At 42.5% G+C, this 535,049-nt stretch overlaps 2 protein-coding genes across 2 annotated transcripts; one reads left to right on the top strand and one right to left on the bottom strand.

The window, feature by feature from the left end:
* The first annotated feature begins 59,830 nt into the window (after nt 1-59,830).
* DSCAM (DS cell adhesion molecule) lies at nt 59,831-370,071 on the top strand. Its single transcript, XM_041734699.1, has 31 exons — nt 59,831-59,990; nt 64,712-64,858; nt 73,173-73,451; nt 77,227-77,502; nt 84,895-85,191; nt 85,950-86,225; nt 108,122-108,400; nt 131,904-132,023; nt 151,226-151,399; nt 234,128-234,324; nt 235,334-235,430; nt 236,140-236,268; nt 245,406-245,573; nt 253,229-253,299; nt 271,207-271,447; nt 273,022-273,168; nt 280,041-280,196; nt 290,554-290,687; nt 308,417-308,570; nt 311,039-311,156; nt 312,455-312,618; nt 314,244-314,342; nt 318,316-318,504; nt 319,718-320,008; nt 323,437-323,613; nt 335,451-335,481; nt 342,553-342,668; nt 346,149-346,298; nt 354,496-354,693; nt 356,025-356,327; nt 369,688-370,071. Exons 1-31 carry the CDS (start codon nt 59,831-59,833, stop codon nt 370,038-370,040), a joined length of 5,691 nt encoding a protein of 1,896 aa, XP_041590633.1. The 3' UTR covers nt 370,041-370,071.
* An 83,962-nt stretch (nt 370,072-454,033) lies between these two features.
* PCP4 (Purkinje cell protein 4) lies at nt 454,034-509,059 on the bottom strand. Its single transcript, XM_041734720.1, has 3 exons — nt 508,945-509,059; nt 481,815-481,866; nt 454,034-454,439 (listed from the first exon to the last, which is right to left on the bottom strand). Exons 1-3 carry the CDS (start codon nt 508,951-508,953, stop codon nt 454,312-454,314), a joined length of 189 nt encoding a protein of 62 aa, XP_041590654.1. The 5' UTR covers nt 508,954-509,059; the 3' UTR covers nt 454,034-454,311.
* Nucleotides 509,060-535,049: the final 25,990 nt, after the last annotated feature.

A 535,049-nucleotide genomic window follows, 5' to 3' on the forward strand; every position in this document is an offset into this window, starting at 1 on the left:
AAGAGACAAAAGGCAAAGGCAGAGAGTCAGGTATAAAATTGAAGAAGCAAATGCTTGCTGTTATTTGTCACAGTGCTTGATACATGTAAGATATGGGGTGAAATCAGCTCTAAACACACTCTTGTGGCTCCTTGGTACTGAGCCCCTTCCAGAGGACCCCAAAGTGGTGGTGTCTGAGCAGTCCACATTTGCAGGAGCTTCCAGCCTTGCTCCTTGGCCACATTCCCCCCTAGAAGTCTTTAAGTAAGTTCTGCCCTCCCCGCATAAGAATAGTACACTATACATTTTCTTGAGAAAAGTTCACATGGAACCAAGACATGAAAACATTTTAAAACTTTTAATTTAAATTCAATTTAGTTAACATATTGTATTATTAGTTTTGGGCATAGAACTTAGTGGTTCATCAGTTGCATATAAAAATAGAACTACCCTACAACCCAGCAATTGCACTACTAGATATTTATCAAAATGTTACAAACATACTGATTCGAAGAGGCCCATGCACCCCAATGTTTATAGCAGCAAGGTCCACAATAGCCAAAGTATGCAAAGAGCCCAGATGTCCACTGGCTGGTGAATGAATAAAGAGGACATGGTATATATACACAGTGGAATACTACTCAGCCATCGGAAAGAATGAAATCTTGTCATCTGCAAGAACATGAAGATTTTTAAAATCTTCTACTAAGGATTAAAAAGACTGTCATAATTAATGTAGTGTAAGGAAGCTAAAGGGCTGGACCTCAAAATATTCACATAAATGATACTAACGAATGCTGATAAACTCCTTATTTTTTAACATCAGGATCTATTATTTGAACGTTTGAATAATCTTTCAGGAGGATTGCAAAAAGCTGTATTCAGCTTGGAAGTATACTTGGTGTCACTTCTCTGTGCCTGTTGGGTGATAAGATCCCAGACAGGAATACAAAGCTAACTATTCTGTTTAACCTTTCTTTCCAGGGCTAAAGATGTTTTGCTGAGACATTAATATACAGGCAAGTTGATTCTTCATTAAGTAATGTATTAATCTTAACATATATGAATATATCATATATATTTAATATGTTTTTATATCTTTTCTCTAATACAGAAATCAATTTCTTAGACTAATTGGACATCTTTGCACTTAAAGTAATAGAATCTGGCAAGAGCTTTTGGCTGAAATATATGTATCGCGCCATTTTTATCCACATTTATCTATCAATGGACACTTCAGTTGCTCTAATTTCTTAGCTATTATAAATAATGCTGCAATAAACATTGGGGCATATATCTTTTCCAATTTTGCATGTATCTTTTCAAATTAGCATTTTTGTTTTATTTGGGTAAATACCCAGTAGTGCTATTCCTGCATCATACGGTAATTCTGTTTTTTAAGGCACTTCCATCCTGTTTTCCACAATGGTTGCATCATCTTATCTGTCATGTCCTTGCCAAAATTTGTTATTTTTGTGTTTTAGATTCCAGCCATTCTTACAGGTATAAGGTGATATCACTTTGTGCTTATAAAACAAGTAAGTCACAGAGACAAAAAGTAAAGCATAGAGAATATATTCAATAAGATGGTAATAATGTTGCCTGGGAACAGATGGTGACTACATTTACCATGGTGATCACTGAGTCATGTATAGAATTGCTGCATCATTATAATGTACATCTGAAACTAACACAACACTGTATGCTAATGATACCTCAATCAAAAAAAAAAGAGAGAAAAAGAAAGTTAATAATAGAGCCTGGTGTTATCCATTCAGCATGAACTGCACAACCTGAATCATTAGAGAAAACATGACTACATTTCCCTTTCCAAGAAAATTCAGTGTGTTTGATATATTCTTAGTTGCAAAGTATCGTAGTTATTGTGTAGTGAAGGTTATGTGGAGGAGATGCAGATTCTTCAAAGTAAAGGTTACGTTAACTGCCATCTAGAAAGCAGCCCATCACAGTTCTAAATCCTAACTGGATTTCTGGAGGACACTCAGGGGCAGCGGATTTTGTATATGACCTTGTGTGCCAGACCTACATACTTGAGTGTTGTTCTCTCTTTTCTACTAGAAATGAGTTGAGGAAATGAGGGGAGGCACCTGTTTAAGAAAAGACTTTTGTACTAAACTGTAGATTCAACCCAAAATATAAATTCAGCTGTCTAGTAATGCTGTATACAATGACTGGTTCCAGGCTTTGCAGCTTACATACCCCAAAGGGTTTAACAAAGACTTCCTGCCAGTGCTATTAATTGCTTATCAAAGAAGGTGTTCCTTTTCGCCTTTTAAATAATGTGGAGGCCAGTGGCAAATCAGATAACTTGGAGAAGGATTTCCAGAAGAAGAAGATAGAAGGGAATTTGCATTTAGAAAGGCAAAGATGTGAAATTAGGCAGTCTTTTAACCTTATAGTATTTCAGAGAAGTGAGGCACAGCGGAGTGGACCAACCCCGGATGCTGGGGACAGAAGGAAGGAAGCTGGTGCTGAGTGTTTCAGTATTGACCATGAGCTTCTGGTTGCCAACTTCCAGGGGGGAAGAGTGCCCACTAGCGACTGGCATCACAAGGAGGCTACCTGGTCTGGGTGCTTCCTAAGACTGCTCAACATAGGTGGGGAGGCTGTACAAGAAAGACATTTATTTTGAACAATTGTGAGGATTTGACATCGTAATCACTCTCATAAATACAGCACTGCTTAGGGGCTGTCATGTGCAATCTCATATCTCTGATAATTCTCCAGGAATACTGTCAGACATCTATCCAGTTACTGGGAGGAAACTAATGTTAAATAAATTTCTCCAGATTGTATTGCTGTTACAGGAGAGGGAAAGACTAGACTTCCTGCCCTCTCTGTCTGGCTGCTTTTCATACTTGGGAACCCTCAACATGGGTAAATTTGAAGGCTGCTGACGAAAAAATAAATGTAGTAAAACAAGTGTTTAGGTAGGAAGGAAGGAAGGCAGTGTGTGCTGTTGTTTCTCTTTTGCGTGGGGACTGCTTCGAGTTGAAAGTGGTAGTGGACACACTCATTAAACCAAGAAAGGGAAAAAGATCCATGTGCAGAATGAAGTTGGAGAAACGGGTTAGGAACTAATGTGGAATCCTTCACTGATGAGATCACTGGGTGAATCTGTTGGGGGGTCAGCCTACCTGGGTCGGTCAACTCAAGGGACGTGAGCTGACCTGAGAGATGCAACGGATTGTGTGGCTTTGTTCATGCACAGGTCAGAGGAGCTTTCACAAGGCATTTTATGAGCAGGGGCACCACGTGCAGAGTAAAACTTTGGCGGCACTGAGTACATTTTTAAAGAGAAGTAATACTTATTTTGGGGAGCCCACTGAGGAGATTCTTGAAGGTCTTGAACTATAAGCTTCAGCCCTAGAGAGAGTAATGAGGTGATCAAAGAGAAGCTGTTCAGGAGATAGAAAAATGTTCAATGGACTGAGCTTTCAAAGCAATGGAGAGAGAAGTGGTTCTGGTGTGAATAGTATCACTACCACTATAGTTACAAAAGAAAAATCTATTTGTGCTGGATTTTTACCAACTTCTAGACATTTTGACTCAGGTCTCAGATATGTTAAGAACTCTCTTTCTCTCCCTCTCCCTTAAAATAATGGGGAAGGTGTAGGATGATGTACCCTCAAGACTCCATGGAACTGTGAGATCCTGTAATTCTAAAAATTAACTCTGAGATCTGGAAAGTTAGATAGGATAACAACAAACAAATGAAAAAGAATGTGATGGAAAGAGATGTCCAATTAAGTCGTAGCCCTGAAACAGATGCATCTTTGTGCTATCCCAGAGTGAGCTGAGTCACCTGAGTCAGCCCAGAGTCCAGCATACAGCAGAGGCTTATGGGGTTGCCAAGTGGATATCATAGCAAACTCTGAGGACAAGTATAGATCAATCCAAGATGGGGAAGCCTGGGGGAGGGAAGGAGGAGAGAGTGGGCAGACAAGAATGAGGCACACTTGAAGCAGGGAGGTAGACAGTATAATCCAGGGCTCATAACAAAAATCCATGCCAGTCTGGAATCTGCCATGCTCAGTCGGGGAAAAGCACAGAGTATCAGGAGACCTGGTTCCTACTCTCTTCTATACTTTGGAGCAAGTTACAAGTTTTGAGCCTCAGTGTCCTCATCTACCAAAAGAGAGGAGCAGGTCCAGATGATCACTTTAGTTCCTGTTCAGTCTTTGAGCATATTATGCTACAACTCTGTTTTTAACAGATTGTGTATTAGTCAGCTACTTCTGGAATAATGCAGTATAACAAATAGTCCCCCTGAATCTAAAACCATTTATCTCTCTTTCCCTTGAATTCCTAGTTGGCTGGGTATTGGCTGACCTCAGCTAGGTCAGGCTGGAATGGGCTTGTCTCCAAGGTACCAGATGGGGCCAGGTCAGCTCCATTTGATCCTGTTCCTCTCTGGACCAACAGGACTGTGAGATTTGTTTTGCTCAGGGCAGGTCACAGTAGCATCAGAAGCATGGCAAACCATACAAACACATCAAGAGCCTCTGTTCCAGACACTTTGCTGACATGATCTTGGCTGTAAGTCACATATCCATGCCTCACTCTAGAGGCACTAAGAAATGCACGCTTCCTCCCACATGAGGCTGACCATTGAAGGGAACAATAAAGGATCGACCACAATCTAGTATCCTGACTCTCCCAGTTTAGCTATTTATCCACCCATGAGCATGTTTTGGCATATTTTAAAGTTGAGAAAGAAAGAGTAGCTTCTGTTGATATTATAAAGGCAAGAGGGGGAATAAACATTTTTTTTCTAGTACGTACATGATCTCTTCTCTGAAAGAAATCTTCAGTCTACACAAAGTCAAGTATTTACGTGTTTTCCCTTCACCTACTTTTAAATTCTCAATTCTGAGCCCCTGGGTGGCTTAGTCAGTTAAGTGTTGGCCTTCAGCTCAGGTCATGATCCCAGGATCGAGCCCTTTGTCAGGCTCCCAGCTCAGCAGGGAGCCTCTTCTCCTACCTTCTCCTGCTCATTCTCTCTCTCTCAATAAATAAAATCTTAAAAAAAATAAATTCTCAATAAAAATATTGGGTTAATAGTCAGAGAGCTTGACACAAATGCCTGTTTATCAACTTTGTAAAGTGACCAGGAATATAAGCATGATGTGGAGCCAGTATAATTCCAGCAGAATTATTAAAGTGTTAAAGTATTTCATGCTGTTGTCACCCATAATGGCTACAACAGTAGGAGTGATATAAGGCCAGAGAAAACAGTACCCACATTTCCTCCACCAGTTATTTGTGATGAGGATATTACATTTCCTTGTTCTTGATTCTGTCAGTGGAATTATGTTGACCCAAAGAAAAAGTCATAGATTGCCAATGTGATTTTACTTTATCGAGATAATGTTGAACTCCATTTGGACATGCAGGTGGTGATATAACACTGGATTTTATAGTGATAATGAAGTAGCCTCACGATGGGGGAGTGGAGCCATGGGGAGCTGGTTCCCCCTACAGAGACACAGATGCAAACACAGACCCCGTGTGTATGGAGTCCTGTAATCCACCCGTGGCTTTGACTCTCTACATTGAAGTTGTATGAAAATTCGTGTTAATCAGATGATGTTAAGGTATTGCCAGATATGGAATATTACCAAAATAAAGGATTCTCAACAGCTTTACCAATCTAGTACAGTATAAATCCATTGACCAAGAAAGGAACATCGTGTGGATTTATGCCCATAGCAATACAAGTGTTAATTAAAACCTTGTTTAAAATTTTTATTTTGGAATGAGTTAGCATTTTATAGCAGCATAAGAAGTTGATTAAATAAAGTACATAAATTAGCCAATGCTCAGAAGAGCCACACACTCTTTCTGCTCCTCGTATGATTCCTGTCTTCGACAGCACTTCGACCCACACATGTGTAAGCAGACACAAAGTAGGAAATGAGAAGTCTGTAGCCCTGATTTATATGTCTGAGCATTTTCCCATCCCCTGGCTTACAATAGGACTTATGAGCTATCCCTGCTGTTTTATGAGCTTTTGTTTCATGCTTATGCACACACATGGGGGGAAGTGGAGGGGTTCATAGATGTATCATGTGTGGTTTCTTTCATTAAAAAATACATATTCCGTTTGAGGAGTCTAGACATTAATCATAAACTTAAGTAACTCGGGATTTTAAACTACATTATGTTCTTTAAAAAATATTTAAACATAAGTAGTACATATCCATTACTGAAAAATGAAGAGGTACAGATTAGTAAATTTAAAAAATAAAATCACTCCATGCCAGCAAACTAAGATGGATAATGTGAGCATCTCGGTTTCTACATCTAGACTTGTTTTTTTCACATGTGTATATAACTGCCTGTAAAATTCTACACGTGGGTATCTTACAAATATCTTTTAAGAGGGATCACATAGTATCTAATGCACTTTTATAATGTGCTTACTCAACAATATATTATGAACTCCTTTTCTCTTATTAATGAATATACTTGTTTATCGATTCACTCTTTCTGCAAATATTTTTTGGTCCCTTCCAGTATGCCCCCCTACCTGGTGAGACTATTCAGCTGTGTTCATAATCGCTATCTTCTGGACCTGCAGTCTCAAGGAAAAGACATTGGCTGATGAGTAAACAAATAGTGCATAATTACAAGCAGTGGTAAATGTATGAAGCAAAATAATGAGCGCACAATGAGAGAGAACACGGGCAGAGTGGGGATGGGTGGTGAATGGAAGCTCAGGATGGATTGCCAGGGAACTCAGGGGTAATTCTGTTGGGGGACCCACAGGTACAAAGGTGTTTCTTCTTCATGAGATCTTCCTTTCATCAGATGCAGAGTTATCAGAATATACTGATTTTATTAGAACCTACTGCACTTTCGCTATCTTCCAGAAAAAAAGGTTTTAAAAACGTGTATTAGGAGGTCAATATCCTCAGTGCATAGGGGTTAGAGTTATGAAGTTTAACTCCACTGGCCCCACACACATTATGTGCCTCATGAGAGAGCAAAGGTCTGCATGTTATCAAAAGGTGCCTGAAGATACACTGATTTTTGAAAACCAAAATATGTCATCTCACCCAGTCCCCACTTCTTAGGTTGTTGACACCAAAAGAAGGCCAAGTGAAGCTTTCCCTTAGACTGACGTGAAAGCTTTCACCTCAGAGACACTGTGTGGATCCTGCTCATGAGTTCCTGTGACCAGCGATATGTCCAATGACTGAAGGCTGGTAGGACTTTTGACACTGAAGTTGACCAAGACCAAGTAAAATTGCAGGATTCTATTTGGTGTCATGATTTGTGAGGCTTCTAAAAATATGTAATGTTCATTTGCTCTGTGTTGGATTATGGAATTCTCTCATTTGTTTAACTTACCATTCATTCATTCATTCAACTCATAAATGGTTGAGAACCTACTGTGTGTCAGGCACTGTTCTAAACTATCGAGATACCAGGATATACACACAAGACATGATCTTTACCCTCAGGAAATGTATATTCTAGATTCATTTTGCTTTGGATACAATCATAAGCTATATCTTATTGTGTTCAATCATTTTAGAGTTGAAAAAGACTGGAGATACTATTTTATCCTCATTTTTAAAAAATATTTTATTTATTTGAGGGAGAAAGAGAATGAGGGAGTGCACACGTGCGTGCACACACACATACACACACATGCACAAGTGGGGGGAGGAGAAGAGGAAGAGGGAGAGAGAGAATCCCAAGCAGAATCTTGCAACCTTGAGATTACAACCTGAGCCAAAATCAGAAGTTGGACACCTAACCGACTGAGCCATCCAGGAGCCCCTGGCATCCTCATTTTAAACTCAGTAATAGAGTGGCTTCCTTAGGGTCACAGAGTTAGTCCGGGACAGAACCCAGATCAGACCCTGTGTTCTCAGGCTCCTGGTCTTGGGCTTGTTACTACTGCCAAAGATTTGACTTTAATCAGGTCCTGGGCTTGGGAGCCAGACTGCCTGGGCCTTTCTTCGTAGGTGTTGAACTTGGGAAGGTTACTTAGCCTCTCTGTGCTTCAGTTCCTCACTTGTAAAGGAGGAGTGATGATAGAGCTTGCTGCAAGATTCTTGCCCCGATTTTGAGATTGTTTCTGGGAAGCCTTATGCCTGTCCCATGGCTAGAACTTGATAAATTTTGGCCATTATTATTATTATCACTCCTGTGATTATATGAACATCATCACATGGTCTAGAGCTTAAGGTCTTCCTTCTGGGGATTCTCAGGGCAGAAGTTTCCCCCCCATAGACCTGCCCTTTTTTGAAACCCATCCTAGGGCAGCCCCAGTGGTTTGGCGCCGCCTGCAGCTCAGGGCCTGATCCTGGAGACCTGGGATCGAGTCCCATGTCAGGCTCCCTGCATGGAGCCTGCTTCTCCCCTCTGCCTGTGTCTCTGCCTCTCTCTCTCTCTGTCTCTCTGTCTCTCTTTTCTCTCTGTGTGTCTGTGTGGATGTGTGTGTCTCTATGAGTAAATAAATAAAATCTCTATGAGTAAATAAATAAAATCTTTTTTAAAAAAAACATCCTAAATATGAACTGACTGGTGGCCATGCCAGAGACCTCTATTTGAAGAGCATTCATGAAAATAATTATTTCAGTCTATATTCTTGATTTTGACCATTTTCAGAAGTTCTGAAAATAAATTCCTACAGTTTTAGTCAAATGTAATCCATTTTCTGTGTCTTTTAGGTATGATATCTTATCATAGGTACAGGGTGCATCTATAACAATTGTGATGCAGGTTTCCCAAAATACAGTGACAACACACACATGCACACATACATAACCAAATCCATCTGAAAAACAGCGCAGCCCCTTCCTGGAAATAAAAATTATGACAGCTTATTAAAAACTCTGCAAAGTACTAAGGTTGCAAAAGCTGAATTCTACAGCTTATTTGAGCACAGAACACCTCAGGGTCAGCTCCAGTAGGCATGTGACTTATACAGTCACATGGACCATGCTCCTAAAAGGATCCAGTGCTTGACTTAATGCTCTGTTGTTGTCGTCTTGAAATTCTTAGTAATTTTTTTATTAGTTTCAGAGGTAGAATTTAGTGATTCATAAGTTGCATATAATATCCAGTGCTCATCACCTCACATGCCCTCCTTAATGCCTGTCATCCAGTTACCCCATGCTCCACTGCACCCTCACCCCAGCAATCTTCAGTTTGTTCCCTAGAGTTCAGCATCTCTTATGGTTTGCCTCCCTCTCAATTTTCATCTTATTTTATTTTCTTAGTAATTTTAAACAAGGAGATATTCATTTTTATTTTCCACAGAATCTTGCAAGTTAAACAGCTCTTCTTGACATCCTCATTCATATTCCAAAGAGATGGCATTCTTCCAAATTGTCTCTGGTGAGACCCTCAGTGCCTGCCTCTCTTTGGTGGCATTGCCTCAGTCTGGTCCCAAGGTACATATTGCTTCTCTGTCATCTGGGACAGTGGGAGAAAAACTCAATGAAGAGCCAGGGCTCTACCTTGATTGTTAAAAATACACACCAGATTTCCAAATCTAAAACATATATGCACATGCCACTAAATGCCTGCGTGCCAGCTGAGGTACTGAATGCTTTGCTGGATAGGATTTAGCTTAACCTTGTTTTGATAACCAAAGTTCAGGTTCTTCCCCAAAGGACAATAACTGGTCACTTAAACCAGGAAAATATGACTTATAAGCTAAGCACTTTAAGGGGGCTGTTCCCCAAATTCATCTTTACATAGTTGCTGAGTTATAATACTATTTTTAGATGAAGAAATACATTGTCTGTAATTGATATAGAAACACTTTAAATTGGCACAAAGGTAAGCTTAAATTTTCTACAAGCTGATGGAGGGTGGAACAGAACCTGGAAACAGACCCAGACATATATGCCCAACTGATTTCTGACAAAGGTTGCAAAACCAGCTCTATGGAGGAAAGATTGTCTTTTTTTTTTTTTCAAAAAATGTTTCTAGAGCAATTAGACATCTATGGGAAAAAAATTGACCTTAACCTAAACCTCATACATCCTAACCTTATACAAAAATTACCTCAAACTGGGTCATAGGCTTAACTATAAAGCACAAATGCATATTCCCAACTAAATCAAACAAAAATGTGGAATTTGACAGCCTGAGCAAACTTTACAAATTATCTAGCAAGGAGCTTTTACTGTGACCCCAGCAGTTACAAACAAGGAGCTGTGGGCTTATGGGACCTTCTGTCCGCCAGGGTTTGAGCTCGGCATCTGTAAAGCAAGGCCACCAGTATGTCATGTCACCTTGTTCCTCAGCCACTAAATCTAAGAACTGGAGAATACGGATTCTGGAGTAGTCTTGCTCCATCTCCTGCCTAATGGAAAGTTCCCTGTGCCCTTGATATTCTATTATTGCTGATGCATCCCATTATTGGAAGGCTTTCTAGAACATTATGGGGGAAAATGTGAGTCTTTAGAGACAGGTAATCCTAGGGTCAAACCCCCTTTTTTTTAAATCTCCTACTAGCCCCAATCTGCAAGTGAACAGAATTGTGGCTTCTTTTCAACATTATGAGAAAAAATAAACCAGTGATTGATAGCCAGAATGGGACTTGCAGATAGTTTTTATGATTATCCTCCCCAGAATATTTTGATATGGCATCTAATCAGGTGTTCCTTGTGAGACTCGGTGTATTGCTGATGATCAATATAAGTTTATTGAGAATAATAACTAATTACACAAATCCAAAAATCCTTTCACGTCTCCATAAGCGGGGTATATTACAATTGCTTTTTGTAATTATAATTGGGGTGCCGCCACGTTAGTTTGTTTAATTATTTCCACTTGATGGCCTGATTAGCAAAATTGCTCACACTGTTTTCCTTGCATAATGCGCCATTATGAGAAGCAATTACTGAAGAGCCTGTGTCCCAAACCCCCAGCTGAGCAACCATCCCAAAGTGAGCTCGGCGTTGCCAGTATCCCGAAGGATTTTTGAGTTCAATCACTTGATTTCAAGACTCTCAATTCAAATACTCGGGTTTTCTTTTTTTTTTTTAAGATTTTATTTATTTATTCATGAGAGAGAGAGAGAGAGAGAGAGGCAGAAACACAGGCAGAGGGAGAAGCAGGCTCCATGCAGGGAGCCTGATGTGGGACTCGATCCCAGGGCTTCCAGGATCACACCCTGGGCTGAAGGCGGCACTAAACTGCTGAGCCACTCAGGCTGCCCTAAATACTCTGGTTTTCAAACTAGGTATTTTGAAGTCCCAGACACTGGGAAGCTGATCCACTATTTTGCATTTGCTGATGGGTTCCCATTTTTTGCATCCCAGTGTTGGATGTGTTGACATTCTCCATGCCTTCAAGTTGTTTGTTCACATGTGCTCTGGCCAAAAGAGCTGCAAGGGTTATTTCTTCCTGTACTTGTTCATCACTGTGACTGTAAATATATTATCTCCTGGTGGATTTTATGCAGCATTGGTGTTTGAGGATAGGTGTGTTGTGTCTCTAAATTCTGCATGTGTAAACACCCTTAAGAAGGAAAATAATGATGAAGTGGTTGGAATGTTTTGGAATTGCATGGGCTGATTAACATAGTAGCTAGGACAGGAGCCCAAGGGAAGGCTGGAACAAACAGGCCCAGTCAGGAAGTAGAAAGACACTCCAGATATGCCCTGATGTCGCTGGCCGCTCTGGAACTGTGTGGCTTTGACTTGGGTGATACTGTCCAGTCTTCACTAACCATTAGCCTAGACTGAGGAAAGGTAAGAAAGATGAGTCCTGGTTCTTCCACCAGCTGGCAGCATTAACAACCAGCTTTTATTTTCTTTCACTGATCATTAGATTTTAGGAAAATAGTTTTCCCAAGAAAATAAAAATTTCATGCAGGGATTACGGACAGTCCAAGCAGGAGCAGCAGGTGAGCCAGCAGGTGCCAAGCTTTTTCAGTCCCACACAGCGCCTTGAGAAGCCACTGCCTTGTATGCCATAGGTGCTCATTTAGTTTTTGATGGATGCATTAACAAAGGAGAAAGGTGGTTTTTGTTGTACCTGTAAGGTGCTGGTGACTTGAGACAAATAAAAAATGTCTAACAGTTATGGCAGAAATTATGCTTTTCACAATCCAGAACAAAGAATAAACAAGAGGGGCAGCTTGTGGTCCTGGTTATGAGAAAAAGCTTTGCACTCATATGACCTGGGTGCAAAACCCCGCCCAGCAGCCCTGGAACCTGGGCAAATCACTTAATCATCTGGGTGTTGGTTTTTCACCTAAGGTTTTTCACCTTAATCATCTGGGTATTGGTTTTTCACCTGTAGAGATGACCACACCTAGACTACAGTTGAGTTGACATGTGGCAAATGAAAGTTATTTGCTTGCATTTATTTATTTATTTATTTATTTATTTATTTATTTATTTATATCTACTGAGGGCTCATTTTCTGGCTTTGTGGTGAAGAAAAGCATTCTGCTTCAGGGTAAGATAACTAGCTTTGCCCAACCTCGTAGGCTGAGTAATGGCTCCCAGAATATGTCCAGGTCTTAAATTCCAGGAATCTGTGAAATATTACCTTGTATGGCAAAGGAAATGTTGCAGATATGTTTAAGTTTAGGATCTTGAGGTGTGAGAAGTTGGTCTTGGATTATGGGAGTGGGGCGGGAGAGGATCAGTGAGAAAGAAAGTGTTTGCAGGAGGGAAACAGAGATGGATGATGGCCAAGGAGCCAAGAAATGCCATAGCCTCCCAGGGGGAAGAGGCCAGGGGCAGCTTCTCCCCTGACATCTAGCAGGAACCAGCCCTGCCTACACCTTAACTTTAGACTTCCATTCTTCAGAAGTGAAAGAGAATGAATTGCTATTGTTTCAAGCTTTTATGTGGTGATTTGTTACAGCAGCAAGAGAAAACTAATACACCCTATTTCATCTGATTTCAGTTAGTAGGGATGGAGGTTTTTCTGAAAGTTATTGCATAATATTAGCCTTTTCAAATAAACAATGATGAAGGCATAGCAGGGTAGCTACTTCTGTTCAATTTCCCTCTGTATAGATTCTGTGTGACAGAGAGACGTTTGGGTTGTCTCTCTTTTGCATTTTGGCTGGTGGTTCTGCCTTGGAAGGCCTTCCAGCTATAGTTCTTCCCCTACTATGTCAGGCCTGCCTCTACTTACCACCATCCCACCCTATCATCTCCGATGGATGCACAACTGGGTAAGAAGTAGTAATAACAGGGAGCATGTACTTGCCTTGAGCTCAGCCTAAGCATGTCACATGCTTCATCTCACTTAACCCTGCAGCAACCTCTTGAGGAGGAAGCTGTTCTGAACCTATTTACAGATTCTGAAACTGAGGTCCACGGGGGCCAAGCAGGCACTAATGCTCCCAGGAATGAAGATGAGCTTGAGCCCTGGAAACCATTCCAAGCTGCCTCAACATCCATTCCAAACAATGTGGGCTGGCTGGAAGTGTCCCTAGAAGCTCTGAGCTAGGCTGAGTGAAAAAGGCCAGTTCCCCATCAAATACATGTGCATGGAGTTGTTTCATTGTGTCAGCGCTGATTTGGGTAACAGGTGGGGCTTCAGTAGCCATTCCCCCAAGCATAGGAAAGCATTCTTTAAACTCTAAGCATTATGGAAACATTAATTTTTGTTCATTTGTGGTTTTTTGCACTGGTACTTAATGACTTTGGTTCGAGTTTATCAATTCTTAGCCTGGTATTTGTGGATTTAATTCTTACAGGGTGAAGTCCTATTAGGGGCAGAGCCCATGCCTCACTGTCTTCTGTATTTCAGCATCCAGAGCAGTGCCCAACATGGAAAAGCCCAGAAAGTGTTTATCAAATAACTAAAATAGGTAACATACCTTGTGGTACTTCAGGGTAGCCAGCTGAGCCCTTACTGTGTCCCAGCCAGAAGACCAGGTGCAGTTCTTGTATTAACTCACTGATCCTTCAGTCAACATCATGAGGGTCCAGGTACTGGAGGAGAGGGAGTTAGTTACTCTTCAGATTGCAGGTGGCAGGCTTGGGATGGGAGCCCAGGCTGCCTGCATCCACAGTTTGCACTTTTAAACTGGATACAAACAACATCACCTTTCTAAAGTCTATAAATAGAGCACTTTACATGATACTTTGCAAATGCAAAAGATTGCAAAGCTATAGTTTTGTTTGCAATGAAATAATTCTCCTCTGATGCCATATAATAGCACATAAAGTTTGGGTACAACAGCAAGCTCCATGGGAGTAAAGATTTTGTCTGGTTAACTAGTTTATCTAGTAAGCCTAGAACCCAGTATATAGTATCTGCTCAATAAATGTGTGTTGGCCGTAAAAATCATCATGTTACAAGGGATTCCAACAATATTTGTGAAAGTGCCTAAGAATAAGTTTTCAAACACACTGAGGCAATTTCTGGTTTATATTTCATCTTTCTAATGAAAGGATTCACATGGTACAGATTATGTCTCTGTGCATGTGCACATGTGTATATGTGTGTGTGGGGGGGTTGTGTGTCTGTGTGTGTATTGGGCCATTGAACAAAAAGGGAAGTGTCATAATATTCCTAATAGCAAAATAGGGGTATTTGCTCTAAAGAGAATTTACATTTGCATATCACATTTGGAAATAGTTTGGTCTTCCTGTTCAGTCCTGAGTTGTCTTAGATTCTCTATAAAGACTCACCCACACCCTAATAATTGATCAAAAGGTAATATTTGTGCTCTTTGTTGGCCCAGCTGTAGAGAGAACAGAGAATAAGTAAATCTGTGGGCAGATATGTATTTGGGGAGTAAGACGGGAGGAGCACACCAAGCCCACTCTCTAGAGAGTGAAATTCAGGTGGAATTTCAGGAATTTAGGAGGCTAATGTGCCTTCATAATGAATCAGATCGAACCAGAAATCAATCCGTTAGATTGAGGCAGATGCTTCTCTCTGCATGGATGAGACAGTATGGTTTGAGGCATCACTGGTAGAAGACTAGAACCATTTAGAAGCAAGACTGAGCAGATCCAACAGTATCATTTGGAGAGTTCCCATGGAAGAATGGGGCTTCCTGTCCAGAGCACTGATATTTGCCTAGACACAGTAGCTTGGTAGACTTAATCACATCACCAATCAAATCTCACAGAAAAATAACAGCAGTTAGGGCAGCAGACAGCAGACAAAAATCGAGGCTAGCTTTGTGGGCTGTTCTGATGCATTGGAACAAGAATCTGTGACATTCTTTCAGGGATGGAGCAGATATGGGGTGGTTGATGTTCTCCTCCCTCCTTTGCCTGTGTCTCCTGCACTGCAGAGATTTGGAACAGGATATTCTGAGGGGGCAGTGGTCTCAGTCCACATAGGAAGGGCCGGAGGGTGCTGGCATATTTGGCAAACCTCTCATACCTGAGGCCTTGCTCTCCCACTTGGAGGATCAGGGAAGCCTTCCTGATACTGCCCAGGTTTGAAGAGATTTGGGAATTTTGCCTCACATTAGCAAAGCTGATAGGAGCTCTGAGTCCTCCAGCACACCAGTGAATGAATGGCTGGGTCCGAGGCTAGGGGTCAGGTGAGACAGAGAAGCCCACTTGTGCTCTTCAGGGAGGCTCATGGCATGGAAGACGCCTGGCCAGAAGGCTGCTCGGTGAGCCTGCTTGTTCTCTCAAAGGGTTGATGACCCCAGGTTCTAAGACCACACCCAGGGACGACTCGGTGATTTTTTTTTCCCACCAAATATAACTATGACCTTGCATAATGGATTTCTTTCAAATGGTTAACCAAGCCCTGGTGAAGGAAGACCAGTGTGAGCTAAGACGGCAGTTTGTGTTTGCCTAAGGAAACAACTGTGCACTCCTTTGGACTCCCACACTGGTGCCATTTTGGGTGTCACGTTGACGGTGGTGATGAGCTAGTGTTCCCAGGAAGCAGAGAGGAAAGCTCTGGGTGTCTTCTAGAGACCAGCCCTTTGAGTTCATGCCTGTGGGAGTGTATCTGATTCTCCACATGATCACTCATGTCATGGTATTCTCTACAACAATGATCTTTATGGGGACGCCTGGGTGGCTCAGTAGTTGAGCATCTACTTTGGCTCAAGATGTGATCCTGGGATCGAGTCTTGCATCTGGCTCCCCGCAGGGGGCCTGCTTTTCCCTCTGCCTGTGTCTCTGCCTCTCTCTGTGTGTCTTTCATGAATAAACAAATAAAAAACCTTAAAAAAAACAAACAATGACCTTTAATGGTATCCACATTTAAAAACTAGATTGTGAAACATGGTCCTTGACAATGTCAATGATGCTATTTACATTATTATTCTTTAAATATTTACAATACATTAGAAGATGCTGAGTCCCTAAATATTTTGGCAAGTAGTAACAAGGAATAACGCTCTCATGCTCTCATTTCTACCATATGCAGTTTCCATCTGGGAAAGTCCCCTCAGGAACTACCTGGCCACATACTGAGTGATCACTGTGAGGGTGAATAGAGAAAAGGAAGGGTCAAAGGTTTCCTAGAAAACTGCCCATTGGTCTTATGAGGTAGGAACACATGTGACTTTTGTATGCAAATGTGTTCAGCTTGTAGAAACCATGACTGCAACTCTGGCTCCTGAGGACCAGCCCCCAGCCACAAGCCCCAGTCTCTGCACCAGCTTTGCTAGATGCACTCTTGGGCTGTGCATTCCTTCAGTGTGCCAACAGTGTAAAACTGGCCTTTCCCCATTCCTGCACTCAGGCCCACAACTGCCAACAAATGTAAAAATCAACCATAAGGTTCAGAGAAGCTGTTCTTTTTTTTACCAGCAGGCAAAGTGATCTTTCTGAAGACTTCAAATTATTTGAAAAATTTAACCTTTTTTATCCTTTTTTTTGCTGAAAACTATGTCTGTATGTGGCATGCATATATTTATATGTATATAATATATGTATACATATGTACACATACATAATATATCTGATCTGATATATAACAAATATATGCTTAACATATATACATATACCGTATACACATGCTATATAGACATGCTGTTCCTATGTATGCATCTATGAGTGTGTTTGTGTCTATATATATACACACACAAGTTTGATTAGGAACTATAAAATTTATTTATTTATTTTTTAAGATTTTATTTATTTATTCATGAGAGACACAGAGAGAGAGAGAGAGAGAGAGAGAGGCAGAGACACAGGCAGAGGGAGAAGCAGGCCTATGCAGGGAGCCCGATTTGGGACTCGATCCCTGGTCTCCAGGATCACACCCTGGGCGGAATGCAGGCGCTAAACCACTGAGCCACTCAGGGATCCCCAGGAACTATAAAATTTAAAGTAAATACATACCTTAGAATTTAGTAAAAAAGATGTTGTACTCCAACTAAGTTTATGACTGAACGAGAAACTTTGGGAAAGAGAACTTTAATCTCAGCTACAACATTAACTTTGTGACCCTAATATTCATTTAAGTGACCCACTGTCAGATCCTACATGGTAGGATGACATCGTTGTTGAAGGCTTAACTGGCATTATAGTCTGGAAATAGGTATTTTATCTTTAATTCACGGTAAATTGTATTAGCATCCTGTGGCTGCCAAAACAAGTTACCAAAACCTGAATGGTTTAAAACAGCAGGAATTTATTCTCTGTCTTCTGGAGTCCAGAAGTCTGAAATCTAGGTGTCTGCAGGGCCACCCCCCTCATTGCTCTGGGGCAGGGGAGGGGGTCCTTCCTGCCTCTTCGGTGCCTAGTGTTGCCAGTAGCTCTCAGCAATCCTTGCCTTGAAGATTGGGCCCTCTGATCACGTGACAGGCTTCTTCCTCTGTCTTGGCATCCCTGTGTGTCTGTCTCTGGGTCCAAGTTTCCCCTTTTTATAAAAACTTCAGTCCTATGGATTAGAGATACACCTCTACTTAATAACCACAATAAAGACTCTTGTCTCCCAGTAGGATACATTCTAAGGTTCTGGTGTTAGCACTTCAATATATTTTTGGAGGGAGGAACACAATTTAACCCATAACAAAAATTCTAAATGAAAAAAATAAGATTATATATATATATATATATATATATATATAATCTTTTTTAAAGATTTTATTTATTTATTCATGAGAGACAAATAGAAAGAGGCAGAGACATAGGCAGAGGTAGAAGCAGGCTCCCTGTGGGGAGCCCAGTGCAGGACTTGATCTTAGGACCCCGGGATCACTCCCTGAGCCGAAGGAAGATAGATGTTCAACGACTGAGCCACCCAGGTGTCCCAAGAGAAATATATTTTAAAAGAAATGCCATGTTGCTAATATCTGCACATGAACAAGATTCCAAGTCTGGTTATCTATGTCTACAAATTTGAAAAATAGACTAATTACACTTTTAACTTTACATTTTTAAAAATAAATTATTTTTCATGTTATTTGATTTTTTAAAGTGGAAAAACATGTTTGCTATTTCTAAGAAGATAAAGAACACTGGGAAAGAAATGAAATATGAAATTTTGTTTATAGTATTACTCTAAATTTTCATCCCAACATCCCACCTCCACTCTTAGATTTTTACACATAAGATTGATAGTAGGAACATTTACAAAGTGTTTTTATTAATTTTATTTTACTATCCAGTTTGGCCCAAATGCAGTCTGTCAAATTGTGTGTGCATGTTTTCAGGTATGACTCTGGATGGAAACGGAGTCTCCAGCTGATTTTGAAGCTGAAGGGGAGGGGTTTTCTGTAATACAAGAGCCCAGTGCCTTTGTACTAGTTCTGGTCTTATAGCAAATTCCTGCCATTTCAAGCGTAGCTGTAAATATGACCCGTTGGGATGCTCTATTCCAAAAATGTAGTTATTTGAGACATGAGCTGTACCTAGCACTTCATTAAAATTGCTTAATTATAGTGTAACATGTAGCATTGCTTAGGGATATTGATTCTTGTAAGTTTCTGAAATAGAGAAATCTATATTGTTTACATATGTGTTTTCTTTTTTTCTCTGTCGCTTATGCCTTATGGATGATGTATCAATTAAAAATTAGTGATTTGTCTTGTTAATGAAAACTAGTGTACAGTATTTCTATTCAAAATATTCATCAACAGAATCAATATTGAGAATAGATACCCACTAGATATAAAAATGCCTCCAGAATCTCGTATATGCTGCTGCCTTGCAAAGTCAGAAAAGGGTAAATAAATTACCCAGGAAATACCTTCTATGCCCTCTGGACTTGTATGCCTTGTTAGTGTCTAAGGTTACAGAAAAAAGAAATGGAACACTGGGGTTGCCACGGAGACACCTAAGTCCTGTCAACAGCTCTTGCTCTAATAGTGACAAATGGTACTTATTACATCAGGACTAATTTCATCGGATTCTGCTCAGATAAATATACTTAACCTTTACTGATAAAATTGTGTCATTATAATTACTTAGTAAAAGACCTTATTAGACAGCAGTAGTCTATGTCGATAGATGAATGTTTTATTGAGGTTTATTACATATAATTTTGATGGCATATTTGAAAGGTTGCTTTTCCTGCAACACCTTTAACTATTGGAAAAACCTGCAGCAATGAGATTTTGGTTTTGTAGCTGCTTTGTTTGGAAAACATGAAAAGTGTGGCTTCTGCAAGTTCTGCTGAATGTTTCATTATATTCTGTTTCCATCTCCTTCATTTGTCCCTTTTTTCCCCCTTTTTCTATATATGGACTTTCTCTAGAAATTTGAAAGGCATGCATTCAGTATTTAGTTTACTAATTATTACTCACAAATTTTATATAGAGTCATTCAAACATATCTTTCTAGTTATAAATGCCCCCCAAATTTTTAAGTGTCTGTGTGCCTCTTGAGTATTAGGTGAGTAATTTAGTATACTTTTAAGCTAGGACTTTATTTCAATAGTAACAGTCTGAAACTTCCTATCATGTGGATAGTGACAGCAACAGAATTGATTGTTGCCATTTTATTGTTTTACGAGAGTATCAGTAACACATATTTAGACCTAGTTTATATTTAACTGAATTATTGTAAGTCATGCCATATGCTATTGAGTTCTTTATTCCATATTTTGCTAAGCTAGAATATGATAGTGATTTTTCTGGGAGAAGGACATAAGTGGTGTAGCTAATATGATCCTGAATGCAGATGACGGAAGACAATACGGCTGGGTATAGAAGTTTGCTTGCAGAGCTGTACATTCTGCTCCACTTAAAGATAATGTGTTTTATCTGCCTGAGTAGTTAGAAGACTTTATCTTCCCTTATTTTTCAAAAAATGTCTTCATTGTATGTTTAAAAATCTTCTATTTTTGATACACTTGCCTGATAATTCATGAGCTCTTTCTATCTGAAAATGCAGGATTTTGTCAGGTCCTGAATAGGTTTTTAAACCATTTTCTTAGTTTTTAAATTACATCAGTGTTTTAATTTTTCATTCTTTATTGTCAGTGGAATTTAGTTTTCTTCCTTTACCCCACCAATTCCATTTTATGCAATATCTCATCTTCTTTATATGGTGTTTAATTCAGAAAACATTTTTTTTTTCATCCCCACCAAATCAATTTGCTTTTATCCCAGCTTGTCCTTTTATTTTAGCAGATTGCTCTAGTTTTGTATATGTAATGCCTTTTTTATTTATATTGGGACTAGTAACACATTTTCTAAAGCTGTGTTCCATGTGTACTTTCTACTAAAACATTCATACTTTGCTGTCTAGTCCTGGCAGTCCTTATCAAGATAGAGCTTGTCTTCACTGAAAATAAATCCCATTTTCTTATGGCCAGAATCCCACTTGACCTTCCCTGGGATGGTACAAAATTCTATGCCCAGCTATGGAACTATAAGAATTGGATTCACAGAGCTTGTTTATTTGAGCCTCTTCATCTTGACTCTGAGCTATAATCAAACCTTACTGGTGGATTAAACATGAGCTATTTTTATACAAGATGTTTTGCTAGGTAGCATGCAAAAGTTAAATTTCATGGAATCTTTTGCTCTGGCCAACTTACATCCCTGTCTTCACAACTGGACAATTTGCCAGGATGTGAGGTAAACAATGTAAAATCTGCCCAAGATACTTGATTGTCTGGTCTCATTTAACCTCTGTGTGTTCATGGAAGTGATAGCAAAGATACTGTTACATCAGGGGCTACTCCCAAGGGGGTTTTCTCATCTTTTATTGAGAAACATTTTTGTGGAAAAAGCACACAGTCAAGCAAAACATCTAGTTTTCAGTGTGTATGAGCCATGGATTCACTGAGTGACTTTAGGCAAGAGATTTTCTCATTTGGAGCCTTTTACTTCATTTGTATGTAGGGATCATAATGGAGAACAGGAATTTTTCTTAAGAATAAATGACATAATATATGTGACAAAGTTTACCTTTTAATATTCTGATCATCCTTGTCCATTACCTAGGGTGACTTATTGTCTGACTGGGATTTTTCTTGAAAATTTTTATATTCTTGTGACTAACATTTATTAAGCACAGTGTTTATTATTTACTGAGTTGCACAGAATTAAATGCCTCATATCTTAGAACTGTACCAAAAATCTCTGAGTGGTGATTGTAGCTAAATTTCACTCTACAACAGTAAGATAAAATTTGAGTTTTTTACTCTCTCTGTTATGGACATAATATATAGCTCTGTATATCTCTTTATTTCTATTGTCTTTATCAAATATCAAATCCGATATTAGATGCAATAATTAACTTGTGGTCATGTTTCTGAAATGAATTCTAGTGTGTTTTCTGCTGTACTCAAATTTAATATTTCTTTGCAAAATATCATTTAGAAATCACTTATGTCTTATGTCTTAAAAAAATGGCTTTTAAACCAAAGGAACAAAATCTGTGTGAAATATATATGATCAATAAAACTAAAAGCAAGCATGAAGCACGTATAGATATCCACTCAGTTCTTACAACTCTATAATGCTATTAAAAAGGTAATTTTAGAAAATTTTCTACTTAATTAGGAATGGTTATATAGGGAAGAAAATATGGACACCAGCATTACATGAAGAAAATATGGACACCAGCATTACATATAATCAGATGCCTCAACCACGTCTGACCAATGTCACCTTATCAGATGACAGAGTATTGGATCAAAAAATCCTGAAGGAACATTAAGCATTGCAGCATCCTTTGCTTTTCACATACAGTAGTATTAGTTATATAAGAAGTTCTCAAGTTTTCAAATCATACAGCATTTTCACGAATGTTCATTATTGATATTTTGAATGTTATGTACCCTTACTCTCTTTGCCTTTCTAAAAAATCCTACATTTGTTCTGCAAGTGTCTTGCTCTAAATCCGACCACTAGAGAGTACTGTAATACCTAGACACTGCCAGTCATGAAATATTATTTTAATTCTTCAATATAGTATCTTCCTTATTTTACAAATTCAAATTAAGTTAACCTTGATATCAGTCCCCATGATTTTCTTTGCAAATAGCTGAATATATCCTGCCCCTCCCCCCCAAAAAAAATCCTGAAAGAGTTTGCCAAATTGTTATCTTTCATTTTGAGCTCTCTTTGTCTTGAAATAGAAAGTTTATGTTTTGGTCCTGCCCCCATACTATTTGCCTACTTATTTTAGCAAAACAATATTTACATGAGAAATGATCAGAGGGAATGTCTCTTTTGTTTATGAGATGTAAATTCAACAGGCATCCATTAATCCCTAAGAACCTACCATGCACAAGGCATTGCCTACTGGGTGTGTCTACAAATAATTACAAGGCTTCTCCTTGGTAAAGCACATGGAGATGAATAAAGACATGATCTTGGGCTAAGTGAGTCAGGTTAAGATATTGGCACAGAAGAGGGGAACCAGGGATTGGGGATGGGGAAGAAGCTAGCGCAGTAGGGAGGTTAGGAAGATACCACAGAAGATACAGAGAAGAGGGAACCCACCTTAGAACAACAGGTAGGAATCAAAAAAGTTACACCAAAGAAGCACAATACAGAAAAAGAATGATCCTAATATTCAGGCAATGCAGGGCTTTTCAGCGTATAAGTGAAATAGAGTGTGCAGGTCATCTCATTGAAAGGAAATGCTTGCCCGCCCAGTCTGATGATGTGTGGATTATGAACAGCCTCTCATGTCAGCTTTAGGAGTTTGAATACAATCCTTTGTGCCATAAGGTTGTAACTTTTTTTCCACCTAAAAAAATAATCCAAGCTATTAACAGACACAAGTCACTAATAAAACTGAATGGTCCTATATGACTTAAATATATATACAATTTTATTCCTTGCTTAAACCTCAATAAAGTTGATGATGGCAGGAAGTGGATATCATGACAGGGTTGCATGACATGGTTGTACCCTCCTGGGGTTGAGGTAGGGTGGAGGTGTGTGTAGGGATGATGGTGAGGGTGAGGAGAGCCTAGAGAGAGGAAGTGGCCTATTGAGTGTGAGAAGACCTCCCAAGAGCATCTCAGGTGCCTGCTAGAGAACATCTGTGAAGGGTACCTCTTAGTGATTACGAGGATATGGGCTCTGGTGCAGATCAGAGCTCATTTCTTTTTCTGGCCTCTGGACAACTTCCTTGTCCAGGTGTGGGCCAATTTTCTTGTCCCCCCAGGACCCTAGACCTTTATTCTGGTATTCCACACAGTCTCCTAATCAACACATTCTAACACACTGTGCTCCTTGCAAACATCTGGTCTGTCTCCCCAGCATCCTGCAAGTAGTCTTCCATCCCCGGGAAGTTCTTCGATCGCTTCACCTTTTCTCCACTTCCTCTTCAGATAGGTCTAGAAATTTCATATAGCAACTTCATCTACAGTGTAAACAGAAATAGTGGGGCTACCACCTCTTGGAGAGAGCTCTAGTAGGAGACCATAGATGAAAATATCCTTTGACATTCAGCCATTTGCACTGCTATTTTGTACTAGAATGTGAGTTGTCATCTTTCTTATAATAACTATTAAAAATCATGACTGTCATTTAGTTTTAATTATAAAAAGGATTTGGTTGGAAAAAATCAATTTTTAATAACAATCTTTAGTATTAGTTTAATAAATTATTTTTGAGTGCCTAACATGGGTGAAACATGTCCAAATCAAATTCTAGGTATTTTTCTCTTTCTCCTGAGTAACTTCTTCATTTCCTTCCACTAGTCATATGTTGTGTCTATAGACACGATCCTGGAAAAGTTTCAGGTGTATATCACAAATCCTGCTATATGTAATTGTGGATATATATTTTATTGAGCATGAGGAAATTTTCTCTCAGTTACTCAAGAATATCTATATGCTGAGTATTAAATATTTCTTCCGTCCTTTCTCCTATGCCTTGATAAATCTCTTTAGCTTTGAGGCCTTGCCATTTACCTGGTACCTTATCTGAACACTTTGTAGCCTCGGGCAGGTTTGTGTTAGCAGGTGAATAACTTGTTTGAGATCTTCCCGGCACTGTGATTATTTATAGTAACCTGTGATTTTCAACACATGCCTATATTGCTCACTGGATCCATATATTTCACACTGCAGGTTTAATTGAAATATTTGCCTTCCTACTGTTGATTCTAAGAATTCTCTATTATTGTAGATTCAAGTCCTTTACCAGAGAGATGCTTTGCAAAGATTTTCTTTTAATCTGTGGTTGGACTTCTCATTTTTTAAATAGTGATTTTGAAGAGTAGATTTGGAAATTGTGAGGAAATTTGTTTCATCAATATTTGTTCTTTTATAATTATTTCGTGTCCGTGACGGAACATCTGTTAGCCCAAGGTCATTTCAGTTGTCTTCAATGTCTTCTTCTGGAAGTGCTACAGTTTCAGCTCTTCCTTTTAGGTCTGTGATCCACTTCAAGTTAGTTCTACATATGGTTTGAAGTAAATATTTAGGCCCATTTTTGGCATATGGACATCTAACTTATTTTGCATATCCATACCTAGATCTTTTAGCACTGTTTTTCTGAACACATCTTTTCTTTCCCCATTGATTTATGTATGAAATCAGTCAAAAATCAACAGACCATGTATATCAGATGTCCTGGCTTTTATTCAGTTCCACCGGCCTATATGTTCACTTTAATGGCAATAATATACTGTCTTGATTGTGCAATTCTAAAATAGTCTGTAACCAGCTAGTCCAAGTCTTTCAACTGTATTCTTACTAAAAGTCATTTTAGCTATTCTCTATCTTTTGAACGTCTTTACAAATTTTAGAATTCATTTGTCTTCCAAGATTATGATTGGAACCGTGTTGAATCTAAGGATAAATTTAGGAAGAATTGACACCTTAATAATATTGTGTCTTCTTACCCATGATTGTGATTTCTCCCTCCATTTATTTAAGTTTATTTTCATTTCTCTCATCAATAATGTATAGATTTTAGTGCATAGAACTTGTGTACTTAAATTTTTTATGTCATATTATTCATCCTATTATAAATGGTCTTGTTTGGATGTTCATTGCTAGTACACAGAAATACATTTTTACTTTCTGGTATACTGGTATATTGATTCTCACTTGGTAGTTCTGGTATTTCCTCAGGCATATTACTTAAGTTTTTAGGTTGACCATTATGTCACCTATGAATATATAGTTTTATTTCTTGCTTGCCAATCTGCATGCATTTTATTTCTTTGCTTTGTCTTACTGCACTAACTAGGACCTCTATTACAATGTTGAATGGAAGTGCTGACAGCAGACATCCTTGTTGCTCCTGATCTCAGGGGAAATACATTCAGCTTTTTTTTTTTTTTTTTTTTTGCATTGTGTTGAGATGATCATATGGTTTTTCTTCTTCAGAATGTGTGTCATCTGGGGTCTCCTAAGAGGCTGCCAAAACAGAAGCAAGTTGCAAAAAAAAAAATGTATTAAGGGAAAGGCTTGTTAAAGAAATAGGACATCATTAACAGGAGGAGGAGGGGAGGCTTTCAAAACCACAGTGCAAGTCTGACATTTGTGAATGTATAGATGGAGTAGAAAGAGCTGCAGATGGCTGTGCATATCTGGGAAATTCTCGGCCAGGCTGATGAGGAACCCCAGAACAAATATTGCTTGGCAGAAGTGTCCTACATCTAGCAGAAATGACACATTTAGTGCCCCCACCCCTATTTCTTTTCTGGGAGCAGCCTGAGTGCAGTGTGGCTTCAGCATGACTGCTATAATGTTATCTGAAGTCATCTCAGGTGGTGGCGGTCAGTGAACTGCATCATCCACAGTAGATTCTCTTGGAACGATATCAGACTGACATGTCTCATCACTAATTCTGTCAGACTCTGCAAATCTGGCAAATTACACCGGTTGATTTTCACATGTTAAACCAATTTTTCCCTAACCAAGATAAATATCACTTGGCTATGGTGTATTATCTTGGTACATATATCATTGGATTCAACCTGCTAATATTTTGTTGGGGGACTTTTCCCCCTGTAATGTTTTTGGTTTGGGAATAAAATTAATATCAGACTCATAAAATGAGTTCAGAGATGTTTCCTCCTCTTCTGTTTTCTGGAAGATATGAAATAGCATTGTGTTATGTCTTTCTGAAAGGTTTCGTAGAATTTGCCAGTTAAACCATCATTGCCAAAAAAATAAAAAATAAAAAATAAACCATCATTGCCTAGGGATTTTGAGGAAAAGTTTTTAATTGTAAATTCAAGTACTTTAATAGTTATAGGATTTTGCAGGTAAATATTAGTTTGTAGCTCTTTGAGAAAGTGACTCATTTAAGTTCATGAATTTATGTGCATGATAATGTCCATATTACTCCTTTACTATCCTAATGATATCTAGGAGGTCTGAGCAATATAGCCCTTTTTATTTCTGATATTGAATAATTTGTGTCTCCTCTATTAATCACTTTGTCAATCTTGCAATAAGTTTATTAATTTTATTTTATATTAGTTGTATATCAATGTTTGGGGCCAGGCTAGCTTTCTGATGAGTACTATTTACATGCTTATTTTTAGACTATCTCTTTACTTCCAATCTCTGTGTGACTTAAGATTTAAAGTACATTTCTTTTATGCAGCATATAGCTGGGTCTCTTTTTTTTGTGCAATCTCACAATATCTGCCTTTTAATTGAAACATTTACATCATCTATATTTAACGTGACTATTGACAATGTTAGGTTTAAATCTATCATTTTGCTATTTGTTTTCCGTTTGTCCCATTTATTCTTTGCGCTTTCCTCTTTTATTACAATATTTTGGATTAGGTGTATATATATTTATTAACTACATAACGTTTTATATTATCTTTACTTTAAGCTTATTCTGTTTTGTTGTTGTTTATTTGTTTTTATTATTTTCTTATTTTGTGTTTTCTCTATGATCTAAATATATCTGTTGAACAGACCACAATGTATCTTCGATTAATATTATACCTTGTCATATATGTTATAAGAATATGACAGGGGCACCTGGGGTAGTTCAGTCAGTTAAGCTTTTGGCTAAGGTCATGATCCCAGGGTCCTGGGATTGAGCCCAGTAATGGGCTCCCTGCTCAGCAGGGGGTTCTGCTTCTCTCTTTCCCCCTGCCCCTCCCCTCCACTCATGTGCTCTCTCTCTCTCTCTCTCTCTCTCAAATAAATAAATTTAAAATTTTTAAAGAATATAATGACAAAAAAATAAGTTCAGTTTTTTCCCCTCCTGAGCTTCTTCATTATTGTTGCTCTGCATTTTATTTCTATATATGGTATAAACTCCACAATATCTTCTGGTTTCTATTTTAAATGGCCATGTATCTTTGAAAGAAATTTTAAAACGGAGAAAAAAAGATTTTATATTTAACCTCATATGTTTCATTTCTGGTGCACTTCATTCATTCATGTAGATTCAAGTCTTCATCTGGTTCCCTTTTCCTTGTGCCAGAAAGAGTCTTAATTCTGTAGGTCTGCTGGCAGTGAGTTATCTCCCCTTTTGTTAGTATTAATAAATCTTTATTTTATCTTTTCTGAGATTTTTTTTATGGGTAGAGAATTCTACATTGACAGTTTTTCTTTCAGAACTTTACAGATGTGACTCCATTGTCTCTGGCTTGTGTGGTAAGCCTGTTGTCATCCTTACAGTCACCTGAGTATACTGCAAACTCTGACTCTTGTACTTTTTATCACTGGATTTCAGCAATTTGATAGGGTTGTGTTTTAATCTTATTTTCTTCATGGGTCTTTGGCTTAAGATTCATTGAGTGTTTTGAAGTTATGGTTATATAATTTTGTGAAATCTGGATCTATTTCTTTCCTTTTTCTATTTTCTTCAACTATATAATTTTTTTTTTCTGTTCTGTTTCTGGTTTTCCTCACTTTCTGGATCTTCAGTTGTACATATTCTATACTGCTTGATATTGTCCCACAGGTCATTGAGGCTTTGTTCATTTATTTTTCAGTCTTTTTTTTCTGTTCATAATTCACTTTAGATAGTTTCTACTGCTATGTTTTCAAGTACATTGATGGTTTCTTTGACATTGTCCAATGTTCTCTTAATCTCATCCAGTAATCATTTTTTTTATTTCAAAAATTATATTTCCTGAAATCTCATGTGAGTCTCAATTATATATTCCATTTCTCTCCTCCTCTTTCCTTTACCTTCTTGAATAAATGGTATACATTTGTAATTGTTTTAATTTCTTCATCTGTTAATTCTGTCATATGTGTCACTTCCTGGGCTGTTAAGATTTCTATTTTTGGCATGTTGGGACATTTTTCATTCGATGCCAGACATCTTAAACTTTATGTTTAGATACTTTTGTTTTCTTTCAATATTGTTGGACGGTTTCCTGCAATTGAGTTACTTGGCATCACTATGCTCTCATTAAACCTTGATTTTTAAGTCATCTTTGCATGACTTCAGTCTGGAGCCGATAGAGTGATGCTATGAACTAGAAATGCCCAGGAATACTCACTTGCACCTGTCTTCATGGTGAGTTTCCATAAACATTTCCCTACCCAGAACCAGTGCTATGGCTGGACTGGCTCTTCTGATTCTTATGATTGCAAGATACACCTCAGCAACAACCATCAGAGGACTTTGAAGAACAAGGTTTATTACTCACAAACCTGGAAGATACACAGCATGCCTGGGTCCATAAAGCAAGATCCTGGGGAGAGAGACAGAGACAGAGACAGTGGAGACTTGGGGTTCAGCCTTTATTGGGGTTGGATAGGGTACATAGGGGCTTGGGGTTCATTTTTAAATTTAAAATATAACAGCAGGGATTAAAGCACAAGAAGAGAAAAGCAGGTCCAGTCCACTCAAGAGGCCAGCTATCTAGGTCATCCATAGCTCTCTAAAAGGAAAAATTTGTGGGCGGGGTGGCCTGGTTCTTTATCTAGTTGTGAGCTGGAAATATGCTTATTCAATAGTGTGTCTTTGAAGTGGATGCTTTGGCAATTAAAAGCTCAATGTCAGGCACTTATATTGCAATCAGAAAAGCTAATTGTTAGGTACTTACACTACATCACTACAGGGTCCTCCTCTGGTGTTTTCCCTATAAATTCTAGCAGTCTTGCCCTCCTCAAACTTGGAACTATATTCTTGCAACTTAGGGGAGAATCCATCAGGTTGTGCATTGTGGCTAGGGACCTCTTTTTGGTCAGCAGGCCATGGCAGTCATAGAGATGACTTCATTGGATTTCCTTCTCCAGGGGCTCACTGCACTGTGCTGCTTGCTTTTCATCCCTGTAAACCATTATTTCCTAGATCTTGTCCATTGATTAAGATTGTTTAAGATGAGAGGGTAAATATGGAATTTGTTACTCAGTCGTGGCTGAATGTGGAAGCGATTATTATACACTTTAGCACTTAATATCCAATTAACTATCTAATAAAATTTTTAATTCTAAAGTTCTCAATATCCAAGAATTGAAAGAAATGTCAGTATCTACTCTAAAATGGACATCTGGAAATACTATTTAATAGTATTTAGTAAAGTATTTAAATTCCATTTATGGTTGCCATGTTTTCTTTTCCTCCATAAGCATTAATATCGGGCCATAACACTGCTATTTAAAGAAATATTAAGTGATTTCTTAGTGAAAAAAATAGCCACAAATCACCTAAACACCTAGACAGGTAATATTCAAATCCCATTCATAAGTCACAGAAAATGCGCTATTTTAAGTTGCTATCTGATAGAGAACAAATACTTCATTAATCAAAATGACATTAGCCTAAGCACACCAGGAATGTCATTGAAGATGATGAGTGCCATCATGGGGCACCTGGCGTACTGTGCAGTACGCATGAGTGAGCACATCTATTGGTCCTCACTCTGCATGTGTTACAGAGCCAGTCCCATACAAATCTTCCTGTGTGAGTAAATAGACCCAGGAAAGGAAAACACAGAGCAATCTGACAAGCAAAAGCAAAACCTACTAAATACCCCTTTTAATAAATTGTTTAGCTGAACCTTAGTATAAAAGAAATGTCCAAAAAGAGCTGATACTACTTTAAAATCATTGAACATCTGCTGCTAAGTTAGAACTACAAAATATTCAGCATCCAGATTGCCAGTGTCTCTCATTATACACGTCTTCAAAACTGGGATGTGATGCCCAGGAGTGACCTTCTGTCCTCCTTCACTCTGAGTCCCAGAGCATTTTCTGTTAAATATTGCATAACTAGCATTTTCCTTTATATTATTTGTAAATCCTTTGCAATCTCTGAAACCTTGCAATTCCCATTTTATCACTTCTTTTACTCCTGAGTCCCATCTGTCTTGCTAAGTGACCTTAAGTTCCAACTTGTTTTCAGTGTGCTGGACACCCACCCAGTATGGACCATTCCTTCCTTGTCCTCAGCTATACCACTGATGAGAATCACTAGTGCTAGCCTAGAGTCCAGTCTTAGTGTTCTTTATTATTTCTCTCATCTAATATATTCCTTATTAACATTTCCTTACCTTTTGTTTTGTTTTGTTTTTACTATTTATACTCTATTTTGGGGCAGTAAAATGGCCCAGTGCTCAAAATGTTCCATGTCCCTTAGTACCAGTACAAGCTTACTGCCAGGCATGATGTGCAAACTCTTTTGTCTATGTTGTTAATAACTCGGTGGGCACGAACCCACCAAGTAATCAAAGGGCCTTATAAAGAGCAGGGTTCCTTTAATCGGATCCTTGAAAGACAGCATTGTACTGTCAAGTGGCTCATTTGGATCTGGTTAATGTACAGAAGGGTCATGCGAGTTATTAATAGAGGCTTACTAATTACCCTGAAACTTAGTGCCTAAGAAAAACATTATTCAATGGCTCAGGATTTTTTGGGATAGGGAACTGAGCAGGACATGTTCTCTGTACCTTGTGGCGTCTGCTAGATTCAGGCTGGGGTTTCAAAGGCAGCCTTCCCACCTGCCTAAGCCTTAGCTTACATGGCTCAAACTTCTGGCCCACCTGCTTTCCTTTCATGCGACCTTTCTCTTTATATGGGGTGGCTTGTCCTACAGGGTCTCCCTTCCATGTGGCCTCTTTCCATCAGGGTAGCTTCGACTCCTTCATATGCCTGCTAGGTTCTACCTGGACAAAGAGAAAGCTGTAAGATCTCTAAATGGAAGGCCTTGAAACTCCCATGATGTCATCCATGTGGCACTATTTTAGTCAAAGGAAGTTACAAGACCATCCCAGATTCAGGGGATGGGGTGGGGCATAGACTTCCCCCTTGAATCTGGGATTCAAGGCATAGACACATCACAGAGGGAGTGTTGACACAGAAGCCTGATTTATTGGGGACCATTTTGAACATGTATCATGAAAGCTTATCCCCAAGACTGCACCAGTGATTATAATTCTAGGTCACGATAAATAGCACAACTTCTAAATTTAAATGTAACTATTATACACGTATGGTCTCAGAAGGATAAGATGATCAGATAGCTTCTCTGGTCCCACTTAGATGGGCAGAGGGCCCTGTTACATTTTCCCAGAGTGCCTTGTGCTTAGTGCCCCCAGAATATCAGTATCATTCGGTCAGAGAATTGTCTTTTTACTTGACTGTCTCCTCCACTAGACTCAGTTCCGGGGCCCATGGGCAATGTCCTATTCTCCTTTGACTCTCCAGAAGTTGGCAAGACACTCTTTATATAGGAACTACTTGTTGGCTGGATGAAAAATGTACTTAAATAATATGGAACTAAATTAAAAATGGAACTAAATTAAAATCCTTATTGTCCCCAGATTAGGTTATTTTTCATATATCTTAGATCTTACCTCTAGTAATCTAAGACTTGAATGAAAAATAATGTTTTATTTTATTTTTTTAAGGATTTTATTTATTTATTTGAGGGAGAGTGAGAGAGAAATCATGGGGGAAGAAGCAGACTTCCCACTGAGCAGAGACCCTGATGCTGGGCTTGATCCCAGGGCCCTGAGATTATGACCTGAACTGAAGGTGGATGCTTACCTGACTGAGAGACCCAAGTGCCCCTAAAAATAATATTTTAAACACAGATAAGATTCTGTTCTGTATTCCCCATATTGCATAGAATGCGGCTTGTCTCTTATGACTCAGAAGGTTCTTACAAGGCTTCCCTTGGTCTAAGTGACAGTTGAAGCTGAAATAGAATTTCATTCAATCATTTTATACTTCCATATAAAATAAGCATAATAATATGTGCTAGGTATGCCTGCCGACCTCATAAATATCAGTCATTCAAGGGAAGAGGACCCATTCATTGAATCAAAATGGAAATGAATACAAAACAAACAATGTCAGGAGTACCAGCTGAAGAGCCTTTCCTAGACAGTGACAACGTGATAACCTCCAGTCGAGAAGAGACCACACCCTCTTCTGCTCATCCTATTCCCAGCTGCTGGTGTAGAGCCTGGTGGATGAGGGGGACCCTGGTTGTAAAATGGAGGTTAAGCAATCTTAGAACTTTCTAAAGAGAATACCTAAAAGTTGAATTCTTCCCCATGTTTATTTGTTTAAATGAAGTACAATTCATAGAGCAGATTTCTAGACACACAGCAGGCACTTGGAAAACATGTGACATCCAAAGGGGATGCTGTATTGAAGAAGCATCTTGTTTCCAAGGAAACACTCTTAGCCTTGTGCTCAACCTTTGGCCTCCAGTCTTGAGAGGCCACATGAGCACACAATAGTCTCTAGTTGAGAGACTGGGTCTGAGGTGCTCATTTGCAAAATTTTACCCAATGTCACAAACTTCCTCTAAAGCCTTTGATTTAACAGATCTGCAACCTTTTCTTTGTTAACAGAATCTGAAAGACGAAGGTGAGCATGGGTATCTAAATCCTTACCCTTCTGCTATTCATGTACATTTTTTCAGAACATTTTGCAAACGTGAAGTGTTTTTGCAGCAGCATTTTGTTTATGTCACAGATTAATCCCTTTGAAATTAACCCTCAGTGAGACAGTTGTCAAGTGACGTGTAAGGAAGTTGTATACACAGAAGACAAGAGAGGTGTCAGATCGAAGTCGATATAAGAGAGTCAACATGAGAAACTGAAATCCATCTCTGAGCTTTTTCATTTAGGGTGGTGAGATATTGCACACCAAATGTTTGTGGCCTCTCATATTCATATACTAGAACCTAACCCTCAGTATGATAGTCTTTGAAGGTGGAGCCTTTGGGAGACAACTAGATGATGAGCGGGAACTCTCATGAATGGGATCATTGCCTTTATAAAAGAAACCCCAGAAATTTCCCTAATCCCCCTGCCTCATGAGGGCACAGTGAGAAGATGGGCCATCTATGAACCAGGAAGCAGGTCCTCACCAGACACAGTCTGTAAATGCCTTGATCTTGGACTTTCAGCCTCCGGAACTGTGAGAAATAAATTAATGTTGTTTATGAGCCAGCTAGTGAACGAGAGTTTTGTCACAGCAGCCTGAATAGACTGAGACATTGGTGAATTAAATTAGATCATCTATGCGCATTACTCAGCACAGAGCTTATCATGTAGCTCAATAAATTGTGGCCATGATGATGATGATGATGGTTAATGTTATAAAACAAAAATGCCTGAATTTCATATTATCTTCTAAAATATTCTCTTAGTCAAATTTCCTGCGCATTTAAAACTGTAACTGCTGTTCCCCTGAGAAATATTTAAGAGAACATCCAATTCTCAAGCTTTGGTAAGAAGCTTAATATGTTTATCAACCATCAGATCAAGGGGCCCCTCTCAACATTTTAGGCTCTAGTGGATTCTACTTGATTTGTGATTGGTGCTGTCATGACAAAATGTGGGATCCTGGTAGGAGAAAGAAGTATATGTGTACGTGTGTGTATGCTGTGTGTGTGTGTCTGTGTGTGTGTGTGTACATTGATGATAAGAATGATGTCGGTGTCACAGCAATGAGTGGATGTCGCTGTGGAAGGCAGGTCATACCTGGAGTGCCTCTCCCTGTTGTCTTTCAGGCAAACGTCTTCTATCTAAAGCTGCCAGTGCATTAACATCAGACTGGCAACCATCTATGTAAGAACAGGACTGTATAGGACGTGTTGGTAAACTACAGGTCTAATTTTTTTTATTTTTTTAATAATAAATTTATTTTTTATTGGTGTTCAATTTGCCAAAATATAGAATAACACCCAGTGCTCATCCCGTCAAGTGCCCCCCTCAGTGCCCATCACCCATTCACCCCCACCCCTCGCCCTCCTCCCCTTCCACCACCCCTAGTTCGTTTCCCAGAGTTAGGAGTCTCTCATGTTCTGTCTCCCTTTCTGATATTTCCTGCCCATTTCTTCTCCCTTCCCTTCTATTCCCTTTCACTATTATTTATATTCCCCAAATGAATGAGTACAGGTCTAATTTTTAAGCTATCTAATTCCAGTGAGCATTGTCTTTAATTTCTTCTTTTGGGAAAGAGATTTACTAACCACTTGTATTTTTAAAATGATTATCTGTTGTTGTATGCTGTATACATGCATGTGCATGTTCCCTTAGAGCATGCTAGTTTATTGATACATTTTCCTTTGTGGTATTTTAAAGGATCATTGTTAATATGTAATGGTGATTTTATATGTCATTTTATATATACAGACATATAATTATGTCCATTCTGATGATTCTGCGTCACTGAGCACTTTGTCAACTACATATCTACCCACCACGTGTCAGGTGTGTGCTTGATGGAAATGACACAGTGGTGGGCACGTTATAGGATATGCCTTGTTTCAGTGGCTGGTGGAGGAGATAGATAATTAAATGGGCCATGATAGGGAGACAGAGGCATAATATATTCTCCAAATTTTTTCCATTTTGTTAATTCATCTTTTCCTCAACTTATGGCTCTCAGGTGATATGAAGAGATGATTTATTACTTGCTATTATGTTGCTGAGTTTTAGCATTTTATTAAAATCAAGCCTTATATTTTTGTATTTGAGAAGGTAAAAAGAAAAGTTAATATAGTGAGGACCTGTTTTCCTAAAATCAAAATTCAAATATATGCATATATTTGAATCAATTGAACTTAGAACTTTTCCCTTAAGAAATAGTTATTAAACATAAATGGACAAATCTAATGGTAGTGTTGAAGTAGTTCCATCGTTTATCTTGTTTGCCTGCAGGGAGCCATAGTTGCCTAACCTCAGGTAAAGAAAACCAGTATGCTTTGGAAATACACAGATGTTTTACTCTCTTAGGAAAAATAGTCTTTTCTCCATTTAGAAACTATTTCATATTTAAATTCTCCAGACGTTTTCTTTTTCACTAAGCAGGTACTTTTTATAATAATCTGAGATAGCTAAAATTACTTGTTCGGAACCAAATGTCGTCTATCCGAAAAAAGAATAAAACTCACATGACCACTTAGAAGTTATGATGGTTTCCTGTCACCCACACTGGGAGGTTTTTTTTTTTTTTTTTAAGATCTTATTTATTTATTTGAGAGAGAGAGCATGACAGTGAGTGAGCACGGGTAGGATGAGGAGCAGAGAGAGAAACAGAAGGAGAAGTAGGCTCCCTTCTGAGAGCCTGATGTGGGACCCCATCCCAGGACCCCAGGATTACGCCCTGAGCCAGAGGCAGATGCTCAAACACTGAGCCACCCAGGAGTCCCATACACTGGGAGTTTTAAAAAGGTGAACCATTTGTTTCTTTTCCAGCACTGTTGTACTTTGTGTGAGATGCTGACAGCAAGGTCAGTTAGATGGCCCTCTGTAAAAAGACTTAGGAGAGTTAGCAAGACTGGTGCTTGGTGGGTCACCAGAGATGGAGATGGGGTGGGTCTGGAAGGCAGAGCTTTGGAAGTTCTGGACTTTGCTCTCTGCACGCGACCCTGATGGAACCATTCTGTAACCTTCTCTTGTCTTCTAACATGATGTGAACCCATAACAAACTTTGAATCTTAATGCCAAAGAGCAACCATTCTCAACATGTAGCCCGAGACCGCTGAGGGTCTCCCAGATTCTTGTAGGGACATGCAATGTCAAAAGTATTTTCACAATAATACTAACATGTTCTTTGCCTGCTTCACTACTTTGACATTTGCAATGATGGGTAAACTACTGGTGCCTTAGCACAAATAGGGACCTGGGACCCAGTCATACTCGTATTACACAAGTGTTATAATGTATTCTCCACTGCCACACACTCATAATAAAAAGCAACTTGAGAAAGTCCCTTATGCAGCCATAAGACTATTAATTTTATTAAATATCCATCCTTAAACACATGTCTTCTTAATACTCTATGTGAAGAAATGGGAAGTTCACACAAAATAATTTGGGAGCATTCACAAATAAGATGAGTGTGCCAAGGAAGAGCACTGTGCAGCTGAGTTGTAAGCTGAATTATTGGGTTTTATTTTGTGTTTGTTTTTAATGGAACACTACTTTTACTTTAAAGGGCAATGAATAGTAAAACTGATTATTGAGACTATAGATATTTAGCAGATGTTTTCTTAAAAATGAATCAAGGTAAGCCTGTCACTTCAAGGAAGATAACTGACAGAATTTGGTCCAGCGGTAAAATTTGACCTTTCAAATAAAAATTAAAATTTTGAAAAACCTTTATCCTCTACTGTGTGCTTGACAGTCTCCCAATATCAGAAAGACTTTTCTGATAAGATTGGTGATGATATTCACAAATATGACTTTTTGATATTGTATACTGAAGTCTGTCAACATCTAGAAGATCTGCATAATTCGGTGAATGATACTCTATCAGTGACTAACGCAAGATGATAGGAGTCATGCATCCATAGTAGATCCACTCAGATTTGAAGCAGAACTTTGAGCAATGAATTTTAATAGAACATGAGAAGACCATCGCAACTAGCCTTTCAGAAACTACCAAAGAATATCCACAGGGATCTGTATAAGCTATGAACGCAGTCCTTTCTTTTCCAGCTACCCATGTGTGAGGCTGGTTCATCTGGATAGACTTCCGCCAAACCAACTTACTGCAGGAGAGAGTGAATGCAGATATGAGAATTGCAGTCTTCTATTAAGAGAAACATTACAAAGACTTACAAAAATGGAACAATGTCACTGTTTCCCCCATTTTTCAATTTTAGAAAATATAGCTATTTTCATTAAAATAATGTTTATTTATATTAACATGTAATGGATTACTATTCATTTTTTTAAAGAGTTAACAAATATTCTCCAACTTTAAAGATTTCTGCCCACTAAATATTGACAAATCACATAATCAAAGGTTCTTTGAGGTCCTCAGTAATTTGTAAGCATCTATAAAGAGGTCCTTAGACATGTTTCTTAGACATGGTCCTTAGGTATCAGAGGAAGGTGCCTCTGAAATCGGAGCAACCTTGGCCCACGATCCCTGCTTCAATCAGCAGATTCACTACTGACTGTTTTTCATCTGGGATTTTACGTAAAACCCCACTGGTAGAACCCATAACACATCTATGTAAAAGTTAGAAATATATTCTCTGGAACAAAGAAATCCGAGACAGAAAAAAAATCATCACTTAATTTTACTTGTATGTCTAACCAAAAAAATGAGTAATTATTTCAAATACTTCTAAGGGCAGCACGAAGTTTATGTGAGTTAGTGTTGGTGATGCACTTAGAACATGACACTACTAAATTTATATATTTGTTGAATAAAAATGAATTAATAAATAAACAGCTTCTAACATCAAGTGATGACATATTTGCCAGTCATATCACTAGGAAGGTAACTAGGTTCACTCTTGAACCCTGGGATTCAGGAAGTTTGTCTAAGCCAGGAAGGTTCAGGGAGAACATCTTTAGATGTTTGAGTTCCAACAGGTATTCTCTTATAAACATGGTGACATATAAAGAGCATAAAAGGCTACGTTGATCAACTACCAGGCACATAAGGAATTAGCAACCCCGACTGTCCAATTTAAGTGGGCTGGTCCTCCCAGAGCCCTAATTCTGAGGCGGACACTTGACGGGATGAGCACTGGGTGTTTTTCTGTATGTTGGTAAATTGAACACCAATAAAAATTAATTTAAAAAAAAAAAGAAACTAAAAGAAACTCAGCTTCCAATAGAGCTCTCCACCCCTACCCCCTAAAGCAGTGTGGAACACCTACTGGCTGTGGGATCTTTGGCTTCCAATCTGACTGAGTCATTCACTTCTCCAACAATTAATGTTTACTATGGGTGATACAAAACAAAACAGAACACTGCCTTTTCTTGAAAGAAAGCCCTGACCTCATAGTACAGATTTCAATATGCATGCATATGTCTAAAATGAACGTGGCAGACAGAGCATGGAGGTTGCAACTGTAGAGCCCTAGAGAGACGTACTAAAGTCCAGCTCCAAGGATTTCTTAGCTTGGCTACCAGGAGCAACTTATTTATCATTTAAACACAAGATAGGGAATTGGTAGCTTCTGACTTTTCAGGAAATGTAAATGAGTAATGAGAATGAAAGTTTTAGCTTAGGGCAAAAAAAGTGCAGAGTATGTTGGGGAGCCATTTGGAGTCAGCTGCAAAAGGTTAGGATTTGAGATAAGGTCAAGTTTAATGTGATCTTGAACTTTCAGGACAACCATTTGCACTTTGCTCAGAAGCACTGAAGGACCGTTAAAACTGGTCAGTTTTTAAAAATATCTGAATGAAAGTGGCAGGTCCCCAAAGAGCATGCAAGTGCCCAGAGGTCAAGGATTCTATAGGCCGCCTGTGGCCCTGTACCAGGGAATTTAGGTAGGTGTTTTCAGTAACAGCCAACTGAGTACAAATATCCTCAGTAGGTGTTGTAAATGACATCACAGTAAACTGAATTTTTTAAAGATATATTGCATTGCTAATGCTGCTACTGTTGCTATGGAAGTAGCAGATCTAAATGGGCTTGTAAGGGGTAGTAGTGGGATTTAAGTACCTTTATTTACCATATTTTCTTCACATGAAGAGCCACAGCCATTTCAAGTTAGGTATTTTACTGATAGTACACACTCAATTCTGGAACATATCAACGGACACAGTTGCTCCTAAGCAGTGTATTTTCACCTGTATTCCCCCTCATCACTCAGTGAAACTACCAAAACTAATCAACACCATCCTTGAGTTTGCAAGTCATCCTTATTACAGTGGATTAGTGAGAACTGAATCTGATGTAACTAAATTTAGCTAATTCCCAAGGTTAGAAATTTTTTGGAAAGTAGGCAAATTGTGAAGAATCCCTTTTATGTAGTTTCTGTTATGAGTGATTTTCATTGAGATTCAGTTACATTATTGTTTGCTGTTTAAACATCCTTTAACCTGTTTTTGTGAACTAAGTATATAATTTAGAATTTGAATTGAAGTTGCCTTTTGGTAGGATGTGGGAACAATGAAGACAAAAATAAGACAAAAATAAACAATGAAGACAAAATCCCCCTAATAAGTTCAAATTTAAAATTGCAAATGTCCCCTTGGTTTAGGAGGTTAACATTGTCAATGCTATTCTGAAGCATAATGAGTTGCCCTGGAGTTGGAAGCCTTGATGAGGTGCATTTACATCATGCAGGCACCAAGACACAGCTTTCCCTCACTAATGGCTTAGAAGGGGCTTCAGAGAGAGTCCTGGTAATCAGGTTTGACATTCTGAATTGATGGATGATGGAGTGTAAGGGCCAAGGTACTGAGTGATCTCAGGGACTTTTAATAAGACTTGGCAAATGATCAGGACACACAGTCAATCATACAGCAAAAGCCAATACCCCCTTCCCCCATCTATTTCTTAAGGTGGCCCCTGAGCAAAAAATAAAATTAATTTAAAATAAAATAAATATAGTAAAATAAAGTAAAAACGAGCCACAAACACTAAGAATCTTTAATAGAATTTTGTTTACAGAGAGTGATTCTTTCATAAAACTGCTTTATTGTCCAGTTTCTTTGTGTTCATTGGAGATAAAACTAATAGCAAGGTCTCAGTATTTCTGTGGGTTTTTTTTTTTTTAAGTTTTATGATTTAAGAAAAATTCCTTGCAAAGACAACTATGGCATCTACACAGAAGTCTCCAAATTGTATCATTAAACCAATTGTCACTAATTTAGTGATCCTAAAATATGAACTTAAAAATTGCTCTCAACCCTTCCAACCTAAAATAGAGGCAAATGTTACAATCTCCAGGTTAAAAAAAAAACCTTGCTTCATCTTAAAGCTGGATACCAAAGAGACTGAATTTTTCATCAAAAAAAAAAAAAATCTGGAAGTAAAAATAGACCTGACCTTTGAAGAGAGAAATTTCTTGCCTTCAAAAATGACTTTCATTTTTTTCCAATAAAAATAAAAATAAACATAAAATAAAAAAGAATGTCCCAGAATAGCCTCTTGTTAAGTTAAAAAGTATGGAGTCGCATTACATTATTTTTGGAACCAGCCAAGAAAGGAAAAGGAGGAGGAAGTTCGAATATAATGTATTTCCATTTCATATGGGAGTTAGTTTTCATAAAAATCTTGCAAGTTTTTTGGCAAATGATACTACCTGGACTCAGTATAGATGTATCACCTGTAGTAATAAGGATCCCTTGACCCCTCATTCCCAGTTTATGCATGACATCTAATTCTATCTTTCCTTTCTTTTAAATCTGTCTTATAGTGCCCTTGGGAAATAAGTAACACATATTAAAGATCTGGAGTTCACTGATTTTTAAAGCCCACTCCCACTTAGGACTGCCTATCTCTCTATCATAATCTCTCTTATTGTTCCCCAATTACACACAAAACCCCCAAGTGTGAACTTGTGTGGGCTGGCATGGGAAAATTTCCCTCTCCCCTTCCAGGTTCTTTGGCTGATCTAATAATCAAATTGACATGAGACGGACTAACAGGAGAAAATCAAACAGAAGTTTGATAGCATGCATTCCTCCTGGTTAGATGGGAGAGACCCAGGAAAACTGAGTAAGATTTGCTGGATGGCTGAGGTCATCGCCTTATATTCCATCTTCAACTAAAACAAAAGATTCAGGGAATGGGGAAGTCAGTTATGGGAACTGACCAGGAAAAGTACAATGAAAAGGTTACTAAGGTTGTTATGCAGATTTCTCTGCTGACTCTATTGATAACAGTTTCTAGAGATTTAGTTATTCCCCTTTTCCTGATACTGGGAGGGAGATACCTTATATGCAGAGATTTACTTTATACCTGTAAATGTCTCTTACAAAAGGGTAACTTTTACTCAGTTTTCAGAGCTTCTCTTGTGTCTGCAGTTTCTTTCTTTCTTTTTTCTCCTTTTTTTTTTTTTAAGGTTCATCTATTCATTAGAGAGAATAGAGAGAGAGGGCATGGCAGGGGATGGTAGAGAATCCCAAGCAGACTCCCTGCTGAGTGCAGTTCCAGACATGGGGCAAGATCTCACAACCCCCAGATCATGACCTGATCCAAAATCAAGAGTTGGATGCTTAATGGACTGAGCTACCCAGGTGCCCCTTATGTTTGCAGTTTCTCAAAAACAACCAGCTTAAAATAATCAATATGCCAAAGAAGCAAAGCTTGGGGTGGCAAAATTTGTTCCCACATGTGCCTTTGGTCCTACAATTCTGTGTTGAAAATCCTCCTCTCGTTGTCCTGTGAGTGAAATTCATCCATCTTTTCAAAACTTTCAGCACAAGACAGAGGCTTTCCCAATCTGTCCTCCCCAAGGAAAGAGATGGCTTTGCCATCCTCTGTGCTCTCTCTTCTGTAAATATTTCTGTCTGAACAAGGGCTTGGATTGCTCAGCATCCATTCCCACCTCCTTCTGGTTTGTCAGCTGGGGTGAGGCTCAGGAAAGCAAAAAGCGACCTTCCTCAGTACCTTTGTTTCCAGGGCTCTGGGAGGGGTTAGGATACCGTCAGAGGCATAGGGAGTGACGCGGGTCCATGTTCCATCATTTTTTCACCTTAACTGCATGAAAGCCATCTGGTTTGGTGTAGTGGAAAGAAAGTGGCACTGAGAGTTAGGAAGACCTGGGTTAAGGCCCTTGTGTTGAACCACTCAACAATTGTATGGTAGAATTTTTTTCATTAACTCTTCTAAAACTTCACCAATTTAATGTCTTTCTATAAAAAAAAGTATAGGTTTGGCCCTGGAAACTTTACTTTGAGGAGCTAATTAAGGAAATAATTAGAAATACAGATAAAGATCTATGTGGAGAGTTTTATTTTATTTTAATTATAATGGTGAAATATTAGAAGCACCCAAGAGTAGATAGGTTAATTAAATTATTGTATATCCACCCAGTGGATTAGTACACAGTATTAAAATGATGTATTAAAACCTTTCAGTGACAGGAAATCATTATTTTGTAACATTCATACAATATCCATCCATTTTGTAACATTCATACATATTGTGATAAAAATATCAATTAAATAAACTGAAGGCAAAGCTATTTAAATAACAATATGATCTCAATTATCTGAATATACATACATATATATGTAGAAAATATATAGAAGGAATATGCAAAAATGTTGATAGCAGTGAGCTCTTGGTCTGCTGTAGTGGCCAGTTGGTAATGGAATTGTGAGGGATTTATATTTATTCCCTAATATTTCTTTATTTTTCAGATTTTTCACAGTGTGCTTCTATTATATTTGTAATCAGGAAAAAATGTAATTTAAAAACCTTATAAACATGAAGAAATGGACTTCTATATACCTTGGTTTTTAAATACATATTGATAAACATATAAATTTGATAGTTTATCTCAAGCTAGAATTTTCTTTGTGTTTTCGCCTATAAAATATAAACTCCCAAGGTCTGGGAATATGTCGTTTTATGCTTAAACCCCAGCTCACTTCTTAGGGGAAATTCATTCATTTTTCACTTTTCTTGCAACTCATATTTATGGACTGTCACTCTGTGCCAGATGCTGTGTGCTTGTGTCCTGAGAAATTCTTAGATGTGAGGGGGGTTTTTGGGTGTGACTTCCAGTAGTGGGTGAATTTGACAAGTCAGTTTATTCACTACATTGTAGTTCTCTGACTTTGAACTTGATTCTAGGCCATTCTAAACCTTTCATCCAAGAAGACTTAAATGGTCACAGTCTGAAGTCGGTATTAGAGAACCACACATTGAATGCTTTAAATATGGTCTTACTTTTGACCTAAAGGAAGCAGAGTTTGAGTGATGTGTACCTAACTGATGCACTAAAGTTCATTTCTGTACATTTTTATCATCTCATGGCTCTTTGTAATGCTTGGTTTTGGGGTGGCAGATTTTATTATCTTTTGAATGTACTTTTTTGGTAATTCTTGATTTAAATTCAATTTATTTAATATATAGTAAACTATATAGTAACTATATTATTAATTTCAGGGGTAAAATTTAGTGATTCATCAGTTGCATATAACACCCAGGGCTCATTATATTACGTGTCCTCCTTAATACTGGTCACCCAGTTACCCTGTCCCACCCACCCACCTCCCCTTCAGCAACCCTCAGTTTGCTTCCTAGACTTCAGCGTCTCTTACTTTTAAACTATATTTTTCATTATTAGAAATTGACCTGGTGGCTCACCTAACGTTGATACTCTCGAAGGAGTAGAAGCTTCTGGCAGTGCTCATTGTGTGTGTACTTACTTTGCTTTTCACCTGTGACACATTTTTAAGAATCTGACGGAGTCAGAACCATTGCTTCTGAGGTTGTGATCGCTGTGAGGTTGCTGTTTGGTCCTTTGTGGGAAGCATACAGCTGCATTTCATGGAGTATGGTGAGAGCCAAGGGAAGAATCTCTGTGTTTGGTGTAGACTCAGAGGTTTCTCCGACCCACACATGGCTGCTCCTTTCCCTTGAGTCATGATGCAGAACACATTCTCCATCCTAGAACTGGGGGTGTTACAGGAACTTGTATGCTATTCTCTTCTGTGACTTAGAGGGATAAATTCATGGGATTATTCCTTTCTAAGTCTTCTTGGGGTCATTTCTTAGAAAAATAGTTCAAGCATCTACTGTATAGGACTATTACTTTCTAATCCATTCTCATCTTGTAACTATTTTAAATGTATTTCATTTTAGGAAGGTTATGGCCAATAGATGAGTCTGATCTAGTCATTTAGGGTTGTTTCATAGGTGTTTGTGCTTTTTGAATACTTACCAAATCCCATTTCTCTTTAACCCTCACTGGGATAATAAATAATTCTTAGGATCTTGATAAATATATGTAACTATTTACTACTTATGGCATTTTATGGCATCAATAGAATTATTGGATTAATAGGATTACATGTTTGGGAAGCATAGGGCACTAGTTATCAGGAATTCTTATTCGTTATTCCCTATTCAAGTATGAGATTTGAAAAATGTATGGATTGTTTGAGACAGAATGTAGAATAATCATGGAGAAGAGGGTAATCAGAAAGTACTTTAGAAAGGAGTGATGAAGAAGTGGGTTTTCATCCTCCGGCGGTGGTTTGCTAAGTATAGGTCCCCACAGCCCAGGCTCCCTTCTGTGAACATCTGCCACCCCTCAGAGGGGAAGAATGAAGGGACTGGCTATAATTCCTTTCATCTGAGGTGACTCAGGGCACATTCTGAGTCCTAGTATATGCAAACCATAACATACTCCACCCAAGTATTATGGAGTTAGCAATTCTTCCTCTTTTTTTTTTTTTTTGTGATAAGAACTTCCAGTAAAATCAATGGAATGATACACTTCTCTAAACACTGTTGATAAGCAAGTATTTATTGAATGAACATGTGCCATCCTCTGTGAGGTACTGGGAGGGATATCAGCTTGCACCAGTTCTATAAGGAGCATGCATTCTGGGGATGTCCTGCATTGACATTGCACTCACTCTCACACTTGCCTAGAGAAAAACTCCATGGTGAACATGAACATTGAAGACAGGGCTAAATCTCAGTATGAGCTGACAAAATTAAGTATTCCTCCCTAAAGAAAGAAAATTAGAATACTTTGTAGCTGTACTTTGAAATCACTCGCGGGTACATTATTTCATTTGATTAAACTGAGCCAGGGGTTCTTTGATGTTCTGCACTTCTTGCCTTTAATTTGTATTAAGAACTACAGCGTTCTTTTCTCACAGAGGAAGTGGGCACGTTGTCTAAAATTCAGCATCTGTCAAGCTTTCTGTGTTTTGTGTTTATGCACCCACAGACTTTTTAATATAGCCTTGGCTTTTTGTCTAAAACTCACTGGAATGAGTAAATAAACATTGATGCTCATTCTAGGGTAAGAGCGCCTGTGTGTACACACACTTATCATATGGCAGTTACTGCTGAGGTGACCCAAGCTCCATGGAATGTGTTCAAGACTACAGAGATTTCATGCAACTTGATCCATCTGATAGGAATTGTTATATATCTTGAAATTGTTTTCCATGATAAAGCTATTCTCTTAGGAGAAACTCTCTCTCCTCCTTCCCTTCCTTGAAAAAAACTATGAGTATAGTTTTTTCCCCTCTTGTTTTAACCTTGTTCTACATGAGATAGACAGAGGTGAGCTGCTTTGAGATGCCACTATAGGTTAAATTGTGTCCTCCAAAATTATATGTTGAAGCCCTCACCTGCCAGTAGCCCAGAATGTGACTGTATTTGAAAATAGATCATTTAAGATGTAATCCGTTAAGAAGAGGTCAGACTGAAGTTGCGTGGCCCTTGATCCAACATGGCTGGTGTCCTTGTAAGAAGAGGGAAAACAGGGCACAGACATAGGGAAGATGGTCATGTGAGGACAGAGGTAGAGACTGGAATTATATGGACACAAGCCAAGCAATGCGCAGAGCTACCAGAACCTGGTGGAGGTAGAGAAGCATCCCAGTGTAGAGGCTCTGGGGGGAGTATGGTCCTGCCGGCAACTGGAATTCATACTCTTGGTCTCCAGAAATGTGAGAGAAGAAATCTGTGTGGTTTAAACCACACAGTTGGTGGTACTTTGTTATGGCTGCCCAAAGAAACTAACACAGATGCCATATTGAAAGATGAAGCCAAAGGCAAGACACAAAACAAGTTGCTCTGGCAAACAACCATCAAAGGCTTCCGTCTTCCTGCCATGAATTATTCAGATCTCCTTTTTTGCACCTGTCAGTTTGAAAACGAAGATTGTCATCTCTTGGTTGGCTATTACAGATCCTTCTAAAATTGTTGCTGTCTAACAGATGACTGATAGACTCCATGTTCTGTACTTCCATGCAGCAGAGAAAAAAATGAACAAAAATTGAGCTTTGACTGAGTATTTAAATTAGGCTCACTTGCTTCCTGAGAAACTCTGAATTTGATACTAGGCGAGAGACATCAGAAGAAATATGGTTAAGCAACCAGAGATACCATCAGGTTCTCCCTCCCACATCTGCTTGCAACTCCCCTCCCCAAGAGGCTTCCACAGGGACAGAAGATAGAGCCAGCTGATGAACAGGCAAGAATTGGGATTTATTCTCAATAATACATAACAGTGACGCTCAAGATGGTGAACTTCCAGGCTCATGTCTCTGACCACATAATCTGCCTTCCTTGAAAGGTACATTTTCTCTCATTTATTCCCCCCTCAACTGCATACATGTCCTATCACTTCCACATTCTTACAAAAATTCGCTCTCAAGTTTTCCTGTACACAATGAGTGAACCCTGTGTGCCATAAGGTGTAGGGTGGCACTTGAGTAGGAAATCTGGCAAAAAAAAGTTGGTGAGGGTACATGAAGGCGATTTTCTGGGGAGTGCTTATCCATCCAATGATCATAACATGTTCTATTTTCTTCTTAGATCAAGAGTTAAGGATACTCTTTTCTAATCCCTTTCATTAATCGACATCAACTGAATCCAGATTTTTGTTGCACTTTAGCTCTGGTTTTTGTTCTATTTTTTGTTGTTGTTGTTTTGTTTTGTTTTGTTTTGTTTTGTTTTAAATTTATAATAGTCACAGAGAGAGAGAGAGAGGCAGAGACACAGGCAGAGGAAGAAGCAGGCTCCATGCACCGGGAGCCCGATGTGGGATTCGATCCCGGGTCTCCAGGATCACGCCCTGGGCCAAAGGCAGGCGCCAAACCGCTGTGCCACCCAGGGATCCCTGTTCTGTTTTTTTTTAAGTGAAATAAATATTTTTATTTTATTCATTCAAAAATTTCATTATATAAAGGTAACATGTTACCTATGGTTTTGATGGTAAGACCCTTGTCAAGTTGATTCATATGGTTAAAAAATTTGGGAAATTTAACAAAGAAGATAGTAAATATGCCTAGAAAGAATTACTGTTAATATATCTGTGATGGAATTTCATCTCTGTTCTTGAATAATCCTTTGTGGTATTGTTATATACAGTAGATAACTTTAGAATGAGTCAGGAAAGAAGTAGTACCCTCCAGTCAGATGTCTTTTTTATAGCACTAGCTTCTTCCTCATGGTCTTCATTTATGCTATTTCTCTCTGTAAAATATTAGTTATTTAAGGGGATATTCTGTAATTAAAATTTAATATCAAGAAATGAAAGAAAGATGGCTTCAATGCTAGACATTTATAACGACTTTATTATATCCTCGCTCAAATGACAAGTTGAAGTTTTCTCAGCATGACATGAGAATAATTTATCAGGAGGTATCAAAATGAGTAAAATGTATGTTAGAAAAAGCCCTTTTGTACTCTCTCTCAAGAAGAGAGCAAATCATCTTAAAATGCAAGGAATTTTTATTCATCCTTCATAGAGGATTACCCTGCTCTGATTAAATACATGTTGAATTAGATTGAAGGAGAGGGTAAATTTATCATGTTGTACTCCACCAGTGTTTGAATGATACAGGATGGTTACACTGTACGCTGTATTTACTGTGAGAAACGTTCATATAAGCCAATATGAAATGAACGTGTTCCACGTGGAATTTGTAAGGAATTACTAGGGGAGAAAATGTAGGGAATTTAAGAAAAAAGAAAAAGAAAGATTTGCTTACCCAAGGGCAACGAATTCATGTAACCATACCCCATTTGCATTGGAATGCATTCTAATAGGCTTTAGTGAGATTGGACACACTTCTCAAAATGTAATGTTGGCATATCTTAGAATTGTATCAAATATTTTCAAAGAACACAGTCTGAGTAATCAATGGAGAATAGGAGTTTGTGTCTTAAATGAGACATAAGAATAATTTATCATAAGACATGAGAATAATTTATCAGGAGGTATCAAAATGAGTAAAATGTATGTTGGAAAAAGCCCTTTTGTACTCTCACTCTATGCTTTTATTTTCATGGTTTTGTTATGAAGATTCAATATTGTAGTGGCTAATAAAACTTCTTTGTAAACTGCAAAGCACGTGGTTGGGTTTCTCAAATAGTCAGTAGATGCCTGCCAGGTGAGGATATGAGTGGAATGGCATTTGTGGATCGGTATCATCCTACAGTGATTGCTTCCCTCTGGTTGTAGATGTAATGCCACTGGCCTACCTCATGCTGAGGAACACAGGATTTCCGAACACCCTGACTCCTGTGACATCCCTTCCATCTTAGGTTGAAAATGTGAGAAATGTTACTGTGAGAAATGTTCATATAAGCCAATATGAACACTCCAATATGGAGTTCCCTCCAGTGTTTTAGGTGAATCTTGGTTTTTCATCTATCTTTTAAGTTGTTATGATGATCACTTTATACAGGCATTATTTGTTTAGAGTTACCCATTCATAGCAGTGCCTTTGCTCATCACTCCCTTGGGCCCTCCCTCTTTGGTACCTGGCTTTCCTGGGAGCTCATCCTGGAATCCCAGGAGAGTATGAATTACTGGCAAACTCCTTCTGTTCTTATAAATTCTGGGATGTTGTCTGGTCCTTTTCTCCAAATGTTGCTTGTCTGCCGTGTTTTCTACTTCTCCTTCCTGGACTTCGACATTGACACCTTTCTTCCAAGTGTCTTAACCTCTCATTCATATTTATGTTTCTTTTTCTCTTTAAGCGATATTTTGGGTAATTGCTTTAGATTTATTTTACTCTACATGAATCTCTCTGTGTCTTAGCTAAGTATTTATATCAAAGATTACTTTTTATTTTTAATCATTCTGTTTTCTTTATCTAACATCTTTTTTCGTGCTTTCTTTTCCTTATTCTTTTTTTTTAAGATTTTATTTATTCATGAGAGACACAAAGAAAGAGGCAGAGACATAGGCAGAGGGAGAAGCAGGCTCCCTGCGGGGAACCCTATGTAGGACTTGATCTCAGGACCCCGGGATCATGCCCTGAGCTGAAAGCAGATGCTCAACTGCTGAGGCACCCAGGCATCCCTCTTTTTCTTATCCTTGATTCAATTTTATATTTCTGCAAACATTTCAAAAATACTAATGAGTAATCTGTACCCAGTTATTCCATTATCTGGGGTCTCTGTTGTTTCTTCTGGCTTTTCTTAAAGTAATTTGTTCTTTGATACATTCTGTGGTTTTGGATTGGGAACTCAGGATTAGAACGAAGGAGCGAGGCTTAAGCAACCCTGGTAGCTTGGTTCTCCAGGGAAGACTGACCTTTGTTTTTGTCCCTTGCTCATGGAAACTAGGTCACTCTATGCTAATTTCTTGGCATAAAGCTTCTTAGGGGCCTGCAGATAGTATAAATCTAAACCCTAAACCTGAGCAAGCCTCGTGTTGTGGTGAGACATGTTTCCTACCCAAAGCTCAGGCAGGAACAAGCAAGAGTGCTCACTGAGAATTGTTCTTTTCTGGTCTGCCCCTTGGAGGAGGTTTTGACTTTCTGCAGAGGCTTCCTCACCTTGTGTAGGACTAAAGCCTTCTTTTTTCTTTGCTCTAGAGTGTTCGGCTTATTCCTCACTTATAGATCCCTGAGAATTTTCCTTACCTTACAGCTCTGCTGCTCATTTAAGTGGATGTTTATTATATTGACCCACTATCTCTAGTTTCTTCTACACAAGCATTTCATAATAATTAATCTTTTACATTGTCAGAAATGAACGTTGCTACAACTCACATTTGACTTGTTGACCGTATTAAACTATTTGAAAGAAAAACAGGAAGATAATATTCTAAATAATATACCATATTTTCATGACACAAATGACCAAAAGGAACCCAAGGAGGAATGTTATCTAAATATTCTAAAGGAAAATTCATTAGATGGTTGTATAGCAAAAATGAAATTAAAAGTAATGATTAAGAGGCTGGCCTAAGCGCAGTGGTTTTTTTCAATTAATTGATCACATCCAGTTACAGATTTCTTTGCTCCTTCTCCACTCCCACTGTTTCGCTTGACTAGCCTAAAATAATAACAATAGTTAAGAAATATATGTGGAATTGAGAATCATGATTGCTCATACTTTATACTGAAACATAATCTGACAGGATACCATTAAAAAATAGAATTCTGCTGACCACTAGTTTCTATCAGAGCCCAAGAGGGAATGAACAGGAATTGGTTAGAGATTAATAAAGTAGAAATCAGGTATCATTATGAGGAAGTATCGAGGTCATGCAAATCCAAAGGAATTTGCTATTTTGTTTCTGAGAGTGTTTCTCACACTGTGTTTCCTACCACATATGGGTTCAATCCTTTCCCCAGGGTGAGCCTGTGGGCCCCAGATAGGCCAGCAGGGGTGCTAGGTCCTCTCCACCTAGTGGCTGGGCTTGGGCAGCAGCTCAGATGCTTGGCCAAGGAGACTCCACACCGCACCAGTCCCTGTGCAGCAAATGACACCCATGCATGCTCAAAACAAGTCTTGGCAAAAGCCTTGTACTTCCACAATTGCCTTCGACTGAAGGCTCAGAATTTTAAAATCTTTGCAGAGACTTAGGATCTTGTATATGTTTTCCTTTTAATTGCTCCAAAGAGGTTACAAAGCTCATTAAGAGTTGTTTTGCAGCGAAAAATCAGTATGTTTTATTCAAGTGTTCCTTCCTTTTCAAAAGCCTTATTTCATTTATATTTGCCTGGGAAGTGGCCTAAGGAAAAAGGAAATAAAAGTACCATGTTAGGATCTACAAGGCTAGTACATGGCCACGGTGTAATTAATGGAGCATGATATTGCTTTTACACGGTGATGTGCATTAATGTTTATCCAGTGCTCTCCTGGCATGATGGTAAGGGCTAGTTCCACCCTGAGCTTGTTGTTACCGCTGACAACCCTGGTTAAACAGAGATCCTGCTTTAAGGCTATATTGACAACAATATTCCATTGGCCCAAAGAGGATCCCTGTCCCTGGCTGTGAATCGTTATACCCACTTATTTTATATTTAGGATTATTTCATTACTTGGAATAATTCCACCTCTCCTTTCTCATAAAGGTTTATCGATTTTTAAAGGTTCATTTTAAAGACAAAGAGAACACTTGGGATGGGGAGGGGCCGAGGGAGAGGGAGAGAGTGAGTTTCAAGCAGACTCTGCACTGAGCGTGGAGCCTGATGCGGGGCTCCATCTCACAACCCTGAGATCATGACCTTAGCCAGAACCAAGAGTCAGATGTTTGACTGATTGAACCACCCAGGTGCCCTCAAGATTGATCAATTTAAAAATGTATACTGGGGAGAAAGACGCATTGCAACACCAGCAGCGTGCACTCTGACCCTGCCCTCGGAGGGTTCACAAACACCAGTCTCCTCAACCAAAGCAGTGCCCCACAGTATGAAATGTCAGGCCTTTCAGAAGTCACACAGCACTGCAGAGGATCCAGGAAAATTGAAAACACAACCTCTCGACCCAATAATTGCATATGTAGGAAGATATGTCAGTGGGACATTCAATGTGTGCCAGAGAAATCTTATTAAACTTGTCTGAGGAGACTCTTTGGAAGACTGGACTATTGACATCCCAAAGTCCATGATTAATGGAACAAAAGGATCCATTCATTTTTGGACATATACTTAGTGATCAACTACTATGTGTGTGTGTGTGTGTGTATGTGTCTGTGTGTTGCATTGTTCTAGGTGCTGAGACAACAGCAACGAAAAAAAAACAAAACCCAAAAGACACATGCCTCCAGTGAGCTCCATTGCAGTGGTTTGCATGACTTACATTTATACAATATGATGCTATATTTATATTAAAAAGAATGAATTAGATTTCCCTGTATCCACATAGAGAGAGCTTAAAAAGCATAACATTGGGTGGAAAAAGCAAAATTTTCCATGATAAACAGTAAGCTATTTATGTAAATTAAAAAAAAAAGAAAATACAGAACAATAGATGTTCACTTCATGGATGCATATAGTTGTGTGTGATGGAATAAAAGCTGAACAGAATACATGTGATCAACTCCTGATAACAATGGCTTTTTAGGAGAAAAAGATAGGACAGGGGAGGGAACAAAGAGAGGAATTTACCTTTTTTCTGTAAAGTGTCATTTCTGTCGTTAAAATAAAGAGAAGCTCGTAATAGTGTTAACAGTGGTCAATTCTGAGTGATGGGCACACAGATGAGCATTTTGTGTCTGCGGGTGGCTTGTACTTCTTCAATTATGTGGGAAATGGGAAGAGGGTGAGGGATTGAGGACACAGGAGGAGGGCGAGTCAGAAGACATAGGTCACTGTGAGGCCAGAGCCTCCTTTAAAGGATGAGTCCCTTCTGGACCAGCGACCCCTGGTCGTGAAGCTGAGCCGTCCACTCTGTCCCACTGCCTGGCTTTGACAACATCCTTTACATCTCCCGGGCCCTGCTCCCTCTTCAACCACAATTTGACGTCGGCTTCATTTGGGTTTACCTCTTGCCTTGCGATCTGAAAGCATCTGCCACTCTCCTGGCACCATCGCCTGGACCTCCGGGAAGCCCTAGTGCAGACCATTCACGACCTCAGCGGTGACTTGCCTGGAGGTGGGAGACCTAGTGACAAAAAAAAAAAACCAGCCCGATCTCCAGGTGCTGAGCTGTGCCCTTCAAACACTTTTTACTCGACTCACAGCAAGAAACACACAGTGAGAAAGACATTTTGCATCGGAACCCGGGGCGCACGTCTGTCTAGATGGACACACGTGTGCACAGACGTTGACACGTCGGCAATCCTCTATGGGCACCTGTGAACTCAGACAAAGCTTTCATAAAATACCCCTCCTATTTGTGATGCATGCCAATTCGTTCTAGCTCCTCTATTTTATTAAAAAAAAAAAAAAAACAAAGTTACAGTCCATGAAATTGATTTCACAGCCCATTAATAGGTCACTGCCCACCGTGGGAAGAGCCATTACCCTGTAATATTAAGTGGCCCCTGTGTCTATTTTCGGGCCTAATGGTTCCTATTTTCCTAAATTCCTCCCCGTAACCATATGTCATATGCATGAGGCAGACTAACTTTATGATTAATTTTCACTGTGTCTCACCCATAAGCCCAGGCACTTCCGTTCCTCTTGAGTCCACGGCGTGGTGAGGCCATTTAAGTGCAATCATTGCAGACCCAAGCTTCCTGCTTTGTTCTTCTTTCTCTTTCTTTTCCTTTCTGAACATGTTGCTTTTTAATGAGCACCATATCGGGACGCCTGGGTGGCTCAGTGGTTGAGCATCTGCCTTCGGCTCAGGGTGTAATCCTGGGGTCCTGGGATCGAGTCCCGTATCAAACTCCCTGCATGGAGCCTGCATCTCCCTCTGCCTGTGTCTCTGCCTCTCTGTGTGTCTCTCATGAATCAAAAAATAAAATCTTTAAAAAAAATGAGCACCATAGCATGCTAGAACAGGTGATCACCATGAAATATGCATTCTCTTTCAGCCTCAGAGTCAGAAATCGGGCGGGACAGGGAATACTGTTGATGCATCTTTCCAAATGCGAGTTACCATGAGACAGCAAGCACACCTCATGGTTTTCTTTTTCTTAACCTTTCCCATAATCTGTTAAAGCCCAGAAGTTCAAAATAAGTCACCCATGGACAAGCAGCACCATGTCTCCAGGCTTCACCTTTCCAGCAGAGGCTTTCCTCTCCAGGCATCTAGAATCCCTCCCCAAAACTACAAATCGCTTTTGACCTCACCCAAGCCTCTAGGCCAAATCCGTGTCCAGTCAATTCTATTTTCAAAGCATATCTTATTTCAAAAGCTCCTTGAACATGCCACCATTTCCGCACCCCAGGACTCTTGCACATGCTTTCCTAGTTCCTTCTTGGCCCTACTCTCCCATCCACATGCCTCCTCTGAAAAGCACCCTCCACAGAAACCCTTCCTCCCCAGCTCTGTCTAAACAACAGTTCTTTTTACATGGATTCAAATGCTGTGCCTTCATTCTCTTAAGAGTGCTTATCATATTTTGTAATTATTTTCTTTGTCTATTTACTTGCTTTGATTCTCCCCTCCGCCCCCCCTGAAAGCCGAAATACTTGTTCCTAGATGTCAGGGCCCCAATGCATTTTTTGTTCATCATATAAACGAAGACCTACAATTCAAGTTTTATAAGCTTCTTTGGCTCTTCCAAAAAAAAATATTTAAAATAATTCCTTTAAAAATCAAATTCTATTCTTTCCGAGGATTTATTCTTTTAAATAACTAGGCATCTAACTAGAGGAAAGATTAATGGCAGACCGAGCTATCTGCTCAAGAACGAAGATCTGATCATTAACAGACTAAATAGGGTAATTAGGTATACAGTTGGAATGCTGTGTGCAGGCTGAAATTAGTAATGTATAATTGAGCCTCATTTAACTGCAGGAGAATTTCACCAAGAGAATTTTATTTACATAAGAAAAATGTCTTCGATTGCTCCGAGAGAATTTAAACATATATATGCCAAATCGCTCCTCACTCCTCGAACCCAGCCCAGGATTGCTAGTTTCTTCTTCACGCCCTGTGTTGTAGGGGTCATTTCAGCCTTTCTGCCCAAGCGATTTCTTCCAGGTGGCCCAAGGTCCAAGTTGGTGCTTCGCGATTCCTTTGAATATCTTGGTGATACTTTTGCAAGCATTGCAGATCCCGACAGCTATGATGCCCTCTGTACAGAGCCTGTTTTTCCGGGAAAAATCCAAAATAAGTATGTCATCAGTATTCCAATGAGCATTTAATTCAACACTGTGCGAGGTAGAGGCAAACAGCAGTAAGTAAGGCAAACAGGAGGATTAGCCCGCCCCGGAGAGGCTGCTGTCACTGGGGGAGGCAGGACTAGCCACGCAAACAGACTAGATGGGATGCAATTAGGATGTGAAGTCCCATGTTACCGAGTAGGGCCGAGGATTAGGAGATCCGCTACCTGCTGGCTGAGACGCTGGGGTTGGGTGTTTGGAGGGGGAGGATTACAAAGACCAGGGTAAATATTGAAAGCCCCCCTTATGCTTTCACGTATGCGTCGGTGCAATCAGATTGAAAACCAACCTAAACAAAAGGCCATCTTTTGACACATTTACTCCCAACATAAATATTATCCTGGGTTTCTCTTCTTCCCCTCTGCCGTGCTGCTCAAATGAGTTTGGTCTACGCCTGCTGCGTCCATATGCTCACCACCCACTGACACCTTCTTCAAAATAAATTTCAACGGCGCAAGTAGTCTACTAATAGAGTCTTCTTTTAAGATATTCGAATACATGAGACTACGAAGTAGAACCTATAATTCCCCCTTCCCTTCCCCTAATCCAGTGGTGACTTCAGAGGCCGCTACAGCTAACATTTTGGTGCATCTTCTGACACCTTCCTCTCTGTACATTTACATACACAAATCCACACGGATAGGCACACATTCCTTGCCTTTCGTACGGAACATTCGGTATTGTTCTATACTCATTTGATGTCTTGCAGATCTTCACATGCTGTCTGCATACGTTTACCCTACTGTCTTTTAAAGGGCTGCATAGTGTGGATACACCCTCACGTCATTTATTCACCCTTTGATTGGCATTTAGGTTTGCCCCATTTCTAAGCCAAGCTACAGTGCACCTTTAATGCGTGCATCAGTGTGTGCATGTGTATGGGGGTTTCCATAGGGCAGGCCCTTAGAAGGGTCAAGCTGCAGTGAAGTGCATGCAGTTCTTACATTTGAAATAGGTTACTGGAGTGCCCACCAAAAAACGAGACTTCACCAATTTACACTCCTACCTGTAGGTGTGCCTTCCCCCATGCCCTGCAAGGACTACATATTATCAAATATTTTAAGTTTCTTTTTCTATTCTCCTGGATGAAGAATCACATCTTGGGCAGCCCCGCTGGCTCAGCGGTTTAGCACCGCCTGCAGCCCAGGGCATGATCCTGGAGTCCCGGGATAGAGTCCCACGTCGGGCTCCCTGTGTGGAGGCTGCTTCTCCCTCTGCCTGTGTCTCTGCCTCTGTGTGTGTGTGTGTGTGTATGTGTGTCCCTCATGAATAAATAAATAAAAATCTTTTTTTCAAAAAAAAAAGAATCACATCTTGTTTTAATCTGCATTGATTTTGTCAAGTTCTAGATAAATTCTGTTCCGAAATCAATCAACATGCAATTAATTTCATTTGTGGAAGATTGACATTTTTGCAGTGTCAAGCTGTCTAATCCTGGGATTCACACCTCTCCATTTACCCAAGTCTTATTCTGATAAGCTCTTCGGTAATGATTTGCAGTGTTCTTTAAGGTCATCGTGTATATGACTAGCTGTTTACAGGTAGATATTTAATATTTTTATTGATCCAGCCAAGTGGGATACTTTATCATGATATTTTATTGCAGATTACAACGACTTTAGAGCACCTTTCTCCAGCAGGCACTTACATGGACATTTTTATTGAACATCACAATATTCTGGGGGTCGTATTGCCCCGTTGTACAGAAGAGGACATGGAGGCTCTTTCAGATTGCATGTGTATTCTAGTTTATGCAAACAGGGAGACGCAGAGCTGACGTCTGCACCGTCCTTTTTAGAAGTTCCCCCACCCCCGGTTTCATAATCCCACATCCTTCTGGATTTCTGTCCCTCCTTTCTCTTGCCATGTCTTCCTGGCCCTATTCGTCTACTCCTGACCCAGGGTGGGGTGTGTTCCTGGGCATGAGCTCACATAAAGGGCTTCACGGTGTGTGGAGTTTGATCCTGAAGCTCTGCCTCTGGCTTGACTCTCATCACACACCCTAAGTGACCCAGCATGTCTTCCCTATAAAAATAGACACCCTGCCTGGCTTCTCCACCTGCCAATACCACCATCATCCTGTGGGTCTCTCAGACTGAGCATTTGGAGCTCATGAAATGAAAGATGAAAATGAATGAAAGACATTCCTTGCATTGTACACAAATGAAATTCCTTGCATTTCGTACCACAAATGAAAGATGATTGAGCATTTGGAGCACTTTTTGTCCTAATCAGTTCTGTGGATTCTTTTTTTTTTTAAGATTTTATTTATTTATTCATGAGAGATACAGAGAGAGGGGCAGAGACACAGACAGAGGGAGAAGCAGAAACCCTGAGGGGAGGCCAATACAGGATTCGATCCCAGGACCTCAGGATCACTCCTTAAGCCAAAGTGGACACTCATGCATCCCTGTTCTGTTGATTCCTTAGTTTAAATAATTCTGGGTGTGTCACTTCTGTTCCACTACCCTGTTCCTGTGCTCTGCTGTCCCACCAGGGCCACAACCCAGAGCCAGGGAGTGTGGTGGCTGAGGGTGTGCGTTTCCAGCCATGATTCCAGGGCATCACGCAGGCAGGGATACCACAAGTTGTATGAACATGGGCAAGTCACTAAATCTCCGTTCCTTACTTTTCTCATCTGTCAAGTGAGAATAATAATAGCACCAGCCTCGTGGGGTTGTTGTGAGAACATAGGATGTTCATACTAAGCATGCAATACCTGCTGGCTCTGATTAGGGTTGGTATCAATATCCAGGTGTCTCTGGGTCCAAATTTCTACTTTTTATGACAACTATCACATTCAATTAGGGGTGCACTCTGCTCCAACATGACCTCATCTTAACGAATTACATCTGTAATGAGCCTGTTTCCAAATAAGGCCATATTCTGAGGTCTTGGGGGTTAGGCCTTAACTTCTAAATTTTGGAGGGGACACACTTCAACCTATAATACCAGATTAGAAATCTCATCTTAAGGGGCTACTACTTTCCCTTATAGGTAGCTTTCAGCATAATTTTCTTTGAATGATCATTTTTACCAGGTCACTCAGTTGCCCAAGCAATGGCTATAGCTCCTTCACACCTGCGTCTAATTATGGCTCGGCACCCACCCATCACATCACACCACAGACCTACCTCAGAACCAAGTGAAGAGTTCAATTCTATTCTCGTCTACATCTCAATTAAGGAAGGTCATAACTTTAAGATTATCATAGATTATATAAATATACTATCTATATCTATCTATATCTGTTTTCTGGTTCCACTTCTATTTTAGTTAATGCTAATTCAACTTTCACACTAAAAAAAGTTAAGATATTCCTTTGGAGTCTCCTCTTGTTTCTACTGCCATATACTTCAAACTCAGATTTTAGTCTTCCTCTTATTTATCAGAGGCTGTTATGGAAACTGCCCGGGACAAAGCTCAGTTTTATTATACAGTTGGCTGTCAACTGGAGGTGGCAGGCACAGCTGATAAAAGTTTCATTGTGTTATGCTACCATTTGGCATCTTATTAGAAGAACCATCTGTTCTTTTAATTACTATTAACTCAGTTCAGATTGCAGTAGCAAAAAAATAAAAAAAAAAGACCCTAAGATATATTTCTGACTAAGTGAAAAATCAAATATGCTTTTAAAATCTTCCTGAAAATAGTATTGTCCTAATTGAAGATCTAACAGCTCGGCTGCACAGGAAAAAGCCAGAGAGCATAATGAAAGAATAATTAACATCAAAATCTTAAAATATGCTCATTTTCATATAAGAATATGTTATAGTCACTCCTAGAGGGGAAAAATACTGTTTTTATGTATTATGCATGAGGAAGTTTCATGCTGAAACCTAAAAAGAGGTATTTCAGCTTGCTTTCTTTTTTACCCAGACTTAAGAGGAGACGTTTTGTATACAAGCAATGATAGACTGTTTCATCCGCCCATCTCTTGAACAAATATTTCCAGATAGCATAGCTAGGCACTGCTCTGTGTAATGGAGATGAAAAATTGAGCAAGACAAATCATGTTTCTGCTGTTCTGGTTAGAGGAGAGAAATGTTAAGGCCATCTTAAGCACACACAAGGCAACCTCACATCGATGTAATCAAGCTCTTGTGAGCAGGAGTGACCATGGATAAGTTAATGTGGGAAGTTGATTTAGGACCTGAGGCCAGAAAGATAAGAAGGAGCCAGCCAGGTTTCATTACACAAGGTCTTGCAGGTAGAGCCAGTAAGAGGCCAGGGTGGCTGGGTCCTGGTGGCAGAGGGAGAGAGGGGATGAATGGCTTTTGGAAATACCATCAAAGCCTGAACCATCGTAAGCCACCATGAACAATTCGGTCTAGTGGGACCCAACTGACAGTAATGACCTGCCTGATGTACTGTGCTGAATGACCATGGCTGATGAGGAGCAGGACTGGAAACAGAGTGAGAGAAGACTGGGCCCCCCCAGATCTGAGTGTGTTACGGAGACGGGGAAATGGACCATTCTGGATATATTTTAGAAGAAGGAACAGAAGGACCTTGTGTTGGCTGAGATATGAGGGGTAAGGAATGGTTAATTTGGAAAACTTCAGAGTACGTGTCTTACGTTTAGATACTGACAAACATGCCAGAGAATTGCCATGATTCGTGCCAGAAATTGGGATTCTCATCCCAATCACATGTTAACGATGACAGAGGAAAGACCTCGAGTTTCCATGAATGTCCCCGTTTGTGGCAGGAAGGCTTTCCGAGGATGTCTGTACAGCCCTCTGCTGCCCCACAGCCCCACACCGGATGTAGGAAGCAACTCCGTGGGCCTTGTTCTGTGTCTCTGCACCCTGGTACTAAGTACCCTGTCGTGTGATCCTGGCTCACCAGGATTCGGGAAGTAGTTTGTCTGTGGCGACACAGCTCCACGTGGCAGGAGTGGGATACAAAATTTAGCCATGTTATTTCCACTTTGGTGCTTTTTCTGATCTCGAGGCTGGCTTCACGGAAGTTAGCAAGTACATGAATAATCACATATTAAGTCCGTGTACCTGGGCTCTTCCCTGCCTGGCTCGGGCAGGCTGATGGCCCTGGGCAGCTTTGTGTACATCCTGTAGGTAGACTGATGACCGATCTATCCCATCAGAACAGCAGGATAGCAAACATGACGCTTTTACAGATATCCTACGTAATGCAGGACTATCTGTGCGATGATGTCCAGGCATCAGTCTAAGCTTCAACACCTGAACAAAGAGGATGCTATTCACCATCTGTCTTTCATAGATGAACATGCAAAAGTTTAAAGAGGCTGAATGTCTTGTCTGAGGTCACGCAGCTGGAAAGTGACTTTGACAGGTTTGGAATTCGGAGCCACCGGATTCCAAAACCCAGCGCTTCTCTTCCGCAATGAGAAATCTTTCCAGGTGGGTGAGCTTGTTCTATTTGGTACCAAGGAAAAGATCTTTTTAGCTTGATTCTTTCAAAGAATGAGGAAAAAAAAATTCGCTGAATAGATTGAACAAGATGATTGATAAAGGAAGTTTTAACATATGAAATTAAGGGATGCCTGGGTGGCTCAGTGGCTGAGCATCTGCCTTCGGCTCAGGTCGTGATCCCGGAGTCCCGGGATCAAGTCCCACATTGGGCTCCCTGCAAGGAGCCTGCTTCTCCCTCTGCCTGTGTCTCTGCCTCTTTCTGTGTGTCTCTCATGAATAAATAAGTAAAATCTAAAAAAAAAAAGTTATAAAGTTAATTATTTATGTCAGAGCAATCTGCAAGGGTATAGGCAGGTTTGGTAATAATACAGCTTTCCTCTCTGGGTAGTAATAGTTACCTCCATCCAGGTGAGATGAGGTTTCCTGATTGCACCCCAGCTTTTTCCCTCCCATCCTGTTTTCTCACATTGATGCCATGTCTCCAACCCTAACACTTAAAGCTGTTTAGATCATAAGCTCCCTGAAGACAGAGACTGTGTCGCATTCCTTTCTGGATCCCCAGAGCCCAGGAGAGTGCTGGCCCAGTGAGTGGCGTACCATTCGACTCTGGTTTTCCTAGAATCAATATCCATGTGCTTGCTTCTGGAGGTCTCTGATGCCTGATTTCTGCAGCTCAGATCTTCAGCTATACGTAACTGGGCAAATGGGTGTCTAGAACCGTTGCTGTTTTAATTTCTGCCCCTGATGCTATTGCACAGAAAACTTGCAAAGGCACTAGGTCTGAGCCTCAGGAGCCGGTGCTCTCTGGGCCTTCTCCACTGCTCAGCATGGCAGCAGCAGCAGCAGGAGTGTGGCTGTAGGACTTCTACTCTGAGTGTTCCTATAATACTCCCAATTTTACAGATTTGCTGGTTTTATGTCTCTAGATGGAAATATCCCTCTAGTCTCTGTGCTGAGCTGCCTGATCTGGTACCAAACTGTGGGTTTGTTAGTGGCGCTGACGTACAAGTTCTCGTCCATAATGTTGGAGAACCAACTGGCACTTACTCGTGCCTCACTAACTCTTAGTTTATGGAGAGCTCTAACAGCTGTGGTATCTCTAGTTTCTACCTCTCTGCAGACCGAATGCATCACCTTGTGAATGTATTCATGGGGACACGGGAGGGCAGAGAGAAGTAATCATTCTTGGTTTGCCTTGTAGCAAAGGAAGGAGCAGATACATTATTAAAAACAGAACTGGGGCTTAAACATCTGGGAGCCATTTAGTGCATGTTGAGAAGCCAAGATAGGCTCTGAGACACCCCTCTAATAACTCAGTAGTGTAGCTCAGTAAATGATGTCCACGATGAACCCCACAATCATTCACTGTTGTTCAGTTGACTGATGTGCAATGTGCTTAACATGACACAAAGTATGCACTGTGTTTTCCAAGGGAAATAAAGTCACTTATAAAATTTTGGCTTTTTGCACAGTTGTATGTTATCAGACAGGAGTGAGTAGCAAAGGGGTGTGTGTGTGTGTGTGTGCATGCGTGCGTGTGTGCTTCAGAGTTTATTGATATCAACATTTTGTTTCTTAATGTTTGCTTATTTTAACAGAAGTACATTCTCTAATCCCATTTCAGGATGTGAACAAACCATTTATTCTATATGATACAAAAGGCTCCGATGGTGTAAGGCAGGAAGTCAGGAAGTGGCATGCGGTGGCAAGTTAGGGAGCAGTTGAGATGATTTCTTATCACCATGGAGACAAGACATCTGGTGCTCTAAAGACTCTGTATGCCCTCGTTGCCCCTGAAAATTCCACACATCTTGGGAGTTCAGACTGAACCCCAGGATCGTGGGTCTCCAAGGTCATCTCTTAGTCAAGGGCTTCTGTTCTTCATCTTTATTTTGTTTTAAAATGTTGATCGATTTTGAAAAGGGGTTTCTGGGAAATGGGGGGCTAGACGGAGCTGGTTTAAATGAGGTGCAGTAATTGGGTCAATCCCTTCGTCCTGTGAACATCTCAGGAATGTTTAAAACAAATAAGGTTCAAGTTCTTCTGAAACAACGTGTCTTAAGGGTTTTATTTGGCATGCTAAGTGAGTAACAAAAAAAAAAAAAGTGAGATATTACAGGAGCAAGTGAGTGATTAAATTAAATGTGCCTGGAGAATAGAGCCCTCTCAGGAATCGGCAGCCTAATGAATGCACACGGCTGCCCCATCCTCGTGCATTTCCCAACACTTCTGAGCAGCGGTACACAGAGTGCTTTCCACTTACATTTCACCACTGCTGATGGCCTGTCAATTCTAATGAAACTGCTCTGTGTTAGAAAGGTGACAGGAATTACATACATTATCTTTTTGTTCCTCTTTTCTACTGTTCAGTCCTTTAAAGGAGCTGGTTATTAAAACATTATGTAAGTATGCGAGATACGTTGAAAGAAAAAAATATTTTGAGTATACACAGTATTTATTGGTAGGAAATGCTGGTGTGTGATGACATATGACAAGTGGTAAAAGGTATTTTTAGTTGGTCTCTCTTTGGGAGAGGATAACGCAAAAATATCTAGAAATATACATAACTTGCTTTTCTAGCTGTTCTGATATTTAGCATATTTATAATATATTTTTTAAATAAGTAACTGAAACAGTTTAAAAAGTGAATTTTTTCCTTCAAGATTTTTTTGCTTTTTTTTTTGTTTGTTTGTTTTTGGTTAATTGGCATTCTTTTAAAAAGCTTATTCTAGATTCATCTGTTTTGTGATTTTTTTTACTTATTCATGCCCTTTTGAATTGCTCTTATTTGCATAAGAAATCATTAGCCATTTTTATTTTATGTGAACAACTAACCTATGAATAAAGTATGGTCTTTACAAGAAATAATCAAGGGCTATAGGAATTGTGTTTATAACTTAAATATTTGAGAGCTAAAATTCCTGGTAAGTTCTGGTTCAAATAAACCAAAGGAAGTTCCAAATGAGGGATGCCTGGGTGGCTCAGCGGTTGGGTGGCTGCCTTTGGCTCAGGTCGTGATCCCAAGATCTGGGACTGAGTCCCTCATCGGGCTCCTGAGAAGAGCCTGCTTCTCCCTCTGCTTATGTTAGCCTCTGCCTCTGTGTGTGTGTGTGTGTGTGTGTCTCATGAATAAATAAATAAATCTTTAAGAAAAATTTCAAATGAACCTAAGGACAACAAACAATAAAAAAGGTAAATTATTGGCATTTTAGTCTTTCCCTAAAGAGAGAAAATCGCATTATCCTTCTACTAGAATTCTCTCATTGTAAGAGAGTCTAACAGTGTCAGAGAGTGGTGTCCTGGGTTATTCACCATAGGAGCGCCACAGCTCGCTTTGGGGTTTGTTCCTTTGCCTTCATTTGCTTTATCATCAAATTATAACTGAACAGTAAAAATTATCTTCAGACATTTACATTTTCAAAGGAAAAATTGTCTTTACACTTCTTAAAGCAGCCCTGACATTTGCTCTTTTAATGCGGACAGTTCTGTACAGGCACACACCCCAGGAGGGAAAGTGGTGATTGACAATTGTTGGAGTAGTGATTAAGAACCCGCAGAGTCCTCCAGAACAGTGATGACAGGGGAATTGATCTTAGTCTTAGAATCGAGTGTTAAGTGTTGGTTATTATTATGAGGAGGTAAGACAGTCCTTCCTGGGAAGTTTGTAGATATTTTATCGCTTTATGGCCTAACATTTGTGGGTTTGAAACACTTCAGGCTGAAGCAAAAGTTCATGGTCCTGTAAGGTAGAAATTCACTAAAGAAAGTTAATACTCCCTTGAAGGATTTGTCACATGCTAAGTAAGAGAGAAACAGTCATTAGAGAAAATCTGCTAAATTAGCTGCCCATGCGTTATATGCCAATTCTGTTGCTCTAAAGATAAATACATGACCTGAAAACTTAATTCGTGAGACTAGATTTTCTAAGTATATATTTATTGTGTAGTGTACTTACTTGAAACTCCTAATTTAGGGTCATTGAAAAATTAAAATAGCCTGGACCCTGAAAGTAACCAACACACTCCTATCATTGGCCTTTGCCTAAGCTTCCTTCAAGTGGGAAGAAAAATATTCAATGTCTTTGTTTATGTGATTTGAGTTGCTTTTGTTCTATTTTAATCAGGAAATCATTTTCTTCTATTTCAGGATCTAGATTTCTCATCACATCCACGGGAGCCTTGTATATTAAAGATGTACAGAATGAAGATGGATTGTATAACTACCGCTGTATCACGCGGCACAGATATACTGGGGAAAGCAGGCACAGTAACAGCGCTAGACTTTTTGTATCAGGTAAAAACCCATCAAGACTGTGTTTACCATTTCTGTTATTCATATGTTAGTGTCCTGAGTCAACCAGACTTGAAGAATTCATGATTTAGATACAGACTTCTTTTTTTCCCCAAAAAATATTTTAGCAACTAAAGTTTCTTTAAAAAAAAATACTAATACTATATGCTACAAATATAGATATTCCAAGTGAAGTCATTTCAGGTTTTATAAAATTGCATATTCCCTTCAACCAGTATGGCTTCTGTTTGGAAGATAAGGCCTTCTTGCCCAGTGTATTTGTGTTCTGTCCACGAGCACCATGAGGCTTCCTGTGATGCATAACTCCAATGGAGAAGGGCGGGAGCACAGAGAACACACCTCTTGCTCCCCATATGGTGTCTAACAATATTGGGGAAATAACCCACTTCTAAAGTTAAAGGGCTAGTCACTCCCTCCCACCTCCTTCCAGGATCATTCTCAAGGGAAGAAAGCCTGAAGGCAGTTGATTCCTTTCTGCTGTAAATATGTCAGTTTTGTGCCTTCCTCTATGGCATTTATACTTCGAGAGAATACCAACCTTTTGCATAATCTTCACAACTGGCTTGTTACTGGTCCATCTGTCAAATAAGTAAGCAATCCGCTCACACTGCGATGTGCTAGCTCTTCACAGAGCCAATTAGAATATGAGATGTCCATCTCGGTCCTAGAAATCTAGTGCAAAATATCTGACCTTTGCCCTTTCAGCTTTAGAAGGTAAAACTGCTCCGTGGTGTGAATATCTTTATCTTATTTGTAGTGATGCTTTGTGAGGGAGAAGTGTTGGAAAGCTTTTGACCATTGGGGTAATTAAAAACATTGTTGCCCCAACACTCAACACTCACTGATTGCCCTTTCGCTCTATCTGGGTTCCTCTTTCGCATTCGTGTCCCTAAAACAGCTTGAGCCCACCTGTGTTGCCAAGAGTGTCAGAATTTTTTTTTTAAACCATAATCTTTTTTTTAATTTAAAGATTTTATTTATTTATTCATCAGAGATACACAGAGCGAGAGAGAGAGGCGGAGACACAGGCAGAGGGAGAGGGAGAAGCAGGCTCCATGCACCAGGAGCCTGACGTGGGACTCGATCCCGGGTCTCCAGGATCTGCCCTGGGCCAAAGGCAGGCGCCAAACCGCTGCGCCACCCAGGGATCCCCCAAGAGTGTCAGAATTAAGTGATTTCTCCTTTGCACTCAAAAATATTTTTCTTTACGTTACGTCTTCTTTTTCATGTCAATTTACTTTACGCTTTGTTTTTAGCTCCTCATTGTTGCTTCTGTTAAGGGCAAGAACAATCAGTACAGTAAAATTATACTCCATTAAAAAAATTGGAGAAATACAAATGATAAAGTGAATGACATCTATGATCTTAGTCCATGGTGACTTTAATGACAGCACAGTATTCCACTTGCTCAGCATATCCTAGAAAAGGTCTTGTGTGCAGTCAAGAGGAATGCCATAACAGCATTGGGACAAGAAGAGGGAAGGATTGGAAAGTGGATCTGGATCCAAGATTAAATTGAATTTTAGCAAAAGAAGCAATAAGCATTTCTCCATCCCAAAAAAAGTGAATTAAGGGATGGTAACCCGAAAACCCATCTTTCTTTTTTTTTAAATAAATTTATTTTTTATTGGTGTTCAATTTACCAACATACAGAATAACACCCAGTGCTCATCCCATCAAGTGCCCCCCTCAGTGCCTGTCACCCAGTCACCCCCGCCACCCGCCCTCCTCCCCTTCCACCACCCCTAGTTCGTTTCCCAGAGTTAGGAGTCTTTATGTTCTGTCTCCCTTTCTGATATTTCCCACACATTTCTTCTCCCTTCCCTTATATTCCCTTTCACTATTATTTATATTCCCCAAATGAATGAGAACATACACTGTTTGTCCTTCTCCGATTGACTTACTTCACTCAGCATAATACCCTCCAGTTCCATCCACGTTGAAGCAAATGGTGGGTATTTGTTGTTTCTAATGGCTGAGGAATATTCCATTGTATACATAAACCACATCTTCTTTATCCATTCATCTTGAAAGCCCATCTTTTTTGAAAGAGAAACCTAAAAAGAAAATCTGAAAAGAAGACTGAGGAAAAAAAAGAGAGAGAATCCTGAAATGTGGACTTCTTTATCTCTACTCTAAAATATTAAGTTTTTATTTTCAAATTTAACTCTTTGGATTGGAGAGGCAAATTTACTTTTCTTAATTGCAAGTTTTTGTTGTTGTTGTTTTGTTTTTATAGAAAGTTTTACTAATGTTTGAAACATTGAAAGCAGAACCCATGAGCACTTGGTCACTGTGGAAGTGAGTGGGGTCCCTGAGGTCACCTAATGAGCATTTGTGATGGGAAGTTAGGAGCCTAAGGGCACAGTCTCATGAAGGAATGTCTCACATTAGAGACATTGAGTGCTTGGGGTTAGAGGGGGAGCTCTAGGCTCAACAGAGTCAAGTGTCATGGAAAGGCTCTTGAGAGAGTCTCTGGATGTAGCACATAATTATTGGGACTTTTTGTCACAGAAATGTTAATAACATAGTTTAGGGAGGAAATTGTTAATGCTAGAAAATGAGACCATAAACACTGAGTGCAGATGACTATTCTAGAAGTCTAAGTTTTGAAAGAAAAAGAAAAATTCATTTACTTTAGATTTAAATGTCTTTAAAAATAAACACATGGGCTGGGGTCATGTGGAGCATGTTAGTGACCAAGTTTTTACTGATCTTAAACTCCTCCTGAAACTAAAACAGACCCAGTATAATGACAGAAGAAAAAGCACATGGATAAGGCCTTCAGCAGCTCCCTGTGGAACTTGAATGTGGGTTGGTGTGTACAGAGTGCTGACAGCAGTGGCGACATGCAGGAATGGCAGCAGTGTTGCGGAAGTGGTGGGCAGCAAAGGGGCACAACAGGGGGACTCCACAGAGTCAGTCACAGAACAGCAAAATAGTCAGCAAATTCTCCAAAACAGACGATCAACTCTTGCATCGATCCTGGGGAAAAGTGTCTGGGAGTATTATCCACACTTAGAGAGACCTGCCTGAGTTTGCAGTTGAATGAGTGATGAGTTGATGAGTGCAAATGGCCATGAGAGCAGTCAGTGATGACCATGTTGCTCAGTGGTGGCCTGGCTCCTCAAAGATCTCACAAGTATCCGTCAAATACTCCTTTCAGAAGAGCAGAGTTACCCCAACAGAACTGCTAGCTTTAGGAGTCAACTTGAGTCAGAGTGGCTCAGAGTGACTCCGCATTACTAAGGGTGATAGGGGAAGCTCAGGTGGCATGGGAGGACCTAGAGGGATGCCATCCTGTAAAATACTGTAATGTATAACAAGATTGGGGATGGGGAGAGGTTAATTATGCTTATGCTACTTTTATTTGGGACCAAGATTTTCAGTGTAAGAAAAGATAAAAATATAAAATCCTTGAAATGTCCAATAGAAGCTATCAGTACACACTTGCTATATTCTTATGAATGTGTCCCCAAGGTCTTTACACTGAAAAGGCCCAGAAGCGATAGGCAATGGACAGCAATGACCTCTAATATCTAAATCTAGTGTCTTTTAAATACTCCTCCTAAAGGGGACCATGGCTCCTTGGAAGGATGGTGGATTATAATGTCTGGGATAGGAATGTAGAAGATGAGCCTGAAACATTAATGGGGTCTTGTCAAAATGATACCGGGGACAACTTCTGAAGAGGCTCTTGTTGGCTGAGAGTGTGAGGAGTTGAATTTCAAAAATAATGATTGCATTTGATTATTAACCATTAAACATTTAAAAACTTTGAGTTCATTATGAACATACACATGTGTGTATACACACACACACACATATACACATTCCTATATACTTAGATACACACACAAATACCTATTTAATAATAACCAAAGCAATAGTAAGAATCTCATTGGTCTATGTAGAGGAAACTAGGGCACCAATTCTTGATTTTGATACTTGGAGATTAAAAAGAATCACAATTATCCTCCCCCTGTCTTTCCTATGACTACTGTATTTCAAAATAACCAAAAAATCCTAGTTCAAGAAGGAAAGTTCTTATTTGTGGAATAGTTACATCTACTGAATGTGAAGGTGCTATGACAATTAGAAAATCATTTAAACCCTTAATAAAATAACTAATTCAGACAAACTTGATAACCTGAACTTGCTGATCAATTCAGCCTCACTGAGTATGGGAAAGCTGCATGTTAATGCATACAGAGAGAAAGGAAAAAGGTTGAATTTGATCTAATCTGCTCATGAGAAATAGATTCTAGTTTATAAGAAAAATGTCCAGAGGAACATGTTAAATGTCACCATCAAGAAAGAAATTCAGACCATGGGGTTCCTTACAAAACAATTCACCTGGCTTCTTTGACAAGTCAAAGACATGAGAGAGAAAAGAAGGAGGAGCCTGCTTTGGATTAAAATAAAATCAAAAGACAGCTGTTAATTATAGAATAATGCTGATTTAATTAGCACAACTGTAAATAATAATGATGTGATTTTAGTTCATCAGGAGAAAGTGATTATGGAATAGATACTAGATGGTACGACCAGGTTATTATGACTCTTGTATGTTACTGACATTGAGGTTTTATAAGAAAAGTTTTATTCTTATTAGAAAAACATACTTATGATAGAGTGATAAGATGACTGGTTCTATGATTTGACTCAATATGATAGCACCAAAAGCAAAGACTACAAAGAAATAAACAGAGGATAAAAAATCTTGATGCCTCTTGCATCTAGGTGATGAATATATGAGATGCGTTATATTATTTTTTCTACTCTTGTCAGAGTTTGCAAGTTCTTCTGGTAAAAAAAAATATCTTTAAATGTATATAAACAGATGAAAGATAAGAGGATAAACATTAAATACAGTGCTCTTTGGTTGTACTAATCTTATACATGACCAAATATCACCCAGAGAGCCTGTCTCAAGCATTGCTTAAATTGTGTGCTTAAACTATCGAAGAAATGTGCCACACTCCTTTGTAAAGTGGTTTTGTTGAGATTTAATTTACCATCCATAAACCTCACTGATATTAAGTATCCAAGCCAGTGATTTTAGTAAATATAGAAAGTGGTGCAACATGAGTGTCATCCAATTTTAGAACATTTCCACCACCCAGAAAACTCCCTGTGACCTATCTGAAGTCAATTCTAATTCCCAGCTCCAGCCCCAACCACTAATCCACTGCCTATTTCTACAGATGTGCGCTTTCTGAATATTTCCTATAAACCATACTCATAACATATGGCTTTGTATCAGGCTTCTTTTATTTAGCATAATCTTTTGTGGTTCATCCATGTTGTAAGGTGTATCAGTTGAGTTCACTCTTTTTTTATTGCTGAATAACATTCCATTGCATGTACATACACATCTCACTTATCCCTTTACTAACTGGGGGACATTTGGGTGTTTTCTGCTTATTAGCTGTTATGGAAACTCCTGCCAGGAACATCTGTATACAAGTCTTTGAATAAACACGGCTTCATTTGTCTAGGATAGATCCCTAGGAGTAGACCCTATGGAAAATTGAAGTTGAGCATTTTGAGAAACTGCCAAACTGTTTTCCAAAGTGGTTGTACCAAAAAAAAATTAAAAAAAAAAAAAACAAAAAAAAACAAAGTGGTTGTACCATTTCACTTTTTATCACGAGTGAATGGGAGTTCTAATTTCTTCACTTCCTCATGAGTACTTGTTCATATTCATGTTTTTTATTATAACCATCCTAGCAGGTGTGAAGTAGTATCTCATTGTAGTTTTAATTGGCGTTTCCCTAGTGGCTAATGACACTGAGCATCTTCCTATATGCTTATTAGTCATTTATATCTTCTTTGGTGATATATCTATCTTTTGTCCATTTTTAAATTTTCTTTCTTATCATAGATATGTCCATGTTCTTTATATTTTTGAAGAGAAGTCCTTTACCAGAAATATTATTTGCAAATATGTCCTCCCAGTAGGCTGTTCCTTATTTTTTTTCCTTAATGATATCTTGGAAAGTGTAAACTATTTTAATTGTCATGAAGCATAACATTGATTTTTTCCCACTTAGGTTTTTGGTGTCCTGTCTTAGAACTCTTCCAGACCCAAGGTCATAAATATCGTTTTCCTACCTTTTCATCTAAAAGTCTTATGGGTTTAACTCATACATTTAGATCTATGATCCATTTTTTATTTTTTGTAGGTGGTGTGAGGTCAGGTTTCTAAATTCTTCTTTTTGATATGGATATCCAGTTGCCCCATCCCTACTTTTTAAAAAAGTCAGACTTACACAGAACTATCTTAAGGATATTTGAGAAATTTCTAATAACAATTAGTTGCAGAACAAAAATTTAAGAGCAATCATCAGGTATTGCTTTCTGTGACTGCTGTTAGAAGTGGGCCCCTTTTGTTTCCTGGGTTGTGGACTTGTTTTACAAAAAAAAAAAAAAAAATTTAACCACACCCAACAAAGGAGTGATACCTTCATTGTGTCACCTTCTCCAGCACCAACCTTAATTCCTACTCTAAGCAAAGCAACATATCTTGTAACTACGTAGTCCATAAGGAAGATACTTGCTCTTCAACACTTTCCAAGGTCCATCTAACTTCCTTCAGGAGGAGATTGAAACAATGAGGACTCTGCTAGCAAGGGCTATGCACCTGCTTTTGTGAGCCTATTATGTCTGTAATCCCTCTGGAGCCCCCTACCCAGACATGTGAGTGAACATAATTATGGGCTATGGAATTCTTTCATTACAGTGGATGATAGACATCCAGAGGAGTCAAAGAAACTCGGTCGGTTACATATTCTTTAAGAGATTATTAAGTTCATTCATTATATCCCATGAGAAGATTCACATTGTTCTCATAAAGCGCCAGGGAGGCGAGAAGAGCAGGGAGTTTGTCATGGATTTTATCTCCAATGGTCGCAAAGGAAAGCCCTGGCATAAGCAGCTTCTTCTGCTCAAGGGGTTTGCCACTTTCACTCGGGTCTACTCACTGCCCCCAGTGTCTGACTGAGGAATCACCTCACTTTAAAAAGCCATTCCAGAGAGTTCTTTAATAGGATAGAAGATATCCAGTCCTTTGCTTTGAGTTTACTGCAGGCAGATCGCAACAGCTATGGTGCTTTTCTAACTAAGGCAAAAATAGAGTTCAGGAGCCAGGAGCCCATATCTGTTCTGTATATCTGTGTGGAGACCAGTGTGACCGCTCATGTATGTGGTTAGTGCAAGTTCTGAATAGAAAGAGTGTGAGAGAGGGCAAGGGAAGGTCACTGACTTTTATGTTGGACATCCAAAAGGGGACCTCTATTTTTACATTCTTCATAATATTCCCTGAGAACATTGATTCCTCAAAGCAAGCTTGACCATTGAGCCGAATGGTTTCCACTGACCCAGATCTTGAGAGCATTTGGTTCTTTTCCTCATTGGGCTTGAGAAAATAATACCAGCTAAACATCATCTGAGAGAACAGGTGAATTATACGCCGTTGCATTTTAAAAGCAAGGCTGTGTGGTAAGTAATAACCATTTTATTTTTGCCACACTTTGATTGTCTTCGTTTCTTCATCTGTCCTCAGCGATTGTGAAGGACATCCATGAAGATTGCCCTTAAGTCCCCCTCATCATCCAACACAACCACTTGCACACACTCTATTGTGTCAGGCTTTTCTGTTCTTCTTTGCACCTACTTCAAGCCACACCGTCTTTATATATTTCTGTACTTGCACATTGCCCACCACCCCCACTCGTGCAATTGGATGTAAGTTCCATGAGGGCCTCATCATTTCCTGTCTCATTGGCCACTGTGTCTCCCATTCCTGACTGTATACTGTCCTTGGATGTGAGGCTCAAACAATATTGTGAAATAAATAAATAAAATACTTTCAAATTCAGTGACTATAAGACTCTTCGAGTGTATGAAATAAATTTTACTAATCTCAAACAACTATCTCCACTACTGTTGTTCTTTTTAAAGGGGAAGTCTGACATTCTCTGGTCACAAGACAATCCAGTTCTTGTCTTAGGCTGGAAACTCCAGCAGAAGCATGCTGATTCTGGAGCTATTAGTTATTTAGTGGGAAATGAAAAGCAGAACGCTTTCTGCTTCAGCCTTTGGAAAATTCTGAGCAGAGGAAATCTCTACCAGTAGGGTTTTTCTTTCTGTGCATTAATGAAATCTTAAAGCTCTACTGTCAATAGTTAGCATGACGTATATAGAATTTAACCTGTATATGAGGTCCTATGATTCTAAATTACCACTTCAACTCATTCACCATGTCTAAGAGTTTTTTTTTTTTCTTCCTCAGACCCAGCGAACTCAGCCCCATCCATACTGGATGGGTTTGATCATCGCAAAGCCATGGCAGGGCAACGTGTGGAGTTGCCTTGCAAAGCGCTTGGACATCCTGAGCCAGATTATCGCTGGCTGAAGGACAATATGCCCCTGGAACTTTCTGGAAGATTCCAGAAGACCGTGACAGGGCTGCTCATCGAGAACACTCGTCCTTCAGACTCAGGCAGCTATGTGTGTGAAGTTTCCAACAGATACGGCACTGCTAAGGTGATAGGCCGCCTGTACGTGAAACGTAAGTTGGCGGTAGCTTGGAATGGTGATGTTGACCACCATTGGTGGACCTCTTGTTACAAGATGACTTCCAGGCTCTCATTATAGCCTTTTATTAATCCTCACAACAGTCCTGCTGAGACCAGTATTACCCCATTTTGCAGATGAGGAAATGAATGCCCAGATGGGTTGCTCAAGATTACACAGCTGAGGAGTTTGGGACTCAGGTTTTGAATTCAGGTCTGTCTGAACCTCCAAGATTTCCATTAGGCTACAAGATACATATCTGAGATCACATCATCTAGCTGTTGAATTAATAATGGCCACCTTGTCTGAATGCTGACAGAGGAAGAGGGCCAGGCTTGTGATGTCAGCACAAGTGATGGTAGCCAGATCACAGTGGGTGTCCTTTGCTGGCTTTCAGATACTACTTTATGTTCTTGAATGGGGCTCTTACCAAGATAAATATAGGGCTCTAAATTATCAAAATATTGGGCTTGGACTCATTATTACATATCATTTAGTTCAAATATGGTGGGTATATTTCATCTCCAATTTATTTGTAGTGACTGTCTTGAGGAAGGTGTAGAGGAGGATGCTGAAGCCAACTGCAGAGGAGGGAGAGGTGTGACTGCAGTGGGAAACACTTTAGTCAGACACCCTCAATTTTACTCATGTAGAAACCAAATTAAAGTGAGTTACACAAGAGCACATGGCCATGATTGACTGACAGAATTTTGGTCAAAATAGGTGGCTATTAGAAGTGAATGAAATGTTCTTTTCATCATATATAATATTATTACATATTACATGAGATAAAATATGCATTTTTAAAATTTGATGAAGTACGTGACTGAACAAGCTAAATCACAAGAGTGAACATTGAAAGGGGAGGCATTCTCTGGGCACCTGGGTGGCTCAGTGGCTGAGCGCCTACTTTTGGCTCAGGTCATGATCCTGGGGTCCTGGGATCAAGTCCTGCATCGGGCTCCCCACAGAGAGGCTGCTTCTCCCTCTGCCTATGTCTCTGCCTCTCTGTGTGTGTCTCAAATGAATGAATGAATAAACAAATAATAAACAAAATCTTAAAAAAAACAAAGGGGAGGCATTCTCTTCTTATCGTGTGTGTGTGTGTGTGTGTGTTTCCAATCTCACACCTGTTTGTGGAACTGTCATTTCCATGTCATCTTGAGTGTGGGCTGTTCTAGCACAATACCATCCCAACAAAATGCATTACAGTAGATATCCCCGGTACTGCCTAGAACCAGCTAGCCCAGGGTGGGTCCTGCAAATATCATGCAAACATGCTTAGGCTGGGCTTAGGGAGAAATGGAAGATAAGGTCTGCACAGCTCTATATCTGTAGCCAAAGGACCTTCTAGATGCAATGATGCAGCACTGGACAGCAAGTAAAAAATATCCCCACAAGCTCAAAAAATCTCTATGTTAAAACACCTTTCATGGCTTCACATTTCCTGCTGAATGAGTTTATATTTTAGGATGGTATCAAAATCATCCCAAATAAGCCTGCCTGGTCCTATTGCCCATAGTTTTGCTTCAAAGAAAAAGCTATTCTCATGAAATCTAATTTCTTCCTATTCCCTGTACAAGTCCATCCCTATCCTGATCATAGGCCATGCTGCCCCCTCCGCATGGAAGATGGTTTTCAAATACTTGAAGGTCTAACACTTCCCATCTTTCAAAACTCGGTGCAGTGCCCTCCCCAGAAACATCCCCACCCCTAAGCATCTCATGCTAAGCTCTCAGGGTTTAATTTATTGCTTTCTCTGTAAAGGCATTTGTCACTATCTACATTTTAAAAGTTATTTGTGGAAAAAATTTAATTCTGACTGTGCTTATTTTCATTACTGTGTTCTTCTGCCATGTCTGGACAAGTCCTCAAATGCCTCTTGAATGTTTCCCACCTCCCTCTGACTTCATTTTTGTCTTTCCTCTCTAGATAGAAAGAATTCTCTTGGGTTCCAAATCCAAAACCCAATTCTTATCCATCTCTTCCCTCCTGGTGCTTTTTTTATTTGTATGGCTCCAGATTCTTCTCCTCTGAGAACAAGCCCTAGATCTGCATGCTTAGCCTCAGCTTCCATCTTGAGAGTTAGATGAGTCTATCTCCCAATTTTAGATCAGATGTTTTTCTGGCACTTCAAAACAGCAGTATTGCAAACCAAACTCTCCACCATTTCTACCTTGTCAATGGCTTTTCTTATTCAAATGTCTTCCCACCTTGAGCCCCCCAAAGTCAGGCTTTAAATCTTAGATATTCCTTAGGTCTTTTCTTTCCGAGTCCAAATCCTGCCAAGTTTTAGAGATTGTAACTCATAGTGTTTCTCAGCCACACTCCCCAAACCCGTTCTATCCTAGACTGAGTCTTAATTGTACCTCAACTAGACATTTGCAATGTACCCTTACCTACTGATTACCCTACTCTAAATTTTCCAATACAACACAATCAATTCTCCTAAAAATGTGTTTGACTATATTATCACTTGCAAAACATTTTTGTAGGCTTCCTTTAGTCCCCTCTGATTTAATTCCAAAATCTTGAAACCTTTTGCAATTTTGTTCCAGATTGCCTTTGTAATTTACAAAGGAAAATCCATAAATTTCCTACAGAGATGCTGTGTTGCATCCAAACTGAGCAGACACGCTCTTCCTGTGATGTGGCCTTGCTTTATGCCCTAATTCCCAAAATGTTCCTTCATTCCAGCTGGGCTCAGTTCTATCCATCCTTGATATCTAAGGACTTTCCTGATCGTTGGAAAGTCCTAAGTTTTATGGATCCCTTTCCACATTTATATGTCTCTGATGAACTCTGTACTACTACTTGGCTACTACATTTACTCTCATATTTGTCTCATTCACAAAAAGACTGAACTCCTTGGACTCTTTGGTGTGGTAGCATGAGATGTCAGGAATACTTGAGGGTAAGCAAAACAAAACAAAAAAATGTATTTTGCCATTTGCCTGTTGAGTGGATTTGGTTAAACTAATTAATCTCTCTGAATAAGCACTTCCTCTTCTGTAAAATGGATATGATAAAACATGCAGGACTGTGGGAAAACTGACTTAAATAATGTACAAAAGACATTCAGTAATTGTATGGCCATGCCAATTATGCCACAATTTTAATTCATCTTTGTCTTACTTGTAAGTTTAACCCCACTTGTGGCATTGAGTAAATGCTCAATAAATGAACTTGCTACATCAAATTGGATTTATTGAATTAAAATGTTGAATGTCAAATAGGAGAGTTCCAGCCATGTACAAATCAGTTAGCCTCATGTTAAATAACAACCCTGTTTTGTGGCCACAAATTCAAACATCAACTTGTTTTCTTACAGCTGTGTGTTACGGGCCCTGATTAAACCACACAGGCTGTGTGAACAAGTGTATGAGTGTGTGAGAATGTCCCAGAGAAACCCATCAGTGCTAACTTGGGACAAGCAGATGGGTTTTAAATATTCAAATACCTCTGTTCTTACTGGTAACCAGAACAGGGCATTTCTTATTGTCAGTGGGTTAATCCTCACACGTACTCTGTGAGAAAGCAGCTTGACCAATGCCACTACACAGAGAAGGAAGGCCAGGAAAGACAGTGAAGACGGTGCTCCTGAACAAAATGGTGCACTATGACATAATGCTGAACATGAGAACTATATAGAGTATGCTTACTATGATGCATGTGCCTTGTCGAAAGCTTAGCGTGTTGTTGAAATGATGTCTACCTATGTGATGTTTTTACCTTCTTCTTTTTTTTTTTTCTCTTACCAATATTTCCAGAGCCACTGAAAGCTACCATCAGCCCCAGGAAAGTTAAAAGCAGCGTGGGTAGCCAGGTTTCCTTGTCCTGCAGCGTGACAGGCAGTGAGGACCAGGAACTCTCCTGGTACCGAAACGGTGAAATCCTCAACCCTGGAAAAAATGTGAGGATCACAGGGATCAACCACGAAAACCTTATAATGGATCACATGGTCAAAAGTGACGGGGGCGCATACCAGTGCTTTGTGCGCAAGGATAAGCTGTCCGCTCAAGACTATGTGCAGGTGGTCCTTGAAGGTCAGTGGGCCTCGTTATAGGGTTCAGCTGCAAAAGAACCCAAACCCAGAGCACTCAGAAGGATAATGAAGCAGTGCTGATAACTCCCAGTGTTATGATTTCTATCTGATTAGCTAATAACTCTGCCCTAATTTTTCAGGAAAAAATCGGGCTAATGAAAGAACAAGTGCTGGCAAAATTGTAAGTGGTAGAAATAACAAAAGTAATTTCACATAAAGTTAAGTAATATAAATGTTCTCCACCCTTGTGTTTAGTGACTTATCAAAATACAGACCTCAGAAACTTGAAACTTCAAGTTTGGCAGACTGGATTTTCTCAGTGATGCTTTGTGTGAAGGGCCAATTTATGTGCTATGGGTGTTTACCAGCATCTCTGGCCTCTGCCCAGCGCTCCCTCTCCAAATTGTGATGACCAAAAATACCTCCAGATATTGTTGAATTTCCTGGTGGGGGTAATAGACTCCAGCTGAGAAATACAATTTGACAGGCAAAATGTAGGGCAAAATTCCAATATGATCCTCAGTGGAAGGAAAAAGTGGCATTTGATTTGTATAGTTGTCCCTGGTTGGGTCCAGATATTCATAAATTTAGGTGAGTGGGATTTGTGAGTAATGACCTCAGGTTGTCACAATAGGTCATAGGTATGTTTTCTTTTCTTAGTGGCCTGCTTACATTTTCAAGCTTATTCATCAGCCAGGGAACAAAAACTATCAAGGTAACATTCAAGAGAGACATATGTTTATCACCAGATAATTGAACTGGCTTTTATCTGTATATTTGTGCATCTTGTTGGAAATTGTGTCTTAACATATAATTTAAAATTCACTTGGTATAAATTGATTAAAATAATTACATGACTTTCATATAGTCTAAAGACAGAAATAAATATTTACATATGAAAATAAGTTGAAATATGTCTTGATGCTCTTAGAGGATATTTCTATTAATTTTTTTAACATTAGCTAATGTTTAGGAAGAAGGAGGCTTAGCAATGAGGGTCTTATTTTGATTCAAGCATTTCCTTTCTTAAAGCAGATATGAAATTAGCTGAAGGCATGGAACCCATATTAAATGCCTGACACTGCGATCCCCATAATAATTAAGTGCAGAAAGTAATCAATTTGTACAGAGTCGGTTTGCTGCTGCTGCACTATAGTCCTTACACATCACTATTTTTAGATTCTTTGTGGAAGAGGGAGAGAATACCTGTCTAGGCCTAGTTACCTTGGCAACTATCTTGTGTGACTAAGAAAACCTAAAGAGCATATTGATAATCCATAATGATGTCGAAAGATTTCAGGTTATCAGAGAGTGACAGCAAGAAAGATTTCAAAGACATTCAGGTCTCACTGGGAAAATAATGTCTGCTTTCATCTCCAAAAAAGCCTGTCACTTGAATAAAAAAGGGGGGCAAAGGAGCATAGTGAGCATACTCACCGATTTATTTGTTGCATGTCAGTTTCCATTCAGGACAAGAAGCTTCACTTTATTTTTTTCTCTTCTGAGAGATGGCAGTGCTAATGTAGCAAAAGAGAGCAGAAGTGTAATTATAAATGCATATCTAGTATTTGCCTTAAAATGGTGTCTAACTAGTAGCCTTGGATATAGGCTCCTATTATTCCCATTGAAATGGCTTTAGATTGATGTAAATTATAAAAACTCACAATACTATGAGCTAAGAATTGCCATTGATATAGTGCAGATTCTGGGAATATTTTCTGTGAGGCCAAAGAAACTGGAATAGAAGTCTAAGGAAACTGAAATCTAGTAATTATAGGTTCAAGATCAAACCACAATAACCAGAAAATGGAATAATAGAAAAGAATAAGAACATGTCCTATTTTGGGAAATGATAGAATAGCATGTATCAGACTAAACTATAAGCAGATAAAAATTATGAACTTGAGGAAAAACAAAACTTGGGAGAGACACTCAAAAGCAGGAAGAAAAGAAGAGGAAGGGGTTGGGTTATAGATGTCATGACACCGCTTTTCCCTTGAGGACATTCTCCAGTCTTTGTGAGATGCGGGGGGCGGCGGCGGGGGGGGACTAGAATACTAGAAGAAAAACAGAAAGCTATAGTCTTATGGGATTGAAGTATAGAAGAACAGAAGTCCATACTGTTGAATCACCTGCAGTTGAGGGAGATGCATTGAAATTACAGGAAGGAAAGTTATCCTAAATCCCTAACAGTGGAGAGTACTAAACTCTAAAAATAAACATCCTTGAAAAACTTATTTGACACCTGAACTGGAAAATGTGGAGGAGAATCCAATAAAAATTTAAAAAAAAAATAAAACAAATAGGTCTAATTGATTGAATTAAAGAAAAGCCCAGGTAGACATACAAAAAAAAAAAAAATGGATACTGCTAGCTGAAGTCAAAAGACAAAGTAGGCAATAGAAATAGAACTTGAGAGAACCCAGATGAATGAGCAGACAAAAAAGTTTACAAGCTTTTATTTAAAATATATTCAATACCTTAAAGGAAAATAAGATCATAATGAATAGATATCTGGGAAAGATCAGAAGAGAAAATGAAAACTTTAAAAAGGAACCTGGAGGAATATAAAAATTCAGTGTATTGGCTTTAACAGAAGATTGGAGAAGAAAGAAAAGGATCAGTGAACCTAAAGATAAATTAAAATCAATTATCTCATTTGAAGCACAGAGAGAAAGAAGACTACAAAGGAAATGACTAGAGCCTCAGTGACTTGGGACATCCATCAGATGGCCAGATCCACATATAATTAGAGGCCCAGAAAAATAGGAGACTGGCACTGGGGAAGAAAAAATATTTGAAGAAATAATAGCTACAGTTTTGTTATAAAAAATAAAGTTACAGAGCGAAGAAGCAGTAGACCCCAAGAGAATAAATACAAAGAAAATCACTTGTAGGCACATTAGAGTCCCATTGCTGAAAACCAAAGATAAATAAAAAGTCTTGTAATTCTGAGGGAGAAGAAATATTAAGTGAATGAAGATATCAATTTGGGTGATGGATGACTTCTCATCAGATATTTTGGAGGACAGAAGACAATGTAGCAACATCTTTAAAATGTTAAAAAGGATTTTAAAAAATCCCTGTCCACCTAGGCTCCCATGTCTAGTAAAAAATGGTCTTTAAAAATCAACAAGAGTAAAGATATTTCCAGTAAACAAAAGATGAAAGAAAGTGACGCCAGAAGAAATGACACATGAAATCATTGAAGGTGAAGGGAAATGACCTAAAATGGAAATTCAGATCTATAGACATAAAAGCCACGTGGAAAGGCAGGAAATACATTAATAAACATTTAGAAAATTTTTTTCTTTTAATATCTTTAGACAATAATAGACAATTATAAAATTTTGACACTGTATTATACAGTTTGGACATAAACAGATGTAATAACACAAAGGAGAATATAAGTTAAATTACTTGAAATTATTTGTACCAGGGATTTTACATTTCACGTGAAGTAGCATAATATTCACATGCACAAGTATATGTCAGTATTGATATACACATGAATATTTATATGTTTATGTATATCTACATAAATATGTATATGTTGCTCTATCCAACTGTATCTATATCAATGTAAAACTTAGTTGGAGTTTGTCCCATACACGTAATATTGGCAAAACATTAAAAACAAAATTTATCTATGTGTGTGTAAGGCATCATATTAATAGAATATAGGAGAAAAGCCAACTGATTACTTCAGAATATCCAGAAAAATACTATTTGACAAAATTCAACATCCACTCAAAATAAAATACTCTCAGCAAACTAGAAATATAAGGAACTTCCTTGACCCGATAAATGGCATTTATTAATATTCTATAGTGAAAACCATGTTTAATGGTTGAACCCTAAATATTTTTCATTTACTATTTGGACCAAGGCAAGGATGTTCACAATCACTACTTCTGTTTAACACTATACTATAAGTCAAAGGCAGGTATGAATAAGAAATAAAATACATAAATTTTGGAAAGAAAAGATTTCAGCTGTCTTTAAACAGAGACTTTGTTGTTTACATAGAAAATCTCAATAAATCTATAAAATAATTTCTAGATGCATAAGTGGGTTTAGAAACTAGTAGGATATAAAAACATAAAATTTGTTTTACTTTTATATAGTAGGAACCAAAAATTGGAAAATAATATTTTAAAATTCCATTTACATTAGCATTAAACAAAAGACACAGAAATAAATATAACAACAGATGTGAAAGATTTCAACATGTAAAACTGTACAACTATAAATTTCTAATGTAAAATACTGGAAAATATACCATATGCAAGGACCAAAAAACTAAATATTCTTAAGATGACAATTTTCTGTAACATGATCAATGTAATCTCAATGAAAATCTCAACAGCTTTTATAGAATGATTTTTAAATTTATGTAGAAATGTTTAAGTCCTATAGTCTAAGTTGGTTTTTAAAACATGTATGGGAAAGTAAAGGACTGGGAGTTGTGGAAATAATCTTAAAAAAAAGAGAATAAAGTTGGACAAATCATGTACTAGCTACATTCAATGAGATCGATACATAGCTCAATAGAACATACTGGATGGTCTAGAGATATGTCCACACATATATGATATATGGATTTGCAAGAGAATCCATAATATTCCAGAGCTAAAAGAAAGTCTTTTTTGACAAACAACACTGAAACTACTTAATGAATGGAACACACAAAAATTAATATCAACTCCTACCTCACCCTTATACCTTATGAATATTTTATTTGCATAAATTATAGACTGGGCTACAAAAATCCAAAATTATGAAGTCTCTAAAAGGACACATAGAAGAATTATTCATCATTTGGAGGGTAGGCAAAGCTTTCTTAGGATAGAGAAAGCACTAAAAGTCAAAGGCAAATACATGATTAAGAAACTAAAAGGCAACTACAAACTAAAAGAAAACATTTTACACATTCAAACACACACAGCTATAATGCATGCTCTATATATATGTCTAACACACATTATATATACTTAATATACCTGAAAAATATATTTGACCATTAGAAAATAGCTGGATCTGGTAAATGCTTATATCAGCATACAGAACTCCTACAAGTCAGTTAAAAGGTAGTCTAATGTAACAATGGATAAAAGATTTGAGTAGATATTTCATTAAAGGAGATACAAAAATGGCCAATAAGCACATAAAGACAACATTACTTCTGTGATACTCCTGCCAAAAATCCATAATTTGCATCTAATTATGTGGAAATAGAAGAAAAAAAAACAGTTTGAGCAACTAGCTATGGAATAATTATTCGAAATGTCAAAGTCAAGAAATACAAAAGAGGTGAATGAATGATCCAGATTGAAGGAAACTAAAGAAACATGACATGTAAATGGGATGTGTGATACTGGTTGGGCTGGGGGAAATAGCTGTGAGGGACAGGATCAATGAGGGAGCCGACTTACAATATGGACTTCAGCTTAGGTGATGGTACTGTTCCCATGTTACATTTCTTAATTTCACTGACTGTGTTAAGGCGATGGTTGGTGTATCTGCCATATAGAGAGCACACATTCTATGACTACATGCTTTTGAAGCTCAATAACTGGCAAACTAGGTCATGGTAAAGGAAATCAGGAAAGTGACTGCCTCTGATGGAAGAGGATTGATTGAAAGGAGCCCTAGGAATGTTGCAGGGTAATGACATGCCTTACATCATGCTCACTGGAGTGGTTATGCAGTGTACATATCTAACAAACTCATTCTGTTAGTACACTTAAGATCTCTACATTTCAATGTATGTAAACTTTACCTACAAAAAAAAGGTATAACTGAAGAAAACTTTCTGAAATAGATTTAAAAAAAAAGACAGATTTTCAATGTGTAATGTAAAAATCAGTGCAAAGAAATTTGCAGCTCAGCACCTCCTGAATAAAAGGTGAATCATAAGATTAAATAAAATAACATCCCTAAGCATCGACAGCCAATTATGTACAAAGAATAACAATCACTCTGACGTCCAACATCTTTGGAAATAAAGGCAGAGCACACTGAAGCAGTGTCTGCAGGGTCCTAAGCTCAAAGGCACAGGTTCTTCACTTCAATATTATGAAGTCCTTTTTTTTTTTCATCTTTCATATTAAAGCAAGATGCTTGCAATCCATGAACACTGGGATATGTCACTTATGATTGTGTGTGTGTGGGGGGGGAAACTCCAGTCACCCAGGAGTTGGAATGGAGTTGACACTCAGGAATTTGCAAGAGGAAGGATGGTAGAGGGTTCGGCGCAGCACCCCTATCAGGAGAACCCTACACGGCTGGCCTCGTTGGCTACAGAAGTAGGCTTCCAGGCTTTCCAGTAGGCTGTTGGGGATGAGAAATTATTCAGGACTACTTGGAAGTGTTACCAGTTATCTTTCTGTGATGGCACTGCAAGCTAGCTTCAGGTGTACTCCCTCCATTTGTTTTGCTTTCCAATTTGTCAGCAATGCATTTGTGATTACTACCATACAGTATGAGGGAAATGGCCCATATTTGTGATAGGAAAACAATGGAGTATAAAAATTTTACCTTTATTGAAAATATTGGAAGTTCCTATGGAAAATTCCCTAAGACCTAGATCTTACCTAGATCCTACTTTGCCTGGGACAGTCTGAGGTTGCGCCTGTCTCCTAGCATAATTACTCCTAGTATCTGTTTCATCCTCAAAAGCGTCGCAGGTTGGATGATAAATTATACAGCCACCAACTTAAGATATTTACAAAGATACTTAATACACACTGGAGGGGTCAAACTTTGTTTGGCTTTTACCCATTCTCAGAGCTTTCATGGACATTTACCTGGACTTACCATTTATCATTAAAACTATAAAGGATGATTTCTTTTTTTATTTAAATTCGATTAGCCAGTATACAGTACATCATTAGTTTCAGATGTAGAGTTCAATAATTAAAGGATGATTTCTGAGGAGAAAATGAATAAGGTGAGATAATCAATCCCTGAATCTTTCCTTTATTCCCTGGTGAGCAAGCCCTAATTATCTCAGAAGTGGAAAGCCAATGTGACCATTTAGAAGGGTGAATTTCCTCTGTGTCTATAACTTCTGGTGCGGACATGACAGTCCCGGATTATAGACTTGTTGGTAGCTGACGTTGTATAGCATGAGCATCTGGGTTGCATGATTGTTCTTCTTATGCCAACCAGGAAGTATATAAGTAATTTATTAAAGCTTGCTAATGCTGTATTTGCCTATTTTGAAAATAAAATCTTGTTCTGCTTGGAATTTAGCTTTACCACTAAAACCAGACTTTCTTTGTACAGTTTAATCACCACCACATCTACCTCCTAATCGTTAAATAATGGACTTGGAAGTTGTTTAATTATTTGTATGTGCCACTTCCTTCCATAATTTGTCTTCCCGCAGATGGAACTCCCAAAATTATTTCTGCCTTTAGTGAAAAAGTGGTGAGTCCAGCAGAACCAGTTTCCCTCATGTGCAACGTGAAGGGAACTCCATTGCCCACCATCACGTGGACCCTGGACGATGACCCGATCCTCAAGGGTGGCAGTCACCGCATCAGCCAGATGATCACGTCAGAGGGAAACGTGGTCAGCTACCTGAACATCTCCAGCTCTCAGGTCCGGGATGGGGGAGTCTACCGCTGTACTGCCAACAACTCAGCGGGAGTCGTCCTGTACCAGGCTCGAATAAACGTAAGAGGTGCTTGTCAAATCAGCTCCTCAAAAAAACACACATAACTCATGTAGTGGAGAAGAAGGTTTCTGCATGCACCGAGCTGAGTCTTGGAATGCCAAAACAGATTAACTGTTGCTTCCCATTCCCTGCCCTTTCCTTCTGACTCCAGAATGGCCCTGATTGGGTTAATGTGAAAAATGGCATTTTGGTTTCTTTAGTCAGCTTGTTCTCTTTGTCACTCTGAGATTTGTCCACTTGACCTGTCCTTTCCCGGTTTATGCTCTGCATGCTCTCTCCTTCCTCCTCTTCTTCTGTTCTTCCACATTCATGGTAAGCCTTCATGTACATGGTATTTTAACTTACATTCATAGTGCAACATGGCATAACCTCCATCTTCATAACCTATTTTACAGAGAGTTTAAAAACTGAATTGCTACCACTGTTTTCCCAAAAACAGCATGATGGTTCAGTGCAGACTAGTTACTTTTTGTTGATTAAATTGCCTCTTATCTTGTAATTCAAAATGTTCTAATAGAAGTAGTTGGTAATGAAAGTATTTAAAACACTCATTCAATTCATTTGAAAGTAATGAAGCTAAAAGGAAAACAAAAAAAGAACGTCTTAGTAGAAAAATCCAAATGCAGAAAAAATTGTTTAATTGAAAATGATGTTTTTACATGAAAATAATCTACATTTTTTTTAACTCAAGGAAAAGTGTACCCATTTCCACACATGAGATGTACCGTTAAATTATTTTCAAGAGTTTCTTTGTGTCTCTCTAGGGCCTGCAAGCATTCGACCAATGAAAAATATCACAGCAATAGCAGGACGGGACACGTACATCCACTGCCGTGTGATTGGCTATCCGTATTACTCCATCAAATGGTACAAGAACTCTAATCTGCTTCCTTTCAACCATCGCCAAGTGGCATTTGAGAACAATGGCACTCTAAAACTCTCGGATGTGCAAAAGGAAGTGGATGAGGGAGAGTACACGTGCAATGTGCTGGTTCAACCACAGCTCTCCACCAGCCAGAGTGTCCACGTGACAGTCAAAGGTAAGGCTGCTCTTCCTATCCTCACGCAGCTTGCCATTACTCAGCTCTTTCCCCAGAGCCACGAATTGGGGGGGGGGGGCTAAGAAGCTGCATATCTTCAGTAGGACAGCTACAAAGACAAGAATGATAGAGCACGTCAGGTGTTCTGACCCCTTTACTCCTGCATCTGCACAAGACCTGTGGTTGATGTAATTTTCTCTTCATATGGATATTTGGTTTGGTTCTCCAGAGGATATGCGTTATCAGTATCACCATAGAAAAAAAATATACATCACTGGCTTGGTTATCTAGGTGTCTGACACATCATTTTAAAACACATACAGATGTTCCTCCACTTGTGATGGGGAAATGTCCCAATAAACTCACTGTAAGTTATATACAGTAAGTCAAAAATGTTATATATCTCCCTTAACAAACATCGTAGCTTAGTCTAGCGTACCTGAAATATGCTCAGAATACTTAACATTAGTCTACAGTTGGGCAAAACCATCCAATGGAAATCCAACTGTATAACAAAGTGTTGAGTAGATCATGTAATTTATTGAATACTGTACTGAAAATGAAGAACGGGGGGGGTTGTATGGGTTAAGAATGGTTGTCATTTTTTATTGTTTACCCTCCTGACCACTGGCTGACTGGGAGCTGTGGTTCATTCGCTGTTGCTGCCCGGCATCCTGACAGAGTATTTACTGCATATCATCAGTTCTGGGGGAAAAGCAAGATCTAAAATTCAAAGTACAGTTTCTACAGAGTGCACACATCTTCCACACCATCATGAAGTGGAAAAAATAGAAGCTAATGCATTCTAATTTGGGCACCATCTGAATCTTTCTTTCCCTAAAAACTCCTAAAGTAAGTTCCTTTAGAATCCAGCCAGAAGAGATTTTCTGTAATGGATAAGGGCTTCAAACAATCTTCTCATCATGAATAGTTGAATAGGTCAAAACAATATAGGAATTGTATGATTAAAGGAACCCACAGAAAAATTTCTTGACTTTTAAGTGATTCTTTATATCATGGAATCTAACCATCAGGATGAACTTTAGGGGTCATGCAGCTCAACCACAATTTCCTTATCAGTAAAAACTAGTAATATGACAAGACCCACCCCAGGACACACAGCTTTGTAGTGGAAGCCCCTTACGAGAAGGTATCTCTTCTGTCCCCCAAGTCAGTTTCTTGAGCTGAACATAAAATGAAAATTTTCAATTATGTAGGTAATCTACATGAAGCAGGTCATGAAAATAACTCTAAAATATTATGAAACAATTTCAAAATTATGTAGCAATAGCTTTCTGCATGCTAAGCTGTCTGGGCTGTCCCTACATACCAATAATTGTAATGTCATGTATGCAAAGTTGCATAGGTTTTCCACGGTCTTCCCCAACCTTTTTCTCCCCACAAACTTCTTTAGTTTACCTTTTCAAGATGCATATAAAGACACACACACATGCATGCACGTACACACATTCATGCATACATACAATCTATGTAATATGTATTATATGTCATATAACATGTATAATGTATTAGATACACTTGTGCATAAATATTTTTGAGTCTTTTAAAAACAGTTACATATCTTAAGAATTTTCTCAAATCATTAGAATTTCTAGGTAAATCAGACCATAATAGCTATATAAAAGTTCATTTTGTGGTTGTATTTATTTCTGTACCATTTATGAAACATCTGTTTGATGCTAGGTTTTACTCTAGGCATTGAGGAAAAAGGATGAAGAAGGTAGACAAGCTTCTTTCCCTGTGGAGCTTTCGTTCCAATCAAGAGAGACAAACAGTAAACAAACAAAACAAGTGAATAAATCAGAAAATATTTTCTACTATTCAGTACTATGCAAAGATTTTAAACATGGTGATATCTTAAAGATTAGCTGCACTGGAAAATTAGAAGCTGTATTAAAAAATGTTTGTTACTCTGCTACCTTAAAATTCATCAGTCTGTAATGCCCTTAGAATGAATGTCATATCCATACATTGTTTTGTAACAGGATAAGCTGATCATTTGGAAATTACTGGTTTGCTGAGTTACGTGGATCTTTAAAACATTGACAGAATTTATTGACTAAAATCAAAGTATCACCATAGTCTCATCAGAAAAGTCTTTAAGCATTGGGAAGCTGAGAGGCTCATAACAACAGATACACGTTTTACAAAATTCTACTTTTGTGCTTGAAAGTTTGAATTTCATTATTTGCAACAAACACAGTTGTGATCATAGGAGAGGAAGGCTTGTACCTTTTTTTTCCCCCCTAGGACAATGTCTGCCAGCTGCACAAGCCTGAATACCTATCGTTTTTAGGTAGCCATTCTTTCAAGATACAAGAGAATTCCATGAAAAGAGTGGCTAGTTAAGCTTGTAACTCAAACAAGTACATAGGTATTTTGCTTCAAGACAGCAAACAGAAGTGCTTTGGGCGTTCTTCCCATTTTGTTACACAGAGCATAGAACACTGAAAATGATGTGAACTCATAGTTTAAGTTTTATTTAAAATTATTATTTTTATGGCTTCATCAAGTGTTTTTAAATGAAACTTTTTTTTTTTAATTAGAATTGTGTGATGGTAAAAAACACAGTGATGACTTGCACATTTTGGTATCACACCCATGATTTGTGCTAAGGCCCCAGCAGTTTTACCCATTGTTATCTTTGTGTATCTATCCAGATGTCAAGCCAATGAGAAAAGTAAATAATATCTCAGTGTTACAATGAAAATGGTTATCTTCTTACAAACCCCTGAAAATATTTTCAGAAGCTCTTAAGGGTCTCAGACTACATTTAGAAAATAGCTATTCCAGTGCTAAACATTTCAATTATTTCTAAGGTTTAACGATTTTGGATAATGTGTCGAATGAATTTCTCCATGCATTTCTCTTTATCTACTTGTAAGATGATTTCTTTCAGGAAAAGTTGCCAGAAGTTATGATTGTTAGATAAATGGATACAAATATTTTAAAGTTTAGAAAAAAAATGAATTCAAACAAAAATCATTTGAATTATTCACTTTTATTTTAAAAATCTTCTAGACCGGCATAAATCAGTGTATTAACCTTGATCCTTTTGATTTTAAGTGGCAGAAACCAACTCCAACTAGCTTACACCCAAAAGGAGAATTTATTGGCTCTTATAACCAAAGTATCCATCATTTTAGGGAACAATTTAATCAGATAGTTTTGTTTTCAAAACTTCTAAATGTGTATTCATTTTACATAGTAAAATGTACTCAATAAAGAAAGGCCCCCAAGCCGATCAGCACCTCAGAAAATAAATTCTATCCAAATAAACCAAATCCAGGGATGAGAAGACTCATGTTAGACTGTGGAAGCCAAGCAGAGACCACTGATAGAAAGTGTGAGGGAGGTGGCCTGGGGAGCTCACTCGGTGAAGCATCTGCCCTTGGCTCAGGGCATGATCTCAGGGTCCTGGAATCGAGCCCTGCATCAGGCTCCCTGCTCAGTGGGGCATCTGCATCTCCCTCTCCTTCTGCCCCTCCTCACCACTTGTGTTCTCTTTCTGTCTCAAATAAAATCTCTAAAGGAAAAAAAAGAAAGAAAATGTGAAGGAAAGGGCCAGATGGAAGGAGGATGTCAGGTGAATCAACCAAATCAGACAGACAAGTAGAAAGCCCTCTAAATGCAAGATGACATTGAAACCGAGCAGATCCCTATGAAACCTACAATGACCAAAGGAGCAAAGCTCGAGACATCCCTGGAAGTCTCTAGCAGTAGCCTTCTAGGTGACAGGTTACATCTTTCCATGGAGCCCACTTTATGGGAATACCACACAATAACAAAAATTTGATTGGAAAGACTTTAACGATGGGTTTGCCAAGAAGCCTGGAATTCTGAACTTGCCAAAAACTGTGTTCAGTTGGTGTTGATGAGATGTCTATAATTTTTTTTCTGCAGATATCTGGGCAGAGGAGAGAGCATATCCTTTTGGAAAATCTTTGCTTCAAAAAATGTTTTAAAAGGACCATTTTCTGGGGGTTCCTGGGTGGCTCAGTGGTTGAGCATCTGCCTTTGGCTCAGGGCATGATCCCGGAGTCCTGGGATTGAGTCCCACATCGGGCTCCCCGCAGGGAGCCTGCTTCTCCCTCTGCCTGTGTCTCTGCCTCTCTGTCTGTGTCTCTCATGAATAAATAAATCATCTTTTTTTTAAAGGAACATTTTCTAAACTAAATACAGTTGTTGGCTCTCAGTACTGCAGAGTATTCTATCTTACATTTATTTAATTTCATCTTTTCTGTGTTGACAGATGAAACTGTAGACACCTAAAGAGGAAATTGCAGGCTAAATGGGCAGCATTAACCCTGTGTAAGCATGTGTGGGACTTCCCAGGTGACAAAAAACACAGTCTGGGTTCCTGTATATCACCTGACATCACCTTTTTATTTACTGATTCATCGGTCATAGTTCCCATCTTTGCCCCCTAGCAAAGATAATCGAGTAATTCAGCTTAAGATACCACTTCCATTTCTTGCTTAAGATGACTTTTAACTTTTAACTTATACACCATGAATAATTTTAGCCTTTACTCAGATGTCGTTAGAAAGGTTGTAACCAGAATGACTTCTGAACATACACATTTGAATTTTAAAATGTTTTGAGATGAAATATGCAAATTAAGCCACACTCCAGTGGTCGGGATTGTAGTCTATCCATGCTTTTAAAAAATTAATAACCCTTACTGATTTCAATTATGATAAAGATTATGATAAGGGAAGAGATAAGAAATCAACTGAATTAGAGGAGAAGACGGATTTTTTTTTTCCTTTCTCTGCAAATCAGGGTGGGAAGGCAGTCTGTTCTTATAATATTTATATAAATAGAGCTCGATTACTTTTCTTGTGAGACTGTGCAGTGAATATTTTATTTAGATAATTTCAGAATAGTAAATACGATGGCTCATAAGTTGGCTTCCTTGGAAAGTGGACTCACTCATTTCCGTCAGTAATGCCACAAAGGGCGGGGGGACACCCTTTTCATCTCGTGACCAGGGGGTTCTCTGTTAACACTAAATGCTGCACTGTTTGTGTGTGAGTTTATATGTAAGTGTGTGTGAGTGTGTATATATTAGACTATATTTGGAAACAATTCTATTTTCCAGTTGTGTCTTTTTTGCTAATAGTCTTGGCCCTTTGCTTATTTTGTAGAAAAAAAAAACAAACAAACACAAACAAACAAACAAAAAACCTTCAAAGATCGATTTAAATACCCTGTTAATTATTGATGATGCCTAAACCTTAAGCAGTTCTGAGTTATATTAACCAATCAGAAGCACAATTGTGCTGCTTTCAAACCAGTTGGGAGAAATGAAAGTCAAAATCCCCTTTTTTTTTACTTTATTTCAATTTAACAAGCAGGGTTATATTTAACACATTTCAGAGCATTTTTTCCCTCATTTTAGGTGCCATATTGAACTTGAGTGGTGCCTAATTGAGTGTTTTAATTGCTAGGGACCAGCACTGCCAGGAAAGTTAATTGGCTGCTACATAAAAATGTCACCTTCTATTTATATTTATATAAAACTTTATAGTTTACAAACACTTTCATATGTGTGACCTTAATTAATGCTCACAGTGACTCTGCCATGTAGATAAAGGATAAGCAGGAAAACAGAATTAAGAGCAAGCAGGAGGCTTGCTCAGAGATGTCCAGTAACGTATTCAGGATTCAAATACACATCTTTGGATCCCAATACCACCCTGTAGTGTGTTTTAGAAAAGCAATCTGCATTGCAGTGGGAAGCCAGGAGGGAAGTGAGGAGAAATTAAGGCAAAGAACACAGGAAGCAGACTGCTTAAAAAGTTAAGAAAAAAGGATTATGTAAAAAAAAAAAAAAAAAAAAAGGGTGTGAGGCTACTGAGAGCTTCATTTAAGAAAGGGAATGAGACCGAGTGACACTGATGAGAAGTAAAAGGGGAAATGGATTTGGAAAATGAGGGTCGGGGAGGACCCAGGGCCACTTCAGAAGTCCTGGTCTGGGTGATGGAGAGCCTGAGACAGGGAACCTATGGTGTTAGTGGCTTGGACGAGGTGTATGGAAGGTAGGGCTTGGTTGAAAGCATCAGGACCAGCATTCTGGATCCAGACCATGAAAACTCTGAAATACAGACTTGGAGAGATCACATTAGTAGAGAGAGGCAGTCGACACTATAGGTAGTCAAGAGTGTCTGAGAAGCATCAAGCTTTTGGAATTATTTTTCGTGAGTTTTTTAAATAAATGTTTGCCAGTAATGAGATGAGATGATGATGCTCGAAACACAGCAAGAGCGATCACAAACATCAGCTCCTTCATATTTCATTTCAGCACAGTACTTGTAGTGTTTTCCCTTCCTGACTTAACATGCAGCTTTCTCATGCCTGATTCCAAACCGAGGGAAGAATTAGGTGTCATTGGCAGCGTTTCCGACTAAACCGTAGGGACCCTTTGTGTTCTGCTGCCTGACAGGGATGAGCCTCTGCACAATCTGACATGCAGATCCTGCCTCCGGTGTGGCTCTTTATCGAACGCTGCACCTGCTCTGTGACTGTGGCAGCCTGGCAGTGTGGCCGTGGCTGCAGCTGGGGAGGTGAACGCTGAATTAAAAATAGGGCTCCGCGCCCTTCTCTCAGTGAGCGGCCAGGAGCATTGCGGCCTAACGATATCATTCTTCAGGAGCTCCTGACAGCTGATGTTGCTTGGCCTGGGCAGAGACAGAGCTCTGTGCACAGAGGCAACTCTGGCAGCGCCACCCAATCCCCCTTCCCATTGCCGACTCTTGCTCCTTTGCTGTACCAGCTAGAGCACCACCAGCCTCCCTGCTGTTCCAACCAGGCCCAGAACCTCCCTCTGCCGGGGATGATGTTCCTTTCTCTTGGTCCCTTACACCTGTTCCTGCAGTCACTGATAGTACTGTTTGTAGAAAATGTGGTGTTTCAAGCTAGTTTTCTCCTTCAAGTGTCACCTTAAAGTTGAGCGGTGTTTAACTTAGGGTCCTGTTTGCTGGGTCTTGTGTGGCCATGAACTGTAGTCACTCACAAAATGTTTGTATTGACTTTCAGCAACTACGTAGGGAAGGTATCGTTCCTATTATGAATAATATGGGAGGAAACAGATCTAGTAAAGGAATGTAGGGGAAGACGTTAAATGTGTAATCCTTTTGTGGGACTTTATGATTTCAACTGGGAATTTAGAGTCTCTAGGTTAATTTAATATCCCAATGTGACAGAGGAAGGCTGATGAGATGGAGGACTTGCACCACCCTTGCTTGCTGAAATACCACCCTTCCTTGCTGATTGATGGGTCCAATGGCTGCATTTACTCCCCTGGCTGAGGATTCATGCTCTCGCTCTCGAGCTCCTACAAGAGAGAACTGCTTTGCTTTCATTAGGATGTCAGAATTGAGCTCCGAAATCCACTTGAGTGTCTTCTTCAGATGGGTCTGTCCTGGAGGTAGAAGACCTTGTAATTCCCCTCTAATTCTGGAAAATTAAGCTGGTACCTTTCTTCAAGGAAAACTTTCATTAATTAAAAAAAAAAAATACCCCACATTGTTTTTCTCTAGGTAGAGGAAAAGAAGAAGATTGTGTATTGGATTTATTTTGAAGTGAAAGAATGCTGGTTTTTACTCAGTTAAAATTATGATAGTAGGAGAAATCACATTTTGCAATACTTGTGCTTGTTAAACATGGGAACTCGGAGAGGGAAATAATTAAGTAGAGATGAGAAAAAAAGAATGACAAAAATCATTGCACTTCTGCTGCCTAACCCACAATCAATCTCTTTGCAAATATGCACACTTGTGTGCACACCCATGCACACACGCATAGATAAAGACCCTCAGAGAGTGCTTAAGCAATAATGTTCTGATGATATTCTAAGTAAGAAAAAAAAAAAACTTTTTTCAATGATCCAAAATCATACAGTAGGATCTTTTATGTAGATTGGCATATAACACAACTATACATGTTTGTGCACATGTGATAAATGACATAAATGCTATTTGTGTATTTTACTTACATGTAACTGTAAAATATATTCATGGGTTAAAGTCATGTGCAAATAAATATTTATGTGTATTATATTCATATATAGATAGACATAAATGAATATATGAGAGATGCCAATATAGCATGAAGAGACGGTACAAAGATAGAACCAGAGGGTATAAATGAATGTAGAGTTCACGTACATGAGACTACCATGTAATACTTGCCTTGCCCTAGACTGTACCTGAATTTTTCTAGACTCTGTCTGCACACGGTCTGTGCATACCCCACTCCAAGCTCTGAGCCCATCCTGATTCATGATCACCACACAGCTCTTCCTCTTGTTGGATGCAAATCTGTCTTCTCTAGCTATCCCCTTTCTCCCTGGTCACATTACTCCCTCCAGGGAAGCACTGGACGACTCTCCTCTTTTTCCATTAAGCTCCCAAAGGAGTAGAACAGTGAGTCATTGCCTTCCAGCTAACCATCTCTCACATCCCTGGGAGAGAACACAGGTGTGTCTGTCTCCTTTCAGAGAAACCCATCTTTCTAGGCATTTTTTTCCTTTTTTTTAATTTTTACTTAAATTCATTTTAATTAACATATAGTGTATTATTAGTTTCAGAGGTAGAGCTTAGTTATTCATCAGTTGCATGTTAACACCCAGTGCTCATTGAATCAAGTGCCTTCCTTCATGCCCAGCACCCAGTTACCCCATCTCCCCACCACACTCTTATCCAGTGGCCCTCAGTTTATTACCACACTCCTATCCAGTGGCCCTCAGTTTATTACCTAAACTCTAAGTTCAGAGTCTCTTATGGTTTGCCTCCCTCTCTGTTTTCATCTTATTTTATTTTTCCTTTCCATCCCCTATGTTCATCTGTTTTGTTTCTTAAATTCCACATCTGTGTGAAGTCATATGATAATTGTCTTCCTCCTATTGACTTATTTCCCTCAGCATGATACCCTCTATTTCTTTCCACATCATTGCAAATGGAAAGATTTCATTCTTTCTGATGGCTGAGTAATATTACATTATATAAATATACAACATCATCTTTATCCATTCATCTGTCAAGGGACATCTGGGCTCTTTCCACAGTTGGGCTATCGTGGACTTTGCTGCTGTGAACATTGGGGTGTATGTTCCTTCGAATCACTATGTTTGTATCCTTTGGATAAATACCTAATGGTGCATGGTAGATTTTTTTCCCCATTTCTTCAACTCTTGGTTTTCTGTAGCCTTTTGTTTTACAATGTTGAATGAATCCAATTTTTATTAGTGTATGTGTATGACTTTTGAAACATGTCTAACACCTGTGTGTTTATTTTAATTAATCTTATGTCAAAAGTTATTTTAGATATTAGTTATATCGATAGTCCCATAGTTTCCATTTATTCTCTATTTCCTGTTCTCTACCTTTCCTCTGTACCAGATAGACTCATTCAAGGACTAATAGTTAGGTTTACAATATGTGTTCATACTAAATGGTCATCAATATATTTCTCATCATATTTCCACACACATGAGGTTCTTTGTCCTAATTATTCAATTCAGTCACAGAATTTGTTAATTTATTCAAGAAAGAACTAGTTGCTTGTTATGTGTATTAATCTAAGCATGGGCACAAAATATCCTGGTTCTACAGACCTGAGTTTTTCAAGGTGTCTAGGAATGATAACAACGCCTGGAAGATTTCACTCCGCATCATTCACTCAAAGACTCAGAACATGTTAGTGCTAAAACTCATCTAGTCTGAATCCTCACCATGAAGAAATTGAAAAAGTTGCGGAGAGTGCACAGTTGCATAGCTGGCCTGACTGCACGGAAAGCAGTCTATGTAATCAGTTCTGCAAATTTATACTGATGTGAATATTGTGTGGATGGAATACAGAGGGACAAATATACTATTTGTCTCTTTTAGGCAATTAATGATATTGCTCCTTCATTACATCGCTAATTCAGTGCCCTGAAATTTATCAAACTAACTTAATTGACGTAGGGCTTAATTAAAATAGTGTAACTGCCTTTTTATACCCTTGTTTCACTATGACGTATTTCAGTATTTTTTTTTTAAGAGGGAGGGAGAGAGAATCCCAAGCAGGCTCCATGCTCAGTGCAGAGGCTGGCGTGGTTGGGACTCCATCTCGCAAACCCTGAGATCATGACCTGAGCCAAAATCAAGAGTCAGATATTTAACTGACTGAGCCACCCAGGCACCCTGTATTTCAGCATTTTGCTCAAGAAATGCAGCAACTTGAAGTCAGTTATAATTAATAACCAAGTTTCTAAAGAAGGGTGACCTTTTCTGAGTCAGTGTCATGGAAAATACTTCTCAAGTAAATAACATGCTATTACTGACAATCCTTGTAAAAAAGCTACTTGGAAAAATGAGCTAAGTTTTAAAATGAATGCCAGTGCTTTTACGAATCTTTCTTATCCCTGTCATGTAGCCTCACTGTCATCCCCGCTGGTTAGAGTCACATGGCTTTGCTTCCATCGATATAAACACAAAGTAATTGAAGCCCATTTGGATGAGTCTTTTCTCCACCTGGATTAGCAAGACCTGAGCTATGTTTCATTTTCTTTCTTTTTTTTTTTTTTTTACTCATTTTATTTAAATTCAATTAACCGGTATATAGTATATCATTAGTCTCAGATGTAGAGTTCAATAACTCATCAGTTGCATATAACATCCAATGTCATTCCATCACGTGCCCTCCTTAATGCCCATCACCCAGTTACTTCCTCCCCCTCCCCCTCTCCCCTCCATCAATCCTCAGTTTGTTTCCTAGATTTAAGAGTCTCTTATGGTTTGTCTCCCGCTATGATATTGTAGGTTGCATTTTCTTGATGCCATGATTTAAATAGCTTTTCTTTTAAATATTAGAGATGCCAGTTAGTTTGGATATGTCAGAAGATGGTTCGGTTTTATACTAAGTGTTCTGTATAAACACATTATTGCGTGGGGGAAAGGGGAAAGTAACCTGGCATCCTCCTCAGTCCAAGGTGACTCTAATTGTTAAATGCAGAAATTCTCATGAATTCTCAAGTTGTTCATCATTTTTTAAATGTTAAAGAAGTGATTCGTTTCAGCATGATATGGCTATGGCCATGAATACCTTCCATGAAGAAACATCTCTCATGACTAGGGATGAGAATCTCTTCTGGAAACCATCCAGGTCCTTACACCACAGAACTGGTTGACAACCATTGGTTGACAATAGCAGAAGTGACCCGTGCTTTTTGAAAGTGCTTTTGAAGGAAATGCTGTCACCTTATCAGAGTTAGTTTTAGTGTTTTACCCCCACAAATTCTAAGCAATTTGTCTTTCCTCTTCTTTATGTGCAATTTGTAACTTTCCAGCTGATGGGAACAACAGTTCCTTTTTCTCTTCATTATAATTCTACATTGTGCCTTAAGGATTTTTTTCTTCCTAAGAATGCTTTAATTGTATTTTCTCCCATGGGCTTAATTTGTAATTTTAAACAATTTGGGGAGAAAAAGTTATTTTTCTTACCTATCTACTTATGTTGTCATATTTATGGCTCTATGGGTCTCACAATCTGATCATCCAAAACACTTTGTTTCAAAAATCACTATAGAAGAGATAGTTACTATTGTCCCTGATTTATTCCAAAGTTACACCATGTTTTATGTCAACTGAGCTACTCTGTTGGCTAGTATTCAGCTTAGGGACCTTATACTTTAGGCCTCCACCTGCTAGGAACCCTTTCTCTGGTGCAAGCAGGGTGTGTATATGCTTGGCACTCGTGCATATGTGTGTTATTATTTATATTTGTCATGCTCTCTTGTATTTCTGAATTGAGCCTTTTGGGAGTCCTTGAGCTCTGACTCCAATATTAGCACTGAATTCTTACTCACTTTAGTTCTGTTTGACGTATATTAGTGAGCTTACGAATATGCATAACCCCGTATGAAAGACAAAGTTTCAGTTCTGGACACTGGCTGAATGTGGGACACCTAAATAAGTACAAACTAACCAACCAACCAACAAATAAACACAGACTTTTTAAAGGTAATGAGCAGTAAATTTTTTTAAGATTTAATTATTTATTTTAGAGAGAGAGAGAGCATGAGCAAGGAGAAACAGAGCAAGAGAGAGAGAGAGAGAGAGAAGCAGATTCCCCGCTGGCCATGGAGCCCAATGTTGGGCTCATTCTCACAACCACTGGGATCACGACTTGAGCCAAAACCGAGAGTTGGGTGCCACTCAGATGCCCCAGAATCTTAAAATTATACTTTCAAACATTTTTTTCCTTGCTTCTATCTATGACAGAATATTTCTATTCTGTAGGAGAATAGGAAGATATTGTCAATCAGATGCATAAGGGTCTTAATAAAGGAGAACCCAGCACACACAATGATTATCCTCTGGTCATAATCTGAAATGAGTAAAAACAACATGGATGGGTGGGTGGATGGATGGATGGATGGTTGCTTGGTTGGAGAGATGGATGGTTGGATGGAGCATATATGGGCAGTTTTACAAATAGATTTGGTTTTGTTATTGACAGTAGATCAATTTTCACTTTCGGTGAAGCAAATTCTCGTAGGTTTGGTTCTCCAGGAAGCAAACTCTCTCTCTCTAAGAGAGAGTTTAGTATATAAGGTGTTTATCAAGGAGTACTCCAACAATCAATGCTGTGGAAGGAAAGCAAAGAAGAGGGACTGGGCACAGGGAGGAGATGAGCTGTGGTACAGGCTGGTGACAGACTTAGCATCCCTGCAGGGAGCTCTGGAGAAAGAAGAGTCCTTCAGAACTGTTGCGTTGCGACAGAATTGCCCTCCTTGATCAGTCATTGGAGGTAGGTCACTCCAGAAAGAGCATGTCCCTCGTGAAGTGGATCTCTGAAGCTGGAACAGTCTTCAGAGTGGCTGATAACTGAAGGGTACTACCTGACATCATTCCCAGACTCTGGGGCACACATCTTTTCTTGAAAAAGAATCTGAGCTACATGTCTCCATATGCATCAACTCCTACCACTTACATAGATGCCAAACAGCTAGAGATATGCATCTTAAACACTTTCCCTAAAATTTTTTTCCTTAAATTGCTCCCACTTTCTATAATGACATTAATTCAATATTTCAAATAAGAAATGGAAAGGGGGGCACCTGGGTGGCTCAGTTGGATGGACATCTGTCTGCCTTCAGCTCAGGTCATGATCTTGGGTTCTGGGATCTAGTCATGTGTCTGGCTCTCTGTTCAGTGGGGAGCCATCTTCTTCCTCTCTCTCTGCCCTTCCCTCCATGCTCTCACTCTCCCTATAAATAAATTAGTAAAATCTTTTTTTAAATAGAGAAATGAAAATAGAGAAGTGTATGATGGTCACCTAACTGAAGTAGACTTTTGTCATCAAAACTATTTGTAAGCCAGAGAACCTCTTTAGTTCTTTGATTCCTGTGATTTCTTTAATTTATTCAGGTAATATATGTGCATTTACTGTGAATGGGCTGGAATTAGTAGGAGAACCTACAGATAAATAACTACTTCATAGCAGCAGGTAGTAGATGTCTTGAAAAGGAAGCAGCACAGGATGAGAAATATTTCAGCTCACTGTGAGAGAGCAGTGGGTAGATGAATAAGGAAAGCACTGATTTCAACATAACACCATCAAAGAAATATGTGTGCATGAGATCTTTTAGAAATAGAGATGATGACATCTACCATTCTGCTAGTGAGGTGGGATGGGAAGTCTGGAGTCAAGAAAAAGTTTCCAAGAGAAACTGAGTTGAGTCTCAAAGGAGCCTGAAGAGGTCTACAAAGTAGCTAACCTATGAGTTGAGTGTTCACGCCGCAAGATGGTAGGGGTGGGAATGAGGTCCAGATGGGGAAGAGGCAGTAATCGGGGAAGGGTAGAGGTCCTTACATTCAGAGTCAATAAGACTGAAACAAAGAATCCCCAGCGGAGGCAAGCAGGATGAGTCAGTATAGAGACAGGCTTCAGATCTTGCGGCGTTTGTTACCTTTGCTTGCTTTCACCACCTAAAAGTGGTGAAATAATGGAGTCAGAGGGAGGTGAGCAGAGGGACATACAGCTGTGTTTCAAGACATTAATATTGTTGAAGTACGTACATAAGATGGATTGGAATGCGGAAAGATGAAAAAATTAGGAAGCTTCATTAGGTGCAATTGAAAAAGTTTTAATAAAAGGTGGTGGTTGTGTGTTTGGAAGAAAAGGAGCCAGAGCAGGAGATATTGAGAAATGAAGTAGAAGAGACATAGCAGCCCACTGCTAGTGGCTGGAGAGAAGACAAATGCACAACTAGCAGGGCTTTTATTTTTTCTGAGCTTTCTTGCAGTGAGGAGGCTTTTAGACAGAAAGAGAATGTGAAAGATGAAGCTTAGATTAATGGAAAACTCGTATGTTTGGTTCGGGATTTGAGATGCTTATGGGACATCAAGATGAAGAGAGTAGCAGACAACTAAACAATCAGGCATGAAGCTTGAGAAGGAGTTTTTGGTTGATTGGTAGATTGGGGAATCAGTGGCATGGAGCTGACATCGGAGTGGAGGGGTAGGTACATCAGGGAAATAGGAACGAAGGCCAGGATGGGGCATCAAGAAATGAGGTTTCTACCAACATAGAATCAGTAGGGGGAACATGGCTGAACTACTTACTTCAGTTTTTTAACCTCCTTTCTGGTTTGTTGTATGAATTTTTCCAATGAATGAGGCACCCACCCTCACATCATTTTGCCGTGGGATCTGTGAACTCATAAACTTTTATAAAACACTCATCTGTTTATAAACACCCATAAGAGGCAGAGGTTGTGGCAACATTTATTATTCCTGAGAATATATTACTGGTTCATTTAATTAGCTTAAAAATAATTTCAAATTATATTTACCATACCAATAATTGAATAAACCTAATTCTAATTCTATACAGATGTATCTGTCTCTCTTGCCTCATGCCTGTCCTTCTCCAGCAGACACAGGTTTAGGACCAACAACATAATTCATGGTGATTCAGGAGCTGCTCTGGCTCAGAAGATCAAGCTCACATAGCAGTTCTCGACTGGCCCAGATGGCCATGCCTAAATAAGCAAGGCTAGGTCTAACTTTATCTACCCAACTCACCCTGCCAGTAGGAGGAGAGATGGCTCTGTGGGACTTCAAGTTAGAAGTCCTGAGCTCTTACACTAATCAGACTATGAGACAGAGCCTCACCTTTGTCCTTATCATCTTGTTATTATTATGTCCTGGATATATTTCCCTTTCTGTTCACAAATTCAGGCTTGTCTAATGTTCAGAGTATAAACACAAGTTCATTGTCACCTCTAAAAGGTATTTTCAAAACCTGTTATGCGGTTAAGATGTACGAGGCACTGTTCTTTCCACTAATTGTGGGAAGTATAGGTAGACTCAATACATCTTCTGCCTCTTTGGTCACTCTACGTAAGGAAATAGGCATGTGCACAGACTGCTGTACTCATACTCACATGCCATCCATCCTGTGATACTTTCCACTGGACAATCTTGAACAGCAGGCTCTTGGAATGGGTAGAAGAGAGTTTAATCATGTTGTGATAACAGAGTAGAGAACTATACAGCATAGGGCTAGTAATTGACAATTTGGGAATCTAAAGCATGTTGTAAAGTAGCAGAATTGGACAAATAACTGGTCTTATGGGTGGAGAGACAGATGAATGATGTGCTCAACTCACAAGCCACACATGCTCATCAGCCTGATGATTTTAGTGCACAGCTTCCATTTCAGTGGACAGAATAGGGCTGTAAGCCTGTCAGGGTCCTGGGTATATCCAGTGGAGGACAGGCACCGAAGATGCATGTGTAATTGGAACTGAACTCTGAGAAATCAGCCATGGGATTTGCATTCCCATAATGGATACTATTCACAGATACAATTTTTGGAGACTTTGGGAAGTCAGGCAAGATATAAAACAGGAAAACTTCTTGAAGGATAAAAAGAGAGAGCTTGTTGGATGGAATGGGGAAAAGGGAATTGGGAAGATGAGAATACCCATTGCTGTAACCCAGAAGACTGGCTTGAGGCAGGCTCCTTTAGCAGTCTGAGATCAGGAGCTATCAACCAGAGGACTGTGTGGAGCCCCAAGGCGTTGAAGTACCATCAGAGAAGAGATGACAAATGTGGAGTTAATGAAATTATATATGGTGGTACAAACACAGCCCCTGTGTGTGTCAACATCCATGTAATGTATTTGACTTTTCCCAGTGGGCTCTGGGACAAAAAAAAAAAAAAAAAGGTAGAAAGAGGAAAGAGAGCAATGCAAACTGAGCATCTTCTGTGCACCCTTAGGCCCTATGCCTGAGTGTTATGTGAAGCCCCCACCAACACTCATGAATTATGTTCCTTGTCATCACTTTACGCAGGAAGAAATCAAATTGCGGACTTAGAGAAAGTGGATGAAGTAAACACTGCAAATTACCCAAGTTTAGCTGACACCCAACCCATGTTTCTTTTCTATGTCATACTTCCCCCTGGGAAGAAATAAAAGCTCTTTCCCCCCCCCCCCCGTGAAGAATATACAATTAATTCTTGAGAGACAACACATAGAAATGTATTACCCTGAGTTAACATTCTTGTTAAGGGTTTAGAAAGAGATAGAGTAGAAATTAACGTTTGGCTGCATTCATAGTTCCCAACTGCCTAGGAGAGAGGAGCCCCACAAGCAAAGGGAAATGAAATCAGCGAACCTGGTCATTAGTGACATTTAGCAGATATTTACATGCTTCATGTAGGAAGGTTAAGTCCCAACCTGTTGTAGGTCACATTCCAGATTTCTGCTCCTGTGATATTACAAGCCTTCGCTGTCAACAAGATTCAGAGGATTTACCTTAAGAGGTGTACTAATGAACCATATAAAGGGAGCAGTGTGACTTTACCAAAGTTTTTACTAGCGTTTTTTGAATCACTTGGTTTACTTTTTGCCTTTAATTCTATAACTTAACGAATGTAAAATATACAATTTGGGGACCTTTAAGAAAATTTAAGGGGCACGTAGGGTGGCTCAGTGGTTTAAGCATCTGCCTTCCACTCGGGTCATGATCTCAAGGTTCTGGGTTCCACCCCCATATAGGGTTTCTTGCTCAGCAGGGAGTCTCCCTCTGCCCTTCCCCCTTGCTCCTGCTCTCTGTCCCTCTCAAATAAATTAATTAATTAAATATTTATTTTTTTTTAATTTTTATTTATTTATGATAGTCACAGAGAGAGAGAAAGGCAGAGACACAGGCGGAGGAAGAAGCAGGCTCCATGCACCGGGAGCCTGATGTGGGATTCAATCCCAGGTCTCCAGGATCGCGCCCTAGGCCAAAGGCAGGCGCCAAACCGCTGCGCCACCCAGGGATCCCTTAATTAAATATTTTAAAAAAGAAAATATAATCAATGTATACACCAGACATGTGTTTATGGCTAAAGTGCTGGAGATAGTGAGATGAAAAGTGATATAATCCACAAATCTGTCTGATGGCTTAATCTCCATTTTAAAAGGTGCATCCTGATGTAATGTGGCAAGAAAAACAACAAATAACAAACTTGATTCTGACATTATCCTGGGAAAATGACTTTTCCCTCTAACTGAATCCTCTTTTTTTAATCATGGAAATCTTTATTTCGGATAGTTTTTTTTTTCCTTAAATATATTTTAAAATATTTTATTATTTTCCTTTATAGTGACACCCCTCAGTGTTTTATGTTACTAATGTTAAATTACATTTCTGCACGATATATAGCCATTAACAGTGTTTCATAGATTTTATGGTCATATGTGGAATAAAAGAAACTGGGCAGAGGACCATAGGGGAAGGGAAGGAAAACTGAATGGGAAGTCATCAGAGAAGGAGAAAAACCATGAGAGACTCTTCACTCTAGGAAACAAACTGAAGATTGGTGGAGGGGAGGTGGGTGGGGAGATGGGGTCACTGGTGATGGGCGTGAAGGAGGACAGTTGATGCAATGAGCACTAGGTGTTATATGCAGCTAAGAAATTATTAAACACTACATTTGAAATGAATGATGTACTATATGTTGCCTAGTTGAAATTAAATAAGAGAAATTTCATACAGGAATTAAAAGCGCATTTACACATGAAAATTGCAATAATATAGTACCCTATATTTATTTGCTCATATATTTACTCTCACCAGAGAACCGCATACTTTCACATGGTCTTGTGTTATAGCCTAGGGTCCTTTCATTTCAACTTGAAATAGTTCCTTTAGCATCTCTTATAGGGCAGCCCCAGTGGTGAACTCCCTCTGTTTTGTTTTTCTATGAAAATCTGTCTCTTCTCAATTTTTGAATTACAGTTTTGCTGGATGCAGCATTCTTGACTGGCTGCATTTTCTTCTATTAACTTTTTTTTAAAGATTTTATTTATTTATTTGAGAGAGAGAGAGAGAACAAAAGCAAGGGAGCAGCAAAAGGAGAGGGAAAAGTTGAGCAGGGAGCCAGATACAACATGGGGCTGGATCCCAGGACTTTGAGATTATGACCTGAGCCAAAGGCAGATGCTTAACTGACTCAGCTATGCATGTGCCTTTTGGCTGGCTGTATTTTAAAATATTTCAGATATATATTTTTCCATATAATACATTCACTATAACTTATGATTTGGAGTATATAACTAGACACTTAATTACATACTGTGATTATGTATTAATTGTGAACATGCTGGCGGTTAAAGGCAATGTCTCCCAGCTGCTGTGCATGTTGTGTTCTTGGGTCTACTCTTTATAAGGTTTACGCCTGGTCACTTGCCCTCTTGTTTGCTAACTGTGCCTTCTCACTGAGCCTGCCTGAGTATGTCTGCATTCTTGGCATCTGGTTTAGGCTAAGAATGAGATAGCTGAGTGTTGTGATAGTTTAAAACACAGTGTTGAATGGAAGGACTGTCCTTTGAGCAGCACAGGTGAGAGTGAGCACATGGGCTTTCTAGTGCTTGTTTTCACTGCCTTGGAGATGGCGTCTTTAGGCATGGCTCTTCAGGAGTGTTTTTCTATGTTTCAAGTTTCTGAAACGTACTCGAGGGACTACAGTTATATCCCTTAGAGTTCTATAAACCAATGAAGTCCAGAAATTTTGAAATGATAGAATTTGTTTCTGTTTTCTTTTTAAATCACGATTATTCTTGGGTGTCTGGGTGGCTCAGTCGGTTAAGCATCCAACTCTTGATTTTGACTAAGGTCATGATTTCAGGGTTCTGAGACTGAGCCTCATGGTTGGCTCCATGCTGAGCATGGAGCCTGCTTAAGATTCTCCCTCTCTCTCTCTCTATCTGCCCCTCCCCGTAACTCATGTGCACCCACTAAATAAATAAATAAATAAATAATCAATCAATCAATCAATCAATCAATCAATCCTTGGTAGCTACTTCTTGTTTCTGTTCTTGAAAGTAACATGCACCTGATCTCCCTATTCTAGAACTTTCTTTTGCTTTAAAAGTAGACAGTTTTATAATTAATAATCAGTGTACATCCTACATATTGTGTTCTTATTAAATAGATTGAGAATATGCTAGGCCTTTCTTTCTTGAGCTGGGAAATAGAAAGTATGTCCTTATATTTGTCTTCTCCCTATTATAACTGGTAGAAATGGAGTCCTTTCCCTTGCCAATTCATCTTTCAACTTAACTGTTTTGTTTTTTTCCTCACCTTAAAAGCTCATAAAATAAAGCCAACACTAAGCAATGGATTCGTTGCTTGCAAGTGTCCTTGGAAGTTCCTGAACTCCCTGCTAACTTGTTCACACCTCACAGAAACCCCTTTCTTCTACCAATAAGGAAATGGAGGGGACACAGAGAGGAGTTAAAGACTTTAGTTAGTAGCATAGCTGGACTTAACCCAGGTAGCCTGGGTCCGAAGTTCTTATCTTAAAAGAAATATGATTTACAACTCAGATAGCCAGTAAGTTCCTAGGTTTGTCTGAGGAGACTGACAATAAGTTTTGATAAGTAAGGAACCAAACAAGAGGAAATTTAGTTACTTTTTTATTTTAAAAAAGATAGTTTATTCAGTGTTAATAATATGTATACCAGTAGTAAACATTTATGCCATTTGGGGCAACATTTAGAGAAACCCAAGCACTTTACTACAAATTGTCACTTTCCCTGCCTAATATCAACTATGAATAACCATGGCCTAATCCAACCTGATCTTTTCTACCAGCACCAGGTAGCACCACAACCCGAGATCTTTTTCTCCCAGTGTCAGATCAATGCACTGCAGATTCAAAGCTCTAAGTTTACATGGAGAATCGCTGTCAGCAGTTTTGACATTGAATGCACTGGCACCTTAAACTTTTTTTTGTTGGTTGGCTTGTTGGTTTCTTTGGTAAGAACTGACTTGAGCCATCTATTCACTAGTCCTTCTAACTGGCTGTATTTGCAATTCTGTGTCCTAGCTCCTATGCTTTTGAAAGCATATAGTAGTAGTAATAATAATATTAAATAGCAGAATAGCCACAGCTCTGCTCTGTTGACATCTGCTGCTGCCTATGACTATGTATGAAAGCTCCACTGGGCAGAGACTGATATATTATGTTCATTGCTGTGTGCCTAGCACACACAGTGTCATCAAGCACGTACCAGGAGCTCAATGAATGGTTTCCATTCAGATGTGTCACAGGTTGATCGCTTACATCTCCCCCAAGTTGATAATTGAAATGTACTTACAATTGATATAGTGAACAAATTCTGTAGATATCCTTCTATTTAATAATTTCCTTCTATAAAATCAGCTGGTATAATAATTGGTTCATATTAAGTTATTGCATGGTTAATAATCTCAGTTTACAACCTTGCACCTTTCCAAGTCTATGAAATAAAATTGGGAAGGTCTGAGCTCTCACTCTTTAGTGGACTAGTTTTATGGCCAAAGGCAAAGTAATATCTTTGAGAATTAGTTTCTCCATCTGCAAAGTGACCCTGTGCATAATAACCCCCTAGGGCTGATAGGAAGAGCATATCGATAACTCGCCCATGACCCCACAACCAATAAGTAACAAAGGTAGGATTCAAAGTTGGCTTCTCTGGCTCCAATTTAACAGTTTATGACTCTGAAAACCTGTGAGAACATCTAGGAAGTTATTGAAGAAGAGTGGTCCTGAGACAAGAAGGTAAACAGCAGTTTATCAGGGAAATTAAATCAGAAAAGAGCTTTCCAGACTGGACTTGGCTGTGTCCATGGCTGGCCAAGTTGAAGGCTGTAACCTTGTCCTCATTAGCAACACATCTCAGCAACTCAGAAAACTGGCCATGGATCAGTGCATAACTTAAGGTCATGCACATGGACTGTGTAAAATTGAGGGGTACAGAGTAAAGATGTGATTATCCTAACATAAAATAAGTCTTTTTCCATTAACATTTGCTATTAGTTGGATGTTAGTCCTACAAAAAAAATGTTTAATGCTGAAACTAGAATCTCTTTTTTGAACAGGCTTAAAGTATGCCTATTAGCAAGCCATGGAATGCATTAAAGGGGGAATGGAAATTATTGTGCTAGTATTAGCAGAGCAGGAAAGAAATCGTTTTTTATACATCATTTTCAAAAGCATCTAAGGGAAAATCAAATCCAAATGTCTCTTTCACAGTATTTACATGAAGAGTGCAGAGCCTGAAATATTTTCATTCAAAAATGATTATTTTTAAAAAGTCTATCGAAATAAATTAAGCATGTTTGCTGAAGTACAAATTAAGCCATGATTTTCATTTAGAACGATGAGAAAAATCAAGTAACAGGATAGTGCAATTTCAAATCTTCTAGTTCATGTATTTACATGCTATAGCAGTGACTGTATTCCCCTTTCAATGTCATGCATGAGGTCTGAAGGAAAAGAGAATGTAAAGCATGTGGGCAGTTTGTTGCCATCTTTATTATGTTTTCTCTTCTTTCTTTCAGTTCCACCTTTTATCCAGCCTTTTGAGTTTCCAAGATTCTCCATTGGACAGCGTGTCTTTATCCCATGTGTTGTGGTCTCAGGGGACTTACCCATCACAATCACCTGGCAGAAGGATGGCCGGCCAATCCCAGCAAGCCTTGGGGTGACCATCGACAACATTGACTTCACGAGCTCCTTACGGATTTCCAATCTCTCCCTCATGCACAATGGGAATTATACCTGCATAGCCCGGAATGAGGCAGCGGCTGTGGAGCACCAAAGCCAGCTGATTGTGAGAGGTAAGGAGAGGGACACAGGATGCATGGCATTGATGTGGTTAAATTCAACAATGCTCACAGAGAGTGTTCACTTGAAAAAATTTGAAAATAGGGCAGCCTGGGTGGCTCAGCCGTTTAGCGCCACCTTCAGCCCAGGGCCTGATCCTGGAGTCCCACATCAGGCTCCCTGCATGGAGCCTGCTTCTCCCTCTGCCTCTCTCTCTCTCTCTTCTCTCTGTGTGTGTGTGTGTGTGTGTGTGTGTGTGTGTCTCATGAATAAATAAATAAAATATTTTTTAAAAATTTTTGAAAATAATTAGAATTCATAGAATTTGCTGAAATCCCATTAAAATAAACCCCACAACTGTAGAAACCAACAACAAACTCCACTAACACCAAAACCAAGGTTTTATTTACCTAAAACATGAAGCCTCAAATAATTAGCACCTAAGAAATGTGTGCTAGAAGAAGTTTGAGTAGGACTTAATTAGTAACTAGGCTTTCCCTACATTAACCCATAAATTCCATGAGCTCCTACTGTATTATATTTACTCTATTTAGCACTTTTTATAATATTATTATTTAGATTGATGGTTTTACAAATGTTTGTCAAATATTTTTTGTCAGATCACAATTTTTCTTTATTTTTAATTAAAATTTACTTATTTGAGAGAGCAAGCATGAGCAGGGGGAGGGGTGGAAGGAGAAGCAGACTCTGTGCTGAGCAGGGAGCCCGACGCTGGGCTGAATCCCAAAACCCCAGGATCATGATCTGAGCCAAAGGCATATGCTTAACCAACTGAGCCACTTAGGTGCCCCTCAAATCACACTTTTTCTGATGATTCATAAAATAATAACTTTTTTTTAATTTGTTTTACTGAAGTACAATTGACACATAGCAAATAGTAGCTTATTGTGTTTTTTTAGTTTTAGAACTGTGAAGTTAGTTTCAGTTTAGAAATATGTTTTGCTCTGCCCTTCTGTTAAGTATTAGACCTCTCATTAATTTAGGAGGCTATAACAACATTTATTAAATTAAACAAAGTGAGGTACCACTCATTTAAAAATTAAAATAGGGTGGTGTAGCTTGTAGATAAAATTGTCAGGGAACTTGATGCATCTAAAATGTAAGTATTGCTCTTATTTCAAATCTGTATTCTAGTCATCAAATCCCCATGAAGGTTCTACTTATCTGCAAAATGAGCTGCTGCTATTCTGTAAAGTCTCTTGGCCGCAGACATGTGATTTTATGATTCTGTAAGAGCTGTATGTGTTCATCTCCTACTACAGTTCTCACCTGCATTGCAAAAGTAATTGTATGAAATTAAATTCTTATGTTAATGTCGATTATTTGCATTTTAAAATCTCCATAATTGGACTCTCAGAGTAATTGTTGGGAGAGGTTGATTTCCATTATTTTCCAGGTAGTTGATAGATCTGAGCAGATTCTTTCTTGAGCAGCAGATTCCTATGTCTTTTCTTAATCTTTGGACCTTGTTCTCATGACATCTCTTCTGGATGATGAGTAATGTACTTTCTGTGGACTTGCCAACAAAAGAAACTGAAGCATACTTAGAGTTTATATAAAGAAACCAACTTTGTATTTATAAAAAAGATTTTCCCTGAGTAAGAAAATATATTTTCAGTCGCATACAAACTAAAAATACAAGTGACATTTTTTCTCTTTCTACCTTGTGCTTTTGAGTATAAGAATAGGAATGCATGAATCTGTTTCTCATTTTTTGAAGACAAATAAAAATGGGAGCCAATGTAGTATCCATTTCCCAAATGTTTTCTTATAAGAGGAATTGACTCTTACTGTTATTTGTGAAGGCCAAAGCAGTACATCAGCCTATTTCCTGAATAATCTGCTCTGAAGGCTGCAAGTCAGGGAAAAGAATTGTTAGACAAAAATGGACATGCATGCTGTTTGTATCGCTTGCCCTTACAGGGAAGGTAACCAGATTTTTTTGACCAAAAGCAGAGCTTAGATGAACTGAAGTTGAACCTACCCATCTGGGGTGATGTGGTTGATCACAATCTGATTAGTGGCTTCATGTGGTTGTTCTTCAAATATGTCAAATAACCTTCTGTAAATCACCAATGAGTGAAGATAGTTCTGAAAAAGGGAATGTGCTTCACAAGCAGGTCAGTGGTTGGGGAAGTAGCCAAGGACAAGATAATGTGGGACAGTAATCCTCAGTCTAGACTTAACCATAGAATCTCTTAAGAGTCTTAAGAAAATGCTGATAACTATTTTCTGGCCCCAATTAATCCCAATTAAAGAATAATCTTTAAGAGTAGATCCACCTTTCATATCTCTGGGGTATTCCTTCCTCCTTCCCGCCCCCCCAAAAAAAAAATCACCTGTGTGTGGTTCTTAACATTTTGTCACACATTAGAATTACATGAGGAGCTTTAAAAGTCCTGATGTCTAAGTTGCAGCCCATACTAATTAAATAGCCATCTTTGGAGGTGGGGCCCAAGGATCAGTAATTTGTAAAATCCCCAAACTGACTTAGTATACAGCAAAGTCAAGTCCTAGCACCCCAAGTAATTTAAATATGGAGCTAATTTAATCACTTCTTGGCCTTTTGGCTAAGATCAAGTGTTGAATATGGAACTATTTTAGAAGCCTGGACTTTTTTATAAATGTGAAGAGATGTCATTAGTGACTTTAACCAGGTCAGTGACATGGCCTGATTTATCTTTTTAATTATAACACTAGTAGTTGTTTGAAGAGTGGACGGGTCCAGGAAGTAAGGGTAGTAGTTAAGAGTCTATTTTGGAAGTTTAGGTAAGATGAAAAGTGCCCTGAACAAAGGTGGTAATAGTAATGAGAAGCAGTTGAATTTGCAATACGTTTTGAAGGCAAAGCAAACAAAACATGTTTATAAAGTGAATGTTGTGAATGAGAGGAAGCACATGTATTGCTTAATAAGGTAAATAGAACTCTTTAACGGAAGTGGGGAAGCAGCAAAGAATAGCAGTGTAACATAGGGAACAATGACATGGGAGAAGCAAGAGGGTCCAGACCCAAGGCGTTCCAGCATTTGAGATTCCAGGAATCAGCAAAGGAAACAGAAAAGGAAAAGGAGAAGCCAGTGAAGTAAGAGAAGTACAGCAGACTGTGGGGCCCTGGAAACAAATTAGGAAGTATATCAAGAAACACAGGTAATAATGTATATAAAATCCCACTGGAAATAGAAAAAGGATATCCAAGAATAGGTCATGGGCAGGGGTGGGGGGATTGGTCACTGAGCATAGACAGATGGATTTGCTTATGACCATGAAGAGTGGTGTGGTTGCAGTGAATGTCTGATTAGTAGGGCTAATGAACACAAAGGGAGGTGAATAAATGTGTGGAAATTCAAGAAAATATGATTATTTTAATATTTGCAGAAACATTGCTATCATGGGAAGCAGAAAAATGGAGAGGAAATTGAAGAGGACATGAGACAAGAGAAGCTTACATGCTAATGGGAATTAGTAGAGAAGAAAGAAGTATGTGGCAAAGATAAAGAGATAATTATAGGATCAAATCCTTGAGTTAGTGAATGGAGATTGGATTCTTTGCACCAATAGAATATGTTAAAAGCAGTATAGTAAGAACTATTGTGGTGGTATTCCAAAAGATAGAATCAACTGAAATGGTTGGAAATTTCAGGGAGGCAGATTTTGGTTCATGTACCGTGAAACACAAATTAGAAAATCTATTGAATGGGGCCATCAAAGAGTAACAGGTAATGGATCTGTCCTCCTACCATTAAAAATAATCTATAAAACTGGGGGAAATTTTTATAAAACAACCATTTCCAGGCAGTGGAACAGGAGGCAGAGGGTCGTGATCCTTGAAAAAATGGATGTATATTAATTGAGCTCCAAAATTTACCCCAATTTACCTCAAATTTCTGCATGGGGCACATTCCAAACCATGGCAGAGGGATACAGAGCCCAAGCAGATAACAGTGATCTTGCTGGGTGGAGAATACAGATAGAAATGTATAACTATTGAGGTGTGGGATTTTTCAGGACAGAATACTGGGGAGTGGTGAGCTGTTCAGAGAAAGATTTCTAAAAATTTCCTTTTGAGTCTTCAGCTGAATACTACACTTCACATGCATGGATGAGACTTCATGAAGTCTGCTAGAGAACAGCTACCAGGTAGATGTGAAATGAATAAAGACTTCAGAGGTTACATAGTGCTGGGATATATTGGAGTTCTGAATAGCCAGAGTAGAGAACAAATGGGAATTCAGGTAAAATATCAAAGAGGCCCATAAGAGGAAGACTAATCTATCTCTAAAAGAAGGACTACTCTATACAAAGGCCTAAAAAGGCCTTGAGAGAGGCTTTGACAAAATAAAACTTCACCAGTAAATTAAATGTCTGCAAGAATAACATTCAACACTCTTAAAAGGAAGTAAACAAAATGCATACTCTCAATCACATATTCACAATGTGTTACACATAGTTACTAGATATGTAAAGGAGGAAAATGTGAGCCAAAAACAGAAGGAAAAACAATTAAAAAGCCAGACTAATGGGCATGTAGAGGTTGGAATTAGCAGGAAATTTTTCAAGCAGATATCATCTTATTTCAATGATTCAAATGAAAATATATGTGCAATAAGTGAATACATAGGGAATGAAATAAGGGAGATGTAAAACTTTTTTTTTTGTAAAAAAAATTTTTTTAAGAATTAGAAAGAAATTCTAGATCTGAAAGACATATCTGAAATGAGAAATTCACTGGATTCATTTATATATAAGATACTAGATACTGCAGAATAGAGGATTACTGAACTTGAAAAGAGGGTAAGAGAAATTATTCAGATATTTTCATGGAGAGGTAAAAGAAGGAAAAAACAGTAAACACTGACTCACTGAATTTGGGAAAATATCAAAAACTGATATATACATAGTTGGAATCTCAGAAAGAGGTGGAGGGAAAAATATATTTGAATAATAATGATTGGAAATTTTCCAAATATTAAGAAAAATATAAATCTACACATCAAAATGACCAAAGAAACCCTCAAAAAATAAGCACAAAGAAAAACCATGCCATGGCACATTCTAATTAAATTATTAAAAAATAATAATAAAATACTAAAAATAACCAGAGAAATTTGACTTGTTACATCACAATGGACAGTAATAAAACTATAGGCTACTCATCAGAAACAATTCAAGCCAGAACAGAATGAAACAATATCTTTAAAGTGCTGAAAGGAGGGGTAGAGGAGGAACATTTATCAGTCTAAGATTCTATAACCTGCAAAACATATTCTTCAAAAATGGAGGTGAAATAAATACATTTTTAGACAAATAAAGGTTTAAAGAATTAATCACTAACTACATATTTACTGCAATGAATATTAAAGAATGCTCTTTGAACTAAAAGAAAATAATTCCATGTAAACTGATCTATAAGAGGAATGAGGATTGCTTGGTATGATAAATTTATGGCTAAAGATAACATACACCTTATCATTTTCATTTCTTTTTTGTTTTGTTTTGTTTATATTTTGTTTTTTTTTATAAATTTATTTTTTATTGGTGTTCAATTTGTCAACATAGAGAATAACACTCAATGCTCATCCCATCAAGTGCCCCCCTCAGTGCCCGTCACACAGTCACCCCCACCCCCCGTCCATCCCCCTTCCACCACCCCTAGTTCGATTCCCAGAGTTCATTTCCTTTAAAAATATTTAGAGGTTTAAACAGTAATAATTTATAACATGCAAAAATAAAATATACAATAATATCACAAAGAACAGGAAGAAGGAAAATGGAATTGTACTGCTGTAAAATTCATTCTGTTATACATGAAGTGTTAATGATTTGAACATAGATGCTGCTAGTTAAATATGTCCAATGCAAACTCTTGAGCAATTATCAAGAATGAAACAAATAAGTATAGATATTAATCCAACAGAATAGGTAAAAGAACATTAAAATATCCCCAATTAGCTATGGGAAAAAGGTAGGAAAAGAGAGACAAAATAAAAAGAACAGATGGAAAATAGATGGAAAACTTTAATACAACTATATCAATACTTTATTAGGTATAAATGGACTAAACATGTCAGTTAAAAAGCAAAGATTATCAATCTTAATTAAAAAGCAAGATTCAAGTACATGCTATGCTATGGTAAATATAAAAACATAAATAGTGAAATATAAAATGTTATAAAGGACCAATCATAAAAAGCATGATTGGATGTATTAATATTAAATTAAATCTCAGGATAAGGAATATTACTATAAGCAAATAAGGACATGTTAAAATAATAAAATGGTTAGTTCATCCATAAGACATATAAATCTGAAATACAGATGCACCTAATAACAGAAATCCAAACACATGATTACAAAAGAAAACTGAAAAGAATAACAGACAAATAAATAATGACAATTAGGAATTTCAGCTCTCCTTTCTCAATAAATATTAGGATCAGCAGGAAAAAAAAAATCAGTAAGAACAGAGGTTTAGACTACACTATCAACCCATATAACCTAATTGATATTTATGAATTATATCCAACAACTACAGAATACACATTCTAGAATTCTGATCACCTGAACATAAGAATGTAAATTTTGTTGTTTAAAGCTGTTAAGTTTGTTGTGATTTATTGCAGCAGCTATAGAAAACTAATGCAAAAACAAACATCACTATAGTTCCTGAAGACATTAATTAAAAGGATAATAAATGTTTTGGATAATTTTATATCAGTATATTTGACAATTTAGATCAAATGATCAATGATTTAAAAGACATAAACTATCCAATTAGATACAAAAAAGAAAATTCGATTAGCCCCATGTCTGTTAAAGGTTTGAATTTATTATAAGAAAACTTTCTCACAAAAACTGAAGGCTGAGAGAGCCTAATTTGTAAGTTTTAGCAAGAATTAAAGAAAGAAAAAAAAAGAATTAAAGAAAGAAATAATAGCACCTTTATGCAAACTCCTTCAGATAATCCAGGAAAAGGGAAGAGTTCCCAAATTTTTAGACACAGCATAACCCTAAGATAAAAGTTAATAAAGACATTGCACACAAAAAAATTTACAAACTGTTATTGATTGTAAATATAGGTGCAAAAAAATTACATGTCAGTAATGTAAAGAAAGGATTGCATATTATGACAAAGTGGGCTTTATCACAGGAATAAAACCTTGGTTTAATATTCAAAAACTAATCCATTGAATTTACCATATTAACAAAATAAAAAGGAAAAATCACAGAAAGAAATAAAATAGATGAAAGGAACTTACTGCAATTCAATATCCATTCTAGATTTTTAAAAAACACTTTCAATTAACAAACAATAGTAACTGTCTCACTAGAATAAAAGGTACCTATGAAAAATCCATAATGTTTCGTACTCTTTATCCTTATGATTAAAAAAGAGGTAGTATGTCTACTCTCAATATTTCTATCTGTACTTTAGTGGTTATAGCCTTTGCTCTTAGACAAGAAAAAGAAATACAAGGCATAGCATTTGTGATAAAAGGCACAAATGTACCTACATGTGCTGATGACATGGCTGTGTACAGAAAAATGTTAACAAATATACCAATACACACACAAAAAAAAGGAGTCAAAGTACATCAATATTAAAACACAATGAAACACAAAGGAAGACTGTAACAGAGGAAGTAAGAGACAAAAAAAAACAAGACAAATGTAAATGTATTTGTAAATGTCCATAACAAGTCAGTCCTTCCCTATCAATAATTATTTTAAATGTAAATAGAATAGACTACTGATACCCATAAAACATAGATGACTCTGAAGAACAATATGCTGAGTAAAAGAAGCCAGACACGTAAAAAGAGTAACATATTCTACATATAACATATCATAACATATTCTATTTTTATTCATTTATAAGACACTCCAGCATAGAAAACTAATCAACAGAGGTAAAAATTAGAATGGTTGCCACTGGGAAGAAAAATTTGGAACTGACAAGGAATGGATATGAGGAAACTTTTGGGAGGCAATGGAGATATTCTAAATCTTTATGGGGTATGGGTTTTGTGGATTTATGCATTTGTCAAAACCTATCAAACTGTACACTTTAAAGCTGTTTATATATAAATTGTACTTCAATTTTTAAAATACTAAAAGATAATATTCCTAAGGTTCAAAATGCTTTGAAAATGAAATAACTAACTTACTTTCTAAAATAACAACTTTCCTACCAAGAGAGGTTTGTTAAAAATGGGATTGTGTTTTGTAAGGAACTGTATAATAGAAATAGATGTCACAAGTTAGTGACTGTCCTCAATAAATAGAGCTTCCCTTCTGGCTCTAGTGCTCAATGATTTAAAATGAAAGGCTATTATTTAAGCATTCTCTTCCTCACAGGCTGTATCATCTTTTATAACACATGTAGAAAATAATCTAGCTTCAACATGACTTTTAGTAAATCTATTTTTGTTAATTCTTTTTAAAAAGATTTTATTATTTGAGAGAGAGGGAGAGAAAGCACAAGCTGGGGAAGGGGCAGAGGGAGAGGGAGAAGCAAACTCTCTGCTGAGTGGGGAGCCTGACATAGGGCTTCATCCCAGGACTCTGGGATCGTGACCTGAGCTGAAGGCAGATGCTTAACTGACTGAGCTACCTGGTGCTCCTACTTTTTTTTCTTTTAAAGATTTTATTTATTTATGCATGAGAGAGAGACACACACACAGAGGCAGAGACATAGCAGAGGGAGGAGAAGCAGGCTCTCTGCAGGGAGCCAGATGTGGGACTCCATCCTGGAACTCTGGGATCACACCCTGAGCCAAAGGCAGAGGCTCAACTACTGAGCCACCCAGGCACCCCCCTTCATCCTTCTCTTATTTCATCATGAAACAGCAGTGTATTCAGCAGATACTTGTAATTGCTAGGTTCTAGAATAGTCACTAGGATGATGAATGCTCATTTCTTCCCAGTGAGAGCCCCCATCGACTGGGAGAGAGACAGGTGACATCCTCACATGGTGATGTAACAAGCTGCAGAACAACTATGAAAGAAGAGGAAGTTACAAAATTTAGGTTAGGAGACATGTGAGGCAGGTTTCCGGAGGACGGGAGGGATCCTGAGGCATTAAAAAGTACAGCAGGGAGTTACAAAAGAAAGGAAGGCAGTATGTTCCTGGAAGAAGGTCAGTCATCTGCAATGGCAGGGTGGCTTGAGACAGCAGATGCGCTTATTTCCCTAGTGTGGTAGAATGGTGTGGCTGGAGAGCAATAGGATGAAGGGTGAAACTCAGAGCTAATGATCTAAAGCAAAAAAAAAAAAAAAAAAAGGGAGTCATACAGAATAAAGTGAGACCAGGAGGTCAGAAGCCCAGAGGGGAGGCCTCCATGGTCCACATGAAAAGTGGTGATGGTTGGAGCTAAGGTGATAGTAGCAAGGATGGCAAAGGTGGGGTTAATTCAGAAGATACTTTGTAGGAATTGGTGGCCAATCGTTGAGAAAAATGTTTGAGAAGCCTTGATAACAGACGTTCTCCCCAAGAGTACCTGGCCAAGGACTATGGTGGGTGTTGTAGTGGAACTTGGGATATCTCATTGTCTCCTCCATTCTCTATCTGCCCACAATACAGAATAACTGGGGCAGGGAACTTTCTCTGTGGATGGCTAATGCCTGCTGTGAGTGACAGCCTCTTGCCTTAGATTGCTAGAAATTAGGCAACTGCTCAAATTTCAGCCTTTAATTTGAATGGCCAAGTAGTTGAAGTTCATCATCACTTCAGCTGGATCATATTCTGAATCAGCTAAATAGACATTTTAGGTAAGATGAAGATGAAAAATCTTATCATTTTATTGCCATTTAGAATGAAAGAGCATTCACATTGCAAAGTGTGGGCTTCCCGATTAACTTTGGAACACAGTTGGTTCATGAAAAAAATGCAAAGGTATGGTTGGGGAAAGAAAACCCACGTGAAAATAGCAAAAAGCATTAGGGGATAATTATATAGGTCTTTAGTTAAATCTTTGAGTTAAGAAATGTTTTTCTCTTGATGGCTTTAAGTTTTAGGTCCAAGATGTAACTTGGAAAAAACAGAACTAGAATTGAGAAGCTTAGAGACCTTGAAATTGCCTTGTCACAGCAAGGGTGGTTTGGGAGCCTTCGAGTGATATACTATTAATTACAAGAGCAAAATGAACTCTAATAAGGGAAAGACCAGTGCTTGATATGTTCAAAGAAGGCTTCATGGAAGGAGTGAGCTCCATCAGCCTTGATATGAGTAGGAGTTAGATGGAGAATAAAAATGCAACAATCTGAGCTACTGTCTCCCATACAACTTTATCATTAGCGTCTTTCATCTAAATAATTCACTAAAATGTTATAAAGGAGTCTTGCTTCTCCACCAAATACCCCTTCTCTCTGTATCATAGAACCCATAAATAATCAAAGAAAATTCAGCTTGGGTAAAAAAAAAATGCAACAGTTGGTCTCTCTGTAAGAAAATCAAGGTCCACATTTCTACTTGTGCATTTTCTATGTGACTTTGAGAATGTGATTGAATCTTTCTGATCTTCAATTTCCTAATATGTAAAATAGGAACAATGAGGCTTACCTCTTGGAGTTGCTGAGATAATTTAACTAGGTAACAATTGGTATCACCTTGGCACCTGGCTGGCAGCAGAGCTCTCGGATTACTTTCCATGGATAAGTAGAGGGGACACAGGTATCCAGGCATATGTTCTGAGGGCAGGGAGAGATAGCACCAGCCAAGACATAGAGGCTGTGCCATAGAGTTTGCCCATCTGCCTATTGTTATCAACAAGTATGTACTTGATGGAAGAAGTGATGGGGAACTACAAATGTCCTTGAATGGATTGCCTTAAGAAAGAAAGACCAGTCTGGTAACAGTTGATTGGCTGTGCTGTGTGGACAGGAGAGCCAAGGCTGCTTGGCCTGCAAGCCTGCCTCCCCAGACCTCTTCTCTGCCTCCCTTCTTTCTTCTTTTCTTGCTTTCAGCCCTGGACACCTGTTAGTTGTGTAAGTTTTAAAGAAACTCCTTAGCCTCTCTTTACCTCCATTCTCTTACTCATAAAATGGAATAATACCTAACTGAGATTTCTTTTTTTTCTAATGGAGATTTCTGAGGGTTACATAAAATAGTGCGTTTATCACAATGCTTGGCATAGAATAAGCACTCAGTGGGTGATGATACCCCTCTACCCTTGTCCCTCTGTCTGTCCCTTCCTGCCATTCATATCCACACAGTTTTGGAACATGATTGAGGACACACTACATAGGCAATCCAAGCATTAGGCAATTAATTAGAATGAAGGCATTGGGAATATAGTCTAAGGTAAAAGTAGAATATATTTTTGAAGAAACCACAGCAGTTGGGGTAAATTGCATTCAAGAGGTAAAGGTGACAACAAAGATAATTCAGCTGAGGTGTAAAATAAATGGGTATGACAGCAATGGAGTTTGGAGGCTGATTCCTAGTTATTCCTTCTATTACAGTCCTATGACCTAGGGTCATTATAGAGCTTAGCTCAGTTTTTGATTGTCTGGGTCATTGGCAAGATTTATAGAGACTTAATGTAAAATACATTAGCTGTTATCATAGGGGAAATTAAAAGAAAAAAGAAAACAAAACAATCCTTAGCTCTTATGTGTGTGCCCCATGGCTTACACTGGCTGTGGACCAATGATCTCCCCAATGTCATGCTCAGTCGAGTGACCTTGGCATTAATGAAGCCATTTGGAGGAAAAGCACTAGACTTAATGACAGAACATACCTGCCCTTTGCTTCCTGTTATTGACTCTGCATCACCAAGAGGAAAGCCGCCAATCCAATGGTTTTCTGTGATTCTAAAGGAGGTCAGTGTTCTCACACTTGTTTATGTCCAATGATGTGTCTGTTGTTTCTGGCTGTTAATGATGAGCTGCCACATGGAAAATAAATGCTACACAAAAGACATCTAGTTAACCTTTATTTAGCAAGGAAAATAAGTGATATGAGGCCACTATCTTGTTGCTATGTTCAGTGACCCAATTCGATACCATATACGTACTATCCTTTTACGTCATCCATTGATGCTTCCAACAAAGATTTATTAAGCATGTGTTTTATTCAGATATTCTGAGTGTTGGGGTAGAGTGGTGATCAAAGCAGAGATGCCAAGTTCTTGCCCCATAAAACTTATATTCCAATGAAAGACAGAGACAATAAACAAGCAATGTTAGGTATCTGTATGTACTATGAAATCAAAACTCCATAGGAGGATTGAGAGTGATAGGGATAGGAAAGGCATGTCAGGTCGGATGGACAGGGAAAGCCTTTCTGAAGACTTTTGAGCAGACATGACTAAGATGAGAGAACAAGTCTCAGGGAGCTCCAGGCAGAAGGACCAAGCATGAAGACCCCAGATCGGAGTGTGCTTTGTGTGTTCAAAGAGCAGTAAAGAGGCCAGTGGGCTCCGTGTTGCCTAAGGGAGGAGGGAAAGGATGGAGGGCAAGGACCAGGCCATCTTTCTGGCTGTGACAGGAAGCCATTGGATTTTAGTTTCCACTGTCATAAATTAAGTCTTACCTAGACTTTGACCAATTACCATCTTGACTAAATGCCAACCAGTAGAGAATGGCAAGATTTATGAGCATGCCCCTCCCCCTTCCTCCCCACCACCAAATAATTCCCAGTTTTACCTTCAGTAAAACTGAATCCCTGTCCATTTTGACAGCTTAGGGAAGCTTACATCCATTCTTTGGAAATATATAGTTTCCTGGAGGCCATGAAGTCCAAACATAAAAAAAAAAAAGGACTATATCTAAGATTGAAAAAGACCTGTCCTATTATAAGCATACTACTATTCTTCTCTTAAAAGCTACAAAATATTTCTTCCTTGTAAAAAACAAAACAAACAAACAACAACAAAAAAAAAACAGACCAAGCCAAATATCACTATTTTGAACTGCCCCCATTTTAGACAAGGTGAGCAGAAAGCACCCTCCAAGGAATCCCTGGGGTCTTCAGATACCGTCAGACCCCATGGGTCCTATGACATGATTTGGGTATTTTGGGAGATATGTATCTCAAATTACTCTTTTTGGGGGGATAGAGGTAATGTTCATGCAGTTATCATTCACACAAGTGAATGGTAAGAATAGTTTATGTTGCCTTTAGGGGATGTGACATAGTTATTTGCTTGAATCTATCCTTTTCATTTTCTTAATCACCCTTCTCCCCACTGAAAAGCCTTTCTATTGGAAAACCAACTATATCAGCAAACATGCTCACTACAACATAAAGTCTTACACAAATAAAAGGAAACCAAAATATACTTTTATTTTTTCAAAGATTTTATTTATTTATTTATTTATTTATTTATTTATTTATTTGAGAGAGAGAGAGCACAAGCTGGAGAGAGGGCCAGAGTGCAGAAGAAGAGGGAAAGATAATCTGAAGTAGATTTTATGCTAAGCACAGAGATGGACATGAGGCTTGATCTCACAACCTCAAGATTGTGACCACAGCCAAGACCAAGAGTTGGCCATTTAACTAGCTAAGCCACCCAGATACCCCCAAAGTATAATTTTTAAAAAAGGAAACAGGGACACCTGGGTGGATCAGCAGTTGAGCATCTGCCTTTGGCTCAGGGCATGATCCTGGAGTCCTGGGATGGAGTTCCATATCAGGTTCCCTGCATGGAAACTGCTTTTCCTTCTACCTGTCTCTGCCTCTGTGTTTGTGTCTGTGTGTGTGTGTGTGTGTGTGTGTGTGATGAATAAATAAATAAATCTTTAAAAATAAATAAATAAACAAACAAACAATTTAGGGTAATTATAAGCCAGACAATACTGAGAATACTGAGTATTAAGTCTTTGGGTCATATCGTAAGTTTTAGCTAAAATTGGAACAGTTCTACCTCTAGTCTGTATCCCCTTGGCCAGAATCCTCCTATATTGCTTAATACTCTCTTCCCTGAGAACAAAGTAGGGCTATCCTACTCAAAGCCTTTGGGCATTGAGGTCACTCTGATGTGTAGTATTAACTTAGCCATGCTACTTTGGACAAAGTCTATTTTCCTATTCCATAAAACTGTAATAATAATACCTATTAGTTGTTTGTTCAACAGATATTTTCAGAGTACTTTCTGTGTTCCATTGCTGTGCTGCATGCTGGGGATACAATGGTCTGTGGGAAATGAATGGTTCTTATTCTCATATGGTGTAAAGCATGATGGAGGACACAGGCAATGAAACCAGCAATACCAGACATGCTTGATAAAGGCAATAGCAGGGTAACATGGTTCTGTGGGGATACTTAATCTCATCAATAGGATCAGAAAGAGTATTTCAGACAAAATGGGCTTTGAGCTTAGATGTAAATAATAATAATAGAAAAACTGTTAAAGAAATTCAGAAGTTCGTGTGAAAACCCAGAAGCAAGAACAATCTTAGGAGTTGGATAATAGAGTTTTAGCACACTAGAGAAAAGCCTGCAAGAGGGGAATGTTGAGAGATGAAGCTAGAGACCAGGAACCCTCATAAAAATCCTTCAAAATAGAGTCTGGACTTTATCAAGGGATAATGGGAATGCACTGGTGATTTTAAGTAGGAAGTCACCTCATGCAATTAGTGTCTTGCATTCTTCAAGCCACTGAGTGGAGAACAGATTCAAGTTGGGCAGTAGGTTCCAGGTAGACCAGTGAGGATGCTACTTGAGAAGCCAGCCAAGAACACTACTGGCCTAGTCTCAAGGGGAGTTCCTCTGAAAGCAGAGTTTGAGGTATATGATTGGCTGCCAGTCACTTGTTTGAGATGTGATTCCTGGATTCCAGATTGAGAAATGGGGAAGAGGAGAATGAGATCAGAAAGGGAGGAAAAATCAATTAAAGTTGCTTTAGTGGGGTTGTTGATGCTGTGGACAGTTGGGGCTCATTTGTACTGGGAATCCTCTGAGGAATCACACAAAACAATGATTCTCAAAGTGTTGTCTTTGGACCAGCAGCCTCAGCATCACTGGTAGCTTTCTTACTTCAAGAAACATAGTGTCCTGGATCCCTTCTCAGATCTACTGAGTTAAAACTTTGCAAGATAGGGTTCAGAACTTGTGTTTTAGTCAGGTGATTCTAATGCCCTTTAATGTTTGAGAAACACAGACACGGAATGTGCCTCAGAACCATTCCATGGGATTAGAGAATGGAGAGGAGGGGGATGCTCCCTCCACCATCTTCATTGTTATGTGTTTGCCTCCCACATTTCTGGGTTGCACCAGTGAAAGTGAGTAAGCACTTGTGACTCTGGAGGAGGTCCTGAGACAGCAAAGAGAGACTCATCATGCTCTTGGTGTCATATCCTGGCAAGTACATGGAAGTATCCAGCCACTGGTGTGCTGAAACCATATGGATAGAAGATACATGGCATTTTACCACACACCCTGTCTACCCATCGTGACTAGAGTCTGGCAGTGAAGATGAAGATAATTTGATGACATGTGATAGATTTTCAAGGAAGAACCATCAGTACCTGATACAAGTAGTTGAAAGAGGAATATATGAAAGATGATTCTCAGTTTTATGGGCCATTTCCATCTGTAATTACCTTACACTTGCAATATGTCAATGGTTATTTCCCATGTAAACCTCTTTGATAAGTTTTTAAGTAATGTCCCTTTGGATTAGAATCAAATTGAGGGGAGGGGTCATAGATCAATTATAATTAGATGTACTTACAGAGGAAATACAAGAGATTAGTTACCCTGTTCATTTGACAAGGGATTTCCTTCTCTTAGCAGATTTTAGCCAAATAGAGCATAGACTATAGATGACTGCATATTTACCTTCCACCTGACAAGAGTGATTTTGGCATGGTGTCTTAAACTTTGTAATCTACCCTCAATGTTGATTACTTTTACCAGAAAACTTTGCTCTATATGATCTCCAGCATTTTTCCTAGAAATACTTTTCTTGGCATGAGATAGTCTTCCTTTATCACCTAATTTTAAATATATTTACATTTTATTGAATATGTATGTCTCAGAATACCATCTAAATGAAGTAAAATTGCTTACTGGTTAAGCAATACTGAACAGACCCATTGGCTGTATAAATTATTTAATTTGCAATTTGGGAATTGTGTTTGTTAAGGATATGTTAAAGCTGGACATACCTACATTTATTAAATTAACCAGTACTCCTAGGACAGTTAATATCCTCCAGGCACTGTTCTGAGAACATCTGTAATCTTAATTCATTTGATCCCGATACCAATCCTATAAAACAAGTGCTGTAATTATCCCTAATTTACAGATAAGGAAATTGAAGCCAAGAGTCATTTGATAACTTGCATCAGATCATCGAACTGGAAGAAGCAGGGCTGTAGCTCAAACCCTGGTGTTTAGTCCTTGGCTCTGTACTCCTAGCCATCACTTGTCTCTTTCAGAAACATAGCAGTGAGTTCCATCTCTAGCTGCTTCTTGTGTCTTGCTGTCATTCCCTCCTCCTTGGCTGTTTATGACAAAAACAATATCCACTATGGTTCAAATCATTTCAACATGATTCTAAGCTTCTAGCTAACCTAGACTTTGATCTTACTCCCAGTCCATTCATGTGATGGCTATAATCTTTATTGATTGGTACCACATAGACCCATGTTTCTGTCTCAAAATAATAATTCTGAAAATTGCAAGTCAGACAAGAGTAGCTCAACCAGGAACTATGGGAAGGAGGGGAAGAATGCTCACATTTGCTAGATGTCTAACATAGCATGGACACAATCCATCTCCTCTCACATAATCCTGTGACTGTCTTTTTGGAAGTTCATCCCATAATTAATCATTGACTTTTATGGAAGACTTTCTGAGATTCTAAAACCTTCCAATGCTGCCTTTCCTAGAAGTTTCTGTATCTTCTCTTTAAGAGAAGACTCAAGGGGGGCAGGGCAAGATAGTGGAAAAGTAGGGTCCCCGAGTCACCTGTCCCCACCAACTTACCTAGATAATTTTCAAATCACCCTGAAAACCTATGAATTCGGCCTGAGATTTAAAGAGAGAACAGCTGGAATGCTACAGAGAGAAGAGTTTGTGCTTCTAGCATGTATAACTTGTTTTTAGCCACTCTGCACTGAGCAAAATGACTAGAAAGAAGAACTTACCACAAAAGAAAGAATCAGAAACAGTACTCCCTGCCACAGAGTTACAGAATTTGGATTACAATTCAGTGTCAGAAAGCCAATTCAGAAGCACAATTATAAAGCTATTGGTGGCTCTGGAAAAAAAGCATAAAGGATTCAAGAGACTTCATGACTGCAGAATTTAGATCTAATCAGGCCGAAATTAAAAATCAATTAAATGAGATGCAATCCAAACTGGAGGTCCTAACAATGAGGGTTAATGATGTAGAAGAAAGAGTGAATGACATAGAAGACAAGTTGATGGCAAGGAAGGAAGCTGATGAAAAAAGAGAAAAAACAAAAGATCATAAGGAATCGTTAGGGGAAATGAATGACACACTCAGAAGAAAAAAAATCTACATTTAATTGGGGTTCCAGAGGGCGCCAAAAGGGACAGAGGACCAGAAAGTGTATTTGAACAAATAATAGCTGAGAATTTCCCTAACTTGGGGAGGGAAACAGGCAGGAGATAGAGAGATCCCCCCTAAAATCAATAAAAAACATTCAACACCTCGATATTTAATAGTAAAACTTGCAAATTCCAGAGATAAAGAGAAAATCCTTAAAGCAGCAAGAGACAAAAGATCCCTAACTTATATGTGGAGAAATATTAGATTAACAGTAGACCTCTCCACAGAGATCTGGCAGGCCAGAAAGGGCTGGCAGAATATATTCAGAGACAAGAGATCCCTAACTTATATGTGGAGAAATATTAGATTAGCAGTAGACCTCTCCACAGAGACCTGGCAGGCCAGAAAGGGCTGGCAGGATATATTCAGGGTCCTAAATGAGAAGAACATGCAGCCAAGAATACCCTATCCAGCAAGGCTCTCATTCAGAATAGAAGGAGAGACAAAGAGCTTCCAAGATAGGCAGAAACTGAAAGAATATGTGACCTCCAAACCAGCTCTGCAAGAAATGTTAAGGGGGACTCTGTAAAAGAAAGAGGAAGTCCAAAGAAATAATCCACACAAACAGGGACTGAATAGGTGTTATGATGACACTAAATTCATATCTTTCAATAGTAACTCTGAACGCAAATGGGCTTAATGATCCTATCAAAAGACGCAGGGTTTCAGACTGGATAAAAAAGCAAGACCCATCTATTTGCTGTCTACAAAAGACTCATTTTAGACATAAGGACACCTACAGCCTGAAAATAAAAGGTTGGAGAACAATTTACCATTCAGATGGTCCTCAAAAGAAAGCAAGGGTACCAATCCTCATATCAGATAAATTAAAGTTTATCCCAAAGACTGTAGTAAGGGATGAAGAGGGACACTATATCATACTTAAAGGATCTATCCAACAAGGGGACCTAACAATCATGAATATTTATGCCCCTAATGTGGGAGCTGCCAAGTATATGAATTAATAACCAAAGTAAAGACAAACAGTGTATGTTCTCATTCATTTGGGGAATATGAATAATAGTGAAAGGGAATATAAAGGAAGGGAAAAGAAATGTTGGGAAATATCAGGAAGGGAGACAGAACATAAAGACTCCTAACTCGGGGAAACGAACTAGGGGTGGTGGAAGGGGAGGAGGGCGGGTGTTGGAAGGGAATGGGTGACGGGCACTGAGGTGGACACTTGATGGGATGAGCACTGGGTGTTTTTCTGTATGTTGGTAAATTGAACACCAATAAAAATTAATTAAAAAAAAAGACATACTTAAATAATAATACATTTATACTGGGAGATCTCAACACAGTGCTTTCTGAAAATGACAGATATTCTAAGCACAACATCTCCAAAGAAACAAGAGCTTTAAATGATACACTGGATCAGATGGATTTCACAGATATTTACAGAACTTTACGTCCAAAAGCACCTGAATACACATTATTATCAAGTGTACATGGAACTTTCTCCAGAATAGACCACATACTGGGTCACAAATCAGGTCTTAACTGATAGCAAAAGATTGGGATTGTCCCCTGCATATTTTCAGACCATAAGGCTTTGAAACTAGAACTCAATCACAAGAAGAAATGTGAAAGAAACTCAAACACATGGAGGTTAAATACCATCCTGGTAAGAGATGAAAGGGTCAACCAGGAAATTAGAGAAGAATTAAAAAGATTCATGGAAACTAATGAGAATGAAGATACAACTATTCAAAATCTTTGGGATACAGCAAAAGCAGTCCTGAGAGGGAAATACATAGCAATACAAGCCTCCCTCAAAAAACTGGAAAAAACTCAAATATACAAGCTAACCTTGCACCTAAAGGAACTGGATAAAGAACAGCAAATAAAACCTACACCCAGCAGGAGAAGAGATTTAATAAAGATTTGAGCAGAATTCAATGAAATAAAGACCAAAAGAACTGTAGAACAGATCAACAAAACCAGGAGTTCGTTCTTTGAAAGAATTAATAAGATAGATAAACCATTAGCCAGCCTTTTTCAAAAGAAGAGAGAAAAGACTCTAATTAATAAAATCACAAATGAAAAAGGAGAGATCACAACCAATACCAAGGAAATACAAACGATTTTAAAAACATATTATGAGCAGCTATATGCCAATAAATTAGGTAATCTAAAAGAAATGGACTCATTTCTGGAAAACCACAAACTACCAAAACTGGAACAGGAAGAAATAGAAAACCTGAACAGGCCAATAACCAGGCAAGAAATTGAAACAGTCAGCAAAAACCTCCCAAGACACAAAAGTCCAGAGCCAGATGGCCTCCCAGGGGAATTCTATCAAATATCTAAAGAAGAAACAATACCTATTCTACTAAAGCTGTCCTGAAAGATAGAAAGGGATGGAATACTCCCAAACTTGTTCTATGGGGCCAGCATCACTTTAATTCCAGAACCAGACAAATACCCCACCAAAATGAGAAGTAAAGACCAATATCCCTGATGAACACAGATGCAAAAATTCTCAACAAGATATTAGTCAATAGGATTGAACAGTACATTAAGAAGATTATTCACCATGACCAAGTGGGATTTATCCCCGGGATGCAAGGCTGGTTCAACATTCGTAAAGCAGTCAATGTGATACATCATATCAACAAGAGAAAAAACAAGAACCATATGATCCAGGCAGCCCCGGTGGCACAGCGGTTTAGAGCCGCCTGAAGCCTAGGGCATGATCCTGGAGACCCTGGATCGAGACCCACGTCGGGCTCTCAGCATGGAGCCTGCTTCTCCCTCTGCCTGTGTCTCTGCCTCTCTCTCTCTCTCGCTCGCTCTCTCTCTCTCTCTCTCTCTCTCTCTATGAATAAATAAATAAATAATCTTTAAAAAAAAGAACCATATGATCCTCTCAATAGATGCAGAGAAAGCATTTGACAAAATACAGCACCCATTCCTGATCAAAACTCTTCAGAGTGTAGGGATAGAGGGAACATTCCTCGGCATCTTAAAAGCCATCTACGAAAAGCCCACAGCAAATATCATTATCAATGGGGAAATACTGGGAGTCTTTTCCCTAAGATCAGGAACACGACAAGAATGTCCACTCTCACCACTGCTATTCAACATAGTACTAGAAGTCCTAGTCTCAGCAATCAGGCAGCAAAAAGAAATAAAAAGCACTCAAATTGGCAAAGAAGAAGTCAAACTCTCCCTCTTTGCAGATGACATGATACTGTATATAGAAAACCCAAAAGACTCCATCCCAAGATTGCTAGAACTCATACAGCAGTTCCACGATGTGGCAGGATACAAAAATAAATGCCCAGAAATCAGTGGCATTTCTATACACTAACAATGAGACTGAAGAAAGAGAAATTAAGGAGTCAATCCCATTTACAATGGCACCCAAAAGCATAAGATACCTAGGAATAAACCTAACCAAAGAGGTAAAGGATCTATTCCCTAAAAACTACAGAACACTTCTGAAAGAAATTGAGGAAGACACAAAGAGATGGAAAAATATTCCATGCTCATGTACTGAAAGAATTAACATTGTGACAATGTCAACGCTACCCAGGGCAATTTACACATTTAATGCAATCCCTATCAAAATACCATGGACTTTCTTCAGAGAGTTGGAACAAATAATCTTAAGATTTGTGTGGAATCAGAAAAGACCCCAAATAGCCAGGGGAATATTGATAAAGAAAACCAGAGCTGGGGGCATCACAATGCCAGATTTCAGGTCGTACTACAAAACTGTGATCACCAAGACAGTGTGGTACTGGCACCAAAACAGACACATAGATCAATGGAGCAGAATAGAGAACCCAGAAATTAGCCCTCAACTCTATGGTCAACTAATATTCGACAAAGCAGGAAAGACTATCCACTGGAAAAAGGACAGTCTCTTCAACAAATGGTGGTAAGAAAATCGGACAGCCACGTGCAGAAGAATGAAACTAGACCATTCTCTTACACCATACACAAAGATAAAGTCAAAATGGATGAAAGATCTAAATGTGAAACAAGAATCCACCAAAATCCTAGAGGAGAACACAGGCGACACCCTTTTTGAACTTGGCCACAGCAACTTCTTGCAAGAAACATCTATGAAGGCGAGGGAAACAAAAGCAAAAATGAATTATTGGGACTTTATCAAGGTAAAAAGCTTCTGCACAGCCAAAGAAACAGTCAACAAAACTAAAAGACAACCTACAGAATGGGAGAAGATATTTGCAAATGACCTATCAGGTAAAGGGCTAGTAACCAAGATCTATAAAGAACTTATTAAACTCAACAGCAAAGAAACAAACAATCCAATCATGAAATGGGCAAAAGACATGAAGAGAAATCTCACAGAGGAAGACATAGACATGGCCAACACGCACATGAGAAAATGCTCTGCATCACTTGCCATCAGGGAAATACAAATCAAAACCACAATGAGATCCCACCTCACACCAGTGAGAATGGGGAAAATTAACAAGGCAGGAAACCACAAATGTTGGAGAGGATGTGGAGAAAGGGGAACCTTCTTACACTGTTGGTGGGAATGTGAACTGGTGCAGCCACTCTGGAAAACTGTGTGGAGGTTCCTCAAAGAGTTAAAAATAGATCTGTCCTATGACCCAGCAATTGCACTGCTGGGGATTTACCCCAAAGATATAGATGCAGTGAAAGAGCAGGACACCTGCACCCCGATGTTTCTAGCAGCAATGTCCACAATAGCCACACTGTGGAAGGAGCCTCAGTGTCCATCGACAGATGATGGATAGAGAAGCTGTGGTCTATGTATACAGTGGAATATTAGCCATTAAAAACAATGAATACCCACCATTTGCTTCAACATGGACGGAACGGGAGGGTATTATGCTGAGTGAAGTAAGTCAGTCATAGAAGGACAAACATTATATGGTCTCATTCATTTGGGGAATTTAAAAAATAGTGAAAGGAATTATAGGAGAAAGGAGAGAAAATGAGTGGGAAATATCAGAGAGCGAGACAGAACATGAGAGACTCCTAACTCTGGGAAATGAACAAGGGGTAGTGGAAAGGGTGGTGGGTAGGGGGATGGGGTGACTGGATGACAGGCACTGAGGGGGCACTTGGCGGGATGAGCGCTGGGTGATATGCTATATGTTGGCTAATTGAACTCCAATAAAAAATATATCAAAAAATAATACAAAATAAATAAGAGAAGACTCAAATACTCCTAGAATCACAATAACTTAACTCAAAGCATTTGCTTTCTCTTGGCAGGTATGTTCTAAACACAATGCATATATATGTTTCAAGTAAAGATGCATTTTTTTCAGCATCTCACAAAACTCACCAAAAACTCAATTAATCTGTTTTTTAATAGGCGCACTATAAAGCCATCATGGTACCTGACTTCGGTTAGCCTCCATTGTGTCCCATTGGCTCAGAAGAGTGCTAACATCAGGAATAATGGTCTATGTGTCTTCATCAGATTTTTGGGAAAAGTTCAATATCATGCTGTGTTCTTTATTGCCTTTAGGGGATGCCTATTAATTTTCCCTTCATCTCCTGTTAGAAGAAGAAGAATAGATACCAACTGCTTTGGGCAGTGCACACCCAAGGGGAATAGTTACTCTTAATAATTACTCTTTGTTAAATTGTGGTCCTGATTCTGTTTTCCATGGAGTGGATTGCTGAAGATCTTCCATAACCAAATAAAAAACAAAATGTCATATTCGTTTGGGTAATTCAAACTCCCACACATGAGCTCAGTTTTTCCCCAGGGCAGAGTAACTTCAGTGTGCAGAATCTCATTGGTCTAAATAAGAAAAATTTCTTACACTGAGGTCGCTTTCCTAATGTGTTCCAGCTCACACAAATACTGTGTTTCAATTTTCCATACATGTCACATGTTTTTTTTTATATTTCCATGTTCATGAAAATTCTTGGAATCCTTAAAACCATACCTAAAGGTATTAAAATAAGTTGTGTTCTTGTGTTAATTAAGGGTGATCTTTCTCTCTTTTCAGTTCCTCCCAAATTTGTGGTTCAGCCACGGGACCAGGATGGGATTTATGGCAAGGCTGTCATCCTCAATTGCTCAGCTGAGGGCTATCCTGTACCCACCATAGTGTGGAAATTCTCTAAAGGTATGAAGTTACTTGGTTTGCTTGTTGTCTGCCAAACATGTAATCGAAAGAATTAGATGAGCATTTTGAGTCCTTCCAGACATGTTTCTGGCAAGTAGATATGTTCCCACCTACACCAAGTCTGTCCTCTCACCTTCTGGCCCAACCTAAGTGTTTTTATTTGGACCAGGAAACTGGTCCTGTAGAGCATGCTCTGGGAAAGATCATGAATGAGGCAGGTGATTCGATGGAATTTATTTCAGCACCGGGAAAGCTCTGCATCTCCTACCTGTGTAGGCATAACCGTGATCCTCTTGGAGAGCATGGCACATCCAGACATGTGCAGGCACAAGAACTAATTGTCAGAATTGCTAATGGTTTGAAGAGCATTTCCCCAGGATTTGTACATATGACATTAAGTGGGTTTAGAAGGTTAAAAAAAAATAGAATTTTTGATGGATTTATATACCTGGTTATCTTAGAATACACAAATTCCATATCATCCGCCTGGTATATTCTTTTAAAAGCAAATACATCCATGCCTTATTTTGAGCATCCAGTGTCCTTTGTCTTCACTCCTAATCATGCTTTCTCTGCAAAGGTGAAGCAGCTTCCTCAGTTTTAAAGTAACGCTGTAAACCTTGCAGGAATAGAAACACGTCTTTGGGAATATTCTAGACACCATAAAGATTATTTTGTCCATCTTATCATCTTCTCTAGGGAAGGATTCTTAACTGCGCTTATGAACATATTGGAGTTCTTTCTCTTTTCTCATTCCCTCATTTTCACTCAGTAATTTATTTATCGAATGGTTGAAGGTCAAAAGCATGTGGGTGGGATAAATAAACAAATAAATCATTGTCTCTTTTCCTAACAATCTAAGACCTACTACGTGTGCTTAATTGTTCTGAGTGTATTATTTGTTTGCTTTATTACGATTTGTATTGCAGATGTTGCTTTTTAAAGTAACATGTTGCATTTTCTTATTATGAAAATAACAGTGAAACAAGAGCAAAAACAAATGGGTCACTTCCTCCTCTTTCCTGCTATATTTCCTTCCAGGGAGAGAAGAGAAGAGGGAGGGAAGAGGGTGCTAGAAACCACTTCATTGCAGGAGGGACTCAATTAAATTTTTAAGAATCCCCTGAGGCTACTCCCCTGTAGCCTGCCGCAAACGTTGTCCATGTGAAAGCACTTTATTCAGAAAGCTAAAGCCTGTTATTCAGAGTATCTGCCCACGTGCCGTTTTACTTCTTTTTAATTTTTTTTTTTACTTTTTACTTTAGGCTGTATTTGAAGCCTCGTGTTGTATTACATGAAAACAAATAGCATGCATTTAACTTAGTTTATACACATGTTCATATATGATATTATGAACATTTCCACAACACTTGCCTTCTTCAAAATTATTTCTTGTATTTGGCATTGTGCAAGGCTCCCTCTTTCTCCTTGAGATTGTTTTCAATTTCTCACTAATATAAACTCCGCAGGGTGACATCCTTGGATGCAATGTGCATATGTGTGATTGTTTTCTTCAGGTCAATTCTTTAAAAAAAAAAAAAAAAAGATTTTATTTATTTAGAGAGAGACAGAGTGAGAGAGAGTGTGAACGGTGGGGAGGCACAGAGGGCGAAGGAGAAGCGGCGTCCCTGCTGAACAGAGAGCCTGACTTGAGCTCTATCCCAGGACCCTGAGATCCTGACCTGAGCCAAATGCAGGCACTTAACCAACTGAGCCACCCAGGCTTAGTAGCATGATCACATTTAAGGCTTTTGGTCTGTACTAGCCCAGGGTCCTTTGGAAAATATTGCAGCAATTTGCATGCCTATGAGCAGTTTGAGGTTGTGTGGGTCCCTGCATCTTCACCAATTCAAAAGGATCTTTTTATTCTTAATCTTTAAAATGTGATGGTTGAAATGGCTTTCTGTTTTAATTTGTATACTTGGATTACTACCAATGTTAAACATTTTTTTTTTAATTTAAATTCAATTGTCCTATGGTTACTGACCACTTCTTCCTTTTTGGGAAAATTTCTTTTTTTTTTTTTTAAGATTTTTATTTATTTATTCATGAGAGACACAGAGAGAGAGGCAGAGACACAGGCAGAGGGAGAAGCAGGCTCCGTGCAGGGAGCCTGACGTGGGACTCGATCCTGAGTCTCCAGGATCACGCCCTGGGCTGAAGCCAGGCGCTAAACTGCTGAGCTGCCCCCAAGGGAAATTTCTTATTCATGTTATTTTACATGCTTCTCTCCATGTCTTATTTATTTGTAAGAGTGTTTTTCATAAATGAAATTGTGTTTCATCTGTCATGGATCTGATAGACATTTTATTCCTTCCCATCACTGACGTGTGAATTAAGTCACAGTAGCCTTTTTTTATTTTTAAATTTTATGTGCAATATGAAATCATCAAAGAAACAAATAGAAATCGCAACAAATTTTTATAAAGTTACATTCCCCCCAAATAGCATCATTCAGAGATAAACAAAGATAACTATTCTCAGTGTGTTTGGCTAGCCTTTCAGGCCTGTCCCCCAGAAAATATATATATCCGCAGTTATGTGTGTAATTTTGTGAGCTTTGTAAATTGATCATATGATTCTTTCTGACTTATAATCTCCTTTCTTTAGTTACCAATATTCTGGGAATGTCTCTCCATGTCAATAAACATGGGTGTTCACTATGACTTTTGAATACCTGTCTAGAGTTCACATTAATACTTCCTTACGTCCATCTAACTATCTCTTTGCCTTTGTTAGGATTGGGCTCAGTGCCTTAAAGCTACAGGGTTTACTCTTTCTCCTGTGAGGAGTCTGGACAGATAGTTCAGGACCAGTTTGTTTTTTCCTCTAGGGTATCAGGAACCCAAACTGCTCATATCTTTGTTCTGCCCCTGTTGGCAAACAGCTCCCACCACTGAGCTCCATGGCCACTTCTACTTTCCCATGGAAGAGGAAGAGCAAAGGGAGAGAGTTCTACTGGACCTGAGTCATCTGCCCACAGGACCTCTCCAGAATATGCATAAATCAGTTGTGCTGGTCTGTACCCTGGGTCACCCCACCACCACCCCTACCACCACCTGGCCTTTTCTCTGCTTGCTCTGTTGCATCCCTAGTTCCCCCACTCCAATCTCATTTTTATGGTCAAACTGATTCCAAAACAATGAAACTGTAAACCATATGTGTCTTAATTCTCTCCAGAGGTTCTCTGCGCTCAGCCCCCTTCGTCTGGCTTGTGATAATCCCAAGAACAGCTTCACCTGGCACAGAATCTGTCTTGGTCAAACCCAGAGCGTGGGCACCTGTTTAACTGTGTGGCCACCGCTGGTCCCGAGTAACATATGCAGCCCCACCCCTGCTCCCCATCCCCACTGCCCTTCCTCCTTTTTACTCTGAAGAGAGATGCCTCTAATAAATTGAGTAATAAGTATCAAAACAAACAAGCAAACAGAAACCCCATAGGGGTCTGCTAGATGCTTCGTAGCTACTCGCACAGCCGCCATCCTACAATTTGGGCTATTTCACGAAGAAGGGACACTTGGCACTTAGGTGTGTCCAACACTATTGTTAGATGGTGTATGTTAGCTTTTCTCTGAGTTCTCACTATCATAAAAAGGTCCCAGTGATTCTATCTCATCGATCCTTGTGCGTGTCCATTTTTTCCAGGGATAAATTTCTATGAGTAGAATTGCTGGCTCAGAGTAAGCAATTTCTATAGCTTTCAATACGCCTTGGCCACCAGCCAGAATTGTATTCCTGTTTACAACCTTCCAGAGTTTACAGTCTTGTCTGTTTCTTACAATGAAAATAATACCAGGTGTTATGCTTATTTTTATTATTTTTTTTTAAATAAGTGGTCTACTACTTTATTTTTAAAGATTTGAGAGGTGAGGGAAGGGACAGCACATGAGTTGGGGGATGGACAGGGGAAGAGAGAGAGAATTCTCAAATCAAGTCTATGCTGAACACGAAGCCCAATGTGAGGCTCAAACCCACGATCCTGAGATCATGACCTGAGTTGAAATCAAGAGTTGGCCGTGTAACCAACTGAGCCACTCAGGCGCCCCAATGCTTATTTTTAAATATCTTCCAAGAGAAAATGGGGAGATTGTAGAGAATTATTTTAATTATACAACAAATAAAGACATTTCTTAAGAAAAATTTAGGCTTGTTTATGGAGCATGCTTCCAGTAATCAAATATTCACTAGGGGCATAAGGGCACCTTCCTTACATGTGACAAAAAAAGATATAAACAAAATAGACTTGGGTTGTTTAGTTTAATCTGAGGCTGAAGAATTCCAGAGTAAATGCAGTGACTTAAAGGTAGCTGGTGTCGGAAGGAAACAATCTTTGTGGGACAATAACATCCTTACATCTTTGGCCTTGAGTCTTGCGCCAAGCCTATAACATCCAATTCTGTCTCCTGATTTTTTTGTCCTTGGATATGCACAAACAAGGCCTCTCGTCTAAAGAGAATTTTTTAAATCAGGGCTGAATATCATAGTGGGCCTCATCTGTGCTCCCAGAGATGTATAGAGGCAGGAACGGGTTTCAGTTGCTGTCCTGGGGACCATCCCCAAGGAGGGCCTGCCATGGTAAGAAACAGCCAGTGCTCTGGCCCATGGCTGCTGTGGCGACCTTTGCCCCCTGGCTGCCCATGGACAGGGCTACTTCTGACCTCCAGGGAAGCTTCGTCATGGAACCGTTCGAGGGCAAGTGTCAGAGACACACCCCTAGGTGTGTCAGGGGCAGACAGAAATGGGGAGAAGTTTGCATTTCCAATAAGGTCAACAGGGAAGGCCCAGGAAAAGTTAATATTAGCAAAGCCTGAAAGAAGCAGGAGATGAGCTTTGTGCACATCAACAGGGAAATCACCAAAGGTCAACGGGGCAACTGGTACCAAAACCAGGGGCAGAAGTGTGTTTATGCCTGGAATGTTCTGGAAACACTGAGCAAGCCTCTAAATCTGAGGCAGAGTGAAAGAAGATCCTAGAGAGGTTCCAGGAGGTCAGATCTCCCATCCATCGAGGTGGGGGTGAGTGGGGGTCAGTATAGTGATGATGACGCTGTCCCCTTTCTTCCACTGCCATGCTGACCCCAGAGCTAGGAGGCTGTTGGAACAATCCAGGAGGGGTTGTGGGGTCCGTGTATCGGCTCTGTGTGTTGAACACAGACTATATGGAGGGAGGACTTGCAGCTGGAGACTGTGAAGAGGCCCGAGCTGTGACATGGATTGGATTGGGGTGACAGCAGTGCAGGAGGGGCAGCAGTTCAGAACCCGCTAGGCTGATGGGCTGGCCGTGGGAATGAGCAAAGGGGAGGCGTCTTTGAGAAGAGCTGGAGCACTCCCAGTGGGCTGTGGTCAGTGTGTGCCCCTCTTTCTGTAGACATGGCCCTCAAGTCCCAGAATAAGCAATGAGGAATCTTACAAGAAGACTCAAAAAAACATTTTTTTAATTAATGCTTTCTCCACTGTCGAAGCTCGTACCTTCCACCTTCTGGTCTACCGCCGTTGGCCCAACTTTAGATTTGCTTCCGTTCTGTGACATTGACCCTGTGCCACCACTAGTCCTCAGCCACCGTTTTTCCAGTGAGCCCTATTCCACCCTCCGCTTTGTTCACAATGGCGTGTCTGCTCCTTTCTCACACATAAAGCCAGTTTGGCCGGTAGGAGACTGGTGGCTCACATTATTTTCCGGGAGGGAACAGAGGCTGCCCGACTTCCTGGTGGAGGGGACTGAATCACTTTGCTGCATGTACCAAAGAGCTGACTTCGGAGTCTGGCCAATGTATAAGTTGGTGCCTTGATGTTGTTCATTTGGGGTCAGTTTTCCCACAGCTGTGGTGTGCTATTCAATACGTAGATGCTAAGCATCTTTTATTTAAGAAAACAATTCTTAAATTACATCTGTAAATATTTGTTCTCTCCCCTGCCTTTCATTTTCTTCTGCAGGGTCCCCACTGTGGCATCATACGGCTCCCTTCATCTATCTGCTAGAGGGGCCATTTTCTCTGATTTTTTTTTTTAGCCATTGACTCGAATTTGATATTTTAATGTTTATTCTCCACGCCTCTTACCCCAGCCAAGTCTGTTCTTCTTTGCACTCTCTCCAATTTTTCCTTCACGTTTGTGATTTGATGTTCCCTCCTCCTTCCTGCACTCCTGCTGGTTCATACTTCACTCTTGCTTGAGCTCTTGCTTCTGAACAAAACAAACGGCTGTTTTGTTCACAGCTTTCATCTAACTCCTGGCAACATTTTTCTGGTGCGATCTCATTACCTGACTTTCCCCCCCTACCCCCACCTTTCTCTATCATAGTGTCTTTGCTAGATCCTGGCTTCCTTTTGAGAACTCCCATTTGAGAAATACTCATATCCCCCAGAAAGAGATTGCTTTGTGCAAATATCTGGTTCCTCGTTTAATTCTGCCTCTTTGATTCTAAGAGCCACAGCAGGTGCAGGGAAGCTCCTGCCCCACCCAACCTAGGCACACTGTAGTCCCTGGTGCCCGGAGTGCCCCCCAGAGGTGCCCCCAACTCTGACAACGCATCCTTTGCTGATGCTTGCTCAGATTCACAGCCAATGCCCTCTGTCCCTGTCCTTTTTTTTTTTTTTTTTAGGATTTTATTTATTTACTCATGAGAAACATGGAGGGAGGCAGAAACATAGGCAGAGGGAGAAACAGGCTCCCTACGGGGAGCCCAATGTAGAACTTGATCCCGGGACCCCAGAGTCACGACCTGGGCCAAAGGCAGACCTTCAACCCCTGAATACACCCGGGTGCCCCTGTCCTTGCCTTTTTGCACACAGCTTTGCTCGAGGTACACTTTTGGTTGACCATTTACCTACTTTGTGGTTGAGATTTTCCATCCCTCTTTCTCCTATTTGTGCTTGTATGATTTCCAGGAAGAGAGGAAATGCTTGTTTTATGCTGCCTTCTGTAAACCCTAAACCCTATTGTTTATATTCTAAGCTGTATTAAATTTGGGCTTTCTTTTAGAAAAATCAGTGAAGCGGGAATCTAGGAGAAGCGGTTAAGAACTCATCAGTTAAGAGACTCACCTGAGTTCAGACCCCTCCAGACACAACACAGTCTGGCTGTGTCACTGCAGGAAAATTACTTAACCTGTGTGAACCACGGCTTCCTCGTTGTGTCTGGCAGATGAAATAAGGGGATTAATGCAATGATTTAGTAAGATGATTCATAGAAAGCATTTATGCTGCTGCCTGGCACATAGCAATTAGTCAATAACATCATCTGTCATCATCCTCAGCTCACATGGGTAGCCAGTTGTCCTAAAACCATATATTGAATAGCCCAACATTTCCCCCACTAACATGAACTGCTTTGTAGCCTATGGGGGAAAAAATGTCTCCACTGACGTCTGTTTTTGATCCTCTCTTTTACTCTGTCCATTCTGGCATCAGGACCATGTGTCTTAGAGGGTTATCTCTTCCAAATACGTTTTATCATCCAGTACAGTGATACTCTCCTCATTTGCTTTCTAAAAATGTTCTGTGTTTCTCACATGAAGTTTTTTTTTTTTTTTTCTTCTAGATGAATGTTAGGATAATCTTCTCAAGTTCCAGAAAAAGTTATTCTGAAAACTTTGGGAGATTGTAGTGAACTTAAAGGTTTATGTGGAGAAGAAGGGCCTCATTGAAATATCTAGACTTCCCAGCCAATATCATGGACACTAGTTATTTAAATCTCTTTTAAAATGTCCATTATAATGTAATTGCTTTCTCTCTGTGTGCCTCTGGGAGTGAGTCTTTGTAAGCTTCTGTCAAAAAGTGTCTTTGGTCCTTTTCAGTTTTCTGGGTGGCATCTGGGTCACCCGTGTCTCTTCTCCCAGGGAAGGAGAGGTTGCCCCTAATTTGGAAGATTTCCTATTTTCTTCCACTCTCTAGGGCACACGGAAGCCAGCAGTTGGGGTGGGGCCCTGCTTGACTTGCCCGTCGCTCTCAGATTGCTTCTCTCCCCGCCTCTACCTGTGTCCTTTTCTCCCTCAGCAAAGGCACATTCACATGGGAGCGAAGCTTCCCCAGCAGCAGTTTTCCCTGGAGACTTCAGAGCATCCACCACTGCTTCGTGCAAGGCAGTTTTGCTTGTGTTCAGTCATCGCCACTGTACCCAGAGAGCCATTCACAGGTGCCATCTGTCAGAGGGCCTGGCTGTCCCTCACCACCAAGGTCCCAGGAGTGTCCTCTTCTGCTTGATGTCAAACCCCCTGCCCTAACCCTCCTCTCTTGTTGTAGACTCTTTAGAGAGGCCAACAGGGACTTGACTCTATGGTTAGAAATCCACAGAAATGTTGAGTGAAATAAGTCAATTGGAAAAAGATAATCATCACACAATCTCACTCATATGTGGAATTTCAAGAAGCAAAGGAGACGATCATAAGGGAAGGGAGGAAAAATAAAATAAGATGAAATCAGAGAGGGGGGAAAACCACAAGATACTTTTAACTCTAGGAAACAAACTGAGGGTTGCTGGAGGGGAGGGGGGGTGGGGGATTGGGTAACTGGGGGATGGGCATTAAGGAAGGCACTTGACCAGGTGTTATATGAGACTGATAAATCACCTCTGAAACTAATAATACACTATATGATAACTAATTAAATTTAAATAAAATAAGTTAATTTTTTAAATCCATAGATATAAAAGCTGACACTTGGAACAGTTCTCTGGGTGTTGCCATTCACTCTGCTCAATTCCGGACTGAGAAACAAATGCTATGCTTAGTATTTGGTCAAACTGCTCAAGTGACCTCTCTGGAGCTCCCTCCTACTTCAGGGGCTTGTCCCCGGATGCCTCCCTCCCAAGGTCAAGGTGACATCCCAGGGCCATTCACAGCCCCCCAAGGCCTGTGTCTCAGGGTGACATGAAGAACATGCAGCATGGGACAAGTCCCTCAGGTGCTCCTGGGCTCACCACTTATCCTGCTCTTTGTGTGGGTAGAGTGCCCCGGAGTCTCTAACCCCATGGGTTCAACCTCTCCTCTGCCTTTGGTTTGCTGGACCAACAGCAAACTTCCTATGTCTTTCCAGTAATATCTACTTCAAGCTTGTGGACTAGGCACAGCCAGGCCCAACTGCTAGCCGGAGTTCCTGTTCCTACTAGCCCATAAATATGTGACAAGAATCTGAAATTAATACAGGGAAACAGCTCAAAGCATCTAAGAAGAAGACAGCCTCTCCCCAGGACATAGTGGTGAAAATAAACCCACAGCTTCAAGGCCTAATGTAGGGCTCCCTGTATGAGGAAAAAGCAGCCCCACTTATATGGTCCCCACATGGGGACGATGAGTCTCACTGAGCATAGTGAGTTCTTGGAAAAGAATTGTGTGTAGAAGAGAGGGGTTCAGTACTCAACATACTGTTTTGCTTTCTTCCTTTGATGGCAGAGTAAAACTCACCAGGGATGAAAATCTTCTGCCTTCGTCTGTGCAAAATTGAGTGGAGCCTCATGGCCCTGAGAGGTGCTCTAAGATACTTACTGCTCCCTACCCCAACCCACAGAAGTTGCAGTTTCCCTAAGACGTCACTAGGGTCACCAGGACAACAGGCTCCAGGCCCATCTTGCCCTCTCTTCCCTTCTTTCTCTCTGTTCCTTCCTCTGCCCTCTTCCTCGTTGCTCCTATCGATGAAGGCAGCCACACCAGGAGCAAGTGTCTGGGGAGCTCTTGCTCCAGGGAAGAGGTAGCTGAAGGCCTTGTGTGCTCGATGCAGCTGCAGGGGCTCCTGCCAGCCCACAATTCCAATGCAAAGCCATGGATGTGGCATCAGCATCATGCAGCCACTTAAACTCCAGGCAGGGTCACACATCCTGTCAGCAAGTGCTGACTCATGTCAGTTCATGGTTCTATTTTTTAATATACGCATGAGGGGCCAAGTGTTCCATCTTACTTATGGAATCCTTGCCAGTTAGGTATAGAGTTAAAGTCATGCAGTTGGCATGCCAAGCTAGTGGGTCTCGTTAAGACCTGGGCAGGTACGAAGCTAGTCCACCTAAGTGAAGTGGTTTCCCCTAGAGAACCGCCTTCAGTACAGACATAAAGGGATGAAGGGAAGGGGACTGAACTGCACAGTGAGCACAATTATATGCAGATCTACAAAACAGGTAACCTTAATGCTGTCCCACTTCAGGTGCTTTATCAAGAAAGGATTTAATACCGGGAATTAGATTCATGCAAAATTTTGGGAAGTGTGGGATAAACCCAGCTACCTTTAAGGAACTCGAGAAATATGGGGATTGTGAGAAGCTGCTCCCATCTGTGGCTAGAGCTGCGTCTGGCAGGTGAGCAGTGATAGGTTCTCCCGGAAGTGGCATTCGGTATCTACCTGTGCCCAGCTTATTGCTTCTGAAGGAGGATGGTGGGTTTTTTTTCCTTCCCTGCACCTTCCAAACTGTATTCCCGTGTCTCTCACTGGTGAAACACAAACCAGAGCCTGGTGACAATTCAGCAGGAAATGGTTTCTTTTCTGGCTTCCAGTCCCTGTAATTTAGGGAAGTGATGAGAAGGGAACCAGGAGGCTGAGGGTAGAAAGACAGTATCTGATATGGACATAGAGACAAGCATGTGGGCAAAACGTCACATGCCTACACTGTACAGTCCAGAAGCTTCTTTCTCTGGGCTTGGAAATAGTTCTCCAGCCAGAACCTTGGAGCAGTGCCTCTGGATTTTGCCTCTGCCCACTTCTGGGGGCTTCTCCAGAACAAGACACCAGAACTCAGCACCCAGTCACTGAGCAGTGGTTCCTTTTGCATCTGCTCACCCTGGAGCAGGTATGATGCTGCTGCTGTTGCTACTTCCCCTTCCCCCTCCCATCGCCACATCTGTCTTCATAGCTACTCACTCCTGCAACCCACCAACTCTTCCCAGACAAGGGAAAACCTCCTCCCTGTGCAAGCAAAGCAAACTCATTCCTCCGGGAAACACCATCCCGATAAAAGAGATTATGTTTTTGATTCCCTGGTATAGAGGGCTGTGCTCCTAGCCTTACAGACCAGGGAACGTAGAGAGATCTCCTTCCATCCATGGTTCTGTTTGACTTCAAATCAATGTTATTCGGCCCTTCTGGAGAGACTCTCTGCTTGTGGTCTTTGACGAACTTCTTTGGTTCTTGTGTGGGTATTTATATTCACACTCATAGACCCTTGCCTCCTTTGGTGAACAACAATCTATAGAGCATGGAAATGCATTGTTCTTCGTTTCATATGAGATGAAATTAAGGGTGCAGAAAGAGTAAGCTACTTCCTCAGGGGCACAGTTTGTAAATTTCCAGTTCTTTTGACTCTTAGTCAAGTGCTCTTGCTACAGACCAGCAACAACTCAAGAGTGGAAGAAAAGGTGACTCAATCACCATCTTCACTGTTGCCTTCAAAGTGGGTTCCCTTGGTGACACTTGGCTGTTCTCTTCACCCTGTGCCCACTCCCTCAGTCCTTGGAAACACTGCTAAGCATATCTTTCCATAAATAAGTAAGGTCACACAGCATTAACACCCCCAGTAATTCAGTATGTGCCTTACATAATGCTTTAACATTTTCCTTTCGTGTAATAGAGCATTAAAATTGTCCCCACTTGACCCCAGCTATCCACAGAAAATTGACAGCTTTTTAATTAATGACTTCTGGCTGCTATAGTGTATCTTCTAGCTAATTATCCAGAGTGCTTGCCTCATGCCAACAAGATTACAGAATTTTGAAAATTGTATGCACCATGTAAAATTTTGCTCTTTATAAAATAATGATAAACCTAAAGTGGATGACCAATAATTGTATCAAACTGTGACAAAGTCTACTTCCCTCAAATTAAACAAATACTAAGCCTTGGACTGCTGTACTTATGGTAGATGAATTGGTTCGCTATTATTCTGTTTAGTAAGTATGATCAGATTTATAAATTGTGTGACCCTTCAAGTGAGGTTCATTTCCTCATGAAAAAAACATTTAATGTTTTTCCAAATGCATTTATATTTTATTTCTGTCTTTGTTAAGACCTTTTAGTAATGAAGAGGCTTCTCTCAGTCTAGATAGGAATTAATAGATAATCCTTGTCCGCTATTTAATTTAGACATCTTAGCAACATAGTTAAATCCTATATTGTAATTCTTTGGTATAAATGTGTCAAATATAACAAGTATTTTTCTGTTGAAAATTCTTCAAGGAAAAGAAAACTAACGTTTTTTACATGAATGATCCTATAACCAGCTCATACTCTCTATCAGCATTTCATTAGATTTTTTAGGGTCTTGTACATAGTTTTACATAATTTACAAATCCCATTGCATCTTCAGATTTCCTGGTTTTCTGTCTTATGGATATATTCTTTAAATCCTACATTTGGCTGAATTTTTAGGCTGCATGTTTTGAACTAGATCTAGCTCTCTTCTTGCAGTTAACTTTGGGAAAGGCATCAATAGCCATTACAGATTTTCAAAATGTGGACCAAATTTAAGTTCTTAAATAAAAATTACAGGCTTTTTCTTTGATTCTAAGTTCTAATATATCCTTTTATACTGACCCTAAAGAAGATGTTATCCATAAGAAGGAATTTTACAATTTATAAAACCAAATTTTTAAAACATACAATCAACTTTTATTGGAGAAAAAGCACATGATAATTTCAATAGATAATAAAAGATAGTTGATAATATTTGACATCTAATTCTGATTTTAAAAAGAATAACAATAAATTTATGTAAAATAGGAATATAGAAACACTTTTTAAGATCCAAAGTGCTTTGGCAAATAAAGAAGAAAAAGAAATTCCAGTAGATACCTAGGCCAAGACTGTGGATGGACTCTTCACAAAAAAAAAAAAAAAAAAGGTACAAATTGCCAATACATTCATGAAAAGATGTTCAAAAACAAAGAAAAATATTAAAATAGTCAAAATGTGCAAATTAAAATGAGATATATACTTTATTGATGAAGATCAAAAAGATCAGTCATGTACATGCATGAGGAAAAAATGAACCTTCAGCCAGCACTGATGGAAATGAAACTGATGTATCTTTCAGTAAGTACCTTAGCCATGTATTTCAACCATAAACAAGCAAGTTTCCACTCCAGGCCTTAACCCAAGAGATCACCTACCATTCTACTGGTGGATTGACTGATAAGTAGAAAGGGTCCTTGAAGGAGTTTCTGTATTATCTCCACTTCTACGGGTGAGAACACTGAGCAACCAAAAGGTTACCTTATTATCTAGTTTCTCAGTGTATTGATGATCTGTTGCTCTATAACGAATTACCCCCAAAGTTAGTGGCTTGAAATAAAGCACATTTATTCCCTCCGTATGTTCTGTGGATCTGGAATCTGTGTATGACTTAACTGAGTCCTCTGGTTCAAGGTCTCTCCCACCACTGCAATTAAAGTGTTGGTCAGGGAGGCAGTCATGTCAAAGTTCAACCTGGGAAGAGTCTCCCCGCAAGCCCACTCATGTCGTTGTTGTGTTGTGTGGCAGGATTCAGGTCCTCAAAGACTGTTGGTTAGAGGACACCCTTATTGGATTCTCTCCATAAGGTATCTCACATTCCCCAAAGTGAGTCCACTAGCCTCAGAGAGAGAGAGAAGGATTGAAATAGAGGAAACAGTCTTTTGTGAGAATAGCTACACACAGTATCTGCTCCACAGAAGGTGCTCAGTAATTGAACAATAAATCCTATTTATGTAAAAACATAGCATATTTTTATATGGGCTTACTAAATGCTAGGAAAGAAAAATTATGAGATTGGGGACATGAGGAGTAAAAGAGGACATTTACTTTTTACTGTTTGAATTTTTGACCAAAAATTCTCAGATCCCTAATATGGGATTCTCGTGTTTTATACCATACTAGGTAAGCTGGCAGGTAGCTTTCATTAATTATTTTTTTTCAAAATCAATCATTGGTTTACTGACATGTTCATAATTCATGAAATATTTGTTAAAATCTTCTGTGACTTTTATGTAAATTAATTTTAAAGGATACATCTTATACGTGTTTCTAAGTTTACATTTTCTACATTTTGACAACTTCTCTATTCCCAAAGGGTGAATGGATTAAGATTGGTTGTGTTCATTTTGTCTCACTTCAGAAAATATTCAGTAGCTGATACTGTGGAAAGCAACATGTTGGAATTATAAAAGAAAAATACTATTATGTCTTTAGAACTTCTCATCCCTGATTTTGAATTCTTTAAGAGCAATATAAATTTAAATTTTTTTCCACTTAAGTTATGTTTGTTATGATATTTCATACATCAGATATGTGATACAAAACTAATCCATATATATATTATTTTTATATGTTCCACCTTCCAACTTTACACTTATCTTACAGCTGTGTGTTCCTTACACACCTTGAAACCACATGTCAGCTAGATAAGGGGTATGAGTCAAATCCTGCCCACAAGCAGTCTTTCTAAATAAATGTTATTGGAGCCCAATTACACTATTTTGTTTGTATATTTTCTGCAGCTACTCTTGTAGTCTAGTGGCAGAAGTATGTAATTGTAGTAGTGTGGCCTATAAAGCCTAAAATATTTACTATTTGGCCCTTTATGGAAAAAGATTTGCTCCTACTGTTTATATTGAGAATTTTTATCCATGAGCATGGTGTCATTCTTCATTGATTGGGTCTTCATTAATTTCCATTCTCGAAAACAGTAGAGAGGTTCCTCAAGAAGTTAAAAATAGATCTACCCAATGATCAGCAATTATACCGCTGGATAATTGTACAGATGTACAAAGATACAAATGTATTGATCTGAAGGATCACCTGCACCCCAATGTTTATGACAGCAATATCCACAAGACAATGTATGAAAAGAGCCCAGATGTCCATCAATAGAAGAATGGATAAAGAAGATGTGGTATATATATATTTATACAATGGAATGCTACTCAGCCATTAAAAAAATGGCTGAAATGGCATGAAATCTTGCCCTTTGCAACAATGTGGATGGAACTGGAGGGTATTATGTTGAGCAAAATAAGTCAATCAGAGAAAGACAATTATCAAATGGTTTCACTCATACTTGGAATATAAGAAACAGTGCAGAGGATCATAGGGGGAGAGAGGGAAAACTGAATGGGAAGTCATCAGAGAGGGAGAAAAACCATGAGAGACTCTTAGCCTAGGACACAAACTGAGGGTTGCTGGAGGGGAGGTGGGTGGGGGGATGGGGTAACTGGGTGATGGGCATGAAGGAGGGCACATGATGGGATTATAGGCAACTGAGAAATTATTGAACACTACATCTGAAATGAATGATGTACTATATGTTGTCTATTTGAATTTATTTATTTATTTATTTATTTATTTATTTATTTATTTATTTTTTGTCTATTTGAATTTAAATTAAAAATATTGTTGGCAATGGGATGCCTGGGTGGCTCAGCTGTTGAGCTGCCTTTGGCTCAGGGCATGATCCTGGATTCCCAGGATTCGAGTCCCACATCAGGCTCCTTGCATGGAGCCTGCTTCTCTCTTTGCCTGTGTCTCTGCCTCTCTCTGTGTGTCTCTCATAAATGAATAAATAAAATCTTTAAAAAAATTCATTGTTGGCAAGAACATTTGTAATCCTTAGTGGGCCAGTCTTGCACATACCATTTCAAATGAATCTCTAAACACTTCATCTTTTATGCAAATGTATTATTTTTTATTTCAATTTCCAACTACTTGTTACTAATATATGTATAAATAAAATTAATTTTGAATTGTATATTGATATATCCCATGACTTTGCTAAGCTCACTATGATTCAAGCAATTACTTGTAGGTTCTTTTAGATTATGGATGATTTCATTACAAGTTTTCTGTAGAAACCTTTTATCAGGCTAATTCATCTTCTTTCGAGTTTGCTATGAGATTTTATTATGATGTTGAATTCTGTAAAAAAAAATTTGTGTGTATTCAATTGGTGACATTGTATTTCTTTTTGATCTGTTGATATAGTGAGTTTCATTGACTAATTTCTGAATTTAAACCAACCTTACATTCCTGGAGTAAATCTCATTTGGTTGATACATTATTGTGTGTATGTTGATATATCTGATTTGGTAATGGTTGGCTAAGGATATTTATGTCTGTGCTCATTAGGAATATTGGTCTGTAGTTCTCTCTTCTCATAAGGTTTTTGTCTGACTTTGGTACCAATAGGATGCTTGCCTCATAAAGTCAGTTGTAAAGTGATTTTATATTTTCTGTAAGAGTTTGTGTAAAATTGGTTGTATTTCTTCTCTAAGTGTTAAGCAATATTTACTAGCGAAGCTGCCAGGGCTTTGGGTGTTATTTGTGGAAGGCTTTTAACTATAAGTTAAATTTACCTGTAGATATAGGACTATTAACTTTACCCACCTTTTATTGAGTGCTCTTTGATAGTTTGTGTCTTTCAAGAAATGTATCTGTTTAATTTATCAAATTCACCAGCACAAAGTTATTTCTGATATGCTGCTATCATCCTTTTAATTCAAGTAGGTGCTGTAGTGATGGCCTCTTTCATTATGGTTATTTGTAACTTGTGTCTTTTCTTCATCAGCTGTCCAGCTGGAACTCACTTATTATATTGTTTTTCTTTTTTCAAGGAACTGACTTTTGGTTTTATTGATTTTCTCTATTGTTTTTCTGTTTTGTGTTTCACCAATTTCAATTTTCCTCTTTATTATTTTCTTCCTCCTCCTCACTTTGGGTTTTCCTTGCCCTTCTCGGAATAACGTAAGGTGGATGCTTAGATAGTTTATTTGTGATCTCCTTCCTTTTCTAATACAATAATTTAATACTACCATCTTCCATCTAAGTATTGCTTTTAGCTATATACCACAAATTTTGTTATGGTATTTTTATAATTTTTCAACTCAAAATATATGTATTTTTCTAATCACTTGGTAATTTCTTCTTTGACTCATGAGTTATTTACAAATGTGTTGTTTGATTTTCAAATATTTGTTTTTTTTTCCAGATATATTTGTTATTGGTTTCAATTTTAGTTTTGCTATGAAAGTAGAACATAACATGTTTTATTTTTATCTCATAACATCTACTGAGATTTGTATTATGACTAACAATATCGTCTATTTTGATAAGTGTCAAATGTCCCCTCAAAACCAGTATGTATTATGCTGTTGTGGGATGCAGAGTTCTGTAAATGTCGGTTAAGTCAAATCGATAAATAGTGGTATTCAAGTCCTCTGTATTTCAAGTTTTCTTTCTTTTGCTCCTTTCTTCTCTTTTTGAAACTATAATTCTCAATGTTAGAGCATTTGATATACTTTCAGAACTGCAGGACAATCCATTTTGTATTTTTCACCCTTTTGCACTTTTTCTTGAACTTTGCATGTTTTCCATCCACCTAGCTTCAAATTCATTATTTTTTTTCCCCAATTAGCTTGTTTAAGCATTTCTTCACATCTAATATTGTGGGGGTTTTTTTGTTTTTTATCACTCTGCCTCTTTTATAGTTTTAAGATTCTTTCTGAACCCTCACCTGTTTATGGGTGTTAATCATAATTATTATAAAGTCCCTGTCTGAGAGCTCCATGCCAAAGTTCTGTTGATACCTTTTTCTCTGGTCCTTCTTTCTTGCTTTTTTGTGTGTCTCTTAATATTTTATTGAATTCTGGAACTGGTGCATAAAAGAAAAGTAGAGATTGTGGCAGGTTATGTTTATTTCCAGTTTTTTACTTCTTGTCTGTTTTATGCCAAAGATGGAATTTTTTATGTACTCCACATCTCCTTGCAGGGCTTTTAACTCTTTGCAAGAGTTGAGTTGACCTAGTCACCAGTGACTTCAATTTTCTGTGTTCTTCAAAGAATGATTTTGTAGATTAAAGGCTCTCTTCTTTGTTGTTAGAATGGATGTGACATTCTTTTGTGTCTTTCTCTATACTTAGCAGTAGTGGAACTCTTTTTTTTTTTTTAATTCAAGTTTTCATATTTCCTCTGTAACAGTTCTGTTCTAATAGAAACCAGCTGTCATAGGGATTCTACTTGTCCTTATTTAGTGAAAAAAAAAATGTCCCCTTGATACATTATAAATTCCCCTGACTCTTTGTTGGGGCTGGGATTCCTGGTGTAGAAATGAGGGAAGGGAAGTCACGGCCATAGTCTCTGCCACTGTGAACTGAGACATGCCAATAGGTAAGAGGTCAGTTTGGTGTAGAGACAGCAGGAGGAAGCGTCTCCTTCTCCTGTCCCCAGATGTGAAGTCTGAAGTTTCCTGCACGAAGAATATGGTGATAAGGCACGTGCTTAGCTTCCATGTAGGATCTGGGGCCATGGAGACCAGCATGCCATTTCTAGAATACATGCCTGGCTCATGTTATGGGTTTTCTCCAGGAAGATAGAATTGGTTCTCAGCCCTGCACTCTCTCCCCAAATCCTCACACTCAGGTCACAAAATAGAGAGGTTCTGTGAGCTCTTCAAGGCTTGGATCATGTCCTCCTAGTACCACCCAATGCCCCTCACACAGGGGCAAGTAACATAATAAGTAAATTGAAACCATCATCTTCCCTGAACTCTTCCCAGACCATAGTCCTACTTTTCATTATTTCTAAAATATTTAGTTTCATAAGAATCTCCCCTATGAGTCATGTCACATCTATGACCACAGAATTATCACCTTGAGTGCAATACTCAGAGGAAAGTGATGTTTTAAATCTGTGCTATCTTAGTGGCCTGACCTGACTTATTTATTTAAATAATTCTAAATGATATTAACATGCATGTGTTTCTAGACTGAAATATATGACTGTGCTTAGAAGAGAAACCTGCAATACTTATATTCTCTTTGTAGACTCAGGTGTGTGCAGCAAGTGAAGTCTTCAAATGCCGTGTCCCTGGAGCACTCCTTGTTTACATTCATATTAATTCCCTGGGGACACAAGGCTTCTATTTAGTCTCAGGAGAGACATCTACTTCTGTGCTCATTCCACAGCGATGCCTTTGAATAATTTATCAGCTACTTAACACTCATCACACTTGGCTTTTTATGTAGAAACTACCTATAAGGTCTCTTACTCTTTCTCTCAGGTTTGAAATAGTACATTTGAAGTAAATGTATTTCTCTGTAAACAGGAATTTCCACATTGGAAAAAAAATTGTTGGATCTCATGATTGCCCTGTTTGCTAAATATCCCTCCTTTCTCTTTACTAGTCTGGTGAACTTGACCTCACCGTCTCACCATATTTGCTCACATTGCATAATTCTCTCTCCTTTCTATTGTACTCCAGGTGCTGGGGTTCCCCAGTTCCAACCAATTGCCCTCAATGGCCGAATTCAGGTCCTGAGCAACGGGTCCTTGTTGATCAAGCATGTCGTGGAGGAAGACAGCGGCTACTACCTGTGCAAGGTCAGCAACGATGTGGGCGCGGACGTCAGCAAGTCCATGTACCTCACGGTGAAAAGTAAGGAAGAAGAATGCTTTGTTTTACCTAAATAGGTCTTTTTGTGCTTAAATTTGCAATTGTCTCCATACACACTTGATTAAAAACAAAACAAAACATTGGTTCGCTATAGCTGAGGTTTGAGGTTTTGCTCTCCCAGGAACACAGCTGAAGGCGAGGGCAAAAATCCAGCCAGTTGCAATAGCCTGACCTTGTGTCCCAGTATCTGAGGCCACACGCTCCTCCTCTTTTGGTTCCTATGGTCAGGTACAGTCTCTGGGCAACCTAACAGGTGAGTGGGCCTCTGCCTTTAGCACCCTCATTCCTGCTCTGTTTTTATTGTGGAAAAGCCTAACATGTGTTCTCAAATGTGCTCTTTCCCAAGGTCTGTTTCCATGCATTTTATTATTTGCAAGCTGGCTTGTCCGTAGGTTTCCTTTTAAAGATCCTTATGAAATCAAGCAACCGGAAACCTTATTACCAAAGAAACATAACTACAATAAAACAGAAACATGTAACTCTATACCTAGGGTCCATATTACTGACCCATTTTGTAGGAGAGGGCAACATATAATGAAATTATTTTTATACGTTGGGAACTGAACCACCAAAGAAAGGACAGAGTGGGCCAACTTTTACTGAGTACTGCTTTTTAGCAAATGGCTGTGCATCTAGTTTACAGTGAATGACTTGTCTTTGTCCATGTATATAATTTGTTGGAAAAATTGTGATTTCTTCCTGACAAGGCTTTGATCAACCTTTCTCTTTTTTATTTTAATTGTATTATTGATAGGCTGGAAACGACCTCTACCATTTCACTTTTTAGGGGTATTGAATTTAAAAGTGAAACTCAGTGGTGTGTATAGGTGTGTGTGTGTGTGTGTGTGTGTGTGTGTGTGAGAGAGAGAGAGAGAGAGAGAGAGAGAGAGAGAGAGAGAGATTTAAGCTGGCTGCACAAAGATTAGTATCTATTCTATTTTACTAAAGACTTATTCTAGTTAATCCATTATTTCCAACATAACAATGAAAACATCAAGCTGTTTATCTGCTATACTTTTACATCATGAAAAAAATCATAGTTCTGATACAGGGTTGTTTTAAAATATGTTTCGTAGATATCCAGCTCATAAATTTGGCTTCTAAATTTTATAGTCTGGAGGAACTGATTTGCAAGAATCTAAAGACAAGTGATCATATCATATTATTTAAGTCCAAAGTTGAAATAGTAATTTAAAAAATAACAAATTAATGAAATATTAAGGGAAATCAAGAGGTGAGAGCCAATGGTAACCAATATTGATCCATCTTTCCCCCAGTAAATCTATTTTTTAATTTGATTATATTTAATCCAATTTATTTAATTTATAAATTTGATTATATTTTTGTAACTTTGATATATTTTAAAATTATAAAAATCCTTCTATTCCATAAGTACCTAGGTGTGCTCTAATAGATTCAAGGCCCTATAAAGGATGTAAAAACATCATCCATGGGCTTTACCCTCATGAATGAAAGAGCTTAGGTTTTGGAAGAGGAGATAACAAGGAAGAATATAGAGCTTACTAATATTAATGCAAAATGGAAAATAATATAATATGTGCCATAGATGTGCCTTTCAGAGGAAGATAGAATTGTCATTTTGAAGGGATTAAGGAGAGCTTCATGGGAAAAAAAATCCTTTACAAGTGGGTGGAATTTAAAAAACTGCAGGAGCTGACTTCCCTATATTTCCTCTCCCCACACTCTTAGTGCTACTAGTAGAGCATGGAGGGGGACCACAAAGATGTCTCTCTGCCCTTAATGAACTTCCTTTCTTGTGGGATGATTAGGAATGAGTGTGTACAACTCTTATCTAGTAGAATCCACTAGAAAAAAAGTACAGAACACTAAGGTGCACAGACAAATGTGTGATTTATGTTTGTGTATAGGATCAGAGACTGAAGAGTGAAAACACAGTCCTAGAGGATACAGTGGATTTCAATAGGTACAGTCCCTGAGGGTAAATACAAGAGCATGAGGGAGAGGGAACAGAGAGCAGATAGAAGATACCAAAATTCCAAGGCAGGGCACGTGGGTGTGCAATCAGTGAAGCATCTGATTCTCTCAGCTTAGATCTTGATCTCAGGGTCATGAGTTCAAGCCCCGTATTGGGCTCCACGCTGTGCATGGACTCTACTTAAAATAGCTACCTACCTACATACATAAAAATAAAACTCCCAAGGCTGTTTACCTGTTGGTAATTTTGTCTGAATGTTGTACCTCATACATGGAGGAGGAAGTTAGATAGGGAAATGGTTAAAGTGAGCACACATCAAAGGGAAATGGTTCTTAGAGTTGGCCAATTTTAGATTCCCTCAAACCATACCATTTATTAGCAGAGAGGGGCATTTATAGAAGAGTCAATTTTTACCAATTTTTAATAACCCTTGGTACTTTTACAATTAGTTCAGCGTCAAATCCCTGGTATTTTTAGCCCTTTAAAATCATAATATTTAAATTCTGGGGAAGAAAAAGATTTGAAACAGAGATATAGAAGCACAAAGACAGGAGATATATGGTAAATAGGTCTATCTCTCAAATGATACCATTCAAACAACAGCAGTAAATAGGGGAATGACTTTGCTTTTTTGCCTGTATTTGTTTGACCAGACCATTAAATGGGTTAAAGTGGATGCATGGAGGCAGCACAAATAGTAATGGGAGATCTCCTGCTTGGTGTACAGCTATTTTACTAAGAAAATAGGAAGGAAGTTGAAGCATACAGCATACCCGGATGATTCAATGCCCCTCTGAATGGGAACAAGATTATACCTGATACCACAGCAAGGCAGGTTCTGGGCTCTTCTCATCTGACAGTGACCAGACTTTCATCAGGCACTTTCTTTAGTGTTTTATTGTTAACGTCTATAGATGAGAGAAGGGGCGCACTAAAACGCAGACACACATCCACATGCTCATGTCAATTTACAGTGTGTACACACCAAACCCAGATGCCTTTCAGGTAGAAGAAGTGGAAGAACCATCATCCCATTATCTTGTATTGTCATCAATCTCTCTCTCTCTTCCTTTTTTTTTTTTTTTTGAGAGAGAGAGAGAATGAGTGATGGCAGAGGGAGAGGGAGAGGGAGAGAAAGAATCTTAAGTAGGGTCCACACCCAGCATGGAGGAGCTGGATCCCACGACCCTGAAATCATGACCTGAGCCAAAATCAAGAGTTAGATGCTTAACCAATGAGCCACGCAGGCACCCTTTATTTTAATCTCTTAATAAGGCCCTAAATATGGCATATACCCACACTCATGGACACACACACACACAGAATTCTCTATAAACATGAAAAAATCATCCCAAATGAACTAAAACTATCTATTCCAAGGGACACCACTGGCCATCCCCCGGGAAAACCATTGCATGGGATCACTAAAGAAAAGACAAAGTTTCCTCCCCCTTTTCCCCAAACAGTTGATTACAATCTTTCAGACACTAAAGAATTTCTCAGTATTGTTGGAATTTATTACATAAAACTGGTAGCAAGTCTACTTTGAGGTGCTAATCACTATTTTGACTACCTTCACGCAGTAGCCCCTAACTGAAAACCCCACTGGGGAAAAGCAGGGAACCCTAAGTTCTGGGTCAAAATTAGTAAATTCATCAAAGCCTATGTGAGATGGACATGGGGGTAGAGAATGAAGCACAGTATAATCAACAGGGAGCCCAGGGTTTGGTGAAAAGACTCCTGGGGTTGCACCCCACAGCAGCCTGGTTCTTCTGGTTTTCCACTTCTCATTAGCAATCTGGGACAAAATGCTTTACTTCTCTGAACCTGCAAAATAGGAAGAATCACACCTTCCTCGGGGGAAGAAAATTAAATGGGACAAAATCTGTGAAGATTCACCATAAAACGGAAAGCACTCTGTGTATGTGTCTATTCCAGTACATACAAATAATAGGTGATCCCGTTGTTTGGAGAGAAAAAGAAATCAAAGGTGCTCATGGTGGTGTGTGCTGGAGTATTTCCAAAAAATCACTCTGAAGGAGAAAATTAAAAGTTTGTAGGGTCGGAAGAAAGAAGAGGAAACATGACTTCCAAGATCCAGGGGGAAGTAGTTTCACTGTCCATGTGATATTGATCCATGGGAGTGGCACCTTCGGAAACTCAGCCAGCCAGCATCTTTTTCCTAACTCCACTTGTTTACAAATCAATAATAAATAGATAGATAGATAGATAGATAGATAGATAGATAGATAGATAGATAGATAGATAGATGATAGATAGATAGATAGATAGATGATAGATAGATAGATAGATAGATAGATAGATAGATAGATAGATGATAGATAATTTCAAACTGAAAGAAAAATATTTTGATAGAAAGGAAATTTCATGGCTTCAAATAAAAATATGATAATTCTCTCATTTCTGTAAGTCATATAAAAAAGTGGGCAGCAAATATTTCTGAATTTAATAGGAGAGAACTTTGCCCGATTAAGTGATGTCAGGAAATGAATGCAGGTTCTCAGGTGAGGGATCTGGATTCCCAGGATGGCTGGTGCTGGGTTTTATACACATTTTAAAGACCTGAACTAAAAAAAAAAAAAAAAAAAAGACCTGAACTCTCTCAACTGGGCATGCTGTCGGGGGCTCACTGGAGATGCGGGGAACCATCTATTGTGGGCTGAGCCTCTTGCAATAGTAGAGCGATTGGACAGCGAAGCCTCCCAACGCGCGCGCGCACACACACACACACACACACACACACACCTTCAAAATCAGATGTGAGGAGTCTGTGGGCAGAGATGAGGCAATCAAGTTGGGACGAGTGATCAGGGGCAGCAATCAGTGGGATAGGAGCATAACCAGAGCAAATCCTTTCGATTTTGTTGGTCTTGCTGCTTCTGATTCTTCATATGATAGAATATTCCTCAGCCATCAGAAAGGATGAATACCTCCATTTACATTGACATGGAATGAACTGGAGAGTGTTATGCTAAGTGAAGTAAATCAATCAGAGAAAGACAATTACTATATGATTTCACTCATATGTGAATATCATCTCAATTATAGTTTAGCTTTTACCAAAACTCATCCCTGGAATAGAGACTCAAAACCTCAGAGGTTGTTAAAGACTTTGACAGAAAAGACAGAGACCAAGCTCTATTTTTTATTTTATTTGGCCTCTGGGACAACACTGCAGCCCCCACCCCAGGGCCACCAGGGGCTACAGAGCCTCTTCCCTCCATACCCAGACCATGGGGATTCTGGGGCATCTGGTCATTGTGATAAGAGAAGAGCTGCCCTTAACCGCTAGGTCTCTCAAACGATGAGCTGTCATCCCTAATGTTTCTCCCAGGTGCCAAAATTACACCGTCCCCTCACAGCCTTCTGCCTCCGGGCCTGTGTGCTCCCAGGAACACTGAATTCCAAATGGATCTGAGGCCCCAGTGCATAGGTAGCTCCTCTTCTGTCACTGCGTACAGTATGAAAAGAGCACCCCTTATCAAGCAGGAGTAGGAATGTCCCTGGAGAGGTGGTACTCCCAGAATCCAGTGAACACCCCTGCCTCCCAGAACCAACCCACAGGATCCAGTAGGGCCGTGGTCTCCGGGCCTCCCTCTGTCAGGCTCATCCTGGGCAGGTTCCTGGGTGCCAGGCCCACCTCTCTTTGCAGCCAGGATTCAGGCACACAGGCCTTGTCAGCTTTGGTCAGGCCCCAGGACCTTGGCCATTTCTGGACAGATGTTGGTGATGGGATGGAACCTCAGGCCACTCGAGTCTTGCCATTTCCAGGGAGAATATGTTGGAGATGGCCTCTGTTAATCTACCACCACCTTCTAGAATCTACCCCTAGATATTCAATTCAACCTTCAGGACTTCCTGCCTTCATAGTCTGCTCCTGAGACCCACAAACCTTTACTCCACACCTAGTTATCTCAATAAAAATCTCCTCTAGTCCTGGTGGCTGTTCTGTGAGACACCTAGAAGGAAGGAGCACAGACCCATGTTGCTGCTCCATGAAGCTTTGATGGCCTTAATCAGACCCACAGAGGCTTTTTGGTTTCCTCATGGCCCCTCTTACAGGATACCCTTTCCTCTAAGAACAAGATGAAGGCTGGTTTTGCTCTTACAGAGAGGGGGAAAGAGAGTTTTTTTTTTAAGATTTTATTTATTCATAAAGACACAGAGACAGAATGAGAGGCAGGGACACAGGCAGAGGGAGAAGCAGGCTCCACGCAGGGAGCCCGACGTGGGACTCGATCCCGGGTCTCCAGGATCACGCCCTGGGCTGCAGGCGGCACTAAACCGCTGCGCCACCGGAGCTGCCCGGAAAGAGAGTTTGAATATGAACATTACTAAATTTAAATTGTTTTATTTCCTAAACTACCAAGATAATAGAGTGAGTCTTACACCGATGCTATTTTCCCCGATATTTTAATTCAGGAGCTTCTGGATCAAGCTTTGACTCATGGGCTCCTGTGGGTTGTGGCTATCCCATGAGGGTTCTTGATATCATGTGCAAAAATATTTTTTTTTCTGAGAGAAAATACTGGCCTTCATATATCCTCAAAGGGTTCTATGATGCAAAGAAGGCCAAGAACTACTGTTCTGGAAAATCACACCCTGGATGTCCTTATTGTGTTTTCCTTATAACCCACCTGCCCCCACCCACCAGAGCACTGGACTGGAAGAAATCAGGCACAAAATGAGAGGATACAAGGGGATAAGGAGTGATAAATAACCATAAATCAGGCAGCAGACTGGGCTCTGTTGGAGACTAGGTTTTGATATTGCACTACCTTTCCTTCATGATCGCACCCTTACTGCAGTCCTATGCCACATGTGACATAGATGAGTGAAAATGATGTAACTCAGGTTGCAGTCAGGCTCCAGACTCACAATGCCTGGGCTCTATCCCTTCCCAGCTGTGTTACCCAGAGCAAGCAACTTATCCTCTCACCAGGCCTCTGTAGACTAGAGACAGTGAAAATACCTCACTCATGGGGTTGCTGTTAGGCTAACATGAGCCATCACTGATGTGCTCAGCAAAATTCCTGGCATCCAGTTGATACAGAGCAATGGTGGCCCTTGTTGTAGTTGACGTCAGTACTGTTGTTACAATCATCATCATAATTTCTGAGTTACAGTCTATGACTAACCCCAAACAAGACAAATTAGTGTCTGTGATAGAATATGAGGTGTCCCTGATTCAAAAACACCCAGTTGACACATTTTCATGGCTTTAGCATATACCAGCCTCCACCCCAATTTATTCTAACACATATGTCCACACTTATATCCCCCACTCTTCACCTCTGGAGTCCAGCTGTCAAACATATCTACAGTTTTCATGGGAATGTCTGGGTGCAAAAGCAGAGGATGGGAAGAATCATGGGAATGTAAAAATGGAAACACGGTGTGGGGGGCAACTGTTAGCCATTGGAAGACCCTCCATGTCTATAATGCTGATGGTGGATGGTGGCTCCTTCCAGGTAGAACATTTGTATTCCACATAAACATTTGCATTTTACTTCTTAAATTAACCTGAAAAAAAAATAAATGAAACTGAAGTTCTATGAGCTGAAGATTCTTTGAGATTAATAAGGAATTTGTAAAATAGGAAGAGAATTGAGCAGCTGTAATTTGTTGCCAACTCTGGTTTCAATCTCCTTCATCTCTCTCTTTTTTTTTTAATTTAAGTCTTTTTTTTATTGGAGTTCAATTTGCCAACATATAGCATAACACCCAGTGCTCATCCCATCAAGTGCCCCCCATCAGTGGCCGTCACCCAGTCACCCCCACCCCCTGCCCACCTCCCTTTCTACCATCCCTTGTTTGTTTCCCAGAGTTAGGAGTCTCTCATGTTCTGTCTCCCTTTCTGATATTTCCCACTCATTTTTTCTCCTTTCCCCTTTATTCCCTTTCACTATTTTTTATATTCCCCAAATGAATGAGAACATATAATGTTTGTCCTTCTCCGATTGACTTATTTCACTCAGCATAATACCCTCCAGTTCCATCCATGATGAATGGATAAAGAAGATGTGGTATATGTATACAGTGGAATATTACTCAGCCATTAGAATCTCCTTCATCCCTTATAGAGATTCACAAAGCATGATGCTTTAGGCTGGGGGTAGTGCAGGTCTGTAAGAGGAAGGGTGTTTGAGAGCCAATGACAATGTACAGGCCTGGGGAATGTCTGGTGTCCCAGAGCAGGGAGTGACTGGTGGAGGAAAGATGACAGATTCAAACAGCATTTTTAAAAAATGTTCCTGACTAAAAAAAAAAAAAAATATGTTCCTTTACACCAGTGAGAATGGCTAAAATTAACAAATTAACAAGGCAATAAACAACAAATGTTGGTGAAGATGTGGAGAAAGAAGAATCCTCATGCTCTGCTGGTGGGAATGCAAGCTGGTGCAGCTACTCTGGAAAACAGTATGGAGGTTCTTCAAGAAGTTAAAAATAGACCTACCCTATGACCCAGCAATTGCACTACTGAGTATTTACCCCAAAGATACAGATATAGTGAAAGGAAGGGGCGCTTGCACCCTAATGTTCATTGCAGCAATGTCCACAATAGCCAAACTGTGGAAAGAGCAGAGATGTCCTTTGACAGATGAATGGATAAAGAAGATGTGGTCTCTGTATACCATGGGATGTTACTCAGCCATCAGAAAGGGTGAATGCCCACCATTTGCATTGACATGGATGGAGCGGGAGGCTATTGAGTTTGAAATAAGTTTTGAATGAGTTTTAAAATAATTCAAAGAAAGACAATTATCATATGGTTTCACTCATATGTGGAATATAAGAAATAGTGCAGATGACCATAAGGGAAGGAGGGGAAACTGAGTGGGGAAAAATTAGAGAAGAAAACCCTGTGAGACTTCTGACTCTGGGAAACAAATACAGGGTTTCAGAAGGGGAGGAGATAGCATATGGGGTAACTGAATGATGGACATTAAGGAGGGCCCATGATGTGATAAGCACTGGGTATTATCCTATATGTTGACAAATTAAATTTAAATTAAAAAAAATTTTTTAAATGTTTCTTGGGATAGTTGGCACTCCTCCAAGAAAAAGAAAGTGTATTTTTTTCTTTTGCTTATTTGATTCTTCTTTCTCCTCCTTCTGCTTGAAGGCTCCCTTCTACCCAGCAGCTGAAAAGTTATTTTTTGCTTTTTAGGGGTAATCTCAGCTATTTCAGGGTTTCTCCGTTGATTTAAGAACCTCCTTCCCCCACGGCCTTCTGTGGGTGTTGGCATCAGTGTTCTGAGTCTGGTTAGCTGTCACCCTCCACGCTGGCACTTACTGAGATGCTTGCATTCCTATCTGGTTCCTGTCTGTGGGGCCACTGCTTAGAGGCCCCCCCTTTGGTCCTCAGGCTACCATTGTGGCATCTGTCCACTCACCAGTCAGCAGTATCCACTGAAGTCCGCTAGCATCCAGGATAGTTCTAGACACTCTGTATTGATTGAACAAGACAGAATTGGTTAACTGTCATGGAGCATGCATTTCCATAGAGAGAACGGCAGGTGCATCGGTATATAATGCAATGCCCAGCAGAGAACAGAATGAAGGGAGGAAATAAGGTGAACATATGCTTGGAGAGAGAATTCCAGGCAAACGGAATAGCAAGTGCAAAGGCTCCAGGTAGAAACCGATTACGTTTGAGGAGCCCCAAGGAGGCCATGTGCTTGAAGCGCAAGGTACGCAATGAAGCCAAGAGAGCTAGGAAGGGGCTAGATCCATGGTCAACCTTTGAACTTTATTTCAGTTACGATGAGACACCATTGGAGGATTTTGAGCGGAGGAAAAGTGTTATGACGGTGATAGCTGCAATTTGCTGTAAACAAGAGTATTGTCTAATTCTGACACACTCCAAACTTTCTATTACGTCTGACTTATTGGGAGGTGCTCACGGAGGCAGGAGAGCTGGCCAGCAGAGCAGGTGGCAGTCTTGGGGCAGTCCCAGGAGACTGGGGGGATTGCATCTGCCCCTGTGGCTCCAGGATTTACTTGTATTCTGCTTCTCATGGTCTGCGGTTAGAAAGGCTGCCTTTTAGAAAGGATCCCTCAAACCCCCATGTTGAACTGGTGAAGCCCAGGGATCCTTTATGGGACCCTCCTCAGTGACTAGCTCCCTGCTGTGCTCCGTCTCCACCTCCACCACCACCCATTTCCCCAAAGCACTGATCTCTGCATTCCTTCCAGAAATGTGGCTTTGTTTTGGAGGCAGTTCTCCTGGCTTCCACTCGGCCTTTCCTGTCATCACAGCCCTCACTCAATGGTTTGAGAACCATGTGGCCATTTTACCAGTTACCAAGTGCTACATTCTGGAACTGCGGGAATAACCACAGAATGGATTTGAAGACTCACCAGGTCCTCTGTAAACCTGACCTGAGCCAATATGCATTGCCCCCTGACCTATAGAAGCCCCTTACTGGAGAACCAGGGTAGTGTTTTGGTTTTCCAAGAATCAGTGTCCATCCAGGGTTATCATCCCTATACTTGATGGGTCCCTTTTCTCTGGCTGCTTTTAAGATTTTTTTTCTCTTGGGATTTCAGAGTTTGACTGTGATGCACCTATATGTTGTTTCTTTTGTATTTATGTTGATTTGAATTGAGATGTTGCTTGGATCTTTGAAAAGTCTTCAACTATTACTTCTTCATGTGATTTTTTGTTGTTGTTGTTTTGTTCTCTCTTGGCTGCCACTCCAGGACACATGTGTTAGTCTACTTGATATTGCCCCAGGACTAAGGTTTCTGATACTTAGGACTAAGGTTTCTGATACTTAGACAATTTTTCTTTATTCTTTTCCCTCTGTCATCAGATTGCCTATTTTTTAAAAGATTTCATTTATTTATTTCTAAGAGACATACAGAGAGAGAGAGGCAGAGACACAGGCAGAGGGAGAAGCAGGCCTCATGCAGGGAGCTCGATGTGGGACTTGATCCCGGGACTCCAGGATAATGCCCTGGGCTGAAAGCAGGTGCCAAACTGCTGAGCCACCCAGGGATCTCCCAGATTGCTTTTTTAAAAAAAAAAAAAAAAAAAAGATTTATTTATATATTGTGAGGGAAGATGGGGAGGCACAGAGGGTGAGAGAGAATCTTAAGCAGACTCTGTGCTGACCCCGTCACGGGGCTTGATTTCATGACCCTGAGATCACAACCTGAGCTGAAACCAAGAGTTGGGTGCTTAACTGACTGAGCCCTGCAGGTGCCCCCAGATTGCCTATTTTTAAATCTTTTTTTTTCATTACTGATCCCTTCTCCAGCTCTCTACAGTGTGTATTAAGCCCATGCCCTGAAGTCCTTATTCTAGTTACTGCACTCTTCAGTTCTAGAATTTTATTTAGCTCCTTTCTTCATATATTCTGTTTCTTTGCTGAATTTCTAATTTGCCTAAGTTCAAAACCCAGACTCTTAACAACTGTTACGCAGGCCCATTAGAAGTTGCTAGATATTCTGGCTTTTTTTTTTTAATTATACCTTTATTGAGGTATAATTCACATACATGAAATTCATGTTTTAAAATATATGGTTTGAGGGGATCCCTAGGTGGCTCAGCGGTTTAGCGGCTGCCTTTGGCCCAGGGCGCGATCCTGGAGCCCCGGGATCGAATCTCATGTCAGGCTCCCGGTGCATGGAGCCTGCTTCTCCCTCTGCCTGTGTCTCTGCCTCTCTCTCTCACTGTGTGCCTATCATAAAAAAAATAAATAAATAAAATAAAGTTGTTTAAAAAATACATAAATAAATAAATAAATAAATAAATAAATAAATAAAATATATGGTTTGATATGTGTACATAGATTTTTGTGGTTGTTTTAAATAAAGATTTATCTATTTTTTTAAAGAAAGAGTGCATGAGTGGGAAGGTCAGAGGGAGAGAAAATCTCAAGCAGAATCCACACTGAGCCCAGAGTCCAACAGGGGGTTCAATCTAAGGACCCTGAGATCATGACCTGAGCCAAAACCAAGAGTCAGATGCTCAACTGACTGCACTACCCAGGCACCTGTAGCTCTGTTGTTGTTTTTTTTTTGCCCATATCCACATCGTATGGTTACATAATTGTGTCTTAATAATATTTTAAATGTGTGATAGCACAAGCCCTGTTTCTCTCTGACCCCTCCACTTACAGCCCTCTCCCTTCGCCATTACTTGAAATTGTCTTTGTTCTGCTCTCGTGTGCATTCTTCCGTGGGGTGGGAAACCCACATCTGTTTAATGTTGAGGCCTCCCAAGAAAGAAACATGAAACTTCCCTTCCTTCTCTCTGGTTGTAGGTCCCTTACTGGAGGTGCACAATTTTTTTCCCATTTGGGACCAAGACATACTTTAATATTTTTCCCCCACAAAATTTTGAAGTCCATATGACATATATATCCTTCCCCTATTATTTGTAGAGTTAAAGTCATTGCTTTCATTCATTTAGCAAACATTTGCTGAGTTCCTGCCAGGTGCTAGGGAATCAGTCAAGCATCTGATCTAGATTCCCAAACTTCTGCACTCCCACCTCCTTTCTATCAATGCCCTGCAGCCATAGCCAACCAGCCACAGGTAGTGGAACATGTTGGGTTTATTCTTGACATAAGGGAGGATGCACAGCACAGGGTGCCAGTGGGGTGTCTCCATAAGAAAGTACCAGAAAGGATGTATCATATGTCTGGGTCTCTGTTAGGTGATTTGGGGAAAGGGTCAGGGAAGCAGAGTTTGGCTCTAGACTGGTTGCTGTGGGCAGTAGGGGTAGTTCTATGATTAGATATTTTAATGAATCTTATTTCTAAGTGAGGGAGGGATGAAACCAGGCCAAAGCTTAGTAAAGATGTAGCAGCCACTCATATTCATCAGGGTAGTGGATGTTTAGCCATGTCTTGGTTTATTTCTACAGCATTCATGCTATTGACTGTGTTCAGACACAATAGAGTGGGTGTGGTTTAGCTTGATCCACCTCAGCCACAGAGTGGTTTGGTCTGATGTCAATATTTTGTGAAATTGTTACTCTTAAGAAGAGAACACTAAGGCCCACCTGGGAGTTCCTAGCCAGCTCCTGGACATCAGGGGCTGCTTTTCTATTCCTCATGTCTCTTCCTCATTGCTATCACTTCATTGGTTTTAATGTAATTCATCTCTAACAGGACTCAGAAGGTAATGGGTACTTTTGTTTAAGCACACCTAAAGGAAAACAGCTACAGATAAATGTCCTCAAGAGCCACGGGCCAGTTTTTTTGCAAGCTCAGCTGCAATGAGCTCAGGAATCATCTGATCTGCCATGGACCTTGTGAACAGGTGCATGGAAATGAGCTTGCAGAAAGGTGAGGCTTGAAGACTTCCCTCTGATAATTTATTCTACATGGAATATGGTGTCTGGGCTGTGATGCTCACTTTTCTCTTGAGGACTCCAGGTTTGACCCTCTGCAGGGGCAATCTGAACTACTCATGTTAGGACGCATCCAAAGACAACAGCCCTAGAGAAGAGTTTGCTGATAAATGCTTGTAATGCAATGGTAGGTCATGGCAGGATGCCCATGACCACCAGGGCAGTGACCAGCCATCTGCTCTTTGCAGTTCCAGCTAGGGCTGCAGCAGAAATATGGAGCCAGGTTGGCAGTGGGTCTTTGAATATACTATTTCCCCTACCTATTCATTTAAATTCCCACATGCCTAGCTGATTGTTTCTAACACTGCAAGCTAGGTATCCACGTGTGTGCATCTGCCTACTGACATTAATGCCCATTTTGGAGGAGTACAGCCCATATACACACAGGCTAAAAGGAACCACCTCATCAGAAAAGGTCACCTGATTTTTAGCTCATTCTGGGCTCCAGAGCATGACTGTAATTATCAGTGTTGTAGGTTATACACCAAAGGACCGTACGTAACTTATACACATGGCAGACTCAGATGCATTGGTTGAGAATAGCTATCTCTGTACTCTTATTCTCTCCAAAGAGAACTCTAAGGTAAATAGTATTCATCTAATTCTAATTTGAGTCTTCTCCTTAAGGAAATAGAGAGAACCCTTAGCTTAGGAGTCAGAGGCACCACTTCCTGCTGGTGTGACCTGATTCTCATTGCTGGGCAGTGCTGTGGGATCTGGTCTGTACTGAGAAGTCTGCATCGTCCTTCCTGCTTTTTATTACTTAGCTTCTGTATTTGCTCAGAGTGCTGTCTTTAGTGAATAGGGAAGAAGTTGTGTATATTCTTGGAAAAAGGCCCTGAGGTGGAGAGAAAAGTTGGTGTGTCCTTTCAGTGATGCTGCTGGTGGAAAGAACAGAGTTCAGCAGAGAGGGGACAAAGCCCTTACAACAGAGCATCAAGGCTATGACATTGCAGTCTGGGTTAGAGGCACAGCGTCTTCTGCCCTTTCTTCTAGTGGGTGCATCTGTATGTGTCAGCTTTCTCTTTGAAAAAAAATTAAAGCACACAACATATGTTGGTTGATTCAATTTTTTAAGTTAATAACATATCCCAGTTGTCTTTCTAGATAACTACACATAGCTCCTGTTTATTCCTTCTAATGGTGCGTCCTGATTCACTGTGTGGCTCAATTTATCTCTTAGTGGACATTCAGCATGGAAACAACTTCATGGGTTCAGGTCCTTTGAGAATGACCTACTCCAGGCCCTAGGTGGTAGGTTCTCACCACTCCTTGCAGCAGGAAGGGTGCAGGATAGAGGGAGCAGGGGAGCTGAAGCCAGAGCTTGGAAGACCCTTGGGAGGAGTTTCAGAATATGTGTTTTCAGGTTTTCTGCACATTTTGCATACTGTTGAGTGCTACTAGAGAACAGTATTTCCCCCAGACATGCAGCACAAATGCCTCATCTTCTGTGGCTCATTTATAGATATGATACGGAAAAGGCCCTTGCTGGGAAATGGAAACAGAGTCTCCAGAAAGTGACTTGCATTCTGAGTCTGTAGCCTTTCATTCTGAGCAGGAGAGGGGAGGGAAGGCACTTTGAGGTAAAGCCTACTGATCAGCTCTAAGAGGTGGACTCATCCCTCTGTGAAGAGAAAGAGGAGAATGAGGCATTCTCTGACTTTAAAATGCTTTAGTAAGTACCCCGCTTGTTGTCACCATCATCACACCATGCTGCCAGTGCCATGTTGCCTTAGCCATGTTGGGGACATATATGACCATTAAGAAAATCTATGCTTCCTGAAGGTTCCCAGGATTACTTCCTGACACTTCCTATGAACCTGCCTCTCCCACATGCCTACAGCTATAAAAACTGCTGTAATAATTACCTCACAGGGTATGGGTGTTACTGTGTTAAGTGTTATCTAATGAGTTCCTTCGGTTCATGCAGGCTCATCTCCCCAGGAGAGGCAGGGGCCAGGCAGTGGGTTTGGTACATGTGCACATGCACACACAGAGCACATATATACACATATCTATTCGTCTACACACACACAGCAATTACCTTTGTTTTCTTCCCTCTCTTACTCCCTCATCATACGACATATGATGCATTGAGTTGATATCATAGTGTGTCATCTATGGGATAGCAAAGAGAAGAGTGAACATCCTCCAGGGTCTTGGCATTCTCTTTTAGAGGAGGGACTAGTGTTCTTGTTCTTACACAGGATAGTTGCATCATGTTAGATGAAAGTATGACCTTGCTGTCACCTTTATTTGGGGATGAAGTATGGTTTAAAGAATGTGTGTGAGTGCCATTGACAAGGGGTGGACTTTGATGATTAATGTTACATGTCAACTTGGCTGGGCAGTGGTGCCCCATTGTGTGATCCAACACCAGTCTAGTTTTTGGTAATTTGTTATGGTGGCCAGAGAGAACAAAGACGGTAGGTATCCAGTAGATATTTCTGACTTGAATTTTTAAAACTGGGTATTCTCAAATTAAAAGGCAGCAGACCCTGAGTATTCATAGAGAGAACATTCTCAGTTCCAACTCGTAGTAAACAATATGGAGTTTCCATGGCACGTTAAGATACATGATTTTGTGGGGGGAGATGTTTAGGTTGTAAGCACTGCAAGGCATGTGTGTGGAAATACAATCCTTCCTGAGCATCCAGGCCACCTGCTTCAAAGTCTGTATCAGTCAGGGGCCTCCAGGGAAACAGAACCGATGGGATAGATACATGGATAGAGAGATTTACCTTAGGAGCAGGCTCACTCAATCATGGGGACTGGCAAGTCCAAAATCTGCAGGGCAGGTTGGAGGTCCAGGGGAGAGTCGATGTTGTTGCTCAAGTTTGAAGGTTGCCTGGGGGCTGTATCCTTTCTTCCTGCAGAAAACCCAATCTTTTCCCTCTGAAGGTTTTTAACTGATTGGGTGAGGCCCACCCCACATTATGGAGGGAAATCTGACTTACTCAAAGACCATGGATTTCAGTGTCAGTCACATCTAAGAAATACCTTCACAGCCACATCTAGACTGGAGACCATCAAAGTCTGTAGCCTACATTCCAATACCTTTCTCTGACACCAATTGGGTGTCCTGTAATTCTATTCTATTCTAATGCTAACTACCCACAGTTAGTGTCTGATCCCAGAAATTAAAGGACTCAGCCCTTCACTGTCTTAGCTTCAGATACAAGCAGTAAGTGTAGTCCCCAGGCCACATACTTTTGCATGGCCAGTTACAAATTAGGGGTTTCCTATGACTAACCTGCTCCATTTCAGGAGTTCTCTGGAATGACTCACGGAACTCACAAAAGTGCTGTGCTTAAAAATTACTGTTTTATTGAAAAGGATAGGAATGAACAGCCAGGTGAATGAGTACATAGACAAGATTGAGAGGAGTCCTAAGTGCAGGAGCTTCTCTCCCTGTAGAGCTGAGGCACATCACCATCCCAGTACATTGAGGTGTTCAAAACCAAGAAGTTCTCCAAGCCTTGCTGTTCAGGATTTTTAAATAAGTTCTATTGCTGAGGCATGATTGGTCAGAGCATGATGGAACTCAATCTCCAGCCCCCTCTCTTCCTTGGGGGTCAGAGGGTGAGAGTTTGAACCCTCTAATTACACTCTGTCCTTCTGGCATGACCAGTCTCTACCTCAAGCTACCTGAGAGCTCACCAGGGGTCACCTCATTAGCATAAACTTATATATGGCAGAATGGGGAATAAAGTAGCACCTGGGGAGTATGAATTGCCTTCTCCCACTGGTTGGCACTCCCAACCTCTGAGTCTCTCTTGTAGGTTCCTTCCATTGGATTTGGAGCAGGAGGGCAAGTGATACAAGCCATAGCACTCTCTCATAACTTAGGACAGTTTTCTCTTCTCTCTCTCCCCCAACTTTATTTTCTGCAATAGGAAGGAATGGGGCCTGACGTAATGGTTGTAAGTAGCAAAGTTTAGTAAGTCCTTAGTGGGAATCTGGTCCTGGTATTCTTTTGAAAATTGAAGGACAGGACATCTTAATCCTCAGCCTTGAGTCATAGAAATGAAATCTGAGGCAATAGCAAAAGTCCTTCTCAGCACCCACTTGTACTTTCTTGGCAACCTAGCTGGCCCTTTAGGTAAAATTTTTTTTTTCTGATTATAATGATTACATATGTTCCCAGATCTTTTGAAATTTGCATGATAAGAAAAAAGGTAGAAAAATCTTCCCTGATCCCAACATTCAAGTAGAGTGTTTTAAAGGAGGCCCTTTAGAAGTATTTCTCTTTTTCCTGCCTAAGATCTGAAAAATGTAGAAAAGAAAAGGAATCAAATACTAGCATATTATTCATGGCTGATAAAACTGATTTGAGACAGGGATGTTTACATCTGGGGGCAAATGAACTTCCTAACTTGAGCCAGGAATTCAATAGACTCACCCAGGCAGTCCTAAGCAAGAGTAGACTCCTGACAGCTTTTGTGCTTCACCAAAGCATAGACCCACCATGCGTGCCCACCAGCATAGAAGTGTATATTCATTTCTATGGCTTTGTGACAAATTATCCCAGACTTAGCAACTTGAAACAACACACATCTCCCAGTGTCCATGGGTCAGGAGTCCAGGCACAGCTTACCTGAGTCTTGTCTCTCAAGGCTGGAATCAAGGTGTGAGACATGGCTGAGGTCTCATCTGAAGGCTCACCTAGGGAAGGCCCCACTTCCAACTTCATGTAGTTGGTGTCAGGATTCATTCCTCCCCAGATATTGGACTGAGGATCTCAGTTCCTTCTTGGCTATTGACCAGAGCCTGCCCTCCATTCCTTGCAATGAAGATGTCTCCATCATGGCTCCTTGCTTTACCAAAACATGCAAGAGAGTCACAAGATGGAAGTTAGAGTCTCATGTAACCTATGCACAGAAGCAACATCCCATGACATTTGCCATGCTCTGTTGGTTAAAGTAGTAGGCCCTGCCCATGCTCAAGAGGGAGGGATTCCATGGGGGTATTGAAAAGGGATCACGAGAAAGAAATGCTTCCAATAGGAATGCTGGCCAGTGGTTGTCAGTTTAGGACATTCTTCACTGTCAAATCCTGTTTCTCACTTCTTTGATATGAACATCAGCTGACAGGCACTGAATGCAAAGCCTTCTCCATTGAGGTTTTATGCAGGCAACATAGCTCTTCATAGCAAAGCAGTCTGAAAAATTGCCACCTGCAGGATTTGCATGCGAAAAAAACCCGAGTCAGTTGCATTTTACTGGATGGAGTCTATTACTGTAAGTTATGTAAGTTCAACAAGAAAAGCTATTTATTTGTTACTTTTTGGGCATTTAAAAGTTCTTTGTTTTATGGACACCTTATTCCTCATGTAGTGATGCACAGACTTAACTAGAGGCAGGGTCACTGGAGGCCATCATTTTTTTTCTGCCATTCAGCATTCTTCTGATATGCGGTTCATAGTCATGTCCACTCTCCATCACATGCTAGCCCTGTGTCTATTTGGACCTGTGTTTGGCAGCCAGTTTGGTTGTGGCTTCATACCATTTCCAAGCTGCCTCAACAACATGGCAGCCTGCACATATTCCACTGATCACACACTCCAGAACAAGGACATGGGAGCCCAGAATGTACTGCCTTTCAGGATGTCACGAGATGGAGAGCGAGCTGGTGCTCAGTGGCCCCGGCAGCCCCTGGAACTGGCATGATGGTCAGGGAAGGGTGCCTGGAAGGAGAAGGTCTCAGAGACATTGGGGCAGATAACAGTGCCCATGGCCCCACCCTCACCCTTTCACCATTCAGGTCTTAGATGTACTCTTATAACCCTTCATTGAAGCAGCACCTAATTACTTCTGGCAGCCTCTGTGGACACGGCATGTCAGTAATCTTTCAAAGAGTCTCATTAGCAGTGAGGCTGGGCATGTCAGCCACACCCAGTGCAGCACAGTGGCCGTCACCAGGCCGGCGAGGGCACTTCAGCAGTGTCATCACGTGAGTTTTGCCCTTTTACTGATTAGCCACGGAGATAAAAGGAGGCTGCAGTGAGGCTTTCCTGAGATTCAGGAATTCAGGGTTGAGCCTTCTGGAGGAAATGGAAAATAGCTGCATTTTGCACTACGTTAGCAGGCATGTGTACATAGCATCACGTATGTCCACTGTGAACATGGGATATTAAAACAATTTCAAAAAAAAAAAAACAAAAAAAATAAAACAATTTCAAGAAAACAACAGAAGATGAATCAAGTTAACCTAAAATTTCAGTTCCCAGCTCACCACACAGCACCATATTCCTACCCATCCCTCTCCCTGACATCTTCCAATGTAATAGCCTTTGTCCCCTTTCCCCACGCACCTGACCCATGCCTCTGACTTCTCTGTAATACTCCTTACCCTTGCAGGAATATTTTGCAGATATTATAAGGTGCTGCATGGATTAAGCTTGCCACGGGGCCCATGATTCCCCAGGCTTCTACGGGTTCTATCCACCCGAACTCTGGAACTGCAGGACCCAGCCAAGTACATGAACACTCTTGGATTTAAATTCAAAGGTTGTGAAGTCAAGGTCACTGTGAGCAGAACCTCTTCAAAAGCAGCACAAGGCAATGATGTACTGGGCTTAAAAGTCAACGGCATTTATTCAAAACCTTTCTTCCCAACTGAGACCCAGGTTGGCATGAGGGCCTCTCACTCAAGTGGTCTGGTCCAGCACGGTCTGTCTCCCAGAGGACAGTCCCTGGATGCAGCCTCCAGAGGCATAGGAATCTCTTGCGCACCAGCCAAGGCCATCCTGGGGCTCACTCACCACAGCAGACAATAGACCTCAAGGACCCCCATTTCCTGGAGCTGCTTGCCCCCGTCCCACCTCCATCATGCATTGTGGAGGAGATTGTTCTGTTCTTTCCTGGCTGCACACAACCACTGTGTTTCCCCATGTCAGGGGTCATGATCACCTCAAGTCTGTGCTCCCCTAAAGTTAAACCCCAGCATCCAGGCTACAAAGAGAGTTCCCATTTCACCCCCGTGCCTGGAAACGTGGCTCATCTCATACTTTAGAGCAACAGCTGCCATCACCAACAACATCCTTGAACCTTTTGGAATATTCATACATATCCTTGTTCATAGTGCTACAGAACTTCCTTCCTGGAAGTCCTGGACTCTCCAGAGGGAAGGGACCTCAGGTGGTCCCCTGGTCCGACATGAGGCTTCAACTCCCTTCAGCAACACAGAAAGGGTCTCATCTGGCCTTGTCTTGTGTGTGTCTATTGACAGAGAGCTTACTACTTTTAGAGGCATCTTATTCTAATTGAAGTATCATGAATACTATTTTTATAATACTATTACTGAACCCATGTGTTGCTCTAGGAAACACACCAGACACTTACAATACACTTACATGCTAATACACAACAACACTGCACTTTGGGTCACTGCATTTGCCATGATTCAGATGATATAACTGGTGTCCATCAAGGTTAAAGATGGACTCAAGGTCACATATAGGGTAACCGTCCTGGTTTGCCTGGGACTCTCAGTTTTAGCGTGAAAAATCTAGCATCTTGGGGATTCCTCACAAGAGGAAGTTCAGGAGCTGAGATGTGAACCTTTGCTCGTCCAGGCCACATACCATGAATGTATGGCCCGTTCTAATTCTGTTCTTTACTGTCTTGCTCACTGTTCCGCTTTCCCTCTGTGCTGACTCCATTGCCGCTCCATCCTGAGTAGGACATGTCACCCACTGCAGAGTCCTGTTTTGCTGGGGCTACTGTTTTGGCCATCCCTGTCTTTGCTAGGCATTTGGGAAGTGGTCAGGGTTCCTTACTCATGCTCACTCAAGCCCCCTGGGCATGCTTCTTGATGAGACTTTAAGGATCAGGAACCTGGAGACTGTCCTTCTCCCACTGCCCTCGTCCTTCCCCCTGGCTGCACCAGCATGGCAGCAGAAAGCCTCAGTGGTCGGTCCAGTTTTAGAATGCCACAAAGCTTAGAGCCTGCAGCTCACTAGATGCTCCCTAACCTGGCTCAGAGGGACCTACAGAAGATGACCCCCTCACTCACTGACCCCTGGGATGAAGGGAAAGGGGACGTGATGAGCTCCACCTGTTCAAGCCACCCTCCCTGGCAGCACCAACCTGAAAGGGAGGGAAACAGAGAAGGGGACACTGCTTTCACTGCTTCAGCCACTGCTTCGGCCCCCAGGAAATTTCCCTACCTGCTCCTGTCCTGTGTCCCCTCTCCCCTGGGGGCCTCTCTGCGGGGTAGGGGTAAAGGAGGGGTCTGCAAAGCCATGCTAATGCCCAGCAAGCTGTGGCTGACTCTCCTCCCTTTCTCTCATGCACAGGCCAGGAGCTCAGGTAGATCTGCAAACCCGAGAAGGTTTCCAGGTACAGGACTCGCTCTTGTTAGGATAGCAGGCCTTTTTCTTTTTTTCTCCTAATGGTCCCCCCACTCAGAGGGGTGAGCAAGCTCCCAGGGCTGTTTGCTGCCTTTTCTGACCATCTGCACAGCTTTGATTCAAGGACGTGCACTTTAATCACCCATCATGTGTCATTAGCCCGACAGGCGGCAGCAGCCGCAAGACACAGGCGCCAATAAATCGCGCTGAAAGTCGCTGGAGCAACCCTTTGTTGATTTTCTCTCAGCTATTCCATGCAGCTCGGCCATTGTCAAGACAACACAGCGCCTTTTGCAGCGGCGGGGGAAGGGAGTGGGTTCAAGGGAGCCCATGGAAAGAAGTAGCCCTCTTTCTCTCTCTTGGCTTCCTTCCTCTGGGCTGCACTCTCGGGAGGTCAAGCTGGCAATTAGCAGAAATGAGCACTGTTTTGTTAAATAATTGCCAGGACAGAATTTCAAGCACTTCTGCATGCAAATTATGACAGCTCTGAGCTTTCTTGCTTTTTATGACCCATCCACCCCACTGCGGGCTGCTGGGGGAAAATGAGGCTTGTTACAAACCGCATGTCTGCTGACTATGGGGCTTCCCTGCCTGGCTTTTCCCACCTAAGGGCACCCCCGCCTGAGCAAGGTGCCTACCTCCAGGTGCTCCTTGGTAGCCCAGGCTCCTGCTTATCGAGCTTTGACAGAGCACACCTCCAGCAGCTTTCCTGCAGCCCCCCCCCCCACATCCCTTTGGAATTTATCTCTGAGACCTCTTGGGTCTGCATCATGAAAAATGAGATGCAAAACAGGCGCAAGGTCTTAAGAAAATGATTAAGCAGAGAATAGCCAATGGCAGCACAGTTGTGAATTATAACAGCTATTCGGCTGCTGCCCATGTGATAAAAGATGCGGGGTATTAGAGCACTACTGGCCACGTACCGTATAGGAATGGCCTCCCCACCCAATCCCCCACTGTGTTGTCTCAACGTGGAAAGGAGAATCGATTTGGGCACAGAGGTACATTTATTTCCTGCTTTCCTTTAGCTGTGTGTTCTGGGGTAGACAGGGTTGCAATGCATGTCCCAGATGGGAACTGCGAGGTGGACCCCTGAGAGGTCCCTCCCTCTGCTACCTGCGTGGACCCCTGTCACTGCAGGCCTTCTCTGTGACACTGCAGGGCATGAATGGGATGACAAGGAATGGTGGCTGATGGGTTGGAGGATTCCTCACTTTCTTTGCAGCATCCCTTTCTCCTCCAGAGATGCTGGTCTAACTCGGGTGCTGCAACTCCACACTCTCCGTGGTTATGGACTATAATACAGGAACAAAGTGTGCGAGAGTCAGAGGTATTCTAGAGTCTTGCAAGGCTTCTCTGTTATAGGCAGGGCTGGTGTTTAAATGCAAGGGAAGTGCCCAGAGCCCTGAAAGGTCTCATGCTTGAGTCAAAGCTTTGCTGTCACTGTTTGGAAATTCTTTTTTTTTTTTTTTAATTAAATGAAATTAATTTTAAAAAACATTTTAATAGTTTATTTGAGCAAAAATTGATTCCAATGGGGGCAGTGCCAAACCAGAAGTGGTTAGGAGTGCTCTGCGGACAAGGAACCAGGGGAAAGACATATATAGAGAAGGTGCAGAAGCAAAGAAAGGAAGTCATTTGATTGACCGCAGCTTAAAGTCCGATGGCTGTTTGTGTTTGATTGCCCTTAGCATTTTGATTTTGTAACCTTGGCACATCTTCAGGCTCAGATTCTGGTTTGCTTCTGTAGGTACATCGTGGGTTTAAAGTCACATCAGTCTAATGGCCTGCTTTTTTTAATGAATTTAGCTGAAGCTTGTGTAAATGCCACTTTGGCAGCAGTGCAAAGGGGGTGCCCGCTTTTTCATCTTGTGCACGACATTCTACATCAGAGGTCTCCCTACCTACACGCTGGCCTTAAGGCCCTGACTTGGCTCCAGCTAGTTTCCCCTCTTTGGAGATGGGGCCTCATCCTCAACACTCCTGGAGTACAGCAGGTCCGTGTCAGATCTTTCATTGTAGTCATTTTTTTGTCTGGGCTGAAGGATGATCTTATAGTCCAGGCAGTTCCTTTCCTCTCTCAGCTTACGTTTGAGCACCATTCGGGCTCTGGGAAGGTTTTGGATACTCTTGCATAGCAATAGCAATCTGGGGACCATGGAGTTCCAGGGTCACATATGTAGATGTTTCTCTCTTCTCTATGATTGCTACTCCATGAGGCTGTCGCGAGCTTCTACACCCCCTCAGCATACACTCGACTTTGAGATCTCAGTTCTTGGCTCCCCCAAAGTTAAACGGAGTTCTTAAATATCCACCCATCCTGAAACTCCACTTTCAGGATTCTTGTGTAATGCCAGGAATGCTTTTGGTTGCAAGAAACTGATAATCTGACAGCAACTTAATAAAGATCTATGTTTTCTCACAAGCAAGAGTGGTGCAGTGACTCCATAATATCATTCATGTTCTAGGGCAGCGCTGTCCAAAAGAAACACAATGTGAATCACGTATGTAATTTAAACACTTCCAGTAGTGATATAAAAAAAAAAGTAAATAGGCAAAATTATATATCATTTAACTCAATATATTCCAAATACTGTCTTTTAAATATGCAATCAAAAATAACATTATTTCAGAGATATTTTATATTTTGGAGGTCCTAATTATTTAAAATTTGACATGTATTTTATACTTATGGCACATCTTCATTTGAAGTAGCTGTATTTCAATTGCTTAGGAGCCTCAAGTGGCTAGTAGTATTTACTATATTGGACAGAATAGGTCTAAGGCTTTTATCTTTTTATGTTTTATTTTATTTTTTTAGTTAAATCAATTTAGCTAACATATAATGTATTATTGGTTTCAGAGGTAGAATTTAGTGATTCATTAGTTGCATATAACACCCAGTGCTCATTACATCACATACCCTCCTTCATGCCTGTCACCCAGTTACCCCATCCCTCCACCCCCCTCTCCTCCAGCAACCCTCAGTTTGTTTCCTAGACTTCAGCATCTCACGGTTTGCCTCCTTCTCTGTTTTTATCTTATTTTATTTTTCCTGCCTATGTTTTGTTTCTTAAATTCTATCTGTTTTGTATCTTAAATTTCACATTTGTGTGAAATCATATGGTATTTGTCTTTCTCTGACTAAATTTCACTTAGCAATAATACCCTCTAGTCCCATTCATGTTGTTGCAAATGGCAAGTCCACCATAGCCAAAATATGAAAAGAACCCAGTTGTCCATTGACAGATGAATAAATAAAGATGTGGGATATTTATATATAATATTGAGGTATAAATGTATATATATATAAAGGAAGGGAAAAGAAATGTTGGGAAATATCAGGAAGGGAGACAGAACATAAAGACTCCTAACTCGGGGAAACGAACTAGGGGTGGTGGAAGGGGAGGAGGACGGGTGTTGGAGGGGAATGGGTGACGGGCACTGAGGTGGACACTTGACGGGATGAGCACTGGGTGTTTTTCTGTATGTTGGTAAATTGAACACCAATAAAAATTAATTTAAAAAAATTTTAAAAAATGTATATATATATATATATATACATACCACTATATATATAATATTGGGGTATATATATATACCAATTGGTTTATATTGGGATATACATATTATATATATAATATAATATATATAACATATATATAATATAATATATATAATGGAATATTACTTAGCCATCAAAAAGACTGTTTGGACATTCTTAGTAATTTTTGAAAAAGGGAGTCCACATTTTCATTTTGCATTGAGCCCTGTAAATTTCACATTTATAGCTAACAGATATGAAACTAGCATTTTTAAAGATATTCATTTCTTTCTTCCTTCACTACCTTTCACTAGTTAAAAAAAAAAAAAAAAAAGAAGCCTTGGGTCTTCTTTACTAGAACAAAATGAGCCAACCAACCCAGTGTCCGCCACCCCTCAAAATCTCTTCCTCCAAAGATTTATTTTCCTTTCTGAAAAAAACACTCCATTACTTTTTTTCTCTTTCTCTATGATTTGTTCATTTGCTTTAGTTCTAAACTATAAAATGTAGCAAGGACTCTTGTAGGAAGACCTTTCCTCCTGAGCTCCAGTGTTCCAAAGTTGGCATGAACATTTGAGAACATTAGCCATATGTACCACATTCAAATTAGAGTTGGGGCCCACAGATGACCCAGCTGTGAGCTGTGGCCCCAGAGGTCATTAGCTGTAAACATAAAATAAGATGTAAAGCTTTAGAAACGGGCTGTTAGGTTACGAAACTAGGATGGTGATGAGGGATCATAATCAAGTTAAGAGGTGGAAGAAAGGGACGTGGTTATGGCTGGAAGGGTTAACCAAGAGATGGAAACAAGCAGGGTGGAAGAGAGGCCTGGGGGCCCCATACCAGTGAGTATAGAGGGGTTATGCCCTAGTAACAAGCAGCCTGCAATTCTCAGCAGCTTACCACAGAATTCTTGATTTCTCATGCATACAGTAGGGAGGATGTGGGGGCCTGCTTATTGTAGTGGGGGTCTCTCAAGCTCCCAGACAATGAAGCAGGCACTGTCTCAGAGTTGCCTCTCACAATGTCATTGGGCAAGTGTGTTCTCAGTGGTTTTATCCTAGCAAGTAGATAGTCCCACCTGGAAGCCATACATGTTACTTTTGCTCACAACTCATTGGCCATATCTAGTCACCTACTAATCTCCTTCTGCCACTGCCAACCACAAGGGACCAAGAAGAGCATAGCTTCTAGGTGCTCAGAATATGGAAAACCTGATGCCTGTGGTGAACAGCATTCATGACCCCTGCAAATCCTAAAGTACAACTTTTTTACTTGCTTGTTTTGACCATCTCTCCATCCATTACTCTGTCCATCTTTCCATCCCTCCATCCCTCCCTTCATCCTCCTATTCCCTCCATCCCCAACTCCAGGAGTCCCTCTAACAAAGTCTTTTTCTGTGTGTAGGATGTCATGCTAAACCTTGATGGAATCGTCAGAATCTCTGCACCCAGAGTTCATGTTTGTTGGGGGAGCCACACATACTTTGTGAGGAGGAGAGCCATGACGTGTGTCACAAATGTCATGTCTATCATGAAGGCAATTTGCTATGGGAGTTGAGAGGAGGAAGCCAATATATTTTCTTTGTGACATCAGTGGGTGCTTCATAGAAGTGGCATCAAAGCTGCATATTAAGAATGTATGCAGTTGCAATAAGCAGAGATAAGGAGGATGGGGAAGGCATTTCCAACATTGGGAGTAGCCTGAACAAAAATGTAGAGGCTAGAAAACAAGCTATTTTAGCTGTAAAAAGAGCTTTCAAGAGGGAGGTCAGCAGGAATGAGAATGATCAGTCAAGAAGGGGGCAAGTTCCCCCTTTTTGATAGCACCCAAGGTAGCACCAATGGAGGGCAGCTCTAGATCTGGCCTGGGGCCAGACTCTAAGCACCCACTGGCTTATTCAGTTTTAGAAAGAGGGAGGAGTTACAGGTAATGTGGAACTTCACAAAACACAGCAATCAGTAGAAGGTGATCATCTGCATGTTTAGTCTGAGTTCCCAAAAAACAGAATCACTAGGATATATAGATGTAGATGTAGATATATGGAATAGCTATATTTAATAGGATATATGTATCAATAGATAGATAGATGATAGATGATAGATAGATAGATAGATAGATGATAGATAGATAGATAGATAATAGATAGATGATAGATAGATAGATAGATAGATAGATAGATAGATAGATAGATAGACAGATAGATAATGCAAAGTTGGTTCACGTAATGGAGCCTGAGAAGTCCCACTATCTGACATCTGCAAGCCAGAGACCCAAGAAACCCAATTCCAGTCTGAGAGGCAAAAGGAGCAGATTCCTTCTTCCTCCAACTTTTTGTTCTCTTTAGGCCCTCACTGGATTGCATGATGCCCCCTACTTTGGGGAAAGCAATCTAGTTTCCTAAATCCACTGATTCAAATGCTAATCTCATTTGGAAAAAAACTTCATTGGTACACTCAGAAATAATGTTTAATCTGGGTGATGTTTAATCTGGTTCAAATTGACTAACCATCACAGGAGATAAACGTCTCCCTGGAGGTAGGGGTGTCAATGGAGATACAGACCTTGGGGAGGTAGAGGTCCCTGTGGTATAGGCACATCCCACAAGATAGGAGGTGGCTAACTTTTACCTCTTCAGGTTGAGCCTTAATCCTGATGTGGTCTGAGGATCCACAGTGTCACTGGGCTTTGCAAATTATCCTGGAGTGGAGCTCAGGAGTTTGTGCTCTCTCTCAAGGTCCCTGGGCAATTTGTGGGTGCATCGAAGTCTGGGAAGCTAGGGTGTGTTAGTGTGCTGAGTGCGCCAGAACAAAATACCGTAGACAGGGTTTAAACTATAGGCATTTATTTCTCTTAGTTCTGGAGGCTGGAAGTCCAAGATCAAGGCATTGGCCAATTCAATTCCTGGTAAGGGCTTTCTTTTGGGTTCACACATAGCTATCTTCTTACTTTGTCCTTACAGGGCTTTCTGTGCATGTTTGTGTGCATGTGTGCAGAGAAAGAGATCTCTCTTCCTCTTCATATAGGGCCACCATGCTATCAATTTGGAGCCCACCTTTATGACTGCATTTAACCTTCCTTAGCTCCAGAGAGCCCTAATACAATCAACCTGGGGAAGTACAACCAGGACCCTGCAGATGGGCCTCTGAAATTGACAGAGATTAGGCAAGTACCAAACACATAAAAAGTGGCCAGTATTCCACTGGCCACTTTCCATAAAAAGTGGCCAGAAGAGCATTCAAGGTCACTATTAAAATATCTCAAGTATCTAAGTCCTTCTCCGTTTGCAATTACCAACTTTAGATGCTTGTGGACTCTCTCAGAGCTAATACCTAATACCCTCGTTGACTATGCCATTTCCAAGGGAAGCAGTCATATCGCCCCAAATTAAGTGCCTTTGGAAGTTTCCTGTAAGAATTTAGGCACTTATGCTCAGTTATGTAACTTCTTACCAGCAGAGGATAGCTACCTAATCTAAATGATACAATCCACCTGAGGCTGAAAAAAAGCATTACATTTTGTTTCTTCTCCATAGTTTATTTCCTTTAAAATCTTAGATGGTCTCCTTTAGTTCAGATTTGCTATTTGCTGGTTTCATCCTGCACAAAAGTTGACTAAGTCACACTTAAGGAAGTGTACCTCCAAAACACTCCTATGAAACAGGCTCCCTTCTTCACCTTTTGATCTAAAGCAAAAGCATTGTTGACTCTCTTCCTGAGAGATTTGTGATGTCAAAAATTCTGTTTCCAATATATACTGTTGTTATTTCTCCTCACTTTGGGGAAAAGGCTAATTTCTCTCTCCTCTACTAGAGCCAAAATGATCTTTCAGTATCTTAACTATCTTATTAGCATTTAGGATTTTGACTTCTTGAAAGGTTGCAATTCTTCCTCAGATAAGACGTTTGAAACAGACCTTCTAGAGATGTAGAAATCAGTGAAAACCCATCATACTTGCTTAACTGCCCTCTGGACACACAACTGTTCTCCACATCTGAGGTCATGCTTAGGGAGAATTTAAAGGATTATAAGTTAGACAGTGAATGGCACATGTAATGAGCATATTAAAACTCACTCTTTTTTGGAAAATGTATGGCTGCTCTTCTCACATCAAGGGAAGTGGGTAAATCACCTGGTATGGGGGCTTATATCACTGCCAGAGGCTCAGGTGAGAAGGACAGTCATTCCCCCCACTTGAAAGTGGTATAGTTCTATTTCTTTGGGTAAATACCCAGGAGTGGGGATCCCTGGGTGGCGCAGCGGTTTGGCGCCTGCCTTTGGCCCGGGGCGCGATCCTGGAGACCCGGGATCGAATCCCACGTCGGGCTCCCGGTGCATGGAGCCTGCTTCTCCCTCTGCCTATGTCTCTGCTTCTCTCTCTCTCTCACTGTGTGCCTATCATAAATAAATAAAATTTAAAAAAAAAAAATAAATAAATACCCAGGAGTGGAATTACTATATCATATGTTAATTCTACATTTAATTTTTTGAGGAACCTCCATACTGTTTTCCACAGTGGCTGCGCCAGTTTGCATTCCCACCAAAAGTTCATGAGGATTCCTTTTTACCCCACATCTTCATCAACACTTGTTATTTCTTGTTTTCTTTATTTTAGCCATTCTGACAGGTGTGAAGTGATAGCCCATTGTGGTTTTGATTTGCATTTCCCTGTCGATGAGTGATGGAGATACAGACTTCGAATATGGGATGCTTAAGTCACAGGGATGAAAGGTCTGGCATTGGGGATATAGTCTATTGTAATAGCATGTATGGTGATAGAGAGCAGTTGCACTTGTGGTGAGTGTTGCATGATATATAGACTTGTCATATTGCTGGTGGACACCTGAAACCAATGTACCATTGTGTGTCAACTATGCTCGAAAAGAAAAGAATAGAGAAGAGAAGAGAAAAATAGAAGAAAGAATGGGGTAAGGTTCTAGAAAATCATGGAAGTGCTTCCATTTCTTCCCAGACACTGTACTGTCACCTCTGGTGGCTCTCATAAAAAAGAACAATAGCTCTCCATTAAGTACACGCAAAGCCACAGGTTATATTTAGTTAGGGCATGGAGAAGGAAGGACATGCTACCCATGTCATTGTTAATTTAGACAATAGAAAAATTAGTTGATTTTCCTGTCTTCCTGCTGCCACAAAAGCATCCCATGGAGCAGAGGAGAAACAACTAAAATTTACCCACTTGGAGCACTTCATTCATTCTTCTTCCTAGGGGCCAACCTGGCCAGGCTCACCTGTTTCAGGTTTATCCCAGCTGCAGGTGGAGTTTGGGGGTTAAACACCTTTACCATCTTGCCTGCTCAATGTTATACCCAATGTCCCCAGGAACTATCCAGCTCTCCCTCTGACCTGGTTCTAAACCCCAGAGGCAGGGACTGTAGGGTACCACTTAAGCAGGAGGATCCCGTGAGGGTCAGTCTCTAGAAGATGATGGTGCTGAGAGGCCTACAGCTCCAAACCACTAAGGTATCCCTAAGGTCAAATGAACATAAAACACAAGAAAGGAGCAGTTGTCACTTCCCAATGGATCTTTAAGATAAGGCTTTATAAACTGATGGCATTTTATCCTCATATATATTTTTAAAATAACCCACAGAAATTATATGATAAGGCTTATCTTGAGTGCATTACCTCTGAAACCAGGTCTCAGAGAGATGATGTGATTTTCCCAGTCACAGTCCACGAGGCAAAGTCAGATTTCCAGGTCAGGTTTGTTGATGGTGATTCCATGATGACCATCTTATCAACTGCTCAAGGTCCTCTTGTTCCTAGAGGAGAAGCTATGGATTTGAATCAATTTAGTATTCCTTTGAGGTCTTGACCCCAATTCTTAATAATTACTCCTGAACAAAAGTATGGTTTGACATATGGGCTCCCCACCCACTATACTGCGCTGTGTCAAGCTCCTGATCCATTTCTTTCCCATTAGTCTCCTGGTTTGCTACAGTGAGGAGCTGTGACCTCCCTTCTAGGATGTGCCTGCCACATTTACAACATACAAAATACAGCAAGTTACCAAATTATTTAATACCATAAGAGAAATTCCAGGGACTGCTGACCATACATACCTGGATTGGGTTAATGAAAGGTGTACAGATATATATTGCTCAAACAGTCTATGAATGTCTCCTGGGTGCTCCTTCTCACTCCTTTCTTCTCATTATTTGGCTTCTCTATTGAACCTGACCCTTGAGGTCACTGCCAGTTTTTACTAATTTGACCCTAGTTCCTTCATTTTCTCTGATCTTTCAACTCCTTGTTCCTAGGGAAGAAGTCTGGACCTTGGCTCTCAGTCATCATATTGACTTTGAGTTAATCAAGGAGTCTTGTGCCCATGTTGACCTTTACCTGCAGATGCACCAATAATTGGTGCTTTTTCTGTATGACCACTCAACTCTGAGTTAGTTCTGTCCCCAAACCTCGTCTTTCCATTGCTTACTCACACAGAAACCCACATCTGAATTGATTTTTTTCTCTCAAACTTCCAAAACCTCTGTTGTAGACAGAGTAATGACCTGCACAAAGATGTCTATGCTCTCTAATCCATGGAACCTATGAATATGTCACCTCGCATGACTGTGATTAAGTCAAGGGTCTTGATATGGAGAAATCCCAGGATTATCTGGGGGCCCAATGTAGTCACAGGGGTCTTTTTTTTAAAAGATTTATTTGTTTATTTATTCATGAGAGACACACAGAGAGAGAGAGAGAGAGAAAGAGGCAGAAACACAGGCAGAGGGAGAAGCAGGCTCCATGCAGGGAGCCCAATGTGGGACTCCAGGATCATGCCCTGAGACAAAGGCAGACACTTTAACCGCTGAGCCACTCAGGCGTCCCATCACAGGGGTGTTTATAAGACAGAGGTAGAAGAATCAAAGTCAAAGAAAGAGATGTTACAATGGAAGCAAATTTGGAGTTGGGGATTTTGAAGGTGGAGGAGGGGTCATGACCCAAGGAATGCAGGTGCCTCTAGAACCTGGGGGAAACAAGGACACAGATTTTCCCTTAGAACTTCCAGAAGGAACACAGCCCTGCTGACATCCTGATTTTAGACTTCGTACCCCCAGAACTGTAAGAGAATACATTTGATTTAAGTCACTATGTTTGTGATAACGTCACAACAGCAGTAAAAAACTAATACAACCCTGTAGCACTTTTGCAACACTATTTCTAGCAAAGCCCAATGAATATCTTCATGCAACAGACAATATGCAAGCTCTGGGAAGTGAATGATGGGCACTGGGGCTCCCGGACTCCAGGTGTTGAGAGGGGGGTTGGACAGACATTCAGTTGTTGTGAGATATTTGATGGCACTGCTGCAATAAAGCTGCCCCATGGCTTCACATCCAGGTCTCCCAGATGCCTAGCCCAGTGGCATTGGTGGTCGTTGTCTCCTTTCAGACATTGCTAAGATGGAGCATCTGTGACTCACTGATCTGAGAATAATTCAGTGGACACTTATTTGATGCCTCCTGTGTACCATTCTCTAAGCCCTTTAACAATATAACTTGTTGAATCACTATTCCATCATGATGTTGTAGTTACAATTAACTCCCACTTTAAAAATGAGGAAACTGAGACCCAGAGAACTTACCTAAGACCACTAAGCTTGTATGAAGCAGAGCCAGGATGCATGTCTGAGCAGCACATTCTCGGGGATCTCAATCTGAACCCTCACTTGCTACATCCCTGCTAGCCTCAGGCATTTCCTTCCTTGAGCCACAGGGACTGAGAGATCTAGGTTCTTACTGCCCATCTTTGTCCCGCTGGAATAATACCCTACATAATTGGGAGTTCTGCAAAAGTGTGGAATGATAAACTACCCTACACCCACAGATAATCATCAGAATAGAAAAGGGCCAGAAAGCCATTAGCTAAGGTGATCTTATAACATGATGGAAAGATGCCAGATGCTCTGGTGCTCTTCAGAATAGACACTTGGGGAAGCACATTTTGATTTATCCACTTATCAGATATTGGTTGAGTCTCCACTTGAGCCAACCCCTGAGCTCTATGCGTATAATACATAGAGAAGAGGAAGCTGTTTCTAGAACGTGGGCAGGAAACATGGCAGCCAAGATCAAGGCTTAGAATCTCCTTGTAACATATGCAGTTGTGTAGGAAGAAACAAGTCATTTTCTACCTTGGTGTGCAGATCAGAGTAGATGTACAGAGGAACAGCGCTGTTTCATTCCCAGTATTGTGCTTGGTAATAAAGCCCCTATGGTACTTCATTACCCAGAGCTTTGTTAATTTTTATTTGAGCAAAACAACCTTCCTTTTGAGTAATGGAAAAATTACCCATGCAATAGTGAGCTATTTTTTTTAGTTCCATTCATGATACAAACATTCATTTAGGCTATCTAAAGTGATAGAGCTCTTATATATAATAGTGATGGCCTCTAGGGTGGTGTAAATCTGATTTTTGTTTTCCTGAAAAGAAATGCAAGCCTGATGCATTATCATTAGTTTTTTTGTTGCACTGTTATCCAGAGTGAAACTAAATTTGCTTGTGAATGAACATATTTGAAGAAGTGACAGATGAGGGGGTCTGTAAGCAGGGGAAGAAAAGATATTTGAGGGAAGACAGAGGTGGACCCTCTTGGAGGTGGTACCATTTCCTCCCTCCAGTTTGAATTCTATTTCCCATCTCATTGACTGAGCTCTCTTGCTGAAATGGAAAGGTGAACGAAGAGATCAGAGGGTTCCTTACATAGTTTTAAGTGGTAGCTCTTTCAGTCATAATTATTGGCATTTCTGTAACATTGTCCAAATTAAATATGAGAGAAAATACATCATATTTTTTCAAACCTGCCACTTTTCTCTCTTGTGTCTTCCTGTATCATAAGTGAATGCATTTCTTTGTGGTGGCTCTTACAGATGGGATTTCAAGTATGTCTTGGTTCTGTGGCCACTGTTGGCTTCCAAATGTGTCCTGCAGAAGGGGAACAGTTGCATAGTAATGGGTCACCCCTGCCACAGAGCAATATGAAAATACCCAACCTGCTGTGTGTAGTCTGTCAGAGGTTCTCCAGCCACACAGGCATGTCAATTACCCCTAACACTATCACATTTCTGAAAAAGCCAGTTTCATATGACTGTGGGCAGGTGATGGTGATTATATTAACAAAGTTTACCATTGTTGTAGACTTAAGACAATGAAGTCATCATATCCCTGGTGTCCATATAAAGGTTTGGAGCTGGAAGGGGACTGAGAAGTTGAGCAGATTGAAGCCTGTTGTTTGAGACAGGAGGAGAAGACCTGCACTTGGGATTAGCAACCTGCCTCCAATCCTGGGCTTTATAGACACATATTATTCTCATTGCATTTTAGGAAAAAACAACTCAGGGGTGTGGTTCAGGATATAAGAGGTAGTGTCACATAAAAATAGAAACACAAATGTACTTGAAGAATTGCCAGTTGAATGCTTTTAAAAGTGCCGGAGAAGGACAAACAGTGTATGTTCTCATTCATTTGGGGAATATGAATAATAGTGAAAGGGAATATAAAGGAAGGGAAAAGAAATGTTGGGAAATATCAGGAAGGGAGACAGAACATAAAGACTCCTAACTCGGGGAAACGAACTAGGGGTGGTGGAAGGGGAGGAGGGCGGGTGTTGGAGGGGAATGGGTGACGGGCACTGAGGTGGACACTTGACGGGATGAGCACTGGGTGTTTTTCTGTATGTTGGTAAATTAAACACCAATAAAAGTTAATTAAAAAAAAAAAGTGCCGGGAAGATGACAGGGACAATGACATTGCAGGAAATTGAGAGAAGGGATCCCTGGGTGGCTCAGCGATTTAGAGCCTGCCCTCAGTCTAGGGCATGATCCTGGAGTCCTGGGATCAAGTCACACATCAGGCTCCCTGCATGGAACCTGCTTCTCCCTCTGCCTGTGTCTCTGCCTCTCTTTCTGTGTCTCTCATGAATAAATAAATAAAATCTTTAAAAAAAAAAAAAAAAGAAAATTGAGAGAAAAGTGTAGCAGTGAGCCAGATCATGGAAAATATCATGGAATAGCAAGGAACAAAGAAAGGAAGCAGGAAAAGAAGGAATAAGGCCACAAAAAAAATAAGGCCACAACAAACAGGAGTTAAAGACAGCCACAGAATTGTTCATCTACCTTATTTTATAAAAATTCAAAAACCAACCACATCTTACACCAAAATTACCAAGAATGGAAAAGCACATAATAGCTTGATTTACTAATTGTCCACTAAGAGCCGGCCCCAGTGGGAACTGCTCTGCTCATCTAACCTGTGCATCCTTCCATCAGCCTCTGAGGTGGGATGTGCCCATGACCTCCGTTTTATGGCTGAAGAAACTGGTTCAGAGATGATGAGCAAGCTGACCAAAGCCATGGAGCTGTTCTGTGCTGCAGACTGGATTTGACGCCAAAGCCTACCCTCTATACCATTCACCTGGACAACTTAACTTGACTGGATTCCAATCAGCAGGATAACCTCATTTTCCCTGATCCCTAACACTTAAGTCAACAACAACAACAAAATTTACTTTATGCCTAAAATGGAAAAACAAACAAAAATCGAGATCATGAGACAAATATGAGGCTATGGGAGCACAGCCACATTTAGGTCTCCCCAGCTCTGCAGGCTGACTTTGTGCAAGGGCTGTTTTGTGCTTCTGGATATTTAAGGATGGACCTTCTGGTTATGGAGTTTGGGTATGTTTTGCTTGAGACCTGAGATAGGAGGCATGAAGAGGTGGACAGGCAAGAGTAGGTCATACAGCATCCAGGGTGAAGTAGAGAGGAGTCTGCAGTCTTTCCCTGAGGCTGTCAGCTGTTGGCCCATTTGGAGGCATCTTACCCTGTAAGGGATATTACACAGCAGTGAATAAAAGGGAATCAGAACTGTGCCAGGCTAAGTGGAATCGCCAGGGGCTATTGCTGTGTAAGAAAAGTAATATGCAGAGAAATGTGTATAGTAGATGCCCTTTTATCAAATGAACTATGACCAAAAATCTATGCACCGTGCACATATGTGTTGTGAATGTGTTTGGCGGGAGGATTGTACGAATACAGAGAAAAATATGGAAGGATGCACTTGAAGTCATAACGGAGTCTCCTGAGGGCAGAGGTGAGAGAGTGTCCCTGTGGAAGGGAGAGAGAGAAATGAAATGCCCATCATTAGATAAACAGCAAACAAGGCACAACTTGTATGTTATGCAAGTTCTATAAATGTGTGTGTGCACATGTGAGCCTATATATATATATATATATAAAGAGGGCTGTAAAAGTATGATCCCCCAAACTTTGACAGTAATGTTTCAAGGTGATTGAATTTTGGTTTAGTTTATTTAGTTTTTATTTAAAATCCAGTTAGTTAACATATAACATAATATTAACTTCGGGTGTACATTTAGTGATTCATCACATACATACGACAGCCAGTGCTCATCACAACAGATGCCCTGCTTGATGCCCATCCCCCATTTAGCTCATCCTCCCCACCACACCCACCTCCCTCCATCAGCCCTCAGTTTGTTCTCTATGGTTAAAGAGTCTCTTTTGGTTTTCCTCTTTTTTTCTTTCCCCTATCTTTATCTTTTGTGTTTCTTATATTCCACATATGAGTGAAATAATATGGTATTTGTCTTTCTCTGAGTGATTTGTTTGGCTTAGCATAATACTCTCTAGTTCCATTCATGTTGTTGCAAATGACAAGATTTTATTCTTTCTGATGGCTGAGTAATATTCTATTGTGTATATAGACTATGACATCTTCTTTATCCATTCATCTGTTGATGGACATTTGGACTTTTTCCATAGTTTGGCTACTGCGGACATTGCTGCTATAAACATTCAGGTGCATGTATCCCTCTGAATCTGTATTTTTTTATCCCTTGGGTAAATAACCTAGTAGTGCAATTGCTGAGTTGTACGGTAGTTCTAGTTTTAACTTTTTGAGGAACCTCCAGACTATTTTCAAGAGTGGCTGTACCAGTCTGCATTCCCACCAACAGCTAATATTAATAACACAGGAAACAACTGTTTCAGTGATTCATCAGTTGTATACAACACCCAGTGCTCACCACATCAAGTGCCCTCTTAATTCCCATCACCCAGGTACCCCATCCCCTGCCCCCATCCCTCCAGCCACCCTCAATTTGTTTCCTAGAGTTCAGAGTCTCTTAGAGTTTGTCTCCCTCTCCGATTTAAATTTTTTATTTTTCTCTTCCTTCCTCTATGATCCTATGTTTTGTTTCTTAAATTCTACCTATGAGTGAAACCATATGTTAGACAGTCTTCAGGTACTACATGATTATGGACTGCAGGTGTGTCTCCCCTGGAAGCTTGAATGAGGAAAAAAACCATTTAAATTATTGCTTTGCCTTTAATAATTAATGTGGCCATTTATTAAAGTTATAAATGCAAAACCTCTCTATCTTCCTTTAACTTTTAGTTCAACTGAAAAATCTTGCTGTGTATCTAGCAAATTTGAACAAGTACTTTTAAGCAACTTTTGATTAATGTTATGTGTGTTCCATGTATAAACTTAGTTCATTTTTCATCTTTGTGGACTAAACTATATTTATAAATTAAATACACTTGATTTCCTTTTAAGCACTCCAATTATCTAACAAAAGTATTTAATAAATAACTTTTATAAATAGCTTTTATAAATCAAGTATATTAAACTTACAAGTAAATTTAGTTATTCTTATAATTGCTTAAATGTTATTATATCCAACCTCAGTAGGAGTTAGTTACACCTACTATTAACTATCTAAATCAATTACTCCAATATACATTACAATCAGAATTACAAATCTGATATGGAACACTAATACATCTCATAAACATTTAAACTGCACTTGTATTGTAAAAATAATAATATTTGCATTTTCTTCTCTAAAACATTACTGTATTCTAAATCTTTCTGGAGCCAGAGATATTTATCTGCTGAGGAAACATGTCAAAAATTTGAGAGGGCAGCTTCTTGAGCATCTTCACACATATTATCTCAGTGGACTAAACTTTCTCTTTTTTAATATTTATTTATTTGAGAAATAGAGAGAGCATGAGAAGGGGGAAGGGAGAGAAAGAGGGAGAGAGAGAAAGAATCTCAGGCAGACTTTGCACTGAGCACAGAGACTGACCTGAGGCTCAATCTCACAACCCCGAGATCCTGACTTAGGCCAAAATCAAGAGTTGGATATTCAATCGACTGTGCCAACTAGGTGCCCCTGTGGACTAAACTTTCTTAAACAGGGAAGCCCCTTGTAAAGACAGTGGCTGGTTCTAGTTTTGAAACTAAATCTCACCTTGTTCTGTGGTTGCTGTATCATGGCTTCTCAAATGGGATTTGCCATACTCCGTGCTCCCTAAAGTCATGTAACTCATTGTCTGACTCCATGGCTCCACTCCTTAGGTCTCTACTCCTTAGGTTGCTAACTTGATTTGATTCAACAAATGCATTTTTGACTCTATTATTACATTTGAATTATTTTCATATACCTTCTGTCTTTAGGGTCTTAACAAGTATAATTCAGTGTCTAGTGCATAGTGCATGACTTTGGCTCCCATTCAGTGTATAGGTTGCAGATACAAAGATGGGAAATTCAATCATTCTATAAACATGTGCTATCATAAACCATCAAAGGAAGGAAGGAGAGAAAAGATAAAGGACAAAGGGAAGATAATAATGTTAGTATGTTAGAGGGACATAGGAGTCAACCTAGAGAGTGCTCAGTGGCTAACTCTGGAACAATTTGAGCAAGGAGCTAAAGTTGTGTTGGATTATAATCCAAAGTGTAAAATAAATATCTGTGAGTCCACACTGATCTAAATAAATGATTGAATGGATAAATAAGGCAATAAACAAGTATCTTTGGCAGAAGAATTCCGGATAATTTATGTAGACACACCGCCTCAAAGACATTGCATGATTCTCACTCTCTAGGTGTGTTCTGTGCATGGTGAGTTCTTCCAAAGTGCACAAGATGGGAAATGGAGTGGGCACAGTAACTTCACAGTGGGCAAACCCAACCCATATGACCTCAGCCAGGTGACCAAGGTCAACACCAAGAGTGATGAATTACATTGATAGTATGGACACGTGACATGCAGTGGTGACAATGGCACTGTGCCTCTGCTGCCCCCTACTCCAAAACCTCAGAATCCCAGTCTGATAATGATAAAAACATTAGACAAACCCCAACTGAGGGACATTCTACAAAATACTTGACCAGCACTCTTTAAAATTGTTAGTGATTAAAAACAAGGAAAATCTGAGAAACTGTTAACAACCAAGAGGAGCGCAAGGAGACAGGATGACTAGATATAATGTGGCTCATGGATGAGATATTGAAACAGAAAAGGTGAATTAAAATTAAGGAAATCTGAATAAAATATGAACATTAGTTAACCATGTGTCAAGAGCCATTTAATCATTAAATAATGTAAGATGTATATAACAGGAAAAGCTGGGTGTTATGTACATGAGCAATTGCATGTATTATCTTCACAACTTGTCTGTAAATCTGAGTACATTCTAAAATGTAAAGTTTATTTTTTTAAAAGATTTTATTATTCATGAGAGACACACAGAGAGAGGCAGAGACCCAGGCAGAGGGAGAAGCAGGCTCCCTGAGGGTAGCTCGATGCGGGACTCGATCCCAGGATCCCTGGATCATGCCCTGTTATGTTAGGCAGATACTAAACCACTGAGCCACCCAGACATCCCTATTTTTTAAAAAGCCAGCAAAAAGGGGCACTTTAGTGGCTTAGTTGATTGAATGTCTGTCTCTTAATCTTGGCTCAGATCTTGATCTCATAGTTATGAGTTCAAGCCCCATGTTGAGTTCTATGCTAGGCATGGAGCCTACCTAAAAAAAAAGTCAGTAAAGAGGAGGAATTCTCCCCGAGTGGATGAGGGAAGTGGGAGTGGGGAGAACAGAAGCGCTTTTAGCTACCGTTTTTAAAACATCTCTCTGATCTCAGGATAGAGCTGGGGCATTTCAGATTCTGAGAGAATGACAGAACAACCTGGGCACAAATATTGGGCATTTAGGAAAAGTTTGCCCTAGATGTGTCTAGTATTATAAAGCAGCCCCTCCTATAAACTTCAGGTTTCTGAGGAGCCACAAAGATGACCCTTTGCCAAAGACCTGGTTGAAGCTGCCTTCCACTGTCTTCAGGAAAGTGGGAATTGGGGACTGTGCACTGTGGTTGTCAGTCTTCTCTGAAAGCTTGGAAGCCCCCACTCACTTGAGTACTGAGTCTTCAGGGATGGAGCCTCTGCTCATTACCCCCGACTCATGTAAACTTGAGTCCTTGATTCCTAAGTGATTTCTTCCCTTCCAAAAAGCCTGAGAGATTGCATAAACATGAAAGATACTAAATCCACCTTTTAAAATATATTCTGCATTTCACAGAAGCTTCCCAACATTTGAGTATGATTTGGGTTCATGTGTTACAACTTGGCACAGTTGGATCTTTGTGGATGGCTGCATGGGTTTGGAACATTTTGTTGCCTGCAGGCTTCCTACACTCAGCATGCAGCTGTTTTTCTTTCATTTTATAGCAGAGTGGAATAATCAGTACCATTTTAATATCACATCTTTTTTGCTGCTTATTACCTCTCTCAGCAGTGAAATATGGCTCCCTAAAGAAATGTGAGACAGTGGACTGAGCTATTTATTGTAAAGTCAGTATTGAAGACAGAAATTTCTGTTTCAGCCCAAGAAAGTATGGACAACCCACTAAATTACAAAGGATTATTTACCAAATAGTAAGCAAAATAACGTGTTCCACATTTTTATTGATATTCTGTTCCCCAATTCTCTGTACATCTTACCTGCATGCCTAATTTCACAGGTAACCATCATTTTGAGATATGGCCAAGGGAACAGATTCTAGGAACCAAAGCTCCTGGGTTCTGGATCCCACGTCTATTATGTATTAACTTTTCCTGCCTCAGTTCCCTCTACTCTACTCTACAACAGGAATAGTGAGAACTTACCTCATTGGATTGATGGGTGGATGTACGAGAGAAAATATACATGAAGCACTTAGCAGATAGGTTCTACTGACATTGTCACACCCATGTAAGAAGGGATGTGCTTTCATGTTGAGATGAGCATCATTCAAATTTGGAATACATCAATATGATGAAATGGGGCTGAGGTTTCATGGCTGATGGAGTGGCACCAGCATACTCGTCTCTGATTCCAGTAAAGGTGTTGGCACAGGTAGAGCCTCTGGAGGTCGATGAAAGGGTCCACTATCTCTGTCTCTCTCCATTGTCCAAGTGAAGATGAGGAGGACCCCACCGGTATAGGGATCGGGGAGGAAGAAGCAGCTTGCCTCCTGAGAAGCAGAGATTTTACCCCCAAGTTCTGCACTTTATCAGAGCTGATGTGTGGTCTCTTAATTGAGGGACGTGGGAGGTGGCTCTCAAGCTCATACACAAACAACAGCAGGAAAGAAGGTGCCACAGCTTCTCTCCCATGTGGTAGGTCTTTGACATTTTGAAGATATGAGAAGGTGGTGTGTGGGTGAGAAAGTGGAAGGTAGGAAAATGAGGACTTGTGAGGTGTTGGGGAATAACACTGGGAGTGGCTGCGAGATGTTGAGGGACTTTGCCTAGGGGTGACTGGAGGGAAGCGGTTTGAATGGAGATGAGCTACCAAACCAACGAAGGCTTCTCTGGCTTAACCCAAAGGGCCACCGAGTGGTGATGAAGGCCAGGTAGTCAGGGACCAAACAAACAGGACCAAAGACAGTAAATAAAAGAGAAAAACATATATGTACATATATGCACTTAGATTTCTTATGGGCAGCGTGTGAAGGAAGGTCTGAGTCAGAGAATGGGCAGTGTCTTTCATGTAGTTGGCCTGTCCAGACCCCCTTGGGCTGGGAGTTCTCATCATTTATCAATAAGCCAACTGAGTCGGGATCCCTGGGTGGCGCAGCGGTTTAGCGCCTGCCTTTGGCCCAGGGCGCGATCCTGGAGACCCGGGATCGAATCCCACGTCGGGCTCCCGGTGCATGGAGCCTGCTTCTCCCTCTGCCTATGTCTCTGCCTCTCTCTCTCTGTCTCTCTCTCTCTCTCTTTCTCTCTCTGTGGCTATCATAAATAAATTTAAAAATTAAAAAAAAATAAGCCAACTGAGTGTGTCATGTATGTATGATACATGTGTGTCACATACCAGCACATGATAGCATGTACCCTGTAGCTTTGAGTCAATCCGATTTATGTTATCAAGAGTACATGTTCAACTATGCTTGAGATCAAATATTTAAATGACCCACAGTATATATAATATAATATAATATAATATAATATAATATAATATAATATAAAAAGGTCCATGAATGCTTCCTCCTGATGTCCTTCTTTCTTCTTTAACCTGAAATCTAGGAAATGCACAGGGATCCCCAGCATGTGTGTGTGTGTGTGTGTGTTGGGGGAGGTTCATCTTGAAACTTACCATCCTTCATGCCCACAGCTGGTCTGAACAGGTGGGGAGTGTGGCTTTTCTGAGGCTCACCTGTTGCAGAGAGGTCTGTGTGTTCACCCATTGTCATGTTCATAGCCAGAAACCCTTCTGATCTTCACACATGAGAGTAACCTTTTCCTAATGTCACTTTTTAAAATTTCCTGTTAAAAGACTTTGCCTAGGCACTTTATTAAGTCACGCTGACAACCACTCTTGAAGGTGTCAAAGACAGGAATACAATCCATGCTAATAGATGTATGGATGTATCTGCAAATGTGTTTCTGATTATAACATGCAAGTGTGATGTGACAATAATATAGGTGATTTGGATGTTGGTTGAAGCTTTTTTTTTTTTAATGTCCTTCTTGTCTGAGCTTAGATGTCCTTGCTGATTTGAGTTTTTGACCTATTTCTGTGAAACCAAGATCTCACAAGGCAAGAAAGGTGGAAAAGTCTCTAAGAGCTGAAAATATCAGTTCCAATAGGAGCAGCTGGCTGGAAACTGGTGGTGGTAGCGGGGGTGGTATGGCTGAGGGCAACCTTCAGGAGGCTATCAGGCCCCGATGATGGGCAGGGCTCTGGGCCTCAGGATAAAGGACAATATCCAGGTGCTACCTGGGGAACAGGGACAAGCTGTATGGCCCTGGACTCTTAGCCAGAGTTAGGGACACTGGGGAGGCATGAGAAAGACTTGGAGGCCCTAGCAGAGAGGTTGCAGCTAACACGCAAAGCATGGAGAACATGACTAACAAAGCTACAGGGGGTGGGGACCTGGAGACAGGGGAGGGGAGGTGGCCTGCTTGGAGAGAACAAAGAACATTCCCAGGGATTAAAGTTGAGTTGGAAAAACATCCACCAGACTTTAAGCCCTGGAAGCACATCAAAACAGACTTTGAATTTTTAAACTTTCTCAATTATATAGAAGGGCACTTCTCAAATATTTTGGTCTCAGGATGGCTTTATACTTTTAAAAATTGCTGAGGACCCCACCCCAAGTGCTTTTATTTATGTGAGTTTTATCTATCATATATAAATATCTATCTATATTTATTGTAGTATAAATTCAACTAGGAATTTTTTAAAACCCTTAAATGACAGTAATAAACAGACGTGTTACTATAAATTCCACTTTTTAATGAAAACTAACTAGATTGTCTAAAAGAGCACCTAGATGGTTCAGTCAGTTAAACAATGGACTCTTGGTTTCATCTCAGGTCCTGATCTCACAATCATGAGATCGAGCCTGGTGTGGGCTCTGTGCACTGGATGTGGAGCCTGCTTGGGATTCTCTCTCCCTCTTCCTCTGCTCATCCCCCACCACCCCTGCTCATGAACACACTCTCTCTAAAAATTAAAAAAAAAAAAAAAAAGAAATCACTAAAGAAGAAAAATCTTCTATTGTCCAAAACAAAACAAGTTTAATGAGAAGGGAGGTATTATTTTACATTTTTGGAAGTCTCTTTAAATGTCTGGCTTACAGCTGGGCAGCATAGATGCTTCTGAATCCAGTTTGCTGTGACATGTTATTTTGATTGGAGTTATGTTATGTATGTTAAGAGAAAACAGCTGCACAGCAAGATGTAGCTGGAAAAGGAAGGGGCAATAATTGCCTCGTAAGATGGTTGTGGCTTCTCCTCCTAATACTACACCAAAATTTGACAGGAGGCAGTCTTTAACGGTTAATTACACTGATTCAGAAACCGTAACAATGGCCTTGTTTATATTGTTACATTAAAATCTGTTGGCTATTTTTCATGTTGAATGGATCTTTTGCACATGCATGGTTTTGCAACACCCAGCACTGAGCTTTTGAAAAACATTGATTTAGTTGTATGGGTATTCCAGACATTGATCTATTTCATTACACAATATTTTTTAAAGCACAGTTTTTAATATCACCACTAAAGTCATCCAAAAGTCTTTTAAGTATTAGGAAGTTGTATTATGTGCATGATGGAGAGTACTAGTTTTTCAGAATCAAATTTTGACGTGAGAGCTCAGATTTTCTCATTGGCAACAAACACATCACTGTTTTTCCTTGAAGTGGCGGCTCACTTCATTCATTTCGAGAAAATGTTTGTCAAATAACCAAACGGAAATGACTTATCAGTTTTCTTTCAGTAAAAAATGGTGTTGCATGAAGAAAGCAGCTAACGAGTCACACAACAGTACTTTCTCTTGATCACCCACATGTATGCACATCATACATGCTTGCCACTCTGTCACATGAAATATTAAAGGGACATGTCCTCAAGAGTCAAAACAGAACGACACGAAATGGTTTTTACTACTCTGTCAAGGTCATACTTAAGTGGAGCTGGCAACTGATGTGCTTGTTTTTGCTGTGAGTGCAGGATGGTGAGGACACAGGCCATCAGCGCAGGTGGCCACCACCACCTGAATCACACCAACACTCCAACAGCCTGACCACCGTTCTTTTTATTATTTGTTTTATTTTTAAACAAATTAAAATTTAAGTTCAATTTGCCAACATAAAGTATAATCCCCAGTGCTCATCCCATCAAGTGCCCTCCTTAGTGCCCATCAGCCAGTTACCCCAACCCCCTGCCCACCTCCCCTTCCACAACCCTTTGTTTGTTTCCCCGAGTCAGGAGTCTCTCATGGTTTGTCTTCCTTTCTAATTTTTCCCTACTCAGTTTTCTTCCTTTTCCTTATAATCCCTTTCACTATTTCTTATAGTCCACACACAAGTGAAACCATAGGATGATTGTTCTTCTCTGACTTATTTCACTCAGCATAATACCCTCCAGTTCCATCTATGTTGAAGAAACCACTGTCCATTTTAATAAATAGTGTCTAGTATTATTCTGAAAATAGCTTTTAATCTCACAAGTCCCCTGAAAGATTCTTGGGGATGCCCGGTATATGCTGAGTATACCCAAAGTCATCTGAGAACAATTGATATGTAATAGTAATCGTATGATTACTTTATGTGTGTGTGTTTATAGAGATACAATTTTTAATTTTTAAAAAGATTTTATTTATTTATTTGACAGAGAGAGAGAGAGCACAAGCAGGGGAAGTGGGAGGCAGAGGGAGAGGGAGAAGCAGGCTCCCCACCATGTAGAGAGCCCAACCTGGGGCTCCATCCCAGGACCCTGGGATCACACCTGAGCCAGAGGCAGACGCCCAACTGACTAAGCCACTCAGGCATCCTATATATATTTTTTAAAATATCTTTTCAGTTTATACAGATCTCAAATCTGAGTATTCCAACCAGATTGGATTTCAGGTTTCCCTGCAGGGTATAGGGTGGGGGTGCCATAGGCAGGTAGTGTAGTGCTGAAGGGATCTATCTATTATTCTTGTGACACTAATGAGATTGCATTATTTTGCATAATAATGAATAGAGGCTTTGGAATCAAACAAAAATGCATTGAAATCCTGATTTGGCTTCTCACCAGCTGTGTGATTTGTATGTAGCATGTGTCTGGACCTTTCAGTTTCTGTATCTGTGGAATGGAGATAATATAGTTAACTCCTAGGACTGTTTGAAGATGAATGAGATAGAAAATCCTCTGATGGAGAGTCTTCAGAAGACATATTATAAAAGTTGTCTTCTCTAGCCCCATGGTCCAGTGAGCCCAGAAAGGAACACAGGCAGATGGTCACCTTTTAGTTAGATGATGGGGCAGGCCCATAAGTGAGGGCTGCTCCATTTTCTTCAGCTTTCGCTCTATGCACAAACAGCCCTGTCAACTTTGGTGTGTGAATGAGGAATTGGGTGCTTCACCCCTTTCCTTGGGGAGAGTGTCATACCTTCTCACCATTGCATGACACCAAGATTATGGAGATTTTTCATAAATAGGATTCTGAAGTATTAGAGTTTATCACAGGAGAGCTTGCAAGGCATCAACTTCCTTTATAATTCAATTTAAATATCATGGAAAAAACAATCTTAATTAACAGGTAGAACTAGCTAATTTCTCTCTTTTTTTAACTTTTTTTTATTTCTTTTATTTTATGATAGTCACACGGAGGGAGAGAGAGAGAGAGAGAGAGGCAGAGACACAGGCAGAAGGAGAAGCAGGCTCCATGCATTGGGAGCCCGATGTCGGATTCGATCCCGGGCCTCCAGGATCGCGCCCTGGGCCAAAGGCAGGCGCTAAACCGCTGTGCCACCCAGGGATCCCTAATTTCTCTCTTGAATACCAAACACCTTAACCTCAAAACTCAGGCTAAGACAGTGCTTACAAATACACAATGCTTTTAGAGAAGAGAAAATGATTGTTTGAGTTCACATTTTATTTTGCACTCAATTCAGCATCTTTATTTTACTTTTTTTAAATTAGATAAATTTAAATTAAATTCACTCTAAACTTCTCTGATTCTTGGCTATGTTTGGAAAATAGCCACCTGGGGTTAGTTACAGAGAAAGAAGATAGCTGGCTGCACAGAAACACTAGTCCACCCTTGCTTAAACACATGATGTCCACATTTTCTAGTACCTGCCCACAGGAGTCCAGTGGGTGGGACTGAAGAAATGAGGCAAAACTGAAAGGCAAATTAATGTTGCTCACTCTTTCATGCGAGAGTTAAAAAGAAAGAAGAAGATGATGATGAAGACAGAATCTAAACCTGCCAAACGTAAACAGTTTATAGATGTTAGAAAAGTTTATTAACTCCTTAGATTCAGGTGATTCTAATTTGCTCTGTCTCATTGCTACCCATAACTGAGATCATAATGCATCAATACTATAGTGATTTTATAAGATATTTTTGTTTCATAGATGCTTAAAGCTAATTTCCCCAGAACTATTCAGATCTTTTATGGAGAGAAAGAAAATTTATGTCTGATTTGTATCTAGCATATCCAAAATAATATTATTTGGTATATATAACAAAATAAAACAAATGGCAGATTTAAACATATTGATACATATTAATTCTCAAAAGATGAATTGTTTATGAAGTTGAATACTATCTAAAAAGTTGAGTACTATCTAAAATGAATTTTACTTCACAACTTATTGAGCATTGGCTTTATTACTAAACATGTAGGGAAACAAAAAATTGGTGAAACAGAATGCTGGCAGAGATGAACAAAGATGTGCATTCTCATATGCCATTTGGTAGCAAACTCTCTAAGACATTTGACAACATATATCAAAAGCCATAAAAACTTTCATCTCTCTTGATCCACTAATTTCAACTTTAATTATCCATACCAAAGAAATAAAGTGTGCAGTCAAAGATTTATGCAAAACGAGTCAACATCGCCCCTTATAATAATATAATAGAAAACTTCTCTTTGCATAGCCAATTAAGTGAATGCATGTGTGAATTTTATAGTGCCTCAACCTAATTGAATAGTATGTGATAATTCTACATGATGCTTCTAAAAGGTTCCTTAATGTAGGGGAAAGTCATATGATACCGCTAAATTATTAAAAAGCAGGATCTAGAATGTATAAACTGTATAATCTTGACAGTGGGAGGAAAAGTACAGGAGAAAGATGAGCAGGAAATGCCAGTGTTAAAAATGGTCATTTCTATGGATCACAACTATGGATGATATATTTTTGTGCTGAATGTGCCCCCCTAAATTCATGTGTTGAAGCTCTGCCTGATGGTATGTGGAAGTGAGGCCTGTGGGAGGTAATTAGGTTTAGAGGAGGTCAGGAGGGTGGGATCCCCACAATAGAATATACGGGTCTATAAGACGAGAAAGAGACCAAAGCTCCCCCTGTCTGCCAGGGGGGATTGTGATGAGAAGGTGGCCCTCTGCAAGTCAAAGGAGTCCTCACCAGAACTCAACCCTGCTGGCCCCTGATCTCAGACTCCCAGCCTCCAGAACTATAAGAAATAATTTTCTGATGTTTAAAATACCCAGCCTATGGTTTTTTGGCAAACCAAAGTAGGCCATACTTCTTTATATTTTTCTGCATTTTCCAGATTTTATAAATCAAGCTTCTAGTCGGCCATCAGGGAAAATTAATCAAGAAATGTAATAAAATATTATGAAATATGCATTGTCCTCTGGATCATTGGAAATGAAATAATCTTGAAATTATAAAATGATAAAAATTTTTGTCATAAAATTTTTGAGAAAGGGAGAAGAAATGTTCTCTTGTAGAAAGTCAGCGTGCTTTTTATAGTCAGATGAGAAAAATCTATCCACTGGGCCTTTCTCCACACAAAGGGGGGTCATTAGTTCTGTTCAATTTTTCAGATCCAGTGATCTTTGTTTTCCACTAACAGAAACTGACTTTTAAAGAATAAGGCAAATGACATTAAATTCTCAGCCAGGAAGAGTCATTTGTCATTTAGCCCTGCCGAGGTGCAGGGCAGCAGCTCCAGGTGAGACATCAGGCATCATGCCGCCTTCCCGTCCACGGGCTGGGGCTGTTCTGGTCATCTGTACGAATGGCCCCCCTGGCTGCACAGCTGGGCATCATCCATGATGTGCCATAAGCCAGGCCCTCTCTGCCTGTCACAAAATTCTGTGATCCTCTGATAAACTATTTAAATGGGTTTACTCACGGTTCTGAGGATGCTCTTGCTCCAAAAGTCTTGCCAAAAGGCAAGACTTAGAAGAGTGGATATGTAGATAAGATATGAAGTGTGGTTTAGGGTCTATTTAAAAATCTATAGCAAAATACGGTGCTAAAAGTATTTAAATTAAGAGTCCCTGCAGGGAGATGGCTGTGAGGTGACCAGGCTGGCTGATGGTTGTGACTGGCTGGACAGAAGGCAGTGTTTATTCAGCCAAAGTGGGCTGGGCAGAAAACTATCTGAAAAGCATTATGAGCAGGAGAGGAAGGGAGGCTTTGTTTTAGAAATTCAGGTATCACTGACTGCTCTACACCTTACCCTGTGTGTGTTGATTGTTTTATGGTCTGTCTAGAGAGGGAAGCTGCAGAGAGATAGTAACTCTGATGATCTTGATCACTGCCCTGGTGCCAACACCTGGTACAGTGCCTGACATAGTGGGCACTTGATAAATATTTGTAAAATTGAAGGAATGAATGAGTGAGTGAATGAGAAACTCAGTGGTTGAGTTAACTAGCTAAAAATGAGGGAAAGCATGACCAGTAGTGAGCCCATGCACAGCAGCACATGCCTGCTGGTGGAGGCCAGGCAGCTGCCCAGAGAAGCATTTGAACCCAAACCAAAATCAAAAAACTAGAACGTCTACAGGGGGCAGTGTGAAGAGAAGGGTCAGAGCTCTGGCACATTATAAGGGAAAGACACATGCAGGAGGCCCCCAGAGGCAGGGGCGAGGTATTCAGAGGAGAAGCTTCTCTGCTCTTACCCCGGAAAAACTGGGGCAAAACCAAGATGAAGACAGGTAGTAGCACAAAAACTAGGACACAGGTTTGGTAAGTATTAAAATAAAACAATCTTTATCAATAGTGGCTTAATGGAGACAAGAATATCTTTTTGGCCCATATGACATCTGCATATCTGAAGTCTAGTCTCAAAGGAAGTTTGTGGAGGGACTACCCTGCCCATCAGTGCTAATTATGATAAAAGTAAGAGGAAGATGAGTCCCGCATCAGGATTGGGATGGACATTGTAGCTGGACTGTTGGGGCAAAGTAGATATAGGACCAAGAAACTCAGACTAAAGTCAAAAGCAAGCCCAGTGTCCAAACCCTCCTGGCTCATGTGTGGTGAGTCGCAGGAAGAAAGGATTGGAGGTTAATTGGAAGCATGGGGTGCTTCCCTCTGTCCCCTCCATCTATCTCTGCCTAAAGGAAGGTTCTGGAAAGAAAGTGGAAAAGAAAGAGGATTGTGCCCTATTGTTGAAGGCTGGAGTTGCTGGGGCTGGGTGCTTGCAGTGTCAGAGTTTGCTAAGGAGACTTTGTCTTCCAACACTGCCCTCCCTTGGCTGCAGGTTGGAATGACCCCTAATGACCAGGTGAAGGCCCTGAGGTGCCCCTAGAGAACAGAAGCTGAAAGGTAGGGACCCAGGGCTTATCCCTTCAGGGGAGAAACCCTGCACCATTCCTGGAGATGGCCTCCTTATGCCCATCCTTTGTCTCAGCGTATGTTCAGGACAAGGAGTCTATCCTTCCATTTCTTCTTCTTTTTTTTTTTTTAATTTTTATTTTTTATTTATTTACTTATGATAGTCACAGAGAGAGATAGAGAGGCAGAGACATAGGCAGAGGGAGAAGCAGGCTCCATGCACCGGGAGCCCGACGTGAGATTCGATCCTGGGTCTCCAGGATCGCGCCCTGGGCCAAAGGCAGGCGCTAAACCGCTGCGCCACCCAGGGATCCCCTTCCATTTCTTCTTTAACTGGTTCTGCCCTACCTTCTCCTCCCCTCTGTCTCCAGCAACCTATCAGTGTCTCTTAGCTTCTAGAAATGATTTGTAATGGCCTTGTAAGATGCCTCCTAGATAGGTAGATACAGCTAGCTAGCTAGCTAGATATGTCTGTACATAGTATGTACCTATATAGAGATAGATAGATAATGGAGGTTAGATAGATACGTACATGAGTAGAAATGTATGGTGGAAACAAACATCTTAAGATGTATTTTGGTGGCAACTTAAAAGCTGTTTCTAAAGCTTCCTTGTTCATGCACTTTCATTAGCCAACTAACAGCAACGCCTGACTCTAACCTGGGGAAGTACACGGGGAAGCAGAGGCCGTGAAGAAGCAGTAGGTCTCTTCACTCCATTGCTGGCTCAGTGTACGCTATTTAGCCCATCTGTTAATGCTCATGATCTTAGGTTGAGAAAAATATATCTCAGAAACCTTGATACACAAAATAAATATATATAATATGAAATTTTTAAAAAACATGAAATAGTAACTAAAGCTTTCGTTACATGAAATTTCATGTGTTACTTAAATTTAGGGATTGCATTCATCCCATAGGGCTGCCAGAACAAATTCCCACAAGTGGGTGGCTTAAAAAAAACAGAGATGTATTTATTCTCTGTATATAGTCTCCAATATATTTATTCAGACTTCCCATTCACAAGTCTGAAATCAAGATGTCACCAGAGTTGGTTTCTTCTGGAGTGTCCAAAGGAGAATTCATATTTACCTCTCTCCTAGCTTCTGGCGTCTGCTGGCAATCCTTGGTGGTCTTCAGCCCATAGACGCATCACTTCAGTATGTCTCTGACCATGTGTGGCTTTCTTTCCTGCATCTCTGTGTCTTTTTCCTCTTCTGTCTCTTATGAAGACACTCTTCATTGGATTTAGGACCTACCCTAATCCCAGATGCTCTCATCTGGAGAGCCATACCTTATTTACATTTGCAAAAACCCTTATACCAAATAAAACCATATTCGGGGGATCCAGGGTTGAGGATATAGACATATATTTTGGGGTTCGCAGCTCAACCCACTGCAAGGATGAAAATTAAAATGGAAAATACTGACCCTCCAGAAGAATTGTTTTATTGCCAAGCATGTATAAATGCCTCAGTGTCACAGTATCCAAGGGAGGACTCACAAAGCAGGTGTGTGAGAACGGTGGGAAACCAGAGAAGCAGCTTGGGATGTGCAGAGTAATGCGTTATCTCATTACCATGAGTGATACACATTCGCATGGCTTATGAAGAAAAGCAACAGTAGCCATTCTAAAAGCATTTCCCAGCAAGGATGGCATCCTAAAAACCCAACTCAGAATGCTGGAACGAGGGGGATATTTTCAAGCCTTATTTCCTAGTTCACTGTCTATTCCCTTCTAGCACCGTGATGACTGTCTGAGCAATTTAACTGCATTAGGTTCATTGGAAAAATGAGCAGGATTGATTTGCCTTTAGGATACTGTTGGGAGAGCATGACAGAAGGGCTTGCAGTGCATTTATGGTGGCATCTCTGTTTCTGATCTCCAGAAATACATTGTCATGTATTACAAGATCCCTGTGAATGTCAGGTCTATGAACAGTAATAGATTACCATCACCATATAGCACCCATGGCTGTTACACAGTCACTGAAGTTTCTAGAAAAGGTGCTCACTCCACAGTGATCCAAGTACTGTAGATAGTGTCTCCTCACAAGAAATCCCACAGGGCATCATCCAATGCCCTGGTGAGATTGCCATGGTACTTGCTACTCAGCTCGGAACTGCATTTGGGCATTTATAGTGGGTTTGTCCTCAAATCAGCCAAATACACGAGACTAATTAGAACGAGAGCTGTCCCCCCTTCCAGTAGATGGAGCCACATGAGAAGCCAAAGGATTGCCAGAAAGGGCTTGGCATGACTAGAATAAAAATAGGGGACACTAGAAACAGAAACATATATTTATTTTTTTCAAATTTTATTTATTCATGAGAGACACACAGAGAGAGTCAGAGACATAGGCAGAGGGAGAAGTAGGCTTCCTGTGGGGAGCCTGACATGGGACATGATCCCAGGACCCTGGGATCACACCCTGAAGGCAGATGCTCAACCACTGAGCCACCCAGACATCCCAGAAATATACTGCTGGCCAGCAGAGCTGCTCTCCATTGCCTTACACTGTGGGTGCTCTGCGAATCCAACCCTAATGCTTGACGTTTTGAGATCAAGCTTTCCTCTGTTCCTTCCTCTGTTCTAGAAGGAACATGGAAAGCTCCTTCCCTGCTTCCATTTGCTCTTTTTTCTTTGCCCCTCATAGCTGTCAACCCCCTTAGTACTGACATCTTCTTTCTCTAGATTTCCTTATAGGTATAGTTAGGTCATAGCCAAATCTTGCTGCTCTGGGGTAATCTTTGCCTTTAAAGCAAACATTTGGAAATCTGGGAATCATGGACTGCTTTCAACATCAGAAGATAGCTCTGGCTTCTTGTCACAGAAAAATCACACATGTATATACAAACTGGAGTTCCATTTATGATCCCCTAAGAACCCATGGAACCCTGACTAAGAATTCCTACTATAAGTATTTCTGCTCTAAGCCAGCACAGACTGCTGTACAAGTGCCTTATCTCTTTGGTTCTTGGGACCCTTTATGTTTGGCCCTATATACTCCCTCTACAAGTGGACAAAGCTGAAGAACTATAAATGGTAGTTCCCCTTTGATTGTTAGATATATAAATTAAAATAAATTACATTTAATAAACTTATTTGTGTACAGTTTACTTTTTAGTATGGGAGATAGAAGAAAGGAAGCTTAAAATCTTTTTTCGAGAGGACAGTGCAAGACCTAGGTATAATTTTAGGAAAGAACATTGTGGAAACATGAACCTTTCACAGAGTTCTAAATGGATAAGTATGGACACTTCATTACTGTACTCACCATCAGTGTGCAATACATGTTCATCACGTATTGACTGGCCGTGAGATTTGAGCATATGCCATAAAGTAGGATCAGTTCTCTCTGCTCCTGCCCACTCTAGTTTAGCTCTCTCTGGACAAGCCAGATGGAATGGACTATTTTCTTAAAAAATACAATCTGCCAAAACTCACTCAAGAAGAAATAGATGATCTGAATAGGACTGTATCTATTAAAGACGTTGAATCAATAATAACCTTCCAAAACAGAAAGTACCAGGCCCAGAGGGATTCACTGGTGAATTACATCAAATGTTTAAAGAGTAAATTATACCAGTTCTCTACAATATCTTTCAGAGACTAGAAGTAGAGGGAATAGTTCTTAACTCATTCTATGTGACCAGCATTACCCTAATACCAAAATCAGATAAAGATATTCCAGGGAAAGAAAATTGAGACTCGTGAAATACATACAAAAGTCATCAACAAAATATTAGCAAATTGAATCTTACTAAGCTTAAAAGAAAATAATTATACCCCATGACCAAATGAAATTTATCCCTGGTTCAACATTTGAAGATGAATTAATGTAATCCATCATTTCAGCAAGCTACACAAGAAAAATCACATGATCATATGAACAGATGCAGAGAAAAAAAATTGACAAAATTCAACATGAAGTAATGATAACACTCTCAGTAAATCAGTAAACTAGGAACAGGGGAGAATGTTTTCAACTTGATAAAGACTATAAAACAAGCTTTCAGTTAACATCATACTTAATGGTGAGAAACATGAAGCTTTCCTCCTAAGATCAGGAACAAGGTAAGGATGCCCTTTCTCATACTCCTTTTCAACACTGTCCTGGAAGTCCTTGATAATGCAATAAGGTAAGAAAAGGAAATAAAAGGAATACAGATTGGGAAGGAAAGCAAATTTGTCCTTGTTTGTAGGTGTCATGTTCATCTCTGTAGAAAATCTCAAAGAATGGACAAAAAGATTCCTGAAACTAATAAGTGTTTAAAGCAGGGCTTCAAAATACTAGGTTATTATACAACAGTTTTTACCTTCCCATATACAAATAAATAACAACCAGAATTTATAAATAAAAACATAATGTCATTAACATTACCATGCAAAAAAAATGAAATACTTAGATATAAATATCCCAAAATATATACAACATGTATAATGAGGAAAATTATAAAACTCTGATGAGCAAAATCAAATAATTAGATAAATGGAGAGATATTTTATGTTCACGGATAGGAAGATGCAATGTCAGTTCTTCTCAGGTTGATTTACAGATTCAGAGCAATCCAATATAAATCTCAACAAGTCATTTATGGATGTTGACAAACTGATTCCAAAATTTATATGGAGAGGCAAAAGACCCAGAATAGTTAACATAAGATTATAGAAGAAGAAGGTTGCAGGACAAATGCTCTCTGGCTTCAAGGCTTACTATAAAGTTACAGTAATCAATACAGTGTGATGTTGGCAAAAGAACAGACAAATAGATCACTGGAACAGAATAGAGAACACAGAAATAGATCCACATGAATACAGCCAACTGATCTTTGACAAAGGAGCAAAGGCAATACAAGGGAGCAAAGATAGCCTCTTTAACAAATGGTGCTACAACAACTGGAGGTTTAACATGTATAAAAAATGAATCTAGACATAAATCTTATACCCTTCACAAAAATTACCTCAAAATGAGTCATAGAGCTAAATGTAAAATGCAAAGCTATAAAATTCTAGAAGATAACATAGAGGAAGACTTACATGATCTTGGGTATGGTGATGACATTTTCGATACAACAGCAAGGACATGATCCATGGAAGTGATTAATTAATAAGCTAGACTTCATTAAAGTTAAAAACTTGTTATAAACAATCTAAATAGGATTAAAAGACAAGCCACAAGAAAGTATTTGCAAAAGTCACGTTTTAAAGAACTGTTATCCAAAATATACAAAGGATAATTTTTAAAAGATTTTATTTATTTATTTATTTATTTATTTATTTGATAGAGAGTGTAAGCAGGAGGGAGAGGGAGAATCTGAAACAGACTCTACACTAAGCTCAGAGCCTGATATGGAACTTGATCCCACCACTGCGAGATCATGACCAGAGCTGAAACTGAGAGTCGGATGCTTAACTGACTGAGCCACCCAGGTGCCCCTACAAAGAATTTTTAAAACCTAAAAATGAGAAAACAAACAACCCAATTTGAAAATGGGCCAAATATCTTACCAGATACTTCAGCTAAGAATATCTACGCACGGTAATAAAACCCATAGAAAGATGTTCTACATCATGTGTCATCAGGTTAAATGAGATACTACTTACTACACACCTATTAGAATGGACAAAATCCAGAAAACTGACAATACCAAATGCTGACAGGGATGTGGAGGAACAGAAACATCCATATATTATATGAGATGTTCATACAAAACTAAAAATATCCTTAACCATGCCACCCAGCAATATCTCTCCTTTGTATTTACCCATGGGAGCTGAAAATTTTATGTTCACACAAAACTGTACTTGGATGTCTAGGGAAGCTTTATTCATAATTGCTGAAACTTGGAGGCAACCCAGATGTCTTTCAGTAGGTGAACGGATAAATGCACTGTGGTGCAACCAGACAAGGGAATATGATTCAGTGCTGCAAAGAAATGAGCTATCAAGCTCTGAAGAGACATGGAAAAACCTTAAAAGTGAATGAATCCAATATGAGAAGACTTCATACTATATAATTCCAACTCTATGACATTCTGGAAAAGGCAAAACTACTGGAGACAGTAAAAAATTCAGAGGTTGCCAGGGGTGGGCAGGGCGAGAGATGAACAGAGAGAACATGGAGGATTTTGGGGGCAGAAAAAATGTTCTGTGTGACATTATAATGATGAATGGATGTCATGACACATTAGTTCAAACTCATCGACACCAAGAGTAAACCTGTAGGTAAACTATGGACTTTGGGTGATTACGATGTGCCAATGCAGGTTCCCCCTTGCTAAAAAAAATGTACCATTCTGGTGAGTAATGTTGATAATGGGGGAGACTAGGCAATTTAGGGCAAGAGGTATGTGGGAAATCTCTGTACCTTGATCTCAATTATATTGTAAACCTAAAACCGCTCTAAAAAATAAAATCTCTTTTTAAAACTTAGCATATGACAATATTACAATAATAAATAAATTTTGCGGTTGCCTGTCACTGGATAGCCTCCAGACTGAATGGCCCTGATGTCCCAGTAGGAACCGAGGGTCAGGAGAGTAGAGATGAGCAGTGACCTGGGGCCACGTGATGGCAATGTTTATCCATGAAGGCATACAGAAATTCATTCATTATTCTGTTTCTCTTTGTTGGAATGAAATATTTCTTAATAAATTATAAGAGTACATATAATAGCATTCGATATAAAAAAAATTGAGTGTGCTGTTACTGGAAAATGTGATCATTCACATTCCCACCATAACAAGTCAGAGGGAGGAAGCCTACCTGGTCTGTAGGAAAGCTGCGAGCTTATAGATGGACATCTGGTATACCAAGAACTGTGCTGACCTCACTGATAATCAGAATAGCAGGAGGTCACTTTGACCGGCTACATCAACTTCTAGGATTCAGACACATTAAAGTCTGATAGAGCACTTCCACTGGACGTCCTTCTATACCATAGGATGAGTAGGGAGAAAGAAGTAGGTAAGTTTAATTAAGCTTAGTGAAAATAGTTGGTCTTCAAAGGTTCTATCTACATAACATTCCCGAAGAATGAAACCACAGAGATAGAGAATAATTTATTAGGGGACAGGGAAATAGGTTGGGGTGCGGCCAGATACAAATACAAAAAGGTAGCAACAGGGACTTCTTTTGTGGTGAGGGAACCATTCTGTATCTTGTCCTGACTGCGGTGATAAGTACGTGGATCTCTCATTAGATAAAGTTACATAGAGCTGTACACACACACAAACACACACACACACTCACGTGGGTTTAACAATGGTGAAAAACAAATAAGGTATATATTTCGGTGAACAGAAATGTTCCAGTGCCAGTTTTCTGGTTTTGATAGTACGTAAAATCTCAACATTGGTGGAAGCTGGGTGAAGGGCACATAAGACTCAATACCGTTTTTACAAATCTCTGTGAGTCTGTATCTCAAAATAAGTAGTTTTTGATAAGTAATACCCCTCAATACATAATACCAAATACAGAAAGACAGAAGGTGGATGTGTGGAATATATGGGATATAGATGTGACGATGTTCAAGGAAGACGGATCATCTTGGGGAAGTGAGGTCAGGGCAGATTTTGGGGTGGGAGATGGAATGTGAGTTAACAAGGGACGATGGGTGGCAGTTAGGTTGGAGACACAGAGGTGACTTGGGGAAAGGCAGAGCAGTGCCAGCCAGCTGTGCTGGAAGAAGGGAAAGGATGTTCCCATATGGGATCAGAGAGGTAGAGGAACGCATAAAGTGAATTTGAGTGCAAGAGCAGGATGTTTGGTTAAAGGGGGAATTAACTGGTAGGTGGAAACACAGGCTTCAGCAAGATTCCAAATGTCTTATCTTAGACTTGAAGCTGTGGAAACAGAGAGCAGATAGTGAGAAATCACTGTCATACTAGAAGTGGCATTTGTGGAGCTGAACTGGGCAGAGGTTTGGAGTAGATCGGAGTGGGGCGAGATAGAGAAAGGCAGGCGAAGGGACTAGGACACTTGCCACAGCCCAGCGCAGGCTTCCGGATTAAGGCTTGGACCAAGGTGGCAGTTGGGAGACCACCAAGGACACATCTGGTGTGAAAGATGCTGTGAACATTCGCCACACAGAATCAGGTCAGCGATGAGCGTGGGGACCTAAAGCCAGTCCAAGGTTGAGCCTGGGATGCAGGAATAGAGAGAGGGAAGGATTCGGCGGGGAGAGTTGCCACGTTTTGTTTTGTCCGTGTGGAGGGGGTACCGTGCCATCCATTTGCAAATGTCTGGCTGACTTCAGAGTCATGAGATGGAAGCTGAAAACAGGTGCGTCACTGATTCAGAATAACGCATCGCAAGAGCGCACGCAGGTGGGATCTGCAAGGGTGAGCCTGGACAGGAGAGGGGACAGTGTAGGAGAGAGGGGTGGAAGCCCCTGCACATGCAGACGCCCCCCTACAGAGTCTAGAAAATAAATAAACCCTTCTTCACTCCACCCTTCTTCTTCTTCTTCTTCTTTTTCTGTCATTTTGTTCAAAGCCTGCCATCATCCTAGACAGGTCCAGGCTTGGCTGCATCCCCTGAATAACCCGCTCACTCGCCCCCACCACTTCCTTAACAAGCTCCTGCCACAGGCTGTTGTCAGGTGCATTTCATCAGCCATAGCAACCAGCCCTGCGCGTCCCCGATGCCAGAGACGAGGGGAAAATCGCTCTTTGTCCAAGTGGCTACAGGCAGCCTCTCTAAACCCACAGAACCTCGTCTCCACAATTAATCCTGATTGCAAGTTCTCAGAATCGTACCCCCTCATTTAGCTGCCAGCTCCCTTGCACTTAGAGCTTCCAGAAAGAAATCACAATAGCTCAGACCTTGTTTTGGGGGCTGTTTGTTTTGAGGGCTTTTTCCTTCATTGGAGGTGGAGGGATGCTTCCCATCACTAGCAAACATTTCTCAGGTCTCCCTAGAGGATCAGGGCAGCCCGTTTTATGTTGCTGTTTGGTTTTTAATAAGAGGGTGAGAAGAGGAAGGAGGAAGGGGACACATAGGAAAGTTTCCAAATGGGAGGCTGCAGCTGCCTCCCTATATCTGGGCTGTGTGACCCAAGAGAATTTCAGCTGGTGCTAAATTGGACCTGCCTATAGAGAGTGGTCATCTCAGGATAACTTTCTACGTGTTCTCACCATGCTCAAAATGCTCCTTCACATGCAAGATGGAAAGGAAACATTGCTCCTTTTTCCCAGCTGGATGAGAACCCCTGACCTTTTAGGAACATGAGGGCATGTTTGAGCTCCTTGAAAAAAAAGGCACAAGGCACGAGCTCAGTGGGAGAGCCTGTGTGTCCACCCAGAGACCTCTTGAGATTTTCTGCCATTTGTCTGACAATGGATGTGGCCTGATTCAGCCCAGCAGTGCTGCCTCTGGAAGAGTCTTCAGCCAGGGCTTAAAGACATTTTGATGCACTTTTTTTTTGATGATCTCTGTGCTGCCCACATTTGAATCTGGGATATTTTAATGGGACCTTAAACTCAAGCCATTAAGCTCATAATATCAAAAATAAATGTTTTCTGCTCATAAAAGTAAATATGTTTATTAGAAATGTTTCAAAGAAATATATTAATAATGAGATAATAAAGAAATAAATGTAGTGAATATACCTAACATTCCTCTCATTAATATATTTACGATTTTTTAGGACATTTAACTTTTTATTCCTATATATAGATTTGTTTGCATACAAAGAGGGGAGAGGAGAGAGTGAGAAAGAGAGAGAGGTTCTTAAACACAGTTTTAAAAGATTTTATGTATTTAATTATTTTAGAGAGAGAGAGAGTATGCAAGTGGGGTGAGGGGCAGGGGAAGGGGGAGAGAGAGAACCTCGAGCAGACTCCCCTCTGAGCACGAAGCCTGACACGGGGCTCAATCCCATGGCCCTGAGATCACAACCTGAGCCAAAATCAAGAGTCAGGGCAGCCCCGGTGGCACAGTGGTTTAGCGCCGCCTGCAGCCCGGGGTTTGATCCTGGGGACTCTGGATCGAGTCCCACATCAGGCTCCCTGCATGGAGCTTGCTTCTCCCTCTGCCTGTGCCTCTCTCTCTCTCTCTCTCTCTCTCTCTCTCTCTGTGTCTCTATGAATAAATAAATAAAATCAGTAAAAAAAAAAATCAAGAGTCAGATGCTTAACCAATTGAGCTACCCAGGTGCCCCTAAATACATTTTTAAGAACAAAAGTAGTTATGGCTTATAGGCTTTTTTATTCAATAGATAATGTATTGTTATGGATTGAATTGTACACGTCTCCAAAAAAAAATTCTTATTTTGAAGTCCTAACCAACCCCCCCCCCACACAATGTGACTGCATTTGGCATAAGACCTTTAAAAAGGTAACTAAGGTTAAACGATGTCATAAAGAGTGAGGCTCTAATGCAGTAGGGCTGGTGTTATTTTAAGAAGAGGGGGAGGCTCATGGGATGTAGCACAGAGGTCTTGTGAAGACACAGCAAGAAGGTGGCCATTGGCAAGCCAAGGAGCAACCAAACCTGCAGGCACCTTGGTCTTGGACTTCCAGCCTCTAGAACTGTGAGAAAGTCATTTTTGTGATTTAAGTCACGCAGTCTGTGGTATACTGTCGTGGCGGCCCGAACAAACTACTAGAGGCATCTGTTCACTGTTTTAAGGGCTGGGTTGTATTCTGTTCTATGGCTATGTAACCTCTTATTTAAACAATCATGAATATTTACATTGTGCCTGAAGGTTTTTATTATAAGCAAGGTCGCAAGAAACATCCATGTACGTATACATATATCAAGTCATTTTACAGGGTAAAATATGAGAAGTGGAGTTGCAGGGTTAAAAGATGTGTTCTTGCGAAATTGTGTCACACGTGGCCAGACTGGATTCCCAAAAGGCAACGCCAACCGGCATCTCCGTTTGCAGGGCTTAAGTACTAGCGCCCCTACCTCCTAGTCAACCAGACACTTTGAGTCTCTAACCTGCTCTGCATCTGTCGGCAAAAGCGATCCTTTAATTTCATAACAAAAGAAGTTGAGTATCTGGATATCTGCTTACTGAAATTTTCATTTCTACTTTGTAAGTGATTTCTCTTTGTAAATGAGTTTCACTTTTTTCCAATGTTCTGTGTCTCGATATTTATCAAGGGAGGATCCTTTCTCTGGTATATGTTACGGTATCTCTTCCCATTTGCCGTTTTTCCTTTCATTTTGTTTTGCTCAGTGGTTTGCTTGCTTATCAGTAGAAAGAATTCTTAAATCGTTGTGTCCTGGGATCGACTAAGCTGTACTGGCACAGTTTCTGGCTTGGATATCATGCACACATGTTTTTCTTCTTCTTCTTCTCAAAAAATTCACCTAAATTCCTTCTCAGTAAATATCAAGGGGAATGGAGGGGTTAAGGATGTTTGCTACACCATTATTTGGAATTAAAAAACAACAACAGTATTTATACTTTTTGATGTAGCACGTCCAATTAGCCATGCCAAAGTGCGTAGGATTTGTTTGGTGCTAGAGTCACCCATTCCTCTGGGCCAGTGGATCCCCACATGGGGATTAAGTACTTAAGTACTTAAACCCCACAGTGGGGTCACTGGGAACGTGTGGGACATGCGGACTCTGGGGTCCCTCTCTACACCTGCAGGATCAGACACTCAGCGAGGCCAGGTCATCTGTGCTTCTACACACCTGCCATTGACTGAGAAGCAGGTTCCAGCCTGAACACCGCTGCTCTGGCTGCTGCAGACAGAGCCGCCCTGGGACTTCATGTGCATTCCCGGGCAGCACCCAGTGGTTTAAAACCTTCCAGTTCTATCCCTGACATTAGGGACACATCCACTTGAATGAGGGCTTTTCCTTGTGGCTCATTTGCTATTGACACATGCACATACAAACACACACATGTTTGAAAGCGCTCGTTACACACGTGCACTGACATTACTTACTCTGAGCGGATTTCAGAAAGACACAAGGTTGAATGTTGAGCCAGAACCCACAACACCTCCTCCTGGGCATCCAGGGCTCTCTGGATGGAGGAGGAGGCAGGTGCCTCTGCCAGCACCAAGAAGCATCTGCAGACATGATGCTCCCGTGTTAAATATAAGAAGTCAAACGAGGTAACCCCCTGCACCTGTTGCGGGAATGCTCTCCCCGCGGGATGGGATGCAGAGAAGGCCGCTACACTCTTCCTTCACGGGGAGCTATCAAATGCTCTTGAACATGCCTGGGTATCTTGTGACGGGCTGAAATATTTCCTGTAACTGTTTCCTACATGAATTGGGGGAAACGCACGTATAAATATCCTTCTGCAAGGACAGCACATTGGGGAAACCCTAAAGGAGAGGTTTGTTAGCACCTTGGTGACCTTGCGGCCTTGGAGCCCAGGGCGGGGGCTGCTAGAGACCGGGTCTGCAGGCCGCGGCGCACACTTGCTTGCATGAACGAGCAGTGAGTGAAAACCGCTCACGTCCTGGCCTGCACCGCTGGCAGCACTCATTTCGCTGGAGCTGAGCCTTCCTAGCGGGTTTCTGCTTCATTTAGAGCCGTCAATACCTCAATTAGAGCCTGCTCGCCGGCCCTGGGAGGGACGGTTACACATTTCACTTCACAGGCCTCTGAAATCTAAAAACCCCCTGAGAGCTGCTCGGTCATAAAATATCTCCTGATTAACAGTGCTGTTTGCCAAGCATCCCTTGCTCCTTTCCGATTCTTCCTTTGTAAGATTTATCAACTGCCATAAACAGAAGACACCAAGAGGTGCCGCCTGCCAGCAGTGACGCTGAAAACATCCCCCCCGCGAGCCGCGAGCCGGGTGAGGGCTGGCTGATTTTGTGCCTGGATCGGACTCCCAAGTCCACAGCAAGAGGACAAGGAAAAGCACTGATGTGAGCTGTGTATGTGCGTGTGTGTGCGTGTGCACTCGCGTATCCTGGAATTGGCTCGTGAGCTAGGATGTGACCTCCACCCTTCAGCATCATCGACCCTATAGTTCAGTACGTGGAGAGAATTTTCCTTGCCTTGAGCGAAGGAAAGAAAGAAAGGCGGCGGGTGCAGGTCCCCACAAGGCCGTGTTTAGCGCTGCTGCTGGTTCCTTCAGAAAAGGTGTTTTTTTCTGTCTGCAAAGTCATTGGTGCTATTCTGCTTTTTTCCAAGCAGACATTGCTTTAGCAAACCTATAAAAAGAGGGCAAGAGACCATCTGAGCCATTTATTTTTTTTTCTTTTTGAAAGAGAAAGCTCTTAAGAGAGGACTATATAATGGCATATTTATTTTCTAATCAACATTATGAAAAATGCTTGTGAGTTTGGCTCTCACAGAAAATTTGGGAGAAAGAATGTTAAGGTAATTCAAATTCTCCGGTGGCTGAGGAATTGCCCTGCGTGCCTCCAACACACACACGTACAGGTGTGCATATACACATGCATGTGCATACACATGTATGCACACTGTGCACCTGTAGAAGAATGCACACACATGCACATAATCACACAGGCACACCCAAGTACACATGAATGCACACATATACCAAAATATAGACCCTTCTAGCCACCTATGGCAGTAATCCCTTTGAGAATAACACTCAAAACCTTCTTCTTGGAAAGGAAGCAAGCCATCAATCCCATTCTCTTCCTATCAAGGGATCAGAATTTAGCACTTAGAAAACACTTTCCTTTTCCTTTTTTTTTTAATTTTTTAATTTATTTATGATAGTCACACAGAGAGAGAGAGAGGCAGAGACACAAGCAGAAGGAGAAACAGGCTCCATGCACCGGGAGCCCGACGTGGGATTCGATCCCGGGTCTCCGGGATCGCGCCCTGGGCCAAAGGCAGGCGCCAAACCGCCGCGCCACCCAGGGATCCCTTCCTTTTTTTTTTTAACCTAAGCTGTCAAATTTCTAGATAATGTGATGGACACAGCCATTATATTATTTACCAAATCCATTAATATTTCATTTAGAACCTATACAAGTGAAATTTATTTTTAAACATGTTTCATTTATTGCTCAGACATTACGAAAACCACGTTGACATGGCTGGCTCTTTAAAATCTCTATAATCCCAGCACCCTAATGGTGATTTGTTTTGCTTTGCTTTTCCTTCTGGTCCTTGCCTATATACGTACATATGAACTGCTCTTCAGCCTTGGTGGAATGTAAATCTAGGCAGGAAAACGAGTCACGGATGCAAATATTAGCTAGAGAAAAAATAACTAACATTATAAGCCCTTACAATCTACAAAGGACTTCCCGTGTGTTTGATCTCTGCAGCTTCTCTGTACGGAGGAGGCATCACCATGGTACCCACTGAGGAATCAGGCTCAGAGTATAAACATGCACGGAAGTTTATAGTTCACAAATTGGAAGAGCCAGAACTCAGTCAGCTCTTCTGATTCCAAATCCTGTGCTATTTCTGCACGACACTCTCACAAGACCTTACAGTAAGGCTCTGGGTGACGGAGGTTCAAGGGCCATGCCAAGGACAGCTCTAAAGTCATGGTTCTCACACCCTGACATGCAGCCAGATCTCATGGACAGTTGTTCAGGCTGCCAGCCCTAGGGTTGCATTTCTAGAAAGTTCCCAGGTGCTGTTCTTGCAGCTGGTTCAGGAGTCACTCTTGAAGAACCACCATTGTCGACAAATTAATCACAAAGATTGATAGTGAGACTGCAAATTTGTGTAGCTATTTTTGTATTGTCTCATAAACCTAGAGAAATACGCATACCTTAGCTTTCTGTATACATTCCCTAAAGAAATTCATGCATAGGTTTCCAGGGTTCATATACAGAAATGTTCATAGTCATGTAGAATCTGAAACTTCTGAAATAAATAAACCACAGAATATTCATACAAAGAAATATTATACAGTAATGAAAACACCTGCAGGCTCTCTCTATATGTTGTAGATACCAGATAAACTAACACAGAATAAAAGAAGAGAGACACAAAACAGTAGAGATGCTGTGATCCTATTGTATAGACAATTCAAGAACAAGCAAGATTAATTCAGTTGTTCCTGGATACACAACCAGGTGGGAGTAGTCTAAGCTGCCTGTGTTGTAATTCTAGTTCCACTGCTTACTACCTGTGTGGCCTTGAATGAGTCATTCAGCCTGTCTTTGCCTCAGTTTCTGCACATGTAAAAATCAGGGTAAAAATAGCACCTACCTCCTAGGGTTGCAGTAAAAGTGAAAAACAGATAAAATTCTCAACATAAGGCTTAATATATGTTAGCTATGACTATCATCATATTTATTACACCAGATGTTTTTCAAAGGGCATTTTATGTCCTTGAGACTAGCACGACAAGTGAAAAAGACACACAGGGAAAAAAAAAGTATAACCAAAAGAAAAAAAATGTTATAACCAAATCCAGATAAGCAAGTTAACAAAAACACAGATCTATTTGTGCAAGCAAATGAAAACATGCATTAGGAGCCAATCAAGAGGGCTCTGTGGGATGGATATTGACACAGGATGAAGAGCAAGTGGTCAAAATGGCTTCAAGGGGGTCACTTGGATGGCTCAGCGGTTGAGCATCTGCCTTGGGCTCAGGTCATGATCCCCGGGTCCTGGGATCAAGCCCTACATCGGGCTCCTCAGGAGCCTGCGTCTCCCTCTGCCTGTGTCTCTGCCTCTCTCTCTCTCTCTCTCTCATGAATAAATAAATAAAATCTTTAAAAAGAAAAACAAAAGAAAATGGCTTCATGGAAAAGGCAAAACATCACAAATTGAAAACAGGGTGGGGATTGCAGGGTCAAAGGCAAGACTGATGTCCTGGGCATTGGCCTGTCTCAGACAAGAATCTTTAGGTGAAAGAAGCCCCTGGGGTGCCCTCGAGAGGGAGGAGGTGTGATCTCCACTGCCAGGGGACACTGCCCGGCACTTCAGGGAGCCACAAGGCAATATGCTGTTGCAGCAGATAGCGGCAGAATGTGGCTGAGGCCACCACCAAGAGTGTTGGTAGGAATAATGGCTTATATTCTCTCTCTGTGCCTCTCTGTCTCCATGAAAAACAGCTGAACATAAAACATTTGCTCAAAAGTTAGAACATGGCTTTGGACCCAACTATTCTGTGTATCCATCCCCAAGCCACCGGAAGCAGCTGGTTCTGTTTCCATGGAGACATCTTGCCTTCCAAGAACTGTGTCCAAATATGTAAGAAGAGGAAAGGCTTGTGTGGTGGAGAATCTGTTTGCCAGCTCCCACCCAGGTTGTTGACCGGCCTAGGATCTTTGCAGGCTGTTGGCCAGAAACTTCCATTCCTCGTGGTCCTCTGCAGCCACCTGTGTGTCCTGGTGATGTGACTTGCTTCCCTGGAGCAAGTGATCACACACACACACACACACACACACACACACACACACACACACACAGGTGCTCCAGTGCCCAAGATGGAAGCTTCCCTCTATAATCTAATCTGAATTATTTACCAGTCCTACTGCCAGATACCACTGCTCACGTGGACCAAGGACCCTAGTAAAATATGGGAAGGACTATTCAAGGGTTTGCAAACCAGAATGTGGGGATCCCTGGGAATCACCTTGGCGGATGCCCAACACCACTGATTTTTTTTTTCTCACGAATATTCTAGACCTCATCCCATTTTGCATGGCAACACAACCTATTTTCTTACGTTTTTAGATTTACTTTATACCATCGCTGTCAGCAGGAAATCAAAGTCGATTTACTATTGTCCTTCTTCCTACCTAATTACTAGGAAGTTTTGTTAGGTAGAATGTAACATCAGTGTACATGGCCAGACAGGGAGGGAAAAAAGGGGAAGAAATGTCCTGCCTATCTCTCTGTGAATTGGTGGGGAGGGGGGGAAGGAATACTGTTTTTAATATCTTTTGGTTAATATTCACACTTGTCTTGCAAAGTAAATCAACTTTCTTCTAATAATGTCACTTGAAACAAGTTCAGAGTGACTATAATATGAATCCTAAATGTTTTCTATCTTTGCCCTGACACATTTAATCATGTCATGAGGCCCTGGCCAAGCTGCCAGGAAGTAGAGCTGTTGCCACTCTTGTTAAAGTTTAACATCAAATACAGCCCACTGTAGCTTGGAAACACGGATTTGATTAATGGTTATAATCAAAGTAACTTCATTATGTAAGCGTAATAACCCAGCCAAGAAGATATTTTAGTATGTGCTAAGAACTTATTAATTCCTGGCTGGAGAAATCATTTTCTTTATGGGGATTAGAGCTGCCCAGTAGGTAGCCTTACTTGCTAAAACTTTTATGAACAATAAGTATTTGGACAGGAGGAATTTTTGATTCTGCAGCAGTGATAATAGCACTTTGTGTTTCTGCAGGGCCTTTCTTCTGACACACTCAGTGGGTTCCACTAACATAATCTCATTAATCCTGATCACAGCCTCAGGAGGCTGGAGGTCTCATTGTTCTTACAGATGAAGAAATGGAGATGAAGCTGAGAGGCAGGGACCCCAGACAGAGAAAAAGCCACTCAGCCTTTGAAAGCCTTGAGAAGAAGCGGGCACAGAATTGGAAACCATTTTCTCTTGCAAAGTGCTGTAGGTGTTTTCAAGAATAATGACCATAGAAGCGTTATTCGCAATGGCCAAAAGGTGAAAGCCGTGCAAAGGTCCATGGATGGATGAACGGATAAACAAAATGTGGCATAAACACACAATAGGATGTTACTCAGACTATAAAAGGAAGGACATTCTGACACACGCTATGACATGGATGAACCATGATCACATTATGCTAAATGAAATAAGCCAGTCACAGAAGGACAAACACTGCAGGATTCCACTTCTATGAGGTCCCTTCAGGAGTCAGATCCATGGAAATGGAAAGAAGAATGGTGGGTGCCAGGGACTGTAAAGGAGGGAATAGGAGTTAGTTTTTAAAGGGGACCCACTTTTAGTTCGGGAAGATGGAAGAGTTCTGGAGACAGGCGTTGGTGATGGTTGCACAACACTGAGTGTGCTTAACCTCATTGACCTGTATGTACACTTAGAAGTGGTTAAGATGGTAACTTTAGGGGACCTGGGTGGCTCAGTGGTTGAGCGTCTGCCTTTGACTCAGGTCGTGACCCTGGAGTTCTGGGATCAAGTCCCACATTGGGCTCCCCGCAGGGAGCCTGCTTCTCCCTCTGCCTGTGTCTCTGCCTCTCTTTCTGTATCTCTCATGAATAAATAATAAAATCTTTAAAAAAAAAAAAAGATGGCAACTTTGATGTTAGGTGTGCTGGGAGGACATGTGCTTGCTGTGGCTGGAAAGTGTGACTGTGGGCTTCTTGATGGCTCCAGGTGATGCCAGGACAGGAACCATAATTACACAAATTACAGTGAAAGATAATGTTGTCAGGTTGTATTGTATCAGAAGGGATTAACCACTTTTCTCATTAGGCTTTGCCCTGTGTGCATGCCCTTCATCATAGCAACAGAGAAAAAGAAGGCCGCTGGCTGCACATCTTCCAAACTGTGGCTGGTTATGCCCAAATCTTGCCCAAGAGACTGCCTCCTTCCAGCTTCTTTTCTCCCATCAGGTGACTAGAGAACAGCAGTGGCTGCCTAAAAGGCTGAGTACACATCACCTTTCAGGGCCAGCATCTTGGGTATGTGATAAGTTCAGTGGCATGAGCCCCTGAGCTCTCAAGAGCCCTATACTTGGGGTTTAATGTTCTTCAGCTGCCCTCTTGAGATTCTTAATACTTTGTCTTTACATTTGTGTTTGTATGTGAAGTCTGATGGAACACTGGAGCTTGAACTAGGGACTTAGAACCTCAGCTCCAGGATCATCCATCTCCCACTGCCACCTATCTCCTGGTTCCCCCATTCTCTGAGCCTCAGGCTATCCCTTCCTACAATCACCCATCAACAATCCCCAATGTCCTCCTCACCCGGAGACCTTAGGGTGTGTTGGAAGATCAAGGTCATGCTCCTTAGAGCATCTCCATTCCCTCCCTGCCTGGGGTTGGCAACACCAGGAGCTTTCAGAAGGTGACTCAGAATACCGTCAGGATCACGCTTCCAAGATCCAAGTATGATGGTCATTCTGGTGGAAGGTGGACCTGGCAGCTGGTCTGGTGCACACATATGCATGCCAAGTCCCTTGCTTTATCCAGATGCCTGGGAAGGCCGGCACTCGGCCAGCCCCAAGCCCAAGGGAACACAACATTAAATAGAAAATGTAAACCATTATGACATGTGGGGAGAGAGAGACCACACAAGAATGAAAAAAGCTTTATATTTTAGAACTTGAATGCCACCTTTTTCCTGCTTTTTGAACAAAGGGCCCCACATTTTCATTTTGCTCTGAGTCCAGAAATCATGTGGCCAGTCCTGCCAAGCAGTCTCAAAAATACAGTAGGCTTACCGGAGGGATGTTATTTTGCAGCTGAGGAACTGGAACCATCAAAGATATCATGGAGAGTCTCTCCCAAATGGAGAGTCTCCCCCAAATGAATCTCCCCCAATCTGGATCTCCCAGATCCAGGGGCTTCCAAGGATGCTCTGGCTGCCTCATACCTTGTGTTCTGAAGAGGGCCAGCCTCTGGTTCTCCACTATGGCTGGACAAAGAGACCTTGCACTTGGATTCAGGAGATCTAGGGTCCCCTTTTGGATTTCCCATTTACTTCCTAGTTGCATGGCTCTAGGCTTATTACGTCCCTTGCCCGATCCTCTTTTAGTATGGGTAAATGGAATTAAGAATTCCAGGGAGGGCAGGGTGGGGAGAACTGTTTATGCTAGATATTAAAGAAGATAACTTTGCTGCATTACTTTCATGGTGAAACTGATGTTTTAAAAATCTTACAAGATGTGGACATTGCTGCTATAAACATCGGGGTGCATGTATGTTAACTAAATTGAGTTTAAATAAAAAAATTTAAAGATGCTTTCTAAGAAAAAAAAATCCTACAAGATGAAATAGATCATTGGATTACGGGTAGGAAAGGAGTGCAAAGGGCATGTGTTCCAATGTAATCAGCCTTAAACCCTCTGGTTCTCTGTGTCCTTGCTTATAAATATAAAGGGGAGAAGATGCTAGATATTAAATGAATCTTAGCATTTGCTTCCACTTTATTTTCTCCCACTTCAAGATAGGTATTTGTGTATGGTTCTCTTGGATCATCTGCATGGGCATCTGTTAATATAAATTTAAATCCCATGAACCTGCTAAAAATATTATTTCTACATCTCTCACACACATTTATAGCAAAATTTAGAATCTACTTAAAATGAAGCTTACAAATAGATCTTGGGTCATTTCTATGGCCAGAATGTCTATCCCATCAGGTTGTTACATGGGTTAAATACATGTGGGGCTTATGAGAAAGTTTCCGGCATAAGGTCAGCACTCACACAAGTTAGCTATTGTTGTTGTTGTTGTTGTTGTTGTTGTTGTTGTTGTTGTTGTTTTTGTTGTTAGAGAAAGAGAGAAAAGAAGGTGAGAAAATTAAGGAAGGAAGGTGGGAAGGGGAATAATGGGGCAGAATGGGAAGGAAAGAGACAGGAAATGCAGAGGAGCATGAGAGCTCTCAAAGGCTCGAGAGCTGACCCCACAGAATTGTTGCAGCCCAGGCTGTATATTAGGATCACTTGGAGAGCTTCAAATAAACCAATTCCTGAACCCCACCCCCCAGAGACTCTGACTCAGTTGGTCTGGGGTAGGACCTGGGCACTAGTCTATTTTTAAAACTACTCAAGTGATTCCTACTCCTGAGATACAGCCCAGGTTGAGAGTGTCTGGTCCCATTCAGCCCCCTCTAGGGAGTCAGGAAAGACAACAGAGGCCCAGGGCAGTCAGTGGTTCTTCCCACTCATAGCATGTCCTGGATGGTGTGAGGTTGGGGTCCAGGCTCCTTGCTCCGAGTCCCCCTCACATGTCGCCCTCTGATATGATATGTGTGAGAGTGGCACCAGACCCCAAGTTGTATCCGCAGAGTCCAGAGGAAAGCACGTGCAGTGGGTCTCCACCCCGAGCAGCGGAATTCAGGAAGAGGGCTGCCGTCTTAGTGCCTTAGTGTCTTAGAGATATTCGGGATGCTCACTGATTCATGTTTTCAGCCAGTCTATTTTAAGATAAAATAATGAAAATTCTGCATTCAGTACATTTTGATTGGCTGATGAGAAACACTGAAATAAATTTAGACTCAAATCTGTGCATGAAATATTCATTGTGGAATCCAGGCAGTGGGTATATGGCTGTTCAATTTTCCATATGCTTGAAATTTTTTCCAGTCAAATGTAGGGGGCGAGTTGTAGGAAAAAGTACTTGAAAATAGTACCTGGGTGGCTCAGTCGGTTGAGCATCCAACTCTTGATTTAGGCTCAGGTTATGATCTCAGGGTTTGGGCATTGAGCCCCACAATAGGCAGTTCCACCTCTAGCACTGAATCTGCTTAAGATTCTCTCTCCCTCTGCCCTTTCCCCCATCTCTCTCTCAAAAAAAAAAAAGAAAAAAGAAAAGAAGAAAGAAATATTTGAAAAAGTGGGTTTGAAACATGTGTTCATATCTGAGAACATCTACCTCCCTGGCCCTCCCAACCATAAGCCCTTTGCCCCTGCCTCTGTTTTCCAGCTTGGGCTTTGGGGCAACCTTGTTGCTGTATCCTTGGACCACACCCTCTTCTGCTGCCTCTGTTTGGACAGAGTGAAAGACTGAGGGACTCCCCCTTCCCCAGGAGGCAGGGCTTGCCTGCTCAAACATGGGAAGTCCTAGGCCATCAGGAAGGTCAGCCATTCTCTATTGGGATCAATATTGATGATGGTAATGGTGGTTTTAGGATAGGATTCAAATCTAAGTCAGATCCTGGTTGACTCCTTTCCAGGGCTTTGACACCCACTTCTCTATTTGGGTTTTCTCTTCTTAAAATGAAGGAATTGAACCAGGTGATCATGATGGGCAGGTTGTCTAGTTAGAGATTATCCAGGCCGCTTGTATTTTGTTTTGCTTCTTTTTCTATGCTAGTTCAGCACAGCTGGGGAGGGGAAAAAAAGAAATAAAAAAATAAGGGCCCCTAGGTGGCTTGGTGGTTGAGCTCCTGCCTTTGGCTCAAGTAGTGATCCCAGAGTCCCGGGATTGAGTCCCAGGATCAAGTCCCACAACGGGCTCCCCACAGAGAGCTTGCTTCTCCCTCTGTTTCTGTCTCTGCCTCTCTCTGAGTCTCTCATGAATAATTTTTTTTAAAAAGAAAAAATGTATTAGAATCGGTTTTGTGCCATTAAAAGACCAGAGTAATATTTGGAACTAATCTTGAATATCAGTGGTTTATTAATATAAATGTCCACCCTCCAATATCCCTGAGTTGAGAAAGCAACATATGCATCCCCTCTTCACCATATCACCTCCCGAAACACACAGTGATGTGCTGTTCACACTCATAGAGTTTACTGTTATGCATTAAAGTGGTTATGGCTCTCAGGTGAACTCACCACCTCCTCAGTGTCCCTGTATTATGAGAACACGCCTTAAAAGCATCAATGTGGTGACACACTCCCCTATGCTGTCTTCTGATCAGTGTTAAACAGCAAAACCTGTTGGGGGTGGAGAAAGGGAAGAGAGCCCTGACTTGCAGTGTTTGCCAATGTCTGTGGTGTAAATCCTTCCACAGTTGCCAATTTCACGCTAAATAGGTCACATCCCATGAGTGCGTGTTGAGCTGCAGTGTTCATAGCTTTCCCTGGCCTGTGGCAGTGGCTGCACTACACCCCTGCATCTTTCTGCTTTGCAGAAAGTAGGTCAGGTGATGCTCCCTTGAGCCATAAGAACGCAGATCCTGAACATTGAGATACTGTTAAATGATAATCATGGTTTATGAAGGAAATTTATAAACCAATGTTATTGTGATATAAAATGGCACCTTCCTTAGTGGGTAATTTTGCAGGGGAAGCACACAGCACACAGTTTCTGAACAAAGCTCTCTTGGTCTAGATTTCCTTTGCCCCCACCAGCAGGGTTTGCCCACAGCCTCTGCGTGGTACCAATCCCTGTTAAATTACCCCATCCATTTGTCATGCTTCCAAAATCCTTGCAAAAAGCCTGCTCGCTGACATGTCATCTCATCTCTCAGCACCCATGACCATGACAAGTGGAAAGGTCATACCGTCAAACATTAACATTGCAAGGAGCCATGATAATGATCCATTTTTAAAAAGCCTTTTTGACGATTTCTTTACAGGGCTGAAAAGATTTGGGTGGGATAGGAGAACATGGGCCGGTCAGAACATTTCTGAGTTTTTTCACCAGACCTAACATACCTATTTTGGTGGGACACTCTTCCAAAGGAGAAATGTGAGTAGGAAGAGAAGCATCTTTTGCAGTGTAAGATGGGCAAACCACGAACAAGCCAGAGATTGACTATTTCATCAAGGCATGGTTCCCATATGGAATGCAATTAAGCTTTTCCTTATGAGGAAAAGGAAAGAACAGAAAAAAAGCCCTCAGAGTAACATTGCATTTTTCTTTTTTTTTTTTTTTTTTTTTTTTTTTTTTTTTTTTTTTTTTTTTTTTTTTTTTTGGTTCATTGCATTTTTCTTAGGGAGCAATAACATGTTCTTCCAGTGGATAGTTTTCAAAGAAGTAGGAAGTTACCTCTGGGCCAACAGCAGCCTTCATAGTACATAGTGATTTGCTCCCTCGCATAGTATAAGGTAGGGCAAAACCCCTTTATTTCAGAATGGGTTCACTCTCAGAAGAAGAAGTGATAAAATACCATGGACCTGCCAAGTCCTCATGGGAAATTTCTCTGTTTTATTTTTTTTTTAATTTAAATTCAATTAGCCAATATATAGTACACCATTAGTTTCAGATGTAGTTTTCAATAATTCATCACTGCGTTTGGGATCCCTGGGTGGCGCAGCGGTTTGGCGCCTGCCTTTGGCCCAGGGCGCGATCCTGGAGACCCGGGATCGAATCCCACGTCAGGCTCCCAGTGCATGGAGCCTGCTTCTCCCTCTACCTATGTCTCTGCCTCTCTCTCTCTCTCTCTCTCTCTGTATGACTCTCATAAATAAATAATAATAAAAAAAAATTAAAAAAAAATTCATCACTGTGTTTAACACCCAGTGCCCATCTCATCACGTGCCCTCCTTCACGCCTGTCACCCAGTTACCCCACCCCCCCACCTACCTCCTCTCCAGTGACCCTCAGTTTGTTTCTAAGAGTTAAAAGTCTCTTATGGTTTGTCCCCTTCTCTGATTTTTTCCCATTTAGTTTTCCCACCCTTCCCTTACGGTCCCTTTCACTATTCTTTGTATTTCATATATGAGTGAAACTATATGATTATTGTCTTGCTCTGATTGACTTACTTCACTCAGCATAATACCCTCCAATTCCATCCACATCAGTGCAAATGGTGGGTATTCATCCTTTCTGATGGCTGAGTAATGTTCCATTGTATATATAGACCACATCTTCTTTATCCTTTCATCCGTCAAAGGACATCTCAGCTCCTTCCACAGTTTGGCTATTGTGGACATTGCTGGTATAAACATTCGGGTGCAGGTGCTCGTTCGTTTCACTACATCTGTATTTTTGGCGTAAAGACCCAGTAGTGCAATTACAGGGTTGTAGGGTAGCTCTATTTTTAACTTCTTGAGGAACCTCCACTGTTTTCCACAGTGGCTGCACCAGTTTGCATCCCCACCCACAGTGCAAGAGGGTTCCTCTTTCTCTGCATCCTCACCAACATCTGTTGTTTCCTGACTCATTAATTTTAGCCATTCTCACTGGTGTAAATTGGTATCTCATTGTGGTTTTGATTTGTATTTCCCTGGCGACAAGTGATATAGAGCACTTTTCCATGTATCTATTGGCCATTTGTAGGTCTTCTTTGGAGAAATGTCTCTTCTTGTCTTCTGCCCATTTCTTGACTAGATTATTTGTTTTTTGGGTGTTGAGTTTGATAAGTTGTTTATAGATCTTGGATACTAGCCCTGTATCTGACATGTCATTTGCAAATTTCTTCTCCCATTTTGTAGGTTGCCTTTTAGATTTGTGGACTGTTTCCTTCTCTGTTTTCATTCTCTGCCAATTTACCAACTTCTTTTTCCTGCCTGGCAGCAAACCCTCCCCATTGTAGCCCTTCTACCCCCAAGACACAATGATTTGCTAGCATGAACTGGTTTCTAGAACCCATCTCTGCCACCAGAGTTCCTCCATTCTGTGTTCTTCTCAGGAGGCAGCAGGAATCAGGCTCCTAACAGATGGGAACAGGGGGGTCATGTTTCAAAGCTCAATTATATGTGAGTTTCACAGTTTCTAACTCATGTTCCCCAGCTCTGAGAGGACAAATGAGAAGTAAGTATATTTTTCTTCTTGGACCCACAACAGATTTATTCACAGTTTTGCAAGGTCACGTTTGGTGGCTGTGGGATCTTTAATTATCATGATTTAGTACTTGGCTCTTGTGAGAGAAAAAAAATCTTGGTTAATGGATTTGAGCCCAAACTGAAAATGTTTTTAGTAAAGAAGCTTTATGAAGGAGATGTGCCCCAAATCCTGAGCAGACCACAGACTCCAAACTAAAGTCCACATTTGTTCCTCATCTGAAGATGCCACCTACCTTCAAGGCATGAAGAGATAAGTCCCTGCCATCAGAGATATGGAGATGCCATCAGTATATGCTTAATGGCACTGACTGTGCTGTTGGCTGGCTTCGTGAATCTCTCAACAATCATTATCTCCCTGTGACAAAGAACAAAATGGAGGCACAGAGTGGTTAAGTGACTAGGGTCACATAGTGAGCAAGCAGCATGTCTAAGATTCACACTCAGGCAACTAGCATGTTATATGGGCTGATGATAACCCAACCTACAACAACAATTTTGCAACTGGGGATCACTTTGGAAACTATATGTGCTGTACATTATATCTTTTTCTGCAAAGCCATCCAGTAGAAATCTTTTTTCTTTTTCCAATATAGACCATCTGCCATATTCTCCCAAAGAGCCAAGACCTATGATTAAGGTCAGCTCAAAACAATTCTTACTCTCCTAGTATAGAAAAAGCAAAGATAATAATAAAGAAACATAATAGTTTACTTCCTTCTCACATAAATGTTTTCTGGAGTGAGGCAGGCCAGCTTGTACATGATAGCTTCGTGGTGTCATCAAGGACCCAGACTCCCATCTCCAGAGTCATCTCATATTTGGAGATGACAGCTAGCACTCAGGTATTAGATCCTGATGTCAGGCTGGCACAGGAGGAATTCAGAGAAAGCCCAAAGGGATTCCAACCAGCAGAGCTTGCCTCCCAGGAGACCTAGATGCATTATTGCCTTGCTGTCAATAGTCAACTATAAGAAAAACTAGGAAAACACATTCCATTATTCAGGTATATTTTTAATAATGTCTCTTCTTAAAAACTGGGGAAAAATGGAAAATGGGCTTCCAGAGGCAACTGGAAATTCCTGCTCAGACAACAATCCATACCTACTGTCTGCATTTCAGAGGGTCCAATAAATAATAACCCTGAATTCAGAATCAAGCAAGAGATAGACATAGGAGAAGGATGATTTGATCTTAGCTTTCTGGAGACTGTGTGTTTGCAGATGCTATACTCTATATTTAAGGAGGCTTAGCCACCCAGTCCCTGCCAGAGTTGGAGACACACACATCTCTTGCTTGGGGGCATCCTCTTCCACTACAGGAAGTTTATAGATCAGAATATGTGCCCTCGGCCAACAGATAACTGGGAGGGACTTGTCACACTTATCGGCTCCTCCCTAACTCCCAAATAAGACTAGCCACTGCCCCTCCATTCAAGAGAGGGGTCAGGAGTGTTGCTTTAATAGAAGATTCCCCCACATGGAAGCATAAGAAGCAGAGGGCATTTCCTCCCAAAATCACCTGCCCATTTTGACTGCTAAGACCTCACTTTTTTTTTAAAATGATGTTCCTGTTTTGTTTTGTTTTGTTTTGTTTTTAATTTCTGATCTGCAGGTTTTTCTGGATACATCCAACCATATGCTAGGAAATGTTTAACCACCAGATCTCCAAAAAAATGTACAAATAATAATAAAATATACTCAGCATCGTCAATTCCATAGAGCCAATTCCTTATCATAAAAGACTTTAATTGCCTTTCGATGAACTTAATGCACTGAGCATACCTGAATACATTCTAAGTAGCCAGTATCCCACCACTGAGGACATCATGCCAAGAGTCCATGTACTGCTAGCCCTGCCAGGATTCAACAGGTGCCCCTGATTCTTTCTCCAAATCTCTTGGGGGAATGCAGCACTACCACCTTCCTTACTTGGATATTTTTTAAGAGAAGACAACGGAGAGATGTGAGTTCATCACACACCTTCACATGAATAAAATGTCCACACAACCAACTTCTCTTACCCTCTTGGACACATAAAATGTTTTTTTTTTTTCTATTAGCCATTTTGGAAAGAGATCTTCTCAAATACTTGAAATAGTTCTATCTCTTATTAAACAAACCACACCAGGACAGTTTAACATTTTCTCAGTGGTTGAGGATCATCATTTGAAAACCCATGATGATGGTCTTCTGGGTGTGGAGAATGTTGAGTGCAGGGTGAGGGGAAGAGGGACTCTGTGTTTGCCAGCCCCAAGCGGTCCTGGCTACTATAATCTTGAGGTGTGTGTTGTTCCCTCATCTTCTCCCATGTTGGGCTCTCTGGCATTTCTGCTTTTCTTGGTGGCTCCACTGTGGCAGCCTGCTGCTCTCTCCAGGGTAGGTTTTAATCTGCTATAGGCGGGAAAGCAATTTAACCATATTCATCTGTCCTGCATATAAACAGGAAGCGACTTTGAGAGAGCATCTAAAGCTTTCTCCTACTGCTAAAATGTTTGCGTTTAGATATTTTAGGGCTCTTTTGGATTTCTTAGACATAGTTTATGATTGCTTCATCTTTCCCACAGAGAATTCCCATAATTATATTTCCTACAGTTGAGGTTACTCAGGAAAGAAATGCCACTCTAAAGGAAACTTTCACTTTATGTTTAAAGGGAAAGTGATAAGGAGATGCATCAGAAGAGCCTCACAGGCTGGTCTGGCCTCTCCCCATAACTGTGTTCAGTAATGTGGTTCCCAGGGCCATAATGAGTGGGCATCACAGTGAAATGGACAGGGTGGGTTGACACACAAGGCTCCATGCAAGAAAGCAGATGTTCCACCACTGCCCCAGGGCACAAGTATTCAGTGCTCCTGTCCATTTCCCCTTTCGTCAAGGTGTGAGCTTTCCCTTTCAACTGTCCCTTCCACACATGGGATGTTCACACCCCACACCTCCTGTTCAAAGGTTTTCAGCAGCATTTAGAACCCTTTGATGGTGGATGGTGCAAAGTTGCAGGTGAGGGTATCAGATGAGAGGGAGTGATCTACTCTGCCCTGCTCCCTCGGAGACTCCCCAGCCTCCTCTCCTACAAAGGGTGCCCTTGGAGAGGGAGGGACACCATGTCTCCCTTTGGCCCCTCCCAATGGAGTGCCCATTCAGCCTTCTCACTGGGTGACTATCAGGAACAGCTAATGGAGCCCTTGAACTCCTGGGGCTTTAGCCCCTTCCCCCAGTGGGGTGGGGGATTAGAATACATTGCAAAAGTCCCCATCTGACATTCCAGGCTCACAGCTCAATGGACCCTTCTCATGCTGCTCCTCAGTTGCCACAAGAAGCCTTTTGTTCAATCTCAGAGAAGGAAGGGCTTCAGCCCCTGTGTTTGCTTAATCCTCTAAGATAACACGTGTCAACCTCTCCTGGAACCTTCCTCACCACCATTCCGCTCCTCTGCAGGGGCAGCACTGTGGTGGCCATGGGGTTTCTACTTCATGGGGTATCAAGCTGGTGCCCACCTCACAGCTTTACCCTACATGTGGTTGAAGGGGAACATTCCTCTCCCACACCATAAACTCTGAATCCTAACCACTCCTCCCCCTTCCTCTTCTGTGTTCAGTCTTCTGACACAGAGATTGTAAAAATGGTGAAGCCACTTGGGAAGACCGTGTGGTAGTTTCTCAAAATGTGAAACATAAAATCTCCATGTGACACAGCAGTTCCTCCCCTAGGGATCTACCTGGAGAAAGTGAAACCATAGGTCCTCACAAGAATCTGCACCCAGATATTGCTAGCAGCATTATCCATAATATCCCCAAAACAGAAACAATAGCAGTGTGCACCAACTGATGGATGAGTAAGCAAAACTTGGAAATCCCATGACTCAGCAACAAAACAAAGAGCTGATACATGCTGCAGTATGGATGAACCTGGAAAATACACTCAGTGAGAAAAAGCCAGACAGACACAAAAGAATACCTACTGCAGGATCCCAATTATAGAAAATGTCTAGAAAATGCCAATCAAAAAGGAGAGAATGTCCATCAGTGGTTGCCTGGGACAGGAGTGGGAAAGGACTATGAAGGGGCAGGGGAATCTTCTAGGGTAATGTAAATGCTCTAAAACCTGATGTGGTGGTAATCATACAACTCTATACACTTGGGTTGGGTTGTAATAGTGTGTGTATGCATGCATGTGTGTTGGATAATGTAAATATGCTTGTGTTGCCCCCCCCCCAATTCATGCCCACCTGAACCTGAGAACATGACTTCATGCAGAAATAAGTTATTTGCAGATATAATTAGTTAACATGAAGTCATAATGCATGAGGGTAGGTTCTAAGTCCAATGACTAGTATCCTTATAAGAAACCCATATGAAGACAGTAAAACCCTCACGGAAGAACATGATATGAAGTAGGGGCAGGGTTGGGATTGATGCAGCCACAAGCCAAAGAGCAGCAGCAGAGCCACCAAAAGCCAGAAGAGGCAAGGAAAGATTCTTCCCTAGAACTTCAGAGGGAGCACAGCCCTGCCATCACCTTGATTCTGGACTGGCCTCCAGGAGTGTGAGAGAACAGATTTCTGTTGTTGAAAGCCACCCAGCTCACCCTGGTCTGTTAGACCGCCCTAGGAAACTAACACAATATTAAAATCCATTCAGCTCTATATACTTAAAACAGGTGAATTTTATGGTATGTAAATGAGACCTCAATAAAGCTGTGGATCAAAATTAAACTTTTTTCTCGAAGCAGCTAGAGGAAGTGAGTCATCAGGACCAAAGGCTCACTGGTCTCACTGGTGCCAGCCTGGCTGCCTCTCAGTTGTTCTGGAAGAGGAATCATACCACAGCTGTAGATAAAACACGGGACTCACAGTGCTGCTTTCCCCCAGTTTGTTCTCTCTGTGCCTCCTCCTCTCTGCCACAGACCTGCTGACGGTGTGGGTTCTCCTGTGGGCGTCCAGGCTACAGAGCTAGGAGATGTTTTTACTCGTTATGGCTTGTCTCAAACCATTCCACTCCTCTGTAGGGGAAGACAGGACCCAGGGCATGCCAGTCCTAAAAGATTTCGTGGTGTTTCTCTGGTCACCTGCCCAAGGAGCAGTGGAGAGCACACAAGTGTGAGCTCGATTTAGAAATCAGGCAGGGCCTTTCTTCCCATGTTGGTGGACATGAGGCATAAAACAGGTAAAACATATAGATTGATTCCGGTTATTTTTCAAATCCCCTCGGTCCTTTCTGAGAGCATCTTATTCTCTTCTCGTGTTTTTTGAAACTCTTTAAACATTTTGCCCATAATTATTTTATGGTCTCTGTCTGATGATTCTAGCATTTGAAGTGCTTGGGCTGATTCCCAGTCACAGCGGGTTGTCTTCTCATGTGTTTTACACTTTTGGTTTGTTAGCTCATGTTCAGCAGAAGTTTATCTTGGAGAATTCCAATGGGCCTGGATGGAGTTTGCCTCCCTCCGGAGCGTGTTTGTGTTTGTTTTGCTAGGATCTTCGGGCCTGTGGCCAAAGTAGGATCACCAGCATCTTGACCCTTTAGCAGGACACCAAGTCCAAATCTATGTAGAGTCAGCCCAGCTATGGATTCTCGGGGGAGACCTTTTCTTCTTCACTCATAACACAAGTCAAGGCAGTTTGCTTCTCCCTTTGCCAGTGTGGATTTTGTTGTAATTGTTGCAAGTACTTGCTCTGGAGATGGAGCTTTTTGAGGAGTCTGGTTTGAAGAGCCAACTTTTAACTCCCTGCCTCTCAGGTAGTCAGGGCACCAACATCCTAATACCTCTGGTCTTTGAACATCCATTTCTGTTTCTGGCTCCTGGGATTTCCCTCACTTTCTTATAAGCTCAGTGTGCGTTTAAAAAGACGCTCGTTTTGTGCTGCCCTGCATTTCTAGGTGGTGTGTGGAATGGAGCAGGGCCTTGTGTTATCCAGCATAGTGCCAAGAATGAAAGTCTTTGAATTAATTTTGAAGTGGAAGAGCAGGAACTTGAGAAGTTCACAAATAAAGCTTTCTGTTTTCTTGGTAAATTGGGGTTGAGGTTCCTTGCCATACATTATGGGAGAAGGGTGGGTCTGAGGTCTTCAGCTGACTGTGATAGTTTGTAACAACTGTGGAAGATGGGCATATCTCGAAGTCACCTCAAAGAGTCATCAGCAGAGATCAGAGCCCCAACCTAAGTTGATTAGTAAGGTTTCAGAGCCCCACAATTGAAAATGATAGTTAGAAACTGTCATTTAATGGGAGCTCCCTCTCTGGTCTATTCAGAAGAAAAATCATTTTCCTGGGATCCCTGGGTGGCGCAGCGGTTTGGCACCTGCCTTTGGCCCAGGGCGCGATCCTGGAGACCCGGGATCGAATCCCATATCAGGCTCCCGGTGCATGGAGCCTGCTTCTCCCTCCGCCTGTGTCTCTGCCTCTCTCTCTCTCTCTGTGACTATCATAAATAAATAAAAATTTTAAAAAAATCATTTTCCTATGTGTCCTGGGGGACATGGGCTATGCTCCGTGACCCGCAGTGGGCTGGGGACACATAAACACTCACACACACACACACACACACACACACACACACACCCCAGATATGAAATCCTGCAGCAACTACTGAGTGAGTGAGCTGAGGGCTCATTGCATCAGGTTTCACTTTTCTGCCACCTTCCCTCTACTCTGTTCATGATTCCCACTCAGCGGTCCCTTGAATACATTTTATTTCAGAGAAACACCTCTTTAAGCATTATGGTGGGGAAGTCAAGAAGGCTGCTTTGCCAAATAAGTCGTGTCCCTCTTGGGTTTTCAGTTCCTGCGATGATCACGTCCTATCCAAACACAACCCTGGCCACTCAGGGTCAGAAGAAAGAAATGAGCTGTGCAGCCCATGGCGAGAAGCCCATCATAGTCCGCTGGGAGAAGGAGGACCGGATCATTAACCCCGAGATGGCCCGTTACCTCGTGTCCACCAAGGAGGTGGGAGAGGAGGTGATCTCTACTCTGCAGGTAAAACGCGGTGAACACAGCAGATCAGAATCTAACTTCATTGGCAGCATAACCCTGTCCTTTCACCTAAGTGGGTGCATGTGGGTGATAAACAGCAAATAATGTTTCAGAACTTATTTATGAACAACCATGTCTCTCTGGCTCTTTACAACAATATTACTGAGTAGCCTGCAAAAATAGTGCTTGATCTTGAGTGTTATTAAGAATAAAATGATGATGAACATGCTAGGGAACACAACTCTAATAGAAAAAAATGGGAGGAATCAAATGACTTAATGACAGTTAATCCCAGAGGAATGACATCCTATGCCATGCACCTGTTTTAACAGCCTGCAGAAAGAAAAATTAGATGGGCTTTAGAAGGGAAAATGTCTGGCTTTTTTTTTTTTTTTGGAAAAATCCAACCAACATAAAAGCTTTTGTCCTTCATATAAGATCACAAAAGCTAGAAAAAAAATTATTATAGCCCCATATTTTTTTAGTACTATTGGTAGTTAACTGAGCGGTGTTTTTAGTGGGGGAGAAATGATGCTGCAGCACACATGGAAAAACAGTCCCTGTGTTTGAAACACCGATATTGATTCACATGCAGGTCCAATCCTGGGGTCCTTCTAGAGAGAGCTCTAATGAGGGTCCTGTAGGACCAAGCATTTACTGCAGGATTTATAGATCTTCTTTGGGCAGGGTTGCTTTGGATGCTCTAAGGGCACACCATGAGAAAAAAAAATGTGTATGTGGAATATACATCAACCTGACCATGGCATCCTACATAAATTACACATCCAACTTAATGACCTGGCAGCTGACAGTGATAACGTACATCGAACCTGTCCATCCACACCCTTACAATCGCACTGAAATAATTTGCTCTCAGGGGTGTGTGTGTGCACGCGCGCTGGGGGTGTAGGAAGGGTGGGAGTGGAGAGATGTGTTTACAGACAAAAGCCCTTTTAGTTATTCTTGCTCCATGCTACTGGATATGATGGATTTCTTTCTGCTTTACACATAGATTTTGCCAACTGTTAGAGAAGATTCTGGCTTCTTCTCCTGTCATGCTATCAATTCTTATGGGGAGGACCGTGGAATAATTCAGCTCACAGTGCAAGGTAGGAAGGAGACCAAACTGGGGGAAACACGGCTTTTAGGACAGTAAGTGTATACCCAGGCTCGGACCTCTGTGTGCACTCATCTTGCTATGTAACACGTCCCGATGCCCAGAAAACTTTGAATATGTTCCAAGTTAGTGTTAAAACTGTATTTTACAAAAAAAAAAAAAAACTGCATTTTGCAGTGTGCACGATTGTGTCACTGGGCAGCCCCACAACACAGGCAACAGAGTCCTGAAGGGAACAGGGTCAGAAGACCCTGCAGGCCCAGAGAATGTACCACGTGGAGGAGTACACCTCCTGTACCATTTAGCTGAATGGTAGGAATCCTTATGCTGGTCCATCCCAATGAGAAGAGAAATTTAACCTCTGAAGCCAAAATAGTTTTGGAGTTATGGATTCCAAACCAGAAGAGTGACATTTAATCCATATCCCTCTTTGGCCCAGCCCCACAACAAAAGCCTGTCATATGCCCCTGCTGTAAACACCTGCAGTTTGGGAAAGTGCAATTTCTACTCCCCGAAATGCCATTAGGAAAAAAAAATGAAAAAAAAATAATAAAAATGTTTTAAAAAATGCTTCCCGGCAAACGCGTCCGCCGCCGTTGAAGGCTGACAAAGCTCTTCTGAGCCATACTCAGCATTTCCACCCATGTTTTCTGTTTGAGCCGTGTTTGAACTAAGCCCGGGTTTTCCTGTCGATTGTGCAGAGCCCCCAGACCCTCCCGAAATTGAGATCAAAGACGTGAAAGCACGCACAATCACCCTCAGGTGGACCATGGGGTTTGACGGCAACAGCCCCATCACGGGCTACGATATTGAATGCAAAAATAAATCAGGTAAGTCTTTTATTTCCCCCAGCTTTATTCTCACTTCAAAAAGCCCTTTCATTGTTTTCCTCTGTTATTCATGACTACCTGTAAGAGTAAACCTGGGCTCCCCGAGACTCAGAGGGGGCTCTTTCTACCAGCTTCTCCTTTCTTGCTCAGAGCACGGGTCCTTTGTGGGGTGGGGTCTGTCCCTGCCTCAGCCCTCCTTCCTTTCCCTCCAGCCCCCAGGCTTGCTGTCCACCCGCCACTCTGGTCTTCTTGCCACCAAGCAGCAGGTGGGCAGCTCCGGGCAGCACCTGGCCAGCGGTGTTATGCTTTCTGCCCCCCACCCTGTCCTTCGTGTCCCATTTCCCCAGCCAGGTGGCTGCTCTAGACAGGGACTTCTGTCTAGAGCCTGGACTTCAGCTGTGTTCAGAGTCTGTAGGGTGAGTTTGTGCAGAGATGGGAGAGCTGCTCCTTGTGGAGACAGGCACTGACCCTTCAGCAAAGTCCTGGAAGTACCACGGGGCTGAGCCAGAGGCAATTGCTCCTGCTCAGAGCATCACCTGTTTCCCTGGGGCCCACAGCTGGCCAGGTCAGCAGAGGCACCATAAATAGACACAGGAGTCAGGATCATGACAGGTGTGTCTGTTTGTCCCCTTTAGGTGGCAATGCCAGCATTGCTTGGAACTTTAGGATCCATCGGGCTGAGGGTAGAAAGCCACCCCTGTGGCCTCTGGTCGGCACTCGGACTGTGTCTCATAAAAGAGATGAGGAATCAGAGCAGCACCAGGATGTGTAGGGACCATGCGTGTAGCCTTATTTTTCACCTTCTGGGCACCATACTTTCTTTACTCATTACACAGCGGTGACCTATTCAGGGTATTTGAGCTGAGGCCGTAGTGACAACGAAGCTCTAGGCAGCTGGAGGCAGGCCCTGAGTGACGGCGTGGGTCGGGACAAGCGTGCAAAGGGCAGGACAAGAGAGTGGCAGGAGCTGGACGGGACTGCGGAGGGTGGAGTATCCCAGGAGCATCGCGTGAACCCTAAAAGGAAGACGCTTCACACCCAGAATGGTGGCTTTAGAAATAGCCTGTGATGGGCAGCCCAGGTGGCTCAGCGGTTTAGCCGCTTTCAGCCCAGGGCATTGTGACTCCGGGGTCCTGGGATCGAGTCCTGCATCGGGCTCCTTACATGGAGCCTGCTTCTCCCTCTGCCTGTGTCTATGCTTCTCTCTCTGTGTCTCTCGTGAATAAATAAATAAAATCAAGAAAGAAAGAAAGAAAGAAAGAAAGAAAGAAAGAAAGAAAGAAAGAAAGAAAGAAAGAAAGAAAGAAAGAAAGAAAGAAAGAAAAGAAAGAACATGTGAGACTTGCAATACGCAGCTGCACTGGGCATGCACGTAAGAGAGGCTGGTTTGCCCAGAGTCAGGACAGGCCCAGCAGTGAGGCGAGGATGCGTGCCCAGGGCCCAGGGCTTGGAACCAGGAGTGCAGTGGCTGCCAGTGGCAAGGCCACCAGGGGATGGGACAGCTGGGCAGCCTGGGGGCGGGGTGCACCGTGACAAGCTGAAGACAGTGCGGGCCCAAACAGGGCTCTTTTGGGAACTAGGACAGACGGGCTTCCCCAGGGCCAAAGGGAAGAGAGGACACCTGCGTTTGTTCTAAAGACGTAGGTGGGGAAGGAGCCAAAGGATTCCAAGTTCAGAGACACGCGTCATGAAGTGGAGGAAGTGCTTCTTAGGCGAGGCAAGCACGTGCTGGCCGGGAATGGCCCGGGAACCGGTGGCGACCAGGAGAACCCCAGAGAAATGTAGACGCACATCATGGGGACAGTCCCCAGAGTGCCCAGGACGGGTGGCCCTGACCGTCCCTGGCTGAGCACGGACTGCAGGACCGTGGGCTTCTGTGCCCACAGGGGTGGGCGGTCGGGGGGCCTCTCAGGGGAGCAGTTCAGTGTCTCCCTGTCTTCAGGGGCTGTCGATCGTTTCCGGGTGCTGGTGATGATCCATTGGTTGCACAACCTGTCCCGACCCTGTGCTGGCCCTGCTCTAACTGGCCGTGTGCCCTCACCGGCCCCCCGCCCTCAGCATTCCCCTCTGTGAAGTGGGGTACCATAGCACCTCCCTGTGACAGGAGGCCCTCAAAGGCCACAAGCTGCCCGTAGGCTGGAGAAGCCCCCCTTTCCCTGGGCCACCCGGTTCCTGTGCTTACCGCCACCTGGTCCTTAGATGTCACCTCTCCTGTCATCGTATTCCTGGCCCACACCCGAGGCCAGGCCTCCCGTCACGTGCTCCTACAGCATCACCTCCCTTCCTTCCCGGCTGGACCGTCATGGGCGATCGTAGAGCTAGTCCTGTGCTTGTGATTGGGTTTTGTTTTTTTTTTTCTTTCCAAAGTGATCAACATTTTCTTTAATCGCATCTGGATTTTGAGTCAACTTAGGAAAGCTGTTCTCTGCCGCCAGGCTGTAAAGGAATCCCCCCTCCCCCCTGCTTTCTACTTGTATTTCGATCTCGCTCTTGCCTTTAGATCTCTGATCCATTTGGACTTGATTCTTGTGTGTGCTGGGAGGTAGGGATCCAGTCCGATCTTCTCCCAGATGGAAATCCTGCTGCCCTCATGTGACTCACTAAAAAAGTCCACCTCTCCCCGGGGGTGTCAGATGCCACCTCTATCACCGACCAGCTTCCCAGGTGCTCCTCTATTTCTGGACGTTCCAGTCTATTCCATCATTTTGTCTGTGACCGCCTCAGCACCAGCCTGCGCTCATCATGTTCCAGCTTCCTGTAGGGCTCGTCTGCCCTCCCCACTTTTCCTTTCCGTATTTTTGTAGCTTTCCACATGCGATCCTTAGGAGCGACTGGTCTAACTCCATAAAAACACTCTTGGCTTTTTTTTTTGGGGGGGGGGGTGGATTGCATCAAATTTGTTAGTGAACTTAGGAAGAGCTGGCATCTTTGTGACATTGTCGTGGGTTGAATTGTGTCCACCGGGAAGTTACGTTGAAGTTTCTAAGCCCTGGCTCCACAGAATGTGACCGTTTGGGGGGGAATAGGGCCATGGCGCTCGTGACTTCTGATCGACGCGTCGTCTCCACTGGGTGGAACGTTCCTGTGTTATCAGGTCTAGTTTTCCCCAACCCCCAGCACCCAGCATAGCACCCAGCATAGCACCCAACACGCTGTGGGCACACAATGTGCGCTTGGTGGGTACTCTTTAACAAGAGAGTTGCTTTGAAGCGCTTCCCCCAGGGTCTGGGGCAAATATCTACTAAATGACAGCTCTGAGGATCACTCTGGTGTGCACACAGTGCTTATAAATAAAATGCTTCGAAAACCATCTGCATCCCCCACTGGAGAATCCTCAGTACCCCCCAGCACTGCCTGTGGGCTCCCCAAAGGCAGGAACTCTGCTGTCGTGTGGCCCTGGATCCCAGCACCTAGCACAGTGCCTGCCGAGTTAGGAGCACCTCGCTAACTACTTGTGGCATTGAATGTACCTGCGATCCAAACCAAAGAATCAAAAAACAAAAAAACAAAAAACAAAACAAAACAAAACAAAAAAACCTAAGAATCATCTCCACAGCATTGCCTAACTCTAAATTGATCGGGCTCTGCACGACCGGCGAGTCCAACCCAGTTGGAGTTAGAATGAGTTCCAGGAGAGTCACTGGGGAAGAGCCCATGGGACAGGTGGGCCTGAGTCCATGACCTCAGGTCTCCAGCAGGGCCCTCCAGCCCCTCCACAGCTTTTGGTTTGGAAGACCTGGGCAGCAGGAGCTACGCTGGTAGCAGGCAGCATCGTATTCACTGCCGTAAAAATTAGGTCGGTCTGTTCATGTATTAGCTGCTTCCTCAATAAGTTTTGGGTGGGTAAAAAGACAACTATAATATAAGCTAGTGCAGCTCATAGGCTGGGCACACAGAAGACCGATCCTTGAAATCACAGCTTAAATGTCACTTCCTCCAGGAAGCCTTCCCTGACCACCCTTTTTAGGGCGTGCCCCTTCCTCTATGCGTCTGGCATCCTGCCCCTCCCTGGAACATTTGGTGGGCTTGTGACTGCTTATTCAATAACCCGGATCTCTACTGGGAAGATGGTCAATATCTGTCTCCCCTACTGGGAAGCTCTAGTGACCCCTCGGGGCAGGGACCGTGCCTGAGGAGCCCTATGCAATGACCCTGCATCCCCCAGTAAGCAGCACACACCGGACACTCGTAATGCACATCTGTGAACTTGTTAAGCCACGAAATCGTGCCCCAAAGACACATCCATCTACTCTTTGTTCGTTTGCCAAGAGCGTAAGGTATTGCTGTACTTGACGTTCTTAACCCACGGGGGCCCTGCAAGGGGTCATCGGTCCGTGCTTGAACTTTCCCGGCGATGCAAACTCACCGGCCCCAGGAAAGCACAACTCTGCCCTGGGCCGACCATGACTGTCACAAGGTCTCAACGTTTCTCGCCCTGAAACAGACCTTCCTGAATCCGGCGGTCCCCTTCCCCACCCCCAAGACCTTTGGTCCTATGACCCTCCTTCCAGGATTTGAAGCCAGAGGACTCTCCTGGCTCCCTGTTTTCCAGGAAATATATGACACCCCAAGTCCCTTTATTTGTATCTCCTACGCCCACCCCCTGGCCCTCTCGACCTGGCCCTGCCAGTGTCATCGACTTCCCTTCGTGTGACCCATGGCTCCATGGGCTGCTCTGGCTGCCGTGTTGCTTTGTTCCTGGCGGCCACTGCTTCTCCTCCAGATGGACACAAAACCCCCTTTGCCATCCTATTCCACATCCCACCCTGTCTGTGCCGCTGGCTCCATCACGCGCTTTGCTTCATCTGCCTCCTTCCCCTCTCTGGAGGACAGCCGGCCTCGTGCCCACGTCCCCCTCCCGGGCACCTGTCTCCTCCTTAGGACCCCACAGATCGCCGAGTGGGCTCCAGGACCTCGGCACACCCTCTAGTCCCAGAACGTAACCATCCAGCCAGGAAGCACAGCCTCTCCTATGCAGGTGGGTGCTGTCTTCCAGAGCCTTCTTTCCCCAGCCTCCCTTCGCCATCTCCTCCATGGAGCACACAAAGCAGAAGGGGCTTTCCCTGTGCCCTTCTGTCTCCCTTCTAGTAGCCAGTGCCGTAAAAACTGGTCCTTCTCTGAGCTGCCTCTTAGTTTTTAAACTTTTAGAGTCATTTTGCCTCCAGGACACCCATCTGGTCACCCTCGCTCCTCCTGGTCTTTGGCATCTAACTGCTTCTTCAGATCAAATTCAGATCAAAATTTCATGTTCGTCCTTGGCGAGCTGCCCTCCCCTTGACTTGGGGTGTCAGACCCCCAAGCAGGGCTCCCACTACAAGCACCCTGGCCCCCAAGGACTCCCTCCATCCTTTCCCATGAGGTTATTTGTCATTTCAGAGGCAGGAATGAGAGTCTGAACTTTTCCATCCTCTTGCACCACCTTTGTCGCTCCGGGGCACGTCGGAGAACCCTGCCAACTGTTTCAGGGAATGCTTCTGACATCTCCTTTCTAAACCAGGGTCCAAGCCTGAGCATGCACAGCTCTCCCACTTCTGTTCCTACATGCTCATAGGCGCTACAATCATTCTTGGCCAGAGTTCCCCTCCCTTGCACTTGGCTAAACTCCTGGTCGGTAAGCCGAGTCAAGCGCTTGTCTGAAAGTCTGCATCTGAACATATGAGATGTCTGGAAAAGGGAAATCCAGTCTCATTAGGTGTCCTGTGGAGACTATGTAGAGGTCACATGCTACAGGAGAATGACCTGGAACTCCGGGACAACACAGGTGAGGTGAGACCCCAGCCCCACTCCACGCCGGCCAGGTAACATGCCTGAATTTCTTGACCTTCGCGATGATAATAAAAATCCCTACCTCACCAGGGTGTTGTAATAATTCAACCAGATAAAGCGCTCCAAACTCTAGCTGTGCATCAGAATGACCCAGAGAGAGGCTTTTTAAAAGCACCGGTTTCTGGGCCCCAGTACACAGTGATTCTGATTCAGTAGGTCTGAAAATGCAGTTATCAAAAGGCTCCGGGGTGTTTCTAATGTGCCCACACATTTGGGGACCGCAGGAGTCGTGCTTGCAAAATGCCTAGCACGGCGCCGGGGGAGCAGATGCCACTCCACAAGCGTGAGTCCCCTCTGCTGCGGGGTTTTCTCCGGCTGCTGCCTTGACCTACCCCGCAAACCCATCCATGGTCTGCCCTTCTCTGGGAGGCTGAACTCCGCTTCTGACATCTCCTGCAACACGCAGACTTTTTTCCCGTCTGACCTCCCCTTGGGCTCGCCCAGCAGCAGACATGCAAAATGAATCAGACAAGGATCCTGGCAGCGGCTGGGTTCTGTGTGTGCGGCTTTGTCAGGGGCTCCTCTTCTGAGGTCCCAGCCCTGTCTGGACTCTGGCAACACTGTCCCTTCCCTTCTGCCCTGCTGACCCCAGAGGGATCAGCTCCCCACTCTTGCTAGATGCCCAGAGCCTCAGCATCCCCTGCAAGTTCCTCTAACCCAGCCCACACCTCAGTAAATAGTCCCCTTGTGAAGGATCTTCCAGGTGTGACTTATAAACCCCCCTTGACACTTCATTCGTTCTCTGCATCTGGAAAGCACCCTCTCCCTCCAACATGGGGCAGGGGGACCTGTGATAAATTCCCCGACAACTTCATTTCTTCCCCCTTTGCAGCACTCTCCATGTGTGCTCCAGCCCTCGGATTCCCAAACGTGCATTTCTGTTTGGGACATATGCCGAAGTTTCTTTATTTTGTCTGTGGTATGCCCTTCCTCGGCGTACTTGCGTTTCAATCTGCATTTGCATCCTCTCAAGTGTCAGGATCGCTCTGTAATTGTTCGCACATAATGCCCGGTGTTATATTTTCCAGCACATTTTGCTAATAATCCACGTCCTACCTGTCTGCCCGCACATCAGCCTCTGAGATCAGAAGCAGTATTTCCAATTCCTGTCCCGACTCTTCTCTCCTGGGTAGTCACCTCCTTGTTTTTATTCCTCCTTTGATGCTCTATCATTTGCCAGAGGGTGTCTGGGGATTTAACTCGACTTTCTTCTCCGTTCAGTTACTTTCAAATCCTCCGGGATAAAACATTCTTTCTCATCTTCTTGACCTTTAGCTCAAAATCCATCCTGTGTTGTTTTGAACCTTATTCTAATAATCATGATCATTGACATCATCTTTTTCTATCAAAGTGTGATAACTGTAGGAAAGAAGCTAAAAACACGGCTCCTTCTTGGAGCACCTTGTGCTTCCTGACTGTTCCCCCCCAACCCCTCTCCCCCACCCTCACCCCACCTTGGCCACACCCCTGCCTTGGCCACACCCCCATGGGCTAATCCTGAGTTGATTGGCAGGAGGAAGAGCTGGTCAGTGGATATTAATATGCCTCCTTGAGCCCCTTTGCTGACTCCCAGACACATTCTCAATGAAGATGGCCACGTCTTCATGGACCTGGCAGTTCCAGAAACATCCCCATGGCGCTGGGCAGAGCCATCAACCACTACAAGTACCTGCTTCCACCTGGGACCGGTTAACCACTTTCTCTGCACCTTGCAGTGCCACAGGATTCCTCTCTTGTCCTAGACGTCTTCTCCAGAAGTACTGGCCTTCTCCTGTGGGACAGGGTCCATATTTATGTGTCAGTCAATTGGTACTAAATCCCCACCACTTTGGATCCCATTCTTCTCCTCTTCCACCATGTGATTTTGCAGCATCTTCTTTTTCTTTTTTTTTTTAAGATTTTATTTATTTATTCATGAGAGACACATTGAGAGAGGCAGAGACACAGGCAGAGGGAGAAGCAAGCTCCCTGTGGGGAACCCGATGTAGGACTCGATCCCTGAACTCTAGGATTACGCCCTGGGCTGAAGGCAGACGCTCAACGGCTGAGGCACCCGGCGTCCCAGCATCTTCTCTTTCTATGTCAGTGTTCCTCAACCTTCAATCTTCTTGACTCAAGGGATACTTTTCCTTTCTGATGGAATATTCATTGTCAGTCTTGTTATGCCCTGTTCCCTGATTAGTCACAGCATTCCAAGGCAGCCTTGAAGAGACATATTTTTGTACAAGTCCAGAAGACCTCTTATATTTATGGTTACTTTTAGGCAGACCAGCCCTCTAAGCTTCCATGTTCATGGTTAATGTGGAAAAGGAAGGGAACCCTTCCCAGGCCTCAGAGGCCTGTGTATTTGCCATTTGTGTATTCATATGTTAAACATGCATTTCTTATGTGTTGTCTGCTACGCACGAGGCACTTGCAAGCATGCTGTCTGCTGCCATAGAGCTCAGAATCTAGCAAGGAACACAGAATCTCAGTGAGATTCCTACAGGCGTGGTGAACGCCACCTATGAGGACATGGGGGACTGTGGGAGTGTAGAACCATCATCTCTGTCCACCACCTTAGTTTCTTGTGCTCCCACAACTGTCATCATCTCTTGGCCCCTCACCCCTGATTAGCCACCACCCACCCTCTTTCTGAAATAAGAACCACTTATTCCTCATCGATTGACGCTCTAAACTCGGCCGGTATACATTGTCACACATTCAATGATATCTCTTCCTATGAGGCATGTGCTCTTGTTAAGTAGCTGTGGTTGAAGATAATTCCTACAATAAAACATTTGAGACTAAATGTTTTTATGTAAGTATGTTTATCAATATGCTCCTGGAGAAGGAAGGATCGGACAAAGCTAGAGGTTCAGCTGGTCTTCAAGTACCTTTTAGAATCAGAGGCGGTTGTAGGGGGTGGGGGGAGTGTCCAAACCAAAATTCCTTTAACTATCTCGTACAATGAGTGCCTCGATGTGGCTGTTTCACACCTCACTGACACGATGTCCTTCGGTGACACGTCCATCAGTGCACCCATTGCATTGCCTCAGATGTCCCCTTGGACCTCAACTGTATGCAGCCCTCATCCCCCTCAGCATGGGTAATGAGTGTGTGATGTCCCCCTCTCATAGCCAGCCCACTGGCACACTGGGAGCATCGCTCTGAGAATTCACTTTGAGTTATAACTATTCTTTTATTTCCTCTTCCTTCCTCTGTGTGTGTGTGTATGTGTGTGTGTTTAATTCCTACTTGTGAACTTTCAGAGGCAGAGAAAAAAAACTCACGTCTCTATCTCTTCTTTTTTGAAAAACAAAACCCAAAAGACTCCTGGGATTCTGCTCAGAGAACCAAAGATGTTTCCCCTCAGCTGAACTCGGCCACCATCATTGATATCCACCCTTCCTCCACCTACAGCATCCGCATGTACGCCAAGAACCGGATTGGCAAGAGCGAGCCCAGCAACGAGCTCTCCATCACCGCGGATGAGGCAGGTGCGTGTGAGAGGGCGAGGCCCACGTCCCAGAGCCCCGGAGCTGGCCCTCAGGGCTCAGATGGCTGACGTGGAATCAGGCCATTGCCTGCACCTGGTGGAGGCTGTTTGAAGAGCACCTTCCACGGTGCCATGCCCTGTTAGGGATGCAGACAGCACTCCACCTCCTACTTTAAGGGCACTGTTATTCCAATAGGACTTCATTTAGGGTTCTCATATATAAGAATTAAAAGGCAGACCTAGGAAACTACCAATCTGGTGATATTGAAGGAGCTGGGCCATTTTTTTCAATTCCTTTGTTTGGATGCATGGAATCCACATGGACAGGAAAACCACTAGTGTAGGTCTTACCCAAGCCCTAAGCAGTCCAGTTGTGGGAGCATCGCTTAACTAGGAAATGTCAAGAATATTCTGTGTGAGGAGCTGGGGGGACAACGGGCAAGGATATTTTATTGACTAGAAATGTGAATATTTCTATAGTAAACTTTGTTGTTCTCCTTCCTATTACAAAGAGTTTCATATTCAGTTGAAAATTTAGAAGATAGTGATAAGCATTTTGAAGAAGGCAAAAGGCAAAACTGTTTCCATAATCCCACCACCTGGAGCTACCTGTGGGCACGGTGATATCACCTACTGAATCATCCATCACACAGGAACACACACACACACACACACACGCATGCATGCACGCACATGCACATTGCACCCATGCACACACACACATGCACGGGTGGCTACTGGGGGTGAATTGACTGGTTTGTAGAGGTCTGAGCCTAGGCAGTGCCAGGGAAGGCTGGCTGTCAGTCCACCTCCTGGCAGGAGAGAAAGAAGGCAGCAGCCTGGCTCATCTCTTGGGAGGAGGAGGAGTGTCCTGCTCCAAACCCAGCTTCTCTTTCCCTGCCAGAAATCAGAGCTCATCAGCCATTTATCTACCGCAAAGGTGAAATTGGGAACTTAGTCTCAGATGCATTCTTCAACCAGGCTTAAAGGTGATCATCCCCAAATGACTGAGAGTCCACAGGAGGTTTGTTTCAGCTTTCAGCTAAGGAATTAGAGTTGTTGTTGACTTCCTTCCCTCCACCCACCTCTCTTCGACCCTCATGAACGGCATTCCAGAAACACATCACTCTTATATATCCCTTAATGATACCTTCCACAATCTATTTAACAAATCCACAATCTATTAGACATGTCTGTTGTTTTCCATTTTTTATTACTATAAATGCCACGGTGATGAGTATCCTTTGTGGCCTATCTTTTGCCACTTTGGATTGTTCTCTTGGGTTAAATTCCAAGCAGTAAGATTGCTAGAGCAAAACAAATGCAAACACTTAACTCTTCTGATATGTGTATGGTCAATACTGACCACAAGGAAATGGGATGAAACCGACAATCCTTCCTGCACTGGGGATGAGCACTTAATTCTCCACCCGGGAACACAATGGCTCTTGAAAATTATTTTTAAGGACAGGTGATAGGATATGCTTAAGTGTCTGAGGATGAGCCATTTCTGTTGCTTAGAAATGACGTGATTTCTCATCTGCAAAATGGACATAAGGATGCCTTTCCCCTCCTTGCCACAAACATATTGGATAATTGAGGGGAAAAAATGCAAGCTCTAAAAGTACTTTGTATTTCTCAGAAACAAGTGAGAAATGAGTGTCAACATGCTCCTGCAGAAATAGAATCTTATTTAAATATTTAAACAACCCACTAACTTCCTGGAATTTCATTACGTTGTATATTCAGGGAGGATACGCTGCCCCCAAAATATAATCTTTGACGCGCTACTCAAACTTCTCCTCCTTCTTAACCCTTGCTCTAACTGTGCCCCATCCACACATCCTTCTCAGGACCACTGTATTTTCTGGTGGTGCATTTGGTGGCTGCTTTCCCGACTGCCACGATGAGTCCTGCTGCTGTTGCTATTTCTTCGGCTTTCTGTGGCCTCTGTGCAGCTGGCAGTTGCCATGGCAGCGTCTCTCTCCCAGCCAGGAGGCCAGGTGAACAGCCACTCCCGGTCGCCGGCCCGCAGTGCCGCTCCCTGGCATCTCTGCAGACAGTCTGATGCAGAAGCCACCTTCTGGGCTGCTGGGGCTGGCCCCCTGGATTTTACCTGCACGCTGGCTGCTGGCAGCCCCACAGCGCCTCTCTGATTTACTATTCAGAGGAACTAGGGGAAAATGCAAGGAAGGGAACAAGTGGAGCAAAGTGAAGCTCCAAAACAGAATTTGTCTTTGCCCTGGTGCATAGGTTTTGTGGCTGAAATGAAAAAAATCAGGTTTTCTTACAACGTGACTCATGTAGAATGAAGAGCAACTGTCCTGACCAAAGATCCTCTTGTTAGAATTGCCTACAGTGGCCTTGGATTGCCACTGCCGCTTCCCAGCAAGGATACCCAAAGGCATGTCTTTTGAGAACTGCTATCATCTCAAGGTGACCTTTTTCCATCCTTATTGGCCACTTTGCCTAAGGAAAAAAGACACTAACTCTCAAGCAGGCCATCTCTCTCAGATGGAAGCTTCTGGAAGGTGTAGACCCATTCACTTTTATGGGTATAATACAGTGTCCAGATCTCGAGCATCAGGGAACATGTCTCAGCACTCAACTGGAAATGTGTCTCTGGAATGGTTAGGTCTGGGTCTTCTCCCACCCTCTCCACTTGAAGCTACACTTGACTTCCTACAGCCCTTCCCTGGCCCCAGTCCTCTGCATGTGTGCTGCATCCTGTGTCTGGAAGACCCTCCCAAGTTTCCTATCTCCACGGATGACGTTAGTGCCTCTCCCCCAGCACTAAGTAGTAGCACTAAGACAACTGCCTTTGAGGCATGGCCTCCTTTCTCCATAGACCTCGGTGTCCTGGGTGATGCTGTGGCATTAAGCCAGGAGATGGCTTCCTGGAGGAGAGGATATTTTGGGAGCACAGAGGGAAGTGCTGAGGCTGGAGTCTTTTGTTCACCTATTGGAAGTGAGAGAGAGGGCCATCCATAGAGACCATCCATTGACAGTGACTGTCAGGGAAGCAGGGAGCAGGAGAGGAGCCAGCTTAGGAGGTAGGGATGCAGAGCCAGCCCTGGTGCCCAGAAGAAAAAAGCAAGAGCAGAGGTCTGCACATTTGGCAGTTAGGATCACTGTGTCTTGAGCCAAACAGAATTAGGAAGAGTATTAGGAACTGTAAATATCATCTTCAACTACTACTGTTTTGCAGATTGAACAGTTTTGGCTTCTGGAGAAACGCAGAGATTATTTATTTCAGAAAATCACATTCGTTATCAATCCTTACCTCCTAGCCTTCTCCTCTTGCAAGAAAAAGCAAAATATTCTGGTTTAAAAATGGAAGAAGAAACTGTGCTTTCCATGTGTAGTATAGCTTTAGTTCAAGAGCATGTAAATATATTCTTAAATGTCAAGTGTCAACACAATTTTCAAAATTAGTTAAATAAATGAGTACTTAATGGTTGATCTTGAAGACTTTCAGCTCTTGAGAATTCAGTCTGCCTTAGGTTAAATTTTACAGAAATTGTCTGTTTGCTATGATATGAGGACCTATGGAATAATTATGGCTCAGGAGCTTTTTATGGGAAGCATGATAGCTGTGAAAGCAGACTCTTTTTTTTTTAGATATATAGTTTTAAAAAGTTCTTCCTATAATGCATTAGAAAATTTAGAGTGGAAAATTCAGTGCCCAAACAAAAACACTTCCTAATTCTATTGGGCATGACTCTCACGTGTGAGCATAGATTATATTCTTTTGGCGTTTGTCTTTGACATTGTTTCTCTCACTTTATTCTTAAGAGAGAGACCTGAATCCACTCACTTCAGAGAATACGCAGACCAATAAATTAATTACTAGCAAACTACTGAAGCATTGATAGGCCAAGTAAAAAAGGTGCCGTGTTGGGGCCCCTGGGTGGCTCAGCCATTGAGCATCTGCCTTCAGCTCAGGTCGTGATCCCAGGGTCCTGGGATGGAGTCCCACATCATGCTCCCCCCAGGGAGCCTGCTCCTCCCTCTGCCTGTGTCTCTGCCTCTCTCTGTGTGTCTCATGAATAAATAAATAAAATCTTAAAAAAAAGAAAGTGCCATATGTGTAAACATGGTCAGGTCTGTCCTGGAGAGAGGGACTGGCGGCCTTCAAGAAATACCAGACCGATGGGAAAAACAAATTCTCCCCAATTCATGACTACATCATTGGTTTCATGTTTTTTGATAGAATCAAGGCCATCGTGTAAACACTATCTTCATATCTTTGTTTTCAAGCCTGACTATATCTCACCAAGGATGCGAAAGCTATACTTATAGCTTGCCTCCCCCCTGCCCAGAAGGCAGCACCAAAGGCCACAGCCCAGACACACCCAGAGGATGCAGGGTGAGGTCCTGCCCCCACATTGCCTCCCGTTCCTCACACACAGGATCTTTCATTTATCACAATTAAAATAATCAAGGACCAATGTAGCTGTCAGACCACAGAATCATTTTTTCAAGATGGATTTTCGTGGATGAACCACATACTTCTTGATGACCACAGAATTATCAGGGTGAGAGAAGTCTGCTACGTGGGTTTTCATTGGAGCTTGTATCAAAAGGCCCCTGCATTAAGGGCATGATCCTGTGAGCAGAAATTAGGTACAGAGATCTAAGTCCATTACAGCAGGTAGCTGGATGCCAGCCCCTCCCCTGCTCCCTGCTCTGGAGACGGCTTCAGTGCTGACAAGCCTTTTCACATGGGGAACCATGGATGGGTGCAAGAGGCTGCAGCACCCACAGCAAGCCAGCTGTCCCCAGACCTGCCGGGCTGAGAGAGGTGTGCTCTACGTTTCAGTCGGCACATTGCTTTACCCTTCAAAGTGGGCACTTGCTCCAGACCCAGATTGGGAGGCCACGCAGCTCAGGGTCAGCTGGGGGAAGACAGCCCGGTGCAAAGGTGGCTCTGCGCAAGTGCCCAGCACCACTGTGATTGTCGGGGTCCCCACGGTCCCCATGTTACCGACGGGTAGACGGTGGAGGCAGGCAATGCCGATGGAGGGAAAAGGTCAGATCTGCCCAGGGCACGTGTGCTTGGGTTCCACTGAGATGTTGGCCGCGGCTGGGGCAGGGGGTGCACAGGGGGTCAGGGTGCAGAACAGAAGCGTACAGAGGGAGGCAGGACACAGAACACCGAACACGGGGGAGTCAGTATGTTAAGTGAGCAGTTTGGAAGGTGCTCTGGGCCCATGTCCCCTTTAAGAGGGGTAAAGTGGAGACCAGAATCAGTGTTTAGGAACCAAATGAAAACCGGCACGAGCCACTGATGCGGGGCTGGAGCAGGCTGTCGGGGGAGGCTGAGAGCCTCGGTGGGCACAGCGGCAGGCCAAGCACGGGACTTGCAGACCTGATGTCAGGGCCGGTGTTAGCAGGATGGAACGAGGCGTGGAGAAGGGAGCCAACTGCACACTCCACTCTCCTCTTGCTCTCCCGGCCCTTGTAAACATTTCCAGCTCCAATATCGAGTCCCTTCGAGTTCATATTCGTAAAACATAATGAACCATGTTTCCCGGCAATTCGGCTTCCTCTATTAGCATTCTCATTCTCCCCTGGCCCCGCCAGCCCTGGCCTCTGGAGTCAGCCCCACACCCCCATCCCTCCCTTCTTCCTCATGTAGGGAACCAGGGGATCCCATTGCCCCTCCTCCAGTAGAAGTTGGGCACCTGCTCCTTCCTGCCCAGCACCAATGCTCACCCCAGTCCCCCTGCATACTCTGCCTACACCCGTCGGTGCCTTCATGAAGGCCCACACGCGGGCCTCTCCCCATGTTATGTTCACATGCCAAGGAGCCCTCTCTGCTCCTCTCTGCTCCTCTCTGCTGGGCGAGGCACACTTTTCCATAGGCCACTGCCATTCCCCAAGCCCTTGTGTCCCTAAAGCCACGGCCCTCCTTCCTTCTCCCATTCTGACTTCCTGACTTTGCCTCTTATTTTTTTAATTTAAGATTTTATTTATTTAAGAGAGAGAGAGAGCACACATGAGGAGGAGTAGGGCAGTGGGGGAGGGAGAAGCAGAACCCTGCTGAGCGGGGAGCCCGACACGGGGCTCCATCCCAGGACCCCAGGATCATGACCTGAGCCGAAGGCAGACACTTCACTGACTGAGCCACCCTGGTGCCCCTGACCTTGCCTCTTATTATTTTGCTAAGAAAACACAAACAGGTTTGAGCCTGCTTCCCTCAACCAGCAAGTCCACCAGAACTCCCCCATCATTTCCTCCCTCCTCCCACCCCAGAGATGGTTGCTCGGATGCCCCGGGTCTCCACCACCTCTGTTCCTATTAGTGCCCTTGCATCTGTGCTCGGACATTGTTCTTTCTAGGGTACCTTTTCTTGTCATTGTATGAATTTCCTCTTTTACCTCCCCTTACATCAAACACCCAATGATAATAATTGTTATTACTTGTGTTTACCAAGTATATTATTTTCATTACAATCCTATGGCATGCATTTTATTGTCCTATTATATAAAAAACTGAGACCCAGAGAAATGAAGTTAACCACACAGCTTGCTAAGTGAGAGAGCCAGAATTTTGAACTCAGAGAGAAAGACTGAAACACCCATCAACTTAGCCACACCATCAACAGGTATTGCTCAAAACTTCTTCTCCTGAACCGAGGAGAACACGTTTCCCTTGACCTTGCCTCTTCCCCTAATCTGACCTTTAGCTTTATTTACCCTTCCATTGACTTCCAGACCCTTCAAACCAGTTCACGTTCACCACTTCTGCTTTCTCATCTGCCCTGTGCCCCTCGCCCTTCTGCAGCTGGCATCTCCACATCCACAGAAATGGGTGTCGCACAAGTGTCAATCCCACAGCGTGTTTTCACCCAGAGGGGTCTCTCCTTCTGAATCCTGAGTTCCCAGGTGCTTCCACTTCTCGGAAGACGTTTGAGTAACCGCCACGCGGTAGGCTGGTCTTTCTCCCGGCGTGTACATTGTGCGGTTCTGGTGAACGCGTGCACTCTGGGTGGGAAGAAACATTTTCCCCCCCACTTCTACACTGCGTGTCTAGGGCTAGCAACTGGGACTGGAACATAATTGGAATCTCTACAAGCATTGGAAATAGGGTGATGTGAGTTGTATGCTTGGACTCTTCTTTGCTTCTGCCTTCTGAGGCTATAGCCCCTGGGTAATGAGAGTTTTACATCAGAAAGTGTGAAAATCCAAAGCCATCAAAGGAACTCAACAGCAGAGGAATCCTGATTTTTTTTTTTGCCCCAATAGCCCCGAGCAACCTGAGTGACCCTAATGCCAGGTCACTAAGCATGACTTCCAAGGAAAAGGGAAGGGCCTTTGACAGCCATCGCAGGGTTTCACAAAAGAAATGTTGTCTTTTTCCTTCCCACTTTATCTATGAAGTTGCTCAGACTTGAACTTTGTTAATCACGTTGTCAAAGGGATGGTGAAGAAGAACACAAGGGCAGGTCCTCAAGGTTCATATTTACCGGGAGGGAGTAAGCACCGGGTAAATTCAGTCCACAGCGATGCGGCCAACATGGTCTGTTCCCTGAAGCGGCTAACACGCTTCTCTGCACTGCTGGGGGACTGCCTTCTGGGCCTGTGTGTTGTGTAGACTTCAGTCTGCTCTGGAACTCGGTGCTAACCGGCCTGTGGGTTTTGGTCTTCACAGCTCCTGACGGCCCACCTCAGGAAGTCCACCTGGAGCCCCTCTCATCTCAGAGCATCAGAGTCACCTGGAAGGTAAACCAAACCAACGCTTGTATTCCTGGCGCTTTTCTCGTGGGGTGAGCACGTCACTCAGGTTAAGAGTCATGATGCCAAGGCACTAACACCTGGTGAAGCTTTTGTTTTGCAAAATTAGATTAAAAGCCCCTTTCTTAAAATCCGGTATATGTGTCCACATTGTGAATCCGTTGACAGCAAATTCGATATGCACAGAGAGCGAAGTTGTTAGGTCTTGTTTTCATTCTTTGCATTTGATTGAGTCCTGAGAGCTGGTTTTTGTACAAATAGTGGAAACAGATGCACCGGGCACATTTGAAGCTTTTTCTAACTGCAAGTCTGAGTATGGCAGATAGTCCACTGAGCTGCCAGAAAGGACTGTCGCCCTCCCTGTGCCACCAGCCAGCCGTGTCCTGGAGAACGCCCTTCATTTCCTCCTCAGTGAGGTGGCCTTTGGAGCCAGCTACCGTCCCAGGCAGTGGTGCTCGCATGTGGCCACAAATGTGGACTGGCCGCTGGTCAGCCAAGCACTTGCTGCCAGTCACTGGGAGAGACCCCTTGAGCTACAGGGCGACTACACAGCCCAGCTTCTTCCAGCTGCCATGTTTTTCCTAGCAAAGCCATTGGTGAGGGAAGCAGTGTTGGTTTACGTGCTGGAGCAAGCTGGTCACAAGCAGCATGTTAGGTGCCATCGTCCCAGGGATCTTGAAGTCACTAACCCGGTGGCGGAAACTGTCTTGAGAATTAGTCATCCTTGGATGTGCTCTTGCCGTTGATGATAGGAGGCCCAATCCCTTTTACCTAGAATGCCCTTCTTGGGTCCAAACTTGTGCACATTGCACTGGCTCTTCCAGTTCTGGGTTTCCCTCTCCTCTTTTCTCACCCTTTCCCTGCATTCTTACTCAGAGGAGAAGTCAACAACCTCTGTGGGGTCCTCAAGTGGCCTGCCTGTAAAGCCATTAGAGACCTAACTCATCACACCCGTTACTGGTGTTTTTCTTCGGGTTCCAGCTCTTTTGTAAAGTGAGCTGCATCTGTAACAAAAAAGGATCCTCGTTGTCGGGGTGGCTACCATCTTCAGTGCCTTAGCCCCTACGTGTGCGCTCCTATACCCCAGCCGGTGCAGCGGCTGCGGCGGACAGCAGGCCGGGACTGTTTAGCCGCACAGACAGTGCAGGCCAAGCAGTGTGGGAGGGGTGGCGTTCGCCTTTGTGAGCACATCCACCAGCTGAGAGCATCACACACTGTATCATAAAAGGCACGCAGCAAGCCATAACCCTGCACGTATCCCGGCCACTCTACAGACGGAATGCTGACTCACTCTGTCTCAAATTAAAGGCTCTGTGAGCTTTATCCACTGGCTCTGCACAGTCTCACATGTTGCCACTGAAAAAGGCCAGCTATGCCGGTGGCCCCTAAAGCTTTCTGGGTTCTGCATGAGAAAGGCATCTATTCACAGAGGCCTTACAACTCAAAATGGAAACTTTCCAGACTTTAGAGGCGTGACGTCCTTTCTGTCTCCAGAGGGGGGAAAAAAAAAAGCAAAAGTCAGTAAATTGCAGTTAAATCTCTTCTTACTGCCAAAAGAATGAACATGTTGTGGGCTATTAAAAGAAAGCCTTGCTTCCATTAGATCATGAGCCAATTGTAATGCATGGTTCATGGAGCAGTGGTTTTTCTCGGAGCAGCGGGCAGATGTTGTGTGGCCTGTCAGTGTGCAGACAGGGGTACAGGTGATTTAACAGACTGAATGAGGTAAGGACCGCCGTTTGCTGGCTCATCATTTCACATTGGCCTGATTATGTAATGGAAGTGCGTCACTGATCCAACTAAACTCTATGCTTTTATCTACAACCCAAAGGATCTGCAAAGGACAATATGTTGCATGAAATATGTCTTGATTTTATGGTGTTAAAGTCCCAGATTTACATTTTGTGTAAGGAGACTGACCAGAAAGGGCAAGAGAGAAGGAAGTAAAGAAAGAAAGAGAAATCACATTAACCCAGAGAGGGAGCCCCGCACCCCGTCAGCAGGATAGAAATATGGGAGCTGTGGGAGGACGGAGCTGGAAACTCATTCAGGGTCACAGGACAACTGACAGAAGTAAAATATGCACTAAGTGGAGAGAGGAGACAGTGGGGAGAACAGTGCTGGGGCTTTGGTGGCAAGACAGCCGTTTTAGACTCTCAGACTCTTAAAGGTCTGGGGCATGTTGGTGACCTACTGGACCTGGATATTATTTTTGTATAACTATTGTATAAACAACACGTCTGTGACATACCCCTTCTGTTGAATAAAATAAACAACACAACTTTACCTTTTTATGTTAGCCATACCTATCACCATAGAAAAGATTCAAACTTTTAAAGTTTCAAGTCTGGTGAAGGTTCCCTGGGACCCACTGAATGTAGACCAAGAGCCATAGGTCTCATGAGGCCATTCAGTATTGGCTGCAGGCTGTCACCCCCTGTTACAACAGGCCATTCACGTGCCCACAGCTGGCGTCCCCCTCTTCCTTTGCTGTCAATGCCAACACCCACGGTAACACTCACCCCCTGACCTGTGCTGCATGACTCTCTGTGAAGATGTGTGCTGCATCTCCAAAATGTAAGTAAATTGTCTGAGCCTCTGTGGGACCCTCACTCTTGGGGACAGCTCAGTGAGGCCCCCATCACATGGGTTCTATCTTCTGTTTGCCTGCACCTCTTCTGTTGTTCTGTGAGCTGCTTAAGATCAGGGAGTCTTGTTCATCTCTGGCCCCCCAATGGCTGGCATGTTGGCATAAATGAAAGAATGAATGAATGAGGGAACAAATGATCGGGTGAGGACATCTGCAGGTTGAGAATGATGAGGTCCACAGCACAAGTGTTCCAAATCACAGTAGCCTCTGAAGCATTAGGTCTTTCAGACACTGCTGTAGAGAAGCTTTGAGGAACTGTGAACCCCAGGCTGTAATATTCCCTCATCCTCCAGTGAAGTTCCCCGGAGCCTACTCTGGTGGGCGCCCAAAGCTGTGATCACCACTCGGGCGAGCACACAGATGAACCACTTTACATATGGCTTTCTACTGTAATTTATCGAAAAATAAATGACAGTAATGGTTCAAAAAATTTGTGATAAGTGTCAGAGGAAATGGCCCTCTGCATGTCACATCAAATGTCAGCCTTCAGGAGGACGTCCAAGATCCAGTGCCATATTAAATTGGGCTTTTAATACCTTTATGCCTTTGGAGTGAAATAAAAATGCTGAACAGTGCCTTGACAGGAACTTGAGAGATAACATAAGTGGTTCTAAATAAATAAAAAGGAAGTAAATGATAATAAAGATTCACGTTCTAGCTCTTGTTCCTCCTCTTTGAAAAATAGAAGGGTTTGCATAAGCAAATACAATTTCTTGTCGTTTTTGTAGAGATTATTCAGAATCAGAAAGAATATGGGGGTGCCTGGGTGGGTCAGTCAGTTAGGTGTCTGACTCCTGATTTCATCTGAAGTCATGATCTCAGGGTTGTGAGATCGAGCCCCGTGTTGGGCTTGGCGCTCAGCGGAGAGTCTGCTCATCCCTTTCCCTCTGCTCCCCGCTTCTCATCTCAAATAAATAAAGAAAATCTTAAAAAATCAGCAACAATACTTAAAGTTTCTGATTGTTGATGATATATCTGTTTACATACATGTAAATTGTAAAACTAAAGGAGAATTCTTTGATTTTTCAGAAAATTATGGTCTATTTCCTTAAGTGTCAAAATATTGATAGAACAAGCCTCTTTTGAACAGTGTCTGCCACTTTCTCTTCTGCTCAGTCTCAGAATCAATGTATCCCATTTTATTACAAATGAAGGACAGTTTGCCCGCTATTTGCATGTGGTCATAACATAAAACCTTAAATATCCGAAATATTTAATATTACTAAGTATCTCAAAACATTTCTAAAGAGGATGCAATTTAAGGCAGAGATTTTTTTTCCTATTGATGTAAATATTTCCTTTCGTTTTAGATGAGGAGTCTTTTTAAGAGCCATACACTATCCCAAAACTATGAAATTCTCAACTGTTTAAATATTCCAGTGCTAAAAATGGTTGTCCGACTGATGACTCCGGAGAAAGTCCTGAAAATGATTTTGCCACTTTCTGGCCGCTCTATATCAAACCGTCTGGCTGGATTTTATTTAAAATGAGCAACGTTGCCAAAGGATACCTATTTCCATAAAATTTGAACATTGCATATTTAGGAATTTAATTAAATTTAAGTAATCCAAAGACTACTTTTAACTAAAACACCACATCTGCACAATCCCCAGTAATTCCAGCTAATTGAGGCATCATTGCAATATGTTATGTTTCCCAGATGAGCTCTTACAGTGGGAAAGTGGCTTAGCTTGTCATTTAAAAACAGAACTGCGTTATTGCCAGTGACCTTCATCATAATGATTTAATAAAATGCAGGCTCCTCTTGACTCCTGCATCTAAATCCCTCTACCCCCAAAAAATAAATAAATAAAAATAAAAATAAATAAATAAAAATAAATAAAAATGAATAAATAAATCCCTCTACCCAGGAAATGGCATGCCACATTGGAAGAGGACTGTCTTCCATTCTAGATTCTAGTATTTCCTGGCTGGGATCCCTGGGAAAGCAGTCTTTCTGAGTTTTTGCCCCCAGCCAGGCATGGTACTCAACTTTTCATACATTATGCCATTAGATCTGTGCACTGGGTATACCGGGTTTTGTACAAATTCCTGACATTGGAGGGATTTGCCTGAAATCTGGGGGCTTCGGACTGTCAGACTGAGGACCCTCACCGAGGTTTTCCGACCGGTTTCTAAGCAACCGATAAGCTAAGGTACATGAAGTGCCAAGACTGTGGCTTGTGCTTAGTAAGTTCAACCAATATTAGTTTCTTGTCTTGTTCCTTCTAACTTCATGTTATAAATTTTACTCAACTTTAATATTAGAGAAAATAGGAAAAAATGTAATTTCTCCCTCCTCTCTCTTTCTTTCCAAATGTAAACTTAACCTTGGCATAGCTGGAGTAGTAGGTCAACATCCCTTTTTCCAACAGCCGTTGAAACTCAAAAGGGTTGGCTTGAAATTAATTTTATTTCATTCCTTGACTCTCACTTTAATCCTCAGGCTAGGAAAAATTACAAAATTTACATTTCTTAATCAATTTGTTCTAGGGCTGGATTTACAGCAGCTTTATTAAAAAATCCCAGTGACCAACATGTCTTACAAATATTTAAGGAACCGTCAGCCCTTCTCATATTAACCGGCAGCCTCTTTCCCCTCTAACAAGAGAAGAAAAATTCAAACTGATTTCAAAACCTCTTGGTCATCCACATATCCGAGGAGTATTCCCTCTCAACTCCTGACAGTTGACTAGCTCTATGAGAGTAGAGGGCATATTTTTATGTTGTTTGTTTTGTTTTTGTTTGGTCACTATATCCCCAGAAGTATATTTAAATATTTGTTAAATGAATACACGAGGTATTTATTTTGTTTACATTCATGTTAAAATATTCATATCAAGAGGGGCTACCTTTTCTTTTGGAAACCCTTGGATTCTATTCCCATCTTTTTTGTGCATGTATAAAATATACAAATCCCTTTAATAAAAGCATTCATTGCTTATTTGCCTCATTTGGCATATATTTCTCATCTCTCTCCATCTATCCCTTGGATTAGCCCTCCTGGTTTAGCCATGTGACTGGCTTTCACCAGTGACCCTAGTTATCTCTCCCAGAGCAGAGCCAGCCTGCCCAAAGGGTCCTGGCTGGCCTCCCAACCTAAGCAGGAAATTCTCTTGGTTCCCAACCCCTGAGGACAGAAAAAGGATGCTGGCCACCTTTCCAAAGGCTGCTCAGCCGCCAGGAGTGTGGGTCCAGTTCTGACACCAGGCATGCTGGAGAGGTTGGCTTGGACTCAGCATAGGAGGCACATCCCAGTGTAGCGCTCCAGCTAATTGACCCTGACAGGACACAAATTGGGCTTGGACTAAGGACTAGGACCCAGGCCATCTCTATCCATCAGCTGGAAGTCCTTTCAGATGGTTTGTTCTGAAAGCTTCACACTGAGCCTGGATGAAGCTGACAATGCAAGACGTCAGAGAGCAGGCACTTCCGTAATTATGTTTCAGGGCTGTTAGATTCTAAACTGCTAGGTTACAATGAGTCAGGAGGCATGGATGGTATTTTTGCCTTGACAGAGAACATATTGTCAAAATGCAAATAAGAACAATGCATAAGAATTGTGAGGTCATAACTAAAAGAGCATTCTGGACATTTACTGGTAACCAGCCATGGGTCTTTCTTTGTCTGATACATCAACATCACATTTTACAAGTGAATTACATCCTAAAGTTGGGACATCAGGATAAAAGTTGCTCATGATTGAATAATATTGAAAATTACTTGTCTATTAAGTACACTGTGCATAATTTTTGCTATGAAATCTTATGGGGATATATATATATATGAATATATAATACTTTCAATGAAAAATGAAGAGTATATGCAAAAATATCACTGGACAACACTTCATTATGCATTGAGTAGGATCAACATAAGTTAAACGTATCTACAACAAGTTACATATAATAAGAATATATAATATATAAAATAATATAAAAAGTACTGGAATAGACTTCAGGAAAAAAATTTTTTTTACAATTTTATTTATTTATTTGGCAGAGAATGAGCACAATCAGATGGAGGGTCAGAGGGAGAAGGAGAAACAGGCTCCTTGCTGACCAGGGAGCCTGACATAGGGCTTGATCCCAGGACCATGGGACTGTGACCTGAGCTGAAGGCAGACGCTTAACCTACTGAGCCACTCAGGTGCCCCTAGACTTTAGGAAAATTAGATATTACTCCCATTTCTACACCTAATAGAAATGACCCCAAGCAAGTTAGTCTTTACTGAAACTCAAACCCTTTTTACACTAGTTCTGTTCCAAACATGCCTGAGTATTATGTTCCCCACTCATCTCTCAGCACTGACTGGGTAACAGAGAGGATGAAGGACATCAGGGCACTGTAACATCTCTAGGTTGGGCCCTTGAATGACAGTCTTCATTTTGATCTTCATCCTGGATGCTGGCACCCTGGTGGCTCTGGATGACACAGCCCTTCCTGCTAACAGTACACCCCAGTAAATGTAAATATTGTGAAATTTGTCTGACAAAAATAAATAAATAAATATTTTATTTTAAATAATTGATTAATTCCTAATAATTGATGGGCAGGTAGTGATTTTAAGAAAAATACTCATAAAACGGTCTCAGGTGTAGTTTTACTCGTTCTCATGAAATGCTAACTCCATTTTAAACAGAACAAACCAGAAATTCAAGTTGCAGTGAATTTGGAGCTAAGTATTATAAATGAGCTGATTGGCATCCATCAAGTGAGCAAGTGAGTGGAAACACTATTTTATGTGCCTCCTTTTCCTAGAGAGCCCTCATTAAGCCATTTTACTGATAACACATTTCTCATCAAAGAAATCAAATAAGGTAGATAAGTTAGTAAATGAGCACAGGTGTTAGAAGGAAAAATCAAATGAATAAAGGAAAACATGTCCAACCAAGAATGTCATAGACCTCAGATGACACCTGTTATATCCTGGACCTAAGGCAAAGGAAGAAATCTGATGTTGCCTTTACCATTTAAAACCAGGCTGGACAAAGTTCTTTGTGGTCTGTTTCAGGAAGAACTCCAGCCCGGACAGCATGAGCCAGTTGCTGTAGGACACTTCTCTGCATCTAGTTTCCACATTCTGTTTTCATGGTAACATGAAACAGAACAGAAAAAACACAATGTATGCTTTCAGATTCATTTCACCAATACAAATGCATTTAACTTAATGCACTAAGATGTAATGAACTAACTCTACCTCAGGGTAACCTCCCATAATTTTTTTATTTTATTTTTTTAAGATTTTATTTATTCATTCATGACAGACACAGAGAAAGAGGCAGAGACACAGACAGAGGGAGAAGCAGGCTCCATGCAGGGAGCCCGATGTGGGACTCGATCCCGGGACCCCAGGGTCATGCCCTGAGCCGAAGGCAGATGCTCAACCACTGAGCCACCCAGGTGTCCCCCATAATTTTTTTTAAAAGCCAGCTCCTCTTTGTATTAAAATCTCTAAAAACTAGTTTTACATTCTTGTGACTCTTGCGATGCATTCCTCCCGTGAGCCCGTTCTTTTGAAAATTTTAACTTCTGCAGTGAAATAAAAGTGCCGTGTGCTTAGGGTAATCGTAGGAATATAGGAAACGAAACAATTCTACCTTTTAAAGATATATTGTCATTTTTGTTTTTCTCTGAAAGTTACAATCTGAAGTAGGCAATGAGCCCCGTTTTTTATATAAATAACAGAAGAAATCAGGAGGCATGTTGCTATGGATGTCTGGAAGTCATCCAAGAGAGGAAGGTCAGAGGGCAGAGAATGAGCAGGGTCACCACCGGGGCTCTGTACAGCACCTGAGGCTCTCTCTGCATTTGGGCTTGTGTCAGGCACACCCCCTCTCTGAGAACTGGAGTGCTCCCTGGGGGATCTCATGTCCAGGATAGCATGTTTCTGACAGAAGAACCTATCCTATTGGGCATTCCCTCAATGCTCTTCTCCTCCATTATCCATTCATGAGTGTTCACGCCTGAAATCCCTTCAGTTGGGGCTAATGCTCTTCATTACCCAAGCACAGATAAGATACAAAGGTAAATAGCTCCATGGAAACAATGCCCCTCTCGGCTTCAATCATGACATAAAGTGTACGTGGTAGATAGTCAATCCATGACCAAGAGTCTGCCGTTGATGCAGGCCTTGCGGGTCTTCTTCCGATAGAACAGGGGTTAGAACTTTGCCATCCCAGCAAGAATTGCACTACAGCCATCAAGCACCCAGCCCAAACCCTGGCCTCCGTCTGACTCTGCGCTCATGGAGGTGCCTCGCCTTCCACCTTTGCTGACCTCCCACCCACCCCACCTCCAACCCCAGCCCGCCCCACGAATTTCTACCCTGCACCCTACTCGTTGATTCAGTCTACAACACTGTGTCCTACATCCTTAGCTAAGGACCTTATAGAAGACATGGCCAAATAGACTTGGCCCTGGGACCATAAGTTTGTCAACCATGCTTTACTGAACACGACAACACCTGGGAAGCGGCCACAGGCAATTGGAATACGTCACAAAGAGCTTCCTGTTACTTGGCTCTTTGAACAGAGAGTTAAAGCACCAAGGGACTCTTTCCAGGCATGAAGGTAAAGCCTTCCTTTCATTCAGCAGTTCCTGCTGAACTTCGGATCTTCTTCGGTCCTTCAGGACAGACCTTACCCTTCAGAAGTTACAAAGACAATGACAGCAGCAACTCTTCGTACCACTGAGGCAGGCCATTCCTTTACAAAGACTCTAATACTTTTGAAAACACTGCCTTTTGCACTTGGTTAGCAAATCTGGACCAGCTGTACCCCCCAGATCTCCGTGGCCACCCTGCCATCCCCAGGGACTTCCACGTAGTAAAAGCTACTGTAGGTTGTGTCCTTCAGTCTGCATAGGAGGCACCAGGTCTTTTCAGATCACTCAGCTACCACTAAACTGTTGGGATCCCAGCCTTATGCTCACAGACTAGTATACATCCTTCTTGGCATCCTAACCCAAACCGCTTTCCCTCCACATCCCTATTGCCTGCACAGTGTCTAGACATACAGGTGAGACCGTCTCCCAAAACCTCACAGTCTCCAGGTGCATTCTTTCCTGGCTGGGCCCTGCCTACACCTCTTGTTGGCCTGTGGAAAGGTCTTCCTGCAGCCCCTTCCCACTGTCTCCCTGCTCTTTCCTTGCCCCGAACCTGGGCACCTCCACTCTCTGCATTACTTCTCTCCATCGTACTCCACCCCCACACTCTGGGACACTATGCGCCATCACCCTTCTGGCCAACTCTGTCTCTCAGAAACATCGAGACATCTAGAGGCTCTGAATATTAAATATGAGATATTCAGGAGACCAGCTCTCAGAGCCACTGCATATAACACCAGGTAGGGTCTATGTATGTGCTATGAATTCCTTTGTTAGGTCTTTGGCAGAAACCACTGGATAAGGCTTTAAGGCTGCTGAGAAATGCTGTGTGTGGTTACCAGACAGTGTGGGATGCAAAGAACAGAGAAATTCAGAAACAAGAGGACGTCCAGCAAGAGTAGCTCTTCCACATGTTGGTTGGCTTGGCTGGTTGGTTGGATGAATGAATGAATGAATGAATGAATGAATAAAGTGAGAGCCACCCCACACTTTAGAAATTAAATAAAGTCCTGTTATGCAATAGTTAACCTCAATTTCATCCCATAAAATTGTGAGAGCCTGTTTCTATAATTCTACATGTGTTTTCCAAGCACACGCTTGGCCGCCGCCTCCACCCCAGCTGCCAGATCTGACTAGAACACAGTGACTACCAGCTTCGAGTCAACTTCTTGGCCTCTCACTAGTGTGCATCTGTCAAAGCTCCATCATTCCTCCTTAATTCTCAGACCTGGACTCAGTAGCCGCTGTGTTCTGAGCACGTCTCATGGTCAGATCATGCGTCCACTTCTTATTTCATAACAGTGGCCCCTCACTCTGTCCTGGCCGCTCAGTGGACAGTCGCCGTGCATGCCCCTCGGAGGAGACCTATGGTGTGGCCTTTGTATTTAGTGCGGCCCGAAGGGCAGATCCGGGAGTGCAAACATGCTCCGGCGCAATGATGGGAGCACCCTCCACTCTGGCGCCGCTTCCTCAGAACCCACCGTCCGTGCAGCTGCAGCAGCTGCTCCACCAGGGCTCCATCCAGCAAGGCAGCTGTTCCTCCCCCAACCGGGCCCCCCCTGCAGCACAGCCCCTCGACTGCTGTGCCACTCACAGGACCATGAAGGTCTGATAGTCGTTGCATTTGTTCCTTTTTGTTCTGCAAAAAAAGACCAGGAAGATGCGTTATTAGTGACCTGAAAAATTGGAAATGCGCAATTGTTGCTTTGGACTACGTCATCCATCCTAAGCGAGGCCAATACTCAACCTTGTAACGATGCCCCAAGACAGCAACCGTGGTTCTCAGACTTGAGCATGAGCGTGCACCAGAATCCTCCCCCCGGGGGGGGGGGGCGGGGGGGGCTTTGTCAACACAGATCACCGGCTCCTGCCCCCCCTTCGTTCAAAACGGTTTCCCTAGCTTCCTGCACACTCCTGCCATGCCCACCCCCACACCCCTACAGTCACCGCTGAAACCTTCTGAAGGCTCACTTGGAGCTGTTCCTTCTGGTGGCATCTCCAGTTATCTCGCCCGAGTGCCGTGGGGCAGGCTGATGGCATGCCTGTGAGGCTGTCCCTCCGCAGCAACGGCTGCTCTTCCTAGAGGCTCAGATGAAGTGCCCCTTCTCTGGGAATCTTTCTGCCACAAGGGGAAAAGGCACCTGCCCCTTTCCCCTTCCATGCTACCCTGTGCCAGCCCTCCGCCCTGCAAGCGCCGTGCTCTACTTTCATCACAGGTTCACTTGCAGGCCTCCCCTTGCAGAGGACAGGCACCTGTGCAGACTGCTCACTTGAACGCATCCCGTTCCCTGAGCCGGCTTACCAAGTAGCTGCTATTTATGTAGGGGAACAGGGACGGGGGTGGAGGGAGTACACGGAGATAAGAAAGACAGTCCTCAACCCCCTGTAATAAAAGGGGAATGATGACAGGTTACATTTTAAGTGAATTTGGAGGAACCTGAGAGGAAAATGTTCAATTCATTTTTCACCTGAGTTACTCAACATGACCGAGTAATATGGTGGGTGTTCTTGGAGTGCAGGAACCTGCAGTCGAGGTTTGTGCTCTCCCGGTTGGTCAGCGGGCGAATCCTGGCATTGAGCACAGTCCATTCACCTGTGCTGGGCAGGGGGGAGGGAAGTGTGCCAGAAATAGGACCTGGCCGGTGGCTTCCTAAAGAAGAGATGGCCTGTTCTAATTACTCACGTCCTTGATGGTGCTCTGAGCGTTCCCACACCCCTGTTTTTACCGACTTTTTAAAGACCTCTGTATCCGCCACAGGCAGCTCCAAGGCTCATTTGGACGGACACATGCAATGCAGGCAATGGCACACCACGCACATACACTGATGCGGTGCTGCTGTTGTCATGGAGATCAAAAGAGACAGTTTCTTAAAGGGAGTGGGAGTTGGGGGGTGGGGGGCAGAGGCTGGTGGAAGGACATTTGGAAGGGATGAAAGAAGGCTGTTTAGAGAGACTACAGGAGGAAAAAAAAATGCCAGAGCTAGACAGGGGAGAGAGCACCCCAGATGGCAGATCAATGAGACAAATGGAAAGAAACCAGGCTCATTACCGGATCCAAAGGTAAATGAAAGGAAGAGTAGTATTCAACACAGAAAAATAATTAACCCCTACATGGGAAACACAATAGTGGATAGAGAAGGGCTTTTCTCAGAACTGGAGTCCCCTCGAAGGGGCTTGAGAGAAGATCGAAACAGAACACGCGTGAATCAGAGTGGTCTGTAAATAACAGCATCTTCCAGCAAAGAAAGGGCCTCAGATTGTTGAATTCAGTGACACACAGTGAACTTTAGACTTTTCTTCTTTTCTCTTTTTTCTTTTTTCCATTCACTTACCCTCCAAAGTCTTCCTTTATTATGTATTAGGAAGACTGGTTGCCAAGTGAGATTTGCTGTCAATCTGTGAGTCTGGCTTAAATGATCCTTATTCTAAAAAACATGTAACCCATGAGCTGCCCGGAACAAGTGAACAAACTCTCTAGAATCACTGTTTTAAAAAGGAAAAGAAAAAGGATGACATTGTCCAAGTAAGTCGGCTCTCCAGGTGCTATTTTTCTTTCCTTGATGGGGTCTGAGAAGTGAAGCCGGACCCCTCTAAGCCATGCCTGTGTCTCTCATCCTGACACATGAGCTGCCATGCTGAGCGACCACATGGAAGCCAGCTCTCGATTTGGGTCTGAGTTTCACGGTGCCCCTGAGAGATCCTTCTGTATTGGCTAGTCCAGGCCTCTGACCAACAGCTACATCACGGGCCTGGAGTCTGGGCATCTTCTATCTTCAAACTGTTCTCATTAGCCCTGTACCCAGATTATAAACCTGCAACTGACGTCATTTCTACCCATCACTATTTTTGTGCCCCATATATGCTCAAAACCATTCTCTTCTGCATCTACAGTAACATTTTCTGAGAATGCCCACTGTGCTGAAGGCCTGTTTTGGACAAGTGAGTGGGTGAGATTTCAAACCTATTCGTGAGAATCCTTAGGCACTTGGAGCTTGCAATCAAGTCCTTGGAAAGCAGACATTCAATATGGAATAGTGGCGACAGGAAGGGATGGAAGCGGTCAGTTCTTGCTGAGCTGATGGTGAATCAGTGTGTGCAGGCGGAGGCTGGAGGATAGAGAACTCCTTGGACGCAGGCAGTTGAAGGAAGCAGATGAGCTGGAAGTTGAGCTGGCTGTGAAGAATGAGTTGGGCTTTGATAGAGGAGGAAGAAAGGCAGTCTCTGATGAGGCCTTTCATGAGATGGGAAAACACAAGAAAGTTGGGACTTCCATGCTTGTTGAAGCAGCCAGAGAGAATCCTAGGTCACCAGGGAACATCCAAGGGACATTTCCCTGGAAAGACTGCAGCCAGGCTTAAATCTCACAATGGTTACTGCTGAGATGTGGGGAGAAGGGGGGCGTGATTGAAGTGGTTTCTTAGGACATTAGCCTTCTCCGGTATCTGCAACCCAGATTCAAAGTATCTTCAAGATCTCTACCAGATTCCCTCTTTTTCTTTTCTTCCTACTCCACTATTAATTTCATTCATTTAGTTTCATGAAACAAATAATTATTCTTGACCCATTGTGTCAGTCACAATTTGATGCTGTTTAACGGCTAGAGAATTGTATTCTAAAACTGTCTTCCCCACTAGGATTTCTCCCTTACACACACCTACCTTTATCCCAGGTAAGTGCATACTCCAAGGCACAGATGTTTAAAGCATCATATAAAACCCATTTTAAGTAAAAGATATCCATGGGATGACATGAGGCCCATTGCCAGACTATTCCATACACCCTGTCACCGCTGGTTTCTTGTCCATTCAAGTCAGAGACAGTCTCCAGGGTCACTCTCAAAACCCTTTGCAATTTGCGCCACAGTCCCTAAAATTCCCTATACTGAATGTATAAAACTCCTCTGTTTATGGATTTTTAAAAAGAGATCTGAGTTTTCAGTATGTTCTCAAGGATTTCTTTAATGTAAACACATCCCTAAGTAGAAATCTGACTATCCAGCCGACAAAATAATAATAAAACTTAAACTTTGCCTGACATAGTTAGAATTTTGACTTGTTTTTGTGCACGAAAACAATACTTTCTCTTCATGTGATTTGTTAAATGTTTCTTTGGTTAAAAATGTCCATCATAATTAAGCCAGTTAGAATGCATTCTCACCTGCGGGAGGGGAAAAAAGAAGTCTTCTCCACCCTACGTGTGCAACCAGATCAAATCATTAATCCCCCAAACCCAAGATGCTAGGAGTCAGCATGCAGTCCCTCTCCTTGTGGAAGATTTAACTACAGTGGTTGCTGCTCTAAGTGAACATTTTTTAAAAATATTTTTATGTGAACATTTTCTGATGGGCATTTGCATCTACCCCCTTCACTTGCTTCTTGACCTGATGCCATAACCATCACACTGTGATCCTGACTTAGTAGGTTCTTAACCTATACAGGGAGCCAGTTGAAAGACTAGAATATTTAATGAGCATAAACTAATCTTAAAAAGTATATATCATTTATATTTGGGTCACTGTATTTAAAATTTAAAAACTATGTGAAATAAGAAAAATGTCAGGATACCCGGGTGACTTAGTGGTTGAGCATCTGCCTTTGGCTCAGGTCGTGATCCCAGGGTCCTGGGATGGAGTCCCGCATCAGGTTCTCCTCCCTGTGAGGAGGGAGGAGCCTGCTTCTCCCTCTACCTGTGTCTCTGCCTCTCTCTCTGTGTCTCACGAATAAATAAAGAAAATCTTTAAAACTAAATACATAAAAATATCTGTTTTAAATTTGACTTATAGATAAGTCTTGCGGGGAAATAAATTTTATTAATTATATGGCATAAATGCAAATTCAGTGATTGTGGTAAAACAATTTCCATGGAATTCAAATTTTCAAAATCTGAGATCTTTTTTTGAAATCTTTTTGTTAATTTTTTAAGATTTTATTTATTTATTCATGAGAGACACAGAGAGAGGCAGAGACACAGGCAGAAGGAGAAGCAGGCTCCCTGCGGGGATCCCGATGTGGAACTTGATCCCAGGACTCCAGGACCACGCCCTGCGCCCAAGGCAGGTGCTCAACCACTGAGCCACCCGGGTGCCCCCCAAATCTAAGATCTTTAGATCTGATTTCATACAAAGTGAAAAGTCATAGCTCATCACTGGAAAAACAAGATTGCATAGAGATTTGCTTATAAAAAAGAGAAAAGCCGTCATGTCAGGGTGTAACAGTGCCAACTTGACGCAGAAAGTAATGATTTACGGGACTGTGTCATGGATCCCCACTGGGACCGTGTGCATGCGTGAAATCAGACTGATTGTTGAAAGCAGTCCCAATCCAAGAAAACCAGAAATGAGGAAGTTTGCTTTTAAGAATGTGAGTTTCCTGCTCCTGTACAGCTCGGACCAACAAACACCCAAACACAGCGGGCGCTGTGATCTGATCCCCCTGGGGGGGGCATATTGGGCAATGCATAAATATTGGCTGAAATTCATTAGTGCCGCCTGGAGCCTCCTTCTGCTGCCCCCCTGTGTGGACCCGCTGGCTCGGATCGTGCCCACCCGGCAGCCCTGCCCTGTCTGTTAGCCGCCCCCGATCCTCAGGGCTGTGTGCCGGGCACCCTCCACTCCCCCCGCCGCCCTGCCTCTCCCCACTGTCTCTGCAGGCCCCCCGCACCCTGCTCACCTCCCAGTCGCCGGCCCTGGCCACCCTTCCAAGCCCGCGGGGCAGCCTCTTCCAACCGCTGAGTTTGCCACCGCCTGGCTGTCCGCGCCTTCGCTGCCCGGAGCCGGACGCTTGAACACTCGAGACTCTCTGTGGTTTCCTAGGGGTTAACCCCCTCTCCAGATGGGCGCCTGGTGCTTCCCGGGCAGAGGAAGCCTTTCATGGCTCTGAGAGATCCAAACCCATGGTCTGCAGTGAAACAGACACACACGTGCATACACACATGTGCTCACACACATGCACACAGACATAACACACATGCACACTTGCATACGTACACTCATGTGCTCACACACATGCACACACAGATGTAACACACATGCACACTTGCATACATACACTCACGTACTCACATGCACACTTGCATACGTACACTCACATACTCACACACATGCACACACAGACATAACACACATGCACAGTTGCATACATACACTCACATACTCGCACACATGCACACAGATGTAACACACATGCACACTTGCATACGTACACTCACATGCTCACACACATGCACACACAGATGTAACACACATGCACACTTGCATAGTACACTCATGTACTCACACACATGCACACACAGACGTAACATACATGCACACTTGCATACATACACTCACGTGCTCGCACACATGCACACAGACATAACACACTTGCATATGTACACTCGTGCTCACACACATGCACACACAGATGTAACACACATGCACACTTGCATATGTACACTCATGTACTCACACACATGCACACACAGATGTAACACATACATACTTGCTCACTCACGTACTCACATGCACACACAGACATAACACATGCACACTTGCATACATACACTCATGTACTCACACATCCACACACAGATATAAGACCCATGCACACTTGCTCACCCACTCACGTACTTACACACATGCACACACAGACAGCACACATATTCACGTGCTCATACACACATACACACGTACTCACACATGCACACTTGCTCACAGTCACATACGCACAGACACAACACACATATACACGTGCTCATACATGCATGTACTCAAACATGCACACACACTTGCTCACAGATGTACTCACATACACACACAGACACAACACATACACATGTTCACACACTCACATACACACATGCACACAGATACGACACACATATACACATGTACTCACAGACATAACACACACACATACATACACACATGCACTCGCACACAGCCATAACGCACTCATACATTCACACTTGCGCACACACATACCTCTTGACTGCCTGAAAGTCTACAAAACATTTATTAACTTTAGAACATTGCTGATGTGTTATACTTTAAAAGTTTCTTTTAAAAGTCCAAGACACCAGCTAAAGTATTCTGCCTTTGACTGAGAAGACCCTTTGTCCTTAGCAGACAGCAGCTGACTATAGCCTCACCCCTGCCCCATTTAGATCACCCTGAAATGATTCCAAAATGATTTATGCCTTCATGTCAGTGGCGGACTCCTTCCACGTGCAGCTTTCAACTGGAAACAACTCTATTCTGGAACATTCCATTAGAGTGTAAGCTCCACAAGGGCAGGGACCCTTTTGTAAAAAATCGTTCCTGCTCCCCCCTCACCTCGAACAAGCTGGCAGAGTAGCTCTAACTCAGGAGATTCTGCTGGTGAGGTGTGAAGAGCAGTGCCCCTGGGTGATGGCCGGTGTCCCTGAGGCAACATGAATGCCCCCGTTGTTTCAGTCTTCCCAAGGGAGAGCATCTGGCCAACAGCAAGCTGTGCCTGGGTTCACGGCTAGCAGCCCTGACTCTAGGCCCACTAGGACACCTCCTGCCACTATTTCCATGACCATCTCACTTCATTCTGCTTCCCTGAGAGGCAGTGGGTGCTGCCTCCCGTCCTGGTGTTGCTCGAGAATTCCTTACTGTCTGCTTTTCTTTTCCTCCTTAGGCTCCCAAGAAACATTTGCAAAATGGGATTATCCGTGGCTACCAAATAGGTTACCGCGAGTACAGCACTGGGGGCAACTTCCAATTCAACATTATCAGTATTGACACCACTGGGGACAGTGAGATCTACACCCTCGACAACCTCAATAAGTTCACCCAGTACGGCCTGGTGGTGCAGGCCTGCAACCGGGCCGGGACGGGACCTTCTTCTCAGGAAATCATCACCACCACCCTCGAGGATGGTAGGTTCTGGTGGCCGCCGCTCGCTCCTCTCCTTCCTCAGAGGTTTGCTCTGATTGTCCCTCTGACCCCCCACAGCCTGGCTCGTGCTGGCTGCGCAGTGACAAAAGTGCCAGGCCTGGGGGATGGGGGTTCCAGGAAAGTGTGTCTTAATTCCCTCGCCGGCTGCACAGATTGGGCCTCGCCTTTGACAGAGCTTGATTGCAAAGCCCAAATCCGTTCCCTCTGCAGCATCTCATTTATTCCAAGCACGAGATTTGGGCTTTTCTCCAAGTGCATCCAAGTCTCTCCCTAGGACTGCAGAAGCCTGACCAGAATGTGGAAATCCGATTTTCTAAGAATTTCTCCAAATCATGTTAAGGAGGAGAACCAACCTTTCATTCCTTTCCTTCCTTCCTTCCTTCCTTCCTTCCTTCCTTCCTTCCTTCCTTCCTTCCTTCTTTCCTTCCTTCCTTCCTTCCTTTTTTTCCTTTTTTCCTTCCTTCCATCCTTCCTTCCTTTCCAATGCTTTCTATTTTCAAGCACTCTGGACAAGAGCAAGGAATGAGCAGGTTTCCTGGAGCAAATCTCACAGTGACCGAGCGCCGCCTAGTGACCACGTGGAATTAATTCACCTTCTCCCGTGACTTGCAGGATCCTGTGCTTGAAAAGCAAAGGAGAACCCTGTGCCCAGAGACCCCACTTTACGGGCAGAGATAAGATACCTGCTTCATTGCAGCACTGCGTGTAGATTTTAAGGCAGCCAGTTTGCACCACAATGACCTCGTGTGCAGTTAGCCAGGTGATCATAGGTTTGAGGGGGCCCAGGGTGACTTGCCTCCATAATCTGTGACCATTTTTATAGAGAGAGAAGCCTTAGAAAACCAGAAACCTGAAGACTGGGTTTTCTATCCAGCATCATGATCTCTGCCATCATGATCACATCTGCCTTGGTTTTCACCTCAGTGCTCATTCTTCATTGGTGTGTGTGGTTCTGCTGTTATTTGGTCCCTTCTCCGAGCCCCAGCATTCAAGATCTGCATAAACTCGATGTGAAAAACAAGCAGCCCCCATTGTGCCCACTCGCTCTCTTCCCTCCCGCAGAGGGTGACAGTTTTGCAAGAGGGGCTGACCGGGGTGGGGGTGGTGAGTAAGCTACGACTTCGTGTCTGCTTTTCAACACCTTTCAATAGCCAGGCTTCCGATTTATGTGCCGGATAGCACGAAATACAGAGGGCATAGTCCCGTATAAAGCAAATGTAACTTCCAACAGTCACAAGAGTGGTAAAGGCCTTTTACGCCTGCCCTGAAATCAGAAGTGTTCTCCGCTCAGTCCCAGGGCAGCCTTCTTCAACGTGAGCCAGTTAAACTGGAAAGAGAGACTAGGACAGATGCGCAAACTCATGTTACCTTATAGGGTTATCATACTATTTGTATAGGGAAGCGGAACTCACCTTTTCCCCCTAATTTTGTGGATTGAGTATGACTTTTTTCTTTTGCTTGCGTATCGACGTGTTAAACTAATATTGCCTATTCGGTATCGCTTTGCCACTTACACCACCCGCAGTTATTACAGACTCTAATTATTTAATTTCAGTGCCGAGTTACCCCCCTGAAAATGTCCAAGCCATAGCAACGTCGCCAGAGAGCATATCCATATCCTGGTCCACGCTTTCCAAGGAAGCCTTGAATGGAATTCTCCAGGGGTTCAGAGTCATTTACTGGGCCAACCTGATGGATGGAGGTAAGAGGATGAAAACAAGGCATGTGAGTTTGCCCCAAAGGATGCCTGGTGGGATTAGCAGAGCCCCGCTCCTAATGTGGGTTTCAGGGTGTGGAGGGCACATCTTTATCAATGCGCAATTGCCCACTCTCCCCACGTCGCTCTCTTCTTACCTGTCATGTTATGTTCTCACAGGTGTATTCAGCTGCTTGAAGCATCATGTATCCTCAAAAAAGCAATTTGAGGCATCGGAGAGGGGTGGCATTTGAGATATGTAGGCATAGATGTGCTTTCCTAGAGGAGTATCTATGCAGAGCCTCTGCAGGCCACACCAAGATCTAGAAAGTTCTATGTGATGTGTATCCTAAAAAGGTTGACCTCTTCTGATTTCCTGATAAAACTCAGCAGGGAAACTTGCTCAGTCCCTGGAGTTGACCCATGAGAGGATTCAGGAGCACCTCGCCAGCAGTATTATTATTCCTCGAGAGGAGCCACTCAATCCCAGACCCTCTGTTTTGTCTCCTTCTGTCTTGTTCTCCTCCGTCCCCTCTTTCTGTTTCTCTTCCTTCCTCCTTCTTGCTTCTCTGTTTGTTTGTTTCAAGTTATAGGACAAAATCTTCTGTCTGTTTGGGCAAGAATGAGTGAGAGTGTCACCCTCTCAGTTTGTGGAGAGATTGGGGCCAGAAGTTTCTCAGGGAGAGTATATCTGAGGGTGGTGATGCCTTTCAGGTGGTGGGTGCTCCTGAACCAGACTGAGCCCCCCTCTGTGAGCAGGATAGGCACATCCCCACACTGCGGCCTGCACAGGGAAGCTCTGAAGGTTGGGTCGCTGCCTGCATCCCAACACGTGCGTAGCCCACACCCCCTTTCCTGTCCCCGGGTACCTCCTGCACCCCTGCTCCAGGGGCCATGCCTCATCTCCCGCCTGGGCCTTCTTTCAACCCCTCTGACTGCATGTGGCCTCCTGGTGCATGCTCACTTCTGAGTTTGGGCAAACACAGCCAGAGGCCCGGGTATGTCCCACCCCTGTTCGGGCCACTTGAGTCTGCTCTCCAAGCAGGTGGCTGTCCCCACCCAGGTAAACAGAACACATAGGGCTCTAATAATGGCCAGAACAAAGGAAGAAAGACACTTAGCTAAATAAGCTTCATCTGCTAAACAAAGAGCAGTTTTTGGAGGCTTCCACCTGCTTCTCCAGGCTGAGGACCAGACCTGGTTCCTCTTGATGCTGAGTGTAGCACCTCACCCAGCACCCAGCAAGTAGAGCTGTTCTGTAAAGATTCACTGGCTTGACCCGAGGCAGACACGTTAACTGAGCACCTACCCTGTGCTGGGCTCATGCAGGACACAGAGGATGCAGCGTCTGCCCTCTTGGGTGTTTGAGACCAGTGAGCGAGGGACAATCACGTAAATGTAGAGCCGCAAGCCCAATAACGCACAGCCAGCCCCAGAGAGGGACAGACCTACATAGACGATTCTTTGGCAGCTCCACCCTCTTGTGCCCCCAAAAAGCCTGTACACACCCCATAGACGTAAAGACTACAGCAATGAAAATTGGTAAAAGTGTCCTTCTTATTAACCCGATACCAGGCTATATCACCGTGTGTCTTTTATTCTGGTTTCTCCTCCTCGTCTTGCATGAGGTCTTGAAACCAAACACCTTACTTAGCTCACTCACCTAGAGGCAACGTGACACTGAAATTGTTCTGTTGTTCTTGCTGGAAATATTTCCCGAATCCAGTGGCGGCTCCTCATCTGGGTCATCCGTACCTTCACACGTCACTCATACTTGCTAATGCTGCCTGCTAACACCTGAGCTGTACGGAGGGTAACGTGGTTCATGCAGTTCTTCGGACTTGATGCTTCCAAAGCTTTAAAAACTTGAATATTCAAAAACACGGAAGTCTTCACATAAGGCTGCTCAGAAATGCACACAGTTCCTAAAGATCCTTCTGCTCACTGTAGGAAGATCCGAGTGAGGTGCTCAATGCCTGGTGCAGGAGTCCTACACGTAGTCTCCAAACGGTGAGAAAGAAACCCGTGGAGACATAAGCCTGCTATGAACGCTCTCGCCTCACCTGCTCCTTATAAAAAGTGACAGGTATGAATTAGCAGGTAATTCCATGGGATTACTGGAAGCTTCCACGGAGACTCCACAGGCTGCCACTCCGAGGTTCCCACCGAAGGAAAACATGTGACTGTGTAAAGGACTGGACCCACTGATCCCGAGAAAACACCACACACACACTCTCACACTGACACACACACACATTCAGACACGCATTCAAGGACACACACACACAGACTCACACACAACCCTCACACATAATCCCCTCACGCTCACAGACCCACACGCAACCCTCACACATGCATCCCCTTACGCTTACAGACCCACACAGAACGTTCACACATGCATCTCCTCATGCTCACACTTACACACAACCTTTGCACATACATCCCCTCAGGCTCACAGACTTACACACAACCATCACACATGCATCCCCTCATGCTCACAGACCCACACACAACCATCACACATGCATCCCCTCATGCTCACACTTACACACAACCTTCACACATACATCCCCTCATGCCCACAGACATTTTTTTAATAATAAATTTATTTTTTATTGGTGTTCAATTTGCCAACATACAGAATAACACCCAGTGCTCATCCCGTCAAGTGCCCCCCTCAGTGCCCGTCACCCATTCCCCCCCACCCCCCGCCCTCCTCCCCTTCCACCACCCCTAGTTCGTTTCCCAGAGTTAGGAGTCTTCCATGTTCTGTCTCCCTTTCTGATATTTCCTACCCATTTCTTCTCCCTTCCCCTTTATTCCCTTTCACTATTATTTATATTCCCCAAATGAATGAGAACATACACTGTTTCTCCTTCTCCGATTGACTTATTTCACTCAGCATAATACCCTCCAGTTCCATCCACGTTGAAGCAAATGGTGGGTATTTGTCATTTCTAATGGCTGAGGAATATTCCATCGTATACATAGACCACATCTTCTTTATCCATTCATCTTTCGATGGACACCGAGGCTCCTTCCACAGTTTGGCTATTGTGGACATTGCTCACAGACTTATATACAACCCTCGCACATGCATCCCCTCATGCTCACACTTAACACACAGCCTTTACACATACATCCCCTCAGGCTCACAGACTTATACACAATCCTCACACCTGCATCCTCTCATGCTCATAGGTACACACTCATAGGCACACACATCCAGATTCACATACAACCCTCACACATGCATAGTCACTCTCACAGACACACATGCTCAGACTCACACCTACATCTGCTCATGCACACTCATAGGCACACACACTCACAGAGTCACACACAACCCTACACGCACATCCACTCACTTTCACAGGCACACGCTCACAGCCTGAGAGACACAGATTGTTACTACCACTATGATTAGCAATTGCCTCAAATATGTATATAGCAGAGCGTTTTGTCATTATTAATGGGGTCTATAAAAGTGGCTAATAGGGCAGGCTAACCATACTATATCTTGATGAAATTTCTGAGCATTTTATCATAATCTGAAAGGTCAATACTTTTCAAGGCCTGACAAAGCCATTCATCCGTGATTGCTAGACTATTGTCTACTTTGAAGGCACATCTCCATCTGAATCTGAACTATTCGTCATTTCTTCTGTGTTTCCCCAAGATGACGCGGTGCCTCTGAAGCGAGTCAGCATTTAGTGCTAACTGGATGTTTGCTTTGGTGGTGGGCCAGTTGGCAGTACTTTAGAAATGTCATTTGCACCCCTCTTTTTTGCCTTGAGACCCTTTGAGAATGAGGGAAGGTATGAATACGTAAAATAATTTGTTTCAAAACAGAAAGTCAAAAAATTTTGTAGTAGAAGTAATATGTCTAAATTTACTTTATATATTCATTTCACATTATTTTATTCATGGTTTCAACTGAACATCATTCTTTAGTTCCTGTTTTTTTTTTTTAATAACCCCATGGAAGCTGTAAAAGGTAGATGATAGAAATCCTGCTTAAGCAGGATTAATAAAAAATAATAATAATAAATAATTAAGCAGGATTAATAAAAAATAATTAAAAAGCAGGATTAATAAAAAAAGATCTAAAGAATGGCAAATGGAGCATGATGTTTTGATTGGGCTTTTTGTCATAATTTTTCTATTTTCTTTTCTATTTTCTCCATATCTGCTAAGCATCAAGTATCTGCCAGCCAGGAAAATGTCCCTCCATCAGTGAGAGCAGAGTGCACAAGAGCTGCCTGGACCGTCAGGAAGCTCTGGGGGGTAATCTTGAGTGGGGGTTCTGGCTCCAGTCGTATTCCTGGTTCATGAATAAATCAGCTCATCAAAGCAATATGAACCCCAAGATGAGTAAACATCCAGGTGTTCATTCTGATCCGTGTCGGGCTTCATGAGTAGATGGAATTCTTCTGCGTTGATTGTTGTTTTCTTTAAACAGAGGGGATGGTCCACTTCCCTTTGTCCCTTGTAGCCACCCTCTTCCTCATCACTGTGTCTTATCCAAGAACTTCCCTGATGAATCAGCACCATTTCCTCCTGCAGCAAAGGACTGGCGCCTACTTTCTCCTGGAGGGAGAGATCCCTGGGCCCTTCTTAAAGATAAATACTTAAAAACAAAAGCAAAAACCCAGAGTCCCCAGAGGTCAAATGATTTAGACAAAGCATCATAACTAGCTGCTGGCACGCAGCCCTGTGGAACCCTGTTTTCCCTGGTGTGTGTGTGTGTGTGTGTGTGTGTGTGTGTGATCTTTGACCCAATGTAGAAATTCATAAATATGAGAAGATCTTGCTGAGATCTGTACTTAAATTTCTTCTATTTTCACTTGAGTTTTTTATCCTAATCCACTTGATCCATATTAGATCTATTCAGGAAAATGAACATCATAAGCAGAAAATATAGTGCAAAGAGCCCTGGTGGTCAGTGGTGGATCCCCCCACTTCAGAGGGGAGACTTCCTAACCCATCAGGCCTGACGACTGTCCACCTTCTAAACGTGCAGCGACCCCACACATGAGCAAATGTGTTTTTACTTTCGAAAGCCATCTCTTGAGGCTTCCAAATTGTGGCCCCCAAAAGTCTTCACCCTTTGACCCCAGGCCAAAGGCACCTTCTGGGGACCACCTTCCTTGCCTGAAGCCTGTAGGCTTGGTGTGCTGATTAAATAAGTTAGCATTTGAGCCCGGAACGATGCTGACCCTTAAGTGAGCATGCAAGTGGCTGTCTGTACCAAGGCAAGAGGGAGAGAAGCCGACAGACAGCCCTACCTCTCGCTAACTGTATGCACAGGTGGCCTTCACCATAGCCAGCCACCCAATGAGGAATCCCTCCTGGACCTGCTCCCTGTCAGTCCCCTTAGTAACTGGGCACACAGGCTTGCAGGCAGTGTCAACACTCTGCGGATAGTTGTGCCCGGGGGGTGAGCAGTCCTCACGCCTCTCTCTCCTGCTCCAGCTGCTCTGTAGGTGGCTCATTTCAAAATCCAGAACACCCATGGAGGCATTTAACACCTCACTGTAAGTTTTCTCAAATTGCCCTGTCTCATATGCCTAAGATGGGAGAGCATAACATTCCGTCTTTGAATATTATTAGCTGATCCCACTCCAGAAATTGAAGCATTTTTAGCTAATGCCAAGTTTCTGACACATCAGCATGTCACTTCAGCAAGGATGCTGGGGGGAGGGGGGGTTCACTCCAGGTAAGAGGAGCAGTTTGCTGAGCCACCTCATCTCAGTTCAGATACCCAAGAGCCTAGGTACTTTAGAAATACACGGACATTAGGGTTTGTTATTTTTAACAGAAAAACAAAACTCCACTTGCAGAAGTTTCATTTTTTTTTATTTAAATTCAATTAGCCAACAAATACTACATCATTAGTTTCAGATGTAGTCTTCAGTTATTCACCAGTTGGTTATAACACCCAGTGCTCATCCCATCAAGTGCCCCCCTCAGTGCCGGTCACCGAGTCACCTCATTCCCCCCCACACCTCCCCTTCTGCAACCCTTTGTTTGTTTCCTAGAGTTAGGCGTCTCTCATGTTTCGTCTCCGTCTAATTTTCCCCACTCAGTTCCCCTCCTTTCCCTTATAACCCCTTTCACTATTTCTTATAGTCCCCATATGAGTGAAACCATATGATAATTGTCTTTCTCCGATTGACTTATTTCACTCAGCATAATACCCTCCAGTCCCATCCACATTGGTGTAAACGGTAGGTATTCATCCTTTCTGATGGCTGAGTAGTATTTCATATATAGACCACATCCTCTTTATCCATTCATCTGCTGATGGGCATCTTGGCTCCTTCCAGTCATTTCTTGATGAGCAGTTAGAGATACACCTGCAGGGATGCCTGGCTGGCTCAGTGGTGGAGCATCTGCCTTTGGCTCAGAGCGTGACCCTGGGGTCATGGGATCAAGTCCTGCATTGGGCTCCCCACAGGGACCCTGCTTCTCCCTCTGCCTGTGTCTCTGCCTCTCTCTGTGTGTCTCTCATGAATAAATAAATAAAACCTTTTTAAAAAAATAAAGAAAGAAATGCACCGCAGAGTGAGCCCTGCAGTCCCAAGCTCCCTGGGTCCAGCAGCGGTGTGTATGGGGGGGAGGGGGTGCATGCTGGATTGGCGGCTGGGGGACTTGGGTCCCAGTAGTTGGTGTTGGGTTTTCACACCTAACTTGGAGTGAATTGCTCTGCTTTTCAGACCAACCTTCTGCCCGGTGTCCTGTGGCCATTCATTGTGAATGAGTCCCTTCGAGGGACTTCAGGGTGTGGAGGCTGGAGGGCGAGCCTCAGGGATGGACAGCAGGCACAGGGTGCTCACAGCCAGTCACCAGATCGTGTTCTCTTGTCCTCCCTCCAGAACTGGGCGAGATTAAAAATGTCACCACGACGCAGCCTTCTCTCGAGCTGGACGGGCTGGAGAAGTACACCAACTACAGCATCCAGGTGCTGGCCTTCACCCGCGCCGGGGACGGCGTCAGGAGTGAGCAGATCTTCACTCGGACCAAGGAGGATGGTGAGGGACGGGGCAAGTGTGGGGCGGATGCCCAGGGACATGCAGGGCCCCACCGAGCGACAGCACCTGGGGCAGAAGCTATTGTTGGGAGGGCCGGGTCCTAGGGCCTCATGTCCCTTCATCGGCCTGACCTTGACTTCGCTCCGGGCAAACCATCTGCTGCCCTCCCAAAATATTCCAGCACAACTGAGACCATCCACCCCATGTCGCTTTTGCTCGATGTATCCATCATCCATCCTCCCTCCCAGAATTTTTCATCTTTTTAAAATTTTTTTGGCAGAGTATTATTTAAATGAAAATGCCTTTTATGGCAGAGGTGTAACACACGTCCTACCATCAGAATAATCCCAGTGACTCCAGCTGTCAGTATACAGGCTCAGAGTAGTTCCATCCTCCACTGTAAAATTACCTAAAGGTCTAAGTCGTGTTATTCTACACCAGCTTTAGAATCACCTTAGTTTGAGGGCTTCATGTTGATTTTTTAAAATTTCTTAGAGGAATTCATAACAACTTAGTAACATTTTAAATTGCAGCTCACTTTGGTTCAGACCATTAATTTTTGCTGTGCCATGTCATTTAGACTTGGTTGTATGACTATTTCCCAAACCTGCAAAAACTATATGGCAAGTGTTGGGGGGGGGGGTGTTGTATTATTCTAAGAAAAACTCTGAGGTGCCATATCTGAGTCTGTTAATTTTTTTTTTACTTTTTATATATATATATTTTTATTGAAGTTCAATTTGCCAACATATAGTATCACACCCAGTGCTCCTCAATGCCCATCACCCAGTCACCCCATGCCCCTAACTGCCTCCCTGAATCTGTTTAAAAAGTAGTTTAAGTTCTGATAAATATAGCAAAGTGAGAAAAGCCATCTCCACCTTAAACAACTGGTATTAAATGATACCCATGTGGGACTCTCCAAATCAGAGCACAGAATTATACAAAATTGGGTTGAGATGAGATAACAGTGCCCCTAAATTCTGTGCAGATTTTGGCTCCACACCTTCTGTCTTCTTTCTAGGATTCTGCTCCCAGGAAGCTGGGCAGAGCACAGTGGGGGGAAGTGCGACCCATTCTTATGACCTCCCATCGCTTATGCAACCTCCTTCACTACACAGAGTACCAAACACACTATGTTTCCACCCATATCCATCCTGTGAAAGCAAAGCTGGGGACCCAGGCTCAGAGATCTGACCCCTGACAAAGCTTCTCTGACACCCACAGCATACTGTGTCCCATCTTACTCTCTGCCCTCACCTCTGCAGACCCAGCCCTCTCTCCTCCCCCAACCGGTCTCTTCCATCTACTCTCGCACATTATTCTCCTTGTCTCTGGAGCCCTTCTTGCTTCATTGGGGGTGCACACAAATTCATCCTCATTGGCTTTAGCTTTTCCAGAACACACAGATAATTAATCCTTCCCAGGAATGTGCAGGTATCAGCCCATTCTGATCAAAGAAATTAGGCTATTTAGGGAAATCTAAAGGCAAAATGAAATACCACTAAAAAGTATGGAGAGACCTACAAATCTATGTCCTAAGTGAAGGTGGTCATAATTTAGTTTCTAAAAATGCCATAGACAACGAGCCATGTCGAGATGCTGGCTCTGTTACTTGCTGCCCAGGGTACTTTGGGCACCTTACCTAACCTCTGAACTGAACTCACGTACAAAAGTGCCATCATAATCAGACTGCACAGAGTTAAGATATAAAAAGTCAAGTGATGTGTGCAAACACCTAACTTGACACATAGTGGGTTGGTTCCTGACACTAGATATTTGATTATTTGATCTCCACTCCTTCAGAGTGGGGGTGGCACATTCTTTTGCATTGCTAAGCAATAACACAAATGTCACTGGAATTATTATTTAAAGAGCAAATTGATCAGCAACATAAATTTTGACACCTGCAGTTTTCAGATGAATGTACAGAAATCCATTAAGAAGGGAAGGCTCTCCACAGCTTATTGACTGGTGATTTGGGATCAATTTTTAATTAATCCTCCACTTTTAGAAATCCTGGGGTTCTCCCTCAAACCTTGACCCTGAGGCCTAAAGTCTAATTTGTCAATCAATTATTCTCTGCTTTCCTATCCAATGCTGATGGTATATGGAGATGCCACTGACGGTGAATGACCCCGCCTTAGGTCTTAACAGTTCCCCTGGGAAGGAGGTGGAGAATCCCACTGATGCTGGTGTGCATCACAAAGAGCAGTGCAGAACCGAATGTCAGTATTTACTTGGGATAAATCATCAGCATTTTCAAAAAGAAGCAGAGTGGAGATTAGGGGGAAGTAGAGAAAAACTGGTATAATAATGAGCTTATCTCCCAGATCCACATGAAAAATTCGCTAATATGAGACAGTGAAGAATTGTGCTAGCCACCTTTCTAAACTCAATACCAAATACAAATAGGCATTTGAACAGTTTAGAGAACTGAATGCAAGTTTGTGTCTAATTGGAAGAAGGGGCAAGGCTAATTACCATAGAAGGAGTGCTTACTCAAATTGAGAATATAGATCCTGTTTGAACTTCTGCTGCAAAATCTTACGGTTTGCAAGTTTGGATTAACTTGCCAGATTCAATTAAATGATGTAAGGTTGTGGATGAAATTCAAATAAAATACTAATTGCCAACATTCACTAAATTCTTCCTCAGGAAAGCACTAGTCTAGGCACAGATTGAAGTTTCAGAGTTTATTGATATTCTCATGGGGAAAGAAATATTAATTAATGCATTGACACGAAGCATTCAATCTGGTCCTCTATGCCCAATATATTTCTTTTTTTTTTTTTTAAGATTTTATATTTGAGAGAGAAAGAGAGAAAAAGCATGAGTAGAGACTGGGCAGAGAGAGAAGGAGACACTCCCCTGAGCAGGATGCCGGACAGGGGCTCATTTCCAGGACCCTGAGATCCTGACCTGAGCTGAAGGCAGACACTTAACCCACTGAGCCACCCAATGCCCCGCCCAGTACATTTCTTAAACAAGATCCTAAAACCCCCAGTGTCAGGAGGCCTAGAGTTTAAGTAGTGTTGTTAGGTCACTGGTCATTTTAAGAAGGGAAAATGTATCAGCTGCTAATAAAACACACAACAATAGAATAAAATAGTAACTAGAAATAAATACAACAAATACATCAAATCAAAAGTTAAGACATTTTGTAGAAGTTTACTTCTGCCAGGGATAATCTGCAATTGAAATGTTTGCTCAGAGAACAAGTTTTCTATGCCTTTCAGCAGTTTCTCAGCCTCCGTAAAGAATCTTGGGCCAGGAGAAAGATTCTTAAATCCATAGACATAGTCTTGGGTCCATAAACAACACAATCTCGGGCCCGCAGACATCATCCCAGGTCCGTGGACATATTCTTGGGGTCCTCAAGAATTGCTCCGGCTTCAGATTCTCTTCCCAGGACTGCTCCATCGATCAGAACATGTACCTTTGTTACTCTGCAAGAACGCAAAAGATTATTTGCTGATCTGGCTTTCTGTTCTTGAACACAAGACAACTAATTCTGAATTAGAAAAGGTTTGTGAGATCCTAATGCCATTTTATTTGCTGAGACTGTAACCCGAGCAAGGCCGTGGGGGAAAGAGAACACAAACAAAACACAATCTATTAATTTTCCGATTGTTATTTATATTCTGCAGGGGTAGCGTAGTTACAGCCCTGGCCCTTTTCTGCAAAAGTCAACATTGTATATGTATAAATAGAGATGGTTGTGTTTAAGTTCAAATATTTGCTGAGTGCATTACTAAGGCACATAACTCTGTAAATCATTTTATATGGGAAGAAGGCCAGGAGGAGGTGCAGGGTATGAACTTTGCTCCACCTGCCCCGTGATTAGCACTGTCTTTGCGCGGAAGGGAGTGTGCGTCTGAAAGCAGAGCTAAGAGCAAGGGAACAGTGACGGGATAAGCATTGGGTGTTATTCTGTATGTTGGCAAGACATACAGACATCGGGCTGTCTCTGAACCCTCAGACCCTCCAAATCTCGAGCCATACATTCTCTTGAAGGCACGGATCATCTGTTCTCAGATGGTTGTGTGACCACACCTCAGCGTGCTGTAAAAGCAATGGACTCTGTGTGCATGTCTATTTGCCTAAACACCAAAAGTGGTTGTTAGCCTCCTCAGCCTCCTCAGCCCAACAGGTACTGAGCACATGGTGGTGCTGGGCTCTGTGTGGTAGCAGGTACACCAACGGCACAAAGACCAGAGTATCCCAGAAGGCCTCCCACCATGAGGATGTCAGGGCTCCCTCCCCTGCAGTGATTCTCAGGCAGGGCCCCAGAGGTGCCTCGTGGGGGGCTCCACACTGCCCACTGGACTTCAAGAGGAGCCACTCCACATCCCCTTGTGCTTGTCTGTTGGTTCACCGCATGATGCCATAGTGAATTGTCTACTTTAAAGAATGTCTAAAAAATACCTCTCTTGTAAGAGCAAAGGCCAGATGTATCAGCATCTTGTGGAAATGGGGAAGACGTGTGCTTTGTATGAACGTGATGACAGTTGTGGACGGTTCCTTCTAACACCATGCGGTCTGCACATGTCTTAGGGGGGCCTCGGGGCAGCATTAGGCTCAAGTAGGTCTGGCTACCATGGCGGATTACATAGGCACAGGCTCGCATGCACACGCATGCACACACATGCACACCCCTGCCTATACCTCATCACCGAAGACCAGAGAAATGATCATGACAATAGTGAAGTTGGATGAAGTATCTGTGTGTGTGCCTGGTCAGGCTTATAGTTTAAACCAAAGCAGTATTTTTTCAAAGCACTGACTTTGATGTTTTGCATTGAGATATATCATTAGATTGCAAAAAACAAAAACAAAAACAAAAAAAAAACCACGATATATCATTAGAGGCCTCAACTGTATGGACTCATTTTCTATGCTACATGACGAATCACCTCAAACTTAGCACCTTAAATTAACAAAAATTTATTCTCTCACCATCTCCATGGTTTAGAGGTCCAGGTCTAGGTCAGTTGGGCCCTCTGCTGGGGGTCTCACAGGCTGAAATCAAGGTGTTGGCTGGGGCAGTGGGCTCGTTTGAGGTCAAGTCCTCTCCTAAGCTCTCTGGTTGTCAGCAGGGTTGGGTTCCTTGTGTGTGTAGGACTGGTGACCATCTCCTCAGTTCCCAGAGGCCACCTGCCATTCCCTGCCATATAGACTCTCTATAGCAGCAGGATGGTTTGCTTCTTCAAGACCAATGGGAGAGCATCTCTACTGCTTCAAATCTCTGACTTATTGCCTCTCTGACCCTCCTAGACCCCCTTGTTAAATGGTTCCTCTGTTTAGGTCAGGCCCACCCAAAATACTCCTCTCTTGGTAACTTTTTTTTTTTTTTTAAGATTTTATTTATTTATTAATGAGAGACACAGAGAGGGAGACAGAGACACAGGCAAAGGGAGAAGCAGGCTCCATGCAGGGAGCCTGACGTGGGACTCGATTCCGGGTCTTCAGGATCACACCCTGAGCTGAAGGCAGCACTAAACCACTAAGCCACCCAGGCTGCCCCTCTCTTGGTTAACTTAAATTCAACTAATTAGAACATTAATTATATCTGCAAAATCTCTTTACCTTTGTCACATAACATAACCTGATCATGGGAATAATCCATCCATCTATAGTGACAGTTACCACCTGTATTCAATGGAAGGAGTTATACAGCTATGTATACCAAAAGATGAGAATCTTGGGCACCATCTTAGTATTCTTCCTACTACACAATAGCTGATAAAATCATTTTTCTATGCACTTAGAAAGTCTGCATTGAGGATTAGTATGTTCCAGATACTGCTCCAGCCATTGGAGATACAGTAGAGAACAGGATGGGCCTGGTGAGGCTTGTAGGCTGATGGAGAAGACAGATATTTGAGTGGATCCTGCCATGAAGGAGAAGGGCCTTAAAAGAGAACATGGGAGCCCTGACTTAATCTAGGCTAGTGGTCAGGGAAGATTTTCTCAAGAATTGATATTTTTTTAATAATAAATTTATTTTTTATTGGTGTTCAATTTGCCAACATACAGAATAATACCCAGTGCTCATCCCGTCAAGTGCCCCCCTCAGTGATATTTAATAGAACCTGATAGATGAGTAAGAGTTGCCAACAAAAAGAAGGAGAGTAGGAAAAGATTCAAACAGAAGGAACCTAAGGACCGTAGGTCATCCTGTGTCAAGGTCCTGGGGTGGGACAAGAATGCCACTTCCAGAGACCTAAAAAGTGGTCTGATGTTATAGAACAACACTAAGCTAGAGGGAGAGGCCAACTACTGTGTCTATGTGGAAGTCTAAAAGGCTCACTAACCTTACACATCCCCTGTGGGGTGGTAGCTGCAGGGAGAGAATTCTAGGTTTTGGCTTTTGCAACCAAGGCCATAGCTGTCCCTTTACCTATAATGGGTACAGGAGGATGGGGGAGTTTGGAAGGGAAGATGATGATCCCAGTTTGGGACATGGTTGGTCTAAGGCACCCATGAATCTGAGTGGAGATCTCAGTGACAATTGGATATGTGATCTCTAAGAGCTTCTGCAATACAGTAAGGAGGTGTGGGCAAATTGGAACCGTAGAAGAGATGATTCTATGCTGTGTTCCTTACTTCAACCAATCAGATATGAAGTCAGAAATTCACTCAACATTGGTAGGAATTCATGAAAATAGCCTAAACTTGCCTGTATTTCCAATAAAAAAAAAAAACCAGAATCAGATTACCAAAATGTAATCTGATGACTAAGAATGTTTTAAGAAAATATGTTCTAGACAGACCATCCTATGCCATCTGTTTTCTGCAACTCTCAACATTTGGTGTTTATAGTTCAACGCTGGGTCACAAAGGAAAGGCTAGGATCCCTGAGTGATGTGCAATGTAAGAAAATGAAGATTGCCCTTAAAAATGATAGCTAGAATTTATTTGATGCCTGCTGTATGCAAAACTCCATATATATTCTTTAGATGAATTATCACTCATAATCCTAGCAACAAAGCCGTAAACAGGTACAATTATTGTTCCAGCTTCATAGATGAGGAGACTAAGATTTGTTGGAGAAGGTAATGAATTTGCCCAGGACAGAGAACTAAGTGGTAGAGCTAAACAAAAGCCCTCAGTGGGACTGCAGGGCTCACACCTTCCACCACTGGGGTATAATCCAAACCACTACAATTTAAATTCTAATCTTAAGGTACAGCTCAGTGATCGAGAAAACTTTTCCAGAAAATTTTGTTCCTCAAAATTTCTGTGTACTTACTCCTTTGTTGTATAAAATCCCAATTTAGAAGAAAAGACTGCACAAGATAGATCATACATCAGTGTGTGAGGAGTCAGATGGGAATTTGCACAGTAAAAGCAGTGAAAGCTCTTTGATCTGATATAATCAAGTCAAGTTAATGAGGGGCCCCTGGGTGGCTCAGTGGTTGAGCGTCTGCCTCCGGCTCAGGTCATGACCTCAGGGGCCTGGAATCGAGTCCTGCATCATGTTCCCCTTCCTGCAGGGAGCCTGCTTCTCCCTCTGCCTGTGTCTCTGCCTCTCTCTGTATGTCTCTCGTGAATAAAAAAAAAATCTAATCTAAAAAAAAAGACAAATTAATGGAAATAATCAAATAAAGCAAGGAGTCACTAAGGTTTATAGTGACCAACAGATGTACCTTAAATATTGCATTTTAAGTTAAAATTTACAAATAGAGATTGATTCTCTATTCATTCTTTAAGTAAATAATATAGTCTCGTTTCCTTAAGTCTTGGATGAAGAGATCTCTATGTCATCGGTTCCATGAACTGTTTCCATCATGGATCCTCTGCCATTTCCAGCTTTCGTTTCCTGATAGTGGGGTAAAGCCTGTTGCCATTTGCTGATAATCTCTTTGCTAGATTTTTTAAAATCTATTTGTCTTGATTTTTCCCCATGTGTATCATTTTTCTCTATGGTTTTGGCCTGAACCTAGCCAAACTTTTTTTTTTTTTTTTAACTTACCTTTGAGAAAGCTTTGCCAAAGAAGTCCCATTAACTGTCATGGAAACAGCTTTCTTTGGCACTCATAGTTGAATGGTTTACATAATGAATTAAATCGTATTACCATGACAAGTATAATTATCACAAACAAAGTAGAAACAAGCATGACTGACTTTTGCTAAGCAGCCACTCGGGTAGTGGCTGCCCAAGCACTTGGGCTTCTAGAAGGAAGCTGTCCAGAGGGAGTATTGGGCGTGGTGAACACCAGCCAGGTGGTTGCCTTACAGAAAGAATGGAAAGTGTTGGCAAATGTGGAGCATCCGTTAGGATGTAAAGGTTAAGCAAATTTCCACTCTACCCTTGGTGTTCAGGAGGAACCCTTACGGGTCTGAACCAGGTTGCAGGTCAGTGAATGTCTTGACTGAAACCCTCACCGATGGGAAACAAATGCCCTCCATGCTTGGGACAACAGTGCCTTGTTCCTAAGGACTTAGAAATTCAGGTGTCATCGCTTACGTGTGCCCCCTTCTCTAGACCCTCTGCTGTCAGGGGGACTTGCCAAAAACTGATCCCAAGATTTCATATTTTCAAGTGCTGATGATGTCCAACCCACATTAGCTCGCACCGTGGCTGCTGGCTTTGTCGTTTTGACCTAGAAGAGTTCAGATGGCAATTGTGAGACACACATTCAACTCCAAAAATATTTACTGAGCGGTTCTGTTGTTATTGGAACCAGAAGACACTCAAAGATACCTCCAGGGGGCTCACAAGGGATTTAATGTTGGTTAGAATTTGAAGACCTCTATCAAGGTGGGAACCATCCTCCATGTGGACAGTCAGAGCAAAGAGAAACAAAACAAGATCCTCAAAGCTTATTGAGTAGCAACATTAATGCTCTTTTCCCTTCTCCGTGTAGTCTTCCTACCTCACTGCATCCTCCCTCTTCAACCTGGAAATCAGAAAGACAGGGAGAGAGTACATGCAGTCTCACTCCCAAATTATGCCTAATGCTGTTAGCATTTCCTGCCTTCCTAGTTGGCTTATATAGAAGAGTGTTTTTGTCCACACGAGCTGTGAATCATTGACACAAAAACCTATTCTCATAAAAAGTGTTTCTCTACCTCCCCTCAGCCAAAAAGGGTGACATTACAAAGTGTTGCAGGCAAGGAAGAGTGGTCCCTGAAGGCTGTGGAAGTTTGCTCTCATTCTTCCAAGGCGAGATGTACATCCCCAGCCTGTTCAAAGCCAGACACTAGAGCAGCACAAGAAGCTCAATTCTCCAACTGTTCAGAGGCAGGAAATCACGAGGGACAGAAATGGGTAGGGAAGGCTCCCAGGAAGACAGGGACTTGAACTGAATGTATGAGTTCTGTGGCAGAAACGGTTATTCATGGCACTCATTAAAGAGCAGCAAAGCAGACTTTATTCAGGGGGCCTGCTGTGAGGTGTATGTGTGGGGACCACCTCAGTGGGGGGTTGCGGTAAGGGAGAGAGACTGGGCTCCACTTCAAATACAACAAATGAAAGTGGGAATGTATAGCCAAGGAGTGGAGGGAACGGAGTGGGGTCCTTGGGTGGAAAATTTTGAAAAGGAGACATCAGGGATGAGGGGCACTCTGACTCAATCAATCGAACAGGACTTTTGCTAAAGGCACACTAGGATGATGGGATATTACGTGGGGTATGGTAGAGAATGAAGACATTGATTATGTATGAAGGGTGACCAATTATTGAGGCGACTCTGGCTGAACTGACTTAGCAGGATTCTTGCTAAAATTGGGCCCTTAGAGGACATGCCTGAGGACAGGGCTGGTGGGGTTCGCAGGTCACTCATCCAAGACAGACTCTGTCACTCTGTCAGTTCCTAGGGCTACTGCAACGGGGTACCACAGACGGGGGCGGGCTCCAAGAACAGAAATGCATTGCCTCATGGTTTGGAGGCCAGACGTCCAAAATCAAGGTGTGGGCCAAGTTGGTTCGCTCTGAGGGCTGTGAGGGAGAGTCTGTTCCAGACTTCTGTTCTTGGCTTATAGACAGCCACCTGCTCCCCGTGTCCTCACATTGTCTTCTCTCTAAGCACTTCTCTGTGTCCACATTGCTCCTTGTTTCATAAGGATGCCAGTCAAAAGTGACCACAGCTTAACTCGGTCATCTCTACAGAGACCCCTTCTCCAAACAAGGTCACAATCTGAGCTTCTGGGGGTTGGGGCTTCAACATGCAGATTCGGAGGGGACTCAGGTGAGCCCTATCTCCAGTCAGCCCCAATCCTTGAGGAACGGACCCAAGACAGTGGCCGGGCCCAGCGCATGGGGGAGAGGGGCTGAGTTATGTTGCTCAGCGTGGGCCTACACGCCCGGTAGGAAGCCCCGTCTCTGTGACTAAATGCACGGCTCTTCTAGTTCCAGGTCCTCCTGCAGGAGTGAAGGCAGCTGCGGCCTCAGCCTCCATGGTCTTCGTCTCCTGGCTTCCCCCTCTCAAGCTGAACGGCATCATCCGAAAGTACACTGTATTCTGCTCCCACCCCTACCCCACAGTAAGTTGGTAAATAACCAAGTGCCTTTCAAGCACCTTCGAGAAATGAGCTGCGAGTGCTCGTTTGGGACAGTTTTGTTCCTTTGTTTCCCACCTACTTGGGTCTTTCCAGTGGTTTTATTTTTCTCCCGTTGTCTCCGCCACAAAGCTACATCCTCATTTATACCTCATTTGAAAGTACCCATCTGAATCATTGTAAGGTACACAATTGTCTAGAATTATTGTTTATGGGGTGACTTCCCACAAAACTGCCAGCAGCCTTCTCAAAACCAAAACCCCGAGCTCTTAATTGTGCCTTAATTGATAGTCAGTGGACAACACCTATTGATTTTGCTGTTGGACGCGTCATTGTGTGCACCCCAGGCCCTCCCTGCCTCCCCGCTCCCCTCCGCCCTCCCTCCTGTGCTCCTACTTCCCACCCCTTCTTCCTGCCAGGCCCCATCCTCCACTGAGGGAGAGGAGGCGAGCCCCTGTGGGGCCGGACACGAGGACCTCTACTGAGGATCTGTGACCCTGACAATTACGAGGTCCGCCTTGTTCATTGTGACAAAATTAAAAGTTAGGGTAATTAATACTTCCAAATGCTGTATTTATTTTCATTAATATTGTTACTACCAAGTCATAATTATAGAGCTACACTGTTCCTTAGACCAGATACAAAAGCAGATCCAGAAGGGAAATATGAGAGAAAAGAAAGCCAAAGTGGTACAGCAAAATTCGCAATATCTTCACAGGAACATATAAGGCATTTTCTGAGGTTGGCACCGTGTCGTAGCCCTCTGTCTGTGCCCCAGCTGGGCATAGAACGAGACATGCATAGTCATGCATAGTCATTCTGGAAGTATCTGTGACATGAGTACATGGACTAATGTTGGTTTTTATCGTGGTAAAACACCTTCACATAAAATTTACCATCTTAATCATTTCTAAGTGTCCAGGTCAGTGGCATTAAGTACATTCACACTGTCCTGCAACCATCCCCACCGGCCACCTCCAGAACATTCTCATCTTCCCAAACTGAAACTTCCCATTCCCCATCCTTCCAGCACTGTCAACCACCATTCTTCCTTCTGCCTCTGTGGATCTGACTTGCTCTAGGGACCTCTCATAAGTGGAATCATACAGCTTCTGTTGTTCTGCATGTGGCTTACTTCACTGAGCATAATGTCCTCAAGGGTCATCATGTTGTGGCAGGTGTCAGGATTTCTTTCCTTTTTTTTTTTTTAGATTTTATTTATTTATTCATGAGAGACAGAGACAGAGAGGCAGAGACACAGGCAAAGGGAGAAGCAGGCTCCACGCAGGGAGCCGGATGTGGGACTCGATCCTGGGACTCCAGGATCACACCTTGGGCTGAAGGCAGCGCTAAACCACTGAGCCACCTGGGCTGCCCGATTTCCTTCCTTTTTAAGGCTGAAGAATGTTCTCCAACTATATTAATTAATTCTCTAACTAAAGTGATACATTTTCCAAAGTCTAGAGTCTGTAGGGAACCCCCAGGCCTTATAGTGCCCCAGGCAGTGAGCATGATTAACGGTGGCAGGTGGAGAGACAGGAGACAGCACGTGTTCAGCTCACGGAGGTCTGCCTCCCTGCTGGAGAATGTCAACAGCCGCCCCTCTGGAGCTGAAGTGAAGATTTACGTGTAAATGGTCAGAGTCAAGCTCCAGAACTTTCTTGTGGGTTCCTTCTTTGGTTTCAAACATGCTATTAAGTCTTTTTTTTTTAATAATAAATTTATTTTTCATTGGTGTTCAATTTGCCAACATACAGAATAACACCCAGTGCTCATCCCGTCAAGTGCCGCCCTCAGTGCCCGTCACCCATGCTGTTAAGTCTCACCTGCCAAATCCTACCGCCGAAGTGTAGACATGCTACACGGTGCCGGGATGATGCTCTAGACAATCAGATTCTGCTACTCAGAGAGGGGATTCACGGAGGACCCCTGTGTGGCCCCTGATCCTCTCGTTAGCCCCAACATATAGCCAGTCCTCCAAAGAGAGACAAAATCACCTCTAAAGTAAAAAATACTTGTGTTCCACTGGGATTTGAAATGTTTCTTTGTTTTTACTCACTCATTCATCCATCTACCTGCTGGAGGACTCACATTTGCTGTTCTGACTGCAGCAACCTAGGAAGAGACTAGCAGGGTACCCAGAACGCCAGCAGCTCCCCCTCAATCTGCTCTTTGTCTCTAAGCTAAAACAAAAACAAAACAAAAAAACCCCACAAACACCAGCCTGGATTATTTATTTGCAATTGGTCCTAACAGATCCATACTTGAGTAAGACAGCCCCACTTGAGGATGCTGTAGGCCAGGATGGTTCCCGTCCTCCCAGCCCATGAATTACACACAATAGAACAGAGGGAGCTACAATCCTGAACTTGTGATCAAACCATCTGCAGGATGGAGAAGAGAAGATTTGCCCAGGGATTTCCATGGCGTCTCCATGCACAGGACAATGAGGTTTGACCACCTAGTACCTCCCCAACAAGACCCTTCCAAAAATGACAATCCTATTATCAAACTAACCAGAAAAGATGGGAATTAAGAACCAAAATTTTCACCTACTTACTGTCTGACTGCCACTACCTGGGTGTCTCTGTGCTGCCTTTGACTATATTGAAATGCATATAGATCCAGAAATATGATCATTACAAGGTGCCAGTGGTCTTCAGGGCAGCACCATGGGAGTTTTGCAAGGAAGGTCCAGAATCCCAGATCTGTCCTCAATAAGTGAAGTGAACCAGAATTAGGCTTGTTCCATCTCTAGAGCCACATTGCTGCTCATCTACTCCAAACATCACTTAAGACCACGAGGCCGAGATTTTTTAATAGACTTTATTTTAAAAGCAGTTTTAGGGTGACAGAAAGTGGAGTGGGAGGTACAGAGATTTCCCATACAAGGGCTACTTTTTAAAATAAAATAATACCGTTTTAGGTAAAAACCAGAAAGGACTAATTAATATATTTCCCTTTGTAGGGAAACACTTGAAAATACCACCTATTATTTTTTTTCACATGGAATTAGTAAGGGAGTACAAATTACTGGAAAGAGGAACTTTGTTTCTATCTCGATTTTCTGTCACAAGACTGGAGACTGTCCCCTTTTGTGAGGCTTTTACATTTCTGCCTATGCGGCCGAATAAACACCAGAGGGCAGTGCAAGCTCTGTATATTTTTCCTGCTCCGCTATCTAACTTTTTCTTTTCTTTGAAATGATTTCATAGTTGGATGTAGAACATAGGAGGATAAATGAGGACACAACACACTCTGTAATTTGTTGCTCTGTATGGGAGTCCCTTGGCTGACTTCCTCGCTGATATAAATTTCCTCTTAGACCCCCATGGAAGGACCTGTTATAAGCCCCAGGCTCTTCCCTCTAATGGGTAAAGCCCATTTTCTAATAATAGGTACTGATTTCATTGTGTTCTCTTGAGTTAGCTTAGTCAAAGATATTAGGATTGGAAATTTCACATGTTGGGCCAGACAAGAAACTGCAAGTTCATCTAAAGTGTGGTGGTGCTGGAGAAACACGAGTCTCCCCGTAAGGGTGCAGCAGATGCCCTGAGACATCAACCTCCCCGGACAGAGATTCTAACAGCAAAATCTTAAAAATCATTTGATTCAGGAGCTCATCCGTATAACGTTTGGGCCGTGGCTATTAATTTTCACATGTGATGATTTGAACAATCAATTCACACACTTGTAAGGTCCCAGGGAGAAAGGAGCAAGGCTGGATCTCCTCTCCAGCGCTCCGCCCTTTGTGAACACAGCCCAGCCCCGTGGGAAATGCCATATGTTAACGAAGCACGAGGATGGAGAAGGAACGTGTGTCCCCTTTCCAGCGCTAAGCTGATTGAGACAGGACTCAAAAATGTGAAATTAAGACAGCACAGACTTCTCAGCAATTAGGAGCAAAATCAGAAGGCCTACAATGATTGTATCGATGAGCTATGACCCACATCAAACATCCCAGTTTCAGATGATACTGTGATCCAGTCCCTGCATGTGACAGGTATTCGGTCGATGGTGCTGAATGAGCAAATGAGAATGTTCCAGTACTCTTCTTCTCCGGAAGGTGACTTTCAGCAACTAGACTCCCCACAGTGTAGCCCACAATTTAGAAGTAAGCAAGTCTTCGGAGAAACAAGGAAAGTAACCTTGGCCAGGTCTGGGTAACTTCCAAGCCAAGGTAGCAGGTGTACGTTTGCCCCATATCCACCCACCTGACCCGGGGGCCTGTACTCAATAAATCATGGGCCTGAGGACGAGGGAGAGCAGCTTCAGAAATCCAGAAGTGTTGAGCAGTCTCAGTCAAACAATGGTGCTGTGATGGAATCATCAAGTGCGGTCAACCTGAACATCCATATTTATAATGCTGTCCATCTCACTGGCCTCGGCTCCTGTCTCTGAAGCCACCGTGGACCCCCTGGATGTACGAGGCCATGGCCTCCGAGGGAAGCAGCACTCTCCCTGGTTCTGCTGCCACGGAGCATGCTGTCATACTCTATCTGCATTAATATTCTTTCTGTCTCAACCCCCCTTCTCTTCAGTCTTTCTCTTCCGTCGTCTCCTCCAGCTCGACACCCACCCTTAAATGTACGCCTTCCTCAACACTCTCCCTGCATCCTCTTTTCCTGTTCTTTATTATCTCCATGAATCATTGAATCTGTTTTTATAATTTAAGTATACCTGAGGTTACAAAGGTCAAATGTGTTTCTCCAACCCCAACCATCTTAGAGGACCAATCAGACCCGTATTTCCAACTTCTTCCATCCATGTCCCTGGAGACTCCACTGCATCTAGCGTATCCAGAACCAAATCCATTCCTGTTCCTCTTCTCTCCCTGTTTCCCAGCCAAGCTAATGATCTAACAATACCCTCTGTGCCTCTCCAGAGGGTGTGACACAGCCATAACCCGGCCTCCCCCAACCACAAGGGAACCAGAAAGCAGAATTCCAACACATACCTGGTAGACAGGAAAACCAGAGCAGCTTGAGGAAGAGCTCTCCTGGCCACCACAGGACTGCAGTGATAAAGGATAGAGGGTCTGCCTTTCTTTGAGAAGTTCCTGGTTCTAGGGAGGGAAGAAAATTCCAAAGATTGTCATTGTTCTTGTGATGGGGGAGGGACAGAGCCGGGGCATGTAGAGTACAGAATGACATGGAGCACAGGCAAGGGGGTGTCACTCAAACAGAGGGTCAGAGACCATTTCTTGGGATGTACACACAGCCCTGCCTTATAGGTGGAGAAGTTTTACTGGACATGAGGGTTTTATGACCAGAGGAAACAGCATCTGTGAAGTGACATTGTGTCATGAGAATTCTGTCTCCACAATATCTTTTTAACCCTCTCTCTTCTTTTCACGCCCACCACCACTGCATTGGTTCAGGTCTTCAGCTGGGGAACCAAACTAGGTCAGAAGCCTTCCCACTGCCAGTCTTAAGGGCCAGTCCAGTGTCTGCATTGCTGTCATAATCATTCTTTCACATTCTAGATCTGACCATATCGCTCACTTGGGCAAATTCTTGGATGACTTCTCCCTTTTTAACCTGAAACAAAGTTCAAAATCCTCAAGATGACCTAAGCAGATTTCCACCATCCAGCTCCAACTCCTGTCCAGTCTCCTATCTCCTGTTCTATTACCCTACCCAGCCAGCTCTTTAACCATATCACGTCTCGTGTGTCTGGGTCCTCCTTGCCTTTTCCCTCTCATCCTCTTCCCACTTAAAGTCTTTATTCTAAAGGTTCAACTTAAATTCTCTATTGTTTATTCCACCATTTTTGAACATTGGCCAAATTCTAGCCACCATTTGTTAAACATTTTATGCCTATGGTTTCCAAACTTTTTTTTCATGACTCACAATAGGGAATATATCTTACAATCATAATCCAGGACCCACACAATAAAAGCTTCATAACATTTACACTTGTTCCACATGAGGCACTCTGATATTTCCCATTCTGTTAGTTTTTTTCTCTTCCATTTTATTTTGTAAATGATTGTCATAACTCACAAAATTGCTTCTATGATGCACCACTTTAAAAATACTGGCTTTTATCAGTTAATCCTCTTGATTATGCAGGTGGGGTTATTATGACCTCACAGTAGTGGTACTGAAATGGAGCAGCATGTGCTGTCTGACAAGGACCATGCAGTTTGCAAGGTAAAGGCAGGGGCTGCATCCCACTTGTCTGAGCTCAGAGCCCAGGGCTTTCACCCTGACATCCTGCAGTCTTTCCTGGGAAGTTGGCTCCCATCTCATCTCAAAGGTCCCAGAACTGGTTTTAAGCCTTGCTTTGGCATAACTACAACCTCTTGCATTATTGTCAGATGAGTACATAGTTGGGCCCCCATGGTGGCTTGTCAGCTTAAGTGCTGGCCACCCAGTTAGTCACTGTTTGGACTTTAGAAAGCCTGGTATTATGCTGAAATAGTGGATGTTCAGCAAATGTTGTCTAAATTAAATTTTATGGATAGTGGCTGTGAGTCATCCAATAGAGGTTAAACTGTATAATGAAATTTCTGGTTCATGAGGCAGAAAAGTGTCTTATATACTTGGGGATGCTTTTGATCTCACAAGGAATTAGATAAAATGCCTGTGCTTTTAAATCACTCACATGGAAATCATCCTCCCATAGTTCCATCTAAAAGACCTGATGGTGGATCTCTCTTTACTGTGATGGCAAAGCTAGAAATTATGGAGCAGCCAAAAGTTGGCTAAGAATGCATGGGCTTGTTCCATTTGCACATGTACAATGAATTACTTGTTCATCATCAAATAAGTGATAGCAATCAGCCAGATTAATAAAGCACTTTTACAGATAGACCATTTGCACAGCAGATGGATGAAAGCAGAGAAGAAATGAGGCAAAATTGTAGTGAATAGAGGCAATTTTGTTAAAAAAAATTAAAAAGGTTGGGAAAAGTAAGGACCGACCCTGTGATGCCAGTCTGGCTAACTGGACAGTGCTGATTCTAAACAGTAATATGGAGACACTAGCTTTTTCTGTGCCTTTTCTGGATATCAACTTAAATGTGCTTGCAAAATAATAATTTTTATATTTGGAAGGCCAAAATATTTTGTTTGGAAGACTTTTTTAAAAGTAGCCAACAGGCATAAATACAACAGCAGTTACAGTCATCTCAGGAAAGTACAAAGGAAACCACCAAAACTGGCTTGGATAAAACAAGTAGATTGAATATGCTCTTCCCACTCAGGGCGCTGACCATCCCAGTCTATCCCTGCAGGGTGATCTTCGCCATCCATTATCTTCTTTTATTTTTCTTTAAAGATTTTACTCATTTATACATGAGAGACACAGAGAGAGAGAGAGAGGCAGAGACACAGGCAGAGGGAGAAGCAGGCTCCATACAGGGAGCCCGACGTGAGACTCAATCCCGGGACTCCAGGATCACGCCCTGGGCCGAAGGTGGTGCTAAACCGCCACCGAGGCTGCCCCATTATCTTCTTTTAGCAGTGAAAATAGTGAAATAAAATGAAAACCAGATCATAATGTATTATAAGTAAGAATTTAAAGAACAAAGACAAATCTTAAATTGATCCAGCTAACTCCTTATTCTTAACGTAATCCAGGTCATTTCTCTGCCACTAAACAGAAAGGTTTTATATGTCCTCAAAGTGTCGTTATCCCATAATTAAAAGAGCTGCCTATTTTGCTTATTCTGCTCTGGGGGAGGTTTTTTAAATCACTGCTGTGAACATGCTATCTATAAAATCAGAACATTCGAGTCTTTTTTTTTTAAATAATTAGATATTAGAGCTTTTTAAAGCATGATACCTCTTTAACAGAATTAGTTTTTCATTAAAAAGTTAATTGAAATTTTTTAAGTGGAATTCTTTTTATAACCATGAGATACACTGAATAATTTGATCTGAGCAGCCTGTGAATCCATAGTCATTCTCTACATAGTTATTCTCGATTGTATTCAAATAATTTCTAGGTCATTAGTCAACTTAATGCAACAGGTGTTCTGGTTAGTGGCGATTGGGTCCTGACTCTGTAATGCTGGGACCTAAGATCCCTGGGGGAATCAGAGAGGGAGGCCCTTAGAGAGCCTGAACTCCATCCAGCATGGGAGAGGTGGTAAGGACATGCAAGACCGTAATCCAAAGGGGGATAAAGATCAGGACTGTAAACCAAGGGCAGATGTGGCACCCAACGGGGAGGGGCTGAGAGAAGGCTACAAGGCTTTGCAAGTCACCCATAGGATGAGGGTTTGGAAATGAATCCAGAAAATAATGGGGAAAATCCAGTTTTATAGAAATCATTAAAGAGCATTGAAGGTAATTCATTGTGATTAATTTTATCTTATTTACTCTTACAAAGCATCTTAACATGAAAGGAAGATGATTGCATCAAAACCACAAGGAAAAATAGTTACGTGGGGAAAGTAGATCTAGCAGACCCTGTTCTCAGGCTTTTTGGGGGTGACACTGAAGCACCAAGAGAAAGCCAACCTTCCAGCAACCTCTACATTCTTTTGAGGAGTATACTGTTGACTTCCTAAGAAATCCATGATGCCACCCACCAGACCTAAAGCACTAGTAAGAAAGGCGGAAGAGGTGAATGTGAGCTCTCTGGTCTGAGTATTGCAGGGCTTATATCATGAGCTGTATTTTCTACTCTTGGTACAATTTTCAGGAAGCCAACATGTCTGAAGTTTTATAAAAGAAACTTGCTATAAGTATTTTTTAAATGAAATACATGAAGTCTTTATTTATTTTCCTAGGCATTTTGTAAATATTAATCATGTCCTCAACTACAACTGGAGTCGTTTTAGAAACGGAATTCAAATGATTTTTATTTCTAGATTTTAGCAGAACTTGTCAGAATTTTACTCTGCCTCATTTAATTAATCCTCTGTTTGCCAAGCTATGATCATTTCTTGTTCCCTTGGGGGCAGGACCTTACCTTATGGTCTACGCACTGGACTGGAACTCAGTAAATGCCTATGAATTCAAACACAGCAACTATTTATGACTGTTTCTCATTACAGGCATGGTGCTAAGAGCCCTCGCATACATTTTCTTTGCAAGACCCAAAAGAGAAATCTGTAGTCCAATGAGATTATATGGCTGTCCCCACGTGCCCTCTTCCTCTGGCCATCCCTTATCAGCCTAGTTATAGCCATCCATTCAAGATTAATTCACGTCGTAGGCATAATCAAATCTTCTTGAGTGGCTAATATCCCTGTCTTAACTTTGAAGATGAGACGACAGAGTTATAGATCTGCCCGCAGAAAATTAAATATTTAGAGATTTAAATATTTAAATATTGAGAAAAGTGTCTCTCTCTCCTCCTTACCAATGTCTCCTTTTGCCACTTTCCCTAGGATTCATTCATCCTAGGAAACCACATTTGGAGTGTGTTTTTCCTCAGGCTATCATTTTCTGTCTTGCTGCCCTTTAAGGAGGAATTTTCCTGTTCTTTTCTACATATTCTCAACGTTTCTGAGACTCTGATGCGCCAGTGCAGCTGAAGTATCAGGAGAAACCTGGAAATAAAATCGATCCCTTCTCACTGACCAGGGTTTGGGGGGGAGTGACACATAATAGGGTGCACATAGAAATTAGCAAGTCAGCTCAAACAGGATTAGATCATTGTATTGGAGAATCTGGTATCCAATAAAAAGGCAATTGACAATTGATGAAAAGTAAATATAGTCAGTTATTGTAGCTCATATAAAATATTGAGGAAAATGTTTCATAAGGAAGCAATATTCATCCTCTTTCTGAGAACAAGCATTTTTGGCTGAGCATTAAGGGGAAGGCTTTAAAGAAATGGATTTGCTTCACTACCTCGCATGAACTTCTGATTATCTTTTTTCCCATTTATCTCTTTTTCTCTTACCATTTCCACCTCTTGAACTTGTTAATAATGTTTGAATTAGGCACCATCTATGGGTAAGTGATTATGGGATTCACAGTACACGCCTCTGTAGGAGGCATCTCACACCTCTGGAGACATCCAATCATGCCCTCCTCTGTAGCACCTACGTGTAAGCTTTCCTAACCTACCACGCTAGAAGTGACAGCCAGCCCCAACACAGCCTGCTCTCCTGCTGGGAGGAGGGCTAGCCTTTGCCACTCTGCAGAGCCTTTGGCTTCCTCACCAACTCTATGACTCACTATGTTCTTCCAGACTTCAGGCTCTTCCAGTGGTTTTCTTGGAGCTCAGAACTCCCTGGCATCCCTATGTGGAAATGCACACAGACTGCTCTCAACAAGAATATCCTATTCCTGACTTAGCCTCTTATGGGGCCCAGAGATGGATGATGGACAAAACATCAGAAAGCCCTGCATAGGTGGTCTCACATTTTTTATTAGGAAGGAAGGTACCAGCATCATTGGGACTATTCTCACTTATTAAACCCATTGCCAAAACTTTAAGACAAAAAAGTCACATTTAATATCCAGTAACATATATTATGAAGAGAACAAATAAACTCTTCTATTGTTTAAGTTGTTTGGTTGGCAACCTTCTGATTACACTTCCAAGAGCCAAAAAGTGGTGCCTAATTATGGCAGTCATCAGGGGACTAGAGTGGCATCAGAGGGTGATAACACCAGGGCAACTAAATTTCCCAAATAACCAACAGGAACCCCTAGACAGCTTGACTATTATTTCTCATCCTAATCTATAGAGAAATGTCATTCCAAAAAGAATAAGTTTCTATAAACAAACCTTTTTCCTTTGGCTTTTGGTTGATCTTGTATATAAACAGTGAAACAAATGTTGCTGCAGAAGAAATTATATTTTTATCATTGATTTTAGCCATGCCTTGGGTGGCAGGTAAAAATTACATAAAATGCTTATTTTGGAGGTAGTCAAAGACCAATTGTACCTCATAGACAGGATGCTTATTAAGTTTTAACAAAAAGCTATGTACTCTTCACAGAAAATCCTTAGTTTGTAAATATATTTTAATGCTCTGTTGATGCTTAATGTTCAATAGGAGCAATTGTTATAATTTGCACATCATTAAGCTTTGTAAAATTAATTTGGCAACAACACAGCCTTGGAACATTACAGAATACAAATATACACAGTCTTGGGATTGTCTCCTCAGATTGCTAGGCAGCAAGCCAAATTCCCTCTGAAATTCTAGAAGGATTAGATTTTCCCATGATTTTCTGAACACAAGACAGGACTGGTATGAGTGAGGGTGGAGGTGGCAAAGGGGCAGTACGGTGACAAGAGCTCATGAACTCTAAAGCATAAATGCACACCTGGGGAATCTGTGCAAGGGCCCTATGGTCTCCCTTTAATCATCTGACACTGTGTATACAGAAGTTGGATATTTGACAATGGGAAATTTTCTGATTTTATTTTTTATTTAGGGAGTATGGAATCTGTGACAACAAAGGGATATAGTTTACATTTGCACCCCCTGATTAATTGTAGAGCTGGCGTTGCAGCCCATGCAGCCTACTGACCTACACAAGGTTTATTTAACAGCTTGGAAGGGTAAAAGTAAGCCTTTTGTGCATTTGGTTGCTTGTAACTGGCAGCATGAAGTGTGAGGGAGCAGTGCTGGACTCCAACCAGAGGCACCGAGCTTGAGCCTCTACTCACCTGCCTGCCACTCTGACCCCAGTGAGTCACATAGTCTATACCTTAGTTTCCTTGTGTGGGTCCACTTGTATAACAAAATACCACACTGGGTGGCTTAAACAACAGATCTTTATTTCTAATAGTTCAGGAAATTAGGAGGTCCAAGATCAAGGCATCCTCAGACCCAGTGGCTGGTGGGGACCCTTTTCCTGGATTTTCATTGTATCCTCATATGGCAGAGAGAGAGAGAGAGAGAGAGACTTCCGGTCTTTTCATCCCCTTATAAGGGCACAAATCCCATTCATAAGGGCTCCACCCTCATGACCCAATTACCTCCTAACGTCATCACATTAGAGGTTAGGATTCCAACATATGCATTCATTTGGGGGGGGGGGCACAGACATTCAGTCCATTCTGTCCCCACAAGATCCATTTTCTTCTGAAGTGCAAAATACATTCACTCCATCCCAATAGCCCCATAAGTGTTAACTTATTGCACCAGCTACTCCAAAGCCCGAAGTCTTATCTATGTACCAGCTGAATTAGGTATGGGTGAGACTCCAGGTACATTCATCCAGAGGCAAAATCCTCTCCAGCTGTGAACCCACAAAAGTTATGTTTCCAAAATACAAGGGTGGGACGCACATAGGAGAGACATTTCCATTCCAAAGGGAAGAAATAGAAAAGAAGGAAGGATTGATGGCTCCCATGTAAATCCAAAACGTAGCAAGACAAATCCCACTGGATCTTAAGGCACAGGAATAATCCTCTTTGGTTCAATGCTCTGCCCTCAAGACCTCTCGGGATTGCAGTGTATTCCAGACTACTGAGTCAGCCCACCCCACAGCTCTCTACAGAGGCTTTGTCCATTTTGCAACTCTGAAGGACAGAGTAGAATCCCCAGGGCTCTACCAAGCAGGGGTCTCCATGACTCAGCTTCCGGAGGTCCTACCCTCAGGGCTTCAAGTGGAGGCTGTCTGACCTGTTGAAACCCTGGTGGTGGTGACCCTGATGATCTCAATATCCTTCAGAGCCATTCATCCCTTTTCTTGAAGAACAGCACGAGTTCAGGGCCAAATAGCTCGGTCATCCTGTCCTATAGAATCTAAGGACCCGGAGAACCCCATTCAACTCTATCCCATCTCAGTGTCCTTCAGTGCAAACTGGCAATGCTCCTGCTGGTGTGGCTGATTCAGTTCATGGCTCACACCTGTGCCAATCTCCTTACCACATGACTGCAGGGCCACAGCCTTAATGTTTTCATCCGGATCACACTTTCTCCTGTTTTTGCAATGGACGGGCTGAGAATTTCCCAAATCTTCAAGTTCTGGTTTCTCTTTGTTTAACGATTCCTTCTTCAATTTACTTCTCTCTTTTTGCATTTTACCGTAGGCAGTCAGGAGGAACCACAGTGCCACTCTTACACTTCACTTAGAAATCTTAGCTAAAATGTTCAATTTCATCACTTGCATATTCTACTTTCCACAAAACGCTAGAACATAAAGACAGTTCAAGCAAGCTCTTTGCCACCTTCTGGCATGAATTGCCTTTTCCCATTATCCAATGCCATGTTCCCAATTTCCATCTGAGGCCTCACTAAAATGGCTCTTACCACCTATATTTCTAGTGACATTCTATGAGTAGTCATTTATATGTTTTCTTCAGGAGAGGGAGGCTTTCCCTCCAGCTCTCCCCTACTTCCTGAGCCCTCATCAGAATCACCTGTAACAGTTCTTTCATGGGATCTCAACGTTTTTGGGATCAACTTCAAAACTCTTCCTACCTCTACCCAGTTCAAAGCCACTTCCACATGTTTGGTGCTTGTTACAGCAACACCCTACTTCTCAGTACTAAGTTTTGTATTTGTCTGCTCTGGTTGCTGTAATGAAATACCACACTGGTTGGCTTAAATAATTGACACTTATTTCTCACAGCTCAGAAGGCCGGAAGTACAAGATCAAGGTCCAATAGATCCAGTGTCTGTTGTCTTCCTGGCTTACATATGGCCACCTTCTTGCTGTGTCTTCACATGGTAGAGAGGGAAAGCTCTTGTGTCTCTTCCTTTTTTTTTTTTTTCTTGATAAGAAATGGCATTAATTCTATCATGAGAGCCCTACCCTCATGACCTAATCTAATCCCCTAAAGACTCCACTTCCAAATACCATTACACTAGAGGTTAGTACTTCAACATATGAAGTTTTGGGGAACAAATATTCAACCCATAATACTCCTCATTTGTAAAATGTATCTGATACCAGCCTACCTATATCATATGGCTTCCTTAAGAGGTGTGACCTGTCTGAATCTACATCTCCTGAAGTTCCACAGTTCTTGCTTCATGTATTTAGGAGTTTTGTTACTAAGCTCATAAATGTTTAGGAATGTTATGTCCTCACAATGAATTGATCTTTTATCATTATGAAATTACCTTATTTATCACTGACAATATTCTTTCCTCAAAAATCTATTTTGTCTGATGTGAATATAGCCACTCGAGCTTCCTTGTGATTAATATTAGTGTGGGATAGCTTTTCTGTCCTTTTATTTCTAACCTACTTGTATTTTTATATTTGAAAAAGATTTATAATAGGCAGCATATAGCTGTGTATTGCTTTTATATTCATTCTTACAATTTATGCTGTTAATGAGGATTTTAGGTCATTTACACTATTATAGTTACTGATATATTGATACAGGTTTAAATCTGTAATCTTGCTACTTGGTTTTTTATTGTCCTATTTGTTTCCTTTCTATTTTTTTTTTTTTGCCTCTTTTGGATTAATTGAACATTTTTTCCCAATAATTCCATTTTATTTGTTTGGCTGACCCATTAGATTCATTTTACTCCTTATTTTGTAATTTCAGTGATTTCTTTAGGATTAAGAGCATATATATCTAACTTACCACTTTCCACTTTTTCTAGTGATATTTTTTACTGTGCATATAGTATAAGGACCTTATAATAGTATGCCTGTTTTTTTTCCCTTCTCAATATTTGTGCAATTATTGTCATACATTTTATACTTTCGTAACATACTTTTACATGTTACAAATCTCACACTAAGTCATTATCTTTTGATTATCAATGGAATAATTTGATGGGATTTAGATAAGAAGAAAAAACCATATATTTACCTATGTAGTTACCAATTCTGGTACTTTACATCCCTCTATGGACGCTTATATTTCTATCTGGTATCATTTCCCTTCTGACTGAAGGACTTTCCTTAACATTTCTTATAGCACATGTGGCTCTGCTGATTAATTCTTTCAGCTGTTTATATTTTGAAAAAGTCTTTATTTCTTAGTTTTGAAATATTTGTTTGTTGAGTGTAGAAATCTAGGTTGACCTTTTTTTCTTTCAATGCTTTAAAAATGCTGTTGTACTCTCTTCTAACTTGGTATCTTAGCTTAGGCTGCAATAACAAAAGTACCATAGATTCAGTAGCTCATAAATAACAGAGATGTATTTCTCACAGTTCTAGATGCTGGATATCTGAGACATTGGTGCCATCATGGTGGGGTTATGGTGAGAGACCTCTTCTGGGCTGCAGATTTCTCATTGTGTCCTCACATGGTGGAAGGGTGGGGTCTCTTTTATAAGAACACTAATTCCATGACCTAATCACCTCCCAAAGGCCCCACCTCCTAATACTATCACCTTGGGGATTAGGTTTCAGTGTACAAATTATGGTGAAACATCCATTAGCATTTGGATTGTTTTTAACAAGAAGTCTGCTAACATCCTTTCTTTTGTTTCTCCACGTATAACATGTCCTTTCTCTGACTACTTTTAAGATTTTCTATCACTGGTTTTGAGCAATTTGATTATGATATGCTTTAGTATGGTTTTCTTCATATTTTTGTGGCTCAAATTCATTAAGATTCTTGGCTCTCTGTGTTTATAGTTTTCATCAAATTTGGAAAAATTTCAGCCACTATTTCATCAAACATTTCTCTATTGTGCCCCCTTTCCCTCTTTTAGCAATTCTAATTACATGTGTACAAGGCTGCTCCATGTTGTCCTTTAGCTCACTAAAGCTTTGTTAAATTTTGTACTCTCTTTTCTCCCTGTGATTCATTTATTAATATATCTTCAAGTTCACTGATCCTTTATTTATATTTTAAAGATTTATTTATTTATTTATTTATTTATTTATTTATTTATTTATTCATGAGAGACACACAGAGAGAGAAAGGCAGAGACACAGGCAGAGGGAGAAGCAGGCTCCATGCAGGGAGCCCAACATGGGACTCGATCCCGGGTCTCCAGGATCACGCCCTGGACTGGAAGGCAGCGCTAAACCACTGGCCACCTGGGCTGCCCTCACTGACCTTTTATTTCTGAAAATCTAGTCTACTATTAATCTAATCCAGTGTATATTTCATTTCACATATTGTAATTTCACCTCAAGTTTGACTTGGGTCTTTTTATATCATTCATGTATCTATTTAAATTCTTGAAGATCTATAGTTATAAACAGGTATAAAACAATTATAATAACTATTACAATGCCCATTTCTGCTAAATTTAATATCTGTGTCAATTATAGGTCAAATAGGATGGATTGAATTATATTTTCTTTATGAAAGAAATGCTTCTCTGGGCTTTTTTTTTTTGCATTCTTGAAAATTTTTTTTCTAAAAGTTTTTTTTGAAGTTTAATTTACATACAATAAAATTCATGCTTTTAATGTGTGCAATTCAATGGCTTTTAGTATATTCATAGAGTTACACAACCACCACCATTATCTAATTTTAGAACATTCATCATCATCACCCAAAAAATCCTTATACCCCATTACAGTCATTATCCATTCTGTCCCAACCCTACCCTGCCCCTGGAAACACTAGTCTACTTTCTGACTCTGGATTTGCCTATTCTGGAAATTTCATGAAAAGGGAATAAGTATGTAATCTTTTATAATTGGCTTCTTTCACTTAGTATAATACTTTCAAGATTCATCCAAGTTAAACATGTATTATATTTCATTTCTTTCTATTGAATAATACTCTCTGGTATGGATACAACACATTTTGTTTATCCATTCACCAGTTGATGGATATTTGGGTTGTTCTTATCTGGGAAATTTTTATTGGATGTAGAACATTATGAACTTTACCTTATTGAGTACTGGATATTTTTATTCCTGTAAATATTCTGACTTCTGTTCTGGGGTGCAGTTACTTAGTGAAAATTTCATCTATATGAATTTTGCTTTTAATATTTGTTAGGCAATACCACTGTGGTGTTCAATCTAGGCCTAATTATTCCCCACCACCAAGGTAAGACCCTGATGTACTGTATCCAATGCTCCATGAATCTTGAGGTCTTCCAGTCTGGTTGGTAGGACAGGCACTATCCCCAGCCCTGTGTAAATGTTGGGCACTCTGACTTCCTATCCATTCAGTTAGTTCTTTCTCTAGTTTCTGTTAGCTTCCCACCATGCGTGCACAGATCTGCTTGGCTAAATACCCATGTGAGATGCTCTTCAGATCCCCAGAATTCTCTCTGTGTGTAGCTCTGTCCTACGAGCTCCAGCTTCTTTCCAGTCTCTCGGGTGTGAATTCTCAACTCTGTCCTATGAGCTCCAGCTTCTTCCCAGTCTCTCAGGTGTGAATCCTCAACTCAGGGAAGCTGCTGGCCTCCTCCTGGGCTCCCTCTCTGTGCCAGGGCTGGGAGACTCTCACAAAAAAATGTAAAAGCCCTGCAATAATAAGCTTATTTCATTTGTCTCCCATATTTCAGAAGGCCTTGTACTTCATAACCTGATGTACAATGCCTTTGAGACTGTGGTTTCATTTACTCTGTGTGTTCTTAGGTCATTTTGGGTAGGAGGGTAAATTTGTTTTTGTGACTCTATTTCAACAGAAAACAGATGTACCATGGCCCATAATTAAAAAGGTTAAGCTACTTCATGGTAGCTGTCAAAGCAGCTGCACAGAGAAATATAAACTCTCTACATATGACATCTCTATATATGAGATGTCGATATCGATATCGATATATTCCTGCATTTTGGAAAAAGATTAGCTGTGTCTTTTGTTTCTTATGGTAGATAATATGTTAATAACTGTGCCTTTAGGAAATCCATGTGTGCCATTTACCTCCTTGAATGTGGGAACATTTATGTCTCCTCTCACAGGTGATCAGCGAGTTTGAAGCCTCTCCTGACTCATTTTCCTACAGAATTCCCAACCTGAGTCGGAACCGTCAGTACAGCGTCTGGGTGGTAGCTGTGACTTCGGCTGGGAGAGGCAACAGCAGTGAAATCATCATGGTGGAGCCATTAGCTAAAGGTGTGCCACTGTAGTAAAGACCTCATTTCCCACTCTAATTGGATTGTGTTTAAATCCCTATTCTACCAGAAATAAAGCTTACAATGCCCTAAAAATCTCTAGAAAATCAGAACATCACGTGTTATCACATTTCAGCTTAAGAAATAAGGTTGCTGCTAGTTAGCACTGGGCTTTTATGCAAATCAGAAAAGAATCCTTCTAGAAGTGAACATGGCACTGAGAGTGAGTGGCTTTACAACTCAAAGTGTCTTAAGGAAACTGAGGGAAAAAAACCTCCACTCACCCCTTGGGTGGGTGAAAATCACTACATACCAACTTCCCAAGGAAGTTCTACTTTCATCAAAAGCAAGCATCATACTTCTTAAAGAGAAATGCTTATTTTAGGGCCTATGGAATTTGGAAATTTATGAATATAAGAAAATCTTTGGCTCTTCTTCCATTGATGGAATGCTATAAAAAAAGACCTTAATTAACAGTGGGAAGTCAAAGTCACCAAAGAATAAAAGTTCCCAAAAATTAATGTAGAATCAGCACACTGAGATGTTATACTGGTCCTAAAAAGCACATATAGGCACAGAATATTCTTATTCTACTTCTGTTAATTGCTACCACCCAGTGTTTAGGGTACCACTAAATTACCAGTTTTCACTAGTAAATGTATTAACATCATAATTCCAGGCCAGCAGGAGATGCCTCCTGATTTTGGAATACACCACATTGGCAATTTGTTACTAACAAGGCTGCTAGGTGCCTAAAAGAGAAAAGAGAACATTCCAAGATTGCAATTTTACCTCTAAGAGATCTTGATAACATGCTTATTAATGTGATAATTACAAAAAGGTCAGAATACAATAGTGAGGGGAGAAAAGAGAATGCTGTCACATTTTTTTTAACAAAATTGCAGATAAAAAGTAAATATGTTGTTGGCAAGGAAAACACATTCATGGATTTTTGTTTGTTTATTGGGACTCTTTGATTATGATATCCAGCCACCCCGAACACACACTCTCACATTTAGAAAGCAGGGATTATCAATGAGCATAAGGATTGTATCATGGGATCAAAGCAAACCAGCAACATGAGATGCAGAATTAGGCAATAGCTTTACCTCGTCTCTACTTCTGTGTGTTCAGTGTCAGGCAGGCAGTTGGGAAAGTCATTTTTCTCAAGAGACCTCCAGCAGGAGTCAGATATGGAGAGGGGTCAGCACCCAGATACCCATCTGGGAAGAACCCACCTGGGAAATAGAGTCAAGTCCATGAGTAGTTCTGCAGAGCATCAGCTTGCTCTGGGGAGGGAGAAGCACATGTTGCTGGTTTGCTTTGATCCCATGATACAATCCTTATGCTCACTGATAATCACTGCTTTCTAAATGTGAGAGTGTGTGTTCGGGGTGGCTGGCTGTCATGATCAAAGAGTCCAATAAACAAAAAAAGAGCCATGAATTTATTTTCCTTGCCAACAACATATTTACTTTTTATCTGCAATTGTGTTTAAAAGTGTGACCGCATTCTCTTTTTCCCCTTCACTATTGTATTCTGACCTTTTCTTAATTATCACATTAATAAGCATGTTATCAAGATCTCTTAGAGGTAAAACTGCAGTCTTGGAATGTGATGTCTATGACTGCATCTGGCCTGGCTACGCTTCCAGAGGGAGTGTCCCAGAAGACAGTATCCCAATGTATGACAAAGGTGGGGCACATTGCTTTGCCTCTGGAGGACTTGTGTCTTGGTGTCAGCTTTTATGTCTCCCTTAAGAAGGTAGCGCTAAGAACCTGTCAGTTCCAGGCCTCTCAGCCTTCAAGGAGGCCCCTGCTGACAAAGGTCCACCTGGGCTTTTTCCTCTCTGCTCCTGCTACTTTGGGTCTGTGCTGATGTCACATGTCTCAGGCCAATGCTCCTGTTGGAGCATCTGAATCACTATCCCAAGCAAACAGTTGCTTCAGAAGAAGCTGCTCGGAAAACATTCATTTTTTCTTAACATTTGTGCTGAAGATCAAGTTAATTCAATAAAGTCAGGAAAGTTCCACAAAATTGATAAATAGAAGCTGTTCCAGTTTTACTTCTCCATCTTTTGGGGCTTTATACTTTGTGTTGTCTATTCTCTCAGATATTAAAAGTATATTTTAATGTGTGATTTTTGGTGTTAAGATAAATTGCTTAATAAAGTGCTCTGACAAATAATTGGGCTCATAGAAAACACAGCTTGGGGCTGCTAGGCTTATGAAGACCCAAATATTTAATTTGGGCTCCTCAAGTTTAGTCAAAAGAGGGGGAAATGCCACAATAGAAATTTTCAGCTATTTGTATGTTCTTAACAAAAGAATCTCTTTTACATATATCATTATTTGGCTATGCAGCATTCACCCTTTTTGGGAGTGTTGTTATATGGGGGAAGGTCATTTTTGGCTTTTGTATAGATGAGGCTGTGGCATAATTGGTTTTCTGCTGTGTTTGGTGCCCCAGCTCCTGCACGAATCCTGACCTTCAGTGGCACAGTGACTACTCCATGGATGAAGGATATCGCCTTGCCTTGTAAAGCTGTTGGGGACCCTTCTCCTGCAGTAAAGTGGATGAAAGACAGGTAACCAGTAACCTAATGTATGCCTTTAGTGAAACTCTAGAGATTACATCAGACATACCAAGTTGGGTCTAGTGGTCTAATTTTCTATTCATTGACACTCATGAAAATTCCAGGAAACACCAAATCTTCGGAGATGGGAGAGGAGGTGTGGACATGGAATAGGATCTTGACTTTAGCACTAAAAGGGTCTGGCATTTTGTGTCAATCTTCCATAAATTCAGAGCCTTTACGTTCAACTGAACACTTGCAAGGAAAATAGTGTGACCAATCCAATCATCTCTGTACTTTATCATGTGAATTTCCCATATAACTGAGATAAACAAGCCCAATGTCACCTGAGACCTGACAACTATCTTTCTCCTTCTAAGATAACAGTTCAACCAACCCTACCTCAAATGCTCTGAGAAATAACTTCAAGAAATGGAATGCATTAGGACTTTGCTAACATAACATCTGGTTTTCCATACTCAATAGTAATTATTAGAATAATCACAGCCAAGATAGGAGGCAGAAAGTGGGTGAGATGTATTCTGTCCTATAACTTTTCTAAATGCTTTCTCTATGTTCAGAGGAAGAAATTAGGATATAAATTAAGGGCTGACAATTCACTAATGAGCATGGAGATTTGATATAAAATGGATTCAGAGGAGTGCCTATTTTAAACAAAAGCCCTTAAAGGACATAAACTATCGAAATAACAGTCTTGGTCCAGGGACCACTTTTCTCCTCTTTTAAAATCAGTTTGTCCAAAGAAATAAATAAGCTCCCAAGGTCAGGCATCCTGCCTAATGTGGGGATGGCTGGACAGTTGCCACCATGGCTGCAGTTACAATGGCAAGGGAACTCTTTATTCTAGGATCAACTCATCACCCTCTTGAGAGACCATGGTTCATGGGGTCAAAATCATTAACAACTGTAGATCTAAGCAAGTCCACAGGAGACTCCCATATTTAGTTGTCCCTATGTGATTGTGTCAAAATGGCACTTCTGTCCCAGAAGGAATTCCCAAGAGGGAGTGGCTGGTGCCTATATGGTGGAGGAGGGAGAGGCCCATTCAGCGTGTGACGAACATTGCCATATGTGAGAGCCAGAATCCAAGCCCCTGGCACAAATCTACCCTCCACATGGCGTGTTTTACAATGAATGAAATTCAGCTATTTGATTGTTTTTGTCATGTAATCACAATTTAGTTTCAAATATGTTGTTTACCTCAGAGAGAGTCTTTATGCTTTTCCCCAGCCTCAGCTAATTTGGATTGTAATTTCTTTAATCTGTGCCCTTTTCTTCCTGTGAGGTAGTAACGGGACACCCAGCCTAGTAACGATTGATGGGCGGAGGAGCATCTTCAGCAACGGGAGCTTCATTATCCGTACAGTGAAGGCGGAAGATTCTGGCTATTATAGCTGCATTGCCAATAACAACTGGGGATCAGATGAAATTATTTTAAATTTACAAGTACAAGGTACAATAATTGGGGACTCTTCTTAATGATATTTTTATATGCATGCCTATATGCAAAGAGTAAAATTGAACAAATTTAAAAATCAGCCTTTCTAAAGAGCTAATTGCTATTTTCATATTACAAAAAAAATGTTCATTTCAGAAAATGTAATGCAGCAAATCAAAAAACATTCATAATCCCAAAGATACCACTATTCATATTTTTGTGTATAGAGAGCCTACTCCCTTTTTTTCTTTATGTGTGCATCGCTAAGTCCTTGATAATTTCCGCTAATTGCACGGTTTAGTCTACATATGTGTCAGTAGAACCCAGAAAACACACACACACAAAAAATTAGTCTGAATTGAAGTCTGTTATCTGCTGAGTAACTAAACTTTTATATGTAATGTACATTAAGAGGTCATCAGATGAAAATCTAAGCATATTGCTATAACAATTAGTTGAATCTTTAATACAGCATATGTGTTTTTTTCTTGATATCAAACACAAAAAGCACGTGACAAATTCAAGATAATTAAATTAAAATCGTACCTAAAATCCCAAATGGCCATTGTTTGGGTGCATACCCATATTTTATTAGTAGAAAAATCAAAGGGTATGTATGCTTCTTTGGACTTCAGTGTTGTCACATTAATAAATCACAGAGAGTAAAAATAAAATTGGTATTGGGAGGGAAGAGGAGGAGAACAACCATATTGTTTAAAAAAATAATGCAATATTGGCCTCAAATTCCAAGTAAATTGGAGTCGAGGGAATTCCATTGTGTTTCAGAAAATTGGCATGATATTGTGACTCTAACAGACAGGTTAGGTTTTCCCACCTTTGGGTTAATATATATGGGCCTTTCTCAGAGAAAAAGAGATGAGCATTTTATGGGAAGTTTCTATACAATTTGGATAACCTGATTCTGAAATCCTTCAATGTTTCTGTCCTCAGTGCTGATCCAAAATAATATTGAGCCCCATTAGTTAGAAGTATGTATTCTTCAAAACCTCATATGAGTGTGCAAGTTCACGTGCAGACACCCAATGGCACACTTTTGATTTTCAGAGCTGTGTGTAGGTGTGTGTGTGTGTGTATGTGTTGCATCTTGGGGGAGTAGCTTAAAAAGTGAAAATTTTTGCTATTCTTTTTCCCACTAGCCACTGTGCCCTCCCCCACTCCCCTTCCCTTAAATTTCCCTCACCCAGTCTTCCCTCCCTGACTCTCTCCTCCCCCTTCGCATCCCTGGGAACAGAACAGCTAAGTGGATGCCATTTATCTTTTTCCCTTGGATCATGGCTGAAATTCAGAGCAATGCACACATCCTTAGTAAGCGTAAAAAAGATTTCAATCAGTGATGAACGACTCAGAAATTCAAGGAATCAGTGAGGAAATGAGTTAGACATAAATCCAAGGAGAAATGCAGTTGAATTTTTCTTAAATAATAGACTCACTCTGCTCTGTCTCTTTAACCAAGGACCTCAACTAAATAGACATTTTGACAGAAGTGAATTGCATATTTTGGCAAACTAAAACACTTATTTAATAAATGGCTGTTAAAAATGATTTGGTAAATGGCTGTTAAGGCAGATTAAAGATGTGAAAAACTAATTCTTGTTTTCTAAAAACTGTTTCCTATCTAGTTCCACCCGATCAGCCTCGGCTTACAGTGTCCAAAACAACATCTTCTTCCATCACGCTCTCGTGGCTCCCTGGAGACAACGGGGGCAGTTCTATCAGAGGTAATGAGCAATAGGTGTCCACAGTAGTTGATTGTCACTATCCTCAGGCTGAGAAGTGACACATCTCCATCAAGTAATTGTTATGTGTCAATTATAATTAATGGCCCCACCACCTAAACAGCAAGCCACGCATCTATTTTTATGGTATTTACCAAAACCCATCATTCATCCAAGGCATCCCATTCACAAAATTACCATTGTGCATCCAATCCAAGTGGAAGATTAATGAAGGCAGGAAAGAAAGAATTTGGTAACCTCTCCCCCCAAGATTCTTCTTCCCCATGTTGTCAACACTCCATCATTCATTCGCTCCTATACTCAACCACTCATTTGAGTGGTTATTCAATTATAACAGTAACTGTATAATTACTGTGTAATTATACAGTAACTGTATAATTATAATAGTGGTTATTCAATTATAACAGTAACTGTATAATTACTAATTAAATATAACAGTTACTGTTATAATTTTTAAAGCACGAAAAGATGGAGAACCTAGAGTTTAGGTGAGAAATGATCCATTTGCACAAAGCTTTTGAAAGTAGTCCATAGCAGAAAAGAATAAAGGAATTCTGTTCTGAGGAATGAGATAGCATGATAATTCTGCATAGAGTTGGAGCAAGCTGTGGCCACAGGAAAAGGAGAGAATCCAGAGGAACAGACAAAAGATGCACATTATATGGTCTCATTCATTTGGGGAATATAAAAATTAGTGAAAGGAAATAAAGGCAAAGGAGAGAAAATGAGTGAAAATATCAGCAAGGGTGACAAAGCATGAGAGACACCTAACTCTGGGAAATGAGCAAGGGGTAGTGGAAGGGGAAGTGGGTGGGGGGTTAGGGTGACTGGGTGATGGACACTGAGGGGGGCACTGGGCAGGATGAGCACTGGGTGTTATGCTATATGTTGGCAAATTGAACTGCATTTTAAAAACATAAAATAAATTTTTAAAAAAAGAGTTGGGGATGGGGGCTTGGTCCTAGAGCATGGGCAGGGAATTCCAAAGAGAGAGGACATTCCTTCTTCTGAGTGAGGAGGGTGATAGACAACCAGAAATAGCGAGCCATTTCAGGGTGAAGCCAGCAGTGTGCTGGAGCCAGCTCCTTCCAGCTCATGAGAGCAAACTGTCCTATCTCTTCCCCGCCTTAAACTCAGTGACTGCACCCAGGCTGGGGATTGTCACACACACCAAAAATCAGAAATGCTACTGGTCAGGGCTCTGTTTTATTTAAGATTTTATTTATTTATTTATTTATTTATTTATTTATTTATTTATTTATGAGGGAGAGAGAGAGAAAGCAGGGAGGAGGAGCAGAGGAAAAAGGAGAAGCAGACTCCCCTCTGAGCAGGAAGCCCAATGGAGGACTCAGTCCCAGAACTCTGAGATCATGACCTGACCTGAAGGCAGACACTTAACTAACGAAGCCACCCAGGCACCTCTCTACCTTTTTTTTTTTTTTTTAACAATCAGTTGCTGAATATTTATTAACACTTCACTGAGTAAATTGGAGGATGTTCCCTTTTTGGGAAGGGGGAGAGAAAAAGGTGAGATTATTTTTTTAAATAATTGGCTGACTTGGAGTGAAATTATGTTTGTAGTTTTGAGGAATATGGGGAAGATTTGTAACAGCTACCGTGGGAAATGCACAGGGAGTCATTAATAGAGCAACAAAGTCATTGCCAACAGGGAGCGAGGTCCCAGCTGCATATAAATTACCCAAATTGTGGTCACAGTTTTCACAGTTTAATGACTTTGTCAAGTAGTGCTAGACACCTGGAAGAAAAAGTGAATCGCAGGTTACCAGAGCCGGTGACTGGAAGAATAAGTGTGGCCAAAGTCAGAGGAGTGAGTGAAAATAGGCTCCTGGTGGAAATGGTTTACCGAAGGTTCTAGGCTGGTTAGAGAACATTGTTATGGAAAAAAAAAATGGGGCATTGAGGGGAGAGTTAGAGGGACTCTAGGACTTCAGGCTCAAATGAAATAAAGTTTTGGTTCTGTAAGTGTGAGAGCCTGGGAGAGGTGGTACAGGAAGTGTCAGAGCAGAAGGTCATCAAGGTGAAGCCAATTTTAGTAATGAAGGGTTTCTAAGCAAAGACAATCCCCTGATTGTCCCTGAAACACAATGGTAGCCAAAGCTGTTGGCATGGGGTCTCCTATTGCCAAGGGTTAGAGGAGCTTCCCAGATGTGATTTGGGTGGAGGAAATTAGAAGGAAAGTGTTCTTCCCCATGACATTCAGAGCAGCAGGGAGGTGGTTTGGGCAGAGCTGGAGTTGAAGCCAGGAGATGACATGGGAGCATGGAGAACACAGATCCGTCACCCATCTGTCAGGGGCTGTAGGAGCTTTGAGAGGTGCAGATCAGGAATGCTCAAAGAGAAAATGAGTCTCGGAAAGGAGGAGGGACCCCAAGGCAGCAGGGGCTCAAAGGGGAGGGAAGGAGTAAAGAGTAGGGAAGATGTGGACCCTGACCACAAAAGAGGAATCAAGGACAGATGACCTCCGTGTGAGAGGTCCGCAAAACACTTGATGCTGCCTGTGTGGGCTTGGGAGTCTCTGCAGTGCTTTGCCCATGTCAAAAATGGAGCCTGGAGGATAGCAGTCCACTCAGGGGTGGGGGGCGGGGGGGTGTTGAGGACACCATGCGCCAGGCAGGCTGGTCCTTGATTGCCTGGGTGTGAATGTGGAGGAGGCAGGGACGGAGAAAACAGGACCTGTTTGCCCCCCAGGAAGTGACTGGGGTAACAGGGATGATGGCCATAACAAGGAGGAATGTCTCAATGATCATAAGGGCCCTACGTGGATGGAACTGGAGGGTATTATGCTGAGTGAAATAAGTCAATCGGAGAGGGACAAACAGTGTATGTTCTCATTCATTTGGGGAATATGAATAATGGTGAAAGGGAATATAAAGGAAGGGAGAAGAAATGTTGGGAAATATCAGGAAGGGAGACAGAACATAAAGACTCCTAACTCGGGGAAATGAACTAGGGGTGGTGGAAGGGGAGGAGGGCGGGTGTTGGAGGGGAAGGGGTGACGGGCACTGAGGTGGACACTTGACGGGATGAGCACTGGGTGTTTTTCTGTATGTTGGTAAATTGAACACCAATAAAAATTAATTAAAAAAAAATAAAATAAAACAAATGACACTGAAAAAAAAAAAATAAGGGCCAAGAGTGCTGGCTTCAGTTTCTGAAGGTGGGGTTTGAATCTCACTTACTTTAGGGGGCCGTCAAATGGTCACCTAACCTCTCTGGACCTCAGTGTCTTGCTCTGTGCTGTGGGGATAAAAATCACTATCTTCTAGGGTTATGTGAAGTAACGAACCTAGTGGGCTGAGGACGGTGCTTGGCACATGGTGAACACTCAGGAAATGGGCAGTTAATGTTCATGCTAGTGGAAGCACAGGTGGTAGTGGTCATGTACAGAAATGAATTTTTGGAGGGATTTTTCAGATGAAGGAGAAGCCAGGTCACCATGGAAATGTTGGGATGGATACAGGATTTAGAGCCAGTTCCCTTGGTGATCATGGCCTAGGAGATTCCTACCCCCCTTGATAACATACCCCTTTTCCGGAGCTTTAGTTCTCTTAAATATAAATCAGCTTCAGAGCATGCTGATACCCAAGGATTCAGGCTTGTGTGCCCTGAGGGCCAATATCTGGAGACTTAGTGTCCATTCCCTGCTGCTTGCTACACCTTTTAAAAGGAAATGGGGAGAAAGTGGTTTTATTTTCACCACACCAATTAGCAATACACCATACTAATGTCTGGTGTGGCCTAAATACTAATCAAAACATCATCATAGCGCTCCTCCCAGCCTGGGTTCAATTTCCTGGCATCAGGGAGACTTCAACTGTTCTCTTCCAAAGATGCATGAGTGCTGAGAACTCTCATCCCCTACAAAATACAAACGTCCACCAACTTCTAGTAGAAAGGAAATAAGACTCTTTCGAATATGTCTTGTGCTCTGTAGGATACATATTGCAGTACTCCGAGGATAACAGTGAGCAGTGGGGAAGTTTTCCAATCAGCCCAAGTGAACGTTCTTACCGCTTGGAAAATCTGAAGTGTGGTACTTGGTATAAGTTCACTCTTACTGCCCAAAATGGAGTGGGACCGGGACGCATAAGTGAAATCATAGAAGCGAAAACATTGGGGAAAGGTATGTGTGCTTCCTGGTGTCTACATTTCCTCTACTTTCCAGATTTAATTTGGGGACTGGAACCACAGAAGATGTCATTATATTTGCATGTTTGTTTGTGAGTTTGAACTTTGTTATTCCCAAAACGGGTTTGGAAGTGTTGCGGTGCAATGAGAGGAATGGCCCGTCTTCACAGAATATCCTGATTCCCTTCCTTCGTTATCTCACCTGCCGTGAAAAAGACAAGTGTCATTTGTAAATCAAGGGTTTCAGTGCCAACATAGAGTGCCCCAGCTGAGTTACCATGAAATATGACATTTACCCCTCACCTTCTTCTACTGTGATCTTCCCCCTCTCCATCGCCTGATGCCCCCTCTATCCATAACTTGCATTTTGCCTCCAAGGCCCCACTTTTCAGGTGAGAAGTGACTGAATTAGACTGTTGGCTTTTAATGTGAATTGGTTTTTAATCTGAAACATGAATCTTTGAGGGGATGAACCCCTGGGGATGGAGGGATCGGTGCTCAGCAGTGAAATTGTAGTCTGGGGACACCAGTAAGGGGAGGAGTACAGTGGCACAGAAGAGTGAGTGAGGCAGTGAAGATAGGGTTTTTGGAACTTCCCCTCACATTTGACTCTTATCGAGTGCATGGAGCCACACTGGATAGCAGCAAAGGAGCGAGAGATGGGAAGGCAAAGGTGCTACTTGGACCTGGCACCTGAGTTTTGGATAAGATTCAGCAAGGCTTCAGAGGATGAGGGATTTATGCAGAAATATGTCCACTAGATCCCTGGGTTCTAGTAGGAATTGCTTAGATAGCAAGGGACACCTGTTGGTACTTCCCAAATCCAACTAGACTATTCTTGAGTCAGGTCCTTTCACCCCAGAGTGGAAACAGGTCAGCTCAGCACACAGCCCTGGTTCCTTCAGAACCACTCAAGGAAATGCATACGTGAGAGTAGCACTGTTCTTCAAGAGCTCTGACGTACACAAAGATAGCCTCTACCCACCCAGTTTTCCCTCTAGTACCTACGTAGGGAGATAGTTGGAGATTGCCCATTGGTTTATAGGTCCCAATAAATAGTGGACAAATTGGGAGTTGTCTATGACCAAGACTTGGACTGAGCTCCTTACCCAGGTGGGGAAAGCAGCCAAAGGGGAAATGTGTGACTATGCAGATGGCCTTCATTTGTGTATCCCATGAGCTGACCTCCACTGTGCACTCTCCTACAGAGCCCCAATTTTCAAAGGAGCAAGAACTCTTTGCCAGCATTAACACCACGCGCGTGAGGCTGAACCTCATTGGCTGGAATGATGGCGGCTGTCCCATCACCTCCTTCACACTGGAGTACAGACCCTTTGGGACCACAGTCTGGACCACAGCTCAGCGGACCTCTCTTTCCAAGTCATACATTTTGTACGACCTGCAAGAAGCCACGTGGTATGAGCTACAGATGAGGGTGTGCAACAGTGCCGGCTGTGCAGAGAAGCAGGCCAACTTCGCCACGCTGAACTACGATGGCAGTAAGCTGGCTGGCTTTATGGCCCTCCTCTTTGTGTCACAGGACATGTGCATGTGCTTACTGTCCCTTTCCCATGCAACATTCATCCTTGGCACAGAGTGACCAGTGCCCACAGATCTCTTTAGGCTTCGGGGCCATTCAGTTGGCTCCCTGTGGGGCTCCCTAGTTCACTGCGTTCCCGAGACCATGGCTCTGTTCCAGAAATACGGAACTGAGGGCTAATGGGAATCTCCTTAGGGAATCTTGGTGCAGAAGTGGTTTCTCTTTGGGCTGAAGGATTCTTTACCTTCACTTACCAAACATGTGCTTCTGTGCATTTGTCAATGACTATGTGCTAACACTGCTTTTGTTGTCTCCCTACCCATTCCCCACCCCATCCCAACCCACATAACTCCGCCTTTGCTCTCATTTAGCCCTTAGACTGCATGTGCCAAAACAGTCTTCATGGTAATGGAGCTTATGGCAGTCCCTAAGCAGAAATGTAGGCACTGATGAAAGCGGTATATCATAGGATATTAGCATGTGTCCCACCCCCCACACACACACGCACATGCAATTTGCATGGACTTTCTGAAAACCAGGCAAGGTATCTTGTGATGTTTAGTGAACCAAAAATAAATGATACAAATTTTTATCCTTTTTTATTCTACAACTTGTATCAAAGGCTACTTATTGATATCTGAACAAATGTCCAGCCCAGTGAAGGTGAAAGATAGTGGGTCATTGATGGTTATGCAGTTAGGGAACTTTAGAAAGTCTCAAATAGCAGCATGTTGGTGCTGATTTCTACAGCTTTGCAGTGACTTTGACTCAGGGAAAAGCAGTGATTGAGTTAGCTGCTCAAACACAAGGTAAGACCCACTACAGTTCATCAGGATATTGGGAGCTCCTGGCTTAGCATCCCCTCACCCTTCCGAGTCTTCTGGCCAATGCCACTGATCAGGTCAGACCACAGTGTTGGATGGCTTAGCCCAGGAAGTGTGTACCTGAGCAAACACCGCCCATACTTTATTCATCAGTAGGCAGGCTAAAGGGTCTTCCCTCTTCTGCCTGTGTGTACTTGGGATCTTGCTTAATTAAAGCTCCAGCAAGAACTTCCTTGGAGCACAGGTTTTACAATCCTAACAAAAATATCCATGAACCCAAGAACTCTCAGAAAAACAACCAAAGGAAGCTAACCAGGTGATGTGGAGTGGGATCCTCATTTGGTCATTTTCTCCTAGATTGTCATGGATGACCCAGAATGAGTTCTTTCTGCTCTGGCACAATGGAAACCCACCCCCAAGTTTCCTACCCAGGGCCATGTCACCACAAAGTCTTCCCCAGCCAACACCCTATCTGGCCTCCAGCATTTCAGGCCTGGGGCACTTGAAAGTAGGAAGAGCCTTAGGTGGAAGCCTTCCTGGTATTGGTTACTCCAGCCTGGGGTTCTGCAACTGCAGTGTACTCTGTGCCATGGCTCTGGTATGGCTAGCTCAGCAACTGGACTGTAACCCTTCTGCTCAAGAGCTGATGCTCTTCGTGGGCCACCTCTAACTTTCTAGCCCTCAGTTGCAAGTAATGTCATTCAATGGTGTCCCATCCCGAAGAACCAACCATAGTCAGAGCAGCCCTTCCCCGTGGCTTTCTCCACCAACATGGTTTAATTCTTTGATCTTATGAAATAAAGGACTTTGATTTACCAAACTTTACTTTGCATTTAAGAGTTCCCCCAAAGTCCTCTGCTAGCAGGTACATATTCGGGCAGAAAGCATATTTCTTACTTCAGCTTATTGGCTTACATTAATTGACTTACAATAATCACATGCTGGCATGTAGCTTCTCTATAATCTGTGTAGGTGCCAGAGCACCGGGCTTCACTGTGCATATTGATGATATGGTCATGCTAATCTTTTAATGAGAAATCACTCACGGGCAAAATTTGAAACTGTAATTCAAACTTACAAAGCACTCTGCAGAATTTAAGTGCTTGTCTTCTAAAAAAAAAAGAAAAAGAAAAAAATGATGCTCTCATTTTATCCTGGATTTTAGGTTATAATCATGCAAAAGTTTTGTGAGCTACATTTAAATTTCTGAAATCTGAAATAATTTTATTACACTAGGATATAAAAATACATATTTGCATTTTCATTGAAAGGGACTGTGGATTTCTTGGAACTGATCTCATAGATATATAGCTTTAATATCTCTTTTGTCATATCTGACTCAAGTTTTTTCTTTCATTTTGGGAGAAACAAACATTGACAGCCTCACACCTATACCAGTCAGGTCTCAGATTCTTCTGTGTCTTTATTTTGACTCTTTCTTCTGCCATTTCCTTGGCAAAATGTTTGCATGCATCCTTGTGTTGCCTTGGTTTTGCAGACCAGCTTCACCTGTATCCCCTTATGGGGGTTCTGAGCAACCACAGACATGCTTTCCAGCTGAAAACACTGCACAGTTCAAAGAACACTTTTCTTGGCCTGGGCAGATAACATAGGGCACTGGGATTCTATTATCCCTGCTCTACTTACTAACTGCAGGATAAAGACCATTTTTGCTCAGGGGGGAAATTGGATTATTTTTGCATTATTTTTCCTAAACCACTGACTTCCTGGCCCTTGTTTTACATGAAAAATATAGTGAGATGGAGCTTCTTACATAATGGAAGGTGCCAATATGCGTGCCCCATAAAAGTGTGGATGCATGTTTGAATCTCTGTGCCCATTATATTCAGCCTCTGCATAGACAGCAGCTTCAAATATAGCTCAGAGTCCAGTCTACTTAGGTATTTCCTTATGATTCTAAATAATCTGAATTTCATAACACTGTATAATAATGCTTGATCATTAAGGAGTGTGCTTTGGAGACCTAGATGTTTCCTTTTCGAAAATTTATCTTCAGTCTTTACACCCTAAAATGAGAGTTTCTAAAGTAGATAAAAAGCAAGTGAATAACCAAACAGAAAGGGACGTTAGGCTTCTTTAAACCAGTGTATCTGGAACAGTCTCCCTGCAGACTCCTGTCCACTTGCCAGACCTACTGTTCCTTCTTTGATGTGCAGGTTTTTCAAGTAGCCTCTATAAGTTGTACTATAGGTGACAATTCCAGCTAAATGCATGTGGCTTTTTTAAGCACTAGCCTGGACATTGTGCTTTCAAGTGCCTGCACCCAGCAGTATATTGCAAAATGAGTCCCTTTCAAAGAAATGGGCTTCACCCTTTGTGCAGATCGTGATTTGATGCGCTGTCAAGTAAGTTGCAAGTTGGGCAGAGGAGGGGTGTGAGAAAATAAATAAATTAGCAAGGACCTAGATAAAGAACTCCTCTCATTGCTCATCACCCTGGACACCCTTGGATCACACAATGTGCCTCTTGTAACCGTCATCCCTAAAACCTCCACCATGCTGTCTTCATTAATAGTCATCTAACACCATGGCCCTGCTTTCAGGTACAATCCCTCCACTCATTAAGTCAGTTGTCCAAAGTGAAGAAGGGCTGACAACCAACGAAGGGCTCAAGATGCTGGTGACCATCTCCTGCATCCTGGTGGGGGTCTTGCTGCTGTTTGTGCTCCTGCTCGTGGTACGGAGGAGGAGGCGGGAGCAGAGACTGAAGAGGCTGAGAGGTGAGTAGTGGCCCCACAGTCAACTGCTCGTGCCACCATTGCTGGACAGCCAGCCTGGTGGGAGCTAACCCCCAAGAGAAGGGCTTTTACTCTCCAGGCCAGGTCTCCCAGCTGCCTGACTCTGTGCTGTGCCTTCATCAGGGTCACAGAGCCTTAGGGGAAGAGTCACACAGATGCTACTACTCAACACCATCAGAAATTGAGTGAGGGTCAACCTCACACAGGTCTCCTAATCCTAGACATCGTTGGCAAAGAAGATTACTTTCTCATGGGTTTTTCAACCCCCCTCGCTTTAATTCTAACCATTCCAGCAATGCCATCAATTATGACTTCCTTTAAAAAGATCTATCACATTTGCTGTGGCAATGAGAACTATTTTATTGCCGGGAAGCGGAAATTGAGGGCTATGGTAAAGCATTGTGAGACAGAAAACACACACTTTCCCAAATTAGAAATTTGAGCTGAAGCCCAGTGTAAGAGTTTCACTCAAACCATAAAAAAAACCATGGAAGACAAGAGCCTAGGCCAGACGAGAGCCATTGTGAGCAGACACCATTATTATAACGTCCAGCTCTGTGAGGTCCTGGTGACAAAGCTATTTCCAGCTTCTGGCTAGAGCCTTTCCTTGCCTTTGCCCTTGCCCTGCAGTGTGAGGAAAATGAGCTCTTTCCAACATGAAACTCAATGCAGGTAGAGTATTTTTAAGTCTTTTCCTTTTCACCGTCAGGATATTTAACCAAGCCACATTTTTGATAAAATGCACGAACACAATGTTCGCATTTAATCAGTCCAGTGTGGAGTAATGTCATGCAGCATCCTGCATATTCCTCAGAGTTACATCTTAGGAACAAGTTTGAAAGCCCTGTCCCCAGTACTTATCTGTGATATGCCCCAGACATTGTGGGGATGTTGAAACATTGGCATCTTCTGCAAACACTTCAGTTGGCTATAATCTGATTAGAGCAGCAGAACATGGTGATACTTTCTCCTGTGTGCACTTATGGGAAGCATTTCTCTTTATGTGGCCCTAACACATTTTCCTATCAATTTGCTTCCACTTCGCTGACAAATTAAAATATTTGAAGTACATCATGCTCCATCTGTACACGTTAATAGCCCTTCCATTCAAATCTCCTGCAGCCCCATAATTCAGATGAGCCATCGATCTCATTGAAATATCCTTCCTAAATCACATTAACCACTTATTTAGTTTTGCAGACTTACCTTAGTAAATCCTATATATTCTAAGCATTATGCTTAGTGCCTGATGTATCAAAATGAAGAAAAAGAACCTTCTGAACTTTAGGTTTAGTGTAGGAGGCAGACACATGAGCATCTACCAGGAAAAGAACAAAAATGTCATGAATGCTAAAATAGGGCTTCAAACAAATCCTACATAAGCACAAAGGAGGGAGCAATTAATCCAAACTGGGGAGAGAAGGGGAGGCCGTCTAAGAGCTATGAAAAAGCAACATATTGCTTAATAAGTTGAGAAATCCAACATAAAGTGAATTGTGTGGGATTACATCCACAAGTGCTCATCACTATAAGGACCAAAGGATGTCCTTATAACTCTTTCAGGGACAACAAAATCCCACATCCAGGTCTTTAGGGCAAGGGGCAATATTATTGAGGAGCCAATAACTGATGGACCCAGCAAGGGGCTGTCCTTATTGCGTTTAGACAGCCAGATCTAACTAGCTGCATTTCAAAGGCTATCCATTGTTCATAAAACATCGTATAAAATCAACAGTAATTTTTTATTAATCATTTCCATTTGATCACAAAGGTTTGGCAGCAAATGCATTAAACATGAAGGCACTCCTTCCTAGCATTCTACTACCTTCTGCCAAATTCACCGTTCCTCCCCTCACCCTGGCCCTATTGCTTACTCCTTCCTTCCCAGCTATTGTTTGATTTTCCCTACTCTACTTATAACTTAAGCACCTCAGCCTCTAAAGATGCTAAAGATGCTGTTCTTACCAACATAATGCGCTGGACCAATGGCAGGCCCATGGACCCTTTCTTGTCGTTCTTAACAATGCCGGGTGATTCAGTGGTTGCTTTGCAAGGGCTCTGGCCAGAAAATATCCTGGGACTGGCATTATCACTGTGGGCATCTCTACTCCTAGTCACCAGTATTTCAGGGTGGATCTTGATAAAGAAAGCAATACATCACATCAGAGAGCAGGGCCTTTCCCTCCCCAGAAACAGTTTTGTTTTCTTGGTGCATGAGGAAAGACAGATCTGGCACAAAGGTTTCAAGAGGAAGAAAACAAGTACTGTGAGAAAGGGGGCATATTTATGCAAGATGCCAGGGAGCAAAGAGTTCCAGGGAAGTACCTTGCCGGAGTACAGTAGTGTCTGCAGTCTTGCATTTTGTACGTGCTTTGTAAAGGTTGGACAAATGCAGCAAGAATGCAAAGGACCATGAACCCAATTCCACTCTCTTTCTAACAGCAAGTTTTAATGTGGATGGATCACAGAAGTAAATTTAATTCAACAAGCCATTGTTGATCACCTGTCATGTGCTGGGTATAACAGTTTTTTTTAATATATATTTTTTATTGGAGTTCAATTTGCCAACATATAGCATAACACCCAGTGCTCATCCCATCAAGTGCCCCCTCAGTGCCCATCACTCAGTCACCCCATCCCCCTGCCCACCTCCCCTTCCACCACCCCTCGTTCATTTCCCAGAGTTAGGAGTCTCTCATGTTCTGTCTTCCTCTATGATATTTCCCACTCATTTTCTCTCCTTTCCCCTATAATCCCTTTCACTATTTTTTATATTCCCCAAATGAATGAGACCATATAATGTTTGTCCTTCTATGACTGACTTACTTCACTCAGCATAATACCCTCCAGATCTACCCACATCGAAGCAAATGGTGGGTATTTGTCATTTCTAATGGCTGAGGAATATTCCACTGTATACATAGACCACATCTTCTTTATCCAGTCATCTGTCATCTGTAAAAGGACACCGAGGCTCCTTCCACAGTTTGGCTATTGTGGACTTTGCTGCTATAAACATTGGGGTGCAGGTGTCCTGCTGTTTCACTGCATCTGTATCTTTGGGGTAAATCCCCAGCAATGCAATTGCTGGGTTGTAGGGCAGTTCTAGTTTTAACTCTTTGAGGAACCTCCACACAAGGCCAGATCTTGCCTTTCTCTTGTAGTCCAGCAGAGCCCCCAAAATGTTAATTAATGACAAAAAAATGTTTACAACTCACTCATAGAGGAAAACTGTAGCCAGAGCTTAATGTAGTAGGTGCCTACCTATTAAACAGAACCCAGCAGTAGAATCACCTAGTTACAACCTGACCCACATAAGATACAGATCCTGTGCCTGGATTAGAATGAGTTCAAATATATTTACAGATTCAACAGGAAGAGTTGCTTCATACAATATTTTTATTGCCCCAAATAAGGACCTTTCTAATAATATGTCAATGTTGCTTGAACAACCACCGATGAGGATCAAAACTGGAAATAAAATTTGGATTATAGAAAAACATTGTGGGGGTTCTAATGGACACTGTTAGAGTTGCTATTTAAGGTCAATTTCATATTGTTGACCTTGTTTGATTGCTAGAAACTACTAAATGTTTATAAGCAAGATATGTTTTACCATGTAGACAAGCAATCTAGTTAGGTGAATATAACATAACATTCTTTTATGTAAAAATTAAGAAAAGAAGGAAAAAGGAGGGAGGGAAGAAGGGAGGGAGGAAGGAAGAAAAGAAGGAAGGAAAGAATATGAGACTCAAGCAATTTAGCAACTTATATTTCTTCCTTCCTGAGAACTTTACTAATTTTAGAGCATAGCGACCTCCTAAAGTCTAAATTGTCTGCAAGTGGTATGTTTTTTAAAAAATCTATAACCTTATCCAGGAGTCCAGAAGTCACATTTTGCTTGTAATCATGCCCTGATTTTTCTCCACTTCTAAATCCTTTAAAGTGCAAGGTTACAGAACAAATCCCTGGCTGGGTCCATGATCTCAGGAGCCCCAACCTTATAAAAACCACAAATTTTGATTCCCATGTCAAGTAATCAATGCCAGTATCACTAAAAACTTCCTTCTTTAGTGTGAGTCTACCCAAGAAGGTGCAATATTGGCACCAGCCAGTTGGGTCAACTGGCATGCCAAGCCTAGAAGCTACTTCTGGCACTTCAAATAAGCTAAAGATAAAAATCAATGGATGATATAAAATTTGACCATGCTTCTGTGGCAAAATGCCTTTCTTCCCGTGAACAGAAGCAGGGTTATTTTAAGCATGCTTTGAAATGTGTTAATATTATAAAAACAAATCAGTTACAGAAGGCCATTCCCAGAGAGCATGTGGCCTCATGGTTCTACAAGGGCACAGAAGAAGGGGCAGGCTATGAGGGATGATCATCATCTACTGAGCTCTAACATCCCATTCATCTCTTCTGCAAATGAGCTAAAAGCTTTCCTTATTTGTAGGACTAAATATTAGCTTGCTCTTTAATAATCTAAAGGAAGAATAGTGTAGAGACTTCTTAATCAAGCTAATAAATGCCCAAATTGTGGTTTATTGGAGATCATAAGCATATGCTCTGAAACCTTATTTCTATACTTTGTTTCCTTCCTTCTTTCTTTCCTTCTTTCCCTTCCTCTTTCCTTCCCTCCTTTCTTTTTTTTTTCTTTTTCAAACCTTAATTTCTTAATAAAACTATTCTTTCAAAATTCCAAATTTGCAATGGAAGAATTGAGTAAAAGGGGCCTCCATATCAAAGAGTGGAGAGCAAAGGAACATTAGGATGGTGGCAGGGCCAAGCCAAGGGCAGCCAGTGGAGCAAAGGACAAAGAGTGAGGACAAAGTGTCCGGAGGGAGAGAGTTGGCATCAGCCCTGGTGCTTTGTCCTGCCTGGGTGTTCTACTTGGTCCATATTTGTACTTGCATTTTTCTCAGATTGCAAGTATATATGATTTTCTTTTGTGAATATTTATTTAGTCATAGTTTTAGGATCAGCTTTCATAGCATGCTGATGATTGGAAATCCTATTTGTCATCTGGTAAAAACATAAATGCAGGCTCATAACCCTCACAAAAATAGCTACTTTACGAGTCCCATTTCAATTCCACAGAAAAGCAGGGATTGTTGTGAGGCAGCTTGCAAAGAACACTTGATAGATAGTAAAGCTAGGCAAAATCTGCTACTCCCAAACTGTTTTTTTGTTTGTTTGTTCGTTCGTTTGTTTTTGTGGGTATGTGCAGGTAGCTGCCCAACAGAAGTATTAACCTAAACATATTCCACTTTACCTAACTAGAAACTTCAGAAATGAAAGTGTAGTCATGTGGCTATGAATGAGATTTCTCTTTTTTAATGAAACATTTGGGCACGCAAAATGGGAAGCAGCTCAGATTCTCAGTTGGCACAGCAGCTGTTCTTGAGATTTGCTTTGTGCTCCCCTGACACACCGTGATAGCACTGCCTGGTGGATGAGACTCTTCCAGGATGGGAAGAGTGATCCACAAAAAGAACATGGGAACTGGGCAAGACCACGCCATAATATTAGTTACCCAACAGGGGTGCCTCTTCCCAAGAGCCCACTATACCATGCAGTAATCAACAGAGGATTCATATCTTCTACTTTTGCACTGCCCTCCTCTTTCATAATGCTTTACTCTATGCTGCCTTGTGTTAGTCTCTCCATAGCCATGCAAACAGGTAGATTATAAACTTGATATATATATTATCCCCTGCTTTGCTGACATGAAAACTGAAGGGAACTTATCCAAAAATCACATATCAAGACAAAGCTAGAGAAAGAGCTCTGATCACTGCTGCTGTACCCTGTTCTCTTTCCATGAAACTGCCTAAGACTTGGGACTCCCAGATAAAGAAACAGGACATCCCATCAATATTGTTGGCTTTGAAAGGGTTGTCAATGAAGCATGGAGTCAGAAGAATATATTAACACAGAATCGATAACTACTTCATAATTTTATTTTTTCCAATGGAACATGTTTGGTTTATTCATTTTTATCTCTATATTTGATATATCTGCCTTCCCCATAATATTAAAAAATATAGATTCTTTCTTGTTTGCATATTTTCTACCTACCGCCCTTTTCTCTACTGCTTCGCCTCACTGGATTATTGAAAGACTCTTCCATACTCAGCTGCATCAGTTCTCACTGGATCCTGAATCCTCACAGTCTCACTTCCACCCCCACCCACCAAATGCTCTCCTGAAGGCAGATGACCAGTTACCTTCTGATCACCAAATTCTCCTTCCAGTTACCATTTTCTAGGGCACTTTGCAATTCAGTGTGTTAGCAAATGTTATTTTTTGAAACCCCTTCCTTCCAAATATCCTGGCACTATTTCTCTATCACTCCCAAGATTAACGGGGAAACACAGAGCCAGGGATGTATATGTAGGAGTAGCAAAGGGCTTTAGGAAAGGTGTCACAAAGTCTAAATCTCAGATTGAGCTGAAATTTGTGGGGAAAAAATGTGACAGGCAACACAAGAGGCTGTTTAGCAAGAACAAGCCTTGAGATGATGTTCTCATATTAACAGATGGCAGGTAGAAAGAACGACTCAATGTCTGCTTTGCTTTGATGTGCACCAGGAGAAGTGCTATTCAAATCATAAAATGTGGAACAAGAATTATAAAAAAGGAAGGAAAGGACAGAGAGGGAGCAGGAAGGAGGATAGGAGAGGGGAGAGAGGGAGGGAAAGAAAGCAGGGAGAGAAGGAAGGAAGGAAGGAAGGAAGGAAGGAAGGAAGGAAGGAAGGAAGGAAGGAAAGAAGGAAAGAAGGAAAGAAGGAAAGAAGGAAAGAAGGAAGGAAGAGCTTAAGAAAATAACCAGAGCCCTTGATCATTTAAATTTACTTATTCTTTCAAAGCCTACTATGTTCCAGTCATTATGGGAGCAAAAGATGGGATGTTGCATAAAATAATCGTTCTGATCTCTTGCTAGTGAGGAGGAAGGCATATTTACAACTAACTGTTACACAAATTCTAAATGATAAACACCATACTATGGGCACCAATAAATGCTACGATAATACACTAAAGGGGAAGATTTTGTTTCCCCCCACAGGAAATATTAGGAAGGATATCACATGGTACTGGTTCCTAGACCCCAAATGATGATGTCTTAGGATTCTGGACAAAGATGTTCTGGATATAATCCCAAAAATATTTGTGGATAATCTTTGAACAATCAAATTAAAGGTATAGGAAAATAGTTACACTCCATACCCATTTTCAAAAACAATAAATTCTGGAAGTTACAGATTGAGATAAAGTAGTTTAGGTTATAGAAAGGATGCTTTGTCAGCAATCGGGAAATTATAGGGATGAGCAAAGGCCCAGACAAATCTCACTTCCCTTTGGACAGGGCTGACTGATTATGGGATAACAGGCTGAGGCTAAAGTCAGAGCAGGCTGAGCCATTTTGGAAGTGGCACAACTCCAAGGGTGAAAGCTAATGTATTAGTGGGAAGAATCCAAATTTGAAGAGCTTTTGAAAGGCTGGAACCAAAGAGATAAAATGTAATAGGGATAATTGTAAGATCTTCTATATAAGTTGTAAAAATTCATTTGCAACACACATAATGAGCATTGTGTCCTCACGGGTGTGCAAGAAAGAGAATATCAAAAAATGACCAGTTTCTGTGCTCGGCCTCATTTAATAAAGGACAATAAGAAATCACAGGTCTTTCATAGAAGAGTCCCAGATAGAGAATTACCTAGAAATTATGCCATCTGAGGAGGGATTGAGAAAATTAGAAACTTCAACTTGGAAAAGAAACAGGTGGCAGGCAGCTGCATGGAGATATTCTCATGGCCTATGAATGACTCCAGGTGTCCTCGTTATGTCCAGGTAGAAATTACAGCAAGGGATTTCAGCACAAGAGCAGAGAGATGTTTCCCACAATTAAATGTATCCCCAAGAAAAGCTTGTGTGACCTCCATATGGAGCAGAGATTGGGCTGAAGCTGGGGAGGCAGATGGCTCAGGCCAGTGGAGAGAGGACATGGGGACAGAAAACCACCATGGGAAGTGGGAAAGGCTATGCTGGATGCTGTGCAGAGATGTGCGAAGTCCAGGGAACCAAAGCACCAACTTCACCTGGCGGGGCTTGGGAGAGTGCACAGGGCAAGTCGCATCTGCGTACGCTGAAGCAACAAAGGAGCCCTATCATGGGGTCTACAGAGAATGCAATAGCAAGAACCTCAGAGAGGGCTGGAGGCAAGACATGAGGGGCAGGAGGGCTGGAAAGACAGCTTGGGATCAGCATGAGCAGGCTCTTGCTCTGTGCTGAGTCCTGTTGGCAGGGAGGTCCCTCCGAGAGTTTCAAAGCACAGTTGTGACACAGTGAGGGGTGTGTTTCAGATCCATCACCCTTCCCGCAGGTGGATGTCACTTACAGGACTGACACATTGGAGGTGGGGAGGCCAGGGAGGGGGCTGCTGACTGGTAATTTGATTCGAACTGAGGAGAAAGAAAAGAGCAAAGGTCCCATGGGGACGTGTTGAGGTGACATATCAACAGACTTGACATCGAATCAGACCTGAGAGTGAGAGGTGCTATGTGGTAGCGACAGCATGGACCCCCCTCTCCCCAGAGCGCTAAGTAGCCCAGCTCATTTTAACATCTGCCCAAGACACTGTAGCATGGAGACAAACATTTACTGCAGGGATGGTTTTAAGAGTCTTTAATGCTCTTAAGATTCTATGATTTCATGATTTTAAAAATGTTCTTCACTTGCCCCAGATTCTCTTCTCACCACTAAACAAAAGTGTATCCGAGATTTTGTCATCTCTTTTCACTGTCCCTACATGAATATGAAGAAGACCCTGGACCCCATCTCAGTCCTGACATCTCTCTTAAACTTGATTCCAAATCTGCCTTGAACAGCCTCACCTCATGTCCCCCAGCCTATATTAATATGGTGGAGCACCGCAGTAGGTTTGAAGCCAAGTACCTTGGCTCCACCCACATTGCTGCTTCCGTGTCCTTCCAGACTCCTGTGTTTGTCATTTGGGTTACCATACCCAGCCCTTAATATCCTAAATCTTGCCATTTTTCTGGACTCCCTGCAGCCCCTCTGCTGGTCCCCTCCATACCCAGTGGGTCCTGATTCTTGCAGATACCATCAATCTGTTATAGCATCAAACACTCTCTGTCCCCCTCTTCACTGCAGCCAACCATCCCAGCCTCTCACCTTCACCACCAAGTCCTTGTCCCCAGCCCCCATTCCATGTACTCTGGATGGATTGATGCTAGTACACAGCACCTACACCCACCCACCACTACCTCTGCCCTCCTCCTCTCCTCTTGGTCCATATTATGGCCAGTAACCCAAAGTCACACCTTCTTAGCTCTGTATGCCTTGACCAACCCTAATCACAACCTTTCCTGGAAACCTCTCTCCAGTCAAACTGACCTACTCCATATTTCCTAAAGGAGCTCAAATTACAGGACACACTAATTTTGTGTCATGGAGCTCTCTTACCATTGGAGTCTATGCTCCCCAAGTCCCATGCTCCTTTTAAGGTGAGGGCAATCTTGGATATTTCCAGATTGACTCGTCCTGAAACAGGTGATCCTGGGATTATCTCCCTCAGTCAGCAGGTACCAGGTGTCTGTACCCCTATGTCCCTGAAGATATGACACAAATCCCACTCTATGTATACAGAACCTTAAAAGTAGTAATGGAAAAGAAGTTTGAACCAACAGACATTGGTTATGAATTCCTGCTCAGCTGTAAGAAATTACTGAACATATCTGGGTCCCAATTTCCTGATTTCTGAAAGAAGGCATAATAATTCCCAGGTAGAGACTGGCACAATTCGGATTCCTAGTACATGTTCCATTGTGACTGCAGCCCACCTCGTGTCTGCTCCCAGAAGACATTCACACATAGTCCCTGGTGCCACTTGTGCTGTAAAACTCCACCAGCGATTCTCAAAGGAGAATTCACAGAAGTGAATTTCAATTAATATCATTTTTCTCACAATTTCAGATGACATCAGGAGGAGGACATAGTAACTAGATAGAAAGAGAAAAGGATCTATTGTAAGATGATAAGCATAGGGAAGTGTGGACCAAAATGGCTCAGGGTGCCCACAGCTGTAGACCAGCTTAACCACAGCGAAGATGCCTGCTAATTGTAGACGAAAAGAACGTGCTGTTAGAGCATGCCGGTATTTGAGGGGAGCTCTGTCCTCACTTGTTGGATGCTGCAATTCCTTAGCACATGGATATGAAAAAAAAATCACAGAACAGAAAACTGTGCTGACTTCAGGAACAGAAAAAGTGTGATGATAATGAGCAAAACGAGGAAACCAGGTCCATTCTGAAGACATTGGGGACTGAGTTACCTTCCAATCATGGGCTGAAGTACAGTGTGTACTCCTTAAATTTCCCCCTCTTTTTTAGACCGTTGAGTTAGCCACTGCTTGGCTGTTACATAGAGCTAATTAATCCCACGCTTTTGACTTTATATATATATTTACTTTGCAAGTGTTAAATCATTCAGGAAGAGAAGAAATTCATATCTGCTTGGTCTTTGGAGAGAAAGACTTGAACTAGGAAGTTAAATGTTGTTTTGCTTTCTTTGCTTCACCATATGAGTGGGGTAGAAAGGAGCTGTTTTCGTTTCCCAGACTGAACCCATCTGTGCACAGAATGTGTGAGGTTACCAGTAGGAGCTGGCATGGCTGATTTGAATAACTGAACTTCGGCTTACAGAGATGCCAGCCCATGGGTGGTTATCCCTGTGACTGCCCGAGCACCTCAGTAATACCATGCCGCTCCCCGGCTTGACAATGATTGCACTTAAATGTCAGCCTCTAAAAGATGAAAGATGAGATGAAAATGCTCCAACATACTCTTTTCTCCACTATAGTAAGCCAGCCACATAGCTGAATCCATTTCCAGAAAGTTCTGTTCATTGAATACTACATTTAACATCAAGATTTTTTAGAAAGCAGTGGGGGGGGGGAAGCAAAAAGAAGGCTTTTGTATTCTAAGAAAGAAAACATTCATTTTTTTTGCCAGGACAAAATGTGTAAAAAGAAAAACAAATTATGTTTTAAGGGAGATGAGAATTTCAAAGCAATGTCACCAAAAATGTAGACTTCTTTCCTACATCATTTTTAGGCAGAATTTCTTTTGTCAGGAGTGGTAACCAAGACTTGATAAACAATGTTTTCAGAGACAAAAAATATATATAAAGAAAATTTTTACTTTGGGGTTTGAAACAAGCATCTGAGTTTCGAGACACAATGATATGTCATTTGTACAATTCTTTGATCAACCTAGGGGACTCAGAGCTCTGTAATAATGCTTTCTTAAAGTCATCTATGTGTCATAAGTTTTTAAATTTTGATATTTTGATAACAAAACAAGTAGAATGTATACTACATAAATAAACTACTTTCAAAATGTTAATTTTCTGACTACTGAAAATAAAATTGGGTTTTCAAAAATTGGCAAATAAATACACTGTAAGAAGACTTTAACAGATGTCTGACAAATGTTATGGTCCCAGAGAGTTATGCTCTTTTTGTAATACACACACACACACACACACACACCATATATATATATATATATGACATATGATTGCATATATACAACATTATTGCATGAATATCACATACATATGTGTAGAAGAATTAGGGAATCCACTAAACTTTTGGTTATTAGTAGCGATATGTGGAATGATAATTACATTTTAAAGTGGTTATTGTCATCTGACTCTGTAGAATATTTGTCATAAATGCCTAAGTGAATGTTAATGAGTTGTTTATCATGTACTAATATTAACTTTTTTTCCCCAGATGCAAAGAGTTTAGCTGAAATGCTCATGAGGTAAGAACAAAACCTATCTTATATATCATGTTTAAAAGGATAATTTCCAACTTGCTTTGATGTTTTTTTAAATGATTGTCTGAAATTGATAGCACATTTTATTTTTGACACATAAATTTCATTCTGTGTACCAAATATCCATGTTATGCCTAATAGGATATATAGATAGCAAATAATATACTTCTGTACATGCCATAGATTGTTTTCTTGTCAATCAGACTCAACCGGTGGAATGTTTCCCATAAAGCTGGGAATACAAAAGCACATTATAAGTAAATAGCTTTGGTTTTGTTTCCACCCAAGTATACCACTTTTGAGGTTGAGACTTCCACTTTAGCAGAGTTAGGCAAGTGAAAAGAAAATCAGAAAAGGAAATGCACTGTGTACTGTGCTCTTCCAAAGAGATGGGATGATCAAGAAAGATTCCCCTTGTCCTCAGCAGCCATGGCATCCTGAGCACCCCTCCACTAGAGCACTCACCAATTTCTGCTACAATTATCTATTCACTGTCTGGTCTTAGAGGTCATAGCCTGATATGTTGTCCTCATGTTAAAAATACCAGAACTATAGTAGATGAATAAGTAAGTTGTGGTAGTTGAGTAAGTAAGTGAATTTTCAAGGCTGTAGAAGACATTTAAGTATTTGCAGTTTAAGCCTTTTATATTGTAATGATTAAACCGAAAGTGAAAAAAGATAATCAGAGTCTGGAAATCAGATTAAGAAAATGTCAAGAATCCTGACAGTATTGCCATTTTAGGATATTTACTGTAGGGGAAAAAGAAGATGGGTATGTGGCCTACTCCCTACCCCACCACAGTTGGATTTAACTTCCTTCCCCATCTTTGCGTATAAAATTGGTGCTCATTTATTATTCACAAAGAGCCCATAACCCATATCACCAGTATCTTTGAAGACCTAAGACAGAGATCAATTGCCATTGGCCCATGAATTACATTTTCCACAGACATCTTTGTTTGCAATAGTATGTTTTAAAACTATGTGTACTATAGGTAATGGATATGGAGAACTCAAGATTACTCTAAAAAATTTGGAGTGAGCAATTAAATAAACATAAGTGTCATTTGCTAGGATTAGGAATTAGGAGGGTAGATGCAGGGTACAGACTTTTATTATTATTATTATTTTTTTTGGAGGACAGGGAAAAGGGAATGCTGATGGAAATGAAAAGACTTGTATGGGTCATGTTGAATTTGGGATGCTTTCCAAGTGTCGAATAGCTGGTAGCAGGAATCTAGAGCCAAGAGAGAACTCAGAAATGCAAATAGCCTGTAAAATATATCTTCCATAATAGGAACTTAGCCACATTCTTCTAGGTCAAACTTGCATGAGAAGAATATAAAAATCTATATTTTTATAGAAGATTGAATCCATGCTCTAATGCAAATCTGTACTTATTTGCTAAGCAAGTATTAGGACATTTCTGTGGTCACATGGAAGGTATCCAGACACATGTGCACCTGTGCAGAGCAAATCTGGCAAATATTTGGAAAACAAAAAACAAACCGGAGTCTTTCAATTTATAATAACTTCGAAACAAAATGACTTTTCTAATATTGACGTAAAAATATGAATTCATATGATTCATGAAATCAAGAGATTTCATATAAAATTGTGGCTTTCTTTCTTCTCTTGAAAATGCTCTGGCCGTACTGGGCACAGTCTAGAGATTACGGCTGTCTGGAGCTACATGAAGTGCTCCCTTTAAACTGGGTGTGAATTTTTTTAATTTAAATTCATTTAACCAATATATAGTACATCGTTAGTTTCAGATGTAGTTTTCAACAATTCACAGTTGTGTGATGAACACCCAATGCTCATCCCATCACATGCCCTCCTTAATGTCATCACCCAGTTACCCCATCCCCCCACCCATCGCTCCTTCAGCAACCCCAGAATTAAGAGTCTCTCATGGTTTAGCTCCTTCTCTGATTTTCTCCCATTCAGTTTCCTCTCCCTCCTTGTGGTCCTCTACACTCTTTCTTATATTCCGCATATGAGTGAAACCATATGATAATTGTCTTTCTCTGACTGACTTATTTCATTCAGCATAATACCCTCCAGTTCCATCCACATCAAAGTAAATGGTAGGTTTTTTTGCTCTGTATAAAAAGTCACCATCCCCATACCCACTCCAGTCTGCTTCACTGGTTTGTACCCAGCCTGGGTCCCGCAGCCATCTCAGAGATCTTCTGGCTACTTCCTTCAGAGATTATGCCTCTGCTCAAAGCTCGTGACACTGGAATCTGTGTTTTCTGACATAATCAACATTTGTTCGGTTAGGATGAGTTCATATTAGCTTCTCTGATGTCCTAGAATGCATCCCTCCCCCTTCTCATTAGCCCCAAGCGAGACATCAAAAATATCTTCTACATTAATAGGCCAATCACTGTGCTTGAAAGACCACCTGTTGAGGAAAGCAGGCATTAATAGTGGTATTTGAGGTTAACAGTTGCCAACATGAAATTAGGAACATTAAAGCTAGTAATTACTCCCACTTAAGGTAGTTGAGGTGGTTTTCCTCCAGAGGATACAGTGATTGAAAAGGAAGAGAATTTCCAAGCTTCTCAAATAGGTGGATTTTTATGGATTAATTTAGAAATAAAAGCAATGCTTTTAATCATGAAGGGTCAGTTCAATCTGATTTTGGTTAACAGAGCCTAACAACCAAAGACTCCGTCTCCTTCCTGGAGATCTAAGGGCCAACCATATTTCAAATGTGGCTTGGAAAACCTAAGCAAGTCATATATCCACTGGTACAGAGAAGGCTACAGAACTACTATCTCTCACCTTCGCTGCTGCTTGCAAGGGAAGTTGAGGACTTAGCAGCCTGGTGCAGTAAGAGCACAGAGAACTGCAAGTCTATGTTGTAGGCTTCAAGTTGCCCCCAGCTGGTTTTGTGATCTTGGGCAAGTCATTTTCCCTCTGTATGCCCTACTTTTCTCTCTCTCTCTTTTTTTTTTTTTTTGATTTATTTACTTATTTTTGAAAGAGAGAGTGCACACTCTAGAGCCTGAGTGGGATGAGGGGCCAAGGGAGGAGAGAGTGTCTTAAGCAGACTCCATGCTAAGTACAGAGACTGATGGGGGCTTGATCTCAGAATCCTGAGATCATGACCGGAGCTGATATCAAGAGTCAGGTGCTTAAGCAGCTAAACCACCCAAGCACTCCCCTACTTTTCTCATTTAAAAATAATAATTTGAAATTGTTCCTAGCTTTATCATTCTGTGATCTTGGTGAAGGTAACGTTATTTTCCAACCACATTCCACAAAAAAGTATCTGCATACTTTACTGGGATTAGCTGTTCTAGGGCCAGAAAGGCAGATGCTACTGTAGGACAAACACAGATAAGCTGGTGCCAGGGTACCCCCACACGGTGTCATCTCCCTTCGCTGGGCTTCGTGCTTCTGCCCACTCATCTATTTTACCCAAGCAAATCACCCCCCACAGAGAGAGAGAGAGAGAGAGAGAGAGAAAAGAGACTTCACCCACCATGACCAGATAGAAAGGATTTTCCTTTTTTATGATTAGGTGAAAATAATTTTTAAAAATATACCAGCTATATAAGAGTAAGACTAGCCTGCTTTAAGGCACTAGCCAATGCATGGTTAATATCCAAAGACCAATATTATTTAGAGCTAGCTATAAGTGGAAAAGGATGAAGAAGGGTCAAATTGAGAATTTAGATAAGTTTAGCTTTTTTTGATGTTCATATCTTTAGACATATAGAAAAAAAAACCCACTCAGCTATTATAATGAAATATGGTCCTGATAACCCTACAATTATTCTGAACTTAAGGAAGGCTTCATAGCACATTTCGGAAGGTAGATGGTGTACACACTTTTTCATTAGTTTTTTCTCCCCACAAAGCTTAAGGAAATACTAAGACTTTAAGGAGTTTTAACAACTGCAAGTAATTTATCGACTAAGCTGGGAAATACCATCCTCTGTGAATGAGGGTCAGCTTTCTGTCATTATAATCAGACAACCAGATGGCAAATGGATGGCAGAAGATTATATTTCAATAATAACTAACATATTTAACATGCTCCCTTATATAAAAGATGCAATTTTGTATGGTGAAAATATACAGAACCTTTTCACAAAAGAGGTTTCTTCAACTAGTTTTTTTTTTGAAGGTTAGCTGCTGCTTTAATGACCAATTGTTATAATTTTAGAGAATCAGCCTTCCTATAACAATAGATTATAGAATATGGCAGCCTCATTAAGAAAGTTGAGACCTAGTAATCTTTTAAAATGAGAAGAGTATTAGTGCCTCTGGGACATGTCACTCACTACCACTGTACCCCCAAAACAACATGATTTATTCAACAAGCTTTAACAAATATTTATTTAGCTCCTACTTCAGTCACATACTGCTCTAATTCCAGGGATATAGAGGGTACAAAACAGGAGGAACTATTCCTTATATAATTCCTATTCCAGTGGAAGAGACCAATCACAAACAAGATAAGTCCATTAAACATATGCTTGAGTATTAAGTGCTGAGGAAACAAAATTCACCAGAGGATGGGGAGGGGAACATCAGCAGTGCCCATAGCTGGGCCAACCTGGCTCCATTGAAAAGACTCCACCTGCATCAAGCCCTGAAGCCAGGGAGGGAGCCAGTCACATGGCCACTGGGATAGGGCTAGGGAACATTTCTTCTAAGCAAAGAGAACAGCAAGTGCCAAGGGAGAAGGGAACAATTAGCTCCTGAATCTCAAGGTTTGTTGGGCCACATTCTTGCCTTCCCACTGTAGGGCTTGACAGCATGCAATCCTTCAAGGAGGAAGTAAAGTTTTACCTCCAGCTTTCATTGTCTTTGTTAATGAAGTTCCATCATATTCTAAGTCCTCATGCCAATGGCAGTGGTGCACAGTAGCTATTTAGCATGCTTCCTGTGTCAGTTTGACAGTGGACCCCTTATTGTTAAGTATAGTTTGCACTTGGGTTCATAGTGTTTAATAGAGCAGCCGCTGACTGCCTCATAACTATTCATGATGAGCAGAAGGAACTAGCTCACGTTTCTATTTTTGGTGCAAGGACAAGCTCAAGTCCCTAGTGGAGTTTCTAAACAGACCTTTCGGATACTCACAGAGGAGTAGTTCCCCATCTGTTTTTGTGGAAATAGAGCTTGTCTAAACATGACATAACTGCAGCCCCCAAGTCATCAAAATGTTCTTCATTTTATACAAGTATTTGAATTTTTGCTTTAAAAAACACACACAAATAAAGTGAAAACATAGATAAGTAAATAATTTTTAAAAGTATGTAGTTCATGTGAAAAATTCAGGCCAAGCGTTTGAATTTGGGCTCTGCATAATTAGCATGATCTAGCTACATAACCCAGTTACTCATCTGCAGAGCAAGAAATCTGGTTCAAGATCAAGTCCTAAGTAGGAATGGTGCACCTTTCAGAAGCTGTTGTTTTTGTGGGTTGTTTTGTTTATACTCAAATGAAGGAAGGGCAATTACAAAATATTCAGAATATTAACACAGACTTCAACATGCAAATATCTACAGGGGTTCTTGAGTGAACTTGACCTTCAGATTATTAACATTCTGTCAGCTACAGGGTTCAAGAGTAGATGAATCCTCATCAACAAGAAAGGATCTAGGACTCCTAGTGAATGCTTAGTTGGGAAGAAAAATATTTAAGATCCAGAATAGATACCCTCTTTGTTGTTCTCTACTAAAAGTAACAAACACAGAGGAAAATCATTGAGTGAAGTAGGCTCCAGAAATCTTTCTCAAAGTAGATTTTGTCAATTATTGAGCTGGATTTATGGATGCCATAGTTTATCACACTGATGTATTATTCTGAATCTTTGTTGCTCATTAGAAGTTATTTTCATATAATGCTGACCTTTGAACAATAGAACTTACATTGTACAATGTAATCATTAAGGATATTGAGCTCTACATACAGTCGAAAATCCACATGCAACTTTTGATTTCCCCAAAATTCAACTGCTAATAGTCTACTGTTGCCCAGAAGCCTGACCCTTAACATAAACAATCAATGAACACATATTTTGCATATTCTATTATTTATATGCTGCATTTTTACAATATAATAAGCTAGAGAAAAGAAAACCTTATTAAGAAGATCATACGGAAAAACAAAAGAAGATCATACAGAAGGGAAAATATTACAGTACTAGACTGTATTTATCAAGGAAAATCCACATGTAAGTGGACCCATACAGTTCAAACCCTTGATGTTCAAGGGTCAACTGTACATATTTTGAAATCATCTCAGTTCTTACAACTGTGCAAAGACTGAACAATCACTTCTGCAATGTAGATTTCTAATTAAAGCCTTTATTGACTTTTTTTTTGAGTTTTTGTGAAACACGCAGATTTTTTTATTTGCTATCAGCTGTAACTGAATTTGATGATCCCATGCCGTTTTACTACCTATTTTCATTTACTTCTAGAAGACAGCTTGCTCTAAGAGTAATTTTCTGGTACACAAATTCTTACAGTAGTTGGGTTTTTCTTTTAATTCTAAAATGTGATATCAGGATAAACTAGTGTCAAGGAAGTTAACAAGGTTTATGATTTGTTACCAGAACAAAAATAAAATGACACCAGATATAAATACAAATCCATTAGTAGAAACCCCACCCATTTAGCAGCCAGCACACATGCTTCCTCCCTTGCCATCACTGGAATATCTCATATCTGACAAACAAAAGTGTTGTTGGGTTTAGAGACCACTTTTTTTTTATTTTACTTAGCTTTACACAGAAAAGGGGAAATTCCAAAGGTTCTATCAATATAGAACCAATGTCTATCTACAGTTTTCTTTCTGTGAACCTCACAACTTACTGCTGAAACCTAATATTAGTAAATATCATTTGAATGAAGGAAAAATATTTTTTTCTTCTCCTTTTCCCCTTTTCCTTCCTTGCTTTTTCCCCCTTGCCTGCTCACAAGGCATTCAAATAATTAGGTACTAAACCCAGTTGATACACAAGCACGTGTTGGCATAATGTGACTCTGAACTGCATTTGCTCATGCATCCCCTCTATTTTATTCCCAGTAAGAATACCCGGACTTCGGATACCTTGAGCAAGCAACAACAAACCTTGAGAATGCACATTGACATACCCAGGGCTCAGCTTTTGATTGAAGAGAGAGACACAATGGAGACCATAGGTAAGGTACCCTGTTATGGCTTCACACAATGTGGCTGCTACAGCCATGTCCTCTCAGCCCAAACCCCTTTAGACATGGGAACATCTTGAGTGCTACACAAGCAAAGGTAGAAAGGTAGATAATTGTTATTGAGGAGAATAATGAATACCAGCAAATGTGGGGTGGGGGGAGAATGAAATTATATGTGCTTCCAAGGTCACCTAAGACAGGAGTTCACCAACTTTGATCCATGCTGGATCTTTTCTGGGGAGATTATTGGTGCCTCTCCAAAGAACAAACACCTGTAATCTAATAAACCTAGAAGGGCCATACACTAAAGCCCCATCTTGGAAATCCACTCAGTGCTTTCTTCTTCAGCTCCAGAAAGGCCTTCATTAAAGCAAACATTTAAACTCTACCTAGCAGTTAACAAACAAGTGTCTTTGCACAGGCTGCCTTTTCTGCATCCCCCAGCATCCTATAGACACCCTGGAATGGGTTCCTTGGCAGTGCTTTGGGAAACACCAAGATCCCTGTTCTACCCAGAGAGCTTTTTGGCTGGTTTATCCAGAATCCCATTGTCTTGATTCCTTCCAGCCCTTTCCATTCAAAATCCACCATTCCACACTGCCTTCTGACACAGGTCTATTTATTCCAGAATCAGATACTTTATATTTCCATTGCGATAATGATCAGAAGAATAGCTAATGTTTACTGAGGGCTCTTTAATGTCACCTACTTTTTAAAGCACGTTATGTGCATCATTTCGTTCAACCCACCCAAGCAACATAGGAAAAAGATACTACTTTGTAATTGGGGCATTGAGAAGTTACATAGCTTGCAGGTCACATAGACTAGAGCAGAACCAAGGTAGGGCCCCCACCCAGCCACCAGCTTAGTTTCCTGTAACTGTCACCACCTGCTTCCATATCAATAAGCTACTTCCCAGAAGCCCTCACCTTAGAAATATCACTCAGCTTTCCAGTATCCATGGAAACAGAATCTGAGGCAGGTTGCCAATTTGGCCCTTTACAAACTTTGCTCTGCATTTGTTCTGGAAGGCGTTTGCTGGCACTTGGTCCCAGGGCAACCCTATCCTGTGGTTTGGCTAAAACTACCCAACTTCTGGCAACGACACTGGCAACTAGAAACCTCCTGCCAGAAAAAAAAGTGGTAAATGGCCAAATTGGCAAAACATCTGTATTGCTCCTTGCCCCCACCCTGCATGATTATGTTCTAATAGAACAGCAGAGACATCTTGACTTAAAGGCTTCAAAGTCCTAAGGCCTGGGATGGTCTTGCTGGATTCAAGTTTGGTCCAAGCATAATAGCACTTGGAGAAGGTTGGTCAAGCCCAGTGTGGCCCTCGATCAACCAATTTGATTAAATACTACCCGTGTTGTCCGAGGACTCACTCCTAAAATATACAAGATTTTATTAGCTGGCTCACATCAGGACAAAAGCACCATGCTTCATTTTTAATAATCATTATCTTTCAGTAGTATAGCTGGCATCTCTTTTATTAAACTCAATAGGTTGGGCATTAAAACCAAAACTTCCTTTGAAATACTACTTCAAAAATTAAAACATAATTCCTTTGCCCTTATAATATAGTTTCAACATTTAGTAAACATTCCTCATCAGGCTTGTTCATTATTGTACCTCCAGTGGTTAAAATAGATAGGTAGTCATTGTTGACCTAAGACCAGAGAAAGGTCTGCCCATCCTCTGTCCATAGTCACTGCCCTTAGCCAGAGGTGCATCTTATTCTACACAGGATCATCTATCACCAGGAATCATTTACCTCCTGGTGATGCCTGACAGCTGGTCGATGGCATTTTCTAATTTGGGGGAAGTAGAAATGTGATGCTTTAAAACAATGCAATATGAGAGTGCCATTAGTTTCTAGCCGGAATGAATGATTAAGCTCACAAACTGACGGGCACCTGAAATTTCCCATTAAAAATTTGTAACCTAGCCCCACAGATCGTAGCATAGCCCCAAAGATAATCTGGAGTGCTCTCAGCGGGGCTACATGTTAGAAACCACAACACGCCAGTGTCAGGCTTCAGATGCCAGGTCCAATTGTAAGAATCTGTTTCTGCATAAAGGCCGCCCAATCTGGGGGCCAGCGAAGGCTGCGACTGACCCCCAGGCCGAACCCCAGCTCCTGCTGCGGTAGCAACCCGCACTGCATCGCACGCTGGGATGCCAGCAGACACCTTGGCAGTCTTTCCTCTATTTCTCTGCCAAGAAATTTTATTCTAACTTCAAGAGGCTTTCCTCTCCTGCCAGAGCCTGAGTAATTGGATTTTGTAAGGTTCATTCTGTTCAGAGCCTTTTTTGGGCACAGAAGTCTAGCTGTGTTGTTTATGACTTTCACATCACCGTTCCGTGTCAAGGCACGCTGTAACGTGGTCCCGGCTGACTGATAAACTCATATGAACAGCATCCTGGGCTGCGGTGCTTGAAAATGTATGAATCTATCCATATATCCTAACGGAAGTTTCCCTTGGAGTAAAAAAAGCTCTTAAGGAAGTGTGAAAAGTATCACAACAAAGTAATGAAAATCTTGAGACAACCAAATAATGACACACAGCTCAACCAAGTGCTTCCTTTCCAAGCACTAAAATGCTCTAAATTCATCTGAACCCAGGCTCCTGCTTCTCCAATCTTCAAACGCCAATTGGGCTTGGAAATCTGACAAGTGAGTCATTTTGAAAAATCAATTAAAGGATGTTCTAGAGTAATTAAAGCTCAGAAGAGGTGGGAAGAAAAGGAATGTACCTCAGAACCTTTAAAATAGAGGAATCAATAAACTCTGAAGACCAGCTCCCTCTTCCCCTCCCTTCACCCCAACCCCAAACATTTGCCAAGTTCAGCATGAGAGCCACTCAAGTGTAGACAGCTGTGGCAGCGCTTTTCTAGTCCCATCGCTGAGTGATGCTGGCGTCTCTGGTGACATCTCAGGTGAGCTTTTGACAAACACAGAATTCCCAAACTCTATTATAAACAGGTAGCTGCAACAAGTCTCCCCAAATCAGCATTTGCTTCTTTTTTATGAATTTGGGGTTTTTTTATTACTTTTATTTATTTATTCATGAAAGACACAGAGATAAAGACAGAGACACAGGCAGAGGGAGAAGCAGGCTCCATGCAGGGAGCCCGATACAGGGACCCCAGGATCATGCCCTGAGCTGAAGGCAGACGCTCAACCACTGAGCCACCCAGGCATCCCAGCATTTGCTTCTTGAGAAGACCTCTCTCTGTGGTCACTCTCTTTCATTCATGCTCTGAGAGCCAACCATTAAAGATAATCTACTTTCAGCATCCTACAGTGGTTCTAACACAGTGCTTGAATTTCTAGTTGTTCTTGCTGCTTTAGATGAAGTCGTAATTGTTGTAATCAACAATAACACAGGGACCTAGGGGAGAGAAGGCAAGGGAGCCATTGAAAGGGGGTAAACGTGTCTGGTTGCCTGTGTTCCTACTGTTCTGCAGATGATCGCTCCACGGTCCTGTTAACGGATGCTGACTTTGGGGAGGCAGCAAAACAGAAGTCCCTGACAGTGACACACACGGTACACTACCAGTCGGTGTCACAGGCCACCGGCCCCCTAGTAGATGTTTCGGACGCTCGACCGGGAACAAGTAAGTAGTCAAACAACACAGTGTGGCTGTTATCAATGCTGACAAAACACTGATGCTCTGTCCCCATCAAACAGAAGTGGGGCTCATTGGCCCCGTGCCTAAGAAACAAATTCATATGATAGTATCTTTCATCGGGACATTGAGTTTTAAGTGTTTGATCTAAGCTGGTATTAAAATTGTGTCAGTTGAAGCCCTTGGTATTGATTCACTATGAAAGGGCTAGAAATTTCAGGTCAAGGTAGTATTTTTTTTTAATTTGGGTGACTCAGGAAAAGAGGAAGGTAATTGACTTTAGTGAGTATCTACTCTGTGCCAGGATTAGGATACAAAGGTTACGTCATGTATGTTATCTGTAAGGCAACCCTGCCAGATACCTACTTATAATAGGTTTGAAAAGATATGATAGCCTCTACAGGTTAAAAAAAGGGGGGGGGGTTCTCAGAGAAGTTAGGTAAATAGCACAAAGTCGCACACACAATGTGTAGTGAAGCCAAGATTGGGTCATAGATCTGTCCATCCTTGGAGCTTATGCTTTTCTCCTGAACACGCTGTTTGAGAAAAATTGTAGTCCTGGCTAATATGGGGATTATGTGTGATTTGGTTATTAATATCTGCATCCATAATATATGGGAATTAATTACCGCAATGAAATTAAATCCTCTAATATGTATCTAGGGCCTATTAATTAGATATTCTCATTTCTTCATAATTGAAATGGTTTCTAAATCTCTTTAAAGACTGAGAAATTGATGCCCTGATTATTATCTTTTTGGAAGCTTTGATGTCTAGCTTTTAAATCTCTAATCGCTTTGCAAAAATTTACATTCTCAGAGTGTTATAATTAGAAAAATATTACAACGTTAGGAGCTGTTTTTCATAAGTTCTGACTCAAAAGGCATTTGTGAAATGCACCGAGCGTCATGAAGCAAACCAGTTGATTCCTAATAACATTGTCATTTGAGGAAAAATAATTTCAAGTGTTACTGAAATTCATTTGAAAAAAAATGTGCTCAAGAGCATGCTAAAGAAATCTTTTATTCTCGCTTTTGTGTAACCTCAACCCCTTCCTTCCTTGATGACATTAGCATACACTGAATATACAAACGGGCCATGAGTGAGAGTTAAATTTGCACAAGGGTGTTGGAGCAAGAGCCTTGCTCTTAGAAACTGCTTCATGGTCCTTGACATTCTCTCCAGCCACTGGTTTCCCCATCATCATCTGCCTGGTCGAGCTTCTGGATACTTCAGGACACTGTATTGATGGGTTTCTAAGCCACTGATTGCTATTCAGTGAGGAAAAGACTGTAGACCCAGGAGGACTGCAATGGATGGATCCTTGACCTCAGAGTTCCTCCCATCCCCAGGCAGCATGGAAGCTGATGGAAACATTAGCAGGAAAATAGGAAAGAGGCAAAGGAAACGGGACAGATGTCCAGGTAGTGGTTCGCAGACTTTCATGTGCATCAGGATCACTCAGGATGTCTGTTCAAAACGCCCATCTAGGGTTCCGTCCCCAGAGGTTCTGATTCACTTGGCCTAGGGAAGAACCCCAGGAAACTGCATTGTAAACAAACATTCTGGGGAATTCTGATGCTGATTGTCTGGATCCCTCACTGACAAATACTTCCCCAGTTGTTAGGTTTGTATGTCCCTGCCCTTTAGTGCAGTGGGACAGGACCTCTCAACCTTGCCACACTCACAGCACATAACTTCTTTCTGCCAAGTAAAACAAGCAAGCATTCCTACCTCCTTTTCAATGTTCAACTGGCAGAGAAATGCAAAGAGGCCAGCCTTAAATAGGGGAGAGGGAATAGTTAGACCAAAGCCCTGGGAACCTCCCAACTGCATGATCACCACCACCCCCTCGACTCATGGAAGCATTGATTCAATGACATTCAGAATATCAGCAGAGATGTGAATGTCCGTCACAAGCATAAACTAGAACCAGCAAGAGGCAAGTGGGAGCAGCACGTCCATGTCTCTCACACCTGGAATACTGGAAGCATAACTGGGGAAATTTAAGGATTCGTGCTTTCAGACTCAGAAATATTTACTAAGATTTTGCTTTACATATGGCCCAGTGATGGGGGTACATCCTAAGATGCAAAAAGACTTTCATTTCATCTTAGTGCAGGAATCATACAGCAAACAAAGAACTCAAGCATTTTTCGTTATCTAAAAGACCTAGGGAAAAATAGGACACAGTGATGAGATGGTGAGTCAGGGGTCTGAGAGGGATGATGGGAGGGACCACTTCAGATGCGAGTCTGGGGAGACCACCATTGAGGAGAAAACCTGAGTTGTGGTCAGGAGCTGGCCTGCCAGGCAGAGGAAAGAGGAAGGAAAACCTCCTAAGGCCTGTTGGGACAGAAGCATCATGGAATGCAGTGGGTGACAGGGAAAGGGGGAGGGGGAGGGGGAGAGACAGAGAAAGAGCTGGCCAACCTCCTGGGCCGGCCTCATGAGTTTGCACTTCATCCTGAGAATGTTGGGATGCTCCACCAGGGTTCAGCCTGATGATCACATCACACTGAAGCAACCACAGCTTCCAGAACGCAGCTTCTTTCATTTGTGATGAACTTCATCCAACAGTTGTTTACAAACATTAGGCAAATCTACTCAAATACATGCATCAGTCTCTAGTTCCAAAAGAGAGAGAGAGAGAGAGAGAGAGAGAGAGAGAGAGAGAGAGCTATTCATTTAGCATCTACACAACATTCTCTATTAGTAAAAGATCTTTGGGATAATTTTTTCATTATTAAATATTCCTTCTAGAACAGCATTATGAGGGACTAAGAAATCTTGTTTTTCATTTAGAAGTAGAAACAATGAATATCTGCCCCCCACCCCAGCAGATGACCCCCCGCAGAAGTCTGAAGCTGGGAACTTTCCAAAGCCCAACTCTCTGCTTGGGTCCTGCACCCCAGAATTTATCATTGGTGCACACATGGGGCACCTGTGTCATCTCAGGCCCATGTGGTGGGTTCTCCACACTGTAGCATGGTGCATCTGCAGAGACAGTCTGTTTCCTGAACTGCAAATGGCATTGCTACTCTGTCCTAATGATGCTAGGACCATGTCCTCAGTGTGGGCGCTCTTCAGTTTTAAGAAGAGCATCTATGATATGTTGTTTGCACACTATCATGGCTGCATCACAGAAGCTATGTTTCTTTGTTTAATTTTCCAGAGTTGTAGCAAAGATTCATTATGAGGATGGGAGAAATACCAATAATTGGCTATTTAGCTCTTCAACCAGAGGAAACAGATTGGTTGCGTCTACAGCTCTGTTTGCTTCCCTGTCTCTCCTGTGAATTAGGGTACACTTGAAATTGGGGCCTCTGTTGGTGTCTGTGTCTGTATTCCCCAACCCCTGGCTCTAGCCACAGGGTCTGACACACAGTAGGCACTCAGTAAATACACTTAAATATCAATCCACGCCAAGTTCTGAAATCACAGTAAAAGGAGTGGAAAAGAAAGAATGTTTAGCATTTTGGACAGGACTTGGGCAGTCCACTTGGCACCTCTCCTTGTTCTCCATTTTCTGCGACATCTCATAGGCTGGGTGTCTAGATGCCAGCTAATTAGAGGTTTGTAAGTATGTACACGGTCTCTCCCCAGGACACTTTTTGGAGATGTACCAATGAGATTGTCACAGGAGAACTTAAATCAAATTTCTTGTACAAAGGTATGAGGACACGTGAAGCAAACAATGTTAGACTTGACCTGGGTTCTTCGGTTGTATTTACCTGGAAGCCATTCCTTTGTCACCATCCACCCACCTGGGCCAAGAGCATTACAAGAGCCCTTGATGCACAGCAGGCTAGACTGGGCATGAATACGATGCACACCTATCCTTACCAGCTCAATTCTTCAGCTCTTTTCTGCAGTGTGGGAACTCTCCAGGATCCAGTTTTATGATATTTAATGGTATTTTTTTTTTTGGTATTTAAAAAATACCAAATGGTATTTGTTTTACAGTATTTTTTTTCTGACAAATTGTCTAAATTTCTAGCCTTCCTGATCAATCTACTAAATCTCCACAATCCTCTTTCCAATAAGCACAATGTGTTCCAACTCTTGCCAGGTGTTTGTCACTCAGGAATTACAGGCCAGGCCCTGAAATCTATTGAGCCCCCCAACATGTCACAACAACCGTACAGGTGGGTGAGGTGATAACCCCACACTCAGAGATGAGGGAAATGGACACGTCTGGTGAGCTCACAGCCAGCAAGTAGTGGAAATGGGTCAAAGGCAGGCAACGTAACTCAACCACTCCATGTTGCTGTTAAGTGGAGATGATGCTTCTTAGAGGACATCTAGGGATGGAGCAGACTTTATATATATAAAGTTCATAACATGGACTGAAAAGTTTATAACATGAACTGACTTTTTTTTGTTGGGACTTTGAAAACAAATTCACATTCCATCACCCAGAATTGTATTCGACATCACACTGCAGGAAAATACCTGATGGAGGCAAGGAGTGTCCTGTGTACAATGAGCCCTTGATAAATGTTTGCTGCTTATGTGATGGGAATGTTCAGGCCCCACAGCATCATCACCACGTGAAGCTAAGGCCACAGCACCTACAAGATAGGACATCGAATGCCAGAGAATAAAAATAGATTAATACCCAGATCACAGTGCACATGACATGTTTTATAACCCTATTAGCCACAAAAATCCTCTCTTATTCTGAGTTCAGGATGATTAAAATAATTTGATTCAATGGGCAGAAAAGCTTAATTTAGGTTCAGACCCGGTGTTGAAAGGCCAAGAGTTATTTGTATCACTTACCTTGTAATTTGTTAGCTGTTTAGCAAGTGTGATGGCTCATCACTCAGTTGTATATATATATTAGAATGTTGGAGAATCAAATAAAATGCTTTCCGGGGATCCCTGGGTGGCGCAGCGGTTTAGTGCCTGCCTTTGGCCCAGGGCGCGATCCTGGAGACCCGGGATCAAATCCCATGTCGGGCTCCCAGTGCATGGAGCCTGCTTCTCCCTCTGCCTATGTCTCTGCCTCTCTCTCTGTGTGTGTGTGTGTGTGTGTGTGACTATCATAAATAAAAATAAAAATTTAAAAAAAATTAAAAAATAAAAATAAAAATAAAATGCTTTCCATGCAGGGGCAGTAAATCTCAACATTTATTTCCTTAGTAGATTACCTGGTAAGGATACCAAGGAGGCTACCAAGTGGAATCCAAGTCAAATTTTTATTTTAGCTGCCATCTTAGGAGCTATCATACAGAAGAGTTCAACTCAGGTACAAAACAGCTCCCAAAACCTGATTATTAAAAAAATGTGTCAACCACCCCAATATTCTACCTACCGAGATAATTTCGCCTCTAGGATGCTTGCTTAGAGCAGAACAGAATTGCAGGATGTGGTTCAAGGAAAGTAATATCATGACCTATATTTCTAACAATATCAGGCCACTGGTAAAACTGTCCTCATCTAGAAAAAAAGGATAATGAACAAAATTAACTTGAAAAGAGTTCTGGCTTTGAATAGAGGCTGACATGCACAACGTGACCATGAAATTTTCCACATAGGGTGATCTCAGTGAGAAAGGGGCTACGGCTTTGCCCCACTGTGGGTGGGCAAGTCAGTGAGAGGAAACACAGGGGAGCAGTTGGAGATTTGAAGAAATTGTGATCCTTGAAGTGGGAAGATCAAACTGATACCCACCCTCCACCCCTGCCCAAGCATCCATGCCAGGAGTAAATCTGATCCATAGTTGTAGTTGCAAGAAATGTAAAGAATAAAAATGAGAACCTTGAAGAATTATTTTTAAATAAGAACCCTCAAATCTTATGTAAGGGACAAGGTCATTTTTTGGGGGGAAAGGTTCATTAGCATTTAAATAACAAGCTCAAAAAAAAATAATAACAAGCTCCATTTATTGAAGCTCTATTTAGGAAGTCCATCATACCTGGAAGATATTTAGCCTCCTACCTGTGAGAATAGTTTTCTATCTCTTTGAGGACCTCTCTCCTAGCATTTCAGTGGAGAAACACAATTATCATTCACACCTTGCTGTCCAGAGGGGTTGGCACTCGAGCATAACGCATTTACATTCTAATCAAGGCCAAAAAAATATATCTTCCGACAAAGTCTGCTGTGGAATTTGCGAGTAGGGATAAAATGTGTCTTAAAAATCAATGCCCCAAAGAATATGCACCAAGATGAAGCGTTTTGATGACCCAGGAAATCTTAAAACATATCGATTTGGTTGCCATCTTAATGCTTCTCTCCAGCACTGTAGAATGATGGATTAGGCTCAAAGTCCAATAACTAGAATTTGCAAAGAGGAAAATCCTCCATTTAAAAAGAAACTCATTTTGCCACTTTCAAATGATCCAACGTGGCATTAAAAAGGAGCCAGTGTCGTGGGGACACTGTATTAGATACTTAGATATCCAGGGTGGTCAAGGGCTGGGCAATCTCTGAAAAAAATCCATGGAGTCTTGGGCTCCATTTTTACCACTTCTCCTCTCTGAGTTTCCATTGCTTCATCCATAAAGTGACCCTGGGCTATGTGTATTCATCGAGGGGACTATGTGTACCAGAAATTATTGTAGACCCCATGAATGGACCCAAGGATGAACACTCTTGCCCTTACCTTTACCCTTTCCCTAGAGAGACTTCCAGGCCTACAGAAGCACATAAGTAAGTCATTGTCACAATGCCAAGGATTGGCCCTCTCAGTGTTGATCTTTTAATACCGCTTCATTAGTCCTGAGCCATAAATATAGACTGCAGTGTTTAGAAAGGGCCAGGCCACTTTGAAATATAACTGCCTAAAATTCCTTTTTGAGAAGCAGAGAATTCAATGGTGGATGAGGCCCATCTAGGACCTTGTGTTGCCTTCAGGCTGGAGCCCGAGAAAAATCACTCCAGGTCACTGAGCCTCTCCCCTATTCCACAGAATTCCAGAAAAGACAGTTTTGTGATTCACTCCAGTGTCCAGCCAAAGAGCTGAACCAAGAACTCTGTCTACCCCATTGACCTGCTGCCTTTGGTTCCAGATTTAGAAAAAAATGAAACCCACCTGGCACCAGCCTCTATGTATGTAAACTTCTGTATTCTTGAGGACAGCAGACATATAAAATCCAGATATCATTAACTGTGTGTGCTCCACATTGAATGACCTGTGTCTTTGACAAAGTTCAGACAATCCTACTGAAAAGATAAGTTACCATATGCAAAGGACTAAGAGAGTCTTTAGACAAAAAAAAAAAAATCATCCTTCTGGTCTAAGAATATACAATTTAGTTGATGAGTAAAACAGTCATACTCAAGGAAACGAGTAAATACAAAACCACCATAACACTTATTGTTTCCTACAGCTGCTATAACAACATACCACAAACTACAGTGGCCTAACAGAACAGAAATTTATTGTCTCAGAGTTCTGGGGCCCAGAAGTCCAAATTCAAGATATGAGCAGGGTCACATTCTTTCTGAAACCTGTAGAGAAGGATCCCTCCTCGCTTCTTCCTAGTTTCTGGTGGTTGCTGCTGACGATCTTTGACATTCCTGGGCTTACACCTGCAGCACCTCAATCTCTACCTCCATTGGTCCAGGGCTGTCTTCCCTCTGTGTGTCTGTCTCCTGTTCTTATAAGAACACTAGTCACGTTAGATTGAAGGCCACCCTACTCCCATCTGACTTTATCATAACTAATGACATTTGCTGTGACCCTATTTCCAAGTAAGGTCACATTCTGAGGTACTCGGGGTCAGGATGTGGACGTATCTTTGGAAGGGACATGATTCAACCCATAATAACACCTTAAGATAGGAGAACTATAAAAAAGAGGCCATGTTAGAGTATATTTGGCCAAGCATGGAAGATGGTGTTTATTCTCTGGAAGCTTAAGTGATATGTGTTGATCCACAGAAACATTTAAGGGCCAACGGCAAGGTTTGAGTCCATAATCCCTGAGTCCAAATCTAATGTTCTTTCTCCCACGGGACTTTTTAAAATGCTTAAGTATCACATAAATGTCTCAGGCCATAAGAGGAAGGAAATGAGTGCTCTGGATAGGGGCAGTCTGGGAAGGCTTCCTGGAAGTATGAGTCCTGCAGGAGGGAGTCTTAGGACTGGGTGGAGAGAACCACTCTCAACACTTTGATCATAACTTGCCATACTCCTAGAGACTAAGACAAACATTATTCTTGGCTCTTCACAGATCCTACCACCAGGAGGAACGCAAAGGCAGGACCCACAGCAAGAAATCGGTATGCCAGCCAGTGGACCCTCAACAGACCCCACCCCACCATTTCAGCACACACCCTCACCACAGACTGGAGGCTGCCGACGCCCCGGGCTGCAGGATCAATGGACAAGGAGAGTGACAGCTACAGTGTCAGCCCTTCACAAGACACAGGTAGGGTCTGCACGCCTCCTCCTCAACCCTGGGGACAAGCGTGGCCCACAGATGGGCCTCAGAGGCTTCTACTCATGCTCCTTCAAGGTCACTTTCAAATTCTCAGGCATTTATCTAACAGGTACCAATACAGCCGTGCAGCACTGATGATATCCAGGGCCCAATGATTTTTGTAAAGCAGAACTGAAAGGCATCTATTTTGCAGGTGTCCTGAATCTCAGACTCATGCTCCTCTCTTGTTTTAGTTCCTACCCCGCTGAGAGAAACACAGATACTTCAAAATTTTTACCCACACGATTGCAGTAGTTCCTGATTATACTCTGAGGGCACATGACCCACTATCATCTCTGGGTTTAAAATGCTACACTTGAAATTTCATGACAAGGTCATAGCACCCTCTATAGGGAGCATAGGCTGATCCTTTTGACAATTAAACAGGAGTTGATTATAAGGTAAGTCATCTAGTCTGTGCCATCAACCACTTAGATTTCATTTCTGAGAGAAGACAGGGCCTATGAATAGCACCAGGTTGCCCCATCCCCCCACCTTAACTTTTGAAAAGAAATTATATCTGAATCTAATAGCTGTAGGAAATTTTAATACTCATTTTCTTTTGTTCTGGATGATATACTTTAAAAATAGTGTTCTAAAGGTGGAGTGTTACCCTGTACATTTATTTTTATGGCTGTTATTTCTCTTAGAAGAGTCTCAGAGTTCCACAGAGGTGATTCAAAACTTTTTAGTGTGTAAAATTGAGATTCCTCTGACCAAGATGCTTCTCCTTTTGTCCTGGCCACTTTCTGGGACCCATAAAGGATGGCAGTCACAAAAAGATGAGTCCGAGGGACCAGGGGCCATTCTTCCTACTGGCCAATTTCATGCAACGTTGCAGCTGCATTTCCAGCCGCTGTCACAACCTCATTGCCAAGCTAGGGCTGGAGGAGCTGAATGCAGAGCTCAAATCATTCGTGCCAATTAGAGTCTCTACGGAACAGACTGACTGACAAGTCAGAGCAGGGGGTAGACACTGCTGTCCATTTTCACTGTGTTCCCGATCATTTTAACTAAACACAGACTTCTTCAGCACTGCTGATTTACCAAAGTGTCCCAGGCTGGGAACAATTCAGCTGAAACAAAGTTCCCTGAGCCCACCTTACAGAGGTGCAGAAATAGGACCCCACAGTGACAAAGGCAGTTCTCAGTCAAAGACCCAGGACCCCTGACAGGTTGCATAAGGATCTGGGAGAGACAGCCACAAGCCAGAGATGGCCATTCTCTGGGTGCATGCACAAGGCAATCGTTTATCCATCTTGTTCTTTTTCATGCTGCAGATCGAGCGCGAAGCAGCATGGTCTCCACAGAAAGTGCCTCCTCCACTTATGAAGAACTGGCCAGGGCCTACGAGCACGCCAAGATGGAAGAGCAGCTGAGGCACGCCAAGTTCACCATCACAGAGTGCTTCATATCAGACACATCATCTGAACAGTTGACGGCAGGGACAAACGAGTACACAGACAGTCTGACCTCCAGCACCCCTTCAGAATCGGGGATCTGCAGGTTCACTGCATCTCCCCCCAAACCTCAGGATGGAGGTCGAGTGATGAACATGGCGGTTCCAAAGGCACACCGGCCAGGTGAGGAAAGCAATGCTTGGGCCACTGTTTAGGAGACTCGTCTTCCCGATGCACACCCATGCCCTAAGAAAGCCCATCCTGGTGTTTGGACTCGGTGCTCTGTTTACAGGTTGCTGTGTAATGAACCACTCTGGAGCTTATTGGTTTCCAACAGTGACAATCACTTAACTTATTTACAAATCTGAAATCTAGTCAAGGCTTAGTGAGGACAGCTCCTCTCTGCTCCAGCTGGGTCAGCTGAGGAGGCTCCCTTAGGTCTGGAGGAGCCCTTCCCAGATGGCTCCCTCACCTGGCAGCTTGGCACTGGCCATGTCCTTCCCTGGGGTGGGTTTCTCCACCAGGTTCTTGGGCTTCTTCATATCATGGCAGTTTGGTTCTAAGCAAGCTTCCCGACAGGCAAACAGAAATATCTGGTCTATTAAGAGTGGGTCTGGAAAGTGACACATCGCTTCTACTATATTCTGTTGTGCAATCGTCAAAGAGCCCAAGGAGCTCAGATTGGAGATGGAGACCCCAACACATGAGGAGAGGAGGCTCAAACACAGGGGGCTTGTGTTTTAAAGCTGCTGTACTGAGGGTTTTCCGAAGGAGAGAGGTCTTACCGGTGGGCCAGTGCTTGGGCCTTGGTTTCATTGAGCTACCCAAAGTGACAATGACTGGCTTGGGTTTGGTCATCCACTGGTTTGGCCTTTGCCTTGAGCATGTGAGAGTGGACTGGGTGTGTGGATGGCAGCTCTGGGTTTTAAGGCCTCGGGGCCTGGCAGATGGCACGCATTAGTGAAGAGGTTGCAGAGCAGGGAGATGATGCAGGATGAACAATTTAAGGGTTCAAAGACTGTCTAGAGGGGAGAGACGCCAGCATGTTCCCACCAACTAATCCCAAGTGGAAATGGGGGGCCAGTATGAGCGACTTTCAAGAGAAGCCAGAAATCTTGGTTTTCTATGAAGACTCACAGTTTTCAAGTGTTGGGTCAGATATTTGCAAATCATTGTACAGAGCAAACAAACACTCTATATACTGAATCCGGCCATGGCGACGAGTGGTACTTCTCATGTGAAGAATCACTTCTTCTTCTTCTTCTTCTTCACCCTTAAATAGCTGCCTGCAGACTTTCCTTTGCGGACCAGCCCCTCCATTCTTGTCGAATCCAGTTTTATTTCCTTTTTTCCCATTTTCCGAACCACTATACTAGCCCTATTTCAAACATTTATCTTCACTGTTAAATTACTGCAATTCCCTTGGGTTTTATGGCGTATAGCCCAGCTGAAATGAGCCTTATAAATGCATAAAAATATATAAAATAAGAATTGTCTATCCAGCAACTAATCTTCCAAACTGAGTCAAGACTCATGCCAGCATACAATAAAGAATGATGGCTTCATTTATTTTCATTCTGTCTACCTCCTCAGGGAGAAGATGAGCTGTTATTTGTGGGTGTTTTTATTTCAAGCATTTCTTGTTGGCATTTATTTGCAAAGCGAATGCAGAAAAACATAGGATCAAAATATAAGCTCTTTGTGGCTGTTAAGCCTGAGAGGGAGGAAGATAGGAGAGGAGAAAATGTGCCTCTGGGCATGTTGTTTAACCTTGCTGGCCTTCAGGTGCCCCATCTTTAAAATGGACGTGACATTGGTATAAGATGTGTGTAGCATAATTTGGTTGAAGTGATTAGCAGTTGCTTCTGTCATTGCCTTGTTGACGCTGTTGTTGGGATTCTCATAGTGACTCCAATGTGGTCTCCAGATGAACGCTGGCTCCTCTCCTTCCCTCTTTTATTTCCCTTCAGTGGCCATGGACCCCCTCCTCCCCCCCAGGAAGCATCTGCCTCTTTGCATATCACCTGGTTAAGTATGCCATGCTTCCATTGGCAACCATCTTCCCTTGCATACAGGAGTTCCTGGTGAAGTAATGGTCCTATTTATGCAAGCTTTGAATTAATTAAAGGCTTGAGTTTCTTTTTGATGTCTTGTTGTTCCTATTGTTAGGCTCGTATTAAAAAAAAAAAAAAGTTTGAACTTTTGTTATGACATCGTTGCCTGCATCCATCAGAACAACTGAAAGATCACAGCTAAGTGAAGTAGTATAGTCTTAAAACGCTATTAAGACTAAAATGATTAAAAAAAAAGACTAAAATGATTTTATGACTTTAGTTATGAGTAACTTTTTAAATCAACACAAGTCCTAATGCATATAAACTTTGTTTTGTCCACTCTGGATGGCTGCATTATTATTATTGAATATTTGATATGCTTTTAGGAAAACCTTTCTCTTGTCCTTTTATCATGAAACTAAATTCAAGACCAGGCACAAAAACCAAGGTGACAATTTAGTATTTTGCTGACTGGAGGCTGCGTCAAAATCATCAGTTCCTGGGGCTGTGCTTTCAAACCTCATTCTTACCTGTGTCGCGTAGCTCTAGAGGGCGTCGGTCAATCAGTGTGTGTCTCCATGAAGTCTTCCGAGTCTCTGTACATATTTCTCCTCACTATCGGGTCTTCTTGTTTGATGGTCTTTTCCTCCACTTGTGATCCAAAGCTTTTAAACACTCCATGGATCAAGTCAGGATCCAGTTAAATCAACTAGGCCAGATCCTGGCTCCAGGAAGATAGAAAATATGTCTTCATTGCCTTCATACTTCTCTCCTAGTGTCTAACAGATAACTGGCAGCACAGTAAGTGCTCAAGAAATATTTTAAGTGATTTAGTGAATGAATATATGCTCCTACCATTGTGTCTGACACATATAGTAGGTGCTTAATAAATATATTGAATGAATGTACATATCATAGCTGTGATAATGATAAGACTGACCAATTGGTTAAAATATTACTATTATTAGAAGTTGTCAGCAAAACATAAGAGAACACTTAAGTCTACCCCATCTTCCAGCAGTGATTCATTTTCTATTCTTGCTCTTAACAAATCAAAAAGCAATCTCTTCCACAGATAAAGGGGAGCTCCTCATGAACTGTAATGGCTCACACGTAAGGCAAACATCAGAATCTCGCTTTAGATGTTTAATAATACTTGACTTTTGAATGTACTGAATTTTTAGGGCTTTTTGATTTTAAATAAAATGCCAGTTGTGCTATGGTTTTATTTTCTCCAATAAGGGATGGTTATTTCCATCTTTAGAAACAAATGACAAACCAAACAAATAAAACTCTATCTTCCTCTGAGAAATAGAGGGAAGATTTAACAACTTCTTTCCCTCTTGGTCAAAGCAATTTCCAATACTTTGATTACAATACCTGTTCTTGGATTCAGGTAGCATTCTGAACTGATTTTTAACCTTCTCGGACTGTTGCTCCTCCTTTATTCATGAGTTTATCCTATGCAATCAAGAAATGCTTTCGCACAAAGCTACTTAAAACTTCACATATGCAGCCTAGTGCATCCTGGCCCCACGAAGAGTAGGAGAAGGGTCAGCCCCTTTAGATTCCTGCACTCACACTCTGGGACACCAGCCTTAAATACACACACATCAGCCCCTCTCATGATGAACACATTTGAAGTTTTCCAGCTGGCAATGGTCACTGCCTACTGTCAACTTGTTGGTTCTCTGAACAATCAGCTACATAAAGCAGTTTTTGGCTTTCGGATCCATTCATGCCATCCCTCATGCCCTCCTGGATGTGCGCATTTAACCAAAGGGAAGAGCATGAAGTGAGAGGTGCTTACCTGAAGGACCGGCTGACCTCTGCTCCGGTGGTGCCCTCCAATGAAGTCTGTTCTTCCTATTCTCAGCTGTTACTCTGAACATACTGCTTCCCCTGAAGCCCATGTGGTTTTCATGCTGGCTCTTGAATCAGAATTAGACTCTGGAGGTTTTCACTGTCCAGAATCCCCCTCCACAGCTGTGTTCTACTTGCATCTCCCTCACCACCTGAGGACATGAGTTCTGTTCCCAGCAGGTCACCTGACATAGACTCTCTCCTCCTGACCCAAGGCACCACACTTGGTTCCTCTCAAGCAGTTCTGTGTCCTTCTTCCCTTCACTTCTTTGGGTCGGTGATGGGGGCCGCATGCCTCAGGTATGCATCCTTCTCCTCTTTTTTGCACTCATTACAATTAGATTTAGAAATTTCTATCATGAGTGTTATTCTAAGAGCTATAGAAAGTGTCTCCTTTGAAGCGCAAGTATCTTTGATACTTCCATATCCACAAGAACATGTGTACACTATGCACACGTATACACACACATGCACACTGAGTTGCTCTGGCCTCCATCCTTCTAGAGATGCTCCTGATTCTTCCCTCCCAGCCTCCCAGACTGCCAGCCTCCCAGCTTGCTTTTTAACATCAGCATGTCTTTTTTGAGATCCCACTCCCATTGTATCTCAGAGCTAGAGATACAATGGTAGATGAGACCCACAAAGACCCCATCTTAAGGGAGTTTATATTCCTGGTGGGAGAAAATAAGCAAATAACACAGTTTTAAATTATGGTAAGTGCTAGGAGGAGAAGTAATTGGAGAAGGTGATCAAGTCTGGCAGAGATTGGGAGTTGGGGAGAATGGTCAAGGAAAGCCTCGAAGCAATGAGATGTGGGCTGAGATCTAACTGGTGGATGGGGCAGAAAGCCTGGTAGACATCCTAAAGACACAGTGGTGTGGGCAGAGGGGAGACCAAAGTCAGGAGATTGGAATCAGCTTCACATTCACCACGTGGAGCAAGAGCTCACTCTGAGCTGACTAACTTTCAAATATTCCCATAGTATTTAAAGTTAGAGAGGCACCTGGGTAGCTCAGTGGATTAAGCATCTGCCTTCAGCTCAGGTCATGATCCCAGGGTCCTGGGATGGAGCCCTGTGTTAGATTCCCTGCTCAGTGAGGAGTCTGCTTTTCCCTCTCCCTCTGCCTCACCCCTGCCCACTCCTGCACACTTGCTCTCTCTCTCTCTCAAATAAACGAATGAAATATTTGAAAAAAAATCAATAAATAAAGTTTGAAAGACCCAGAGGCCATTAACAGCACCTCCACATATTGCTATGCACACCTGCCCTGAGTAAACCTAAAGATTTCACCATGCTTGTCCTGGCTCACTGCTCGGAAACTGATCTCTTTGACATGCATTTGTGATTTCATCTTCTTAAAGACTGTCTTGTTATTTTATCTGATGTCTCTAGGACACATGAAGTGGATGGTAGGACTTATTACAAAGAGTCCCAGACTTGGAACTCAAAGCCCACTTGACTTTTGCACCAACTTCCTCCCCTTTCTGTCACTGTCTGACAGTGACTTTCTGTCATTGATTTCAGGTGCCTGAGTGTTCTTACCTTTCCAAGTGTTCTTAAGGATTTTTCAAAGATGCGACTGTTATGTGTGTCCCCCAATTCCTAAGTGCATTCTTTTGCTCTGACTGCCTTTTCTCTGACTCCTATCCCCTTAACTCACTTTTTTCCTTGGTTGGCTTATTGGACTTCAGCTTTAGTTGCTGGGGAGCTCATTGGTGGTACAAGGTAGGGAAGAGGTCTGTGCCTGATAACTTGTAAGGGAGCAGTAGGAAGCCCACCTGTGTCCTGTTGAGTGGCCAGAAGGAAGTTTCTAGATTCCAGTGCCAAGGGTGATGAGCAAAAAGGCTCATCATAGTGAAAGTTCACTGCATCTCCAGAAAGACCCTGTGAAAACACAAATCTATTGCACTCACTTATTCAATCCATAGTTATTGAATATCTTCTCTGTAAAAAAAAAAAATACCAGGTATTATCCTAAGACTTAAAAGTGTTAATATATTAAACCAACACTTCCCACAGCCTCCTTAATTCATCAGAATACCATGTAGTATCATAAACGGCACTAAAGACACAAGACAGATAAATGAGGAAATCCAGGAAACAAGGCAAAAAAAAAATCCAGCTTCTGGAAGACAGAGGCCTCCCCAACACACACACAAACCCCAGTAAGATGTCATGAAGCCAGGACCAACCCGACGGTGCTAGGAATATACAAAAAGGTAAAAAGACAGCAAAGACCATCATATTTCAATGGGGTCCTGTGTGAACACAGCTGGCACCAACTTCTAATGCATCCTATATCCCAATCTGGGAACCAACAAACTTTAAATTCAAGTGGTGTAGTTGACGCTCTCATGTTGAAATCCCTTGTGAAGATGCCCACTGCTCAGGATAGAGACTCACAGGGCTTCAAGAAGCCAGCCCTGTCTCCTTACTGGTCATGACCCTTGCTCCCTGGGCTCCTAAAGTCCACAAATGTATATTCCTTCTGCCTAGAATCTTCTCGTTTCCAGGTTAACTAAGTCCTTCTATGAGATGAGTCAAGATGCACAGGGTTGTTGAGAAAGGTCTGCCAGCCCCACAATGGAACAGGTACAGGCACCCAACCACACTTCCTCCTCGGTGGTCCCCAGTGTGTGTGTCCTTGTCAGTCTTATGTGGGAGCTGGAGGTTCTTTGAACCTCATGCACCTTTCCTCACTGAGTGCTCCAAATGCCTTGCCAAGTGATTCCGCCCTGGCCTAAGTGCTGGGTTTTCCAATCCTGTTTCTCACACAGAACTATTTTATTTCAGAAGAATTGTGAGCAGCAACAAACTCAAGGCCCCACTTCATACCTCAGTGTAGTTGCTAAAGTTCACCAGTGAGTAGGAGGATGACAATATTGATGTGCTCTTAAAAATGCATGAAGCCTCCTAAGTACAAGCCAAGAATGGTAATAGAATCCGCATACACAGACCTCTGGTATCAATCTCACATTATTTATTTAGGGGTTTTCCTGGTGGCCATTTGGGAGTGAAGATTCATTTACCAAAAGAGGTTCATTTACAAGGTTTCATTACCTTGCTTCAGCATTAATATTAAACTAAAAAAGTGTTAGATCTCGTTTGCCTCCAGAATGGGCAGACTCTATACTCTCGCTTTGTAACTAGCTCTTTGATGCTGTACCATCATTACAAGTCTGATCTGTGTGGTTCTTATTGAAATTGCTAGAAGTCAAGGTAAGCATCCTTTGCTTCTTACCTTTGCATCAATACCCAGCTCCATCCAAGCATAGATGTGAAGCCTTATTAGAAATTGATGAAAGTTCCTTTTTATATGGCCTCAGAGGAGAGCTAATCCCCAGGGGCTCTGATTAGCTTTCTCTCCAGGACTTTGTTGTGAAAGCATATGCATGGATTCACAGGTGCTAATGAAGTATTACATAAGAGGGGGAAGAAGCCTATTACAATATGCCTCGGAATTTTAGGCTCCTAAAAATGCATTCGTTTGTTTCATACTTATCCTCAAATTCCTAAAACATTGTGCTCCCCCAGTTTTCACAGGTGACATGGTAAAGAGCATAAGAAAGACTCTTTCAGATTTGAAGATGCCCTTAGAAATAACCTTGCCCCGTTCACTTGATAAAGATAAGATGCAAAATTTGAAGGGGTCACAGAACCATTTAGAGGTAAAAGCAGAATTTTTTCAGGAAGCCTAGAAGTCTCTAACTCATGCTCTTACCCCAACCTAAGCTCCCACCTCATCAGACCAACTTGGAAGAAGACCTTATGACCACTGCTCCATGGGATCCATCTTTCACATTCTCCCAGGATCTGAGGTCATAACTCCTGGTGGACTAGAAGAAGCTGGGCAATAGTTTCTTGTTCCTTAAAGTAGAATAAAGGCCCACTTGGAATAGTGAACGCTGGCCCCTTTAAGCTATGGTTTCTCAGTAGCAGCACAATGAGCATTGAAGGATTGGAGGCAGGGGAGGAGGGTCTGTGGGGTTATGTGTTTTATAGGATGTTGGGCAGCATCCCTAGCCTGTGTCCAGTAAAGGCTACTGGTGGCTACTGAGCAGCTACCCTCCAACTGTAACACCTGAATAGTCTTTAGACATTGACACATGCCTCCTGGGGGCAGAATCACTCTTTGCTGAGAACCACTGCTAAACTTTAGATGCTTCCTCCCCAAGTGTGTGCACACCAAATGGCAGGAAGCATCGTCCGAGAATAGATTCATGGATGCACATCTATTATAGATTTTCTGAATGGATGCATTCTTGATCTTTTTTAATATCGATTTTTGCCATCCTTCTTCGAACCTAAAGTGCATTCAAACTTTGTGTGCTTCTGAGTATACTGAGAAAGTTCGGGAAACTTGGCTTTCCTAATAGGAAGGTGCATCTCCTGCAGGAGGTGCTCTTACTAGAGCAGTTTTGACACGGTTGGGCCAACCATGGCTTGCAGGTCCCTGTTGGTGAGGATGGCAAGCTTTGAGCACCCACCTGCAGGTGGATGTATGACCATCAGAGAGTCTGGGGGCGAGGAATTGTGAGGGCACCAGTGAGCAAGGTGGTTAGGGACAGATGGAGAAACTGATGACTCTTGTTTAGTGTGAACTTTCAGAGACACCAGGGGCACCAAAGTCCCAGGGGCGGTGACAGGAAAATAAGGAATGGGCCGTGACTTCAATAATATTGAATAATGAGTCTCCATGGTCCCTCCAGGTGGGAGTCACAGGGGAGGGCCAGCCTGTGATCTGGCGGCTGCAGGCTGAGGAGGCAAAGAGGGAGAAATACTCAGGACTCAGAGACCATGGGGGGGCGGGGGGGGGTTGGCCAGGTAAGGGGACAGGGCCATATCCTCACTCATGATCCACATCCTGGGGTTCCCGTGGCAGTGTCCTCCCCACACTCCTCTGCCAAGTCCTATCTGCTTTTCTCTTTAGGACTCTTTGTTTCCCATTTTCATGGGAGATTTCCTCCCTCTTTCAACCCCGCCCCCAGTCCTATGTCTTGTGTTGCTTCCCTCTGCTTCCCTGTGTAGGTGTTTCCATCTCTCTCATCTCCCCTCTGTTTCTGTCTCTCCATCATACTCTGTCTCTCTCTGTCTCATCTCTATCTCTTTCTGTGTCTCTCAGATCTGTCTCTCATTTCTCTATCTCTCTCCGTTTCTCTCTCTCATCTCTTTGTCTCTGTCTCCCTCCATCTCTCTCATCTCTGTCTCTGTCTCTCCCATTTCTGTCTTTGTGTATGTCTCACACCTTTCTCTTTCAGTCTCTGTCTTTATCTCTTTCTCTGTCTCTCTGTCTCTCCAACTCTCTATGTCTTTCCATCTCTCCCCATCTCTCTCTGTCATCTCTTTCTCTGTCTCTCTCTGTCTCTCTATGTCTCTGTAATCTCTCTTGTCTCCCTGTCCATCTCTCTGCCCTTCTCAGCCCCATTCCCACTCTCCCCTCCCTGACCACCCATCTCAGCCCCTCTGTCTCCGGTTTAGTCCAGCACCTCAGCCCCTAAACTCAGCTTCTCAGAGCCCCTTCTTCCTGTGGGTGTCTCAGCCCCTCCACCCTCGCCCTCACCCCATGTTTCTGACTCAAGGCCTCAGGGGCAGAGCAAAGTGGGTGACTGTTCGTGACACACAATTGTGTGAATAAGCACCACAAGAATCAGCAAGTGGAGTGTGCCCCTAAGGCCTATCAGGACTCTTAGCCCCTTGTCACCATGTTTCACTCATGCTGGGTTTGGGAAAGTAGCTAAGGGGTTTAGCTAACTAGGAAAGTGCTAGAAATGTGAGCAGTAAGGTAAGCAGAGCAAAAGGAAGGCATGGAAGGGGGCGTTGGAGTCCCCAGATCCTTTCCCTTCCAGCATCCGAATGTGAGCCCAGGTCCTCCTGCCCACCTGTGCCTTTCTCCTGCGCACCTTGTCTTCTCCTTGTGGGGTCTGCTTCTCCCCCAACCTGTGGGTTTTCCTTCCGTCTGTCTTTGTGTCACACACACACACACATAAATGTACATGTGTGTGCAATGTAAATGTATGTGTAAATCAACACATACACATAAACACGTGCACATGCACACACACATATACACACATGAACAAATATAAATATACGTGCACACACATAGACAAACATTTACACACACATATGCACAAATACATGTGCACACATGCACACAGACACACATACACACATGAACAAATACACATACACATGGACATATGAATATATTCGCACACACACATACCCCACTCTCCTTGACATCATGCCCTGGTTGCTGCCTGTCATCTCCTTACCCCCTCTCCAACCCACACTGTCTGTTTCATCCCTTTCCTCCACCTTGTATTCCACAGAGGAGAGTGTCAGCAGAAGGAAAACAAAACAAGGAGAAAGACAGAAAGGGCAGAGGTAACGCAGAGTAAAGCAAAAAGAGGGAACCTAAATGATTAAATCCTTGCTGGAATTGGAGGTGAACTCCCCTGTAACTGGTTTTACTGGAAACGCACTAAGGCCAGGCTTTGGCTCTGCCCATATTTGTGGCAATGGTGGGTTTACGCACAAGGAGATCAAGGCCATGTGTGCCGACAGAGGTGACCGTAGAGCTCAAAGCGAAAAAGATCCTTGAACGACTCCTGGATCGCTGCTACTTTCTCACACATGGGATAACTCCAGGGGGTCCTGGTGGATTAGCTTCAGGGCATGTTGCTCCACAGAGCATGGAGAGGGTTAGGTGGCCAGGGGTGGGTCAGCTGGGGAGGGCTGGACTGTGAGGAACCAAGAGACCTGCTCCCTGTGGAGACAGATGCTTTCACAGAGGCTTCTGCTCCCTTGTGAGGGAAACCCCAGGAAAGCCAGCCTCCCTGAGGGGGGCTTTGAGGGCCAGCTGGACAGGTGTGTGCTTCCCCAGAGAGCAGGGGAACTGGGGGAAGAGGTGTTGCCTTGGTCTCTGTAAGGAGGAAAGGTGGGTGACGGGTCAGAGCACAGGGTGGGAACACCGCAAACCACAACTACGTCGGCTGCTGTTACTGGTCTCTAAAGAGAAAGTCCCTCCTTTCCTGTAATTGGTATAAGCAGACACTGTTCCCCGACAGTAGGAGTATTCAGAGAGGCTTCACATGAAGTATCCAGGGCATCCCAGCCAAGAAGAAAGGACATCTGTGTGAGTGTCCTGTGGCTGGCATAACAAAGTACCTCAAACTGGGTGCTCAAAACAACACGAATTTATTCTCACATTTCTAAGGGAAAAATTCCAAAATCCAGTGTCAACAGGGCTGTGGTCCTTCCAGGAACTCTAGGAAACAATCCCTTCCATGCCTCCTCCAGCTCCATCCTCTTGTGGATGCATTTTGTGGCTTGTGGCTGCATCTCTCCATCCTCACATGGCTTCTCCCCTCTGCTCTGTCTCCAGCCTCCTTCTGTCTTTTCTTATAAGGACACCTGCTGCCTTGAGTCCAAATGATTTTGTCTCGAGATCCTTAATTATCTCTCCAATTAAGGTCATGTTCACAGGTCCTGAGGGTTGAGACACAGACATATCTTTTGGAAGGGGTGGACTGTAATCAACCCACCGAAGATAGAAACCAATGTAGAAAGAAGAGTTCCCGGCTCATTCCCCTGGCTGGTCCAGCTCATAACAACGGCCCTTCTGAGAAGGGAGGTGTCTGACAGTAAACCTTTCACGTGCATTACCTAATTAAATCTTCACCACAACTCTATGTGGTAGATTCTAGTATTATTTCCATTTTTATGAGTGAGGAGATTGAGCCTAGATTAAATGCAGGCAATGCCTTCCAGACCTCTACTCCTAATCCCCACCAGTAGAATCCTTGTTTAGGTTCTCCGTGGGAATAGGCAAGTGGAAGGCGGGAGGCTGAGAAAAGCAGGTGTGCCAACATCCAGACTGTCACCACGGTTTCCATTCCTCTTCTCTCTCGCTGGAGTAATAAGCACACAAGTTGCCTTGGATCTGTAGGCATCTGAAGAACATAGAAAATGGATGATTAGACAGCCCAGTTTTCCAAGTGGTACCATCAGCAGATGGGGTGAGATTTTAATGGACATAAAGTGCCTTTAATAAACCAAGTTCACCACCGATTACTCTGGTGCTTTCTTCCACATAAGTGCATGAATTATTAAGAGGACACATTTGCAGCATTCACACTGTCAAAAGGGCTAATTAGAGCATCATGCAACTTAATTCAGCTTTGCCTGAAAAACTGGATCGCCCGGAGACATTGGATATTCAGAGATAGTTGGCAGACCTGCAATACGCAAGTGCAAGTAGCCCTGCTATATGAAGATGTGGGCGCCGGACTGTTTCCGTTATTAAGGATTTTCCATTTTCACCCACCTTTCTCAGCTATCCTCACCCTCCTGATCACTAAATCTAACATGAGAGCCCCTGCAGGCAGAGGGCAGCTATCATGGGTTTTGTCTTTTGATTTCAAACACATTTGTTCCTCCTAATCTAGGACCTGAGCATCCTGTAATCCAGCTGGGACCAAAAGGCTATAGTTTTTTGAAGGCTTAATAAGCCCTGCTCATTCAGTGGGGAGTTGCTGGGATAGAGACTCATTCCCAAATCTGTTACAACACATTACAAATATGTCAAGTTTCAAGATTTAGTTGGGTCTCAGAAACAGCGTGAGGCACTCTTGACCTACATTTTAAAATAAACTTAGAGGTAAATGAATTCCACGTTTTCTCAGGTATGTGAAAAAGAAAAAAAAAAACAATAAAAGACTAACAGCCATGTGAGTAAATAAAAGAGCAAATTAATATAATTTGCTTATTAAAGTTTTTAGAATAAGGTCAGGTCATCACTTTTAGGAACCTGGATATATAAAGATCTACACATCCTTCCCTGTCACCCTCCCACTATCCTCCAATCAGAAACCATGATCCTTGGGCCCCTTTTTAGGCCTCACCATTACATTCCCTCTGACATTCTGTGGATGTCTTCTGAGCTCAGGCCATCACCATGCCTCCCCCAACCTGCACATCCTCCTTCCTGGTCTCTTGGCTTGAGGACGGCACACCCGCAGCCCATTTCTTAGCCAGAGCTGTCCACCCAGGAGTTACAAGTGAGCCAAAATAGTGAGTTCCTCAACCCCCAGATGGCTGGGAAGAGCCCCCTGCATTCACCCAGCTTGCTGCTACACAAACGCTCCCTTGTCTGCAGGTGTCTTGGGGTGGAGAAGACTGGAAGCACTGAGCTAGCCAATGAGCTTGACCCTTGCTTCCTTGGCATCTCTGCCTTCCTCCTCGAGCCCTATGCTCCCCTGAGCACTTCCGATCACATATGGGGTCTGGTCCATCACCCTTTATACCTGGGGGTGCACTGTTGCCTTTGATGTATGCTTTTCTTTCCATTGTGAGTTTTTGAAGGATCTTGTTACCGCTCTTTCTCTGGCTGAAGTATGACCCTTAAAAGCCTAAGTTAATGTGCCGTAGGAAAGCCAGCTCATCTTATGCCTGGTGGGACGGGTGTGAGGAGGGTTCCACCTGCCTTTGTGGTGAGCTCTGACAAGGGGTCTCACAAAACACGGCCAGGTACAGTGACATCTCCAGCTCTGAACCCCAAAGGGCACTCGGCACCTGCTGAGCAAGTGAGGAAGCCAACTAACTGCTCTGTGTTTCTTTGCAGGTGACCTCATACATTTGCCTCCATACCTTAGAATGGACTTTTTGTTAAACCGAAGCGGTGCAGGCACCAGCAGGGACCTGAGTTTAGGGCAAGCGTGCTTGGAACCTCAGAAAAGTCGGACCCTGAAGCGCCCCACGGTCCTTGAGCCAATCCCCATGGAGGCTTCCTCCTCCACGTCCTCCACAAGAGAGGGACAGCAGTGGCAGCAAGGGACTGTGGCCACATTACCTCAGCGAGAGGGAGCAGAGCTGGGACAGGCAGCTAAGATGAGCAGCTCCCAAGAATCCCTGCTCGACTCTCGGGGCCATTTGAAAGGAAACAATCCCTACGCAAAATCCTACACCCTGGTATAACAAACAGCATGACTGGACAGCAGTTGTAAATACAATTTAAAAAATTCAATCAAAGCTACCTTTTTTTTACGGAATTCCAATATTTATAATTAAAGAAAATTGCCAAAATATATTAAAAAAAAAGAGAAAATACTGAAACCACAGACAGTGCAAAGACTCTCCTGCTTTTTTTCTGTCTGAGTGTGAGCTCCATCTGCCTGGGCATCTGATTTTTTGGGAAAGAAGTCCAGTTTTATGATCTTCACAGGTTATTGCATTTTTACTGATTTTCTACAAAGTGCATGGGGGACTAACTAAACCTTCTGACTGGAAGTTCTATCACACAAGATTTAAGAACGAAAATGGGGAAAAAATTACCCTCTTTGTGAATTTAAAAGGAACATTGATTTGGGGGCAGGGGGGAGACTTTAGTCATGTTTGCACACCTTTCTTTCCCATTAGAAACTGGGTCCTCAATTTGACCTCCTTCTGTTGTGAATTAGGATGAGTGCCGTCAGTGAAGGGGTGGGGGGGGAATCAATTTGATTTTCTTTTCTGTTTATTTTTTAATTTAATGAGACACTCTTTGCATTTTGTCTAAGCGAAATAAAAAAGAAAAGGTGGTCTGCCTTTATTTCGATGTCTACCTCTCTCGTCTCCCACTGATTGCTGGGTCCTCCTTCCTCTTGATGCTTGTGTTTGCAAACATGAGGGCTGAACCCAGAGCCCAGGTGAATAAACCAGAGAGGACACCAACACTCCAAGCTCCTCAGGAATGGCTGGGAAGAGCACAGATGATGCAGCTGGTCGTGACCATAACCAGGGGCTGGCCAGGTACTCGAAGCCTCCCAGATGTTCTGCTCCTTCCTCGCCTCTCCACAGCACCTCACTCTCTAGCTAGACCAGGGGTCAGCAAACCATGGCCCATGAGCCAAATCCAGCCCACTCGCTGCTTTTATAAATAATATTTTATTGGAAAACAGCCATGTGCACCATTTGCATTTTGCCTATGGCTATTCCGTGCTATGACAACAGAGCTGAATAGTTACAACTGAAATGGTATGGCCTGCAAAGCAGAAAATATTTACCATCTGGCCCGATACAGAAAAAGTTTGCAGACCCCTACTCTAGAGTCTCACAGTTAGCATCAGCTTTCTGGAGAAAGGAAGAGAGGACCAGGGAATTCCATGCCTCTTATCCTCAAGACCTGTCCTGTCACTGCCATGACTGGTATCTAAATTTGCAATAGACCATCTTAGTATATGTTGCCTCTGGTTCACTTCTCTGTACCAGGAGGGAAACCAGCCAACAGTAAGTGATGTTCCTCTGAAATCTAAATTTTTCTTCTTCTTCTTCCAAGTTTAAGTTATTTACCATGTGGCTTATCCTAACAGAGAACGTACTCTTAAGTACCCTGGACTGCATTCCTCTGCCCCATGACCTTTACACAGTGTGTTTTAGAAAGACCACATCATCCTCCCATGGTGCCTGCACCCCATTGCAGACTTTCTTAGGTCTCCACCACAGAAGTTTGAAATTCACCAGAAAATTTGATCAAATGCCCATAGCAGCTCAGTGGCCCAGGTAACAGACTACCCGAGGACCTTCCTCTCTCTTAATATTCTCTACAGGCTCCCATTTAAGTCACCAGCATAGACGGGTGCCAGTTATTACCATATGGGAACATGTTCAGAAACGTATTTCCTGTTCTCCCCTCCTCTCTCCCTGCCTGCTTTCCTCCTACCTCCCTCTTTCCTATCACTGCTTCTTTCCATTTGTTTTCAGGCAGGCACATTTGCCTACGTAGATGCAGTGATACTGAGCACCTGCAGAACAGGGCCAGGACTCTGTCAAGACCACCTGCTGGCATGAATATTAGATGACTCTATGCTTCTGAAGTGTGTGTGTGTGTGTGTGTGTGTGTGTTTTCTTGCCATGGTTTCAGAATTTGAAACATGTCGACAGCTTATTGTCTGCATCCTCACAGATCCTCACAGACTGCTTTTGTATGCAAAAGAAATTAAATGCTACTTTCTGGGAAAAATTAAAACTATCTTTCATCAGTTTAAAACTCCTATATTTCCCAAACTTAGAAGTTTACCATATTTTCTTTTTTTCTCAAGCTGTGCAAAAATAAAAATTCTACATAATGCTTGCCTCTGTAATGGATTACTTTCAATAACTCTGCTTTGATGATGTTCATTAAAATGAGTTCGACACACAAGCCTTGTATCAAAAAGTCCAATTCCCTACCTCTCAGGAAGGGGTCCAGTATTGATGACCACAAAGGGATATAGATTAAAGGGGGCACTGTATAGTAAAACAACCATTATTGAGTGATAATGATTAATTTTCCTCTGGACCTTTGCCTGTCTCTAACCTGATTTAAAATGTCTCTGAGAGGTCATTTTATTAGGCTAAGTCTGAAACCAGACTGCAGTATCTTAGAGCACTGGAACTCTGATAAGTTCTTTATCCTCTGCCAATAACTAGAGGGTCAATGAACAATAGCCATTGGGGTCAATGGAGAATAGCTATAGAGTCAATGCATGATAGCTATCAGGTTAATGGAAAATAGGTATAGAGTCAATGAACAATAGCCATTGGGGTCAATGGAGAATAGCTATGGGGTCAATGCATGATAGCTGGCAGGCTGATGGAGAATAGGTACAGAGTCAATGAACAATACTATTGGGTCAATGGGCTGAGTTTCCTCTAAGGCATCCCTCAGCTAACAGTCTGAAAAATGCCCACTTTCCTAAAGCAAGCAAGGCCTTTTTGTAATAAATTCCCAGTAAATCACACAGCCCTCAGTACTCATACATCTACAGAAACCCTGGTTCTTCCATTCAGTTCACATGTATGTCAGCTCACTTTCTTGTATCCACATCTGCCATGACCACTCATGAGGAGAAGGAAGTGGAGAAACGGAGGTGGGGAAAGATGGAGGAGTAAAATGATACAAAGCTTATCACAGATCAGACTGGATAAGCTCTCATCCCATCATCATTGTACACATACCACAGAGAATCTGGATAATACTTAAAGACATAAAAAACATACGGTTGCTTCAATTGTTCTTAAGCAGGAGATCACACTCACTTAAGGTCTCTCTGATCTGGGACCTTGATTCTCCATAAGCCAAAAGCTTCATGTGATTTTTAAGAAAATGACTGAAGCCTTCCAAAAAAAATGTGAACTCTATAAATCTATTTCTAGCAAAGGTGGACAGCCTTCAAGGACTAGGATTGGAAATCCAAGGACTAGCTGATTATACTCACCTGCCCTGGAAAGTTTGATGGATGCTGATGGTATGTTCATGTTCAAAAGCCTTTCTCAGTTACCTAAAGAATGTGGTCTGGAGGGTATCATCAGCTCTCCAAAGGTCGCTTGGGAAGATTATCAATAATTTAATATCCCAAGGTCCTTGAGCCCCATGACAGGATGCAATTCCATCCATTGGCTCAAAGTGACCTGTCAAACAGCAGAGTCAGGGGAATGAAGCTGGAGTGAAACAAAAGTCTTCTTCAGCTCTTGGAAACCAGGCTGTTGCAATCTTAACTAGGGTATGAGTCAAGGCATCTTCAGGTTTATGTAGAACTGTGTCTGTTTGCTCTTGTATGTTATTTGAGGAGAAGACTTGTGATAGTAGAGCTCTTGAGTTCTCAGCAGGAATTTCTGAGCCTGCCAGCCAGGGCTAGGATGGAGTTAGATAGTAACTAAGGACGGGGTCCTGACTGAGCCCCTCTCCCCTCTACAAACTGGGACTGAGGATTGGAGGGACCTCAGTTAGTTAGCTGGGTCACTCAAGTATCATCAAGCATGAGAGTGGAGAATAACTGCTGAGAAACAATCTTTCATGATTCTCTTGCATTTGTGCATGTCTTCAGAGTAGAGGTATTAATAGATTCTGTTCTGTAGTATCTTTTCAAGGATGTCTGCATAAAGGATAGCTTCAGAAGATAGAGCTATATCTCCCTGCTGGGCAAAAGGCAGATCTGTTTGCTGACCGAGATAATAAAAACAATGTCTCCCTCCACGGCAAAATTTGACAGGTTTGCCAGCAAATTCTTTCTTAAGTTTGAAGTTTCCTAGGCATTAAACATAGGCATTCACATCCTCAAGCTTCCCTGACCGTCTGCATGGCCTCAGGCAGGTTCCTTCATGTTCTTCCATCTTCACTCCAATTTCATCTTCTCAGCGAAGCCCTCCCTGAACACCCTATTTATACTGCATCCAGCCCCCTCCCAGCATTCCTGCTCCCACATCTTCTGCAGCTCTCAGTCCATACCCTTCTCATCTTCTGATTTACTATGTAATTTACTTATTATAATGGTTCTTTTTCATTATCTGTCTTTTCCAACAAGAAGTTTAACTACAGAGGTGCCTGGGTGGCTCAGTCAGTTAAGTATCTGTCTTCAGCTCAAGGCATGATCCTGGGGCTCCTTGCTCAGCAGGAAGTCTGCTTCTCCCTCTCCCTCTGCCTTCTGCTCTCTCCGCTTATTCTCTCTCTCTCTCTCTCTCTCCCCCCCTCTCTATCTCACTCTCTCTCTCTCTCTCTCTCTCCAAATCCAAACGGATCCAAATCCAAATCCTTGGATCTCTCATCCAAATCCAAGAAGTCCTTGGATTTTTCAAATAAATAAATAAAATCTTAAAAAAAAAAAAAGTCAGCTGCACAAGGACAGAACTCCATTTTTCTCATTGTGTCCTCCATTCCTAGATCAGCACCTGGTCCACAGTAGGCACCCTACAAATATTTGTTGAAATGGAAAAGATGCTCAATTTTTCTCAACTTCATGGTTCATCAACTGTGACACAAACTTACTGTGTGCACAGAGTCTACCTAGCACCTCTGCGTTACCCTGTGGGCCTTGAGGGCACAAGGGAACTGATGAGAGTGTGGCACTCTTGCCAATCACTGTGCTGTAAGACTACATTGACAGGAAACTCATGTCCTCTTCCAGCATCCACGGAACTGTGGCAAGCCAACCTGTTAGTTTTTGAGTATGGTACCCTCTACACTTCCCTGACAATGGCAAACTAGACATGGAGAGTGCCAGCCTCCTCTACTCCCTAACAGAATTCCTGTTAGGAAGCTTAGGCTTCTGGGTGTGATCCACTCAGTCACATTTTTTTTTTTTTTTTTTTTTTGCAATTTGATGAGAATGTTGTTGTTATTGTTGTTTTGCTTTTCTCAATCTCTCACTTTCAGAAAGGGGGAAAGCTAGGGAAAAGTAACTTTGAGCACATGGCAAGGAGTGCCTGTTTCATCTCCCAAGACAAGCTTGGCAAAGCTGGAAAGCTCTTTGTGTTCCAGAAACTTCAAGCCAACTGTAAGAAGAAAAGGCAATGTTTATTGTCGCTGGCATTGTGCCTCCCCAGAGAGGGTTGTGTTCTGCTTCAAAGAAAACCCTACCACAGAGAGAGAAACAACTGAGATATACAATCCTGTGTGTAATAAAGGGAAGGTGCTCAGAAATGTCCTTGAGACGACAGGGCCCAAGGCTATGCTACCACAGAGGGGTTACCTAGACCACCTGGGCATCACAATCAGAGGGAAGGCAGCATTTCCATTCATGCTGTATGTGGGCACAAAGTTAGGTTCCCAAAGAGTTATTAATTCAGTATTTGTCTTAATTTGTCATTCTCTGAGGTTTCCCTAAGGGCTGAATGCCTTAGTACAAAGATGGGACCTCCTTTTGCCACACCAGGAAGAAATATTTAGCAATCTATTAAAAAGACACTTTCTGTTTCCAGATCCAAAATTTTAAGTGTCTTACAAAATTCAGCTTCTGAGATGGAGCAATAATGGTGCCAGCATACTGATCTAGCACTCAACCCTTGACCTGAGCGAGAGCACAATCTTCCATGCAACCACTGTGCCCACACCCAATAACACACAGATAAAACATATCACACACACCATGTCAGCAAACTCCAACATCTATGTTCCCATCAAGGTGGGAAGTTGCCCTGCCATTGACCAGGAAAGGAATCTGCTGACAGTCCAAACAGATGCACTCTGCACATGCAGAGCAAAGCACAAGTTAAGTAAAGACATACTGTTAGGCCAACACTACCTATTTTTCTGAACTGCTTGGCCACATGGCAAAAGAACATTCCTGTTCCATTGAAACTTCCACTTAACTTTTCTCATAATCTTCAGCATGGTGGACCTCGGTGAAGACAGTCAGCCCAATCATGTGGCAAGAACTAACTTTCAACATCAAGGAGATGATGTTTCCTTTAAGAGTAGTTAAGAGTTTTTTTGTGTGTCAAACGAAGCATAATGAAGATGCTTCCAGCAAGGGTTATCATTGCAAGCAGCAAGGGGACATTCTAGCGGCTATAGAGCCAACCGGAAACCCTCCAGCATCCATTCTAGCCAAAAATTGTTCTCAAGATGCCTTTGTCTCTTTGCCTCCCTATGTGTCCATTCTGCTAAACGTGAAAATTTTGTATGTTTAATGGTATTGCGTCATAGGAGGATTTGGGGCTGGCAAGGCACATGGTATAATAGCAAGAACATTGTGCAGAGAGACTCAGCTGTAGCACCAACAAGTCCGGGAACTCACGGTGAGATCTCATGCTTGGCCATATGGTTTAGACATCTGCAAACAGACCTGATTGGATCAGCTCTCCAGGGCCCTTCCAGCTCAACAAGGAGATGATCCTTCTTGGTGTCAATCTCATTGGGTAAATATCTGAGCTCCTTGGAACTGTGTGTGAGAGGTGAGGGCTGCATTACATTCTTTTTATTTATTTATTTTAACTCCTACATCCAGCCCAGGCATCAGCCAAAACCAGTAAATGTTTTTAAATGATGTTTATGAAGTGAATGTAGATGTGCAGATGTTTTGTAAAATTCAAAAAGGGTGCTCTAAATATGCGTAAGCCCAGGGTATAAGGCAGACTTTAACCTTTTTAATAAACTCCTAAATTCAGCTAATTTTTGTGTGTGTGCTCTTTATCCTGAGGGGAGGGGAAAGTAAAGAAACCTGATTCTGACTTCCTGGCCACGTGACAAGAGAATATGACTGTTTCATCAAAACTTCCACTTCTGAAGGTTTCAGGTAATAGCGACTTCACTGCATGTTCCATAAAATCTCACATACTGTTCTCATTCATTTGGGGAATATGAATAATGGTGAAAGGGAATATAAAGGAAGGGAGAAGAAATGTTGGGAAATATCAGGAAGGGAGACAGAACATAAAGACTCCTAACTCGGGGAAACGAACTAGGGGTGGTGGAAGGGGAGGAGGGCGGGTGTTGGAGGGGAAGGGGTGACGGGCACTGAGGTGGACACTTGACGGGATGAGCACTGGGTGTTTTTCTGTATGTTGGTAAATTGAACACCAATAAAAATTAATTAAAAAAAAAATCTCACATACTGATGTTGAAGAGATTGACCTTCCCTCAGGTCCTTCTAAATAAGTTTCTTTTTACATTTAGCAGATTTCTAAGTTTGTGCTTAAAAGGTAACCCTTTTGTGAGAGTCACAGATAATTGACTTTTGTTGTTGTTGCCACCATTGGTAACAAGGCTGATGTCTGTCTGTCCTTGGTGGGTACAGCCCCAGTGACTCATATTTGCCAGGACGTCATATTTCTCACTCTTGGAAATGTACACCAGTGTTCTGTAACTGAGGCTCCTAGAAGGCCAGCACTTCTGATGCTACCCCAGTTCCACCTGGGTCAGGTCAAACCATCAGGACCTTCTCTGAACCCCTATCCCATCTCCTGCCCTCACTTCTAGCAGACAGCAACCAAGAAAAAGCTCCCTTTTCCTACACACACCACCAAACTCTTCTGAGCCTACACCCACCCTTACTCTTGCCTTCCTAGTGCAGTAGGAAAGTGTCCCCTGCCTACCTGCAGCTCATCTATCCATCTGTAGTCTGGATCTCAAACTCTCTCACCTTTATAAGACCCACACTCTCCTGTTCAGTCCTATCTCTTCTCATCTTCATATGTAAAAATATTCAAGTCTTTCACATCAAGAAAAAAAAAATCTCCCCTTCAATTCTCCACTCACTACAGGCACTGGCTGTCCCCATTCTCCTTGTCAATGAAGCACCTTGAAGTGTGCACCAACGTCTCTGTGTGTGTGTGTGTGTGTGTGTGTCTCATGAATAAATAAATAAATAAAATCTTTTAAATAATAATAATAATATTTGACAAGGGAGTCAAAAATACTTAATTATACTCAAGTATACCCAATACTCAATGATTTTATTTATTTATTCATTCATGAGAGACACAGAGAGAGAGAGAGAGGCAGAGACACAGGCAGAGGGAGAAGCAGGCTCCACGCAGAGAGCCCAATGCGGGACTCGATCCTGGACCCCAGGGTTAATGCCCCAAGCCAAAGGCACACCCCAACCGCCAAGCCACCCAGGCGTCCATGTTCAATAAATATTGGGCAATAAAGACATAAATGAATAGGTAGCATCACAGATGTTAATACCTTTTTTCTTATTATTATGATTATGATTAATCTTACTATGATTTTTCCTGGGAGAAGTTTGCTGATTGCTTTCTGAACTTTTCCACATATGATGCAAGTAAATCTTGGCCAAAAGTAAAGGACAAAGCATAAGCTCAAATCCTTTTATTTTCTTTTATTTTTACCTTCTTTTCTTTTTTTAATTAAATAAATTTTACATGTAACATTGTGTAAATTTAAGATGTACAGCATGTGATACATCTATGTCTTGTACATTTGATACATTCCATTGCCATTGTAATATTTGTCACACTATGTACTTCTAGTACAATATTACTGTCTATATTCAGTATACCGTACATTAGTTCTCTATGGCTTATTGAGTATATGGCTTATTGAGTACTTGTTACAAGTTTGCACCCTTAAAGGTCATCAATCTTTTTTTTTTTTAAGATTTTATTTATTTATTCATGAGAGAGAGAGAGAAGCAGAGACACAGGCAGAGGGAGAAGCAGCTCCATGCAGGGAGCCCGACGACTCAATCCTGGGTCTTCAGGATCAGGCCCTGGGCTGAAGAGGGCGCTAAACCGCTGAGCCACCTGGGCTGCCCAAAGGTCATCGATCTTAACTCCTACCCTCCATTCCCTAGTAGCCACCATATTTACTCTCTGTTTGAAATGTAAAATGCTCTTCTGCATTCTTAAGGTGACAGAAGTCAGCTTTGGAGAATCTGCTCCGAAGCTGACCTGAGAGCCTGGGGAAGGCAAATGGGAACCAGTGCGAGAGCCCAATGATGTTGTCTCTAATAGAAAGTTAGGTGGAAGCTTGTTCTGCATTAATCTTGCCACCACCACCACCACCACCCCTCACCACCCTCCCACCACCCTGGCCCAGGCCTTCTCACAGATGAAGAACTGACAAGACACTGCTAAAGCAGAAACTCCACAAAGGACATTTTCATTTGGATTGACAGGCTTGAGGAATAGGTAAATTGGTCAGGGCTTTGAAGTCAAGGACAAGTCATTGGTTTCTTCAGCGGGGTTGGACTCAGCTAGGAAGCATCCAGTTTTATAGTTTGCCTTTTATCTTTGACAACAAAATCCTTTCCAGGTTTATAACCTAATGAGGATTAACATTTGGATCAACAGTAAAGGTTTTCAAATACAGAAGATGAGATATTTATAGGTCTTGCAATACATGTGGAACCTTTAACATCATTTCCAGAAATCTGACTTTGGTTTTTTTTAAGGCTTCTTTTGTAATACCCCACTTTGTGGCTGATTCATCCTTCCAGCTCCCTGCTAAGAGAAACTCAATATTGCTAACACATGGGGCAAGAGATTGTTGACTTGAGTTGAGCACAATATTTTTAAAAAGGGCCAAAAAAAGATGCCACTTCACACAACGTTATCATGAGCTAGGCTTTGGGCCAAAAATAGTAAATATAGGAAAATGGGCTTCATTAGAACCTGCCCCATTATACATATGGAAACCACTAAAGCTTGAGCACACAGCACACCAGGGTCTTTACATCAAGCAGTTAATCTTGAGACTTAATGAAATAGCTCAAAGAGGTCTTACTTTTCTTTAGGTCATTTCAAAGACTGAGTTTGCACTGACTTGCACACGTGCACTAACCCTCCTGGAATCTTAAAACATAGTGATTAAGGGTATGAGATCTATAGCCATGTTACTGGATTTGATTCTGGACTCTACCATGGATAAGCTTGTAACCTTTGGGCAGTTGCTTCCCATGTTTCATTTTCATTATATGTAAAGCATGGAAAATAATACCAACTTCTTTCAGGGATGTTGGAGTATGGAATGATTTAACACATCTAAAAGGCTCAGAACAAGTGTTTGGCATGTATAGGTGATTAATAAGTGTTTACAATTGTGGTTAATTATTCCTCTGACCCACGTATATAAGACCATGGATGCCGAGTAACATCTGTCAATGGAGAATGTCCCAACAAGCATCCCACTCATTTCCAAACACTATTTCAACATTTGGACTGAGAAGGGTCATTTTGATATATTTGTGTGTGTATATATATATCAGCATAAGGCAAACACTCCCAGGAGCTTTCTATTTGGTGAATGTCCATGGTACTGAAATCAGTTCCTAGCCCAAGAGCATATATGTAAGTGTGCTTAATCATGTTTAAATGTTTAATTATGCAGTGCCTTTCAATTTTATATCCTGTCTTCTGGTGATGTGAGCCAGTTTGGTTCATAAAACTAATTATATCAACATATATTAAGGAAGAAGGAGGAGGGGAGAAGGCTGTAGAAGGGCTGGAGAGGGATACAAAGAGAAGCTAATTAAAGCCACTTCTTAAAGGTTGTCTACCAAAAATGTATAAATGGCAGCATTTATGGGGTTAAACTTCAAAAGAAACTGTTCCACTATCACTCTAAAAGAAGCATGCTTAAAAATTTTAAGTAGTCATTAATGTCATGTAGCTACGTGTTCTCCTGTATTTTCTTATTTATGACTCTTAATAAAAGTAGCAAAAACAAGTTCTTGTTTCTCAAATGTTATATCTTTCCTTTAATAGCCAAATTATATTGAGTAATGCTTGACTAAACACATATAAGCATCCATTTGGACCCTGGCGGCATATGAAACGGTCACAGCACACCCACTTGGAACTCGTTCCTTCCTGCAGCCTCCTCAGAGTCCTGCTTCCTTTCCCATCTTTCAGCAGTGAAGTAGGATTTACGAGGCTTCCATGTGAAGTTCCACAGAGAGCTTCTCTAACTCCTATAACCTTTAAAAGAACTTTACAAAACTGGCGAGACTTCACTGACGTCATTGGTCAGTGGTTACTGACCTCACACACTAGAACGAAAGCTGTATGCAGCCAATGGTGCATGTATAGCAAATTTGAAGATTTGCAAATAGTCACAGACAGACCCTTAGGTGCCCCACCCCCTTGACCCCTGCCTTCTGCTATTTATTATGCCTTTGTGCAATCCCCTTCCTCTGAGTGTAGCCAGCACCTGTGATGTTCTTTCTACCAACAGAATGTGGCAAAGGTGATCATTGGTCACTCCCATGATTAGGTCATGTAAGACTTGACCTTGCTCGCCACCTCGCTTTCACTTTCCTGTCAGCCTTTAGGAGGTAGATGCCATGCTGTGAACTACCCATGGGGAGGACTGCATGCCAGGGGACGGTGGGGAGGCCCTGAAAGCTGAGGGCAGCCTCCAGCCAACAGTTGGTCCTCAGTCTTGTAGGTACAAGGAAATGTGTTCTGCCAAAAACTTGAGCAAACTTGGAAATGCTTTCTTCTCCCAAAGAGCATTTGTATGATCTTAGGTCCTGTCAGTCCCTTCATTGCAGCTTGGTGAGACCCTGAAGCTGGGAACCCAGCTACCTCCTACCCCAAACTCTCACTAACCAAAACCAAGAGACTATGACTCTGCATTGTCCTCAGCCGCTTAAGTTACACAGTGAGAGGTAACTAATACACATATTAAGAAGCCTCAGCTATGGACAGATGTAACTATCTTGTTCCTCCATAACTGAGCTCAGCTTCTGTTTAAATTGGTGACTAAAAATTAAAACTGGGGGTGCCTGGGGTGCTCAGTCAGTTAAGCATCTGCCTTTGGCTCAGGTCATGATCCCAGGGTCCTGGGATCGAGCCCCATGTTGTGCTCTCTGCTCAGTGGGGAGTCTGCTTCTCTCTCTCTCTCTCTCTCTCTCTCTCTCTCTCTCTCCCCCTCTCAAATAAATAAATAAATAAATAAATAAATAAATAAATAAAATCTTTAAAAAATTAAAACTCATTCCAAGGAAATTAGCCACTTCCAATTTAGGACTCAGCCTGTTGGGGGTAAGTAGTTATCCAAATGAAGGACTCCTTCCTGCCCCTTCTTTGTGTCTTTGTGGTGACCTAAGTTCTGGGAGAGGAAGTTCAGGACAGGCTAGTGGGGGTGAGGGTTGGCTTCCAGCCCCTGCTACAACCTAGATCTCGGTGAAGCTGCCCCTCATGGTCTTTCGGTATTCTATGTTGACAGCCAGTGAGTGTTAAGGCCCGTGGTCCCTGCCACAGCCACTATGTTCCCCTGTTCTGACTTGGTGGGCACTCTGGTCCCCCTGGGGGCCTGCCCCTCCCTGGAATGTGCGGGACCTTGAGATTGCCTTGGGACCTATCTGGCTAAATACCTGCATCAACCTTAGGTCATCTATTTAGGATCTGTTTGCAGTGTTTCCAGATTGTTTTTATCAGGATCCTCAAACCTCTGTGCATGATTCTTGCCTCTTTAGAGTTTAAAATTGCCTCCAGGAGTCTTCTCAGTCAGCTACAAACAGCTCTGTTCTAATCTCGTTGCCTCCAAAGCACCTTGCTTGTTGAATGCTTACTTTCCTCTGCAAGGAGTGGCCTTTGCATTACATTCTGTTGTCTTCTGCAGAAATCAGGCTTATTTTATTCTCTCTGTACTCGGTCCTCCAAGCTTTCCTGCCCAAACTCACAAATCCTTCTGTTTTTCAACAAAGCCCAACTCTTACATATCAAAAATCCCTTGGTTTGTAAAGATTATTATCTTTACAGTGAATTTCAAGAACCACTTTTGAAACTCCAAGTAAAAAATTTGGCCTTTATGCTAGACAGCGTCACCTCCTCCCTTGAAATCTGAGAGACATAAAGTTGCCTGAACACTTGTGGAAAGACAGGAGGAATGGAGAGGACAATATCAAGATAATCATATTATGCCACATATGGCCACGTGTAAGTGTAGAGTGGGAAGATTATGTCCCCCTCAAAATATGTTGAAGTCAAAAAAATATATATATATGTTGAAGTCCTAACTCTGGTACCTAAATGTGACCTTATTTCAAAGCAGACTCAAATTTAATTGAAGTCATAATCCACTAGAGTGGGCCCTAGTGTAATATGATTGTTCTCCTTAGACACTGACACACAGAGAAACAACCATGTGATGCTGGAGGAAGATTGGGGTGCTGCATCTACAAGCCACAGAACACCAAGGATTACCAGCATCATCAAGAGCAAGCAATAGATTCTCCCTCAGAGCCTTCAGAGGGAACATGGCCCTACCAACACCTTCATTTCAGACTTCTTGCCTCCAGAACTTTGAGAGAATAAATTTCTGTTGATGTAAGCCACCCAGTTGGTGCAACTTATTAGGGCAACCTGAGGACACCAATATAGACAGCTAGACAGGGTCTGGTCACTACCACACAGTGACAGCCTGCTCCACCTCTCTTCTCCACCACCAGACTCCAAATTCCATGAATGTTCAGTTATCATCCTTCAGATTCAAGTAAGTGAACATGCAACAAACATATCCTGATTTAAGTGAGAAAAAGATTCGTTAGCTCAAGTCAAGATTTGGAGAATGGATCCGATCAGCTTTAGGAGAGCCTGGGTACAGGTTCTCAAACCCTTAGTATCACCTTGCAACTTTGTCTTTTTCTCCTCTTGTCCCTCATCCTTCAAAGGTCAGCCTTTCTACTTGGGCTATTGATCCCATCCTTTCGTTCCTTCTTTACTATTGACTTCCAGTAATTATCCTTTCTTTTTTCTCTGTCCACCTAATCAGTCAACCACATAATCAATTTTAATCCTGAAAACTCATTTGGCATTAGACAGGGTTGCATGGTGATTAGGAGCCAGTCTCCCAGCCAACTGTTAGCTCTGTGTTCTTGGGTGAGTTATTAGCATCTCTGTGCCTCATTTGTAAAACGAAAATAATAAAACTAATTACCTCACAGTGTTGCTTTGAGAATTAAGTTGAAAGGCATTTAGTACATGCACCTCAGTAAGTTAATATGCATTTAAGTGGAGAGTAAGACCTGACAAACAGTAAGTACCATATATGTGTCCCTACTTACAGAAGTAGCTGTATATCATGCAAGGTCCTTTTAAATTAATAGTAAAACTTTTCAAAGCAAGCCTGCGAGATACACTTATCATTCTCAGAAGTTACACAATGAAGAAAATGAAGCTCAGAGAGATTTGGTATCTTGTCCAAGATCACCATGTTACCAAAAAGTATAGCCAATATTCCAAAATAGGTTTCTCATTTCTGAGTGTGGAGATCTCTCCCTTTATTTGGCTCTTTCTCCTCTGTATTCCAAAACGCTCAAGTTTCCCTGGCCTAAACATATCTTTCCCTCCTGCTGCTAAATTCTGAATGTCCCCTGTAGGCCCTAAAGCTTCTGTCATCTGTCCCCACTTCTATTTAGTAAGATCTCATAGAAGTGGCTGACACTCAGCACTCCCATATTCCCAATCCTTGCTTACTTCCCAGCCCTTTATAATCTTGTTTTCTTTCTACATCCTCCCCAAAACACTCTCTTGAAGGTCAGGAAATATCCCTGAGTGTGGCATCAAATGGCCTTCCCAAGGCCCAGCCTTCCTGACCACCTGGAGAGGGGCACCTGTCCCTGACTCTCCTTTGGAATCAGCTCTCACCCATGGTTCACCTGTTGTCTTGGTATGTTTGGGCTGCCATGCAAATGCCACAGACGGAGTGGCTTAAATGACACTTGTTTCTCACAGTTCTGGAGGCAGAAAGTCCCAGGCCAAGGTGCCTACAGATTGGATACTTGGTGAGGCCTCCTTTCCTGGCTTCCTTCTTGCTGTGTCCTCACATGGCCTTTCCTCAGTGAATAGGCACAGGCATGAGGACCTCTGGTTTCCATTCTTCTTCTGATAAAGGTGCTAATCCCACCATGGGTTTCCACCCTCATGATCTCATCTAAACCTAATTATCTTCCCAAAACCCCGTCTCCAAATATCGTCATATTGGAACTTAGGGATTTGACATATGGATTTGAGGACACACAGATATTTAGTTCATAACACTAGGTTCTGCATCTCTCTTGTCCTCCATCTGGGATTTTAGAATGTGATGTGTGCCCTCCTCCCCCACTGGCCCCATAGCCGTCTGCAGTTGGAACTAGAGGATGCCATTGCTTCAAAACAAAGTCACAGGTCATTCAGAAAGAAATAAGAAAGATGTCAAGTTCTTAACATCTGAGAGTGATTTTTTTTTTTTAAGCAATAGCTCCAGGAAAAAAACGAAGTGATTTTTAAAATACTTGCTTTTCCTGAGAGAAAAGTAGTCTTTAAACCAGAAAAGAGATGGAAAAGGAAAATAATTAGATGTGTACAAGATGTCTGAGAAGGAGCCATGAACCCACCCCAGAACTAGCCCCAAGGGGAGAAGGTAGCCTCTGATGTGATGGGGATCAGAGAGTAGAGGAGACGTGGGGGCCCATCTGCATGGAATGCTGAGCCTAAGAGCACAGGGTCAGCTCACAGAACCCCCACTCCTGATTGACTGGAGAGGAAAGGAACCTGAATATTCACTGTGTTTACCGTGAATTAGGGAGATTATGTTTTTGCTACTTGCAGAAAAGGGCCTCCAGGGAGACAACGTAAGTTATATGACCCATGCATTGATCCACGCAGTTCTGGAAACTGATCCCTGAAAAGCTATGGGTTTTGGTCTGATGCTGGTCCTTAACATCCATAAGGAAGAAGACAGTGAGTGGGGAAGGAAGGATTGGTATCAGATGAGAGAGAGCAAGGACAAGTGGAACCCACATGCTGGAACCTGAATCCATGAGAACATGGGAACCTGTGTGGATCTGTTTTGAACACGGCTTCTTTACCTCACTGGTGAGGGGAGGAATACAACCGCAGGGTTATGGGATGATCAAAACATAGCACCTGACACTAGACAGGTAAGACCGGCAGCAGCTTGTTGGTCATGCACCCTCACAGCCAGGGGAGGATGACACGACACACCCTGCAGGGCCACGTGAGGGTTACACTCAAGAACAGAGTGAACAACCAGGGCTGTGTGAGCAGGCTTTGTAGGATCAGGAGGACGTGGTTGGCTTGTTTAAGTAATTCTGCAGGCTGGCAGGGAACTAAAGCTATTGCCAGCAAGGAGCAGGCTCTCTGCCTGGTCCCCGTGATAAGGAGAGTGGTTTAGCCAGGGGACCTTATCCACAGGAGCACAATGGGGAAGCAGGTTTGCAGTTACGCCATTGGAGGCCCTCCTGTGTTTTCCCAGGGGTGAGAGATAGTCCCTGTCCCTGTCTGTAACAGGCGGCAGGGTATCCTGCAGAAACAGGCGGCAGGGTATCCTGCAGAAAAAGGTGGCACTTTTTGTGATGGAGCCAAGCCCACTCCCATCTAGGAGCTGGAAAAGCAGAGTGGACATTCAGTGGAAGCCACCTCACCTAAGCCAGCAGATAAGGACAATGTAAACAAGTGGTGCCTGGACACTTTACTGACCTCCCAAAGGCTGAAATAACATGGTTGTTGCTTCTTCTTTACCTTCAAAATTTCATGGAAATTCCCCATGGCCCAGTTTAACTCAACTGTACACATGGAGCTGGATCCTGGGAAACAGCTGCCACTTGGCCATGTCAGAGTGGTGAAGCCACCATACAATCCCCGCCTTTCCCCCAGCACCAGAGCAAGTCCCATGTCCTACGGGGGAAGGCTCTCCTAATTATCTCAGCTGAAAATGATCCCTTCCTCCTGGGAACCTTATCCTTAACACCTTATCCTTCCCCAATAGTGCTCCTGATTCTGTGCTACACAACTATTTGAAATTATTTTGCACCTCCCCTGATGATAATTACTTCCTGTGATCCTCCTGACAACCCTATGAGACAGGAATCTTTGATTTACAGATATTGAAACAGAGGTGTGGAAAGTTGCTGCAACTTCTCTAACACCGCTGACAAGTGGCAGAGGGCAGGAGGTGTGACTGCACAGCTTGGATTCTGGCCACGATACCAGTTGCTGAGCTGACATGCAGGGACTGGAGCAGGCTGCCAGGACCTGCTCCAGATGGGGAGCTAGGCAATAAGATCCATTGCAAAGTCAGGGTTAGCTCACCTAAAACAAGCTCCTCAAAGACCCCTTAAAGACAACAGAGTGTTATTTATCGAGGGATCATTTTCAGGATTTGAGTGATAGAAATTAGCCAGCAAGACTTAAGTCTGTTTATGAACTCATGGGGGTCTCTTCAACCTTGAAGAGGGTCAATAACTTAATGCACAAGGAAAAGCAGTGCACAGTTAATCAAAAGGATATTCATACCCGTTTTACTGAGGGAGGAATATATGATCAAAGATTTCACAGAAACGGGGCTGATGCACTACAGAGATGCCACCCCGCTCCTCACTTTGCAGAGATGCTGTGCTTCTTGGGGTGACAGGTCCCCTTTGCAGAAGAGATTATTCTGTGGGCACAGCCCTGCATGTCAGTAGAGTATTTCACGTGGCTATTGTTCTCAGTTGTCAAGGCTTATCATTAGAATGAAAGCAAATTTGACACTGCAAGCAGTTTAAAGACCCTCCCCTAAGAGGAAAATTCTCTCAAAGCAGTAAGCAATGGCTATTTTTAATTAAAGTTTCTCTGCTAATGTTTCATGACTTTCAAGTAACTATTCAAGTTGATATTTTCAGCCAAAGGATGCACTTAAGTTGAGACTCAAATGAGCAATTTGTGAAAGATTAAGATTTTCTTTGTTTAAATGCCTCCGGTTTAATGAGTTCTTTTTAAATGGTTTTACTTTTTTCCCCCCTTTTTACCTTGGGTCTTGGATGGATTAAGCTCTTCTAACAGCTGGCGTGCCTTCAGTTTCCTTTTCTAACTACTGGGCACTCTCTGTGCTCTGCATTCAAGGCACCGCAATTAGTCTCCACACCAGATTCACCACAAAGGCAAGGCTCATGGCATCTGGAGTACAATGAGAGGTCACGGGGATACTACATTCCTGTCTCCCTACAAACTCAAGTGAGGAGTAAATTTAAGTTCATAAATGTCAATAAGAATGCTTTTGTGGAAACATTTTGAAACACACTCAGAAAAACTCAGCAATAATAAAGAATCCAATTAATGGTACATGGGAAAATATTGTGCATACAAATGCCAGGGTTTTGTTTGTTTGTTTGTTTGTTTGTTTGTTCATTTAGTCAGGTTTTCTTATCATCAGCATCAATATTTTGATGTGTACATCAGATGGAGCAACACAACTTTTTGATTTGTTGTGCAAATGTGAGTCACCATAAGAGGGCACAAAACATAAACAACAGCAGTCTTTGTCCCCTCACCCACTCTTGGGCTGCTGTAGGCTGGGGAACCTTTGATAAGTCAGCACCCCAGCACCCGTATCCCTTCTGCAAGTATGCAAAGGGATCAATGGCAGAAATTGTATGAAGACATTGTGAGATCAGATGAGTTGGCCAAAGATGACTTGACCCGCCATTAATAAGCAATCATAGAGATGGGAAATCCATGTCTAGCTGATCCCAATTTTTGCTTTTGTCTGTCCCAAAATCAGAGTGGATTATAGAACTCAGCCACTTCAATCATGAGGAGAAAACTAGAGCCATTCCTGGGAAGGAGCAGTCAGGACCTTGTGAGGAACTTGGGGGGATTTATGCCTCTTCCACTTTCTTCAAGGGACCTCTACCTTAGCACAAATGGTGGTGGGCGTTTAATTCATGAAAACTCTATATTTTAAAGTCAGGATCTTAAGCCATAATTCCTGGCTAGATGAAGGCCTTGCTGCCATTTTTATATCAGCCAGACTACAAGTATTTGCCCATCCAATGTAGTTCAGTGAAGGGCCAGAAAGAGGAGCAGGGTCACCACAGAGCTGAATGTAGGGAAGTAGCAGCAAGAATGGGATGGAGGTGAAGTCACTCACGTTCCCCTAATGCTTAGGGGAGACTACATTTGTGCTTAGTAACAAGAAAGGGATTGTTCTTATGACTACATAGGGTTTTATACACATATCAGAGCTGACATTTCCTGCTTATTAAATTATGTATACATTTTCCATACTATGGTGTTGGTTCCTCTCAACCAAACCCTTGGATTTCTCTATAAGGCACTGATGAGAGAGCCTTTTCCAGGGAGATTAAGGAGTTGTAGAACAAAACACCCAGCTATGATTTGCAGGTTCTGGATCTCAGAATACATGGGCCAGGGAATCTCCTTTTATGCATTTGAATGGGGCCTCACTTTGGTTCAATCTGCCAAAGGTCATTTATTTATCAATAGAATGAAAAGAAGGAGACGGGAGGATCCATCCATCATGGGTCTCTTCAAGGCCATTAGAGTTGTCCATAAAAAGGCGTTAAAGGAATTACGTGAGTAATCCAAGCTTCCAAAACTAGTGCAGGCTGCCTTTTTGGGTCAATCAAGAAATATTTTTAAGGTACCTACTAAACGTCTAGCATTTTCTAGTCAATTAAAAAGAGACTGTAAGTCTTAGAAGATGTGATTCTCATCTTCAAATAATTCACCATCTTGTGAGGGAAAAAAGACAAATATACTTGATAGATAAAATAGGATGAAAACAGATTAAACCAGGTGCCAAATTAAGTATCCAGGAGGGAAGATCGTAAAGGTCAAGCTAATCATGGGAAGTTTCAAGAGGTTGTTATTTCTGTCTCAGTAGGAGGACAGGTAGAAAGTGTGTAAGGATACACAAATGTGTGGGATGTTCTCTCATCTTTACCTTGAGGACATCAATCCTCTCAGTCTTATTGGGATATCTGTGAGAAGCAATTTTAGGTAGACAGCATATTTCTATTCAAGGCTGATGATGGACACAAAAACCATGTAGTTCACATGAGAATGACCATCCGCAACCAGTCAGGAGATTCACCTGGAAGCCTCCATCTCTTTCTTGAGCAGCCTGCTGGCTTCACCATCCCAACTCTACCCACTGCTCCCTCACAGGCTTTCCTCAGGGTGAGGAGATGAGTCCATGAGCTCTTTCATGAGCACAGCTACTGTGTCACCTCCTCTCACTCTTCCCAACTCAAGCAGAACATCACCATTCCTCTATGATGACCATGGAGGACTGTTCAAGATGGGGCACTTGGAGCAATCTGAACCTGTACCATCTGATGTTGCAAGAATCCAGGAGTTCCCTGAGGGTTGAGCAAACACCTCAACATTATAATGACTTGTGGAGACCTAATCAAGAGAGGATCTGTCCCTGGAGCAGTCTGAGGATGAAACTTCCTGATGTAGGGGCTGAAGAGAGAGAGAGATCCATAGGGTCCTCCAAAGAACCACCTGAGTGTCTACCCCATGAGAGCCCAAGCATTTGGATTCTCAGATGAAGAAGAACACAAAAGGTCATCAGTGTCAGCCAGAGAGGCAGCAATAGCCAGCAGAACAGACTGCCCTTTCACCTACTCAAACCAGGAGAGATTTGCCTTTTTCTCCCAACCTCTTGCTCATCCTCAGAGAATCTGGTGCCTAGAGGTGAAAGAGGGAGGAGGAGGAAGATGAAGAGGAGGAAGGTGAGGAGGAGGTGTGACCTGCTTTGTGGGGAGAAGAGAGGCATAAATACATCTTGAGAGCAATGTCTGCAAAGGAACAACACTGAGCCTTGAGACTGTCCTAAGAACCAAAGGGGCTGACACAGACGTGCAAATTGTATTCAGGGAGCTGTGCTTGGCGAAAAGGAGAGTTCAGAAGGTGCCTAATGGGAAAAATAAAACTACAGGTTTCCTGTTCATCATCCCAACACACTGACACTTCACAAGAGGCCAATTCCACTGCAAATGTGAGCAAATGGATGTGTTCAGATTTCAGAAAGTTAGAATTTTGCATTTGTAGATAAACCTATGGCTCAAACTTAGTCAATATTATCACAGGTGGGTCTTATCATGGAATAAGACAGAACAAGTAACGAATCACTGGCTTGATAATAAGAGCCTAAGATACATAATTCATAATGCTATCTTCTTCCCCTTCCCCTGTTGTGTCTCTAAGTTCTAAAATGACCCAAGTCTACAGCCATACCACCCTGAACGTGCCCGATCTGGTCTAAAATGACCCCAAAAGGTCGTTTTCTTTCATTCACAGCAACCTCAATTTCAGTTGAGAGAAAATTCTCAAACAATGGTCGTTTTGGTGAACATGGCTTTAACCTTACAAACACATTAAATATATGTGCAAAAAGCTGTATTTATATAAATAAGAATTCTCTAAACTCAACCACTAGCTACAAGGCAGGTTTCAGGACTTGCCATTTTAGGTACTTTAATCATGGGAGAATTACTTGAATGGGGGAATCATTATGGCCCACATATTCAGAAAGTCCCAATTACCTGTAGAAAAAAAGGTTCACCAAAAAAAACGTGATGATCTATATAATTTTTTCGGTTATATTTCATTTTTTATGACTAAGTTGCAATTTACTCCATAATGCCCTGGCACCCTGAAAACATTAATGAGTATGCTCAAAGGTTCACTGTGAGAAGTACCTATAGTGTCACTCACATTAGACCCCAATAAGCTGCTCTAAGGTCCTGTTATTTATTTTTGACATACAGCGAAGCTTTTCTTTTCTTTTTTTTTTTTTTGTTTGTTTTGTTTTGTTTTGTTTTGTTTTGTTTCAGCCAAGCCTTTCTTGTGTGAGTTTCCTTCTCATGTGTGAGCTCCCCTTCACAACAAGGGAAGCAAATCAGAGGGAGTCCAATTGCTTTGCCCAAGGTCACAAAGCATAAGATACTTCAAAGGATGAAATGGATATGTTCTTAGTGGTCTTGCCAGGTTAGCATCCACACGGAGGATTCTTAACACAGTGAGGTCATGAGGGGCCATCACCCTTACTTCTCCAATGTAAAGAGCATAGAGAAACTCTGCAGCCTGGCCTTAGGCTGTGACTCTGGACAATAGACAGTCACTTCCTGAAAGTGGTAGATGTGAAGCACCATGCAAGTTATTCTCTTTTTTCTGTATAAAATTTCCCAACTCCCAATGAAAGCTAAAGTATGTTGGTAACAAAACATCAGTGCTTTTTGCTTGACTGTTTAACTTGAGTGCTGGTCCTGCCCATGCTCTCTCATCACACACAGAAGCACAGGGAATCTGTTTACACCACTGCCATAAAACATGGCCATGGATCTAAGCGGGTCTGGACCAAGGAAGTTAGCATTTACCAGATCTGATGGCAACAGTAAGATAAATCAGCTTGAAGGTGTCTTTTGGGCAGCTAGCCTGATCCCTAAAAACCAAAGATTGTTGCAAATTTTATTTTCTTATCCCCCTATCAATGAAGACAAGTGGTCACTACAAACCTAACTTCAGCATCCCAAGGTTGGATCATTTTCAATATATCCTAGAACTTAACATTCTTCAGATAAGTTTCTGAAAACCAAGCAGACAGATGAGCACATGCGAGCATGGCCTGGGTTGAATGGCTACTTCCAAAAAGAGACATTGAGGTCACAACCCCCATACCTGTGAAGGTGACCTCATTTGGACATAGGGTCTCTGCAGATGTGATCAAGGCAACATGAGGTCATACTGGATGGGGGGGGGGGGGACGCAGGTGGGCAATGACTGGTGTCCTTACAAGGAAAGCAGAATTTAAACACAGGGAGAGCACCATGTAATGACAGAGGCAGAGACGGGGAGTGACACAGGTACAAACCAAACAATGCCAAAGAGCAAAGACCAGCATCAGGAGCTAGGAAGAGGCAAAAGGAGTGGCCCATCCCTGCCCTGAGAGTCTCAGAGGGAGAAGAGCCCCTACAGGACCTTGATCTCAAGCTTCCAGCCTCCAGAACTGGGGCAGAATCACTATCTGTTGTTTAAACCACCCAGCTTGTAGTACATTGTGTCAGCAGCCCAAGGAAACTAACACAGCATTACGTAGGTTCTAGGTTATTTTCTGTTCATTTTTTTTAACTTTGCTCATTAAAAAGCACATATTTAAGAGGTTTGCAGACCTCACTGTCATATCTGTGTCTCACTTGCAGAAGCTCATAAGTAGGAAAACCGCAATCCCATGAGCCTCTCCCAGCAGCTCCATGTCTTGTCTTCTTTAGTTCAAGGCTACAGTGGGTCTTATCTGGAATGAGAAAGGGCCTCCAGACCCACCATGCCCGCTGCACATCTAGATCTTGGATACAAGGCATCCCTGGAATCAACTTGTTCAACAGCAGGGCCACCCCAAAATGTCAAGGTTTTGAAAACCCAGTGTGTGTGCAACTCAGGGCAGCAATGGATAATATAAAGCACACCGAGTGAAATTCCTTGAAGGCCTCATGCAAGACAGGCATCAGAGAAAACACGCACACGCTGAAATTGCAGTGACAGGTGTCTCCAAATTTGGTCAACCTACACAGAGTAGGGCTAAAAGTTGGAACACAGGGCCAAGAATCAGAAATGTTGGCATCCCTCTTTCTGGATCGTCACTGCTCTGCAGAGCATCTGCCCATGAACCAGCCGATCCAGGCCCCCGGAGCCCCAATATACCTACACCTGATTTCCCAGTACATCAGATTACCACATTATCATGAAATCACATGAGAAGCAAGGAGTCACATTACATTTAGAAAATAATAATAACTTGAGTTCCTCAGAACCGGGAGAAGAGAAGCATATTCTGCATATTTGGTTTTTTAAGATCCCACGCCTGTATTTCAAGCGAACAGATGCTGAAGAGAATAACGATTCTGGAGATGACATTGACTCTGAGCAGTCACCCTGTGATAATTGTTATTAATAGACAGGCTTGATCTCCAAACCTGTAACATCCTGCACATGGGCCAGATCCTGGCCTGCTGCGTACATCTGAGCATCCCAAAACCGCATCCAGAAGGCCAAGCACTTGTAGCACTCTGGCCAGACAAGAAAAATAAAGCAAATAAAGCACAACCACTCTGAGACGACCTCAAAACTCAAAGTACAGCTGTCCTGTAATAACCAGTGAGCAGCAGCTGATTGCATTTAGGATTCCCAATCACAGGAGGCCAAAGGGGTTCCAAGCACAGATGTGAATGTAAATGGCCCACATTGGAGAAGGAAGAGCTGGCTAAAGGAAGGCCCTTTTGGGCTAATTCCAAATCGTCTGAGATGAGCACAGAAACCAGAACAACAGTTAAATGTTGTTATGTGTTGAATTGTGGGTTCTCCCAAAAAGACATGTGTGAGTCTTAGTCCCCAGTACCTCAGGATGAACCTTACTAGGAGATTGGGTCTGCAGAGAGAAAATTGAGTTAAATGATGCCACTATGGTAACCCTAATCTAATCTGATGGTGTCCTTGCAGAAGGGGACATTTGGACACAGAGACTCATAGAGGAAAGAGGATGTGACAAAAAGCAATCTGCAAGCCAAGGCATGAAGCCTGGAGCAGATCCCCCCTCACAGCCTCCTGGCCCCCTCAAATTGTGAGACCAGAAAAGTTGGTGGTACTTTGCTACAGCGGCCCCAGGAAGCTGATATAAATGGTCATTTCCAAAACCCTCCAATGCTTCTATTAACCAGAATGTTTTTTCCATATTATGTTTTTAGGGGGAAAATGTATATGAAAGCACATCGGTAGCCTTGATTCACTCTTTATTTTTACCCATAAGGCTTGTCCTACCCGGCACTGTTCTAAACAGTTTATGAAAATTAAGCCATGCATTCCCCAGGACTCCTCTGTGAGGCAGGATCACTGTCATCACCTGTAGTGTGTGAATGAGGAAACCAAATCGTAGAGGGGGAAGGAGTGTGCCCAGAGACAAGGACACGGCATGTACACACAAGAGCGGGGCCAGCGTCAATGCCCTTGACCAATGTGTGACCCTGCCTGTCCTAAACTCCCCTCCTTCTGGCAATCGACACACCACCGTCTGATGGCTCTAGTCCTGCCCTGCACAGGTTCCAACATTCAGCTTGAGGGTTTGGGGAAATATAAGACCTCATGTCACTCAAACAAAAGCCCCCCCGCTGGGCAAAAGTGCATTTAATCCAATCAAATAGTGCAGTTAAATTGACTGCATCTGGTTTCAAAATGAAATTATTGCCACCAGTATCCAACGCTGGGCAGCCCTTAACTTTGACCCTTTTCCCCAGCACAGTGGGCTGGCAACGTCACAGTAGGGCAGGAGCTTGACACCCTGGCTCTCTCCCTTCCTACTCAACAAAGTACAGAGTGAGCTGAGAACTAGAAACAGCTTCTGTTGGGACGCAGAACCGGGCTGCACCCCCTGCCAGTGCTCACCCCTGAATGCCACCTCTTACCTGCTCGGGGTGGTCTGGGGCTCCCCAGTGGGCTGCAGCTGGTTGAGGCCACTCTCCAGGCTGGGGAGGTGCTCCTCATGTGGCAAAATAAAATACACACATCGAAATTATTTTCCCTTCCCTCTAGATAAATTATGGAAAGGGATGTGTTCAGCACCCTGGGGAGTCAGGGGTTTAGAATCTGGGCTTCCTGGATTAACTGTGAAATGTTAACTGACTCACCATAAGCATTCCTACTTGACACTTATCTGGGAACATGAGCGCGCATATAACAAGGCGTTCGGGGGTTTCCATTCATTAAAATTAATTTCACTGCTAAAATTAAAATGTGGTTGCAGATGGAAAGTAAAACTGTTTGTTGAACAGGCAGGCTGTAAGATTGTGGAAGCATGGACTACAGGAGAAGGGAGACAAGAGGGCAGAGAGGGTTTGGATGGGGTGTGGGGCCCCAGGTCAGGGCTGCCCCTCCCCAAGAGTGTCTGTGGCCATGGGGCAAAGCAGATGGTCTCTGCTCAAGGTGAAGTCCGTTCCCATCAAAAACCCAACTCCTGTCAACTGACATTTGGTAGAGGGTTTATAAACCCTTAAAAATGGTCAAGTTCAGTGATTCTCAGAATTAGTAGATCAGAATCACCTGGAGGGCTTAAACACACACACACACACACACACACACACACACACACACATTTCTGAGTCCAGAGCAACTGGTTCAGAATATCTAGGGTAGGCCCCGAGACCCTGCATTGCTAACAAGAGCTGATGTGGAAACTGCTTACCTGTGCACTCCATGCTCATAACACCTTGAGAACCACTGGTTTGGATAGTAGTGGCAGAGGGAGGAAATGGGAATGGTGTCCCCTTGGGAGCAGGTCAAGGACACCTGTGAAGACACCCAAGGGCAGTGTGCATAGAATAGAGGCAGATTCCATTTTTCTCTTCTCTGCAGGCAGCCCCTCCACACACATGGCGAGCCTGGTCTTTCTGGAAACTCCCTCCTGCTACTGTTAAACTGATGCTCAGTGCATTTACTGGCTGCACCGCTGGGGCACATGTCCTAACCTCTCTGAGCCTTGCTTTCCTCAACTAACAAAAATGAAATAATACATGTTAAATGCTTGGCTTAGCGCCTGGCACGTAGGAAAGTGCAATAAATGCTAGAATCGATATTATGATGACTGATTACTAATAATAAAGAATGATAAAATGTATCAGCTGCCACAGCTACAGGTGCCCCTCGCCAGCCTTTGACCTTCAGGCCATCACATGCTCTACTGAAAAAGCAGACACTCCTCCAGAGACCAAGAGACCAACCTCTGTCTGCTTCACAGAGTTCTGCTCTTTAAAGAAGTTTCCAGGACTTGTTTCATTACAGAAGCTGGAAAGCCCGTTTTGGCCCAAGGACCATGAGGCCACCACCAAGAATCTCTACCCTCTTACATCACTTATATACAGGGCCAGTGAAGATTCTAAGACTTACTCGAGCAGGAAATGGAAGAAAATATATGAAATTGTAAATATGACAATATTTACAATCCCTTTTCCCCTCTCTACTTGCTATGGGTTGAGTTGTGTTCCTATGTTGAAGGGCTAGCCCCCTAGAACCTCACAATGTGACCTTATTTGGAAATAGGGTCATTGAGGATATAATTAGTTAAAATGAGGTCACACCAGAGTAAAATGACTCCAATCCAATATGACTGGTGTCCTTATAAAAGGGGGAATTTGGACACTGACAGGTACACAGGGACACCGCCATGTGAAAATGAAGTAAGAGGTCCAGGTGATGCTTCTACAAGCCCAGGAGTGCCAAAGGCTACCTGCAAACCTCCAGAAGCTATGGGAGAGGCCTGGAGCTGATTTTTCTCCACAGCCCTCAGAGGGAGCTGACCTGCAGACATTCCAATTTCAGACTCTGGCTTCCAGGACTGTGAGATGGTACTTCTGTGAGACTCTGTGACAGCAGCCCCAGGAAGCAAATGCATTTACTAAACAGGAGCAGTTCTTTGCTTTTTTCACTCATGCTGTGTCCCTGAAGGAGGTGATGGACAGAGGAGAAATTCAGGAGACAAGAAAAGACCAGATGTCTCTACCTGGCAAAAATGGAGAACACCTGAAAGAGGCTGGAAGAACAAGGACAAGAGAGACTAACAAGGAGGAGGAAAGGGATGTGGGGTGTCCCAGGAGAGGAGTCAATGAGGAAGAGAAGGAGGCATTTAAAGAGAACATGAAGGAAGGTGTGCTGGGTGATGTGTGACATGCGTCCTTCTTGTCCTCCCAAGAAGCCTTCAGCAAACACGCTGATCTTCCACACTTGCCACATCAGGACTGCATGCCCTTGAGAGTGTGCATAAGCTTGTGAGGGTGTGTGGATAGCAGTGTGAGGCCAGTTCTGCAGCCTGTGCCAGAGCACAGTGACATGAGCCTTGGAAATTCCCAGCTGAGTGTTTGTGCAACTCCTCACGGGCTGGGCACTTGTCCAGGTGCAAGAGCTACACATGTTGATGCCTTAGATTAGAGCACTGGTCAAAGGATGGAGCTGATTTTTAGCAACAGAATGTTTGCCTTTGGGCATATTTGTCTGAGGCCCCACATGCCTCTAGATCCAGGGTTTGGAGCTAAGAAATCCAGGCTAGAGAGTTTGAGCCTCAACAATGTGGAGATAGCATTTGAAGCCATAGGGGTGGATGGAACCATCCTGAAGAAAAACATGAAGTGAGGAGGGAAGAAGTAATGTTTTCATAGGCAACCAGAAAAGAGGGATCCGAGGGCAAAAGACAGAATGGTACATGAGGTATGAGGAGAACCAAAGTCTAGCCTCCAATAGCTAGGGGGAGCTTCCATTGGAGCAAGAAGATTCCAGCAAATGGATTGAGAGGAAATGGAGGGGGCTATCCATGGGGTACAGCACCCCAGGGACCACTGGAGAACCTGACTCAGTTGATGGAAGACCAAGAAGCCAGATGGCAGTGGGCTGAGACACAGGTATGATGTGACCCCAATACTGCAGGTATGCTAGGTGTGCACTTCCTATCTCAATGAAAACTATGTCATTTTTGGGGGGGGGGGAATAACATGAAATTGGATCCTGACCCATGTTTCAAAATCTCCATAGATGATTTGGCAACTTGTTATGGCTCTGAGTTTCTACTGTGACCTTCTGTGTCTGGGGTAAGAGGCCCCTCCCACCTAGTCCTCTTCATCCTATGGCTCTTCTCATGGTTAAAGGGAGAGTCTGTGCTGTAGTGGCATCAAGAAACACAGGTTACTGCTGAAGGGAGTTTGGATGAGATGAGAGGGAGAGAAATTTGCTACAGATTGATGGACATCAGGAAAGGGATTTTTTTTAAAGGTCCAGGAGTCTTGACCTTTCAAACAGAACCTTGGAAAATATCCAAGAGAATGAGGGAAAGATTGAGGGTGGGCTGAGAGCAGAGGCAGCACAGGACATCCATAGAATGGGCCGCACCACAACTCCCAACACAGGCTGGGAGTATCAGTCCTTTGTCTGATGGCTGCTGGGACCATGGTGAGTCTATCTGCCATATCTAGAGAGATTAACCAACTATAGAATGTAAAGGACACTTTGTGTGCTGCCGATCCCCCTTGAGAACTAAAGCCATGGCTCACAGCTGAGATACTCTCCAGGATTGGCCGTAGTTGGGGCAGGAGCTGCCTGGCCTGTGATGACACCCCTTCTCTCGCCAGCTGGCATCCAAGGACTGGTCTGTGCTGGCATCCAAGTCAAGGTCCTTCGCCACTCCCCAGGACACACCCCAGGAAGTCTCCTGCACGCTGTCTCCATTAGACCTGCTTGCCGAGGAACTCCTTAGATGCTAAATCATGATATTCCCAGTGGGAAGACAACAGATTGGCAAATTGGGTTACAATGGGATCATAACATTCATTTTAGAGATTTTTTTTCAAAAGACCAAGTATAGATAAGAATTGAGAAGATAATGCTAATTTCTGAGGAAATTTTGGAGAAGGAAAACTATCTCAGTAGTTTGGATGAGCAAGCGAACCATTGTAAAGTGGCTTATTGGTTCAGAGAGCCCGTGGTGTTCCCTGCTGTGTGCCAAGTCTGTGCTAGGTACTGAGTTAGGGGGACCCATGATGGGGTGAGGGGATCTTGTCCTCCAGGACTTTATAGGCCATTGGGCATCACTGTCAGAGGTTAGGAGGTAGCTCAAAATTCTTCTGCTCATCCCACAAACACTTCTGGCCTGCCTGGCATTTCTTGCGGGGACATTCTGTAGTCTTTCCTATGGTTGCCTTTGCAGAGATATAGCAAGGAACTTGCAAGCTGGCTGCCAGTGGTTGGTCAATGTGAGCATACTCCCCATCATCCAGAGGCAACTGGGGTGTCCATTCGGAGAAGGAGAGCAGGGAAGTTCACTGTTACACATAGATAGGGTACTGGACTCACAAGCAGATTCAGTGGGTTCCAGTCCTAGCTAAGCCACTGAGGAGCTACGTCACTACAGACTTGGGTAGACATTTTACCTCTCCTTGTACCTCTTATTTTCTGACATATGAAGTAAGGCATTTGGACTAGGGAGTCTCTCATTTCCTTACTGATGCTGTGAGATTCTTGTATTTGGGATGTCAAAGGGTTTTAAATATAAAGGTGTGGTGGATGACCTATGGGTTGCCCAGAACCCTCTTCAGGACAGAGGATTTCTTTCCCCCAGCTGCTGAGAGTGTTGGTGGCTGAAGATCTCAAAGGCATCTAGCTGATGAGTACCCTCTCATTGGCTGTTCTGTACCTCCCCAGGGACAGTTAACATCCAATGATAGGTCACTGCAGGGTATTGTTAAGGCCCAGACCCCCTGCCTCAGGTTGTCAAGTTGAGTACCACCCCAGGTCCTATGGCTCCCTGCGGATCACATAGGTCCACCATTCCCTCTGCCTCATACCTGCTTCCCTGGAGCCCATACAGGGAAAATACCTCTCAGAAACAAACGGCAGTGCTGTAGCAAGCAACAGAAGGGGGAATTGACATAAAGTGGAGTACAAGATGGCAAAGGGACACAGTCAGGTGGTGCCCAGGTCTCCCTGGGGCATGGAGGAGCAAGAGAGGCAACATCTCCATTACCCACTGTCACCAAAAAGCAAGACCAGGTGGTGATGTTCTCCTGCTTGTCTGTGAGAATCTCAGACATGCTGAGACCCAGCACAGGTGGTCGGGTTACCTGCCACATGCTTCCTGGGCTAGCATTCATGGGGTGGATGAAGCCAGTCACTGCCTGGTTCTGAGGGCAAGGAAGATGAGGGTGCCACATTCCACATGGGGTGGTTCATGAATGGGGCTGCCCAGCTCCCTCCCTCCTCTTTCTAATGCTTTCCTCCCTCAGTGGACCTGACAGGAGTGGTAGAGTTTCTGCTTTCTCAGACAGAGTTCCTAAACTTTCTATCCGCACAAATCCCCCTCAGCACTCCTTTCCCACCTACCCCACCAACCAATCTTTTAAATCACTTAAAAGATTTGGCCATCTAAAAAAAAGTCACATTCCAAGTGGAGAGGCCATTCAAGGGCCTGGGTCAGATGCAGCATGTGTGGTATGTGTGTCTGTGTGGTATGATGTGTGTGATGTGCATATCCACACATGGGATGTCTATATCTGTGTTTGTGGTATCATGTGTATGAATGGTGTGGGGTGTATGATTGGGCATGTGTCTGTGTGGTATGAGGCGTATGATGTCTGCATCTACCTGTGGAATGTATGTGTCTATGTGGTGTGTGTATCTATGTGGTGTGATGTTTTGTGTCTGCACAGTGTAGGGTGTGTGTCTGGGTGTGTGTCTGTGTGGTGTAATGTGTATGATGTGTATGTGTAATGTGTATGTCTTCGTGGTGGTGTGTGTGTGTGTGTGTGTGTGTGTAAGTACTTTGTGTAGGAACCAGTCAGGGCTGTAACTGAAAAGGTCAGAGTGACCATGATCATGAAGTATCATGACTTCTTGCTAAAAAGCTGGATTGTATCTTAGGGGGCCACAAACATGTCTGAGCAGATGAATGTGATCCTATCAAGCCAATCAATACTTCTGAGAACAATGAGGGCAGCAGGTGGTGGATGGGTGGAAGGGGGAGGGATGAAGGTCAAGGGGATGATAATCCATCTTTGGTGGGGAGTGCCTTAACTCAGACATCATGTTTGGGGCCTGATACATCTCATAGCGTCATGTAGGTGCTATAAGAGACATCTGGGAGACAGATTACAAGAAAACAAAAACACAACAATGGAATCCAGGCCTGGTAAAAGGTGAAAGAGAGGGGAGTCTAGAGGACTAGGTAGGTGATAGTGATAGGAAACCATGTCCAGTGGAGAACATGGTTTAGGCTTAGAATTCTTACCTTTGGTGGGCAGAGGATGGGGGTGTCAGGATTTAGACCTCATCTCTGACATCCGTTAGATATAAGCTTGGCTACTTACCAACCTCACTATTATTCCAGTTCTTGCACACAGAAATGGGAGATGTTAACACATCCCACCTCAGCAGACCACTGCAATAATGATGAGCAACAATTCAAGCAAAGTACTTGCAACAATGCCAGGCACAAGGTAAGCACTCACTAAACATTAGCTGTGATGACAGAAGGGGGCACTGGGGACCACTTTGAAAATCTGATAAAATCTACATACTTTCTTCTCAGAAAAGTGCACACAGACATCCTGTCATCATCCCTGGACTCCTATGGATCCATAAATACCTATGGATCCAGGCTGAAAAATTTCTAGTCTGAATTCCAGAGGCTAGTCCAGGACTGTAGAAGAGCACTTGGGAGTGCCCAGAATTGCACAAATTGTGAGCACTAAAGACATCCCCCAGGAATGGGAAGGAGAAGGAAGTACAGCAGGCTGTGGCAGGAACCTGGAAGAAAGTGTGTATTCCACAGGCAAGTGGGGCCATCGAAGAAGGGGCCAGCAAAACACAGAAGCAGCACCCAATAGCATTGCGTGTGCATTGCACACAGTAGATTTTAACCATAGTTGGATCATGTCTCAGGAACACAAATCAACATGATGAAATCTCATATGCAGTTATTTCAACTTTCATTGAACTGCATTTCACCATCATATCCTTCTGTCTTACTTAGAGGCTGAAATTTTTTTCTAGCTTGTTTCCCCAGCTGTTCAATTTAAATTTGTCCCTTTGTGTCATCTCTAAAAATTGTATTTCCCAAAGCAAAATCATGGCACGCATTTAGAAACAAGAATTTTTATGATTTATGAATTTATTTATGAGAAGTTTTACAAGCATACAAAAATAGCATTTAGTCATGTATATTTAGCAAATTGACTTTATTGAAATGAACAAAATTATGTGAAAACATAAGGATTCTGGAAAATAACATGTGTGTTTGGGGAGATTTGGGAAGATTCCAGTGTGTACCCCTGGTGGGCAGAGAGTAGTAGTCCAATACATATTAGCTTCTCTTCTCTCTTTTTGACTTCAGTTTCAGAAAACAAAGCGGAAGGAAGGAAGGAAGGAAGGAAGGAAGGAAGGAAGGAAGGAAGGAAGGAAGGAAGGAAGGAAGGAAGGAGAGGAGGGAGGGAGGGAGGGAGGGAGGGAGGGAGGAGAGAAGGAATACAAAGATCATGACAAGTCATGAAGAGCACATGATGCAGAGGAGTGGGGTGACTGTACCTGTTGACATGGACTTCAGACTTACTTAGATGCTGCAATTTGTAGGACCATCTTGTCACCAAGTTCCATGGTAGTTGGTGTCCATGGGCTTTTAGTTTTGTTGTCCTAGTTCTCTGTGTGGTCCTATGAGGAAATTAAGGAATTTCCAAAGTAATGCCCTCTTCTTTCTCTTTGATGTTTTATCCAATAAACTTGTTAAGGATCATTTGGTGATGGAAGTAAGTACCATTGCTAGTTATAAATTTTTCCATGACCCATCCTGGTTAGCATAGCATTAAAACTCGCAGAAAATCTGGAGACAGTTGCTGATCACTCTTGGCAGATCTACTGCATCACCACTGGCACAGAGGGCATGTGGTATTGAAAATCAGATATTGATGACTAAGAAAAAAAGAAGACTTAGGCCCCAAATCTCAATCTGAAGTTGAGGATAAACTCCCACAATATAGCTGGACAGTTGTGTCATGACACTCTAAACAGGGTGTGTAATGGGTGGCCTCCTCCCACCTTGAGAACAGGAACCCTGTCTTTTTTTTTTATAATAATTTATTTTTTATTGGTGTTCACTTTGCCAACATACAGAATAACACCCAGTGCTCATCCCCTCAAGTGCCCCCCTCAGTGCCCGTCACCCATTCATCCCACCCCCCACCCTCCTCCCCTTCCACCACCCCTAGTTCCTTTCCCAGAGTTAGGAGTCTCTATGTTCTGTCTCCCTTTCTGATATTTCCCACACATTTCTTCTCCCTTCCCTTATATTCCCTTTCACTATTATTTATATTCCCCAAATGAATGAGAACATATAATGTTTGTCCTTCTCCGATTGACTTACTTCACTCAGCATAATATCCTCCAGTTCCATCCACGTTGAAGCAAATGGTGGGTATTTGTCATTTCTAATGGCTGAGGAATATTCCATCATATACATAGACCACATCTTCTTTATCCATCATCTTTCGATGGACACCGAGGCTCCTTCCACAGTTTGGCTATTGTGGACATTGCTGCTATAAACATTGGGGTGCAGGTGTCCTGACGTTTCATTGCATCTGAATCTTTGGGGTAAATCCCCAACAGTGCAATTGCTGGGTCGTAGGGCAGGTCTATTTTTAACTCTTTGAGGAACCTCCACACAGTTTTCCAGAGTGGCTGCACCAGTTCACATTCCCACCAACAGTGTAAGAGGGTTCCCCTTTCTCCACATCCTCTCCAACATTTGTGGTTTCCTGCCTTGTTAATTTTCCCCATTCTCACTGGTGTGAGGTGGGATCTCATTGTGGTTTTGATTTGTATTTCCCTGATGGCAAGTGATGCAGAGCATTTTCTCATGTGCATGTTGGCCATGTCTATGTCTTCCTCTGTGAGATTTCTCTTCATGTCTTTTGCCCATTTCATGATTGGATTGTTTGTTTCTTTGGTGTTGAGTTTAATAAGTTCTTTATAGATCTTGGAAACTGGCCCTTTATCTGATACGTCATTTGCAAATACCTTCTCCCATTCTGTAGGTTATCTTTTAGTTTTGTTGACTGTATCCTTTGCTGTGCAAAAGCTTCTTATCTTGATGAAGTCCCAATAGTTCATTTTTGCTTTTGTTTCTTTTGCCTTCGTGGATGTATCTTGCAAGAAGTTACTGTGGCCGACTTCAAAAAGGGTGTTGCCTGTGTTCTCCTCTAGGATTTTGATGGAATCTTGTCTCACATTTAGATCTTTCATCCATTTTGAGTTTATCTTTGTGTATGGTGAAAGAGAGTGGTCCAGTTTCATTCTTCTGCATGTGGATGTCCAATTTTCCCAGCACCATTTATTGAAGAGACTGTCTTTCTTCCAATGGATACTCTTTCCACCTTTATCGAATATTAGTTGACCATAAAGTTGAGGGTCCACTTCTGGGTTCTCTATTCTGTTCCATTGATCTATGTGTCTGTTTTTGTGCCAGTACCACACTGTCTTGATGATCACAGCTTTGTAGTACAACCTGAAATCTGGCATTGTGATGCCCCCAGCTATGGTTTTCTTTTTTAAAATTCCCCTGGCTATTTGCGGTCTTTTCTGATTCCACACAAATCTTAAAATAATTTGTTCTAACTCTCTGAAGAAAGTCCAGGGTATTTCGATAGGGATTGCATTAAACATGTAAATTGCCCTGAGTAACATTGACATTTTCACAATATTAATTCTTCCAACCCATGAGCATGGAATATTTTTCCATCTCTTTGTGTCTTCCTCAGTTTCTTTCAGAAGTGTATCTTATGCTTTTGGGTGCAATTGAAAATGGGATTGACTCCTTAATTTCTCTTTCTTCAGTCTCATTGTTAGTGGATAGAAATGCCATTGATTTCTGGGCATTGATTTTGTATCCTGCCACACTACCAAATTGCTGTATGAGTTCTAGCAATCTTGGGGTGGGGGCTTTTGGGTTTTCTATGTAGAGTATCATGTCATCGGCGAAGAGGGAGAGTTCGACTTCTTCTTTGCCAATTTGAATGCCTTTAATGTCTTTTTGTTGTCTGATTGCTGAGGCGAGGACTTCCAGTACTATGTTGAATAGCAATGGTGAGAGTGGACATCCCTGTCTTGTTCCTGATCTTAGGGGAAAGGCTCCCAGTGCTTCCCCATTGAGAATGATATTTGCTGTGGGCTTTTCGTAGATGGCTTTTAAGATGTCGAGGAAAGTTCCCTCTATCCCAACACTCTGAAGAGTTTTGATCAGGAATGGATGCTGTATTTTGTCAAATGCTTTCTCTGCATCTAATGAGAGGATCATATGGTTCTTGGTTTTTCTCTTGCTGATATGATGAGTCACATTGATTGTTTTAGGAGTGTTGAACCAGCCTTGTGTCCCAGGGATAAATCCTACTTGGTCATGGTGAATAATTTTCTTAATGTACTGTTGGATCCTATTGGCTAGTATCTTGTTGAGAATTTTTGCATCCATGTTCATCAGGGATATTGGTCTGTAATTCTCCTTTTTGGTGGGGTCTTTGTCTGGTTTCGGAATTAAGATGATGCTGGCCTCATAGAACGAATTTGGAAGTACTCCATCTCTTTCTATCTTTCCAAACAGCTTTAGTAGAATAGGTATGATTTCTTCTTAAACGTTTGATAGAATTCCCCAGGGAAGCCATCTGGCCCTGGACTCTTGTGTCTTGGGAGGTTTTTGATGACTGCTTCAATTTCCTCCCTGGTTATTGGCCTGTTCAGGTTTTCTATTTCTTCCTGTTCCAGTTTTGGTAGTTTTTGGCTTTCCAGGAATGCGTTCATTTCTTCTAGATTGCCTAATTTATTGGCGTATAGCTGTTCATAATATGTTTTTAAAATCGTTTGTATTTCCTTGGTGTTGGTAGTGATCTCTCCTTTCTCATTCATGATTTTATTAATTTGAGTCTTCTCTCTCTTCTTTTTAATAAGGCTGGCTAGTGGTTTATCTTCTTTTTAATAAGGCTGGCTAGTGGTTTATCTATCTTATTAATAAGATAAATTAATATCTTATTAATTCTTTCAAAGAACCAACTCCTGGTTCTGTTGATCTGTTCCACAGTTCTTCTGGTCTCGATTTCGTTGAGTTCTGCTCGAATTTTAATTTAATCTCTTCTTCTGCTGGGTGTAGGGTCCCTCTGCTGTTTTTTCTCTAGCTCCTTTATGTGTAAGGTTAGCTTTTGTATTTAAGTTCTTTCCAGTTTTTGAATGGATGCTTGTATTGCGATGTATTTCCCCCTTAGGACTGCTTTTGCTGCATCCCAAAGATTTTGAACGGTTGTATCTTCATTCTCATTAGTTTCCATGAATCTTTTTAATTCTTCCTTAATTTCCTGGTTGACCCTTTCATCTTTTAGCAGGATGGTCCTTAACCTCCACGTGTTTGAAGTCCTTCCAAACTTCTTGTTGTGATTTAGTTCTAATTTCAAGGCATTATGGTCTGAGAATATGCAGGGGACGATCCCAATCTTTTGGTATCGGTTCAGACCCGATTTGTGACCCAGTATGTCATCTATTTTGGAGAAAGTTATATTTGCACTTGAGAAGAATGTGTATTCAGTTGAGTTTGGATGTAAAGTTCTGTAGATATCTGTGAAAACCATCTGGTCCAGTGTATCATTTAAAGCTCTCGTTTCTTTGGAGATGTTGTGCTTCGAAGACCTATCGAGTATAGAAAGAGCTACATTGAAGTCACCAAGTATAAGTGTATTATTATCTAAGTATTTCATTTTGGTTATTAATTGATTTAAATATTTGGGAGCTCCCACATTCGGGGCATATATATTGAGGATTGTTAAGTCCTCTTGTTGGATAGATCCTTTAAGTATGATATAGTGTCCCACTTCATCTCTCACTACAGTCTTCGAGGTAAATTTTAGTTTATCTGTAATGAGGATGGCTACCCCTGCTTTCTTTTGAGGACCATTTTAATGGTAAATGGTTCTCCAACCTTTTATTTTCAGGCTGTAGGTGTCCTTCTGTCTAAAATGAGTCTCTCGTAGACAGCAAATAGATGGGTCCTGCTTTTTTATCCAGTCTGAAACCCTGCGCCTTTTGATGGGGTCATTAAGCCCGTTCACATTCAGAGTTACTATTGACAGATATGAGTTTAGTGTCATCATGATATCTATTCAGTCCTTGTTTTTGTGGATTGTTCCACTGAACTTCTTCTTAAAGGGGAATTTTAAGAGTCCCCCTTAAAATTTCTTGCAGAGCTGTTTTGGAGGTCACATATTCTTTCACATGTCTTGAAAGCTCTTTATCTTAGGACTGCTTTTGCTGCATCCCAAAGATTTTGAACGGTTGTATCTTCATTCTCATTAGTTTCCATGAATCTTTTTAATTCTTCCTTAATTTCCTGGTTGACCCTTTCATCTTTTAGCAGGATGGTCCTTAACCTCCACGTGTTTGAAGTCCTTCCAAACTTCTTGTTGTGATTTAGTTCTAATTATTTTGAATGAGAGCCTTGCTGGATAAAGTATTCTTGGTTGCATGTTCTTCTCATTTAGGACCCTGAATGTATCCTGCCAGCCCTTTCTGGCCTGCCAGGTCTCTGTGGAGAGGTCTGCTGTTACCCTAATACTCCTCCCCACAAAAGTCAGGGATTTCTTGTCCCTTGCTGCTTTAAGGATCTTCTCTTTATCTTTGGAATTTGCAAGCTTAACTATTAGATGTCGAGGTGTTGAACAGCTTTTATTGATTTTAGGGGGGGATCTCTCTATTTCCTGGATCTGAATGCCTGTTTCCCTTCCCAGATTAGGAAAGTTTTCAGCTAGGATTCGTTCAAATACATATTCTGGCCCTCTTGCCCTTTCGGCGCCCTCGGGAACCCCAATTAAACGTAGGTTTTTCTTCCTCAGGCTGTCGTTTATTTCCCTTAATCTAACCTCATGGTCTTTTAATTGCCTGTCTCTTTTTTCCTCAGTTTCCCTCTTTGCCATCAACTTGTCTTCTATGTCACTCACTCATTCTTCCACCTCGTTAACCCTCGTCGTTAGGACTTCTAGTTTGGATTCCATCTCATTCAATTGATTTTTAATTTCTGCCTGATTGGATCTAAATTCTGCAGTCATGAAGTCTCTTGAGTCCTTTATGCTTTTTTCTAGAGCCACCAGTAGCTGTATAATAGTGCTTCTGAATTGGCTTTCTGACACTGAATTGTAATCCAGATTTTGTAACTCTGTGGGAGAGAGGCCTGTTTCTGATTCTTTCTTTTGAGGTGAGGTTTTCCTTCTAGTCATTTTGCTCAGTGCAGAATGGCCAAAAACAAGTTGTATTGGGAAAAGGAGAAAAAGAGAGAGAAAGAGGGAAAGAAAAGAGAAAAAGAAAAAAGGAAGAAAAAAAGGAAAAAAGAGAAGAAATAGAGAAAGAAAAAGAGAAAGGTGAAAAAAAAAGGGGGTGGGGGAAGCAATCAGAAATCAAGAAGAGAAAAAAAAAACCACGGGGGAGTATCTTCTGCTTCTGTATACTTTAAGTCCCTTGACTTCCCCTGGAACTGGTCCGTCTAGCTGGTCTTCTGGGGGAGGGGCCTGCTGTGCTGATTCTCAGGTGTTAGCACTTGGGGGAGCTGCTCTGCCCCTGCCTGGTGCAGGGCTTAGTGGGGGTTGTTTACCCCGTGAGGCCCCAGGAGGAACAACCACAGTGGCAGGGCCAGCTCTGCAGCCCTGGAGTCAGCTCCCGCAGTAGCTCCGGGGCTCTCCGTCTGCAGGGCCTGGAGGCTCCGGGCGGGGCCGCTGATCTGCTCAGCTCGGGGCAGGAGCGTCCTCGCTGTCCTGGGCCCTCCCGGCCTCTGCCTGTCCCGGGGGATCCTGGGCTGTGTCCCGGCGCCCTGTGCTCCGGGGCCTGCGCTGGTGGATTCGGGCTCCCGCCCCGCAGCCCCCTCCGCGGAGCCGCCCCCGAGCCCTTCGGAGCTGCTCCGGGTCCCGCCGTGTGCGCTGCAGCCCTTAGGGAGCTCGGCGCACTCTCCTGCTCGCGCCACAGGTGCCTGTTAGTGTCCCCGGGAGGCCGAGGGCATCCCCGCCCTCCTGGGTCCTGCTCTAACTCCCTGCAGGCCCCTTTCCACCCAGGAAGGTTGGTGCAGCTCCTGCTCCTCCGGGACGGGGCTCTCCTGACCTGGGGACACTCGCGCAGGCCTCAGCCCGGCTCCTCACGGGGCCCCTCCTCCTTGGAGGCCTGTTGTTTCTTTATTTCTTTTTCCCCGTCTTCCTACCTTGATAGAAGCACGGACTCTTCTCACTGTAGCGTTCCAGCTGTTCTCTCTTTAAATCTCAGGCCGAATTCGTAGATTTTCAGGATGATTTGAAGGTTATCTAGGCAATTTGGTGGGGACAGGTGATTTGGGGACCCTACTCTTCAGCTATCTTGCCCCTCCTCAGGAACCCTGTCTTTTTTTTTTTTTTTTTGGAACCCTGTCTTAATCATGTTTTCACTCCCAGAGTACAGTGGTAGTCCCGACACATAGACACATTTTTTATAAGATTTTTTTAATTTACTCATAAGAGGCACAGAGAGAGAGAGAGAAGCAGAGACACAGGCAGAGGGAGAAGCAGGCTCCATGCAGGGAGCCCGATGTGGGACTCGATCCCAGGTCTCCAGGATCAGGCCCTGGGCTGAAGGTGGCACTAAACCGCTGAGCCACTGGGGCTGCCCCATAGACACATTTTTAAAAAGATCTATTAAATAGAAGAATGACCTGAGTCTCATCAATCAAATCTCATGAAATGCCTTTCTTCATGCACAAAATCCAACCTGCTTATATTTCTAGGGAATGGGAACAATGTGTGACAACAAAGCTCTCTGATGGAATGGTATCTTTGGAGGCATCCATTGGAATTGGCATTGTTATCCTTGGTGGCACTGGAGGTCATTCTGTAAACACGCTTCAGTTGAAAGAGTTACTTACTTCTAGGATGTAAGATGAAAATATACATATTCCTGTGTCACAATGTCAGAATCATCTTAATCTCCCTCCCCAGGAATGGCAGATTAGGGCACTACTCTTAAATATTTTGTGCCCAACAGCACATGGCATACAGGAAAACCATATTCATTCATTTACTTAGACATTCAATAAATATTTGTTCACTACCTGCCACATGCAGGCAGTAACAATATAGCAGTGAACAATGGTTATACACCCAACACATGGATTTTAGAGAGAAGATACATTTATGAAATAGAACCTAAAGGTGACTAATCATCTCACTGATCATGATCTATGCAATATGAAGATGTCTTCTCATAAATAATATGAGAGCACTGTGATGTAATAAAACATAAATATTTGGTCTCTGTCCCCAGTTCCAGGCACACAGCTCCTGAAATTTTGCAATCTCCCAAGTGATAAGAGTGTCTTTTGTGTGCTATGGAGATGACTGGTGATTGGAGGACCCACAACAGCTCCAGGTATGTGCAGCAGAAAGACCAAGACATGATTAGAGGGTTGCAACTTTCAGCCCCATCCCACTCCTACCTTAAGAGAAGGGAAAGGGTCTGGAGGTTGAGTTCGATCACCAATAGCCTATGACATAATCAATCATGCTTATGTAAGAAAACCTTCATAAAAGCCCCTAAACAATGGGGTTCAGAGAACTTCCAAGTTGAGGAACTCATCTCAGTGTTAGAAAGGTAAGATGCCCAGAGAGGACATAGAAGCTTCACACACCCCACTCCTCATATCTTGGTCTATGTATCTCTTTAATTTGACTATTTCTGAGTGGTATCCTCTATAATAAATTATTAATTGTAAGAAAAGTGTTTTCCTGAGTTCTGTGACTCATTCTAGCAAATCATTGAACTGGAAAGGGACAGGTAATTATAGGAACCCTCAACTTTGTAGCCAAGAAGTATAAATATAGCATAATAAGAAATATATTTGGTCTTTGCCCCTATTCTTGGCACAGAGCTCCCCAAAAACTTGGAATTTCCTTAGTGAAAAGAATCTTTTTTCATTCATAATAAGGTCCTTTTGATCACAGCAGAATTTATGCTAAAGGGGTGACTTATGTCGGGCACCCTCAATAGCCTGTGAGGGGCTGATCACCAGAAAGTGATTCGAGGGTTGGAACTTATAGTTCCATACATAGATTTCTGGGAAAGGGATTGAAGGGTTGGACGTTAATCTCTGTAAAAACTCATGAATGAGGTGATGAGCATCTGGGTAGGTGAGTACAATCCACATGGAGGTGCTTAGGGAGTGGCAAAACCGGAGAAGGCTTGGAAGCTTCACACAAGCTTCCCATACCTAGCCCTGTGCATGCTTCCATTTGACTGTTCCTGAACTGTATCCTTTATAATAAACTAATAAATGGAAGTGAAATGTTTTCCTGAGTTCTGTGAGCCCTTCTAGCAAATGACAGATCTAATTCAGGAGTCAAAGGAACCCCTGATTTATAGCTGGTCGGTAAGAAGTACCAGTGGCCTGGACTTGGAACCAAAGTCTGAAATAGAGGCAGTCTTGTGGTGCTGAACTCTTAGTTTTAGGGTTTTACCCTAACTCTGGATAGTTAGTGTCAGAACTGAATTGAATTTAGGACACCTGGCTGGCTTTCTCAGAAAACTGAAGAATTGCATGGTGTGGAAAACCCCCACAGATTTGGTGTCAGAGTGCAGTGAGTAAAAACAGTTCAAACATTTTGGAGCAATTCATGTGCATCTATCCCAAAGTTGTGCATTTATAGGCAAAGTAGGCAGAGGTGGCTCTCCATATAACAGAACTTTACATAGGGAAGACCCCTGGGGGAAATTTTCTGTGCTAAAGTGTATAAAGTATACTTCTATGTCTAGGATATTTCAGTTCCCCTTTAAGATCCTAGAACCTTGCTCTTTTTTGGTTTTCTTTTATTAGGGTACTCAAAGGGTCTTTTTGAGCTTGGTGTGGTATGAGCTTCCACTAGTGGGGAATTCCATGGTCTAAATGAGCATTAAATAGAAACAAACAGGGGCGCCTGAGTGGCTCAGTCAGCTAGGCATCCAATTCTTGGTTTCAGCTCAAGTTGTGATCTCAGGGTTGTGAGATTGAGCCTGGCATCAGGCACTATGCTCAGGGAGGAGTCTGCTTGGGATTCTCTCTCCCTCTCCCTCTGCCCCTCACCTCCATCTGTGCTCTCGCTTGCTTGCTTTCTCACTCGCTCTCTCAAATAAATAAATAAATAAATAAATAAATAAATAAATAAATATTTTAAGATAAATAAATAACTAGAAACACACCCTGAAAACGATCTGGTTTAATGTTTGTACCACAGATATGAGGACACTGTGGCTCAGCATAATTAGAGGACTTTCAGCAGTTCACCAACTAGTTAGAGGCAGAACCAGATCTAAGAGCCAGATAGGCTGATTCTCAGTCCAGGATGTCTTAGTTAAGACTATAAGTCTTGGTTGAAAAGAAAAACAGGGGATCCCTGGGTGGTTCAATGGTTTAGCACCTGCCTTTGGCCCAGGGTGTGATCTGGAGTCCCGGGATCGAGTCCCACATCAGGCTCCCTGCATGGAGCCTGCTTCTCCCTCTGCCTGTGTCTCTGCCTCTCTCTCTCTCTCTCTCTCTCTCTCTCTCTCTCTGTGGTGTGTGTGTGTCTCATGAATAAATAAATAAAATCTTAAAAAAAAAGAAAGAAAGAAAGACAAGAAAAACAGAAAGCAGGGAACACTCAAGGAATGCTTCTCCAAAGAAAGAAAAATCACTATTTTCAGACAAGCTGTATATATAAGCAGAGGCTCTGACATCTATCATGTTGATTTTGAGAGAAGGCTGGTAGATCAAGAATGATCCTTACGGTCCTGATTGAAGACTGGAAAATAAATAGACCACCCTGTCCTTTCTTGAGAACACTTTCTTTTTAGCTGGTCTGATTATGCAAAGGAGAACATCTAAGCGCTTTCACCCCATCAGTTCTATACATTTTGAAATCTACATATTTCACTGGAAGCAGCATCCACAGTTCTGACCCGCAGAACCATGACCTACAAGATTTTCTGGCCACCTGCAGGGCTTCTTATCTAAAGGACCTAATGTGCTATAAGTATTGACTCTTCAAATCTAGCCTAGGTTTTCATATTGGGTTCCTCTGTTGTTAACTGAATAGCAGTAAATAGAAAACAGAGCACTTAATGGTTGGAATAAAAGTAGTAAACACATTTGGGAGACATTTGGATGCTGGGCATATGTAGGGTGCCCTCAGGCTGGTGCAGGTGAAAGAAAAAAGAATAGCCTTCTTTAATGTCCTTAATGGATGTGGCAATTTGCTTCTTCTAGTCAAGAATCAGCGTAAATTAGTTGCCTTTAACAACTGCCAGCGGTTGAAATTAATTCTTGGTTACTCTACTTATTTCCTAAATGGAAAATACCTATTAGCATGAATATTCAAATGGCACTGCAGGCCATTAAAACTTCATTTGTTCTACAAACAGAGCACTTGAGGATTTTGGAACCAGCCACTTTTAAGTAGCATCAACAACAGAAACTTCTAGATCTCTGAAGTTAGTCTTTTGAGCTCACAATAAGAGGCAGGATTGTATCCATTTACTGGAGTTGTTATGCTGAAGATCTGGGAATTTACTCTTTCTCCCTGATTTCCCAGGGTCTTTAGACTTCTGAACTCTATAATATCCCAACTCCGTAATAGCAGGCAGTGGAGCTTGGACCAAATTGTTTGTTTCCTATAACTCAGTAGAGCAATCACCTAGAGATGCACTGGGACCACCAGTGAGTTTCTTGGATTCTGCTGAGATTTTTATAGCTCCAAAAGATGACTTTTGCCCAGAGAAGCTCCATGCTGCGGCGATCTCAAAGGAAAGTCACTGCATGTCAGCAAATTCAGAACATAGAAAGATTGAATAAGAAACATGAAACTCAGAAACGCTTGGAGAAAAGACACAGATTTCCTAAGTGGGTTGTCATGCCATCACCACTGATTTCTTGTCATATTCCCTTTGTCGGATGCCATCTGGCTACCTTATTCCAGGAAGAGCCTGTCCAGGGAAGGTAGGGAAAAAGACCAAGGGAAGGGGGTCTCTGAGGCAGTTAGAGCATAAGCATGGGTTAACCATGATGAACTTTCCCCTCTGGCCCAGTATGAAGAATTTGCCCCATCTTTTCTGGTCAATGTGTGGACCAATAAAATGCATGTGACTCTATGTGGCCATAAAGACAGAAACTGGTGGTACATGGCCACAAGCCAAGGAACACTGAGGCCACTGGGAGCCGGAGAAGGTATGGAAGGATCCTCCCCTACAGCCTCAGAGGGAGTATGGCTGTGCTGACACCTTGACTTTGGACTTCTTCCCCAGAACCAAGAGGATACAGTGCTGCAGTGTAAACCACCCAGCTGGAGATCCTTTGTTACAGCAGCCCCAGGACACTAGCAGATGGAGCGAGAAGAAGACACCTCCGACCACAACCATCTTTCCATCTACTCTTCAGGAAACCTACATGCCATTAGTTGACACGAGTCCTTGTGTGTTTTGAAAGTTTTTCAGTTTTCAGAAGCTACATATTTAAAAAATTGCTTAAGATGCTAAAAAACTTAGTGGATATTAGTCTTCCAACATGACAGCCAGCAAAATAATAACTCATAGACATGAAATCCCATATAAGTGCCTGTAGGGGAAATACAGAGTACAGGGTGGAGGCCAGGGGCCTGGTGGAGGCCAAGACAGGAGGCATATGAAATGAAGGTCACCCACTGGACATGTTTGCGTCACACACACACTCATATACACATACATGAGATGAAAAATGACTTTTAAATCCATGATGGTGCCTTCAATTTTCCCCAAGAGCTGAATGTGCCTTATGATTGTTACATAGTTTTTAATGATTCACAAAATCTATGAATCTTTAATTTGCAATTGATGCACCGAGCCCAGATGCGAGCTCCCTGGGAGACATTTACTGAGGCTGTTGGTGGGTTTTCCTAATTAGATGCTCTAGAGCACAGATCTCCCACTTAGGACATGCTTCTTTTATGTGAAATCAACCACCCCACAAATTCAGTGCAACTGGCACTTTTGTTTATCCATAGACCATCAATGGAAGTTAGCTGAAATAATTTAAAGAGGCAGTTACATGCTGCTGGCAAAAAATGAAAAATAAATCAGCATTCCACGGCTCTTAGCTACCCTGAGCTGAAAGTATGCTAGGTTGCAGCAGTTTCCTTCTGCCTGAGGTTGACTGTGCATGTTTTCAAATGGTGGTGGAACCCTCAGGAATGGCTTTCTGATCAGGAGCATTTAGTGGGGAGGCGGGGGAGGTACAAAGGCAAGAGCATTTGTGTTTCCTGACTCAGTGGGTCAGCCCAAAGGGAGGGAGCTACAGGGCTGAAGAGAAGCTGACCCTCTCCTCAGAGAGATGGATGTGGTCTGGGGTTTATCAAAGGTGTGGCTCCAGGCTATATAGGTAACCCTGAATGGCAAACATTTTAGGATTTACCCTTTGGACAGACATGAGGTTGCTGGCCAAACCTCAAGCCAGCTGTCCTCATGACTTTGATGTATTCGAGGCAAATGAGGACTCCCAGAAAGTGGGAGTAGATAACAAACTCATGAGTACATAAAACATTCTAGAAATACACACATCCAAACTAATGTTGGATATTTTTTTAAGCACAGGCTACATAACTAAGCAAATTTGAATCTTTGCAAAGATATTGGTGATGGAAAGGAATAGAAATTACCCCATCAGGAGAGATACTTGTGAATCAGCTCACAGGCATGGCTGAGGGGAGCCATGGCATCCAGGGATGTCCAAAGGGGAAAGGGCAAAATGAAAGAATATCAGGTTGAAAGGGGTGGCTTGACCAAATAATGTAAGAGAGTTAAAGGCTATTTAAAGTCCAAGAAGGTACCTAGAACCACTCCCCGCAGGGGCAAGCATTTCCACTAACAGCCATAACTTACCGTTGCATTCCATGAAGACACCAAAAGGGAATTCAGCAGAATCAGCAGTCTCAACAGCACCATAATTCCAAAATAACCTGCAACATCAGACCCAACATTTATCCTTCTAGTTCTTTGGGAACTCTTCATTAAGTCTTTGTGGAGTCTTGGAGGCTACTCCTTTTCTCTGAATTATCTCAACAGAGGCCCTAACCCACTGAGAATTAACTTCTATGTCCAAGCCCCAGAGATGCTGGGGGAAGAGGGTAGATGTTAAAAAAAAAGCTAAAAAAATAAAACCCCTATGCTGTGTCATTAGAAAGAAAGAAGTCATGGCTCTCAGTTCCTTAAAGAAACAGTGTTAGACAAATTAACTTTGAACTTGATTTCTGAGAGCTCATTAAACCATCAATTAAAAGGTCATCTACCCTGATGATGCCAGTCTTCAGCAAATGTCTTCACTTAAAAGGCTTTCTCGGCATTTCAGAGATTTTGTTTGCACCAGATAAAAGCTGCTTTAGAACACAAAGGTCACATTTTCAGTGATTTATCTTTTAAAAGGAGGCATGCTGGGTGTCTTTTAAATGAAGCAATTCAGGAGAGATTGTGAGAAAATCTTTAAATGGCCAGTTGATGGATGCTGGCTTGGGGAGGATCATCTCCCGAAACTTCTTTCGGAAGAACTTCTTTCTTCCAAACCTTCTTATCTACTGGGCACAGCCAGTAGATAGCTGCCATCTTTGATCCTTGCCAAGAAAATTGATTTTGTTTTCTTCCACTATTAATACAATGGCACTTGCGTATGGTGGGCCCACTATGTGCCTGGCGCGTCCCCTGCCCTCTCTCCAATCTTCACAGCAGTGCCAGGAAGCAGGAAGATGTTGTGATCTCCTATTTGCAGACTTGTAGACCTTGAATCACTTGCTTATTTGCAGACACAAGACTTGAAATCAGGCTCTTCTGTCTCCTACACCTTTTGCTTACTGGGCACTCAATCCTTACTATAACCCCTCGGATTGTCCCTCCCACCATGCACTGAAACTAAGGTCTTGTAAAGATTTATTCAGTTCAGCTTAATTAGTTGGGCACTGAATAGTCACAGGTAAAAAAATAAAATAAAATAAAAAATAAAAAAAATAAAAACAGTTCTTGGCCTCATGGAACTCAAAACACTTTAGAAAATTAGGATTTCTGATGGTTAATTTTATGGGTCAACTTGACTGGGGCACGAGTACCCAGCATTTGGTCAAACATTATTTTGGGTGTATCTGTGAGGATGCCTCTGGATGAGATCAACACTTGAATTGGTAGACCGAGTATCACCCATTGTCCTTGCCCATGTGGGTGGGTCTGCTCCAGCCAGTTAAAGGCCTACATAGAACAAAAAGACTACATTAGAGACAACATCTCTGTCTGCCTGACTGCACCTGGGACACTAGTCTTCTGTCTTCACACTTGAACTCGGAGTAGAACAATACCATCAACTCTCCTGGGTGCTCAGCCTGCGGACTATAGATCTTGGACTTGTCAGCCTCCATAGTGACATAAGCCAATCATATACACATCCTAATAGTTCTGTTTCCCTGGAGAATCTTGATTAACACAGTACTCCTCGACAGTCTTTAAGTTATTTTCCTTATCATTGAGTGGGCAGGAGTCTCAAGAACCAGCACTGGAAGAATGTGCTATTAGACGGAAGGTGCAGTAGTTATAGCCATAGCCCCCAGCATGAGCTGTGGGTTGGTTGACTCTGAACCTTGGTTTTCCCACTTGAAAATCAGGAGGATAATAACAGTAATAGCTGTCTCAAAGACTGTGACATGCATAGGGGAGATAGTCCATTCAAAGCATTTTGGTCTGCGCCCAACATGTACTCCTGTAACGTGTGCTTACTTTATTGAATGGCAGTAAGTGTCACCATTAAAGATTCATTCACTGGGCCTTGCAAACTTTAAGATCTTCACAAGCTCATGGTATAAATATAAATAGTCCTGCATTTAAGCCCTTCTCAGTGTAAACTACTTTAACAAACATTTATTGGGACACCTGGGTGGCTCAGCGGTTGGGCAGCTGCCTTCGGTTCAGGCCGTGATCCCAGGATCCAGGATTGAGTCCTGCATTGGGCTCCTGCGAAGAGCCTGCTTCTCCCTCTGCCTATGTCTCTGATCTTTCTGTGTGTCTCTCATGAATAAATAAATAAATCTTCAAAAAAAATTAGTTGACCCCCAGCAACGAAGACGACCCTGTGGCATAGGGAAAGAGAATCAAGCAGCACAGAAAGACAGTGGGGATGGAAAGGAGATGGATGGGAGAGAGTCGAAAATGCAGGGAGCTGGGGGTATCTGAGACAAAATTCCCCTGCGACACAATTTCACGGATGGTTATCACCTACTATTTTAAAAATATAAGCAAATCCCTATTATTAATAATGATGTCTGTCATGAGCCCAACTCTCTGCTAAGTGGCTCCATACAAACATAATGTTGCTTTCCTTGGTATTAAGCTAATTTCATTCCTGTAAAACTACATTTGCTCAAGAGTCATTGCAACACAGCAATGAACATCATTGGGGGATTTGCTCACCAGGCTTTTGAACACAGTCCTCTTTGGGGGAAATTCCCACATTGCATTAATCTTGGTAGATGGCAGGGCCAGGCATGCCACCCTGAGTGCTACCAAGTGGGTTTGTGACTTCCACTCAACCAACAAGAAGCTCCTGCCTGAGAAGGGTGACCCAAAGCTGCTGGGATGGAGGAAAAATTGCTCATGGTGCCTGCCACGCAGAGACAGATGTCCAGCGCAGCCTCTGCCCCTGGGCCATGTCAGGTCTGACATTAGATATCTAGGAGTGGTGACAGCATCAGCATTAACATCCAGACTGGAGACCTCTGGACTCCAACACTGCCCTTTTCTGAGCCAGATTCTCCAGGCTTCCCTTCAGTTCTGAAAACTTCCAGTGAATTCCTCCCTGGTTCACCCTAGAGGTCTTGACAATTAACTCACTGACATAATGGCCCTCAAAATGGGAAATGGACCTGGTAATACCTTGGCCAACAATGTCAGGTAGCTCAAGTCCATGGACAGGTGTCCCTCCTGTGACTCAATGATTAGTTTACATTCTATATAAACATCTATATTACTAACATGTATTTGTTTGTTCCACAAATAATACTGAGAGCCTCCCCTGTGCTAGTTATATAAGGTAGTATGCCTTTGAACAGAGAAATATAGCCTTAGATTTATGTAGGTCTTAATCAGCAATTAAAAGATATGCCATATTTCACAGAGCCAGCTTTTTCTGCGACAAACTAGAAACACATTCAAGGACACAGAGGACTAGCTATAAATGATGTGGTTAGATCTTCCTTGTATGTCTGCTCTTCAAAAGTCTTACTTTCCAAAACACAATTATAATAATTGACCAAAGTGACAAAACAGATGGGCTTGGCCTTGTAATCTAACCGCAGGAGGCACAAATTCATGAAGCCCTAGGTCTCAGTGGTTGTGGAAACATTCAACAACTTTAAAGAATAGCACCAGCCAGAGAGGATGAAGAGATCCCAGTTCTTTTTTAAAGAAACCTAAACTTGCTCAGCTCCCTGGCCTGTCTCAGATAGTCATTGGGTACAAGAAAAAACTGGAAGCTTCTTTCCATTCCATTCAACTCCGGGGTAGGTGTGGGATGAATGACCTGCAGAGGTGGCCACCAAGAAGGTTCTGGTCCGGGTGCACGTAACATAAACATGATCTCATCAACATACATGGTCCGTCAGGCAATGTGGTAGACATGCAGCTGCCGACGTGTTGATGGTCTGGCTTTAGCATTCCCACCCCTGAGACTCTGTTCCTGCCCTGTGTTGCTACCTGGGTCAGGCGGCAGCTAGGATATCACAGAGTCCTTTGCTATGCGACCCCTTCCTGCTGTGATGACACAGCAGAACCAGGGCGTCAGCTCAGCTTTAGAGTCTAAAAACAACCTTTGCAACTCACTGAAGAAACTAGAGTTGACACAAAAAGCCATTTGACTATCAGAAACCGAAATCCTGAAGGACCCAAGGAAACACATTTTACACCATAGACAATAGATTTGGAAGAACATAGGATAAAGTGAGAGCCAGTTTTTCCTGTCATATTTTTTCCCATGAGAGAATTTTTAAATCTTCCCAGACTGGAGTAAAGGAACGCAAGAAAGGATGCCTGATAATTAGAAGTCAGTAGGTGTCCTGAAAAGACACTCCAGACTCAGGGTGGCCTGTCCTATGGAGCCAAGTCATGCAGGGAGTGGTGTGACATTTAATGTTATGTATGAACTTGACTGGACCATGGTGCCTAGTTCTGTGGTCAAACATTAGCCTAGATGCTGCTGTGAAAATATTTTGTAGATATGAATAACATTTAAATAGTGGACTTTGAATGAAGTAGATTATAATGTGGGTGGGTCTCATATAATCAGTTGAATGCTTTCTAAGCAAATGTTGGGCTGTCCCAAAGAGGAAGGAAATCAAATTTGAGACTGTAGCATAGGCATCCTGCCTGAGACTTCAGCCTGCTGCCCTATTCGACTTGAACTCAGGACTGTAACGTCAACTCACCTGAATGTCTAGTCCGTTGGCCTGACCTACAGATTTCAGACTTGCTAGTCCTCACAATTACACAATGATATGTACAAGGGTCTGTCCAATACTCGAGTTTGAGCAACTCTCTCTTAATGAAGCAGGTGGAAGACCCGACTCAAAGACTGGTTCTCAAGCCCAGCCTGTCACATTCTCATTTCTGGTGAGTTACTTCCTCTTTGGTGATTGGTTTGAAAATTAAATAAAATGCAAGATGTGGGTTGTAAATGATGAGTCCAGGCAGAACCATAATGTCCACTGTAATCCAATCCTAGCACTGTGGAATTCGATGTTCCAGAATTTTTCATTGCAATTTGTCTTTTTGTGTATGTGTATTGTGAAAAGGAAGATGAAACCAAGTATGCAACATTACAGTCCCTACCTTGCCCACTTCAAAACAAACACACACCTATTTTGTCCACTCAGGACACATCAGTTTGCACAAACTGGTATTACTGTTTTAGAAAAGACAATTCATTAATTTTGGAATCCTAGGGGATCCCTGGGTGGCTCAATGGTTTAGCGCCTGCCTTTGGCCTAGGGCGTGATCCTAGAGTCCCAGGATTAAGTCCCACATCAGGCTCCCTGCATGGAGCCTGCTTCTCCCTCTTCCTGTGTCTCTGCCTCTCTCTCTCTCTCTCTCTCTCTCTCTCTCTCTCTCTCTGTGTGTGTGTGTGTGTGTGTGTGTGTGTGTGTGTGTGTCTCATGAATAAATAAATAAAATCTTTCAAAAAACATTTTGGAATCCCAGTGAAAATGAGTTCAAAACAGCTGGTGGGGCTGGAGGGTGTGGAGCAGAGAATCTATTCTCTTCCTTTTCTCTATTAAAGAGTTTGATGACTTTCTTATAACAGATCTAGATTCTGGCTTGTGGCCTCGGGCACTGAGCATGTCATAGCCACTCGGGAGCGAGATGATTACTCTATTAAATTGAGTGCAAAGTCAATCAACTATATATCATCAAAATAAAAACGCAGCTTCTAAATGTAATTTAGCTCCCCAATGATATGCTTCTGTTGGAAGCACAGAAAACCTAATCTAAGATTTCTGGAAGTTTCCTAGCCAACGGCGGAACAGAGACAACATGATTTAAAGTTATAAGAGTATTTCAAGGAATCATTCACAAGAAGGATGTTGAATGTTATTTTTCCCCCAACCTTCTGAGTATCCTAGTCTTTTCTAATAGTGTAGGACCCATTGTCTCTTCACAAGGTCTTTAAAGGTCTTTAAACACAGTTTCAAAACAAGATATGATTAACAGATAATGAGACCATGACAGAATTTGTATGTCAACATGAGTTTGAGCCCCTCTGAGTAGCCACCTGGTGTCTCTGGAACTTTCTGAACTTGTTTATAAGTGATTTTCAGAAATACAGGTTTTAATGTTTTATCTAAGCCCTGTTTCTAAATTGAAAGGCAAGTTAGAGAGGGCACAGGGATACCCCTCTTTGCTCTTCATTCTCAATTCTGAATGATTTCAGACAATTTCAGAAATTCAAACCCACCATCAAAGAGTGAGAATTTGGCAACAGTGAAAAGGATGAGTCTGTCTTTGAAAAAGCATCTTGCTCACTACTCTATGCCTAGTGCCAGCCCATAGAGCTTATTGAATAAATGGCCATACTTCCAAACTTGTACATGAAGGTTTGGAGGTACCATAGGGGCACCTTTTCCTCTGGTCCTTGGCTGGAATTCTGTAAATTAGACTGACAAAAAAAAAAAGATTAACAGGAGAGAAAGAGACAGAAGCTTATTAACATGTGCCACATATATACACATGGGGTGCCCAGTGATGAGTAAGTTGATGGGATCGTTAGAACTTGGGTGTATATGGCATCTTAACAAAAGAACAACACATTCTCAGAGAAGTGATAAGACACAGGGAAAGGATTTGAGCTTCTGGAGGTGGAAAATTCTGGGACAGTAAACATACTGAGAAACCAAAGGACAATAGGGCTAGCTTGTAAAACTTGCTACGTAGATTCCTCTGAGGCCGTCTCAGGGCCAGTAAAGGTCCAGAGCTGTCTCCAGGAATTGACTTCTGTCCTTCCTCATAGCAAGTGCAGGAGGAGACATCTTTACAAATGTATGCCCTGCTTTTAGGCAACTGGGCAAGGTCAGAGAGCTTTTCTTATATCTGTTCTGTCTTATATCAGTTCAAAATAATTCTTATACCAAAGTAACATATTTTGGGGTGGTAATATTCTGCTACCCTTCAGTGCTGTAAGCCAGGTATGACTGTTTAGTGATTTGCTTTTTTTTTTTTTTGCAAACATACTGATATTTATATACTAAAATGAAAATTGTCCATCAGTATAGAATAATTCCAATGATGCTGTTGTTAAGATGTTATGGGGAGTCCTTTTGTTGGAATTTATTTAATAAATACTCTCAGGCATCACCAGCCTATCAGTTCCCAATTAGGCATTTATTAACAGAAAACAGAGGAGATTCAAATAATCCATTGGTTTCTGCATCATTTTAGGGGATGCAGCTTGGTACACCAGAAGGATCTGGATTGGGAGAGTCTGAGGGCCATTTGGCAGCACGAGTCAATTTATTCACGATGAAACACAGCCCCACTCTCCAGACCACAGTGCTGGACCCTGGGATCATTCTAAAAAGAGCAGTTAGCCAATCATATTCCCAGGAGACTTAGGAATCACTGAGGGAGGTGACAATGAAAGCAAATAAATGTACTTCTCCAGAAGAGGGATGAATGCCGCAGGTGCATTGCTGTGGGTGCACATGAGAGAGAGAGAGAGAATGAAAGAGAGAGAGAGAGAGAGAGAGAGAGAGAGAAGCTCTCAAGGGGCTGGGGCAGACCCTGTGGAATGCTCCTAGTATCTGAGCTGAATCATGTATAAGATTTTAGTAGGAAAAAAAAAAGATTTTAGTAAACAAAAGGAGAATAAGGTATTACCCAATCTAGAAAAGAAGATAAGGCAGCAGAGTGTATTAAATGAGTTTGTTTTCTTTCAGACATTTAATAGACATTTATTCAGCACACACAGTGCATTGAGCACTGTAGGTTCACAGGGAGGAAAACCCGTCACTATTTTCTGAAAGGCTGAAAGTGTCATGCAGCTGCTCAGTACTAGACAGTGGATTTCTTTTCTGCGGGGCTGGCCTATGCATTATAAGATGCTCAGCAGCATCCCTGGCCTTTACTCATTAGATGCCAGTAGCAGTGTCTGAATAGTCACAACATGAAACATCTCCAGACATTGTCAAATTTCTTTGGGGTTGGGGGAATAGCATGAGCCCCCCATCCCAGTTGAGAACCAGTGCTCTAGGGAGGCAATAGAGACAGCTAGCAGTTGATGTGGTGCAGAGTGTAAATGCCATGCCAGAGACTCACAGGGAGCACAGAGAAACCCATCCCATCTCACACTATCATGCAGCCTATGAGATCACAGGCAGATGCAGGCAGATTGGCAGTGTGATCTGAGTCTTGGAGAATAAACAGAGATTATGAAAACAAAATTTCAAGTCAAAATGCTGTTTTTAGGGTAATAATGGTCCATTCATGAGGAGATGTCCAATAAGCACTTGAAAACTGGCTTGTTGCCCAAGGGAAAGGTAAGAGATTACAGAAGAAAATTTGGGGATCACTCAAATAGAAATGGAGGTAAAGCCCTGGGTTTTAGTGTAATTAAGAGGAAACATCTAGTAATGAGAGAAAAGAGCACAGCAAGTGGCAACACATGTACCAAAACAGAGTGCCTCAATGGAAATGCTAAAGAATAACAGAGGTTTAAACAGAAGCTGCTGCATGTTTGGGTACAGGGCCAACTGAGAAGAAGCCTCTGGGCTTTGTCACAAGGTCACTAGGCCAGTCACTACAGGACCTTACAGGGGGTTTTCAGAAACCAGAGAATAAGGACCCAAGTAGGAGACCAGAAGAAGGTGACTCCAACGCTGGAGTGGAAGGGGAACAGGAGGCTGTTTTGGAAGAGGTACCAGTGTTGAAAACACTGGACTTATTCAAGAGAGCAAAGACATAAAGATGCTTGTTGGCAAACAACAGGAGCAAAGAAAGATTCCAGGGAAAGAACATGCACTTGATGGAGCAGGACCCCAGAGGACTCAGAAACAAGAAAACAAATGGAGACATTTTCTTTTAAAGAAAGAGATCAGCTTCTGCCTTAGGGTAGGATGTAGCAGTCACAGCAGGCCAATGCTTCTAATACAACCACAAAAAAAGTGAATAAATTACAAAATTATGTTTTGAAACCATCAGAGAACCGTGGAAGCAATATGATAGACTAATGAACTAAGATTCCAAACACAGGGGAGCCACTCTGAGATGATGTGACAGTGATGTCCATTATTCCCCCCGGGGGACTCCTCATTCCTGGGGGCCGCTGAGGGTCAGGACCCACAGAGGGGGCTTCCATCAGGAGAAAGAGAAACAGCAGAGCTTCAAGCAGCACACAAGTCTGTGGTAATGACAAACAGGAACAGAGAGGGGCCTTGGGACATCATCTGAGTTCTGGACCCTGTGGGAGACTGTGGAAGCAGGGCACAAACTCTAGACAACAAAATGAATTCTCTTGCATTCTCTTGATGTTTAAAAAGCAAGGAGTTTCAGAGTCTACCTCAAACACAAGGCAGATCTTCCCTCAAGACATGTGCCAGATTTTGAAAGATGCTTGTGGAGGTGTAGTGGTTTAAAATATGTTCACAAATGCCTTCATACCCTCCCTTTCAGGAGCTAATTCCCTCTCCTTGAGTGTGGGATCCACTTATGACTCACTTCTAAGCAATGGAATGAGGTAGATGTGATGGAGAATGGCTTTTGTGCCCAGATCATAAAGACATGTGACTTCCAACTTGTTCTTTCTGTTGAATCACTCATTCTGGGGGAAACCACTTGCAATGTCATAATGACACACAAGTGCCCCTTAGAGAGGCCACACGGTAAGGAAATGAAGCTTTTGGTCAACAGCCAGAGAGGAGGAAAGGACACAGCAGCCAAGTAACTAAGCTTGCAAGAGAATCTTCCAGACCCAGTTCAGTCTTTGTCCCAGTGGCAGCCCCAGCCAACATTTTGACTGCAACTTCATGAGAAATCCTCAGCCAAACTGCCCAGCTAAGCTGCTCTCAAATTCTTGACTCGTAGAAACTCAGATAACAATGTCTGTTGTTTTAAGCTTCTGTGTTTGAGGTGATGTGTTTTGCAGAAAGAGATAACTAATATATATGTGAGGTTAAAAAGCTAAATTGAAAAATCTCTGAAGGGCAAAACTGAACTTTCTTATCTCTCAAGGCTGTGATAAAGACCAAGTAGGCTCTCAATCAAAGCCTGAAACAGTGATAAATCAGATGTAAACTGAGTCTTGCTACAATTTCCACTTAATAAACAATTCATTCAATCCTGACTGTAAAAGGTGATCAGTCTCTTATTCTCTCTGCCCAAGAAAAGAAAGAACAAGTCTTTTTGGTGGAAGATAACATCAACTGTAGTATCTACTGGTTTTTATATATGGTATGAATTTAAAAGTTAGATATGCAAAGAGGGGAGACTGAATGATCAATAATCAGTAGAAAAAGTATTCAATAGAAATAGAAAAATATAAGCTACATATTAAAGATAGAAAAAAGGATTTAATTTGATTAATATGTTCCTTTAAATGAAGAAAATAATCATAATATAGACCAAAAGGTGGAGAATTTTGCAGAAGACCTTAAATTCATCAATTAACAGCTGAACATCTAAAATTGAAAAAAGTATAATATCTGAGGTTGGGATAATAGTGGACAGGTTTAATGGCAAACTGGACACACAGAGCATAGCATCAGCACATTGGAAAAAGAGCTAGTAGAATCCACCCAAATTTGGAAAGAAAAAAATTGTGGGAAAAACAGGAAGCTAAATGACACATGGGATACTCTCAGAAATCCCACCATTCCTGTGCTTGTGTCCCCAAGAGGAGAAGGAAGAGGGGAAGTGAGCAGAAGTCATTATCAAAGTGACAATGGCTAAGAATTTTCTAGTAGTGAAAAAGGAGGAGATTTATTTCATCTTCTGGAATATTAGCAGAAGAGAAGGCAGTAGAAGATGAAACAACTCTGATATCCAGGTGTGAGAAGCCAAGAGTGACAGAAGGTTTATACAACCTTACCTTCTTAGAAGAGCAGGACATATTCACCATCAGAGAATGAATTTTAAGGAATAAGTTTGACACGAATAATACAATAGAAAAGAGATAGATTAGCCACTGTGAGCAATTCTCTAGGGAATTAACCCCCCAAAAATGATAAGGGGTGCCTGGGTGGCATAGTCAGCTAAGTGACTCTTGGTTTTGGCTCAGGTCATGATCTCAGGGTTGGGAAACCAAGCCCCATATAGGGCTCCACTCTCAGCAGAGAATCAGCTTAAGATTCTCTCTCTCCACCCCCCAACTCACACATGTGCTCTTGTCTCTCTCTCTCTCTCTCTCTCTCTCTCTCTCAATCTCTCTCTCTCTCTCTCCCCCCCCCCTCAAAAAAAATAAACAAGGGGTGCCTGGGTAACTCAGTCGCTTAAGCATCTGCCTTCACCTCAGGTCATGATCTTGGGGTCCTGGGATCCAGGCCCATATCCAGCTCCCTGTTCAGCTGGGAATCTGCTTCTCCCTCTGCCTCTCCCCCACCCCACTTATACACATACACACATACACACAGTCTCTCTTCCTCTCTCTCTTTCTCTCTCAAATAAATAAATAAATAAGCTTCAAAAAATTAAATTAAAAATAAATAAATCTTTGAAAAAATAAAATAGATAAATGATAAGAAATATCAAGTAGCCAGAAGGCTTCAGTTGGGGTTATATAAAACAATTTTGTAGTGAGAATAATGAGTATCTTTCTCCAGTAGCATCTGAAATTATAACATCAAGGCTATAAAAACATGTGCATGTTCACAGGCACACACACACACCTGCACATGCTCATAGAGACACATACATACACGCAAGAATTTGATCAATGTTAAGCAAAAATTACATAAGTGATGAGGAAATTCAAGCAGATACTGAAACTGACAATGCTAGTGAAAGAACAGTTGGAATGTCTGGTCATCTAACCCAGACCAACAGGGAGAACTTGGTGAGAGATGGCTGGGGAAAAAGCAGTCTGCTAGTTACAGGACTACTGGTTTGGTAGAAAAAGAACATTCCAAGGGGAGCAGTGGGAAAGACCAAAGGTTGTAGCCCTGGTGACGAATTTGCCCTCTTAAGGTTGTAAGATCCAGAAGGAGATCCATGAGTGACAGTTTCTGAAATGAAAATAAAAATTGCTGATGTTAAAAAGGTTGAAAATCACAATCAACATGATAGATCACAACAATAAGAGAAAAAACAAGAACCATATGATCCTCTCAATAGATGCAAAGAAAGCATTTGACAAAATACAGCTCCATTCCTGATTAAAACCCTTCAAAGTATAGGGATAGAGGGAACATTCCTCAGCATCTTAAAAGCCATCTGTGAAAAGCCCACAGCAAATATCATTCTCAATGGGAAAACACTGGGAGCCTTTCCCCTAAGATCAGGAACACAACCGGGATGTCCACTCTCACCACTGCTATTCAACATAGTCCAGAAGTCCTGGCCTCAGCAATCAGACAACAAAAAGAAATAAAAGGCATTCAAATTAGCAAAGAAGAAGTCAAACTCTCCCTCTTTGCAGATGACATGATACTGTATATAGAAAACTCAAAAGACTCCACCCCAAGATTGCTAGAACTCATACAGCAATTCAACAATGTGGCCAGATACAAAATCAATGCACAGAAATCAGTGGCATTTCTGTACACTAACAATGAGACTGAAGAAAGAGAAATTAAGGAATCAATCCCATTTATAATTGCACCCAAAACCATAAAATACCTAGGAATAAACCTAACCAAAGAGGTAAAGGATCTATACCCTAAATACTACTAAACACTTCTGAAAGAAATTGAGAAAGACATAAAGAGATGGAAAAACATTCCATGCTCATGGATTGGAAGAATATATATTGTGAAGATGTCAATGCCACCCAGAGCAGTTTACACATTCAATGCAATCCCTATCAAAATACCATGGACTTTCTCCAGAAAGTTGGGACAAATAATCTTACGATTTGTATGGAATCAGAAAAGATCCTGAACAGCCAGAGGAATATTGAATAAGAAAACCAACGCCGGGGACATCACAATGCCAGATTTCAAACTGTATTACAAAGCTGTGATCATCAAGACAGTATGGTTCTGGCACAAAAACAGACACATAGATCAATGGAACAGAATAGAGAACCCAGAAATGGGCCCTCAACTCCATGGTCAACTAATATTCAACAAAGCAGGAAAGACTATCCCCTGGAAAAAGGACAGTCTCTTCCATTAATGGTGTTGGGAAAATTGGACAGCCACGTGCAGAAGAGCGAAACTAGACCATTATCTTACACTATACACAAAGATAAACTCAAAGTGGATGAAAGATCTAAAGGTGAGACAAGAATCCATCAAAATCCTAGAGGAGAACACAGGCAACACCCTTTTTGAACTTGGCTACAGCAGCTTCTTGCAAGATACATCTATGAAGGCAAGATAAACAAAAGCAAAAATGAACTATTGGGACTTCATCAAGATAAAAAGCTTCTGCACAGCCAAAGAAACAGTCAACAAAAAGGTTGAAAATAAAAGCCAAAAATTACTTGATTTCTCTAGATCTGAAGAAAGAACCCAGTCGGATCCATTCCCTTTCTCCCATACTTCATCTCTACTCCTCCATTTCCTGCCCTAAATGAAAATGGGTTTTGGTTTGTTGTTTTTTTTTTTCCAGGATTTTTGGCAAAGTTCTGATTTTTAAGAAAAGTTTTATTCTGTAAGCTTCCTTGCTGACATGAAACAGTCTTTTTAAATGTCTACTCAAACTGTTAAAAATAAAAGTATAGAAATAATACTCTTTGAAAAGTCTCCCTTTTATAAATGCTTTCCTATTTTCTTTTTGAGCCCCAGCTAAAGATAACATACACGCTTACAGAATTTGAACTCCCCCCCCCCCAAAAAAAAATCCACCTGGCTCTTGAAATTCAAGGTGGAAAACATCAGGTCAGCATGTTTCAAAAAAAGAATCAAGTAAGAACATCCAACATAACTTGACAGCTCAGCTTATCCATAAAACAACAGCACTGATAGAAGCAAGTTTGGGGGGATGACTGGGAGAAAGGGTGACTTAGAAGATGCAAAAGGGGTACTTGTGTCAAGGCATCCCTTGACCTGGACTTGATGGTTAAACATGCTGTGTGTTGAAACCCAGAACAGAGTTAGCAGGATCACATGATTTTTAGATACTGTTTCTGTCTGGTTTTACCCTACCACATACCATAACTCCTCAAGGTCAGAACTTATTTTTAAAAATCCATTTTTCAGTGTTTACGGAGAGTGCTCAAACCAGAATGAAACTTTTTCCTGGGGTGAATTTCATTTACATGACATTGGTTTGTGCTTCCAAGTTTCAAAGACATTAGTAAGCTTATAGAAGTAGCTCAGAAGTACAGAACAATAGCTAAGAGAACATGGTCAGTGTTCATCAGCGGGAAGCCTGACTACCCTTGGATACATTTTTTTTTCTTTTTTAGCATAAGAAGTTCATTTTACAAAATTCACTTTGGATTTGGGACCTAGTGATAAAATCCCATAACAATTCCAGCTAAAATTTACAAGGAACTGACATAAAAATTGTTCTAACTTTTTCCCAAAGCGACTAATACAAGATTGTTAGTATTTGAAATAATTATCTTCCCATTGACAGGAGACAATTTGTTCTATTTCTCCAGTTTAGAGCCTTTGTGTAGTATAATTTCAACCACACTCAAAACCAGTTACCCTCACTTCCCTGTACTCCAAACTCTCAATGAAATCAGTAAATAAATCCCAAAGAAAACATCACCTAAATTTCTGAAAGCTTTGCAAGCCAAGCATTTTTTTTATGTCAGCCTTCCCAAATTAAAAACTTCAATAGCAAACCTACAAATTAAAAACCCACAGTCTTGTAGCTTACTAACAATTTTTTGTTGTTAAAAAAGGAAGAAAGGTTGCAAAGCCTGTCATACTAGCCTATTGTATCTGGACAAATTGCTTCTATTTTTAGCAAGAAGCACTTTATGTTTTCTGTGAGCTCATGCTGCAAAACTAGCTGTAGAGTTGGCTGGGAAAGCTAAGTATTGGATCTTACATCTTTCCATGTTACAAACTGTGTTAATCACTTCCTCCTTAAAATCACTATTTTAGGGGTCCCTGGGTGGCTCAGTGGTTTAGCACCTGTCTTTGGCCCAGAGCGTGATCCTGGAGTCCCAGGATTGAGTAGTGCATCAGGCTCCCTGCATGGAGCCTGCTTCTCCCTCTGCCTGTGTCTCTGCCTCTCTCTCTCTCTGTGTCTCTCATGAATAAATAAATAAAATCTTTAAAAAAATAAAATAAAATAAAATCACTATTTCAACACAATTCCTTACAGTTGTGTCCTGGGCCAGTCATATTCGAGGGTTGGTGCGGGAGGACCCTAAACCTCAGGATTCAGAAGGAGCTGGAAATGAAGTAACACAGGACACATCTTCCTTAAAGATGGGTTATATTCCTCAGTGTGCAATTTACAATGCAAACACTGGAGACTAGAATGGATGTTCCTGTGAATTTTCAGGCTAGAATACCAACTTTCAAACAGACTTTGGGCCTTTGGGCTGGTTATGTCTTGGGCTGAACATGACGCTAAATATAACAGAGTTTCTCCTCTGCGGTCTTAGAAAATAAGTCGGTCTTAGAAAATAAGTCAGTCCCGTAAGAACAGGCATTGCAGAGTTTCCAAACAGATTCTCTCTTGATGCAAAAACACCCACAAAGCATTCTGTTACAATATGTTAGACACTGTTAATTCCCTCAGGCTGCATTCATTCAATAAATAGTCACTGAATGTTTGCAAAGATGCTGGGCGTTAAGCTGTGCCCCTAGCTCCATCATCCTCTCCCCCGCCTGCTGTGTTGATCCTTTCTCCCTGTGTTTTAGATCATTTAGCCACATTTGAGGCCCATCCCAGGGGCCCCCATTTATTTCACAGCTGAGCCAGATTCAGTAATAATAATTTAAAAATAGCAGGGACTATGAATGCATCTATGTCAGGTAAGATCCCACTGTGTGCTGGTGCCAAATCTGGGTGCTTCAAAAGTAAGTAAAAGCAGATGGCCTGATTGTTCTTAAATAATTAGTAATCACAGCGTGCAAAAGAGTATACATGAGACAACTGATGGACATCTTTAAAAAATCAAGAAAAAGTATGTATATGCTAGACATACACTAGTATGGGCAACCCAGACAAGGTAGTTCATACAGTGGTAGGTTCACAGAATAGTCCAGAAGTCAAATATCAGGAAAACCATGTCGCAGACCTTAGCAAGGATGTAGGAGCCAAATACCCCTCAGAAGCAGCCAGTGGACACCTAGAAGAAATGAAGAAAACAGAGTAGACCAGCCAGGGGGCCCCACACAGATCCACACTGGGTTTCCCAGGAAGAACCAGCCCAGGGCATGGGATGCAAAGATGGTTGCAAGAAAACCTGCCATTCCTGGAGCTTTCTAGATATATCTTAGCCTTCCTCTTCCAAGCATTTTGGACAAAGCCCCATAAGTGACCTGGAGTTGACAAGATATGACCTGGGAGTGGCCTAGATCTCTCACCTGGGCTCTGTCTCTGTGTGGCCTAATGATATAAAGGTGCCAATACCTTCCCAAACACAGAAAACCCTTCTGTCTCTGACTGGGCTTGAAGTACTTTCCCACTGGCTGAGGACATGCTGGCACTCTCCAGGTCTCTCCACGTGCTCTCTTTTTTGTTCCCAGGCACAATTGCTCCAGAACATTTCTGACAGGACGCCTACAATGTTGGGCTGCCATATCTTGCATAACAAAGTGGCACATTTAATATTAATAGATTTTCTATTTACATCATTTGCTGCTTAATGACCTACTATAGATAATCTTCAGAACTTTTTAATATATCAGATTAGCTGCAATCCACTGGCTTCTAGCCTATTCTTTCTGGGAAGCATTTTTACAGACTCATTAGTCAATCAGCCAGTCTTTGTGGAGGCAATCTATTTTTCAGAATAGCTCACTTTTCATAAGCACAAGTGACAAGAAACACCTCCCAGTGGAAGAGCAGTGGCTAGGGCCACTCTATCAATTTCCTGTGGATACTGTAATAATTTACCACAAACTTGGTAGCTTAAGAACAAGAGAAATGTATTCTCTCACAGTTCCAGAAAAGCCCAAAATTAAGGAATCAACAGGTTCACACTCAGTCCTAGAGAAAGTTCTAGGGAAGAATCTATTCCTTGCTTCCTCCAGCTTCCAGTAGCCCCAGACATTCCTTAGCTCGTGGCCAACTGCTTCAGTCTCTGCTGCTGTGGCCACATGGTCTTCTCTTCAGTCTGTAATCTTCCTCCATCTCATTATTTTAAAGAAACTTGTTATTGGCTTTGGGGCCCAACCAGATGATCCAGTATTATCTCTTCATCTCAAGATTCTTCTTAATTACATCTATAAAGACCCTTTTTCAGGATGCCTGGGTGACACAGTAGTTGAGCATCTGCCTCTGGCTCAGGTCATGATTGCAGAGTTCAGGGATAGGTCCCGCATCGGGGTCCTTGCAGGGATCCTGCTTCTCCTTCTGCCTATGTCTCTGCCTCTCTCCCCATGTCTCTCTTGAATAAATAAATTTTGAAAATCTTTTTTAAAAAAGATCATGTTTCCCCCCAAAATAAGATCACATTTACAGCTTCTGGGGGTTAGGATGGGGACATATCTTTTTGGAAAACTGGGACAGAGGCACTTCCCATGATGTGGGACTTCTAGTGCCAACATGGAGACTACAGGTTACCCTAACTCTGAGAAGCAGACTCTAAAAGACTAATGCTCTTAGGCAGAGTAAGGAAGTAGTTCTCAAAGTGTGGTCCTCAGATCAGCACTATGATCACCTGGGAATTTGTTAGAAATGCAAATTATTGAGCCCCAGCCAGACCTACTGAATCAGAAACTCTGAGGGTAAGGCTCATAAATCTGGCTTAGGGGCATCTGGTGACTCAGTGGTTGAGTGTCTGCCTTCGGCTCAGATCATAATCCCAGGGTCCCGGGATCGAGTCCCTCACTGGGTTCCCTGCAGGTAACCTGCTTCTCTCTCTGCCTCTCTCTCTCTGTGTCTCTCATGAATAAATAAATAAAATCTTTTTTAAAATATGGCTTAAGAAGCACTCCAGGTGATTCTAACATCCACTAAAGTTTGAGAGCCACAAAAGTAAGATTTGGGTGTTGGCCAAAAAGAGAATAAAAGCTGGGAAAAAAAAAAAAAAAAAAACAACCGAAACTGGCTCCCAGCTCTGGCAGCACATTTGAATCACATGAAAAGCTTTGTAAAAGTACTGATGCCTGAGGCCCATAATTGGTCTAGGGTAGAGCTTGAACAATGGCATTCTTCACAAGCTCCCCAGGCGATTACAGTGTGAGCCAGGGCCAAGAACCTAAGCCGCAAGATTCAATCCAGGGTCAGCATAATGAGTGTGTGAGTGAGTGTAGGTTTCAGAGGTGGTTCGCCTTACTCCTTTCTGCTCCAAGTCACAGAATAAACAAAATTATGCTTTCATTTTGAACTTAAAAAGAATGAAAGACCATAGTTCTTTGGTCTAGCTACAGAAGGTACTACAAAAAGTCATTTCAGGATAATTTGGAAAACAGAAGTATGAATAGTTTAGGTGTTAAATGGTCCCAAGTTAAGGCAGGATAAGTAAGGATTTAATGTGGAAGAAGAGCAGAAATACTGGCTTTTTAGCTGAGGTGGGAGGCCACTTCCACCCATGTTGGAGTGAGCCCAGCAGGTTGATGGCCTGCTGTCCTCTGCCCAGATGTATAGAGCTATTACAGCAATATTTTGGCTACCATCTTTCCTCCCCCCAAGATAATGTAGAACAAAAGGGTTATTTCTCTCAAATGTGCCTTTAAAAAAAAAGATTTTATTTATTTATTCATGAGAGACACACAGAAAGAGACAAAGACACAGGCAGAGGGAGAAGCAGGCTCCATGCGGGGAGCCCCATGTGGGACTCGATTCCAGAATTGCGAGATCACGCCCTGAGCCAAAGGCAGACGCTCAACCGCTGAGGCACCTAGGCGTCCCTCGAATGTACTTTATATAGAGTCTGGGCTGGTTATGGAGATCTGAAAGCCAACTAACAGAAGCCATGGGTACAAATAAGATTGTTCTAGGGTTACTCTTAATGTTACCGTACATGTCGGTTAGTGCTAGTGCAAGAAGAAGACCCAGTAGAGAGGATAGAAGAATGCAGAGAAAAGAAGGAGCAATGGCAAGAGGAAGGAGAAACATGGGGTTATCTCAGAGGGTACAAGGCAAGACTATCACCAGGGATGTGGAGGGATGGAAGTCAGGGCCAGTCCACACATGCCAGTTGGCTAAGTGCTTTCAAGAAGTGTAGACAACTTGTAAAAATAAATTTGGTTGTGGAGGGAAGGACAGGAGTCTTAGGAAATACCAGGGTCATGGGGTGATTTCATTTTTAAACTCCTAACCATATTATCTCAGAGAAAAGGGAAGCTATGATGAGGGAGAAACTAAGGATTCAAGGAAGAATGGAAGTGTGGGGCATCTTTCCCAAGGACCAGAAGGGGCTGATTCTACCCAGGGACAATGGTGGATCTTTTCAAGGAAATACACATTTCTTCTAAACAGAAGGAAGAGACATGGTGAAACTTAGAAATGTTGCCCATAAGGGGCATGGAATCAAGGGTTAACATCAGAACAGCTTCAGTTTGAGAAGTCAGGTGGGGAGTGGGATTATCCACTAAGAATTCAGGGAACAGCTGGCAGTAGGGTGGGCATTTATGCAGAGCTCTCAGGATATAGGGCAGCTGCTATGGAAAAGCAGCAGGTGGCAACTCTACTTTCAGACCAAATGAGCCCAAGGGAGGCTGGACCAAGGGTAGAGCTCAGGGAAGCAATGAGAGTCTCCAGATGTCACCTAAAGCAAAACATGGTTCAAAAGTCTGTGTGAGTCCTGAGTGATCCTCCTGGACCCAGCAGAAGGCTGAGGCTTATTCTCTGGAGAGACTGAGACAGAGGTAGGGTATACAGAGCTGGGGTCAAGGAATAAATAGAAACATGAGAATTATTTAATTCTAAATAAGTTCACACACATAGTGCTGAGACCCCTGGGCCCCTCTCCCTCCTCAGTGGGGAGCACATGGGCTGCCTTCCTTACTCTGCCTCCTACACATTCATACTGGGGAGAGTTAAGGATTTCTCTTCAACTCTGCCAATGATCTACACACAATGAAAAGACCCAGCCACTTTTCTCTATGTTGGATCCATCAGTCAACAAGCTCTGCCAATAGATACTTTTTATTGCATTGCACTTTAAATATGAACTGACAGCCAAGGACCAGCAGATATTTGACAAAAGCATTCAGTAGCACAGGGGATCTCAATCTCTGTGTCATTGACATTTGGGGCTGGATAATTGTTTGTCACAGAGAAGAAGGTGGGCATCCTGTGCACTGTAAAATGCTTAGCAACATCCCTGGCTTCTACTCACTAGAAGGGGTGGTTCCCCCACCCTAGCTGTGACAACCAAAAATATCTTCAGATATTGCCAAATATGTCCTGAAAGTAAAATCATCCTCCTCCTTTTTCACCTCCCTCTCCTGCCTCTTCACATTCTCCTCTGCCCACACCTGCCCTGTCGAGAATCATGATCTAACAGGAAAAGAAAAACAAATTCCAAAACAAATAGAGAAAAGGAAGCAAGTATGAAGCAAAGATAGTAATCTATCTTTAGGGGGAGAAACTACAATTAATATCCTGATAGATATGGGTAGGTAGTGTTTTAATAAATCAACAATAGAGTATGATTTAAAAAAAATTTACACTCAAGCAACAAAATTAAATCTTGGAAACTTAAAGTATGAGATCAAAATGGAAAGCACAATAGAAGTATTGAAAGACAGAATTGAAAAAAATTCTTAAAAAAAAGTCTTCTAGCTAGTAAGATAAAATGATAGAGAAATGGAAAGTAGGAAAGAAAAGTAAATAAAATGGAAGGGTTTGATCTTGAAAGCCAACATCCAAACAATAGAGGTTTTAAAAACTGTGTGCAGAAAAAAATAGAAGGGAATAAATTACAAAAAAAAATAATTTAGGAAAATTTCCAAGAACTAAAAGACATGAGGCTCTAGTTGGAAAGTCTGCTTCAAATAATCAGTACAGAATAATGAAAGACACTTATCCCAAAGCATATCACTGAAAATTTTTAGAAAACTGGGATGCCAAGAAGAACCTAGACGTTTCCAGAGCAAATCTTACCTATTCCAATGACATGGATGGAGCTAGAGAGTATTATTCTGAGCAAAATAAGTCAGTCAGAGAAAGACAAATTCCATATTATTTAACCCATTTGTGGAACATAAGAAACAAACCAAATAAGAAAAGGGAAAAGAGAGAGAAAGAAATAAAGAAAAAGACTCTTAACAAAAAACTGATGGTCAGCAGAGGTCATGTGGGTGAGGGATGGAGGAATAGGTGATGGGGAGTCAGGAGGGCATTTGTTGTGATGCACACCAGGTGTTGTATGGAAGTGTCGAATCACTATACGGTGCACCTGAAACTAATATAACACTGTATGTTAACTATACTGGAATCAGAATAAAAGCTTAATACATAACCAAAAAATTAAGGCACAGATAAAAGATTGAACATAAAAAAAAAGATTGAACATCCAAATGACATGTAATTTCTCTTCAGCCACAGTGGAGATGGTACATAATAAAAATCCCCCTTAAAAACCTTAGGAAACAATACCAGGCATTTACAAAGATGAGATTAGTCTAACTCCCATACATTGCTGGTGGGAATGTAAAATAGCACAACCACTTTGGAAAACAGTTCGGCCATTGCTTTACAATCAAAACACAAACCTACCATGTGACCCAGAAATCTCACCCACTCACAGAGAAAGAAATGAAATAGAAATATATGTACACACAAAGACTTATATGCAAATGTTTGTTGTAGGATGATTAATAAAATCCTAAAACCAAGGACGCCTGGGTGGCTCAGCAGTTGAGCATCTGCCTCTGGCTCAGGGCATGATCCCAGGATCCAGGATCAAGTCCCACATCAGGCTCCCAGCAAGGATCCTGCTTCTCCCTCTGCCTGTGTCTCTGCCTCTGTGTGTGTGTGTGTGTGTGTGTGTGTGTGTGTGTGTCTCATGAATAAATAAATAAATCTTTAAAAATATAAATAAATAAATAAATAAATAAATAAATAAATAAATAAATAAAATCCTAAAACTGATACAAACCAAATACTGAAAGGACAAATTGCAGTACATATATACTGTAGGATACATCTCAGCCATAAAAAAATGAATAAAATATTAATGCAACATAGTCTCAAAAACATCATGCTAAGTGAAAAATGAGAAACACAAAAGTCTGTAAACTATATGATACTATTTATATGAAATTTTGGAAGAGATAAAACTATAGTGACACAAAACAGGGAAGTAGTTGTCTGAGGACTGACTGTAGAAGGATAACTTTTTAGAATGATAGAACTATCCAAATCTTGATTGTAGTTGTGGCTACACAATTATATATATTACCAAAATTATAAAAAATACACACTTTTCAGAAATAAATTTTATTTATAAATTATGCATCAGTAAAGCTGGGGGAAATGCAGTATAAGACATCTGAAAATAATTATTCACAACCTACATTTTTATACCTAGCCAAACTGTCACTCAATTGCAAATGTTAAGAAAAACACATCTTCAAAAATGCACAATCTCAAAAAAACATCTTCCAGATACTCTTTCTTATAACCCAAAGATATGTCCCATAAACATGAAGGAGTTAACCAAGAAACCATATGAGAGTCAGAAGTTCAGAACTTTAACTCGGGAGACAGATTAAGTGACTGCCTGAGGGATAGACAGAAAGACACTCCAGTGTCACACTCCAGTATGAAAGCTGCGCTGCAGTCCTAGTGAAGCAAGAGGATGGAGGAATATGTCAAGAATGAAGGAAACTACAGATTACTTGAAGTATTTGAATCTATTGGGGACAGATACATTGAGGGTGGAAAACTTGAGATTAAAACAGGAGTATGAACTTAAAACCTAAGCAGAAGAAAAGACAATTATTAACTCTGGGGAAAGAAAATTCAGTGGAGGGTACATTAAATGATTCAGCTAAAATTATATTAACATAGACATAATATTGACAATACCAAACCTGATTTAAACATAATTCTATTGGAAGAATAGAAAGGGAAGATTGAGAGGGTGGTAAATCCTTGTATTTGATTTAGGAAGTCACATATAACATCTGAAACTGAAATAGTAAGAGTTGTGTTAAGCATGTTTTAGAAATACAGAGGTAAATCCTCAAAGAAACATCTGAAGAAGTTGAAAGAGTTTCCTTTGGGAAATAGAACATGGAGATAGAAAGGGTAAAGTAGAGCATTGCTGCTTTTGTTATAAGACTTGTAGAACTGGGATGCCTGGGTAGCTCAGTGGTTTAGCACCTGCCCAGGGCGTGTTCCTGTAGTCTGGGATCAAGTCCCACATCAGGCTCTCTGCATGGAGCCTGCTTCTCCCTCTCCCTATGTCTCTGCCTCTCTCTGTGTCTCTCATGAATAAATAAATAAAATCTTTAAAAAAAACGACTGTAAGACTATGCAATGTTTTTAAAGGTAAAATTTAACTAAAAACCACAGGCAACACATCAAGAGAGGAGGGAATATGTACTCTGAGAAATGGCTGAGATCCAGGTGGAGGCTAAAAAGAAAATAAACGTGAGATGGAGGTGGCTGGAAGGAAAGTAGAGCAATTAGAAGCATGGGTGATGATATGGATAAAGAGCAAAATCAGTAAATAATGGCAGCTGTAGAGAGGTGGAAGGAATCAATGGAGGTAGCAGAGGGATTAAGCACTCAGATCAAGACATTTTGTTTCAAAACCCATCTTCATCGCTTTTCTGTTCCACTGTAGGTTAAGTTTCTAAACACCTAATTTTATTTATCTTATATAATTTAATCAACAGAGCAAGAGTAATAAGAGTGAAGGACAGTTATTAAGGCAATGGCTGTTGCTACCCAATTTTTAAGGAGTAATATAACACTAAACTTTTATATGCTGTAGTACTTGGCTGGAAACTCTTCCATCTGCCACTGAATGTGCTTATATTTAAAAACCCTGGTCTACTATTCAAAATTAACTAAAAGACTATAAGACTCATAGTGAGCATGATTAAGAAAACAAAGCCTAAACCATGTGTGACCTAAACACTATGATTTAAGAATTGACTTCAAAAAAAAAAATCAAAAGCATAGATGGGCTCAAATTCTTGAAATTTAGAACACAAGCAGTGGTTTAAAAGGTATATTCAAAATGGAGTTTATCATAATGACCCCTTCATAGGGTCAATGTCAAGGTTAAATGAGATAGATAAGATGTGGGAATATTTCGAACAATACCTGGCATAAGCATGTGTACTTGATTCTCCTGTCAGCGGTAATGGCAATAGTGGCATTATGATGGTAGTGGTGGTAATGGTGGATCTGGCAGTGGTGGTGGAGGTGATAGTGATGGTCATGGTGGCATTGACGGTGGCAGTGGTGGTGATAGTGGTGGAGGTAGTGGTAGTGGTGATGGTGGCGGTGGCGGGAATGGTGATAGTAGAAGTGGTATTGGTAATGGTGTTAGTGGTGGGTTTGATGGTTGTATTAATGGTGGTGATGGTAATGGTAGTGGTGATGGTGGTAGTAATAGTAATGGTGGTGGTGGTGGCAACTGGAATGGTAAGAAGTGGGGGTGCAGTTGAACAGATCACCCTCCACCCACCCATGGTGTCTACTCATCTTTTCCGGTAAATGGCTTCTGTCCCTGTCTCATTGGTTGGGGTTCACATGTCACATGGTCACATATAACTGTGAAAAAGGCTGAGAAGTGTAAAGTGGCTGTGTTTCCAAGACAAGCCGGAGACAGGCTGGTATACTACTAGCCATCTCTGCCACAGTGGCCATCTGTAATCTGGCCTGGCCTTAACCTATCTCTCTAAGTTTTGGTTCTACCATACCACTCCAAGATCCTGTGCTTTTCCCAAATTGTAACAGCTACTATTCTCCCAAACAAGTGTTTTCTTGCCTCTGTATCTGACCTTCCAGGAATGTCCCTTTCCCTATCCCCACATGTTTAAGCTCTATGCTTTTTTCAAGATTCGTACTTCTCCATGAACCATTCTCTTGTTGAAATTGATCTAACTCCCTTCCATTCTTCATCTATCTATCTGCCAAAAAGCTTGACATTTTATCTTATTTGTGAGTATGTCTATCACCTCCATTAAAAAGCAAGCTCCTTGCAGACATATGGTCATGCCTTAACATTGTGCCTAACCAAAGCAAACTGTGAGGACTAATTGCGTCGTTCACTCTGTGTCCCTGCGGAATTGATACAATGCCTTTTACACAGCAAGTGCAAAGTGAACTGGTGCCAGATCATGCTCTCAGGTGTTCCCTACATCCACGGCCTGGACACGGGTCTCCAGCTCCCATAATGAAGCCTTTTGCATCTGCAGACAGAGAATTCACAGAACTTTAAGGGGGAATGTATATACCCTGACTATGCACTTGCAAGGGGCATGGTGAGAAACATTTTCTCTTACCTCAAAACCAAGCTAGAGGGAAATCTTTCCTCCTGCTTATTTGTTCCTTTTTTCCCCTTCCTGCTCCTCTCCCTTTTCTTGATCCCTTTCTTCCTTTGTCTTACCCCTCCACCAACCTCAGTCCTCTCCTGGATTTCATTTCTTCACAAAAATATTGTTTTCTACTGTGTGTACCACCCAGATCTGGATCAAAAATCAGTAATGAAATCCAAAATTACACAAGCATCTTTTCCTTCTTGGACTTCTGAGAGCCAGCAGAAAATTTTCCAGAACAGAAGGGGCAGCAGGAGAAGGAAAGTAACCCTGATCTCCTCCTCCTCACATGCCATGAATACAAGGCCTTCTTGCTTACAAATATGCTGTGTTCTCTATTCAGACAAGGTAGTTTGGATCCACTTCAAACAAGCAGCCAATTGATGTTTTGTAGCTTGATGTAGGTTATGCTAGAGCTGCCGAAATGCAGTCCTGTGGGCGGCCAAAACAGAAATAAATGTGCAGTATCCTCTAGCTCAAAAGTCAATAATTGTGCTTGTGGGCCACTCATCAGGCTCTACTTGCCAGTTCCTCTTCTTTGGCAGATGAACTTGTCAGCATTTACTTCAATCAATCTGGGACATCCGCATTGTCCTTCCTGCCAGTAGGTTCCATCCGGTTACTGGGCTGGCAGGTGACTACTTTGGCTGCTTCATTGGTGTCCATGGAGGTGTCCTTGAACAAGTCACTGTGAGGGAAAGAAAGCTGAAAGACTTCTAAGGGTGAAGGGATGAGCATTTCCTAGGAAAGGCAGCACCCAAAAAAAGCACTTGGCTCCAGCCAGGTGGTTTCCCAGTGATGAGTAAAGGAAAGTCAGAGAACAAGCTTGAGGACATGTAAGGAAGGATAACAATTGTGTCCCATAGGGACAAATAGCCACGGGTCAGTGTAGTTAGGGGACATCTCATGCAGGAGCCAAAGGGACAGGCTTTGAAAACAGTCTGCTTAGACAAAAACAGTGCTTCCACCACCTACAAAAAACCTTGAGAAATCATTCAAAGGACTCTCTGCCTCTGTTTACTGACTTGAGAGTATTTACCTCAAAGGTTTCTTATGAGGATGAAAATGATTAAAATGCAATTATCCTTGCAAAGTCCTTAGCAGGACATATGACACAGAGTAAGTGCCCCTTGAGTGTTAGCCAATGTCAGAGACTGGCCAAGTGCCTACATCCTCCATTTCTTTTCTCTGGACACACTAGAAGACTATCTTTCTCAGCCTCCCCCACAACTAGGGCTATACTGTGTGATTAGTTCTGCCCAGTGGAATGTGGGTAGATTTGTCTGCCTCTCTAGGACTGACAATAAAACAAACTGTGTGTGCTAGGTTGAGTAGTGTTCATCCAAAAGATACATCCAAATTCCAACCCCTGGAGCCTATGAAGGTGACCTTATTAAATGACAGGTGTCCTTATAAAAGGAAACAGAGAGAGGGAGAGGGATACACACAGAAGAGGTACAAGTTAAGGCAGAGATTGAAGTTGTATGTCTACAAGCCAAGAAAACTCAAGGGTTTCCAGAAGCATGAGACACTTAGGAGAGAGGCATAAAACAGATTCTCCCACAATATCTCCAGAAGAAACCAACCCTGTCAATACCTTGATTTTGGATTCTGGCCTCCAAAACTGTGGACAATTAACTTCTATTGTCATCTGCCCCCAGTTTGTGGCAATTTGCTATGGAAGGCCTAGAAAATCAATATACCATATAATCCCTTAAGCTCTTCCTCTCAGAAACAAATGACCCAAGACAGCTGTCACCCAAGAGATGGATCCTGAGTCCCTGAGTCACCCCCTTGGGTGTAGAACTGCCCCAAAGAGCTACACAATGCTCATCAGACTTCATAGGAGGGAGATACTCACCTCTTGTGCAATAAATCATTGAGATGTGGGGTTGTTCATTACAGTAGCTAGCATTAATTATCCTAAGTAATAGCTATTATTATTAAGGGATCTAAAGTGGAAATCTAGATGAGACAGCAAAGAAAAGCAACCTGGATAGCAGGAATGGTGAGAAGAAGAGGAGAGAGGCAGTCCACATCCTCATCCATGATGGTATATTGAGTTATGGATCTTTCATGTGTATATGGGCCCAGGATAGAATGACTGACACAATAGAAATGCACACAACTCCACGGTAGTCCCACCTTATCCCTAAAACCTACTAGAGTCACTTTTAACTCAGAAAACCAAGTCAGACCACTTAATAGAAAGCCATGTTTTAAAGCACAAAAACCCCACATAGAGACACTGACATGATTTCCCAGGGAGCTCTCACATTGGGAATCAGTGTGGTCCCAGGCCAGGGGAAGCCAAAAGATGTACACAGGACTGATTCCATCCAGGTCAGGCATCTAGTTTAAAGCAAGACAGAGATGATACAATCTGTCTGGAAGACAATTTTGTAAGTTTTCCTATTAAGAAAACTGGAAGGCCATAGCCTGGGGCTTAGAAATAACAGAAAAAAGTGAAGAGACAGGACTCAGAAAATCTTGAGGGACCACAGTGCAATCAGTCTCATCCCAAACTGAACTGATTTTAACTAGAGTAGCTTTTCATAGTTCTAGAATAGCATTGGTACCAGGAGAGAGGCTCAGCTCTCTGCAGGCTACCAACTCAAGCTTCTCTGCAGCCAGGACCACTGAGAGTTTGTGTCCATCAGAGAAGTGATGTCAAGAGGCATCAGGGATCCTCCTGGGAAGCAATTATCCCTCAGGCAGAGAGCCTTGAGGAAACTAAGATTGGACCAAACACGAGGAGTTATTCTTGGGGAGCAAGGACCTTCTTGAAAATGGTCCAGAGGGTAAGGGGGTCAAGGGGGCTTTGACAAAGAACAAGAGAGTGAACATCTGGGAAGAACAGAGAGAGTGGGCAGTGGATAACAACACTAGGGGAAGGGATGGGGGTACACAAGTAGAGAACATCATCCCTGTTTGAACCTGTGATGCAGAAGCAGACCCAAGATGTCAGCATATCCCAGAGATGTAAGCACCAAGTCATAATGAATCATTGAAGAAAGAAGCATCCTTAATATGACCTGAAATGCATATTCAGTTAAGCTGGAAAAGCCAAGAGTAAGTTAATCTGCAATTCCCAAGGAACAGAGGGAGATTTTCCTGGCTGAAGTTCATGTGATCAAATAGGTGAAGTGGATGCAAGAACATGTGATCTTATCACAGACATCCTCTCTCCCATTTCTATCTCTCCAGTTCGAGAAGCTTCTGCCTCTGAACCTGGCCATGGAGACCCCTCCATTGCTCGAGGACACACTCTCTCTCTCATAAACATGAGCTCCACGTGACATGTTTGTATGCTCTGCCTTACTTGCTTCCTCACATTCTTACATCTTCAATCTTCTACTGGAGGAAGACTTGTGGGGGATGGAGAGGCCACGTATCCTTCATTTTTGTATCTATGGGATTCATCCAGAGCCCAACACAAAGCAGATTGGTTACACCATCCCATTCCACCTTCCTTCTCCCCGACAGGTTTTTTTCTTCAAGGAAAGGGACAAAACAACTCTTGATGTATAAACACTAAGCCAATTCTTGCCCACTTTAATCCAAAGAGGCTGATTTCTTAATAAAAAGAGATTATGAAAAATAGGATGTAAACAAAACATATGGTCCAGAATCCTTAAACCTGGAGTTTTAGCTAAAAATGCCCACACATCTCCCTCACCATATGTCTAGGGTTGGCTTCCCCCAGAAGTAAACTTTGAGGCAAGGACTGAAATGCAAGTGGTTTATCTGGGAGGTTATCTGAGGGAGCATGGAGAGGAAAGTGAGGACATGACATAGGAAGGAGCAAAGCTAACCAAGAGTGCAGTGTCAAGCAGGTTGCTCTGTGTGCAGGGAACAGTGCTGGAGTGAGCTCGCCCAAGGAGCGAGAGAACCATAATGGTTGTCCTCCAGCCCTTATCAGGCATTGGCTGGGGACTGCACTGAGCGGCAATGACACCCTGTCACCCCTAGTTGCCCTGCATGCAGGCTGGGAGAAGCCCTAGGGGAGTCACAGAGGTTCAGAAAAGGAGGCTGTCACATTAATTGGGGAGCACTGGGCAGGCACTAAGAACATCTAGTACACCAACCATATCAGTCACACATCCCCAGTCACACACTTGCCAAGAGAAGTGGACAGATGCCAACTGTCTGAAGAACTTGGGGCATATACATATCCATCTCCATAGTCTAGGCCACAAGATGACCCATGTGGCACAGACCATGTGCTGTCCCTCTATATCCATCCTCCCAGGCATCCGTCTCCGTATCTCCTTCCTAGAACTGGAATGTGGACCCACAGTGACCAGGGGGGAAAGGGTAGGACCTGAAGATGGTGGAAGAGCAAGTTGGTAGAAACATTGCTCCTGATATCAGGAGGTGCCTACACAGCCCTGGAATGCTTAATGAAGACTGTCTCAGGTGAGACAACGCTCTTGTTGGAACCATTATTATTTGAGGTGTTAGTGAAAGCAGCCGGGCTTATCCTGACAGCCACACTTCCTCCTCGCCACTCTTCCAGGGTTTGCACTAAAATAGCTGTGGGGTAGCCCACTATTTGCTTGCTTCTGATCTTCCCCCACTTCCATTCCCAGGGAATGTTAGCAGAAGATTGTGTAACCTGGCCAGCAAGGAGATTCTAAGGGCCAGGGTATGGACAAGTACAAGTTCCCATGCTTGTTGGGAAGGTGGGATGGGCTGCATCAGCTCTGTTTGTGGTCTATGCATTCCAGGAGATGACACACCATCTCTGAAGGACTCTGGGCCAGGGCCTGGCAATGTGGCCATGGACAAGACACTCCATTTATCTGAGCTTTGCTTTATTTGTTTATAAAATTCAGGGAGGATGACATCCCTACAGTGATTTGCAGCACTGAACGCTCTTTGATTTATGAGCACAAAGCACATAAGGGGCTGTCGTGAATAAGTAAGAGGTAGATTGAAAGCCCAGTGATACCCTAGAGAGCTGGAGAATGCCTTTGTTCATTTAGCCCCAGATAATCATAAAAGCCAAACCCAACCCCTTCATGAGCAGCTCCATGGAGGTCCCTCACTACTGAATGCCCACCTAGGAGGTTATCAAATTAATAAAGTTGTCTCACCCTGCTGTTAACCTACACCAGGAGGACGGTGGAGATATACATCTTCCTTTGCTCAGAGCTTCACTGCTGTGGGAGGATGGAACACCAGAGGAATATTACAAGTGGTGCAGAGCCTGCATTGCTCCATCTCTGCTCAAAGCACTGCAGTAGCAAAGCCATTCTGTGGCCACTATGTTCATCAGCTTGGCTTGGGGACCTGGTGCTGCAGAGGCTGCTGGCTTGGTTGCAAACAAATCACACAGAAGATCCTGAGCTATACCTGAACCATGAGTGAACTGTTAGTGACAGGCAACACTGGCCCACCTCCAAAGCAGGACACCACCATGTGTTGAGTTCAGCCACAGTAGTCTGGTCCTGGCAGTTGCAGACCCCATAATACTGCTGTGTCCCTTCAACCATCAACACATCCCTGTCTGAGGGGGTCCTACAGAGACCATGGGGTGATGAAGTTGTACAGTTTCCACCCCAGAGACAAGGCCCAGTGACACAGTGATCTGATGACCTTCTCAATGGCTTCACCACTGGGCCTTGGTTTGGGACCCAACAAATTTTTTCACAAGCCCTCTTTTGTGTCTGTACTATCCTTACAGAGAGGATGGTCTCCCCTGTCCTAGTTTCACAGCTAGGGTGATAATAATTAACACATGGATAATAGTTAAAGTTACAAGATCATACCAAGTGTTAAGGTATAAGAAAATACCACCGTATTAGTTTCCTATTGTGGCTACAACAAATTACCAAAATCTAGTAGCTTACACAACACAAATTTATGGTAACTGTTGTAGAAGTCAGAAGTCCAAAATGAGTTTTATGGAGTAAAGTCAAAGTTTTGGCTGGGCTGAGTTCTTTCTGGAGGCCTGAGGGAGGATCTGCTTCCTTACTTTTTTCCAGCTTCTAGAAGCCACCACATTCCTTGGCTCCCACCCCCTCCTCCCACCTTCTAAGGCCATCTCTCCAATGTAGCTTGGTAGCCTTATGTTTTCTGATACAACCTTCCTGTCTTCCTGTTATAAGGACTCCATGATTGCATTGGCCCACCCAGACAAGCAGAATAACCTTCCTCCCCATCTCAAAATCCTTGACTTAACTCACTATATATAAGGTAATGTAGTCACAGGTCCCAGGGACTGGGTACCTCTGGGGGCCATTGTTCTACCTGCCGCCACCACTGTCAGAATTCAGAATCAAGACGACCCCTAAGAATATAATGGATGAGGAAGACACCATGAGCATCACTGAGGACTATAGAACTTGAATGATGCCCTATGTGGATAAGAAATATCATTAGTTACAAGGTACATTGGTATTCAGTGCCTCACAGTGAGTGATGTAGGTGTCAAAGACCACAGGCTTTCAAGTCAGACCTGGACAAGAAATTCCATTTCACCCCTCACTATCTGCACAACCTTGAGCATTTCCTTATCCTCTCCTAGACTCAATATCTTTGTCTGTAAAATGGGTATAAAGTACCTACTTTCTTATATTGCTAAGATTACATAAATTAATACACGTAAAGTGCTCAGTATCTTGCTTCAGGCTGACACATGGAAAAGACTCCATTCCTTCCCTAGAACACTGGGGGATTTTTATACTCACTTTATGGAGGGGTAGACTGAGGCAGGATAGTGCTTACAGTATAACACCAATAGTGACTGGGTCCAGGCCAAAGCCTGGCTCCACTGACCATAGTCTAAGGACATCTCCTCTCCTAGGAAGGGTGAGTGGAAAGGAAGGGCTATGTTCCATATGGAAGGAATGACATGAAAAATATATACATGATAAATAGGATCCTGGATTTGCAGTATTCAGAACGCTGTTGCCCTTGAGGCCATCACAAGCTTGGGGAATAGTTTGGTTTTTTTCTATAAGATAGAAACATACCTATGTCTCAGTGTCCATCTGTGCTGGACTCCATTGTGTGTCTATCCATCATAAACTGGGGTGACAAGAAAATCCATGACAGGCTGGCTTTCTGAGACCCTCTTTCAAAAGCAAAATGTAAAGCCAAAGACTACAAGCTGACTTTGACCAAATCATGATCTTTCTTGGCTGTTCACTAAATCAAAGTACAGGATTTCTCTATGTCCCTCTGCCCTCAAATATGTTGGGGGAGATATTTTCTGTAAAGCACATGCAACAACTTGGACACATGTGTATTCATTAATGCTCAAGTTGAGTATTTCCTGGGCAACTAAATTGCCTATAAAATGATTGTTACTGACCTCATGGAGCTGAGTGGAGAAGACCAGCCTTAACCAAAGAATCACATAAGCACATGTAAGATTAAAGCTGTAATAAGTGCCATCAAGAACAGGACCTCATGTGTGCCTGCGTTTTGGCCAGTGTAATTGATCTAGGTCACCTCTAGGTCTAGGTCATTACAAACCTTTAATGCCATCTTCCACGTGGAGAATGGCCATGACTGAGAACACATGCATCAAGCTGGGCTGTGAGTGAGTAATAAAATTTATGGGGTGCAGCCTCCAGAATTTAGAGATTTTCCTGGTAGGTAGTTTTATCTCAGCTGCTCCAGGAAGTAGCATACCAGCTCAGAACTAAAAGATGCAAAGACAGAGGAGCAGGCTCAAGGTTAAGAAAGTGAGGGGACAGGGCACCACACAGGTCGTCACAGGCCATGCATGTCAAGGAAATTGGTTGGCTTTCTCTTGAGACACAGTGAAATCCTCAAAGGATTTTTAAGTTTGGAGGTGGGAAGACATGGAAAAGATGACATGATTCAATTTGCATTCTTAAATGATTGACTAACACAGAGGAATACACTAGAAAGAAGAAAGTGAGTACAGAGTAGAGAAATCAGAAGAGTGACTGCTGAAATGATCCTGGTGTGGAAAGACACCGGCTCTCCCTACAATTAGCTCTATCCACCAGTCACCACTTAACAAGTCAGCCAAAGCTGTCCTCTCTCAGGCTAGATGCATGCCCTGCGACAGCTGTAACTACAGTAATTGGTTAAAGGCCCGGGACACAGGTGGCTGTGGCTGAACCAGAGGGAAACATGCAGTCACGCATGAGAAACCCAGCAGGGAAGCTAAGGCCCCTCCCAGTCTCATGGAGCACTGCATGGTGGTCTCACCTGTGCTGGGTGTTTCTGTGCAGGAATCCATCTCACTAGTCAAGGACTCAGCCTGGCTTTGGACAAGACAATCGTCTAATTGAAGGTCTTCTATGTCTTGCAGGTGGGCTAGGCAATGGGTCTTGAGTTGTGGGGGCTGGAAGAAGACCCCCAACCAAAGCTCAAGAACCTCTAACAGAGAAGCACTTCTCCATCCTTTGTGAACTATCATGACTCATGTGATGACAGCTTTTAAAACACTCAGGTGGCAGAGGCCCCACGGCAGAGGCATGCAGAAATGAGAATGATTAGCTTCGAGGAAGGGGAGGTGGTCAAAATCTCCATATTCAGATCAGCTTTACAGGGCAAAGAGCAGAGAGAGAACACGGTTAGTGGTTCTGCTTTTTGACAACCCTCTGATTGTTTTATTCAGGAAGCCTGGTAGGGCCCTGCCAAACCCATCATTATCCCTGCCCTATGGACCCCTACCTCCCGGGGAGGTCACAGAAAACATAGCAGCATCTCACTCAGCCTTACTTCTTATTCAATTAAGCATCTGTTAGCAAAAGAACAAACTACTTCCGAAAGGGCAATGTGGCACTGAACAGAGTCCACTGTCACAGCCATCAGGGAAAGAGAGCCAACACAGAATCAGGCAGCGGCTACAAATCCCAGCCCTGCAGTAAATCAGTAGATCTGTGAATAAAGTCCAGTGTTTAAGTCAGTCTGATCACATTACAGTCAATGACATCCATGTCGATGACCATTCCTACTCCTGCAAGGCAGATGTCATGGACTGGATATCTGTGTCCCCCCAGAATTCATATTGTGGGGACACCTGGGTGGCTCAGTGGTTGAGCATCTGCCTTCAGCTCAGGGCATGATCCCCGGATCCTGGGATGGAGTCCTGCATTGGGCTCCCCACAGGGAGCCTGCTTCTCCCTCCCCTATGTGTCTGCCTCTGTGTCTCTCATGAATAAATAAACAAATAATCTTTTTAAAAAAAATAAATAAAGGAGGGGGGTTGCTTTTTTTGTGAAGAGCTTTTTTGAAGATTTATCTGCCACAATACCAGACTTGATCCCAACTCAACATCTCTTTCCCATTAACTAGCTCAGTGACCATGACCATTAGTCCAGACTCATGAGAGAAGGATTCTGATTAGTTGGGCCCACCCCTTGGGCCAGGTGCCCACCACTGGCCCAACTGGCTGTCACCAAGAGAAGCAGAGTCCCATGGAACTCTGCATTGCGTTGAGTCAGGAAAAAATGTTGTTGCTGCTGGAAGTAATGACAGACTTTTTGCCACATGGGTCTGCCATTCTTGCCTTTCATGTATTGGATACCTACACTGAGCAAGACACTCAAGTATTTTACCTCATTTTAAGTTCCTAACATTTTCCCATCCACCTAAGTACACCTTCTCATCACCTTGATGGTAAGAAAAACTGCTGCTCCAGTAGGTAACTTCTCTGCAGTCAAAGATAAATCTAATTCCAAGTCTCAAGCATTGAGTCCTGCCTCCTGGCTTGCCCAAGTGTGGGTGACAAACCACGTGCCCTAGGCTGGGATGTGCTAACACAGGGTAGGTGCATCCTGTGCCTCACCCAGACCCTTCTTAACCAACCAACCCCAATCACCCATCTTATATAACTAGTGACTCCCATCATCTTTCCCATCATTGCTGGGGTGGCAGTTCCTCAGGGAGTTTTGAGTGATTCTCCAAACCTGGATAAACTGCACCCCAGCACAAATCTCTCCATCTTATCTTCTGTTTATCTGAGCCTCTTCTCCACCAGCCTGCCAGCACGTTGACAAGGGATGGCCGGAGCACTGGTACATACACATAGTGGGAGTTCAATAAATATGTGTGAAATGGAATTGAATTAATGATGGTCCAGCTTGCTGACACTCTATGCATCCCTGCTTGGGCACACCCTGGGGGGTTCCCTCCTGCCCTCTGGGATGAATACTGCAGGCCACAAAAAAGAGAAAGCCTGGAGCCATAAGCCCCTTCTCATTCCTCTGTCTCCATGAGGTCATAAACTCAACATACCCAATTCCCATGCAAAGGGAGGTGCATTTAGAGTCTTTCCCTTGCTGTTACCTAGAGTTTGACACTCTTATGAATCTACCTGGGAAACAAAAAGTTAAATTTATTCCTGTGGCTCAAAGGAGGCCAGACATACCCTTGTCTTGTGATCAGGATGAGGGAGGTATATCAGAGCTGTTGAGGGACCTCTCCAAACATGACAGCCCTAGCCCCCTCTCCTCCTTCTGCATCAATAGGCATTATTCCTGAGGATGGCTTCCCATCCCTTTGGAACACTGGGGAAGAACATTCCCCAGATTCTCCTGATTTGCATGTAGAGTCCTTGGTAAGGGGAGAATCCTCACTGTAAAACCAGATTTACTTTCAGGTGAGTAGGAGCTGGAGGAGACCTACACACAGGCCATCAGGGCCAGACACATTCGGTAAGGAGGCCACTACCTCTATGTGACAATATTCAGAGAATGAAGAGAGAAAGGAGTCACCAAAAGGATCGGATGTAGAGGGAATTCATCTGAATTATGTTCCCAACACTCTTTACCTCCATGAAGAGACTACAGAGCAGCCCATCTGACTTTAGTGGCATTTGCTCTACTGTCTCAGGAAGCCTGCTCTGGAGTGTCCCCTCAACCTGCTGTCCTGTTTGCAGTGGTCCACAGATGCCAGGACCCCTAGGAAGCCCTGGCTGTTTGCTGGTACTGAAGCGATCCCATTGAGTACTTCTCTGATTAGAAACCCTTTAGAGGAGCCCCAGAGCCCATCCCCTGAGAATTATTCAGTAGGAGGGATTTCCCCACAAAACACATTAGACACATTTTCAGATGGACTTTTTGAAACAGTTAATCTTTCCAAGGATGCCAATCTTTCTTGGTCCGTACCCTTGTGGCACCACGTGGGACCCCCACCAGAGGAGCACCGTGAGCTCCACCCCAGCCATCACCTGGCCCACTTCCACCTTACTTTACACCTGCACTCCCAAGCACAAGTGGGAGCACACACACACAGAGCCCTGTCTCTCCTCCTTCCACCATTCTTCATGCTCCACCTCAATATTTAGTTAAGGAAAGAAATCAAGTACCCCTCAGTGGACCATTGTGCTGTCACAGAGCACCTCAGGATGCTGAAGACAAGATGTAACTTCCATATCAGCTTCTCAAGTGGCAAAGCTCAAAACCAGCAAGATTTAGTGGTTCGGGGCTCCTGCCACCTGGGGTCCCAAGGCAAGCACCCAATCCCCCTGCCCCTTACTCAGTGAGGCATCCTTTCCACATGGCAATCTCTCCTTCCAGTCTGTGGAGCCCCTTCGGAGTCTGTGAAACCACATACCCTCAAGGTATGTGATGAAAGGTAAGCCAAACAGCTTCTTCAAATTGCAGGTTGTGGTGAATGATCTCAGCAAGTAGCAAATCATAGTGTGAGGAGCTCAGGGAGGTGGGAGGGGAAGGACCATAGAGCTACCTTCCTGCTAGAGCCATAGAGGTGCAGAGAATGGCCTCAGTGGTGGGGGCATCCCCCTGGAGTCATGAAATGCACCTGCTGAACACATCTGAGTGACATGCGCCAAACATCCATGCACCGCCCTCCCCCTTCTTGTTCTCCTGAGTGAGTCATAATTCCTCTGGGAAGCTTCTGGTTCTTTGACATCCCAGGATACAGGGCTCTACTCCCATCATAAGAGAAAAATGCATTGCCGGTTGGCAGTTAATACTCTTCAAATGAGACGGGCATGGCAAGGAGTAGATCTCTCATTCGTAGCAGAAAGGCTTCTCATAGAAGCACCATGTTTCAGCTCTAACTCTTAAGGGAAGGAGAAAAAAGACACCTGCCCTGCAGTCACCTCTGACACTGGTCACTTCCCAGGTTAATCTAAAGGGAGAGACAAAGCAGACGCTTGAATCACGCATCGTAACTCCATTTTATTACAACATCAAGGAAAATAGTTGCAGGAGGAATGATACTAGAGATAAACAGAGATTAAGCCACCCACAGTTGCAGTGTCTACACCTTCCTAGCAGGGAATAAATATCATGGGTCTCTGTACATGCATTGCAGGACAGGTGTGCATGTGTGTATCATGTGCAAATGAATTCTCTCTAGGGTGTTGTTCTTTTAATTTCTTGACAGATGATGGTTGAATCCGGTGTCTCCTGGAAGACTATGAAGGGGCTCGCCCGCTAGGACTGGGACCCAGCCTTTTTCTTCTGGAATTTTCTGAACTGAGACTGAATGGCCACGGCTGCGCGTTCTGTCTCTGGCGCATCCATGTCAATGTCGAATTCTTCTTGAACTTTCTTCTGCCCATCTGTAACAAAAGAAAAACACACCCATGAAGCTGTCACTGAGCTGAGAGCAAAAACACAGACAGCCGCCAGTCCGCCAGGCAGCGCGCACTCACCACCCCCAGCACAGGACCTAGTGTGCAGAGTAGAGCATGTCCTGACCCCCACGAGAGCCCAGAATGGGTTGTTCTCTGGCTGCCTAAACTGTACACTTGCAAGAGACCACGAAACTCAAGGACATAGCCCCAACCACTCAGATACTTTCCGTACATAATTTTCTATGTCTCATGGTCATGTATCACGTGGTATTAAAAATACTAGCTGTGACAGGCACTGAGGGGGGCACTTGATGGGATGAGCACTGGGTGTTATGCTATATGTTGGCAAATTGAACTCCAATTTAAAAAAAAAAATACTAGCTGTGCTTTGACTTTTTCCTCATAGAGATACAATTTAAATAGTGCTACAGATACTGACCCAATGGGGGACTGGTATTCACAAGAGCTCGGGGGAAAAGTCACTGGGTTTCCATGTATTCTTTATTGCCAGTGAGACTGCTGATTGGATCAGGGCTTCTGTTTATCATTGTCACCAATGGATGACCCCATTTGACCTTCACAATTTGGCTGAACTTCCACACATCTGTTCCGATGAGGGAGGCTTAGCATTATGTTTGCTAAACTGGAAGGATTTAACTAATTCACACTCTAACGATTATAGAAAATAGAATATAAGCCAAAGTGAAAGCACGTGCTCAGTGTCCCTCTTCACTGAGCATCAGCTGACTTCTAGTCAAATATTAAAATAAATAAATAAGTAAAATCCTCTAGTCTTAAAAGGGAAGCATCTTTACAGCTCCTTCAGTCCAGTGAACGCTAATCCTCACAATCACCGAAGCATCTTTTTAAAAAAACATACAGGCCCAGGGCCCCAATCCAGGCTTGGGGCTGCCCTGGGAAGGGCTCCGGGTAGCAAGAGCAGGTCAGACGAATCAGCAGCCCTGGGGGGAGCACCAGATAGCCCTGTTTTCATAAAAGGCTTTCAGATGATGCCAAGATGCAGCCAGAGTTGAGACTCAGCTACTTTGTCTATGGATAAAGCACCAAATAAGACCCTAGAGTTAGCTCAAAGCACACCTGGGAACAGGACCCACCCTGGAGCACTTGGGCTGAGACCTCACTGCCTCACTGCAACCCAGACTTGAACCTGGAGCCCAGCAGTGTGCCCTGGAGCCCAGAAGTGTGCAAGGCACATCGAGCCCAGGATGGGAATGTCAGGGACATTTGAGGCAGGGACAGGGCTCTACACCTGACTTTGTCACCAAGCAGCCTAAGTTCGTCACTCACTCACTTCCTCTCTCAGAGACTTTGGGTGATAATGTTCAGCAGCAACCCTCACAAAGAAGGTGAGACCATGGGATCACTTTCAAGTGATGCAGGCTTGTTCTCTCCTGCCTTCTCTGTTCTCTTGATAGATAGATAGATAGATAGATAGATAGATAGATAGATAGATGATAGAGATAGATATTAGATGATAGATTGATAGATGATTGATTGATAGATGATAGTAGATTGATAGATGATTGGCAAATAGATACATATAAATGCTGATAGATACATAGAGAGATGATACAGAGATAAGAATATAAATATATATGAGTTGCCCCTTCCTTCAGGTGCATCTGCTGGTGTGGCATTCCCTTTGCAGACCCTTAAGGAGGCTCCTATCAATTTTCCCAGAGACTAAGCTGGTTCCACCTAGATCCCTCCAAACACACCTCCATCTGGGAGGAGAGGACACTGGCTCGGCAAGCCTTGCCAGACTGACGCGTCTGTGACCTAAATCAGTAGAACTATTTTCCTCTATCCTGGATATGAGCTGTGGATGCCCATAAGAATAGTGAAGTTTGAATGTCCCAATGTCCGCGGAATATTTGGGGGCATCTTTTCCTAACCCTTGAGAGCCCAGGTGATATGGAGAACACATTGGGTTTGTCTCTTACTGCAACCGGTAGCCATTCACATTTTACATGGCACTGCAGGGAATCAATAAGGAATAGGGCCACTGGGTGGGGCAGGAGCTCCCGGACACTCCTGGGTCAGGACCTCAAACACATTTCATTAGCATTATTTCACGAGACGGGGATGGGACAGTGTGTAGCAAGCCTGAACTAGGCCCAGCTGCATCCGATTGCAAAAGGGGAGGCCATCTGTCATTCAAGGAGACACAGAAAACTTCTCTTAGATGTAAAATATTGCTGCAACCTGAAGGCTTTCAATGGCCTGATTCATCTTTCCCCTTAATGATAATGAAGAAAACAGCAATATTATTTTTTGACAAATGATTCAAGAGGGCTTAGAAAACTATGTAGATTTCGGAAATATATGAGATTGTAAGGATGGGTCATAAAAATAAATTTTACAATCATATTTGGAACTAATATCTCCAGACAAAAGTGATTTCTACATTCCTCCCTCGTTGAAAAAATATTACAATGTTTAAAAAAGAATGCACTAATAGTTCAGGAATCGTTACCTTCTGTTTACTTGGCAGAGTCCAGCATTGCCTGGGGAAGATCTGACCCTGTGACTCTTTGTAAAGCAGAGGAGAGGGACCCGGAATGTGGTAGAGAAGAGACAACTATTCAAATTGGTGGCACAGCTATATGTTGGCAAATTGAACTCCAATAAAAAAATATATATATGTTTCAAAAAAAAAAAAAAAACAAATTGGTGGCACAGGGTTCACCGCAAATGATGCAAGGGTCTGCAGATGGCTCGGGGTGTGGTCCTGAGAGTAGGAAAGCAGGGCTCAAGGCACCCCAGACTCAGCAGGAGGAGGCTGGGGGTCATGGCAAAGCCTCTGTGGGGCCAGCCGAGGGGCACTGTCCACAGACAACTTGGTGAACACAATGCAAAATGTGGCCACGTTGGAGTGATATAAGGAAGCATCATTTAATGGGGAGGGGGGCGTGCCACAGGGAATGGTCAGGGCCTGGGTAGAGAGGAAGGACTCACAGGCGTCCAAAGGTGGGCACCTTCAGATACACAGCTCCTGATGGTGAGCTCTGGGTGGGCTTTTAAGCCCTTCTGTGCCTAGAACAGTGCCTGGCATCAGCACGTGGCCAGGAATAAAGGAAAGGCAGCCTCACATCCTGCAGGCAAGCATCCTCCAGCCTTCTCGGGGCTAAGGCTGACTCCCTCCTGGGCCCAGTGAGGCAGCTGGCAGAAGCAGGGGTTGTGAGACCAGGTACAGTGATTTGGGGGAGTGTCCTACTGCTCTGTGACTCTCCTGAAGGTTCGGAGCGTCTCTGGGTCTCAGCGTGCTCATCTCAAAAATGGAGAGGCAAAATCATTTTCAAAAGCCGGTTCCACCTAGATACCAGTGTGATGTGCAGCTCTAGGCCACGCTGTAAATCGAACCACTGGCCCCGTGGTGTTGAGCAAGACACGTCAGAGCAGCAAAGCAGGTGCAAGGGGGTGTGAGCAGTCCCATGGCTCCCCAGCCCCTGGGCCCTGCACCTGCTCGGACTCTCAGGTGCTTGGGGCCTGCTGTGTAGGGGAAGGAAATGACTGCTTTCCAGCAGGGCCAGCCACACGGCCATCAGCAGCGCTGAGGGGTCAGGCCCTCCCCAGCCTTTGGGATGGCAGGTGGCCTTTGCTGGGCTTGTGACTTCACATCCTTGCTCAGCAGTACAAGGCCCAGAGGCTACACCCAAAGACAGCTGCGGCCGAGGCCTCACAGGTCATGTGAAAATAAACCTAACTCTGGGAAACGAACTAGGGGTGGTGGATGGGGAGGAGGGCGGAGGGTGGAGGGGAATGGGTGACGGGCACTGAGGGGGGCACTTGACGGGATGAGCACTGGGTGTTTTTCTGTATGTTGGTAAATTGAACACCAATAAAAATTAATTTAAAAAAAAATAAAATAAAATAAACCAGGCAGTCCCCAGTCACGGTCGCTAGGAGGCACTGAAGGTGCCTGGGGCCCTGTGTCCAGGTGGCTTCTGTCTCAGGAGGGACAGTAGATCTAAATGAGCAGAGGGAAAATGTGAGCTGTTCTCACCTCTAGACCCCCCCCCCCAGCCATTCCCCAGATTCTTCTACTTATCACTTCATAAAGGTGCGTGCAGGCCTGCAGCCGGGCGGGGTGGGCTCTCTACCTGACATTCGTATCCAGGATCCCAGGAGCCAAAGGGCATAGAGACCTGGTTCCACCAGCCTGAGCGAGCACTTTATAACCTGCCCGTTGCTGCACGGCCGATGTTATTATTCACATCTCTCTGGAGCACAGGAATTTGATCATTTCTGAGCATCCCTCTGTGAAGAAATTCTGCAGCCGACCAGGACAACTGTCAAGATGTTATTCATACCAATTATAAAAAAGTCATAAAAAGCTAGCGATTGCCAAGTCCCCTGGAGAACGGGAAGGAGCCCGGCTTCCCGACCGTGTAGCCCCGGAGGTGTGAGGGGCACCCCCGTAACTGCAATGTCCAAGGAGCCCGGGTCGGCTGGGAGCCCCCACGAGTCCCTCAGATGGCACCCAGCTTTGTGGGTCCCTTGCCTAGCAGGCCTGCTCTCGAAGGCACAGGGCAGTCTGAGCCATTACCAGCTACTACATCATCCAGCTGCCCTTCTATTTGCCCCCCCCCCAATCCTATCCTCTCTCCCCACTTCGCTCTCAGAACCAGCAGGACAGCTGCAAAACAGTCCCAAGCAATTAGACTTTTCTCCCCAGGCAGAAACTCCATCAGACAACCGAGACGCAACCCAGAGCTCCGCTGCCGGCCAGCAGCACAGGAGCCACGACGCTCCCCCAGGCTCGGGAGGCTGGTGATTCAGGGCTGCCGTGACCTGCCCCCCAGGAAGGAACCCGGTGCGATTCAGATTTATACTCCAAGCTCCTGTAGACATCTCTTGTGCTGCTTTCCTGAAATACTGCCCTTGCCTTGCAGACACTGAGATGGGAAGTAGCCGTGCTGCTTTGGATTTTATTACGCCGTAAGAGAGATGTTCAGGTAGCCGTTCTTAAAGATGTCATTGTAATAAGAGCCACCCCTCACTGAGCATTCAATAGGTCCTCCCTCGTAGATTTAAGTGGATTTTCTTTTACAGATCATTTGATGGCAAATGTAAAATAGAGAATCATAAATATGAAAGGAAGGAGCTACTACCGCCAGCTCAGGCTAATCCCAGGTGAATATTGCAAGTCTCTGATGCTTTCATGAAAATCTATCGTATAGGAAAATGGCTTGACATATTAGAATACTGTCTGCGTGTATCTATTCTGACAAGCACGGAGCTGGCGCTAGAGTGGTGGTCATCAAATCAGGGCTACACAGCCCATCAACAGGTTCTTACTGGGCCCCTGTGTGGATCTGCAGAGCTGCCAATACAAAGTACCCCGGCCAGACAGCTTGGATGACAGACACTTGTTCTCCCTCCATTCTGGAAGCTGGAAGTTCAAGACCAACAGAGCAGCAGGTTTGGTTTTTGTTCTGAGACCTCTCTCCTTGGCTTGCAGACAGCCGCCTCCCCACTGTGTCCTCACATGGTCTGGTGCCTCTTCCTCTTCTTATAAGGACACTGGTCAGACACCGCAAAAAACCTCGATTTAACTCAGTCACCTCATTAAAGTCCTTATCTTCAAATATAGCCTCATTCTGAGACACTGGGGATCAGGGCTTCAGTATATGAATTTGGAGGGACACAATTCAACCTAAACTAACTTTGGGCTCTATAGGTTTCAAAGCAGCTTTGTATTCTGTCCCTTGTCTGGCTTCTGCATTCTCGAGAGCGGCAGGAAATGCCCACTGTTCCCATTTTACAAAGGCACAGACACCATGATATGCCTTGCTTGAGATCATCTGGTGAGCGCTGGCCAAGGGCTGAGTCGGAAGCCCAGCTTTGCTCCAAATCTGGATTTTAATCAGCAGCGTTGGGTTGCTTTCAGATCCTTAGAGGACGAAATGACAGTTTTTCCTACGGACCGGTGAATGTTGCTTAGGGGAAAAGAAAATCTTAAATGGCCCAAATTAAACACATGAGACAGTCGACCAGCTTGCAAAATCTGCTGGTCTACTGGGCAGTCCAGGAGAACCTACACCAAATGCGATCATTCAGCAAATGGTCAAGAATGCCTAGTACGGATCCATCTCTGTCCTAGAGGCTGAGAGAGAGAGCGAAGAACAAGCCCAAAGCCCCCCTCTCTCCAGGGAAAATAAATAAATAAATAAGCAAATGCAAATAAGTAATGGAATTTCATAAGTTCCCAAAATAAAGTGTGTATGTGTGTGTGTGTGTGTGTGTTATGAAGTCAGGTAAGGGCTCTGGGAAGGAGACAGGGTCAGGAGAGGAGGCCTGTCCCCAAAACGAGCTTAAGACCCATCTGCCCGGGGGAGAAGGACACAGGGGCCTTCCGCTGCTGAGAAACAACATGTTTTAAGAAACTATTCTCCATCCGTGCATTCACAATCTAAGTAGCAGACTTCAAATAATTAGCATAAATCCTTTAGAAATTAACAGACATGTAGTCATCCAGAGCATAACAGAGCTATTCCTGGAGCCTGTGAAGCCCAAGATCTGATAAAAAGTTTGAGACTCAGCATCATTCAAAAATACATCATATTAACCCCCATGCCTGATGGAAGGAACTCTTAGATATATTTGCTTTTATGATGATATAGGGTCACGGCCTAGAGGTACTGGCAATAAGTCATGAATATAGGGGCTTGCACACACACACGCACGTGCACACTCATGCACATGCACACACACCCCCTTTACATACTTACAACTCTCCATACGTTAAAGAGTTATTTTATAGAAACAAAATTACCTCCTAAGTCCTAATCCTGTAGAACAGAAATTTGTGCATAAGCAGTAAATTGGGATATAATTGTCCTGAGTAGGAGTTTGCCTTGATTCGGAGGCACAGCACAGAGCCTATCATAAAGACCTAAATTTTAGCACACCATAAAGAAACAGCAATCATTTAACTTAAGTATGCCCTGCAAATGGGGTATTATAATACTGAAGTCCTTAGAATGCCCGACCTGCCTTCAGAGTATAATACTAGCTTGGAAAAAATTAACATCTGTCCATCGTGTTGCCCTTGATATACTTAAGCTAATTGCTACAGGGCAACCTGGGGCTCCCGGGGGCCTCGTTGCTGGCTCTCCGCCCTCTCGTGCACCAGGGCCACCTATTGGTCAAGGACAGCCAGCGTGGCTTTCTTCATAAGGACCCAAACCCAGACCCTTGAGGCAGGGAAAGCAAAGAGACAAGCAAGAAAAACAAGCAAAGATCGGAATTTTTATTTCTTAAGCTTCAAACTGAATCAAAATATACCCAGAGAACAAGGCACCTAGTGTTAGGGATGAGGTCGTGTCCTCCCCCCCGCCCCCCCGCTGCCCTCACCTTAGAAATAATAAAGATAAATTTGTATGCCTTGTTCCAAAAAATGCTGGCATCAAGCATCTATCTTATGAAATGCTAATTAGAAAAGCAATGACTGCCCATTCTTTAAAAAGCTGGGGTCTCATTCATTTGGGGAATATAAAAAATAGTGAAAGGAATAAAGGGAAAGGAGAGAAAATGAGTGAAAATATCAGTGAGGGTGACAAAACATGAGAGACTCCTAACTCTGGGAAATGAACAAGGGGTAGCGGAAGGGGAGGTGGGCGGGGGGACGGGGTGACTGGGTGACAGGCACTGAGGGGGGCACTTGACAGGATGAGCACTGGGGGTTATGCTATATGTTGGCAAATTGAACTCCAATAAAAAAAATTTTAAATGAAATAAAATAAAAATAAAAAGCCGGGGAAAGCCCAGTTGGTGGTGAGTTAGAGCATTCCCCCGAGGCTGGGCAGGAGTGTGGAATTCCAACAAGCTGGCCTCCGAGCTCTGAGCTCCAACCCGTTTCTCGTTCCTGCCCACTGGCTCGGGGTTTATTGAATGGGGGCTGCTGGTGCGGAGAATTGCAATTTTCCAGGTCTTGGCTAAGCGGCGGGCGGAGATTAATGAGCAAGGCCGGGCATTAGCGGCAGCAGGCGAGGGGCCTTTCTGCATCTCCTGTGTCCTCACAGTAGAAAAACACACATTTCCCACTTCTTCTAACTTTCCACACACACACACCAAGTTTGCACCTTTCTGGTTCTTACAGCTTTTCCAAAGAGAGAGAAATTCTCTGTTGTCATAAAATAGAGGCGTTCTGAACCCCCAGGCTCCATTGTTCAAAATGGGCTGTTGTCAATGCCAGGCCTAATTTGGTCTCCCGAAAGCAACGGCTTACTTGCAGCTCCTGAGTCCTCTGCTTCCATTATGCTGCTGCTCTGGCCCCTCTCTGCATGCACCTTGCTCATATAAAAAAGACTACTGGGCTGGGCCGTTTAGGTAATCAAATGGGTGCACATATGGGCTGCTGAGATCATATTTTCCCCAAAATTCATTAAGCACGGGAAGAGACCATGTTAACAAGAAGATATAAATATCATTGAAAAAAACAATTTTGAGGGGCTTCTGGGTAGCTCAGGGGTTGAGCGTCTGCCTTTGGCTCAGGTTGCGATCCTGGGGTCCTGGGATCGAGTCCTGCATCCGACTCCCCATGGGGAGCCTGTTTCTCCCTCTGCCTGTGTCTCTGCTCCTCTTTCTCTCTGTGTCTCTAACGAATTAATAATAAAATCTTTTTTAAAAGAGAGAGAGAGAGAGAAAGAAAGAAAGAAAAAACTAATTTTTCTATTGGAAAGGCAAAATTGTTTGTAGTTATATTAGTCAGCAAAGGCTGGTAACAAAGTACCACCAGCAGGGTGCTTAAATGACAGAAATGTATTTGCTCACAGTCTGGAGGCCAGAAGTCTGAGATCAAGGTGCTGGCATGTTGGTTCCTCTGAGGCCCGTCTCCTGGGCATGCAAACACCTTCCTCTCCCTGTGTCCTCCCACAGTCATCCCTCTGTACACATCTGGGTCCTGATCTCCTCTAAATATTGTAAGAACACCAACCGTCTTGGATTAGGGCCCACATTAATGACCTCATTTGACCTCAATCATTTCTTTGAAGACTATGTCTCCAAATACGGTCCCATTTTGAAGTACTTTGGGGCTTCAACATACAAATGTTGGGTTGAGGGAAACAATTCAGCCCATAGCACTAGCCAAAATGCCCACGTTTTGAGGAAATGCCTTTTTTTCCTTTTAGAGGAAAAAAAAATGAAGACAGGGCAATGAGGCATGAAGAAGAAGCTTCACTAGGGAAAGCTCAAATTCAAGTTCCAACTGATCGAGTGTGGTCAGATTTGCTTTTCTGAGGTTCAAATGCTCCCCTGTGTTTGAAATGGGGGATGCTAAGGAATCGAGACTCGTTTGCCCTCAAGAACTTTAGAGGGCCGAGGAGAGGGTGTGCGCCAGCCGGCTCTGAGGCGCATCCAGAGCGATTACAAATGCTACCCCAGACGGGGGCTCGCAGACCGGCTCACCCCATGGCCTCTCTTTCCACCGGCTCGCTCCATCACGCTGCTGACAGGCTGGAGGAAACCCATTCCCAGATGTCCTGGAAGGAGGATCCCTCTTCTCAGGTTTAGGGCCAGCCAGGCAGGTGCAACGTGGCAGGACCTGAGGAAGCAGAAGTGAGCCCTGGGGGTGGCCAGCAAACACAGGAAGACTCCGTCTCTGGCAAAAGCACAGGGGCCGAGGCATCGGGCTTCTCCGGCGCAGCTGTAGGGACACGGACTGGCCTTGCCTGGTGCTACAGCCACACAGCAGCAGCAGCAGCAGCAGCAGCAGCAGCAGCAGCAGTGGGGCTTCTGCTAGAACAACCTGTGCGTGGTCAGGTGATTCTGGATGCGATGATCCCGGCTGTGCATGGTCCAGGCTGGGCTCTCTGCCTCTCAGAAATTCTGTAAGGCGCGGATAACCCTATAATAACTCCCTTCTACGGAATCCAGCAAGCGAGGATTGTGTTGTCCGTGCCCCATCAGCTGCAGGCACGCCTAGCTTATATGGGAGGGGAGCAGGGGAGGGACGAGGCTGTTATGTAAGGAAAGGGGGTCACCCCCCCCCCCGTGTGTCTGGGGATCAGAGAGCAGGCTTTCACTTTACGTGCATAGAGAATTCTTTCGTACTTAGTGGAGAACAGAGTGAATAAAAGTAGACAAAGGAGAACCCTTTCAGAGGTGAGGATAATACACCAAAGGTTTCTTTCCCTCTTCGAAGCACACCCCAAATCAGCAGCTAACTTCCCTAATAGCACACCCCTCAGAAAAGCCACAGTTTGCCTTCCCTCACGTGCTGACAAAGAAAAACGACTTCAGGCTGGTGAGGAGGACAGAGAACAAAGGAGTCATCCATCACCTTCGACCAGCCCTCTCCACGCAAGCCAGCCAGGTACGGAAGCGCTCGACAAACTCCATGAGCAGAAATGGATGGTGGCCGCATCTGCTCCTGGTCTCTTTTCCTTAGTTACAAACCCAGAACTAGGTTTCCAGCCTCCTGGCTGTTGGGTGTGGTTACACAACTAGGTTCTATGACATGGGTAGGATCAAAGAAATCTCCTTAAAAGAAATCTCCTTAAAAGTAAGCTGGCACTCTGTCCTTTTTTCCTTATTCCTATCTGCTTCCTGCTAGTCAGAATGCAGATGCAATGGCTCGTGCTCAAGCAGCCGGTTTGGGCCTTAAGTTAAGAGTCTTATGCTGTGGGGGGCACAAAGGAATACGGATGCCGGATGCTCCTTAGCACTATCCTAACTGCCCTCAATGACCTACCTTTTATATGAGAAAGAAATAACTTTATTATTTAAGCTTTGTTTTTTTTAAAGGTTTCAGCTTCTTGTAGATGAACCTCATCTATTTACACATAAATTACAATAAGCATATAATTCATTTGAATTCATATCAGCCTGATAACATAAATTCAAACATCTATCACCATACAGGGCATGGCTATATTTTCGTCCCTTAACTACATGGGCTTTTTTCTCTTTTTTTTTTATAATAAATTTATTTTTTATTGGTGTTCAATTTGCCAACATACAGAATAACACCCAGTGCTCATCCCGTCGAGTGCCCCCCTCAGTGCCCGTCACCCAGTCACCCCCACCCCCCACCCTCCTCCCCTTCCACCACCCCTAGTTCGTTTCCCAGAGTTAGGAGTCTTCATGTTCTGTCTCCCTTTCTGATATTTCTCACACATTTCTTCCGATATGTACATCTGATATCAATGGCCGTTTGTTTATAGCACTTAATACTTTTAAAACCTCAGGTTTTTGATAGAAATATCTCCTGTATATTTGGTAACCTTTGCCAAGCATTTCTCTCTGGCTTCCCTACTGGGGTTTCTGCCCCCACAGCCTTCCCCTTCGAGCTTTTGAAAGTCTGAAGCTTGAAATGCTTGAAAATACAGGAAAGGAATGTGAGTTCTCTTTAATCAGGGCTCAGCATCCTCCCTTCATTCTGCCCTTCGTTCGTTTTCTCTTCTTTCAGAGCTTTGGGATATTAGCGGTTTTCCCTTCCTCTTATGCTTTACCTGGTTTTACCGTTTCAGAAGGGTGAAATCTTCCCGGACTTACTTGCCCCTAGCTGCCAACCTTCAAAGTTCTGAAGGATTAAACTCGGAAGACTTCCGCACCGTGGAGAATTTTGTAAAGTTCTCCAGTTTTAAAGTGAGAGAAAATGCGATCAGAATGACAGGCCATCATCAAGGAGCCTCCGAGGAGCACAAGCTCGAGTCATTAATACAGAAACTTGACTTGAGCCCAGGGAGGGTCGTAGCTCCCCTCGCTCATCATTCCAGAAAACTTGCCTTTAGGAGGGATGGAGGAGCAGAGGCAAGTGCACTGCCTTCCAGACTCCATGGGGGAGGAAGGGAAAGGCTCCTAGGCCTACAGACCAGAGGATCCCCGGGCTGGGGGGAAGCAGCAGTGTGGATAGAAAAAGCATTACATGTGCACCAGAAAGGGGCTGAGGCTGTGTTCAGACTTTGGGCTGCAGACCTCTTCTCCTTCCCTCTGCTCTGCGGCGCTGCCTGGCGAGGGACGCCTCCCCCCTGGCCCTGTGCCATCTGCCCTGGCAGACGTTGCTGTGTTCCTCCTGGACCCCTGCGGCCCAGCGGGGGGCTACACTATCTTACCGACACATTCCCACCCTGGCTGTCTGCCCCGCGCCTCTAATCCCGGCGGACAGGCATTTTCCTATGTGGATTTTCAGGGATTACAAGCTTCCTTAGATGCGCAGGGCTACTGGGCAGATGCATCCATTGTGTATACAGATTTTGACTTTAGGGGTCACGCTCTGGGTGACACCTGGAAAGGGGGTCTATGAAGCGAAGCCAGAGTCAGGTGCGTGCCAGGTCCAGCTGCAGTCGGGCTGATGAGCACTTGCTGCCGCTTAAAATCCCAAACGTGACGCTGCCACCAAACCTGGTCACGCATCAGGTGCCTCCGTTCACCCTCTGCACCTGCACCTCTCATTCGCAGCAAGAAGAAAAAGAGAAGCAGAAGTAGAGAGACTGCTCGTGTCCACGACTTCCCGGTATTTTAAATACCCTTCAAACCTCCTGAACGTGACCATGTGTTCCATGTTGGAATATCTCAAGGACAGGAAGGACCTTTGCACACAGGTGTGTGCCTCTGTTGTAAACGTGTAAACAAAGAGATGCGTTAGGTTCCAGGAACTGCCAGCCGTGGGTTTAAATTCCATGCAGGCTGCTGTCCTGACCCCACAAGCCTCTGCTTCCACCTTTCTCTGCCCATGTTTGGCACATTGCTTTCCATTTGCTTTTTTAAAATGACACTGTCTTAAGAGCTCATGGTCAAGTACACACTGATTTGTTAGAAATAGCTTCCTAAAGGGGAGTCATTTTAAGCTTTGGAATAGTTATCCTACTTACCAGGAAGATGGGTTCACGTATTTGTAAAAAGAGACTAAAATCAAATGCTCAGGAAGGAATGAGGTTATGGGGTTTCTGGACTCGATAGGTGAACCACATCTAGTACCTAGACCCAGAAGGACTAGCCAATGGTAGAGTTTCTGTTTTAGTTTAAAGCACTACTTAGTAATAATGTTTCCACAACTAATCTCAAGAAGAAATGGAGTAAGAAGTACTTTCCCAGGTAGTGATGAAGTTCTGAGTCTTCAGACGTCTGTCCTACTGGTTTAGGTGGGCCAGCACCTGGGAAAAACTGAGATGTGAACTGTGCTTGGTCTGAAGAGCCAAAAAGCTAGGCTTTTTATCTGACACTTTGACAGGAGAGCCATCAAAGCCCTTTCCCCCACCCCACCCACCCACACACACAGAAGTCCTTACAGATCAAAAATAAAGCAGCGTATTTTTATCTTAAGAATTCTAAAAACAGAGAAATTTCCAGTGTCAGGCAACATGATCCAAATGTATTCTGTTTCTAAATAGCTTTTTTTCAAAAAATAAAAAATCATTTTTCAAAGGACCAGCATTGAAATAGCATCCCTTGAAGCATTATGATGATCAACAGACGTAATAGAAGCATTTCCTTCTAGATCAAAAATTTAAGCAGTGATAAAATATCCATTTTTGGTTGCAGGAGCTCTAGGGAACATGAATAGAGGCTGATATTAAGAAACTGATATGAAAAACCAATTTAGGTAGGACGTTAGGGGAAAATGTCTAACATCGCTCTGTTAGAGAATGGAAGTGTTCCCTGGAGCTGTGGCATCTAACCTTTCACTAAAGCCATTTTAAGCTCAACTGAAGAAATGCACACCAGGGATATATTTTGCCAGCTGCAGATGGCCGGGGTGACCTAACAGTCTACCTCCATCCCAGATATGTAATTGGTAGGATGTCACGGTTTTGTTCGACTCTGAGATGTGTGAACAGAGTAAGACTGCTCATTTTATCTGCAGGTAGCTCGCTGAGTCTTTTAAGGCCCTGTTCGAACCTTCCACCAACTAATCTGGCTCATAATTTCAAAATTATAGTTCGACTCCCCCACATATTTCCATAATTTAAAGTGTCCATGGGCTGGGTCTATAAAAAAATGCAAGCGAGACGTTTTTCAACAAGTAGCTATAACTCAGGATTCAATTGCCAGGATCTGGAGGGGTCCTTGTTGGCAACCCCTTGCATGATTCCAGGAGAGCATGGCACGCCGGGGGCAGCATTGCCCAAACCCACGGTTACAAAGTTTCAAAAGAAAATTGGGATATAAAAAAAAGAAAAGAAAAGAAAATTGGGATATTTTCTGGCTGCAAAATTGCAGTAACAACTTAATTTCAGGGGTAGCAGGAGGGCTGACAGCAGCCTCTTTATGTGCGCAGGTGTGCACATTTCAGCCCTACCAGGCTGCCCACTTCTTTTGTGTTCCTGTGATGAGTGGACTACTGTTGCCGACACCTGTCCACACCAGGAGGCCAGTCACTGGTCAGGAAGCCCTGCTACACACCCGGATGCATACCACGGAAAGCCCAGGGCAATAAGCCCCTGCCCGTGTTCTGCAGGCAGCTACGGGAAATGCAGTCCATCCAACTAAAGGAACAAATTTTCCAATTTGTTGAAATGGTTATATCTGTTAACACAGCCGGTGACAATCCTTTTCAGATTCTACAAGTTGTACTTTCTTTCCCCTCCATTCCCTCCACCAAGAAATAGCATCATATTTCTCCTTCAGACTCACAGGCAATATTCCCTCGATAGGTGCAGAAGATTGAATCCAAAGAAGTCAAACATCCTATAGTGTGCCAGAAAGAGACAGCCACGGGATCATAAAGCATCAAAATTCAGCAAAAGCCGAGATGCGACATTGCTCCGTGGTGAGGAATGGGGCCCCAAAGACAGGAAATGATTGACCACAGGTGAATGAGCAGCCAATGGCCAAGCCACTAAGGGCAGGGATGAGAAACAGGATCTACTCTTCGCCCGCCTCTTCGTGAGCAAACAGAGACTCAGACATGGTTTTCTTGCCAGCCGAGCAGGTTCAGTGGTACTGCAATCAGGGCAACCGCCGAAAAGCAAAGAAAATCCTAAAACAACTAGCTAAAAATGTCAAAATAACTGCAGAGGTGGCAATGTAGGTGGCAGCTATTTCACTCTATCTCTATCAAATAAATAAATAAAGTCTTTAAAAAAATAATAATAAATACACCTTCAGATTAATTTTGGAAAGAGCTAAATCTACAAATAATTACCTTGCAAATTCAATGATCCCATAATATTGGTTATCCTTCTTTCCTCTTGAACTTTTGAAGTATGGTTTATGTTAAAGGGCCTCAAGTTCTCATTTCTGTGGGAAATTATTGCTGTGAATGAACCCAGCAAAAATTTGATGCTAAACATTTCTTTTAAAATTTTCTTCTGAAACTCCTAAGACATAATTACGAAGAGCCACTACGTGGGAGGAACATTTGGAGAACTTTTTTATGGCCAGAAAATGCATTATAATCTACAACGCACGTTTTCATGGGCTGTTTCTGACGACCCAGCCCATTTGCAATGCACGCTGTAAAAATGCTTGCTTTATGGACCGGTGGGAAATTGAATTTGGGTGAGTGCGTATCAATTCAAACTGCCAAAAGGTTTACGTTTGCATTGCAACCCCAGACCTAAGAAAGGTCAGAGGCAAGAAGACTCAGGGTTTCCATTGTGATCAGCGCAATTAGCAATTCTGTGCTGTGGGTAATGAGATCTGCCATGTTCAAAGGTCGATCCTGTTGCACTTAGGCCTGGGAGCTAATTATGATGGGAAGAGGAGTCTAAAGTGGAAATTACTTTTGCTCACATCAGCACCTAGCCAGGAAAGCTTCTCTCTGACATCCAAGGACACTTTGCTTTCTAAATGAATGCTGGAGCACAGTTCAATTTTCAATTATCTTCAGGGTCTGGGACGGTGCAAAAGAAGAATGCATTTTAGAAATATTGAAGAGGCCACTTGCCAAAAACGAAAATGGCAGCAAGCTTCCATTTCGAGTAATCGTAAATTACAGGAAGGAGTATTCTCATAAACGTGAAGGAGGCCGTGTCTCTAACTTCCCACTTCCCACCTCCACCCTCCCCTCCACCGGCTGGGTCTATGAAATCAATACATCTTTCAGCCAATCACTGGTCTACTCAATTCCAGGATCCCAACAGGAAAAAGGAAAGTGGCACCTGGCACAAGAGCACTCTGTCAAGAACTCAGAGGAATCCCAGATTTGGAGCTTCTGCTAGCCAGTTAGTTTTCTGGCAGAGGCAGGTAACGAACGTTCTAGGGAAACTGAATTTGGTTTTTGTTTGTTTGTTTGTTTGTTTTTTCTCGAATTTGTTTTTAAATGTCTCAGTAAATTAAATCTAAGTGATATGCAAATAATTAGTCTTCTCAATCATGACAAGCAACAATTTCTGTTAAAAATATGGGCACCTGGGTGGCTCAGCTGGTGGACTGTCTGCCTTCAGCTCAGGTCATGATCCCAGGATCCTAGGATCAAGTCCCAAGTCAAGCTCCCTGCTCAGCGGAGAGCCTATTTCTCCCTCTCCCTCTGCCTGCAGCTCCCCCTGCTTGTATGCACTCTATCTCTATCAAATAAATAAATAAGACTTTAAAAAATAATAATAATAAATACACCTTCAAATTAATTTTGGAAAAAGTCAGGTCTACAAATAATTACGCTGCAAATTCAGTGATCCCCTAATATTGGTTATGGTTATCCTTCTTTCCTCTTGAACTTTCCCTCATTTCTGTGGGAAATTATCTTCCCCAACGTGCCCACATGAACAATTCCCCTGGCTGTGTAGGGAAGGAGAGGGATGAAGATTTTGGTTCTGGTTTGCACTTCATGAAAAGAAAGAGATGGTTGTTTCTCGTATGTCTTAAGCAGCTGATCTTGCAGTCACAAGTTTGAAGTTTAATTCAAGGTTCTGAAACGAAGGACTCCAATCTACAACCTAATCCCTCTCCAGGACCGTGAAGGCAAATTTCAGCATCTCCTGTCTGAAATGCTGTCCGGGGAGAGTCCAGTGCTGTATCACTCCCAGACAGACCCCTAAGCCCTAGGCTGGCAGCCCTCCAGGGCATCACATGGGGTCACTGGTAGCCCCCATTCTCCTCACTCTTCCTGTGGCTCAGGACAGCTGGGTGCATCATCCACAAGTGCAGTGGGCCACCAGAAGGCAGCTTTTCTGGAAGCCTTCAGTTGGTGGCTTCCAGACCCAGATCACTAGAGGGTGCCGGACCACCATGCCCCAGCTCTGTTTGGTCTCTGGTAACCCCAAATCCCAGGAGGCTGAGACTACAGGCCCTCCCTCCTGCCCTGACAAACCTGACTTTGGGAGGGGGTGATGGTGCCCACTCTGCACACACACATACACACAGACACACACACACACCCATTTCCCAGTTGGCCTGGGCTTCCATCAGGGTTTCCCTAAAGACCAGGTTGAGATGTGCACCACTCTGCATGTACACGCATGCACGCACACAGACATATATACACACACCAGCCTGGCTGTGTTCCTATTAAATACCCCTCCCCAGCCTTCGCCCACCTCCCTTTGCTCCTGAATGACACCCAAGAGTGTCTGGGGGCCTTAAACTGACTGCCTGGGAGACACACAAACCTTCATGGACAGCCTAATTGCTCTTTCAAAAGTGGATCTGACAGGTTTCCTTCCTTTAAAAATATTAAGCCAACCAAAGACACTACACAGGTAAAAGAACAGGATAATATTCATAAATGGCATTTCTTTCTTTCTCTTGTGCTTTTTTCTGAAACCAATCCAGAATTTGGATGCAAAAATCCTGCCGGCTTTATCTGTGTAAAGCTGCAATCGCTTACAGTACAATAAGCTACATTTTTTAATCAGGGAAGATTGAGAGGGGTAGTGGATGACCTGGCCCCAAGGTTCGGTGAGGAAAGTGCAGGGGCAAGACACAATGCAATTTCTCAATCTTTGCTGCTCAGATTTGCTGTCCACGTCTTTCCTGCTTCTCCTAACCATTGTTCTGTGGCTTTGGTTGGTTCCTCCAATGGGTGGTAGCACAGGCAATCAGAAAACAGAATGAGAGAGATCCGGGTATTGATTCCTTTGCCTTCTCTGCTAGGGTTGCAGATAAAATACAACTGCCCATAAATTCAAATTCAGAAAAACAATGAAAAAAACAGTTACTATAAGTATGTCCCAAATATTGCATGGGACATACTTATACTTTTAAATTATTATTATTATTATTATTGCTTATCTGATGCTGAAATTTAACTGAACATCCTGCATTTTTTATTTCCTAAATCTGACAACCCTGCAAGTCTGCACAGTTGCTCCAGCTCGGGTATGTCCATCAACAAAGAACACAGCCCCCATCGGGCTATCTCTCCAGACAGCATCCTCTGTGGGTTCTGGTGCCTCCCATCAGGCCCTGCCATCACTAGTCTGAGGTGCCTTGTTGTTCTACGTGGGCTTCCCTGAGCCCCATACACATCTTTGCAAACAGTCCCATTGTAGTTAACTCTTCAAGTTATTCAGGGATGGGGTGTGCCCTCCAATCCCTTCCAGGACCATGGCCCACATATTTGTCACTGAGGACATCCGGCCCCACTCTCCATTCTGATCACAATCCCTAGCACAGAGTCGGTGCTGAGCAAATACTTTTTAAATGAAAGAGCAAAAAATGCTAGAGTTGATACTGTTTCGTAACATCCCTTTCCTGGTTTTTAAGAACCTAAAGATTACATTCCTACCAGCAAAAACAGAATGTTCAGGATGTTCCAGGATGCACTTGAAGGAGGGATGGAGTGAGAAGGGAACCAATCGACAGGTTAGTAAAGACGAGAGGTTTAGGTATGTAACAGGTAACTGTTGTCCCAAAATGTAATAGCCTCAACGCAGGAAGTGGTTATTTTGCCTACTGGTCCTACAGGTGGATGAGCTCAGCCGGGCATTTCTTGCATGGAGCCTTCCCTGTGTGGCAGCCAGATGGTCCTGGAGCTGGAGTCACCCAGGGGATCTTCACCGCACATCTGGCAGTGGGGCCGCTGCTCCACACGCTAGCTCGGGCTTCCTCACAACAGGATGGGTACAGGGTATCAGATTTCTCATGGGGCAATGGGATTCTCCCACAGCAAGCGTTCCCAGAGAGAAAAAGTGGAAGCTGCAGGTTCCTTTAGGTCTGGGCCCAGAAGCCCCATGCACCCCCTGTGCTGTGTGTCGCTGGTCTGAGAAGTCACACTTGCCCCGGTGTTAGAGAAGGGGACTTAGAACTCCTTCTCCATGGGCCAAAGACCTTGGAGTTATCTGTACTCCTCTACAAAATAGGATGCAAAACCAGAATTCATACAAAATTACAACCGGCATACAAAGTGATCCAGGAGGATTCATTCGCCAAGTCCATTAAACAGTAAGGAAAGTATAAAGAGCAGGGATGTTTTGTGCTCCTTATAAATTCAAATTAATTTTTCACACCCTAAAAAGTTTCCAATTATCTATCTGCTGTGCTTCAGCCAGGACAGCAGTTTAGAAAGTATCAGATAGAAAATGTGTCATAAAGTGAATGGTATATATTTAATACTTTTAAAGAAAAAAGGTTTGCATCCGGCACCTTTAGAGGCTGGTTTCACAGCCAGGCAACATGCGTAAGGCCCCACACTCAGCAGGGTGATTTATGTTCTGCTTAATAATTTTTTAACAAGGAGGCCATGTTTTCATTTTTTCCTAGACCCTGAGAGTGGCGGCCCCATCCTTCACAGAGAATGAAAAAAAGGCAAGGAGGTGTCAATCATAAAACAATCAGGAAAGAGATTGCTAGGTCTTGTCTTCCAGAGCCGGGTGGCCGATGAACTGGTGTGCAGCAGCTGGTCACATTTGCTCTGACTCCTCAAAAAAGCAAGGGCAAAGCCACCTGCCCTCTACCTTAGTGCTTGGCCAGTCTGCTATCCTAAATTTTAGTGGAGGACCACAAAAAAAAAAAAAAAAAAAAAAAAAAAACAAAGCAAAACAGAAAAACCATTATCACATTTTGAAGTAACTCTTAAAAAGAGCATTCAGAGCCAAATCTGTTCTCAGCTTGCCGAACTTCATGAAAACCGGTCAGTTCCTGAAAACAAGGAAAAGCCCACTAAGGAGAGAATAAAAATCGTACGTGGAACAAAATAGTGCTGTTTCTTGATTGAATGGCCCATATGAGACCAAATCATCGCAATTAATTAGTATTGATCAGAAACTGCCACTCGTTACTGATGAAGAATGCTGGAAGAAACCATCAGTAGTGTTGAGTAGAATTTACATGAGCTCACAACAGGCCTCAGGGGCTCTCCCCAGAGCTGTGTTCTAGAACCCGTGGCAGAAGGCTTTCTTGGGAGACCCAGGGTGACGTCTGCCCTTGGGTCTGAAGCAAGATCTGGGTTGGCTGTAAGGATGCCCGGTGCAGGGACACAGGTACGGGGGACACCAAGGCTTCCTCTTCCTGCGGCTGGGAGGGCTGGGCCAGCCTGAGCGGGAGCTCAGTTTCTGAAGACAGTTCAGCCCACTATCTACCAAGAACACCCTTTCTCAAGCAGGAACATTAGCGTTGCCACATGGGTCTGTAATCACAGACAAACTCACTAATACGAAACCTACAAATTTAAACCATCTTATCAGAGAGCCCAGGCTGAGATTCAAGTCGGTTCTCTCTTCCGAAAAGCTGCTTGCTGTGCAAATTAATTCTATAAGTAAAATTAGGAGTGTTTCACATACTTAAAAGAGCAAAATGTTTTCAAGCACTTGAGAAATGTTATTTCCATACGAATAATTGATTAGCAGAACGGGAGGTGTTCCTGTGTCCTGGTTAAGGCAGGATTCCCAAGAAAAGAAGGATCGCCAATTTTCCTGGTCCGAGCTGCTTCGTGGGCTTAAAAAGATCTTAAATGGCAATTCTTTCAACCTTATTTATACCCTCAGGTTTCCACTAAGGCATATGGGCCTTCTCCATATGATATGAAACAGAATTCTATCTTCGGTTGGTCTAAAGTTATCCAATGTTCAATCTCACAAGGAAAGAAGGAAGGAAGAGGTAAATTAGCATATTGCCTCAGTGTGTGAATTTTAAAAATTAATGTGGCTGTCCACGTAATGAGTCTGACATCACACACATTTTCCAGAGGCTGGTTCACTAAGCCGGTGAGGTGGTGGTACCGTTCACACTCTGGTTCTGGCTTGGCCAAGACGTAAGCCTGTCAACCTCATTCTGTTCCATGGGCTCAGACCACAGCCCAACCCTCGTTGCCAGTTTACACGAAGATCCCGGCTACAGAGGCTTCCCAGGACCGAGTGTCCATGCAGACAATCCGGCGTGTCTGAGCTGCTGGCCAGAGGACCAAAACTTTCCTCTTGTGATTCATGTGACCTTGGACAAATCACCAACACAAGGAGCTTCGCCTGACACAGCCTCCCCACCCACCTCCCAAGGCTGCCAGGGAATCGAACAGAAGGTCATGCATGAGAGCATTTTAAGCGATGCAAATGCATCCGGATGAAGAGACTGGGCACAGATACAAATCTCCTCTCCCATTGACGACCCTTCAAGTATGTTTACTCCAAAGACAGTGGATTTGAAGCACCGTTATCTATCCAAGGTAGGACCTGTACACTGAAGTCATTGTAATGCTCAATCTGAAGGCCAAAAAAAAAAAAAAAAAATCCAGGGTATAGCTAAGATTAGCAGTAATAAATTTCCCGTCAGCATTAATCCCTGAAATAACCTTCACACAGAATCAACTCACTTGTTGAACAATATTACCCACTGACCAGGTTTGTGTGAAAACTCTGGCGGTCGAAAGGCCTGGCTTAATCAGCAATTCCAATTTCATTCTTTCTCCTTCTGGATCGATATCAGAAGCAACCTTGTGTGCCCATTACCTTCCTCCTGGAATATAGATCTTCAGAGTGTTGCACGCTGACAGCAAAGAAGGGCATATCCTGCTATAATATTTGAAACCCGTGTTAGTGTTTTATCACCCTTGATTTGATTTTTTTTCCCCCTCTGGTTGCTCTGAGTATGGAAAAAGAAAGAGAAAGGGCCAAGAGGCCCCAGATGGAGACCAAAGGCATTTGATTTTTCGCCTTGAAAGCTTCATGTGTCTGTGGTGCTCGTGGCAGCGCTCGCAGTATGTCAGCACAGGCGAATTCTGGGCTTCGTGCAGCTCGAGGCTTGATTACACCAGCCGGAGACAGATTTAGAGCTTTCTGGCCTGGTAATCGTTGCACACCTTAGAGATTGATAACTTTGGGGAGGTGCTTTTCCTACAGCCAGGTGTGGGCTATAAAATTTTTAAACAGTGTATTTCTGATACATGTTGCTGCTCGGCATTCTAAATTCTCTTTTTCCCCTTTTCAAAGAGGTTTTGCAGAGGATGGCAAGTTCCCACCTAAACTCCCATTGAGATTTATGCAGAGTTGGCATATTAGATCTCCGAGCGGAGCAGAGCTTCACAATTCCCCGGCTTCCAAATGCTTGTGCACACCAGCCTATAGGAACGCCGCGAATCTCAAAGGCTGTGGCTGGGGCCTTCTCCTTGTCGGCCCTGAACTCTGGTCTATTGTACTCTGCATCTGAAGAAGAACCAGGTCACTTCCCTGTTTTGGGGGTTGCATGGTGCGATGTCTCTGTAGCCTTTCTAGAAATTGCATTTCTTCATTTTGCCTTGTGTCCAAACGTCCTGTTGCACAAAAGCAGGACCCGCCGGACAGCACCTCCTGCCAGACTGACCTTTTCTCTACTGAGTACTGGGTCACCTTTGTTCCCGGACCCATCCTATTCCCGGTTCACCATCCCCCCTCGAACACCAGGCCTCACTCTACACATCTCCACAAACCAGGAGAGCTGGCAAGTTAGATGTGTCCCAGGCAACACCTGCCCATGTCTATTTATAGGTACTGAAAGATGATCATACCCCAAGAACACCAAAAGGAAAAATGCTGCTCTCTACTAAGTGATCTGGAGCTGACAGGGGGCTGCTTTGGGGATAAATATTTGAATTTCATGTCTTATTTGAACAATCACATGCAGATTAATGGTAGTCTGTAAGTCTATCTATGAGCACAAATCTATCTCAATCTCCGCCTCCACCTACTTGATAGCAGAAAAAACAAAATTTCAGTGTGTGTGTGTGTGTGTGTGTGTGTGTGTGTGTGTGTGTGTTTTCTCAAATCCAAAGGAGAGATAAACTTAAATTGCCCTGGTCTAGGTTTTCTTCAAAACAAGGAGAGGAGAACACACAAGACAATGTCTTATCTTATTCATTGTTAGCAATCATATAATCATATCAATGCAAACTGAACATTATTGGTCCTAGCATATCCCCACACCTACTAGAAGTTTCTCAAGCCACAAACTCTTTCCCAAAGAAGAGCACACATATTCAAGAATGATGCCGAGTCTTGCTCAGAAATTACAACTGCAGTGAGCTCCACAGGTGGTGCAGAATAATACCTCCCTTCTGGGCATTTACCCACAACCTGGACAGGGAGAGGATCTTGTTCTTAGATCGAGTGCATCCATGCCCTCCGCCTCCAAAGACAGAGCTTTCTGGAAACAAATGTATCACAGCTCACTAAATCAAGAGAAATCCATTCCAGTTTTGGAAATTCAATTTAGCTTGGGTAAGCCTCCAGGCTCTGAAAGTAAGCTCTGCCAGAGGTTTATTATTCGTAAATCTTTCCTTCATGTTGGAAGCCTCCCAGTGGCCCTCTCCTTCCAGTATTTTCCTACCTTCTATGTCACTAAAAATTTTAACTCTTGGAGACTCTCTTGATGACAAGTATCAAGATACAGATCAAGACATCAAGGAAAATTACTATCTTGAAAAAAAAAAAAAACACCTTTTGTTTGTGTCCATACTGGTGATTGGAGGCAAAAAATCGTGCCTGAGTTTAACACAATAAATGAGTTGTAACTGGAGCTATGAACTATTGTTTCACTCAAGGAGGGAAACAAATGAAGTTCTTGGCCTAAACCAATCAAACAACAAAGGTACTTGGTTCCTATAAGAATGGAAATGTCTGAACTAACAAGATCCCAATGAATTCATTCTTTAATGAAAAAAATAATAACTTTAAAATTTCTGAAAAAAATCTGTCTCCATACTACAGATGTGGGTTTGCTGGGTTGTATAACCAGAGGTTGGCATCCCAGTGACTGAGGAAGATTTCAGGGGCATTCTGGGTGTGGGGTGGATAAATATCATATTTCATATCCATAAATACCACAGCAACAACACTGTCAGTAAAAATAATCTTGGAATAACAAGAATCCGGATTCTCTATCAATGGCCCTCTAGAGGTAATTTTTAACGTAACAAAATTCCAGCAGAGCTAATGATTTAGATCCCCCTGGAGTCTTAATGTATCCGAGATGTGTCTTCTATGATCCGAATTAGAATTTGGAAGGACTCATAACTCACTGCCACAGTCCTCATTGCTTTAAATGTTAGAGACCTAAAGTAAATTTATAATATTTGAAATAAGAACACCTTCGACTTGTAGACATCTAATGAAATTTGGGAATGATCATTTCACGATTAATTGACTACTATCTAACTCTCCTAACAGTTTGATGCCCTTTGCCCCACACGTCCATTCCCGTGGGTCCCTATTCCTTCGACACATGTGGGCAGCTTCATTTGTGGTAACAGGAAATACACATTCAGATAAAAGATCTCTCGAGACACCTGTGATGACAGAGTAAAATAATTTGAATTTCAATGGGATGTAATAATAGGTTAAAACAAATTCCAAGATGATATTCTCATATGACAAATTTAAGAACAAGGAATTAAGTGGCTTAGACTTTTAGGAAAACATCTTTTAGACCAAGTCTTTACCCCAATCATTGTTGGCTTGTTACTGACTTTTGCCTTTGTTCATTTTTAGAGGCAAAGCACAAACTCAAATTATAATAAAATGTCATGGACATGTAGCATGTGTGAGCCGTTTTGTCTGAAATCAAAGTGCAGCATGTTAATGATTTAAATTTATACAGCACCTTTGTTCTACGATTATTGAATGATCTCTAATTCTAAACATCCCTTTTTCTACTCAGAAGTGACTATCCTCTAATATCTAGAATTATCGAAAGGAAAGCTTTATCCATAGCATGTTGAATTTTTCTTTCCATTGACTTCCATACCTCCAGTAAAGACACATTTGGTTTTCACTAGAAGAAATCGGATTTTGGCTGAAAGAAATTTCGTGCCTCAGAATGGCAGAAAGTTATGTCTTCAGCAGCAGCTCTTTGGTGCAAAGTATTAAGGGTGTAGACATGCTTCAGAGGATGGATGGGACGGAGGCCAGGGGAAAGCCAACGGGCAGGGGCAGTGAACACGAGGCACCTGGGCCTGTCTGGGCAATGACCGCCTTATCTTCAGAGTCCAGACTCTTCACGCATGACACGGGGAGTCACAGAGGAGCAGCAGCGCTCAGAGTGTGGACCAGGTACTCGGGGTGGGGGGTGCAGCCCTCTTCTGAGAAAGCGCTCAGATCAGAATTATTTTTTGTAGTACTAGGTGATGATTTGCTTTTTTAAATCTCGTTCCCTCAGGAGCTCACAGTGGAATATCCCTGAGCCGAGACGACATGTGATGCCACAGGATGGAGTGCAGAGGCAGCTCGCTGCCTTCTATTAAACCCAGACATTAAAGAGATTTGCCAAAATGTAGGACATTGCTAATTCTTTTGCTAAATAGTATATTTTTTCTGTTTTGGAAAATGTAATTACTTTGCATTTGAAAATGTTACTTATATGAACATGTCATGGGTTTATTGCTTTAAGTTTACTGAATTGATACGTAAACATTTTTAAGAATTCCTCCCTTTAGGGACACCTGGGTGGCTCAGTGGTTGAGCGTCTGCCTTTGGCTCAGGTCATGACCCCGGGGTCCCGGGATCGAGTCCCACATCGGGCTCCCTGCAGGGATCCTGCTTCTCCCTCTGCCTGTGTCTCTGCCTCTCTCTCTCTCTCTCTCTCTCTGTCTCTCATGAACAAATAGGTAAAATCTTAAAAAAAAATAATTCCTCCTTTTTAATTTCTTCTATGGGAAACAACCACAGACCTAACTAACAAAAACAAAGCTCTTTGGGGTCTTGGAGAATTTTTACAAATGGAAAGTAGCTGTGAGAACAAAAGCACAACGGCTGTGCTTGGGTGCTGGTGGGTCGCTGAGAAGTCTTTTGACTGTAAAACCCTGGGATCCTAAGGCTGTGAGGCCAGCAGAAGGTGCCAGGAAGGAGATGGCTATGAACCCACAAACCAGGGAGATGGGCAAGCTGCTGGGGAGCCCTCCACTCCACTGTGCTTGCTCAGCTTCCTGTTGCCTGTCCCCACCCCATCTCCCTGCTAACAGCCCACCCCCGACTCACATGGAGAAGATAGGAAGAGCCCCCAGCTCTGATCAGGACACACTCTGCTCATTCGCACAATGACTCTGCCCAATAGGATGCCCCAAAACAGGTGGATGAGTCAGCAGGCTCCGAGGAGTATGGCACCGAGGAACATTCCAGGACCTGAGTCTTGCTCAGGCCCCAGCACAGACCCAGCAGAGCACCCTGAAGGCCTCCACAGGGTTTTTTGCAGTGGAATTACCCACGATAGGAGGAGAAGGCACAGCCCTGAACCCCACCCAGGAGGACATAGGACCCATTCCCCACAAAAGTGAGTTCATTTCATAATCAACAAAAAAGTAAGAAGGCTGAGAATCGAACTTCCCCAGGAGCATATTTTACTCCTCACTAATCTGCATCCTCCCCTTTGTGCTGCTAAAACTGGGGGGCCAGGCTTACACCTAGCTGGCCTCCCCGCAAGTCCACCCTCTTCCCATTCGTGGTCACAGCCAGCAGCCTCTCTCCGAGCCTCAGGCCCCATCCACAAAGACCATGATGATGATGCTCCTACAATTCAAGGCCAGCGTGGAGACTGCTGCCCAGGATGCGCACGCTCTGGCCTCTACCACATTTTCGCTGGCAACCACGCTGGCAACACTCCCTGATCCAGACCTCCAGTGCTGTGCTCTGGGTCCTGTCCTCGGGAGGGCTGAAGCAGACTGTAGAGCCTCCCATGAGGAGTTGAGCACTTCACAGCTTTCCAAGCGCTTATCTCATTTGATCTCATTATATCCTCACAACAACTCTGACGATTCTCACCAACCCTAATGAAGAAAGCACAGAACTATATTTGCATTGTAATTATCGTGTTGCCCAAAATGGGAGTCCTCCTTTGGGAAGGAAACTGTTCTTATCACTGCATTTAGCGAGCTTGGTTTTCTTTGTAACACCAGACCATGGTGCTCACTGTGAATTGCTCAAATCCACTCTAACCCGAAGCATAAACACGTATAGTAAGCAGGTTTGCACAGAAGGCTTACCCACGCCTGCCACATGTGCGAGACTGTAGACATGATACAAGTAAATATCTGGACTACTCGTGTCATCTTACCATTTTCGCCAGATGTCTTGTCTTTTCCATTGGTTGCCCCAGCACCTTGTCGCTAAACACATAAAAAAAAAAAAGGAAAGAAATTGTTATCAGATATATTCAGGATTATTTTTAACTCTTCTAGTGTTTTAAATATCTGTTGCATTATATCATGTTTCATTATATCATGTTACTTGAGCTCAGATGGCAAAAGCCTGGTGCTCATGAGGCCAAGGAAGAAGGGTCAACCCCAGAAAGGATCCGTTCAAGTTGCACAGACTGCCCCCCTCACCCATATCCAAGGAACACCAGATGGGAAGCTATTGTTGACAGACCAAAACCCCATCTGAAATATGAGGAAAACAGTCATAGTTTTCAGTGGGAAGATGAGAATTGTCACTTTTGTCAATGATGGCCTCTATACCATTATATTCTCATGCCAATCACAATGTCCAGATTAAAATAATTTTAATCAGCTAAGAAAATATTATGTCGTAGTCAGAGTTTCTCCTATTATTGAGTCATCTGTCTGTCACTGTGTAAGCCTATGTTGTACGTTTTCATTTCACCAGATTGACCAAAACATGAGAATTTTATGGTTCATCTTGGATCACTGGGCAAGATTCTCTGGCTGTGAGGTCTGGGGAGCTATGTGAAACACATTATACATGTCAACATACAAGCGTGTTTCCTCAAAGCTTATCCAACTACTATCTTTAAGATAACATGATGCTCAAAACAAAACAAAAATGAACAAAAAACAAAAACAATATGATGCTCAGAATTGTTCTAGTTCATGGAGAGAGAAGTATTATTGTCAATCCAACTTTCTGGTTGTTATTGAAAATATGCTTCCTGCTGAAAAAGACTGAAGAGATTATGAAGTATCTAACTTCCAGGTGAAGAAAATGCAGCCAGGGAGTGAGTCTGATTTGTCCAAGGTCAGGAACTAGTTGGTGGCACAGTCAAGACTAGACCTCTAGTCCTCACAGGACTTCTGTGTCCAGAGGTTAGAGACTTGCAGGGATTGTCTTGGTCACCGAACTATTCGAATAGGATCCTGGGAAGAGAGGCAGAGCTCTGAACAAGGAGGGAATCACTATAGGTGACTCTCAGGAAGGGTTAAAAATGTCCTCAAAATTTAATTTGTGTCCAGGACTGCAGCCTAAAAACAGTATCATTTAAAAAATTAAAAAATAAAAATAAATAAAAAATAAAAACAGTATCATTTAATTATCAGCTCCCATTAGTGTTCGGTTTTGTCATGAGAAATTCAGGTTCTGATTAGTATGAATAAATAGAGTGAATGATAAAGACTCATGTTAACCAAGTTAACGATCCCCGTGTTGCCTTGTGCAGATGATCACTCAAGAGAATGTGACAAAGCCAAGTGTCCCGGCGCTCTCCAAGCCCACCACACACCCCATCCCAGTCAACATGAAGCGCAAATGTTGCTCAGGGGTGCTCTGTCCTGTTCTGGGAGGATAACCCAGTTCTCTGCGGGCTAGTGGAAGTGGAAGGAGAGGCCACTTAGAAAGATTGTATGAACGTGGGCCCTTTCTTCATATCTAATTTGGAACATCCTGAATTTTTGGAGCATTAGATCTGCCCCTGTGTTCCCACAGAGAGCATCTGCAGTTCTTAGCCAGACATCAACTGCTCTACAAACTTCATTTAGATCCCGTGTCATGGCATCATTACCTAAGCAGTCAACCAGGAATACACATCATCTCCATTTAAATAAATTGCACATTTCTTAAATATAGTAGATTTGCAAGTGAAACACCCTTCTCTTCTCGTGCTTGTTTTGAGTCTCCCTCTTCCACTGTAGGGCTGGTTAAGTGGGCTGCACTGAAGAGAATCAGACCAGCATGACAGAGGATCCAGCCAGCTGCATGGCAGCTGTTAGACACTCCAGTGTTTACAGCCTCCATCCTTCCCCCACATAATCCACAGACGGGTCAGAGGAAGAAAGAGAATTTCAGAGAATAAAAGGACAGGGTTGTAGAGTTGAATAAAGTCAAAATTAAGTGGAATACAAATGCAAAATAGGAGCGCATTCAACCTTCACTGTCTTTAACAACCTTAAACAGTGACACCTTTCAAATGTCATGAATACCTCGTTCCGTAAAATATCACATTTTAGAAACCCGAGGAAATCCAACATGAAATGTGCACAGAGGGGAAAAGGAGCTCATTTTTTCAGGATTTCTAAGACAGGGTTTTTGTGTCAGGTCTTATTTGAGGGAGGCAAAATAACACTGAGAGATGTCACAAGGAGACGGCGTCTCAGAGCAGAAAAAATGATCCTGGCAAAAAAGAACTATTCACTGTGAGTCTCCCATTTCAAACTTCTCTGAGATCTTGCAGCATTTTTAAGGGAAGTCTGAGTGCAGTGGGAGAGAGAGTGTCCCTATTCTGGGGGTCTATAGTGGTCATCACACCTGATTGTTTCATCACCATGATTCTTGCCGTCTGCCTTTGTCAAGGCCCTTGGCACGTGTTCTCAGTCAGGTCCTCTCCTGGTCAGCTCCAGCCCCACCCGAACAGCTTCACGTTCATATGACACTCCTGTTTGGGACCCTCCACTACACCTCGTCCCACTACAGACCCAGTCCTTCTCCCAAGCTTTCCTAAGTGTCTGGAGGAATAACAGTCCCTTCCTTCTTCAGCCCTCTGAAAACAGCATCCTGCTGCTCAAGCCAGCTCTGTGTCCATCCTGCCCGGCACAATGGCATTCTCTCTTCCAACATGTCAAGACAGCATCCCTGTCACCATCCCCAAGACCTCTTCAGGGGAGCAGACAGTCTCGTGTGGGAAAGCACATTCTGCTCTATTTACCTTTACGATCACAAATACAAAAGCTACTCAGCTTATTAGAACATGGATGCATTTTCTTGAAAATAATCTCTCTATATTGTCCTCATTTGCCATTAGGAAATGCTAAATAGCCATCCAAGGATGCAACACCAGAAGTTCTGATTGCAGCACTGAAGGAGCCTCCTCCAGCATGAGCTGGTGGTGAGCACACCTGCTGTGGAGGCTGCAGACAAGCAGGGAGGACATGGGAGGGAACAAGGTAGAACGGCTGCCAGAGAGGACTGTCCTCAACCCCTGAACACTTGCCAAGCAACTCACATGGGTCTCAGAAGGGAGGCGTCCTTCCCCGGTGATGTTAAGTAATAAAAAGGCAGCATTCCAGAATTTAATAAGCTTCCAAATAAAAGGAGCCCAAATAAAGAGTGGTATATACAGTTCTTTCTGAAAATCTAGTACATGCCATGTATCCATAAAAAGGCAGGATTGGTATTTAAAGGTATAAATTTTGAAGTAATTTTCTGACAGTCCCATGGCACCAGGGGCTACAGGAAAATAAAGAATATGTCTTCATTTGGTTTCCCAGAACACAGAGGCAAATGCTGTTTGTGCTACAACCTTGTTAGAGAGGGCGCCTGGGATGAGGGACGAAAGAGAAAAAAGGGACTCATCGCCAAGTCGGCTTACCGGGTGACACTGACCTCGCCCCCTCCAGGAGGGGTGCAACCCAGTGGACCCCCATGGGAAAAGATCAGCGATAAGCCACCAGCTGCTGTCGCTCACCAGTCCAGTTCCTGATGCCTCCAGACTGGGCAATGTCTCACAGCTGGCATCTACCAGGAAGTGTCAGGGCAGGAGATGCAGAGGTGGAGACACGTGGTGTGGCCAGGAGGTGCATGCTGTCAATCCATACCTGCCTGAAGCCTGTGGAGCCCACGCAAAGCTGGCCACCCACGGGGTCCTCACGGAGAGAGTCTAAAGTGACATCTGAAAAGGTGTCTGACTCAGCACATCAATTTGTCTGGGTGACTCTTTCAACCAAGTTGCACAATCAGGGGCAACCCGTTCATATTAGATACTCCACGATAGAATAGGTCATACCTACTTTCTGGTAAATAAGTGACTTTGGATCCATTTCTTCCTACACTTTGAGCTCAGCATGGAGATTAAGATATGCCTGGCCACCTGTATGCTACATCTAGGGGGTGCACATATCACTAGTACCTATGCCCTCAGAGTGCCAGCTAAACAGAATAGGTGGTGCTGTCCCAATCCTCAGAAACCACCTTACTGCATGCTCATTGCAAAATTCACTCTTTCTCTGAGAATGAGCGACGACATTACTCCTCAGTCCTCTAGGCTTCCTCATGTGATCTACTACAGAATCTTGGTGTTCTTGAAGTAACCACCACTGGGTAATGTGAGTGAGGCATTCACCTCAGACACAAAATTTAAGCGGGCACCAAAAAAGTCATTGATTAAGACCAACACTGCATGGGATCACTTATATGTGGGATCTGAAAGAAAGCAAGCGAAAGGGAGAGAGGGAGAGAAGGGAAGGGAGGGAGGGAAAGCTGGAGAAGCGGAGACAAACTCATAGAAACAGTAGAATGGTGACTGCGAGGCGCGGGGTGGGGGATTAGGGAGAGGTTGGTAAAAAGGTACAGACTTTCAGCTGTGAGATGAATAAAGTCCAAGGATCTAATGTACAACATGATGACTGTATTAGTAACACTATGTTATATAACTGAAATTTGCTAAGAGAGTAGAACTAACGTGCTCCCACCAAAAAACAAAGGTAAGTATGTGAGGTGAGGGATGTGGGAATTAACCCAATGATGGGAATCCTTGACGACGTGCACGTATATCAAACCATCATATTGTCCACTGTAAGTATGTTACAATTTTGTCAATCATACCTCAATACAACTAAAAAAAATGTTTTAAGGCAATATTTTAGAAAATCAAATTACTGTAAAAAAGTCATGATAAACAAGATGTCAACATGGTCCACAAAGACAAAATCGACCAGTATTACTGAGATTTCCTTTTGCCTCAGGCTCCATGCAGCTCCACCAGGCACTGGTCCAGCGTTCCTCCAAAGTAAGTGAAAAATTCAAGAAATTAAGTAATTTCAAGGATTTGGAAAATTATTTTAATAAAGTCTTTGACAACTTCCATTTGCAGCTTTTTCATGGGCCATGACTATAAGTTATGAGTTTGGGCTATCATTCTATGAGTTCTTATTATGCGACTTCCAGAATACTGCGGAGGGGGGGGGGCTTGTCTTTCGTACTTTGCCATCAATACCTATAAAGTTGACTATGTTAATCATATGTTGTAGATAAAACTGAATTACCAAAATGTCCTTCCTCATCAGTGCAAACTCAGAACACCAGACAGATTATGTCTCCTTTGAAAATGGTTCAGTCAGTGCACAGATTTTCATCTTCAGGATAAGACACAGGTTCCCATTATAAGATATTTACTCTTCACTTTAGAAGTTTGAAGAAAATAGAAAGTGAAATGAATTTGAGCAGGTTAAATTTAAGGTCCGAGTGACAGTCCAAGAATATTTTCTGAAGCTACGCCTGTAGCATTTAAATGGAATATTACTCAGCCATCAAAAAGAAGGAAATCTTGCCATTTGCCACAATGTGAATGGAACTAGAGGGTATTATGCTGAGCGAAACAAGTCAGTCAAGGAAAGACAAATATCATAAGATCTCACTCATATGTGGAATTTAAGAAACAAAATAGCTGAACACAGGGGAAGGGAAGGAAAAATAGAGTAAGATGAAAATTGAGAAGGAAGCAAACCCTAAGAGACGTTGAACTCTAGGAAACAAACTGAGGGTTGCTGGAAGGGAGGAGGATGGAGGGAGGGGGTAACGACAATGAGCATTAAGGAGGGCACTTGATGTAATGAGGTGTTATATGCAACTGATGAATCACTAAATTCTACCCCTGAAACTAAAAGTTAATAAATGAATAAATAAAAACAAATGTATAAATCTGTATTGCATCTGTACTGGCTTGATACTTAATTTAGTGACATATGATTTGACTAGAGGGTCACCACTCCCAAAGGCTTGGGGAACAAAGAGCCTCCTCAAGTAAATGTCCCAGGCCATCCCCAGAGTCCCCAGGGTCCTACCCACTCTCCACCCCTTCTTCCCCAGTCTCCCAAAAAGCATCATCTCTTTTGCCACCAAATAATGGAAAGATTTCCATGCCAATGCATTTGCTTTGGCAACGCTGGAGAAAAGTCAACAAGCCTCATGGAGCTAGGTCCATGGGGGACAAAGGACAGAGGGGCTCCACAGAAGCCTCTGGCTCAGAAAGGCATAAGCTTCTCAGTCCTGTTATCGAACCATCCAGGAGGAAGGGAAACAAGAGATTCACTGTCCTGGCATCAGCCTCTCACTGCTGCTGTAGGAGGAAAATACTCAAAGAATGTTGATCTCTCCCAGGCTAAGAAATAAAAGATTCTTTGCAAAAACAGATTGTCAAAATTAGGCACATTCACCAATGTGCAAGACCATCTGCAGTGAAGGCTATGGTTTGAGGGTCAGAGGCCAGCACTCAGCCTCGGGGAGAGACTCCTTGCTGGACTGTTCACTTTCTCCAGTGAGCCAGGCACTGGGCTGGGCCCTGAGGGTCCCTGGGAGAAGGACACATTCTCCGACTTTGGCTCACGACCTGATCATCTCTACGAGCTGGTTAAGAGCTTCCCCGACGATGACTAAGATCGGGGGCACAGGTGAGGGACCAGGACTCACACCTGAGTGACTGGGAATCAAGGAGGCTGTTCCTCATGCGGATCAGTGCAAGTCACAGCGCCCCCACCAGCCTTGCATCCCTGGGGACAGCCCTTCCTGGAGTCTCTGTTCCCGCCTCTGAGAAGGAAAGATCATAACCTCTGGCTCCTGCTGGCCACACGTTGGGACCTGGCAGGGGGTCAGCTTGCTTCTCCTGCCAACAACTACCATGTAGTCCAGAGACCATGCTACCTGGCGATATCAAGTGGTTGGCATTTCTATATCAAAAGAAGGGAAAGTACTTGTTTCAAGATGTTGTGGTTTTTTTGGTTTTTGTTTTTTGTTTTTTTAAAAAAAAGCACTTTGCTCTCTGTTTCCAACATCTAGCCTCTCTTGGATTCTGTCTACCAAGTAGTTGCAGAGATCTGGCAAAAGAAGGAAAGAAAAATCCATCTTATTCCCATAATGGCTTGGAATCTCTTGCTAGCAAGTGCTTCTTAACGCCGTCTATCCCCTGGTGATACACTTGCTCCTAAGCAATTTTTCTCTTCGGTGCTATCTTCCTTTTGTAGTGTTCTTGATATTCATATTTCCAATGGTTTCAGGGTTTCCAGCTTGCCTGAAATGGTAGCATCGTGACGAGCAGTTTCTCAGATGGGTCCTAAATAAGCGGAAAAACACGGATCTGCCTGTCTGTGGTGTGGGCTGCGCTCAGGGACCATGACGTTTCGAATATTGCAGATTCTTCCCAGATCAGTGCCTTGCACAGGAGAGATGTCAAGATGAGGGTTGTCCCCGAAGATCTCACCTTCCCACCCAGCACCTTTTCTGTGTTTTCTTTTGTTTACCATGTTCATAAAGAAACAAATGTGTATTTCCATGGTATTTAACACTTTATTGATAGAGTTTCGCAAGCCTCTTGGATGAAATATCAGACTTCATTTTTTTAAAGATTTTATTTATTTATTCATGAGAGACACCAGAGAGAGAGGCAGAGACGTAGGGAGAGGGAGAAGCAGGCTCCCTGTGGGGACCCTTTGTGGGACTCGATCCCAAGACCCCAGGATCACGTCCTGAGCTGAAGGCAGATGCTCAACCACTGAGCCACCCGGGCGTCCCGAAATATCACACTTTAAATGTACAGTGGAGCAAAACCACAGCCACGGCATGGTGCAGTGGGCTGGGTGGCTGGGTGAGCCGGCAGGCAGTCGATGATTGCTTGGGGCCACCAAGATCAACTGAACAGGTGGCTTCTTGGGAACATCAAAGGTACATCATTAAAAGCCTCTTCCAAATCAAAGTTCCTGAATTTGTCTGAAGAGCGGAAGAGACTTTCATGCCAACATTATGTGATAAGGATAGAATAGATTTAATTTCATGCCACTGATACTTTAAATCACCTATAATTCTCCATTCCGAAAATGGAGCATTAAAAACGCTGCTAATTTAATCCCTAAAGGTGTAGAAACTAACGTCAAAGAGAACTTGAGCTGGAAGGGTTTAAAAAAAAAAAAAAGTTGGTTAAATGAAAAAGTGGTGGGATCTTCACAGACAAGGGCACTAACCTTTGAAACTCATCCTCATTCCCCTCCTTGTGCTTGCCCTCACCCCAGAAAGATCCAAAGGCCGAAATCCCACCCTAGAGGCTTAGTTCTTCCCCTGCCCTTGTTATCCTGACCTTTATGGTAACAGAAATAATTAGCATTGCTGTGCTTAGGGCAGACCATTTATAAAAGGACCCTCGTTTTTAGGGATCCATGCGTGCTTTGTCTTACCGACATTCCCGTTATGCTTTTTCCTACGCCTATATTTTTTAAAGATTTTATTTATTCATTAGAGGGAGAGAGAGAGTGAGAAAGAGCATGAGCAGAAGGAGAGGCAGAGGGATAGAGAGAAGCGGGCTCCCCACTGAGCAGGGAGCCTGACATGGGGCTCAATCCCAGGACCCTGAGATCACGACCTAAGCCAAAGGCAGATGCTTAACCGATTGAGCCACCCAGGTGCCCCTACAGCCATATTCTTTAATTAGTATTTTTCACCCTTAAAAACCTTTCCTGTGCCAATTTATTTTTTTAAAATAACACTTTTTTATTTATAAAACTAGGATATGGTCATTATGAAAATTTCAGAAAATACATGTACAAGGAGGAAAGCATGAAACTACACATACTCCAACTAATCAGGGTTAAACTTTGTTAATATTTCATGAAATAGTCTAGAATATTTCTTTCACATCATTTTTCTGTGTGGAGATGCATATAGTCTCCGTTTTACAAAAATCGCCTCATGCCACACATACAATTCCATAACTGGTATATGCTAGAAATGTAAGGACACTTTAACGGCTCTTGTGTGGATCCTCTAAGTTTATAGATTTGCTTTATCTTATGAGTTCAAAGTAGGATGAGTTCATGTCCTATTAAATTTATCTACAGAAAATACCTCTAAATTTTCAAATCCACATATCTCCAGTATGTCAAGAAAATCACTTTGCTTTGTTTATTCAACTCAGCTCAAAAAGGAGTCAGAGGGACACCTGGGTGGCTCAGTGGTTGAGCATCTGCCTTTGGCTCAGGTCGTGATCCTGGGGTCCTGGGATCGTGTCCCATGTCGGGCTCCCCCCAGGGAGCCTGCTTCTCCCTCTGCCTGTGTCTCTGCCTCTCTCTGCATATCTCTCATGAATAAATAAATAAAATCTTAAAAAAAAAAAAGGGAGTCATGATAAGATGTGAGTTAATGTCAGTTCTCCTTAAAAATGGGTGGCAGGGAAGGTTCTGGATGGTCCTTCAAATCGGAGGGAATTCACCACAACATTTGCAGTGTTACTTGTTGAACCACGTGCTCCTGCAATTGAGTGTACTTCAGAAAGTGACCTTATTAGGACACCAGGTCTGGACAGAGGTAATCAAGTTCAAACGAGGTCCTTAGGACGGACCTTGATTCGATAAGACTGAAGGCCTTATTAAAGGGGAAGAGTGGATGCAGACATGCACGGAGGGAAAGATTTAAGGAGAAGACGGTCATCTGTAAGTGAAGGAGAGAGCCTGGAGCAGATTCTCATGCACAGCCTCCGAAGGAACCAGCCTACTGATGCCTTGACCTTGGACTTGCAGCTTCCAGAACTGTGGAACAAGAGATTTCTGTTGTTTAAGCCAACTGGACCATGGTGACTTGTTAGGGCAGCTCTGGAACACCAGTGATGCCAACAGCAACATGTGAAAGCACAGGCTCTGCACTTGGGCCGAAACCTAGATGCACACAGAGCAAGCTCTGCCGCTGGCCTCGTCCAGGATGCCCCCCAACTCTGGTCTCAGAGCAAACCGCCGGCACCCCCAGCCTCTGCTGCTGAGAGCACACAGGAGTGTGTCCTCCTTCCACACCACTTGGGGTAGCTGCTCTCCATGGGGCATCTGATTCTATGGGTATGGGCTGAATTCCCTCCTGAACCTCAATGTGCAGAGGCAGGATGCTTTCCCTGGGCCAGAGGGAAGATAAGTGTCCTCTTTAAACCACATGTCCAGCCCAGAGCCATGGGTTTCCCAGCCACCAGCAAGGATGGGGTGGGGGGAAGAGATGCAGAGCAGACCACGGGACTGCAATAGGGACCTGTGTTGGCCCGGAGGCACTCACTTCTTTGCTAGGTGGCAAGGAAGCCCCCCTGCCCTCTCTCCCTGATAGGCTTGAAGAGTCCCCATGAGCAGGTGGTGGGGTGTCCATTTAGGGAGAACAGAAACCCATTTAAAAAAAGCAAAGGTACAGTTTTCCTTTTGCAATTACTAAGTAAACTGTGGAGTGATTCTTCAGCACCATATGAATACGCCTTTTTCCTAACAACCTTTTATCTGATGTTTTTAAAATACACCGTTGATTGCTGCCTGATCTAGTCAGCAGTTATTACATCAACTGTTATAAAATAGTGATATCTCTAATTCTATCATTCTTTGACATTCTACTATGAAGAAGAGCTTTTCTTTTCTCTGCTATTCCTTTATATAAATATAGATTACAACTGATGATGAGAGGTAGCTAGATAAATGAGAGATATATATGTGATATAGATATCACAATGGGCTCATGGATTTTTAAGAAATCGATGTGTTATAAACAATTATAATCATTCTTGTTTTGATGCTCAAATTCTTCCAAATTTGACCAGAGGGTTCTCTTCAAGTTGTCTCCCATGGTCTTTTGGGTTTTTTTGTTTTGTTTTGTTTTAATTAATTAATTTACTTATTTTTTATTGGAGTTCAATTTGCCAACATATAGCATAACTGTACCTTAATGATAGCTGGAGGTCACCACCTAAACCTGACAATCAAATAATGAATCATGGGATGATCTGATGTTGTATGCCTCTGTTATGGACTGAAGAGTTGTGTTCCCCCGACTCCCAAATTCATATGTTGAAATCTTAACTTCCAATGTGATAGTATTAGGAAGTAGGGCCTTTGGGAGGGGATTAGGTAATGAGAGTGAACCTCTCATGAATGGGATTAGTGCTTTTATAAAGGAGACCCCACAGTGCTTTCTGGTTCCTTTCACCATGTGAGGACACAGCAAGCAAATGGCTATCTATGAACTCGGGAGTGTCTCACCAGACACTGAATCTGCGTCTTCCTTGCCTTCAGAACTGTGAGGAATAAATGCTTGTTGTTTAAGCCAAAAAAAAAAAGCAAAGGAGCCCCATCACTGAACGTCCCTTCTGCAGTTTGAGACGTGGGAGTGATTTATACGAGGGAGGACCAGAACTGTCCTCACTCTCCTGATTGTTTTCCTACATTTCTAATGCTTCAGTTGTCAGTTACGAAGCACCTGTGCAGGCCTCGGTGATCACGGTATTCTCCAGGCAGTGTGAATAGCTTACATCATAAATTGGGATTATTGGGGGATCCCTGGGTGGCTCAGCGGTTTGGCGCCTGCCTTTGGCCCCGGGCGTGATCCTGGAGTCCTGGGATCGAGTCCCGCGTCGGGCTCCTGGTGTGGAGCCTGCTTCTCCGTCCTCCTGTGTCTCTGCCTCTCTCTTTCTCTCTCTACATCTATCATGAATAAATAAATAAATCTTAAAAAAAATAAATAAATTGGGATTATTTTAATTTAGGATGTGATGGCAAAGAATGTAGGCTCTGGAGCTAAGTGCAGAGGAAAGAGCTGACGCTAAAGGCACACAAAGAATTTTATGCAGTGATTGAATAGTCTATGTCTCAATTATAAGACTGATCATGTCAAAACACATCAACTATACAACTAAGCAAGGTAACTTTTACTATACACAAATTATAGCTTTATAAATATGACCAAAAAAGAAAGAAATAAAGAAAAAAGAAAAGTAAGGACAGTCTCCTGCAATCCTGGGTTCAGACTGTCCAGACCCTCCCAGCCCTGCCGCTTAGCAGCTGTGTGACCCTTGCACAGGTCACTTGGCTTCTCTGGGGCCTCAGTGTCTGCTTCTGTAAAGCTAGGACAAGGCACCTGCTTCATCAGGCTGTGAGAATTACACATGATGAAAATAGTCTCAGTGCACAGATCTGGTCCCTAAAAGGAACCAGACGGCAAAGTAATGGGAAACCAGGCTTCAAAAGAGGTCTGCCTGTCTTGCTTCCATTGCGTTCGATTTGCAGTAAGTTAAGATACTGAAAGCACATTGTGCTCAGCAGCTTGGGGACCAGGAGAAACCCCAGCTCTGACATGCAGCAAAATGACCCCAAATAAGTGATTTCAGTCCTCAGAGTTTGGCCTCTTCTGCTGCTCAGTTTCTTCTCCATGAAGGATTAAAAACTTAAATTAAATTAAATTAAATTAAATTAAATTAAATTAAGTCTATAGCTCACGTGGCTATTATGAGAATCTAAAGAGAGAATATTGGGATTTGTGATTATTTTTTTCACAAAGTAGGTAGTCTCTACCTGCTAGTTACTACGAATTTCAGTTGGGCCTTTCATCCCAAGGTGGATTATTTTGTGTGTCGATACAAATGACAGCCTGTATTTTTTTCCAGAAAGAGAAGACACAGGAAGAGGGTAGATGGTGACCAAGGGAAGAGTGGGGAAGGAAGAGGGGACACCGGAGTGGCCCTGGGGCAGTGTGTGTCCAGCTGACCCATCTGCAGAGACCCCGCACAGCTGAAGATGAAAAAGAAGCCTGAGTCAATACACGCCCCCCTCCACGGACCCCAGCAAGAGTAGAACAAGCCTGTCTTGAGCAGTCTTTAGAAGCCCCATGGATCTGTAAGGTGCCAGCACGACCCCTGAATGCAGATGTCATCATCCACCCTCCACATCTGAACTGCACCCAAAGAAATGCTTCTCCATCTGCCCCGCTTCCTTCTCTGCCCTCCTAAAGTTCTGTAGGTTCCTTAGAATATCCTCAGAATAAAGGTTGTCGGCGTAAAGAGCAGATGCTTTCTCCGACAGCTGCCGTGGCCAGACAACAGTAGGCTCTCAGACAAAGACACAGAGACCCAAACGTGTATTATTTCTCAGTGTAACAGAAGATGCCAGAGCCACGCAGAGCAGAAAGGGACCGCAGAGATTTGCTCTGCTCCCCATCCCGGGAGCTACAGCCAGTCAACCCAAAGCCACGACAAAGAAGGGAAGTGGAAAAGCGTCCATAAAAGATAAATGTAAAGGCAGACACTGAGATGAACCTATAAACTAACTCATTAAAGGACAAATCGACCTCGTACAGATGATGAGGGGGATAAACCAACAGGCATGGCCAGTTTTCTGGAACGAAATGAGACCTATACTGGTATCACTGTGAAAACACCAAGCCTGCCCGTCCCTCCTATAGTCATGTTATTTTTAGGGCACTTTTATATTTCAAAGGCCAGAGAAGCTGATGTGAGGCCAGAAGGTCCCCGTTCCCCCAGATTATAGAGGCCACAGGAAAAGACCTCTTTGCTTTGTTTTCAGCAGTAACACCGGCATTTCATTCCCCCATCCCTTCCCCAGTATGGCTAATAAAATGCAGTGCCAGGTGTCATCAAGTGAAAGGCAAAGGGTGGCCAAAAACCACAGAATGAAAATGCCCCCATAGCTGAGGGAATTTTGCCCTGCTGGGCCTTACACAGCCACCCATCCCGGGCACTGAATGGTCGCTCAACGCAGGCCACATGGCTCCACTAAGCGTTGAGCCGATCATGATCTACTGCGGCTCTCAACTTCCTCATCAAATGAACAAGACAGTGCGCAGGAGAGGAAAGAACATCAGCCAAATCCACTGTTCCCCAAGAGAAGCCACATTTAGGGCCGAGTGAATGATCTTGCTTCCAAGTTTGGCAAGGGCTTCCTTTCTCTGCACCCAGGCAGCAGGCTCCGTCCCTGCAAAGCGACGGGGTAACACGTCTGTAGCAACCAACCGTCCTGTGAAGCGGATAGGACAATCACCCTCATTTGATGGATATAAAATTTGAGACACTGGGGTAGAGACTGAGTGACTTGCCCAAGGATTCACAGCTGCTAAGTGGAAGGGATCGGCGTTTGAAGGTCGGCAGACTGGTTTGGAAGTCTGCACACCTGCCACCTCATCTTGCCTGTCTAGAGGGGAAGGTATTGGCTTTGGAAGACAGAAGACCTGTCTTTGATGGTTTTGATGACTCCTCTGCCATCGACCGCACAGATATTTTATGCCTCGACCCATCTGGCTACCAGAGTGGGGATCTTGCTCGATAATCCCCTCCATCCCAGTGTCCCGATTTATTTTTCACACGTTAAACTAGTTTTGTGGGCTCTTCTGCGTGCGCCCCTCCTGGGCAAGCTGAAGCTCCGTGCTCGTGTGCTGGCTCCTTGTGATAAAGCTCAGATGTTAACCTGGCACCGCGCTGCTCAGAGTGCTTCTCCCCAAGGGGGTGTTCCGAGGCTTCAGAAGCTGGAGACTTTCTTTTTTGGTAATAAGGAAGCAGCCAGCTTTTCTCCCCCACTCGACTAAAACGAAAATAGCTTCGGAACACGTAGAAGTCTGAGGTTGTATACTTCTGGAAGCAAGGGGACTGACTGCTTTGTCATAAATCAGCTGTCACGGCTGAAGGGGTGAATTGAGACAGATTAGAAGACCAGATGAAGCTGTACGGGCCATCTGATCAGCTGCACCCTGGGGAGGTGTAAACTCCAGCAATCTCCCCACTGCAAACAAAATGCACGCATGCCCACCACCAGCACCAGCACCCGCTACCAGCTCCGTCTCACGCTCTGCCTCCTTCACGGTGGATATTCATTCGCTCTCTATCTTATTTTCAAATCCCTCCAAGATCCAGACCCATGTAATCTGCTGGAAAACAAACCCAGCTGTAACGTCGGTCAAGGTCGCCTTCCTGGGTCAGGGTTGATCCCAAGGGCTGACACTCATGCCAGCCTTGTACCTGTCCATACTGACCCTGGTTCCTGCTCTGATGAGAACCCTGTACTTCCCAAGCAGGAAACGTTTCTTTCTTTCTTTTTTTTTAAGATTTTATTTATTTATTTATTCATGATAGACACAGAGAGAAGGAGAGAGAGGCAGAGACACTGGCAGAGGGAGAAGCAGGCCCCATGTAGGGAGCCCGATGTGGGACTCGATCCCAGGATTCCAGGATCATGCCCTGGGATGAAGGAAGGTGCTTAAGCCACTGAGCCACCCAGGCTGATTGAACAAGCCTCATACACCTGCTCTCCCTGTCCCTTGGTATGGTGCCCTCCAGGGAAGAACACGAGAGTGTAGGAGGTACCTCGGTGCCAGCAGGCTGCCTGCAATGCTCATCTGAATCAACAGCCCACACTGGGTAAGGTCGTTTTATGTGGTTTTTTTAATAATAAATTTATTTTTTATTGGTGTTCAATTTACCAACATACAGAATAACACCCAGTGCTCATCATTGAATCAGAATGAAGGGAATTTGTCACATTGGGGTCACAAGTTAGCATGTATATGGCCTTTTAAAAATGCTTTCCAAGTCCTTTTTAATCAATTTTGTCACCCCAACCTCACAGCAGCCCTGCAGGGTCAGCCAGTGTCATCTGATTTCTTGCATGAGCACGCTGCTATATGGACTTCCTCAGAGCCACCTCGATGCTCCATCTGATTCAGAGGGAAGACCCTCAAGCCACCTGCTCCCATGGTCAGGCATGGGCCATTCTGAAAACCTCCTCTGGGTGAGGGAAAAATATATATATAAGGCCCCTGACATTGCAAAGGGATAGCAATGTTTCATCAGGGCACTGTTGCTCGCTCTCTCTCTCTCTCTCTCTCTCTCTCTCTCTCTCTCTGTTTCTCTCTACTAAAAAGCAATCAGGCCACTTCCAGCTCCACGCAGGACCAGCCTCATGGCCACATGACCCACGCAGTCACACAGGGGCCTCTAGCTCAGAAAAGCCCCAAGTTTGGTTTAATGCTTTGTCATCACAGTCTTGAAATTATTAATAATGTTTTCCGCGGAGCCCCACATGCCTGTTTTTCACTGGGCCCCACACATGTCCTGCCCCACCATCCAAACACGGGCTTTCCCAGGACTTTCCAGCTCCATGTGAGCAACCATCACCTTAAAAGACATTTTGTGCAGAGGCGGGCAGGAGCCAACAATTACAGAGCTGCTGCTTGTCTTGGAACCGCCTCACTTCTGATGGAGATCTGCTTGTCTCTTCAGTCCCCCTCTTGCTTCCTTGTTGAAATACGCAAGGGACACAAGAGCGAGAGTGGGGTCCCCTGAGGGCACTGCTTGTCGCGCTGAAGTTACCCGACGCTGCCTTTATGCGATCGTCTTGTGAGAATTCAAAATCTTCATCCAACGTTCAATTATCAAGGAGCTCTCACCTGAATTTCAGCCAAATCTGGCTCTCAGCAAGAATTAGGCAAAAACAAAACAAAACAAACAAACAAACAAAAAGGCATGGAAATTCACTAAAAAGTGCCCCCAGAATGAATCTGCTTTGAAGATGGGATGGATTAAATCTAGATGAAAAGACAACAGTAAACTCGCATGAGGTACTTGGTGGAGGGACCTGACACATTGCTACATCTATTTTAAGAAGTCATCTTCCAGAATAGGTAAAATAGCCCACATTTCTGAGGTATAGAACATTGCCAGAAATAATATTTGCGATGTGGCGCTGTGTTATCTCTATATTTTGACAGGATTTATGCATATGTGAGAACAGAGTTATAAATACAGGGATGAGCCCATGCCTTGAACAAACTCCAAAGAGAAGAAATTACCAACAATGGTGAGGAAGCCACCCGGGGCTCTGGGACACAACATGAGCAGGGATGGCTCATCCTGGACAAATGCTAATACTCGCACAGAAGGACGGCTACGGGCATATCTGAGTTCACTTAGGCATTTCTCACAAGCAGAACGTGGAACTTTCAAAATGAGACTGATCTGCACAATTCCAAAAGTCTTATTGACCGTACTCATCTAATCAGCTTCCAATGTACCAAAGAGACTTTATTCACTTGGCACTTTTAAAGAAGACATGATAATTTAATAGAACCCAAATATTCATTGATAAGGATGGGAAGCTGTCGGACACATTTGAAGTAATCTGTATCACTAAGCGAGGGGCAGAAATCAACTGTAGTATCATCATAGATATGTATCTGTCCCTTGGACATGAAGATTGCTAAAGTGTCATGTGGTTCTGAAATTCATGATTTTTTAGACTGAATATCCATTAGTCATGGTCGATATTCCTCAGTCAATGTGTACTGAGACCCTACCTCTTTTTCTTTTTTTTTAAGATTTATTTATTTATTTATTTATTTATTTATTTATTATATATATATATATATATATATATATATATAGAGAGAGAGAGAGAGAGAGAGAGAGAGAGGCAGAGACACAGAAGGAGGGAGAAGCAGGCTCCATGCCGGGAGCCCAATGCGGAACTCGATCCCGGGACTCCAGGATCACGCCCTGGGCCAAAGGCAGGCGCCAAACCGCTGAGCCACCCAGGGATCCCCTGAGACCCTACTTCTGGAAGCATTGACTCCATGAGGAAGGTTCCCTGAGAACACCCTTCTTCTCCTTTCCAGGCCTGCAACAATGACATTCGTCAAGTGCTTCCATCGGTTTGTACAGTGAATAGACCTTAAGTCAGGTTAATTTTATGTGACTCTGTCTCCCCAACTAGCCTCTAAACTCTTGGAGGGGAGGGGACCACATCTTATTCCTTCACCTAGTACAACGTACAACATGCAATGGATTCCCCATCAATGCTCATTGAAGGGCATGTGCCAGTGTAGAAGACCCAGTCTCCGTCTTTCAAAGTTCCCTAATCTAGAAGGCAGAAGGAAACGTGGCCAACAAAATATGTGATTACTGATTATTTCATGAGGTGGATCTGGCCACTCAAAGTGCTGCCATTCTCTGAGCAAAGGTTTAAAAAAATAAAAAAAAAAAGTTTTATTTGAGGGGTCCAGAATGCTCTTCTTACTCAAACAGAGCCAGGGGTTGGGGAGTAAGGCAAGAAATGAAGGTGGATTGGTGTAAAGTCAAAGTCAAGGAAACCGCCAGGTGAGGCAAAGACTTTGTCAACTGTGATCTCAGTGAGATTTCACGGCAGCCGTGCGCTGATGCTCACCTCACCAATCCCTCCTTGTGTTATTGGGATGGGGGTGAGGCTCAGAGTGCACACTTGAACCTCTAGAATCAAAGTGGAAGACCTGGGGGAGGAAGGAATGACTTTGTCAAGATTTCTGTTGCTGCTTTTTTTTTTTTTTAAATCAGGCTAATAAAAAAAAAAAATCCAGGACAATATTGTTTTTCATGTATTTCACATCCAAGTCCTAAGTGGAATTGGGGCAGGTGTAAAAGAAACTGGGTTGTATCTAGGATATGACAGAAAATGAGAAATTTAATAGAATAGGAAATGTGTAAGGGAAACCGACACTGGATTTTCCTCAAGAAGCTCTGTGATTCTGAGCAAGATTTGCCTTCGGGCACTCAGCTCCCTATTTTAAAATGCCTACTTCGAATGAAATGACAACAGTGGTCTGCTTCAATTCTCTGAATTCTAAGTAGGACCATGGAAATGACAGTCTTTCTCTAGGTCAGCGGTCTTTGAGCAGGGTGACTACACTCCAGGAACGGGCAGGGCCACCACGTTCAGCTGCACAGGTTGCGCACAGCACAACCCCAGGGATCACCAGTGATATAGACTATGGAAAAGAATGGCATCTCTGGGGATGTAAGGTGCTTCACTGTCATAACCACGCACAGGGAAGGAAACTTTACAATTTCTTTTTATGTCTTTTTGAGATCAAAGATCAATAGGAACAAAATAAGGTTTTATCAGTAGCTAATAACAGGATTGATACCGACATTGTCATCTGGGTGAGCGGGAAAGAATGGGAATCCCACGACTCTTGACTTGCTCTCAGAATATCACCGTGGGCCGTGCGGCAGTTGCTTGAGCTCTGGGAGGGCGATTTATGGATCATCGATCCATAAATCCATTTATCGATTTATGGATCTACCTTTAGGTGAACTTGTCTTACATAGTGACCTGCCACAACATGGGGGAACCTTGAGGATATCATCCTGACTATACTCAGCCAGGCACAAAAGGACAAATACTGTCTGAGTGCACATATACGAGGTCCCTGGAGTAGTCAGATGCATAGGGACAACAAGTTGAAAAGCGGTCACCAGGTGAGGGGAAGGAGGAGGGCACTTGTTGTTTAATAGGTATAGAATTCCAGTTTTTTGTCTTTTGTTTTGTTTTGTTTTGTTTTGTTTTAGAATTCCAGTTTGACAAGATGAAACAGTTCTGCAGGGCTATTTCATAATAAGGTAAAAGAACTGAATATTGCGGAGTTATATACTTAAAAATGGGTAAGATGGCAAATGTGATGATATGCGTTTTACCCCAATTTTTAAACATTGTGCGTACAATTTCACAGATTGAAAAGAATGCTAACGCCGTCAGCAAAAGTAACAAGGAAGCACGGAGGGCACCAACCACCCCTGCGACTGCTAGAGTATCTTCAGGAGCACCCATGCGAGCTTCGAACCCACGGCCATCAGATTAGGCTGGAGAAGCGCAGCTACCGAACCTGCTGGACCGATTCATGGCATCGGGGATTTCTCTGCAGATCAAACAACTGTCGGGAAATGTGAAAAAGAAAAGCACAGGTACACTGTGTCATTTTGCCAAGCTCGGGAAAAGAAAAGTGATGCTTCCCTAATAATCTCTGATGAAAGAGGGATGTTACTTAATAAGGAAATTATATATGTTAGAATCTTCCATGAAAAAAAAAAAAAGAATCTTCCATGTAAAGACAGGTATGGGGACGCTGGCGGGCTCAGTCGGCGGAGGAGCGTGTGACTGATTCCTGATCTCAGGGTTGTGATTCAAGCTCCCTGTCGGGCAGACAGATTGCTTAAGGATTAAAATAATAATAATAAAATAAGATAAAAACAGATGTAATATCTTAATTAATTTTTAAATAGTCGGACTTAGTACCTGACGGACATAAAAGTATACTGGCAAAAAAAAAAAAATTAAAAATCTTGAGGATAAAGACATTTCCTTGTTCCATTTTACTGTCCTGCTTGGTTAAGACAAACATTAATGAGAATTGTCAACCCCCGGGGTCCTCTTTTCAGGCACTGTATAAAATTAAAAGAACCAATCACTTTATTAGAACCTCGGCCAAGCCACAGGTGTGGGGTTATGAGGACAGATGACCATTTCCTTCGTCCTGCTGCTCCTCCACAGTTTGGGATTGTGATAGCGGGAAAAGCATAATCTCAAGCCAATCCAGCTACAACCTCAGCTATCAAACAGCTTTCAAATAGTCAGAAACAAATATTTAAAAACTAACATTCAAAAGTCACTCTAGACCATTGGGTGAAGGATCAAAATACGGAGGACTTGAGATACTTCCGTCTTGGCAAAGCCCATGACTCTCCTCAGACTGGGAGCAGAGACCTTCCAGGGAAATGGATTCTCCTGTTCTCTATTCTAGTTCCATTGTGATATGAAAATTGCCTCATTTCAATACTTCTTATCAATTCACACTTTTTGGCTTCTTTTCCCTTAGATGTTCTGCAGAGAAGTTTTTTCCATTTGTGGGTGATTACCTTCCTGCTTTATGATTCTAATTTGTCTTCCTTTTATTTATAAGGTGGCAGTTTAAGAGTAAAATGTAAAATAATGGCATTTAGTGGGTGATTGATTTTTCCACCGGCAACGTTATAAATATGGCCAAGCGTTTCCCTCTCAGGAATGGAATGAGAAGTAATTCAGTGAGATTCCGAAGCATAAATTTCGGGCTATTTGCAAGGCACTAACAATATTCAAGCAGATTGATGCCTGGAATGTGTACCTTACGCTGAATTGTTCATGTAAAACAGCCCAGAAATGGATGTAGGATTTATAGGTTTGGGCCACTGGCAGGTGTGGCAAGCTTGCTTGGCTTAATGGCACAAAACAGTGATCTGTAGAACATTCTCATATCCATGCTCGAAAGGCACCTGTACCAAACAGAATGGAAAATATTTCCTCCTCATTACTTAGACCTCACTTCGTTCCAAGGATCGGATGAAGAATGGCAAACAGTGGATACCTGGGGGTGTTAGGAATATAGAGTCAGAGCCTGCTGGGCTGCACGGGGGCACGGTCACACAATCCAGTGTCTGACTTCCCAGGAGAACACAGGCAAATGCATCTTTCTGTGTATGAATTGTCGTATATTCCTATTTTAAATACCAATTAACTGAAAATATTTAAATATGCAACCAGAAGTTACAACACTTGGTTAATTACTATAAACATCAATGGCTAACTTTTCGATATGAATTAAAATATTCGAATATATGCAATTTCGCTTCCTGTGTGCGAGATCCATTCTGCCTCCAACAATATGCACCAGAAGTTATCTCACTAAAGATCTGCTCAGGCTCTCTCTGATCCCCCCCCTAAGCACAGTCAAATTGGTTTTCTATTTCAATACAGCAAACCGTTTTGTAGGGCATTCACGGGCTCTGCCTCTCTGGCTACGGCTCCTTTTGTTTGAATTTCATAGAGCTTATCTGAAGTGAAATAGTCCCAGTGGAGACTACCCCCGAACTATAGGATATTAGAATTCTCTGTCCCTCCTTCTGCTCCCCTGGTTTCCTTGACATTTTTCCAAATGTCAAGAGTTCTTTCTGTCCAGATTCTCTCCAGTTTCTCTTATTTCTTTGCCTGTCCTGAAAGCATATAAATGTATCCTTTCCAACTTAAAAGATTCAAATGACAAACCCAGATTTCAAACCCAGAGTAAAAAAAAAAAAAAAAAAAAATAGAACTTTACTTCTCCAAACCTATCTGGACCACAAATCTCAACATTTAGAAAAGAGGGTGTCAGGTCTGTTGGTCACTTTAACCGATAAACTCACACCCCGAAATCCATTTATTCATCCAGTAAGGGGACATTACCAAATGCCAGACCAGGAGCCAGGTCCTGGGGACAGTGTAAAGTTGTTCCTATCCTCAGGAAGCTTATGGTCCAGGTGGGATAATCCCAATAAATAAAAAGCAACCCGTAGTACTTGTTAGGGTCTGGACGTTTGTGTTTCTTCAAAATTCATGTGCTGAGATCCTAGCCCGCAAGCTGAAGGCATTGAGAGGTGGAGCCTTTGGGAAGCGATTAGGCCATGATGGGGGGGGGGGGCGCTCCATGAATGGGACTCATGACCTCGCATAAGAGACCCCAAGGGAAGAGACCCCAGAGATCCCTGTCCCTTCTTCCACCATGTGAGAACTCAGAAAGGAGACAGGTGTCTATGAACCAGGAGGACGGTTCTCACCCGACCAACCCGGCTCCCTGATCTCGGATTTACAGCCTTCAGAGCCGTGAGCAATAAATTTCCAAGGTTTATAAGGCGCGCACACAATCTGTGGCACTTCCTTACAGTAGCCCAAACAGATGAAGACAATAGCATGAGCTTTGATGCTGTGTCTTAGAAAACCATCAGCCAAATATAACATAAATCAGTGCAAATTAAAGTCCTTCTTTCTGCCCCCTCCAGCAAGAAGCCCGTTCTAGAAAGCCATTCTAAATTAGTGAAAAGCCCCGGGCTTGAGCTCATGATATTATTCAGGGGTTCAAGTAGCACGATGCACCCAGTACACCGAGGACAGAGGACCAAAGACAAATGGTGAACACCTCCCTCCTGTGACAACACCTCTAACGAAAAACCGAGGTAAAAATTATAATTTAAAAAAAAAAATAATGTAAACAACGTATTCATCATAAATTCAAGGCACTTCCCCTGACAGAAAATCGTATTCCCTTTTCATCTTGATCACACTATTCAACTGAACCCTTAATAAAACAGAGTGTGAGTCATTTCTTCAATTTTTCTTTCTGAAAAAAAAAAATACATCTTGCATTCTGTCATTCTTAGAATTCTAAAGAGGAAAACAGTGAGGCTTCTTAATCGCACGTCGTTTGTTAATGAAATTCAGGATCGGGGGAATGAGTTTTATGGCAATCCGTTACAATCATCAGCCCAGCAAACACATTTCCAGGCTGAACTGTGACCTCTTCCCACTCCAGAAAACATGAACTTAGAACCCAAGTTGAAACTGGTGTCTTTCTAGACCTAATATCCCCAGTTAGAGGAGAGAAAGAGTGCCTAGTGCCTATCCTGCTGTGATCCAGCAAAACCATGTGGATCTTTCTGGATCTTTCTGTGTCCCTACTAGTGGTACTCCCCCCCCCCCCCAAATGAGGTTAACATTACAGAAAAAAACTGAATTGCCATTTGGCCTTCTGTTGCCAGGCCTCCGGGGCCAATTTTAAAATCCATTTTATGCAAGTACCCCCAGCATCTGTGCTTAACTGGTCTAAACCACACAGTTCTCTGCAAACCCGGTCATCTGTCCGTGAGCATTTGCTGTAGTTCACCATGACGTCATATGAGGCACACGACTATGATAAATCTCATTCCAGTTCTGTTTCCTACTATTTGTCTCAGCACTGGGTTACCCTGATGGCTGACCGGGTAAGTCCCAAGCAAGTGTCCTATGACATTTTTTAACCAACAGCTACTTTTGAAAAAAAAAAAAAAATCCCGTCCTTTCTATGACCCACCTCAAGATTTAAGTGAGCTTACCCTCCCCTTGCAAATCTCTCTCCAGACAATGTTGTTCACTGTCCTCTTCCTTCTTTAGAGATTTGCTGCAGAACCAGTAGCTTCTGATTCTGTGCTAAGGACAGGCATGTGGGTCTAAAGATTTGCCCTTAAATGTCCTCAGTGTGCTCCCACCATGCCTCTGAGAGGCATGATCCTTTTGTCCTCAGTGTCTGGATGAAAGAAAGGCTCATAGCTCTGGTGCCAAGTTGCAACATCCCATCCAAGCTTATGCAAGAAAAGAGTGGAGACGGGAGGATGCCTTCTCAAAGAGGTCTCAGGTCTAATTAATAACTGTCAACTGATGCATTATGCAACGGGAGCTCTCCCCACCCCCTGCAAATAGGGTGATGGTGTGTATCATTTTTTAAATCGCTTCTCCAAATGTTTGCCTTAATGGCATTAAAATCTTGCTCCTGGCCCTCCTAAATAAGTTCTTTTGAAGAGCAACTTAAAAATGCACACCTGCATGAGAAAATGGGACTGACTGTTATTGTTCATCGGACTCCTATTTGGTGGCTCAAAAGAGGTCTTTTTCTTCTCCTGTGTGGGAGTCCAGTTGAAGAGAGAAGGGAATGACTTTGTACACTTCAGCCTTGGTGGCTAGGATTTCTAAGGCAGCTAATACACCTTACCCTGCACTTAGATTCCTATTAAATTATCTCCAGGCCCATCTGACATACTCTAATCCTGAAATGTAAATGAGACACCCCCACAAACCACCTCCACTCTCTCGGTGCCCTAAAATTGGACTTGACTTTCCTTGCTTTACTTGAGCTGCTCTTTTCAATCACCTCATGCCCCCTCCACCAAAAGCATTGTCACAGGGGATGGAGAAGATACTGTGTTGTGGCATCATCCAGTTGAAAGCCAGCTCAGTCCCCGGGGCTGTACCCCCTCCCCGCCTTCCCCCTAAGGCTCAAAGATCTGGAGGAGCTGTGCCCACCTGGGGAGCACATGGCCCTTTGGGAGCCTCTCCCCCCAGCCCAGCTCCAGCACAGCCCAAGGGAGCAGCTGTAAGCTCAGCGGGCCCTAAACCCTGCCAGCTGGAGCAGGCCCTGTTTGCCCACCAGACTCAAACAAATCCCGAAGTCAGAGGAAAGCCTGACAAAATCCATTGCTTCGGCCCTCTGCAGTCATTAGTTACACGAGTAAGTAAACGATCATCTGAAATCCATCCCTGCCTGAGAGCTATTAAAACAAGAAGCCACATGTAATTCATCCAACTAAGGAAAGGCTTTGGGGTGGGGAGAGGTTCAGTTCTCTACCCAGAAAGGAGCTTCTGTTCAACTTTATTAAATGTTTTAAGCAGATTTAAGTTTTAGTGAAAGGACAAATTCCCACCCTCTGAGGGACACACAACCGGAAACTTGGGGACCAGCCAGAGAGCTGGTCACAGCTGGTGGCCAGAAGACTGGCACTGCAAGTGATTGATTGAGGGGGGCCTGGGTGCAGGAGGGACAGGAGGGGCAAAGGTGGAGGAGGGAGCTGGAAGCGGCGTGGTGGGAGCACAGGGCGGCAAAGGAGCCAGATGTGCATCCTGCAGGATGTTCTCAGCACCACAGGAAGCCCTTGCAGTGGCCTGCTAGGGTCTGAGGGAATGGGGGGTGGGGGGGGGAGATGGGGGCAGGGCACAGCTGCACAGCTGCCCTAATTTCATGTTTGGCAGAAACGAGGTTGTGACCCTAATCATGGGCTGAGCTCTGGGACGTTTGCTCTCTCCCTGAGGACCCACAGTTAGGTGAACACCGCGGAGGTGAGGCATTCTGGAGATGCCGGCCACCGCCCCGGCTGGAGATGGGGTGACAGCCCGAGGGGAGCCAGCAGGAGCCCCACCACTCCAGAAAAACCCAGGGTAGCTAAGTGTGGAAGAAGGGCGCCGGGGGCTCTACTGTGTCCTGACTCAGTATGAGACTGTTAATTTGTATGTTTACAGACCTCCAACCCCAAAGCCTGCGCTTCTCGTGGTGAACAGGGTGAGCTGCCACAGGGTAGAGGCCCCCGAAGTCTCGTGGCCTCCAGCAGAAAGCGCAGGGGCCTGGTCCTCCTTGCCCCATCTCTGCTTCAGGCCCCAGCTGCTTTTCCTCCTCCCCCCTCCCCTCCTCCTTTTCGGGCACCCAAGGCTCAGAGACCTCCATGTGCTCTCGGACCCTGAGATCACCAGGCGGCCGGCTGCCAGCCCCACAGCCTGAGTCCTGCCCTTCACCAGCCACCCACATGGAACCAGTTCACCTTGAACTTCAGTGTGCCTCAGTTTCCCCATCTGTCAACTGGGAATAACACTAGCACCTACCTCACAGGACTTGGGAAGGCAAATGAGACAACACAAGTGGAGCGCGGGGCTGCAGAGCTGAGGGCCGAGAACAGGCAAGCTCGGGGTGTTACTGGAGCCCCCCAAGCCTTCTCGGTGGGTGGCGGGGAGGCTTCCAGCCCTCCCATCTTCCTCCCACACTCCCTTGCCCTCACTCGAACCCCTGGCTCCGTCCCAAGCCCCATCCCTAAACCCTACATTCTTGGCCCCCTCCTTCCTGTCCTGTGTATGTCAAAAGTCACCCATCAGAGAGAGAGAAACGCAGTGAAGGCGCATCTTATTTCTGAAGTTAATTTTACTCTAGACTTCCAAAAAAAAGGATCCCCCATCTGTCAAAAAAAAAAAAAAAAAAGACAGAGAAGATAAAAGGTCTTTAGAAGTCATTATTTACGTGCCGACCAAAAAAGACATGAAAATGGATTTGTCCCAATTACTGAGCTGAGTTAGGGGGTGGTTTGTACACCAAACCCAAACCTGCTTCATTTAAAAGAAAGCAAGAGAACATGATTGTCTTAAAATAAAATGAGCTCTCAGTTCGCCCCAGCAAGGTATCTTCTTTATGAACATATTCAGAGAAGGGACTTGCAACCGAGCACTGTCGCTGCTCTCCTGTCCAAGCGTCTTCCAGGCCGAGCCGCGCACGCAGGGCTGGCACGGTTCACACGATTTGCCCCTTTCGCCAGTGCCCTGATGAACTGCAGGTAGAGTTTGGGCCGCGAGATCCTGCCCCCGCTTCTCTCCCAGGGCTGACTGTCACCAGCGGGCCTGCCTGCCAACATGCTGCCAGGGCCCCCGAAGCAGACACGTGAGGACAAGCGGGAAGCAGTGCAAACCTCCCAAGACACTAAGACAATCGGTTTCTCCCCTGAGGTCTCAAACCCAGAGCACTTTCCAAAGTCACAATGACGTCGGAAGCAGACGGTTAATCCCCTTTCTCTTTCTAAGGCAGATTTCTAAAAGTTGCAGACTTAACCTGTCAGGTGTCTGCACCTGCTGTGCCAGCCAAGCTGCCGAGAGTGTCAACCCTCAGAGAAAATAGTTACGGGGCTGATCTGCTCTTCATCACCACTCGGAAACCCTTCACATTTTTTTTTTCCCAAGCCCAACTGCGGCCAGGTCCCTTCTCACCCCAAGTGTCCGTCTGCAAGCAGCAGCGCCACTCACCTCACTCATGTTGCTCTGACACTGCAGCTCCGGGATCCCTGTGCTCGGCACCGTGCTCAGCACCCAAACCGCTGCTCAGGGGTGGCTCTTCCACCGGTCCTGGCTTTTCTCTTAAAAAGGGCTGCTTGGTGGCATCATGCCTCCCGTAAGCCAATGAGATTCATTCACCTGTCCGCACGCCGCGCGGGCATCTGAGAGCACGAGGTGCCACCTAGCGGAAGGCAGCAGGAAGCTGGTGGCTCTCTGCTCCAGATTCCACCAGGGACAGAGACTGAAAGGCTAGATATTTTTCTTTTTAATTTTTTTTTTAAAAGGTCAAAGTCAGAGGTACAGAGATCCCCCACGGGTTGGCCATTGTTTATTAGTTCAAGGGCGCAGGATTTAGATTCGGGGAAAATACGTGTTCCATATCAATGGAAAGAAGGTTTGTTTTTTCGAAGCAAGGCCAGTTCTGGGAACAGCAGCCCGAGCTCTCCTCCCGGCTGGTTTTCCCAAGAGCTGCAGCCTCCTCCCCTGTTCTTCATGGCACAAATCTCAGGCTTTCAGGGGAACATTTTTCCACTGTCCCCCACCCTGCCCCCAAATCTCCTAGGCTGCTTGTACCCCGGGAACTTCCTTCCTTGGTGGGAGGGCATCGGAGGTCTGGGACATGGGCTTGGAGAGCCCCACTGTAATGAGACAGAAGGGCCCCAGCCCTATCTGTGATGTCACAACCTCACCAGCAGCAGGAAGAGGATGTGGGCTGGACCCTGGAACCTGCCAGTGGTTTCATTGCTGCAGCCAGTGCCGTCTCTCTGTAAAGAGGTCTGGTCCTTTCACCTGGACTAAGGAGATGCTGAAGGGTTTTCCCAGCAGCCAAGTGAAGCCTTGACTTTCACAGCCGGGATCGTGATCGATGCAGAGAATGAGGTACATGTCACTGCCCATCTGCTTGGCCCAAGGATGGTCAGGACACCCTTCTACATCTCACCAGCTTCAGCTCGGCCCCAGGTTCAAGCAGGAGCCTCAGCTGGAGAACGGTGAGGCCCCATCCTGGCAGATACTACAAACGATGACTGACAACTCCTCAAAGGACCTACTGGAGATCTAAACATATCCAAGTGACAGCTACCAAATAGCTCACATGGATTAACACATGAGAAAGTGGGTAGTCGCTACTCAGATGCCCCCCTGGGGGACCTCACCCATGACTCCACGTGGGGAGACTCAGTCAACAGCTGTGTGACAAACCAACGCTAAGCTCAGACCCAACTCTCATTCCTTCCGTTGGCTTCTATCCAGCCACTGTTATGGGGGCTTCTCCTTTCAACTCCCTTCTTGGGTCCACCTCATGAGTGGAAGTCCATACATCCCCAAATTGGTACCAGCGAGTACAGGCTGCCCATGGAGGGGCCCCTGGTCTCTGCTTGCACACATGAGCAAGCACCAACACGAGGCAGCCAGAAGCACAAGACTCCTAAGACTTGTGGGAACCAATCTTCCTAATTTATAGCCACTTTACATGGGAATGTCTCTAGAGAAATATTCCTTTCAATGGAAGGATAGATGTATTCGTTATAATATTTCACAGAAAAACAGAAATTGAATATATATATTGAATATATATTGAATTGAATATTTATTTATTTATTTATTTATTTATTTATTTATTTATTTATTATTCAGACCAGGGGAAGGGGAGCAGGGTTCACTTCTCTGTGTGAAGAGCAAAACGACTCCTTTCTCAGCAAAAGCCTGCCTAGTTGGGGATTTTGAGCATCCGGTTGAGCACACAACTGCTTTTAGAGATGCGGTCTTAAAAGAGGTACATAAGCTAAAATGAGATCATATGGGTGGACCCTAATCCAATAGGACTGGCACAGATTAATGGATTAGGACACAGACCTATGACAGAAGGACGGCCCTGTGAAGACACAGGGAGAGGATGGCCATCTACAAGCCAAGGAGAAAGGCCTCGGAAGAAATCAAACCTTGATCTTCCAGCTTCCAGCCTCCAGAACTGTGAGAGAATTCATTTCCATTGTTTGAACCACCTGGCATGAGGCACTTAATTATGGTGACCCCAGCAAACTAATACAGGTGCCATAACAAGTGCCGAAGAAGACTTTTAGGGGAAGCATAGAAAGATCTTAAAGCAAATGTGATCAGTATCTGCCATGTGGCATGCAACTAACCCCGTTAATTTCCCCAGGATACTTTTTATAACACCATTATCTGCTATTAATGAGTCGGGGAGCTATCTGCCTCAAACACAAAGCAAAGGTGAGCATGGCCAGAGAGAGAGAACTGAGCAGCCAATGGGAACTCAGTATCCTTAGGTTACACGGGATGCATTTGGGGGTGCATGCCACATAGTTCTGGTTCCATACCTGCTTGGGAGCCAGCTGCATGGACACCAGGGCACTGGGTGTTACTCCCATCATTTCTCAGAAGCTGGGCCTGTGGTACACAGCTCCCAGCCCCATCCCTCATCTTGGGGGAGTGGTGCCCCCACAAGACCAGCCATCAGGTCAAGGATTGCAAAGACTCCCTGAACCTCATCTTGGGATCCCAAGGGACAAGGATGGTAAGTGGACAAAGATGGTAAACCTTTTCAGTTGGTTCTGATAAGCAGTCAGGTTTGAGAGTCGTTGCTTGAACAGCGATAACACACACACACACACACACACACATACACACCTCACTCACTCCTTCCAAGCTTTCCAGGCCTCCTCCTGACTCCTGCCGATTCTCCTTTCTCTAGCTCCTTTTAGAATCCGTGTGGCCCTATCATATGACTCATAGTACCCAAACACTCTATTATATGGTAGATGGAGTCATGAACCAGAAGCTTAGGACTTGAGTCCTTGATATGAACTATGGTTTTCCATGTGACCTTGGCAAAGCCTTTCCATTCCTCAGTATCTCATCTCCTCTGCTGATGATATAGAAATAGTAAAATCTTGCATCTGCCAGCCTAAGCAAGAATATACACAACAAATATATTGAGCTGAGAAATAAATTTCTAAAGAACTTCAGGAGAATTAGATCTATAGCTTCATATATTAGATGCTGGGGAATACTTCAACCTTGCTGAATTAAGATACAGACACGGGGTTCTATAATTTATGAAAACAAATATATGTAATGTGGATAGATTATTTTCAACTTCTTGGGGATGTGATCCTGCCCAAAGGTGCAGACATGAACCAAGCAATCTTTCAAAATCCTCCTTTAGGGTTATTTATAGGGCCACTATATATTGATGACCTGAGGCTTTCCATCAGACTTTTATACCAAATACATCATTTACCTATAATTTCAGGGGATGTGGAGGCTTTTTAAAAATTCACCTCCTGCTGCATTTTCCCATCTTTCCTTCTCTAATGCTTCATGAGCTGCCATGTTCATGCACAGCTCAGGCCTCATCCCTGAACTTCGAAGGTTTGGCCCAAGGGAGGATGTGGTCCTTCTCCCAGGGTGGAGTCTTCATGGCCTAACATCAGTGGCTAGACCCTGCCTCCCTTCTGCCTTCACTGTCGCCCTTCAGAAGACCCCTGAAGTCCCTGGGCAGCCCTACCCCAAAGGTTCAGCATTCCTCACCCTAAAGGGTGGACCCAATAATTTCCTGCCTCTGATCCCCCACCCTGCTTCCTACTGCCTTTAATTAATTAATTTTAATCCCCTTTACAGATTCTAGCTCTCTGACAACCTCTGGATGCCACGTGGCCCAGAGCCAGGAAGCCACTCTACAGATGTAGAAATGTAACATGATTCTAGAGACTTCTCCCAGTAGCATCTGTTTATTCCAATGACTGATTCAGGTGTGAGCTGGCTTGCACAAGGCTTGCCTCTCCCCTCTTGGACTTTAAGGTTCGTGAAAAAGGGTGAGGCCATCCCATCCTGTTCTCTCCCCCATCTCCTATGTGGGCACCACGTTAGCTCTCAAAACCACTTCCAAACAAGAAAGTTTTCTACCGGCCACCAAGTGTGGAGGCTGTTGTATAAGGAAAACTCTTTGTCTTTTTTCTATAAAAAAAAAAAAAAAAAGCCAACATAGGAGAATTTTCTCTTTTAAAAATGAGAAAAGAGGATATTTCAACAATCTCCAGGTTGTCGGATTTTAAACCAGCTTTTTAAAAGAACTTTTAAAAATTTGGGGAAAATAGACCTATTTTAAACCTAGATGACTGTGTTTTGTTGACTTTTTTAAGGAGAAAATAGATTAACAGAAATATTAGGCTATGGCCTCCCAGGGTTTTAGCAAATAAGATTATACAGCTGCTGTTCTGCAGCCGCCTCTTCATTCCCATCCCACACACGTGTTTCCCCCATTTCTTCCGTCACCCTTAACTGGGTACTCTGCATAACAGATGTGTACGTTTTATTACTTCTCAGAGGTATTGAAAATTCGTTTTTCTCGAGTGCTCTCTCCCTCCCCCTCCATGTCTCACACTCTCCTAAAACAGCGTGCAGTTTCCATCCCATCTTGGCACTCTGTGAGGTCACCTTTTCTTTAAAAACTCACCAGGCACTAGAAGAGAAGAGAGGATGGTGTGGGAGATGGACACGGGCAGGTCCAATCTCTCTGCCATGGTTCTGAGCACCTGTCTCGTCTCATCTTCCAACGTCAAATGCTACAGTCTCACCAGAAGCTGCTACTGTTCTGCAGGTTTAAATTACTCCCTGTTTATGGATGGAAAGGTCATCTTAGAATCTGCAGTCCCTTTTAGCTCAATTAAAGGTCCAAGGCTGTCCTGGGGATAAGGTCTGCCTAGAGAGCTCCCAGAGCCACGTGTCACCCTCTGCAGCTCCCCTTTTGATGAAAAGGTCAGCAGTGTTTGCATTCAGAGTCTCGGACGCCTCAATTCCAGACCCATCGCTGAAGGGCTCTCTGCTCTCAGCAGCCATGATAGCTCTCAGAATTTTGCTTTATTGAGATTTTAATTATTTCCCCTATGCTTACTCCCTACACAGGTGAACTCCAATTCACTCTTCAGCAACTCCTCCCAAAATTTCAAATCAATGATTCTGCAAACAGACCACTGGTCTGGTATTATAGGCTGATAGTGTCTCTCCAAATTCACACCTCAAAATGCTAACCCCCCAATGTGACCATATGGGGATGGGGCCTTTAATGAAATTATTGAAGTTCAATGAGGCCCTAAGGGTGGGACCCTACTCCAATAGGGCTGGTACTTTTATAAAAAGAGGAGACACTAGGGATTCACGTCCAAGAGAAAAAGCCATGTGAGGATACGGGGAGTAAGCAGCATCTACAAGCCAAGGAGAGAGGCCCCAGAGGAAACCAGCCCAGGAAAAAACAATTATAAGGACAATGGAATGTCTTTGGCTTCCACTACTTGAGCTGTTGCTGGAGGAAAATAGGGCAAGGCTAAGAGTGATTAGGAACTAAAGACTAAGTGTGAAACCCAGGCCCTCTTGAGCAACATGCAGAAATTTTCATGTCTTATGCCTGCAGCAGAAAAAGCTGAAGAACAGACCCAAGACTGACCATATGTTGCCAAATCCCAGAGAAGGCAATTTCTCCTCATCGATGTCAAAGCCAGGGTCTGGTTGGGAGGGGAAAAGGTCCTAAGTCATGGTAGATGCACATGAATATCTTGAAGTCCCAGATCCCTCGGATCATTCCAGGCCTACAGAACTGACCTCCTCCTACCTGCTGAAGGCTGGGTGCTCTCAGTACTTGAAGATGATACAGAGGCTTCCGTCTTGCAGGACACTGCATGCCTATCCCAGATCTGCCCACCTCCACTCCTGATTGTCAGATTCATACCTACGTTTGAATCATTGTAAAAGCTGGCACAAGAGTCAAGCCTGGTAAGGGAAGAACCCAAAGGAGCTACAGGGCTTGGCCAACATGTACTGGCAGAACCCAACCCAACCCAACCATGTGGCTGGGTTCCGAGTGTTGGATCCAGGACGAAAGCCACAGGTGGGGGGCAGAAAATAAAGTTGGACAAGAGAAAGTTTGTTGATAATGGGAAACCTACCTATGCCATAACACTTTCCAGGCAAGACCCCAAGAGATGGTTCCAATAAGCTGCTAGGATTGCTTTGGAACCTTGCAGAAAGTGGTGGTTCACAGATTGAAGTAGAAATGCCAGAATTGCTGTGGTAAAAAGTGGAAGAGGGGATCAAAAGGCTCAGAGATGAGGCCATGCTAGAGTGGATATACCCTGTAATTCTGAACAAACACGCAATGAGGACATTGCCTTCACCAAAGCAACAAGGAATGTGCTGATGAGAGGGACGACAGCATCACTGAGTGGCTCAGTATCTATCCTTCTCAAGCCAGGACTGGTGGCAGGGAAAGCCAATACAGAATCAGGCTTCCTGATAGCAACAGGGATCCAGAAATAATAGATAACAAGTGGCAACACTCAATCATTGAAAGCATGTGGATGCAATAATCAAAATGAATGGAAAAGTCTGAGGGCAGCCAGTGGGCTTGACTCACAGAGCACTGTGTTGGTATTAATAGAACACATATCCATAGAGGGGCATCAAAAGGGAGGGCCTTGCTCCCTTTTGGTTTGCAAGACCTGCAGGAAGAGAGGTTACTGCAGTGAGAGCGCCCCAGAGGGTTCCCCTGTGCCAGTCTATACTAGTGGTTCTCAAAGGGGGGTAAGGGCACCCCCCACACACACACCCAGGGAACACTGGCAATGTCTGCAGACATTTCAGGATATCACAGCTGGGAGGAAATATTTGTGATTGGGTCAGGGATAGTCTTACAACACCTAGTATACAGAGACCAGAGTTGTTGCTAAATTTCCTACAATATTATGAACAGTCTCCTGCAACAAAGAATCACCTAGGAGAAAATGTGCTGAGATGAGAAACCTGAATCTATATAAACACATCTAGGTGAGGATCTACACAATTCTGCACGAGAAACTGAAGTTGAATAATCATGAGGCTGAGGGCAGACATCCCAATAAAAAAGTCAGGATTCCTTGCCCAGTTTTCAATCTGAATCAGCTTTCAGGCTCAGAAGCAATCACGTGAAAAGGTGGCCAGGTCTCCCGAGAAAAGGACCCACCAACATCATAGCCATAGGGTGTAGTGCTAGTCATCCCAGTTATTCCTCAGAAGGGTCCATGGCCATTTTCTTGAGTGACTGTACTATGAAAAAGAGAATCTCCCAAAATTTTAAGACTATCAAATACAGGTGCAAGTGGAAACTAGGAACTCAAAGCACCAGCCTCTCTGTCTGAGTGGGAGTATAAGGAAGCTGAGTGTACATGGATCCTGGCGTAGATGCAACCCAGAGTGGGTCCACCGGAAATAGACATATTGGGCAGAATTGCCACAACGGATCCATGGCCTGTGGCGCAAGAGCTTCCTTTGTGGGGAAAGCCAAGTAAAAGCTCTGATGCTATTCCCACCTCAGCCAAGACGATCATAGAAGACAATATCACATTCCGATGGAATAGCAGAGGTCAGTGCCACCCTTAAAGAGTGAAAGGGCACCACGTTGGTGGCTTCCAATTTATCTTTACTTAGTTCACCAGTCTGGTCACTACAGAAGCCAGACAGACCCTGGAAGATGTCAGTAGAGTTGCACAATCCCAACCAGCTAAGAGCCCAGGTTGCAACTATTGTGCCAGACATGATATCTCTACCAGAGGAGATTAATGTAGCCTCAGGTTGATGGTATGTGGTCATTGATCTGGCAAATGTGTCCTCTTCCTTCTTTATTATGAAGGAGGATCAGAAGGTGCAAGCCTCTGATATGACACCACCCTTTAAGGAGATCGGCCAGCCCTTTGGTTGCAAGCTGACATCTTTAGACCCCTTCTACCCTAGAAGGGACAGTCATTCGCCTACACCGGAATAAACATATATTCTAGTATAAGTTTCCTTTGCTGCCCGGGGGCCTCTGTCTATCCAGTCCCAGCACCACTCTCTGGAGGCTTAAAAAGCACTTGATCCACTGACACAGAATATTGCATAACATCACCTTGAACAGAGTCCTATCTCATGCCAGCCAAGGTTTGATAAAGGGCTGGAGTGGATAGACCTTGGAAGTCAGAAAAGCACAAGGAGGGCATCGCTTTCAACCAGGGGGCGCCAGGGAGACTAAGGTTTGCAAGACCTGCGGGAAGAGAGGTTACTGCAGTGAGAGCGCCCCAGAGGGTTCCCCGTGTCTCTGACTGAATACTGATCTGTGCAAAAGATACTCTCTGAAGCCAAAGTGGAGGAAACTTCTCAATGCTGGGGAAAGGGCCCCTGGACAATTCCCGGAGATCCCACGGAATTGGCAATCATTCCTGTCGGGATCATTCCAGTCGGGAGCCACCTTTAAAATATACAGGTGTTCGATTGAAGCCTTGTCTTAGGAACGGAGCTCAGTTAGTCCCAGAATGAAGGCTGCTCTTGGCTCGCCACAGCAGAGCCTAACACCAAGCCTCAAAAGACTCAAAGTGACCCACAGTTTACTTAATTACAGGCCCGGAAAACAGTCCAACACTCTTTAAAAGAATACGGTAAAATCTAGCGCCCCGCAGTATGGCATTCATAATGTCGGGCATCCAAAAATTGCCAGGCATCCAAAAAAGCAGGAAAATACGATCTGTTCATTTCATGTGAACGAAATGCAGAGATGATGGAGTTGGTAGTGTCTCTTTGATAAATCCCCAGTCTATGATTCTGTATTCAGGATTCTGCAAACCACATTTCACGTTGGCCAGCCATTCCCTTCTGGACCATCCAAGAGAGAGCAGGGTAGGTCAGGTCCTTCCTGTTTTCTTCTTGTTCCTTCCTGTTAGATCCCCATTCCCATTGGTGGCAGTGCTTCTTACCTCGTGAGGGGCACTTCGTCCAGACTAGATCTAGTTTGTGGTTTTCCCAACATTTGCAGAATCAGCCTCACCACACACCCCACAGACATACCAGAGGTCTGAACTTCAGCTCCCAGAGGTCCTTCCTTTAAGCTTCTGAATTTTAATAATCTCCAATTTTTCCCTTTGTTCCCCAGGCCCCGGGGGGGAGGGGGATAGCCGCCTTCAACTGCCACTTCTGTGACACCTCTTTTTGCCCCTTTGGTCAGCCATTTAGCAGTTTTATAGCTCATTATTAACTGTTCTATGGACTCTCATCTGGACAAAAACCAGTGTGGTTTCTGCCTCCTAATGACCCTACCTCCCTAGACCCTGACGTAGGTGCCTTATTACATTTCATTCTCACAAAATTGAACAAGATAGGCAATTTTATTAATCTTGTTTTTTCAAAGAACATGCAGTTCAGAGAAGTTAGTAATTTGCCCCAAGTCCCACCACTAGTAACTGTGAAGTCTTATTTTTAGAAAGAAGCAGTCTGGCTGCAAAATTTGTGTGCTTGACTGCATGGCAGCATGTCTGATAATATGATGCTTGGACTCACTGATATCAAAGGAACTGTCCATTCAGAGACTATAGAGGGACTAGTAGCGTTCATAAAGATCAGTGTCAGTCCGTGATCTCATGAGTGTCCCAGAAAAGGCTACGTGGATCATATTGAAGGAAATGAGTCTCGCATCTCACTGTCTACGTGAGAATCTCCAAGTGATCTGGAAATTAAAATACCAAAGAAATGGGTAATGTAGCTATTGTCACCCACAGTATTGACTTCCAGTTCCCTGAATTCAGACAGTCACAAGTCTTTTCCCTTAATAAGAATAGTTTGTATGGTGATCAAACTTTAAAATTTGATCCTGGTGAGGCACCTGGGTGGCTCAGTGGTTGAGCATCTGCCTTTGGCTCAGGGCATGATCCCAGGGTCCTGGGATTGAGTCCCACCTCGGGCTCCCACAGGGAGCCTGCTTCTCCCTCTGCTTGTGTCTCTGCCTCTCTCTCTGTCTCTTGTGAATAAGTAAATAAGATCTTTAAAAAATTTAAAAGTAATAAAATAAAATAAAATTTCATCCCAGTGTTTCTTTTTGGGGTGTTCTAACGCAGTAGATGTCACTCTTCTTCTTCTTGCTTCTCATTAGTCTTCCCTGTACTAGGAGTTATGCCGCACAAATAGGACCAAGATACGGAGTGTGTGTGTGTGTGTGTGTGTGTGTGTGTGTGTGTGTGTGTCAGGTGGAATCTAGGGAGAGGGCTAGACAAAAAGTAAACAGCCACAATATATTCCCAGTAGCACCCTCTGCTGTACTAAATTGTACAGCATTTAAATGAGTCACAAAGAAAAAATTTATATAATGTCACCGCTATCTGGACCTAATGCATGTGTCAATAGTATGCTGGGAAATTGTGCTAATATCTTTCCAAACGAAAGCAAAAATGATGTCCAAAATTAATCTGCAAAACCTTCATGTCATTTTGGTTCTTTCCAGGCTATGAAACATTAGCATAGAAAGTGATAAGTTCATTCCATTTAATATGAGTGCTTGCTTTAAATAATTCCAAATGCTAAATCATGCTGAAAAACTTATTACCAATATTGTAAAATTAGGAAAAATCTCAGTCAATTAAACTCAGGGAACTAAAAGTCTTTAGAAAAATTTAATTCCCTAATTAAGCAGCTGAGAGGTGGGGACAGCAAGCACAATGTTGCAGCAGAGCAGCCTGACTTACTAGCCTCATAATGAGATATTTTGACAAAAACATAATTGTGGCGAATGAAGTTTAAAAATGCATAAATGCCATCATATACTAGGATCTCAAAAAGCGAGGCCATTTTCATCATATTGAGAAATTAACCAGAGCCTTTACAGCTTCTGCAGAGGCACCTGGGTGGCTCAGTCGGTTAAGTGTCTGACTCTTGATTTCGGCTCCAGTCATGATCTCAGGGTCTTGAGATCAAGCCCTGTGTCAGGCTCCCACTCAGTGGGGACTCTGCTTGAGATTCTCTGTCTCCCTCTGGCCCTCCCCTACTTCTCTCTCTCTAAAAATAATAATAATAAAATAATATAGCTTCTGCAACCATGTATCTACAAGTCAAAAACATTTTGGGTGATAACATCCCATTCAGTGGCCCAATTTTCGCCTGAACAGTTTAAGAGCCAGAATGTCATCTACAGTAACATCTTAACGCAAAACATTGTAGTATGGACAAGCTCACTGCCCACTCCTGCATGAACACATACCCCTTAACTATAATAGTAATGCATTTAAAAAAATGTTTATTTATTTACTCATGAGAGACACAGAGAAAGGCAGAGACACAGGCAGTGGGAGAACGAGGCTCTCTGTGGGGACCCTGATGTGGGACTTGATCCCAGGACCCCGGGGTCATGCCCTGAGCCAAAGGCAGACGCTCAACCACTGAGCCACCCAAGCATCCCAGTAATACCTTTAATAAGATCCTTGGAGACAAGTAATTCTTCAGGGTCCTGTGTATCCTTTGATCTCTGGTGCCATAGAAAGATACCTAGAACTACATAAGGCATTTGAACTATTGGAAGAACAGCCAGAAACATGTAAGAATATCAGCCTAGGGGGGTAGAGATACAGGGAATAGGTGAATAGCTACAGCAAGGGGCTTTACCCCTGGGAGAAGGGAGGGACCCAACAGTGGGGAGGGATAGTGGCTCCGTGGCAGGCTAGTGACACTCACCACATGCAGTTTGGCACGGGAGGACCAAAGACCAGAGGACACAGGAGAGAATGGAGTCAAGATACAGGAAGGGAGGGCCCTGTGGAAGTTCTCCTGAAGGTCTCCCAAAGAATCGCCGAGTGTAGGAGACAGAGAGGTCCAGAGTCAGGGAGTCAAAATGGCCTGAGATGATGAATAAGTGAATCACGTTTCAAGTGAGTGGAGGTACTCAGGGCCAGCTGGGTCAGCATCATGGAGCCAGGAGGCCAGGCTGCATCTCGAGGTACAGAAGGGAGGTAATTCTGGACATTGGCTGGCGTGGAAGAGCTGCATCTTATGAGACCCTGGTTGACTTGTTACACGTGGAGAATTCTTACAGATGGAAACTGAGCTGAACTAACAGGTAGGTTAACTGGGAGGGAATCCGTGGGTACTAGAACTGGCTGACTGAGAGCTAACCCAAGGGACATCTGCCAAGAATGCACCTTCTGTTACTGACCATTGTGCCTTTCCTGGTGAATGCACAGTGTGCTTATTGTATTGGACCAGGACATCAGGGGGTCATTCACCTCAAGAAGTCAGGAAAACCAGAGTACAGTTCCCAGAGAAGACAAGGAGTATTTCTCTAAGTCTGGACCCAGAGGCATGGGCAACAAAGAGGTTTTGCCTGGTTGCATTCATCACTGCCTTCCTTCAACAGTGGCTAAGTCTGTTCAACTTATCCAACTGTGAAGGGGCTCTGGCTTCATACTTCATGCAATGAGGAGGGACTGAGGAAAGATGGTAGCTGGATGGAAAAGTGGTGTGAATCTGTCCCTCTCTGGTGCAATGGATCTCTGATGGTCTAGAGGCCTGAGGGCTGTAAAAAGAACTGCACTGTCTTTCCCATGTGCTTGTCAGAGGTACACAAGCTAGACACTAGAAGTGGTAAGGATAGGTTTTATTCAGTAATAATTATTGCAACAGAGAAGAGGGTCTAGCAAGAACTGAACTTAACTTCACCAAGGCAAAAATCAGGAGACTTTTTAAAGGCCTGGATATGCTAACAGGAAGGGTATTAAGTGGGGTTGGTTCATGTGACTAGGCCATTTGGATTTTTCCATTGGTGCTTATTCACAGAGAAACAAATTTCACATGTCTTTGGGACTGAGGGCCTTGGTACACGTTAGGGCATGGTATCCACTAAAGTTAGGCCCTTACCTTCTCACAGGAACTGGGAATAAGAGCAAGCAAAGAGTTATCCCTTGAACATTGCTCCAGGACAGTTTTGGGGCCCTTGAGAAGATAGCTCAGTGTGATAGAAGATTTATATCTCAAAGGGGCAGGGGAAGAATTTATAATGGCAAGCTTTCTAAAGTAACAGCTCTATGAGTAGTACAGAGGCCTATTTGCCTATCACTAGGTTTTGGCAGCCTTGAGTTTTCCTGGACAGGACTGAAGAGAGTGCAGTCATCATCCTAGGGACACTTAATCCAACCTAGGGACATAGCCTTGAGCTGTTAGAGACTATGTTAGTATTTGTTTAAGTCTCTTAGTGTGGGGTGGGAAGTGAAATCATCTGTGCTGAAAGTCTGTAGCTTTTTTTAGTCAATATTGAGGCTTAGTTGAAAAGAGGGCTCAGAGGGCCTAACTAGAGTTTGATCACGGAGACCATCTTTGTCACGTTGCACGTTGCATATGATTCCTGCATCTTTAAAATATTTTCAGAGTAACTGTGAATTTTTGTTATTGGCCATAACTTTTAGAAAAATCTTGTTCATAATGTGATTTTTTTGGTCATTAATTGCTTTTTCTTTTTTTAAAATATAGTCTTGTAAAATACCTATTTGTATATAGTTTGAGTAAATGTGATATGATTACCACTAAAATATTGTTTGTAACTATTGTAATAAAGTCACAATGATTGATTTCAAAAAAAAAAAAAAATCTTCTCCATGAGCCTCGCCATCCTCTCCCTAAGCCACATAGTCTTCTCAGTGAACTGCATTATCTTCTCCATGAGTCTCACCATCTCCATGAGCCTCACCATCTTCTCCACAAGTTATACCATCATCTCCAGAGTCTCACCATCTTCTCCATGAGCCACATGGTCTTCTCCATGAGTGTCACCATCTTCTCCATGAATTGTCTTAGTGAGATCCTGGAGGACTCTTGTGATCACGTTGGGCCCATGGAGATAATCCAGGAAAATCTTCCCACCTCAAAAATCTTTAACTTACATCTGCAAAGTCCCTTTGCCATGCAAGGAAACATATTCACATGTCCTAGTAATTAAGACACAGACACACTTGCAGAAGTCATTATTCTGTTGAACTCTCTCTCTCTCTGTCCCTCTCTTTCTCTCTCTTTCTTTTACACACACACACACACACACACACACACACACACACACACGCTGCCATCATGAACCTTTGGGCCATGAGAAATTCTGACTTTACTCAACAGGTTGCCCTCTCTCCCCCTAAGGCGTGAACAAAGATACATGAGTGAAGTGGGTTCAAACACAAATAATCCAAACTGAAGCCTGGGGTGCATCCAGGGGATTTTCAGGAGTTGGACTATAGTCCAAAATATTAGAAATTAGCTAGAACCCTGATGAGTCACCTGGACAGTGGACTCCAGTGGAAGAAAAGAAATCCAGGAAATTCTCAGATAAAGAATTTCCCCAAGCCTGGGGAGCTGAAAATCACTTCTATTGTATAACAGGCACATTCCTTTTTTTTTTTTAATAAAATGAAGTATATTATTTTTCCACAATGATGGGATCTAACACTTGTAATTAGAAACATAAAAGAGCAGTATAGATGTCTACTGCTGTCATGGTTCCTTTCAACATCTAAGGATGGGATTTTTTCACACATAATTCTATTAGCCAATGTTGGAACTATTATTTCCAAGTAGCTCAGTGACTTTGATGAAGATAAAACTTTCAAGATAATTAAGCTGGAATATTTAAGCAGTGATGATCTGAACACAAGCAATATAGCTGTTCTTATTGCCCACAAAAACCCCACAGAACAAAATTTATAGGCAATAGTTATTTGATGTGGCAAGTACCCATGTCCTCACTTTGAAATGAAGTTCAATTATTATAATGCATTTCCATTTGATGAAAATTAGCTACACAATAAATACCTGAATATTGGATAAATTTCCAGACAAATAGAGAGACCAATTTCAAAGAAAGATTTCAAGGGAAAAAAAAGGTTTTTAAGTAGGGAAACCAGGAAATTTTCCTTTGGAAATTGTTTAATTAATAACAGCTGCCAGTTTCACAGGTAATTTGCCTTTTTCATTACGGAAAATTCACCTTGAACAATGAAAGCTAAGTTTTTCTACTCCAAAAATATTAACCTCCTGTGGAGTCAAATTAAGATGAGCATCTTCTCATTTGCATGAAGTATGACTTTATTTTCTAAAGAGGGAGTCTGCAGCATGGCTCATCTTACACATCCAATCATGTGTGTGTGCAAAGGTAGGGCAGATACCATTCTCTGGCTTAGGCTTATCTTAGTTTCAAAACTAGCAGACATTTCCAACTGGCTTAAGCCAAAGAAAATGACTGATTGTAGGGAAGCAGCCTCCTTCCTAGGACCCAAGGACAAGAAGGCAGGTGATCAACAAGGAAGGCTTGGACCCAGGACCTGGAGGCCCATAGGGATCCAGGAGGTACTGATGATTGGCTTCTACCCTCTTTCTTCACAGAGTGACCTTCCCAGCTACTCAAGGTCACATATGACTGGAAATGACCCCCCACAAGCCAAAGTTCACATGTGTGGTTCCTGCCACATAGGATTTCTTTGTGTACATGTGGTCATATTTCCCAGAAATTAGCCTTGCTTGGCTAAGTGCCCACCCCTGGATGGCTTGACTATGCCTGGAAAAAATGGACACATGAGAGAAACATGGCCCCAGGGGCTAGCCCTGACACTGGCAGACCCGGCATATCCCCAGAAAGGGACCGGTCAGATAGCCAGTCTATCAGCTACGCACAGAAATTCTCAGCTTTGAAGGTCAGATTCTATTTTTTGAAGAAACCTGGCATTCATTTGGGCCATGTTTCTAAAAAGAAAGCAATTGGCATTGGAGCAGAATGACTGATCATTACTCAGGACCTCCCACACTTTGGAGGATACTTAGTACCCTTGTTCTACCCAGTAAATGCCAAAAGGGCCCCCTCTCCAATCATTGCAACACAAAACCAGCCCCCTTTAAATGTCCCTTCAGAGAATAGCACTGCATCTTGCTGAAAAGCCTTGAATCTTCATCCAATCTTTCTGAAACACACAGGTGTGGGTCCCAAGGCCCAGAGCAAGGTGAAAACAGCACAAGCTATTTAGAATAAGACAGCTGGCTCTGCCAGCCTACTAGCCACATGGCCTGAAGCAAATACCATAACCTCCCTCAAGCAGGGGTTCTTCACCATCCAAAAGGTGAATTCAGTGATACCTCCCCCTTAGACTGATTGTGAGGATTAGATGAAATCAAGTATTTGGTGGAACCATATAGGAAATGCCCAGTTTTATAGATCAAAAACTTCAATATCTGCAATTTCACGGGGTTCGAACCAACATTTCAGGACATTAGCATGGTGATGGTCACATAACAAGAGCCAATAAAAATGGTAAATATGAACCCTACAAGGATGTAAGTTAAGCTTGGATTGTGCAAAATACAGTAAGAATAATAACTTCTAGATAAGAACATTGTGCCCCCACCCCCACCCCAGACCTTGGACAGAACATAACACGTGCCATTAACTAAGGTATAAACAATGGTGGAAAGAAAGTACCCTTTGGGGAAATTTTAAACACCATCTATGACGGCTCATGACAATTGGAAGGGCAAAAAGGAGCTATCATCCCAATGGAGACTCAGAGTATGGCGGCCAACTGTCCTCCACTTACGGAAGATACTGGAGAAAGCTATTATCCACCATGACTCATCAGTCATCCTCAGGAAGACAAAACAAAGCTTTCCTCTCCTCTCCAGCAAGCAGGAAGCCAGGCTGGGATTGGTAGCTCAAGGGGTTATGGACTTGGACATGCCTTTCATTTTTAATTATTTCAGCCTTACCTTTTGCATAATTTTGCATAAAAGAAATAACTTTTATTTCAAGCTCCCCAAGTCCCTAACCTGTCACTTGCAAACAGATGCCACCCTCTGGCCCTCCAACTGGCCACAGGTCAGGAAAGCACAGAAGCATTAACTGACTGGGTACAGCACAAGAATTTTCCTTGGCACTTTCCACTGGCAGTTAACTTTTAATTAAAAGGTAAAAAAGACATTAATTATCAGTTAACAAATTTCAATCTCTATTCAGACAAGGGAATTAATGTGTTTAAAAAAGGCCTCGATAATTATTTCTTGCAGTTTAGAAAGGATGATGATAAAAGTATACCTCTGCCTCCACTCTTCTTTTCTGGTTTCAAGACACTTGGTGCAAGGGCAGCCATTCCCAACACCTGTTTGCCAGAGCTCTAGATTTAGGGGCCATCATTCCAAATAACTTCAGGAGGAAAGGCACCTAACCCCAGGGGAAAAGGAAGCTGCTAGCAAGCTAGCTGGTCACCTTGGGGAGTTGGATCCTGCCCAAGAACCCCTTCTATACTGTTTTTTCCCAAAGCTGGTGTCTGCTTTGTCCCTGACAGAGCCTCGCTCTCCAAAAGCAGAGAGGAATGGCTGTGCTGCTCGTTTCCAAGTCAAGATGGATTTTCTGCACACTCAAAAGGCTGAAAGAAAAACATTCCCAGGTGGGAAAACAAGGGGGTTCTCCTCTCTCGTGACCTTACAGTTCTTGTGTTGGCAGAGCTTCCCTGTGAAATATAATGCTTTTCCACTGCTCTTGTTGAGTTGTTTGTGACTTCTTCTCCAAAACCTTCTAGGATAGCCTCCCACTTTTTTCCAGGATGGCCATTTTCTTTCCTTCCTTCCTTGGAAGGGAAACTGAACTGGTAACGCTTACTTGATAAGAGTAAGTAAGTCAGCCACTGGGAATGGAAAATAGAAAGAGGTCAAAGGCTTTCAGCTCCTCAGATTAAATAGTGCTCCCAGATAGTGATGCCAGATGGGCAACATGCTGGGAGGCCTTCAGCCCCATGAATAAATTAAAACCTGAGTCAAATATAGCTAAAACATTTTTTTCATCTGATAGACCCTAATGCAGGTTCCTTTTTAGCTCCTCCTTTGGACCACAAGCACCTATTGAGGTCACAGAACTGAGGACTCCCCAGGGTTCACACCTTATAGACCAAAGGGCTAAGGAGGAAGATTTGCAAAGGTGAAGCAGAAGTGCTGACCCACTGTGGTCAAAGACACTTTACCCTTCCTGCGCCCCAACTTTTAGCCTCCCCTGAAATTCCCCCAATCTTTCTCCTTTTCTTTTTTTTTTTTAAGATTTTTATTTCTTTATTCATGAGACACAGAGGGAGGCAGAGATATAGGCAGAGGGAGAAGCAGGCTCCCCGCAGGAAGCCTGATGGAGGACTCAATTCCAGGACCCTAGGACCACACCCTGAGCCAAAGGCAGATACTCAACCACTGAGCCACCCAGGCGTTCCGCTCCCCCTCCCCAAATCTTTTTTTTTTCTTTCTGGCTCTCAAATAGCCTGGTGCTGAAGGTGGACTTGGTGACACTGAAACCCAACTACAGATTCCCTCCCCCACTCAGTGGGACCACACCATGGGATATGCACCCATTCCCCACCCCCCAACCCCCACCCCAACACGCACACAGCAGGTGTGAACAAAAACTTCATTAATTCAGGCAGGACTGGAGCACGAAAGAAAGTGAAAAAGGAGAGAGAGGGGGAGGGAAGGAAAAGAAAAAGAAGGAGGGAGAACAGATGAAGGAGTCTCTTTATGCACTGATATACTGTACCTCCAGGATATGCTGTCCAGTGAAAAGTGTGCTGCCTTTTTTCTAAGAAGGGGAGTAATACTTTATATGCATATGCCTCCCAGGCTCCTTCCAGCTCTCTGCATGACCCCCTGTCAACGTTTCCCCCTGGCTGATGGCCAAGAAGCTTAATCAGTGCACTTCATAGGGCAGTTTCTGGGCTCAGTGGGGAGAAGAGAGCATAGAAGGGACATTGAGGGCAAGTGAAGAATCACAGCTCCAGGTGGGTGGGAGATGGGATGGATGGAAACATCTCTGTGTGCACTTTTCACATTGCTTTGAACTTCAAGCCTTGCAAATGTATTCCCTTTTTTAAAAGATTTTATTTATTTATTCATGAGACACACACAGAGAGAGAGGCAGAGACACAGGCAGAGGGAGAAGTAGGCTCCATGCAAGGAGCCTGATGTGGGACTTGATCCAGGATCCCAGGATCATGCCCTGAGCCAAAGGCAGACGCTCAACTGCTGAGCCACCCAGGCATCCCTCAAATGTATTTCCTATTCAAAAAATTAATATGAGGTAAAATGCAAACATTCAAATAGGTCGATCATTGGGACACAAGGGGACCCAGGATAAAAGAGACAACAGTGTGCCCTGTGAATACACCCACCAGCACATCTCCTCCACTGGTCCGTGAAACTGGGATATAAGCGGGGAATCTCTCCATGTCCCAGACTAGAATCAAAAAATTCATGTGGAATCAAAAACAATAATAAAAATAAAGCATGATATATAGGATTTAGTGTGAAGTTATGGTCTCATTTTACTATATCGCCAATAACTTACAAGCCTGTGAATTGGGAATCACTGCCACTGTTTCAATCATTGAGAAAGATTTGGAGGCAAAACAATCTCATTAGAATAGTGTCCTCCTCCCTACAGACAAAGACAAATCCACTCATAGCCAGCAAGGAGGCTCTTGTAATGGAAGCTGGTCCTGGGAAGAAGCCAAATACTCCTGGGCACAGTGATGCCAGGGTTTACTGCTTTGCAAGGAGGCAACAACGAGGTCATGTAATAGGAGCAACATCCCCACAGTTGGGTGAGACCAACTGTGTTGTCTCCAAGAAGAAATAGCACTTACTTCGGCGAGGTGTGCCTGCTTTGCCAGTGAGCTAGGAAGGCAGTCAGCTGGCCCTCTGACTGATAATAGGGCTGAACTATTGATGGGTGTCTGCTTTCTTGTGCACCCTATCAGGAATAATGCTGACCCTTCCACCTGGAGCCTCGGCAGCAGTAAGAGTCTCCCCATTAGTATCGATCCTAACCTGGAGGTGCTCAGAATTCAAGACTCAATGGGGACCCCACTGGAGAAAAACCCTTCTTCCTAAGAGCAGAGAAGTAGTCCCCCACTATCAACCGGACTCTTCAGTAAAGAAGCTCTTTGCTTCCATCTCCATCCAGGATGGGTTCAGAAAAGCGACAAACTATGGAGTACTCAAGAAAAATATTATGAAAGTCCCAAGATTTGTTGAGATCTGATATGAAGGTTGAGAGCCCCTCCTCACTATCACTGAGCCCCTTTATAAAATGAACCAATGCTTCCCTAGGCATGTGAGAATAAGAAAAAAAATACAGGGTTCCTGAACCTTGAATAAATATATTATTCTGAAAAAAATTGACTGCTCTGACTTAAATGTGCTTTTCCTTTCTATTATCCATGCTTCTAACCTTAAAACATAACTTCATAAAAACTTTATCATCTGAAACTTGGTGCCTCATCTCACCTCTATTATAAAAGCCTTATTATTACCTTACTTTCAGGTTATTTGGATAGCTCCCACATACAAGCCACTACGCACAAAATCTCCCATCATCTTCTATAGATGAAGGTGAGGCCTTCAAGGTCATGAAGTCCAGCATCTTGAACCTGGGACTTGCATGCTGGAAGGACACACAAAATCCTCATGACTCACAAAGGTGAAAATTCTTTACCTTTTGCAACAGAGACTGAGCCCTTTCATTGCCCCAGGTTGAGTAGAGGAGAGAAGCTCATTCATTCATTCAAAGTATTAATACACAGCATTCATGCAAGTGAATGTTTATTGAACATTTTTATTGAACATGTATTTTTTTTAACATGTACTGTGTGTAAAGCCATAAATTATCCCCATTAATGCCATGGAATGTAGGAGAGAGAAGAGTCAACATCTCATCAGGAGGGTGGAATACCCACAAACAACTGGAGCGCAAAATTTAAAATTTGCCACATGAAAAACATTTGGGTGACTCAGTTCATTGAGCACCTGACTCGTGGTTTCAGCTCAGGTCATGATCTCAGGGTCCTGGGATCAAGCCCCACATCAGGCTCTATTCTCAGCATGGAGACCACTTAAGATTCTCTCTCCTTCTCCCTCTGCTCCTCGTCCTGCTTGTGTTCTTGCTCTCTCCCAAATAAATAAATTTAAAAATAAATAAAATAAAATTTGCCAAATGAGAGTTGTAGATAGGTATGCTTCTATGTGGATTTTTTTTTCCCTGCAAAAGTTTTAAAAACTTCAAACCTACCAAAGAATACAAACAACGTTCCCATACCTTTGACCCCAATTCACCAACTATGAACATCCTTCCAACATTAGCTTGCCCACCCACCCCCACTCTATCCTTATCTATTTATTTGGAAGTGAATTCAAGTTTCATCCCCAAACATTTCTTCTAAAAAAAAAAGATATTTTTCCTATAACTTGAATACCATTGTCACACCTGAGAAATTTAACACTGATAAATAATATTATCAAATATACAGTCTGTACACAACTGTCCCAGTCATCCAAGACCCTAACAGGGACCAATGTATTTAATCTTCATGCCTCTTTTGTTTCCTTTTACCTAGAACAGATAGATCCTTTGCCTCTGTTTTTATTTTCATTAGCAACATATGTTTTAAGAGTCCAGGCCAGTTGTTTTGTGGAATGTTGAACAGTCTGATTTTGTCTGAGTATGTCCTCATTATTAGATTCAGGTCTGACGTGTTGGACCGGAATGCTAAATATTTGATGTCGTGCCCTTCTCCCTGCATCAGAGCAAGAGCCCATGATGTCAGCTTCTCCTGTGACCCTGATGCTGACAGGTGGCTGGGCTGGACAGGGAAGTTTCCCCTTGTGATTAATGAATAGCCTGCGGAGTGCTACTCTGAGGCAGTGAGGTCCCTGTTCCCCAACTTTTCTTCCCATGGTTTTCACCTAACTCAATTAATGACAATGACAAAATAATGATTCTCTAATTTCATCACTTTCCCTTTAACTCTTTCTCCTCCTTTTGCTTTGTTCCACTTTGCTTTTGCTATGTGAATTTGAAGGAGAGGATCCCAACTCTAGCTGGGGTAATGAAGGAAGCCTCAGGCAGGAGATGGCCTTTGGAGACATGGAAGGATATTGAAAAAGCTGCATTTGGTGCCTTCTATCAGGAAAGAGATATTCCCTAAAAATGCAAATTGTGCCCTGTCTAGGCCAGGAGTAGATGGTCCTGCTCTCTCCAGTTTCCTGCTGGCTCATGTGGACACACTCCAGAAGCCACATAGGGGAGATGTGGGAGCAGAACTAGTCAGGACTGCAGGTTGCTGGTTCCTGGGGCAACATGAGAAGGCCAGGTTCGGTCTTCATCCAGCCTGGAGCACTCAACAAACCTTGTGATGAGTCCCATACCCAGACACCGTGAAGCTCATCTGGGCCAAGTAGCCCTTATTCCTCAGACACACAGCTGTAGGGCACATATGCTTGAGACAGCATCCAAAAGCATCAAAGTTACTTGAAGGTTTGGAGAGATAAACATTTTTAAAACAAGTAGGAATATAACAAAAATGCAAATGTAGGGAAAATACGAAACAAAATATGAGATCACACAAAAGCCTTGTGCCTTTGGCAAGCCATCTTGGGCTATCCCCAAAACCCCAGGGACATGCATCTTGTCCCTCTGCTACAAAGATCACTGCTACAGGGACATTCAGGAAGCACTATGCCAGCCAAGGAAGTAGAGAGTGGCCCCAAACATCAGACACCAGGGAGGAAAAATAGATAGTGGGAAGACTTGATTATACACAAGCAAATGGAAAAATCCCTGAATACGGTCACATGAAGGGAGCATTATTAACAATTAATCTTTAAAGATTTTGTTTCTTATAATATCCTTATTGGTAGAGATGGTTCTAAAATGCTCTCCTTTATCTTACCCTAGAGATAACTAGAAAACTTTGTAGAATGTATTAATAAAGAGAAGATGGGTTTTAACCTTTTTTAAGGCTTAATTTTAGCGGGGGGCTTTAAGCTCAAATTCTATATTTTTCAAAGATAGAGAGAGAACACAAAGGAAGGAAGGATTGGAGGAAGGAAGGAGAGAAGAAAGATAGGAAGAGAGAGAGGAGAGAGAGAGAGGAGGGAAGAAGGGAGGCAGGAATGAAGCCATCAAATAGAATAAGCATTCCAAAGTCTTACCAGGATTTGAAATCTGACATAAAATTAAAATTGTTTCATAAAATAGAGAAAAGAAATTAAAGCTTTAAATAGAACAGAATAAAGTCTCTATTTTTATGGAATATTTTTAAAAATCCAAGCTCTGAGGGCTCAGATTTAGTTAAGCCACCATAAAGTGAAAACCAATAAACTCTGCAAGAGCACATTTTTATGAAGTGGAAACTATGCTAATTTTTATAATTACAAAGTAGGATACTTTTGGGGGGTTGTCTGTCTACTTTAATCCTGGGCCTCTTAAATATTTAGTTTATTGCTTCTTTGGAATCAAAGTCTGAGAAGCTAAAATTTTAATGATGTTGGAAAGCACACTCGGATCCCACCGCCAGTAGAGCATGTTAGATAACAGACTGTGTACTTATGGAGGAGAATAGTTTGCTCTAAGAACCAGGTGCCCCTGATGCAGCAAGAGCAGCAGATCACCGTGCCTCTTGGTCCTTCATACTGGGAGCATATGTCAAGTCTCAGAAGACCTCCAGGTGAAAGACTGAGTGCCAAGCTCCATCCCCCCTCTTCACCAGCCAACTCTTAAACCCCATCTAAACTACATCTTTCCTGCATTCTCTCTCCTAGTATTTATTAGTTTCTAGTTCTCTATTTGTCTAAAGTGTGTCACCTCAACTAGACTGGGTGTCCCATGAGGTTGGAGATCATGCTCCTGGTCTCTCCCAAGTACCCGAGGCGAACACATACACAGTGAACAAATGCATGAGTGAATACCTGAATCCATGGCTCCCAAGTAGTAATCCTATAGCCCTCAGATAGGACTACTATCTGAGGGCTTTCCTGCTTACCTGGGAAGCAGTAACTTGGTATAGTCCTATAGTCTACCTGTACTCTTATTTGACCAACTGGGTAGGTTCAAGACTTTGGCTTCTTGTAAATTCAGTCATCCATCCAGCTAATGTTCTCTGAGCCCCATCATGTCCCAAGTGCTACAGCAGGAGCCAAGGATACACAAACGAACAGGATGCAAACAAATGTGTGAGCACATCAGTCAAATGAAAGCCTACAATGACTGTTTCTTTTCAGGGACCAGCACATTTCAGCTTTTTCTCTTAAACACAATATTTTTTAAGAGAAATTATAAACTGAAGAGGAAAAAAGAGGTAGCAACCTTGACTCACCAGGATCTAGGCCCAGAGGGGAGCAGTCTCTCTGGCTTCATTCCCTGAAGCACCAAAGTTTCCTCTCCTCTAAGGAGCAGACATTAATACAGACCCCTAAATTTGGGAGACCCAAATGGAGACCCTATTGACTGGTGGGCATGGGTTGGGAAGCTACCACTGGGCTAAGTGAGAAAAAACCCACAATTAGTGATGTCTGCCATAACGGCCATATGCCATATTTTTGTCAGTCTCACCCTAGGAGATGGACTTACTACAGGGCTGACATGAAGAAGATCAGAGAAGTATTTTCTGACCCTGCCTTTGCACAATATTGGGCATCCAGTAGGTGCTCAAGAAAAATTTAATTAGATCAACTAGCCTCTACTCTCATAACATTCACTTTCTGAATTCATGCCCTACCTTTGTCCCATTTTGTAGTTGAAGAGCCTATGGGAATATGATGAGTTTCGGATGGAGACATTGCAAAGAGACTTTGGTTCAAATTTATGATTATCTGATAAAGTAACAGTCCTCTTAGTCTTCTGACTCATAGATAGATAGAGCCAAAGACATTCCTAATTAGATGCCCAAGACCTACAGCTCTTCCACCCTCTCTTACAATCATGTGTTTATTTATCTGCAAGTTCTGCAAAGACAGTGATAATTTCTAGTTCGTTTTTGTTTTGTCCACTGCAAGAACAGTGCTCACTATAGCAAGTCCTTATTAAATGTTAAATATGTGAACTGAAAATCTTACACCAAGAAGTCAGAAGTTTTGGGTCTACAATCTGGAAGTTTGTATCATGGCTGACTCCTCCAGTTTTCCCTGTACTGCAACCAATGGAGTCACTGAGGCAAGACATCTCTGAGTTGGAAAGGAAAAGATAAATTCTGTGAAGCAGAAAAGTAGTTATGTTGCAACTACTGCCTGTTACACATTTTTTATCAAAAACAGCACAAAGTATGGTGGTGTTTAAATATATAAAAAGCAATTATGGGGAACTTAACAGCAACAAAAAGAACCCAGTTTAAAAATGAGCAAAGAGCTTGAATAGATATTTCTCCAAAGATGATATACAAATGGCCAATAAGCACATGAAACTGCTCAATATCACTAACCATTAGAGAAAAATAAATCAAAATCATAATGAGATACTACTTCATATCCATTAAGATGACTGATATCAAAAAATAAGAAAATAAGTATTGGTGGCAATGTAGGGAAATTAGAACACTGGTGCACTATAGGTGGGCATGTAAAATGGCACAGCCACTGTGAGAGGTTTCTCAAAAAAAAATCAAACATGGAATTACCAAATGATCCAACAATTTCATTTCTGATTATCTACCCAAAAGAACTGTAATAAGAGATTTCAACACATATTTGTACCCCCATGTTCATGCTACCATTAGCCACAAGAACCAAAAGCTGGAAACAGCCCAAACATCTATTCACGGACATATGGATAAACAAAATGTGGTCTGTGCATACATGTGCGATATTCTTCAGTCTTAAAAAGGAAGAAAATTCTGACACCTGCTCCAAAATGGAAAAACCTTGAAGACTTCATGCTCATGAAATATACCAGACACAAATATACAGTATTATATGAATCTACTTATATGAGGCCCTTAGAGTGGTCAAATTCATAGAGATGGAAATACAGTGGTGGTTTCCAGGGTCTGGAGAAGGGGAGGTAAAATATTGGAAGGCAATCATGAGAGGAGCAGCTAAGTAAATTATCATTGCAAGCACACAATGGAAAATTTTGCAACTATAAAAATGGATCAAGATGCTCTTTATATATTCATATGGAAAGTTTTCCAAGATAAATAATTGAGTGAAAAAAAAGCAAGGTGCAAAGCAGAGTGTATAGTATGCTATGATTTGTTTTTTTAAATAGGGGGAAAATGTGTCCTTGAATTGCTTGTATATGCACAAAATTGTCCTGGAGAAATACCCAAGAAACTAATAAAAATTGTTGCCTATGAAGAGGGGAAGTGGGAGCAGAGGAAGGAAGGGGTGCTTTTCACACATTCTCAGATTGATTTTTCATTTGAGCACCATGTGAATATACTGTCTCTCCATGTAGATCTTTAGAA

This window comes from Vulpes lagopus, chromosome 20 (assembly GCF_018345385.1).
Source record: "Vulpes lagopus strain Blue_001 chromosome 20, ASM1834538v1, whole genome shotgun sequence".
NCBI classification, from domain to species: domain Eukaryota; kingdom Metazoa; phylum Chordata; class Mammalia; order Carnivora; family Canidae; genus Vulpes; species Vulpes lagopus.

What these genes read in the sequence shown, in the direction of transcription:
- DSCAM (XM_041734699.1), top strand. Translation starts at nt 59,831, where the DNA reads ATGACAGAGGAAAGACCTCGAGTTTCCATGAATGTCCCCGTTTGTGGC. An exon ending in AGCGAAAACATTGGGGAAAG is followed by an intron (nt 318,505 to 319,717) that starts GTATGTGTGCTT and finishes ACTCTCCTACAG; the next exon opens with AGCCCCAATTTTCAAAGGAG. An exon ending in GAGACTGAAGAGGCTGAGAG is followed by an intron (nt 323,614 to 335,450) that starts GTGAGTAGTGGC and finishes TTTTTTCCCCAG; the next exon opens with ATGCAAAGAGTTTAGCTGAA.
- PCP4 (XM_041734720.1), bottom strand. An exon ending in CAAGACATCTGGCGAAAATG is followed by an intron (nt 454,440 to 481,814) that starts GTAAGATGACAC and finishes CTTTTGTTACAG; the next exon opens with ATGGGCAGAAGAAAGTTCAA.